Raw genomic sequence first — 576,716 nt, 5'->3', positions numbered from 1 at the left:
CTAGATCTCACAGTTGTGGAAAAGAAAAAGGTTTGGATCATTGATGTCGCCATACCAGGTGACAGTTGAATTGATGAAAAACAACAGGAAAAACTCAGCCACTGTCAGGGCCTCAAGATTGAACTTCAAAGACTCTGGCAGAAACCAGTACAGGTGGTCCCGGTGGTGATCGGCACATTGGGTGCCGTCCCAAAAGATCTCAGCCGGCATTTGGAAATAATAGACATTGACAAAATTATAATCTGCCAACTGCAAAAGGCCACCCTACTGGGATCTGCATGCATCATCCGAAAATACATCACAAAGTCCTAGACACTTGGGAAGTGTTCAACTTGTGATTTTGTGATACGAAGTCCAGCATATCTATCTTGTTTGCTGTGTCATACAACGTCGTTGTGTCAATTATTATTATTATTATTATTATTATTATTATTATTATTATTATTATTATTAGTGACCAGCATTTTGAACTGGAAAAAAAACTAAGGAATTTAACAGGTACTGTATGGCAAGAGAAGTACCATTCACAATAACAGTGACTGATGTGAGTAACTTACCATCTGGAGGAGACATAAAATGGAAACCCATTGGGGTAATACCAATCCCCTATACACACTCTCCATTTTAGAAACAGCAGAGAACTCATTGTAGAGAAGGGATGCATTAAAACACTAACATTAAGAGTTTCAATCTCACTTTTATTTATACTGGAGCTTTTAATCCTCAAATAATTAGTCATTACTAGTATTTAATGACTGGTTTGCTAATTGGGCATCCCTAGATGGAACTGAAAGCTGTTAAAACTATAACAAACTGATCATTAACTACTGTAATGATTAAAATCTCTGGGATTATTACTATTATAAACCATAATTAACAGTTTATAACAGCTATATTTTATGTTGTGAAGGGTTTTTCTCTCTCCTCCTCCTTTTTATTTTAGCAGAAATGCCTGGAGCTGTCAGGCTTTATTCTGACAGAACATATATTTGGAATTTTAGAAGGAAGAGATGACTCATTGTGTATTTGAAATGTGCTGTGATTAATTTCAGGTAAACAGATGAAGATAAATGAATCTGTGGAGAATTGATGTTCTGAAATTCAACACACCTGAACTGTTTTCTGGATTCTTATCTTCAAGTATAAGGGTCTTGGGTCTAATTAACAGATATGAACGAGGAAATAAATAAATACTGAGATCTAGATGGAACAAATATCTAAATGAGTAGTGGCACAGGGAAAGCTCTGTAATTTTGTCATGTTTGAGGTTAAAGGGCATCTCAACAAGGAATAGAAAATTGTAATACAGTCCGCATGTATGCAGGAGATATATTCCTAACCATTGCATGGAAACAGGAAATGATGGATAACAACAAATCCTATCATACTGTATTGAATTTTGGTTTGCTTTTTTTTAATGGTCAGAAAAATCTTGGGAAACCCCTATGAGAAGATCCTTAGATGGTCAAGTTCAGGCCATATGCTGCAAAAATATTCCATCCAGATTGTTTGCTGTTGTTCAGGTAATTCTTGTGCAGACAATATTATTTTCTGTTTTTTAAAAAGTCACAGGAATAGAGTATATTGAAAACTAGTAATAGTCTTTGAAAAAAAATCGCAATTCTAATGAAACCTGAACAAAATTTCACGCTTACCTGTTTTGCCTCCACATGAAAAAAAATCTGTTGATTACATGTCCAGTCACTACAGCATTTTTATTCATTCATACATACATATATTCATCTATTTTTGCATTTGAGAACATCTTGTTAAAATGTCACTTGCACAAAGTATATTGCTTTGGCACATATCAAAAACTCTAAGATGTATGAAATAATTCTAATAATTTTAAATGTTTACAAACTTCATAATTTCATCCCACGAGGAGAAAATATCTGTATGAAATAACAGATGATTTACACCTCCATAAAGGTCACACTGAAGAATTATCACATACACATGCTAATGACACACATAAATGCACATGGATGCATTTACTAGGTGTCTCACAAAATTGATCAGAAAGGCTTTAAACTGAGTTACTAGGAGGATGAGATGGCATTCCATAGAAAGGAGGGACACTAAGTGTGAGGCAAAAGTTTTTAGTGATGGGGATGGGGATGTTGGGTTGATGTAGAAGAACACTAGAGTATGCCTAAAACACACAAGATCAATGGTCCCCAGATGTTTTGGCCTTCAACTCCCAAAAATCCTCACAGCTGATAAACTGGCTGGGATTTCTGGGAGTTGTAGGCCAAAACACCTGGGGACCCACAGGTTGAGAACTACTGTCATATATGTTGCTACACTAATGCACAGAGCATAGTGAATAAACAAGATGAACTTGAACTTTTAGCATAGGAAGGCAAATATAATTCAACTAGCTGTGCCCGGCCACACGTTGCTGTGGCGTTGTCTGGTGGTGTTGGTGAGAAATTGTTGAGGTAGTGGTGGTATTGAATGTCTGTTGTGTGGTTGTCTTTATGTTTAGTATGCACACTGAAGTGGATTATATGGCAGTGTGGAGTCAAGGTAATCCAGTTCAATGCAGATAATATAAGATTATAAATGGGTTATATAGCTGTGTGGAAGGGCCTTGAGTCTACACTGCCATATATTCCAGTTAAAATCTGATAATCTGTGGAAGAAGCCTAAGTGAGGCCTAACTGTGCCTGTCCCCTGGGCTGAGTAGGTTGCTAGGAGACCAAGTGGGCGGAGCTTTGCCTTCAAACTGGCAGCAATTGGATAAAAACTATTATTCCTCTCCCTGTAATTAGGACTTTATTTTTCTTTTCTTTTTGTTGTATCAACCTAGAGCTGTGAATGATGGGTTGTGTTGTCAAATTTCAAGGTTGGGGGGCCTGTAGTTTTGTTGTTTTGTCCGCTGCCCTGATGCCATCACTCTTTTATATATAGATAAGCAGCACTGAAACCAGATGAGATGAATATCATGATTGGAACCTATTAACTGATGTTCCAAAATGCATTATATGGTAGTGTACATTCAACCTATGCTGGGTAATGAATTTGCTCCAAGTTTTAGTCCAAAATGTAAAAGAGCTACTCAGGTTGCTGCACTGTGTCCACAAAAGAAGCTCAACACTTTGGATATATCCTTTAAATTTTGTACTAAACCCAAGAGCTGAATCACTAGCCCACTAACATCAAAACTACCAGCCTCTACTAACTTTCACCTGATGTCGATTTCATAACCAACACTGGAAGAGCAGCTAATTGGGCTAGAGCAAATCAACTCAAAGTTTTGCAAACAGGTCGCTCCAAATTTGAGCTATTTTACAGGTGGGTTTGAACATAGTGCAGAAATTACCCAACAATCTCCTTCTAAGTCAATTGAGCTTTATTGGTTCATTGACAAATCAAATCTTGCTTAGGACTTTGCTTCATTTTTGTTGGTCTATTGAGGTATCACAGGCATTGCATCCACCCTGGCAAATTAAAACTCCATTGCAAATTCTAATTTCATGGTTTCTTTTCAGCAATTTCATGGCATCCCATGTGACTGGCAAAAAGCACCAGCCTCATGCTGGGCTGCCTCCTGTGACACGGACAAAGAGTCTTACTGCAGGTGTTGAGCTTTGGAAGCAAAAGGCATCTTCAAAATGCTTGAGCAGATCTGGGGTTAGCTGCACAGATGTCCTCCTGGCAACCACTAAACCTTGTATTTAACAAGAGCTGGCTCTATGTCTTAGAGGACCTTGCGCAGCTGGGTAGTGTTTTATAAGCCTCTTTTTTTGCCCAGCAGGATTTCTCATTTTGAAAGATAGTCGTTAAAAATCTTATTAAGCCATTAAAAGTCTAGAAGGTGATTGCACAGCTATAATTATGAATGTTCTTTATGCAAAGTGGACTGTTGGGTATATCGCCACTCTGTGACTGAAGAGGGATTCATTTAAGACCTCCTCCTCCTCCTAAAGCAGACAGATCCTTTACTGGTGGAAAAGCCCTTCTCACATGCTTTCTTTGAATAGAGCCATGCCAATTTACACCACACAGATGCAGAGTCCAACCTTTCTGAGATTCAATTTCTCTATTTTTTAAAGGTATAAATCGGTGTTTAAAATCACCCATTATGAATTCTATTTATGAAGTAGCCAAATTTTTTATTAATACCCAAGGCGATGGGTTACAGGTTGTAATTTATTTTTTATATCTTGATGATATAAAGGAAAGGTTTCCTTTCCCTCTTTTCACTTTAAATTTGCTCAAGAAAGGAAAAAAGTGAATTAAAGCTAATTATAATTATATTCTTCAACCATTTGGGATGAGAAACAAAGAAACTCTAAACACATGCGCACATGTATTATGGGTCCCACAATTCAGAAACTACATTTACTCCAATGCATAAAAGGTAAAGCTTTCCCCTTGACAGTAAATCTAGTCGAGTCCGACTCTGGGGGATGGTGCTCATCTCCATTTCTAAGCCAAAGAGTGAGTGTTGTCTGTAGACACCTCCTTGGTCACATGGCCAGCATGACTGCATGGTGCCCTGTTACCTTCCTGCTGGAGTGGTACCTATTGATCTACTCACATTTGTATGTTTTCAAACTGCTAGGTTGGCAGAAGCTGGGAGCTCACTCCACTCCGCGATTCTGAACTGGAGCCCCCAGTGGCATAGTAGGTTAAAGCCTTGTGACTTGAAGGTAGGGTTGCTGACCTGAAGGCTGCCAGGTTCGAATCCAACCTGGGGAGAGCACAGATGAGCTCCCGCTATCATCTCCAATTCCATGCAAGATGGTAAAAACATCAAAAACATCCAGATGTCCCCTGGGCAACGTCCTTGCAGATGGCCAATTCTCTCACACCAGAAGTGACTTGGAGTTTCTCAAGTCACTCCTGACACGACCAAAAAAAGTCAGCAAGTTCCACAACTGAGCAGTTTAACCCACTGTGCCACCAGTGCCCAGCTCCAGTGCATATATTATAAAATCATAGAGTTGAGAGAGAACCCAAGGTTCATCCAATTCAAACTTATTCTGCCATACAGGAATTCACAAACAAAGCATTCCTGATATATGGACATCCACCCTGTGTTTAAAACCTCCAAAGAAGGAGAATCCACCAAATAGTTGTTGTTGTGTTTTGTTTTGTTTTGTTATTTACCAAGACTTGGAAAGATAGTGTTTAGATGAAACTAGTTAATTAAATCTGATCACTCAGTAGACCAGGGCTTGTTATTGTTAACAGCAGTCCAGAAAGCAACTTACTGGATAATTCAGTACAAATATAGTCAGTAATCTGGTGTAAGTTCTACTATGCAAATACTGTAGTTGGACATTGCTGTTTGATGCAGTTCAAGGTTATGAAAACAGTTCTGCATGCAGAAGCTTTGTTCATGAATGTGCATTTGGATGGATGCATATTGAGCATCTGCATCTAGTTCCACAGAATCACAATTCAGTAATGAGGTCACATTCTGTAAGTGCCACATAACTCCGTTATAACCTGTCTCTTTCATGGAATGTCTCAGAATTGTCTTAACGATCACTGTTTTGCCATTGAAAAATACAGGAAAATGTTATCTGGTTCCCTGTATCTCTAATTATCATATCTTTTTCAATAATATGTTTATTCACATTAAATTTTAACTACATAAAATGCACATAACATACAAAGTAACTCATCCCCTATTCCTTGTAACTGAGTCCTGAATGAGCTGATGGTCAGTGGCATTTGTGAACTTCTGAATCCTTGACCATCTTGAGGACTCTATTTTGACACAACTTCAAAGCTACGTCTGCTCTGCCAAGAGAAGGTGACCCTATGGTCTGAGTCTCTTGGCCTTTTACCTGTTGTCTTATAAAACCTTACAAACTGTGCTAATTAGAAATGGCTGTCCCTACTGTTATCTTCCTCAGGCATAAAATGAGCATTAAGAAGCTATAAAAGGAAATGTAGCTTGATAAATTTGTTACCATATTGTTCTTCTACCTCCATGCACTCTCAGCCTGAGATCTTCTTGAATTGAATTGATTAAGCAAGTAGGTCACCAGGAGTTAGTGGTGCAGTAGCCTGGAGTTTGCAGAAACTGGGATGGATGAGTCTGAGATACAAGCGTGATTTAAAACTTTAGGGCATGAACAGGACAAATTCAAGGCAGAGGAAACAGACTTGATAGAAGAAGAATATTACTTCTTATGAACTGCTTGACTTAAAGACCCACATTGACCTCAAATTTGTATCCATAATTAACCATTTTTAGTTTATTCTGAACTACTTCTCTAATTGCTGTTATTAAATGCAGAGATATTTATATTTTATACTGTATTTAATTGGTTGTAATACATTTTTATATGTTGTTGTTTTTAATGATGTGTCGGCATCGAATTGTTGCCAATTGTACGCCGCCCTGAGTCCCTTCGGTGGGATAGAAATATTGGAAATAAATAATAAAAATAAATATTTTACACCATCACAAGAACATATATATCTTTTTCATATTCTCAGTGTATGATGGAAGAGAGAGGATCAATCCTGAAGCAGGACTCAGGGGAACTTATTCAGTGTGTCTTTGCAGAAGGTCAGAAGTGGACCTGACCCATTTCCCCCTTTCCAGCCTATCATTAGATGGACTGATGCATTATGATGAAATGAGAAGTGAATCACTTTCCCAGCAGCATTTGCATGGGGTGGGCATTGAAAAGTCTCTGAGTTCCTCTCGGAGCATGATTGGAGTTGAAGTTTTTCTTTTCGTCTGATTCTCAGCCAATAAAATTGGCTGAGAATGGACGCAACAGGTGACTACAATTCCCAGAACTCTCTCTTGAGGTTTGTCTTATTTTTAAAAAAAGTTATGGTAAAAAATTTAAATAATTCTAAAAAATCAGTAGATTGGTGAATTGTTATGAAAGTTGGAAGGCCTGCAGTTTTAAATGGGGTCTAAAACTGAGGTAGGTTTCTTGCAGATAGGCCTTAAAATGACTGAGGATTGAGCCTTTAAAGTTTCCCATTGTAGCCAAGGGGCTAAATCTTAGCCAAATGAAAATGGCAACACTCCTCCCAATTGGAGTAACTTTCCAGTAAACAGAATGAGGGATTAGCCAGAAATGGACCTCGAAACAGCATGCCTTTTGGGCGAATTGCACAAGTCTACCAACCACCAGTCAATTACATGCTGCCAAATCACTTTCAAAAGATGGACATCCAGTTTATATTTTTAAAACTTCAAAGAAGGAGACTTTGCCACACTCTGAGGCAATGTATACCACCACTGAACAGCTTTTAACCTTAGGAAGTTCTTCCTAATGTTTAGCTATCATGCATGAGATGGAACAAACTTGTTTTACTGTTCCTCCAGAAACCAGACCACAAACCAATGGGTTTAATTATTAGGGGGAAAAGACAACCTAAACATCAGGAAAAACTTCCCAATGGTAAGAGTTGTTTAGCAATGAAATAGATTGCCTCAGAGAGTGGTAGACTCTCCTTCTTTTGAAGTCAAGTACTATAACTCTGGAGATCAGGGTTTAATACCCCAATTGTCCATGAAACCCACAAAATGACTTTGGGCAAATCACACTCTCAACTTTAGAGGAAGGCAATGATGAACCTCTTCTGAACTAATCTTGCTAAAAAAAGTTCATCTTACAGTCACTATAGGTTAGAAATTACTCAAAGCCACTTAATAACAACAATCAGAGGTTCCATAATCATATTTAAATTACGCATTTCTGCATAGCCGGTGGAAGACTAGATGGTCCTTGGGATACCTTCCAACTCTATGTTTTGATGATAAGATCAACAACACAGACTATATCCAAAAGTCCCTGAGTTGTCCTTCCAAAGACTACAGAATTGCAATTTTATGTAGTGAGAATCAATTGATTAGAAACATTTCAATTTTAAAAGGTTTCACCAATGAATTATTGAGTAGATTGCAATTAAAATACAAAAGAAAAGACAGAAGGGAGGCAAAAAATACAGGTTCAAATAGAATAAACATTCTGACCTGTGAGAAACAAAAAAGGCCATATCTCTTTTGCTTGAACTTCACCAAAAAAGCAAAACAAAACTAGACAAAAGCATTTTCCCCTTGAGAACTTGTTAACTCATGTGCTCATTAAGTTCTCAGGTGAAATAAGGGACAAGGCTCCTGTACATTTTAAATTAGTGGAGAAAAAGAAATTTCAGCAAGTGTAGATTGTGTGACAAACAATACCTGCTAAAATTCCCTTTTACAAAATGGTCAATGTAGATGGGGTCCTAGTTTCTGGAACAGCAAAAAAAACAAAAAAACAATCTGGATCTATCTTATACAGTCTGACAGTGATGACTGGTGGCTTCTGTGTCAATAGTGCAGTGAATATGCTATGGATTTTCATCTGAACATTGAAGATTCTATATAAGAAGTTGAACATTATACCCCCAAATGGAATGATAAACACAATCTGGGTTTAGACCAGAAATCCTGACAATAAGGACCTCTTTACATTTGACTTTTTCAACATCCGAAGATGCTTTCAGGATGCTGGGAGGACGGAGCCTGCCATATCCCATCAGAGGACGTACAGATACTTTCATTGGGGTTCTGTCCTCCCAGCTTCCTAGGATGCTGCCTAGAGTACACAGAAGGATTCCCATGTTTCCATTGACAAGAATGGGGCTAGCACTTAAGTAAGCCGGGCATCAACACTTTCCCCCATGGACACCAGATTCGCCACACTGCCTGGTGAATCCCCTACTGTCGCCCACTTTTTGGACCTCAACATGTGAGGTTCTTAGCTTCTGGACAAAGTACAAAGTATTGCTTATACTTAAAGCCCTACAAGGCTTGGGTCCAGGTTACGTAAAGGATGACCTCTTCCCATTCAAGCCAACTCAGGTTCTTTGAGATATAACTATTTCATTCAACCTATACCAGACTTTTTCTTTGGCTGCCCCAGAATGACCTGTTGGAAGAGATTCATCGGCTGTCAAAGTTTAAATCACGAATAAAGATCAGTCTTTTCTGGTGATTCTGTCCAAATGATTTTGAAATTATGTTTTTATTAAATAGTGGCATATATACCTGGTGTTGCAAGAGTCAAGCATTTTGTTGTTGTTGTTGGTATTGTTATTATTCTACCCCACTTTATCTCTCTAAAAGGAGACCCAAAGTGGCTGTTCCTCCAATTGGAATGCAAAGTGTCAGGTGTTTATTTCACATTTTTTAAAAATTAGCTTTTAGCCCATCTTTAAATCTCTTTCGCTGTTCACTGGCATTCCGCTTTCCATTCTTGAGCTGAGAGTAAGGTAACTGCTTTGGAAGATGGTGATTGGACATTTGGACAATGTATCCAGTTGAGTGAAGTTGGTGGTGGAGAATAATCACTTCAAGGTTGGTGGTCTTTGCTTCTTCCAGAAGACCAACAATGCTGTGGATTTTGAAGAGGCACAAATAGAGGACAAAAGGGAGAAACATACCAAGGGGAAGGCACATCAAGCAAACACTTATCAGGACTCCCTTCCACCTGGAAATGTATGTCCTCACTGTGAAAGACCATACAGATCCACAATAGGTTTCTATAGTTACTTACAGACCGACCTCCAAGACTCTACCCTTGGAAGACAATCATACTCGACTATGAGTGATAGCTGCTGGTGCTGAGTTATTAGAAATACTCATTGTTTGCTTTTCAATTTTAGGAATGGTCTCACTAGAAAATGCATATCCATGTAATGGGATTTTTCAAAAAAATGTACAGATGATGGGCTGCTACTCCCATCAGCTCCATACCTGACGTCAATTTCCATCACTGCCAGATCTGGCTGGGCTTCAACTTGTGTCTGTCCTCCTAACTGATCAGATGGCTCAGGTTTCTTCAGATGGTTGTAATTATGATTATGCCTATCCAAGGGGTAAGGATGTTGTGAAATGCAGCCTGTCAAGTAGGCTGAACCCTCTCTGTCACCCAGCCCTCACCCACAAGAGGTCCCAGGGGCCAATCTCATCAGCAACAGTTCAAATCCAAAATGGAGTTAGAAGCCCAGTGGAATCTGCCAGTCAAGTCTGGGAAAAAGAAGGTAAAGAAAATAAATAAGCAATAAATAAAAGCTATAGAGTTATTCAAGAAAATAACCCATTTGTCTTCTTTTAAACAATCATTTTCTATTTTCTTTGTTGTCTCTAGAAGATTTACTCCATGAAAAAGTACCTTTTTTGTTACTGCAGACAGGGAAATGGACCAATATTTGATCAGTTATTGAATTCTTCCTTCACAAAGATATGAACAAATTCTCTTTGTAATATATTTTACATCTGCTTGGAGCATCTGACATATTTATTTATTTAAAAATTGCTATCCTGCCCTGGTTTCCTGGAAACGAAAAGCTCCAGGGCTGCGAACAGTCATAATAAAACTGCGAACAATAAAAACAGTAAAAACCAATTAGAGAACTGCACAAAATGCCCACAGCAGTAAAGAAAACACAGAAACCAAAACCAAAGAGCAAAAATCACTACTGGAAATGAAACTATTTTAGGCAAGGATTAAACACAATGCCCAGATTACTGCCCAAAACCACCAGATTCCATCTGATCTTGAAAGCTAAGCATGGTAAGGTCTTGTAAATACTTGGGTGAGGGATCACCAGCAAATACCAGGTGCTTTTGAGCTACATTTCAGAGCCAGGAGCTGGCAAAAATCACCTTTGAGTATGCCTTCTTATTCAGCAAATGTTTGCTGTAGTATTTATTTATTTATTTACAGTATTTATATTCCGCCCTTCTCACCCTGAAGGGGACTCAGGGCGGATCACATTATATACATATAGAGCAAACATTCAATGCCTATAAACACATCAAACAGAGACCGAGACAGACAGACGCAGAGGCAATTTAACCTTCTCCTGAGGGTGTGTTTGATTCTGGCCACGGGGGGAGCAGCTGCTTCATCGTCCACTCTGACGGCACTTCCTCATTCCAGGTCGTAAATTAGTTAAACTTGCCTCCCCACTGTTTTTTATAAGTGGTACCTTATTTCCTACTTGATAGATGCAACTATCTTTCGGGTTGCTAGGTCAGCAACGAGCAGGGGCTATTTTTAATTTTTAATTGACAGGTGCTCACCCCGCCATGGGCTGGCCTCGAACTCATGACCTCATGGTCAGAGTGATTTATTGCAGCTGCTCAACAGCCTGCGCCACAGTACAGTCACCATTTAACGGTATCATTGTATATTGGAGCATCTCAACGGACAACCAACACTTTCATCAAATAACATTTTAAGATCCACTTGGACTTCAACCCCCAGACATCCCAGTCAGGATTACTATTAGTACGGGATTTAGAAGGTTAACAAAATCTGAGAGAGGCAATTCCCGTTTTAGGGATTTGTTTGTTTCCAAGGGTCTCCATTATTAAAAAAAATGCACAGTGGATAGCAACTCTTATCTCTAGCTTTTCTCTACGATTGTTATTTCTATCTTATGAAAAGATGATGGGTATAACCGGGTGGAGAAGAGGGAAGTAATCATTTGCCACCAGAATCAGGAATGCATTTACTTGCCATTCACTTACTTCTACCTTGGCTGATTGCATCAATTCCTAGGGAGGACAAAATGCCCCACTCCGCTTCTCGAATATTCTTCACGTCGGAGTGTTAACTCCCTCTGAGAACAAGTAACTTGAGATCCCCACCCCATCCATTATAATTAGCCATCTCTTTTCTTCCAGAGCTTTATAGGACTTCAGCTCATTAGAGCACCGATTCACACTGCTAATTGCCAAGTTAATTTTACCCCAGCAGACCTTAAAACCCTTAGAGTTTGAGCTGAATGGTTATTATCATTTCTTTCTCTCGGATGTTCCGTGGAGGTTTGCTTTGCCATGCGCTACCTTTCTAGGGAAATGATGAAATATCAGGGAACGACAGTCTTTTTCCTGCGAGCTGTGACATATGAGCCTTTGGGGGCTAAGCTGGATTGAAAAAGGCACAAGGAACAAGTAATGGATGTTGGAAACTTAGGAAAAGGATGGTAAAACCAGTGTATGTTTCAATATTGTAGAGGTCAAAATAAAGTGGCTATATCTGCTAATGGTCCCAGTTATAAACATTGCAAACAACCCGTTCAGGGAAACTCAAATTGATAAGATGGAGGAAGTCTGTAAGGGTGACTTGCTCAATTTATATTTTTCTCAGTTGACCGTCTTTTTAATCATCAGTGAATTTTCAACTTTTTACATGATCTGGATGAAAATGTGCATGTATATTGTTTATGTTTTCAATACCATTAGACACATACAGAGTAAAAGTTCATCTACATGACAGAATTAATGCAGTTTGACATTTCTTTAATTGCCATGGTTTAAAGTTGTGCAATCTTGGGAGTTGTAGTTTGGTAAGGCACCAGCACTCTTTGGAAGAGAAGGTTAAAGACATTGTAAAACTACAACTCCTGTTATTCTATAGCATTGAAACATGGCAATTAAAGTGGCGTCAAACTGCATTTGTTCAACAGTGTAAATGCACCCATGTCAACCCTGGAACTGTGTATGCTTTTTGTTGTTGATGATGTAGAGTCTGCTATTCTTTCCTCCTCCATAATGGCCAAAATCCTCTGCACAATGAGTAGCATCTATTCAATGCCTATTAGGGGGTATAAAACAAGTATTCAACTGTGTGTGAAATGGTTACCTCCTACCCCACTGGGACCTCTTGAGGATCATAGAGGATGCAATTATTTTGCACCTGGTGTGGGGACAAAGCCAAATTTCCTTATGATCCCTTCGCCACTATTCACCAAGAATGGAGTAGCCATTTGAAGTGGTTCTACGCTATCTCCAAGGTAAGTGGGATTTCCAGTTGTATTATAGTTCTGCATGCATAGCTACTATGTTACACTGAGCCATGTAAGATTCTTAACTTATTGTTTAGAATCCTGTCAATGGCATATATTTCCCCTATAAACCCTTGTGCATTGCATACACAACAGACTGGTTCAAGATTGGGAAAGGAGTACGGCAGGGCTGTATACTTTCACCCTCCCTATTCAACTTGTACACAGAACACATCATGCGACGTACGGGTCTTGATGAATCCAAGGCTGGAGTTAAAATTTCTGGAAGAAACATTAACAACCTTAGGTATGCAGATGATACCACTCTGATGGCTGAAAGTGAGGAAGACCTGAGGAGCCTTATCACCAAGGTGAAAGAAGAAAGTGCAAAAGCCGGGCTGCAGTTAAACATCAAGAAAACCAAAATCATGGCAACCAGACCGATTGACAACTGGCAAATACAGGGAGAAAATGTGGAGGCAGGGACAGGCTTTATATTTCTAGGTGCGAAGATCACTGCAGATGCAGACTGCAGCCAGGAAATCAGAAGACATTTACTTCTTGGGAGGAGAGCAATGGCCAACCTTGATAAAATACTGAAAAGCAGAGACATCACACTGGTCCGCATAGTGGTCTGCATAGTGAAAGCAATGGTATTCCCCATAGTAATCTATGGATGCAAGAGCTGGACCATAAGGAAGGCTGAGCGAAAGAAGAGAGACGCTTTTGAACTCTGGTGCTGGAGGAAAATCCTGAGAGTGCCTTGGACCACAAGAAGATCCAACCAGTCCATCCTCCAGGAAATAATGCCCAACTGGAGGGAAGGATATTAGAGGCAAAGTTGAAGTATTTTGGCCACATCATGAGAATACAGGAAAGCTTGGAGAAGATCATGATGCTGGGGAAAAATGGAAGGAAAAAGGAAGAGAGGATGACCAAGGGCGAGATGGACGGACGGTAACCTTGAAGTGACTGGCTTGACCTTGAAGGAACTAGGGGTGGTGACAGCCGACAGGGAGCTCTGGCGTGGCGTCCATGAGGTCACAAAGAGTCGAAAACAACTGAACGAGTGAGACAACGACAACGACGCATTGCACACAATCTCTTCCCAGTAACTTCTGTGGAAGTGGGGGTGGGATTGGGAGGTGGAAGCCAACTAAGCAACCTCTCTAGATTCCACATAAACATAAGGAAAAACATCCTGATAGCAAGACAGGAGGCTAATATACAGTCAGCCATCCACATTTTTGGGGATTTTGCTTTTTACAAATTCAATCATTCACAGATTTGATTAATATAACCTTTCTAGGAATCTCTAGGTCCTCCAATGTGGGTTTATGAGCTATTAGGGATTTCTAATATTTGCAGTCTTTCTGCTTTTATGGAAGTCCTGCATCTCTAACCCCAGTGAAAGTGGAGGCACCACTATGTCTACTTTTCATAGCTACATCTCCTACATGACTTCCATAGCTACATCTCCTGCATGACCAACATGACTTCCGAAGGGTTATAGGTTTTCTCCTGACATTAAGACCAGTCGTGTCTGACTCTGGGGGTTGGTGCTCATTTCCATTTCTAAGCCAAACAGCCCGTGTTGTTTGCAGATGCCTCCAAAATCATGTGGCTGGCATGACAATAGATACCCGCCGAAGCGGTATCTATTGATCTACTCACATTTACATATTTTCAGATTTCTAGGTTGACAGAAGCTGGGGCTAACAATGGGAGCTCCCCGGATTCAAACTGCCGATCTTTGGGTCCACAAGTTCCACAGCTCAGTGGTTTAACCCACTGCGCCACCAGGGGCTCTTGACCAACATGACTTCCAAAAAGACTGTGATGCAATTGTTTTTTTTGAGGCCCCTTACACATTCCCCTCACCTTTTTGCACTGCAATATAAAATAAAATTCAGCATTATCTGCTTGAAGAAGAAGAAGAAGAAGAAGAAGAAGAAGAAGAAGAAGAAGAAGAAGAGGAGGAGGAGGAGGAGGAGGAGGAGGAGGAGGAGGAGGAGGAGGAGGAGGAGGAGGAGGAGGAGGAGGTTGTTGTTGTTGTTGTTGTTGTTGTTTTATTCTTATATCCCACCCTATCTCCCCGAAGGGACTCAGGGCAGCTTACATGGGGACGAAGCCCAGAATACACAATAAAATACAACAGCAAAACACATTTAAAAACATATAAACATATAAAAACAAAAGGCATATAAAATGCAATAAACACATACTCAACCGACCAATAGCCAGGTGCAGTGAGCATATTCAAGATTGGAAGTAAAGCAGTAGAATTTATATACAGTAGAGTCTCACTTATCCAACACTCGCTTATCCAACGTTCTGGATTATCCAACGCATTTTGGTAGTCAATATTTTCAATATATTGTGATATTTTGGTGCTAAATTAGTAAATACAGTAATTACTACATAGCATTAATGTGTAATGAACTACTTTTTCTGTCAAATTTGTCATATAGCATGATGTTTTGGTGCTTAATTTGTAAAATCATAACCTATTTTGATGTTTAATAGGCTTTTTCTTAATCTCTCCTTATTATCCAACATATTCACTTATCCAACGTTCTGCTGGCCCGTTTATGTTGGATAAGTGAGACTCTACTGTATGTGAAATATCTTGCAACCTCTAAAACTGGACCAGAATAAAATGCAATGGTTGGGTATAGGTGTTGGTAAAAGGACAGGGTCAATATGCTTTGAACTGATTTCTTTGGCAGTGTGGACTCAGATAACTCAGTTCAAAGCAGATATTGTGGATTATCTGCCTTGATATTCTGTGTAGAAGGGCCCTGATATGTTCTGCTAGGCTTTCCCAGTTGAACTGATAGACAAGGATGCTTATAAATCCAATGTGGGTTCAGGCTGTCAGTCTTGCCCACATCCTCCATCTCCGCTTCCTGTTCCATCTGGGGAAGAAGAACATAGCAGCCTTCAGGCAAGTGCTTGAGGTGGGAAACTTTTATGTCAGACACATGCCTGGAGGGAGCTTTGTTCATTTTCAACTGCCAAAGGAAGAGGCAGCAAATAGGAAAAAGGAAGAAAAGAGGGGAAGAATGGATTGACACTCGAATGCTCAACTGTCCAGTATAGTTGTGAAGGTATATTCCCTAGACAGCGAGCTCTTTCCGTTATGAGTGTTTTCTCTTGGAGTTGTGTCTAAAAGAAAAAAAAGAAAAATTTCTACCAGATGTCATTTTCCTGTGTGTCATTGAAGTGCTTAACAAAATTGTCCTTTTCTTATGGCACGGACATTCTGGTTGAGACCTGGCAATACTTGCTAAGCCATAACACAACATTTAGTATAAATGCTTAATTTTATCAAATCCTTTAAGAACTGGCAGCCAGCTTTGTAGGTCTTCTAATAGCAATGGTTAGCATTCCTTAGAAGGATATAAAGCCTGCACAACCACATAACCTGAATCCTATGCAAAAAGCGCTTAGCACAAAAAATAACACATGAAGCACTGTATATGTACCTTAACTCTGCAAAAGGGAGGATGCAGCTTCCCTCTTCCTCCCAACCCTACTACAAAAACCTTGTACAAGTAAGATCCTGAGAGCCAGGCCATTCATTTTGTTTATAGTCTGTGTCTGACACAATATTATCTTCCAAAAAGCTGGCAGACTTCAAATTATCCTAAAAATGCCTGGTGCGTCAGCATCCCAAAGCCACAGCATCAACTGCCAGCATCCCAAGACACTCCATGTGAGAAGATGAGATGTACTTATGAAGCAGCGAGTGGCATTGATTTCCCCACGTATCTCTATTGCCCGCTCAGTCGCTTCCATAATAACAGCAGCATAATGCATGTTAAATAGATTGGGCTGATCTCAGAAGTTCCCTTCTTCCATAGCTACTTGTCCTGTCATTTGCTTTACAGTCTGGTCCTTGGCAGCCAATTAGGAACCCAGCTGTCCATGGCGTGTATCTTGGTTTCGTTCCCCAATTGAGCAGTTTGTCACTGGTCACGGTCGGAAGGATTGACTACAGTTGAAATCAGGAAATTTTTATTAAGGTGGGAAAAGAATAGGCCAATGAAGTCCATGGTTTATCAGTTTTTCTTTAGAGTTTGGGGTTTTGTTGCATAATACAATGAAGATATATACTGGAATATTATCTATCTGTCATCTGTCTATCTATATTTATCCCTGTATAATCTTACAACTCAACATTCTCTCCAAAGATGGATTCAAAGTTGTTCACAATGAGAAAGAGAGAGAAAGCTATGAATGCAAGCATAATGGAGTATCCCAACTGTCTGTCACCCCTACTTTCTTTATTCTAAATCCCACAAGGTGTAGACTGTACTAAATAATAATAATAATAATAATAATAATAATAATAATAATAATAATAATAATAATAAAAAATAATAATAAAAGAAAAAGGTTTGGATCATTGATGTCGCCATCCCAGGTGACAGTCGCATTGACGAAAAACAACAGGAAAAACTCAGCCGCTATCAGGACCTCAAGATTGAACTTCAAAGACTCTGGCAGAAACCAGTGCAGGTGGTCCCGGTGGTGATGGGCACATTGGTACCATGCCAAAAGATCTCAGCTGGCATTTGGAAACCATAGACATTGACAAAATTATGATCTGGCAACTGCAAAAGGCCACCCTACTGGGATCTGCACGCATCATTTGAAAATACATCACAAACGCTTCCTAAACGCTTGGGAAGTGTTCGACTTGTGATTTTGTGATATGAAATCCAGCATGTCTATCTTATTTGCTGTGTCATACAATAAAATAATAATAATATTTTATTTTTCTATCCTGCCATCATCTCCCCGGAGGGACTCGGGGCGGCTATCATGGGACTGAGCCCAACACAGAAACAAAATATAACAAATTAAAACACATAACATTAGGTAAAAACAACAATACAGCGATCAAATAAAATAATCAGTTAAAACATCACATATAATAAAACATAGAATAACTAAGCAAGTTGAGGCAATACAGTAGAGTCTCACTTATCCAAGCTAAATGGGCCGGCAGAAGCTTGGATAAGTGAATATCTTGGATAAGAAGGAGGGATTAAGGAAAAGCCTATTAAACATCAAATTAGGTGATGATTTTACAAATTAAGCACCAAAACATCATGTTTTACAACAAATTTGACAGAAAAAGCAGTTCAATACGCAGTAATGTTATGTTGTAATTACTGTATTTATGAATTTAGCACCAAAATATCACAATATATTGAAAACATTGACTACAAAAATGGCTTGGATAATCCAGAAACTTGGATAAGCAAGGCTTGGATAAGTGATACTCTACTGTAATACAAACATCATGAAAGCTCATTATCTTTTCCATAGATGAGTCAAGGTGAAAAGTGGTGCCTGAAAAGCTAGGAAATTGTCACCAGAGGTTATGAAATGGTCATAAAACAGAATCACCAATTTGGGATGATCCAGTAGAGAAATTCTGGTCTTGCTTCATGCATTTGTCATTGATCTCCAGAGACTCCCTGGTGTGGTGTGGTGTGCCATTGTGACCATTTTATTCTGCCACCTTAGGCAGATACCAAGTCTGCCTGTAGAGCAGATTCAGCTTTGAATAAATCCCCAAGTACCAATTTTACTCTGGAGTTGAGCTGCAGTGCCACTCCTAATTTATGAACTTGTGGCTCAGTGAAGTTAATTGCTGCCATGTGCCATGATTCCTTCTGTAGGAGGAAGGAAGCATGGCGTACGCTGATGAATCTGTGGCAGTGTCTCTTCCCTTTGGTCTCTCAGCAGGACATAAATGAGTGACAGGGCAATGGGCTGTTTAATTCTTCCAGACATACAGCTGGACAGAGGAATGACATTGAAACTGAACAGAGGCTGGCACTATGGTAGATTAATTTCTGAGCAAAATTAAAAGACGTTTTAGAAAATGACACATAAACAAAGGGGAAAGGGCAGAGAGAAATAAACCCAGCATGGGCCATGGCATGTGAATCATAGTTGCAAGATGGCAAGATTGTTGTATGTTTTCTGGGCTGAATGGCCATGTTCCAGAAGTATTATCTCCTGATGTTTCGCCCACATCTGTGGCAGGCATCCTCAGAGGTTGTGAGGTAAAATCAGGAAAGAATACTTCTGGAACATGACCATACAGCCCGGAAAACATACAACAACTCTGTGATCCCGACCATGAAAGCCCTTGAGAACACATGATGGCAAGAATTGGTTAACGAGAGAAGGAGAGCTATATGGCTTTGGTGGAACACACGACAAGCACTCTGTCCCTATTTGCCTCAATTGTTGGACTAGATAAATAACATGAACAAGCAAAATGATCAACAAATTATGAAAATCTCATCCATGCCCGAAGATGTCCCAGAAACTGCGATTAGTGTACAGGAGGCCGAGTTGTAGATGATACTGCTGGTCCATGCTTGGTGAGTCAATCTTATCACAAAGACCAGGTGAAGCATCCTGCTTCACCTGGCTGAGCAGAGGAAAGAGGGGAGCAAATCCATCACCCCACATGCATCACCCTCTTGGTGATGCTTCCCCCATCACATGCGGGAAGTGCCGCTCTTCTGAGGACATGTTGTGAGGGAGGCTGCCAAGGATGCTTCTACTGCTGTTGGGGACAGGGCCTCCATTGGAAGTCACACAACGTTGTGTTATGGCCAGCATGGGACCCCATTCCCCAAACAGGCTAGAAGTATCATAGGACTCTGAATTTGGTGAGTGTGATGAGGTAGTTATCTTAGGTCATAAAGGTAATTCCTATTCCCTTCTCAACTTATTGTTTCAAGACTGACTGTCACACCTCAGCCTTGATTCACTTTGCTCCAGCACACAAACTCCACAGCAGGCTTGAGCCTTTGTAGTTTATTAAAGAAAGATAGTAAAAAGTTCTTCAAAAGTAAAAGTAAAGCATCAAAAGTCAGTTACAAATATAGTCTTGAGATAAGTCCAGAGCTTACCAGGAATAAACAACATCCAAAGGAAACATGACAAAATCCAAGAAACATGGATACATGGCCTGCAATATAATCCAAAGCACAGCAGAAAATCTGGAACTTGCTTCTCCGGTAGCGAGAAAGTTGCTTTGACAACAGCTTTTCCCCAAAGCACCCCTTTTATTACATCACTCTTTGCAACACATGAAAACATTTCTTTGTCCTCTGACTTCCCCCATCTGTTTGCAATCCTTACACTATGCTGTACTCTCAATTCCAAATGCTCAGCTCTATCTAAGGAGCCCATCCCATCAAGGTCAGTTTGCTCGTTAACTCGCTGAGATTCATTAGTAAGCTGGGAATCTTCCAACCTCCCATCCTCCCTTCTCAAGTCAGTGTGCACCTGGCTGGCTTCACGGGGTTCAGGGTCATCAACTCCAAACCTGCCTGTCGGAAACTGAACTTGTACTCTCTGTTCCTCATCTTCCAAAGCTACAGGCCTTTCGGGGATATTTTGAACCTGAATCTCTCTTTCCTCATCAGAATTGATTCCAGATTCAAGCTGAGTCACAACACTGACGTTCCTATGTTATGGATGAGTAGGATAGATGCCTCGCAAGCGCGGCTGGTGGGAACAAGGGACAGGGCCTTCTCGGTGGTGGCTCCCCGGCTGTGGAACACCCTCCCCAGAGATATTAGACAAGTTCCAACTCATTTGGGCTTTAGAAGAGCCCTAAAAACATGGCTATGTGCCCAGGCTTTTAACGATTGATTTTGTATAGGCATCTAATTGTGCCAGTGTTGTAAGCCACCCTGAGTCCCTTCGGATGAGAAGGACGGGATATAAATATTAGAAATTATTATTATTATTATTATTATTATTATTATTATTATTATTATTGACACCCACCATAATAACTAGAAGGAGGATGATACTTTCCATGGTTTACATCAGTAGTAAATCTCACCCTTAATCAATATGAGTCGGAAAAGGTTAGGAAGGATATAACTAAATCCAAACACAAATTCACTCTGCCACTGACAAGGGCATTAAGATAAGAACATACCCATACCTTCAGAGGTTATTTTCAAATCCTTTAACTCCAGTTAAAAGGATCCAGTAGCAGCTGATAAACAAGGCACCCCCCCCCCCACACACACACACACCCATAGAACTAGAGAACACTGCAGCATTGGCCTAAATACTGTCTGAGGATAAAGCTAATTCTTGTTTACCCTTAAGAAAAATAGCTGATTCTTACTATACCTCTGTTGGACTGGTCTCTCCCCACCCTTCCTCTCACACACATTTTCCTTTCATTTGTGGTGAGTTATTTTAGTATTAATGCAGAGAGCTTATTCCGTTGCAATTTAGCATTATTGACTCTACCATTACACAAAGCATTGCTGTGTAACCATTATGTCTTGTTTACAGTTTATAAAGATGCTAAGTATGGGGGGGGGACTCAATAATGTGCCAGGATTGTACAAAGATTGAATAAAGTCCTCCCTTCCATCCTTCCTACCTACTTACCTACAGTTGGGAATGATGGGGAAAGCCCTATGAGAACTATAGAGATGCTATTGGTTCTTCAACCAACCAAAATCTCCCTTCTAGGATGTTCCATTCTCCCTTTCCCCTACTCTCCTGAGTTTTTTAAAAGTAACAAATCTCTCTAAACAGTCAATCAGCATTCCCTTGACAATGGAATCTACCCATAACGTGAGTTTCTGATCAATTTTTTCCCTATTAAGTGTTCCCCAAAAATGCTTCTGCATATCCATGTGTTCCACCAGGTCTGCTGATACCTACCTGTTGGATGTAGATAATGTTGTTTTGTTTACAGGAAGACCACTGGAAATTCTGTAGGAATGCATGATTTACTATGCCAATTGTCCACTGCCAAAAGGGTGGAATAATCAGTAGGACTTGGAAAGGAGGCTGGAAATTGCCACTGTCAACACCTTCCAGACTCTACTGGAGCTCCAGCATCCCACTTGGGACCACCTGAGATGATATTTGCTCTGGGTCAACCACACAGGGTTACAGGTATCTATTAGGCTTGAGCAAATTTTTCGTTAGTTCGTTAAATTCGTAAAAATTGTTTTGAAAGTACTTTTGAATTGATATTTGAACCATCTGCTCACTGCCTTACAAATATTACGAATTTGAATAAAAAAGTACCTTTTTTCGTTTGTTTCTGATGTCTTTGGATGTAGCTGTAGCCCCTCTGAGAGGAGAAGCCATGTTGGCATGCCTCTCAGCCAATCAGAGCGGAAGAGAGAGGGAGGGAGAGGCATGGCCATCAATCTGCTAGCATTTTAAAAAAATGTTGCTTCAAAAATCCCCAAAAATCAGTGGATGGGTCAAACATTATGAAGCTTGATAGGCAAAGAGTACTTAATTTTTCCTTCCATTCTGGCAAATTTCATCATAATAGCTTTCAAAATGCAGGAGAACGAAGCCTCTGAATTTTGACTATTCTTTTAAGTGGAAATGAAGCAAGTCGCCATTACGAGAAAAAAACTCCATTTCCCAGAAGCCTTAGCAAGCCAATCAAAGTGGAAGGAAGAAGGACAGGGAGGCGTGGCCATCAATCTGCTAACATTTTTTAAAAATGTTGCTTCAAAAATCCCCAAAAATCAGTGGATGGGTCAAACATTATGAAACTTGATAGGCAAAGAGTACTTAATTTTTGCTTCCATTCTGGCAAATTTCATCATAATAGCTTTCAAAATGCAGGAGAATGAAGCCTCTGAATTTTGACCATTTATAAAAGCATTGGGCTGAAGCAAACATTTTTCCAATAGTACTATGCCCACTTTAAAACTACAATTCCCAGGTGTTCCAGGCCCTCTCTCAACATTCCCCACCCCCTTTTGTCCTCTCTTAGAATCATAGAGTCATTGAACAGTAGAGTTGGAAGAGACCTCGTGGGCCATCCAGCCCAACCCCTTCTGCCAGGCAGGAAGACACCATCCAATCCCTCCCAACAGATGGCCATCCAGCCTCTGCTTAAAAGCCTCCAAAGAAGGAGCCTCCACCACAGCCCGGGGAGAGAGTTCCACAGCTGAACAGCTCACAGTGAGGAAGTTCTTCCTGATGTTCAGGTGAAATCTCCTTTCCTGTAGTTTGAAGCCATTGTTCCGCATCCTAGTCTGCAGGGCAGCAGAAAACAAGCTTGCTCCCTCCTCTCTATGACTTCCCCTCACATATTTATACATCATGTCTCCTCTCAGCCTTCTTTTCTGCAGGCTAAACATGCCCAGTTCTTCAAGCCGCTCCTCATAGGGCTTGTTCTCCAGACCCTAGATCATTTTAGTTGCCCTCCTCTGACCATCTTGACCAAACTTTCATACAGTATGTGAATTCTTGGAAGGTATGAGAAGTTTAGAGAGAAGGAGGGAGGGAGAGGTTTGAATTTTGGACTCCAATTGTGGCTTGATTCCCCACTCAGCCACCCACTTGGGCAAGTCACACACTCTCAGCCCAGAAAAGCCAATGAAACAGGAAATAGCACTTTCAAACCAGGAACTAATTTCCTTATTCAGAGGCTGATGGCCATCTGTCAGGAAGGATTTGATGGTGTACTATGATTTCTGTTCCTGGGTGATAAATGTCATTTCCTAATTGGTTCTGTCATAGAAACATGGCAAAATCTATGACACTGCCTGAACTTTGTGCAAGCGACATGGATGGAACATATTATGGTTTGGTCCACCAATTTAACAAAGTTTCAGCCACAAAAACAAAGTTTCTGAAGTAGAACAATGACTTTCACAGTAAAGACGACCCAATGAAACAGGAAATAAGACTTTCAAAGCAGGAACAGATTTCTGCAATTATTAAAAAATGGTTTATTATAAAAGCTATGAAAATTCACCAAAAATCAGAGGATAAGGGAAACGTTCCGAATTTTGGTGAGCTATCTGTGTTAAATGTGTTCTACCACTGTACCAAGTTTGAAGAAGATCACTCAAAAAATGAGGGTGGGAGAGTCCTGTAAAGTCTCCCCTCGTGCTGTTTTTTTTGCTACTGCACATGCGCATCCGCCATTAACGAATTACTTTTGAAACTAACGAATTTTCATTAAATTTTGAAAAATTTTGAGGGCAAAATTCGGAAATGACATCAGAAACGAAACGCTAGCGCCCCCTACTTTTGAAACGAGTTTAGAATCAATTTTTTCATGGATCGCTCAAGCCTAGTATCTATGTTATATAATTTAAGCATTCTGATACCATTTTAACCACCATGGCTAAAGGAGTCTTGTCAAACTCTATATTCAGTTTGTAGTTCTTTTAGCAGAGTTCTATACCCACCATCTGTCTGAATATGGCAGAGACAGTCTCATGTACTCCTTTGTTGTCCCTCTGCTTTTTAATCTCCGCCTCCCAATTCCCCTCTTTGTCCTCATCTTATTTCATATGCTGCAAATTGCATTCCAAATGTAAAAGTAGTTTTCACTCAACAACAACAATAATAATAATAATAATAATAATAATAATAATACACAACACACAACACCCCAGACATCACAGTTGTGGAAAAGAAAAAGGTTTGGATCATTGATGTCGCCATCTCAGGGGACAGTCACATTGACGAAAAACAACAGGAAAAACTCAGCCGCTATCAGGACCTCAAGATTGAACTTCAAAGACTCTGGCAGAAACCAGTACAGGTGGTCCTGGTAGTGATGGGCACACTGGGTGCCATGCCAAAAGATCTCAGCTGGCATTTGGAAACAACAGACATTGACAAAATTACGATCTGCCAACTGCAAAAGGCCACCCTACTGGGATCTGCATGCATCATCCGAAAATACATCACACAGTCCTAGACACTTGGGAAGTTTTCGACTTGTGATTTTGTGAAATGAAATCCAGCATATCTATCTTGTTTGCTGTGTCATAATAAAATAATAATAATAATAATAATAATAATAATAATAATAATAATAATAAAAACTTTATTTATACCCCACCACCATCTCTGCGCGGGGACTTGGGACAGCTTACATGGGGCAGAGGCCCAAACAACATAAAGACAAAATAAACAACAACATAATACGAATCACAATATAAAAGATAAAAACGGTAATACAATATGAAGCAAGAATATTATAACAGTTAAAAAACAGTCAACTGAAACAGCAATACAAGGGTAAAAAGTTGCATTTAAAACACATAAATGGTAAGGACATAATAAATACAGGATAGATTATCAATGAGTTCAGCAGGGAGGTGAGGAGACAAAGGGCAAAAAAATTCTTCCCGTCTCAAACAAATGCAAACTACTGCGTGTTTTTCCTCATGAATAACTTGCTATTTTGATCCTCAATGTTGTTTGGTCCCACATGTGCCAGTTTCCATCTGTGAAATGTTGGAAGATTTGGAGTTTCACAAATATCACCATTTCACATGCAGCTGCACATTTCTGGATGGTGTATGTTTATTTGTGAGCACCTTCAATATACCACCGGATTTATGAGGTTGCAGAAACAGATGATGTCTAGTTTACATTGCAAAATGGGACAATAAAGAAGTATATTCAGAAATATACAAAATGTTGGTTTTCAACAGAAGTGTGGAGTAAGTCAGCTGCAAAATATAAATGTGGGTACAGCTTCATACTACACAACCACAAGGTGGGATCTTGGCCCATATTACAATTTTCCTATTGTTCCATGTTACAGTTCTGCTACTCCTGAGTAGCAAAATCCTTTCATTCTCAGTTCAGTTTGTTCTTCAAAGGGAAACTGCAAATCTACATGTCTCCATAATGTACAGTGACTTCTGGAGGGTATCTGGTTTTTCTTGCCCATATCTGAATTTGACCCACTTTTTAAAAGAAACTTCAGAGTGTCCAAGGACTTCATAGAAATCTGAACAGGTTGATCAGATCCATTTCAGACTGATCCCTGCCCAGATGAACATCTCTGCTATTATCCTTTCTTTGCACTGACCACACTTTGTTTCCACTGTATTGCTAATGTGGCCAGTCAGAGCTCTGTCTGATCTCCTCTCCTCCTTTCTGATGATGCTGGTGCTCTCTTTTGACATCAGCAGATGCAATAGGTGATGACCAATTGCTTGCATTAACATGGCTGACAGTGGGTGGCACTGATGACTCAGAAGATGAGATGACAACACATCAGTCCTGCATATAAATCCCAGATTAACACATGTGTCCTTAATCTGGAGCTACTTAGGGACAGGTTTACATGGGAGTAACCTGCCAGTATAGATGTGGCCAAAGTCTCACAGAGTCTCTCTGTGATATAAATCCCTGCCTAGAATGAATATAAATCTCTGCCCGGAGGAGTTGTAATTCTCTTGGAGATTAGCTTCCTATCTGACTTTGTTATCATAGAGCTGTAAATTTGCCATGGAAGGAATTAGCTGATTTCAATAACTCTGAGGCTATGTATCTCAGTCCGAGAGGTGCAAATCTTTCATTTTAAAGGGACAACTCATGAAGATGCAACATAACAACCAAGCTTTTACCTACATGAAGTTTCCCTGTACTGAAGATCTTTTTAAAATGAATCTGCTATCAAATTATGTTTCAGAGAGTCCTGGAGAAGCTGGCCATGACTCATCTCTGAGTCCGCTTGACATGTTTTCTTGAAAGAATAATTACTTGCCACTACTAGAGGGAGGGATGGAATTTTGCTCACTGCATTTTTCTTTAGGAAGTTTCAGAATTCATATTTTATTTATAAATTTGACAGGAAAAAAAAAACACGTGATCTCTTTTACTCAAACAGACAGGAAAGCAAAATTGGCAGAGTCACCAATCCAGCAGGGGAATTTCACTTGAGTGTTTAAGTCTTTAAAGTCTGAGGTGCAATTTACTATTGGACTTTCTTCTTCAGAAGTAGACTTATATGTGCACAAAGCCTAATGGAGCAGTTTCACAATGATTGTCTTCACCTAAGGACTGCTGTGACATTACTACATATGGACATCCATTGCACAAATGGTAGAGTGGTTGATGCTCCATAGCTGAATGTTTCATGGGCACCAATGTGCATCTAGGGCATTTCTCTATGGGCAAACAGACATTGGCTAGAAAGAGCTGTATAACAACAGAAATGACAAACATGCATTAGAAATTCTCAAAGTGCATCAGAAGAGCTCAGCGGCACTCACACGTAGTTGATGCTCATTGGAGCTTTCTTACCAGAGTCCTGATAACACATCTTTGCAGTTAACTAATAAGGTTCCTTTGCACTTCTCCAACATAGAGTCTTCAGATGACACAGGTAATTATTAATTGCTTTTGAGGGCAGGTAGGAATCTTCTTCTCCCTTTCCAGGAGTTATTTTACTACCTTGCACAGTGTCTGTATAGAATTATGAGATAAGTCACAATGGGGATGTCAGTATAAATAGGAAGTCACTAGAAGAGGGGAAGTATTGAAAGCCATAAATGGTAAGTAGTATACCTCATCAGATGGGCAAAATTGCCTGTCATATGATGCTTCCTTTTCACTTGCGGCAAGGAGCGTGCCGGCTCCCATCCCACAGTGTAGCTCTACTTCTGGCAGGACTCTGTGGTGCAAGTGAAAAGAGAGTATTGTAAGCTGTCGTGAGGGTAATATGGGAGACTTCCCATATTGCATAGACAACAACAGGGGAAGCCAGGTGGTGGATGCTTTCCCCCATGGGATGGAGGAAAGCAGGGCACAGGACATCAGGTTTTCCCCACTCCCCACCGAGTCCTACTGGTTTTGCCACGATGTGTTGCAAACCCTGATCTTAATGTAATGAGGCCCTTAGGCATCAATTTGGTGAAGAGGATGTCCTCAGACTTGATCCTGCATGTTGCAAGTCCAAGGAGATTGGTACAGGTGACTTCTTGAGGCCAGTCTGGGGCATATTTTCCTTTTATGTCACAGGATACAGAGGAGAGGAAATAAGGTTTCCTAGAAAGGTCTCCTCTGCTGAATATGAGCTGAGTGTCTATCCAAAATTATACCTGACCCCTGATGTTTCACTCAGGAGTAGCTGAGGAGGAGACCAGGTTGGAAAACCCTCTTTGGGCTCATTCTGAAAAAAAAATTGAACATTTAAGTTATTAATAAGAGTGTTATTTTAGTTACTCAGTTCTGTTGTCTTGTCTTGTAATTTTTTAGTTGGTAAGCAGTCATTTTACCATGTGTTCAATTATGTTCCTACTACTGATTGGATCAAGCCTATGTCCTGGTCATCATGTAGCTTGCTTTTGATAAGATATTCACTATAACAGACTTACAAATGATTCAGAAGTGATCAGTTGTGGGATAAGTAAACATTTGACAAATTTTAGAGCAGAATCTTGTTCGAAAGTGTTAACCAAAACTTGTAGAAGGGAGATTGTTCTTAGCTACGCTGTCTGTGCTCCGTGGAATGCCAAAGTGTATTTTTAATCTCTTTTACAGTCTATAGAATTGCTGCACAGTCGACACTTCTGCGTACACAATACAAGGCTGCCTGGGAAGAAAAAAAAACGTGTATTTGATTGTATTGCTTGACTGGCTCCACTTGCTGATTTATCAGCTGGATAACGGATTTTAATCTGCATAAAAATGGAGCCCACAAACTGATTTGGATTAATCAGGTCTGACTTTAATTCCTTTTGGTATTCTCATTTGAATGGCACATCAATCACCTGGCATTCTTTTGATAATAATGTTACTGTAATATCTAATTCCCCATTAATTCTGTTGTAATTTAGTAGGCATTCAGGCTAAGAGTAACTCCTATGGAATTACATCTGACATCCCCATGAATACCAGAATGCTTTAATGTGATAAATGTTATTGCAGCAAATACCGAAAGAGGCAATAAAAATTGCCATAAAGTCAGGCCCGCAAACCATTAGTGGACATTACCATGTGGTACTAAATGTATCCTCCTGTAAATTTTATCAGAGATGGTTTTAGACAATGGCAAAGCTCAGACATCATAGTAACCCAGAGAGCCTCAGGACTCCTGGATTATTAACGTCTATTTTAAGATTATCAATCTAAGCATCAGATCCTTACTGGTAAGACTGCTGATAGGATTCCTGAAATAAGAAGGTGGATGGGAGAAAAGTAGGAAGATCTAGAGACCTTTTTGGCAGTATTATGTTTGGACCTGGACAATGTTGCCCTATGTACATACTTGATCTCTCAAAAGAGATCACTAGGGCTTCCTCCTTCCCTCGCTACCATGGGAATGTCAACAGCAATATTTCAGAGAGCTATTTTTCATTTTTTTTAAACCCTGTTTTCATCTCAGGAATTTTATCAGCCTTGCTTGAGACTGGAGTGCAACAGCCCAGTGGCTGTTGTTACTGCACCAATCCTCTGTGAAAGTGCTTTTAGTTGCAGCTGCAGATACAGAACTCCTCCCAAAATGTGCATTCTCTGTTTTCATCCATGACCCCTTTTTCTATAAGGATTTTGCAACTTTGAGAATTCACAATTTCATGAGACCAACTTTTTGCTTTGTGAGGAGTTCTCAGCTGTACCCTTCTGTACTTTTCAACAGATCAAAGTATCATCTCTAAAAGGGTTAAAGGTTTTCCCCTGAAATTAAGTCTAGTCGTGTCCAACTTGGGGGGTTGGTGCTCATCTCCATTTCTAAGTCGAAGAGCCAGCATTGTCCATAGACACCTCCAAGGTCATGTGGCTGGCATGATTTCATGGAGAGCCGTTACCTTCCCATCAGATTCAAACCATCGACCTTTTGGTCAGCAAGTTCAGCAGCTCAGTGGTTTAACCTGCTGCACCCCCGGCAGCTCTTTTAAGCATTATACAATTTGTTGTCGAATGCTTTCATGGCCGGGATCACAGGGTTGTTGTATGTTTTCCGGTCTGTATGGCCATGTTTTAGAAGTATTCTCTCCTGATGTTTCGCCCACATCTATGGCAGGATGTCAGGACAGAATACTTATACAACATGGCCATACAGCCCGGAAAACATACAACAACCCCATTACGCAATTGAATATGTTTTCTTAATTTGTGTATTTTGCATTGTGTATTTTTCATGTTTTAAAAAGTACTATGACATATTCTGTATTTTGACTTGGAAATTTAGTTTAGTGATGCACAACCATGCATGACTGGGAAGTTCTGCAAAACAGTCTTGCAAAGAAAGGAAATGTTTAGTTAAGATGGGGAATCTATATCAGTTGCTTGATAGAGAGCTACAGAGCTGCAGAGTTTTGAAAAATAAAAAATAATGCAAAAAGGAGAAAAGGGAAACTTATGACTTTATAGTTAGAAAGCTTTTCTGTCTGCCTGCTGGAAATGGGAATGGCAGAAGCCTGGGAAAAGAGAACCGCAGAGGACCGAAGGACCACAACATTAGCCACAATTGAACATCACTGACCCCAAAGTCATTGCAGAAGTGGCTTTAGATTGTCACATGGCTGAAAACACTTCTGAAGGCACCTTGAATGTATGTTCAGAAGCCCAAAAATAGGTTTATTCTATTAAAGACAAGTGCTTGAACATGAGCTGCAGATTAGTTTCTAGTGATTTTACAGCAATGTTATGCAACAGTAAGGTTTTTTCATTTATATTGGCTAGGGAGCCTCCAACATGGCTTACAGGTTTCAAGCAGTAACATTCTTAGTCATTTTCCGTTTTCCTTTTGTCTTTTTGTCATTTTTTTCTGCTCCAGAAAACGTAACAAATCAGCTCCCCCTTGTTTTCTAGCTGAATTGGACCTGGTATTGCTTGAGTCTATATCCAATGTTCTACAAAATATCCATAGGAATTCTGGGGAAGAAATTACCCTCATTTTCACTGGGTCCATCTCTAGTGGAATGGGTCTATGGTGTTGCTGGAAGAACAAATCCTTCTTGGCTCTGCAGTCTTTCACTGCTTATTTAACTCTTGGTTCCTGGTTCTCAGATCAATGGCTCAGGGCCTGGTTCCTGGATGACTTCTGACTTATGCCTACAGCTCAACCTTCATAGCAGAACTTCTCCAAATTTCTTCTTACCAAGTTCCTTCTTATGGACAATATTGCTGGGGGAGGGGACATCCTTGGAAAATAATTGAGGCAATGATAATGATTCCTCCTACTCACCAATGGCTAAGAAAATGAATTCAGAAAAGTTGAATTGCAGACAGGTCAGGTGTGGTATTCACAAACTATTTGGATTTCATCTCTCACCTCTCACTAATGGAAATCTCCAGGGAACAAGTGCCATGACCCAGGGCTTATGTTTGATTGCATGGGAACAACTAAAGCCATGTAGTGGAGTGGGGAGAAGAAATGTTCAGCCACACAGAATGCACTTCTCTTTAGTTTGAGTTTCTTTTCATGCCATGTATTTCAACTGAGATGGCAATGTAAATATATGTGAAAATCTGTATGGCTCATGCAAAGAGATTGTCAGGAAGTTACTAAAACCAGTATTGTTTTATATATTGCTGTGTCTACATCAGGCAGAAAGCTATGGTTTAAATCTGTTCCAAGCAGCTCATGAGTCCAGGGCCAGCGTCCACTGTGGGCTCACTGTGCTGTCACAATGAGTTGTTGCTGTCCCCCATTGTCAGGGATTCCTCTTCTTCAGAAGAGGAAGGGCAGCAGGAAAGTGTTCATGAATCTGAGGGTGAGTTGGAGTTTGAGGAGGAGACGTTGCTAGTACCCTCATTCTAGGAGAGGTGAAAGGAAACAGAGTAGAGACGTCGTTCAGCTAGATTAGCTGCCAGAAATTTAGCTGAGTGATTAGGAACTGCCCTAGCAGCTGTGAGGGGACCCAGGGCTATAAAAGCAGAAGCAGATGCAGCCAGCTCTTGCTGGTAAAAACTGACTATAATGCGTTCTGTGTGCCTGCTCCAAGTCTGCATCTGGATTTATGCCTGTTTCTTTGTCTGAAGTAAGACTTCCTGGCTTTCTTTTGCATTATTTCACTGAGTGTACTGTACTTTATGTTTTGCTGAAGTAAAGCAGTTTTCATTTACTTACAACAGTGTCTTAAGGCTGTTCTTGAAAGACAAAACATGACATCCATTTGACATGGAGCTCCATGCAAATACCTGGCCATTGCCTTTTATATCTGTTGATGTCAGAATGGGGTACCTGTACAATCAGTGAGAAGAAAAGGATATTGATCTCCTTCTTGCTGATCACAGCAGATGTGATGGGTGTCAGCCAGGCAGTCTCACAAAGCTCTATGGCAAACAGAGAGTGGAAGCCATGGTGACAAGAGGCTGAGCCACCCCACTGGTTAATGCAGGGGGAAATTGACAGTGGTGGGTATCCACTGGACAGGGGATTGGACAGAAGCAGACCCAATTTCGTTATCCAGACTGATGTGAAGCTCTGGGAAACTCTGGAGTTTCTTGCAAGCTCTGCCACACTTTGTCTAAAGCAGAGCAACATCAAACTAAAGGAATAAATATTCAAGGTAAGCCAGTGTGCATCATGGAGGCAGAAAACATAGGATTACTGTTGAGTCCAAGTTTTCTGGCCAGTGTTGACAAGCTGTATAGATATTGGCCAAAAGATTGTTTTTAACTTACTGTTGTTAGTCTAGTGCAGTGGTTCCCATCATTTGGTCTTTCAGATATTTTGGACTTTAGCTCTCACAATTACTAACAGTTGGTAAACGTGCTGGGATTTCTGGGAGTTGAAGTCCAAAACACCTAGAGGACCAAATGTTGGGAACCACTGGTCTAGTGAGACCTGGCTCATGGGTGAATCAAAGAGATTTACTTCTCACCATTCAGAAGTTCATTTAATACTACTCTACTTGAGGCTAACCAGCAGGATTATAGTCTTCAAGTTGTCTATCAATTTATGGTGACGACCATGGATTTCACAGGGTTTTCTTAGGCAAGGAATACTCAGGTATGATTTTACCAGTTCTCTACCTGGAAATAGAGGCTACAGCACCATTGGCACCACTGAAATAGTAATTAGGGATCACCCTTGCTGGATGCGGTGCCTTTAGGGTGTTTAGGTCTTATATACTAACACTAAAATGAACACAAACCAAAAGAGCAAAGAAATGTGTAATCAAGTAGTGATACCTTTCCACTTTTGGAGTCCCATTTAAAGCAGATTTGTGACAATGATTTGTTGCTTCACTAAGCAACACTTCCACTTTCTATAAGTCCCAAGATGGCACCCCCAAGGTTTCTTATAATTGATTTGAAAGCTGATTTACCATTTTCCCCTTCTTTGTAGCTCTGCAAGTTTCATCTTGTTTTCCCCCCTCTCTGGGAATTTGATATCTTTATCAGAATGAGAGCTTTGCTCCTCTCTTCAAGATAAAGATTTTGTACATTTTAAAGGAGGCCCTTGGCTAGATTGCAGTGATCAAGTTGCCGAAAAGATAGATGCTCAGGAAAGCATGTGGTAGCTTTTGAAAAAATAAATAACAACATGAACAATAGAGATATAAACCACGATAGCTTCATCCCTGTATAATTCATTTATTTTTAGATGCCTTGCTTTCTAGCTTTATAACGTATTTTTCATTAATACTTTCTTTGCTATATTCTGATTAGTGGAACTCTGACATAGCAGTGGAACATGCTGGGCAACCCAGCTGCGATGAATGTAAGATACGTTCTCCTCGCATAAATTGCATTCACTCACTCACTTAATCTGTTATCACAGACGTGCAAGGATGCAAAGCCATTCAGATTGAGATGCTCTCATTTCACACATCAGAGCACGCCCCCCTGGAAGAATGACACCCAAGAGAATACATAAGGGAAAAAAGAGAGAGACTTTCTAATAACTACCCGGGAGGGAGACGAAAGTGTGGCAAATACAGTTGACAAATAGGCCATGATTCTCCCTTGGACTAGGCTTGTAAATATTTGATGAGCAAGGAAGTAAAGGCTGAGTTTTCTTTAAAGTCAGGAATGGTTCAAAAGTATGGAGATGAGTTGGAATTTCAGGAGAGAAATACAAAGCAACGTATGGATGTAAGAAAATCTCTTCTGAGTTGGAGCAAAGGTTTATCTAGACCAGGGATTCTTAATTTTGTTTTATGGCCCCTTTGCCAGTCAGGTGAAAACTGGACACCTTCTCAGAATGCAATAGCAGGTATTTTTTATGAGACTTAACGTGTCTTTAAAATTAATTTTAGAATTATTCAAAATTACATTTTACAATTTCAGAAACTGATAACTTACCATATTGCAACAGTTACCTAACAACTACCATGATTTCAAAGTATGGTTAAGCAATTTTTCAAGGTTTACAGCAACTATGTGATATGAAATGGATATTACTGCAGTAATTCATAACTGAATGAAATGCTAGATTTCAGTTAGAGATCTCAGTTAGAGATCAGTTTAAGTTTATAGACCCCCCTTGGGGTCCATGGACTGCATTTAAGAATGCCTGATGTAGACTGTCCTTTCACCCAAAAAATTGTTGTGGAAAATTTTAGAAATGTATACTTCTCTTACTCAACTATGACGTCAAAGGAGAAATCACTCCTTACATGACATTTTTGAGGTCCAAAGTTTTTATCATTACAGCAGGTGGAGAAAATTATTCACACCTAGATTTTTTTCTATTTGCTGTGTTCAACTTTCCTTGAAAAGTTACATTCTCACCTGCTTTAATGCTGCCTTTTTCTTACAACCCCATCACATTGATGAAATCATGTGGGGTGATTTGTCAGCCTCTTTGGCAAATCAGCTGGGTAGTAGGGCAATCCCTGCACCCTGCACCCATTAGACGTGGGGAAGTGTTGCTGCATAGCTTCCTCCATGCTGGCCCCATGGAAAACCTCCCATGTTATGGGCACAGTGTCTTAGGATGCTTGCACCCCAGCTGATCCATGGAGCCTCACCAGAAGTGAGTGCACATTGTATGATGGGCAGTGCAGGGCTCCATGGAACAACTGGGATGCAAGCATCCATAAAAGTTGCATATCATGCCCCATCCACCTGAAGCCTTTCAACAAGGGTTGACATACCATTGAATACCATTTCATGAGTTGATTTTAAAGATAAAGTTAAATGTTTCCCCTGACGTTTAGTCCAGTCATGTCTGACTCTGGGGGTTGGTGAACATCTCCATTTCTAAGCTGAAGAGCCGGCATTGTCCGTAGACACCTCCAAGGTCATGTGGCCATTGGTATGACTGCATGGAGCACCCTTACCTTCCTGCCGGAGTGGTATCTATTTATCTACTCACATTGGCATGTTTTCGAACTGCTAGGTTGGCAGAAGCTGGAGCTAACAGCAGGCGCTCATTCCGCTCCCGGGATTTGAACCTGCGACCTTTCGGTCGGCAAGTTCAGCAGCTCAGTGCTTTAACACACTTCTCCACCAATTTTTTTAGGTCTTTTCAAAATGTAATAAGTAAGTAAGTAATGTAATAAGTAAGTGGTTCATGAGGAAATATTTCTAAAAACCTGTAATGATTGGCCCTGTATAATTTCTTCTGGGAGGCAACAGGTGAAGAAAGGGCATTGGGTGGATCTCTAAGCTCTCTCTCAACAAGCCCGTCCTCCAAAAGTCTCACTCCCAAATTTGGAATGATTGCCCTCAAATTCATTTGAAAATATTCCCCAAGTCATTCAAAATGTGTACAAATGTGCAAAAACCTGATTAAGCCACTCAACCCAGTGCAAATACGAGAGCTGGAATCCTGATAAGGACTTTAACTTGGTAAGTGGACTTTGCGGCAAACATTCAATGCCATACAATACAATAAAAAAACAAACTAACCAAAACCACCCAAATTATATCCAACATCCACATCAAAATAATAATAAAGACAGCACCAAACATTAGACAATGTTATAACTAAGTTTCTTTTTCACAGTTTAACATTATTAACAGACTGGAGGACAAACACCAATAGAAATTGCCAACATAGCCTCCTCCTCTTTATATGCTTTACTGCATAAGAAAGTTTTTAAATGTTTTTAAAGAGAGTTCCAAAATCTGAAAAATCCAAAATCCCAAGCATTTTGGATAAGATAAATTCATCTTGCAGTTTAATAAAGAATTTACTCCTATGGTTCCAGTAGTTATGGGGAGGGCACTAGAGAATTCTGACTAAGCGATGGCAGCGAAAGTGGTATGAAAGTAATATTAAATTGATATAAATTCATGATATGGATGAATCAATAGAAATCTAGGAAATTAAAGAAAGGTGTTTCTAGCTCATTTTCATGTTCTACTAGTTTTCTCTGTATAGAAGTCAATGATCTGACTCTCCAAGTCTTGATTCCTGAGAATATCTGTTTGGCAGATTTCTCTGTCAACTTTAGTTTCTCAGTGTGGGAAAAGCTATCACTCTGCAAGATGTGATTATTATGGTTAATGCACTGTTTCACGATCTTGAATGCCTTTTAAAGATGCAAATATGAGATTGAAATAAAGGAGAAGCAACATGTTTGCTAAAACATTTAGAGCTTCGAGCTGGGAGACAGATAAACCAAGATATCAAGAAGTCTTTGTTCTTGAATTCTTTTCAATCATAGCTTCCCCAGATACAGAACTTATTTTATTTATGATTCTTACTGTTCTGTTGCAATTTCATGCTAGGAGTTTCAAAAATGAAAAGTAAGCACTGTCAAAACGGGATGTATATTTGCACAAACTAGACCAGTGCCTTGAAAATGCTATGGTCTAGTTCTCACTTGGGATGGATAAAAATTCTGTTAACATTTGTATTTCATAAACATTTTACACAAAGTACCCATTTCTTTTAAAAGTGAAAGAAGCTAAGATTTCTTCTTAAAATATTATGTGAAAGGTGTCCAAATGAACAGATTGGCTTTATGTCCTTAACTCTTAAGGGTATGGGTTTGTAACTTTTTTGTTCAACTATGAAAGTGTTGAACTAGACTCTTGTCAGACCTCTGTCAGCTGGGCACCAAGAACCATACACGTAGGCCAGTCTCTATCTAATATCTTTATTAAGGAAATATATAAAGGCAATAAAAACAAGTGAAGAATATAGTTCAGAAGCAGACCTTTCAAATGAGGTCAAATATAGTCCAAAAATGTATTGTCCAATAAATGATATTAGAGTTCAAAGTTTTAATCCACTTGACCGAAACACACACTCTTGCCAAGCAAAAGTGTGGGGAAATGTCAGAGTCTTAGAAGTCCAATGAAGCTTGACAACAAGGCTGGAAATAACTTGGTTCGTTGACTAGGTCCGTGACTAGAAACAAGGTAATCCGTGGATCCTGGAACAAGGTTCGTGGTCGAAAGCAAGGTGATGCATAAACTTGAATACGTGATCTGGGAGGCAAGGAACTGGGGTTACGAAGTCCACACACGATCTCACTCCTGAAGCTGATCTGTTGACTCCGCTGTCGGGACCCTGGCTGCAGAGCACCAATAACCTTACACGGAGGCCAGTCTCTATCTAATATCTTTATTAAAGTAATATATAAAATCAATAAAAACAAGTGAAGAATATAGTTCAGAAGCAGACCTTTCAGATGAGGTCAAATATAGTCCAGAAATGTATTGTCCAATATAAGATATTAGAGTTCAAAGTTTTAATCCACTTAACCGAAACACACACTTTGCCAAGCAATAGTGTGGGGAATAACAGAGTCTTTAAAGTCCAATGAAGCTTGACAACAAGGCTGGAAATAAACTTGATTCTTGACTAGATCCGTGACTGGAGGCAAGACGAACATGAAGCATGAACAGAGTCCGTGGTAAAACCGTGAGACAAGGCAAGGCTTGAAGCTAGATCCGGAAAGCAAGGAACTGGGATTACGAAGTCCACACATGATCTCTCTCCTCAAGCTGATCAATTGACTCCGCAAAGAAACCCTCGCGCCAAACACCTATATTGGGTCTCATTTTCCCGCCAACAGAACTCTTTCCCTAGAGAACGAGAAGCGAAACCCAACTCTGTCCAGATGTGTGACTCCTTAGAATTTCCCAAGGGAAGCAGGCCTAATCAGCTTGATGTTTGGCAGCTAAGCGTAAACTCCTCCGTTGGGCCTCTCTGGCTCCCCTTTCTCTGGAATAAGATTCTTTTCTGGGAAACGGTGGGGAGTTCTGCCCAAGGCCTGTTTGGCTGAATTCTTGAGGGCAAACATCAACATCCTGCAGGTGAAGAGACTCCGGCTCTTGCTGAACCGGCGAAAACCCCATGTTTTCCTCTTCGTCTGCCACAATAGTACTAGGAACAAGACTACAAGGCCCATGAGTCATCACATCCGCAAAGAATCTCCCGCGCCAAACACCTATATTGGGTCTCGTTTTCCCGCCAACAATCTCTTTCCCTAGAGAACGAGAAGCGAAACCCAACTCTGTCCAGATGCATGACTCCTTAGAATTTCCCAAGGGAAGCAGGCCTAATCAGCCTGTTGTTTGGCAGCGATCCGTAAACTCCTGCGATTTGCTTCTCTGACTCCTCTGTCTCTAGAGTAAGATTCCTTCCTGGGAAACGGAGGGGAGTAATGCCCAAGGCCTGTTTTACTGAATTCTTGAGGGCAAACATCAACATCCGGAAGGTGAAGGGACTCCGGCTCTTGTTGAACCGGCGAAAACCCCATGTTTTCATCTTCATCTGCCACGATAGTACTAGGAACAGGACTACAAGGCCCATGAGGCATCACAACTCTTCTCAAGCATTTGAACAATGGCAAAGCTTACCAAATGATTCTGTGAAATAAAGAAGTGGATTGTTAATCCACAAAACTAATTGTTTTCTTGGAACTGTCCAGGGTTCTAAACTCTATGTAGAATAGGTTGAGTACATTGGAAGGATCCCATAAAATTTAATGTTTGTTGTTGTGTGCCTTCAACTTGGTTTGGACTTATAAGAACCCTAACGTGAATCTAGCATGATTTTTGGGGGAAAATTTGTTGGAGAAGGCATGTCTTCTCCATCTAGGGCTGAGAGCAGTGTTTTATCCACAGTAATTCATGAGTTTCCATGGCCACACGCAAATTTATGTCAGGATAATGATAGCAGCCCACAGAATATCTCAGCCCCTTTTAACTCTTAGTGTGATTAAAAACTCAAAAAAAAAACACACACACACACATGAGTCTGTTGCTTTAAAGTAGAAAAGAAAATTTAGTTCTATTCACTGCACAAAAATACAAAATAAAACAGAAGAGTTGTCTCACCAATAACAAACAATATCTCTGTGAGTCTTCTTCAAATGACAGCGTGCACACAAACTGCAACTTTATTTTTTAGTAGAATGTTCTTATCTTGCCTTCCTTGGCATTCCAAACGGCTTCATGCTCAGGACGCTGCATAACCATTCCCAGCAATAGCTTCTTCAACTCTCAACGAGCCATCAAGCTAAGCCAAATGCAAAACTTACAAACTTAGTGCCTTGTTTTATGCAGAAGTTGATAACACACCCAATTAACTTGTGGCAGCTGTAACAGAAAAGGTTCTGATCCTCCCTGTTACTTAGAAAAAGCCTATTGTAAACCTCTAGTAGCAACAATTTAATCCTTGACTAATCCCACACTCAGGCCATACAAGCTCCTGTAAAATCACCCAAAGTTGTGGTGACACCAGTTGTCTCTGGTTTTGCCAGCAGACAGGTTAACAAGGCAATGTTTAGGCAGATTGATCAAGTTTATTTCAAAACACTAAGTCTACACTGGCCTTATATCCCACATTGGACATCTGGACGATATTTTGGGTCTTCTGGTCCATAACTATATTAGAAGTTCAGGAATGTTCCAGTATTTTGTCAAACTCTGGGATTAGTGTGGACAACTACATTGGCTCTAATTTGAGCCAGTCTATATGGCCAGGCACCACTCTACCCATTTTCCTCTGCTTGTGGTACAAAGAAAAGGAGATGGATTGGGGTTGTGTCACTTCCCATCCGCTTGGCAGGTGACCCAAAGTTCCGGAGAGCTTTTGGCAATGGCCAGTCACTTATACTGACATCAGCAAAGATACCCACATGAAGAATTGGACCATCCTTGGATTAAGTGGCTAGTGTAGATGAGTCCGAAGATTACAATTTTAGAAGAAACACAAGCAAAACAGGTTATCATTTCCATCCCAGAACAAACAGAAAATTCATAACCACATTAATTCAGAAATAAACAGAGGGGAATTAATCTGCTATTAGTGGGATAAGCTTGATGCTAGACACTTAGTTCTGAAAAGAATGCCATTTTGGTGTGTTCAGAGGAACACTTAAGTTGATTTCAAATTTTCCAGGACTGAGACCTGATAGTAAAATAAGGGTTAAGTTTTATCCCTAATATTATTTCAGCCCACATCTCCAAAACCAGTTTAATTTTGTATATTTACCTGAGTCTAGAATCATAGTATGACTTTTAAAGTGATTACCATTGCTTTTCAACTGTCTGAACTGAGAAGAGTAAAAAAGAATCAGGTTCTATATTCAGATCTATGTGTGTGTGTGTGTGTGTGTGTGTGTGTGTGTGTGTGTGTGTATATATATATATATATATATATATTCTCTCTCTCTCTCTCTCTCTCTCTCACACACACACACACACACACACACACACACACACACACACACCTTTAAAAATAAAGCCATTACCTTTCACTATCAACCTTCTGAATTGGACCCTCTTGTTCTTGTTAGACATTTCTGAATCTCCCTGGAGGTACTATCACAAAGTTTCCAGGCGGCCTTAAAACATCCATTAGCTCTAGAAAATTATTGACGGAAGTGCATCCAAAAGCCTTTTCTCCTCCCAGACCAATCATGTTTTGCTGCCATACCTTCATATCGGTAACATTTCACTTTCATGCTCCTAAGCTCCAGGAAAGCATAGCAATCCACCTGCCCCTGGATTTGTTCAAAAAGGGTTTGAGGCATGTCAGTTTATCAGCCTGTGACCTTTTCTATTAACACTGTCTTTAGGTTGGCTTGGTGGCACACATGGAAAATAAATCTTTTACCCAGGGCTAGGCTGGCTGACTGGGATACTATAGCTGTGGCAGAAATCTGTGAAATTTTTAAATTGCGAACACTGCTATGACTACATATAATTTATTAGCTAGAACGATCCCCAGGAGGAATAAAAAATAAAAGTCAGAGGAATAGAAGCCATTAAAATAGATCTAAAACAGAGATTTTTTCCTTTTATTTTCCCAGTAAAAGTTGCATTGTTTAGCTTATTTATAACCAAGATTGCCACTTTGGTGATAATGCAAATAAACCTATCCTATAAATCATGTGACCTTTCCCTGCTGCAATCTCCAAGATATCTAAATGGAAATGAACCTAAGAAGCAGAGCCTTCCAAGAATTTCCCCTGACCTTGTTTATCGCCCTCTCCCAGACTTTCATAATCTTGCCTTTTTCTAGACAACTTTCAATAATGGAGAGAATGAAGAGAGATTTAGGGACTTCAAAGCATGGACAAACCTTTCAAGACCAATGCATTTTCCTTTCCTCCTCTTCCTTTGATGCTCAGGTCCAGGAGATGGGATTCTGGGGTATAATTTTTCTTAAGATGCTTCTTTGCTATGATACATCTGCCAGAACACCCAGGGGAGAAAAGAGGGAAAATCTAACCATTTGTTTTTTATTGTCTTTGGGTCACCCCACCTATTGCTTCTGATGCCCACCAGCCCCATATTTTTGTGACAATGAGTGGAATGCACTTTGAATATTCAAAACATGAATGACTCCTCTGTGTGTGTGTGTGTGTGTGTGTCAGAGAAAGAGAAAGAGAAAGAGAAAGGAAGGGTCTGGTGTAGACACATCCTTCGTTCCTCTCAAAGAGTATAAGTCTCAATCATTTCCATAAGGAGTCTGAGCTTGGTCAGGCAGGTTAACAAGACAAATCAGGTTGATTTATGCATGAAGTGGAAATCGAAATTCAAGAAACATGAATTTGATCAGCAGCTGGATTTTGGAAGTGCATACACATCTGTGTTAAAATGCATATTCTGCTCTAAAGATTATGAGAATACCAAGAATTTCAAAAAGGAATCAGAAATGTCACTAGGATGAGATGTGTATAAACAAAATGGAGAAGGAAATAAATGTCAAGCCTTGGTGTTCAAATAAAAAAAAAAAACAGAGAAACCCCACAAACATTCCCTTGATGGTGTTAGGATCTAGCTCAAACTCAATTCACCCCATTTTTTAAACATTCAGATACAGGGAGGAGGATGTGGACTTGATATCAATCCTCCCAGATACTCTTAAATGTACATTATCTGGCTGCATTTTGGGATTTCCATTCTTCTATTCTATCTGGTTACTATTTTCATTAGCTGCCTAGTTTGAGTTTTGAGGAACTTAAACACTTGTAGCCTTATAAGAGATCGTGCTGAAAACCATCACCCTGACTTTGCAGAATCTGATCAGGCTATGGATGTTTAGGACATCATGCCTGTAGCATTTACATTTTGTTGTGTTCTCATAGATCGATACACCTACTCTTGATTTCGATAAAGACAAAGGACTAAGATTCTATCCTAGGTCAATTGTTGTCATTGTTATCACTGTCATTTGTGACCTATGATGACCCTGAGGCAAACCTATCATAAGGTTTTCTTGGCAATATTTGTTAGATTAAAGTTTTGGCATTGCCTTCCTCAAAGGCTGAGAAAGCATGACTTGCCCCAGGTCACTCAGAGACCTTGGATAGCAGAAATACATTTTCAGGTATTGTCATAGCCATCATCATCATCATCATCACCATTATCACCTATGCTGCCTCATTCGTAGCCTAGGACTCAAGGAGGCTTAGTGAAGTTGAAACTGATAAAGCCAAAGAGAGTATATATTTTTTTCAAAAATGTACAATTAAACAATCAATAAAATTAAAAGTCTTGCTATTAAAAAAAGCAGCAGCTAGTAGAAACATACCAGCAGCCAATTGAGCTATTGCAAAAAGGGTGTTGTGTGTTCCCTGTAGACAGCCCCATTTAACAATCTGACCACAACACTTTGGATGAGCAGAAGTTTCTGAACATTCTTCAAAGGCATCACCATGTAGAGTGCATGATGATAATCCTAACAGGATGCAACAAAGGCATGTGCTGGTGGACTTACCCATAGTGTCATCTACAGCACTGAATACAAATACTGTGCAACCAATATTCCTGCATTTTTGTCTCATCATGCAATGAGGAATGCACAGAGGTTGTTTTTTGCAATCCCAGTGAATGAGGTTGTACACTGAAGGAACTGCTAGATGGTTTACATATTAACTGCCATATAATGCAGTTTCAGAATGCAGTGTTGATGGGGCCTTAGTTAATTGCAGCTGAAGTAGACTCATTGAACTCACTGTTGAATGCTGAGCCAACATATTGGTGCAATGCCTCTGCCAACACTACAATTTAGGATCATGTGAAATGGTTATAAGTGCAAAAATATACAACTCCAATTCTGCAGCCATGAACTAAATACTAGGCTTGTGCAATCTGGGTAAACCATAATCCATTTTGGTGTCCCAGATTCTGACGGGGGTCACAATCAGTTTTTCAGAAGCCTCCCAAATTTGGGAGGTCATAAATCCATTTTTGATCTGGGAAGATGAAATATTTATTTTCTATCCGACCCATTGGTGGCAATTGCAGTGGGGGCGGGGCGGACGACTTCCCACAGGCTCCCCTTCTCGTCATTTTAGGCATTGTGTTTGTCTTTATATTCTTCATTAAGACCTGGATTAAAAGCATCAAAATTAAGATACCACTCTTTCTGCAATTCTTTCCCTTTTGTTTATAGAGGAGACAGTGGCTGCAGGTGCATGGACTGTGTAGCTCTCTAACTGCAGGAGCAGTTTTCCAAGGCATTTTAAGGGGTTTCCCATTTCCCAGGGAAGAAAGAGGGATCAACCTGGAGGTATTTTTCCTTCTGGTGGCTGCCTCCCTCCCTGCACTCTATGTGCAATCAAAAGCAGCCGGTTTTCAACAGCCACTATTCTGTTGCAGCTGGTAAAAAAATGGTGGTGAATCCTATGCTGTTGGCTTCCAAACCAGCTGAACCAACCAAAGAAGCAGAAGGCAAATGTCCATAATGAATCTGTGCACAAGCCTACAATACAACAACTGCACAATCCTCTAAAAATTACACCTTCATTTATAAGGAAGGTTATGAATCAGAATAACACCAGTAATTTCCATCTATTATTTTTGTCAAAGAAAAGCATTAGAAGGAGATGAATGTATGAACGATAATGGTGGAACTAAATGTAGTTCTTTGCTTATATTTCCCAGAGCCAAATGTGCCCTTGACTTGGATTGACAATTCTTTGGTAATGATGATAGATACAGCTTTGATAACATTTCTGGAAGAAATTCTGAGCCCACAGGGTAAAGTGAAGAATAAACAAACAGCAACAATTTATATTAATTAATTAAAGGAATACATTGGCTGTATCTCACCAGAATCTCATCCTGCCTCCCCCCTCCAAGTTATATTCAGCAGAAAAATCCCAGCATATCAAAAGTCTTTGGAGGTTTAACTTGCTTAGTGATAATATTGCTAAGAGGTAGAACAACCCAGTGAGAAGTTTTTAAAAAAATAAAATAAAAACAGCCACCCCTTCAGCTTGCACGGAATGACTCCCTGAAAGTTTCCATTTATCCATTCAGTCCCTTTGATGTACCACAACATCAAAGGCAAACGGAAAGTATTCTCCGCTGTGTTCCATTCCCACTGTGTGAAATGCACATTGACCCACTTTCTACACCCTCTCCCCCACTTCATGTCCTTGATTCAGGGAGAAGAAAGACACGTAATCCCCCAATCATGGAGCTTTCATTGTCTGTTCATTTTGCTTCCATTGTGGGTTGGGAGTCACAGGCCTTTGACAGGCATATGTGGCTTCTTTCAAGCACACTCCTTAGCTGCAAGCAGTGTTTCATTGTGGTGACATATTGCAGGTGATTGAAAGGAGCCACGTGCTGGATGACAAGTTCTCATGTCTCTGAAAAAACTGATCATCTTTCTCTGGAATAAAAGGGAAGCAATCAAAGCTTCCTATGAAACCTAATTTAAGACATTTCCTAACACTGCCATTAGTTGCATTAGATTAGTGTTTCCCAAACTCTGGTTTTCCAGGATCCCTGGATCTGGAGTTCAAAACACCTTGAAAGACCAGAGTTTTGTGTTCTTTTTTCAGGAGCCAAACATTTCAGGGCAGTGTTGACAACTTTTGTCAACATGGCTTCTCAACATGTCAAATTATTATTTTGCTACTGTTGCTGAGGATGAGTATGTTTGCAAATATTCTTTGTATACCTACATCTTGGTGTCTGTGCCCAACATTGTGTTCTGAAGGAAAGCCACATATTTTAAAGACTTAGATAGTTGAGTCTGAAACAGAGCGAGACCTGGTTAGAAGGAGTGGGATGGAGATCTGAAGAGGGTTTGGGGAACACAAAAGTGGGGTAAAGAACGTCATGTTTAACTTAATTTATATACAGGAATCTTTTGCATATGTGACAGGTTAGGGACCAGAGCACTGTCAGAAAATGGAATTGGTTGAAAGGTAGAAGCCGGTTTTTTCAAGCTTGCAAATGAATTTTGGCTGCTGAAAAAAAAAGTTTCACTTTTGAATATGTGAAAGAATTAAACGAGATTTTGTATACTTTTAAAAATGATTAATGGAGTGGGTCTGCTCTTTCTATAGAAGCCTTGTGATTATGCATGTAAATAAAATGGTCCAAAGTGAGTTTCAAAAGCAAGAAGAGCTAGGAAAAGAACACACCCCTCATTGAATTAATGGAACTTGTCTGCAATTTGCAAGTGTTGAAAGAATGAGGTGTCAGAAAGCAAGGCATTAAAAGTGAGGTTTTGTCTGTTTGACTGTTTTCATTTAAGAACTAAACTGGTGATGCTTTGTCATATGAGTCCATATCCATGCGTCATTTTGAGCCTGAATAACAGACTGGGGGAGAAATCTTGCTGGTAAAAGGACAAAGTGAGTCTTAGGACTCCAAGGACTACAACTGCAAGCCCAAACAGAATAATGGTTTTATCACAGTGGCATTTTCCTTAACAACAACAACTTTCCATTTCAGGGGGGCTGGCTTCCATCTTGCTATGATCCTGCTAGTCTCTTTATTGGAGCTTGGATTTTATGGCACAATCTATGTTTTGTAACTTTACAAATGAATAGCTATATCTCAAATATAGGAAAGCCATATTAGTGGATTGCAAAAATATGTATCCATCCAGGCATCAATATCTGATGTTTTCAATCCTCTCAAGGCTCTTCCAATGAACATTGAGGACTTCTGATGTTCATTGGGCACCTGTGTTGACCCCAAAATAACCAGTCACTGTAGATGAGGCCTTAGTTTGTCTAATCCAAAAGTTCTATGAGGATGCTCCATTCAAAACATCAAGCCATCAGACACATTAATTAAGGACAATGTTTGTTAGTTACTACTAGCAATGATAGCTAAATAAAACCTCTATGTACAAAGCCAATATGTCCAGATTTGGGCTGCTGGGGACAGCTACCAAGAAAGTTCACCAACTTCTTGAATGTGAGTTCTGAAGGGCTTCGAGCTAATTGTTGTAGGAAATGGAATGCCTCAGCTAATGGCTCTTTCATCAGTTCCAGCAAAAATAAGGACTATACTCTTCTTAAGTCTGAAATTCTATGCATATGTCACTGAAACCCATCAACAAACATTCATAGAACTGAGTTGCAACTAAAGTAACTTCAGTCACCTTCAAATCAAGACATGGAAAGACATAACTATCTTCATCCTTCATTTGATTCCAATACACTTGAAATCATCCAGCAAATCATTTTTACATCAAACCAGCTTTATTGAATTTCTAAAGTACTATTTCCTGAAAATGACCTTTTGGGATTTTGCAAACTTTGGTGGCAGCTGTGTGCAGCTTCTTGGCCCTTAAAAAAATCTATAATAAATGCCTGCCAGGTATAGCAGCAATAAGATAACATATTACCCCTACTACTGGGATCAATCAAACCCAAGTGGCTGGGATTCAATATGTCTTGTCTAAAAGATGTGAAATTTATTGAATAAATTAAGGGGGAACCTTACCGAACTCTGGGTCATAAATTAGAAGCACCCACTGATAGGACTCTATCAGTTCTTCACTGGGAATGAAACTGTGAAATTATATATGATTAAGGGAATGTATACACAGAAGCATATCAAAAGAAAGGAAAAGCTTACACCGAAAAGGTCATTTAAAGAAGGTGTGATGGGTATTTTACATTCTGCTCCACTGATTCAGACTACACACAAGTATATATATTACTCTATTAGACTGCCTAGATATTTGTTGTTACTATTTTTCATTGAAACACTTTTGATCAATGGTGACCCTATAAGTGAGATACCTTCAAGATCTCCAGTGATCAACTGCCCTGCTTAGATCATACAAACTCAAGATTGTGGTTTCTTTAACTGAATCAATCCTTCTGCCTTCCATTTTAGCAAACCTTTGTTCATTGAGTCATATTGACTCATAATATCTCCAAATCCAAAGGCCAATAGTTCCAATTTAGCCAACTTTAATTCTAGTGAAAGCTAAGGAAAAAAGGGAGCCTGATTTGGCCCTTGCCTGCTCAAACAGGGCTGTTTGTCTGTGCCAGGGACGCTGTCTGTGAATCAAAAGCCAACTTTGGCCAAAGGATTGCACCTCCCATACTCCTTTGTAGCACTACACCTCCTTTTTGGGAAAAAAGGGAGCCTGATTTGGCCCTTGCCTCCTCAAACAGGGCTGTTTGTCCCTGCCAGGGACGCTGTCTGTGAATCAAAAGCCAACTTTGGCCAAAGGATTGCACCTCCCATACCCCTTTGTAGAACTGGAAAGTACAGGTATCCCCTTGTAAATGAATAAAAATAACTAAAACTGAAATAGACGGTTTTGCGGCAGTTAATAGACCCTGAACAGAACACGTTGCCAATCAAGAAACAAGAAATATTTTCCACCACTTACACAACACCTTTCCATCCCCCCATCTGTCTCCTGAAAACACCCCCGTTATCATGAAGCGTTCAGCTGTACGCGGGTCTGGGGGAGCAAGTCCTGCTAGTGGTAAAGCCACAGCCAGGACACTGTGGGGGGCCAAAAAAGTTAGGGTGGGTCCCATCCGTCTGGAACGCCGAACTATGGGAGTGGGTGGACTTGATGAAGAAGCTGGCTGTTCGAATGCAGAAAGTTCACAGCCCTCCACCCGGAGCCAGTTGTCGTATGGAGCTGAGACCACAGGACGATCAATGGAACATACAGGTTTAGCCGTCCTGGAACTACAGGTGGTGGATAGTGAGGATATAGATAACCCCACACCTCCACCCGCTACTGACAGTGAGGAGGAGGTAGAGGAGGTTGTACCATCAAACCAAAAACTTTCTCTAGCTGACGAAAGGGTGCCCACGACTCCTATCTCCGTGGGCGTCGCCACAGTGGCTGTGGGGAGGCCAAGGTCATATATTTGGGACCATTTCCATGTCCACTCTCAGTGTGCAACTTTGGCAGTTTGTAGACACTGTGGGGCAAATATCAGCAGAGGCAGAGACCTGAGACATCTTGCAACCTAGGGGTTGAGCTCTCACATGAAGCGACACCATCCCTCCATTTCGGTAGGAGGGGGAACTGCAAGCCCTTCCAGTGGCAGCCTTAGCACACAAAGTTCTCCTGGTGAAGATGGTGGAAGGCAGACACAGTCCACCTTGGAGGATTGGGCCATTCCATTACCCAGAAAGAAAACGGGGGAAGCATTACTCACACCCCAGCAGATAACCCAAAGTGTGGGAGAGATTATTGCCCTAGATCACCATCCCTTCCGCCTGGTTGAACAAGAAGGCTTCGTACATCTTATGAAACGACTGTGCCCCCGATACAAAATCCCCTCCCGTCACACCTTTTCCAGAAAAGTTATTCCCGGCTTGTACGAGGGCTGTAAGGAACGCATTATCCAGATGTTGCGTAGCGCCATGGGAGGACACATCCATTTTACCTCAGACATTTGGTCAAGCTTGGGAGGAGGCCATTCCTACCTCTCTCTCACGGCACATTGGTGGGAGAAGGAAGGCAGTATGGATACATCCCATCGTTGGGCACTCCTCGCTTTGGAGGTAGTTGATCGTGATCACAAGGCAGAGACCATCTGCAGCTATCTTGAAAACATGATGGGGGAGTGGATGCGGTGCAGGCCGGAAGAAATGAGGAGGGGCTTCATGGTGACTGACGCTGGTAAAAATATGATCAAAGCGGTTGAAAGTGCAGGGTTTTTGAATGTCACCTGCATGGCCCACTTGCTTCACAATACCGTCAAGGAAGGTTTAAAGAGCCCAGAAGAGCAGCCAGCCAGCACCGCAAACATCTCCCTGCTGATCGAGCGCTGTAGAAAGATCGTGGGCCACTTCCACAGGAGCATCAAGGCATCCCGGCAGCTGAGAGAGAGGCAGAGCCTTGAAGGCCTCCCGCAGCACAAGCTGCTCCAGGACGTCTCAACTCGGTGGAATTCAACCTATAAAATGCTCGAACGCATGGTCGAGCAGCAGAAGGCGGTACACGACATTTCCCTTACATTAGTTGCGCCTGTTAGCAAGCTTGTTCCTACTAAACAAGAGTGGGACACCATCTCCCAGCTGGTAGACGTCCTAAAGCCATTCAAACATGCCACAGAGACCCTTTCGGAATCAAAAGCCCTTCTTAGCCAGGCAGTGCCCATGGTCTTGAGGCTAAGGAGGCACCTAGAAAGGCTTGGGGTCAGTCGAACACTGGACTCCCTGGCTGGACCGCTGACACCGCCGGTCCAGGAGGTGGTGAGGAGGTTGTCCTTTGCTGTACGGAAACGCCTTGAGCCACTTCTTTCCAGCAAGGTCCATATGCTGGCGGCCTTGTGTGATCCACGGCTAAAGTACAACGTCTGCCCAAAAGACTTTAACGTATGGAAGGCCCAACTAGTTAACCTTGTGAGGGAGGTCTTTGCTGCCAGGGTGGGGGAAACAGGCACAGCGTTACCTATACCGGAAATGCCTGCCACCCCCAGCACTAGCGCTAGTGGCGAGAGTGATAGTCCCGGGGAGCCGGCAGGGGGTTGCCGTAGAGTTACGGATTTCCAGCCGCGACCAGGAAACACTTTCTTTGCAGAGACGGTGGCCATACTAGCCTGCTCGGAAGATTCCTATTTGCTGGCTTCTGCTCAAAAGGTAGACTCGGCCGAAGGCTCGGTCAACAGGTACTTTGAGGAGCCTCCTGAGATAATATCTTGTGATCCATTGGCCTATTGGGCTTCACGTGAACACATGTGGCCGGATCTGTCGCATGTAGCCCGCCAGTTCCTCAGCTGTCCACCCACCAGCGTGCAGAGCGAAAGGGTCTTCAGCCTAGCGGGAGATGTAGTCACTCCCCACCGCAGCTTGCTGGACCCTCAAACAGTAGAGAAACTGGTCTTCCTGAAGGCCAACCTCCCCGTGTTGAATTTCCCCGATTTGGATTTTGAGTCCGACGGCTCCTAGAACAACAGTTCTCATCCTTTAAGCAGCTCTGCTTCTGATTAGCTATGGCTATTTCTGTTGGGGGGCGGGGGGGTTGCCCCTTTGGCCTCTGTCCAACAACTCTCTCCTCTATCCTACCATGCTTTCCTTCCTCTCTTCCCTTCCGTTCTCGTCTTTATCATCACACACCGTTGCCCACTTTCGTTTTTGGGTAAATCAATCTCTAGGGGTCGTTCCCTGAGGTTCCTATAGGTTTTGTCTCCTGTAATAATGATTCTGATATTCTTGGGGAAATTAGTCCATAAAAGCCAAGGTAGGAAATGCTTCCGCTTTGGGTTCAGAACGGATTACTATCAAATCTCTATCCTTTTTTTGTCCAAAAATATTTCGGGAATGAGCCATGAATGTTTGGTCTTCTCCAGATCCTGGCTGTTCCTGTACAGAAATAACATTATTATAATTGATGTGGATCCTTCGGTAAGACATATTTGGTGAAGGAATACGGCAGAGTCTCACTTTACAGAGATAACGGTCCATAAGAACCTTTGTGGATGTGTCTTACCGCATGAAATAGTACACCTCTGCCTTGGCCACCACTTCTAAAAATTTTCATCTTTCATTGTCCCATCGGCTTGAGCGGGTGTGGTCGACGCTGTGGCCGCGGGACGGCCGCCTTATGTTCCCCCCGCCCTCTGGCCGCGCACACGGACGGTGCCGTTTGCCCGTCAGGGCGTGTGCCTTTGCGGCTGCTAGTGACCTCTGGGCGCAGGTTCTCTGGCTTCGGAAGTGCTTTTTGCTGGCTTGTTGGCAGCGACGATAGAAGAGGGTAGAATCACCGCACCGCAGAAAGCGGGACACCTCGGCCTTGTCCACCACTTTTCAAAATTATCTTCTTCCACTGTCCAATCACCTTTAAAGGCAGTGTACTCGACGCTGTGGCCGCGGAACGGCCGCCTTATGGTCCCCTCGCCCTCTGGCCGCGCACGCGGACGGTGCCGTTTGCCCGTCAGGGTGTGTGCCTTTGCGGCTGCTAGTGACCTCTGGGCGCAGGTTCTGTGGCGTGGGGACTTCAATTTGCTGGCTTGTTGGCAGGGACGATAGAAGAGGGTGGAATCACCGCAACGCAGAAAGCTGGACACCTCGGCCTTGTCCACCACTTTTCAAAATCTTCTTCTTACACTGTCCCATCGCCTTGAGAGGCTGTGGTCGACGCTGTTGCCGAGGGACGGCCGCCTTAGGGATCCCTCACCCTCTGTCCGCGCCCGAGGACGATGCCCTTTGCCCGTCAGGGTGTGTGCCTTTGCGGCTGCTAGTGACCTCTGGGCGCAGGTTCTGTGGTGTGGGGACTTCAATTTGCTGGCTTGTTGGCAGGGACGATAGAAGAGGGTGGAATCACCGCAACGCAGAAAGCTGGACACCTCGGCCTTGTCCACCACTTTTCAAAATCTTCTTCTTACACTGTCCCATCGACTTGAAAGGCAGTGTACTCGACACTGTGGCCGCGGAACGGCCGCCTTATGGTCCCCTCGCCCTCTGGCCGTGCACGCGGACGGTACCGTTTGCCCGTCAGGGCGTGTGCCTTTGCGGCTGCTAGTGACCTCTGGGCGCAGGTTCTCTGGCTTCGGAAGTGCTTTTTGCTGGCTTGTTGGCAGAGACGATAGAAGAGGGTGGAATCACCGCACCGCAGAAAGCGGGACACCTCGGCCTTGGACAACATTTCTCTAATTCGTTTTCTTTCACTGTCCCATCGCCTTGAGCGGGTGTGGTCGACGCAGTGGCCGCGGGACGGCCGCCTTAGGGTTCCGGACAGATCCGTTTGCCCGTCAGGGCGTGTGCCTTTGCGGCTGCTAGTGACCTGTGGGCGCAGGTTCTGTGGCGTGGGAACTGTTTTTTGCTGGTTTGCTGGTAGGACGATAGAAGAGGGTGGAATCACACCGCAGAAAGCTGGACACCTCGGCCTTGTCCACCACTTTTCAAAATGTTCTTCTTCCACTGTCCCATCGCCTTGAGAGGCGGTTGTCGACGCTGTTGCCGAGGGACGGCCGCCTTAGGGTCCCCTCGCCCTCTGTCCGCGCCCGAGGACGGTGCAGTTTGCCTGTCAGGGCGTGTGCCTTTGCGGCTGCTAGTGACCTGTGGGCGCAGGTTCTGTTTGTTGGTAGGACGATAGAAGAGGGTGGAATCACACCGCAGAAAGTCTTACACTCTGAGCTAAGACTTGTAGTCTTCTCCGATCTATGGAGAACTCTCGGACGGATTCACCAAAGAATTCCCTGTTGGACAACAACGGCGACATTTCCTTCAAGTCCATGCCATCCTGATGCTATGCCCTCCTTGAAGTGGACGGGCATTAAAACATGGAGGATGGACCAGTTGGATCTTCTAACACTCCCAGTCACTGTCTTGTTTTTCAAAAAGCAATTATTTTCAAAAGTGCCATTCTTCCCACGCTCTGCCTTCCTTACGGTCAAGCTCTCACATCCTCAGGTTTCTGGGATATGGCATTGCGATGACAATGCGAGTATGCGGTCCTCCTATGTTTGGGTGAAGTCTCTGCTCTTATTTTGTCTAGTGTGGACATAGCTCTGCAAAACCTCAACTAACTTCCAGGCCACAGTCCGCACCTACAGAGATATGTCGCAAGAATAAATAAAACGTCTGTAAAGCCGTCGACATCCAATCCATGTTGTTGACAGTTATAAATCTGTGTGTGTGGTTCCCTTTGGCTTCCTTCTCTTACAACCAAGCTTAGGTCCTTTCTTCTTTCACCTTTGAGAGAAGGCTCCTCTGCCCCTAATCTCTTTCAGCCAGCAGCCTGTAATCTCATGCCATAGGTTGTAAATGTGCCTTCCATAAATTTCAAATCCTGCCTACAGGTCCTCTAGGCACGCATGTCGCATGTAATGTTCCACACAAACAAGTAGATGATTCCAGAGGCTGAACTTATGCGGCCCTGCCGCAACCCGTTCCCAATCATTAAAACGGTGGTTGATCCGTTTTCTGTTCCCAGCATGTCAACAAACACTTTTCGTGGGACAGACAAGGTGACTTGGAATTCCCAAATAACCCAGCTCATTCCACTAATTACCCTCCAAGCAGTTCAAGGCTTTGAAGAGAGTATTCAACATGGCCAACGATGGTGTGACCCCTTGCAGCAGCTTGCTGATTGACCGATCAGAGAATATGCTTCCTCGAGACCAAACTTCCGGTCCTGGACTATCAGAAATCCCTTTGAAGCGAGGAGGACTATGTGAGAGTTATAAAAACAATCAATGTTAAATGATTAAAAAAATTACTATTTCCCGACAACATCTCCCTGCGTGGACTCGGTCCGGATTACTTGGGGCAGCGGCCCAAGCAACATGAGGAGAAAATTAAAAAAAAATATTTAGATTTATTTTTTTTAAATGAAAGAAATAAAATAATTTTATGTCTTGACATCTTAAAATATTATGGTACTTGCAGAAATGTCTGCTGTGCAAACGTATCAGGTGCACTTTTCCAACACTTGTGCTGAAACAGTCCAGGACAATTCTTAGCGTTTTGTATTTGATAATGAGGACTGCGTTTTGACGGATGAGACGAAAGGTGGCTTACAAGCCAAATTAGTTTACCCAGCCATCGTTATATGTGGGACACCCTGCCTAAAGCCTCTTGTCGTTTAGGATAACGGAAACATTTTATTTATCTCCAACCCCTTTACAATACTTTTACAATATGGGATAACTGAAATCCTACATTGACTGGGATAAACCTTTTTTAAATGGATCCCAGCCATTGTCTGCGACAAGTTTTTTCTCTATGCGTGTGTCTGAGAGGATAAGACACAGAGGGGAAGTATGTGATGCTAATCCTCCGCAGACCCATAAGTAGAGAAACAAAGCACTCAGAAACTCTGTATTGCTATTAAAAACAATGAGTTGTGTCTTCATGGTTTCCTTTGTCTCAACATTTGTGCTATTTTTTAGTTCTTTGGATTCATTTCTACTCCATACGACAGTATCTTTCATTTTTTTACATCCACAACTTTACTGAAACTATATACCAACAGAAGTCATATCCCTCTTTCCAGCTCAGCTGCTATAGATCTTTAATAACACCAGACACACACAAGTCTTCCCTCTTGTGCAACTCCATAGAAACATGAACCTAACATCAGAGCCTTAAAACCTTCCACTTCCAAAAAGCCTTCGAGGACTGTGGGGTGGATCGCTGCCAGTTGAAGGATTGGTTGGCAGGCCAAGAGTATTTCGCACTGTATTGATTTTTAACAGTCAAACTACCTCATCTCTGTTGAAGTATTCAGCCCTCGGCCCAGAGCCGTGTTTTTACACCACTGTTTTTTAATTGGGTAATGCTGTATGCTGACTGTGACAGCTTTTTTATTTTATGTGTTATTGATGCAACATTTTTTTTACTATTTTTTTTAATTGCTGCAATGATATTGTTGACGGGCATGCCCCATGGAAGCCGCTCAGAGTCCCTCCGGGAAGATGGGGGGGGGGGAATACACATGAAGATCTTACTGTTGTTATTATTATTATTATACTTGTTGATGTGATGGTGGCCACGACTACCCTGCGGACTGCCAGCTTGCTGGTGTCCATCCAGTAGGGCTGCGGCCAGGGCCGCAGACGGTTTGCTGTCAGGGAGTGTGCCTTTTTGGCGGCTAGAGACTTTGGGGCTCTGGTCTGGTTGACACAGAAGTCTGGTTAGGAAACATGGTGGAATGGAGCCCACCCGGGGGATCTCAACAAGTTTTTCAACGTTTGATGCGAGTGTGGTGCCCAGACAAACGGAAGGCTTCGATCTTGTTTGCGATTGGCCAGGGTGATGCAACAAACACCGTGGTATGAGAGAGACAATCAAGAAGGAAATTCCTGCTGCTTGGCAGAAATGGGCAGTGCTGGGTGAGATGTCATGGGTGGTGGGGTGGTGGCGTGGGGCCGGCCAACGGTGGCCGGCCCCCCTGGTGAGTGGGGCTTGGGACCCCATTTCACTAGCTGCCTCAAAGGCGCCACGCCGTTCCCCTTGGGTGGTGGGGTGGTGGCGTGGGGCCGGCCACCGTTGGTGAGTGGGGCTTGGGACCCCATTTCACTAGCTGCCTCAAAGGTGCCACGCCCTTCCCCTTGGGTGGAGGGGTGGTGGCGTGGGGCCGGCCAACGGTGGCCGGCCCCCCTGGTGAGTGGGGCTTGGGACCCCTTTTCACTAGCTGCCTCAAAGGCGCCACGCCCTTCCCCTTGGGTGGAGGGGTGGTGGCGTGGGGCCGGCCAACGGTGGCCGGCCCCCCTGGTGAGTGGAGCTTGGGACCCCATTTCACTAGCTGCCTCAAAGGCGCCACGCCCTTCCCCTTGGGTGGTGGGGTGGTGGCGTGGGGCCGGCCAACGGTGGCCGGCACCCCTGGTGAGTGGAGCTTGGGACCCCATTTTGCCATCAGGTGATAAATCAAACCAACGTCGCACAAATCTTACATTTATTGGGAGGGGGAGGGGCTTGACCACTGTGGTATAATGGCCTCCTATCTGGATGCCTGGGGAAAGTCATTGCGGATGGCAGCACAATGTGTCTCTTGGCCAATGGCCACCAATGTCCTAACATTTTGACAGATTTACGTGCACTGAAACAATGTTACACAAGTAGAAGAAGGACTTTCACAGTGAAGGAACCCCTATTTAACAGGAAATAACAATTCAAAAGCAGGAACAGATTTCTGCAATTGTTAAATTAAGTTTTTTTATATGAACTATGAAATTGCGCAATAAATCTTAGGAAAGGGCAAACGCTCTGCAATTTAGCGAGCAAGCAGGGTGGATTGTGTTCTCCCACTGTACCAAATTTGATCAGTATAGCTGAAAAAATGAGTGCAGGAGAGCCCCATAAAAGCCCCCCCCTTGGGCTGTTTTGGGCCACTGCGCATGCGCGTCTGCCATTAACGAATTAATTTCGAAAATAACGAATTTTCGTTAATTTCGAATTTTTCGGGGGGCAAAATTCGGAAATGACATCAGAAACGAAACGCTGGCGCCCCCTACTTTTGAAACGAGTTTAGAATCAATTTTTTCATGGATCGCTCAAGCCTAGTACTTACTTAGTTGTAAGAAAGTTTGTTTTTGTGGCTGCTACAAACAAGGCACTGCATAGAAGGACCTATTCCTGCTGCTCTCCAAAGGAAGAGAAACCAGCAATATCAGGTACAGAGCACCATGACAACAGGCATGGACGAGCAGAGCTAAATGGGATATAAACTCTGCCTGCCACCCCTTGTGCCCCTTTTGGACATCACTTTTGAAGACAATGCTTCAAAGGCTACAGAGGTAGCAGTTTTCTTGATTGGGACAGAAGGAAAACTGGATCCTGCTATGTGTCTGCCCAGGTGTCCTGTTTTATCTTTCAAGAAAAGCCTTAAAACACAGTGATAAGTAAATGAAAACTGCTTTACTTCATCAAAACATAAAGTACAGCACACTCAGTGGAATAATGCAAAAGGAAGCAAGGAAGTCTTAGGGCAAGCAAAGTTCTTAGTCTCTGATAAATTCCAAATCAAATAGCAGTCTTACTTCAGACAAAGAAACAGCAATAAATCCTTAGGAGCAGTTTCCCAGAGGCAGGCTTGAAGCAGGCACAAGGAGAGTGAAGAGTCAGTTTGTTACCAGCAAGAGCTCGCTGTACCTGTTTCTGCTTTATAGTCCTGAATTCCATCACAGCTGCTAGGGCAGTTCCTAATTACTCAGCTGCTCTGTTTCCTTTTTTCTCTCCTGGAAAGTGGGTACTTGCAAAATCTCCTCCTCAGATTCCAACTGCCCCTCTGATTCATGAACACTTTCCTGCTCCCCTTCCTCCTCTGAAAAAGAGGAATTCCTAACACCAGGCCAGCTGAATCTTACCTGTGGTGCTGGAGGACTGAATGACAATAAATGTGATGGGAAGTATTTTTTTTTCTAACATGGGTTCCTTAGTAGCACTTGAGGCCCTATTCTCATACCCTACTGTTCAGAGGGGTTTTGACTTCCCTTAAGGCTCAAAGAGTGTGATTTGCCCCATTCACTCAATGGATTTCTATAGTTGAGCACGGATTCAGGTCCCGATCTCCAGAATTGTGCTCAAAGCACTCAAACATCCACACTAGCTTTTCATAAAGGTCTAACTTTAGTGATTTCAACTATAATTGACCTACTAAATCAATGAAGTGTATGTATATTCCAATGGAGTTAGTGAGCCTGCTGTAATAGCTACTGCTGTGATAAACTGTTGAATTTAAGCCATAAGGAATCTAACTGGTGTTAGGCTTCTTTGTTTTTGAGATGCTTTAAATTTTGTTTCAAATTTAAAGTTTATTAAATTTTTAATGGGCAGAAAAAACTTAGGCACTTTTGTTTTTTCTATGGGAAATAGAATTGAACAGTTCTGCGACATCCATATTCATTAGGCTGCTATTACGTTACTATGTGGGGAAGTTAACAAAGTAACTGTTTCACATCAAGACTGATGTGCAATGGGGCCAATGTACAATATGACCAATGTACATTGGGATGCTGGCTGGATAGTACCAATGTGCATTGGTACATCCCAATGCACATTGAAGCACTCTTCCCAGTTACTTTATATGCACTTTCATACTTCACTAGGAGGGTTTCTTAGCGCTTCTGTTTTGTAGCTAAGTATGCTTAGATTTATGCAATGTAGTCCACAGTATAGAATTCCAGCTTTTATTTTTACTATTATATCATTGCTTTGAATTCTATTTTTGCCAGTATGTTTGTGTAGAAAAACAAAGAAATAAATGAAAATGTAGTATCTGTGATACTGTTTGTATGGATGGAGTTAAAAACACATGACTGCAGCACATAAATTCATTTTACCCACAAAAAAGAAACCCTTAGCTCCAGGAACAACTAAATAAGCTTTGTCTTTCCATACAAAAAGCCTTGTAAGAAATAGTAGTAATGCCCTTGGCAGTTCAAAGTCCTTGATCCTCATAAAGCTTCCAGGCCCCTGCTTTGAAATGATTAGGAGTATGACATGGCCAAAATTGCCTTCGTACAGACTTCTTACTTCTAAGATTAATGACAAACTTGAAGAACTTTATGTCACATGGGAAGAATTTATCTTTCTTCTCAGGAAATCACAGATGTCTCTCTCCTCTTTCATCCAGGAATCACATAATGTAAAAGTTCCATTTATGAGAAGGAAGAGAATGATTGTTATGGGCAAAGTTTGACAAAAGCCTTTTGCTCTGAATTTATTTTCAGATAGGAGATTTTGTGTGTAAGTAATTAAAAGGCAATACGTAGCAACTTAGTCAAAGCCATAGCACTAGATACTGCTTCTTTGAGTAGGCTCATTGAAATGAAGGAATCGCATTCTGGCCAACCTTGCAAAGCTGTTGGGAAGTTACAGTGGAAAAGAATATTCAGTGATAACATGTGAGCTAGACAGAAAAATACAACACAGTGCAGAATTCACAAAATAATAATTGTCTCTTTATTGAGCCAAGTGAAATGCACAGCATTCATAATACAAGCTTCCAAAGTTTCACTCACTTATTCATCAACTAAAGCTATTTTAAAAGCATAATGGAGAAGAACATTGATATGTTAGAGATACAGGCCAAAACTTACTTCTGCCATCAGTTAAGATGGTCTGGGGAGATGAGGCCACTCATTTTCTTGACCATGTTGGAACTACATACAATGCATGGTTAAACCAAAGGCAATACAATTTGGAATTCAGCAGCAGCAGAAAAGTAATTTCCATTGAAATCCAGCCAAACTCTATCCTGTACAAGACTAACTGACTGCCTCTTCCTTGGGCAGTGTTTGCATAGGCTAGATAATGTAGATTTATATTCAGGTATTGATGGTAGTCCGAACAATGGAAAGGTGGATTGACAGCTGTATCCAACTGCCTATCCAGCTCAAAACATTGGCAAATACCATTGGGCAAATCTTTACTAAGTTTCTTCTCAAAGGAACCAGCTAGTGATTTTGGCAGTTTTCCTTCTGCTATGAGAATATCTCCAGAAATCACACAATTTGCAGACTTATTTTGTGCAAAATTTACATATATTTTTTCTCATTAAAAAGCAGCAACACTGTGCAGAGATCTTCATTTTCTGTGCAGAAAATAATATTTAGGTGAAAAAATAGCATTTTCTGTGCACATAAAGGTGTTTCCTATTCAGAAAGTGCTGTTTTCTGAGCAATTCATCATCATAATCATCATTCTTATTAATTCATTTCTATCCTGCTTTTCTCCCATGGGTGGGACTCAAAGCGGTGTACAAAGTTTAAAACCAATACAAATACATCAGTACACAATAAGTAATCAAAGAAACATCATGCACAAATATAAAAATAACCCAGTTTAAATGCATCATATAAAACAGTTAAAACTTACAACAGATATCATTTAAAAGTATTCATAACCTCCCACCACTGAGGTTATTTGTAAAACTAAAAATTATACAGCTTCTCTGATATCCCGTATTCAAATTTTGTACAAAATTCCCTAGTCGTAGTGTTTTCTGATCATAACTAGTTAGGTTCCAGGGTGTTTTTCTACTATTTAAAACTTGAAAATTCTGCTCAGTCAATGAAGCACATCTCTAAATGGACAATTTCTATGGTGACTGCAGTCAAGAAATCAGAAGAAGGCTGGAACTTTGAAGGGGAACTATGAAGGAACTAAACATGTTATTCTCTTATATTATGTATGACTGTGAAAGTCATCCTCAAACACATTCACACAGTTGTCCTGCTTTAAGTTGTCAGAACATTTTTCACTATTTTCCTTTTTAATCGAATTGAACAGGTGAATGTTAATGCTCCCAAATACAGCCTTTGAATCTTCATTCCCACCAGCTTAGCATCCCAAGGAAACTTGCTTGCTTGTCAGCTTACTGTTGACCACAATGGCTATTCTTTGTGCCTCAAAGAAAGAAGACGCAGGTTCAGCTTTAATGGTGATTAGAAATTCATATTGTACTATCTCTTCCTCCACTATGCCTTCTATAACCTTTCCTTTTTTCCTGATGCTGCCATATAAACTTTGCTAATAAATATGTTACGAGCCACTACTGGCTCATATGTCTGTCTAGAAATATGCTTAATCAGATTAGCTGTAAAGCTAATGTTTCCCCAGTTTGAAAGAACTCCCCAGACAGAAGGGGGTCTTTTTTGCTTATTTTTATTGCATGCAAAGCAATATTGTAAACAGGAGCCATTTTGAGTAAGCATGGCTTGGGTTCCAATTGTTTCTCTACCTTCATAAAAGCTGAAGAAAAGCTACTCAGAAATAACTTCTCGGTATGACCTACAACAGTCCTTTTAAGACTTGTGACAGTTAATATGCTTTTTGGAATCATGTTGGAGGCCCCTTAAGTCATTTTTAAAGGAGGAAAGGAGGAAGATGTAATGCATCATTAAATAATAAAATGAATAATAAAATAATGGTTCACATTCCAGAAAAGCTTATTTAACCATAGGTCAATTTGAACTTCTCATTACATAGGCTTTCCATTGCCAATATATATTCCTGAACCCCAATTGAGCTTCTACTACTGGCATCCTAATGTAGAAATCTGCCGACCATACCAGTTCCCCTTGAATCTCAAACCCAGTAACATAACTGTAAGGATCTTAAACTCTATAATATATATAATTGTGTATATGTGTCTTCAGGTCAACGGTCAACTTATAGTGACTCTATGAATTTCATAGTTTTCTCTTAGAAAAAAAAATACTCAGATGTGGTTTTGCCAGTTTTCCTCTTTAAAATATTGTTTACTGGACCCAATATTCATTAATGATTTTTAATCCAAGTACAAAGTAAGGCTGACTTGCTTAACTTCCAAGATCAGACAGAATCTGATACTCTTAGGTTAAGCCTTTGCCTTTGTCTGTGTATGTGTGTCTCAATGTATTTTGACAAGGCAGTGAATATTTGTCTGTATCTGTTTATATATGTAATCTGCTCTGAGTCCCTATGGGGAGAAGGGTGGCATATAAATAAAGTGTGTTGTTGTTGTTGTTGTTGTTTAAAAAGTATGTTGGCAACATGAAATACTTTAAAAGTTGTATGCTAGATGAAGGGTTTTTTTCTGATGTGAAATATGAGGACTCATTACAAGTTTGCAAATGTGGAGTTTATATGTGACTCAATTGTGTATGGGTGTGGAGCTCACTTTGTGCGTAAATGCACAATGTGTGATGCAAATCGAGATGTGACCTCTGGGTTTCAGAGGATTAATATAATGTGCTAATCATGTGGCACTGCACAACCACTATATTCATAAACTTACAGTCCAGTTTCTTGATGTATGATCTCAGCTGGTATAAAATTGCTGAAAACACCTAAGCGAACAGTGATGCTCTGTCATATATAACAACAATGTGCACCATTGTTTCAGTGACAGTGCAAATGCCATGTTCAAATCAGGCTAGAAATTGAAATTTGCCCTAAAATAATTACATAGATGACAAAATTGCACAACATATGAGAACAACTCCTTCCCCTCCCATGCAATCTACTTCCTTGTGGCTAATTAGTAGACTTTCCATTCAACAGTAAATATCGATTTCCTTACTATCTTACACCTGCTGTGGAGTTGTTATTGTTTTGGATGCTTGTAGTTCATTCCATCTACAAGGAAAGATCATGTTAATGGTTTTCACATGCCCTGGATATCAGATGAACTAATTATAATGCTGGGAAGAGGAAAATGCAGCAATTGATGCATACATGGTATATGTGCAATGGAGAACTACACAAAGCAGATGATATTCAAAACATTTCCATGGAAACTGGAGGAGTTAAGCCTCCATTCAGTGTAACAAAGGAGGTGTAGCTTTTCCTGATCTCTGCTACTTGATTTACTGTTGCTTATAACACCATATGACTCTGTGTGGTATCCTGTGTTCTGATCATTTGATCCTAAATCCATTTGAGTCTCCTCCAGGGTGAGAAGGGCAGGGTAAAAGTATAGTAAATAAAAATAAATAAATAAATTTGTAATTCTTAACTAAAGTAGAACCATTGTACCAAAGGTGGTCTGTTAGGTCAAAAATTATGCATGTTCTATTTTACTCACTTGGAAGATTACAGGGTAGGTTTTTTTTTCCAGAAAAATAAATTGTGCAAAATATGATGCACATATTGAACTAGGTAATTGACTAACATGTATATTGTTAAAATAAATTAACAAGCATACTTGGTCATGGGGCAGAAATTAGAAATTAGTAAATAAATTGTGTCAATAAACATTTGGCATGAATGTATAAAAATGTAAAAGTTTCAAAGTGGGGAGGAAACAGAAAAGCCACAGCTCCTGTTGATATCACATTCACACATACATGTTCTTACACATATGATTGTAATTTTCATCCCACTCCGCTACAAATATATTCAATTGAGGATTGTATATGCAACAGCATCTATTTCACATTGCCATATTCACAGCTTTCAGCACCACAAACTCACTGTCTGGGTTGAATTTTGTTCTGAGCAGACAATGATCAATCTTTCCAAGCCCTGTTGAAGGTACACTGTCCATCCCAAGTATGGTCATTTTGTGATTGTTTGAGATGGGAGATGCATCAATGATGTCCACCAACTTGAGTAGAACTACACTGTATCAGCTTCTGTTTGTGAATGTGACAGTTGTGGACAAACTCTTAGTATGAATACAGAAGACAACTTGTCTCGTCAAGCCCTGTCCTTGGCTTGTTGTCCAAGAAAGAGATACAGTTAGATCTCAGCTACAATGTATTATTAATGCATATTTTTTTAAAGGGAAGTCCTGTTCCGCCTTGTTTAAAAGAAGCAGTAGTACTCTTAGAAACAGCCCTCCCTGGACCCCCTGAATTCTGATGAAACACTTGAATTTGTATTTGCTTTACAAACCAACACTTTAATTTATGCTATAGTACAGGCTATAGCACTGTTTATGTACAATATTCTGTAAAATGTTTATCTTTAGCAACTGTGCTTCAAAATGATCGACACCATTTGTACACCATTTATGTACAATATTCTGCAAAATGTTTATCTTTAGCAATGGTGTTTCAAAATGATCGACACCATTTGTACACCATTTATGTACAATATTCTGTAAAATGTTTATCTTTAGCAACTGTGTTTCAAAATGATCGACACCATTTGTACACCATTTATGTACAATATTCTGCAAAATGTTTATCTTTAGCAACTGTGTTTCAAAATGATCGACACCATTTGTACACCATTTATGTACAATATTCTGCAAAATGTTTACCTTTAGCAACTGTGCTTCAAAATGATCGACGCCATTTGTACACCATTTATGTACAATATTCTGCAAAATGTTTATTTTTAGCAACTGTGTTTCAAAATGATCGACACCATTTGTACACCATTTATGTACAATATTTTGCAAAATGTTTATCTTTAGCAACTGCGTTTCAAAATGATCGACTTTGTGTTCTTCCTCTTACATAAACAGCTTGTTTCCTCAAAATGCTAATACTAATGATGAATGCTCTTTGGCACTGGTGGATCAATGCCAACATGCTATTGAAATGCATGCTGCACCGCCAATTACAGATTCAGTCTTCCTGAACTGCACAACACAAAATTCTTTCTGTTGTAGGGTTGCCATCTTGCAAATGGTAGAGACTAGGGGTTATTTGTGCTCTAGAACAGATATTTAGTGGTAATCCTCTGAAACTCTATGGCCCACCCTTTCAAGAGGAAAGGTTTGCATTCATGGGCAGTTAATAGTTGCAGAGATATAGCAATTTCAAATTGGGTCCATCGTTTTGAAACATCTTGTATTTTAGCTTTGTGTGCTGCTCTTTATATATGTCTTTATCTGTTCTTTTGTGGTATTTGTATAGCATGCTATGCTTTAATGGTTTTTTTTAATGATTTGCTTAAAGATGCTCAGCTACAGAAACCATTGAGCCTTGATCCAGCCTTACAAAAGTTAATAGTTTTGCACATTAAAAGTCACAAAAGTTCAGCACTTTTAAGTATCATAATACACAGCATGGCTTACTACGTTTTAATTAAATGTGATGCACTATGAGATTTCATTGAAATGTTATTGCAGACTATATATTTTTGTGAGTTCTTGAGTCACTGTAGGGATTTTAGAGCTTTTCTGACATCCCGAGTAAATATAGCAGTATACAAAATGAGGGAGTTTATCAGTTTTGCTTTCTTCTGCATTCAGATTGGTTGAACCTCAAGTACTTTCCATGTTAAATATAAAGGCTGTGAATTCCAACAGAACTTTAAATGCAAACTGGGAAAAAAAATCCCCACTCCCACTTTTTTATCAGCCAATGACAATTCTCACCATGGAAAAGAACATTTTGCACTTCCATGCTATAGACATGCAAAAGAATGTTAAAGATTATGAATTTGTAGTTCAACCCTAATTTGTTGTAACTAGCAGTGACCAGTAAATAATATTTGCAGAAGAACCATTCCAAAATACAGGTCATACTTGTTAAATGTTCCAGATCAAGCTCAAATGACCAAGTTTATTATGAAGTGTCTGGGGAGGCTAAAACAGTTGGCCCATGACAGGGAAGGAACTATAGAATTATTAAGCCCATATTTGTGGAACTACATTCTTAATTCTAAAAACCCCAGCATCTGAACCCAACATTGTATTAAAAACTAGCTATTGGCATTAAGATACCATAAGGAGTATCTACACTGAAGAATAAATACAGTTCACACCATTTTAACTGCTATGGCTTAATGTTTTGGAATCCTTGGAGTTCTAGTTTTGGGAGGGTACCATAACTCTTTAGCAGAGAAGGCTAAAGACCTTCTAAAACAACAAATTCCAAGCTTCCATAGCATTAATCCATAGCAGTTAAAGTAATGTCAATATACATTATTTCTACTTAACAGTTAAAAACCAACTGTTTAAGAATCAAAAGTAAAACATTAAGGATTCTATATCTGGATGAGTATACTATTGACTGATTGTTTATACTTTTTAAAAACCTTGGGGTCTTTCTTTCTTCAATATTAAAAAAGTGAATTGTCATAAACTCTAACAAACTGAAATGAAGCTCTCTCTTTCATTCCCATAATATTCAGAAAAAAGTGTCAGGACATGTGTTTCCGTATCTTTTGAACTGTTAAATCCTTAGATTCATTTGCTGCTAAAGTCGAATATCTCTTTCAATCTGTGCTGATATGGCTGTGTGTATATCTGTAAAGAGATACTGCTGAAATGAATCGCTCAGTGTGATAAATAATATTTATCACCTGCCCTTAGCATGCTGATAGAGAAGGGATGCCTCCATAGAAACTGCCATATTTTATGACATGGCTATGCTGGATCCAAGTCCTTTATGATTACCACTGATCTACATCACATGGGAGGAATTCAACAAGTAGCACACACAATTCAACATGCTTTCCCTACAATCAGGCTGACAGTGATTCTGATTTCTGGACCATTCCATTTATCAATGCTCAGAACTAATTGAAGAGATGAAAGATAGTCTAAAGGTAATCCAAATCAATCCAACCCTTTTCTAGAGAGAGCAGTTCTCATCTAAAGCATCCTTGATAGATGGGGGCTCGCCACTCTCTTAAGCATTAAATTTTTCAGTCAAAAGAGCTTAACATCTGGATGTTTTTTCCTGACATTGAGTTGAAACCCCCTTTCTTGTAATTTGACAAAGATATATCATTGAATGATGGTGAATGCAACATAGCAGTTTGAGCACAGGACCAGGACTGTGGAGACCCCATGATAAGACTGCTTTAGGGTCACCATAAGTTGAAACTTCCCTGAAAACACACAATAACAACTTATCATTGAATATCAAAGTTGGGCTATCCCATGGCACTGTATCTCCACTTTGTGAAAACTGGATAATGAAAAAAAAATTGATAAGAAAAGAACTATCCCTTTAAAAGTGTTGCTGGAGAATAGTTGTGCAGGCACTGTGGACTTCTGGAAAGATAAATAATGAGGTCCTAGAGCATATCAAGCCTGAATGACCCCAGAAGATAAAATGACTAAGCTGAGACCATCACAATTTGAACATACTATGTGAAGAGATGACTCACTAGAAAAGACAACAATGCTTGGTAAAGTGGAGGATAGTAGGAAAAGAGGAACGTCACATTTCAGATAGATAGGCTCAATCAAAGAAACCACAGCTCTGAGTCTGTGAGACCTGAACAAGGCTGTGGAGGGTAGGATGACAGTAATGATGACATGGGGATAGATTCGATTAAGGAAGTCACAGCTCTGCGTTTGCAAGATCTGAGCAGTAACCTGGAGGACTTTCATTCATTGGGCCACCACAAGTCAATGTTAACTCAATGGCATTTACCAAAACTAGCCATATCTTCATATGATCTAAATAAGATAGACAAAAATTATTTCATGAGTTCAAAAATTATTTCATAAGTTTGTTCAGACCCAAAGAAACCCATCAAAAAACCCAAAAGAAAACCATTTAAATCATTGGTCACTTTAAATTCCTCACTTGGAAAGAAGTTCAGTAGATTAAGGTTTCTCTGCTATCTGATTCAGAGGACTGACAAATGTTTTTCCCCAACATATGAAGGACTGACACTGGACTGTGTATCTACTTGCTAGATATGTTTCTTACTTCTCTGAAACTTGCTAGAGATCACCAGGCAATGACTCAGGGACTTGCACCAGTCCAGGGACCACCATTTTGAGGAAGACTACAGCAGATGACCTTAACTTGAGATTTATTGACTCCAGAGGACTCCTGTGAGCATAATGAAGGGGGGAGGGACTATATATTAAGATTAATCCAAGGACAGAATTCATTTGTTGTTTTACACATTGCATATTCTATGGAAGCAGATGGGCATATTTTCTTGATGTAGAATATTCATATTCAATTCAAGGTTATGGAAGTAAGCCTAACATTGTGTGTATGCATATGTGCATGTGATGGACATGGATATGCATTCACTTTCACATTCAGTGCTAATATTGCCTGGCACAATGAATGTGTAACTGCCAAGTGGAGATTTATCCTGCACAACCCTGATGTAGCACCTTGACCCTGACTCTTGAAGTCTGCAAAAATGGCAACCCTGAAAGGCCAAAGCTGAGATCCTACATCATGGTTGTGAAGTGCAAATTTCAACACATGCAATTAAGGGGTAGTTCTACTACACCATCCTTTTCTGAATACCAATGTTTGGCAAATGATTGAGCATCCATAGGTATGTTTGTTCTTTTTGCGACCCCAGTGACTCAAGTGACATATTGAAGGCAATGATGTGTAATTATGAAGCATTCAAGAAGGTACAACTGTATATGCAAGAGTTACACTTAGGCAACTGTGACCTGAATGTGGATGTTGTGTCATGTAAAAACCAAATACATGCATATAAGAACTTAACTGTCCATAGAATACCAACTGGATATCATATTTAGTCCACCAATCCCACTATTGAACATGCTCACCGATTCCCTTTTGAATTAGTTTGGTGGGGCTTCAGTTCCGAAAGTCCATAGTTGTGTTGAAAATATTGTCTCCATTGCTATCCTTAGAGCAGGGAACAGATTGCTCCTCTACAATCCACTAAAAGGGAAGTTTGACAAGAAGTTTCAATTTTTACATACCAGGGCATCTTTCTTAACCAGACTCCTCTGACATGTATTTGTGAAGAAAGCTGCTGAGAGACATTTCAGAGTTTTTTCCATAAATGCTCAGCCATCAATCTCTACTGCACAGTGAGGTTTTATCACCAATAGTTTAAAGTAGCTGTTGCAGTCATTTATCCATCAGGCTGCATTTTAAGGAAGGTGTTCCACATCTCTCCGGTCTCAAGGCCAGAGTGACAAAGGCATAAAGAAAATCCGCAGCTCAACTTTTGGCACAGCCAGTGAGTGCTGACAAGCTGTGATATTTCACCATGTGTCTCTTCAGGCAAGGAAACAATTTAACAGCCCAGTCTCAAACAGCCAGCTATCAGGACTTAATCTGAGCCCCGGCCTCACTAGAGCTTAGCCCATGAAAGCTCTTTCAAAAATAACAATATTTATCATTTGTAGAAAACATTCTAAGAATCTTGACAACAAGAGCTGGTATCCACTTGGGGCTTTATGCTAGTGTAACTGAGGGTTATATTAGCGAAGCTACTTTTCCCAACATTGCTTACATTGGATGCTGTGCCTTTTTACCCAACACTTGTTGCTGGGCAGCACAATGGCTGCAGGAGGGGGGGCTTGGCTAGCTTCCACTCTTGAGAAACAAATGGCCACTATTTGCCCACTGTAGTGCAATGGGGAAGTTCTATCAAGTAACCTCCCAGCTGGCCACTCCTATCTTTCCATTGCCTTGGCTGCTGTGTAAAATATTTTATACTTCATCAGCTGAAAATGGAATCTCAGCTGTGATCTTAAAAAAAAAATTCTCCTGTAAAGAAGGCCACATCATTATTATTTCTCTTGAAGTTTGGAAGCTGGGAGAATGATGAAAATTATTTTTTAATTTTCATTTTGCAGGAAAAAATAACTACATTGTTATTATTTTATGCTCAAGATCCAACTTGCTTTGTCAGTTCCATTGGATTACAGCTTCTGACTTCCATCATTTCATGGAGGGCAGCTGGCTAATGATGAATTGACCTCCGTGGACATTTGGTGACCAGGAAAATATCTAAGCAGAATGACACTGTATTCCTAAAGCTGGAATAAAAGAGCAACAAATGTCCTCTCAGACCTCCAGTGAATCCTTTAGAGATACAGTAGGTGACAACGATTGTTTCCTCCCAACATCTAACTATTAGCAGAGTAAATTTACAGCTGAAAAAGCATGGGATGGCATTTAAGGGGCAATGACAGTAGCTAAAATTTAAAGTAATCTTTATTAAGACATCTCCATCGTTGATAAAAAAGGAGATACTAATCCTCACATACAGTGTTCCCTCACTACTTTGCGGTTCACTTTTCGCGGATTCACTGTTTTGCAGTTTTTCAATAAACTCTAAAAGACTATTATAAATAATAAAAAATACAATTTACAGCCTAAGGAAGGGAGGAAGGAGAAGTCAAAGGGAGAGAAAATGAGCCCAAGTGGCAACAGGAGGAGAAGGAGGTGATTTATCAACACATGATTGGTTAATAAAGACTTAAAATAGTATATAACTACTAAAATAATGTATAAATATTAAAATAAATATAGTGTCCCTACTTCACGGATTTTCACTTATAGCGGGTGGTCCTGGAACCTAATCCCAGCAATAAGTGAGGAAACACTGTAGTCTGACTACATCCTAGGGAACAAGAGTGTAGGAAACTCCAGGGGTGGAATAGATAATTGAGAAGAGGCAGGGTAAAACTGAGATTATCCATCTACATCACTCCCACCGGGAGCAAGATAGATAACATATACAGAAAGGAGAGGTAACCTAAACTTCCTTAACCCCCATCTACTATGTTTCCCACCACAACCACTATGAGGCACTGCTTCTTGTGCAGAGCATTGCTGAATCCCAACTGCTAACAGATGCTTCCTGAATGAACTGCAACTTCCCTTAGCCATTACTGATTGATTTATAGCATTTATGCCCTGCTTATCTTCCAGAGTGGGAGTAAAGGTGGGTTCTAGTTCAGAGACCTCACACTTCCCCCTTTGAAACAGGCTTTTACTGAGGGAGACATGCAAAGTGGGAGTGGACAAGTCCTTGCACAACCTCCAGAAGTTATGGAAGACTAAACAATTTACACTTGCAACTTCTGTCAACTTTAAACTTTAAACTGCAACACTTATTTGTCACCAACAGGATTCCAGACAACATGTCTGACACTCAGTAACTTTTTAATACCTTGTAACAGAAATAAGTTTTCAATAGGTGACATTCCTTATCTTCAGGAAGAAAATCTAGCTGCTTTGTTTATGTTCAGTAGTACTAGTAGTAGGGTGCTTTTTGTTGCCTAATGTAGTTTTGAGAAATTAAAACAATGGCAATAACTAACTCCTTCCAAATGAATTGCCTCCTAATTACCTTTTAAATAGAATGTAAATATTACAATATGCAAGCCTTTGGGAGAGAACATCATTTCTTAAGCAGTCACAATAGACTAAAAGGAAGGAAGCACACAAAACCCAACACAGACCAACATTTAAACTATGGGATTTTCTTACTTCACCCTGTAGTGAGCTCTCACCTCTGTAAGAATAAAGTGACTTTAAATTCACATTTACACAACAAAGAAGAGAAATTCTTTTTCACTGCCTACAACTAAAATAGAATTCATTTGTGTCTTTGCCATTTGGGGAGGAATTAATTGCAAGTAATAAGCAATTTGTCATTTTCAGCTAAGTAACAAGTTATCCCCAAGAGCTTCATCTTTCTTAGGGAAATGTCCCTATCTTCATCCCTTAACTGGCAAAGGGGAAGCGATCTTCTAGGCAGGTGCAATTAGGGGTTTTGGACATCTAGTTTCATGTCATCTTTGAGACACGACAGGTCATTAAATAGACATCAGACCTGAGGAAAGGGATTCTCTTAACACCTTCCAACTATCGAGACAGAAGTGTGGATTTTAGAGCTCTCCTACCTGCTACTGATAAATGGGACACACCACATATGTCACAGAGTTTTGTGAAATTTGATAGGCAAAGCTTTTTCCAATTGAGGTCTTAATATTGGGTCAAAGAGGGAAAGATTTTTGTAAAGGAAGTTTTTTTCTCCATGGGAATATATTAATCCACAGTGGTTAGTTCATCCTCATTGGTGGCTGTTTTGTTAGTGAATTTGTTCCAGGTTTTAACCTGAACTGTAAAGGAGCTATCAAAACTTTTGAGACCCATCTCACAAATAGATTCAGCACCACAGACAGCTACATTATAACCTGGACTAAAACTAAGAGTGAATCCCTTACTCCTCTGACAGAGAGCCTGTCTACAATGGGCAGGTGAGATCAATGTAAATCTATCCCCAGAATAACCATGGATGCAGAGCTGTTGTCCAGACTCCACCAGCTCACCTGGAGACTACATTTCACCTGCTCTGTATTACTGCCACTGTTGCTCCTAAACAGCCACAGAGCTCCACCACACCTCTGCTGTTGTCAGAATGGAGAACCTGGGTGACTAGCAAGAAGGAGGGAGCAATTCTTTTCCATCTTGCTGTTCATATGGGTGCCTTTGATAAAATTAGAACAGTGTCCCCACATGCCCCCTCCTTTTTTGCTAGTTGTACAGGTACTAAACTCTTACACCAACAGAAGCACTCACAAGGATCAGAAACTTAGACAGAGTTCCATGACTGACTTGGAGTGCAAAATCCATTGAGTTTTCCTTCCCTAATGAGGACTGGGAAATAGCTGTGGTGCTGTGTCCAGTGTGGACAGAGGATTGATCTGAATCATACCCAATCCAGCTGTCCTGACTGCTCCAAAGCCTTGGGTTACTCCGCAGCTTTCTGTAAACTCTGAACTATCCCCTGACAGAAGTAATTGCATCTTGAGTTTAAAACAGGTGTAAGAAGGAAGTATGCATAATATAGGATGCACTGGAACAGTCTGAGGACCAAATCAGTAAATGGGAAGTCACGGTTATTTGTAACTGACAAGAAGCACGAGTCAAAGCTGGTTGAAGAATAAAGCTTAAAGTCACCTTGAACTGACAGAGTCCATCTGTATAGTAAAAGCTGATAAGAATGTCAGGAGCAAAAGAGGAAAATGGCTGTTAACTCTTTTGTTTTTAGTATGCATTGTTCCTGCAGTATTTGCTCATCACTGAAGATGGAACATGTTTGAGAGCTGGGGGGGGGGGGCAAATGTGCAGATGGGATTGTGTCACATTATTGCTGTGATTCCCATAAGTGGAACAAAGCACTGTCATTCAGTGACCAGTGTCAACAATGATTTGCAGCTTAACAGTTGAGAGCATGTAACATCTCTTGGTTTTGTTTTCATTTGTGAAATGCTGGATGACACATGGACAGGTGTTCCTGCTGTTTCTCTTCAACATCTATCATGCACAGGTATGATATTTGATCCTGTTGACTGAAATTTTCCTCTATTCATTTATCCCAGGAGTTGAAATACTCCAGATTTAGAGGATTGTATTAACCCATCCAAAGAACATATATCCCACCACATCTCTACCCACTCCCTCACTCAATGCCCCAGAATACTTCTTCGGAGGTGAAGGGCATTGTTTCCACATTTTTATCCCTCTAGGGAGCCTTCCAGACCGTCTCTCTATCCCAGGATATGATCCCAGGCTTTTGGTTTATCCTAGATTATCTGGCAGTGTGGACTCATATGATCCAATTTAAAGCAGAAAAACTGGGATCATAACCTGGGATATAGGGTCTGTTTGCAGGATCCCTAGGCCATTTATTTATTTATTACAGTATTTGTATCCTGCCATTCTCACCCAATCGTGGACTCAGGGTGGCTTACAATAAAAGCACATATATAAAAATAATACAGTACATTTCAAATCAATTACAATTAAATATTTCTGGACCATCTTAGGTCCAGGAAGAGACTTCTTTCAAATAGTGATGCAGAGATAGGATTTTGGATGAATTCCTTTTTGGTCCAAAAATGGTGGTGATGAGGAACATGCCCACAATTTCTCCAACATCCTTTCTTCTTCTTCTTCTTCTTCTTCTTCTTCTTCTTCTTCTTCTTCTTCTTCTTCTTCTTCTTCTTCTTCTTCTTCATTCACTCAGTCATTTCCGACTCTTCATGACATCATGGACCAGTCCATGCCATTCCCAACCCTTGGTTCTCTACTTGTTTGGGACTTCAACTGGCAGAAGCCCTAGCAACTTGGCCAATTGTCCAGGATTCTGGGAGCTGAAGTTTCAAGGACGAAGGAGCCTTCCAGACAGACCCTATATCCCAGCATCTGATCCCAGGTTTTTTGCTTTAAACTGGATTATATAAGTCTGCACTGCCAGATAATCTGGGATCAGATCCTGGGATATAGGACCTGTCTGGAAGGGCCCTAAATGGTAGGAACCACTATTCTACAGGATATTTTCTGTCATGTTGGGACCAATTTTAATTAATCAAAGAAAAACCATTGTTCCCCAGGTGACACAAAAATGCTCCCTAGGACTTCAGAAATGGGCCACCCTTTTTATAGCCCTGACTAATCTACCTAAAGGATTGTGCTAGTTCTTATTCTGTACATCTTTATTCAACTACCTTTTTTCTAGTCCAGAAAGGATCTTAAAATGCTATTTAAATTGGCATTGCCCTCTTGGGTCATATTACACAACTATAACCCTTCTTGCCATATTTCACTTTTAGGCCCTGCTTAGCCAAGCTCTTTATATTCATATTGTGCACTTTGTGGGTGCTTTGTTTTCAGGTAGGGGTCTGCTCAGAAGTTAATGGTTCGATCCCATTAGGCTCAGGCTCAGGTCATTCAATCCATTTGTCTGTGGTTTTATTTGATATAAAACACCCACTGACATTCCAATCTCCATTTTATGTCCTAAGCAACAGCAGAAGTTATGGCCTGACATGTTTATCATTGTGTAGCTAAGCCAATTATCTATGTGCTGGGCTTGCTATTACAGATGTACAGCAATAATTAGGGTCACAAATGTTATCCACAAGTTGCTGTGGTGTTCAAAAAGATGGCTGTTTGCAAGATCCAGAAAGTTTGAGCAATGTATACTCGTCTTCTAGAGCTTTGGGGTAGAGATGTGCAAAATTTCAAAGTTAATTTTTGGACCAGACAAGCTGTCTGTTGAGAATTTCCCAACCCTGGGAGAGGTCTCACTACCTGCATGAGATTGAGGGCTCCTCCATCATTCCAGATATGTCCATCATTCCATGAAATGCCATGCTATTCTACTACTGATGTCATGGGTTCTAATGGTTGTTTCCACTTCCACATCCAACCAAATCCTAAACATACAAGACTATGTGATTGTTATAGATTTGCTGGACAGAAAGACGGACGGACACACAGACATTCTATATTCATATTTATTTATTTATTTATTTATTTATTGCATTTCTACACCGCTTTTCTCACCCTGGGGGGGGGGGGGACTCAGAGCAATTTACAACAAAATAAATGGCAAAAATTCAATGCCAAACCTATATACAAGCAATACATAACATATCTAAAACATAATGTAGACCTATGAATTAAAACCATTAAAACTAAGGAGCACATCAACAAAAACATAAAACATATTAGACATCTTCAGCATATTACACATTGCACCAATCCCATGGTTGTCATTTAGCTGTTTCAGTAGTGCTATCATTTGCCAAACGTCTGCTTGTATAGCCAGGTTTTGAGTTGTTTACTGAACATCAGAAGGTGTTGTGACTCAGCTGGAGCCTCAGAGTGACTCTGATGGGGATTATGGGATTCAGGTTCAAAATGACTCTGATGAGGATTATCGCATTCAGGTTCAGAGTGTCCCTGTTGTGGAAGATGAGGAACAGAGAAGTTTTCCCACAGCAAGGAATGATGTTGATACTGAAACTACCCCGGTGCAAATTGGCTCGGAAAAGGAGGACAGTTCTCAGTTTGATAGCATGCAGACAGACGCTAAGGAGCTGGCTGGCCTTGATGAAACGGAATCTCTAGATTGAGCTGACCGTTTGGAATTCAGGGTTTGAAGGAGTGTGAGAATAGCAAACAAGAAAGAGGTCAGAGGCCAAAGAAATGCTTTCATGCTCTGCAAAAGGTATTAAAACAGTGTGTTGGGAGACAAACCTTTGTCAAAGCAACTTCTTGTTCAACCAAGAATCAAGTACTCTTTCTACTGGATTTCTTGCAGCCTTTGTATGTTGATGTTCATGGGACTTTGTCATGCTCTAATGGGACTTTGTTTATTCCTGGTGACTTCTTGGATTATGCTCTAAGGCTTTATTTTGTAACAATCTTTTGGAACTTTACTTCTGCTTTTAAAGAACTATTTATCTTCTATTTTCTAATAAACTACAAAAGACTTCAACCTGGTGTATCTAGCAAGGTGAAGCTAACCTTAGGTGCGACAGAAGGGAGGGAGCCGATCTAATCTCGCCAGGGAGGCAGTTCCACAGTCGAGGGGCCGCCACCGAGAAGGCCCTGTCTCTTGTCCCCATCAATCGCGCTTACGATGGTGGTGGGACCAAGAGCAGGACCTCCCCAGCTGATGCTAATGCTCGAGCTGGTTCATAAAGGGAGATATATTTAAAGAGGTAAGCTAGACCAGAATTGTTAGGGATTTATAGCATTTTTAATTGTGCTCGATAGCAAACTGGCAATCAGTGGAGTTGACCCAACAGAGGGGTTGTGTGCTCCAGTAAGGAACGCTGTTCCAGTAAGGAACCTGGCTGCTACCCATTGGACTACTTGAAGCTTTCAAACAGTCTTCAAAGGCAACCCCTTTAGAGCATATTGGAGTAGTCTACTCAAGATGTAGCAAAAGCATGGACCACCGCGGTCAAGTTCTGGCTTCTCAAGGTATGGGCACAGCTGGCACACAAGTTTTAATTGCTCGAAAGCTGCCCTGGCCACCTCTCAAACCCGGGGCTCCAGGCTCAGTGATGAGTCCAGGATCACTCCCAAGCTTGAACCTGTGTCTTTAGGGGGAATATAACCCCATCCAGCACAGGCTATGACCCTACAACCTGTTAAGCCTTACAACTGACCAGAAGGACCTCTGTCTTGTCTGGATTCAATTTCAATTTGTTCGCCCTCATCCAGACCATCACAGCTGCCAAACACTAGTTCAGGATCTTAGCAGCAGGTGGAAAAGAGTAATAGATAATAATAACAGCAATATTATCATATCCTGATTCTTTCTGTTTATCTTTCATTATTTCATTGAGTTAGGCCTTTTTTCCTGTTCTGTCAGGACACCACCACCAAGAGAAGGCAAAAACAATCAACAAATTACTTTTTATATTCAACATCTTTTTTTTAATCTGTTTGTTAGTGCAGAATGATTTGTAGTGCTGGAAAATCTTCTTTAAAACAACTCTGATAAATCTAGATCTATAAGCCAAAGTATGAATACTGAATGTCAACTATAGGAGGTTCTTTCAATGCTGACTTCAAAATGTGGGTGTTGTCCTTTCCATGTACTCAACACCTCCTCCATGCTTTCTCTCACATACTATTTTAAATGTCTTTTATACTCATAGTGCAAAATTACCATTGATTTAAAGTGCTATAAGACTTTAGCTTCCCTGGGAGATCTTAACAGTTGTGCAAGACACAAAGGGATACTAATCCCAGCCACCAGCTATCTTTTGTGTACATTGATCAGACATGTAGATGTTTCTCTCCCCCTCCCCTTTTGTAAATCACACATCTATCAGCTTTCCAGCACGTTTCCTCCCATTTTACATTCAATTGAAGGCAAAACCCACAAAGGATAACCTGATATATATAGCAGCATATCATTCACAAAAAGATAGACACAACACAAGGCTTTATATAAGACTCAGATAACAGCATAAAATTCTCATATTACTCAGGATGCAAATATTTGCTGGTTTCATCTTTGTACAATAGAATAAAAGACTACAAAAGCTATACTGGGCAAGATTATGGAAATCCTTTTGAATATTTGATGATGAAGAGGATGGCAATAATTTTATTATTATTAGCATTTAAGAACATGTTTGTGAGTTTTTTCATAAAAACCTTGCAGGGGTGTGTGTGTATGTGTGTGTGTATGTGTATGTGTGTGTGTATATATACTAATCTTTGGACAAGGGACTGTTTTGTGTTTTCTGCATATGCAGGATTATCACACAAGGCTGACATTGAATGGCAGTTGTGCAATCACCAATAGTGACTGTATACTGGCATGTTTGCCCTCGTTATTACACATCTTTCCATTTGTGCAATAATGCCAGTTCACCAATCTATGGCCTGGTGGTCATATTTTCAATATTCTCCTGCATTTCCGCTTCTCTGTATTATTTAAAATCAATTGTTAAAGCTTTTTCACAGTTCAAGCAATGGTTGTTATTTTTTAAAGAAAGCAAAATATTACTGTTACTATAAATTAAAATTAAACATCTCAGTCATAGCACAGAGGAGGGGGGGAGGTAAGTGGCATGTTGGTATGCAAGCTGAACAACCACAGTCACTTTGAGTCTCTTTTTAGAGTGGAATGTAAATAAATATAATAAATAAATAATCACAAATAAACAAGGTAAGTGATGAGTACATTGAGAGACTGGTAGCTAATGATAAATTTTTCTGTCAATAGTAGGGACCAGCTAATTGCAGGGAGGAAGCAGACTGGCAGAGGGATGTGCATACTCCCATGTGAGACTCACAGACACAAACTTGTAAGCATGATCAATTATTAGACCGGAGAGTGGATAAGTAGACCTCTTAAGGAATACTATAGGTAAGCCAAAGAAAACAATAAGCCTGTTCTGAACTTTGAAGACTGTAACCCGTTGTCAGTGCTCTGGCAATCCTTTTACCAATGGAGCTGGTTTTGGGATGTGTAATTATAAAAACATTTCCCTGGTACTGAAAATCCAGGTGGATTTTTTAAAGTTAGTATCTTGTATGCAAAAGCCAAGCATAAATGCAATGCAGTTACGACCCTCCAGTGCAATGTAGGATACAGCCTATAATTCTATGATTCTATGATAGTTCTCACAGCAATATAGGCCCATTTTACAAATATAAAAGGACAGGTTGTCATTGGAAACATCTGTCCCATACAAATTGCATTCTCACCTTCCAACATGTCAGCCATAGCTTTAGATGTAGAGAAATATACATAATTAAAAATAATAGAAGCAAGGTGCATGATTTGACATTCTGTATCCAAATAGGCATTAACCTTGGAACCACATATTCTTCAATCTCTAGGATTTCTTTCCAAATGATAGCTTCCTATAAAGACATCTTATTATGGTCTATGACTATTAAGCTTGTGCATTTCAGCTGAACCGCAATCCCTTTCTGCTATCCAAATTTTGACGGACATGTGGACCCATTTTTGTGCAGCTCCCGAAAATGGGCTGCCATCCAAAAAGCCATTTTTGGTCCACAGCCGAAAAATGCAGCAAGGCTCAACTCATTGGCAGCAACAGGGGGCTTCATGTGTTCCCCTTCCCATAATTTTAAGGCTATCAGGATGAAAATGGCCACACTTGAAGGACACTTCTACCACTGTTTGCCCACCAAGTTTCATAACATTTGGGTCATCTCATGATTTTTAGAAATTCTGTTGGCTTTATACAGCTTTCACAGAAGCTCCACTGATTTATTATTATAAGCAACAGCCCAATTGCTTTATTTATTATTAAATGAAATTAAGAAGCCAAAAGCTAAAGCTATGAGCGAGCGGCAACGTAATCTGACCGCAGTGATCAAAGCACCTCTCTCTAGAGCCAACTGAGTAATGGAGGCACTCATCCAATTAAATAAACACAACTTGCATAAGACACATCAAAGTTTTCTTCTGTTCTGATTGGGCCAACAGGCAAGGCTCACAGGGAACCCCAGTGTGAGCATGCGGCAGTCTCTCTGCGCACCGCATGATCCTGAATAGAACATAATGTAGCCACAACTGGTAGCCATGTGATCCGTTTTGGTAAAAAAAAAAAAAAACATGATGACTGAGCACTTGCAATTATAGATGTCTGAATAAGCTGAACAAGCTGAAGGCAAACATCCAAAATGAATCCCAGCACAACCCTAAAGACTACAAAGTAGGATCACAAACTAGTTTTCCCCCTTAGTTTTTCTATTAAATTCTGATTTGCACAAATCTTAGTTGAGTGTTCATAAAAATAATTCTACCAAGGATAAACAAAAATCCTTCTTCTAAGTACCATTTGACTGTAGGTACCCATTTCCTGAGAGCGCCTTGGACCACAAGAAGATCCAACCAGTCCATCCTCCAGGAAATAATGCCCGGCTACTCACTGGAGGGAAGGATATTAGAGGCAAAGTTGAAGTATTTTGGCCACATCATGAGAAGACAAGAAAGCTTGGAGAAGATGGAAGGAAAAATGGAAATGGAAGGAAAAAGGAAGAGGGGCCAACCAAGGGCAAGGTGGATGGACAGTATCCTTGAAGTGACTGGCTTGACCTTGAAGGAACTGGGGGCGGCAACGGCTGACAGGGAGCTCTGGCGTGGACTGGTCCATGAGGTCACGAAGAGACGGAAACAACTATATGACTGAGAGACCCATTTCTCTAAGGCAGGAGTCCCCAAACTAAGGTCTGTGGGCTGGATGCAGCCCTTCAAGTTCATTTACCCACCCACCACCCACCCAAAACCATAGACGAAGGGTCACCCTAAATCACACAACAGCAGCAATCCCAATTAATGTGACTATCCAATCAGCCAAAAGCAGGCCCACACTTCCCATTGAAATACTAGTAAGTTTATGTTGGTTGAAATTGTTCTTCATTTTAAATTTGTTCTTTCATGGTTTGTTTTCTACTACAAATAAGATATGTGCAGCGTGCTTAGGAATTTCTACTTTTTTTCACACTATAGTCTGGCCCCCCAGGGGTGAGGGTCCATGAACTAGCCTTCTGCTTAAAAAGTGTGAGGATCCCTGCTCTAAGCCATTCTAATGAATGGTCAGTGATGCTGGGAACTGAAATCCAATAAGATTTGGAATAGACTTTCCTCTAAATTTTGGGTTACTAAGACTCTGGAAGTAACTTATGAAACAATTATCTATCTGGAGAAAAGAAGGCAAAGAAGGAGCAGGGAGAATGCTGGCCATGGCTCATGTCTTCTCATGTATGTAATGCCACAGCATAATTTGATGTTATCCTTGCAATATATAAAACAGGAAAGAGAGAAAGACCTGGACATAGGGCTACTATGTGGGAGGGGGGCAGGGTTTGCCCTGCTTGACATGAGATTTGGGAAGAGAGATTGTCAAACAGATGGCTCACAATGGAACATCTCTCTCCTTTAACTTCCCTTTAATTGATATGTATTGGAGTACAATTACAGAGGAAATATAATATTTCAGGCTGTGAATTACAGGCAGAGTCAGAGCACTGTCATACTCTGAATACAAATGGCTGTTTCATGTATAGCTTGGGCATAAATAAGAAGTGGAAAGTAAAAAGCAGATATATTTAAACACAACTCTTCATATTGAGTGGAGAGGGCAAAAACAGGTGACACAAAGAGAAAAAAAGCAAGAGGCACTTTCGGAAATATACAGATGCTCTGTAATTATGTCAAGAGTTTCAGGTCTGAATGCACTTTCCCCATCCAAGGGTTGAATGGCTAGGACGTGGAAAGGAAAAGTTAATATGAAGTTCTTTGTGAGTCTTGAATCTCACCGTTTGGAATCATTGGGGAATGTAGCCATTCAAGCTTTTAGTCAATGCTGGGCCTGACAAAGAAATGTGAGGTGTTGTCTACACTAAACAATTATATCAGTTTCATAGCACTTTATCTGTTATGAATCCTTCCCAAAGAACCCAAGGTAAAGTGGAATTCATACAGAGAAGGGTGACCAAGATAGTAAAAAATTGTGGAAACAGAATTCTATTAGAAATGGTCTAGGGAGTTGGGTATTTTAGCTTGGAGAAGAGGAAGAGGAGCTATATGTCATAGAATCATAAAGTAGAAAGAGATCACACGGGCCACCTAGCCCAACCCCCTGTCATGCAGGAAAAGCACAATCAAAGCACCCCTGACAGATGGCCATCCAGCCTCTGTTTAGAAGCCTCCAAAAAGGAGCCTCTGAGGAAGCGATTTCCACTTTTGAACAGCTCTCATGGTCAGAAAGTTCTTCCTAATATTCAAATAAAATCTCTTTTCCTGTAATTTGAACCCATTGCTTGAAGTCCTAGTTTCCAGGGCAGCAGAAAACAAGCCTGCTCCATCTTCCTTATGACATCGGCTATCATGTCTCCTCTCAGCCTTCTCTTCTGCAGACTCAACATACCAGCTCCTTAAGACACTCCTTAGAGGGATTCATGGTCTCCATACTTTTGATCATTTTATTCACCCTCCTCTGGACACCTTCTGGTTTGTCAATATCTCTCTTGAATTGTGGCGTTCAGAATTGGACACAGTATTCTAGGTGAGGTCTGACCAAAGTAGAATAGAATATCTGAAGGGTTGTCATGTAGAAGACGGGACAAGCTTGTTTTCTGCTGCTCCAAAGGGTAGAAGATGAAACAGTGGGTTCCGATTATAAGAAAGGATATTACAGCTTAATGTTAGCAAGAATGTCCTAGTACAACTATCTTTCGGGTTGTTTGGTGAACAATGAGCTGGGCAATTTTTTTTAATGGTCGGGCTCTCACTCCAACGCGGGCTGACTTCAAACTCATGACCTCTTGGTCAGCAGTGATTTATTGCAGCTGGCTACTAACCAGCTGTGCCACAGCCCGAGCCAGGGTTTCTCTACTGATGAGGAACTGGAAAATATAGATTTTTAGACATATATTTTATGCACATTAGAAGCAGTGAAATGTAGAAAAATCAGACTCTCTCTGTGTTAGATTCTGTGTAAATGTACAAGCTGGCAGGACAGGGAGAAGGGGGGCCTGTTATCTATACATTCCAGTGTGAATTGGTTCCTAGTACAGCTAATGGAAGGAGAGCGGACTTCTCCCCCTCCCTTTTGACAAGGCAAAAGTAGGCCCCTGATTAATGTAGTATAGCCGAGCCATAGTTATCTGTAACTTGCTACAGGCTTTTAGAGTGCTTATACAGAAAAATGCTAATACGTGCATATTTATGCCCATGTATGTAAGCATGTGAAGTGACACACTAATGACGAGATGTATGTAGAAGCATGTTCTTTGTCTGAAAATGTATACAAGGCAATGTCAACGCCTTGATCGGGGCTCTGGTTTGCTTTCGGAAGAGATTCCACCTCCAGAGTCTTCAGCTGAATATATTAAACCAGAACCTTTTGGCCTCTCAAAGAATTGCTCTTGGTGTTATCTCTCCTATCATCTACAACACTACCACTTGATTTCTCCACCATCAGTAGTGATGGACTAGTTTGCTCTCTCACACTTTGAGAAAAGATGGATGGAGTTAGACAAGACAAGGAACTCAAAATACTTGAAGTGATTCAACCACTGGAAGATGAATCAACAGATAAATTTGTCCCCTTGAATCAGTGGTCTTCTTTACTTGAGATTAAAAACAGAATTCAGGTCCATGCTTGATGAGGCTAAGGGCCCTTTCAGACAGGCTCTATTTCCCAGGATTTGATCCCAGGGTTTCTGTTTATCCCAGATTATTTGGCAGTGCTCACTCATATAATCCAGTTTAAAGCAGAAAACCTGAGGTCAGATCCTGGGATATAGGGCCTTTCTGGAAGGACCCTAAAAGATGCCTATTTCTGTTGCCCTGCAGATTCTATTCCCTATCCAATCTTGTTTTTCAGTGTCAGAGACTAGACCTGCATTTACCCAGGTACATCCATTCCTCCTTGCTCTTACACCTTCTTTTGCAAGGGTGAAGTTGGGTTCTGGCCCCAGCTACAGGAATCATATACTTTGTAATCATAACTTCCAGAATGAAGCAGCATAAATGTTGACCTCTTCTGCCCTGGTTGAAGGGAGGATTCAATTGCTGGCTCCTAAACCATTCAGATCTAAGTAACAAAAATGCTATCTGAAAAAAAGGGTTTTGCAATAAAAATCTGAAACAGTTAAAGTACAATTTGAAGCAGGCGAATTGTTTCCCTTTCACCCTACTCTTCCCTTTTACAGTATTTTCTGCCAGTTTTCAGGTAATGGAACAATAATAACAGCACAGCAATTGCCCTACTGGGTAATATTTTATTTCCTTGTAATTTACACTGGCGAGACCTGAAACAATATAGAGGTCAGGCTTTCTTTCTGACCTTTGAAGGCGAGAGCAGGCTCACCTGTTTGGATCATGCAAAACCCTTCTGCGTTCTTTATGGCTATAATGGCAATAATCCCTGTCTCTCCCATTATGGTTATTCACCCTATTCCCCTAGATGCATTTAGTTAAATGGCTATCAACAGCAGACGATTAACGTAACGGGACAAGGGCGTGAGTCAAATCATGAATCAGACAATAGCGCTGCCTTCAGCAGTGCAAAGGCTATCGACCAGCATGATGGCCCTTGCAAGCTAATTAGCAAAGCTGCATTCCAGGGAAATTGGGGGTCGAGCAAAATCTTCATTCTGCCCTCACCATGGCCCACATTTTGCTATTTTTTAAGAGGTGGGTTGCAATATCTCAGACCCTTCAACCAAAAGAGAGATATAGATTTTCTTAAAGTGCCATCCTCCCTTCTCCATGGCATCATCATTGGATGGTTTCCTATCTTTTACATAATATTCCCGTCATCCCACTGTAAAAGTTGAAATGCCTCTCCTAATGCTTGGCAATAAGAGCGTGGGATGTTTGGTCTTAGCATTTCTGGCTTGCAGGACTTGGGAATGAACTCCAGATAATTTCTTTGAACTCCAATCTGGTCCTCAGGTTGAAAGAGGTTTTCTTAACTTCTGTAGTAGACCAGGTGTGAATAACCACATGGATGAAAGGACATTTCCCACTCCTTCCTTGGCTGCCCAAGTGTCCTGGAAGTGACATCACTTTGGCACCACAAGCACAATGTGCCAATGTATACTGCAGCACACATTTAAGGATGTACATCATATTTTAAAAAGTTGCAGGAAACCCCAAATTTAGCCAAATAATGTGCTGCAGACGATGCCAGACACATTGTAGACACTTGTCCTTGCTGAAGCACATTATAGATCCCAGAATGGGGGCTTCCAAATAGCATCCCAAGGGAATGACTGGGTAGCAGGGGGTCCTCTGGGAGGAATAAATTAGTACTTCCATGAATAAATGCCACTTTCCCTTTTTTCCACACAGTATGCCTCCAGACCACTGATGTGCATCACTCCCAAAAATGGGGGGGGGGGGTTACACTCCAAAGAGCAGTTTGAGGCCAGTTTTCATGGTGACTGCAATCACCTTCCTGGCCTTAAACTGGTTCCAGATGTGGGCAAAACATCAGGAGAGAATACTTCTGGAACATGGCCATACAGCCCAGAAAACATACAACAACCCTGTGATCCCGGCCATGAAAGCCTTCAACAACACATAGTTCCAGACTTGTCAATTTAATCACTCCACCAGTGAAACTGATTCCTCCCAACCCAGTTCCAAGCTGGATTATAATGTCAGTGTAGATGCGCACTTGGACTTTATCTCTACCACATTTCTGTCAGTTAGTGAAGACTGCCTCTTCTGAGTGGCCTTTGAGGCTTAAATTAAAGAGTGTCCACTCTGGTTGTTTGAAAACTATTTGCCTGGTTTTGCAACTATTTTAAAGTATTGTTTTAATTGGTTTTTCAATATTTTTAAATGTTTTGAAGTATGTTTAGTGAATCTGCATTGCCTCAGGGACTCTGGTGGGTGTAGAGAATAAATAAAGGGTTCACCTCTGCCATCTCAATTCCAGATTTTATATTTGGTCATATTTGAGGGAGCTTCCAGAGGCTACAAAGAGAAGCTTTGAGGGGTGAGGTCAGGAGGGCCAGGAGAGGATATATCAACTAACTCCTGCTGCAGATACATAGCCTTCAGCTATTCTTTTCATTCATGTATGAGATATGAAAGCAACATCAGGTGAGGTTTTGGATCTCAAATATTAACACATCCATGCTTCCACTGCCAACTGAGGGCATCAGATAAGATCTAAAGCAAGCAAAGGTTATGTGGTTGTTTCATCTCTTTCAGATGTAACTCTTTGGCTTAGTTCCATCTCTATCACGGGAAAATATCCACTGAAATCTTGGACTTGTTGGAGAACTTTGGGATTGGCTTATTCTAATTACTCAAGAAAAGTCTCAAATGTGACAGTTCTACCAGACAAAACACAAATTATTTTTTTCTGCTGCTGCTTCTGCTGCAGGCAATTTGTGAGATGCTGAAGGCAATGTATCTACAGCAGGAATTAAGCCAACAATTTCTAAATAAAACTCCCCCCACCATGTGATTTTACTGAAATATGAAGAAATACATTTTTTCAGTGGGAATTGCAGTGCATTGAGACCACCATCCTTTTTGAGGATGAAAAACAAATATTTTCTTTAGCTTCTTAGATGAATTCTTCTTCCCTTCCTAATCTTTTGACCTCAAATGGGAAGATAGCTTTCATTTTGCATGAGTAGGTTATGGAGTATTTTACCCTTGCAGGAGAAGAACCAACTCAGTGGGAGAAGACTTTTTCAAATTCAGGTCTTGGCATCTCAAGTACAATAGACTGAGGGTGCATGTACACTGTATAATTAATGCAGTTTAAAACCACTTCAACTGCTGTGGATCAATGCTATGGAATCATAGGAGTTATAGTTTAACAAGATGTTTAGCCTTCTCTGCCAAAGGATGTTAGTGACTCAGCAAACTACAAATTCAAAGCATTAGAGCCAAAGCAGTTAAAGTGGTGTCACACTGCATTAATTCTACAGTGTACATCCACCTTATGTTGCTGGAGATGGGAAAGGCCTCTGCCTGATTAGACACCAGAGTCAATCACATTAAACCATCATGACCTGGGTGGACAAATACTGTAGTCTGACCCGGGATGAGAAAGCTTCACACAGGCTTCCTGTTTCCAAAATGCATATCTGATAAGGCATATTATCATTCCCCCAGGGGGAAAAAACCCACATTTGAAAAAATCTGCATATTTATGCCTGTAATCTGAAATGCTTAGTAATTGCCAAGTCAAGTCACATCTCTGATAGTTGAAATTTGAAAACAGATGCAAATTCAAAGAGGCAATAAATAATGATATACTCAAAGCTTCAGCTGATAATTTATTGAGCTGGATGCAAGTGTTGGAAACAGTAATCATGTAAAAAGAGAAGCCTTCTTTTGATTATATCTCAACCAACAGATCCATATGATGTTCCAAATCTGAGCAACGAGGGAGGAAAAAAAAATCAAATTCCACTTCTTTTGCATGATGTTTCTCCTATGAAGACTTCAGGGTTTTACCTACTGTGCTGCTAGAAAAAGTGGATGATTACATTACTGCATTATTATTGATGATGATGATGATGATGATGATGATGATGATGATGATGATGATGATACATCCATACATGTTTCGACCATGTGTTTAGACATGTGTCATTTAAGGTCCAGGAAATACCTTCCTATTTGTTCAAAGGAGAACATTTTTGGACAACAAACAAAACAAATCAAAACAAAAACAAAATTTCCAAAATGTCCTAAAATCCGCAAAAACATCCCTGGAGATGCATTCAAAACATTCCCCATGTCTGCCCTAAAACCACCACTACCACTAGTAAATTAAAAAGGGGCAAAAAACTGAAGTTGAGTCCAGGAATTAATTTTCAGCCAATGCAGAATCACATTTTTGGCTGATAAAAATTAGACCCTGACTCTGTTTGAAATTGCCTTCAGTGGAGGTCTTTTCAGATTTCTAATTATTTAGGGAATTGTCCTCCTCAGCATTTTTGATACCTACATCTTAGAAATCTTCTGATTTCAACCACATTGTTCTGTCTTGTCCAATAATAGGGCCCAGATGCTTACATGGGTCATAGTTGCTGTTCTTTACATAGTCTCTCAAAGTACCAGAGACATGAATTTCAGGACTGGGACAAAGTTTTTAACAACCGCTCCTTTGTCCATCCCTCTCTCTTGAAATGTTCATCTTCCCCAATACAATTGTGATCTGGGGCCCAGGAAATTCACTAATTCATATACAAATGTACAAACCTTCACAGACCCCAATTAACACTTCTAAGATTATATTGATCAGCTTTCTGCTGAACCAATATTTTTCCCTTTTGGTACGACTTTCATACTTATGCTGTTTAGTCTTGAACCATTGCTCCTATTGTGTCCATTTGCATAAACAATTATGCTATGTTTTTTATAAACCAAAACAGAGTGAAAGTACAAGAATATAATATGGTATCTGGATCTTTGAATAATAATCCTGCTCAACAAAGGGCACATCTATGAACTGAGATTGCATGAAAATCTATTATGTGTTGAATGTATAGATATCGGGAGGAAACAAATCTGGATTTATCACTAAGGTTTCATACTCAGTGCTATGTGCCAAGCTAGATGCCTCTATCCACTACTTTGCTGTTATTGAGATAGTTTTAGCCAGGAAATAATTCTGACAGTTGATCTTTGAACCAGATGGCAGGAGAAGGTTGTGCTGAAAAGGATTTTTGTTGACAGAAAAGGACAATCCTTACAAAATCAAAATGAAACAGTTTCTTATATCAAAAGATACCAGAGTACTATGTGAGGATAGAATCATAGATTTGGAAGGGACCCCAAACACTATCTAGTCCAACACTCTGCCACACAGGAATGCACAATTACAGATATCTTGAGATATGGCCATTGGCCAACCAACCCGTTTTTATATAGATCTCCAGAGAAGTCCACCATTTTCCACTGCCGAACAGCTCTCACAGTGAGGAAGTTCTTCCTGATGTTCAGGTGGAATCTCCTTTCCTATAGTTTCACATATGTGTACATGGCTATCATGTCTCCTCTCAGCCTTCTCTTCTGCAGGCTAAATATGCCCAACTCTTTAAGCCGCTCCTCATAGGGCTTGTTCTCCAGACCCTTGATCGTTTTAGTCACCCTCCTCTGGATGCTTTCCAGCTTGTCAACATCTCCCTTCAATTGTGGTGCCCAGAACTGGAAACAGTGTGATTCCAGGTGTGGTCTGACCAAGGCAGAATAGAGGGGAAGCATGACTTCCCTGGATCTAGACACTATACGCCTATTTATGCAAGCCAAAATCCCACTGGCTTTTTTCGCCACTGCAGCCCGTTGTAGGCTCATGTTTAACTTGTTGTCCATGAGGACTCCAAGGTCTTTTTCACATGTACTGCTGTCGAGCCAGGCATCGTCCCCCATTCTGTATCTTTGCATTTCATTTTTTTCTGCTGAAGTGGAGTATCTTGCATTTGTCCCTGTTGAACTTCATTTTGTTAGTTTCGGCCCATTTCTCTAATCTGTTAAGATCCTTTTGAATTCTGCTCCTGTCTTCTGGAGTGTTAGCTATCCCTCCCAGTTTGGTGTCATCTGCAAACTTGATGATTGTGCCTTCTAACCCTTCATCTAAGTCATTAATAAAGATGTTGAACAGGACAGAACACTGCAGCACTCCACTCTTTTCAGGATGAAGAGGAAGCAGTGGTGAACACCCTTTGGGTCCATTTACTTAGCTACAGATCCACCTAACCGTAGTTTTGCCTAGCCCACATTTGTCTAACTTGTTTGCCAGAAGGTCATGGGGGACCTTGTCGGAGGCCTTACTGACATCCAGATATGCTACATCCACAGCATTCCCCGCATCTACCCAGCTTGTAACTTTATCAAAAAGTATGGTTGTCAAATTACCTCTCTATCTTCTTTTTTTCAAGACTAAACATACCTATCTCACTGAGCCATTCCTTATACAAATGTGTCAGATGCAAAACCTGAGGGCTAAACTAACCAGCCACATCATTTTATGTGGCTTGTGAATGTTTCAATGCCAGAACAACATAGTTACATGTGTAAAGTTTACAATTAGAAATGGCCCTTTGAAGGCAACCATAAGGCTGATGGGACCATCAGTGAAATTGAGTTTGGAACCCCTGCGTCAAAGGGTTTAGCTTCCAGATAGTTTACCATTTTGGCCAGTCTTCTTTGAAAACATTTACATAATTTAACAAATTGAAATCATTTACCCTTAACAATTTTTTTAAAAATGGAAATATTAGATCTAGCGAAACTCTGGCCCCTCTCCCCTGACACTTCTCCCATTTTTGAAACCTGTTAAGCAATTAAGTTAATCCATAGCTAGTTTGAAACCAGTTAAAACAATTAAAATCTGGCAGTTTAAAATCATAATCATATGCAATGTCAGATGAAATCAATCAGACCCTGAAGGCTTTATTAAAAATCCAGAGTCAGTATTCTTGACGCGCTAATTATCCTATATACTCATGTGTAAGTTGAGGGCAGGTTTTAGGGCCAAAACGATGGATTTTGTATATGTCCTGTGAATAAGTCAAGGGTCATTGTGCAGAGAAGAGAAAGCACCAATGCTGCTTCAGGCCACCACTGCCATTTCCCTACCCAGGATTTCAAAAAGGCGGCAGAGGGGAAGAGGATTATGCTTTTTTGAGGTTTATTTAAGATAAACTAAGTTCTCACCTTTCACCACTCTCCACAGAAAAGGAGAAGGTTCATGTTTTTGGAAATTAAGGCACAGTACTCACATCAACATATATGTTGACCCATGTTTTAGGGGAGATGGGTGTGAGTATATAGGATCATTATGTAATTACTTTAATTGCAAAGTTAAGCAGAGCCTCGTGCACTGAACTCCCCCTGGTTCAATCCTGACATACTGGACCACAATCATTGAAAGTAATATGTGCATTCTCCTGTCAGTCCTCATTTTTCCTTGGTGCTGGAGTGACATTTGCTTTGGTGCCACATTTAAAGTTGTATCATCTCTAGTCAGGCTGCTACAACTGAACATATGTGAAAAGACCACTGCTTTTGTTTATACAGTTTTATCCGTTCATGTTAAAAACGAGATGAAAGCTTTGATTTTTTACACTAATAGGCTCCTACCAATGAAGGAAATTGAACTTTAACTTTCTCCTACCTTGCTTTGCTATGCTCTATTACATCAGGGATTTTGTTTTTCTTTGTTCCAGAGCTGGGTTGGGAGAAAATTTCCTAGAGCGTGGCAAGGATCATTATGCCTGCTAAAAGATCAGGATTACAGGAAAAGAGATTTCACATACATATTAGGAAGAATTATTTGATGGTAAGAGTAGTTCAAGGGTGAAATATGCTGCCCGTGAGTCTGGTGGAGTCTCCTCGTCCAGAGGTTTTCAAATAAAGTCTGCATTGCTACATATTGAGAATGCTTTGATTGTGTATTCCTGCACAGCTGGATGAAGTTGGACTGGATAATCCGTATGATTTTATGATTCTATGACTATGACCAACTCTGACCCAGTTCCAGGGTCAATGAAGCAGATGGCAAAAACAGAAGAACAGTCTGCCTCAGGGGAGTGTGCTTGCTCTATGTTCCACGAATGGACAGCCACTGTCAGAAGGAATAGAGAGTTTCATCTATGCTGACGATCATGCCACCACCGCTCAAGCAGGGAGCTTTGAAATGATTGAACAGAATCTCTCTGAAGCTTTAGGTGCTCTTACTGCCCATTACAGGGAAAACCAACTGATTCCTAATCCATCTAAAATGCAGGCGTGTGCTTTTCATTTTAAGAACAGACAAGCACCTAGAGCTCTGAGGATTACCTAAGAAGGAATCCCACTGGAACATTGCAGCACACCAAAACAAAAAAAAAAGCACTGCTTGAATATCAAACAAAAAGTGGGTATTAGAAATAATATTGTACAAAAGCTGACTGGCACAACCTGGGGATCACAACCAGACACAGTGAAGACATCTTGCACTTTGCTACTCTACTGCTGAATATGCATGCCCAGTGTGGAATACATCACACCATGTTAAAACACTGGATGTGGCCCTTAAGTATATGTGCCGCATTACCACAGGATGTCTATGCCCTACACCACTGGAGAAATTATACTGTTTAGATGGGATTGCACCACCTTACATCTGTCAGGAAGTAGCAGCCAGTAATGAAATGACCAAGGCATTGACATCTTCTGTTCAGATATCAGCCAGCAAGCCAATGCCTTAAATCAAGACACAGCTTCCTAAGATTTATAAAGATACTCGCAGGAACACTTCAGCAAGTGAGAGTCCAAAAGTGCCAGGTTAAAACCTAGAAACTCAATCAGTGGCTGATACTAGATGAGAAATTCCTCTCTCGCCAAACAGAAGTTGCTGAACAGACTGTGCTCTGGCACCACAAGATGCAGAGCCAACCTTAAGAAATGGGTCTACAAAGTGGAGTCCACAACATGTGAGCATGGAGAAGAGCAAACTACAGACCACTTACTACAATGCAGTCTAAGCCCTGCCATTTGTACAATGGCGGACGGTCTTACAGAGACACCAGAAGCACTTGAAGTAGTCAGCTTCTAGTCAAAGAAAATTTAGTATAATGCCAGGTTTTTACCCCCGTTTATGGTTTTTCTATACATTATAATTGTATTTTCAATTTGCTTCTGACATGATAAATAAATAAACCAACTCTGAGATCTCAGATCCAGAACATGAGGTCTTAGGGACTTCTGACATCAAGAGGTAGACTCTGGAGCTGTTACAAGGTTGATGTTACAAGGACTAATGTCTGTGATATCATTCAGCATAGTACATCATCCCTATAGTTGTAGAGAATGTGTTATGAATTTTTTTATATGCATCATATAAATTAAATGGAAAAAAATACAGATACACACACACATTCAGTGTTCAGGAGGATCCATAACCAGTGTTTATGCGTGGATCTTGTCTCAAGCTTGATATCCTTTCCTTGCCAGGAAGATCTTCCAAGAGACAATTCTAGTACAACACATGGGATGGCATACACAATTAAGGTCCCATGGTTCTAGCCCAGCAGCTATTGAAGTCTTGCAGGGGAGAGCGGGTGAGCTCTCTCTGTCAGCTCCAGCTTCCCATGTGGGGGCATCAGAGAAGCCTCCCACAAGGATGGTAAAACATCAAACATCTGGGAGTCCCCTGGGCAACATCCTTGCAGACGGTCAATTCTCTCACACCAGAAGCAACTTGCAGTTTCTCAAGTTGCTCCTGACATGGAAAAAACTATAACATTTGGTCCTAAATATGTATTTGCTGAGACCTCTGTAGGTTACCTCTTGAAGTACTGTAAATGACTTAGACTTCAAGAATCTTAGGGCAGGAATTGTGGGAATTCAAGTCTCACCGGGACCCAGTGATTCTTTCATGAGGAGAAATCCTATTGGGCAATCGATGTTTAGGATCATTCATGGAAGGAATGCAATGTCAAATTCTTCCTTTCTTTTTGAAACATAAGAAATAGCTGGCCTATTTTTTTCCCTTACTCTTCCCATGCCAAGCTGGAATCTCAGAACTTTTGCTTTCATCATCTCCTTGGGGTATTTTAGCTTCTTTTCTGTCATGTAATCCATCACTCACTAAATTATTAATTTCCTCATGTAAGGAGGTCCTCTTGGGGTTTTGGGTTTCTAAGTATGTAGGGCTGACAGTTGATATGCTATTTACAGATGGAATAAAGCAGAATAAAGAGGAGGGGAAGATATCTTTGACTAATGGCAAAGACATCTCTCGGTTGTGTTCTTCACCTTGCAAATGAGAAAAAAAACTTTAGAGCAACTTTCTAAGTTACAGTTTTCAGAATGCACTACTATCAATACCTTTGGAATCATTTTAATTTAAAACAATGTTCAGGAACATTAATTTATAGATTAAGTTATCATGAATTGGAAATCAAGACTTATGACTCAGGGACTTCTTTTATTATTTCTTGCAACCAGTCAGACAAATCTAGAATCCCAGATAACAATATAGAAATTAAAGGATAGTAATGTAATCATCATCATCATCATCATCATCATCATCATCATCATCATCATCATCATCATCTATCTTGTTTGCTGTGTCATACTATGCCTTTGTGTCAATAATAATAATAATAATAATAATAATAATAATAATAATAATAATAATAATAATAATAATGATTACAAAGTTCTGGAACACAACACACCAGACATCACAGTTGTGGAAAAGAAAATGGTTTTGATCATTGATGTTGCCATCCCAGGTGACAGTCGCATTGATGAAAAACAACAGGAAAAACTCAGCCGCTATCAGGAGCTCAAGATTGAACTTCAAAGACTCTGGCAGAAACCAGTGCAGGTGGTCCCAGTGGTGATCGGCACATTGGGTGCCGTGCCAAAAGATCTCAGCCGGCATTTGGAAACAATAGACATTGATAAAATTACGATCTGCCAACTGCAAAAGGCCATCCTACTGGGATCTGCACACATCATCTGAAAATACATCACACAGTTCTAGACACTTGGGAAGTGTTCGACTTGTGATTTTGTGATACGAAATCCAGCATATCTATCTTGTTTGCTGTGTCATAATAATAATAATAATAATAATAATAATAATAATAATAATAATAATAATAATTGTATCTCTTACCTCTCCTCATGGCTCAAAACTAAGAAAATTCATAGATCTAGGAGTGAATAACTTCACTTTATGATATCATGATGCTCCAGTGCAATATTTTACTTTTTTCATTAGGGATTAATGGAAACCCGTCTCTATATAAGAAAGTAGAGAAATTTGCTTGTGGATTTATAAGCAAAAGTGAGGTAAACTTGGTTTTGATATCTATAATATACCTGGAATACTGTCTCCACTTCTGGACAATGTGGACAATACTATGGCTATGAGTTCCTGCACAAACAGAAGTAAGGAAGACACAAGCACACGTAGAAAGAGAGCATGGAAAGCTGAACCCCAGAGACATGCTCAGCAATGAAGTTTTGTGGTTCCATTCACTGCTTTTTATTAACAAATAAAAAAAGAAGTCATCGTGTATCACCAAATATCTGATAGCTTATTTCACAACCTGGCAAAATTATTAGGCTGTAAACAACTGAGCTACCTTACAATAGATGCCACAAATCAAAGACAGTAAAATTATCAGGTTAATAGAGCCTTTCTTGAGTGGGTTTGATTGCCAAGATGGATATGTTATGAATGTGATTTCGTGGCACTAGAAAGCAGTTGCCTTTCGGTACATTTGGGGGCTCCTGGATTATTTATTGGCTTCAGGTTTATTAATACATGAAAAGAGGATCAATAAAAACCTGATTTCAAATTTTGTATGGAACTGCTAGAGCTTGGAACAGTCACCTTTTTGGACTAAGTTCCCTGAAATGAGTCAAATATCTGAAAAGTAATGTCTTTATCAAAGTCTCAACAACCATGATGCTTTTAACCCCCCTTTGTCTAATATGTGCATATGTATGTGGGGAAGCATTGCAATGGGATAATAAGATGGCCTTCAAATATTTTTAATCACATTTTGGCAAGAGATGCATCTGAAAGGGTAACACATCTGCACACATCAACTGTATGGGTTTTAGTGCTCAAAATGGGTATTTGCTGGTAATAGAATCAATTAATCAAGATACCCTGCTTTTTGTGCTGGTAGTCAAGGGGTACATCTACACTGCAGAATTAATGCAGTTTGACACCATTTTAACTACCATGGCTCGGTGCGTTGAATCCTGGGAGTTGTAGTTTGTTTAAGCACCTATATTATTTGGCAGGGAAGGCTAAAAACCTTGTAAAACTACAATTCTCATGGTCCCATAGGATTCAACTATGGCAACTAGAGTGGGGTCAAGTTGCATTTATTCTGCAGGGTAGATGCACCTAAAGACATTTTTATTTAGAAGGGACTATGGTACCAAAATTGTGGGTCAGAAGCACGTTTTGAATGTGGCATGTCATACCTTTATGTTTCTAAAATCTTTTAATTTTGTTTTAAATGTGTTTTCAGCTGTGTTAACCATGTGCTTTCAAACAGAATTGTCTGATTGTTTTTTAACTTTTGTAAATAGGATTTTTATGCAGAAACCCCCCACAATTTGACAATTCTGTTTGAAAGCACATAGTTAAAACAGTTTAAAGGAGCCTGTGTTTTTCAGAGTTGTGTAGATCAGTGGTTCTCAACCTGGGGTCCCCAGATGTTTTTGGCCTTCAACTCCCAGAAATCCTAACAGCTGGTAAACTGCCTGGAATTTCTGAGAGTTGTAGGCCAAAAACATCTGGGGGCCCTAGGTTGAGAACCACTGGAGTAGATAATCAAATGTGCTAATTTTACAGTCCCTGGTAGACATGCAGAGCATTTGGGAGGCTTGACCACAAACACACCTAGTGTAGTCGGTCCTCATTCTTCAACAACAGTGGCCAGGAAGGGGTGTGTGTGTGATGTGCATAAGTTGGATATGGGTAAAAAAAAAAAAAGGTGACTCAGGAAATTTACAAAGTGATGAACCAAGGTCTAGGGTCTTATATTCGCCATAAGGAGATCACCCATCACAGGAAGGATTTCTTTCAGGCAGATAGTATCCATCTATCTGAGGAGAGCAACCAACATTTTCTTCATGATCTTCAAAGGGAAATTAGGGCTGTTGTGCCAGACTTGGTGGAGGATAGGGACAAAACAGATGATTGCTCCTATTTTGTGGTGGGAAACTGGGTTATAATCATATTTTGATGTGCACCCAAGGCACCCTGTTTTGGTGAAGGCCAGGAAAAGGAACTCCCACTTCTGTGTTTGGGCAACCAAGGTGGGGGTCAAAGGGAATGGCCTTGGAGCTGTGTGGGAATTCTTTCCCCACTGAAGCCTTGTGACTTGGGGTTGGAATACTTTATGTAGCTTCCCAAAAAGGTTTCCCTGGGAACAACTCAAGCAGAGTTGTGTTCCAGGGGCTCAGGTGTCTCACCCACATTAGCTGAGGAGGAGGTCTGGGAGGGCCAACTGCCTCAGCTTATCATACATCATGTTTATCCCCCTTTAACAAGTTTATTGCAGTTCATGAAGAAGAGTTAAATAAACAACATTAATAAAATTGTCCATAGTTATTCCCATATGGTTTTCTGATCTCATTATTTCATTGGTGGGGGAGCAAATGGGTGTGCTGCAACATTTGCTTGTCCTCATGTGTAACCTGTACATGTGTGACAATAGGCTACTATTAGAACAGAATATGGAGAAATGGAATGGTTTCCAGTTGGCATTTTATCACCCTGTCTGTTTAACTTGTATGATGAACAAATCAAACATAAAGCAGAATTAGATTGAGAGGAAGGAAGCATAAACATTGGAGAAAGGAACATCAACTGTTTAAAATATACAGATGGCACCGTAAGTTACTGCTGATAAAAAAATCAGGTATTTGATGCTGTAAACCTGATTTAACATGGCTGGTATTCTATAGAATTCACAATTCTTGTCTAATATCATCACCATGTCAACTTTGGCAACCTGTAAAAACTGCCTGTGTTCACGGCTAGCTTGCACTGAATCTCCAATCTGTCTCACTCTGACCTTTGTTTAGCCTCCATACCGAGGAAGATACTTGATGAAATTTCATATTGTTGGGCATGCATTTGTTTCAAGCAAGGCAGTAAAGACTTGATTCTATCATGGTTTCCACACAATGACCTGTTCCACTTAAGCTATCTGTTGTATCATGTGCTTTCAGTCTCGCTCCTAAAATGTGGTTTGACAGATTCAAAGAAACCTTGTCTCCTATCTAGAAATTCAAAATCCTAAGTGACACTTTTACTTTCTGATAGTTCAGTGTACACAAATGTTACTTAATGCACATAATTATTCACAGTATTGCATATAAAACTACCTTCAGGCTATGAGTATAATGTGTATCTGAAACATAAATGGATTTGTGTTTAGACTTGGGTCCCATCTCCAAGGTATCTCATTATAAATAGACAAATATTCCAAAATCACCCTTCCATAGAAATTCAAAACATATCTGGTCCTTATTTCAGATAAGGGATATGCATTATGCAACCTGTGTTACTGTATATAAAAGGTAAAGGTTTTCCCCTGACATTAAGTTTAATTGTGTCCGACTCTGGAGGTTGGTGGTCATCTCCATTTCTAAGTCGATGAGCTGGCATTGTTCGTAGACACCTCCAAGGTCATGTGGCCTGCATGATTGCATGGAGTGCCATTACTTTCCCATTGGAGCAGTACCTATTGATCTACTGTGATGACTCATGGGCCATGTAGTCCCGTTCCTAGCACTGTTGTGACAGATGAAGAGGAAAACTTAGGTTTCCCACCGTTTCAGCCAGAATTGGAGCTGTTTCAGCCAGAAATGGAGCCCTTGCACCTGCAGGAGATTTGCCTTCCAGAAGTCTGCCAAACAAGCCCAGAACCGAAATCTCCCCCATTTTCTCGCCGTGATTATTATAAACAACAGAAAGGAGCTCAGCAGGCTAATCGCAGAAGCCTGAGAATCGCTGCCAAACAAATGGCTGATTAAGCCTGCTTTCCATGGGAAACTTTAGGGAGTCATGCATCTGGACACAGAGAATGGCTTTCGATTCTGGTTCCCCAGAGAATTGTTCTTTGGCGGGAAAACGAGACCCTACTTAGGTGTTTTGCCCACGTAGGAATCTTGCGGAGTCAATTCGTCAGCTTCGGGAGTAGGTTGTGTGTGGACTACGCTACTCCCGCGTTCGAGTTCTTGCTCCCGTTTCCAGCCCTGTCTTGCTTCCCAGGACCTTGCCTTGCTCCCCGGACCTTGTCTTGCTTTCTGGACCTCGCCGCGAATTTACCACGGATCCTGTCTTTGCTCCACGTTCCTTGTTGCCTTGAATCAAGCCTTGTGTTCCAAGAATCAAGTTTACTTCCTAGCCTTGCTTAAGTTTCATGGATTAAAGGACCTTGTCATCTCCCCTCACTTTGCTTGGCAAAGTGAGTGTTTCGGTTATTGGATTACAACTTTGGACCTTACTATTTCATATTGGACATTGTTTTTCTGGACTATACTTGACCTTTCCTGAAAGGTCTTCTTCTGAACTATATTCTACATTTACTTTTATTGACTTTACATATTTCCTTAATAAAGATATTAGATAGATTCTGGCCTCTGTGTATGGTTATTGGTGTTCTGCAGCCTGGGTCGTGACATCTACTCACATCTGCATGTTTTCGAACTTCTAGTTTGGCAGAAACTGGGGCTAACATCAGAAGATCCCCCAGCTCCCAGGATTCTAACCGCTGACCTTTCAGTCATCAAGTTTAGAAGCTCAGCGGTTTAACTCACTGAGTCACCAGTGGCTGTATATACCGTTATTGTATATACTTATGTAAGAAAATTGTAAAAAAAAAAAAAAAAACTGGGTCAACTGGCCTATTGATCAATGTTAGTGTTACCTTAAATCTTTTCTTAAAAGGAGCATCTGAAAAGCAATGGTTTTCAGTTACTTCCAGGAAAACATAAAAGATGCATCAGCTCCTTTTACTTCCTCTGCTATGATGTTGCTTCTGCTTTTTTTAATGCCTGGGTGGAAAAATGGTGGTGCTGGCAACATGGGCAATTGGCTCTTAAGATGGTGGTTCTCATTCTAATGACTTTCAACTTATGAATGGGTCATATTAAAATCCATAATTTGGCTCCAAAACCTTCCCTCAACTTATCCATGAGGCCATCCTACACAAAAACACATAGGGCAATTTCCATGTGACATTTTAATGGATCTCAATAAAATATGATCTTGTTATACCTCTTTTTTAAGGGTTGTTTTTCAGGATCCAGATGGTTTCCTTTGGTTCACTTTCAAAAATTCACCTGCTTTGTTTAAGACACATTCTCCACTCTGTCAGTAACACACATTGTTTATGAATGGATGTGCATCTTTCATGGGGGTTAAAAGACAGCCTGCTATTGAGTGCAAGAAGACTTGGATCAAGTCATTCAGGAGAGACGTGAACTGTGTAACCTTTTATCTCACAGGAGAGAGTGTAGTCTTCACCTCCATCCAAACCGTTCCTGATGTTTCCATGGAAATTTCACTGCTAACCTTAACTGTGTTGCTGAGAAAAAACAGACTAGTGATGAAGAGAAGGGGGAAAAACAATTCAGTGAACTTGAAGGTGAGAAAAGGAAGACAAATAAAAATAGACTCTGAATTCAAGGCTGGAGCAGAGGAAAGATAAAGTTTAAATAAATGTGCCAGCTGATTAGATGTTTCATGCTTACTTGTGCAATGCTTGAAGAAACTTGTTAGAAAAGAGAATGAATCTCACTGTCTCCCTGGTGGGCTAATTTCAGAATGTTTTTCTTTAGACACATTCAGTCACATGAGTTTTGACTTGAAGTCCAGTGTGGCGTATCCCATACACAACAACTTTGATGAGAACAAAGCCATAGTTAGGAACCAGTTAAGGCCATATCTGCTTTGACACTGATAGCGTCATTCCAAATCTATACTTGGGCTGTATCCTGTGAAAGAACTTTTACATTTTATGTCACTAAATGGGGCACATTTGATCAATTCTAAGGTGTGTGGAATATGGGAATCTCCTAAGTACCCTATGGCAAAGCATCTTAAACCTTTTCCATTTGCAACACCTTTTTGCCTGTGAATGTTTTTGTAACTCCAGTCTCCAGGTATATAAAATGTATAAAAATAAAACATTTACTTATAATAAGTCAGCATTTGTAAGGCTGACTTGTAAGTACTCTCCTTTTTGTAAAGTACACTTTCTACAGAGTCCACTGTGAACACTGCATGTTATTGCTGACAAATTTGTGTAATAGGAGAGCATTCAGAAACATTTTACTGTTGCCACATTTTTGTGACCCCAACACTGAGTTAAGAGGATGCATTTTTTGGATCAGGGCAGACAGTTTAAGAAGCAGTGCCCTAGGGTATCAAATATTGGCTGTTCGTAGATGCTAAGAAGGGTCAGACTTGCTTAGTATTTGAATGGAAGACCACCAAGGGATAACAGGAGCTGTAGGCTATATTCCAGAGAAAGGAAATGTCAAGGCACTGTTAAGTACTTCTTGCACAAGAAAATCCTGTGAAATTCATAGAGCTGCTATAAGTGAATAGGTGACCTGAGGGCACATCAAACAAAAAGCAAAACTCGCCCCTCTTGCTGGAACTTCTCCCACAGAGTCTGAATAAAAAAAAAGATGTATATGGCAAAAATCCAAAGGAATGCCAATTTCCTAAGAGGCAAGCTTTCTTGTATTACTGTAATGCTTAACTGACATACCAGGAATCAAAGGATAATTTGGTAGGCCACATCAGCGTTGTTGTTGATGTGTTTTTGTGTGCCTTCATTTCATATCTTACTTGTGACACATGTGATTTTCATGCCAGAGTCGTCTCATGTCCATTTTAAATAACAATGCCAAAACATATTAAAGAGAATACTCTTGCTGTCACATGAGTACACAAGTTCTCTTACAGGGAGTTCAATTTCTTTGGCTGTGCAACAAAAGTAATCAGTTCATGGAACCATAAGCAGATTTCTAGAAGTGTAAACAATTTATATACAGTTACATATTTTGGAATGGTGTGCAATTATTTCTCAGCCTTCAACGTATCATTTCATTCACTGAGGTGGAAGACAAAACCACTGCACATTACTCATTGCCTAGTGAAACTACAAAGAGATACATTGTGCATGAGGCCAATGTGATCAATGAAATTTTTTTTCAATACTCATTACTAAATTAGGGGGTGCAGCAAATCATTTATAAAGTTTTTCTAAAATATCATTAGGGATCTGTATCATATCTGTAACAAAAATAACAATTTTTTCATTATTTTTTTCGTTAAGCAAGGGAGGAGCTTCTAGGGCTCCTTTCTCCCTCACTTTTAAAGCTATTGGGATGAAACTTGCTACAACAGTAGAACACATTTACCATTGCCTCCTCCCCCCAAAGTTTCAGAACATTTCACTCATCCACTGATTTTGGGGAATTTAAAAAGTTTTTTATCAACAACATTAAAAAACTACAAGAGCTATCTCCTTAAATTTCTATTTTCAATTATACAGCACAATCAGGGTATCATCTCCCCCCACCCCCCAAGTTTCAGAAAGATTTGCACATTATCTCCAAGTCAGCAGTGCTTGGGTTTTCCCTCTACAGAAAGTTGGAGAAGTTCCTTTTAAAATACACATGCTCATTGCCTTATCAGCAGCACTTGGGTTTTCCTTCTCCAAGTTAGAGAAGTTACTTTTAAAAGGCACATGCTGCTTTGCCTCCTGGCCAGCAGCACTTGGCTTTTCCCTCTCCAAGTTGGAGCACAACGGAGATCTGGAGCCATTTATAAGACTTACATAACTCATTCGAAAGTCATAGGTCAATGTTTTGAATCTTAAGGGTTTTTTTCCCCCTGTGGGCACCCCTTGTGTTTCTTAATATTGTTTTGTATGTACAAATCTTACAAAATAGATATGACAAAATAGATATGAAATTGTGTGTGTAGATTTACAATGTAAAAATGTGATGTAGGATCTCAGTCATTATGAGCAATCATCATGGTGTTGATTCATGTTAGGCTTTGTTGACCATAAGATGACCATGAGTCAACACTGTAATATGGCAGTTTAAAAAATTCCATGCAATTCTAGGCTGCATCAATAGGAATCTAGTGTCTAGATCAAGAGATGTAATAGTACAACTCTATTTTGCACTAGTGGCACAGTGTGTTAAAGTACTGAGCTGCTGAACTTGCGGACCAAAAGGTCCCAGGTTCAAATCCGGGGAGCGGAATGAGCGCCCGCTGTTAGCCCCAGCTTCTGCCAACCTAGCAGTTCAAAAACATGCAAATGTGAGTAGATCAATAGGTACCCCTTCAGCGGGAAGGTAACGGCGCTCCATGTAGTCATGCCAGCCACATGACCTTGGAGGTGTCTATGGACAACGCCAGCTCTTTGGCTTGGAAATGGAGATGAGCACCAACCCCCCGAGTCAGACATGACTGGACTTAACGTCAGGGGAAACCTTTACCTTTTTTATTTTGCTTTGGTCAGACCTAATTTCCAGGCACCACAATTCGAAGATATTGACACAATGGAACATGACCAGAGGAGAGTGACCAAAATGGTAAAAGGTCTGGAAAATCTGGAATCTATATCCTATGAGGAGTAGTTTAGGGAATTGGGTACATTTAGCCTTGAAAAGAAAAGGTTAAGATGATAGCCATGTCTAAATATTGGAGAAAAAATCATATGGAAGAGTGAGTAAGGTTAGTTTTTTTTTTTTTTTGGCTACTCCAGAGATTAGAACACAGAGTGATGCATTTAAACTAGAGGAAAAGAAATGTCTTCTAAATGTGAGGAAAGTTTCCTGATAACAAGAGGTGTTCCATGGTGGAATGTGCTGCTTCTTGGGAGTGTGGTGGAGTCTTGTTTGAAGATTTTTCAGCAGAAACCTGATTTATCTGGAGGGCTTTCATTGTGAATTCCTGCATGGCAGGGTGTTGGACTGGATGACATTTGGGATCTCTTCCAGTTCTGTTATTCTACCCTTTTGTGAAGGCTGTTGTCTGTCAGGAGCTTTAAAGTGTACTATGGCTGTATGTGACACTTTTAATTAATATAGGAATTGAGCTCCTTCTGAATTTAATCCACATACCTTGGAACAACTCATTCATAGCAACATTTGAACTGAATCTAATTTTCTTCTGCCTGTCCAATGATAGGAGTAAGTAAGTTTTCATGAAAGGGCTCAGAAAATAATTTCTGCAGAAATTCAGTATATTAGAATGGCTGCCACTGATAGCTGCGAAGACCCATCCAACTGTGGCAGGTCTTGTTTCGATTAATTACAGAGAAGACAATGTCACTAAAAGTATTTTGACTTGCATTTCTGGTGTCCACCAAGGCAGCTTTAGGTGCTCTTTTGTGGCATCAAGGAAGAGGAATGAGAAATAAACTGGAAAATAAGTGAACGAAATCTTTATGTTTCAGTAGCAGTTGTCTCGTTTTCTAATCCCTTTTACAGAATTTTGTATTCATCCTGTTCTCTTTGATTCATTTTCTCTCACTTCTTTGGGTTCATTTCCTGGCAAAATGTGCAACTGCACCACATGACCTTTGGCTTTTGCAACAATACATCACGACTGAAAAGGGAAAGGAGTTAAAATCTTCAGGTCTTGCTCTGCCAGTATATATCCTCCCGTTCCAGGTATTACTGCATTTAATTACTGTGTCTGCTAGCAGAACTATGCTCTCATTGACTTCCTAAGACCATAGAGCTGAGGAAAGTGTCCACATTCCATGTTTCCCTGAAAATAAGACAATGTCTTATATTAATTTTTGCTCCCAAAGATTTGCTAGGTCTTATTTTCAGGGGATGTCTTATTTTTCCATGAAGAATTAACATTTATTGGTGAACAAAAAAATGAACATTTATTATATACTGTACAGTAGTTGTCATCACAAACCATCATAACCAGACAAACTGTGAATCCTATCAAGAATTTCTTGTTACTACCATTATTTCCATATACAACACTCTATGGTACATACATTTACCGATCCTGCATGCTCTGTTGTTCTGTTCCTTGGGCATGCTTCCAAACCAAAACTTTGCTAGGTCTTACTTTCAGGGAAGGCCTTATATTTGGCAATTCAACAAAACTTCTACTAGGTCTAATTTTCAGGGAATGTCTTATTTTCAGGGAAAGAGGGCAATGCTAGCTGTATTTTCTGTGTCATGGCAAGTTTTCTTTTTCATATAGAAACAATTATTGAAAACTGATATTTGCATAAAAGCTCTAATATGTCACTATGTTTTGAGAATGTCTTATTATCCATATCTTGCTCTTTGCTTACAGTTTTAGTTTTATTTTGCAACATTTCCACTTTATTAGTACTTTTTTTAGCACCCCAGCCAAGTGTTTTAATGATTCTTTAAGCTCTGTAATGTCCATTATGCAATCTTCTTTCAACTTGTTACAATTTTAGCATATCCTCTATTCTCAAGATTTGGTTTCTTTTAGCAACTTCTGTAAATCTTCTAGAGAAGAACGTTGCCTTAACTTGAATAAATCCCAAATAAGATACAGAAACCACTGGATTAACAACAGAAAGCAGGCCTCTTGAGGTTTTATTTCTTCCCCTTCCGCAATTTTGCCTTACTATGTATTTAACAATTTGATCCCAATGTTGACTCTGAAGCTCCAAAAGCACCATCTGCTTCTTCTTAATCTTGTCTCCTTAAGTATAAGCAATCCACATTCCTATGGAGGTTTGGTTTCTTTATATAGTAAAATTCAATAATCACAAGACACATTTGCCAGCAACAAAGTAATCTTTTCAAAATCACTGTGCCCCTTTTCCATTTATAACTTTATTAAGCTTCGTTCTTGTTGAACTTTTTTTGCTTTTCAATTGAGATCTTGTAAATAGTCCTTATTTTTTTTCCTCAGATCCTGTTCACACAAAGAAGGTAATTCACTTAGGTTCCGATCTCAGTATCAGTTAAAAGGACTTGCTTTACTTACAAATGAGTTAGTTAAAGGCAATTAAGAAAATGAGGATTTTGTAAGTCCTGTACCAGTTAAAGGCTTGATAAGGCAGTTGAGCTCAGTATTATTCTCAAGCCCAGACTGCTGCAAAACATGTTTCTGATTACTGCAGATCTCATGGACTCTTTATGAGATTCATGCATTGGAGCCCCCATTGGCACACTGGGTTAAACCGTTGTGCTGGTAGGACTGCTGACCGAAAAGTCAGCAGTTCAAATCTGGGGAGTGGGGTGAGCTCCTGTCTGTCAGCTCCAGCTTCCCATGCGGGGACACGAGAGAAGCCTCCCACAGCATGGTAAAACATCTGGGTGTCCCCTGGATAACATCTTTGCAGATAGTGAATTCTCTTACACCATATGCAGTTTCTCAAGTCACTCCTGACATGAATAAAAAATGCATTCAAGAGCACACATGGGTAATCTCACACAATCCTCATTCAAAAAGAGATTTGGAAATTGCCTCCTACTTGGATTGGTGTGCCCCTAAAGTTTTCAGTGTCATGAAGCCCATGCAGGGACAACAAATGGTCATTGGCCTTCACTTTGAAGTCCCATCTAGGCTTACTTTTGACAATTCACCCACGGCAGTTAAAGGGAACACAAAACTAGTTATGTTTGTTGATGCAATGGAAGGTGACAATTACAACCTGTTAACTCATAAAAGATTTCAGAGATGGCCCTTCTCTTTATGAAACCCTTGAAGAGACACATTTGATGGGAATGTGAAGGAACCACCTATCCTACTGATGGGCTGAGTTGGTCTCTTCCTCTTTTCTTTTCTCTGGTACACTGTTAAAATGCAAATCAATTACCACTAAGGAGTGATCAAGAGAAGGAATTCACATTCTCCTCAGTGGGATTAAACTGCCAAATTACTGAGCAGAGAGCAAAGAATCAGGCAGAGCCATGTCACTGTTAAGATGTTTATTGAGAACACAAATTCAAGGTAAAGAAAGATAGATAAGGAATTCATAGAGTAAGACAAACATAGAGTAGAGGTACTTACGAGATAAAACCAAAGATCAATTCCAATGCAAGTCCTTCAGTATGAAATTGTGATGGCAGCAGACTATATGCCAAAACAATTACTTCTGAGGAAAGTAATTCTTCCCTTCTAGCTCCTTAATTGTTTCAGTTGGTATTGTTAAAATGACAATAATTCTGCTATATTTTAAAACTATCCTTGGTTGATTTAAACAAAGCTTTAGAATATGTTTCCTTGTGGTTCCATATTTTTGGAAGTAACACTTAGGCAGATTGTCACATTTACTAAGTTTAGAAAGGCCTTGGCCATATTTTTTCCCCTGGATTTGTTTGAATTGACATTACAAATCAAGCTCTTTTCCATATCGCATGTTGTGATCATCAATATAGGATGTATCTATAATTCAGTGTGACACCACTGGCACTTAATGCTACGGGATCATAGGAGCTATAGTTTTCCAAGGCCTTTAGCCTTCTCTGTCAAAGAGTACTGATGTCTCACCAAACTACAGATCCCAGGGCTATATAGGATTGAGCCATGACAACTAGAATTGTGTAAAACTGCATTAATTCTACAGTGCAGATGCACCCTTGGATCCATCTTGTCTTGGCAATAACTTGACATGCATTCTGAAACATTGCAAGCATTTTGAACTACTTCCTCAACTTCAATCAAATCAGCAAAATAGTGGCAGTCATTTTATGTACAAAGTCTTGTTTTATGTTGGCATAATTTGATCATGGCAACCACACTATATAGCTAAGAAATCTCTGGATCAAAGAAGAAAATAAGGGAGATCTTAAAATCTTTGTTTGTAATACTATAAAGAGTTTTTGTTTTATTCAAGCGGACTGGTTGTAACTAAGGATAGTGTGTTTTATGAGTTGGATGTTGTACAGATGTATGACATGACAGCAAATCTCCTGCTTCTGTGTATTCTATTGCATAAGTGTTTTTCTTTGCTCATTGTTTGGGTGCTAGAAAAAACAAGAAAAAAGGAAAGGGGAAGATACAAAGAATCTACATAAGAGAAGAGGGGTAGAAGATGAAAAATTGTGTGTGACACAAGGAAATGGAGAGGGAATGGAGAAGGATGGAGATTAGAAAATAAAATCATAGTGTTGGAAGAGACCCAATCCAGTCTTCAGTCATGCAGGAATACACAATCAAAGCACCCCCAACAGATGACCATCCAGTCTCTGTTTAAAAGACTCCAAAGAAGGAGTGTCCACCAAACTCTGAGACAGTGTGTGTCAGGACCCAGGCTGCAGAGCACCAATAACCATACGCAGAGACCAGAATCTATCTAATATCTTTATTAAAGGATTATATAAAGTCAATAAAAACAAGTGAAGAATATAGTTCAGAAGTAGATTTTCAGGAAAGGTCAAATATAGTGCAGGAAAACAATGTCCAATATGTGATATTAGAGTCCAAAGTTGTAATCCAATAACCGAAACACACACTTTGCCAAGCAAAGTGTGGGGAAATGACAGGGTCCTTTAGTCCAATGGAGCTTGGCAAACAATGCTGGAAGCAAACTAGATTCTTGGCAAACAAGGCTTGATACGTGGCAGCAAGAGGCAAGAAACAAGAACAAGGTCCGTGGCGAGGTCCGTGGAAACAAGGAAAGCTTGATGCTAGAACAAGGTCCGAGAAACAAGGCTTGGAACTTGGTCCTGGAGGCAAGGGACTGGAGTAGCGTAGTTCACACACGATCTCACTCCACAAGGTGACGAATTGACTCCGCAAGGATTTCTTTGCGGGCAAACACCTATATAGGATCTTGTTTTCCCGCCAAGGAACACTTTCCCTGGGGAACAAGAAACGAAACCCATACTGTGTCCAGATGCATGACTCCTTAAGATTTCCCAAGGGAAACAGGCTTAATCAGTTAATTGTCTGGCAGCAATCCTGGCGCTTCTGCGAGTCGCCTCCCTAGCGCCTCTATCTCGATTATAATAATCCCGGCGAGAAAATGGGGGAGATTTCTGCTCAAGGCTTGTTTGGCTGACTTCCTGTGGGCAAACATCTTGCAGGTGCAAGGGCTCCAATTCTGGCTGAAACGGTGGGAAACCCAAGTTTTCCTCTTCATCTGCCACAATAGTACTGGGAACGGGACTACATGGCCCATGAGTCATCACAGTGTGTTCTACAGTCAAACAGCTCTTACCACCAGAAAATTTGTCTTAATACTAGGTGGAATCTGTTTTCTGATTATATTATTATTATTATTATTATTATTATTATTATTATTATTATTATTATTTTCTGCAGTTTGAATCTGCTTCATGTCCTGATCGCTGGAACAGCAGAAAATAAACTGCTACTCCAGAAACCAAGATCTTTTCAGATATTTAATCATTGCAATCATGTCTCATCATAACCTTCTTTTCTCTGAGCGAAACATGCCCAGTTCCCTAAGATGTTTCTTATAGACATGGTTTCCAGAATTTTGACCATTTTGGTTGCCCTTCTTTGGACTTCTTTGAGCTTCTTGTGGGAAAAAAAAGAAGCATAGAAAAAGAGGGTGATTGAGACAAAGGAAAGATGAGAAAGAAGAATGCAACTAGAAGATGTGAGGTGGGGTGAAAGTTTAAGAGAGAATGAAAAAGAAAGAAGGAGAAGATTATCCATCAGCTTGGGTTAATTGAAAAAGAAGTAGAAGGCAGATGAAACAGAATGAAAGACAAAAAGGAGAAGGCTTTATTTCAGAAATTATTGCTATGGTGGAGGGAAGAAAAAGGACAGGAGTGAGGGTAAGGGGCACTAGGGACAAGTGGGCAGAGTACCTTAGGTGTGACCTACATGGAGGAAGAGAACAAGGATACTGAAGAATGGGAGAGGGGCGAGTAGAATATCTTTAGCCATTGAATAAGGAAGAGAAGAAGAAGGCAGATGTGAAAAAGAGAGAAACATACCGTATCTTTAAATGAGTTGAAAATAGGAACATTACCTCCATGTTTTTCTTCAACACTGATACAAATAATACATCTCAGATCAAGAAATAAAATTGTATTGTGGCTTCAGCTGTTTAGAATACAATGAGGCAGGTGGCAAAACTGCAAGGTGGAATTCTGTTTTGAAAGCATATGGCACTTTACCACTGCTACTTATTTCCATGATACAGCACTTTATGAAACCTGTCCCCACTGGGTTGCTTTTAATTAGTCTGATTTTATCTGCTTGGATTTTAATGTATTTGTCCATTATTTTATTTTGTGTATTGTTGGAATGTTTTAAGTTTATGGTAAATATGTTGTTGTTGTTCGGGCTTGTCCCTGTTGTGAACCGCCCCAAGTCCCTTCGAGGAGATGGGACGGGATATAAAAATAAAGTTTATTATTTATTTTATGCTCTGGGTGAAAATAATGTCAGGCTGGATATTGAACAGAAGCCCTCCTGCAAGGTAGGAAAATGTGCTGGAACGTTTTATTGCAGGTCCCACTAGTATTGTAAAAGTGGAATGTTGTAGAATAATGGACACTGAACTTTTAGTCTTGTACACTTTGTCATAATCTGCCCAATCACAAAGAATTTAATTTAGTTTTTCTTAGCCCTAGTGAGCTATTTCTTAAGATAATGGAGAGATAAAATAATAAACCAAGTCACACAATCTACCTCAGTGATTCTCAACGTGTGGGTCCCCAGATGTTTTGGCCTTCAACTCCCAGAAATCCTAACATCTGATAAACTGGCTGGGATTTCTGGGAGTTGTAGGCTAAAACACCTGGGAACTCACAGGTTGAGAACCACTAATCTACCTGTATATGTTCAGTTCACCATCCACATTTTGTGTTTCATTGTTATTTTTAATTCTGGATTCTGCTGTGTTTGGTCCATGATCATATTTTTTTTTAAAAAAATACTACAACCATGTGATCATCTATATTGAAGGTAATTCAATCCTTTCTTACAGCAGATTTTAAATGGTGTTCAAAGAATTATACATAGGATTGCTGAATTTGCAGGTAATCTTCAGTTTAATATAGATTTTATCTGTCCATCTTGTTTTCAATGAAACAATTGCCTTACACTGCAATAGGCTCATTGAACTCTGTGTCATCTAGTTCAACCTTGTAATGATGTAGGATGTCCACAGCTAACACAAACAGATGTAAACTGTTGGCTAAAGGAAGTAATTAATTTCAGAATCTTCTAACACCCTACCAACAACCTATGCCCATAGGCAGACAAGCAAGTAGGGGCAAGCGGTTTGGTAGGAAACCTGTTGCTTGACTTATTAGAAAATAGTTGGCAAATTGCAACTCATAAGTCTTAGATAGCCCTTTAGTTCCCTAATAACAACTTCCTCATTTATTTTGTTTTTGAAATGCTCACCACTGATATAAAGTGGTACAAAAAATTTGCAAACTGCAGTGCAGGTTCAATCCAATTTTCTCAATCCACAAAAGGAAAAAATACCCCCAAATAATGAAAATGATGCTTCCTCTTGTCAAGCAATGGCACCAACCTCCCCACTGGTGCACATCTAAAAGACTCCAAGCAAGATGTATGATTTTTTTCTTTATTTTTAAAACATTTCCAACAGCTCCAAAACTGAGCAATGTCAAAGCTATTACAGGTTCCAGCACAGATCTAGCAGCACCCATTAATAAATGTATTAACTTGATATTTTATGTGTAACTTGTATCATTTGTATACTACCCTGTTTTCCCAAAAATAAGACATCTCCTGAAAATAAGACCTCATAGAGGTTTTGCTGAATTGCTAAATATAACGCCTCCCCTGAAAGTAAAACCTAGCAAAGTTTTAGTTTGAAAGCATGCCCGGCGCCCACCAAACAGAACACCAGAGCATGCAGGATTGGTAAATGTACACACCAGTTGTACATGGAAATAATGGTAGTAACAAGAAATTATTGATAATTTGTCTGGTTATGTTGGTTTGTGATGACAACTACAGTACAGTAAATGTTCATTTTTTTTTGTTCAACAATAAATGTGAATTCTTCTTCATGGGAAAATAAGACATCCCCTGAAAATAAGACCTAGCACATCTTTGGGAGCAAAAATTAATATAAGACACTGTCTTATTTTTGGGGAAACACGGTATGTCAATTGCTAAATGTATACAATGTATCAAAATGTATCTTGAAGGCAGCTACCTTCCTGTGCACTCAGTTTGTATAATCCCTTGGGAATGGAGGTCATGGCCAGGGTCCCTCCAGCTATTTACCAAGTCACATAATATCAAAACCTTTGTGTATGTATGCAAGAGAGATTGTCCCCTTTGTCACCAAGATGAGCTCAAGATGTTTGTCCATTCAACTGAAGCTGAAAATATGCCACTCCTGTGGAAAAGGAGGCTCAGCAAACATGAATTCATTAACTTTTTGAATGAACAGCCAAGTTATCAGGGCTAGTGATGAGGACAAAGATGAAGGGCTGCTTCGTCCAGCATCTGAGTTATGGGAGGCAAAGAGCAGCAGCAGCCTGCTTAGCCTGACACTGAGCAGGACCAGGAGCCTCAGGGAAGTAGGGACACCGAGTTCGGGCAGGATCAGGAGATCCAGGAAGCAGATCACGAGCAATTAAGGACTAATGCCATCCAACTGAGGAGATCTAATCTGTAGGCTCAGAGAAGGGCCAACAGGTGAGAGCACTTGGGAAAGTGGAATAAATAGCTGGAGGCTGGGGCTGGTATTTTGCTGGGAGCAATGTTTGTGGATCTCTGTTGGTGAACTTTTGAATGGAATTTTGATAACTTTGGGTTTTTATTGGTGAGATTGATTGGCTTGACCCTTGGAAAATAAACTCTGGATTCTTTGTATGCTTTGCCTTTGTTGGATTACTGTATATGACTACAGACAACCTTTTGACTTTGAGATGGTGGGTGGCTGAATTAACAGAGATTCTGTGTCAGGTCCTTGACAAGGGCCTCTGATTATCTAAAACTCACTTTTGTCATATCACCACTTCATGTTTGTGCCTTCAGAGGGGATGTCTCTGCAATAGATTGGATCTTCAAACTTTCCAACCACCAGATTTTCTCCTTCCCATCATGGGAATCTTCTCCTTCAGGCAGTAATGTCAGGGGAACCCCCAGGCAATTCTAGCATGGATCCTAGCCAGCTTCTCTTTTCAGTCAATCACAGGGAAGGGAGTGGGAAGTCTGAATAGCTCTCAGAACTGCATAAATTGTTGTGTATGTTTCTTTGAATTTGTGATTGTGCCTTTGAAAGTGTGCTGCTTGTAATGCATCTTTTTTTTTGGCCAAATCATAGTAAACCTCTGTAGCTTTGCCTGCCACCTGGAGCACTTCTTCTCTGTCTTGGCTGATCTCTATTTGCAAATGCTTAACGGGCACAGACACCCTTATCCACAGTCTTAGCTGAAATCACCACACTACATCAGGCAAGGGCAGCATGAATGTTCAAAACTATTTTCAAAAAATTCAAGAAAACATTGCCAGAAACTTTGGGGCATTGAAGTGTTGTAAGTGGACTTGCATTTATAGGAAACTAATTGGCAAAGATACACCATGTCTATCTCCTGTAGGGGTTTGCTGTTATTAGCTACAAAATGCATCAGGGGAGTTGCAGTTGAGGGATCAGCACTTTTTGGCAGAGAAGGTTTAAAATCTTGTAAAACTACAATCCTCATGATTCCGCAACATTGAGCCATGGTAATTAAAGTGCTCTCATGCTGCATTAATTCTACAGTTAGATGCACCCTAAAAAGGTCTGTGTTGGATTAGGCCAAGTATTTATCCAGTCTATCCAAAAATCTATCTACACTTTGATGAACCAAATTCTCATAGCATATGGTGCAAGCACGTACTTCACATTTCATGTAGTTTTTCTTGTTTACAATTTTTTAATTTGGTCTCAGAGCTGTTGTTATATGCCTTCACATCATTTCCAATTTATGGGCATTCCTAAGGTGAAGCTATCTTCCGGGTTGCCTTTGCCTTCTTCTGAACTGAGAGAATGTGACTTGCCCAAAGTCATTCAATGGGATTCCATGGCTGAGTAGGGATTTAAACCCTGATTTCCAAAGTTATAGTTTAACAGTCAAAGCACTATATAACACTGGCTCCTAAGAGCTCCATACCTGTGTGTATTAATACATTATTCTTCTTTATGAACAAATCTTCCATGAATAGTTATGCTATCAAACATCACTCTCTGTACATGTGCATGTAACATAGCCATGCACCCACTCCTCTGTTACACAGAGAGGAAGATTCGTTGTCCAAATTAATGTGTGATCTGGAATCTTCTATTCAGCCAGGAAGCCAGATAATGGGAGAAATGCTCCTTAAGTCCATAAAGCCAATCTTCCCTTCTCTGTTCTCTTTAGCTGACATGAAAGGAGAAGTCATAGAAATGACAAATTGGCTGTGAACAGCAGGTGGTCAGATCACTTCTAGTTATTAAACCCACAGATGTGCTACTGCTGTTTGACAAAGTGTCAGCTCCCATCACCTCGTAACTCTTCCAGTAAGGATCAGGAGTCTTGTAAAAGCCTTGTAGGTTGTGCAATTTCCTTGTGAATGTTGCCAACAAATCGTAGCATTCACAATAAAGCCAGGCAATTCTTGTCTTCCTCCATAATCACCTCTCCCCCATCTCTTTCTTAATCTCTTGCTCTCTGATGTAAAAACAATCAGTATTTCCGACAAGTTTCTTTTGGATCCCAGAAGACTGTGTTCAATCACGAAAAGTATATTTAGAGTAAGCAAGTATTGTGTAACTGCAATCAAAGGAGGCTGAGCTGAAATGTCCTGATAATTCATTTACTAGGTTCTGCTTGTTATTCTCTCTCATACATACACACACTTACACACAGCATGCCGTCATATCAGAAAGAAAGTCTTTTAAATACTCTTCTTGTTGGCAGGACATGGAGTTCAGAGATCACTGAGGAACTAAAAGTCAGGGAGCTGTTTTGCTGAGCTTCTGACGTGCCTTTTTCAAAGAGGTGGAAAGGGGCAATTAAAACTCACCATCAGATTCTGACAACCAGCATTCAACATCTGTTCTGCTTCCAAAGCTCTCTGTAGATGTCTGCTGTTGTGGGGAGAAATGCTTCAGCGTATGTAGCCTGAGGAATAGCAATGAACTCCTGCCTCCTTCAGCAAAGTGAACTAAGAAATATTCTTTTCCCTGCAAAAAAATTGATGAAACCCTCTTATACTGACTCAGGCCGTTGTCTCAACTAACCCACTGTGAGTTACTTTGATTGGAAGGAGCTCTCCAAGGTCTTAGGATAAGAAGAGCAATTCCCATACCTATTATCTCAACATATACACCAAGAATAGACGGAGTGTGGTCCTGAGGCTATACGCAGCCTCTAAGGTTGGGTTTGTTTTTTTGTTTTTGTTTTTTTGTATTCCTTTACCTTTCCAAACTCCCTGCACTACTTGCAATAAAATTGTTGAATTATTTGTGCTGGAAGTAGAAAGTGCTAGGAATTGTCAATCTTTCATTTCAACAGGTTGAAACCCCCTCCACTCCCCATATGCACTCTTTACTATAACTGTGCACAAAGTTGTAGCTGTGGGGAAGGGAGCAGAAATGAGAATTTTGCCCCACTAATACAAATTCTGGGCCCCTATGAAAACTTCCAGATTTCTAGCCTTACATTATCATGAAATTTCAGTTAAGCATTTAGAAATAGTTTAAGTAACTAATAAAAAGGCAGACAAATGGAATATTTACTTACTTACTTACTAAGGCAATCCCTCTGAGTATGATTGTCTTCCAGGTGTGGTGTCCTAGCAATGGATATGTAGGTGACTGTGGAGCCCTATTCTTGACCCACATGTTCTTCCACAGTGAGGACATCGGTTTCCAGGTGGAAGGCAGTCCCGATCAGGGTTGGCTTGACACATCTTCCTCTTGGCACATTTCCCCCTTTTGCCCTCCATTCGCGCCTCTTCAAATTCCACGGCACTGCTGGTCACAGCTGACCCCCAGCTAGAGCACTCAAGGGCCAGGTCTTCCCAGTTCTTGGTGTCTATGTCACAGTTTTTAAGGCTAGCATTAAGCCCATCTTTAAATCTCTTTTCCTTTCCACCAACATTCCATTTTCCACTCTTGTGTGGGCAGTATAGTAACTGCTTTGGGAGATGGTGATCAGGCATTCAGACAACGCGGCCAATCCAGCGAAGTTGGTGGCGCAAGAGCACTGCTTCAATGATGGTTTTGGTTTTATTTTTCTTTGAAGAAACCTGTCTGAGAGTTTTTTTAATATGTGGAGGTCGGTGCACAGCCGATTAACACACAGTCTTCACAGAGGGAAGTACACATCCAGTGGCATGATTAACATGACAATGGTGGCCTCTCAATTTGTTGCAGCCTTCTTCTGCCTTCACAGCTGTTGTAACATGTACCATGTTATCTTCTGCCTGCTCCACCGTTGAGGTCTTTGGGTCTTCAGATTGTTCTTCATCTTGATCCTCCCCTGCTGCCCCTCCTGGGAGTACGTGGCTCCAGTGGTTATGCTGGCAGGTTCATTGGAACACACAAGCCTCCTCATCATGACAAGGTGACAATCCATTGAGGGGGACAAATGGAATGCATACATAGTCAATAGAAGAGTTGAAATTATAAATTATTATTATCGTCGCTCCACAATACAAGATGGGGCCCCTGGTGGCACAGTGTATTAAAGTGCTGAGCTGCTGAACTTGTGGACAAAAAGGCCCGGGTTCAAATCCTGGGAGTGGAATGAGTGCCCACTGTTAGCCCCAGCTCCTGCCAACCTAGCAGTTCGAAAACATGCAAATGTGAGTAGATTAATAGGTACCGCTCCAGCGGGAAGGTAACACCTCTCCATGCAGTCATGCTGGCCACATGACCTTGGAGGTGTCTACGGACAACTCTTTGGCTTAGAAATGGAGATGAGCACCAACCCCCAGAGTCAGACATGACTGGACTTAACATCAGGGGAAACCTTTACCTTTACAATAAAAGACAATTGGAGATTAAAGAAAAGTTCCATGGGGAGGTCGGCATTCTTATTTTTGATGGGCAATGATCTCACCTCCCCTCAATTATACCTGGTGTGTCTCTGTTGTTGTGTACCTTATGGTGATTTCTGGCTTATGTCAACCCTAAGGTGAACTTATCACAGGTCTTATTCTGTGGGTTAGACAAGTCATCCAATGGATTTCCATAACTATATCAGGACTTGAACCCTGGTTTCTCAGCATCCTAGGCCATTACATCACACTGGCTCTTGACTATTCAATACTGTTACTTAAAAATGCTATTTTTCAAAAGCAGAAGTAATTTTTCAGACTTCTCTGGATTTGTATGTGTTTGACATATGGACAGCACCCAGGGCAGAATATTCTTCTCTCCCCAATCTGTTGCATTTGACCAGCTTCTTACAAACCAATGGGGAAGAATATGTGGCTCAAGGTCTACAGGTATTCTCTGAACCCCAGATTTTCAGCCCTTGTGAGTGGTTGACTAAAGATCTCTACAAAATCTGGCAATGGATCTGTTTCTCAGTCCTAGAACCTTCCACCACCACTCAGTATTAGCTTTTAGCTGAAAACCTGCCTGAACATGAAAAGTAAAAGTAAAATTACTTCAGTTATGGGCAACCAGATTTCTTCATTGGCAGTTTCCTACTCTATCCATTTCCCATGCAGTTTCCTGTCTTAACATAGGCAATCATCAGAAGACTTCTTCACGCTCCCCATAGATTCTGGACTAGAACTAGGAAGAGTCAGGTTGGGGATGGAGACCTTTTAACTTTTAGAACAAAAGATGCTCTTGGACATTCTCTCTTGTGAACCAGAAAGACATTTTCTGTTATTATTTCTGATTAATATCAGGAAGTGAGAAACTGTTTAAAACTAAAAAAGCTCTGGATTTCAGCCAAAGAAGCTCTTGCACTAGGATGTTTATTCTGAGTAGGTACAGGCAGAATCAAGTTATGCTGAACATAGTTGATGGTAAAAGGTCTAACAATGTAGTGAATATCCTCATCTTCCTCTGCTCTTAGTTTCTCTTGAGGCTGAAATGTGGCCCCTGAGAATCTTCCTCAATTGGACTATGGGCCTTGGAACTGAAATCACTTCCACATTCTGGCCTGGATCAGTAATGACTGGGTTTTCAACAAATAGTGACATGGTGACTATTTGGATAACCTCCCCTCACTAGCAATTGTTTTGTTGTTCTTGGGCCCTTTCTCACTACAGAATTGTAGGGCTATTATTCCACTTTAACTGCCATAGTTTCTGTCAGAGTATTTGCAGCACAGCAGTAGTTGGATGGAAGCAATGGGACGCAGAACGAAGAGACACTCAGAGACGTTGGTAAAACTATTTACAAAGTTTTACTGTATGCAGCAGTAATCAACACAAACAGACTTGCAGACAACAGACAAACACAGGACTGTTCTGTTCTCCAACAGAACTTGATTCAAACTCTAGGCAGACAGAACTCAACTGAACTGAACTGATGCAATTGTTGTGCACAAACACTTGTGTCTGGATACTCCCTAGTTCCAGCCACACATCAAGGTCATCATAGCTTCTTGGCAATTAACTCTTTCCACACTATAGTACATTCTGGATGATGCAATCAGTTGCAATACAAGCATGGCACAAATGGCATTTAAACACTATCAGTACACAAATCCCACATTAACAGTTTCTTCCTATGGAATCCTAAGAGTGGGATATTTAACTAAGGGGGATATTTAGGATTTTCATCCAGTGCCCCACCAAACAAGAAATCTAATTTTTCTACTAGATAGTGTCATAAGAGTTAAAGTGGAATAACAGTTCTATAATTCTATAATGTGAAAGGTCTGCTGATCTAGCATCAGTCCCTTTGCTGTGCTAATGATTTTGTTTGATCTGGTTTGGCATTTTATTGCCAACTCTATGTTTACATTGACTGTAATGTTTTCTTATTGGCTTGTCAACACAGAAAGGTCAGGCACTGCTTCAGAGTGATATTCAATCTTGGACATTGTAAATGTTGCAAAATTGGGTTGGAGGGGAGCTACTGGTAAAAAGATTTAACTGCTCTTAGTTGCAGTGGCAGACAGAGTATCCCCCCCCCCCAACATACCAGTCTCTTTTTTTTAAACTCTACTTTTACAAAACAGAAAGGGATTTACAAGTAGTATTCCTATATGAACTGACCCCATATACTCAGGTATCAGTCTTGAATTTTGAATCAAAACCTCAGCCTCCAAAATCTTGAGTCAACCTATCCATGGGTCAATGTGAGCACTGTATTCTAGCAGGTCTACCCAGACAGTTTTAAAACATGAATTTTAAATGTGTGTCCTTTGATCTGTTTTGTATATTTTAATATGTATTTTATAGAAATATGCTTTAATATGTATCTTTTATAGAAAAACATTTTAATATATGTATCTGTGATATTTTTACAATGTTTCTGTGTTTTAATTATTCTGTAACCCACTTTGAGCCATGAGGAGAGGCGGGTAAGATAAAATTATTATTATTACTACTACTATTGTTGTTGTTTATTCACTCAATTGATTCCAACTCTTCGTGACCTCATGGGCCAGCCCATGCCAGAGCTCCCTGTCGGCCGTGGCCACCCCCACCATCCATCTATCTTGCCCTTGGCCGACCCCTCTTCCTTTTTCCTTCCATTTCCCCAGCATCGTTGCCTTCTCCAGGCTTTCCTGTTTTCTCATTATGTAACCAAAGCACTTCATCTTTGCCTCTAATATCCTTCCCTCAAGTGAGCAGCCGGGCATCATTTCCTGAAATTTGGACTGGTTGGATCTTCTTGCGATCCAAGGCACTCTCAGAATTTTCCTCCAACACCACAGTTTAAAATGCGTCTATCTTCCTTCACTCAGCCTTTCTTATTATTATTAATATTTAATAATGATAATAATTTAAAAGGAACCATACCCTTCTCCGAGCAGAACAGTGAATGGTAAAAGTTTAGTTTGTCCTAGAATAACTGAAAATAAGCCCAGACCCCCTCTACTTTCTTTGAATGTCTGGGTGTGGAAATGGTGGCAGTGGTGGCAGCCAAGAATGGTAATTGTGTCTTTGGGACAATCCTTAACTTATCCACAGGCCATATGAAAATCCATAGCTTTAATCCTCAAACCTTCCCGTAATTTATATTATTAAATAACTAGAGATGTCAGACACTGAGTTTGGAATTCTCCATGCACTGCGTGATTTCTATTTTTAATTGCCATGAAAACAGCTTTGACTTATGGTGACCCTATGAATGATAGACCTTCCAAAATCCCAGTCATTCTGTGATTGAGTATATCCCCTTGGAATGTGGTCTTCTACTTTTGCTAATGCAGTTTACCTTGCCAAGATTTACAACTGTCCTAATAATTTATATTAGTGGTTCTATATTAGTGGGTCCCCAGATGTATTGGCCTTCAACTCCCAGAAATCCAAACAGCTGGTAAACTGGCTGGGATATCTGGGAGTTGTAGGCCAAAATACCTGGGGACCCACAGATTGAGAACCACTGATTTATATCATCCCATGATATATCCATATTTAAGTAAGTTTAAGTTCTATGCAGAGTCTTGCTTTGCTCTCAGACCCATATCTTTGTCTTTTTGGAAGTCTATGGTATCAGTACAATTTTTCTCATTTCTTTATTTTTCTTTCTTTGTATGCTGTAATTCTCCCAATATAGGATCTCACAGGCATTTTCCTTTAGCCAGTGGTAATGTACCATAATCAACCCTGTGTATGCACAGATTGAAAATATTTTTTAAAAAATCCAAATGCAAAGTATTTTATATAATGTACCATTGTATATAATGGTACTTGAGCATCCATGGATTTTGTTAACCAAAAGGGAGTCTCATAATCAAATCCCATTAGATATCAACAGCTCACTATACTGAACACTGTTCCTAAGAAAATGAACCTTTTGGGGAGGTTCAACCTACATTACCAGGAATTTACAGAAGTAGTTGTATCTTCAGCAAGCCTGCAGAACAAGGTCTTTCAGACCACCTTACGCAAGGTTTCCTCTGGTTGATTCAACAGTCCACAGAACATCTGGAATCGTGCAGAAGCACAATACCACTTCTTTCCTACTAATCTGTCCACCTTCAATTTACTCTGTAATTTTGTGGAGTCATACCTGCAGAGAGTTAGGGTACATCTGTTCTCAATCAGATCTCAGACAGCTGGAGAAATTCAACGAGATGGTCTCCCTAGCTTCTCTGCCCAAAAACAGGGTAGATTATTTTAAGATGCTATTTATGCACAGCTTCAGCTATGTCGTAATCATATTACTGAGAAGAGCAGAAGCTTTAGCAAAGGGAGTGGGGGAACCACTGTTACAGTTAATCCCCTTTAATGATTTCCCTTTCTGTGGCATAATCTTGACAACAGTGCCTCGCCCAAGGAAGGATTTCCCTTTGATCCCTCTTGAGGCTGCAAAATAAATGATGCTGCCTTCTTCCCTTCAGAAGGGTGCTGCCATTGTTCGTTTGTTATCCTAATGATCCTTGATCCTCATGTCTCCTCAAATGCAAAAAAGCAACAAAAGAAAAAAAGGAAGAAAGAGAAATTATTATGAGAAAGAAACTCGAGATATGCGTACCCAGAAAGATATTTGCTCTCTATTCTGCCCTGAAGAGGAAGTTGTCAAATCTTGTTAGATAGCAATTGCACTTCATCATAGACCCCCTCCCCCACACAAATCCTTCAAATTAGATCTGTTTCGATGTATTGACTATTGACAGCTCTGAAGCAATCATTTACAAATGGTGATCTTTGACAATTTAATGATACATATTTATGCATTAGATACAGCAGTAGTTTACATACTGATCCATCCTTGACTTAAATCCTCAATTTTCTGCTTGACCCCCTGCACTATTTCATACAACCCTTTCATTTCATTGTTCTACTGCAGGGGTCCTCAAACTTTTTAAGCCGAGGGCCAGTCCACAATCCTTCAGACTGTTGAGGGGCCGGATTATCATTTGAAAAAAATACAAACAAATTCCGATGCACACTACATATGTCAACACAACAACAACAACAACAACAACAACGAAAGAACAATACAATATTTAAAAATAAAAACAATTTTAACCAACATACATTTATCAGGATGTCAATGGGAAGTGTGGTCCTGCTTCTGGCCAATGAGATAGTCAAGTTAATTAGGGTTGTTGTTGTTGTTGTTGTTGTTGTATGCCTTCAAGTAATTTCAGACTTTGGGTGAGCCTAAGTCTAGAATTTATTTATTAATTAATTATTTACTGCATTTATTTACTACATTTGTATCACACCCTTCTCACCCCAAAGGGGACTCAGTGTAGCTTACAAATTATATGAACATACAATATATTATATTATTAGCATAGCACAATATTAGCATTATATATTACTATATTGAACTATACCACTATACTGTAATATTATTAGTAATATTATATGCAATGTAGAATATATAATTAATATTATTATATGGTATTATTATTAGTGTTATATTGTATTACATTATAATATTATTATCAATATTATATGTATATACAATATATTATATTATAAAACTGAGGGCGGGGGCCAGGTAAATGACCTCGGAGGGCCGCATCCGGCCCCCGGGCCTTAGTTTGGGGACCCCTGTTCTACTGTAATTAAGCCCATATACACATAAGGAAAATATGTGCCACCTCCCTTTCTTTATTCCCATATCAGTTCAATCAAATCCAAGCTCTTCCTGGGGTGAGGGTCTGTCCTCTTACGTTTTCATATTGATGGTTCTATCTATATGGTAATTAATTGTATCTCACAGTTGTATACACTTTTGCCATAAAATGTACCTTTGGCAAAAATCCTCAGCACATCCTCATTCAGTAACTATTTTATCTGTATAATAGTTAGTATTAAATGCAACTTGTAGGCATACCTTTCTTTGGAAAGGGAAAACTCTGGCTGGTGGGTTTAATCTGACCCAGAAATGATTTTAATTTGATCCACTGAGGGCTACCTGTGCCCATGTGCTTCCCCCTCCCAAGCGATCAGAGATCTGTGAGCAAACTGCAACCTTCCTAAAGCCAGATAATATCCACCAGCTGGAGTTTTCTCCAAAACGAAGTTTGAATACAAATTTAATTTGAAATCAGCTATTATCTAGAAAGGCTCGTTTAGGAGTTATTTAACTATGATGAATGATCAGAGATAATGGTCAAGATTCTACATTAAAGCAGACTACAGACAGAATGTGGGTCAACATAATTTCATGCTTATGGAGGAACATGCTAATTAATAGACATCAGTCTTGCACCACTGAATGTGCAACCTTATACACATGTGAACCTGCATCTACAACTCACAAAATGCAGCAATAACAATGTGAAGGTGAAGATATGTGTATCTTTTTTTCTGGGCTGTATGAGCCCAGCTAGAATCAAATATTGTAAACACAATCACAACTAAAGTAATTTCATATATGTATATATGTATTTGTGTGTGTGTGTGAGACCGGATTTTGGTCTCTATCCATTTTTTGATAACCTCCTGAATTTGAGAGGACAGAAATTCATTTTTGATTAGGGAAGCCAAAAGATTCATTTTCTATCTGGCTTATTATGGGGGAGAACTTATCAGGCTCCCCTTCCTGTCATTTTAGTCTTTGTTTGTCCTTATATCCTTCATTAAGACCTGGATTAAAAGCATCAAAGTTAAGATGCCACTTTTTATGTGACTCTTTCTCTTCTGTTTGTAGAGGAGACTGGGTTTAATGCTTAGTTAAAGCTGTTTCTACTCTAGAGAAGACAGGCACAATGCTCTCTCCCTGCAACACACAGCTTTCCAAAACATTTAAAGAGGCCTCCCCACTTCCCAGGGAAGAAAGACCTGGACTTCCTTTAAAAAGCCCTCTTTTCTCTCTTGATTAGGAAGTGCTGAAGTGATGCCTTTTTTCCCTCCCACTTTTCCTTCTAGCAACTCCCTCCCTCCTGCATTCCACTTGTAACTGAAGACAGTTGTTTTTCAACAGTCACTGTTCTGTTGCCACCAAAAAAGAAAAACATGGAGGCTGAGCCATTGTCATTACAGCCAACTGAACAAGCTGGACCAGATGGATTAGCCAAAGGGAACTGACCACTCCAAATTCATGCACAAGCCTAGTGTGTAGGACTCTTCTGTCTTTGTAGCTCAATAATTTTGCAACATTACAAAATAGAAGCAAATGCAATATACAAATTTCACAAGAAAGAATGTGTCCTTTTGTTACCCCTTAAACACAGAGAGAAATGTAAGGTAATGCACTTAGGCAGTAAAAATGAAATGCACAGTTATAGAATGAGTGACATCTAGTTTGACAAGAGTATATATGAATGCAATGTAAGAGTCTTAGCAGACTACAAACTGAACATGTGTCAAGAGTGTGATATGACATCTAAAAAGCAATATCATTCTAGGCGGAATCAATAGGGTAGTGTTTATACTGAACGAAGTAACAGCACCACTCTATTTTGCTTTGCTCAGACTTCACTTGGAATACTGTGTCCAGTTCTAGGCACCACAATTCAAGAAGGATATTGACAAGCTTGACTGTATCCAGGTGAGAGCAACCAAAATGGTGAAATGTCTGGAAGCAAAGCTCCATAAGAAGCAGCTCAGAGAGCCAGGTATATTTAGAATGGAGAAAGGAAAATTAATAGGTGACATGATAGCTATATTTAAATACGTGAAAGGATATATCAAGGAGGCAGCCAGCTTGTTTTCTGCTCCTCCAGAGATTAGGACACAGAGTGATGGATTTAAACTACAGGAAAACATATTTAATCTAAACATTACAGAAAATTTCCTGATAAGAGCTGTTCAGCATTGGAATACACTGCCTCAGAGTGTGGTGGAGTCTCCTTCTCTGGAGGTTTTTAAATGGAGGCTGGATGGCCATCTGTCAGGAGAATGGGGTTGGACTGGATGGCCTTTGTGGCCTCTTCCCAGTAAAAGATTCCATGAATGTGATTAAAATTAAATGAGGCTGGAGTTTTAAAGTCCATTGATGACATTTTGAATGGCCTCTACTTACCAGAATGGTCAGGCAAATATATCCTATGTGAAAAAGACAGTATATTTATTTATTTATTTATTTATTTCCAACATTTATATCCCGCCCTTCTCACCCGAAGGGACTCAGGGCGGCGTACAAAATTGGCAACAATTCGATGCCTATACATAATTAAAACAGCTATAAAAATCCAATAAAACAATTAAAACAATATAAAAAATATAAAAACATATGATTAAAATCCATTCCTCCAAAATCCTTGTGCTGTAGCCGTAAATCAGTCCGGGTCGTCATTATCGTTTAATCTTCAAAAGCCTGGGCACATAGCCATGTTTTCAGGGCTTTTCTAAAACTCAAAAGGGTTGGGGCTTGCCGTATTTCTCTGGGGAGGGTGTTCCACAGCCGGGGAGCCACCACCGAGAAGGCCCTGTCCCTTGTCCCCACCAGCCATGCCTGTGAGGCAGGCGGGACCGAGAGCAGGGCCTCTCCAGATAATATATACACATATATACAGCAGAGTCTCACTTATCCAACATTCGCTTATCCAACGTTCTGGATTATCCAACACATTTTTGTAGTCAATGTTTTCAATACATCATGATATTTTGGTGCTAAATTTGTAAATACAGTAATTACTACATAGCATTACTGTGTATTGAACTACTTTTTCTGTCAAATTTGTTGTATAACATGATGTTTTGGTGCTTAATTTGTAAAATCATAACCTAATTTGATGTTTAACAGGCTTTTCCTTAATCTCCCCTTATTAACCAACATATTCGCTTATCCAACATTCTGCCGGCCCGTTTACGTTGGATAAGTGAGTATATATATATATATATATATATACTGACAGAGAAAGGGCATGAGTTGTAAATGAACAAATACTAGAGCACTTTGTGGCAAAAATCAGTGTGCAGCCTTTGGTTAGAGACGGGAAGGTGTCTGCAGACTCTGATAAGTGCCTTCTGGTTTCCTCTCCCCTTTCATTCTGAAAAAAAAAATAGGTCTGTGATTGAAGGAAGGGAAGGAAAAGCAGGGGGAGAGATTGAGCAAATACACATGGATGCCTTCTTCTCATCCATCAATATTCATGGATTTCCTAGGTGCTGCCACTGTGACACTCTGTGGGCTGGAGCATAGAGTACACTGCCTCAGTTCTGCGCTGTAATGCATACAGATGAGAGCTTCAAAGAAAGGCTGCTGGCAGAATGTGCACTGGGCAGAGGGAATGTGCATTTATCCCTCATCAAACATAGTGGCATGCCCTGATGATAACTATGCATTAGATTCTGTGCGTAGAACCTACAGTGAATGAGCAGAGAGAGAGAGAGGGAAGCAAGAGTGGGGGGAAATGTCTAGCTTTCAAACAGAAGTGATTTCCTTCCTAACCAAGAGGCAACTGTGTCCTTCACCTTATGGTTTTTGCCATGCGTTGAATTTCTGCAAGAATAAGGGCAAGAATCCCATTGGGGCTGTAAGTCTTCATGAATGGGATTAAAATAATGCAGTCGTGTAACATCCGTTTCCAGCAGAAGACTGATAGGTAAAGGTAAAGGTTTTCCCCTGACGTTAAGTCCAGTCATGTCTGACTCTGGGGGTTGGTGCTCATCTCCATTTCTAAGCCAAAGAGCCGGCATTGTCCGTAGACACCTCCAAGGTCATGTGGCCAGCATGACTGCATGGAGCGCCGTTACCTTCCCACCGGAGCAGTACCTATTGATCTACTCACATTGGCATGTTTTCAAACTCACAATGCACACAACTGTTTTGTTTGTAGCAATGCACATCATACACTGATATGTATTTCAGTGTTGTGCATTACATATTGATATACATTTGCACTGGTGTTTATCAGTCCTGACTAGCATCAGGTGCTCTCGGCAGTGTCCCATTACACATCCTTGCGATTCAGTACAGAAGTTTCTTAGTGCTTCTGCTATGTAGCTAGGTAGATGTAAAGCTCCATAATGACCTATGTGATTCTCGCAGTTATTTTAAATATTATTTTTGCAGTCTAGTTATATGCTATCCAGCCAGGTGTCTTCACTAGTTTATTTCAAGGTAAAGCCATTAGGGTTTAACACAGTTTGCACTTGGGTAAGTGTATTGCATAGGAGAAGCCAAACAAGGGGCAGACAACTTTGGGTAGAAAGGGATCACATTAGACCAGTGGTTTTCAACCTGTGGGTCCCAAGGTGTTTTGGCCTACAACTCCCAGAAATCCCAGCCAGTTTACCAGCAGTTAAAATTTCTTGGAGTTGAAGACCAAAACATCTGGAGACCTATAGGTTGAGAACCACTGCATTAGACCATCAAGAGACCTTGGAGAATCTGCACCTCCATGCATTCTATGTAATATAGCATTGCCAGAGTCCTCCATCTCTACCTTACCCACAGCCTTATATTTGATTTTGGCCCATCCTACCAATGGCTTTGCAACCTATTTGCACATGGATCATTATCCTTCACCCTTAACACTGACCATGTCCAGGGAACTTGGTTAGTTATCTGTTTATTGAGTTACTTTGTACAATTTTATATGTTTTATACATTAATTTGGAATGTAATTTGTGTTGTGTATTGTTGTTGTTTATAGGGCTTGGTTCCCATGTAAGTCACCCGAGTCCCCTCAGGGAGATGGGGCAGGATATAAGAATAACGTTATTATTATTATACAGTAGAGTCTCACTTATCCAACATAAACAGGCCAGCAGAACGTTGGATAAGCAAATATTTTGGCTAATAAGGAGGGATTAAGGAAAAGCCTATTAAACATCAAATTATGTTATGATTTTAAAATTAAGCACCAAAACATCATATTTTACAACAAATGGACAGAAAAAGCAGTTCAGTGCACAGTAACATTATGTAGTAATTACCGTATTTATGAATTTAGCACCAAAAGTTTGCAATGTATTGAAAACATTGACTACAAAACATTGGCTACTAACAAATTGACTACAAATAAAGGTAGAATTGCATGAAATGAACTTACAGTAACAACATTGTAAGTAAAAAAAGTGCAGTCCTTGCTGCTTAGAGAAACAGTTGTGGATCTGGGTGGGAGGCAGACTGTGTTGGATAATCCAGAACATTAGATAAGCGAATGTTGGATAAGTGAGAGTCTACTGTATTACTATTACTACTGCCCCATAGTGCCTCTTTAGAGTCTAGAGCAGTGGTTCCCAGCCTTTGGTTCCCCAGTTGTTTTGGACTTCAACTTCCAGAAATCTCAGTCATCTTACCAGCTTACCAGAAATGACCAGAAATGTTAAAAATATCTCTTGGCTCTAAGGCATGATAAAAAAGATTCTCATATCTCCTCCATCTCCCAGGTGACCAGAAGATCTGCTCTGAAATGTCTTGGGAAGGCAAAATGCATTGCCTTCCCAATATTTGAGGGCAAATATTTGAATTGTTTTTACTTCTAAGGATCCTGGAGAGCAACATAAAGGTCCCGGGGCAACAAATCCAACCCACAGGAAACACTTTGTTGTTAATTGCCATCTTGTTGACTTTGACTTATGGAATGAGAGGCCTCCAAGTGTCTCCATCATCAATAGCTCTGCTCCATTCTTGTTGATTCATAGTATGGCTTCCTTGATTGAGTCTCTCTGCCTGGAATGCAGAATTCCTTCGTTTCTACTGCCTTCTACCCTTCCAAGCATGACTCTAGTGAGTCATGTCATCTCATAGTATGGCCAAAGCACAATTGTCTCAGTTAAGTCATCTTGGCTTCTAGGGAGAGCTTTGCATTCTTTACTGCCTTGTATTCCCATTACAGGCGCTCAAACATATTCTAATATTTCTTGAAATGGTACGTGGCAAATGACTTCTCTCTTTTGCAAGCATTAACCTCTCCAAAGTAATAAAGACAGGTCTGCTGTCCTCATTTCAATTGACTCTGGGAAGCCGACTGATTGTATTTTGGTCTAATTTGTGAGGCTATCCAGGACAGTATTGCTGTATTATATTGTTCTATTACTTTGTAAAGTGCACCAGAGCTGTATGGGAATTGCACTTAAATGATTTGTTAATATTGCAAGTACAAAAGGAAATGAGAAGAAGGGAACCTTTGCCAGCTTAGGAAAGCTATAAATTTTATGCTGTTCAGGAGAGATAAAGTGATGCTGCACAAAGCATTTTGAAAAGGGCATGGGAAACTTTATGGTGTAAACACATTAAATGCATCCCTACATTCTAAACAAAACCAGAAGTATGAAAATGCCAGTGCTAATGCATTAAAATACTATTGCCTTCCTACCCTTGGGATATGACCTCTTGCTCTGACTTTGCTCCCCCCTGTACAAATCTCTAAGATTTTGTAACTGAATACAGTAAATCAGAGGCTCGGTTCATATTTAAACATGAAAATGATCCAATTCTGGTCTAACATCCCAGGCAGAATGTTAACAGCTTTGTGACTCTCTTTACAAATTTTCACAGAATTCTCCTTGGAATGACAAATTCTAAAAAAGAAAATACTAAATAGTTACATAATTAGTGACAAATTATACTGCTCCTTTCTCTTAACGATAGTACGGATTGAACACCCCTTATCCAGAATTTCAACATCCGAAATACTCTGACATCCAAAATTGTCCACATCAGTTGCTGAGATATTAACACCTTGATTTTTTTGATTTTACAACATACAAAAACTTTGTTTCATGCACAAAATTATTACAAACATACTGTACAAAATATGTTCAGGCTATCTGTTCAAGGTTATTTTATCATGTCAGAAGCGAATTGAGAACATACTGCAAGTTGCTTAAGGTGTGAGAGAATCATCCATCTACAGAGATGTTGCCCATGGCGTGCCGGGATGTGTTACCACCCATGTCCCCACATGGGAAGCTGGGGCTGACAGATGGGTGCTCACCCTGTCTCGCAGATTCACACCCTAACCTTCAGGTTGGCAGTTCAGCCGGCACAAGGGTTTAACCCATTGCGCCACCACAGCTCCTGTTCAAGGTGTGTATGAAACATAAATGAAATTCATATTTAGGCTTGAATCCCATCATAATTCAAAACACTTCTGGTCCCAAGCATTTTATATCAGAGAAACTCAATCTGTAACTGCCATCTTCTGATATTTAGACTCCATGGAGAAACATAGACAACCTTTTAAGAACCTTCTAAACACACTCTTTTAGCTTTAGAGGAAGGCAATGGCAAATCCCTTCTGAACAAATGTTTTTAAGAAAACCGTTTGTTCTGTTCATTGTAGGGTTGTAAAAGACATGAAAGCACATATCAACTATAAACAGTACAGTAGTGGAATCATGGTTGGTAGGTCAAGGGTCTCATTCCTTTCCTATAGAAAGGATCATGGAATTATCAGTCACTACACATTATCTGGTTTAAACTGGATTATATGAGTCTGCATTGCCATATGATTCATTACAAACCAGATAATCTGGATTTTATATGTCAGTGTAGAAGGGGCCTTAGAGACATCTAGTTAGTGAGGAGGGAAGAAGGATGTTGAATCTTAGCAGGACATTTCTCCTATTCTCATGACTCTTCTATGCCAGTGGTTCTCAACTTGTGGGTCCCCAGATGTTTTGGCCTTCAACTCCCAGAAATCCTAACAGCTGGTAAACTGGCTGAGATTTCTGGGAGTTGTAGGCCAAAACACTTGGGGACCCACAGGCTGATAACCACTGTTCAATACTATTTTTTAAAAAAGAGGTCAGGAGAACTGGATCTATTATGATGCCTCACAGAATGGTCCAGTACAAAAGAATCCACTAAGACTGGATCTACACTGCCCTATACCCCAGGATCTGATACTAGATGATCTGTTTATCCCAGATTATTTGGCAGTGTCGACTCAGGCCCCTTCCACACTACCACATAAAATCCAGATTATCTGCTTTGAACTCGAATATATGGCAGTGTAGACTAATGCAATCTAGTTCAAAGCAGATAATCTGAATTTTATATTTTATAGATGGTGCCTTATATAATCCAGTTCAAAGCAGATAATCTGAGATCGGATCCTAGGATATAGGGCAGTGCAGATCAAATCCTAGAATGTCATCTCAGGTCCCTTCTACGTTGCCCTATATCCCAGGAACTGATCCCAGATTATTTTATTTGAACTATATTATATGAGTTGACATTGTCAGATAATCTGGGATAAGCAGATAATCTGGAATCGGTTCCTGGCATATAGGGCAGTGTAGATCCAGCCTCAAAGGGTTTACAAAATAGATGTAATCTTCTGGACATTTCTCGTTTCTTTGGAAGAGACTGTGGATGCAAACAGTGCCCCTTGATGCTTGTCCATCCCTACCCTACAGCTTTTGATTATTTATTTATTTATTTCCATCATTTCTATCCCACCCTTCTCACCCAAAGGGACTCAGGGCAGCTTACAAAACTGCCAATACACAACAATACAAAAGAATAAAACATAAGAATAAAAAAGCCAACAAAACTTATTCTTTGAGCGCTTGCTCATATAGCCAGATCTTCACTTTCTTTCAATAGCTGGTAGACTGTTAGGAATGGAGGGAGTTGAAGTCCAAAACACCTGGAGGGCCCAAGTTGACCCAGGCCTTGTCTACGCTGACCATATAATGCAATTCTAAACCACATGATATGGCAGTGTGCCTGGCCAGCAGAAACCAGAAAGTACAAGTTCCAAACTTGGTCAGAATGAGAGAGCTAGCAAGAAGACAGATGAGATGACAGACGTCATCGATGGCTTGACTTTGAGTTCATCAAAAGAGAGGTCTCGCTCAAGATCAGACTTAATCCCTGAGGAAGCTGGAAACATCAGATCCTCTTAACCTATTATGGCTGCTGGCTTTTAAGGAAGGCTTGAGTTGTACATAGTCTTATAGTAATTACAGATTTACTCAATAAGAAGCCGTTTTGGATCCATTTCTCTAGGTTGCATATCCATAACTTTTATCTAGAATGCCAGCTGAGATATGATGTGATCTTTTGTACAGTTCTTGTTTGCTTTGAAGGGAATGGCGATTGGGAGAATGCCCTTCTAAACTTGTCCATTCTCACCCCACAGCTCTAAATGGCCAGGTTATTTTTTGTAGTATTTGCTCAAGCTAATGTCTGCCTGTTCTTAAAAGCACTTAAGAAACTTTGCTTGTTAGCAAGCACACTTCTCCATGTGTTATTTATCAGGCATCTTAATGGTTCTCTCTGTTTTTCTCAGGATACAAATGCCTGTATTAAAAACAGGGAGGGAAGAAGCATCTTTTAATAGGCCCAGGACATCGGTGTGGCACATTCTTAAAGGTGGCTTAATAAGGCATTTAAAATCATAGGGAACTGCCAAAGGACTATAGAAAAGGCAGTAGAAACATAACACACAAAGTTTTTATTTCCACATTTACTCACTACCTTCTTGGACCCAGTTTTGAAATAACCAGGTGGAAATCATGTGTGAAATATGATTCTATTTAGTTTAATAGCACACCGAGCCCGAATGGATACATTCAGTGTATTATCTTAACACTGCAAGACTCCATAATATTTAATGCAATGGGGATCTGTTCAATGCCAGACACCTATGAAAGGAAAACAAGTCCTTCCCTAGCCTTCTTCCCATTACCAGTGAAGTAGTAAATTCCAAGAAGCTGCTCAAATTGTAGTCATTTTGTAAGCATGTGTGTGTTTTAAACACATTATTTGCACTTACTTTTTGGCACTTTCTTTCGATTGAAGTCAGATGGAAGTATTATGCCAGTTCTTCTCAAAACATACTTCTTTTAATTTGTAAATGGTAGAAATAAGGGGGAAATGATCTAGCCCTGTAAAGTGTGAAATGCTTGCCTCATGTATTAATCAGACAAGTGTTTGCAATTTAAACATTCTTATTTTACTTCTTGGCATTGTATTAACAGAAATTCATATGATTGAGGAAAATCTTAACAGCAGTGTGAGTAGGATGGGGTGGAAAGTGTAAAGAATACAGAAGGATAAATCAATCAATTTTCATTTTCATACACACACACACACACACACACACACACACACATACAGACGTTTGGTTCATCCCATGACTGCATCAATTTAAGATGTTGGTATAGGGTGAGCGAAACCTTGGATTGCAATAATTCATTTATATAATTTTCCCCTTGTACACAATTATCTTCTCATTGCCTCAAACCACTATTGCAAACACCACACTGCAATAGCACTGAGATGGAAGGATAAAAAAAGGACAATGGACAGATGGAATTAATATATTTATGAACAAGTACAGTCAGAAATTATGGAAATAGTACAACAAGATATCCCATGGATTATAAAAATACAAAGAATCAAATAGAACTGGTTAATATATGTGAAATGGGTTGAAGAAGGGAAAGGTAATGATCAGGCAAAGGAGAAAATGGACAGACTCCTCGACTGGTTGCACTTAAAAAATGCTTTGTAAAATTGGAGGGAGGGGGGAAAAGTAATGGTTTATGGATGTATATAAAGTAAGTTGATTTCTATGTATTAGAGGGATATCATTGCAATAATAAAAATTAAAAAACCATTATTGCACACTGGCCCTTGACCAGATCTGATTTATCCTCAAGCAATTCCTTTTTGTTCCTTTCCCTTAAAAAAACACTTCAGTGAAGAATTTCCTATAGAACAAATTTCAAAGGATAATTCTGCAAGAGAATCATTTATTTCAAGCATCCAAGAGAGGAGACTGGGGACCCATATAATCCAGTTCAAAGAAGATAAGGTGGATTGTCTATTTTGACAATCTGAATTATATGACATTATAGAAAGGGTCTAGAAGGGGCCTTTGAGTGCATCTATACTGTAGAATTAATGCAGTTTGACACCACTTTAGCTGTTATAGCTCAGAGCTATGGAATCATGGGGGCTGTATTAATAATAATAATAATAATAATAATAATAATAATAATAATAATATATAACAAAGTATATATTATATATTATAATTATAATATATAACAAGTGTTTGACTTGTGATTTTGTGAAATGAAATCCAGCATATCTATCTTGTTTGCTGTGTCATACAATAATAATAATAATATAGCAGCAATTAAACAATCAAACTCACAGAAAGCACCAGGTCCATATGGGCTGTCGGTGGCATATTATAAAACTTTCCAAGATATCTTACTTCCCCACCTGAAAAACGTCATGAACCAAGTGATGATAGAACGTAAACTACCACAAACCTGGCAGTAAGCAACAATCACTCTGATCCATAAAGAAAATTCGATAGAAACAAACATGAAAAATTACAGACCCATATCTCTTTTAAATGTCGATTATAAACTATTCACAAATATTCTAGCGAGCAGAATGAAAAATTTCTTAAAAACATGGATAAAAGAAGACCAGTCAGGCTTCCTCCCGAACAGAAGAATAAGCAACAATGTCAGAACTATCCTAAATTTAATCGAATATTACGACAAAACAAAAGAGAAAGAAGTACTTTTTCTATCGCTAGACATAGAAAAGGCGTTTGATAACGTCAATTGGTTCTTCCTTAAAGCACTATTAAAGAGCTTGGATATAGGAGAAAAATTACAAAATGCGATAGAAACAATATATAGTACGCAGGAAGCAAAAATATTAATAAACAGAATTGAATCAAAGAAGATTAGTATACAAAAAGGAACCAGGCAAGGATGCCCTATTTCACCCCTTCTATTCATTATAGTCCTGGAAATACTTCTCAACATTATAAGGGATGACGAAAACCTAAAGGGCGCAGAAATACGAGGATATAAATATAAATGCAGGGCGTTCGCTGACGACATGATATGCATCATCGAGGACCCAATAAATAAGACAAGGAACTGGATAAAAAGAATTGAAGAATACGGGGAAATGACTGGTCTAAAAATAAACCTGGAGAAAACACAAGCCATGTCAAAAAACATCTCAGTAGATAGGAAAAGAAGACTAGAGGAAACAACAGGAGTAAAAATAACGTCAAAGATCAAATACCTAGGCATTCATATTTCAACCAACAATAACAATCTAATTAAAAACAACTATGAGAACAAATGGAAAGAAATTAAGAAAGAGCTAAACAGTTGGAACAACCTGGGACTCTCACTACTAGGGAGAATTGCAGTAATCAAAACATATGTTCTCCCAAAGATGCTCTTTCTATTTCAAAGCTTGCCAATAATCCAAAATCAGAAAGTATTCTCAGAATGGCAAAAGGATATTTCAAAGTTTTTATGGCAAAAGAAAAAACCAAGGATCAAAATGAAAAACCTTTCAGATGACAGAGAGAGAGGAGGAATGAATCTCCCGGACCTTCGGCTGTATTACGAAGCATGTGCCCTAACATGGGTCAAAGAATGGCTATCCCTAAAGGATAAGAAAACATTAAATCTGGAAGGCTTTAACCTAAATTCGGGCTGGCATCTATACCTATGGGACACACCAGACAAAAATGAAAAGAAAATCTTTAGAAATCACGCTATAAGAGACCCATTAAATAAGATTTGGGAGAAATATAAGAAAAGAATGTTCCCAAAAACACCAATGTGGCTATCGCCTTTAGAACTAATCCAGAAGAACCACCAAAGAAGTTCAAATGGCCATTTTGATAAGACATTTTGATAAGAAACGATAGGGAATACATCCTAAAACCACAGGAAGAAATACTCAAATCATTTAAGCATTTAACATAGCTAAATTTTAGACAACTAAAGCCACAATATAATAGAGATAAAAAAGAAGGCTTTATGGCAAAAAACTCAGAATGGGAAAAAATACTAGAGTCAGAAAACAAGTTAATTACAAAAATCTACAAAAAATTACTGGAATGGAGCACCGAACCAGAACTTGTCAAGAGTTGTATGACCCAATGGGCCAGAGATATTGGGAGACCCATAAATTTCGAAGAATGGGAAAAGATTTGGAAGAAGAATATCAAACTTACCTACGCCACTGACCTAAAAGAAAACCAATATAAAATGGTATATAGATGGTATATTACTCCGGAAAAACTAGGTCTCATAAATAAAGATATAAACACAAAGTGTTGGAAGTGCCAAGACCACGAGGGAAATTTTTACCATATGTTGTGGTCTTGCACTAAAACAAAGAGGTACTGGATTGGAATACATAAAGAATGTGAGAAAATAATGAAAATGAAACTTAAAATGAGTCCAGAACTATATCTCCTTGGTCTAACAAACAGGAAGTTAAATAAAAACGAGGAAAAGATACTAAACTATCTGGTTATAGGAGCAAGAATTGTTTTTGCCAAAATATGGAGATCATCCCAGATACCAACCACAGATCAATGGACAACGAAGATACGGGAGATAAAGAACATGGATAGGCTAACATTTTTGATGAGAAACCACCAAGGCAAACCAATAAAAGAAACAGACTGGTCTAATCTAGAAGATTACCTAAAAACAAGAAAAGATACAAGCATAGGTAGCAAAAATAAGAGCTAGAAAACCCGAAGAAGATCAAAACTAAAAATATAATAGCTAAGAAGAAGAAAACCCCCAGATTAGAAACTGCAATCATCCCTCCCTCAAAAAAAAAAAACCTGAAATTACTCCCCCCTCAAAAATCAAGAATTGTGGGAAGAAACCTAATGACATCTCTACCAACAAAGAAACTTACCTCACAAACCCTCCTCACACCTCTGTCCCCTCCTGCACTTTTTTTTGTTTCTGTCTTTGTTTCTTTCCCCCCCTTTTCTCCTTTTTTCTTTTTTTATTATTTATGTATTAAAAAATCTTCAATAAAAATGATTAAATAATAATAATAATAATAATAATAATAATAATAATAATAATAATAATTCATTTCTATCCCACTTATCTCCCATGGGTGGGATTCAAAGCGGCATACAACATATAAAATTTATACAAATGCATTGAACAGCAATACATAAAAAATTAAAACATCATGTCCCGATTAAAAACCAATTAGTAGTTTGGTGAGGTACCAGTATTCTTTGGCAGAGAAGGCTAAAGGCCTTGTAAAACCACAACTCCCATGATTACATACTATTAATTTGCATTAAACTTGCAGTGTACATTTATTCATAATCTACAAAAGTTTATGTTACCAACACAGTCTCTATGATGGTACAAGATGTTATACAGAGGCTGGATGGCCATTTGTTGGGAGTGCTTTGGTTGTATATTCCTGCATGGCAAAAGGGCATTGAACTGGATAGCCTTTGTGTTTTCTTCCAACTCTATGATTCCATGAGGACAAATTAATCACATCCAGACCTCTGTCTTGAAACCCAGTGCAAAATAAGGATGAGAAGAAAATGCGCCTGGCATGTGGAAAAAGAGAACAGAATTGAGATGGAGAGATGTTCATGTCCTTAGCTTGGGGTTAAGCCTAGTAACGCGAAACGGAAAAATCCCAAGTCCTTTTTCCTTTTCCGATTAGAATTTTGCCCATGATGGAGTCTGGCAGAATTACCTGAGATGTTTAAATGCTCCGCGAGAAGTATTGATTTGTCTTTGAATGTCAGGAGCTGGGACTTGTCAGCCACCTCCCACCATTTCAACACATCTGCACCTTTACATAATGATCACTTGAGTCCTTGAATTCTGATCAAGCCTCTTTATTTTGAAAGCAGGCAAACTGCAATAAATGCATGCAATTATCAAGGTAGTTCTTGACCTTTGTGGGGTTAAAAAAGACCCACATTTTAAGCATTGCCAAATAGCACACGATTTCAGTTAAACACAGGACATTTTCCCCTCACCCAAGAAAGATCAGTTCTGCTTTCTAAATATCTAATTTTGCAGTCCTGACAGAGCCAACTTAAATAGTTCAAATGGAACACGAGACGGTTATTAACAGGTCTCATGACAAGGCAATGTGAAATATTAACCTTTGCAAAATCAATCGTCTGCTCATCTCTTCCTGTCACAGGAAAACTAATTGAATTAGTCAGCAGAGAACTTTTGGGTCTGATTCAGCAAAGCATGGCAGTGGAAAGGTCAGGCTGGACTCGGTAGGATGAAAACTAATGAGCAGGTGCCGGATGGACACACCAAGGGCGGGCCATGCAAAGGGGAGACCTAGATCAAAGTGTCAAAGGAAGAATATGTCATTTCCCAAAGCCAGCCCCAAACCAATGATGACCCTCAAAGGAGAAGGGAATGTTGTTGGCACACCTCTCGATTGTCCTGCTTTCTAACAGCTCCTATAAGTTGACTTTCTTGCCATTTAATGGCTGGGATGCACAATTTGCACACATAAGTGATTTATCTTGCCTGAGATGATACATTTGCAGTCCAGAATTTGGAAACCTGGATTCATAGATATACTTCAATTGTAAAAGTAGATGTGCTCCTGGGTCTTACTTCTTCCACAACTACAGTGACTAAAAATGGTAACAGAGGCAGAAACAATATGGGCTACATCTACGCTGCCCATTAGCACACAGGCTAATGGGATTGAACCTATTAATCTGGCTTGAACTCATGTTCAAAAAACACCAGGTGTCACATAGGTAAAGGTCAAGGTTTTCCCTGACATTAAGTCCAGTCGTGACCGACTCTGGAGGTTGGTGCTCATCTCCATTTCTAAGCCGAAGAGCCGGCGTTGTCCGTAGACTCCTCCAAGGTCATGTGGCCGGCATGACTGCATGGAACGCCATTACATACTGGGGCACAATTTAGCTAACAAAAATTATAAAACCGTGACAACATATTAAATAGTTAACACGACACAGTTTAAACATTCAATAGAGTTAAAAATCTCATCTAATATTCATTCCTATTATAGTGAACCTCCAGAAATGCTGAACTTGCAGATCAAAAGGTCGCAGGCTCAAATCCTGGGAGCGGATTGAGCGCCCGCTATTAGCTCCACCTTCTGCCAACCTAGCAGTTCGAAAACATGCCAATGTGAGTAGATCAATAGGAAGGTAACGGTGCTCCATGCAAGTCACATGACCTTGGAGGTGTCTACGAACAACGCCGGCTCCTCGGCTTAGAAATGGAGATGAGCACCAATCCCCGGAGTCGGTCACGACTGGACTTAATGTCAGGGGGAACATTTACCTTTACTTTATTCTCCTTCAGGGGAGGCCTGCTTCCATAAGAAAGTTTAAACTTGGTTCATAACTGGAAGCAAGAAGGGAGCTGTTCTAACCTCTTTAGTAAGGGAGTTCCAGAGCAGCGGGGCCACCACCTAAAAGGCCCTCTCTCTCGTTTCCACCGGCCGTGCTTGAGATGATGGTGGGACCAAGAGCATGGCCTTTCCTGATGACCACAGTGGTCATGTGGGCTTGTAGAAGGAGATGTGGTCTGATAAGCAGGCTAGGCCCAAACAGTTTAGGGCTTTATAGGCTAATGCCAAAACCTTGAATTGTGCCCGGTAGCCAGTGCATTTGTTTTAGGGGAGGGGTAGTTCTTTCCCTATACCCAGCTCCTGTAAGCATTTTGGCAGCTGACCTTTGAACCAGTTGAAGTTTCTCAATGCTCTTCTGGGGCAGCTCCACATAGACATGTTACAGTAATCTAGTTTGGATGTGACTAAGGTGTGCATCACCATGGTCAGTATGTGGTATTATATTAGTTAACCCTATTTTAATAGTAACTCTCAAGTAACCAGAATCTACATTTATCTGATATTTATCAATCACTGTGGATGCTAGTTACTGTATTTGGGAACAAAAAAAATTCAAATAATCTAGAGATGACTTAGAGCCGCCATGTTGCAGTGGTTTAAGAGGTGGACTATGACTCTGGGAGATCAAGGTTCAAATCCCCACTCAGTCAGTGGGTGAGACTGGGCAAGTCACACTCCCTTATTCCAGATAAAGACAAAGGCAAACTAGATCTGAATTAATCTTAATTATGATAGGAAGTAACCAGTGAAAGAGTTATTGAGAATTGTTCATGTACATTAAGACAGCAAGATTCACTTTGAGAAGTCCAGGCACCTTGAAGCTAGATCTTGGCATATTATTCTGTCAATTGCTAGCATAAGTTTACAAACATGGAAAGAGGGAAGTTTGTTTGCACATCCTGCTTCAAAGTCACCCCTGATATGGTTTGAAAAGTGTTTAAAAGGATATTTGATATTTTACTCTCAAATGATTTTGTTGTCAGGATTACAGCAGGAGGCTTGATATATGGCTTCATTTATATGTTCTGTGGCTATAAATCCAACCCCATAAAATTAATTGCAGAAGGGGAGGAACCTGAGTTAGCTTATTAAAGAGTTTCATTGTGAAAAATGCATGGTGCAAGTATAATACATGTTTGTCTCTTCTGGCTTTCACATATTAAACATGATTATCTCTACTGTTGCAGAAGGAACAGAAATAATATTGAAACATATTTGGAAATGGCCTTTGTGTTTCTTTCCAACTCTATGATTTGCAGTTTGGGACTTTTTTTGCACAAAATTCGAACATGGTTCTTTTGTGCAGGAAACAGTATTTTCTGTATAGGAATCAGTATTTTATACATGAAAATATTTCAATATAAAATATTAATTCCTGTGCAGAAAAGGCTGTATTTGGCTGTAAATCTACATTAATATGTATCCTAAATTGGAAGAAAGTTGGGATATAAATTAATTAAATAATGTAATAAAATAAAAATTGCTGTTGGTTGATTTACATAGATAACAGCATCTTGTGTTCAGGAGTTAATATTACTGAGTTGAAACATTATTTGCCCTTCAAAAAACACTATTTTTTGTACAGATAATACTACCACTGGAGAAATATTTGGCATAAGCATCTCAGAAAATGTTGTTTTTCTGCGCAAAACAACCACAGGCAAATTTTATGCAGAATTGTGAATCACATTCAAAAGCAGCATGATTTTTCAAGACTTTCTTGCAGCTGGAAGAAAATAGCTGCTATTATTCACTACCTCTGGAGAAAAAAACCCAGTGAAGAATTACATCCCTATGGTGCAGACATTTGGTATAAAAGTCTGTTGGGACAATGATTGAAGGCAGTTGCATTAAATGTTTTCCTGAGGAATAGTTTCTGATATGTGCATCCTTCAAGAATTCAATATGTGTGGTGACTTTACAAGGCAACAACTTGGCCATAGAGACAGGGTCAGGAGTATGCAACTCACAGGCCATATGAGGCCCAAATGGCTCTTTCACAGCCCTTGGCCCAGATGCTATACTTCTCCCCAAAAATGAGTTAACTGACTCTCCAAAAATCATCCAGAGATCATTCATCTTTTAAATAGATTGTACCCCAATGAAATGTTAAACATGAAGGTGGATATTGAGAAGCCCTTCCAATATTATTGGATTGCAATTGCCATCATTCTAACTAATGGCTATGCAGGATAGCATTACTTGGACTGGTAACCTAATAACACTTTGGAAAGCATGTTATTCTTACCTCACAATGTCAAAAGACACAGGATTTTCAAATCCAGAGGTGGATTGTAAGCATTTCAAGTATTATTTCAAATATATATTTTAGCATTTTCACCAGCCCATCTGCTCCTGGAGTGGTTCAGAGGCAGAAAGTTGGCTCCAACTCCTGACCATCACATAAGGAAGCATAAGCCTTTGGATATCATTCTCTGGCTCACGGTGGAGCATATGCTTTGCACACCAGATGCAATCTCTGGCATCCCTACATAGGACTGGAAATTGTTCTGCCTGAAACTCCAGAGAACCACAATTGATCAAAATTGACAATATTGTAAAAAGGAACAAAGCATCTGAGCAGGTATGAGCTCTCAATATTCCATTGTTTATTTCGCTTCATCTAATATTAGCTATTATTTGGGAAGAAGGAGAAAAAGTAAAAACTGTGAGAGCACTTAGTCAGTGACTTCCATTTCTCAATCTTTGTCTTCAATCCTCTTCATGTTTTTCTATCTGCTGTAGAATAATTTCATAATTCAAAATTCTTAGCATTTTTCCTATCAAACCAAGATATGCTTTGTTAGGGACCAAAGACACTTCTATTCTGTCTGAATTTTTAGGGAAAAGAATCACTGACTAGATTCCAGAGTCTGGCCAGAAACTCCAGAGACTAGAATAATGTTTCCCAAACTTTGGTCTACTAGATGTTTTGGACTTCAGTTCCTAGAATACCTGACCATTGACCAAGCTTGCTGGGGCTTCTTGGAGTTGAAATCCCAAACATCTGGAGGACCGAAGTATGGGAACCATTCAACTAGAAAATAATCCAATTAATTCAGATTGCAAGAAAGGAGACTCTACCTAAACATCAGTAAGATTGTTTTCCTGTAAGAGGAATAGTTTGCCTTGAAAGATTGGACGGCTCTCCTTTTTTCTTTTTCTTTTTTGTTAAATATTTTTTATTGCTATTCAAGTGCTACTTACAATGAAAGCTAGGAAAACAATGCAGTGGAGAATAAAGCTGGGTGAGTGAAAGTTAGTAATAAAGCATATAAAATAAAGTAAGAAACAAGATTTAACAAAAATAAAAAAGATGAAAAAAAGATAGAAACCATGAAGAAAAAAAGCAAACAAAAAAAGGAAAAAAAAAAAACAGGGATAACTTCTATTGTCCTCTTGAGAAGTTTTGTTATTCACATCTTCAATGTCCATTTCAATGTCCATTTTAGTGTCCAGTTGAACTTTCCTGATTATTTATCTGTCATATCTCAGATAGATCAATAATGAATGTGTTTCCGCTCTTTTGAATAAAGTCTCTGAAGCTTGACCAATCCATTTTCTTTTTTGCATCTCTTAACTTCTGTGTTTAAATGTCCATTTGTATCAGATCTAATAGTTTTAAAATCCATTCATTCATGGAGAGTATCTTGTTTTGTTTCCAAACTTTAGCTAGTACTATTCTAGCTGCTGTGCCCATTAGGAAGGCTCTCCTTTTTTAAAGGCCTTTAAAAAGAGGTTAGATTGGCATCTTGGAAACATGGACTTCCAAAAGGAAGAGGGGTTCACTACGTGATACTATGTAAGTTCGATGTCGGATCTTGACCTAAGACTTCCCAGCTTTCACTTTTGGCATGCCTGCCTGATCCTAAGAACTGGTGTGCACAATTCATTTTATGTTTATAGCTGTGAACATGCTTCAGTCCTTCCAAAGAGATTGGCAGATCAATCAAGCAGGATGAAGAAATGCACAGGTTGGGGAAGGGAAGCAGTGACTTTAAGATGCAGGGTTCACCTTAACAACATTGAGGTTATAAAATCAAACTCTGTGGGGTGGCAAGTCAAGATTTATTGTGTGTCATATGGATCAAAAGTTAATGCTGGCAGTTGATGAATACTTGATACCCAGCAGGTTGAGAAATATAACAGGCCCCCACAGTGCAATGCAGAGACTTGCCAACTTAATTAAGTTAGGATTGAATGCACATGGACAGAGTCTCATAATAGCCCACACAAACAAACACTGGGGATGGGATGTCCTAGGTTAATTTTATAAGGAACATTTTGTCTCCCTGACAGGCAACAGAATAAGGGGCTCCAGGGTCCAGAAAAATCAAATTTTTGCTACAACACAGAAAATGTATCCAATACTACATACGGAAAATTACAATGGAGGATGCACAGATATTGTTGAAAGCCTTCTGTTCTCAGTTTAGTAACAGGTAGTGAAATAGAAAATATATGACTGTTGAATGGGGTAGCTCGGTTTGTCTGTCACAACTAAAACAACAAGAGGCCTTTGGATTACAGCCTGTTTCTTAAGGCTGGATCTACACTGCTATAGATCCCAGATTATCTGAGTTGAATAGCATTATATGAGTCTACATTGCCATATAGATAATCTGAGTTTAGTTCCTGGGATCCAGGGCAGTGCAGATCCAGCCTGAGCTAAACATATCCACTGACATATATCAAAGCACACCTACCTGTATTTTATAATGTGTTTTATGAATACTGATGTAAGTTAATATTTTTTAACTGATTTATATTGCACTGTATAATTTTTATATATGTGTTTTATTGTAAGCCGCCCTGAGTCCCCTGTTGGGTGAGAAGGGCGGGATATAAATATTGTAATAAATAAATAAATAAATAAATAAATAAAGCAGGTAATCCCCATTATGTGCTTTGACCTGGATAATATGAATCTTCACTTCCATATAATCCTATTCAAAGCAGATAATCTGGATCATATGGCAGTGCAGAAGGGGCCTAAGCCTTCAGACTAATTCTCTCTTTCTTTGTCCCATACAAACACTGAAAGCAGACACCAATACTGCCAGTTTTAATCATTTTAAACTTGCAAGGAGAATACCCTCACAAAGCCAGAAGCTGGAAAGTCAAATAGCCTCTGTGTCTGTCTCTGTGTTGTTTGTCTAATGGCATTGAATGTTTGCCATATATAAGTACATTGTGATCCATCCTGATATTCTGTGCATTTTAATATGTATTTTGTAGAAATATATGTATTTTGTTGAATGTTTAACGACCTCATCACACGGCCACCGAAAGTGTTCCACATGGCTCCGCTTCCCCATGGGGTGTGGGGAAGCTGCTGCCCCCCCCCCCACCCCGCATCACCGGGCTTGCACAAGTCAGCCAAGAAACAAATTGTACAACTGAATGTACAACCAAATGCCCATATTTAACCACAAGCAATGCGCATCATTTGCACCAAAGCACAATGACATCATATATATAGTTGTGTTTCTGCAACATCAAATTGTATATAACTTCTCAATATCAGACAAAATTATCCGCTTGCAAAGGGGAGCAGAGACATGACAAAGATTCCAACAGGATTCCAGCTCATTTGTCATGATACTGCTTTGTATTGTTAGGCTAAGATATCAACATTAACGACAACATCCTATGTCGACCTATTTGAATAAAAGTAGTATAGAATTGTAGCTCTAATACTTTCAACACAAATGGGCATGTTTTAAATAACTAGAAGAAAAGCAGTTTCCTATTTATATTGTCTTTTTTTCCTCATTAATATAATGAAATATAATTAACCTAAGCAGTTTAATCAGTTGTACATCTTAATTTGTTAAGTTCATGAGTGGTTTTTCTTTTCTTTTCTCAGAACTGTTTTCACCTTAGAATAATAAAATGAAACTGCCTAAGCAACAATGAAAAGATTGCTGAGATAAGCAAACATGTTGAAGACTTTGTTCAATTATATATGGTTTTGTGCCAACATCCCCAAGCAGTAGACATCATCAATACCTTGCAAGAGAGTGTAGAAAGTCTTTGAATCTCTATTTACATTGAAGACCAGTACTCACAGTTTCACCTATGCTCATCCAACAAAATTTGTCTCTTCTATGCATTTTTAAGTTTTTTGGGTGAGTCTAAGGTATACAATGCACTAGAATTTATGATAGAGTCATGCCTCCAGAGTGATTCTATGGTTACTAGGGTTGTCCAAAATTTCGTAATGATTCTTAATTCGGAATGATTTCGGATTGTTCTCGCTTTTTGAACCGAGTATTGAGACGTTTTCCCTGGGCGCAACTGGCAATGTAATTCGAACCATCATTGGCCCATTCTCTAATTGTTTCTTAATGTTTCGTTAATCCCCCCCCCCCCAATTTTTTTTATATATTTTTAAAAAATATTTTTTTAAATTTTTTTTTGTTTCTGCAACCTAACTTGAATGGGAGCCTAGCGCAGCCTAAAGTGGCTGCCACTCCCTGGCCAATCAGAGACTTCCACGATGGCTGGAAAAGGTGGAGGCTAGCGTCCTCCGCGTCCACGTGGAAGATCTCTATAAAAAACCCTCCCTAACCCAGGCATGCCATTCTGGGCTGGTTTACAAGCGAAGAGGGTGGTTTGCACTGCGCTAGATCAAGCCGCCTGCATTGAGGAGAGAGAGGGCGAAGTGTTCTGGCTGTTGGGTCTGGGTTAGGGCTGGCTTTTGTTGCTGGCTCAATATTGTGTGTATTTTTTGGGAAATTGGCTTGGGGGATCTTGCAGAGTCCTTGCTGAGGCTTTAGGCAATTTTTATTTTTAAAAGGACATGGGCACCAAGGCATTGCTTTCCTGACGCTCCGCTTCTAAAGACCTCTGCCTTTTATTTTATTTCAGCAATCAGCCGTTCTTTTTAAACCTTAAAGGGTACACTCACTGGAAGTAGTAGTTTCCAAAGGACGTGCGCATTTCTGCCAAGGCATTGCTTCCCTCACCCTCCGTTTCTAATCCCAAGCCTTGGGCTGAGTTTTATTTTTGCAATCACAAAGTCAGACATTGATTTGATTCAATAGAGGGTCCACAGCAATTTATAGTTTCCAAAGGACGTGGCACTCCTGCCAAGGCATTGCTTCCCTCACCCTCTGTTTCTAATCCCAAGCCTTGGGCTGAGTTTTATTTCTGCAATCACAAAGTCAGACATTGATTTGATTCAATAGAGGGTCCACAGCAATTTATAGTTTCCAAAGGACATTGCCAATCCTGTCAAGGCATTGCTTGGCGTGTGCTGCGTTTCTAATCCAAAGTCCTCAGCCAGAGTTTCATTTTTGCAATCACAAGGTCAGCCAGTGGCACCATTGATCAAAAGGTTCAAAGGCAATTTATAGTTTCCAAAGGACAGTGGCACTCCTGCCAAGGCATTGCTTGGTGTGTGCTGCGTTTCTAATCCAAAGTCTACACAAGTTGAAGAGGGACTTTTACAGTGATAAGAACCCAATTGAACAGGAAATAAGACTTTCAAACCAGGAACAGGTTTCTTCAAATATTGAAAAATAGGGTATTATAAAAAGTTATGAAAATTCGCCAAAAATCATAGGAGACAGGAAACGTTCTGCAATTTCTTGAGCAAAGAGTGTTGAATGTGATCTCCCACTGTACCAAATTTGATGAGGATAGCTCAAGAAATGAGGGCAGGAGAGCCCTGTAAAAGTCCCCCCCGGTTTCCTTTCTTTTGGCGATTGCGCATGCGCGTCCGCCATTTTAGAAACATTAAGAATCATTATGAATTTTCGGAAATATCCGAAATTTTGGGGTGAAAAATTCAGAAATACTTTCTATATCGAAGCGCCGGCACACCCTACTTTAGAAATGAGAATTGAAACATTTTTTACATCGATCGGACAAGCCTAATGGTTACCTTTGGTAGAAACATACCATAGAATTTTCTTAGGTCATCCAGGGCAACTCTATGGCAAATTCCAGCAGTAATCATTCATTTCAGCAGGGTAAATATTATTTATTTTTTCTTGTTTCCATGGTAAGTTCAGGAACATGTTTAAGATCTAGTCAGGTGGTGATAGGGTTTTTAACCTTGACTATGTCTTGATGGAGTTTAACTGATTTTTTTTACTGCTGTTTGTGTTTAATTCTGTTTGAATTTTTGTATATTTGTATATTTTAAATTCTGTGCTAATGCTTTTATGTCAAACCACTTTCAGCTCCCTTTGGGGAGATAGAGCAGAGTAGTAGTAATAATAATAATAATAATAATAATAATAATAATAATAATAATAATAATAATGATTACTATTTTGATTGAAGTCAAAAATCAGAAACTCCTCAAAGCACAGCAGACAAAAAAACAGTACAAGAAAACCGCACTACAAACTAGAGCTGACAGCTGGCACAACAAAGCATTGCATGGAAAGTTCCTTGACAAAATTGAAGGAAAAGGAGAAGACCTGGCTCTGGCTCATGAATGGGACACTAAAGAAGGAGACAGAAGGCCTGATCCTTGCAGCCCAGGAGCAAGCCATCAGAACAAATGCAATTAAGGCCAAGATTGAAAAATCTGCTGATGACCCAAAATGCAGACTGTGCAAGAAAGCTGATGAAACCATTGATCATATCCTCAGCTGCTGTAAGAAAATCGCACAGACTGACTACAAACAGAGGCACAACTATGTGGCCCAAATGATTCATTGGAACTTATGCCTCAAGTACCACCTCCCAGCAGTAAAGAACTGGTGGGATCACAAACCTGCAAAAGTATTGGAAAATGAGCACGCAAAGATACTGTGGGACTTCCGAATCCAGACTGACAAAGTTCTGGAACACAACACACCAGACATCACAGTTGTGGAAAAGAAAAACGTTTGGATCATTGATGTTGCCATCCCAGGTGACAGTCGCATTGACAAAAAACAACAGGAAAAACTCAGCCGCTATCAGGACCTCAAGATTGAACTTCAAAGACTCTGGCAGAAACCAGTGCAGGTGGTCCTGGTGGTGATCGGCACACTGGGAGCCATGCCAAAAGATCTCAGCTGGCATTTGGAAATAATAGACATTGACAAAATTACGATCTGCCAACTGCAAAATGCCACCCTACTGGGATCTGCATGAATCATCCGAAAATACATCACACAGTCCTAGACACTTGGGAAGTGTTCGACTTGTGATTTTGTGATACGAAATCCAGCATATCTATCTTGTTTGCTGTGTCAGACTATGTCGTCGTGTCAATAATAATAATAATAATGGAGGAAGACTTCACGCAATAAGGCTTACTTGAATATTGGAGATAATATAGAATTATAGAAATGCAATATTTGCATGTTTGGTGCAAGAAATGTAGATTTATAGCATTCCCGAAAGATGAGCAACTCTTTTTGATGATCCTTTGAGAAAAGGAGATTACGACCCCCTCTAAGTAATGACTTCTACTATTGGATTGCTTCTGCAGTTGAGATGTTTCTCAAAAAAATTGTTTTGGGAGGTAAAGGCAAAACAACGGATTCCATCACTCCCTGTGCTTTTTGCTATTTGTGAAATAAACAGAATGAAGTTGAAGAATGATGTTAACTATCATCAAACAGCTACGATTTATGGAGATTTCATGAATGAGAGGCTTCTAAGTCATGTTATCACCAACAGCCCTGCACAGGTCTTGCAGATTCAGGGCCATGGCTTTCATGACTGAGCCTATCCATCTGGAATGAAGTCTTCCTCTTTTCCTATTGCCTTCCACATTACTAAACATTGTTGACTTTTCTAGTGAGTCACCCTTTTTCATAATTTTATTTAAAAACAGCAGCCTCAGATTAATCATCTTGGCTTCTAGGGAGAGTTCAGGCTTGATTTGCTATAGGACCTATTGATTTGTCTTTTTAGCAGTCTACGATATAACTAGATCTTTCCTTCATCACCTCATTTCAAATAAGGTCATTTTAAAAAAAATATCCTTCTTTTCAGTGGCATCATACTATTCTATACCACCCTTATTATTGCATAAGATATTTGGGGAACTTCACATTTACAAGGAAACTGAAAATTGTTAGAATGAAAGTGTTGATATGGATCAGTGAAGCAATCTATACTTTTGTATAGTCCTTGTAAAGTATGGCTTTAGGGGATATCATGATGGGAGCCTACACTTCCTAATATACCATCAGGCCTACCAGTGGGTTCATTTTTTACATGACTCAAGTGCAGAGGAATGAAGTCATATGAATTACCCTGTTTTCCCCAAAATAAGTCCTACCTTGAAAATAAGACCTATCATGATTTTTTTCCTGCCAACCTAGCAGTTCGAAAACATGCCAATGTGAGTAGATCAATAGGTACTGCTCCGGCAGGAAGGTAACGGCGCTCCATGCAGTCATGCCAATGGCTACATGACCTTGGAGGTGTCTATGGACAATGCCGGCTCTTCGGCTTAGAAATGGAGATGAGCACCAACCCCCAGAGTCGGTCACGACTGGACTTAACGTCAGGGGAAACCTTTACCTTTACTTTTACCATGATTTTTTTTGGCATTTATGAGGATGCTTGAAATATAAGCCCTATTTCAAAAATAAGCCCTAGATATAGTTAATTTCAAAAAGTCAATTTGGATAAATATGACTGCCCTGGAAAACCAGCCCCAACACATCTTTTGGAACAAAAATTAATATAAGACCCTGTCTTGTTTTGGGGAAAACATGGTAAGACATGACTTGGTACTTATGATAGAGTTACAAATGAGTTAAACAAAAGCATCATAATTCTAAACTGCATGAAGAAAAAGCCACTAGTGAGTGCAAACAATTGGATCTTCAGACAATGTCCTGCTGGGAAGTAAGCTGGCAAAATTATCTGGAAAAAAAAAACTGGACAAATTATGACTGAAACACATTCACACACACCATTCTTTTCTTGAAAAACTGCCTCCTTTCTCTGTCTTTCTTTTCATTCTTTTTAATATAAAATTCTGCAAAAGCATTATTCATTTTGATAGCCAGAAACAGCACAGTGTATAAATAGGAGAAAACCATTCATTTGTGAAAAATGATACTGGGCATGACTAAAAAGACAAATTCTCCAAAAAAGAAAAAAAAATGAAGAAGTGGAAGATGAAAGGAGGGGTGGTACAACTTTTTAAATCATGTATATCTTCTCGTTTTACATGGCCCTCAGCTACAAAGTAAGTACATGCATTCACATTTAGTGTTGGATATAGACTGCTGGTTTAAATATTGGTTTAAGTTGGTGAAAGGGATGAGTAGTTACCCCAGTTTCTGATAAATGTTCTGAAATAGGCAGTGTCTATTGTCTATCAGTGGGAGGAAGAAAAATTGTGGAAAAGATCTAGTCACAATTGATCCAAGTTTGGAAAAGTTATGTTTTGAACTACAGTTCCCAAATAATTGCATCCAGTTTCCCAGTTACAGGGAGCATACAACTCCCTTGTTAAAACAGGTTCACTGGCTATTGGGACATTTCCGAACACAATTTAAAGTGTTTGTCATGTACTATGAAACCTGATACAGCTTAAGGTTTCTCTTGGTCCTGCCATCACTTCAGGCTTGTTTGGAGATAACATGGACAGAACCTTCTCAGTGGTTGCTCCCATCCTTTCAAATTTCTTCACATGGGAGGATAGCTTGTTTTTCTCCCTTCTCTCATTTGTCTGTCAGGAAAAGAGCTTTTAATGAATAATTGCATACAGAGAACCCTTTAATGAAAAGTGTGGGGTTGTTGCTTTATTTTAAAACTTTTGAACACTTTTCAGTGATGCCATGCTGTTTATAGCTTTGTTTTTAATGTGCTGATTTTAAAATTGTGTTTTAAATGCTATTTTCGGATTCTTAGCCAATTGTTTTAGTGAGCTACTGTGGTTCCCATTCTGGAAGAAAGGTAGCATATAAATGAAATAAGTGAAATAAACAATACAGTGCATGAGGATAAACTAAAAGGATTCCAGCCATGCAACTATTATGCTTTATCTTTTGCACAATTGGACAATTGGCAAACAGGCAAACATTCAATTGTACATTGTTGATATTCAGTAGAAAGGAGCTGTCCAGCACAGATCCAGGATGGAAAAAATATAGTTGAAACAGTTGAAAAACCAATGCATATATCATTTATTTATTTATTTATTTATTTATTTATTTATTTAAGGAATTATTTCCCACTCTTCAGCCACAAAGGCTCTCAGAACAGCTTACAAAATGTTAATTTGTCCTCAAACTTGCAATCTAAATCTAACCATGCCCAGATCTGACTTTTTCAGAAATGGGCAAATGAGCTTTAACCCTACAAAAGCAATATAAACATCCAACTAATAATGCACAATTAATAACAGCAAGGCTTTTCTGTTTATCACTTATTGTTATTGTAGTTTAGAGGCTAATTGCATAAGGGCGTCATGTCCTAAGTTTTTTTTTTTTACTTATGTTGACTTATCTTATGTCCCTGTTCCCCGTGGTTTTTATTCTTATCTCTTTCTCACCCCAAGTTTTAACTGAGTGTTCACGCGGCCCACCCTGTTATATTGCTTTTTTGACTTTGTGTTGTACTGTACATTATTATTTATTGTATTGTTTAATTGTATTATGATATGTTGTTTTTATATTTTGCTATATTGTATTGTCCTGGGCATGGCCCCATGTAAGCCGCCCCGAGTCCCCGTTGGGGAGATGGTGGCGGGGTATAAATAAAGTTTTATTATTATTATTATTATTGACCTCAGGATTTTCATGATTTTTATTTCCTTAGACAAGGAATATAGTCTACAGTGCCTGGTATTCATTGGCAGTCTTCCATCCAAGTACTAACCAGGTTTGACTCTTCTTGTTTCCAAGATCAGGTGGGATTATGGTGCATTTAGGGTATTTAAGGCTCACATATTCAGCTGCCAAATACTTAACCATGAAATAGTTAAGTACCATACATAACTCTTATTATACAGACAAAAGAGATGAATTATGGTTCAGTGTGCTAAAACACCACTCTTGAAAGAGTGGCTAATACAAGCACATGCATTCCATACCTTAATTACATGTTCTTTTCCCATGAGATAGATTCTGAACAAGCTTATTAATTTAAACAATGGATGTTCATTTGAACACCTTTAAAAAAAAAACGCCCTGAAGAATAATTGGAGAAAGCAGGTGCTTTAATGTAATGTAGGACTAGGGAAGATTAGACCTCCGGTTCTTTAAATAATGGCATTAACTGGAGGGGGCGGGGAGTTGAGAAAGAAAGAATGAAAAAGTTGGACTCATTGCTGTTTTAAGTAGCAGAAGAGCAGACTTTGTTCAATTTATTTTCCTGGCCTTTTCATGACAGAACGTGAGTTGTTTCCCCACAACGAGCTGCAAATGAAGGGACCGGAATGTGATTCAATGATAAACAAAAACATCAGACAGTAATCAGGAGAATGAGAAATAGAATTACAAGCTCACATTATTACCGTTCCACTGGATTTTAACTGCTCGCCAGTTTGTTCGGCATACTCTATCAAAGAAAGAGGCATTTGGCTTGCATTCCCGATGACACTTTCAAGGTCTTTGGCTTCATTAAATTTTTATACAGTAGGATTTCTTTTTCTTTCTTTATTTTTTTAAAAAGTGGGTTGGGTGAGCCTATTGTCTTATTCTGCATGGCAATTGAGGGAAGAAGCTGCGATTGTATCAAAAATGCCGCTTAATAAAATAAAACAAAGAAAAATGTTAGGCTGACATTTTATTGGTAATCTTGCTTTTCCTTAAAAAAATAATTCATTCAAGCAGCATCTTAAAGGTTCTGCTAGCAAACATGTTAGCCTGAGATACAGAGTCATTTCAAGGTTGAAATATGTAGTTTTATATTTTATTTTCCTTGTTTTAACTATCATTATTGGGAGGCCTCGGTGGCGCAGGACTGCTGACCAACAGTTCGATGGTCCGAAACCAGGGAGAGTGGGTGAGATCCCTCTGTCAGCTCCAGCTCCCCATGAGGGGACATGAGAGAAGCCTCCCACAAGGATGGTAAAACACCAAATATCCAGGCTTCCTCTGGGCAACGTCCTTGTGGACTGTCAGTTCTCTCATACCAGAAGCAACTTGCAGTTTCTCGAGTCACTCCTGACACACACACACAAACTATCATTATAAGCTGCAATTTTAGAATTTGCTGTCCTGGGAATAATTCCCATTTGTCTCAATAGGACTTCCTTCTAAGTAGACATAAATAGCATTGTGCTGTCAAGGAGCATGTGGATACGTAACTTTTCCAGCATTTCTGTAGAAACAAAAGAAAAAGTGTCTCTCTTTGTATACTGAGAAGTCATTCATCAAAGTTTGGGCAGTTCCACACAGGCATTAAAAAGCAGTTCAAAGCCGATCAAGGTGTCCATATAAGGGATACCCCCGATGTGCACTGCAGCAAACATCCATCTCAAAAAAAGCATATTAAAAGACTCACCAAAAATTCCAGGATAAGCCAAAAAATATGCTGTATCTGATCAGTGTATATCTCATGCAGAGCTGGACTTGAGACAAAGAAATGCAAAGCACTGGTCAGAATAGGGCTAGCGCTGAAGCACACTTTCCTTTCCTTTTTTTTTTTTTTTACTGTGCCTTGCCTTTCTCTAACATTGATCCCAGTTGGACATGCTGTTGCTTATCAGTGTTGATCATTCCACTGCTCACTAGCTCTCGTCATGCTAATGCCCAGCAGCACATCCTGCCAGAGGAGTCAAGAAAAAGTATATATTCTTGGGTTTGGATCAATACAGAATCAGCAGATCTTTGTGGCCACCGTCCCAGTCTCCAATTGGTTCCTGAGGTTCTTGTGTAGGCACTCTGCCCATTTAATCCACATTCTGACTTTAAATAGCTGTGTAGAAGTTGAACCATCCTCAGTTAATCTTAATTTTGATTATAATTCACAGCCATAATGTCAGTCAAGGTAGGCAAACCACATTGCCGCTGGTGGCAGACCCTATTACATGACATCATGTGCATTCCACTACTGGTATGAGCCCTCCCATGATCCTCCTGTCCTTAGCTATTAATGGGTACAACCCAGCTTCTAAATATTTTAAAAAATATTTTAAATACATTGAGTATGAAGGCCTCCAACAGATGCTGGAGAAGAGTTCTATGCCTTTCATTGTTCTGACAGCAAATGAAACCACAATTACCTCTATAAGTCAAAATTTCTGAACTTAGACTATCGTGCTTTGGATGTATGATGAGACAATGGTACTCATTTAAGAAAATGATAATATTCAATAAAGTTGAAGGAAAGTGGAGTCACAGTCTGATAAACTCAATTAAGGGCCCTTCCACACACACAGCCATGTAACCCAGAATATCAAGACAGATGATATACAAAATCTGCTTTGAAGTGGGTTATCTGAGTCCACACTGCCACATAATCCAGTTCAATGTGGATTTATACAGCTGTGTGGAAGGGGCCTAAGGAAGCCATAGCAGAGAGTCTAAAATAATTTCTTGGGATTTTTAATATTAATGTCTCTTTTAGGTCTTTTTTCACAGTGGCACCATAAGTTGAAGCTAACAACACCATTAAAGAACACAGTGCACATAGTGGTAGACCATTGTTTATTGGAGGTTTGTAAGCACAGGTTGGATGGATCTCTGTCAGGGATTCCTTCATTATGGATTCCTACACATTTCTTCACGCACAGTTGAACTACATGAAGGTTACTTTACAGCTCTTTTATTCTATGGCTTTATGAATGTTTACTAAAGTAAGGTACAAAAACTGGAAAAAAATCATTTTTTTTTTACTTTTGTTATATGATAGCCTTAGACCTAAGATGAATTTGTGGCTTTGAAAACTATGTTCTTTAGAAATCCTTAGAAGTTTATCAAAAACCCGTCTCCAAAAAACAAAAAAAGTGTTAACAGTGGGGAATAGATTTTCTTTTTGTAAGATGCTATCATAGGAAAGTTTCTTCCCTTCTGTTTTTTTCTGCCTCATCACAGGACACACTAAAATTTCATTTGATGTTATTTTTGTCTTTCCTTTATAGTGAGGAAGCCAGTGCTTTGGTTTTATTTGTTCTGTATACATTTGCTCCATCATACTTCAACCTCCCCATCTTTATTTATTGTTAAGAATAAGTAATAGCCAGTCTGTTAGTTTTTACAATAAAAAGGTTCTGTTTTAACTAAGTTAAGCCAAGAAGCCAAAGACTCATCCATTATTTGCTGGAATTAGCTTCTCCATTGATTCCCAAAGCAGGTTTTCTACTGAAATTGATGAGAATGATCAGTAAATATGCATAAGAATTGTTAAGCACAGCACTATTGGCAATAAAAGTGTGTACCTAGAGAATTGTACTAGATAAGGCCAAAACCTTGTCTACTTCAGCATCCTATTAAAACTACATCATGCTATGCAAGTAATCCTATAAATCAAGAGTTAATAGGCCTATTCAAAGCCTAGGTTTCAGTATTTGATAGATAAAAACCAGAACATTTGTGACCAAGAAAAATCTGTGGTCAAGATGACAGAATTATTAAAAAGAAAAAACAAACAAGACACACTACGGCCCCTTCAACACTGCTATATAATCCAGATTATCAAAGTGGATAATCCACATTATCTGCTTTGAACTTGATTCTCTGAGTCTATATTGCCACTTAATCCAGTTCAAAGCAGATAATCTGGATTTTATATGGCAGTGTAGAAGGGGCCTGCAACCATTGTCCTTTGCCTATATCGATTGGAAAGGACAAAATACCACCTCCTCCTCTCTCTATTTCAGTGTTTAGCACCTTGGACTCAATTTGTGGCAAATGGGGAAAATAAGAAGAGATGAGAGAAACTGGGGCATTTCAAAAACAGCAGAAAAAAAAGATAGCAGGGGATTAATGACAACAATCACTGCCAAACTTGAAAACATGGAGGATATGTAATCTTTGTAGTTCTAGTTTGCCTGAAGTCTACTGAGAAGTCTTTGTTTTCACTTCTATGGATTGTTAAGTTACTGGTGTTGATTCTATTTAAATTGGTTGGTTATTGGTTTATTGTTTTATTATCATTTTTTATTTTTTATTTTTATTTACACTGTTGTAAGTTCCCTCAGAGAGATGGGGCGGAGTATAAATAAAGTTTTAATTAATTAATTTAAAAAGGTCAATTTAATGCCTGGCAGAGGTCAGCTTAGCATCTATGAAGGATAAAGAAGGGTAATTCAGAAAGTTATAAAGGTGAAAAGACTTCATCTTATCCTTAGTTAACGTTGTTAACTGCTAACTGCTCACAAAAAGCTCTGAAGAGATGTCTAAGGTAAAGGCAAAGGTTTTCCCCTTACATTAAGTCTAGTCAAGTCCAACTCTGGGGATTGGTGCACATTTCCATTTCTGAACCGAAGAACCTGTGTTGTCCATAGATACCTCTAGGTTATGTGGATGGCATGACTGCAAGAAGCGCCATTACCTTCCCACTATTTGCACGTTTTCAAACTGCTAGGTTGGAAGAAGTTGAGGCTAACAGCAGGATCTCATCCCTCTCCCCAAATTCAAACCACTGACCTTTTGGTCAGCAAGTTCAGCAGCCACCGGGGGTTCCTAGCACAAGTCATGTTAGGCCAAATGAAATCCAACTCCCCTTCTAAATTCTCTTTGTCCATGTCTGTGTGGCCAAAATAATATGGAATCGCCACTCAATTGAACTTACAACAGAAGCATTGCACCAAGTGGCAGCACAATGGCAACAGTGGCCCTAATTCCCCCTTGGACCAGCTGGCCATGTGGACGATCACAGGTCCCAGGGCTGGATCAAAGCAGCTCCATAGCCTTTTGCCTGGAAAGGATTCATATTTGTAGCTAATTGGTCAACAGAATACCATTGCCAATTTGACAGTCTACTTGTGAATTGTTTCTTTATTTGTGGAAAGAGATTGAATTGGATTTTCTGAAGCAGACTTGTACATGGATAAATGACTATTTGGCCTGATAAATCTTGAAGGAAAGATCTGCACATACAATTATTGCAAAATAAAACAGGACTGGCTTGCTTTTGTTTTTCCTCCACTAGAGCCTTTTGAGCTGGTGGGATTTTCTTATGTTTGATTCACTATTCGAAAGTTGATTCAGTGGGCCTACATCAGACTAACCAATTTGATTCAGTTGACAACAATTATCCTCCATGGAATTTACACCAGAGCAAACTTATTACATAAAGATGTTTGAAACAGCAATATCATACCAGAACATTTCCCCACATTACTCTTCTCTATAAACAGAGTTCATATACTTGTTTTGTATGCTTCCTGATAACCTTTTTTTATCTGCAAAGGAATGATTGACAAGATTGTCGCATAACTTGATTGAGAAAATGGTTATGACAGCTTTTTAATCTGACTAAGCAGTCATCTTTTCAGATAACAAACACGATCTTTATTCCCACTCATGAGAATTCACATAACTTTGAAGTCTTCAGATTGCAAGGACTATGCACTGAAAACTCCAATAAGGACTGATATCTCCAGTTTTCCATTCCCAAAAATGGGGATTTAAATAATAATGGGTAGAATTCTATTGGTGTCATACATTTCCTTATATATGTGGTTGCACATTCTTTACTGTTAAGACATATAAAAGGGGCCAGGCTGTGGCGCAGCTGGTTGAGTAGCCAGCTGTAATAAATCACTCTGACCACGAGGTCATGAGTTCGAGGCCAGCCCGTGTCAAAGTGAGCACCTGACAATTAAAAAAATAAAAAATAGCCCCTGCTCGTTGTTGACCTAAGCCACCAAAAGATAGTTGCATCTATCAAGTAGGAGGCAAATCTATTTGCGGGAGGCAAATTTAACTAGTTTACGACACCATAAAAATCATCCAGCCACTGTTTGGAATGAGGAAGTGTCCATCAAGATGTCACAGTGGATGATGAAGCAGCTGTTCCCCTTGTGGCCGGAATCGAGTATCCCCTCAGGAAGCTGGAAGCTGGAGAATGTTAAATTGCCTCTGCGCCTCTGTCTCTGTCTATGTCTCTATGTTCATATGGCATTGAATGTTTGCCATGTATGTGTACATTGTGATCTGCCCTGAGTCCCCTTCAGGGTGAGAAGGGCGGAATATATATACTGTAAATAAATATAAATACTGTAAATAAAGGTCTTCAAAAGGTTTCAGCACTTTGTACATCTCTTTTGGAGATGGTGAGGGCGGGAGGAGGAGTAATCGGACGTGTCTGACTTGTCTGTCTCACAAGCCAACTGACCCTGCAGTTTAGTATAAGAGTTGTCACACTGTGGCGAAGATGGCTGAGAAACTTATACACTGCACTAAAGAACAACAGTGTTGTGTCATAAGCTTCTTGTGGGTAAAAGGTGTGCCAGGAGCACAAATTCATCTCTGCATGTATGCTCCATATGGTGATAAAGTTTTTTCTTGTAGGGTCGTCTATAATATAGTCCTGGATTTGATTTCCACCATATTGGACTGCTCAAAAAAACTTTAAGGAGAATAAGATTTTCATGTGATGACGAAGTGAAAGCAGTGGCGCATCAGTGGCTAGATGCTCAACAATTTTTTTTTTCTGATGGCATTAAAATGTTATTACAATGCTGGGCAGATGCATCACAAAGGAAGGTGATTATGTAGAAAAGTGATGTAATAAACAGAATTTTTAAAAAGTGGAGAAACCTTTTGAAGAATCTTCATATATAAAGGGGGGGGGGCTATTTGCACAATACCATCTCATTAAAGATTGGAGCATTGCACAAGCAAATGCAAATTGGACATCAGTGTTCATTGATGGGGAATATGCATTGAGCAATTTCTCTCTATCTGCAATGGTATCACATGCAAAACTAATTAACTATGCTTCTGCAGTCTGAAACTGAAAGAAACTGCCCTGCATTTGACAATAATGTCCAACTGATTTTCTAGGACAACATTTGATGAGTGTATTCGATGAGCACATAGAAAGCATGATGGCACTGGGATTATTTGAACAGCAGATTGATCTGAATCAGAACTGATCCTGCTGTCCAGGCTGCCCCAAAGCCATGGCATACTATGAAGCTCCCAAATTTTTTTTCTGGAATATCCCCCACTTTGCCAAAGTGGGTCAAAGTTGGTTTAATCTTGGGGGGGGGGGGAATCAATAATACTTACTGAAAGTTAATGAACATTATGGGGACAGCTGGAAGTTGGCTCAAGTTGAGTCTGTGTTTTGTTACACACATAGACATACCTTCTTGGATAACTTTGTAATAAGCCAAACTTGATTTGATGGCAATTAACAACAGGAGTAAGGGAAAAATACTGCCTTAATCTCCTTATTGTGAGTTTCTTAGAAACATCTAGGCAGTGAAGAGAGAAGAAGATGTTGAACCTTAATTTTAGCAGGATTTTTCTCCCACTCTTATGGTTCTTCTTTACTATTTTTTAAAAAGGTCAGCAATTCTGGATCTATTATGCCTCACAGGTTGGTTCAGTATAAAAGGATCCACTAAGTTGAATAAGACTCCAAAAATATCACTATTCCCATTGGTTTCCCAAAATGCATGCAGCACAAATTTCATATGCATGGAAAAGTTCTCAGTATTCTTACATATTCTTCATTCATGTAGAGAAAGTTCTGCATATCTCTATACATTCTGTAAAATGACTATTTACATACAAACATAGATACAGAGGAACAATGAATGTAGAATGCATTGAAAACATAACAAAGAATCCAAGGTCAGCCTTCTTGTCCATCTAAATCAGTGGAGGTAAATCAATTTGCTGGTATCCAGGGACGGCAGAAACCATTTCTCTTGGTAACTATGGGGTGAGGGGGCACGGCTTGTTCAGGCTATTTAAATCAGTCATGCATCCTCATCTTTCTTTTTGAAATTCTTTGGAAAAGGTATAGGCATCAGCTGTTGGCTCAAGTTTAATTAAAGATTTCTCTAACTCCTTGCTAATAATTTCTGTTTACTTACTTATTTGTATTTTCCTTTAGTATCTTAGTAATAGTACCATTCCACCCCCTCCCCATTTTTGCCTGTTTGAGTCTGGGGTGGATTCTTTTTTATTTGCCTTTGGTGGCTGGTGCAACTGATGAGTACTTCTTTTCACTTTTTTTTCCATTTGATTTTGAGGCTCCAGCTGAGCTTGAGCTTCAGGCCCTGGAGGCCTCTAGGCTGCAAACTGGCAACTGGGTTGTCAACCACTATGAGAGCTACGAAAATCAGGGTACTCAACAGATCATGTGACTGGTTTCTAATTGGGGTCTGTTCCAGATCCTCTCAAAACCTAGCCTAGCTTCCTGGACTTTTACCAAAGGGGGATTACCAAGGTAATGGTAGAAGAAGCTTTGCCAACTGTCCCCGTGCCTTCTCTCACAATGCTGCAATTGCAAAGGTTGACCTGAAGTCTTCGCACTTCACCTAGAAGCCTTCTTCCAGTCCCAAGCCTCCTCTTTCCCTCAGAACGTCTGTCCACTTGCCTTTCATTTGTGTTGCTCCTTGCACTAGGGATCCAGTTCATCAAGCTGATAGACCTCAGTGGACTCCTGTGATTGTTCTAGCCAGTCTGGAAGGAAACAATGGCCAAGATATGTTGATGAGATTTTGATTTGTTCAAATGTGCAGTTCTATGCCAAAGAAAGATATGGAGTTCAGGAAACTCAAGGAACAAAGCTGCTGATCTTAGGTAATCAAGGACCTGGCTGTCAATAAAAGACTTAATAAATGCACATACTCTAAGACTGTGTTCCCATGAAGGAGCAGTGGACTCTCAGCCTCAGGTGAATTACACAAACATCCTGAGCTTATTTGGCCAGAAAAGGAGATCACCTATCTTTGCATATGGATCTGCTGATTATCTGGCTTGGGGAAGTATATAATCTGGGATCAGATCCTTGGATATAGAGCAGTGTAAATCCAGCCTTAGATTGCCATATACTCCAGTTCAAAGCAGATAATCTGGATTTTATATGGCAATATAGATGGTGTCTGAACCATCATGGGATGAGAAGAACAACACAACTACAGAAACCTCCTCATCCTTGTGTTCCCATCACTACTGCCTGTGACATCAAATGACTTTCTCCTCTTCCACTGTTTTCTTTTGTTGAGGGAAGAGGGAAGTGGAAGATTCATTTTAGCCACCTCATCCAGTGTATGTATTCATAGCTCCCAAGAAATCCCCAATCTTTCTCCTTTTTTACTCATGAACATATCACTGCTCCCTCTCCTCCTTCCCCTTTCCCCCTTGGAAATAAATATTGATCTTTATTTCTTTTTACCATATACCCATGTTGGATATCTGCCTCTCCCCTTGATCTCCAGTTTCAGGTTTGCCTCCCAAGTCCACTTAAAACACCTTTTTCCCCAACTGATTTTTCAGAATCCCAAAATGTAGAGCCTGGAAAAGTAACTTTTTTTGAATTTCAGTTCTTCACATCCTCAAAAAGAATGGTCACTGAACATGTTGGCTGGTAGATTCTTGAAGCAATTCATTTAATATTATTTTTCCAAGCTCACACGGGCTCCATTATAAGAGTTACAGTTCCATAGTTATAAACCCTTTTTGTTACCTCCCCTTTTGTCAAATCACACCTATTTGCTGTTTCTGCAATGTCTAGGTTGTCACTCTAATACTTTCCCCTTGCTTTTAAATTCTCATTATATTTGCTTCTAGTCTACTGACCCTCCCTTTGTCCATTTCAGAGATCAATTACAGTCAACATGAAGAATTTTCTCCAAAGTCCCTAAGTGTCTGGCCTCTATGAATTAGTCTCCAGGGTTAATATTGTATGTTTTATGTTTATTTTAATGATTGTTTTTACTGTAATTGATGTTTTTATTGGATAACTGTTTTATTGCTGTGTTTTGATATTTGATTGTTTTATCGGGCAAGGCCCCATGTAAGCCGCCCCGAGTCCCTTCGGGGAGATGGGGCGGGGTATAAAAATAAAGTTATTATTATTATTATTATTATTATTATTATTATTATTATTATTATTATATTTATTTTGTGTCAGCTCTTGCCCTTTTGTCTTCAAACATAGTGCACTTTTAAACATCACTTGGAATTGTCATGTTTGCAAATCCCCAATGTCCTGTTATTGGTAGAGAAATGGGACAGGCACACAATATTTGCTGTGTTTAGCAAAATCACACTGCTGTTGTGTTCAGGTCACTTCAGGCTTGTGGTGACTTCAAAGCAAACCTGTCATGTGGTTTTCTAGGGCTGTTTGTGACTCACCCAAGGCCATCCAGCAGGTTTCTATGGCTGTCAAACCCTAGTCTCTATAGTCTTAGGGTATCTCTATAGAATTCATACAGTTTGACACCACTTTAATTACCATGGCTTGATGCTATAGAATCTTGGGAACTGTAGTATTACAAAATCTTAAGCTTTTTTGGCAAAGAGTTTTGGTTTTTCACCAAATTACAATTTCCATGATTTCATAACACTGAGCCATCACACAAAGCAAGCTTCAAATGTGAGGTAGAGGTATCTTGCCATTTCTAAAGCTGCCATAAAATGAAGGGGTAATTTATATTTTTTTAAAGAGTGCTTAATGCTCCTTCAGATGGTGTGGCTCCCACTGAAATAAGTGTAAAGGGTTGTTTTGACTCAGCTTCATTGAAAGGGTACTATGGGCAAACAATCCCAGAAAGGGTGGTTTTTTTTAAGTCTGATGCCTTAACCCAGGTTTTATTGAAGGATACGAGGAGAAACAATCCCAGAAAAAGTGGTTTCTCAAGACGGATGCGCTAAAATGATGGAAAGGGGAGCCTCAGAAGTTCCCCCATTGCCACCAATAGGCTGGATCTTCCCAGAAGAAAAAGAGATCTTTTGGAATGTTGCCTGCCCAAATTCAGGAGGCTCCTGAAAAATGGATCAGGGTGGCCACAGAAATCCAAAGACCAAAAGTGGCATGGGGTTTAGACGAATTTCACACCCCTTACAGACACTTGATGGCCTCCTGTGCTCCACCAGCCACATTCAAGAAGGCTAAGGCAGAAATACCATGATTCCTGGAGAAAGGAGTTTTGGTTTTTATTCCAGTCTCCAAAACAATGAAAAATAAAAACACATGCAGGCATGATGTGGATTTGGATGTACATGTGCCAATAAGGGCATTCTGGCTCTTGCGTGAGTTATATAGTTGCTGCTAAATTGGCTGCATAGGTATCAGAAAGATGTAAAATAGTAAGAGAGGAGAACATTTGAAAGAGCTGCCAGATGAAGGGTTCCCTCTGCATGCATAAAGCCTACACCAACAACAGATGGTGGTCTCATAAATAAATAATAAATTACAATCACCTTAGCCATTTTTCATTTCTAACATCTGTTGGTAAGAGCATCTTTTTTGTTCTGACTTTTTTTTGGTAAAGTACAATGGGCTGTTCAACAGAAGAACTAGCCAGGATGGATGGGTCTCATGACTCCTATAGGCAGGGCCATACATAGTCTGCCCTACACAGTAGACAAAAACTCCTGCCCCCAGGTGATCTAAATTCTGTGCCAAGAAAAACTGGAAGGAGTGATCTGCATACATTATGCAAATTGAGCAGATCTGCTTCTTGCTTCGTGAAGTTATTTTGCATTATGAATCCACTGTGATGTATTCTCTTCTGGTATTGAAATCCATAGGGATGGGGGACAAGGAAGGGATGATGAAGATGTTTGCAAATGTCCTCTTTTCTGTAAGAAAAACATTGAAATCTGTGCAGTTCTCTAAGACTCATGGTGGTCTGGGAACACAATTTGTACAAAGAAAAATGCACATGCTCAGAAAACAACCTTACTTCAAAGAAAACATCACATTCTGTACACAAATGCTTTAATTAGAGTCTTTTAACAATTAACGGTCATCCCACCCACCCAAAAAAATTGCATCTGCTTTCCACCTTCCAAAGTCTAATAAAACAAAATACACTGGCAACTTCCAGGACTGATGTATGGTGACATTACTTGAGGGATACACCTTGCTTCCATGGTTTGGTGGTATAGGGGCAACTTCCTTGGAATTTCCTTTGAAAGGAAGGTGCATGAAATGCACAGCCCTGTTGCAAAGCAGAAATATACTTCTAAGAGGTTTCTATGATAGTGATTCTGCTTTAAAACAGGGTACACATTTTCCCTACACATTCTTTTGAAAGTACGATACATAGGGATAAGTTTCTAGACATAATGTAGAATGTGAAACCGTGGATAACAGCAAACATTCTTTAAATTAACAATTTTGAATGGAACTATACCATAGAAATGTACTGCCTAGAAAATGCCTAGAGAGAGCGGCAGGTTTTTTATGTTAATTTTGTGAATATGGGGGTTGTGTTGAAATATCTAGAATCTGAATCAGCACCAGGAAAAATGACATTTGTAGGGGGGTGCTGAAATGGAGGAATTTTGCTGGGACAATGACCTGACTCAGCAAAAGACATCTCCACAAACTCATATGTTTGATGAGCCTTTGAATGAGAACCACAATTTCCCCATTTAGGAGTCAATTTTCCCACATTAAAATAAAGTGTGAGACAAATCTCCCCATATGAAAATGAATGGGAAGAGTCCTGTTAGTGTCTTACACATCTGTGAATTCTTCTATGGAAACTATAAGATATTTTTCATGAAGTATAGAAGGTTTGAATTCAGTGCAATTTTGTGGAATCAGAATCGACATTTAGTTACACATTTGTGAAACTCTGAGGTTTATTATCTTGTCAGAAGCTACTTGAGAACATACTGCAGGTCGCTTCTGGTGTGAGAGAATTGGCTGTCTACAGAGACGTTGCCCAGGGGACGCCTGGGTGTGTTTCCATCCTACTGGGAGGCTTCTCTCATGTCCCCGCAAGCTAGAGCTAACAGTTGCTGCTCTCCATCCTGACCGCCAGCCTCTCGCCGGCCGGACAGTAGCTCACACCATCTCGCAAATTTGAACCATCAAACTTCAGGCCAGCAACCCAACCTTCAGGTCAGCAGTCCAGCTGGCACAAGGATTTAGCCCATTGTGCCACCATGGCTCCTAAAAAAATCATCCAGCATAAGTGGCAGTGTTTATAGTAAAAGGTAAAGGTTTTCCCCTGATGATCAGTCATGACCAATTCTGGGGATTGGTGCTCATCTCCATTTCTAAGCCGAAGAGCCGGCATTGTCCGTAGACACCTCCAAGGTCATGTGGCCGACATGACTGCATGGAGCGCCGTCACCTTCCCGCTAGAGCAGTACGTATTGATCTATTCACATTTGCATGTTTTCGAACTGCTAGGTTGGCAGGAGCTGGGGCTAACAGCGGGTGCTCATTCCGCTCCCGGAATTTGAACCTGGCACCTTTTGGTCCGCAAGTTCAGCAGCTCAGTGCTTTAACCCACTTCGCCACCAGGGCTCCTATGCTGATGACACCTAAATATATTTCTACAAGTCTTCAAAAGCAGCTTCAGCTAAGGATGACGTGTCTCCTCTGAATGAATGCCTAGAAAACGTAATGGGCTGGATGAGGAAAAAAGAAATTGAAACTGACAAAACAGAGGTGCTTGTTATCAAGAGTCCTAATCAACCAGTTTTGGATGGGGTTACCCTTCCCCTGAAATACTGTGTCCGCAACTTGGGAGTGCTCTTGGATCCGTTTCTCCAAATGTCAGCCGAGGTAGATGTGACATTCAGGAATGCTTACTACCAGCTTTGGCTGGGATGCCAGTTGCATCATTTACTAGATTTGGAGGCACTAAAGATGATAGTGCATGCACTGGTAACCTCAAGGTTGGATTTCTGCAATGCGCTTTACATTGAACTACATATGTACCAAGTTCAGAAACTTTCAAAATACAGTAGCCAGATTTGTAACAGGAATTAACATATTACTTGCATACTAAAGTCACTCCACTGGCTGCCAATTAGTTTCTGGGCAAAGTACAAAGTGTTGGTCTTGACCTTTAAAACCCTACATGATTTGGGTCCAGGTTACCTAAAGGATCACCTTCTTCCATACAATCTGTATGGAAGACACTTAAATCTTCTGGGGGGCTTCTGCTCCAACCTGCCAGAACCAGACTGACAACCATCACCCAGAGGCCACCCAAAGACTGTGAAACAACCTACTGGAAGATCTCCAACAGCTAGATCAGCTGCTGGAATTTAAACCGCATTTGAAGACCTATCTCTTTTGACAGGCTTATCTAGCCCGTTTTAATCGTGTATTTTAAGCTTGTGTCTTATGTTTCATCTTTGTTCTGTGTATTTTGTAGAAATGTGTTTTAATATATGTATTTTATATGTTTTATATGTTTTTGTATTTTAGCAATGTTACCTGCCTTGAGCCATGATGATGTGCATTCTGCACTATACATTCTTCTTGCAGATAGTTATACAACATTGCAATAGTGTAATGAAACAACACTATCCACTTTTCTAACTTTGTAATTGTAAAGTTGCACTTCCTTTCATTTATGTAGAACTTTGGTCATAGATTGTGCAGTAAAATCATTGTGTGACTCCACATGCAGATTTTTATACCTCAATGCCAAATCTTGGACAATATCTTCACATACCTTTTAGCAGTCCAAGAGCAGTATTTTGTTGCCTTTGGCGAGGCCTCAAAAGTAATTATGGAAAAAAAAACAAAGCAAAAGCAGGAACCAGGGTTCTCCCATAAATAAGTTTTTATCTGTGGAAAAAAAGTGGTGTGTGAACAAACGGGTGCTCCCCAGTAGCATAATAGTCATGGCAGGATCAATAAATTGCCAACAGTGTATAGCCTCATAAAATCCAAATACAAAGTCATGAATTATAATCATCATTAAGAGAAATGACAAAATGCATGAATCATGGCCAGCGCTACTGTGGCGCACAGTGGCAAGTCGAAGGAGATGGAAGTAAGCGCTAATTACCAAACCAAAATGATCTCCTAGAATGAATGTAACACAACATTTTATCAGCAAGAATATATTTTGAAGCCATTAACAGTACTACTAAATAGAAACATATATTTTCTTGGAAGGTTTTCCAAGTTTTAGGGCTTGAAGTTTTGCAAGTTTGCTATGAAACTGAATTTTGGTCAACTGTTGAAAGCTGCAACCTCCAGTCTTTCACTTTACTTATGAATGTGAATAGTACAGTCAGCTCTCTGTATTGACAGATCCTACGTCCATACATGCAATCATCCACAATATAATGGGAGTTTAGTATCCGTGGACTCTGATGTCCATTGGAGGTTCTGGAACCAGATCCCAGCAGATACCAAAAGTCTACAACAATTGGTATTCATTGGCAATTTCTGGGTGCATCTATGCTGTATAATGAATGCAATTTGAACCCATTTAACTGTTATGGCTTAATGCTATGGAATCATGGGTCTATTGGTGCCTCACCAAACTTCAACTTCCATAATTCCATAAAATCGAGCCATATCCAAAGTGGTGGATTCACAGGTGCAGGGATGGAGGGACTGTATTGTCTACTGTATTTGTTACTTTCTCTGTATGTTGTGTGCTGTATTTATAAATGTTGTTGTTGTTATACCTTTTTTGTACTAATAATTTTTAAAAAATTAAAAAAGAAATAATAATAATAATAATAATAACAACAACAACAACAACAGGAATAACAACAACAACAACAACAACAACAACAACAACAACAGCCACTATAAGGACCTCAACATTGAACTTCAAAGACTCTGGCAGAAACCAGTGCAGGTGGTCCCGGTGGTGATTGGCACACTGGGTGCTGTGCCAAAAGATCTCAGCCGGCATTTGGAAACAATAGACATTGACAAAATTACGATCTGCCAACTGCAAAAGGCCACCCTGCTGGGATCTGCTCGCATCATCCGAAAATACATCACACAGTCCTAGACACTTGGGAAGTGTTTGACTTGTGATTTTGTGATATGAAATCCAGCATATCTATCTTGTTTGCTGTGTCATAATAAAATAATAATAATAATAATAATAATAATAATAATAATAATAATAATAATAATAAATACGATCAAGGCTATTAACACCTGGGCTATCCCTATCATCAGATACACTGCTGGAATTGTGAACTATATGCAAGCAGAGCTGGATGATCTGGACAAAAAACAAGAAAATCAAGGACAATCCATTACTAATTACACCCACATAGTGATGTTGACAGACTTTACCTGCTCAGAATGTCAGGAGGCAGAAAGAGGGCTTCTGCAAGTGAAGCAAATGGTAGAAGAGAAACAAGGACTGGCAGATTATGTGAAAGACAGTCAAAAAACCAACATTGATGAAAGTCAATAGTAGAAAACTGCTTAAAGTGCAAAAGGGAAAGAGTGAATATTATAAAAATACAATGCACAGCAGAAGAGAAAACAGGCAAAGAAAGTTCTCTGTGGACAGTTCCTGGGAAAAATTGAGAGCAAAAGTGACAAGGAAAAATATGGATATGGCTCACAAATGAAACTTTGAAAAAGGAGACTGAGGGCCTGATTCTTGCAGCCCAAGAACAAGCAATTAGAACAAATGTCATCAAAGCCAGAATTGAAAAGTTGAATACAGATCCCAAGTGTTGGCTCTGCAAGGAAGCAGATGAAACGGTGGATAACATCCTCAGCTGCTGCAAGAAGATTGCACATATCAACTGCAAGCAGAGCCATAATAATATTGCTCAGATGATCCAGTGGAACTTGTGCCACAAATACCATCTGCCTGCAACAAAGAACTGGTGAAATCACCAGTCTGAAAAAAAAAATAGAAAATGGACACATCAAACTACTCTGGGACTTCCAAATTCAGACTAACAGAGATTTGGAGCACAATACTCCTAACCTCATGATCATGTTGAAAACAAAGTATGGATCATCGATGTTGCAATCCCAGGTGACAGCAGAATAGACGAGAAGCAACTGGAAAAGCTGATGCAATACAAGGATTTAAAGGTCGAACTGCAAAGACTCTGGCACAAGCCAGTAGAGGTGGTCCCAGTGGTGATCGGCACAGATCTTAGCCAGCACTTGAAAACAATTGGTGCGGACAAAATTACTATCTGTCAGCTGAAAAAGGATACCCTACCAATAAAGTTGTTTATTATTATTGACACAACGACGTTGTATGACACAGCAAACAAGATAGTTATGCTGGATTTTGTTTCACAAAATCACAAGTCGAACACTTCCCAAGTGTCTAGGACTGTGTGATGTATTTTCAGATGATGGTTGCAGATCCCAGTAAGGTGGCCTTTTGCAGTTGACAGATCGTAATTTTGTCAATGTCTACTGTTTCCAAATGCCAGCTGAGATCTTTTGACACGGCACCCAGTGTGCCGATCACCACTGGGACCACCTGTACTGGTTTCTGCCAGAGTCTTTGAAGTATTATTATTATTATTATTATTATTATTATTATTATTATTATTATTCAGATCTGCATTCATTATTCGCTGATACAGCACATAGTCCTAGATACTTGGGAAGTGTCCGACGTGTGATGCAATACAAAAGCCAGCATAGTGATATTGTTTGCTGTATACTCATCTTGTCGTGTAACAAATAACAACAACAATGTACCATCCTGAATGGTTATTTGGCATAAAGGATTTCCCACATCCTCCATACAGCCCAATAGAAGGGAATAAATCCATTAGGTTACGGAAGATTAGAATATCTGAGGATGCTACCTATTTCTTCTATTAGAAGCAGAAGAAACTCCTCTTTCCTCCTCTTTTACCATAATCATCATGATGACTTGTTTCACTGTATAAAATTAGAGAGCAAAAGGAACAAATCTACAAGAAATAACATTAAGAAAAGGTGGCAAAACAGTCAGTTTGGGTACACTATTTGCTATATGAAATCACAGCTTCAACTGTTAGGCAGAGAGTTGGACATATAGCTCATGACAGGGAACCCTCCAGGCTCAACATCTCAGGTCAGGGTCGTTGGCCCCTAAACATAGCCTTGAGTTCAAGTGTAGTGGGATTTTGCTTGATTCCCGGCTCCTGGCTCTCATCTACTGGCACTTTAGCACCCAGCTCTGACAGTGCATACAATTAGAGTATGGCATATCTTGCAATTAATTTTAGAGTGCTTAAACTCTCATGTCTAGCCAATATACTCAGAAATTCAGTAATCTGGAAAGTACTCAGCCATACTATAGACGCCGGATTTACATTTCATTGGACTACAAGCATCATTAGCAGGATGCCAGAAGCAATTCTATATTTATTTATGATATTAGCCATCAACCACCAACTGAATGGGAGTGTAGGGAGAGAGAAAAATCCTCTTTCATATTGATTTATGGGTATGTATCTAGGCCACCTAAGGTTTATTCAGAGCCCTCCAGACCTTTTGTAGCTAGGTCATCACTAATTACCACTTCAGGGACCAGAAGATGATCCAGAGATGTCCATTCGAAAGAGCAAGAGCTAGTTAAGCTTTCACACAAGGCTATAAGGCCAAGGTCATTTTGCTTTTGTACCATTTAAAAACCGTTCTAGGAACTGCCTCCAGTAGAGGATGAAGGTAGAGTTAGCAAAGTGTTCACATTGTTAGTGTGAGAGAGGTATTAAATAATGTTAACAGAAGGCCAGAAAAGATCATGCCTGAAGTTCTGGGGATCAGAATTGGCAGAATTAGAAGGGACAATAAGCTGATTCAGTAGAAAACAGCTTCCTATCTTCCTATCCATAATCCAGAAAAAGGAAATCAAGGTTATATTAATGCTGCAGAAATATATCAGTTTGATGTCACGTTAACTGGCTTAATGCTATGGAATTCTGCGGTTTGTAGTTTTGTGAGATATTGAATTTCCTCTGTCAGAGTTCTGGTGCTACAACAAACTAAAAACTGCAGGATTCCATGGGATGGACCTATGGGGTCAAAGTGGTAGCAGACTATTATAATTGTGGATGAGATATAAGAGAATCAAAAGTCTGGAATCCAAGCCTTATTAATGTTGTTTTAGAGAACTGGGGACATTTAACGTGAAGAAGAGAAGACTGAGAGGTGGTGTGATAGCATCTTTAAATCTATGTGAAGGGATGCATAGAAAATGGAGCAATCTCATCCCTCCTGCTGTCCCAAATATGTGAACGTGAACCAATCGATTCAAACTACAAGGCAAATTATTTAACCTCAACATTGGAAGTATTTCTTGACTTCCTGTTTAACTGTTGAATGGACTTCCTTGGAACATGGTGGACTTTCCATCTTTAGAAATCTTGAAACATAGATTGGATGGACACCTTTTATGACTTCTATTTACACATGGCTAATTAGAGATAGGCAAAATCCACCCCTTTCTTCCCTCATACATTTCAACCTTTTGGCATGCTGACATTGCATCTTCATTTTGCTTATCTGTAAAAAAAGAAATAGATTTGTAGTTTGTTGTATTTTTTTCTCCAGTTTGTATTGATATGTATGCCACTGCTGTTCTTGCTATTATTGTTATCTGTAATAGACTCCAGATGTCTCTAAGACAAAGAATTGTGTTCTCATTCTTTACTGGAGGAGCTTCTAGACAGAATATTTCTACAGCTCACAATTAAAAGGTGCTTTGCACATATACTGTTTCTCTTTCCACTGGATTTTCACTGGAAAAGAGGGGAAAAAGAAAGGTATAATATAGGACAGCCATAAATGGAGGAAATAATTTAGATCCAGGGGTACGTTTGTGACTTCTATGTCAACATGGAGGTGAAACCACTCAATTTTGGTATCAGAATTTGTAACCTTGGAAAGTTCCTTAAATATTTGGGCCCAAACAAGAAGGGTTTTACTACCCCTCATCCATGGTAGCTACCAGCTACTAGTCACTACAGTCAGGAAATGGGTAATTCCAAAACCATGATATCAATATTGCCTGGATGTCTAGAGAGTCAATGTGGTGTAATGGCAGAGGCTCTTGCAAGATCAGGGAAAGGAGCGGGCAACATGGGTATGATTCATCCTCGCTTCCCTGCAATTGTCACACTGCCTCAAAGCCACAGGGTTAATCTGGGGTTTCAGAGTGTCTTTTAACTTTTCTTAACATGGGACTAAACTCGGTGATACCCACTGATTTTCCTCATAATACCTACAGGAAATGCAGGAGGGTCATGGGGGCAGCCATGGTGAGTACGAGTTATATTGTTGATGCAGATGAGCCCTACGACCCATGGAGACTAGGGCATGAATCTTGTTTGGCAATGGAACTTACTGGGTGACTATGGGAAAGTCACATTTTCTTAGTCCCACTATGGAAAATCTCATCTGAAGAGGTCTTGGAATTGTATACAGACACTTCACACTCAGAGCAGAAAGCTGTGCATAGTAACCAATATTTGGGGACAACGTCAGAGTAACTGAGTCAGGGAAAAGACTCATGGAGATACATGCAGGACAGAAATATCTACATAAAGCCAATCGGCTATATGGATAGCAGTATTATATGGAGGGGACATGTTTGTTTGTTGGTTTGTATCATTTATACCTGCCTAGATTTTCAAATTGGGTTACAATTTTTAATTTGACAGTTGTCTGTCAAATTATAATCTCAGGTATATAATAAAACATGGCATGCAAAGCAGAGATAATGACTGCAAGGAAGGGTATGAAGTACAGCGGTTGCTGATTCTCTCCTTTTTCCTTTCAGAAATGGTAGTTGGGGGGAGGACTTCTTACCACTCTTGGGGAACAGGGTATATGGAGTTGTCTTGGTTGTTCTTATCTCGTTCAGAAGTGGCTGATAGGTTGGAGGGAGGTCTCACCAACCACTGGGGCCAATCTTCAGTGAATTTCTCTGCAATTATTTGTTTATTTACCACACTTGTACCCAATCTTTCTCACCCCAAAGGAGACTTACGGCAGCTTTACAAAGGCAACAATTTGATGCTGAATATACATAGCAATAAATAAACAAATGGCGGGGGTGCTTTGAATGAGATTTTCCTGCTTCTTGCAGGGGGTTGGACTGGATGGCCTGTGAGGTCTCTTCCAACTCTATGATTCTATGATTCTATGATTCTATGATATGCATTAAAATCCAAAATCAAAGTTTGCAGAGTTTGCTGGACTCTGTTTATATCTCTAACGCCTACTGGAAGACTGGGACAGCCCCTCCTTTGCCATCAATAAGGAGTCATGAAATAAACTTAGTTAATTTTATAATAAAACTGTTATAAACACATTGAGTCTGATGCTTGGAGAAGAGATAAATATATAACTCCTGTGGTGAAAAATATGTTTGTGATGTTAAAATGATTCATATGTAATTGCAAAGTTGTTTTTTCCTAGGGGAGAAGATTCTTCATATATCAAATCAAGGATTCAAAACAGGTCTAGTCGTTGCGACCAAACATGTCTGCTGTGATAAGAATATAAAACCAAAAGTGTGTGTCGGTTATCATTAAAATTAAAATTAGGCTCTTCTTTTCTGTTTATCCAGATTGAATAGTTAAGTAGTACACACTCCAAATCTGGATGGAAGTAAACACCACAGGAAGAAAAAAGTATTGGATGGGTTGTTTTTATATCCAGCAATCAAATGGAGCAACATGTTTGCCACTCAACATGTGGGCTATTGAAATCCAATAGCCTTGAATTTAAAATAGGTTCCATCATTCAGTCCAGTCATTCAATCATGACTGGCCACATTTATTTAATATGATATTTGGATTAAAGAAGCCAGAAACTTTGTCCAGTTTTGAGGTCAAATAATCCTTACATTTTTATATTATAGTTTCCAAACCACAGAAATAAATAAAAGGAATTTATACATGGTGACTTGCAAATTGATAAGTAAATTGACTACAGAGATTGAGGCCTAAACACAGCCTGTGGTATTGTTATCTTAAAACCCACACCCGAAAACGGGGCTCAGATGGATAATCTCCTTATGCCCCTACCTGACATCAGGAGCATGAAACCCCCTGCTAGGAAGCCTCACCTGTTTTTTCCCCTTTTCACAAACACCACAATGGGCACAGGTCACAAGTGGAGCACAGAAACTTCCTTATTTGCCAGCTGCCAGGCAAACACAATGAAGCAGAACATTGCCAGAAGCAAACTGTTCAAGGACATCATAAATGTCATCTAAGATCATCCAAAAGCCCATCACCACAACTCAGCTCCCCAGTGTCCCATTCAGGAAGGAACAGGAAATCCCACCACCTAAGGGTCATCCCTCCCAGATAAGCCCATAACAACTATTGCCATAATTGACATTGGCTGACAGGTATTTCCTCACCTGGAAAGCCCCTACCCATAGAGATGGACACCAGCCAGCAGAGAATTCTGGATTCTCCAATAAACTTTATTATAATTCCCAACATATACAACCAACGGGTCACAGCTGTAAAATATGACAACAATTAATGTACCTCAAACCAATGAGAAAACAGATTTTAACTTTGAGTCCATCAGAACAAAGCTCATTATTTTTGAAGACCATAAAATATTGTAGCCGAGAAAGGAAAGGTATGTCAGATCTGGGATTCTCTCCCCCCCCCCCCTAACATATTTACTTGATCAAGAAGCTTCTGGTTCTCTCCTGATCTCTGCATGTTTTGATTGGTAAGCGTTGCAGCCTATACACCAGGAAGCTGACCCATCTTTGGGACAACAGTATGAATCTCGAACTAGGAGTCTGATTGATCAGGGTTTGAATCCCTGCGCAGCTATGAAAATCATCTGGGCAAGTCACACTTTCTCAGATAATGATAGCTCCCTCAGAAAAAAATGTTGCCAAGAAAACCATTTGTCAGTGTCTCCATTTGACTTGAGTTTACACCATCTAGAGCCCCTTCCACACAGCTGTATAAAATCCACATTAAACTGGATTATATGGTAGTGTGGATTCAGATAATCTAATTCAAAACAGATATTGTGGATTATTTGACTAGATATTCTGGGTTATATGGCTGTGTGGAAGGGCCCTACAACAACTTAAGCCTTTGTGATAACCCAACTCTATAGATCTGATGGCATTCATTTGTTGGAAGAGGGAAATACGTTGTTCCTGGAGGATTTGCAGGTTAAGGTGAGAGCCATATTCGTTGGCTTGAGTGAGGGATGGGAAGAAAGGATGAAGTTGACACTTTTCCCTTGTTAGTGGCCGGTATCAGGAGGACAATATAAGAGTTTAGTGTATACCTTGGAACCCCTCTTGTGGGCCTCTGGAATGGGCTCTTTAAGGGGCATGGTAGATTGTGCAGGATATGGCCCTTGGAGCTAATATAGGGTTTCCTCTCTCTTATAATAGTAATTATTGGCACAGTGTGTTAAAGCACTGTGGACCAAAAGGTGCCAGGTTCAAATCCCGGGAGCAGAATGAGCGCCCGCTGTTGGCCCCAGCTCCTGCCAACCTAGCAGTTCGAAAACATGCCAATGTGAGTAGATCAATAGGTACCGCTATGGCGGGAAGGTAACGGCGCTCCATGCAGTCATGCCGGCCACATGACCTTGGAGGTGTCTACAGACAACGCCGGCTCTTCGGCTTAGAAATGGAGATGAGACCAACCCCCAGAGTCGGTCACAACTGGACTTAACGTCAGGAGAAAACCTTACCTAACCTATAATAGTAATAAACTTGGGAGGGAATGCCCTCCTAAGCTCAGAATTTACAGAAGATGACTGACTGGAGTGACCCATCAGATAACATCCCTCCTTTAAGTTTTAACATACAAAATACAGAAGATAATAATATATTATTTATCTTATATTTAGTTAGCAAATCCTGTTGTTGTCATCTGCTTTTGGTTTTTCACAAAATCTATAAAAAATTTCCATTCTTCTTGTAGATTCTGTAGGTTAGTTTGCTGCAGGGCTAAAGTTAAATTGTCCATCTCTGCCATTTCAAAGACTTTTGTAATCCAGTTGGTGTAGCTTGTTGTTTCCACAATTTTGCACATTCAATGCTTGCTGCTGTTGTCATGTAGAGAAAGATTCTTTCTTGGTGCTTTGGTATTTGCTTATCTAATAATCCTAATAAAAGTTTCTGGTTTCAATGTTATTTTGTTTTTTAATATAGTTTCTATTTCATTATGAATTATTTATTACTTGACTGATCCTTGTTAGAAACACTGTACTGCTAGGTTATGAGATTGATGGACATCTGATTTTATCTTAGAAGGGAACTTCTTACATTTTTATGATCCGAAGCAACACAGTTAAAGCAAGAACCAGTAAAAGTATACAGCTGTGCTCTGCATGGAACAATTATTCACTCACTGCAAAACATTTTATTAGAGAAGTGACAGTACTGACAAAGTTTATCAGAAGATGTGATGTGATAAGGAATGGGAGCTTTAGTTGCAGAACTCCATGTGTCTATTCTAGTGAACAGACAAATCTGTTCCATCACTCTGTCACCAAAAGCTATTGGACTCCAAGGGAATAGTGAAGTTGGAATGAGGGATGGAAAAGAGTTTCATTTCATTTGACACTCTTGATGGAAGTAGGCTTTTTGTACCCCTTGAGACTTGTTGCAAGAAGAAACTCACATTGTCTTGAGAATTTGAACTGTTGTGAGGTTTGCAGGCCATTTTAGAGAAATAAAAGATGTGTAAAATACAGGCACAGTTTAGGTGGCAAGGGAATATGTCACGTAGATATAAACACATAAATGTAAATGAATGAGCACATTAATGCATATTGTTAAAATGGCTTTTAACTCTGTTGCTAGCTTATTACATTTTTAACATCAGTATGTTTTAGTGATGTTGATTTCTATCTGCTCTCTGTTTTAATTTTGATAGTCAACCTTGAATCCCAGAGCTGAAAAGAGAGCAGGATAGAAAATAAAATAAAACAAAATGATAAATCTTTCAGGACTGTTTCAGTTGTGTATTTCTTAATGGAAGGGGGTTGGACTAGATTTCTTTTGTGGTGTTTTCCAAGTGTGTGATGCTATGTTATTGTGTGTAATGAAACCAATCCAAACCCTGAGATACTGCTTAAGATATTGTTATAATCCAATGCTTTGCATGCTGCTTGATATAGAGGACTGACATTTCCCCCCTAATGTACTAGGATCTGTACGTTATTTGTGCCCATTGTTTGCAACAATAGGTTCAAAATCCCTTATCCAAAATGCTTGGGATAAAAATTGTTCTGCATATTGCTAATGGGATATCCTGGAGATGGGAACCAAGTTTAAACACAAAATTCATTTATATGTTATATATACATTATACTAGGGGTGCGCATGATATTGGCTAAGTGTTCCATATTTGGCGGATTTGACAAAAATTAGCAACCAAATCCACAGATACAAAGCAGGCGGGGTAGGCAGGGATTGGCAATAACGGGGAACGTGGTGGCCAATCTTTGGCTGAATTGGTTTCCAGACGAGAAGAGCAGCCACGTGGGGATGGGTAAGTGTCCTCCTCCTACCTTTGCATTGCCAGAACCAATCAGAAAAAGAAAAAGGAATCACGTCTGTTTTGGCAAAGCTGGTCTATATGGACGAGCTTCTTCAATTTTTCAGTTGTATCTTGGCATTTGAGAGAGAGAGATCACTCTGTGTGTGTCTCACTGTGGCTGCTCTAGTGTTAGCTTTAGTAGCTATTTGAAAATGGGGACGCTTTTGGAGAATTCCTTTTTATTTTTCTTCTGCATTAACAAATTTTCTTAGTTTAATATCTTTCTTAGTCCTTTTATTTTACTAGGAATTGCTGACTCCCTTGAGTCCTTACAGGCAGAATTTCCTGAGCCCTACCTATATAGGAATATATATATATATATATATATATATATATATATATATATATATATATGCATGGATCCTCATGAAAGTTGGCAGGAATGATGCCCTGCTGCTGCTCTTATACTGTCACTGTGAAGAAATACCAGGGGATACCTTCTAAGTTTTTTAAAGGATATTTTATTTGTAGAAAGTTTTAGAATTTCTTAAACATCAGTGAATGACCCAAATATTCTGAAACCAGGGAGGCTTGCAGTGGTAAATATGTCCTCCATGTGTGACCATTTATATCCCTATAGCCCTAAAAATGATGGAAAGGGGAGCCTCGGAAGTCCCCCCCCCCTTGCCGCCAATGAGCTGGATCTTCCCAAAGCAAAAACAGAACTTCCAGATGATGGATGTGATAAATGGTATTTTCCTCCTCACTATATTAGGACGTTCCTGAAAAATATAATCGAGAGCAGTCAAAAAACAGGATTGAAAATGGGATGGGTTTTTGACGAATTGCACACGCCTATCTTATACACATAGCCTGAAGGTATTTTATAGGCTTGTGCATGGATTTGTTATAGATGTTTACCTTCAGCTTATTTAGATGATTTGGTTGGCTTAAAAGTCCATAGTGGCATGGGCTTCGCTGACATTGTTTATGGGTCGCAACAGAACAGTGGCTGTCAAAAACTATCTGCTTTCGGTTACATGTGGAGTGAGGTAGGGAAGCAGCCATTAGAAGGAAAAACATGAGGGGGGGGAGCCACTACTCTCGCACCTCAAAATCTAGAAAGAAGAGAGGGCTTTTAAAGGAAGCTCAGCATAGGATACCTCCAGGTCGATCTCTCTTCCTTCTCTGGAAAGTGGGAAGCCTCCTTAAAATGCCTTGGAAAACTGCCTGCTGCAGGGAGAGAGCATGCCCACCTGCAGCTCTTGTCTCCTCTAGAGTAGAAACAGCTTTAACAAAGCATTAAAGCCAGTCTCCTCTACAGACAGAAAGGGAAGGATTGAAGAAGGAGTGGTATCTTAACTTTGATGCTTTTAATTCAGGTCTTAATGAAGGATATAAGTTTATATAAATGTATGTTTATGTTTTTTATGTTAGGTGTAAATTAATTGGCAGGTTATGTTATTATTTAATTTCTGATTGTAAAGTATAATTTTGTCTTCAATGTTGGTTTATTTTGGAATCTGGTTGGTTCATTATATGTACTTGTATTTATGAATATACTATGACATTGAATGTTTGCCATTTTTGTTGGAATCTGCCCTGAGACACCTCGGGGAGATAAGGCGGAATACAAATAAAGTGTGTTTATTTATTTAAATTACGATAAGGGGAGCCTGTGGGAAGTCTCATTCCTCCATTGCCACCAATGGGCTGGATAAAAACTAATCTTTCGGCTTCCCAGATTGTAATGGATTTCTGTCCTCCTGAATTTGGGAGCCTCCTGAAAAATGGATCAGGACCCCTATCAAAATCCAGGACACCAAAATGGATTGCGGTTTAGCCAGATTGCACAAGCCTAGTATTTTATATAATCTTTTTAAAATATAATTTTGTACATGAACTAAAGCTTGTGTACACTGAACCATAAGAAAGCAATGGTGTAATGATCTCAGCCACCCATGTGAACAATTTTGGAATATTTCAGATTTTGGAATTCCTTATCAGATATGCTCCCCTCCCTCCCTCCCTCCCTCCCTCCCTTCCTTCCTTCCTTCCAAAAAACTCTTCAGACAGGCAGCTTTTCTATGCCATAATTCCATTGACCAACCTTCATTTGATCCTGCTTTTATTTCTACCTTAGTGAAAAATGGAGAACTGTGAAGAGGGTCCCCAGATGTTTTCCTGCCCTTGACCTCAGTTTGAGCCAAAGTGAATCCAGCTTTTTGTTTTGACCAATTTTGAGTCTTTTTTCTGCCACCGTTTCATTTCAGAGTCATTCAGATGATCAGGGAATTATGAGGCAAAGCTGCCATGCTTTATGAACTAAAGGCAACTGTTTTAGAATGCATAAATTATCCACAAAATTTTTAAAATATGGGGAGTCCTTTGTCTCCTGGGAGAAATAATGTGGTTTCAAAACATGGTGTACTTTTCTGATCACCTTCCTATGGTGAGTCTGATATATTTAATCTCATCATAAGAATTGTAGTTGATGAGCAGCACCATAATATAAACATTCCTTCTTTGCATTTTGGGGGCTCATGTGTGCAAAACTAATCTATTAATTAAACAATTAATTTGCCCAAGTCCTCTTGATTAATCAGCTAAGATTTTCCTTTAATCAGGTTGCAGTGCTAATGGAAATCTCCTTCACACGTTTCACTCTCTGTTGCGCTCACAACAGGTATTGATCAGGTATTTCCGAGCTTATCTTTATAACTTTTAAGGCTGAAAACTTTTTTTTATTTTTCAAGCAGAGATTTCCAGATAGCTTAACAACTCCAAGTGTGCTCCTACCAAACAACACTTTAATAAATTATCTTCCTCTATGTAATAATAACTATGTTTTCTATCTGCTGACATTCCTTATATGTATGGAGAGAGGAACAAAGACCTGCTTAATTTAAAAAGCATTCAGCCTTTAACTGGTTGGAGAAAGGGGGATTAGTTGAATGGGCTGTATGTTGAATGTGTTTTTAATTGCTTTACATCAATATGTAAACCAACATAATAATATGTTCCCAAGGCCATGTGGTCAAGGACATTGCAGATGAGAGAACACTTTGATGGGCCTCTGAAAACTGCATTTAAGCCAGGTTGTCCCCTTCATGTGCACTGTTTCAGCCTTTGGTTTGCAACCCACTGTCCTGCCCTCAGTTCAATGCGAACTTTACTGGTCATTTTGGTATCAGGTATGATTTTTTTCCCCTTAACCCATACTATACCTGTGGGATGAATTATTGGTTTTGTATGTGGTCTATAAATATGTTTTCATTAGCAGGTATCAGATGAACAATATAAGTCAGTTGGCCTCTCAGTAAAACCTCTGATAAGGCTGAGCAACCATAGCATTGGATGGTCCTTGAGTCAGATGTTTCACCCAAGAATGGACTGAGGGACACAAGTTGACACCTGGCCTTACCTAAGACCTTCATCAAGTTGCTTCATGCCCTCATGCAGAAATAAATAAAATAAATATAGATCAATCAAGTAACCTATGTTTAATCAAATGTCTATATTGTTGGGAATCATCTTGGACTACTTAAGTCTAGATGTAGTTAGATAGATGATAGAGTTAGATTGAGGGAATCCTTTCCCTGTTTCCAAAGCATGCCTAGACAGGCTTTACTGTGTTTCACTCTATCCTGTTTATGTCACATCCCTTACTTTGAAGTTAGTAGAAATGTGAATCTCAAGGGACACTTTTATGGCCCCAATAAACTGGACCATGAGGTTGGAACCATTTTGGTTCACTCTTCTCCCTTTGTTCTTCTAGCTAACAAGAAGCATCTTGCTGTCTCTCCTGGCAAGATGTAACTATTTAGATGTTCGTTATTTTTCCTTTCTTATTTTTCCTTAGAAACCATTCTAGAGTAGACTAGACAGCCTTTCTATCTACAATGGAGTTCTTTTTACCTGAATAAATACTTTTTGAACTTTTACTGAGACTCTGCATTCCATTGCAAATGGTCAAAGGCTTCTCTTTGCTCACCCCGTGTAAGTAACTGTTGCATTTGAAAGCTTTTGCTTTTGCTACTCTGCTGATTTTTGGTGGAATCTCCCCCAGAGAGGGTTAAATTGAGTCTAACCGCTCAGAGATTACCACAACATATATTGGGTTTCATTTTTTCATGGTTGGTCATGAAATGCCACCCTTACAAACCAGATACTACATTGGGTTAAGTAGTTCAATTCATTTTCTGATTGGGGATGCCTCTACTTCAACCAGTGAGGGAGGATACATCAAACAGAAGGAAGACCTCTCTTGCTAGACCTTGTCACAATCTTGAGTGGGTGGTAACTTCAGATCAGATGTTGGTCTGGTGATAGGCACTTAAGGTAAACTGTGCGTGGTTAGAACAGGAGACTTTACTTTATAAAATAGCAGCTAATTTAGGATAGTGTCATAAATAAACAAAAAATGATAAGGGAATGATGTGTTGGTCCAAGTACTAGAAACAGTTTGGACAACAAATTTAGCAAAGTATTAATGCTGAGGACAACTCAATCAAGCAGAAGCTTTGGATATACACAATCCTTTCTAATTGACTACTGGGATTGACTACTGAAGTTGCCCTTTTGAGTTTAGCAAGCTCTGTTCCCCCTGCCTCAGTTATTGGCAAGATGTTTTCGCCTCCCTCCCCGCATTCCCCTGCTAATGTAGGAAAACAATGTACACGCATGGATTATTTTTATGAGCCCATCATAGCCACTCCTTAATCAATTATGTATCTTCAAAATGCCTTGCACTTTCTTCCCTTATTAATAATTACCATACACTTCCTATTGCTGAAGCTGAGCAGACATTTTTATGACTTACTGGCTATCCCATTCTTCCAAGCTAAAATATGTTCCATAATTACTGAATTCTTAGTTATGCAGTGGAAATTTAAACCAATGGATTTTTGAAAGTGCATTTCACTCTGACTTGGGCTGTTTCTAATGACTTTCAGGTGTCCACACACAGAACTTTGTTGCACAGTTCTTTCCCAGCCTTCCAAAGCAAGCCTAATCCCTTTAGGCCCATCGAGCTGACACCTCTTAACAAGCCTGCTATGCAAATGTTGCCTATTTAGGGGATTACATAAGGATTTGCAATTGGGGGTTTAGTGTTTTCTGTTTGCCTTCATGTTTGGGTGTCACAGGGTGAATGTTATTAGCAAATTTAGCAGACAAATGGGATGGTAATCTTCAACATGGAGAGAAAAAAGATGCTCAGCTAATTCAAGGGTGGAAGAATCATCTCGAGTACAAACGTCTTATCCTCTCTAGAGCTAAAAGTCAGGAAGAAGTTGGGCTGTTGCAAGAAAGGCTGCATTTTGTGGGCTTTCTCATGTTGAAAACGTTCTATTTCTACATCATATCAGACTAGATATTTTTCCAATAAGCACCCCAGGACATGAAGGCAACCAAATGTAGTCCAAATTGCAATAATCAAAACGACCTTGGGAAATATTTTCTATTGCCCACAAATTCTTTGACCTGCAAATGCTGTGGGTTTTAAGCAGTACTCACATTTATAACATCCAACAGTGTGCCGAGTATGGATATTGATGAGATCCATTGCTTCTAGATTTTCTCTCTTCTAAAGTTGCCATGTCAAATATGGGACAGATCTTCTGTTGCTTTAAGACTTAAAGTTTGTATATACAAAAAAAGTGAAAACCTGTGTTTCTTAAATGTGAGGAAATCCTCAATAAGACAATCCTGGACTAACATAGCTATGATCTTTTGAGCCAATCACCTAAAAAAGCCAGGCAGTTGCACCAACCAAAGAAATCAAATGGCACTGGTGGAAGGATGATGTGCCTCAGAGAATTCATTCAAAGCGTGGATTTCATACAGTCAGGGTTTGAAGTTGGAACTGAGAGAGAGTTGAGCTGACACAGGGTGGTTCCAGACAGCTGTAAAATCCATGCCGACCTGGGTTTAAGGAATCCAAGTTGAGGTGGACTGTAGTCTGCACGCTGCCACAAAAGTCCGAGCTTTCTGGGAGAACAGGGAGACCCTCAGACCCCCCTCCCCAAACCCCACAAAACCCTTTTAAAACTAAAAAAACTTACCTGACCTCCATTAGCATTGTGCCGGAGCTCTCCTTCTGCCCCCCATTCTCCTGGCATGTGATTCTTATGTGCCAGGAGAGCTCCAACACCACGCTAATGGTGGCTGGGTAAGTTCTTTTAGTTTTTAAAGGGTATTTTTGGTGGGTGGGGGGAACGGGGAGGGGGTAGGTGCTCTTGCGGTTTTCCAGGCTGAATCAGCCTGGAAAAATATGAGACATTGTGCAGACAGCCTCCTCAGAAGCCCCAGAACTTCTGAGGGAGCAGTCCAGACAGCAGAAATAGTGATTTTGTCCTGTGCCTTTCAAGAAGGCGTGGAACTGACCCACTAACAAATAATCTCAGCGTAAAACAGAGTTTTCCTGCTTTGTGCCAAAAAGCATTCTCAAATTCATGGGGAGTCATCTGGATGCCCCCATGAATATCCGGGAGAGTGCACACAGAGAGTTTTGGATTTCGAAAAGATATGGCTTAGACCGAGCTTAATCAATAGAACAATAAAATATATTTTCTACCAGGTGTAATAAAACTATTCCTGTTGTTCTTGAACCTGTTTTTGGTTGGCTGCCAAGACTTAATTGGAGTCAGGTGACACATATCTAAAACTGAAGAATCCACACACCAGCACAACCACAGGTCCACATTGAAAAGGTCACCCTGAGACCTAGCAATCAAATCCAGCAAGGTTCTAATTGAAGAATAAGGGCATGGTAAGTGTCAGGATTCCTAAAGCTTAGAGATTTTAAAATAGCCTGCATAAAGGGACCTGTCACTAGCATACCTCAGTAGGATATGTTGTAGCAGAGACTCCTGTAGAGTCATGTCATAATTAGTTGTCATTTTGCAGCTTGCAATATTTTTAAGTATTCTTCACATTTTTAAAAGCTCAAGGACACGTTGCTGCCTTCTCAGGATATCATCAGCTTTATTTCAGCATTGGAACCAATTGCATAGGGTCATATTCTCTGAATGTCCTCAAAAAGAGGGTAGACAATTACTACAGATCCTACATTGACCAAGAGATTGGACCCATAATATTTCTACTCTAGGATTGTATGAGTTTTGTGCTGCTCTTAGCCTTAAAATACACGTATCACAGTTTTCTGTGATTCTCTTATTTTTTGTAACTGACACCAGTAAGGGTTAAGAACGCACTTTTCTATCCATAGAAACCTTTGGCAAAGAATTGATAACCCATCTTTCTCTCCATAGACAAACATATAGCTAGAGGAAGATGGCATTCACTTTACACATGGCAGTAAGGTAGTGGCAGTCAGTGAAGTGGAGAAAAAAGTTTGAGATCCCAAGCTGTCAGTTCATGTTAAAACTCAGTATGGATTCACTGTCCCACGTATATGGAAGCCACAAGTCAATGGTGTGAGAAAGTTAAGGATTATAAGATTCCTCTCCATAGATCCCTCTTAGGCTTTCATAAAGAATATTACAGGATGCTTGAGGCATTAAAAGAACTGTCATCCAATAACTATAGTTTCAGAAAGAGAGATTTTGATTAAAGGAAGAAAAAGATAGATTCCTAAATTGTCAGGAAAAAAATACAATAGAAAAGTCTAAAGAGAAATATATAAAACAGAAGATTATAGCTGCCAGCAATTATATGAAAAACATCTGAGCCAGTTATTAAACCATATTGAGTCTTCTGAACAATAAATAATAATAATAATAATAAATCCAATTAAAACACTATGGCATTGTCCCATTGTCATAGAAACAGTGGCATAAACGTTTACATCAAAAGACTGCCAAGGAAATGTCAGTCCATAAGCAACCAAAATCCCAAGGAAATCATTCAGAAGTTCAAAAGAAGGGAATGAAAGAAGCCTGCAGGGCATACAGATAATGGCTCCATTGTTCTGAGATGAAGAGGAGGCAAAGCATTAGAGCTTTTAGTATTATAAAGAAAAATTTAATTAGAAAGGATTGCAGGAATTAAGCCAAAATGCATCAACCAGGAAGGAACCCTTAAGGTTAGGAGAAGATTAGAACTTCAGGTCATTTCAATTGGGCCTCCTTGAAACACGAGCAATAGCAATAGGGAACTAGTTTCTATTAACTAGCAAAGCTATTTTTTGGGGAGGGGGTTAACTTTTGTCTCCCAAATAAATATCCCCCGTGATTTTTTCAGTTCTCCACTATCTAGCACTGCTTTGAGTAAAATACTCATGATTGTAAGCATGATAAATAAAATATTAAGATTAAGATATTGACAAATTGGAACATGTCTAAAGGAGGACCCTTCCGGACAGGCCTTATATCCTAGGATCTGATCCCAGTTTTTCTGCTTTAAAGTGGATTATATGAGTCCACATTGCCAGAGAATCTGGGATGAACAGAAAACCTGGGAACAAATCCTGGGATATAGGGCCTGTCTGGGAGGACCCCAAGATGATAAAAGGTCTGGAAGCCAAGCCTTATGAGGAACAGCTAAGGGATCTGAATATGCTTAGCCTGGAGAAGAGAAAGTTCAGAGCAGACATGATAGCCATCTTTAAATATTGTAAAGGATGTCATATTGATGGATTTTTTCCCCAGAAACAAAACATTGAGCAATGGATTTGAACTTCAGGAAATGAGTTTGTGTCTGAATATTAAAAAGCACTTCGTGATTATAAGATCTGTTCCACAGTAAATAGTGCTTTGATTGTGTGTTCCTGCAATTCAAGGAGTTGGACTGGGTAGCCATTGTAGCTTCTTATAATTCTATAGCTCTATGATTCTATGCAATATTTATTTACCAATAATGGTCAGTGATGTCCAACGCAAGCGAGTCGTCCAGCAAAACAAATCAGATACACTCCCCTATCCAGTTCCTGGAGCAAACCACCCACCAAATCATCAGCAGGATTAGTGTCCTCTAGTAAGGTAACTCATGGTGTTACCCCCTTGGACTTCCTCCCCTACAAAACCATATTACAATATTGTAGCTAAAATGTCAGAAAAATTGAAAATGCCTTCAACTAGAAAAAAATATACCCAATAGAAAAAAAAATCTCATAATTCAACAAGTCAGAGTAATTGAACAGTAATAACAGCTCTGACTGGAGCACAGGCACACTAAAAGGTTCAAAAAGTAAACTAGTATAGAGATTTAACCTTGTAAGTATGTTGATACAGTACATGTAATTTGGGTTTACAAAAATCATTTCTGTGGTTATATGTAACTGCAGGAATATTTATATACTGTATATACTCGAGTATAAGCCTAGTTTTTCAGCCCTTTTTTAAAGACTGAAAAAGCCCCCCTCAGCTTATACTCGGGTGAGGGTCCTGGTTGGCTTATATTTGGGTCAGCTTATACTCGAGAATATATGGTACATTTATTATTTTTCTCTATTATTATTGATATTATTACATTTATTATTTTTATTTTTATTTTATTTATTTTATTTACAGCATTTATATTCCGCCCTTCTCACCCCGAAGGGGACTCAGCGTGGATCACATTACACATATAGGCAAACATTCAATGCCTTTTAACATAGAACAAAGACAAGACAAACATAGGCTCCGAGCGGCCTCGAACTCATGACCTCCTGGTCAGAGTGATTCATTGCAGTTAATTGCAGCTGGCTTGCTCTCCTGCCTGCGCCACAGCCAGGGCCTATTTTTCTCTATTATTGTTGCTACTATTACATTTATTTTACTCTATTTTTATTATTATTATTAATGCATTTATTATTTCACTCTGATCTTATTATTTTTATTATTGCATTTATTATTTTACTCTATTTATTACTACATGTATTATTTTCCTGTATTTATTATTATTATTACATGTATTATTTTACTCTATTATTATTAAAAGGATACATAAGCACATATACATTGAAGAAGATGAGAATAATGATTATCAGAGTTGGACAGTCTTATCTTAAATTTGTTTATTTATTTATTTCTAATATTTCTATCCCACCCTTCTCACCCGAAGGGACTCAGGGCGGCGTACAATTGGCAACAATTCGATGCCGACACATAATTAAAACAACAACATATAAAAATGTATTACGACCAGTTAAATACTGTATAAAAATAAAACATAAAACATATGCTTAAAGTCCGTTTGTCCAATATCCTCCTACTTTATCCATATAACAGTCTGGGTCGTCTTTATTGAGCTTTATGTAAATATTCAAAAACATTTAACCTACTGATGCCTCGATTAATGTAATTTTATTGGTATCTATTTTTATTTCTGAAATTTACCACCCTCGGCTTATACTGGAGTCAATGTTTTCCCAGTTTTTTTGTGGTAAAATTAGGTGCCTCGGCTTATATTCGGGTCGGTTTATACTCGAGGATATACGGTATATAAAATATTTATCAAAGCACTGCACAAAAATGTTATAGACCGTCACCCCCTCTGATCATGCCACCTGGTGCAGTTTGGATCCCTCAGACCACTCTAGTGAAGCAAAGCCATCTCTGTCCTTAACCAGATCTGAAGCCAGATTGAATTCAATCTTGAAAATCTGAAGAGGGGAATGAACGTTAAATATAAAATGTGTTAATTATATGGCATAGGTGCATTACGAGAAGGAAATGGAATTTATCTAGGCACAAAACTGTAATTATTTTTCCAACTCTTTCAAATGTTGCATTTAAGTATGGTGATATGTTGAAATGTGGGAGGGAGAAAAGTGATGTGAAAGAATAATTGGTGTATAATACATTTTGAAAAGCTAAAGAGTGGAGAGAAAATAGTTCCTTCTTAGCTGAGGCTGGAATGGATGCAACAACATCCAGGTAAAATCCTCACACATCTGTTTCAAGCCATTAGCAAACAAATTCATGAGGGAGTAGAACAGAAAGATTTAGGTAATTAGTTACACACATTTCTCTGATCAGCTTTCTGTACATTCTGAAAATTGTTGGTCTGCCAATACTGAGGAAGCTAAAAAAAGATGAGCTGTAAGCCTGAATCCTGTTGGTTAGTACTGACTAGATTGGCTGTCTTATTTCATCACTCCCTTCTGCCACATTATTGCATTTGAAATTTGCTACAGTCATTCTCTTGAGGACAGCTGATGCTTTCTATTGTACCCTTGCCATGATAGCACTTTCACAGTGTTATTTGCATTTTCCCTCCATATTCTGCATAATTAGTCAGCATAATTCCTGACTTATGTACCCCACCTCTTGTTTTGTGTTTGGTTTGCTGAACGGATGTATAGCAGCATAACAGTATGATGGTAAGGCATGCTAGAACATCATGATGATATAACATGTCCTACCAAAGAAAACAGAAATCAAAAGAGTTAAGAAGGGCTTGAATGATATCTCTTGTTAATTTAATATGTTTGGTTTACTTTTTTTCACTTTTACAGGTAGTTTAGTTACTTGTGTTGATTCTATTTAAATTGGTTATTGGTTTATCATTTTATTACCATCATTTTATTTTGATTATGGTTGTCCGCTGAGACAGTGGAAGTAGTTCAAGAAAGAAGGAAAGCAAAAGGAAACAGTGATAGGGGGAGATATGCTCAATTAAATGCACAATTCCAGAGGTTAGCTAGAAGAGATAAGGAACTATTTTAAAACAAGCAATACATGGAAGTGGAAGAAGACAATATAATAGGTATGACAAGAGATATCTTCCAGAAAATTAGAAACATCAGAGGTAAATTTCAGGCAAAAAATGGGCATGATCAAAAACAAAGATGTCAAGGACTTAACAGAAGCTGAAGAGATCAAGAGAAGGTGGAAAGACTATATAGAAGACCTGTATAGGAAGGATAATAATATTGAGGATAGCTTTGATGGTGTGGTGAATGAATTAGAACCAGACATTCTGAGGAGTGAGGTTGAAATGGGCCTTAAGAAGCATTGTTAATAACAAGGCAGCGGGAGATGACAGGATTCAAGCTGAACTGTTTAAAATCTTGAAAGATGATGCTGTCAAGGTGGTGCATGCCATAAGCCAGTAAATATAGAAAATATACAAGAATGGCCATCAGATTGGAAAAAATCAACTTATATCCCCATACCAAAAAAGGGAAATGCTAAAGAATGCTCAAACTCTCATACAGTGGCACTTATTTCACATGCCAGTAAGGTAATGCTCAATATCCTGCAAGGTAGACTCCAGCAATGCATGAAACAAGAGTTGCCAGATGTACAACCTGGTTTTAGAAAATCCAGGGAAACGAGAGACCAAATTGCCAATATCCGCTGGATAATGGAGGAAGATAAGAAGGTTTAGAAAAAAATGCCATCTATTTCTGTTTGACTATTTTAAAGCCTTTGACTGTGTGGATCATAATAAATTGTGGGAAGTTCTTGGTAGTATGGGGAGAAATCTGTATAATGACCAAGTAGCAACAGTAAGAACAGAACAACAGAGTGGTTTAAAATTGGGAAAGGAGTACGCCAGGGCTGTATACTCTCACCCTATCTATTCAACTTGTATGCAGAACACATCATGCGACGTGCGGGACTTGATGACCAAAAGGAAGGCTAAGCAAAGGAAGATATATGGTTTTGAACTGTGGTGTTGGAGGAAGATCCTGAGAGTGCCTTAGACCGCAAGAAAATCAAACCAGTCCATCCTCCAGGAAATAATGCCTGACTGTTCACTGGAGGGAAGGATATTCGAGGCAAAGATGAAGTACTTTGGCCACATCATGAGAAGACAGGAAAGCTTGGAGAAGATAATGATGCTGGGGAAAATGGAAGGAAGCAATATTTGCCATGTTGTAAGCTGCTTTGAGTCCCCTCAAAGAAATGGGGTGGGATATAAATAAAGTTATTTTTATTAAAATTATTATTAAACCTACTATGAAAGTTATCTTCCCCATCTGAGTAGTTCAAGAGTTTCCTGTTGGTGATTTCCTTGGGAATGCTAGCAGAATGATAATCTGGTCATAATTGATTGTTCATGAAGGAAAGTGGTGAAAAACATCTGCACACAAAATGATTAGTGAATTGGTGAAAAGGGTCATTAGCTTAGTGTGAATCCCCCTCTCCACACACACATATTTTCAACAACCTTACAATGCAACAATGCCTTGAAAGCAACATCATACAATATGGCCTTTAGGTTTTATACCGCAGGCCAAAAATCTTCCTGGAGGCTTAGACAGGGTAACATTGCATCCAAAGACCAGGGCAATTTTATTATTGCTTAAAACACATGCTTCTGGCACTTGTCTACTTTTGAAATACAGAATTCATAGCAATATCATTCCCTGAACTATAGCTTGACCCTTAATAGAGCCTTTGGCATGCCTCTGCTTTTGGAAGCCAAAAGGTTAAAATGAAGCCTGAAAGATCTCATTTTACAGTAAGCCATTAAAAGGTTTGTTTTCACCTAAAGGGACTATATTCACTATTTATTTTGTTTGCGTGTGCATATGACCAATGAGAAGTCTGTTTATGATGCAGCATGGCTATGTATCTTCTTTTTCCAAGAGTAACCTTATTGTCAAATAATCAGCCCCCTGTTAAAAGATCAAGTTGGTGTAAGCCTCCAAATCATGTTGTGCCATTTTTGTATATAGATATTCTATTCCATACAAGTTTCTCAATAGCAAAGCTGTTCTGTTTCAGTTGTCCAAAGTAGATTGTGTCTCCAGCAGACCCACCAAAACCCATGCATTCCAGAGAGGATTAACGAATGAACTATCCAACCCAAAGGCCTTGGGAGAAGGTGGAAGCAAAATGTGTGCTTACCAAAACCCAACACAATAGATCAATCCCAAATCCCCTAAAAAGGAGTTTTGTTCCAACCTTCAGAACTATACATTTCTGGTTCCTTTTTGAAATATCATTTATGCTGTACATATGGTTATAATCTATTTGGGACTCACACATATGTTTTATATTAAAAGTAACTGAAATGTGCTGAAATGGAGATGTGTAAGTAAGGTCCAGCACATCTGGTAAAATCTTAAATGAAATATTATGTATGTACTTGTGAAACTTTTCCTTCTTCTGTGAGGTGAACTCACCCAAGAAGACAACGCTGTCAACAAAGAACCCAATCTTCTGAAGGAATCCAGGTGTCGGGAAATGTCAGGCACAAACAGCACTTTGATGAAATATGAGTTGTTAAATAGTTATGTAACAGCCCCATTGTCTCTGAGGCTCATGACTTTGTGTAGACCTGACTTAATTGTCTAATTTTGGACTGTTCGGCATATAGCTTTAAACCATTTTGCCAGTCCAGCCCCCTCCTCCTGGACAGACTTTCCAAATGGCTCCAACTTTGAACTGGCAAATGACAGCTGTTTATTTTTCCCATCTCAACAGTGGTTCCGTCCACCTTTGATGTCACAGGGATTCCCCAGCCAACAAGAACCCAGATCCAAAATCTGACCATTTTTAAACAATCAAGGGCAGGGACTCTGAATGACTGTCAAAGTGAATAAAATGTCTTGTATTGCATGACTATGTCCAATTCCTTTTGAGTGGAGACTCTGCATCAGACATCCTTTCAGGCTTGAAAGTAATAAACCTTTGTTCCTGTTGCCTTCAAACCCGGTTTACGTGTAAATTTGGTTTAAAAGTAGCAGGCGTACTGGTCATTGGATCCTCATCCTGCCCCTTTGGTGGCTGAATTTTGGCTTCAACCTGATCTATGTACTCTATTTTTTTTTGGCAAATGCAATAAGTCTGTTTGTGGTACAGTGTGGCTATGTATATTCTTTTCCAGGACATTCTCTGGGATTTTAAGGATTGCTCCCCAAAATACAGTTTAGATTTGCCCAGTACCTGTCCCAAAAATACAGTTTTGTTGCCTTTTTTTGTCTGTGACATGGATAGTAACTTACTGGATGAGTAGAGAAGGGACAAGACTTGTTTCCACTTTATATGGACAACTGCATGGGAAAAAACAGAGGTTGGAGATTTTACTTTTTGGACTAAATGCCCCAGAATCTCCAAACTATGTCGACTATAAAATTCTGGGAGTTTATACAGAGAAATGCTTACAAACTCAGAGAGCAAGCATTCTTGTCCTCATGGAAATGGTTTTCCAAGGCTTTACCATGTTACTCTGTTGTTATTTCACTCAAAGTGCGGTGGAGTTCAGACATTTGTAGTTTAGTGCGGCCTTTTGGCTGAGAATTCTAAATATCCCTCCTCAAACTACACATCCCAAGATTCCTTATGACATTACTATGGAAGTTTAAATAGAATAAAAGTTCAATGACAATGACAGTAAAGCAATAGAGTTATGAATTTCCAGGCTATAATTTGACCTTTGAGTAGAGTTTTTGGCAAGGCCTCTGCATTGCGAATACAAGGGTCAAAGAGAAGATTGGAGAACATAATTTAACAGCTGGTAATTTAAGCAACACAGATTATTTATCTCATATGGTATACACCGTAGAATTGATGTAGTTTAAAACCAGTTTTATTGCCATGGCTCAATGCTGTGGAATCATGGGAGTTATAATTTTACAAGGTGTTTAGCCTTCTCTGCCAGAGAGTACTGCTGTCTCGCCACGCTACAAATCCTTATCATTGAACCATGGCAGTTAAAGTGGTGTTAACCTGCATTAATTCTACAGTGTAGATGTACACTTACCCTCTCTCACTGCCTCCCAAGAAATATCTGTTTTTGAACCAGAGCCTTGGATCAACTGAAGTCCATGAGTCTGCTGTATATTGCAATCTTAGATACATATAGTTGAATCCAACAGGCACAAAAATTCAACCCTAGTGCAAATGAAACAACTCTTTAACTGCCTTTGTAGCCAATAATACCTTCTGTTCCCACCAGGAATCTTTTAAAATATAAATTTATAAAATGTTTTCAATGAGCATTTCAGACAGCTGCCTGCAAAGCTTTCTTGGTGCAATCCGTTTTCTCTCCATCATGGCTCCCTGGACATCTGTCTGGATACTTCCCACCCCCAACACAACTAATGAGTTTACAGGACACATTAGAGAATCATAGGTCATTCACTACCCGGCATTATGACACGTGTTGGTTCCATATAAATTACGTTGTAGGCACATTTTGTAAAATCTTTCATTATTTGTGCATGGCAGCTCCAACACACTCCTGTTGGGAGACAGGACACATCTCCCATTAGTAGCACTCAATATATTTTCTTGTCAGTTAATCTTGAAAGCTGGCTACAGTTCCTCAAAAGCCTGGAACTTTCATTTCCTTCCAATAAATTCTTTGAACTAATGGCATCATTGTCAGAGATGGGCTGGTAATTGAATGTTTCCCAACCTGTTCCTTCTCCAGGCTGCAAGGTAATGCCTGCTTGTTTGCTGGAATACAAAGGGCATGAAAGGAAGATCTCCAATTAAAGACATTCAGGCAAAGACCCAGGGAATCTCCATCAAAGACCTTGGGAGCCTAGCTGTCACTGGGAAAATATGTAGCTAAGGGAGGTAGGGTAATGGTATCTCAGTATAAAACAGCTACATGTAGTCATGAATAGATGGTCATTACCAAGGACAACAAAATCATAGTCCATTGATAGCTCCTGTAATTGTTTTTTCCTGCACTGAATCATATCTGGAGTGATATAGTCCATGTAACATGGGTCAATTTAGGTAGCGGCAAAGAGCTGAATATGTTGTCAAGCATTCAGCTTGTTTCCAAAGAAGAACAACCAAGATGGTCCATAGTCTGTAAGGTAAGCCCTAGGAGGAGTGACTTAGAGAGAGATATATATTTAACCTGGAGAGGAGAAGGCCGAGAAGGCCAAGTTTGTTACGGGTTTGTGGAAAAACAAACTGCGTGCAAGTCCTGTCCAGACTTATCCAGGCCTTTTGTGCATCCGCAATGAGCAAAAGAAACAAGCCAGGAAAATGGAAAAATCAAAGTTTACTCTTAAATAGCAGAGTCAATGAGAAAATTAAACAAGCAGCTTCAAAAACACAAAACCTCCAGCTTCAAAATAACTCAGTCCATCTGGAGCAACAAACTCACATAAAATTTTTTGCATTAAATTCATGCATCTTCTTTGGAGATTTCTTCAATGATACAAGGAAACAAGCATAGTAGGCTCTCAGCCAGGATTTCAGTACGTCCCAAGAAGCATTACAAACATTCCCCCAAGTTATACCCCATTCAGGGAGTGGTTCAAGCTTGTTCTCCTTGGTTGCTCCAATTACCCAACTATGAGTTGTAATTGACCAGGTGTTTTTCCCTTAACACACACATACACAAGTAGTGATCCCACAAAAACTTAGTCAAACACATGCATATACAGCAATGAAGTTTAAATAATAGCCACGTTTAAATATTTTAAAGGATGTCACATTGAGAAGGGAGCAAGCTTGAACATGGAGAAATAACTTCAAACTACAGGAAAAGAGATTCCACCTTTTAGGATGAATTTGGGATGAATGTTCTGCCAAAAAGAGCTGTTTGACAGTGCAGTAAACTGACTGAATGTGATGGGTTCTCTTTCTATGGAAGCTTTTAAACAGCTTGGGTGGTCATTTGTTGGGAGAGCTTTGATTCTGAATTGTGTATTTCTATCAGAGAGGTTGGATTGGCTGGCCATGGGGTGACGCAGGTATGTATGCCCTTTTTGGAGGTCATGGAAGGATGGTTTGATTCTTACCAAAAAGCTAATTTCTTCTATGTAGAGATTTCTTGCTTTATTGGCACAGGGGCATTTTCTTTGTGTGTGTTCCAGTGTGTCCCAGATGTACCCTCACTTTCTTCAGAACATGATAACCAGTTGCTGTTCACAGTTATCACTTCACACCCTGAGAATGAAAGTTTATCAGTCTTCTTCAAGGTGGACACCTGTAGAGACACCCCCTCCCCATCTTTTTGCCTTGCTTTATTTGCATTGTTTTAAAAAGATAGTCCAGTGTTTGCCTTCCCTGTAAGCATGATAACAGAAACAGTGTGAGTAGCTAAGAGGGAAAAATTACTCATGCTGAGACCAAAGATAGTAATTTATCATGTCAGAGCTGTTGGAGCTTTGAATGTAAAATGGGAGAAAAAGCCTACATAATGAAGCTGAGAGCACAAGATATGGATTAATATTTAGGATATTTCCTGCAAAATTTGGGGTCGTTGTCCCATATTTTTACTATATATTATAAATTATTAAAGGGTTAGCTTTCAATTCAATTTCTTTCCATTGCAAAAGCTGAGGATTTGTGTCTAGTTTAACTTTACTTGCCTAGAAACTATATGACTAATGCAAAAGAAATGTGTTGCTTAGTTTTACCTGCCCAGAGGCTATGCATAATGATCTCCTTGGATGTACTGCATATTGGATTGTATTTAGATTGCAAATTCTCTCTTGCTCATCAGCATTTCATCAATGGAGGAAGATCTGGAGTTAATTGGTTGCATATTCTGCAGGAAGATTCTATCTAACCAGAATGGCCAAGGATATTAAACACACACACAGTGAATGATCTGTGCTTCCATTGAGCATGTGTGGCTTTCCCAGTGATGAGGTCCACAATGATCTCATATTATCATTGAGTTTGTTGTTGACGTACTCAGGTAGACAACCTTTTGGTGATCAATCTCTCTGTCTCGCTGAAACAACGAGGTCCTCAATAGGATCTTAGTGAGAAAACACTGCTTATTTCATTACTTGCATGCAAGAACTAATGATGAGAATCCCCCCACCCCCCCCCCCACACACAATGGATGAGATTATGAGCAGTTAAGCACATTTTTCTTTGATTATTGGCATGCCAAGAATTCTATATAAAAATAAAACTTACGTTGTTTCCACCTATACCATATTTTGTACAGAAAATTGTGTACAGAGAGAGAGAGAAAGCTGCATTTTGCACAAAGCACAATTTTCTGTACACACACACACACACACACACATAATAACACACACACAGAGAGAGAGAGTTTTAAACAAAGCATTTTTAAGGAGAAAACCTTTTTCGCCATTGTTGGAAATGACTTGAAGGCACGCAATAATTAAAAATCCCTAAAAGCACCTTTCCCAAATACTGTTCCTATCTCGTAGGATTCTTAGGTCCTTGATATTTTAATGTGTTGTTATTTGGCCACTCGTTAGGGCATAGGTGGGTAAAGTGTGTCCCAAAGGGCCCATGCAACCCTTAAGAAGTCAAAGTATGGCTGTTCAAGCTTCCTGTTAGCTTCTTGAAGCCACCAGACCACCTCCAACAACCCACATATCGACTTCTAATGTGGATATGTAGGTGATTTGTCACTCAAAAGATGACCCAAAAATGGTTGCAAAAATGGAAATCTTCCCCATCACCCATCCCAAATACTATGTCCAGGAATAGACCACAGTGGCAATCAGAAGTGATGTCTTATCATATACCAGGACATAAGAATGCAGTCCATTAGTGGGGTGAAGGGGAAGAGAATGAGCCTGGCACATTCATCATTGTTGATTCTTTCTCCATAGTTTTATTCATTCTTAGCCATTTTCCAATTAAATCCAATTAAACTCCAACAAAGATAAACCGTCACTTTTACATAACAGTTGACCTATCAAGTCCTCAGTGAGCCAAGGGAAATCCTTTAGTTGGGATTAAGAACTAGATTTAGGCTTTTCCATCTGAAAGATAAGAAACAAGGCTAGAAAATAAGTTAAAACAAAAAAAAAGCAAATCTATCTCCAATGAAGCGAGGAATCATTGTTTCTAATTCATTCTGTACTGCTAGGAGTTCAGACTTTAAGACTGCCAAACTTTGCTAACTTGCTTCAGGTGCAAGAGAGAGCAAAATGAGACAATGAAATCCCCAGAAAGGGAATTTTGACTGCATGAAATCCATACCCTGTGTATTCCATCTGTGTTATGTCAAATTTCCTGCACTTTGACAATCTCAATTAAAAACCTACCGAGGGATAAGAAGTGACAGCTAAGTCCAGTAAGACAAATGTCTCTAGCTTTCTCCAGCTAACTGCTGATATAAACTTGGTGGTTTTAAAAGGAAAGATTTTTATAGAGATACAGCTGCTGCTTTTATCGAAGGTGTCAGCACTCGGCTGGCGATAACGTCTCACTGAGCGAGCAGTCATTGCTTCCCTTACCCCCTTTGTGAAAGCCCATAATAGATATTGTTAGCACACAGATAAATCTTTCTTTATGGTAGGCTGGGCCACAAAGAAGAATTAGGTGGTGTTTTTCTAAAACACATGGGGCAACATCTGTTACAGCCATCAACCCAGATTGCTTTAGGTCTGGTGAGGTGCTTTAGTGGGCCATAAAAATGAACAGCATAGGACTTAGGCAATGAAGGTGGAGGCTGGGAGAATGTACGGATGGACCATATGAGTGGCATGGGCTTTGGATGGAATGAATTGATTAGGGATATAAATCCTTAGATCAAGGTAAGCAAAATACAGTCCTCTGGATGAATGAGACTCCTGCCCCAATGTTGCAGGTCATGGATCCCGTTTCTCACTCCAGTACCCACACCTGCTATAGATAAATAATATAAGGATGTCTCCTAAGAAGGGACATGGGGGCAATTTTGAAATCTGCTTTGCTTCCTGTATTTTTTTAATGAGAAATAAAACCATAGGTGCATCTATACTATGTAGTGATAACCATTTGATATCCCTTTAACTTCCAGAACTGCACCATGCAGAATTTCAAGCTTTGTGGTTTGGTGTTGGAGACCTTTAGTAACCTTCTAAACTGCAGTTCCTAAGGTAATCTGACTGAATCCTCAATGCTGCTTTGCAGGGTTCCTTGGTAAATGTAGACAAGAGAAGAGCACTATAGCTCTTTGGAAAAAGGTTTTACATATCTCACCAAATTATGATTCTCCAGATTCCCAAGGATGGAGCAGTGGTGCTTTGAATGACAGCAAATGTCTATACTTCAGCCGTATCAACGATTTGCTTATGAATTGGCAAAGAAGAGACATTGGCTGGCATCCTGTTCATGGCCTTGTTATTATGCCATCAAGTCATTTCTAATGTATAAATTATAATTTATAATTTTATTAACATTGGGAAGACCTCCACTTTGATTTGAACTATTTAATGGAATTGTTGTTGCTGCATGCCTTCAAGTCATTTCTGACTCCTGTCCTAAAGCTTCCCAAAATTGGCTACTTAGTAATGGTGGGTGTTTCTTTTCTTTCTTTAAACATACAGCCATAAACTCTTAAAAATAACAACAATGAGTAGTGACGATAAGCAAATCCACCCACAGCAAACCATGAGTCAGGTTATGTTGATCCTCTTTAGAGATATACAGAAACCTCACCCAGAAAATTAATCCATCATATCCAAATTCTCATCCATCATTTGCATTCTTCAAAGGCAACCCCAAACACCAGCACAAGCAGTAATTTTCCAATCTATTTCAGATATTCAGATAAACAAACCCATGGTGCTGTTTCACAGCACATAGTTATATTAGAATTTCCTACTGCTTCCAAATTGGACAGCTTTGAAAAATGATTAGACAAATACATTGAGGAGAAGGCTATCTGTGAATATGCACCATCTATATATATAAAAGGGTAATGAAATTTCGGCCTAGGACAAAACAACAAAATTACACATCCCAGAAACACTAAACTTGGCAGCACAACCCCTCATCCATGCCTCTACGTTCATACAACAAAAAACTCCAGCTACTCCAGAAAACAGCCAGGCTTTGAGACTGCAAGGCTATTCACTGCTATTCCATAAGGATTCCCATAAGCCACAGCAACGCGTGGCAGGGCAAAGCTAGTAAAGATATAAATTCCCTTCACAACTGAAGGGAATGGGTCTCTGAACACCAGTAGTTTGGAAACATGAGAAAAAGTGTATTGTTGCCCTCATATTCTGCTTAAGAAATTCCTACAGGCAATTGGTTGCCTATTATGTGGACATTGGATGACATGGACTTTCAATCCGATCCAACATGATCCAGATTCTCAACTTATCATACCTTTAGGGCTAGCAAACACCAGAACTCCCTTCTCCTGATATATTTCACAATTCCTGTCATTACCTGTACTTCTGTTCTTCCTAAGAAAGCAAACTGTGGAAGGATCAAGTAGGGAGCAGAACAACTTCATCTCACTTTTCCTGCATTTGAGTGGGTTCAAAGGAAATGGGCAACTGATCAGGAAGAGGGTTGGCAGCAGGGAAAGGGAAGGGTCACATTGAATGAATCCTGTAACTCAGGAAGTCCAAGATTGTGATAGGTCAAAACCTAAGATTAGGATGAGACTTTTAACATGATCCATTAAGTATCAACCAGAATTGCTCATACCACTTCATTTAAACAAATGAAGAGACTAAGACTGAGATTGGGAGGGGGGAGGGAGAGACTGTAAAAAAGGAAGAGGGCAAGATTGAGTGAGAACACATTTTTTTCTGTTTGGAATCTAAGGGCTTGTCTACATTTGCCAAAACCTCTAATGTCACCTTGAATTGAAAGCTGGCTGTCTCCATAATGCACAATTATGATAAGTAAGGTTTTTGGGGTGTTTAAAGTTGGGGGATGTCAAGGAATTGTTGGAAACTCCAGAATGTCCCACAGCTAACGGATATTGTGGACAGCTAGATCAAGTCTGATTCAGCCCAATCTAGTGTCCATCAGCTCCATCACTCTTTCCCTGTATTCTTCAGTGTAGGAAAAGGGAATTGACTGTGCTTGTGCTTTCACTGCCACTGCTCCTAACTGGCCACAGATCTCTGTGCAAGTTACAGTCTCTTGCAAATTTGTCTGCTGACATCAGAATGGGCCATCCACACAACCATGGAGAAGGAGGAGTCATTACCTCACTCATTCATGCTGGTTGTGAGAGCACCATGTTCTGATGTCAACAGATGTGTCCATGATAGCCAAGAGCTTGCATAGAGGTCTAAGACCAATCCAGGATGGCAGTAGCAGTGGCGACATAGAGGAGGTAATATGTGTGTCACTCCAGCAAAGTGGCTGCACTTCTCAGCTATAAAAACAATGGCCTTAGATTCAACCCAAACTTGCCTGATTCAGGACTGCTCCAAGGCACCTTTATACCAAACTTTTTTTTTTCGTGTCAGGAGCAACCGGAGTTGCTTCTGGAGTGAGAAAATTGGCCGTCTGCAAGGACGTTGCCCAGGGGACGCCCGGATGTTTTGATGCTTTACCATCCTTGTGGGAGGCTTCTCTCATGTCCCTGCATGGAGCTGGAGCTGACAGAGGGAGCTCATCCATGCTTTCCCTGGGTGGGATTCGAACCTAGCAGCCTTCAGGTCAGCAACGCAACCTTCAAGTCACGAGGCTTTTATCCCCTAGGCCATCAGAGGCTCATATAAACTCCTTATAAACTGAACTTATCTCATGTCTCTTGAGATCTGGCAACCCTTTGAATGAATTACTATGACCTAAATTCCATTGCTAGTACTAACTATACAGAAGAGTCATCAAATTAACCAAATGTATAAATGGTGACTAACCAAGTATCCATTGATTCTGTAGGTTTGCTTTAGTTGGAACTAATAACTGAATTTAGAAATTTCTCTCTAAGTAGCTCCTGGCTATATTTTATCTAGAAGATTATTAAAGTTGTGCAAATATAGGAATGCAGCATTTTCTAGGTACTTTTTCCTTGTATGTGTATATATTCTAGTTATTTATGATGCATAACCACAGCCACCAAAGGAATGAAATCCCTGACCCTTTAGTGACATCTGTTGTCTTCATCTTTGTTGTGTTGGTTTTCAGTTCTAGCCAACCAGATCTAGGTTGTTTCAGGGACATGACCTTATCACAGCAGACAGATGGTGAAAGCACTTTCAAGACATATTAAACCTTTTTTCCCCAGCAGTTTTCTTTCTTTCTCTTTTTGTCCTGAATGTATTTATCTTTGACACCATATTTCAGTCCTTTAAATGAAGAGGACCATTTGCCAACAATAGTCTGAGCCCTTTGAACTTCTCTTTCTCTCGTCACATTCCAAGGCATTTCCTGTAGATTCCTGGTATGTGAACAGAAATAGTTCCCCCATTCAGAAAATGCCCTAATTACATTTTTAGCTATAAGTGAAATATCATTTTTAGCAAAAGGGCAAAGGTATGTTCTCTAAAGATAGGGAGAAATGCTTGCTTGCATTCTAGAAAAGGTTTGAGGGACATGGATTTTTCATTCTAATAATTGTCAAACTTTAGTCTCCATTTTGGATAACAGAAGCCAAAATCTGAGTGCACAGCTTCCCAAAAATGAAAATATTTCTGGTATCTCCAGGGTTTGTATGGGCAGTGTGTGTGTGTGTGTGTGTGTGTGTGTGTGTGTGTGTGTGTGTGCGCGCGTGCCAGGAGACCTATAGTTTTTCTTATGCAATTCCATTCTCTAAGATAGGCAATTGTGAAAATAAAATAAAATAAATTGGACATACTGTAACTGGAATTGGAGTTGAAAAGGAAATTCAAAATTTCAACCTTGTCTCCAGGTGCTCAAATCATGTTGGGGCTGATCCAGAATGGGTGACACCAGATCATCCTGGCATGGTTGTGACCTCAGCTGCTGCAGAGGCAGGTGGGACTCTTGATTATCTACTGGCAGTGAACTTGGTTTGGATCCACTGAATGACAACCTTTACCATCTGCCTCCCATTCCCATTGTTGCCAAGTGGGCATGGCATGGCAAGTGATATCAACTTGGATGTCAGAGCAATGTGAGAAGGGTCTACTCAAACTGAGATAAACAATGGGACTTGATATTCCATTGCCTCATTATTCCAACTAGTGTCACTCCAAGTGACAAGAGGCTTCAGGGCCATAGTGCAACACCAAGACAGATAAAAGGAGGGGCACTTACACACAGTTCTTAGTTAAATTGTGAACGTCCCACCTAAATGATATAGGAATGGTTGTTAACTTAGATGTCTTTTAAAAGAGACTGGTAAATTCATGGAGGGCAAGACTATTCATGGTGAGGAAAGCTGCATGTTATCATTACTTTTATCAGTAGTTGGGCATCAAAAAAAGTCCACAATTGTATTAATGACTTGCTAAGCAGCTTCCCATAGGCAAGTGGGTGGCCATTGTATGACAAAAAAACAAAAACAAAACAAACTAGAATAGATGGGACATTTGTTTATTCAACACACCCCTTTTTAAGTCTTTAGTAGGTTTGGTGCCCCCAAGGAAGTCATGCTATATTGAAGTTAACTTCTGTCTGAGGCAGAAATCAGCGACATCTTTCACTTTGTTTACCTTTAATGTTGATCATGTAAATGGAAAGGCTGGGACTGAGACCCAGGAAATTGATCACATAGTGAATGTAAGAACGACATTTCTCCTTTGGTTTCCAAGAACATTTTGACCTTGCTCCATGGGATGTATAATTTTAAACGAACACTGATATAATATGAAAATCACCACCACTTTTGCTCATTAGAATTTAATTCAACTAGTTTTTCCATTCAGCCATAGAATTAGTATAACTGGACTCCTCAACTGTATGGGTTATCTTTCTCATGGAGAAGGTCTTATCTTAGATACCTGGAGACATAAAGATCAGACATACTGACATGCTGGCCTTGAGTAAACTACCTTTCATTTAGAGTTTATTTTTCTTCTAAACCTCCGTCATGCTCCCTCCCTTTCTTTGCAGGTCTAGAGATTTGGAATAGCAGGTATTAGCCAGGAATTTTTGACAGACACCAGCATGACAGAATGCAAAATAGCACAACTGGAGGAGGTAGTGCATTGCTGGCTGAACCACAATTCAAAAGGGTGAGAAGAAAGCAACCAGCAAGAGACATGGATTGATCAAATGTCTTCAAGACTAGAATCTTTAATGAATTCAGCTCTGTTCAGACACAGTGCCAGTAGGGGAGAGCTTATAAAAAGTGATAGGTTTTTTCTTCAACTACACTGTGATTAAATCAGCCAGCTAAAGGCACATTCAGGGCTTCCAACCCATCTATACATTGATATTTCCATACTGTGATATTGTGCCTCACTTCTGAACTACTTAAGAAGAGTCTTACCCACTGCATCAGCATCAGACCAAGTCCAACATTCTGTTTTCTACAATGTCACCTCTGGGAGCTCCTTAGGTTCTCAAAGATTGGTCCTCCAGATGCTTTGGACTTCATGTTCCAGAATCCCTAAACATTGGAGGTTTGCAGTCCAAAACACCCAAAGAAATAATGTTTTAGAAAACCTGCAGTAGAAGAGGCTGAGAATAGTAGCAGTTGGTAGTGCCAGTAAGGCAGTAAATCCATTCTGGATGTTAACTGCCCCATTAACATGGAAGCACCGCAGCTTGAGGGTAATAGGTCATAATCAAATGCTCAAATAACTACACCACACTGGCTCTGAGATAACAGAGTTCAAATTGTTGCTGACTAGGTGACTTTGAGCAAGTTACATATTTTCAACTCAAGGGGAAGGCAATGGCAAACCTTTGTTGAATAAATCTTACCAGGAAAACTTAGGATAGGGTCAACATCCATGGTGTGGTGGAGGCTTCTTTGGTGGATTTTAAACAGAGGCTGGATGGCCATCTGTTGGGGGTGCTTTGAATGCAATTTTCTGCTTCTTGGCAGGGGGTTGAACTAGATGGCTCACTAGGTCTCTTCCAACTCTATGATTCTATGATTCCATAAGTCAGAGCCAACTTGAAGGTATACAATAACAGCAAACATTTCTAAATGCCAGTTGTATCATCACCACCACCATGACCATGTAATGCTACTGTTATAATTACTACATTCTGTAGCCACAGCAATCAGGTTTTACATTACACATGATGATATTTTTTGCTGCCAAGTGCCCAAATCCTATTGCTTGTCTCAATTAGGGTAGACCTACTGAATCAGTGGGATTTATCTATACATTGCCTAACTTACCAATCGTTTATTTCATGGGTCTACCCTTCTTCAAACTTGCCACCAGGATTCAGGCCAATATTGTTCACAGAGTGGATTTCTTGAATAAATCTCTCAAAATATCTGACAGCAATAGGCAACATCATGTTCCACCACTCTCTAAGACAAATGAACTTGATTCATTCACCTATTCCTACCTTGGGTTGTTGTATGTTTTCCGGGCTGTATGACCATGTTCTAGAAGTATTCTCTCTTGACGTTTCGCCCACATCTATGGCAGGCATCCTCAGAGGTTGTCTTGCTGAAGACAACCTCAGAGGTTGTCTTGCTGATAACCTTGTTATCTTGCTGAAGTTCTTTAGTGTGTCATAAATATAATTTGGAACATTCTTGGGTAGGTCAAGATTAAAATTGTTATTTCATAGCAGGGCTATACCTAAATACTCCTGCCTCCCATAATTCATTATAAAGTATTTATCAGAAATACATGTCACTGAAAGGTCAGAGCAGTAAGCCATAGCCTGGACTTTCAGAAGACCATCAGCTCAACCTACTGAGATGCACCCAATCACATTGCTCATCCTCATGTGACTGCTTTAAATGACACCATGTACTTTCATAGGCAGCTACCTTATTTAGGATGGGGAGGAGACTGTGTTCCATTTCAAATTGGAATACAACCTCCATATCTAGAGTACTCCTTCTGTCAGGAGTTACAGTAGAGTTGCAATGGTAGACCTACTACATTCCAGAGAGGATACCCCTGTAAGCATTTTCTAGGTCCTTCAGGTGACCTTTTGGTAACTTCTGGTGGAAATCCTTCATTTCAATAGGTTTTGCTATTATGAGTGGTTTCCTATTTACATGGCATGTTCAGTAACGTACATCCTGTAGATTTGTGGCTGTGTTCTATTCCCAAACATAGATTATGCTAAATTGAGCTAGAAAGCTTTATCCTGGAAAAGGTGGTAGCCAGTCATGAGTAGGAGGCAGCAAAAGATGTCAGATGAATTTGAGTGTATGCCACTCACACATATTTTGTAAACTGGCTTAGGTTTTATGGTGGGAGAAAACAGTATGCATTGAATGAACAAATAAGTTGACTCTCACCTTTTTCTTCATTTATCTGCATTATTGATCATCCATTCCTCACTCCATCCAAATGAGGCAATTGTGATGTTCAGTAGAGGAGAGGAAACACTAGCCAAAATCCTGCTAATGAAATTGTGCAGGTGCTAGTTGTATCATGCTTGCAGGTGTGTGTATGTGTTTGCGTGTTTGACTATGCAACGGTCATATGCAGCTGATAGCTGTGAAAACACAGTTGAACATGGGTTGGGGGCATTGCACATATGGTAACACTAGAGGACACAGAGGGTACACAGAGTAGTGTGTGAATGTGCATTGCTTCTTCACATGTCCTCTGTGGATTGTACAGTGCAGTTCCACAAAGAATAGTTAACCATGTGTTTGACCATTGATTCTCATGTTTTGTGCTAGGCTGCTATTCAGTATGCAGACTGTGTCATGTAATTTTGCTGGAAAATGCATATGCTACACTGCAGCAGTATCAGATCTTGGTCACTCTATGTGGCAATGCCACATAGTGCAGTGTGCCAACCATGGAGATGGGGGATAACACTATATTTAATAAACCTGTCCTAACCTGGTCTGGCCTTCATTTTGCTCTTGATCCATCTTCCTGCTTTGTGGATTCAAGACAAGCTTCAGCCAACTGTTTCAGAGCCATTCTGTGTTCATGGCCTCTGACTGCTGCATTTAGCAAAAGGTGCCAGGGGTGTTGGAGAGCTCATAGGAGATTGACAGTGTGTTGCCATTAAATCAGTCACATTTTCTGGATGATGCAGAAGAAGGAAAGTAACATTCAGTTGAGCAAAAATTGGGTTGCGTTTGGGTCTCATTTTGGACCTAGTTTACACCAACACTTTTGTCTTGTCCCTGTGTCCCTGACAAGAGTGCAATTAAATAGATTTTCAAGCATGCATTTTTCCCCATGGCACATTGCTAAATTCATTTTCTTCTAAAGTACATCTTATAAATAGATTTTGAGTTGGGAACACAGATGCTGGTGCAGTTCAGATGGAATTGCTTGATTTAGGAAAGCCCACCTGTGAAGCAATGTGACATAGCAACCATAAATTCAGTAAGAGTGAGAAATGAAGTTTGTCCTATGTATGTATCATGTGTATTATCTCAGCATATGGAACACTAGCTGGGATAGCTTTCCGGGGTGAATGAAATAGCTTCATGGTAGATTGATGGAGAGCATCTTTCCATCTAAGAAAGTCAAGGTGACATTTTTGCATCCATATGACTATAAATGGTCATATGATAATTTTCTTTCACATTCCAACCAGAATCCCATGAGAGTCTGGTGCATACACATACACACCTTTTTCTAGACAAACAGTTGGGCTTTTTTATAAGATCCAGCAGGTTGCATTCAGTGCAAGGTAGCAGAAGTGCAGTTTTACATATGGTGCTTTCACATTGCACATTTCTATGTTATGCATGGTTATGCACTAGGCTTGATCGATCCATGAAAAATTTGATTCTAAACTCGTTTCAAAACTAGAGGGGGCAGTTTTTCGTTTTTGTTGCTAATAACGAATTTGGCCCCCAAAATTTTTTGAAATTAACGAAAATTCATTATTTTCGAAATTAATTCGTTAATGGCGGACGCGCATGCGCGGTGGCCCAAAAACAGCCCGAAGGGGGGGGACTTAGGGGGCTCTCCCGCCCTCATTTTTTGAGTGATCTTCTTCAAACTTGGTACAGTGGTAGAACACATTTAACACTGATAGCTCACCAAAATGTGGAACGTTTCCCTTATCCTCTGATTTTTGGCAAATTTTCATAGCTTTTATAATAAACCATTTTTTAATAATTGCAGAAATCTGTTCCTGGTTTGAAAGTCTTATTTCCTGTTAAATTGGGTTGTCTTTACTGTGAAAGTCATTGTTCTACTTCAGAAACTTTGTTTTTGTGGCTGAAACTTTGTTAAATTGGTGTGTGTGTGATATATATTGTGTATATATATATATATATAGTCCCTGCTTGTGTGTGTGTGTGTGTGTGTGTGTGTGTGTGTGTGTGTGTGTGTGTGTGTGTGTAGGTAAAGGTAAAGGTATCCCTTGACGTTAAATTCAGTCATGTCTGACTCTGGGGGTTGGTGCTCATCTCCATTTCTAAGCCCAAGAGCCAGTGTTGTCCATAGACACCTCCAAGGTCATGTGGCCGGCATGACTACATGGAGTGCCATTACCTTCCCAGAAACACCCAGAAAATGGGAATTCCAGACAGGAAACAATCAGGGCCAGCTAATACCTCCCAACAAAGGATTCCCCCAGGTAGGAAGCAGCCAGGCTTTGAAGCTGCAAGGCTATTCAATGCTAATCAAGGTGACCAATTGCAACATTCACACTTGCCTCCCACAGACAAGAGTTCTTTCTCCCACCCTGGACCTTCCACAGATATATAAACCCCACTTGCCTAGCTTCGCACAGACGTCAAAACCTCTATGTCTGCCACAGATGTGGGTGAAACGTCAGGAGAGAATGCTTCTGGCACATGGCCATAGAGCCCGGAATACATACCACAACAGTGTGATCCCGGCCATGAAAGCTTTCGACACAACACAACCACAGTATCCATTCAAGTTCATGTAGCGTGGTATGGACTGGAGACCTGTATTGGGGGGAGGGAGGGTGCGAATCTGGGCCCCTGGGAGCAGCCGAGGACGGGCCTGGCCCACACCCCCTCGCATCCCGGGCCTCTTCCTCCTCACCGCCGGGCCCCTCTCGGTCTCTCCAGGCCTGAGCTGAGGCGAGGCGGCGGCGGCGGCCATTTCCCCCCTCCGTCTTCCTCCTCCTCCTCGGCCTCCTTCCCCCTCGCCCCCTCCCATTGGCTGAGCCTCCCATTGGCTGAGGGGCAAAAGGAAAGGAGTTTGGGTGATTTGCAAAAGCTTTTTTTTCTTAACGAAAAAAACGAAGAAATAAGAAAAAACGGCCTCTCGCGATTCGAAACCGCGATATCCAGACGTGTGGACAACCAAGGTTCTATATTGCTTCAAAACAAACGAAAATAACGAATTAATAACGGGTAACGGGAAAATCGAATTATTTGAGCAAGCCTATTATGCACCATACATGGTTGTACATGAAGATATGCACACGCATTTGGTTGCACAGCTGACCATTCACTTATAACAGCATTGAGCAAACACTGCATGCATACCTCGATGAGTGTAAAGTTATGCTCTATTTTCATGATGTAGGATCTCAACTCGCACTGGCCAACACACAGTTTGGTGCCTCAAATGTTATGCTTATTTATACCCCGCTTTTTCTCTGCACAAAAAGACTAAAAGCGGCTAGGAGACACAAATACCTATTTCTGGGTATATTTGATCTGCTGATTCCAGGCATGACACCAATTTTCCCCCATCAGTTCTAGTTTTTGAAACTAGACCAGTCATCACCTGATCAACCATAGAAAATCATGATCACCATATCTAAGAAACTAGAGCTGATATGACCTATCCAATGCTATTTGCTATATCAGCATCCCAAACAATCCCAGAAAAAGGCATAAAAACCAAGATACTAAGAAAAAGGTGTAAAAAGCACTTTTGTTTGTCTGTTAGGGACTGTGTACTTCTTTATCTTGAGAGCCATCATGATGTACAGGATTGACTGTTGGATTAAGACTCGGGAAGACCATGGAAACCCACTAGGTGATCTTGGGTATGTCACACTCTCTTAAAGCCTCATAAGGAGGCTTTGGCAAAACCTCAGTGAAGAAATCTTGTGATAAATTCACTTTAGGATTGCCAGACATCAGAAATTACTTTAAGGGCATACAATAACAACAATAATAATCTTAAACAAGAAATGACAAACTAAGGAACACAATGATTTATGGCTAGTAAGGATCTATTCACAGAAGGCCCTTTTCCAAACAACCCACACGAAGTCATGCTAACCTCCTGGATCTGTCTCAATCAGACTCCAAGATGGTACTCATGGGACATTGACATCCATAGGCTTTACAAAAATGCTGTTTGGTCCTTGGTAAATAATTCTTCCTGAACCATTTTTCATAACAAAAAAAAAATCACAGATGTATATTTCCATTTTGCTTTTACCAAAGGCTGGATATAGCTCTGCTCTCAAGTGCAGTGCATCTTCCTTGCCACTCCATTTGTTACGCCAGTGTCTTGTGACTAACAGAACCCCAAGCAAGATGTGGCACTAATATATTAATCAACATAAATTATGGCTTGCATTCCCCTGTTTGTGGTGAGCGAAGTGCCATATTTCAATTCACAATAATCCCAATCGCAGCAATAAATGTAATAAAAATATGGATGTAATTATTTAAAGTGTTTATTTCAAATCTCAGCTTTATTTACAGAGGACGTAATGGTGATTACAACAGCCTGTATTACATTAACACCAGCTCTGGACTCCTTTGTTAGAGAAGGCTCATAAATTGAACCAAATGAACAGCAAGCTAGGCCATACAGAGGTTAATAAGATTAGACTTTGATAGAGAGTGCCACACAATGGATGAGACCCTAAACTTGACACAATTTTTGAGTTAAGTCTTGGGTCCTTCTTATGAAATCAGTATACCATTATGGTTCCATCCCTTATTCTTTCTAAGTCGAAAGAAATAACTGTTTGTTGAACATATTTAAGGGCAACTGCTTTGGATTACTTACTTATTTAATATATATCCCATTATTATCATAAAATGGAATTTAAGGTGGCTTCCATTCTTTTAAAAAAATGAGATTTAAATTTGATTTACAAAAGTTAAAAAAAGGAATTTCAGTATGACCCTGTATCCTTGCAACAAATATTTCAAGATCCCTTTGTGGATACCTAAAACCAGGGGTCCCCAAACTTTTTGAACTGGGGGCTAGTTCATGATCCTTCGGACCGTTGGAGGGCCGGACTATGGTTGGCCACCAAGCAATAGTAATAATAATAATAATAATAATAATAATAATAATAATAATAATAATAATAATAATAAATAGGGTTGGAAGAGACCCTTTGGGCCATTGAATCCAATCCCCTTCTGTCTTTGGGCACCAAAAGCGCAAGCAAAGCACCCCTGACAAATGGCCTCCCAGCCTCAATGTTAATAATAGTAATAATAATAATAATAATAATAATAATAATAATAATAATAATAATAACAATAATTAAAAGGTCACCCTGCTGGGATCTGCACGCATCATCCGAAAATACATCACACAGTCCTAGACACTTGGGAAGTGTTCGACTTGTGATTTTGTGATATGAAATCCAGCATATCTATCTTGTTTGCTGTGTCATAACAAAATAATAATAATAATAATAGTTGGAAAAGAAGAAGAGAAACCTTGGGTCATTTAGCCCAAACCCCTTCTGCCTTTGTGCCGTGGGGGCCGGATAAATGGCTTTGATGGGCCGCATGTGGCCCCCGGACCTTAGTTTGGGGACCCCTGCCTACAACCATGGACAATAGTATCTTTTGTATATTTTTACTATCCCTGGACTGGAAATATAGCATAGAATTTCACTAGAGGACCAAGAGAGGTCACAAAAACTTCCAGGGAGGGATATTTTTGAAGCATGGGTAAGTGAGACCATGGATATATAATCTACAGATAAGGGGGTCATATTATAAAACATTCCAAACATATTTAAAATATAGTTTCAATATAAGATTTTAAAATGGCATACCATTTACCCTCAGCTTCAAAATTAAAATTCAACATCCAATATACTGCCAAAATAATAAAAGGTCTTAATCTGACAGTGGAAAGAGAGCAGGGAAGAGGACAACACACAATTTGGTGTCTCAAATGTTAGACCTTTTATGTTGCAAGCAGCCACAGATAAGGTCTTCTGAATCTTCGCTTTCCTTCTCTGCTCTGCAGGGCCAGATTGTGAGGCAAGCTGGGAGAAGCTACTTAACTAAGTTATTTATGTAACTAAATAGCTGAGCTAGAACTGGTAACAACAACAACAACCATCATCACCATCATCTTATCTTCTTTTTCTGATGGATTGAGGTGGGAGGCAACAACAACCAATTAAACACATGACACCAATGAAATGCATATGAAACCAATATAGGTTGAAATAACTTTGAAATTCATAATTTAAAAATTATCTATACATTTTCAGGAGCAATGTTTCACTTCACCCCTTTCAAAATTATAGTCCAAGTAAAACCAACATGTCTCCATGGGCATATGATGTTCCACCATAATTACAACATTTTTGCTTTGTTTGGTCTTTTCCATGAACATAGTTCTGAAAAGCTGCCTTTCTTGTTATATTACATTTCTTACTGACAGATATTGTCAGGCTGAAACCTAGCCATCACAACCAGTCCAGTCCAGTCCAATATCATCCAGAGGAGAAACTGATCCTTATCTCTACACAACACATTTTCAAAATAGAAGGAAATAAAGAAGAAAGCAAAAATTCATAGAATTATAGGACTGGAGGTGACCACATGGACCATCTAGTCCAACCCCCTGCCATGCAGGAAAAGCACAACCAAGCATTCCTTCCATTTTAGGTGGAATTATGCTGTGACATTCCATCTTACCTTCAATGTTCTCTGTCTAACAATATCCTTACTGTTTTATAGATGAAATGAAGCAAAACTCCAATTTGGAGGTCAAGCCTTTCTAATATTTATATGTGAAGGGCATACTCAAATTTTTTGGTTGGTTGGTTGGTTTCCCTTTGCTGGTAATGAGACTCTGTTGGAGGATTAGAATGAGTTTTACTCCTTCAATGCTTTTGTTCTGGGACCAGTTACTCCGTTCTGAACAGATGTCCACCATTTCTTCCTAAAAGCCCGACAAATCCTGGGTTTTATAGTCAGCCCAGTCTTGCTTTCTAACTAGTAGAAATGTGAAGAGATGGGAAAGAAAGAAATCTGATTCTTCCTTGCACAGTATGGAAATTTTAACCCCATTCTATGCAGTCATTTGGAGGGGTGTCTGCCATTTGTTTGGGGTAATGCGCATGCCATGTGGCATTTGGCTGCAGGCTTAATGGTGCCGTTTTCCTAAAACTGACAGGCAAATGAAATATTCATGATGTTCTCAAAGGACTTCTTAGGCAGGAAAATGGCTCAGTGGGTGCCCCAGATGCCTTTAGTAGCTTACATCAACAAAGGAAGCATGAAGTAATTTAATTACAAGAGGCCAATATCAACAGAACAAAGGGCTGGCAAATTTAGAAAACAGAAAAGGCTGCCCATTATCTCTGACCACAGGGATGGGTGAAATGTCCTGGATGCACTGCATGCAACAAGCTGGTCTTTTTAATGCTTCCAAAGCATTCAAGATAGTCACAAAACCTCCACCAGGATGAGTAAGATGAGAATCATACAAAATGCACCATGACGTGGAGGCTTGAGATAATTTGCCCTCAAGATTCTACCTAGAAGAAATGGCTTTATATCAATTTAAATTGAAGGAGGAAGCAATTTCTGCTCACTTCTAGCTCAATGTTGAAAAGATGGTGTGGCCGATGGGGCTAGGGTTAAAAAAAATGGATCCTGTCCCCATAAAATTATCCACCCCTGTCTAGATATTGGTGGATTAAAATTCCAGTCATCTTTCACCATTGACTATGTTCATTACATCTCATGGGAGTTGAAGTCTAAAACCATCTGGACTGTCACATAGTTCCTAACCCTGCCTATATTGGAAGGTCAGCAAGTCATGAACCTTGCATGATGAATTCTACCAATTAGAATTGTGATATATTGTATCAATTGTTATTATGCAGTCGCACCCAAGCTGCTGTTAAGGTAACATTAGCATTACCGTGTTCATACTTTCTGTCAGCCTGGGGGATGCTGGATGCCTTTTTTAAGAACAAGGAACCCCACAGAATTAATGTCCATGCTTTTGCTTTTAGGGAAATAATCATGATTTATTAACAGGATTTGGGTTTAACTCCACCCAGGCACTACTTGGTTTCCCCACAATAAAGTTCATATTCAAAACTTATTCAAAAATATTCAAAACAGCTTCTAGATGTGGATGTTTCTGAGGATAAAAGATGACAGCTTTCCTTGTCCTTGTTCTCAATCTATGGTGTAGGGATCTCTGAGTCATCCTATACCCAAAGGTGATAACCAGTTGATGTTTAACTGTTGGTTGATGAAGGGTACTGGTTAGAAGGTAAATGATTAAAGTAGTTGGTTGTTAAGTAACTGTTGTAAAAGGTAAACTGGTTATAAGTAACTGGTTAGAAGTAGTAACTGGTCAAAGCAAAGTTGAAGTATTGACTTGAGATGGCTTGTCAAAGTCTGAAACTATGGGATCGAATGAAGACAAGTCCTGCCTCTAGAATTCCCTGGTAATCTATGATCTGTTACAACTCTTTTTACCTCAGGAAAAAGGGAACATGGTCAACTAACTGAACGAAATGGCTCCCTTTTCCTCAAACAAAAGGGCTAACAAAATGGCTGACACAAAACAAGAAAGGTTTCCCTAAACATTCCCCTTATAAAATAAAAGTAACTGCTCTAAAACTATGGGCAAGGAAGCCAAACAAAGGGAAACTGGAACTCATGCCATTCCAGCATAGTTATCCTTTCTTATTTTCTATTTCAGTATCAAATGGATGAAAGACCCAGTTAGAAAAACATCACAGCTGGGACAAGTTAGATTTTTTGACCACAACTTCCACAATACATCCAGCCTGGCTGTATCCAATCTCAAAGCTGAAGTCCCAAAAAACCTCACCCCAAAACAAGCGAAGCAAACATAAAAACAAACAAACAGAAATAATACCCCTCCACATGTCTTTTTTCTAAAGTTCTGGAGAGCTCCATCCTGTGATTTAATTCCTATGTTTTCCTTGCTCTCTTGGGGGCAGGTGGGAATTTCCTGTGATTTTATTCAAATGTCCCAAAATTTGCAAAATGTCAGTATTCAAGAAAAGCAAACAAACAAACAAACAAACAGATTTGCCCGTCTTGTTAGGGAGATATGAGAACTTCCTCGCAGAACATTTCTGAGCAGACAGTAGAAGTGAAGATTATTGTAAGATGATAATGTTCAGCAAAATGAAAGGCAACTGGAAAAAAACCCACTATATGTGGATGTATTCAAAAAAGGAAGCCACAGCTTTGAGTCTGGAAGACCTGGTATTGGTAACTGAGTCTTTTGGAGATCTCTCATGCAAGAGTTGAAGTTGACCTGATGTCAAACAAGCACAGTCAAGGGAAGAAGGCATTTTCTAATGAATGCACATCTCTGATCTGCATGTTATGTCCCCCACAAGAAGAGACATAGGTGATGTGGAAAAGATTTTTTTATATAATCTACTCAACTGCTATGTTGAATTGAGAAAGGAAGAAACATATGGACAATTTTAAGGGTATGGGAAATTGGTGAAGAAAAAGGACAGTATAGTAGTTTTCCATTAGGAAGGAAATGTTTATTCATTAAAAAAAAACAAAGTTCCACAAATATTAAACCAAAGCTCATCATTTCTTCCTTGCAGCATTAAGTGGGCCATATATTTTAAGTTTCATCTGAAAAGCAATCTACTGCAGTAAATTTCAAAGTAAACACTGTAAATCTTGATAAAAGTAAATCTATTTATAACAAATGCTGGTTTTTTCTCTCTCTCTCTCTCTTTTTTTTTTAAAGTTGTACTTTGTTTATCTAAAAGAGAAGAATGAAAGTTTCCCAGGAATGGCTAGGACCAGTATAAATATTAAATACTCTTTCTGCTAAGTCCAATCTGTGTTCATGATCCAGGAGGATACTAGAGTCAATGTTACTGCAAAAACACAAACTGTTCCATGGTTGGGCAAATATATTTAGCCTTCTAGTCCCAGAAGATTGGAGGAGGGCGAATGTGGTCCCTATCTTCAAGAAGGGAAAAAAGAACGACCCAAACAATTACCGTCCGGTCAGCCTCACGTCAATACCAGGCAAAATTCTGGAAAAGATCATTAAGGAAGTGGTCTGTGAACACTTAGAAACAAATGCGGTCATTGCTAATAGTCAACACGGATTTACCAAAAACAAGTCATGCCAGACTAATCTGATCTCTTTTTTCGATAGAGTTACGAGTTGGGTCGATACAGGGAATGCCGTGGATGTAGCCTACCTGGATTTCAGTAAGGCCTTCGACAAAGTCCCCCACGACCTTCTGGCAAACAAACTAGTAAAATGTGGGCTAGACAAAACTACGGTTAGGTGGATCTGTAATTGGCTAAGCGAACGAACCCAAAGGGTGCTCACCAATGCGTCTTCTTCATCATGGAAAGAAGTGACAAGTGGAGTGCCGCAGGGCTCCGTCCTGGGCCCGGTTCTGTTCAACATCTTTATTAACGACTTAGACGAAGGGTTAGAAGGCACGATCATCAAGTTTGCAGACGACACAAAACTGGGAGGGATAGCTAACACTCCAGAAGACAGGAACAGAATTCAAAACGATCTTGACAGACTAGAGAGATGGGCCGAAACTAACAAAATGAAGTTCAACAGGGACAAATGCAAGATACTTCACTTTGGCAGAAAAAATAGAATGCAAAGATACAGAATGGGGGACACCTGGCTAGACAGCAGTGTGTGCGAAAAAGACCTTGGAGTCCTCGTGGACAACAAGTTAAACATGAGCCAACAATGTGATGCGGCTGCTAAAAAAGCCAACGGGATTCTGGCCTGCATCAATAGGGGAATAGCGTCTAGATCCAGGGAAGTCATGCTCCCCCTCTATTCTGCCTTGGTCAGACCACACCTGGAATACTGCGTCCAATTTTGGGCACCACAGTTGAAGGGAGATGTTGACAAGCTGGAAAGCGTCCAGAGGAGGGCGACTAAAATGATTAAGGGTCTGGAGAACAAGCCCTATGAGGAGCGGCTTAAAGAGCTGGGCATGTTTAGCCTGCAGAAAAGAAGGCTGAGAGGAGACATGAGAGCCATGTACAAATACGTGAAGGGAAGTCATAGGGAGGAGGGAGCAAGCTTGTTTTCTGCTGCCCTGCAGACTAGGACACGGAACAATGGTTCAAACTACAGGAAAGGAGATTCCACCTGAACATCAGGAAGAACTTCCTCACTGTGAGAGCTGTTCGACAGTGGAACTCTCCCCCCCGGGCTGTGGTGGAGGCTCCTTCCTTGGAGGCTTTTAAGCAGAGGCTGGATGGCCATCTGTCGGGGGTGCTCTGAATGCGATTTCCTGCTTCTTGGCAGGGGGTTGGACTGGATGGCCCATGAGGTCTCTTCCAACTCTACGATTCTATGATTCTATGATTCTATGATTCTCTGCTAAAATGGGTTGATGCTTCACCAAACTACAACCCCCAGCATTCCATAGTATTGAGCCATGGCAGTTAAAATGCATTCATTCTGCAGTGCAGGTGTACCCCAAGAGTGGCTTTCCCTTATAATGTCCTGGAATTTCAGAAGGAGGGCTATAGGGTTGCTTTTCAGCAAGCAAGTGGCTAGGGTTAGTAGCCCATAACATTGGGTTGCCCTTGGGATCAAGAATATGGCCAAAGGGAAGGCTAAGGAGATGGTCATAGAGTGGTACTTGGCCACAGTGAGACCTGCATCAGGTTGCTGTCCCTTCTTTGCTCATTGCCAAGCACAACTCAATCCAATAGATTTTTGGTCAACAAAGTGACCCTTATTTAGCTCAATTTTTGGGTGGGGTTCCATTGTTTAATGATTGGTTATCAAATAGTTGTCAGTGTGGAATCAGAGTACAGCCAGTCCCCAAGTCAAGTCAACTTTATTTATATCCTATCCCATCTCCCCTTGGGAGACACCTAACTTACCCTTAAGAGTAGAAATGCAATTTGTGTTATTTTGATGCTTTACATTAGTGTATCAAAATCTTTCCCAATTCCCATATTGTCAATATTTCTGATGTAACTTTGTACTTCGAGCTTTGGACTTTGAATCTGAAGACCAGGGCTCAGTTACCCACTTGGCTATGAAAATCCCTTTGGTGACTTTGGGGAGTCATATCCACTTAGCTCCAGAAAACCACACAATAGGTTGACCTAACAAGTCGGAAATGACCTGAGGGCACACAACAACAACAAAGCATATTAAAGCAAATGCTACGTTAAATAAAACTGTCTCGAGGTCTAGTGTTCTGCCAATCTTTCTATAAATCAAGAGTTGAGGATATAGCAAATTGGCTCAGAAAAGCTCAATGTATTCTTCAAGGCAGCTTCTATGTTTCTTCTGATCAGAAACTAAAGAGGCGATATTCCCTCTCATAAAATCCTTACTTTCATCACACTTGATGCCACAAGTATTAACTGGCATATCATTAATATTAATTCTTTTCCACTATTCCCACAAATGTCTGTGTTTTACAAGTCTCAACAATAAGGAAACCTTGGGCCCACAGTGAAAGCTGGAGCACAAAGAAAACCTGTGATATGAATTTGAATTTACATGTAGTAATTTGAAACACCAAAGATGAGGAGAAAAAGGTTCTAATAAAAATGCTTATGATACACAGATGAAACAATTGTATACTCCCTAATGATTGAATTCTGAATGTGCCATATACCTTCATTCAAACCTGCTTTGAATGTAGCTCACACCACAAAATATTATTTCCAAAGGATGGATAGTACTCTTGTCTCCCCCAGAAATTAATGGTCCTAAGAAATATTCATTATCACCCTGAAACTTTCATGAAACATAACAAACATAATCTGTTGGGGTTGGACTGGATAGCCCTTGTGGTCTTTTCCAACTCTATGGGTGCATTTACATGCTAAAATCAATGCTGTTTGACACCATTTTAACTGTCATGACTAAATACTATGAAATCATAGGAGTTGTAGTTTTACAAGTTACTTTGCCTTATTTGCCAAAGAGTCTGGTGCCTTACCAACCTACAACTCCCATCATTACATAGCATTTAGCCAAGGCAGTTAAAGTGTGGTCAAATTGCATTACTTCTACAGTGTCAATGCATGCTATGACTCTATGTTGGGTCATAGAATCGGCATGTGAGAAAACAGCCAGCCTGATCTTTTTACCATTCTTGGAAATTCTTTGGAAATTATGCTGCCAGAACAGCTTGATATATCAATAAAGGTACACTTCCTTTCTGCTATCTTCTCATATATGACTTTTATCTATAGACATTAAATGAATCTCTTGTGAAACTGGTACATCAGTATTAACCTCTTTAAAATTAGATCTTTAACTTTCTGCTTATTTGAATTTCTCAGGTGCTCAATCCCATATGAGATACATATTTTACAAAAAAGATGACCCTACATAATGTCCAGTTAATCAACTTATTCAAGGAGACGGGAACAAAATACAGCATACAAATGAAAGTTTTAGATATATAAAGCTACAAAGTACACAACTATATTTACTACTTCTTAGAGACTATTAAAAATAAGAAAGCAGAAAGACAAAAATAAAACGCATAAAACAAACAAGCGAGCCAATGGAAACAATCTACAAACTTCCATAACCATGTGATGGGTAGACTCCCATGTTAGTCTGCTTCTTTTAGATGATGTTATATCATTTCTACTTCTACTTTTGGTAGCACTCTACTAAGTAGTGAATCCTACAATGAATCAGAACAATGCTCCCAGCATTGTTCTGAAAAGGTAACAAACAAGTCCCAATCTTTCTTAAAGTTAGTAAAAGTTTTATCCTTTATCAATATAATCAATTTGTCCATCTTGGGTAATTCACAGATCTTAATCAGTCATTTTAATTGCATTGAGATAACTGGTTACTTCCAGCTCTGTGAATATACAGTTCTTGCAGAAATTATCATATGTTGTAATAACCTTCCAGTTTTTTTCTGAATTGTTGTCCAGCATTCCCAACAAATAAAACAATAGTTTCATCTTTGAGTTTCACTTTAAGAATATCTCCCAGCATCAAATATACGTGACTACAATATTTCTGGGTCTTTCCGCAAGACCGCCACTTATGATAAAATGTCCTAGCGTTGTGTTTACATTTCCAACATTTGTTAGAGTTGCCTTTCTACATCATAGAGAGTCTCTCTGGTGTCAAATACCATCTGCACATCATCTTATAGAAATAATCAACTTTCATACAGAGACGCATAATAAACCAAAGCATTTACAAAGATTTATACAAACACAAAAGATTAACAACAAATACAAACTGACTCCAAAATAAATGAAAGGGGAAAAAAAACAAGAGAGAGATAAGCCACAACCCCAAGCCAATCTAAATCTTCATCATTTATCCTGTATTTAAAAGAGGAACATTTAAGAAGCACAGCAAATGAAAATATTGTAAATCCATAGCTACAAAACCAGAGAGCCCACCTGATGTAATGGTTTGAGCATTGAATTATGAACCTGGAGACCAGAGTTTGAAGCTACTGGCAGGCTTGGTTCTGAATCAGTTTGAACAAAAATGATTTGTAATATTTGGTGGTCCGTTTCGTATCCCAGAATGGCTTCTGCCCTTCCAGAGGACCAGTGGATATGATCTTCACTGTATGACAACTCCAAGAAAAATGCAGGGAACAAAACCAACCTCTGTACATGGCATTCATTGTTCTCGCAAAGGCATTCGACACAGTCAATCGCAGTGCTCTCTGGATCATCCTCCAAAAATTCAGATACCCTGGCAAATTTGTGAACATCCTGCAGCTCCTCCATGATGACATGACAGTATTGAAAAACAATTGCTCCAAAAGTGACCCATTTAAGATGGAATCAGGTGTCAAACAGGGATGTGCTATTGCCTCAATCTTATTCTCCATTTTCATCACTATGATAATGAACCTTGTTGATTGGAAGCTTTCTACCTGCATGGAAATCATCTATCGGACAGATGACAAGCTATTTAACCTTATCAGACTGAAAGCCAAAACCAAGTTCACAACATTATCTGTTAGAGAACTCCAATATGATTTGTTGTTTTATTTATATTTTGCTATATTGTACTGTTCTGGGCATGGGCCCATGTAAGCTGCCCCGAGTCCCCGTTGGGGAGATGGTGGCAGGGTATAACTAAAGATTATTATTATTATTATTATTATTATTATTATTATTATTATTATTATTATTATTATTATCTGTTGATGATAAGTGGTCTGTGCTCATTCAGAAGACCTACAAGCCATTCTAAACATCTTTGCAGGAAGTACCTCATATTCGTTGGGATGTAGCAACCAGTAATGGAAGGACCAAGGCATTGACATCTCTGGCCCATCTCCTCTTTGGATATCTGCCAACATGCCAGCATCTTAAATCAAGAAAAATCTACAGATATACTCACAAGGACACCTCAGCAAGCAAGAGTCCAAAAGTGACAGATTAACACCCAGAACCTCAATCAGTGGCTGATGCCGGATGAGAAATTTCCTCCTGGGCACACAGAAGACTGGGTGACTTAGAAGGCTCTGAACAGACTAAGCTCTGGTACTGCAAGATGCAGATCTAATCTTAAGAAATGGGGCTACAAAGTGGAGTCCGCGACATGCGAGTGTGGAGAAGAGCAAACCACAGATCACCTATTACAATGCAGTCTGATCCCTGCCACATGCACAATCGAGGACCTTCTTACAATGACACCAGAGGCACTCCAAGTGGCCAGCTTCTGGTCAAATGAAATTTAGTATAATGCCACGTTTTTAACCACGTGGTTAACGTGGTTTTTTTTTAAATACATTATAACTGTATTCTCAATTTGCTTCTGATACAATAAATAAATAAATCACTGTGTAACATGGAATCCAGCTGTGGAAGCAGAGTTACACGATTTCAGCAATGCAGATTTTGCTTGTTTTGCACTTTAATACAGATCACAGATAATGTAAAAGAATGCATCATTTGCATCTATGGGAAAACCTATACTCTCCTTCAAGTTCTTATAATTAAAAGGAAACTTTGTTTCTCATTTGCTTTCCCAAAGGTAATTATGTCGAGAACATAATTAGAAAACTATATTACTTTTGAAATCAACACTTTTGTCCCTGCACAGCTCTGGAGTGGAACTGCGCATCAGCCTCCCACCCCCACTGATACTATGGCTCTCTCAGTAGTGCATTTTGTAATCTGGATTCCCCAGGAGTGTAAATGAAGAGTCAATTCATGGAAAGGACTGGTTTCATGAAGACTGGGAAAGAATCTGTGCCTGCACTTGCAAGTGCTTCGTTCAGCAAATAAATTGCTAAGTTGCAAAGACTCCTGGAAAGAAGGGGGAAAATATCAGTCTAAAATGCAGAGGCAGGAGCTCCAAGCACATTAATCAACACACATCTGCAATGTTGTAAACTTACACATCTTCCCTGTGTTATAATTACTTGTGGGAGCTGATGGAGACAGAGAGGGAAGAAACATACACACAAGGCTTCTTAGGAACTCAAATTATTTTCTTCTTTCAAGAAAAAGAAATTAAAACTCCTCTATGTATTAAATGGAATTATATTGTATATTTAATGGCTGTTTTTCCACCCAAATGAAAAGACTTTTTGGGCCACATTAGCATGATTTGAAGCAACACAAAAATGCTTACAGGCATCTTCTTGAAAATCTATTATTTTCATACCCCAGAAATTGCTTTTCTGCTGGAAGGTTCATCTAGTTGACCACATACTGTCCAATAATTAACAGATGAAAAGAAGATCAAATGAGGATAAGCAATATCAGAGTGTGGCCAAAGTTATTAATGAAAAACGACACCCAAGCTGCATGCAGCAGTTTACTATTGTCTCAACCTACTGGTATGATCAAGATTTTGCCCCCTCCTTTCCTTTTGCCACATTGAGTTTGTTATTGAAATACCAGAACCACAAAGGGTAAAAATAAAGGTTTTCCCCTGACATTAAATCTAGTCATTTCTGACTTGAGGGGTTGGTGCTCATCTCCATTTCTAAGCTGAAGAGCCAGAGTTGTCCGTAGACACCTCCAGGGTTATGTGGCCAGCATGACTGCATGGAGTGCTGTTACCTTCCAGCCAGAGCGGACTTATTGATCTGCTCACATTTGCATGTTTTTAAACTGCTAGGTTGGCAGAAGCTGCAGCTAACAGCAGGAGCTCATCCCAGTCTTCGGATTTGAACCGCCAACCTTTCAGTCAGCAAGTTCAGCAGCTCAGAGGTTTAACCCGCTGCGCCATCAGCGGCTCCCGAAACAGACCCCAAAGCCTGAGGCTCTAAGGGTGCCCAGAAATTGAGACTGCAAATGATATTTCCCTCCAGTTCCAAGTATCTTCCAAATGAACCCGCCCAAGTTGCACAAGCACATACACACACCCCAGGGAATATCCTATCGTTTGATCCAGGAAGGAACATAATCCCCTCACAATACCCCGGGAGTTTCACAATGGACCCAGGAAAGTGCCACAGGGTTTTCCCAATATCAACTGCTTCATTGTTGGGAACTCATTCAAATCGCAAGCATGCAATCAGACCCCCCTCCCTAAAAAATCATTCAAGCTTTGTCAGCACCCCTACCACCCATTGCTAAGCTGGACAAGACCCCTAGTCCCATTCTGGACAGGTGAGAATGGGGACATTAACACCTATGAGCCCAAACCCTACATTCTTTCCTTTCCCACATCCATGATCAAGCAACAGTCGCAGGACTTCAAATGAAGCAATAACAGCTTATTAAAGTTTCAGCTGAACCCAGAAACCAATCAGAGGCAGTGGTGGAAATTGCATCTCAACCAACCAGCTTGCAGATGTTAGCTAGCTGGTGCTGACCTGGACAAATCAGCATCCAGGGAGGAATGGGATGGGACTGTAGCTGCCAAATGAGAATGGTTGGAGGGGACTTTATCACACGCAGTTGCACTCTGTCAGCATTTGTTCAATCACTGATCCCAGGAACTTACTCGGACAGTCACTCTTTTTATCACACTTCTTTACATTTCCACAACTGCTACACTTTGCTGTTTTGTGAGTCTCTTAGGTGGATTTCCTTTTTGGGGAGGGAATTTCACCCTCCCACAGCTATCTAGCTATACCATTTTTTAAATAATGTCAATAAAATTTCATTAAAATGAAAAATACCCCTTTCTCCTCCTCCTCCTCCTCCTCCTCCTCCTCCTTCTCCTCCTCTTCTTCTTCTTCTTCTTCTTCTTCTTCTTCTTCTTCTTCTTCTTCTTCTTCTTCTTCTTCTTTTTTTGGAAGGGAGAGTGGAGGAAAGATAGAGAGGGATAATGCTGCCTTCTGGGTAAATCCCAGGATTCTGATGCAATTGGGACCATTAACAGATTTTGCCCATTGAAAGCAATGGGATCTAGTTCTATGCCGTCTCTATGTGATAAAGTTCTCATTCAGATAGCTGAGAAAGAAAACAGCAAAAGAGGTTGACACAACTTCTCTGTTTGATCTGATTGTTCTATTTTGGCTCCAGCCTCTTTCAGCAGAGACTCTCTCTCTCTCTCTCTCTCTCTCTCTCTCACACACACACACACACACACACACACACACAGGTTAGAGGCAGAAACATATCCTCCAAAAATTTCACAGAACAAAATCAGGACATGTACAACCACCTGCTAAGGCAGTCTATTCTACTGTGAAATAGCTCTTACCATCAAAAAGTTCATAATGTTCAGGTAGAACATCTTTTCTCTGCCCATGTCAATCAGACTTGTGTGTTAGCTAACCATTCCTCGCTGTATTATTGATTCAATGGGGCATTTCTAACAGGTTTCTAGCCAGAGTAACTAGCCCAAGATATCATAAAAAGCATAGTTCAATAAAGATGTGAGTACTACCTCCGTATCTCTTGTATTTCATAGCTGAAAATGGAGACAACCACATCAGAATGTAGTCAAGATGACAAACTTTATTACTGAATTAAAACATAAACAAGGAGAAGAGGCATCAAATTGCTTTTGCCTTAGTCTAGTCAAAAATGACAAAACTACACATTCTTCTTTCTGTTGAGCTGCGTGCAAATTAGGTTTCCTCTTTGAACAAATTTTGCAGCAGCTGAAGTAAACTGAGGACAATAGAGAAAAATAGCAGTTGGAGAGAGAAACTGGGGAGTTTAAAAAAACAACTGAAGAAGTGGGATGACAGAGGATTAATCTTGACTATCTCTGCCAAATTTAGACTTTTGGAGGGCAATACTTTTCAAGTAATGTGACATTGTTTTAATATGAGGTTTCTGTCTTGTGTTATAATTTTTGACACCTACATTTCTTCTTCAGATGGAAAAAAACAAAGCCCTCCCTTTTAGTTATTTTATGTCATTTTCCTGGTAATGATAATGTAACGATGCAAGTGAGATCTTCCACAGTGTTCATGATTTAATGTTAATTGCAGCAGAGATTTGCAGTCATAAATCCTATCATTTGGAATTTTCTTTTAGATGCCAATTTCATGTCATAAATTTATCAACCCTTCCTCCCTCCAAAAAAAAACCCTTACAAACAACTATTGCATGTTGTGAAATGATAAAACTATTTTGCCAAGATTTATTGGAATGGTTAGTGTTTTAACATCTGTGGCATTAGACCATTAGCGTCTTGCTTTCCCCTTTTTCCAGACTTTGACAATACATTAGGGCAAGTTTAATAAGCGATATTAAAAATCAAAGAGCTGCTTGTTGCAAGACCATACAGATCATTTGTTCAGAGCTGTTTTCAGGACAAGCTTCTTACCATCTGTTGTTTGTGAGTTCTCCGATGCAGGCAGGAAGCATGGCATAAATGCTAAACTTGATGGGATTTGATCAAACTGCCAAGTCGGAGCCCTGGAAAATGAATTTTATTAAAGAGAAAAAAGAAAATATGGTGTAATATGGATGGCACATATTCTCCTTGGAGTCTTCCTACTGGAATATAAGAGATCACAATAGTAATAATAGTAATAGTAATAGTAATAATAATAATCATAATAATAACTTTATTCTTATATCCCGCCACCATCTCCCCGAAGAGACTTGGGGCGGCTTACATGGGGACCATGCCCAGCATAAACAAGGATTACTAGGTAAAACCCAATTAAAAACATATAACAAATAAACTATGTGACTAAAACAATTAATATGATTTAAAAAATCATAAAAATACATAATTAACCAACATTAACATTAAGAAGTGTGTATTTTTGCTCGTGGAATACATTACAGTGGAATCTCAAACTTTAGTGAATAATAAAATTGCTTGAGATTGTATGCGGGAATGCATAACATAAATGTGTCAGTATTAAAATTGCTCCACAATTAGTCTCTGGGAAAAATACGAAGCACTAGGGTTGCTGTTTCCATGAAAGATCTACATGGTTTGAGTCTAGGTAACCTACAGATTATATTTTCCTGTGTAATCTGTCCTGTACACTGAGTTCTTCCAGCAGACATTTACTGTAGGCACCAAGTCTACACTTATCACTTATCCTAGGGCTAATATGGTGTGATGATGCTGGTTTGCTGTTAAGATGGCTTAGACTGTCACCCTCCAGCTGCCATGGAGATGGAGATGGTGAGGCTGACCATACAGCAGTGCTGAAATGGATTTGGCACTACCCGATAGCCTCCTTCTCTTCCCAGCCCATGCCAGAGCTCCCTGTCGGCCATTGCCATCCCCAGCTCATTAAAGATCAAGCCAGTTACTTCAAGGATACCATCCATCCATCTTGCCCTTGGTCAGCCCCTCTTCCCTTTTCCTTCCATTTTTCCCAGCATCATTATCTTCTCCAAGCTTTCCTGACTTCCCATGATGTGGCCAAAATACTTCACTCCAGTGAGCAGTCAGGCATTATTTCCTAAAGTATGGATTGGTTGCTCTTCTTGCGGTCCAAGGCACTCTCAGAATGTTCCTACAACACCACAGTTCAAAAGCATCTCTCTTCCTTTGCTCAGCCTTCCTTGTGGTCCAGCTCTCGCATCCATAGGTTACTATGGGGAATACCATTGCTTTAACTATGTGGACCTTCGTTGCCAGTGTGATGTCTCTACTCTTCACTGTTTTATTGAGTTTGCATCACTTAGCCACCGTAAAGCTGATCCACCAGGCTTTCACACCAAGTGGTCCATGTAGATGTAGCCTAGATTGGCAAATGTTATCTGGGGCAAGTCTACACTAACCAGTAAATTTGGAATAGAAATGCTTTAGACTGACCTTGGAGAAGGTCACAAATACTCTTCTGAACATGTGACAGTGACAGGTCAGAGTCCACATGGTCGAACTGTATTGACCCAATGGATCATCACCTCATCTTTTGAGTCACCATTGCCACTCCCAGGCAGCTACAGAGCTCAGATTCAGCTTCTGGTTTTCATGGGCACCCCATGAAACATCAGCAGAAGTCAACTTCCCCACCTTTTCTTGGCAACACAACCACTGTTGACAATAAATTCCTTGTTGCAATACCCCTACCGGCTGATAGTCTGTTTCCAGGCACAATGATGGTTATGACCAAATAGAGTCTTTATGGCTGAGGTCTATCATATTCGAGGAAGTGCATCTTCCTATATGATCTTTTCTAAACTCCAAGATCGTCAAGGAACAAGCTTTCCCATGAATTGAGAAAGTAAGCAGAATTAACTCAGTCCTTTTGTCTTTACTTATTTGTCAGCATTGTTCTCCTATCTGCTTTATTAGTATATATGAAGTATAATGTTCATATTTGGTTACTCCCCCCCCCCCCTTTTCTTCTTCTTTCTTCCTACGTTGCAGGTGCTTTCGTGTTATTCAGATATTGTGTTACTTACAAGAATTTTTATTATTCTGTCATTGTATTACTTCCTCAATAACCTTACTTGTGAGAATATCACTGCCATTATATGATTAGGGAATGTTTTTGTATTACTGAGATAAAGGTTGCTCTCAGAACTGTTTCCTATTATTATTATTTCTTTCCTTTTGGTCAAAACGGATATTAACCAAAAAGCCATCCCATTGTATATATGTTTTGCATACATTATTCTATTCATATAATCACACTTGTTTTTGTTTTTGGTGCTTTCTCTATTGGTTATCCTCAGCAATATCTGTATTTCTTGTGATTTCTGTTATCATGATTAGACACCATGGCACAATGGAAAGGTTTTTTTCATATATACTAATGCAGATAAGGAACCTCTTGTCACAGGCAAACACTTATTTTCTGAGGAAACTAATTTAATTCACAATGCTAGTTGGAATGTCTTTGAAAGAACTTGTAAGTAGAAGGTTAGAACAAATGACATGATTCTACATTGATTGAATATCTTAAGAATGACATGATTCGTCATGGTCACTACATCAACTTTGGACTTGATATGCTTAGGAATTAGAAGTTTCGAAACTGAATCAGCAGAAATTTTGCATAAATGCTTATCTGACCTTACGTTATTGTTTATTGAAAACATCAATCAATTAGTACATACTATGGGATCTGAAATAGGTGATTCCTTGCTTACCATGAGAGCTTTCATTGAGGTAAAGAAATTAAATGCTCATATATCAAATGTGAAGGTTGAAACTGAATGTTTATTCAATGAATTGAAGATAATGAAGGTTATTAAATTTAAGAGGGAATGAGGTTTTTTACACAATTGGAAGAAACAGGTTTCCTTTTCTGATTTACTGAGAAAGAGAATTACCAGGCCTTATCTGCACAATCTGATAAGAAAGAGGAAGTGGCTCTATCTTATTTAAACTACTGAGTGCATCAAGGAAATCAAAGTGGGATCAAGGGCAACAAGGGAATCATATTCGGTGTCCAACTTATCATCCAGGACTCTTTCTTCAGAAGAATATGAGACATTGAATTTGAGATTAGTTTTTATTCCCCCCTCCCCCCCAGTTTTCATTCCAAACTAGAATTGATTTGTTCAAGTTGGTTCAAGTTGCTGCAGAATTGGATGGCATCCAGATTAGAATTTTAAGAACTGTCTTGGGAACCCCAAGGTGTGTAACATATCAGTACAGTCCTTTAGGCTGGAAACAGGATCAAAGTCTGGGTTCATGAAGATTTGTCCGTTTATTTTTAATTTTTTTGTGAAGACTGAAAGGAATATGAGATAATTAACTAGAAAAATTATGTTTTCTGGAACAACTGGCTTTTAGCCCTTCAAAAGAAAAATCCTAGTATGAAAATATTGCATGTTGTCTTCACCAATTTAGCTTGTGAGAAATCTATTATCCCCAGAAAAATAATATGCCAGTTGTGATAGAGTTGTGTATGTGTGCTGCTACTTCCAAATCCAACTTTTCTTGTCTTTGGGAAGTCTTCTGTTACATACATGTGGAAGCTGCAGCTGGTGAGATCACATTCAGAGGCTAGGGCATGGTGGCACATGCCTGAAATGGCAAAGGAAGCATGGCCAACGATGGTGACAGAATTCAAAGATAGGGAAGAACAAGCACAAGAGAGAGGATCCAGAAGGAGATGAGGAGGAAGGTGGTTGAGCAAGATGGATGATGACATAGAGAATGAGAGAGAGAAAGATGAGCAAAGGGAAGACAGTCATGAAAAGTTGAGCAAGGGCCAGGGTGAGTGGCAGATGTAAATAGGAACAGAATAAGGCAAAAGGATAAAGGGAACATGGAAAGATCTGAGAAAAGGAAATGAGAAGCATAGGAAAGGAGCAGTACAGAGAAGAACAAACTGGGAGGATTGGAATGATATCATGAGGAGAAGGCTGGAGAAAGCTAGAACTTGATTCAAGGAATGGAAGTGCTACATGGAAAAGGAGGAAGACAAATGGATGCAGAAGTGGACAAAGAGAGAGTACAGAACAAGAGAAGATTGAATGAAGACTGTAAAAGGAGCAAAAAGGTATTAGATGGTCTGTATAGCCCAGCTTTGATAATTATTCATAAAATTGGAAATATGTCATGCATGAATCTAGCTTTGGTATTCAAGGAGGTATTCAATGAACGATCTGTAGACAAATAAGTTACTTTTCACTGAATATGCTTTTAAACTGCCTTAGAGTCTATGTATTGTTGAATATATGTTTTAGAGATGTAAATGTTTTTCTGTATCAATTTTGGTAGCCACCTTGAGTGGCAGGGTTGGGAAACAGGAGTAGATTAAATGAGGACTGGAATTTGTAACCAGCAAATTTATTATACAGTAGAGTTTCACTTATCCCAGCTAAACGAGCCGGCAGAACCTTGGATAAGTGAATATCTTGGATAATAAGGAGGGATTAAGGAAAAGCCTATTAAACATCAAATTAGGTTATGATTTTACAAATTAAGCACCAAAACATCATGTTATACAAAAAATTTGACAGAAAAAGTAGTTCAATACGCAGTAATGTTATGTTGTAATTACTGTATTTATGAATTTAGTACCAAAATATCACGATATATTGGAAACGTTGACTACAAAATGCATTGGATAATCCAGAACCTTGGATAAGCGAGTCTTGGATAAGTGAGACTCTACTGTATATGCTTGTGTAGAAATCTAGAAATTGTAACCAAAAAGTTTATCTGAAAACTTGACTTATCCATGGGTCAATGCAAGTACTGTACCTTATCTTCAATTCTCTGAGTCGTTACAATGGTGGATGGCTTAAAATCATCTAGTACTAGAGTGCATTTTGCTGAGATTCTGCTCTGATGTGAAATTAGCCTTTTTGATGTGCTACAAAAAACAACAACCTATCAATGCTTTGCAACAACGCTTGTCTAGTGCTTTTCTGAATGACAGCTATGTTGTTTTAAGCACGAAGCTGCAATGGTTGCAGCTTGGAAAGAGCCACTGGATGTTTTCCCAGATTGACTTGAGCTGCATCCAGTCCTACTTGATTAAATGTTTATAGCCAAAACTATGCACTGATTTTAATAAGCTAACGACCAGGAACTTAATGAAAAGCTTCTGCTGCATCAAGAGATAGGAGCGTTTCCAGGAATGTTCTTCTTAGATTGATATAAACTTCCACACATTAAAGTGTGTCTTCTGATTTGCAGCATTAAGCTAATGAAAATTGCCATTTTGGAATAGAGAAATGCAAATTCGTATTACTATTGGGATTCGAATTTTAGAATAGTACTCTTCCTTTTCTTTATGTTTGTTAAAATGTGTTTTTACTATAATTTTTCTCTATTTCAGTTAGCTTTTGTTGCTTACCCATTTACCCACCCTCTACCCTCGTTCCAAGTAACCCAGAAAAAGATTTCCCCGAGTGGTCTTCCAAGTTGGCACAGCAATGATCCTAACTCTCACCTTTTCCAAGGTTGTTGTCCAACGCAAAGTTCATCGCCATATTTCATTAGGAATAGTAATCAGATCAAACAAACAAAAGAGATGACTCAAATCAAAGGATAAATTCAGTTCCTTAAAAAAATTCACAGAACTGATCACAGCTTAGAAATAGTAATGTTAGTTAAGGAAGAACACAAGCTAATTCCCCCATCTTCGAGGACAAAGGATGTCTTAACATATGACAAATAACTGTTGTAATTTTTTTTCACATTTTGCACAATTTTGCTAAATGTGAGAAGCTTGAGCAAAAAAAATGCTTGTTACATAAAAGCACACTTTTCTGTGCCAAAACCTTTTTGTGTGAAAGACCCTGAGACTTTCTCACAATGAATTTCTCAGAAAGTCAACAAAGACAAAAAGCCTTGATAATTTCACAGATTGAGGTGAAACCTTTTGAAACTTTCTCTTTCTTTCTTTCTTTCTTTCTTTCTTTCTTTCTTTCTTTCTTTCTTTCTTTCTTTCTTTCTTTCTTGCATGTAAGAAAGAAATATGCAAAGTTTTACCTAGCATTTAATCCCTTCTTCTAGAGTTTATTAGAGTTGTCTCAGCATTACTCCTGACATGGAACAATGGATTCAATCTAAAGACACCCCAACTAAACTTTAGGAAGAACTTCCTGACAGTGGAATATGCTGAGGTTGTATGGTGTCTTGCCAAATGCAATGAAGGTTCCATGTTTAGATTCAGAAACAACAACAGGCACAGATTGTGGATGAAAAAGCTGCTTAGATTTACTATACAGCCAGAGCAAATCAACAAGCTAATTAGCTTATGGGAGCCACAGAGAGAAGCAAGATGGGACCCTTCTGAAGTAGCCATTGAGTACATGACACTTCAGTCACAGGTTTGTGCTGAGGCTCCAACTTGTATTCTGACTCAAAGCATTTCTACTGAACTCTTGCTTACACTTTGAGACATGCTAGATATCATGCCACCCTTGGCTATCACTCAAATGCTTATATCTTGCATTTGGCATGTTTAAACTTGACCCTACACCAAGGCCATCCTTCAATAATACACTAATAATAATGATAATAATGATAATGATAATAATAATAATAATAATAATAAGAAGAAGAAGAAGAAGAAGAAGAAGAAGAAGAAGAAGAAGAGGATTTAAAGATCGAACTGCAAAGACTCTGGCACAAGCTATTCAAGGTGGTCCCAGTGATGATCGGCACACTGGGTGCAGTGCCTAAAAGCCTTGGCCTGCAATTAAACACAATCAGTGCTGACAAAATTACCACCTGCCAGCTGCAGAAGGCCACCTTACTGGGATCTGCTCGCATTATTCACCGATACATCACACAGTCCTAGACACTTGGGAAGTGTCCAACGTGTGATCCAATTCAACAGCCAGCAGAGTGTCTGCTGTGGGCTCATCTTGTTGTGTTTCAAATAATAATACTGTATACTTTATATATATTATATTCTATCTCCCCAGGAGGACTCAGAGCAGATTATAGAACACATATGAGGCAAACATTCAATGCCTTTTACACAATGACATACAATACACAGACAGAGGTAAAGGTCTTCTCCCTCTTTCATCTCTAGTGTCTGAAGCTGATGCTCAACTTCTGGTCATGGGGAGGTGCTCTTGTTCCATTTTTTTCCATGCCTAAGAGCCTGTTATCCATAGATACCTCTGATCTGTTGCCAGCATGGTTTGCATATCTGCACAGGTAACATTTTACCTTTCCGCTGAGGTAGTACCTATTGATCTACTTGCATTGCATGCTTTCCAACTGCTAGGTTGGCAGAAGCTAGGGCTGACAATAGAGAGCTCACCCCGAATCACGACTTTGAACTGCCTACCCTCTGGTTGAAAGATTTCCTGAAGCTAGTGGTTTAACTTGCTGTGTTACTGCGGACCCTGCAAGGTCATTAATTACAAATATCCTCCCTACAATACCCCAGGTGCATTACCTTAAACATTTGGCAAATGGACAGAGTACATGATTTTAATAAAAAAATACCATCCTCAAAACCAACATGGACAAATTTCTAAGCAGTCTAGAGAGATATAAAGATAGCATGGAGGTACAACTATCTCCTTGAGATGACAGTGGTCTTCTGACAGTTACCCATACAGATGGCTATCTCTTAGGAGTGTTTGGATTGTGTATTACTGAATGGCAGAAAGGAGTTGGATGGGATAGACCTCATGATCTCTTTAATCTCTATGGACCCATCTACATCAGTCAAATGAGGTAGGCTGGGGTGAATGAACTTAGTGGTGTCCACATGATGAAAGAGGCAGATTTTCTCTACATGGCTGCCAAGGACACTTAGCATGGCCTTACCTTGCATTATCCAAAGTCTAAGAGGCCTTGAAACTTTCCTGAAACTCCAGAGCTCACTTGCACTTTGGGCACATGTAAACAGTTGGGCTGATTCTGAGTTGGAAATGGCCATCACTGTTTATATGGTCATCCTCCTGTCCCTGAGCTTAGGTACAGTAAATGGCCCATACCATCACCATCCTGTCTTCATTATAGTGGCAACCATGGACTGTGAAATTGTTGGTGGTAATCACTTGTCACAAGTTCTGGAACTAGCCAGAGCACCAAAGTGATCAGAGAAGGAAGAGGATAAAAAAAGGGACAAAGCTGAGTCACTTTGACACTTTGCCCACAGTTTGGACTTGGCACAAGTGAAAACCACCAGCTATTTTGCACCCTGTAGTTGCTACTATGATGAGGACAGGAAGGTGTGTGTAAAAGCAGCACCAAAGTAAGTATCCCATCCAGATCAGCTCTGGCATAAGTGGCGCACGTAGATGTGCCAACAGATTCTAGTATTCTACTTAAATCTTTAATTTTACAAGGAGTTTTTTTTTCAAGTAAAGCCAAATTCATGTAAATAGTTGTAGGAGTGGAATTGCTTCTCACAATTGGAGGGAACCACACTGGTCTACTCAGCTTGAATGCAGGAAGAGTTTGCTCCACATCATCCATGGCAAGCACAGATAAGCGTGGCAATTTGGTCTGCGGTGGGTAATTTGCTGAAGATGGCTTCAAGCATTTGATATCCTGTTATTTTTCAGGGGAAGGAGATGGGAAAATAAAATCCGCCCAGGCCAGTCTGTTGGTTCATTTTCCCCTGGAATCTTTTATCCTAATTAAACAGCTGGTTCCTTCTTAGCTGAGATAAATTCAGTTTACTAAATGGGATTTCAGAGGTGTGCGGCCAGGCACCATTGGCCTAGCCTTCTTGCGGATAACATCTGGAGAGTCAATTACTGCCTCAGCCAAGATCTATCGCACACAACACCTCAGATGCCATAAGATTAACATGGGAAAGCTACTGGTCTATAAAGAAATCTCCTCAGGTGATTATCCAACTGTTCCAACAAGGAAGCATCTGCAATTTTTTTTGGAAGGCCATTGCTGTGCTTCAGCTAAGACTGAAATCAGTCTAAATTCACCCAATTTGCATTGAGTGCCCAAAGCCCTGAAATTATCTGCAGTCTGGCAGGCCTGATTTACAATGAAAGTTGCCTCTGGAGGGAAAAAGTCAAGGTGAACCCAGAACCATAAGGAATTTCAAGGGAGAGAAAATGGCACTTGGAATAACAGGCAAGGTCTGTCTCCTGAGTAGATTGAATGCATACTTTGAGTTTGGAATACACACAAACACACACGCACACACATACACATTGCACAGCAGCTTCCAAAATCCTACAGAACAGCTATTAACTTGCCCAAACTCTGCTTGAGAGCCTTAGAAAGCATTTTATCCAGATTAGTAGTTAGCTTTATTTCATGCATTAGTAATATTATATATTATATAAACATTATATTCCTCTATCCCTATCCATATGTCAGGTTTATCTTATATTTTATTAATACAAATAATTTATATGCTTCTAAATCTTATGTTTCTCTTTTAATATATGTGTTTTAATGATCTGGGCTTTTAACTGTGATGTATCCCACCTCGAGCCTTGAGAAAAGTCATATTACAAATAAAATTTTTATTGCTGTTTTTTATTATTATTATTATTATTATTATTATTATTATTATTATTAACACAGCAAACAAAATATATAATATGGATTTTTTGCATGACACCCAGTGTGCCGATTACCAGTGGGACGACCTTCGATTCTGAGGTAATAATAGTAATAAATTATTATTATTATTATTATTATTATTATTATTATTATTATTATTATTATTATTATTCTTTATTGTATGACACAGCAAACAAGATAGATATGCTGGATTTCGTATCACAAAATCACAAGTCGAACACTTCCCAAGTGTCTAGGACTGTGTGATGTATTTTCGGATAATGCGTGCAGATCCCAGTAGGGTGGCCTTCTGCAGTTGGCAGATCGTAATTTTGTCAATGTCTATTGTTTCCAAATGCCGGCTGAGATCTTTAGGCACAGCACCCCGTGTGCCCATCACCACCGGGACCACCTGCACTGGTTTCTGCCAGAGTCTTTGAAGTTCAATCTTGAGGTCCTGATAGCGGCTGAGTTTTTCCTATTGTTTTTCGTCAATGCAATTGTCACCTGGGATGGCAACATCAATCAATCAATCAATTATTATTATTGTTGTTATTATTATTATTATTATGGATTGAAAATAGTAAAACAATAATCTCTAAACAAAAGCAATAACAAGTCAGCAGGAGGATTAATAAACACATCTAACCATGTCTATCGTGCTATAGATTGACAAACAGTTCACATTGTGTGTGAAGGTTTTTTTTAGTTAAATGTTGGAGCATAGGGGAATATTCCAGCAATTTGTCAAACTGAATTAATGGATTTTTGGTAGGCAGTTTAGCATTTGCATTTGAGTCAAATCGCGGGCGATCTCTACTATATTGAGCTGTCTGTTTTCTCCTTTAGACTCCCCAACGGCTGGTTATGCAGGCAGGGCATGTCACAAATACCTCCAGTCTTGTTTTCCCCCATTTGTCATGCTCTACCAAGTGAGGAAAGCAACATGGTTGTAGGGTGAAACCAACCACAAAGTCTGTTATTTAACAAGACGGCGGCGGCGCCTCAAGGGTAACCAACAAAAGCAGCTCTTTGGCTCTTTCTCTAGAATGCGAAAACAGTGAATGACAAGTTCTACTTCATGGTTCTGGGAAGAGGGCATAGATTGCAGAGGTTTGCTAATATAAGAGGAAGGGATAATGGTTGCAACTGTAGAAAAGAGATATGTCTCACAGAAACAAGGAAGCTTCAAAGTCTCTCTCAAAGGAGACACGATGATATCCAATAATTCCTTAGAATATAAAAAGACTTAATACATTTTAATCTCTTTCTTTACTTCCTCTTTTTTGCAAATGCAGATGTACAAATTTTCATTATACTAGATTTCAGATTGAATGAACACTAAAAATCCATTGCTTTTTTGCACCCAATTCACAAAGAGCTATAAAGAAAGCCTCTGAGGACTGTAGTATTCTTTAAGTGGTGAACTGGAATCTTGAGACGTTTCCCAGTAGGAACAGAAAGAGTACAAAAGGGAAGTAAAAATGCATTTGAAAATTAAGATGTGCAGCAGGAGACCATGAATGAAGTGTTCTCTGAAGCCCGATTCCGAATTCCGCATAGTGAACTGAATGTGTGAGGGACGGGAGAAGATTCCCCAAGCCAATTTGAATCCATAGCCAAATGTCAATGCCAACAATCATTCCCTGTCTCTTACATTACATGCTATTGCTTCTGTCTTGTAGCGGAATGTGAGATAAGATGAAAAGAAGACTTCAGCTGAACAAGAAGCTTCTATTTGCAATCTGGATCATTGGAAAAACAAAACATAACACAACTGTGCAGACAGACTTCATGAATCAAGACCCAATTTTTCAAGCTTTGGTTCTCAAAATGTTTTGCACTTGAACTCACAGGAATCTTGGGCACTATAGTAGGAATTTCAGTAAGACCTCCAAACATTTAGACAGCCAAAATTATGAAAGCTAATTGCATGGGGGATATTATTATCCGCAGATGACCACTTCCTAAGTGGCAATGAAGGGAAGGGAGGTTTGACTCAGGTCCAGGCTGATTTGGCATATCATATGGCATAACAGCCCTGAGTCTGGGCACACAGGATTTCCTCCAGCTACTGCAAAGGCAAGACTGCCCACCAATGCCAAGCATGTTCAGTGCTGCTGGGCAGCCACCCTTACCATCCCCTCTTATCCTCCATGTCACACATGGGCCCTACCGACCTATCCTCTGTCACCTGTAGTGACACTGACCAGGGCAATGGAGTGAAGATGGAGAAAGGAGAGGAAGAATTTTCCTCTTCTTCCCCCTCCCTTCCCAGACTTCCCCATGACCCCAACCAATGTCACTCTAGGTAACAGAGGACAGGTAGGGCCCATGCCACAGCCAAAGATCCTGCAATCAGGAAAACGGGGGAGATAGTGACTGGCATCTTGTGTCCCTGGCAGGGCCGGCCCAAGGTAATTTTCAAGTGTAAGCGAACAGAATTTTGGCGCCCCCCCAAAACAATCGGATATCGAATTGTTGGCAGTTGTGAGGCTACCCTGAGTCCTCTTCAGGGTGAGAAGGGCGGGACACAAGTATGGGAAATAAATAAATAAATAAATAAAACCAGGACAGTAAAAAAAGAACACTCAAAAACAGGGGAATTCCAGACATGAAACAATCAGGGCCAGCTAACACCACCCAACAAAGATTCCCTCAGGCAGGAAGCAGCCAGCTATGAATATGTGAGGGACATTCAATGCTAATCAAGGTGGCCAACTGCAACATTCACACTTGCCTCAACCTCACAACCTCTGAGGATGCCTGCCATAGATGTGGGTGAAATGTCAGGAGAGAATGCTTCTGGAGCATGGCCAGACAGCCCAGAAAATGCACAGCAACTCAATAATGATAATGATAATTTTATTTCTTACCCGCTCAAGACGGTTGACAACATTGCTAGAACACATAATAATTTAAAAACACTCCGTAAAATATACATATGGAAACATATGTCCATAAAATACACAAAACAAAAAGGAGCCCCGGTAGCGAAGTGTGTTAAAGCACTGAGCTGCTGAACTTGCAGACCGAAAGGTCCCAGGTTCAAATCCCGGGAGCGAAATGAGCGCCCGCTGTTAGCTCCAGCTTTTGCCAACCTAGTAGTTCGAAAACATGCCAATGTGAGTAGATCAATAGGTACCACTTCCGGCGGGAAGGTAACGGTGCTCCATGCAGTCATGCTGGCCACATGACCTTGGAGGTGTCTACGGACAACACTGGCTCTTTGGCTTAGAAATGGAGATGAGCACCAACCCCCAGAGTCAGACATGACTGGACTTAACGTCAGGGGAAACCTTTACCTTTACCTTACACAAAACAAAAATTAGACATAGAGTGGAAGTTTAAACAATATCATGAAAAGGGTGAGAAATCTGCCCCTCTCCATATGGTATGAATCAGGGGTCCCCAAACTAAGGCCCGGGGGCCGGATGCGGCCCATCGAAGCCATTTATCCAGCCCCATGGCACAAGGGCAGAAGGGGGTTGGGCTAAGTAACCCAAGGGGTCTCTTCTTCTCTTACAACCATTATTATTATTATTATTATTATTATTATTATTATTATTATTATTATTATTAATATTGAGGCTGGGTGGCCATCTATCAGGGATGCTTTGCTTGTGCTTTTGCTGCACAGAGACAGAAGGTAGTTGGACTAAATGGCCCAAGGGGTCTCTTCCAATCCTATTATTATTATTATTATTATTATTATTATTATTATTATTATTATTATTATTAAGGCTGGGTGGCCATCTATCAGGGATGCTTTGCTTGTGCTTTTGGTGCACACAGGCAGAAGGGGGTTGAACTAAATGGCCCAAGGGGTCTCTTCCAATCCTATTATTATTATTATTATTATTATTATTATTATTATTATTATTATTATTGAGGCTGGGTGGCCATCTATCAGGGATGCTTTGCTTGTGCTTTTGGTGCACACAGGCAGAAGGGGGTTGGACTAAATGGCCCAAGGGGTCTCTTCCAAACCTCTTTCTTCTTCTTCTTCTTCTTCTTCTTCTTCTTCTTCTTCTTCTTCTTCTTCTTCTTCACATTGACGCTGGGTGGTCATCTGTCAGGGGTGCTTTGTTTGTGCTTTCGATGCACAAAGCAGAAGGGGATTGGACTCAATGGCCCAAAGGGTGTCTTCCAACCCTCTTTTTTATTGTTATTGTTATTATTTATTTATTTATTTAGATATTTATTTATTATTGCTCGGTGGCCAACTATAGTCTGGCCCTCCAACGGTCCGAAGGATCGTGAACTGGCCCCCTGTTTAAAAAGTTTGGGGACCCCTGGTATGAATAAAGAAATCCACTGGACTTAACTGGCACTTGTATCTTTATTTCTCCATTGGAAGAAGTGAGGCACCGTGGAATTAACATAGTTTGACTCCACTTTCACTGCCACGGCTCAATGCTATGGAATCCTGGGAGTTATAGTTTGGTGAGGCATCTAAACTATTTGGCAGAGAAGGTTTAAAGACCTTATAAAACTACAATTCCCAGGGTTTCATAGCATTGAGCCATGGCAATGAAATTGGAGTCAAACTGCATTAATTCCAAAGTGCAGCTGCCCTTTGGTGAGATATATGCATCCCTCTGAAGTACACCACTACAATATACACTACAATATACCCTTAGGCCCTTTCTGTATTGCCATATAAAATGCAGGTTATCTGCTTTGAACTGGATTATATGGGAGTGTAGACTCAGATAACCCAGTTCAAGGCAGATAATGTGGATTATCTGCGTTGATAATCTGAATTATATGGTTATGTAGAAGAACCCATACCCTGCCATATAAGATCCAGACTATCTGCTCTGAACTGGATTATATGGCTGTGTAGATGCATATAATCCGGTTCAGTACATATGACCTGGATTATCTGCCTTCATAATCTCAATTATATGGTTATGTAGAAGAACCCATACCCTGCCATATAAAATCCAGACTATCTGCTCTGAACTGGATTATATGGCTGTATGGATGCATGTAATCCGGTTCAGTGCATATGACCTGGATTATCTGCCTTCATAATCTCAATTATATGGTTATGTAGAAGAACCCATACCCTGCCATATAAAATCCAGACTATCTGCTCTGAACTGGATTATATGGCTGTGTGGATGCATATAATCTGGTTCAAAGCAGAAAATGTGGATTATCTGCCTTGATAATCTGTCTTCTATGGCTGTGAAGAAGGGGCCTTAGGAAACTATAAATCCTAGGAGTAGGCCCACATGTTCCAGCTTCTGGAACATGGCCAAGCAGCTGAAAAACCTGCAGCAACCCAGCCTCAGGCCCCTCCATTTCCCCCCTCAGTTGCCAAGTTGGCCCAGGCCTGCCCTGGAGACATGCCTGGCGAAATGCTGGGAACAGGGACGGGTTCCTACCTGCCCCGTCTTCATGGCTGAGAGGGTCCCCAAGGAGGTGCATGGCAGGGGCACAGGCCTGCTCGACCTGCCAGAGCTCCTTCCAGCCTCGGAGGGCTGCCGGGCGTTGCGGGAGGAATCCAGGAAGGGTGCAGGTAGAGCAGCAGGCCCAGAGGCCTGGCCTCAGGTCTTGTTCAGGGGCAAGAGGGCTGCAAGGGCGAGAGGGCCGAGTGCGAGAGAGGCGTGAGTGGGCCGAGTGCGAGAGGGGCGTGAGTGGGCCGAGTGCGAGAGAGGCGTGAGTGGGCCGAGTGCGAGAGGGGCATGAGTGGGCCGAGTGAGAGAGATGCGTGAGTGGGCCGAGTGCGAGAGGGGCGTGAGTGGGCCGAGTGAGAGAGATGCGTGAGTGGGCCGAGTGCGAGAGGGGCGTGAGTGGGCCGAGTGCGAGAGAGGCGTGAGTGGGCCGAGTGCGAGAGGGGCGTGAATGGGCCGAGTGAGAGAGATGCGTGAGTGGGCCGAGTGCGAGAGGGGCGTGAGTGGGCCGAGTGAGAGAGATGCGTGAGTGGGCCGAGTGCAAGAGGGGTGTGAGTGGGCCGAGTGAGAGAGAGGCGCGAGTGGGCCGAGTGCGAGAGGGGCGTGAGTGGGCCGAGTGAGAGAGAGGTGCGAGTGGGCCGAGTGCGAGAGAGGCGTGAGTGGGCCGAGTGCGAGAGGGGCGTGAGTGGGCCGAGTGAGAGAGAGGCGCGAGTGGGCCGAGTGCGAGAGGGGCGTGAGTGGGCCGAGTGAGAGAGATGCGTGAGTGGGCCAGTGAGAGAGAGGCGCGAGTGGGCCGAGTGAGAGAGGGGAGTGAGTGGGCCGAGTGAGAGAGATGCGTGAGTGGGCCGAGTGCGAGAGGGGAGTGAGTGGGCCGAGTGAGAGAGAGGCGCGAGTGGGCCGAGTGCGAGAGAGGCGTGAGTGGGCCGAGTGCGAGAGGGGCATGAGTGGGACGAGTGAGAGAGAGGCGTGAGTGGGCCGAGTGCAAGAGGGGTGTGTGTCATGCAGCCAGATCCCAGGGCTGAATTTCCAAGCCCTGAATCTGACTTCATAACATAAACATGCGAGCACCTGGCGGGAGAAGATAAAATGAGCCTGGGAACTCAGGGGTGAAAGTATAAACAATTATAATTGCTGTAGTGTGGGGGGGATAGAAACCTTGGTGGAAATGTGATCCAGAAGGTGGGGTTTGATGATGATATTTGCGTGTGATATTACGTTGCATCAGAAGTGATAAAATTAGATGTATGTAAACATTAGGTCATTCTCGACTTTTCCAAAGTCATGTATTCTTCAATAAAGATTGTGTTTGAGAGCAGCTGTCTTTGATCTGCGTTCAGACTGGTCCTTTGAAGTAAGCCTGACATTAAAGTCGAGAATCCCATTTCTCACCCTCCTGCGGAATTCGCAGTGAAGTGATAATGAGCGAGGAAGAAGATCAAAGCCCAAATGAGGCAGAGAGGCCTTTGCAAGGGGCCCGGCCGAAGAGAGAAGAGACGCTGCAAGCCATAGCTTCCTCTACGGGGTACCCCAAGCCGAACGGCGTGACCCAGAGAATTCCCAGGCTCGGAAGAGGCGTCTCTGCAGCTGCAGAAACCAGTTGGGGATCTGGAGGAAGTATGCCGGAGACCGTGGCCCTGCGGTTATCCATCCTGGAAACTAATTTATCCAGGCTGTCGGAAACCGTGGGGAGATTGGTGCCATTATTGGAAGAGAATCTCCAGAAGGAGGCCAGCCGATATGGCGCCGAGAGAGAACCAAGCAAAGAAGGAGATTGGAGCCAGAGGGGCCAGCGGGCGTCAACGCAGAGCCCCGTGGCGGCAAGGGACGAGGGAGATGAGGAATACTGGCAGGAGCTGCAGTTCCGGGACAGCATGGCGCGAGAAGTGGAGCGTCAGCGAGCCCTGGGGACCCTGAGGCCGCCGTCTCCAACAGAGCTCCCAACCCCCCGAATGGGCGTCGGGGTGGAAAGGCCACTGGGGCCAGGGATCGGGTCCAGTGGATTCGCAGACGAAGGCGGAGAGGAGCGGGGGGTCCAGGAAGAGGAGGAGGATGTGCCGTACGACGAGGAAAGGCGAGATGAGGGGGCTACAGCTAGGCCAGTATGCGGATGGGCGGAAGAGCCAACAGCGGCGGCAGACTTCCAGGAGCCGCGCAGAATGACCACCGGAGTGGGGCGCGGCGTGTTCCAAGGAGCCACCCGAGGAAACCTGATGCAACCCTTCCCCATGCCGCCCAGACAATATCAAAGGGCTGCAGAATGGATGCCTAGAAGGGAAGATCTCAAGCTGGAATACGGAGGGGAATCAGAGGAACTGAACTTTTTTCTAATTAGCATTAGAGGATACATGGAAGACAACGCACACACATTTCCCTCCGAAGCAAGCAGGGTTCGAGCCATCGGCAACACACTAAAGCGAGGAGCAGCCAGCTGGTATGTGCAATTGCATGCCAGACGCGACCCATGCCTGAGGTCAGTGCCCCGCTTCCTCGCCGCACTGGAGAACCAGTTCAGAGACCGGCTAGAGCAATTGAGGGCTCGAGACCAGCTGAAAGGAATAAAACAGAGGGACAAAACGGTGCCCGAGTACGCAGAGGAATTCCTCCACCTCGCGGAAAGGGTACCGGAGTGGTCTGAAGTAACCAAAGTGGAACTATTTAAAGAGGGACTACGCCCCGAGATTTTCAGCTGGGCAGCGCACAGAGACGACCCCGAGACACTCCAGGGATGGATTCAACTAGCGGGGCGCGTCGAATCTACCCTGGCACAAGTAAAGCGCTTCAGGAGCAGCAGCGGCCAGCAAAGACCGGTGGCGAGAGGTCGAGGAGAAACGAGGAAGCAAGAAAGACCCGGAGGGAGGCCGGGGATTCCCTCCAGAGGAGACGACAACAAACCTAAACCGGGATGCTTTGTATGTGGGAAGACGGGCCACCGAGCAGCGGAATGCTGGGCCCGGAAGGGGGAGCCGCCAAAAGCCCCAAAGCCCAAGCCAGCAACCGGGAGGCGTGCGGAGGAGGAGGTGCAGGCCCCAGAATCTTCGGAAAGATTGGTGAGTCGGGACAAACGCATGATAGTAGTACCAATTTGCCTCTCGGGGCTAGAAAATCGGGCCACCTGCAAGGCGTTTGTAGACTGCGGGTGTTCTAGGAACATTATAACCCCAGAATTAGCAGGAGCGCTGAAATGCCAGCAGATGGCACTTGACTCCCCAATTGCATTTTCGCAGCTAGATGGATCAGTCGCTGCTGGGGAAGTATCTACAAAGGAATTACGGGGAGTTCCATGCAAAATAGGCAAATGGGGAGGAAGAATATCCTTTGTGATAGCCCCTATTGCCACATACCATGTAATATTGGGGATACCATGGCTCGAACAAGCAAATCCTGAAGTAGATTGGAGAGGAAAAAGCTTAGCATTTAAAGAACAGCAGATGCAATGGGAGATAAGCAAAATTGCAGAAGAGGAGGACGAGGAAGACGAAGCAGGGGAAATAGACCCACAGCTATTGCCACCTGAATACAGAGACTTTGCGGATGTTTTCAATCAGAAAGAGGCCAGTAAATTGCCTCCCAAAAGAAATATAGAAGTAGGGATTGAAATAACCCCAGGAGCAGACTTACCAAAACCAAAAGTGTATCCCATGTCTGTGCAAGAGAAGGAGGAATTGAGAAAATACATTGATAAAAACCTGGCTCGAGGCTTCATTAAGCCATCTAATTCTCCTCTCGGGGCTCCAGTGTTATTTAGGAGAAAGAAAGACAATTCCCTAAGATTGTGCATTGATTATCGAAATTTAAACGCAATTACCAAGGACAATAAATACCCTATGCCCTTAGTCAAGGATTTAATTACCGTATTGAAGAAAGGGAGCATATTTACTAAACTGGATTTAATTGAAGCGTATCATAAATTAAGGATCAAACCGGAGGATACTTGGAAAACCGCATTTTCCTGCGCATTCGGCCATTTTGAATACGAAATTTTGCCTTTCGGGTTAAAAAATGGAAGCGGCTGCTTTATGCAGCTTATAAATGAAATACTACACCCGTTATTGTACAGAGGGGTGTTCATATTCCTTGATGATATCTTGATCATTTCTGAAGATAAGGAAAAGCACGTAAAATTGGTCCGGGAAGTTTTGCAGAGACTAAGAGAAGCAAAGCTGTACGCAAAACTGTCCAAATGTGAATTTAATAAAACTCAAATTGACTTTCTGGGATATCGGATGTCTCCAGAAGGGTTAGCTATGGATCCAGCTAAAGTAGCAGATGTGAAAGAATGGGGAGTGCCTCAAACAAGGAGGCAATTACAATCATTTCTGGGGTTTGCAAATTTTTACAGACCCTTCATAAAAGGCTTTGCACAAATAACCGCACCCCTTACAGAACTTTTAAAAACAAAAGGGAAAGGGGAGACAGCAAAAGTGAAAGCTCCCGGCGCCAAACTGAGTTGGACGCCAGAATGCCAAAAGGCATTCGAGACCTTAAAAGAATGCTTCACTGAAGGACCCATCCTAAAACACCCTGATATCAGGAGCCCTTTCATAATCCATTGCGATGCCTCAGACTGTGCGTACGGGGCAGTGCTATTGCAAAAGGATCAAAATGGGAACTTAAAACCCTGTGGATATTTGTCACGGAAGTTCAGCGAAACTGAAAAAAGTTGGCCAATATGGGAAAAAGAGGCATTAGCCATATTAAAAGCCTTAGAATGCTGGCGACACTTCCTCGAAGGAAGCGGAATCCCATTCGAAATTTGGTCTGACCATAAGAATCTCCAGTATTTAAAGTCTCCTAGAAAATTGTCCCCCAAACAAATCAGATGGGCGCAATACTTCAGCAGATTCGATTTCCAATTAAAGTTTTTTCAAGGGAAACAGAATGTCTTGGCAGATGCTCTTTCACGCATGCCTCAACACGAAGGCCTAACCACAGCAAAGGAGGGGACAATATTCTCTGACAAACAATGGGGCTTAGCTGTCAGGACAAGAGCACAAACCCAAAAGGAGGACACGGCTTTTGTCGAACTCGGCGGGGAAGATAACTGGGGAAATGAACTAAAACAGTCTTATAAAGGAGATCAATGGATCGCGTCCAACGCAGAAAAGGGGGACCAGAAGGGGGGATTTTGGTTTGTAAACAAGAAACTGTATATCCCAGCAATATTAAGGATTAAGATTCTGCATCGTTTTCACAACAACCAGAGCGCTGGTCATACAGGAATTACCAAAACAACAAAGGCAATAGCAAAACATTGTTGGTGGCCAGGAATGAGGAAGGACATAAAGAATCATGTTGTCCAATGTGATGATTGTGCCAGAAATAAATCAGGAGGAGGGAAGCCTATGGGATTGTTACAGACAGTAGCAGAACCTACCAGGCCTTGGGAATGTGTAGCTATGGACTTTGTGGGAGAACTGCCAGTCAGCAAAGGACATCGTTATATTTGGACAGTATTAGACCTGTTTTCTAAACAGGCCCACTTTATAGCACTGACGAAGCTACCATCGGCTGAGAAACTAGCTGAATTGTACATAAACCATATTTACAAATTACATGGATGTCCAAGTAGAGTAGTCAGTGACAGAGGAGTACAATTCACAGCAAAATTTTGGGAAAAATTCTTGGAAATGCTAGGAGCAGAAAGGAGTTTAAGTTCTGCTTTTCACCCCATGACAAACGGGGCGGTAGAACGTACTCAGCAAACGCTTGGGCAGTTCCTTCGAATGTACTCTAACATGAGACAAAATGACTGGTCTAGGTGGTTGGCGTTTGCGGAACTAGCCTTTAATTCAACTATACATTCAGCAACAAACAAAACCCCCTTTGAAGTAGTTTACGGGTATGAAATACAACCTTTACCCCAATTGCCGAGGTGGACAGAAAATGAAGGAACAGAGGCAGGGAAATGGAAAACGCAAATGATGGAATGTTGGAATCAAGTGACTGCATCGTTAAAAGAAGCACACAAAAAGTATAAAACGTTCGCAGACAGAAAGAGGGTGGAAGGCGATAAATTAGATAAAGGAGATCTAGTGTGGTTAAGTACCCAAAACATCAAATTGGGGTTACCTTCAAGAAAACTGGGCCCCAAATATATTGGACCATTCAGAATACAGGGTGTTATCAATGAAGTGACTTTCCAATTGGCATTGCCAAAAAGTTTAGGGAAAATACACCCAGTCTTCCATCGCAGCTTGCTGAAAAAATATATGGGGACTTTAGACAAAATGGACCCATAGAGTTATTGTTTGATTTGTTTCAGGACTATGGTGAAAGAAGAACCGAAGAGGAGGACGAAGAAAACGGGGGCGCCATGTCATGCAGCCAGATCCCAGGGCTGAATTTCCAAGCCCTGAATCTGACTTCATAACATAAACATGCGAGCACCTGGCGGGAGAAGATAAAATGAGCCTGGGAACTCAGGGGTGAAAGTATAAACAATTATAATTGCTGTAGTGTGGGGGGGATAGAAACCTTGGTGGAAATGTGATCCAGAAGGTGGGGTTTGATGATGATATTTGCGTGTGATATTACGTTGCATCAGAAGTGATAAAATTAGATGTATGTAAACATTAGGTCATTCTCGACTTTTCCAAAGTCATGTATTCTTCAATAAAGATTGTGTTTGAGAGCAGCTGTCTTTGATCTGCGTTCAGACTGGTCCTTTGAAGTAAGCCTGACAGGTGTGAGTGGGCCGAGTGAGAGAGAGGCGCGAGTGGGCCGAGTGAGAGAGAGGTGCGAGTGGGCCGAGTGTGAGAGAGGCGTGAGTGGGCCGAGTGCGAGAGGGGCGTGAGTGGGCCGAGTGAGAGAGAGGCGCAAGTGGGCCGAGTGAGAGAGAGGCGCGAGTGGGCCGAGTGAGAGAGGGGAGTGAGTGGGCCGAGTGCGAGAGAGGCGTGAGTGGGCCGAGTGCGAGAGGGGAGTGAGTGGGCCGAGTGCGAGAGGGGCGTGAGTGGGCCGAGTGCGAGAGGGGAGTGAGTGGGCCGAGTGCGAGAGAGGCGTGAGTGGGCCGAGTGAGAGAGGGGAGTGAGTGGGCCTTGTGCAAGAGGGGCGTGAGTGGGCCGAGTGCGAGAGAGGCGTGAGTGGGCCGAGTGCGAGAGGGGCGTGAGTGGGCCGAGTGCGAGAGGGGAGTGAGTGGGCCGAGTGAGAGAGAGGCGCGAGTGGGCCGAGTGCGAGAGAGGCGTGAGTGGGCCGAGTGCGAGAGGGGCATGAGTGGGACGAGTGAGAGAGAGGCGTGAGTGGGCCGAGTGCAAGAGGGGTGTGAGTGGGCCGAGTGAGAGAGAGGCGCGAGTGGGCCGAGTGAGAGGGAGGTGCGAGTGGGCCGAGTGCGAGAGAGGCGTGAGTTGGCCAAGTGCGAGAGGGGCGTGAGTGGGCCGAGTGAGAGAGATGCGTGAGTGGGCCGAGTGCGAGAGGGGCGCGAGTGGGCCGAGTGAGAGAGATGCGTGAGTGGGCCGAGTGTGAGAGAGGCGTGAGTGGGCCGAGTGCGAGAGGGGCGCGATTGAGCAGAGTGCGAGAGGGCCGCGAGTGGGACGAGTGCGAGAGATGCGCGAGTGGGCCGAGGAGTGCGAGAGGGAGCCTCAACAGCGCCCCCCTTGACGTGCGCCCGAAGCGGCCGCTTAAACGGCCTCCATTGTTGGACCGGCCCTGGTCCCTGGGCGGGCAAAGCCTGGGAAGTATGGCATGGCAATGGGGACAAATGCAGCTGGTTCCATTTTGGAACTGGCCCAAATGGTCCAACAGGCCAAAGTTGGGGTTAGTCCAAATGCCTGGCCAGAATTGAGACTATCTCCCAATTTTAGGCAAATCCACATTAAGGCAGCCTTGCCAAAAGTTAGCCCAGATCTCCTTCAAACTCAGAAACCAATGGTTGTTTAACATCCACTTTTCACCATCAAAAGAACTTCTCTTAAAACAGGCTTAAGGGAAATAGAACAATTTCCTCCTCCTTGTTTAAGTTTTTTGAGAGGGCGGGGGGGAGGGGGGAGAGATAACTGGCATTTCCCAGACAATCCAATCAATTTTTCTGTGGACCAAAGTACTTGTCAAGTTCCTTCTTCGCACAGCTGCTTCCTTCAAGAAATCCCCGCTGTGTTCTCCAGACAGTTGGGTCTCTTCCAAATGTACCTGCTCATGTCTTGAAGCAGCTTGGAAAGAAACCGATTAGCAAAATCGAGAGGAGAAGTGAGCCTGGCCTCTTGCATTTTGCATTAACATCTGGGCCATGAACACTGCGTGATAGAGCAGCAGCAGCAAAGGTTTGGTACGTGTCATTTGCAGACCTGGTAGGCAATCTCCCACATACAAAAGGCATGTGTGAAATGCTATTCCAAATCCTCAGCATGATACATTCATGCTATCATTTAAATTAGTTTGAAGGCAAGCAAATACAGATTTGCTATGAAGGAGGGGCAGACTCTTCAACTTTGTTTCCACAGAATCCTCTCTTTTTCTAACTTAAATTCTGTTTACATTTTTGTCTATACAGAAAAAAATCCTGTAATTTTTTCTTGCTTTTTCTCTTTCTGTGAACATATGGCGTAGTCTCTGCATTGTGTATAAGTCAGTTTGTTGCCCAAAGCATGGTACATCAGTTGTGTGTGTGTGTGTGTGTGTGCAGAATAGAGTATTACTATTACCTGCCTCAGTCTGGACCAGTGGTTCTCAACCTGTGGGTCCCCAGATGTTTTGGCCTTCAACTTCCAGAAATCTTAACATCTGGCAAACTGGCTGGGATTTCTGGGAGTTGTAAGCCAAAACACCTGAAGACCCACAGGTTGAGAACCACTGGTCTAGACACTATGCTTCCATTAATGCTTCCACTGATGCAGTTTGTTTTTAGGCTTGTGCACGGATCTGTTTCAGCCATTTTCCTTCGTCCAATCCAGCTTCTTTGGCTTGGCCTGGTACCCATAATGGCAAGGGCCCAGCCATCACGGATTTGCATCCATAACAGGACCATGTGGCAGCTAATCCTCCTCCGCTTTTTGGGAGCATGTGACACGCAAAGGCTTAATGGCTTATCTTGGCTTGGTCTCTCTTGAATCTTTTTGATTTCCCTTTATTTTCTAGATTATTTTTATTAGTGGGACCGACTGGGAGTTGGGAACATGCAGGACAGGTGGGTGGGGTGTGAACACATTTGGGGGCTTGGAGAGTCACCCTTTTAGCCTCTTTTTCTCCTTCCCTTCCCCTCCTTCAGAAAATACTTCTAAAAGAGGTTAAAACCTGACCTCCTCAAAACCACAGAACATGCTGACATCCCTTTGAAAATTTAGTGCAAGGGTCTGGATCCTATTGCATTCTGTCCCATCCCCTCAACTGTATAAATGCTTCATGTCCAAGGCCTTAATGCCACTCAGTAACTGCATCTGAAGAAGTGTATTTATACCCATGAAAACTCATATGGAAATTAAAAAAAAGAGTTAGTCTTAAAGCTGCTCCACATTTTTTTCCTCCCCCTTTCCATCCTTCTTTTTTATGGCTACTTCTTTGAAAAGCAGTATTTGGGGAACTGCAGTAAAAAAAAAAACCCTTAACTTTTCCAAGCTCTGACTTGACATTTGAGGTATTATTCGCAAGGCATTAAACTGGGGGAAAGGATTGCTTTCCTCTTCTTCCTTCCTTCTCCCCTTTCTCTGCTGAGGTGGTGATCAATAAACCTCCTCCCACTTTGGTCTTGTGAATTGTTGAAACAGTTGTGAGTCTCCAAGCCCTACCTAGAGGGAGAAGAAATATTGATGCATGACAAAGCACTGGGCTGGGAAATTTTCATTGTCACATTAATTGTCTAATGACAGATGACATACAGTCAGCAAGACAGCTGTGTTGGAGGCTTTGATCTTTATTACCCCTGGAGGGAAAGATTCAGATTGTCACACCAGCTCTTGAGTGGACATTTGTCCCTCCTGTGAAAAACAACCTCATAATTCAGAGCGGCTGTAGCAAAGATGAAACATTGGGATAAAAGTGGAGAAAGAAGCCAGGACCCCGCGGTGCAAGGAAAACTATGAATCAGGGTAGAAAGCTGGAGGAGACCCTCTGGGGGGACTTTCACAGCAGTTACAACAAGGCAATCTTTAACTTGGATGCAAATCATTGTGCCATGCAAATGGCTCATAGTTTTATACAGAGATGTTTCCATTTTCAATAGAAGCCAATATATGAGGAAAGGACAGGTGGAATAAGCTACCCATGGTGAAAGAAATAACCCATTTCTAAAATATGAATGTAATTCGCATGCCATGCATGCTATAAGGTATGGCAAGAATTCAGCTGGTGTCTTGTATAGAAGTAAATAGAAATAGATGGATATGTCCTGTGTAGACACTGGATGACTGTAGTGACCCATAACAGGTAATGAAATGCATATCCAGAGGTGCATGGATAGGTTATACATAGTCTTGCAGAATTATACAACAGGCAAACCTCCACTTCTACAATCTTGAATGGAATATAAGCAACTTTCAATAAACAAAAATATCCAATTGCTCACAAAGAATTACTTGCATGTGCATAAGATTTTCTGCATAACTATCTTTTGAAATACTGAAACATTCTGATAAAGTTTTCCACTCATCACCCAAAAACTGCAATACCTATATATTTGTGTGTATTTTTAATCACGATGGTAAAGAATTCTTATTGCTGTCCAGCCATGAGCAAATGGGTTTATATCCACAAAAACATATGCTAAAATAAAAACCAATTACTCTTAAAGGTGCTCCACATTTATTTATTTATTTCTTCTCTCTTCCTCATTTTTGCATTCCAAAAGTATGACATTTACACAGATGTATTTGCAACTATAGTAAAAACAAAAAAGCTGGGAAGTGTTTAATGAAACCAAACTTGAGAACTTCATACACTAATGAAGTTGATTCAATGGATGCACTCAAGATGGGACTCATGGGAGCCTCCATCTTTTTTATTGATTTCAATTTGGTTTCATAATTTTAGCATAGAATCTGAGTTTCTGGATGGTTGGTTGGATGGGTGTCCTATCCTGGACTTGTTGAAGGACTTGTTTATTTTCTCATCAGGTAATAATAGTAACAACAACAACAACAACAACAACAACAACAACAACAACAACAACTTTATTTTTGTATCCCACCCCATCTCCCCGGAGGGACTCAGGGTGGCTTACATGGGGACAAAGCCCAGTAATAAATAATAATAATAATAATAATAATAATAATAATAATAATAATAATAATAATAATAACTTTATTTTTATACTCCGCCCCATCTCCCCGAAGGGACTCGGGGCGGCTTACATGGGGCCTTGCCCGATAAAACAATCAAATATCAAAACACAGCAATAAAACAGTTATCCAATAAAAACATCAATTACAGTAAAAACAATAGTTAAAATCAACATAAAACATACAATATTAACACTGGAGACTAATTCATAGAACCCAGGCAACGTGCAACATGTGCCGAAATGGGCCGAAATGGGGAAGGTAATTTCTCAGTTAAAATGGACAAAGTGCAATATAGCACTATAGTACATCATAAAATACAAAAAATACATAATAAAATACAGAATCAATAGGTTTAAAACAAGAACACGTACAACAAGCATGTAAAACAAACATATAACCAATAAAGCATGATGAGCAATAAAAAGGACTGTAATGAGATAAAATATAAATGTGTGCAGTCATTCAATTTCTGGAGCTGGGCCAATAAGTACAATAGTGTCATACCCCAGCCACCTTTGGTTTCTGAACCTGATTCAGAATGAACTTTGACCAGGATGAAGCTTATTCTGTCTTTTTGCCTAGTTTGCAGAGCTCTTTCCAATTACAGCCCCCAGCTATTGATACCTCGGATGCTTCTTTAATTGGGAAAATATTACTCCCATGGCTGAACCAGATTTTCCGAGTTCCCCAGGGAATGTATCCTTTAACAGAAGGGAGTTTCTGCATTGCCAGAGATCAGAAAAACAAGGGCTCCGAAGGAGTCGATGTTTGGCATCTCGAGGGGATAATGGATAGAAGATTCCCTTGAAAACTTCTGGGGAGTTTGGCTTCCCTTCGCTGTGATCAGATCTAAGTTCCATAAAAGTGCCCTACACTGTGAACACTTTGCGGTGTCAACGTAGTGATTTCCTGAGAACAGTTCACTGACTCTAGTTCCTGATTCTACCAAGCCAAGTTTCCTGTTCCTTGCGGCCAAGCCGAGCTGTGACTCCTGATTAGAACCGGAGTAAATCCACTTCCTTGCCTTGTTCCTGAATCAAGATTGGTTTTAGCTTCATCTCGTTCCTACCCTGATATCAAAGACTTTCTAGTGACTTTGGACCTTGTTACTCAGTCTTGCTTCCTTGTTGTTTTCCCCGCTCAAGAACTTTCCAACAGTTTTGAGCGTGTTTTGGTTTCTGGACTTTGGACAATCCTTTTCGGAATGTTTTCAGAGTTGGGGTTGATCTAATTTCCCTCGGAAGGGAATTCCAGAGCCAGGGGGTCGCCGAACAGAAGGCCCTTTCCCTAGTGCCCACCAGCCGTGTTTGAGACGGTGGCGGGAGTGAGAGGAGGGCCTCCCCGGCAGTTCACAAGGTTCTTGCAGGTTCATAGTAAAAGAACCACTTTCCCAAGTGGCATCCATATGTGTATTGATCCATATTGTGCATGCTCATAGAGATGGAAGAGACTCCAAGAGCCATCCAGTTCCATCGCATTCTGCCATGTAAGAACACAGAATCGAAGCAGCCCAACACATGGCCATCCAACCTCTGATGAAAAATCTTCAGAGAAAGAGTTTTTGTTATACTTAAAGGCAGCATATTGCACTGCTGGACAGCTTTTATCATCAGGAAGTTCTTCCTAATGTTTAGGAGTAATCTTTTTTCTGTAATTAGAATCCATTGTTCCATGTCCCAGACTCCAGAAAAGCAAAAAACAAACTTGCCCCCTCTTCAATATGACATCCTTTCAAATGTTTCAAAATGACTCTCATGTCCCCTTTCAGTCTTCTTTTCTCCAAACTAAACATATGCAGCTCCTTAAGGCATTCCTCATAGGGTTTGACTTCTAAAACTCTGATCATTATGGTTGTCCTTCTCTGGAGATGTTCCAGCTTGTCAATATCCCTCTTGAACTTTGGTACCCAGAGCTGGATACAGGGTTCCAGATGAGGTGGGCCACAATCTGCAAGTGCACAATGCCACAATTCTCTACTGATATGGTGTTGCACTACTGTCATGTAACTCTGCTCAGTGTAAAGTGACAGTCCATCTCTTTGATGTAGGAAGGCAGTATCTTTCAGATTTCTCCTTGGAGAACTTCATGGATGACCCCCAAGGGCATTTGTGCATGAGCAAAAATTAGGCCAAATCCGAGTCTACCATTTTATGAAAATCATCTTGGGAAATCATCCAACAGTCATTTAATAAATCAGGCTCTCTTATGTCAACTTCACCCACATGCTGAACTTCCCTTCTGAATGGAAAGAGTTTAATTTGATAATCATTTCATTTGCTCTAATTGGATTTGCATTAATACGATCTGAAATTCATGACGTTCACCTCAATTTGTTTAATTTGTTTCAGGTGTTTAACTTTGTCTTTGTAAAAACAAAAGGGGAATTGACATCCTAGTCTCACTTAGTGTGAATGTCAGCTATTTCCAAAAGAAATCCAATTACTTTTTGCATCTAGCAATACATTCAAGGAAAACACAAAACCTTTGGTCCAGTTTTCTTTCATGCTATTTGTTTTTGTTGTGTGTGTTTTTTTTTCTTTTGGCATTTTTATTTCATACCACTGCCAAAGCTTTGCAAGGCACAATATAAAGAACTTCAAATAAAATGTCACACAATTATACTGCAAAATAATAAGGGGGAAAACCCTCAGTTCATAGGAATAATAGCAGCTGTTGTCAAACACATCAGCTTGCAGGGGCACTGAGCCGTGCTCCAAAGTGCAAGGAAATTAGCTTACAAACGGCGATGAGTGAACTCTCTCTTTGTCCATTTGGAATGAGCCTTTGTTTCGGTGAATTTTCAGGGAACATTCCAAGGTTATTTACAAAAGCCAAGCCTTTTAAAATTCAAAGCTGCAGTGTTTCTAGGGCTGGGAAAAGCTCATTATTCCTGAACTCATTGGGTGGAGGTTGTTTCTGATCACCACCAGTCAAAGAAATGACAAGACTGGAGATGGAAAGGATATTTTCACTTATTGGTTTCCCAGTCCAAATATTGGTAAGTAGATAAGAATAACAGAATATCAAAGCTTTTGCATAGTTTTCTGCCAGTATTCCAATGTCCTGAAGAAATCTGGAGTTACCGGCTGAGAAGAAAGACATCTTTTTTTTTGAAAAATTAAAATAAAATAAAGATTTTGCACAAGAAACATTATTTTTGGCACAGAAAACAGTTTTTATGTAAGAAGCATGCTCTTTTCTCTGCAGAATAATCCCATGGAACACTTCAGGATACTTAAATACAGGAAAAATCCTGTGTGTGACTAGGTAAAAGGTAAAGGGTTTCCCCTGATATTAAGTCCAGTCATGTCCGACTCTGGGGGTTGGTGCTCATCTCCATTTCTAAGCCGAAGAGCCAGCATTGTCCACAGACACCTCCAAGGTCATGTGGCCGGCATGACTGCATGGAGCGTAGTTACCTTCCCACCGGAGCAGTACCTATTGATCTACTCACATTTGCATGTTTTCGAACTGCTAGTTTGACAGAAGCTGGGGCTAACAGCAGGCACTCACTGCACTCTCTGGATTCGAACCTGTGACCTTTCGGTCCTCAATTTCAGCATCTCAGCGCTTTAACCTGCTATGCCACTGGGTGCATGACTATACTTTAAAAATATGACAATATCAGAGCATCTGATCCACAAAAATTCATGCTTAAACATATCAGTGTACAGTTAAATTCCTCATCCCTTAATTTTTTAAAATGCCAACAGAGTTATTTATTTATCTCTAAATTGCTTTCGGTATTCATATAACACACACACACATATTGTGTTTCCTGTGTACTAACCCAGTGAATGTGAGGTTATTTGTATTTAACTTCTCTCTTCTCCTATGTAATTACACAAATCCCATTTCCTCGCTCACTGTACATATCCCAAAGGGGGAATTTTGCTAGTAAATGTAAGAACAAGTGAACAATCTCAAGACATGTTTTTGAACACTTCTTTAGTTCCAGAGAATGAAATTAACAAGCTTTTGAAACATCTCGACACTATGATAATGGAAGACTATAAATATCTTGGCTGGATTTAAAGGAATGCCTTAATTGGGCATGCACCCTACCCTGTTTTATGACTGACCTCCAAGATAATGATTTCATAGTGAGATAATAATCAAATCTGCAAAGTCTAGGAAGAAGGGTAACCTGGCCTCATATATTATACATTTGCACAAGATACCATGCTTCCATTCCGAAAGTAATATATGGCTGATGGTGTGTGCATGCATATGCCCATCCATTATCTCTTAAAAGAGCACTAAATGATGCTGCAAGGTATACAGATCTCGGAGTGATTGACAGGAAACGGAGTTATAGTTGTCATTTTTGTAGGACCAGAGCGGTAATAGAACAATGCATTTCCTCCTTGAGATTTGATTACTGAACAGAGGGAAAGACACTGAAACCAAGAAGGGGGGAGGGGAGGAAAGAGAGAGAGAGATACTGCTTGCTTAGTGTGCTATGCAGACTCTACCAGCTTTATACAGCCTTCTTCATATCCTTCGTTAGAAGCATATTGGTTCATCGGAAAAATAACTGTCAGGAGCAGATATCCCATTTCACTTATGATTTGACAAAAGTAACTTTCACTATAATTTTTGTTTGTTTAGATCAATTAGCCAGAATGATAGATTATTTAAGTGTTGGATTACTGCAATTCAAAAATCACATTGTGCAGATGGGGGAGGAAATACCTCCAAGTTCTAAGCAATGGAATAAGCATGTGATGATTTATGGCAGCAGTATGGCCAAAGTAGATCAACCACAACTATTTCAGTAGAACTGAGCATACATATACACCTACTTAAAATCCCAGAGCTAATCCAGACCAGAAATTCTCAGGACTGGGGGAGCTATTCAGAGATGCGAGCTATTCAGAGATGCGATGCTCTATCCCAAACCTGCGGCAGTGGCAGGGACAGAGTCCAGATGGTCCAATCAGGCCAAAACTGTTCCTGTTTGCATGGATGCCTTTGCTGATGTAAGTAAAAGTGTCCAGTGATGACCTGGAGCTCTCTGGCAAGTTGCCACAGCAACAGGAGCAACATGGTCTAATCCATCCATCTTTCCCTGCATTGCTGAGTCCTTGTGGACAGCAAAATAGCTCGCTTTAAAGTGGTTCTGCTGTAAACACTCAACCCAAAGTGTGAGGCTGTTCCAGAGTTTTGATGAAAATCCAGAACATTCTCTGACTTAGCTTAACATGTGGGTAAATTAGCTCAGCTCAGTTTACCTTATTTTTATTTATTTATTTATTACAACATTTATATCCCACCCTTCTCACCCAACAGGGGACCCAGGGCGGCTTACAATAAAACACACATATAAAAACTGTACAGTACATTATAAATCAGATAAAAAATTATTAGCGTACATCAACATTCATAAACACATTCTAAAATACAGATGGGTGTGTTCAAGTTCAAAAGACTGGGTCTGTCGCTTAAGGTCTGCCGTACATAATAATAATTAGTGCTGCTAGTTGTTATTTGAAAGCCTGGACCTACAACCAAGTTTTAACCTTCCTACGGAAGGATAGGAGTCCTTATGTTAAGGACTAGAAGTCCCTGTATGTTGTTTGACTTCTGGTCCTCTTTGATTATAGGGCTGGTGTAGACCATCCCTGAGTCACAGGGGCATAGCTTCCTACCTTTGATAAGTGTTCCCTTGTTCTAATATTACCATATTTCTATTCCAGCAAACATGTGTGGGTGAGAGACATGGTACTGTTGAGGTCATATATCTGGTCTGCAGATCTGGACCACACTGTGAAATGATGCTATTGGGATAACAAGGTACTTTTTTGATTACCATGATCAATGGCTTTCTGAGAGATAATTCAGTGCCGGAATTCTGCATATGATGGACATGGGGTTTAAGGGATATTTAAGTGCCAAATGCTTACTCAAATGACTTATAACTACTCTCCCTCCTTCACTGCACTGTGAGTTTATCTGGTTGCTTAGGGACAGAATAGGAATTTTCTCCCCTTTTCCTGATTTTTTTTTTGCTTGCCACATACCATATCTGAAGAATGTGGTCTAGGGTGGTACTTGTAAACAAAAGGTAAGTGGTAAGTAAAGAGAGAAGTGTTACAGTGTTTACCTTGGCAACCTTTTGGTGTAGGGTATGGCTTTGGAACAGTGTCCACAAGTCCTAGAACTTAGTTGGTTGGGAAGCTGCCTATCCTTGAGGCAGACCTAGAGATTTTGTTTTCACTTCTAAAGTCTCATAACTTGGGTGGAAGTGCCTTAGGTTTATCTTCTAGTAAATGCCTGAGCAGGAAATATCCCAAATATTGGATTGACCTCTGGGTTCATACGCTTTGCTGAAGAAAAGGTTGGGGGTGCCTGTTATCTTGGGATAGAAGCTAGCTGTATTAATCTATTTTTAAAAAGTTTCAAAAATCATTACAAGGTGGAGGGAGTGTGGGCACTTGATTTCTAAAGTGTTTCTAAAGTGTCATTAAGTAAAAATTCTTTACTATAACAAGAATAATGAAATTTCATTACTTTTTCATTATAGTAACCGTGCATAATTATTATAATTGGTGAAATTTCAGGGGCTCTTTTCTCCCTCATTTTCACAGCTATTGGGGATGAAACTTGCGACAACACAATTACCACTGTTAGCCCACCAAATTACAGAATATTTTACTTGTTGATTGATTTTTGAGAAATTTTCAGTTTTTTATAAACAACATTTTTTAAATAATAAAGAAAACATGTTCCTAGTTTGAAAGTGTTATTTCCTGTTTAATGGTGTAGTCCTTACTTTGAAAGTAGTTGTTCCACTCCAAAGATTTTGTTGAATTGTTGAATTGGTTGAATTTCGATTATGAGATATTCAATGAAAAACTATTGCACGATAGCACAATGTCCCTCCCGCAAAGACACAGTTTTTGCAGTTTAATAAACTTTTCCCCATGTTTTTATGATAGAACCAATTAGGAAATGACATTTATAACTCAGGAACAAAAATCATAGTGTAGAATGTTAACCAGTTTATTAGAACTCTGAATGGCTACAGAGTGGCAAATCTCTCTCTCTCTCCTATCCTGATTGGGGCTTTCTGATGCTGATGCAGTCTTGGAAATGTAGTTTAGGAAATGTAGAATTCTCTGGCATAGGGCTCCTCACCTTCCCAAACTACATTTCCCAGAATTCTGTGTTTCTTCCCAGGGAACTCTGCTTTCTCCCTCCTTTCCCTCTCCTAATGGTGAGAGGCCATTCATTTACAAAGAAATTGGGTCCTTCTTGGCTTTGCTTCACTTGCTTGCCATGAAAATAAAGGTGACTTTGGGAGTGATTTACAAAATACAAATAAAAATGTTCGGGAAAGTTTTGATTCTAAAGTTTTGGCATGGACCATGACCATGTGTCACATATTATTTCAGATGTACAAATTTAACTAATTTTTTGTGACTTACAAAACTTCTGAAAATTTTGCACATTCTTAGTACATGCCTGGCCTCATCTGAACCTGCATCAAGTTGCTCCCCATTTCTTATTTCTTTTAGTACCAAAAACATAAATAGGATTTAGTTTGAATAAAATGATCCTTATTTAAACCAGTCTTTGTGTCTGGTCTAGTGATTCCATAGTTAATCACCAACAGATTTTATGGCTGCACCTTTTGCAGTTGTTGTGAATTATACAGGAGCTAACCAGATGCTGGACCGTTTCTCAAAGGAGGTCCCTGTACTATTCAGAAAACTTGTTGGGGAAGCTGAAGGTTTACCAACCACACCACAATGAATCAACATGTCACTCTATTGGCTCTACTGGCTATGGCTTTTTTGCTCCAGTTCTTTTGTGACAGTGAGGTGAAGCAAATAGGTCTTCTCTTCTTAGAGAGCATGGTGGTACCTGATGAAAACTGAGAACAAAGGCAGTGAAGAGTGAAAACTATTTTCGCAATAACATTAAAACAACTTTTTGTCCCTTCACTTCTTCCATGACTTCTATTAATCAAAGATGGGTTTACATAATTGACACCCATCCTTGGTAAGTCACTGTTTGGATGCTGTTGTTGTTTTGTATTTTGCGCCGGGCTGTGGCGCAGCTGTTGAGCAGCTGCCTTAAATCACTCTGACCATGAGGTCATGAGTTCAAGGCCAGCCCGTGGCGGGGTGAGCACCCATCAATTAAAAATAAAAAATAGCCCCTGCTCGTTGCTGACCTAGCAACCCGAAAGATAGTTGCATCTATCAAGTAGGAGATAAGGTACCACTTATAAAGTGGGGAGGCAAGATTAACTAATTTACAACCTGGAATGAGGAAGTGCCGTCAGTGTGGATGATGAAGCAGCTGCTCCCCCCTGTGGCCAGAATCGAACATCCCCTCAGAAGAACGTCAACTTGCCTCTGCGTATGTCTCTCAGTCTCTGTTTGATGTGTTTATGGGCATTGAATGTTTGCCCTATGTGTGTTATAATGTGATCCGCCCTGAGTCCCCTTCGGGGTGAGAAGGGCGGAATATAAATACTGTAAATAAATAAATAAATAAATAAATAAGTTATTTGTTGTTGTTGTAGTAGTTAAGAGAGACAGTGGTATAGTGTTATGATGTCAGATTAGCATCCCAAGTGACCAGGATTCAAACCCATACTCAGACATGGAAACCCACACAGCTTCAGAGGTAGGCAATGGCAAATTTCCTCTGAAAAATCTTGCCAAGAAAAGCCCAAGAGTCAAAGTGGTGCATTTCTGCTCATTCATGGAAACCCACTGGGTAATCTTGAACACTTAATCTCAGTGGAAGGCAATGTCAATCTTCTCTGAAGAAATCAGGTCAATAAAATCTTTTGACAATGTCACCACAAACTAAAGTCAAGTTGATGAAGGCACACTTAACAAAAATGTGCTTTTTGTAAGTCTTTGATTGTGCATTTCTGTATGACAGAACAGGGTTAGACTGGATGGTCCTTGTGTTCCTTTCCACCTCTATGTTTCTATGACTCCAAATCGCCATTTCCCAGCCACTGCTCTTGGGACTTTAAAGTATAGGTCTAGATAAGATTGAGAATTGCAAACTAAATGAAATTTATACTTCCCAAATTGAAACACAAACAGGAACATGCTTAATCCTTGGCCTTTGTGTATTTCTGAAGTCTGTGATGAAATTTCCGAACATAAATATCCAGAACAGAAAGATTTCTAACCTTAAAAAGAAATTCACTGGGCTGGGTTTTATCGCAAATAGTGTCATGATGTAGGGTACAAGAACAACACATAAAAATGATTTTTGGCACATCCTTGACCAGAAGAAAAAGACAGATGAACTCTTTCTTTACTTTAAAATCAGTACAGAAATAGAGGGAGATATATTACAGCAGAAGGTGGGAGATTTCAGCAATCTGTGTTTGAGGTTTTTTCTTGGTGAAGTCTGGGAAGGACTAATGAATAACAGATAAATATATGTTGCTGTTATGATGTATTGCATGTTGGACAGTATAAAAACACTTCACAGGTGTAGAGATGGGCAGAATATTCAAAACTATCAAAGTGACAGATAAAAATGTGCTACTTAAGTATTGGGAGAGTCAGATTGAGAGAATAATAGATGGCTCAGAATCTTCGAAGTGCAGGACATATTATTTACAAAAATAATATATTATTCTTTGAAAGAGGCATTTTATGAGCAGAAAGCAAATTTCCTGTGCAGAACACATTATTTTGTGCACGGGAAAGAACACTTCTAAGTAGAGCTGGTGTGGTGTAGGAGTTTGAGCATCAAGCTATGAGCTAGGAGACCATGGTTCAAATTCCTGCTCAACCTTGGAAATACACTGAGTGACTTCAGGCAAGTCACATTCTCTCACCCCTAGAAGGAGACATCACTAAACCTCCTTTGAACAAATCTTGCAAAAAGCCTCTCCTGATAGGTTTGCCTCAAGGAAACCCCAAGTCGGAAACAATTTGAAGGCACACAACAACAGCAATAGCAACAACAACAGCAACAACAACAACATCCTCAAAAACTGCACAGTTTACTATTTTGCAATAAAAGGACACTTAGAAAAATGCATTCTTACTTGCAATAATAAAATTTATGATTTACAGCAATATATAGGAATAAATGTTATCTTCTTGGGAAGTCTCAGTGAGAATGATTGTTTGACAACAGAGTGGACTTGCTGAAAGGATGGGTTCTCCTTATCTGGAGGTCTTTAAACAGACATTAAATGGACATCTTTTCGGACTGGTTTAGTTGTGGATTCCTATCGAACTAGTAATTGTATTAGATGGCCCTTGTGGTCTTTTCCAACTCTAATATTTTGTGATTCTGGGACAACTGGAAGCACTCTCAAACTGATTAATGTTGTAATGCTATATATATGGAATTAAATCCTCTTTCAATGAGACTTGCCTTTGAGAGCACATGTAAAGAGTTTCATGGTGAGTGGAAATATTACATTGAAGCACAGTGATCTTGCCTTATGTTTCATAATCTAGAAGGGATGCAATAGTGATATTTCTCCCTAAGGAATGAAGATGATAGATGAGATCTTACATGGTTGTCCATCACTCTGTGATTTTGTCATCAAATAATGACATCTATGTGAAACAGCTAGTATGAATAACAGACCAAAGAAAATAGCTTTTCACAGTTTTTCACAACACATAAGGTGAACAGGATTGACTCCAACAGCTATTGTCCTGTGTCACAAAGTCTTTACTGAGAAACAAGTCAACTACTGATTCAATGGGTCTACTCTACCTAAGACTAATGGCTTTCAGGCCATTCAAATGCAACCTCCTGATAAAAACATATACATCCCATAAACACATTAAATACATCTCAAACTTCTCTTTACTAACACATTTGAAGGTAATATCTCTCCATCTTGCACAAACCTTGTTCAGAATTAGAAGACTGACCCTATGTCATGGGAACCCTGAAAAATAAGACCATTACATGTATTTCTTTTGAAAATCAATGAACATTGGGCTCTACAGAATTCTCATCCAACTATTTAGAACTTAAGTAAGCATTCAGTGTCATCAAGGAGGGCTTTCATTCTTCTTCTTCTTCAAAGATGCTTTCAGTTTCTGCCACAGACTGTCCTTGTTTTTCAACTTCATTTCTGCTAGAAGCAGTGAATTTTCTCTTTTGCGGATTTCTCTCACTAGATTGTGAAAAACATCATCGATGTAGAAATGCAGAGCAGCAGAGGTCTCAAAGAAAGGGCAAGCATACTCTCTGGCCAAGCTCATACCTTCTTCTGTGGAGACCTACAACAACAACAAAATGAAGAAAAGCTTTTTTTAAGAGTTGCAATGAGCCAATGAAAATTGACTATGACATTAGTCTGGTAAGATTCCTAGAAATGTAATTTGCATGCTGTCACAATCTATTTATAGCTTTCCTGGGTTTTTCATATTTGAGACTTAGGATTATTGACTGGAATTCAGTGTGACATTTATGTCTTCATAGTTGGACTTACGTTTGGGAAAAAGGAAACTGAGCAGTTTCACAACATCCATTTTTTCCAGTGCCTTGGCACTTTAACTTTTCTCCAAGATATTTCAAAAATGATGGCAGGGGGTTCAGAGAGTATATCATTTATATATACAGTAGAGTCTCACTTATCCAAGCCTCGCTTATCCAAGCCTCTGGATTATCCAAGCCAGGCCCGGGCTGTGGCGCAAGCTGGTGAGCAGCCAGCTGAGACCAATCACTCTGACCAAGAGGTCATGAGTTCGAGGCCAGCTCGGAGCCTGCATTTGTCTTGTCTTTGTTCTATGTCAAGGCATTGAATGTTTGCCTGTATGTGTAATGTGATCCGCCCTGAGTCCCCTTCGGGGTGAGAAGGGCAGAATATAAATGCTGTAAATAAATAAATAAATAAATAATTTTTTGCAGTCAATGTTTTCAATATATCGTGATATTTTGGTGCCAAATTCGTAAATACAGTAATTACAACATAACATTACTGCATATTGAACTATTTTTTCTGTCAAATTTGTTGTATAACATGATGTTTTGTTGCTTAATTTGTAAAATCATAACCTAATTTGATGTTTAATAAGCTTTTCCTTAATCCCTCCTTATTATCCAAGATATTCGCTTATCCAAGCTTCTGCCGGCCCGGTTAGCTTGGATGAGTGAGACTCTACTGTATATATATATATATATATATGTGTGTGTATAATTTATTAATTTTAATTAATTATTTTTAATCTAATTCTGCAGGTTTCAATTTAGCTAGGGTAAGTGTTCCATGCAGTCATGGTGGCCTTGGAGGTGTCTATGAACAACACCGGCTGTTCGGCTTAGAAATAGAGATGAGCACCAACCCCCAGAGTCAGACACGACTGGACTTAACGTCAGGGGAAAACTTTTACCTTGACCCAGGGTAGGTTAGCTGACTAACTCCCTACCAATCTCTATTTGCCAATCAGATCCTTTCTCAAGGTCTCTGCTATTGCATGGAAGAACATGGTATTCTTTTTGAAACTCTATATCAGTTACAAGTAAATCACATAGATTCAGTTGGCTAAAATTGGGGCTAGAGAAGAGCATGGTATAGTAGTTTAAGGACTGGACTATGATTCTGAAGTTGAGGGCTCAAATCTCTGCTCTTCACACCTTCTTTTGAAAATGATAGAACACCCAGCCATTTCATATCTTCTAAGCCAGAAAGTGAAAGGGCCAAACACATGAATGACAGGTTTCATCTTTGCAAGGATTCTGCTTATATCCACGGAATATAGAAAGGGACGAGAATCAGTTACACCTGGAGAACCTACATGAGATATATCTAAATTTATATGGAAAAATAAAAGACCTAGGATTAGATACACAGTGTTGACAGATGCAAACAAGAGAGGGGGCTTTGGGATGCCGAATTTAAAATTATATTATGAAGCGTGCGCCCTGAAATGGGTTAAAGACTGGATAAACTTGACAGATGAAAGCATTTTGACACTGGAAGGGTTTGACCTCCATCGGGGCTGGCACGCTTATTTATGGCAAGATAAGAGACAAATAGAAAAGAATTTCGGCAACCATTTTATCAGGGCCTCGTTAATAAAAATATGGGAAAGGTACAAAAATCGTTGTTACAGCAAAACACCCTTGTGGGTCTCATCATTGGAAGCGAGTCAAAGATATATCCTGGGTTGGAAAGTCTGGCCAAGATACAAGGACATACTAAAAAAATCTGAAGGTATATACATAATGAAAAACATAGAAGAATTGAGAATTAAATTCAGGAATTTAACTTGGTTTCAGTATGCCCAACTTAAAGAACAATTTAAGAAAGATAGTCATATGGGATTTTGTGAAAAGGAAGAAACATGGGATAGGATATTACAAATCAGAAAGAATGAGATATCGAGGATCTACCTTTTATTGGAATGGTCCACAGAAACTGAATCAGTAAAGCAATGTATGATTAACTGGGCAAGAAATATTGGCCGCCCAATAAAATTTGATGAATGGGAACTAATTTGGAATAAGAAATTAAAATATACATATGCTTGGGATTTAAAGGAGAACTGGCTAAAAATTTTCCACAGGTGGTATATGACTCCTAAAAAATTGGCAACGATGTACAAAAACTATGGGAATAGATGTTGGAAGTGTAAGACACATGAAGGTTCCTTTTACCATCAATGGTGGTCCTGCGAAAAAGTTCAAAAGTTTTGGAGAATGATTCATGAAGAGGCTCAAAAAATATTGGATAAAAAATTTCTTATAAAACCGGAACTATATCTATTAGGTATTGTGGATACCTCAATAGGGTGGAGCACAAATGATGACAAACTTTTCATATATATTTCAACAGCGGCCAGAATAACTCTAGCAAAACAATGGAAGTCTGAACAAATTCCAGAGCTGGAGCAATGGATGGAGAAGATAGACGAAATAAAGAATATGGACAAACTAACTTGGTATTTGAAAGAAACTAGAGGAAAACCAATAAAGAAGACAAATTGGGATAAAGTGGATATGTATTTTCAACAGAGGTATATGCAGAAACGAACCGGGACATTGAAAGAAAGTTAATTTAAAAGTTAAAAATTTAATGCCGATATAAGAGGGAAGGACGGAAGTTTTGTACTGGATCAGCCCCCTCCCTCCCCTCCCTTTCCCTCCCCAATCTTGACCCCCCCCCTTTTTTTTTTGTTGTTTGTCCCCCCCCCCAACACTGCTTATCCCCACTGTAACTCCCCGTTTTTAACTTGCTTTGTATGTTTTCACTATTTGCAAATTATTCAATAAAAATTATTATAAATGAGAACCTACATGAGCCAGATCCATTCTAACCAAAGCATTTCAATCAGGACAGTTATTTGTAAATTCTCATGGAAACAATTGCAGGAATGGGTTGGTCTCTTTGTTTTTTTCTTATTCTCATGAACAAGAACATAATTGAACTTTATTATCATCTTTTTTTTCCATTTCAGGAGTGACTTGAGAAACTTCAAGTTGCTTCTGGTGTAAGAGAATTGGCCATCTGCAAGGACATTGCCCAGGAGATGCCCAGATGTTCTGATGTTTTTACCATCCTTGTGAGAGGCTTCTCTCATGTCCCATCATCATATTTATGTCATATATTTTTCATAAAAAGGACAACTGCAGATTCAATGAATGGAATATCAACTTAAGGTGACTACTTTGTGGAAGGGAAGCTGAGTTGGAGTAGATGACTAGCACTAAAAATCTCTTTTATTTAGATATGGTTTTTGAAATCGAAGAGAGTTGGGATCATCATTATAATAATGCCTGGAGTCCTATTAGTGTTATAGGCTTGCATACATTGTACTACTTGGGCTATTTTGAAATAGACATATTCAGCTCATGATTTGTTAATAATAACAATTTCACATGGGCCGAAATCCTTTTATTTCTCCCAACTGGAGGACCCATTGAATCAATTCAATTTACCTATATGTGACCATTCAATAATAGAGTTTACACACTTATTGTAATTTAGGCTAACCAATCCAAGCTGTCTTGAATCCAATAAATTCAAGAAAGAAAGAAAGAAAGAAAGAAAGAAAGAAAGAAAGAAAGAAAGAAAGAAAGAAAGAAAGAAAGAAAGAAAGAAAGAAACCAATAGGATCTCATCTGTTCAATTGTACATTCTTGGATGGTGCATTGCTATTGGCCAATGCCTTCGGTGTACCACTTTATTCACTGGAGTTTTAGAAACACTCTTTTGCTTGTAATACCAAACAGACACACCTTCCTTTGCATAAGCTTGGTATTTAGCAAAATGGTGGTGTGCTACATCTGCCATATAACTACATGCATGTAGAATTACACTATGAATTCAAACAGGATCTTAGTCAACATTTTGCAAGAGATAACACCTCCATGTAGCATAATCATAAAGTTGCATGTCTCAGAGATATGATACCTGGTGAAAACTGAGCTACTGGGAGATATTGAAAAAATGGGGTAGATTGACAGGAAAGTCAACAGACACCACTGCCATTTCTTTCTCCTTGGGAGTTAGTCTGAGAGTTCTCTGTGCTACTAAATAATACAGGGTATTTCAAAGAAAATGGGCCCAGTTTGAAGTCGTTATATCTCTGCTACCAAAAACAGCCTATGAATGGAGCCTTTACTACTTGAAAGGGTAGGGCATAGAATTTCAAATGAAACTTCTCCCAGCATGCAAACAGTCCCTAGGCTCAGTATTCACAAGGTGAGGACCTCACAACACAAGGCCTAATGAGATATTTTTTCATTTGCAGAGTAATTTTTAAAATACTTATTTTTAGTTCAAAATAGTTAGTAAAATGTGAGAACAGTCAGCAGACCCACAGGCACACAACTAGTTTGTCCATGTTGATATTAAGCAGAAGATTGTTATAGCACAACTACCTCTTAATTGCATTAGATAAACATAATGTAATATCCCATCCAATCATTCAAAAAAACTTGAGAGAAATGTTCAGCTTTCTAGTACATTTGAGTAGCCCTCATGACATCACAAAGCCAAGAAATATTAACTGGCTTCTCGTTGTATTTTTTAAAAAGACCATTAAAATTCTGGTTGTGGCTTTTGCCAGCCTCCCCTTTGAAAATTACAAGTGAGATTAAATAGAATGCTGACAGTGTGCGGAGGCAGTGATGGATGACCTGCCATCTTTAAAGACAGCGAACGCAGTGCTAAGGTCAGCTGCCGCACACCAAAAGGACAAAGAGGAGAGGGAGAAAAGCGCCAAGAGTGGGGCACACAGCTTGGCAGGCCCTGCCAATCTCTGGGCCCCACCTGACAGGCGTTTCTACAACACCTTGGCAGAAAGCAAGCAAGCAAACAAATCAATACACTCACCCAGACACACAGGTACATAGTTGAACAGTTGGAAAAAAATAACTGTTTTTCAGGAAGAATGTGCACCTCAGGGGGATTCTATAAAACTGAAATAGATATAACGAAGTGATCGAAAACAGGTGTTTGTGAAAAGGATCAAACTGTTCAACTTGTGGGTTCCTGTGAGTTTTCTGGACTATATGGTCATTTTCCAGTAGCATTCAACCTCTGCCTTCATTCATGGTCTCCACTGGAATGGAAGTGATAAGCTGCATTCCGTGATGTTTATAGAAATCTCAGGATCTCATGTGTGGATCTCAGATGACAATGTTAGAAGCATAAGTAGTCTAATTTTGAAATGTATGCCATGCATGATATCAGCTATCAAGCTTGTAAGGTAAAGGTAAAGGTTTCCCCTGACGTTAAGTCCAGTCATGTCTGACTCTGGGGGTTGGTGCTCATCTCCATTTCTAAGCCGAAGAAGGTCATGTGGCCGGCATGACTGCATGGAGCGCTGTTACCTTCCCGCCAGAGGAGTACCTATTTATCTATTCACATTTGCATGTTTTTGAATTGCTAGGTTGGCAGAAGCTGGAGCAACAGCGGGCACTCACTTGGCTCCCGGGATTTAAACCTGTGACCTTTCAGTCTGCAAGTTCAGCAGCTCAGTGCTTTAACACACTTCGCCACCGGGGCTCCTATCAAGCTTGTAGATGTAGCTATATTCATTGTTTTCTTTTTTATTTGTTTTTACAAATTCTTCTTCACAATTGTTTCTGGGTTTTTTTCTGTGAATGAAGTATAATAAAAGGACATTTTTGTCCCCAGCCCCTTAATCTTCCCTACTGACTCCCTGTTCCTTGAGTAGTAATTCCCAATACATAGCATGACAGGATGATGGGGTTTATTTACTGGACAGACATGTTGTCAGTCCTCCACATTTGCTGAGGTTAGGGGTGCAGGACCCCTGCCAAAGTGGGGAAAATGCAAATGACAAACCATTTTTTTTTCAAATAACACCTCCACAGGAATCTCTAGGTCCTCCAGTGTGATTCTGTGGTCACTTTCCAGTAGAAGATGACAAGAGTCTCACAGAAGAATCTAGATTCCTTGCAAAAACATTTAAATCATATCTGTGGCTAATCAAATTGTAAACTTGTAAATGTAGAGGGCTGATTGTAAAATATTTTGCAACAGGTTGTTCCAACTTGGGGTGCTGATTGTTGATGCATTGTTCCTGAATCCTGTGTGGAGATCCTTGGTGGATACTATTGATCTGCCTCTCTTTCGAGGTGTTGAGGGGAAATCTCCATTTTCTGTCCCTTTATACTGTCAGCGGGGATGATGGGGAGCAGAGTGAAATCCAAAAAATTCACCATCCCGGTCTGCCTCCTTCTCTCCAGACTGTTTCCCCATGTGGAAAACAGCACTGGACAAACTCACTCCAGTAGATGAGGGTTCAGTTGGTAGTCCAACGGCAAACAACTTTATTTACATGATCTATTTACAGATAGAGCAAATTCAGTCCTTTCCCCTCCATGAGTCCTTTCCGAAAGACTCATGCACACACACAGCCATTTCTCATCGCTGTTCTCTGTTCTCCGCTCGACACACGGAAAACTAACTCCCTCGCAATCCACAGGAACTAGATAGTAAGTCCCGGTCAAAACACACTTGACCCCATTGGTCCTGTGATACATCAATCATAGCAGACTCTCATTAACTCCATAATTGCTGAATTCAGATTGATTTTAACATTTCACAATACACAATACCTGACATATACTGCCCTATCATGTTTGCCTCTCCTTCAAACTTTCTTCAAACATCATCCAAACTCAAGTCTTAAAAAGGCTTTGTCTCCAAGAGTTATCATCAATAAAAGCATCTAAATCAGTTTGGCAGATATGGGGGTGGTCTCCAAAGCAAGCAAGTGATAAATCTCTTCCCACATGGCTGAACACCTGCAGCCATAGCAATCAGTACTCTCAGCCCAAGACAACCTGCCAGTCATTACAGGCTGAGAGCTTGTCATGACAAGGTTGTGTAGACCGTAGGAGGAATGATAAGCAGGACAGAACTTCTCTTAAAGCTTACTCGTTCAACTTGGCTGGCTTTAAAACCTATAAAACCAAACTGAGACCTTTTGTATATCTTAGCTCTGCATCAGAGATTGAGGACTAAAGTTTTCTTCAAGAATTTTGCTGTGTTACACACAGTCCAATATCTTGTGGATGAAAGCCATCAGTGTGTAGCCCAAATAGTGTTTCCAGGCAAGAAGAGAACAGAAGTTATTAAGGCAGTCCAAAACTCCTATTATAATCAGAAAACCCCTGGATTTGGGGAAAGCCTAGTAGGGAGGAGGAAGAGAAGGGAGGTGAAGGAGAAAAGGGAGAAGGATATGATGATGATGACGACGACAACAACAACAACAACAACAACAACTTCATGCAATGAACTCCAGTTAACAGATTTAATAAATGTTTAAAAAGCATTTGTGGAAACTATAATTTTTCCCTCCCGTTACTCTCTGTTTTTAGATCCAGGAAAGCCAAATAGTGAAAGTTGACTTCTGGTTTCTTTCCTTTATTAAAAAAAAGGTATTATTTGGATTCAAAACAGCCTCCAAGTGATGGCAATGGACAAGGTGAATTGGGGCCACACGCTAGAGAAAATATGGGAAAAAATTCAATTTGTCTGTCAAAAGGTGGGGCTGGAGTTTTCATCAGTCGTTTCAGCAGTCAACATTCCATCAATCTCTGTCGGTTGTATGTGTGTCAAATGGATACAGATTCAAAGAGTTGGAAGTGACCACAGGCCATTCAGTACAACACTTTGCTATGCTGAAATATACAAGTCCCACCTAAAATCTCAAAGGCAAAGCCTGGGGCAAGGGGGAGCATAGGCTCCCACTTGAATAGACAGTTTAGGCCAATGAAGAGAAGCCACCTTAAAGCCTCTTTCCTCTGTCATGTGACAAAGGGTAGCAGAACTCTATACAAGTGTTGCAGATAGAATGGGAGTTTCTAATTCTTGAAAATTCTGTGATTTGGGAGGGAGCACCCCCAGGATGGCCTTCAATTAAATGGCCAGGACAAATAATCATAATTTGGATTTGGTGCTGGCCCAAAGGTTGACTATGGGGATAGTCCCAGGGTTGATATCTAGTCTTGACTATACCCATCAGGTGGATTTAATTCCTTTTCTGCAGCTTGCAGCAGTTTAATAATTAAATAACAAAGTCAAAAACTGCCATTTTAACCATATTTTGTTTGTCTGGTCTCTCAGTATCCAATCTCTTTTTAAAAATGTCAAAAAGGGGAGACTCTACCATACTCTGAGACAGAATATTCCACTGTCAAACAGCTCTTACCATCAGAAAGTTCTTCCTAATGTTTAAGTGGAATCTCTTTTCCTGTAGTTTGAATTCATTGTTCCATGTCAGGAGCTGGGCTGTGGTGCAGGCTGGTTAGGAGCCAGCTGCAATAAATAACTATGACCAAGAGGTCATGAGTTCGAGGTCAGCCCATGTCAGGGTGAGCACCCGACAATTAAAATAAAAAAAGCCCCTGCTCATTGTTTACCTAAACAACCCAAAAGATAGTTGCATCTATCAAGTAGGAAATTTAGGTACCACTTATATGTGGGGAGGCTAATTTACAACACCATAAAAATCATACAGCTGCCGTTCCAATGAGGAAGTTGCCGTCGCAGTGGATGATGAAGCAGCTGCTCCCTCTGTGGCTGGAATCAAGCATACCCTCAGGAAGCTGGAGGCTGGAGAAGATTTAAATTGCCTCTGTGTCTGTCTCTGTCTCTGTTCTATGTTATATGGCATTGAATGTTTGCCTTATATGTGTATAATGTGATCCGCCCTGAGTCCCCTTCTGGTTGAGAAGGGCAGAATATAAATACTGTAAACAAACAAACAAATAAATAAATAAATAAATAAATGTCTTAGACTGGAGCAGCAGAAAGCAAGCTGCCTCCATATCCATATGATCCTTTTAAATATTTAGACATGGCTATCATGTCACCTCTTAACCTTCTCTTCTCCAAACTAAACATACCTATGTATGTCTGTGGTTTACAGACAACTTATGGCAACTCCATGAATTTCATTGGGTTTCTTTGGCAGGAAATACTCACTGGTGGTTTTGCCAGTTTCTTCCTCTGAAATATAGCCCATAATACTTGATATTCATTGGTGCTCTCCCACCTTTATACTAAACCAGGACTGACCCTATTAACAAGCAAAATATGGTGGCTTTAATGGTAGTTGCCCAGCTGATTTTTTTTCCTCACTAGAAGGGGGCAAACTATACCAATAATTTTGAATGAACCTACTCTTCCATCAAAGAGAGGATCTTTTAGTAAAATAGGAACGTATCTGAAAGGTGTCTATCACTAATCTGACATGATCTTCAGTTTAAGAAAATTATGTCTCTCTAGCAATCAGCTAACTGCCCAAAGAACTATGAACTTAATAATGTTTATACAGACTAGGTGTTAAAGCCACTAAATCAATCTGTAATTTAGCACCACAGAGGCATAGAAACACTGGCACAACTGCTGTCTTGCTCAAAAGTGTGCCTGTTGAAGGAAGGATTGATGGGAGAGTGGAAGGTAATATTATGCTAAAAAGGTTTCAGGAACAATGGCCTGAGGGCTTAAGCTCATAAGACACTCTGATCACCTTGCGGCATCCCTAGGTAGCATGGTGTCTAACATAGTGCTGCAAAGATTTCAGCATCAATCATCAAGGAGGGTGATTAAGGGTCGATTTCCTCCCTCCCCCGAAGTGTTTTGCACATTTTCAAAATTATCTGTAATCTATAAAGCTGTGCTGATTGAAATTCCTTTTCAAACACTATTGATGATGGGAAAAGGCTTTCAAAGAAAACTTATTAAAATGCATTTGAATATAGATATCTATGAAAAAATAAACAAGGGATTGGATTGGAAGAAACAACTGTGATTACCCTTGTACTTTAGTGGAGGGTGCCTTAGAGCTCAGATATTTCCTATAGTCTTTGAATACTGTGTAATATCTAAATTTTATGCGGATAGGAAGACACTGTTTGGATAGTACAGCTTCAAATCTATAGCCATCCATATAAATTGTCATTGAAGCAATTATATGATCCAGCCCAACATTAAGGGCTAATTCACCTAGTCAGTTTTTCAAAACAATGGCACAACAGTGGGATTCTAGATTCATATTAGGGTTGTGCTGAATAAATATCTGCATTGATTGAGCTATGCAGCTATTATAAGATAAGCTTGTCTATGCCATTGTGTTTCTCATGTCTATATGGTTGTGAAAGCTAGACTGTGAAGAAACCTGCTAGAAAGAAAATCAACTCCTTTGAAATGTGGTGGAAGAGAATTCTGCAAATTTCCTGGACTGGAAAAAAGAGAAATTAATGGATTCTACAGCAAATCAAAACTTAACTCTTCCTAGAAGGCAAGATAAACTAAGAATGCCATACTTTGTCCATATTATCAGAAGGCATAACTCACTAGGAAAGGCAATAATGCTTAGTAAGACAGAAGGTCATAGGGAAATAGGAAGGCCTCATTTCAGTGGTAGTCTTTATCTTTACCTGTTTTTTCCAAAATAAGTTGGATGACCACCCATCAAAGATTTCTTAGCTCTGCTGGCAGTTTGGACTGGAAGAACCTTGGAGTTCTTTCCAACTCAATGCATTTATGGCTAATTGAACAGACCGGTTTTATAGATTGAGTAACAACTATAAAACTTGGGTGATATGTTCATTAAATAAATGTTATTGGTCTCCTTCATGACACTGCTGAACCACCAACAGACCAATTTAGTATATATAGCCATGGGTCTATCATGCTCATCACAAGTTGTCCATAGGTCCAGTAAGCTTTCAGATGTCTCTCTAAGTTCACTTGTTGTAGATTCTGTCAAGCTGAATAAAAAGTCTGTCCAGTTTTCAAATCCACACACACATATCACTATACAGAGAGAATCTATTGATAAAAGGTAAGCTATACACAATTAACAGCTTATTCTCTAATTGTGTGTGTGTATGTTGTCAATGGGTATATTCTCGCTGGGGCTGCAAACAGTAATCTATGGTTTTAAAAAAAAGCAGATTAAAAGAGAGTCAAGGGGAAAAGATTTGAAACTTAGAAAGCAAAATGGAAAAGGGAATGTGAAGGAAAAACAGGGGAAGACATTATTGCAATTTAAATACACACATTCAATATTTACCGAAATTTAATTTTAGATTGTGTTATTTTAAAGTCAGAATTTATTGAGAAGGTTAGCATATTTCATCAAGTGCAGCACTTGAGTGGTATGTTCATTAAGCAAATGTCATTGATCTCCCCCATGACACTGCTGGATAAAGCAAAATGCCACACATTGGCAAGATAAGAATGGGCAGAGAAAGAGAAATAGGGCACTCAGAGAGGTTAGCCTTCTGAGATGTCCTTTTTCAACAAAGTATGAATGTTATATGGAAGAAGAACACACAATTTATCTATGTAAGGAAAATACTATCAAGAAGGTTCATCACAATTGTTACAACAGCCTGAATTCTAATGTTACTGCCAACTAAACCTATTGAGCCAATGAAATTCATGCACATGTTCAATCATCATTCAACATTAGAAATGGGAAGAATATCCCAGACTATTATTTATCTTTAAATGATCAAAGCAATTTTTTCTTGCATGCAAATTTCCATATTGTGTTTTTAGACAGGAAACAACAATCCTCTACCATGAAGTATTGTTTTATGAGCAGAAAATTATGTTTCCTGAGAACAAAGAGCTATTTCCTATTCAAAAGTACAGATTTTCTGCAGTATAATTTCTCTGCTCAGAAAATATTGTTTTCCATATATATACAAGACATGTGACTTTTGTGCAGAACAAGTCCCAAACTTCAAAAAGTCTTCAAAACCTGGCAATCTCCAAATACTATCTTGTAGTGAGAAGAAAAAAACCCAGCTAAAATTATTACTTGTACAACAGAGATCCTACTATGATCCCCCAAAAGAACAAAAATTAGCCAAGACTTGCTAGTCGAGCTATAATTTAGGGGGTTTATACAAGTTGGGTCCACCCACTGAATTCAGGTCAACATGACAGTGAGACATTGATACCAAGTTGAACACAATATTGAGATGAAATAAACTAGAGGACAGAAGTCTTAAAACACACAGAACTATGTATTAAGTAGAACACAAATGCATCTGTTTCCAGGTCCAGTCCAGAATATCACCAAGGACCTTCTCGTTTGCTATCTATATATATAAAAGAGTGATGGAATCCTGGCGACCGCCAAAACAACAAAACTAAACACCCCACAACCTCGAAAATTGACAACACAACCCATCATCCATGCCTCTAGGTTGATACAACAAAAAGAAAATAAAAATAAAATCCCAATTAGAGGGAGAGGAATAATTGTTTTTATCCAATTGCTGCCAGTTAGAAGGCTAAGCTCCACTCACTTGGTCTCCTAGCAACCCATGCAGCCCAGGGGACAGGCAGAGTTAGGCCTCACTTAGGCCTCTTCCACACTGCCTATAAAATACAAATTATCAGATTTTAACTGGATTAGATGGCAGTGTAGACTCAAGGCCCTTCCACACAGCTATATAACCCATTTATAATCTTATATTATCTGCTTTAACTGGATTATCTGGACTCCACACCTTTACCCATTACCTTAACTACCACCAATTCCTCAATACTTTATTTCCCATACCATCATACTTCACCACAGCAACGCGTGGCCGGGCACAGCTAGTCATACCATATAAACACATCACCAGGTCAGACACACAACAAATTGCTCATGGATGTCTAATTTATATGTAAGTTCTCCTACAGAAGTGGTTGGACACCTTTGTCAGAGATGCAAGATGTCAACACTCATTTCAAAGTTGTTGAAATGGAACTGCATGCATTGCACACAGATGTGCATCACACATCCATGGAATAAGTTAACCTTTGGTCTGACTGAACTGTGGAATATTAGCAAATATTTCCCTCATTGACAATTCCTTTTTAGCAATACCAATTAAAATTGTAGGGTGTTGAAGGCTGGGACAGAGATAATTATTTTTTTGTTGCAAATAGAAAAAAAGTAAGTTGTACTCAAGGGACAGGAGGAGGGAGAGAGAGCTGTGAATTGCAAGGTTTCTCCTGCTTGCTTTAAGCCACTACCTGCCAATTTGATCCTTCTGATCTCTTCTGAGTCAGCCTCAGCCGGGGAGATCACAGAGATGCTCAGGGCAATGTGTCAGCAACCAGGTTGTCACATTTTATAGTATTAGTGTTTTCAATTCCCTTAGAAATAGATTGTCTTTTAACATGACCACTACTTCCATAAACGTGGAAAGCTGCACATGCCATATACAACCTGTGTTGAACACTGTGTGTGGTATGGACTTCATGATCAGAAATATAGGCTGGAATACTATGGTAATTCATGAGTAGATCCTTCCTTGCCTGGTTTCCAATATTCTTCACAACCTCTGAGGATGCCTGCCATAGATGTGGGCAAAACGTCAGGAGAGAATGCTTCTGGAACATGGACATACAGCCCGGAAAACTCAAAGCAACCCAGTGATTCTGGCCATGAAAGCCTTCGACGGCCAGAGAAGCTGTCTGTGAGTCTGTACAATTGTTTTCATTAGAAAAAGCCAAACTAGTCATTGGCTAACTTGATATCACAGGACTTATTCTCACTGAGAAAATCTGTTAGTATTCTTAACATATTAGTTATCCAGCCATACATATAGCATTTAACCTGTATTATAGATGGTGATTTTAAAAAAATCACTTCTCAAATATCACCCATTAGGGTCATAGCTTAGGTGATATTTAAACTAGAGAATTCCAGGCTAATGTTCATGATTTTAAATACAGTATATATTCAGAGTAATTAAAGAACTTGATAAGATCCTCAAGTCTAAAGGCATAAATACCAAAGTCAGACTCATCCAGGTCATAACATTTCTAATATTTATATATGGGTGTGAAAGCTGAACAGTGAAGTAAGCTGTAGAATTATACATTCTAGAGGAAAGTTATACAGATACTATGGGCTGCTAAAACACAAATACTAGAATAATAGAGTTGGGAGGAAACCCCAAGAGCCATCCAACCAGTGTCCTGCCATGCAGGAATACACAATCAAAGTACTCCTAACAGGTGGCCATCTAGCCTCAAGGCACCATATTCCACTGCTGAACAGCTCTTACTATCAGGAAATTCTCCTTAATGTTTAGGTGGAATCTCTTCTCCTATAATTTGAATCCATTGCTTTGTGGTCGGGTCTCTAGAGCAGCAGAAAGAAAACTAAAGCAGTCACACTTTGGACATACAGATTGAATATGCCATATCCAAAATGCTTGGGATCCAAAATGTTTTTGTATTTTGATATATCTTCTTGGAATACCTGTATTTGCATATATTTTGGAATACTTGTATTTGCATAGTGAGATACCTTAGAGATGGGTCTAAACAGAAAATGTAATTTTATACAATATCTTAATAATGTACATGAAATGAAGTTTGTATGTACTGAACCATCAGAAAGCAAAGGTATTGCTCTCTCAAACACTCATGTGGATGGTTTAATATTTCAGAATTCAAGATAAGGGATGTTCAACCTGTATTATGGGAAAATGGCCAGATTTCTTTTAGAGTCATAGATATGTCTAAGCCACACTATATTCTTTTTGTCAGCAGTAAAAGCAGAATTGCACAGAACACATGTGCATCTGTGTCTTGTCATTGCAAGGTGTCCATTGCACATTGTTTTTGTGCATCCTATACACTGTACTGTGGTTCTTCGTAGCAGTTGTGCACCTATTTATTTTATTTGTTTACAGTATTTATATTCCGCCCTTCTCACCCCGAAGGGGTCTCAGGGTGGATCACATTCTATACATATAAGGCAAACATTCAATGCCATATAACATAGAACAGAGACAGACGCAGAGGCAATTTAAACCTTCTCCAGCTTCCAGCTTCCTGAGGGTATGCTTTTGATTCCGGTCACAAGGGGAGCAGCTGCCTCATAATCCACTGCGACAGCAACTTCCTCATTGCAATGGCGGCTGTATGATTTTTATGGTGTTGTAAATTAGCCTCCCCACATATAAGTGGTACCTAAATTTCCTACTTGATAGATGCAACTATCTTTCAGGTTGCTTAGGTCAGCAACGAGCAGGGGCTATATTTTATTTTTAATTGTCGGGTGCTCATCCTGACAAGGGCTGGCCTCAAACTCATGACCTCTTGGTCAGAGTGATTTATTGCAGCTGGCTGCTCACCAGCCTGCGCCACAGCCCGGCTCACCTAGTACTTAGCATTGTGGTTATTCATGATGTATTGTGCATTGTATGCATTAGCATGTGGGGCAACATTGGTGTTCTTCATGGATGTTGTGTAGTGCTCACATAATATAGCTCCAATGTGGGCATCGGCACTATAATAAATGGATGGATTGAGGCCAATATAACTCATTGAAAAAGACAGCAATGCTTGATAAAGTGGAAGGCACACGGGGAAAAATCCCACAGTTGGATTCAATAAAGAAATACATGATTACCCTCAATTGCCATACTTAAATAGGATGCTTTATGACCTAGGATCTTGTATGTCTCTCATTCATAGAGTTAGCATAAGTTGAAGTTGACATGACAGCAAATAGCAACAGAGATTCAAAGTAGTCCTCCCTGCCCCCGATTGCACATATGTGGTAAAAATGACAGCATTCATTAGATAGAAATATCATTGTGTGCCTTTTATCAGAAGACTTTTCATCATTACCTCCTTTTTCTCCCAGTCACCCCTCGCTTTGTGTTATCTCTGTAATGTGTTCTCCGACAGACCACTTTGATTTCTTCCTTTTATTTTTTCCCCTTCTTTAAAATACTGAAAGGAAGAGAGCCTAAGGAGAAAAGGGAGGAGGGAGTAGGAACTAGCGAAGAGAGCGATGTGTATCTCCCAGGTACATTTGCTCTTCTCTGTAGCCAGCAAAATTGGGTAGCAGACGACCACTGCATTTGGCATTTCCTGTTATAAGTCACTCCATTTATCAGATGGAACAGACATCAAAAGGCCTTTTGTGTGCCATTGAATTTCTATCATACTGGCAACATCTTTGTTCCTGAAAAGGAATCCACTTTCACTATACTCCCCCTTCCAAGTTGATTTTCCTTTGGCAAACCTGTGCAATCCTTTTATCAGATGGCATGTACTTTTCTTTCACCAGCCACCTTCCTTTTTGAGTGCCATTTGCCGCTATGCTAATGTTAACACATCTACTTTAGTGTTGAACAGAGATTTACTTCAGGGATATGTGACACCTATTATATTATTTCTATGAAAAATGCCATGACTTATCTATCTCCACTGTGGGATTTTTCTTTTATCCGAGTAGGATTTCTTTATTTGGAATACTTCATGTTTGCTGGAACATTCATTGAGAACTAGAGATGGAAGGAAATTTGTATTGACTCCCCAGTATTTCCAAAAGTAGAATTTTTGTAATTTGTGAGAAAATTTCTACCCTAGTTAGAGTATTTGCCCACATTTACAGGGCATTTCTGAGAAATGTTATGCACACAATTATAGAAAGAAAGCATTTATGTGTACATATGTGTTTCCATGAATTTTAAAATATTTATTGGGATGGAAAGAAGCTTCTTAGTGCCTGATTCTAGCTATGGAACTCCATACCAAGGTCTAACAACAACAACAACAACAACAACAACAACAACAACAACAACACTATATTTATATTCCACCCTATCTCCTCAAGGGGACTCAGAGCGGATCACAGTACACATACACGGCTAACATTCAATGTCTTTTGGACAGACAGAACAGAACAGACAGAAATCAGGCATGTTGTCTTCAAGTCCAGTTTTTGGTGCCTTGGAGGTTGAGCTTGGATTCAGTCACAGGGGGGTACTGTTGCTCCATTCTCTATGACGAAGAGCCATCAGAACCTCCACCTTCTACCTTCCATTTGGTCACCACATTTCTGGTCTTGTTCTTTATGGTGTCATAAAATACGTCCCCTTCAATTTGCGGTTCCTAATTTCTCTACTTACAGTTCTAAGCTGTTTTCAAACTGCTTAGTACCGGGCTGTGGCATAGCTGGTTAGTAGCTAGCTGCCATAAATCACTATGACCAAGAGTTCATGAGTTTGAAGCCAGCCGATATCAGAGTGAGCACCTGACCATTAAAAAATAGCCCTTCCCATTGTTGACCTAAGCAACCCAAAAGATAGTTGCATCTATCAGGTAGGAAATTTAGGTACCGCTTATGCGGGGAGGCTAATTTAACTAATTTACCACACCATAAAAATTGTCCAGCAGCATTTGGAATGAGGAAGTATCCAAGGACTTGGCGTCACAGTGGATGAGAAGCAGCTGATCCCTCTGTGGCCAGAATTGAGCATACCCTCAGTAAGCTGGGGAATGTTAAATTTCTTCCGTGTCTCTGTCTCTGTGTTCATATGGCATTGAATGTTTGCCATGTATGTGTACATTGTGATCTGCACTGAGTCCCCTTCGAGGTGAGAAGGGCAGAATATAAATACTGTAAATAAATAAAAAAAACTAAATAAATAAAATAGGTTAACAGTAAGTTGGGCTTGATAGTCGTGGGCTCACCCCGACTGGGCTTCGAACTGGCCACATTTCAGTTGGTAGATCTTATTACTGGTGGTGATTTACTAGCTGTTCTACAGCCCAGCCTGTGCAAAAAATTCTGCAATACTTATTGTAGAACTTCTTCCAATGGCTTGCTATTCAGATGACATGGACTAAAACTCCTGAAATCGCCGGCTAGCATGACTCAGGGTACATCTATGATGTAGAATTAATGCACTTTGGCACTATTGTAACTGGTACAGTTTGATTTCATGGAATCTTGGGAACTGTAGTTTGTGAAGGCACTAGCAACTCCCACGATTCCATAGCACTCAGCCATGGCAATTTAAAATAGTTTCAAGTTACATTACTTCTACAATGTAGATGCACCCTCATTGCCTTATTATTTTCTTTTCAGAAGCTGGTCAAGAACTCTCTTTTCCAGCAAGCCTTCAACAATTAATTATTGACAATGCTTATTATGATGTTGCACTGTTTTCAATATTCAATTCAATTTAAATAGTTTTACTTCTTTTATTAATCATGTTTAATTTTGTATGTGTTGTTAAACTTGTTCTTTTCTTCCTTGTATAAACTGTCTGAAGACCAGTCTTGGCAAAAGGCGGGACATAAATAAAGACATGGATGGTTGGATTTTCTCTCCCAGTGGTTAGCTTTCTATGAACAGTGACTTTTTCTTTGTACTATTGTTGTACATTGAGAGGAATAGGCATTGTGTGATTCCCAACACACAGCTTGAAATCGTAAACTTCTGACATGCTTTTACTGCCTCTCTGTAAGAACTAGATGAAGGTCTAACCCAAACTTTGCACTTTTATCCCCAAAGGTCCATCTAAACAGTTCCGGCTGTTGTTCTTGACTTGACATGATTTGTTGAAAGCAATAACTGACATGTTGTTTCTTTCATGTACACTACAGGACAGGGGATTTGGGATTTGTAGTTTACAGCATCACTGATTTCCGCTGTTACCTAGAAACATCCATAGCCGCATATTAATGTGAGCAGCTCTGGTAACAATGGATCTCCAATAAAGCATATTTCATTATTATTTGTTGCCCTTTCATTATGGGAAATCATTTCAGAGAATGAGATATAATCTGATTTGTACCTGTCATTTATCAGGAAAAACATTTTGCTATTATACCTTCTTGACCAGCAAAAGAATGCTACTTTCAGCGTTAGGGAAGGTAGCATGCAATAAATAATAACTCCAGAAGTAGTTGTCAAGCATTTACAAATTAATATGTTTGCAAAATATGATAGTGGGACAGTTTTTGCAGCAGAAAAGTATGCAACCATAATTCCAGTTGATGGGAAGAAAAGGTCTTTTGTTTACAATACATTTGAAACCAAATGGAAAGTATGGACATATCTTATTATTATTATTATTATTATTATTATTATTATTATTATTATTATTATTATTATTATTATTTTTAAAAGCTTTTTCAATCAGAATCACTGTGCAACATGAATAAAGCATCCTTCTGAAACAATCAGCCAAACTCAAAATGAGGGATATTTGGCATCTGAATATTTCTGCAAGATGATTTTCTCTCCCCCCCCCCCCAATAGTAAGGTAGCCACATAATTCCACAGAGATTCTTGCACAATCTTCCTTTTAAAAAATGTGGACAAAATACAAAAAATATACAATTGTGAGTGTATTTATAACAAGAATTTCATCTATTGTTTTTAGTGGCATAGATGCTTCAACATAACCATCCTGAATTCCTAGCAGCTTGTGGACTAATGAAATGTCACAATATGAAATGTTCTTTATTCAACACCTTTTAGTACTTTTCAGGTTTTGATTTACTATCTTGTTTGTTTCTTTGATTTTTGTTTGACTGTATACATCAATGACTTCATGATAATTTACCCCAAAAATATATGTTGGAAGAGAGAGCGAGATTACTGTCATTTGATGTTTTTATAGTTTATGGAATCATATAAGGACTCCAAGGGTCATCCAATCTAATCCCATTCTGCCATGCAGGAATATTCAATCAATACAGATAGTCATCCTTTATTTGTTTAAAAACTTCCAGAGAAGGAGATTTGATCACATTTTATTGGTGAAGAACTTTTACCATGAATAAATTATTCCTAGTATTTATGAGGAATGTCTTTTCTGGTAGTTTGTATTCATGTTCCAGAGACCATGTGCAGGTCTCTGGAACAGCAGAAAACAAGCTTGCTTGCTCCTCAATATGATATCCATTCAAATATTTAAATATGGCTATTGTATCTCCACTGAACCTTCTCTTCTCCAGACTAAACATACCCAGGTCCCTAAGGCACTCATCATAAGGCTTGGTTGTCAAACCCTTGACTATTTTGGACATCCTCCTCTAGACATGCTCTGGCTTGCTGACATTGTTCTTCATCTGTGGTGTCCAGAACTTGATACATTATTATTCCAGGTAAGCTCTGATCAATGAAAAATAGAGTGGTGTTATTACATCACTTAATCTAGATCAGTGGTTCCCAACCTTTTTTTGACCAGGGACCACTCTCCAACATTAGTACCAAAAGGGATATAAATCAGGTTTTGGTCAACTTTAGATTCAGTTTGGTTATTATTCAGAAAACTGCATTTTATAGGACACATCAGCTCTAGTTTCTGATACAGAAAATATGCCATCCAGTAGTCGCCATCTGCTCGCCCACAGAAAACTGTATTTAATAATCTAGAGCTGATGTAATCTATCCAATGCAATTTTCTGAATCAGCACCCCAAATAACCCCAGGAAAAGGCCTAAAAACAAAGATACTACAAAAATGCTTTTTTGGTTGAGCTGTGTTATTATCCGTAGTACTAACGGTGAGGCCACGGACCATATCTTAGTTCTTGTAGACCACTGGTGGTTCATGGACCACAGGTTGGGAACCACTGATCTAATACTACCGTGTTTCCCCGAAAATATGACAGTACCTTATATTAATTTTTGCTCCCAAAGATGTGCTAGGTCTTATTTTCAGGGGATATCTTATTTTTCAATGAAGAAGAATTCACATTTATTGTTGAACAAAAAAAGAGAACATTTATTATATACTATACAGTAGTTGTTATCACAAACCAACATAACCAGACAAACTGTGAATCCTAACAAGAATTTCTTGTTACTACCATTATTTCCATGTACAACACTCTATGGTACATACATTTACCAATTCTGCATGCTCTGATGTTCTGTTTGGCAGGCACCGGGCATGCTTCCAAACGAAAACTTTGCTAGGTCTTACTTTTGGGGGAGGCCTTATATTTAGCAATTTAGCAAAACCTCTACTAGGTCTTATTTTCCGGGGATGTCTTATTTTTGAGGAAACAGGGTAGTCACTTATTGATATAGCCTAAAATTGCATTGCCTTTTTCAGCTACCTGATCATATAGTTGACTCATGTTCGGCTTGTGGTCTTCTAAGACTCTTGGATACTTTTCACATGTACTGTTGTCAAGGCAGGCATCGTGATTAACACAGTACAAAATCCTATATTGTCAGACATGCTATGACAATTCATTCATAACAATTACCAATTCAAACTCATTGTTCCCTATTCAAAATAAAACATATTGGCACCTATTTCAGAGTTATGTGTACATGTCAACAAAAGAATTCCAGGCAGAACCAGCCATTTCTTCAAGAAGTTGTTGCTTGTTAACTGTATCCAGATGTAATACATGCATTCTTCATCACAGATAATCCACACTTAACATGCATATATGTCAGTAACAGGAGGCCAGCCTGTATGTGATGTTTCTGAGTGCTCAAAGAAACCTTAAGATTGGGCTGTGAAGTTTCTGCAGTAATAATGAAATAGAACATTAATAAAGACAAAGGCAACTGGGAGAGTAAATCAAGTCCTGACATTTACAAAGATCTAAGGATGGCAGCTATCCTCTTGGCTGTTTATTATTGTTATTTAGAGGGAAATACTAAGATGAGCCCTGGTAGTTTATTAAATAAGAATCTCTGACATATTATTGCTTTCTTCTAAGATAATCCATTTTTATATGTGCATTGCTAGACAAAATGCTCCAATTTATCCCACTTAGGTCAATTTTGAAATTTCTTTTCCTTTGGATATCTCTTTCAAGCCTCCCCATTAAATTTCTCTTGTCTATTTTAAATAAGTGATGGTACTGTAAAGGCAAACACCAGTCCTTTCCTAACACTGTTCATATAGATGTTTCTTCAATATTCCAACCCCCTTCCCCTTTTTCTCTTTGATTCGCTTACGTTTCTCATTCTTACAATGTTAGCCTTTGGCCTAGATCCTTGGGTTTAGTGCTCCATCAGCCCAGAGTGAGGAACTGCCAAGTTAGTTCTGGCAAAAATAAAACCAACTCCTTATAATGAGATCATCAACCTAATTAAAGTAAATAACTTTCCCTTTTTTATTATGGGTGGTCTGCCATCTGATGGAATACTTAAAAGAAAAAAATAAAATAAAATAATACATATACAAATATGAAATTGTTGGTCTTGATAATGCTAGATCTGAAAATAATGTAAGGGCCATGAAGTAGACAATCACACTAAATGATTCCACAGAACAATTTTATGATGATAAGAGCTAAAATGGACTACCTCAGATGCTATTGGGTTTTTCTTAACTGGAGGGCTACCACCAGTCACCACTGCTTTATTTGTGGATCTTTTGTATCAGCATTGGATTTGTTGTATCTTTGGGGTCACTTCCAACTCTCTATAGTTCTATGATTTTATGATAAATATTACCTTCAAGTAAGGGAGGGTAATGGGCATTGCTGCTTTTCATTTTGACATGATTTCATGTAAATTCACAAATAACTTCATGTCTGGGATGGGGGAAATGGTATGATCTTTTAAAAGGAACAGATGTGGGAGAAACTAAAACAGAATCACAGTAGTAGGCTCAGGGCTTGCGGTTCATAATTTGAATCCCTATGGATATACATAAGTTAGTGTTGAATTAGGGTTATTTTTTTTGTCTTTTGAGAGGCCCAGGCTGTAGCACAAGCTGGTGAGCAGCCAGCTGCAGCCAGCTGAGACCAATCACTCTGACCAAGAGGTCATGAGTTTGAGGCCAGCTCAGAGCCTGCGTTTGTCTTTGTTTTTGTTCTATGTCAAGGCATTGAATTTTTGCCTTATATGGGTAATGTGATCCGCCCTGAGTCCCCTTTGGGGTGAGAAGGGCGGAATATAAATACTGTAAACAAATAAATAAATAAATAAATAAATAAATTTTCATATTTAAAGTGGCAAGCAGGTACAACATAAGCTACATCTACACTGGGCAGGTTATTCAAGGTATTTCTGCACTGGAGCTTTCCAAGCTCCAGCATGTTCCTACCGAATCCAATGCTAGTGTTCAGATGGTCCATCCCACCCCACACTGTCTTGTTCCTTTATCCTCACATCACCAATGTGTCTTTCTGTTGACCATGGAGCTCACCTGTTGTGTCTGTTGATGCCAATTTGGGGTGCCCATGTGATCAGCAGAGGGGGTAGAATGCCACCTCCTTCTTGCTGGTCATGTGGGAACCACATTTTGAAATCAGCAAGGAATGATGGCAAGGTAAACATACGGAACACCACGGACAGCAGTGAGCAGCAGTGCTGACACAAGATCAATGGCAGCTAACAGTTGTTTGCAAAATTTGGTCCTTCAGGTGTTTTGGACTTCAGTTCCCAGAAACTCCAGACCACTTGATCAACAGTCTGACATTCTGGAAGGTAAAATCCAAAATAACTGGAGGACTAAGGTTTGGTTACCCCTGGTCTAGACAGTAGATTGGACAAATCAGATTCAATCCAGTTGTCCAGACAGCTACAAAGGCCCAGAATACTCCAGAGGTTCCTGCAAACTTTGGAGTTTTCTCTGACTTTGTCAAAAGCAGAACAAAGTCAGGTTAAGGACAGAAAACCTGGCATGTTATGTATGTACAGTGTTGGGTTTAGGAGAAGTTAATGATTTTTTTTTTCATGTAGTCAGGTCATTTGTCCTCTTCATTCTGGGAACAGGGGTTGCTTATAGTTGTTATAGCTGTAGCTGCCTTTTATAGAATTACAGGGTTGAAAATGACCACAAGGGCCATCTAGGGCCACCTCTTACTACTTGCCCTATCATCACATTTTGTAGAACAGCTTGAAAGGACCTTCTAGGTCCACATCTACTCAATACCAGGCTGCTGCTGCTGCTGCTGCTGCTGCTGCTGCTGCTGCTGCTGCTGCTGCTGCTGCTGCTGCTGCTGCTTCTTCTTCTTCTTCTTCTTCTTCTTCTTCTTCTTCTTCTTCTTCTTCTTGCTCATTGATAGCTTTCTCATATTTTTTTTAAAGAGCAGCTGTTCATCAGAGCCTACAGAGCATGCCTGACAAATCATCTCAATATCTCTCTTTGTGAAAAGTTCAATTGCTCTGAATGAAATTTTAAAATAAATGTCTTCATTTGAGACCGAACCATACAGATCATAATATAGTTTACGGCTCCACTAATGACCACCAGGTCAGGCTATGGGGAGGAAGAAATCTGCAAAGCATGGCCTATCATTAATTGGCCATGCTATAAACCATCCTGTGTTTTTGTTCAACAGATGAACAAATATGGGCTGTTCCCCTGCCATACTGGCTTCAGGAGTGCTAAATTTTGTACTATGCTTAGCAAAATGTTAATGGGTCACCAGAAAGGAGTTCAGTGTGTTCATGCTAGGTTTTCCAGATCAGGGCTATGCTAGACCATGAGGTTTCAGAGCAAGAACTTGAGACCCAGAGGTGACTACTTATGATGTCACAGGAGAGGGAGGCTAGTAATGTCAAAAGGTTGAGGTTGGTGATCTCATTGGGCATGATAAATTAAACATCAACCATAATTGCAGAGTATGCCAGAAGAATAAAAGGACAAAGCCTGACAAAGGAGAAACAAATAGAAACATACACTCACATTTCAAAGCAATATTCTCACCCTGAGATTCCTCTCCCTTGACCTGAGATTTGTGGAACTTATCATAGAATCATAGAATCATAGAATAGTAGAGTTGGAAGAGACCTTATGGGCCATCTAGTCCAACCCCCTGCTAAGAAGCAGGAAATTGCATTCGTCACCACATACAAATATACACAGCATCTGTTTAATGTATTGATGAGATAGCGTGAACAATGTTATGACAATTGTATTGCCTCTTTCAGCCAGTGAATAACTTTCCCCTCACCATTTTACCTTTATATAGGAGTTTATCTCCTCCAGGAGATGCGATGAGTGGAATTGTAAAATATTGATTTTTCTTCTTGCTTTTAAATATAGTTTCCTAAATTTCCTCGTCATTCACAAAAGGTTCTGAACATTTTTCATACTATTTTTTCATATTATGGGACTATGTGCAAACAGTTATGTAGAAGAACTATTTTTGTGCAAAATACAAACACTACTTTGTTTGAAAATCATTAATTTCCATGTAAAACAATTTTTTAAAATAAAATCTTTTTGTATAAAGCATACAGGTAAATGAAATTTTCACCAAAAATACCTGAAATATTGAAAATCTCTGAAATATTTATGATGTTTTCAACAGATGAGTATTATTTTACATACGTAAAACTGAGTACAGTATTGCTTAGACTTGTGCAATTTGGCTAAAAGGCATGACGTTTCAATTTCCTATTTTGAATAAATCCTCATTCTGTTTACTGGGAAGTTACTTGAATCAGGAGGGATGTTGCTGTTTTCATATGTCAAAGATTTGGCCTATTGACTACAATGGAAAACCTTAGAGACTCAATCCTCAGTCATTTTAAGGCTTATCTGTATGAAACCTACCTCAGTTTTAGATTTCATTTACAACTGTAAGCCTGCCAAGTATCAAAACAATTCACAAATCTACCGATTTGTTTGAATTTCTTTAAGTTTTTATCATAATATCTTTTAAAATAAGACAAACTGCAAGAGAGGGTTCTGGGAAATGTAGCCGGTTGTGTCCATTCTCAGCCTATCAGAGCATGGACACAACCACGCCTTTTATTGGCTGAGAAACAGAGACAGCGAGAAACTTCAACTCCTATCATGCTCTGAGAGAAACTCAGAGACTTTTCAATGCCCGCCCCATACAAGTGCTGCTGGGAGAGTTCCCAGGAGGGCCCTTTCTGGAGGAAGAACCTAGGAAACTTCAAAAAGAAATGGATGCTGCTGCAGCTGCTGGAGAGGGAAAGCAGACCCCTGCCTCAGTTATATTGCAGAGTTAACTCCATCCTCTCAAGTAGCCGAAAAATCCTGTTCTCTTGATCCATTTTGGCTGGCTTTCTGTTCCCGTCCCCATCCTGTTTTGGGAGAATATGCAAAATGAACCACCAAATTTTACAAATCACTGTTGTTCAAACTGATTCAGGCCCAAGTCTAATATTGTTTAAGTCCCAAATGTGTTAAGTTAATGTTGAGAAAGAGAAGGAGGTGAGATGTGGGAATAGAAGTGCAAGTAGTCACTGAACCCTATTCTTTTGGTCCCTGAAGCTCTGAAGGAAACACTTTCCCCCATTACCTATTTGGGTGTAATTTTTAGGAACCATTTCTACCTCAAAAGCATGCCAAAAGACTTCTACAACATATGATAGGGCCCTCCAACAACCCCATAATCCACAAAATCTGAAAATACCTTTATTCAGTTATATAACAATAAAATTGCTAATTTGGAATGATGTCACATCACTTCCAGTGGCCCTTTCTGCTGATAGACAAATGAGGGGCAGATAGGTGGGTATAGCTTATAGAAATTGAGGAATTCAAACCAACCACCGTACAATTGTCCATGCATACTATAAGTTATAGACAATATATTATATTATTTATTAGTTCAAATGTACAATCTTGTAATTAAATGGTGGTGGCTCTCCTTTTGCTCAATGTCAATTTTGTACAACAAACAGTTGTGTAATCTGAAGATGTGCTTGTCGTTCCCACAATCCTATTGGATCAAGTAGGATAATTAACACATTACCATGTAGCTATATACCATGCATAGTTTAAAAACTATACTTCTACTTATTCAAATGTAAATTGGATACAAACACTGCACCATGGCCAAAACCATGAAATAATATTCCTAAGGGGATTTGTATGTTTGCAAAATGCCAGCAGGTTGCCAACTGATATGTATTTAAATGAGTCTGAATGATTGTGTTCCATACACGTAGGCTGAACGTCAACAAGAACAACAAAACAATACACATACACACACAAAGAGAGGTATGGAAGGAATGAGATAAGAAGTTCCTTCTTTCTCCTAGTCAATAATTCTACTGCCCTAGTAAGAATGTTTGAAAAAAGAGTTGAAAATGTCTTTCCAGGAAATTATTTATTGTGGCTTTTACAATATTATCTGATCTCCCAGATAAATGTCATGTGTAATCTAGCGAAGGCATACTCATTAGTGTATCATACTTGGCTTTGAAAATTGCTGTTTATATCAGCTGCCCAAATCAGTAGAAAAGGTTATTTTGGTAGCTCATTAAAATAAACTTGAGTAAGCCAATTTTTGATAGCACAATATCTGATTTAGACTTTCCACACAAGGTGTATTAAATAACTGGAATGGAAACCTGAACAGATTGGTGTAAAGTTTGGAATATGGTGACCCAACATCATGATTAGGTCAACAGATGTTCTATTTTGAATTTAGTGCACTACTAGGTCTGGTAAATATTTTTTTCCTACACAGATAAGACATTTAGACTGGGATAAAGTTGTTGGTGCTAAATGACAAGTGAATACGAGTTTCAACTGAAGTGGGAGGATCATTTATAAAACCAGGTTGTTGGGGATTTTTTTAAAGGAGGGACAGGGTTATAGCACCCCTTTATTATTGTCATTCATTCCTTTCCTGGCGTGGACATATACAGTTGGACGAGAGACCATAAGGGCCATCCAATCCAAACCCTTGATATGCAGGAACACACTGCCAAATCACTCATAACAGATGGCCATCCAGACTCTGCTTAAAAACCTCCAGAGAAAGAGGCTCCACCAGACTCCCAAGCAGCATAGGATGTTCTTCCTAATGTTTAGGGGGAATCACTTTTCCTGCAGAAAAAAACTCTTTATCTATGGAAAAAATAAGAAAGAAGACAACAATCACAAGAAATAGGAGGGCAGGTGCATTTCTCTAGGACAGATGTTCAAGACATTTGAGCAGTCAATAATAAGACTCTTTTCTGAACTCCCATCAGATGTCCCTGTTAGGTTTGTGGAACAGAGAGAAGATCTCAAAATTCCTAGATCTCAAAATTCATTTGGTTTATGGATCGTATCACACTAATCATGTTCCAATCATGTTGCTTAACCACCTAGAAACATGATGCTATTTGAATTATCACTTTCACACCTTGCCACAATTGTGCAATGCTGGCACTTTTTGATGCAAATTGTCAAAATCAGTTTTCCACTCAGCCTTGCTTCCTATCCATTTTTGCTCTACTAGTGCATTAACCCTACTATTTTCCTATTCTTTTCATTTTTAACTCCCTGTTTTTTGCAACTGCACAGCCGTGCAGTTTCAGCGTTCTCAGGGGACATTGCTCTGCTTCACAATATTGGGATTGCAAAGAAAGGACATTATCACACAAGGGAGAGTGGTGGAAAAACTGCAATATTGGATTCATTGTCAGATATTCCAATCACAGGTCAAACATAGTATGAGTACATGGGAATCACGATGTTGTGTGGTAAGCTGCTTCCAATGGCCATAATTGTACTTTATCAGCCTCGTGTGATAGAGTCCTAAATTTGGATATGTTCTCTCAGCTTTAACCTATGCTGTATAGAGATACAGTCACAATCATAATTTTGAATTGTACCTGAACCCAGATCGGTGTCCCATAGAATAGAAAGGGACTATTTGCTTCCAAAGTCAACTCTGGTTAATAATCTGGCTGCAGCTCTTTGGACCAATTGAAATTTCAGAGCATAATGCCAAATTCCTAAAGCCATGTGAAGAGTGGAAAGTTTCTCAGCTGAAAGCTTTTGACAGTTCAGCCAATATCATCAGAAGACTTGAGGCAAGCTGCGCTCCTGAAGGAATAACTTTATGATGTCTAGCTATCCAGACACTGTAATGACTTCAAGTTCTCTCTTATAAATGTGTCACTATGGGACAGCAAAGCAACATGTTTCATGGGCAAAATGCAATAGAAGAGAGCCTTACTCCAGCTTAAATATTTCATGAATGTCACTAGGACAAGAGCAAAGTTGTATTTCTGAGGATGTTAAAATTAATAAAACAAAGTTGCCAATTGAATTTTATTGATATGGACAGCCTATTTAATAAAAGAAAGGACTGTGAAGAAAAAGAAGAGTGGGAATTGTCACAAATCATTATGGGTGAAAATGAATATATCGTTACTAATAAATTTACTGGTGTCCTGCAAGGAGAGATACATATTGCTTGCAGCCGCTGGAAAATTTCCCCGTCTAAGGTGACCATGAAGTGGATTTTAAAAAATCCCTTTAAAGTTAGCGAATGGAGTCTGACAAAAGAATGAAGTCAGCAGTGTATTTAAAGACATAGCCTTAAATAGACTGAACTAAATGTATGTAAAATCCTGATGAAAACATCCAATAGTAGCAAGTGAGCAGCAAAAGTCCAACTAGAAGAATGGAATGGATATGTGACCAGTGAAGTGTTTCCTATTATTTGATCTTCCTAGTAATAAATAGCAATAATTGTACAGTGAGCCCTTGGTTTCAGGACTCCTTAGGGGATACCGAAATCATGGTTACTTGTGTCCCAATACATACAGTGTTTATGTAAGATGGTGGCAAAATCAATGTTTTCTATTTGGATTTTTTGGGGGGAATATTTTTACACAATGGGTGATTGAATGGACATGGAATCTTTCGACCGTATTACCACAATCCAGTTGGTTGTCTTTTTTCGTTCTATTATGCAATAAATATATTCAATTCATGGTAGTATCACAGGTGTAACCTTTTCATGTAGACTTGAATCACACTGTGAGTACAACCAGCTAAAATATTGTATTTGGCTTTCTGTTGACTAATAATCAGCAACGGTCTATTCCTGTTGAAACTGGATTCTGTCAATGAAGCTGCACATACTTTGATCTTGAGTATCTTTCTCATTCTTGTTTTCAGTTTCCCACAATATTCAAAATGGGAGAATAATTAAAGACAATAGCAGATACACTATCCATTGCAGTATAAGGTTGGGGTATTGCAAATATCAATAACTATGTGAATATGCATTTACATAAGGCAATTATGATGTAAGATCAGATCCAAGAAGGAAGAGGAGGAACCATGTTGTTGATGTGCACCAAAGTGGCCTCAAAAAGCATGGGAAGAAACAACACTTACTAAACAAGGGCTCTCTCTATATTTGATCTCTTAAAGAAATCAGAATACTATTTTCGCCCTATACAGTGAAAATAGCTTGAATGGCACTGAAATCACAGAAAGCTTTTCCACTCGAGTGGGCTTGTACCTGATAGACACCAACATTCACTAATTAGCTTTATGATGATATACAAAATATTTCCAAAGCTTTATTGGGAGGAAGCAAGGCCATTTATGCCAATTAAAAATCTTTTCAAACAATTATTTGACCACATTGAGTAGTTGCCACATAAAAATCCTGAGCTGAGACAAGGAAAGAGCCAAATGGAAGCTGGATTGTGAATCTGAGCCAAGAATGAAGGCAGCCATCTGGAAGCATAGCCCCCAGGAACCAGAAAACTACAATTTGGCTTTATGAGAGGAATTACATTTTATCTCCTTCTGGGGAGGGCAAAATGAGAACGAGTCACATCAAATAATATTGTCTTTGCTTCCGGTCTTCACTCGTTATTTTTTTTAAAAAATCAGACCAACTGCCACAAATTTAGTTTAAAATATCACAGATTTCAGCCAAGCCTTTCCAAATCTGTCATTCCCTCTATTCCATCAAAACACAAGCAGACAAACAAACAAACAAACAACTACGCTCTTGAATAACATAGCAAGGGAAGATGTTTATTATTTCCTTGCAGTGACATTCCACAAGAAAATAAATAATGAAATGGTAAAATAAAAGTGGGGTCACAAAAGTGAATTGATACTAAGGTGAAGATATCAAGACATCAAAACATTGCAACAACAGCAAATCTTATTGTTATGATGCTATTATTCTGTGATATTTTAAGAAATTTGCATTTTTAGTGAAAGTCATCACAATTTAGCAGTTTGATTCTATTTGGTGGTGGCCACAATAGCAGTACAGGACTTAACACATTATGGTTTTTAGTCTGATCATTAAACTAGCTCTCTAAGGTTTTGAACTGTTTTGTGAAATGGCTAACTGATGTTTTCTATCTCCCTCCTATAAGCAATTTCTAGTGTAAAGGGGAATCATGACAGAGATGCTGTTTCTATTTACTTTCTTGATATTTCTCATGAGAGGGACGAAAAATGTCAGTTAGATGCATCCCAATTGACCAGATAGAGAGCCCTAGCCCTCATAACGGCTGTTTCAGGGTAAGTGAAGATTTGAGCCAGGAGATGTTATTTAGTTACATTATCTAAAGTAATTATTTAGCTAAGTAACCAAACTAAAATCACAGCCATGGTTTTAAGGAGACATTGGAGTTGCATTTGAGACAATATAATTTTTAACCAAATTGATATAGAAACATATATATCATTGCTTCCAAACAAGTTGTCACATTTCTATGTTAAATGGCTAATGTGAAGAAAATCTCATCAATCAATAAAATGAAATCACCGTATAGGGGTGGGGAACATAAGACAATGGCTCCAGGTTTTCTGCATTATGGCAAAATAGAGCTATCCATCAGATTTGATATTTGCAAATAGAATGAGCTTCCAACTGCACATTGAAGGGTAATGTGGTGGACATGGGACAGGGAACTCAGAGAAGGGGAAATAATATTGGAACAACTGGCATGAAGAGCCCAGTCTGATGGGGAAAATATAGCTCTCACACATTACTCTGTGTGAAAATGTGTGGGTGAAGCTGATTTGCAAAGAAACCTCTGTTAGCTGCAGAAGTCTGTTCACATTATAAAAGCATCCAAGAAAAAATGCCTTTGTTAGGGGAATGCAATTATGCAACTGGATTCTTTTCACCAGGTAAGAGACCTACTGAAAAAAAGGAAACAAGACTCAGTAGATCAAGAGATTGCCCCAAGGAATTTCCAGCTGAAAATCACCAAAAAGAGAAAACAAAGGAAGTGGATATATGCTGAGGAAATGGTGTGGTCTCTTTCATACACATTATTTCTGTTATTGTACATCGATAGTCCATGTTTCTCCTCCTCAAAATCCAAAATGACCTTCACAGATCAGGGAGATCTAAGGAACTAAGGAAATGCATTTCTATAGGAAGAAATGTAAGATACTACATTTTGGAAATAAAAATGGAATGCCCATAGAGTAATGTCTGGATTGAAACTGTGGAAGAGACCTTGGAGACTTAGGAGACCACAAGTTGAACATGAGTCAACAGTGTGATATGGCAGCTAAAAAAGTCAATGCCATTCTTGGCTGCATCAATTGGAGTATAGTGTCTAGATTGAGGGAAGTCATAATACCAGTGTGTTTTGTGTTGACCAGACTTCACCTGGTCAACAAAGTCAACCAGTTCTGGGCACCATATTTCAAGAAGGATATTGACAAGCTAAAAAGTGTCCAGAGAAGAATAACCAAAATGGTCAAAAGTCTGGAAGTCAAGCATGATGAAGAGTGGCTTAGGGAGTTGGATGTCTGTATGAGAACGATGGGGCACAAAAAAGACCTTCAGAAGATCTGAAGACATGGACAACATATAGGTAGATAGATATGGTTCTTCTGATGATTTGGTCATGGGATATATAGGGCTTTGTAGGTTACAACCATTATTTGAATTGTACATTAAATCTATATACACAGACACAACAACAACAATTTATTTCTTACCCACCTCGAGGAGAGGCGGGTTACAACATAGCATTAGACATGTATGCATTGGAAAAAACACAGAGAAAAGATGAAATCTTTCCCCACTTTTAAGCAATGAAAACTGGAGGCTGGTGTGAAAAGAATATGAGGAAGAGAACATTTTTGTGGAGATGAATTGTGTTGATTTATGCATCGCTTCTCTTATGTTAGCGTTCTTCACTTAGCTTTCAAATCAGAAGCAGATATTTCTATTGTAAATTCATCCCAATGTATTCTAGCCGTCCAGCTCTATTACCCAAGCAATGACTTCTCAAATGAATCTATTTGCCATACCAATTATCAGAGATGTGATATCTTATTTGAGATCAAGTCTGCGAATGTCAGTTCCTTGGCTGTTTTCTCAAAGACTAAAGTTGTAATTCTCTCAATTGTTGAGAGATTACTCTGACCAACCTGAAACTTTGAGGCCTTTCCAAAAGATGAATAAAAATTATATGCCAAATCCAAAGTAATGGAGCTTCAGGAGATAATAACTGACATTTCATGCAACTACTACATAGTTATAAATCAAGTAATTTTATATTCCAGAAGATTTATTTCTCAAAAAAAATCCATTGAAGTAGTAGGGTTTTGATAATGATATTCACATTAAATTATTTTTCAAGGCTTACCTGAAGGTAAAAATGACTTTTTCAGGGTACATTTTATTTTAATGGGAAGAGAAAGAAGGAGTAAAAATTAAATTGGGATAAAAATGGGGAAGTGACCATTCCTTTTAAGTTAGCATGTTCTCTTGATGGGAAACAAATATTTCTAAGGAGAGGTGTTATGTCCCCATTGTCTTCCTTCTGAGAAAAAAGTCTGATATCCAAAGTAGGAAGGTATTAAAATAACTTTTTACATTTTGAACTTGGGATTGGAGAAGAAAAGGTTTCCTTCAAATTCAACTGCTTCTGCTACCTTCTGCATGTCCAGAGTTTGGTAAAACAAGCAATGGACACAAAAGTCCTTCTTATATCCTTACTCTTGAAATATAATTATTTGCTAATTGTGTTCTCATGGCAATCAAGGAGTAATTTTAGCTATTTTATTCCTGTTGCAAGAAAGTCTTCAATAACTGTGTAGTCTTTTGCAGACTTTTTGCATTTCATAAAGCTAGTATGATATAGTAGTTTCGCTGTTGGACCAGGATTCAGATCTACTCTCTCTCCTGGAAACCCACTTGATAACCTTGAGAAAGCCACACTTTTCATCCTCACAGGAAGGCAGTGTCAAACTTCCTCAGGACAAAGAAATAGGACAAAGAAAATCCCATGATAGATTCATTTTATAGCTGCCACAAATTGAGAATGACTTGAAGGACATGACAACATTTGCAGTTTGGGATTTATTCTGCACAGAATTCACAGAAAGTTTTAAAGGGGATATGATAGCCATGATTCTATACTTGAAAGGATGCCATATTGAAAATGGACAAACTTATATTCTGCTGCTCCAGAGACTGGGATACAGAATTATGGATTTAAATTGCAGGAGAAGATACTCCAAATAAACACTAGGAAGAAATGCCTGATGTTAAAAACTGTTCAACAGTGGAATGTGCGGTCACCTTCTTTGGAGATTTTTAAACAGAGAGTGGATTGTGAAATCTCCTTATTTGGGTTTTTTTAAAACAAAGGGTGGATGGCCATCTGTTTTCATTGTGTACTCCTTCATGGCAGTATGGGGTTGGACTGGATGGTCCTTCTGGACTCTTCCAACTATTATTCTGAGAGGAATATACATGAGTCCATCAGTGGTTACAGATTTGACCACCTCTACTTTACAGGATCAGAGTTCCCAGTGAACCATCAATCCTTTGCAAAAGTAAGCTAAGAGGTTGGACATAGCCAAATACTATTTTTGTGAGCGGTGCAATTTTAAGAGTCATTATAAATCATATTTTATTTCCTGGCATTTTTTTCTCCAGGGATTCTTTGAAGTATCATCTGTTCCTTTGAATCCATTGTCCAGTTAAATACATCCTGGTGCATTGAATAGGAAGGAAGCCTGCTGACACCGTAGGGGCAGGCTATGAAGCTGGAGAAAAAAAGCACTCCTGACATGTCCGACATAAATTAGTCATATAAAAGGCATCATTGCTAAACTGTCTGAACATAAAACAAAGTTCACTTAATATTGCTGAATGAGCTGGCCTGATAAGAGTCCTCTAGCTGTCCTTATTCCATCAAGCGCCTGATAGCAAGGAAAGAATTATGGTGGGGAGGGATACAGGGAGTATTATGTTTGTCAGCCAAGCAGAATTCAGTGGTCCCAATTTAGGGCTGATCCTTCATTTCCTGAAGTTGTGTGAAGTTTGTAAGCTCAATAAAAAGTTGCTAGACGGATGGCATGTGTTGTTTTGATGGCACCTATTATTAGTTCAATGTACTCTGGTAGGAAAATAAAATGTGCAGTAGGAAAATGAGTCTTTGTGCAGTTGGCAACATAGGCGTCATTGAAGAATAGGGTTTTTCTGGCCATCCATGGAATAATGAAGCCAGGCACAAAGACTGGGTTGAATAAGGACCACTTTATTTAACCTATAATATGTTTTAATTGAAAAGATCTTATAACTGAGAGTGAAATTCCTGGCTCTACCTCATGAGTATATTTCTTCCCAAGCCCACAAGTCCTAGGACCTGTGGAGGCTGTTCCAGAACTGTACTCTTCACCAAAAGGCTGACCTGCCCTTTTCACTTGCCAAATGTTTATCCTCCTGTTTACAGACACTACTAGAGTTGGGCCTGAATCCTGTTTCATCTGTTTCTTTTGTGGTTTTGTACTGTTCAGAATGGTACAACCCCTCCTGAACAAAAGAAACAGTGAAACGAAAAAAAAAGGTGGGGGAGCGGAATGGTAGCTATTTGGTCAGCTGATTTTCAGCACTTGGCTATAGGCCCTGGCTGGCAGGGCCTACAGCTCAGTACCAGGTGCTCAACACTCGTAGACCTTGCCTGCCAAGCACTGAGTGCTCGGTGCTTGACTGTAGGTCCTGTGAGCTGAGCCTATGAGCCATCGAGCTCTCGATGTTCGTAGGCCCAGCAGAAAGGGTCTACAGCCGAGTGCCGAGCCTGCTTGGATATAGGCCCTGGCTGGCAGGCCCTGGCGCTTTGCTGCCCAAGGCCCAAAAAATATTTGGTTTTTTTTGGACTTTGGGTGGAAAAGCTAATTTATTTAGGCACCTGTTCCTGTAAGCAGCAGACTGTCCTGTTTTACCTTTCAAGAACAGACTTAAAACACTGTGGTAAGTAAATGAAAACTGTTTTACTTCAGCAAAACATAAAGACTCAGTGGAATAATGCAAAAGAAAGCAAGGAAGTCTTAGGGCAAACACAGTTCTTAGTCTCTGATAAATTCCAAATCAAATAGCAGTCTAACTTCAGACAAAGAAACAGCAATAAATCCTTAGGAGCAATTTCCCAGATGCAGACTGGAAGCAGGCACAAGGGAAGTGAAGGCTTAGGCATTAGAGTCAGTTTGTTACCAACAAAAGCTGGCTGCATCTGCTTCTGCTTTGTAGCCCTGAGTCCCCTCACAGCTGTTAGGGCAATTCCCAATTACTCAGCTGCATTTCTGGCAGCTATTCTAGTTGAACGTCTCTGCTCTGTTTCCTTTCACCTCTCCTGAAATGTGGATACTTGCAAAATCTCTTCCTCAGATTCCAACTCACCCTCAGATTCATGAATACTTTCTGAAGAAGAGGAATCCCTAACATAAACGGAAATGGAAACGGGGCCATACAAATGGTACAAATAGAAATGGTTAGTGATTCCATACAAATGCACACCATTAGACACTACCCTAAGACAATAATCAAAGCCTCTTTGATAGAGTATGGGATAGGTGAAAAAAGCAGGTAATAAAAAGTAAATTTCTACCCAGCTTCAAAGTGACCAGATAAACTCTTACTGTACTGAAGGTGGGTCAAGCTGTAGGAACTAAAGAAGTGTGTGAAGGGGCATTTAGGCCTTAAATAGCCTGTAGACCATGGACCCATCACATGCTGCATTTGGTTTCTAGTCCCTCTTAAAAAGCATGTTAGTTTTTAATCATGGGGACCATTAAAGAAGTATACTCCCTGCAATGTCTTTCCATCATGCAGTGAAGGGACACAAATTCATAAGATCAATAGATGAGAATAAGCTAACATGAAATAAAAAAAATCAAGGCTGTTTTCTTACACCTTTTTGCCCTTATGTTATAGTATATTAGCAGCCAGTGTGATTTAGTGGTTTAAGCACAAGGTTAGGAATCAGAGTCCAGGGTTTCAATCCTTGCTCAGCCATGGAAACTTATGTGTAAGTTACACCCCCTCAGCCTCAAAGGAATGTAAAGGCAAATCCCATCTGAATAAACCTTTCCAAGAAAACACCATGATAATTTTGCCTTGCATTCACTCTAAATGGAAAACAACTTATAATTTAAGACCAATATTATAATATTATTTTTTACCAGATGGAGTACTCCATCTGTGGAAGATACATGCATGAAGAGAAATGTAGCTACTTTCAAGCTAACTGTGTTGCTTCAAGAATTACTATCCACACCCATATTCCATATGCACCATGTTTATAGATAACTGGGCTCCATCACTAAATTTTATTATTATTTTCACCACTGCAGAACCTTTGTCAGTTCTGGTTCAGTATTTGGTTCCATTGCATTTCAGGCATTGTGCCATTGGGTTTTATGTCAACATCTTAGTGAGATTACAATTATTTATTCCAATAAATTCTGGGTTATAGACAACTCGCTGTGACTGTTGTGAAGAGTCCGCACAACACATGGCTTTGCAGAAAAAGTATTGCTTCCCACCAATATTCTGGTGCAATGGGAATCAGAATTTACTCCAGAATTTCAAGCAAGCTCCAGAGTGATCCTGGTGTTTTTGAAATGTAGAAAACTGGAGTGGCTCATTCTACTGTCCATAGCTCAAGCAGACTCACCATTATTCACCAGTTAGACGCAGCTCCCCAGCAGAAGTGTGCTAGGGATGCCATTTCTGCTAGTCACATGGATGGATGCCTTGTTGCGCCCTCATCAGAAATTGCAACAGCAAAAGACAGCATTTGGCCAGTGAAATGGTAATGGTGGTCTCAATGCACTCTAAGCCCAGTTAGTCATCTAAATATCAAAGGGCTCCAGGGATATCCCCATGCCTCATCCAAAGCATCTTTGGAGGATAGTTGTCTAGATAATTTTGTTGAGTGTAGATGCAGCCCTAAAAGGAGAACAGGACAAATAGTAACAACAAATGGGAGTGCTTAGAAGACCACTGAACATGTAGGGTAGGGATGGTAAGAACTGTTGTTCAATACATCTGGAAAACACTTTTAGATAACATGTAACACAGCTTTTACCTTTCAGGGTATATCAAAAAATCAATACTGTAAAAGGTAGGAGAAATGTCAATTCTAAAACTGACTAAAGAAAAACGAAAATCCCAATAAACACAAATTAACAAAAACAGGGAAGGGCAAGGCCATATTGTTGACCTTATTTGACCCCCATTAGAAGGTAATTACTACATGATCAATAAGTCTTATGAATAACTATGGACACAAGCAATCAATGGAAAGCAATAAAAAGCAAAAGTAATCAATAAACATTAGAGTCTAGAAGAAAAACAGAGAGAGAAAAATATCACCTTCTAAGAGATGTTGGGATAGAAAGCTTTGGGTGGGATGCTGCATATATGATGAACAAAGCTTCCCTATTTGTATCCATTTGTGTTTGGATTAGTTCAGCATAGTAGCCTTTGTAAATACTCATGTATAAGTCAACCGCATCTATAAGCTGGAGCAGGTTTTCAGAACCAAATTATGAGTTTTGATATGACCTGTGAAAAAGCCAAAGGTTATTCGACAAAGAAAAGAAAGCTCCAGAATCACCCCAGAACATGAACCATTGCCACCATTTTCCAGCTCATGCATTCACAAAGGCCTTTCAGCACTCAGAAAAAGATGGTTGGTGCTGTTTTTGACAAAAGTTAAGGGAAAGTATTTTTTTTCTTTGAAAATGGAACCTTGCTCTTCTCTGAGTCGAGTGGCAGAAGGGGATAGCTTAGTCCATCCGAGGAGAACCTGAAAGAAGCAAGAAATTCCTCTACTCTTTTAGTCCTCTTTTGAAGGAAGGCACCAAAGAAAAATCAATGTTTTCCCTCCCAGATATTAAAAACAGCTAGAGGTGACACCACAGTGGAGACAGTAAAGGTGGCCCATGCTTCTTTTAGGTTGTTCTGGGGTGGACTAAGCTCTTACCTTTTGTCACTCTACCCAGATGAGATGGTTCCTTTTTTTGATAAGAATTAAAGTACAATATGTAGATTGATGTGGAAGTAAGTCAACTAGATTTTTGGGTTTATTTTTTCACTAAAATCTTTGGCCTTATGCAGTAAATATACAGCATTTCCATCTTTGAAAAAGCAAAATATTTCATCTTACTGTCATAACCCAGCCACCTTTGGTTTCTGAACCTGATTCAGAAATGAACTTTGACCAGGATGCCTAGTCCGCAGAGCTCCTTCCAGTTACAGCTCCCAGCTGTTGTTAGTTCGGATGCTTCCTTAATTGGGAAAGATACTGAAAATATTACTCCCGTGGCTCAACCAGATGTTCCGAGTTCCCCAGGGAATGTATCCTTTAACAGAAGGGAGTTTCTGCATTGCCAGAGATGAGAAAAACAAGGCCTCTGAAGAAGTCAACGTTTGGCATCTCGAGGGGATAATGGATAGAAGATTCCCTTGGTAACCGCTGGGGAGTTTGGCTTCCCTTCGCTGTGATCAGATCTAAGTTCCATAAAAGTGCCCTACACTGTGAACACTTTGCAGTGTCAACGTAGCAATTTCCTGAGAACAGTTCACCGACTCTAGTTCCTGATTCTACCAAGCCAAGTTTCCTGTTCCTGGCGGCCAAGCCGAGCCGCAACTCCCAACTTAGAACCAGAGTAAATCCACTTCCTTGCCTTGTTCCTGAATCAAGATTGGTTTTAGCTTCGTCTCATTCCTGCCTTGATATAAAAGACTTTCTAGTGACTTTGGACCTTGTTAGTCAGTCTTGCTTCCTTGTTGTTTTCCCTGCTCAAGAACTTTCCAACAGCTTTGAGTGTGTTTCGGTTTCTGGACTTTGGACAATAATATTGGACATTTCTCTTCAACTCTTTGGACTAATTCATACCTTTTTACGAAGGACTATTGTCCACTCATCCTTTCCACTCATTCAATCCTGAATGTATAATTGTTTTAATAAAGATATTATATGATTATTGGTCTCTGTTTGGTTTCCAGTGCTCATGCTGCCTTGGGGTGCAACACTTACTCTCAAGAGTCAAATTAGAGAAACAATGAAATTGATGTGTTTGTGTGTGTGTCCACCTCTCAGTGAGATTTTTCACATTTTACACATTTGTAACACTGCTTTTTTTTGCTTAGAGGAGTACTTATGCAAATATTAAAGCTGTGATAATGGTAACTTTGTCTCATGGACTATTTAAAAAGCAATACTATTGGATGGATTGTTTATATCTTATTTTATCAATCAGCCAGTTCTTCTGTGCATGCTGTTTGTGATTTTAGTGCCACAAAGTGGGAAGGGATTTTCAACTCAACACATCTTTCAGGTTCAGAGATGATGATAGGTCAACGGATAAGAAATGGCATTTTGTGTCAACAATCTTAAACTCTTAGAGGCTTTTTAGGTTAAAGTCTAACATTTTTGTGTGAAAGCTTTAGGTATAGCTTTGTGAGAGCTCAAGATCAGAGAACTGCCCACTAAATAAAAATTCCGACCTGCTCAAATTAATTTTTTCTTCACGCTCCAAATTTCTGGCATTGAAGAAACTTTTCAGAAGAGCATCTAGGAATAGAGTTTAGGCATCCTAAGGAAAAGTGAAAACCAAGTGAAGAAGTGAATGCAAGCATGGCAGATTTTCAGTGATGTGCTCTCTACAAAACTAGAAATTTGTAGACTGAATTAAAATTTCATTGATTGACAGAATATTTATTGGTGGAAGGAGTCTCTCATGTTGGTATTCCGTGTGAGGAATGCAGTTCAAATAGTAAATACTTGTGGCATTATTGTAATTTTATCCATCATTACTATCTCCACTCTACAAATAACGTGGTAATATGCTTTCAGTATTAGGCATGGCAACGGTCTAAAATGGTATTTACCCACAATGTCAAAGCACAGGGTTGTTGGTGGGCTGGCGTTCATGGAACTGGTTGGATATTTTTGCAAGATTTAATTCAAGACTGAAGCAAGTGTATATACAATGTGATAGACATTGTGCATTGATGTGCGTGCACATTATAAGTGCTTGTGTGCTTATGTGAATGGCACACTGACCATGGACATGCATTTGTACATTTGTTTGTGATATACCATAATTCACTAGCAAGTCAATTTTGCACAGTTCACCATGCCAGTACAAAGTTCCATTCCCTCTACTTGTCGGTATTACCATCAATTTAGGGACCATCAAAATATCACTGAAACTATTATGGGATTTCCAAGATAAACCATTCAGTAAAGAGTGGTGCGTGTTTCTTTGGTTAAGAGATATGGTTGTCCTTTAGGTACGCAGAAGCAGAGGAAGCAGGAGGACATTTTTGCTCCCTGGCTTCAGGTAGGATTTGGCTAAGATTTGGCTAAGATTTTAAACTGAGTTTGGACTTGGCTCCTGTGGTCAAAGTCTAACTGTTGTGTGACTGTTGTGTTGAAAGAGAGCCAGGTACTTAAGTTGATTGACAGCAGGCATTGTCCCCTGTTAATTGAGTTTCTGGGAAAGCTTTATTTGCCAGTGTGAGTTTCTGCCAGAGCCTGATCCCAGAAGGGCAGTTGGTTTTCGCAGAAGCAGAGGAAGCAGGAGGACATTTTTGCTCCCTGGCTTCAGGTAGGATTTGGCTAAGATTTGGCTAAGATTTTAAACTGAGTTTGGACTTGGCTCCTGTGGTCAAAGTCTAACTGTTGTGTGACTGTTGTGTTGAAAGAGAGCCAGGTACTTAAGTTGATTGACAGCAGGCATTGTCCCCTGTTAATTGAGTTTCTGGGAAAGCTTTATTTGCCAGTGTCGCGCGCGCCATCAGGCGCGCGCGAAAAGACACCTTTACTAACTATCCTTTGCAGTACATACAGGAAACAAAGCAACATAAACAAATACACAAAGACGTGGTTTGTTGCAGTCTGCACATAAAGTGCGTGCATATTACTTAACTGAACAAAGATCCCACTTGGCCACCACGCTCACCAAGAGATGCAACAAAAGCAAAACATTCCCATCACATGCACCAGCTGTGGCATGTTCCGCTTTTTCACACAAAAACTAGACAACTACATCTGCTCCAAATGCAAACAGATGACTCTGATGGAGCAGAGGATCCAACAGCTCGAGCACCGTATTAAGACCCTTAAGGACATTCAGGCACTCGAGCTCTTCTTGGACACTGCACAACACGCTGCTGTAGATCAGCAGCCTGCATCACACCAACACCACCAAGACCATGATCAGGAACCTTATGGGGAGATCAACTCAAAGGTAGACAACCCTCAGGCTTGGAAGGAGGTCACCCATAGAAGGAGACGCAGGACCAGGCAGCCTCCGCAGAACTCCTCTGCTCAGCTGCATTTACACAACAGATTTGAAATTCTTACATCATTAACATACAATCAGGAAACACATCTTGTGGAGGACCACAGTTTCTTAGATACCACTCAGTGGACCATCCTGGATCAATGCGCAGGGGATAGCCCTGACAGGGACAGTGCATCACCACAGTCACACTTATGTAATCATGCAAATGCTCCATCCCCAATCATAGACCAGGAGCAACAGGAACATCCTTGGGAGAGTAATGGGCTCTCGGATGTATCTCAATGGATTGTCATTGATGAATGCACTGGGGATGTTGAGGAGGAGGACAACACTTTACACCTACATGATTCACTTCAACAGGAACACTCTTCAGGGGACATACACACTGTCTTGCACAAAAGGGACCCTGTCAATCCTCAAAGGAAACAGGTCTTGGTAGTAGGTGACTCCCTCCTTAGAGGAACGGAAGCCATCATTTCCAGACCGGATGGGATGGCTCGAGAAACATGCTGCCTCCCGGGGGCAAAAATACACCATATCACTCAGAGGCTCAGCAGGCTCCTAAAGCCCCATCACCCTCCCCACCTTATGTTGATTCATGTAGGTACCAATGACACCGCTAGGCATACTTTTCAAAAGATCACAAATGATTTTCGAGCTCTGGGAACAAAGCTAAAACTGTATAATGTACATGTGATCTTTTCATCCCTCCTCCCCGTTGTAGGACATGGCTCTACAAGGGCCGGAAAAATAGTACAGGTCAATAACTGGCTCAGAAAATGGTGTCAAGAGGAGCATTTTGGCTTCCTTGACCATGGTCTACTCTTCCAAGAGGATGGACTACTGGCAAGCGATGGGGTGCATCTCACACAAGTAGGAAAACATCTTTTTGCACACAGACTCACAAACCTCATCAGGCGCACTTTAAACTAAATCCACTGGGGGAGGGGAACAACAGCCTGGCGAACACTATATTACCCACGACCACAGGGAACCGCCGTAAGGCTAAACGGAGGGCTGCACAAACACAGCAAGGACCAAGTACAGAGAGCACAATAATCCCAAATAAACAGTTCGAGGGGAGGTCACAGGGGCTTACATGTCTTTACACTAATGCTCAGAGCATGGGAAATAAGCAAGACGAACTCCAACTCCTAGCACAGCACCACACATACGATGTCATAGGCATCACTGAAACCTGGTGGGATGACTCCCATCACTGGAATTTAACCATTGAGGGCTATAACCTCTTTCACATAAATAGAACAAAGGGGAGAGGAGGGGGAGTAGCTTTATATGTCAAAAACAGTTACGTTGCAGAAGAAATGCAAGACTGTAATCCGGGAAACCAGCTTGAAAGCATCTGGATAAGAATCAAGGGAACCGGGACTCAAAAAGATCTTGTCGTGGGTGTCTACTACAGACCTCCGAGTCAGGATGAAGGACTTGATGAAGCCTTCTGTCAACAGCTGACCAAACAGGCACAAAGAAGAGATATAGTAGTCATGGGCGATTTCAATTATCCCGATATCTGCTGGAAAACAAACTCAGCCAAGAGTACAAAGTCCAACAAATTCCTCACTTGCCTTGCAGATAATTTTATGGTCCAGAAGGTAGAAGAGGCAACAAGGGGATCAGCAACTCTTGATCTAATCTTAACAAATGTGGAAGACCTGATCAATACAGTTGAAGTGGTTGGATCCTTAGGGGCAAGTGACCATGTGCTCCTGCAGTTTGCAATACAAAGGAATGCTGAAACTAAGACAAGTCAAACACGCATTCTGGACTTTAAGAGAGCTGACTTCCAAAAAATGAAGGAATTACTGAGCGGCATTCCATGGACGCCGATATTAAAAAACAAGGGAGTTAAGGATGGATGGGAGTTTTTCAAAAGTGAAATACTCAAGGCGCAAATGCAAACAGTGCCAACAAAGAAGAAAAATAAGACAAGTGCAAAGAAGCCAGAATGGATGTCCAAAGAACTTCTAACTGAGCTAAAGCTCAAAAGTGACATGCACAAGAAGTGGAAAAGGGGAGAAATCACCAAAGAAGAATTCAAACGTATAGCCAACTCCTGTAGGGAAAAGGTTCGCAAGGCTAAAGCGCAAAATGAGCTCAGGCTTGCCAGGGACATAAAAAACAACAAAAAATGTTTTTTTGCTTATGTTGGTAGAAAAAGGAAGAAAAAGGAGGCGATAGGGCCACTGCAAGGAGTAGATGGGGTGATGGTGACAGGGGATAGGGAAAAGGCAGAACTGCTTAATGCCTTCTTTGCCTCGGTCTTCTCACAAAAAGAAAGCCATCTTCAACCTCAGCAACATGGAATGGACGAAGGATTGGGGGAAATCCAACCCCAAATAGGGAAACAAGTTGTCCAGGAACACCTGGCCACTCTAAACGAATTCAAGTCCCCAGGGCCAGATCAGCTACATCCAAGAGTATTGAAGGAACTAGCGGAAGTTATTTCAGAACCACTAGCAATTATTTTCGAGAGTTCTTGGAGAACGGGAGAAGTCCCAGCAGATTGGAGGAGGGCGAATGTGGTCCCTATCTTCAAGAAGGGAAAAAAGAACGACCCAAACAATTACCGTCCGGTCAGCCTCACATCAATACCAGGCAAGATTCTGGAAAAGATCATTAAGGAAGTGGTCTGCAAACACTTAGAAACAAATGCGGTCATTGCTAATAGTCAACACGGATTTACCAAAAACAAGTCATGCCAGACTAATCTGATCTCTTTTTTCGATAGAGTTACGAGTTGGGTCGATACAGGGAATGCCGTGGATGTAGCATATCTAGATTTCAGTAAGGCCTTCGACAAAGTCCCCCACGACCTTCTGGCAAACAAACTAGTAAAATGTGGGCTAGACAAAACTACGGTTAGGTGGATCTGTAATTGGCTAAGCGAACGAACCCAAAGGGTGCTCACCAATGCGTCGTCTTCATCATGGAAAGAAGTGACAAGTGGAGTGCCGCAGGGCTCCGTCCTGGGCCCGGTTCTGTTCAACATCTTTATTAACGACTTAGACGAAGGGTTAGAAGGCACGATCATCAAGTTTGCAGATGACACCAAACTCGGAGGGATAGCTAACACTCCAGAAGACAGGAGCAGAATTCAAAACGATCTTGACAGACTAGAGAGATGGGCCGAAACTAACAAAATGAAGTTCAACAGGGACAAATGCAAGATACTTCACTTCGGCAGAAAAAATGGAAATCAAAGATACAGAATGGGGGACGCCTGGCTTGACAGCAGTGTGTGCGAAAAAGATCTTGGAGTCCTCGTGGACAACAAGTTAAACATGAGCCTACAATGTGATGCGGCAGCTAAAAAAGCCAATGGGATTTTGGCCTGCATCAATAGGGGAATAACGTCTAGATCCAGGGAAGTCATGCTCCCCCTATATTCTGCCTTGGTCAGACCACACCTGGAATACTGTGTCCAGTTTTGGGCACCGCAGATGAAGGGAGATGCTGACAAGCTGGAAAGCGTCCAGAGGAGGGCAACTAAAATGATTAAGGGTCTGGAGAACAAGCCCTATGAGGAGAGGCTTAAAGAGCTGGGCATGTTTAGCCTGCAGAAGAGAAGGCTGAGAGGAGACATGATAGCCATGTACAAATATGTGAGGGGAAGTCATAGGGAGGAGGGAGCAAGCTTATTTTCTGCTGCCCTGCAGACTAGGACACGGAACAATGGCTTCAAACTACAGGAAAGGAGATTCCACCTGAACATCAGGAAGAACTTCCTCACTGTGAGGGCTGTTCGGCAGTGGAACTCTCTCCCCCGGGCCGTGGTGGAGGCTCCTTCTTTGGAGGCTTTTAAGCAGAGGCTGGATGGCCATCTGTCGGGGGTGCTTTGAATGCGATTTCCTGCTTCGTAGCGGGGGGTTGGACTAGATGGCCCTTGAGGTCTCTTCCAACTCTACTATTCTATGATTCTATGATTCTATGAATGACCTCAGAGCTCTGTCTCTCATAAAGAATATTAGGTGCATGCCTTGAACATTCTTTTTATGTCAATATATCATTTTTAACATGTAAAAATACTTTGGGGCCTATTAGTCAGAGAGGAAAATGATGCAGAATTGGTAGCTTCAAGAAGAACATCTATTGGATCTATGGCTAAGTAGCATTTTAATGAAGGTCTCTCAACCCCAATATGCTCAGTCCAATGCCCAAAGCCCCTTTGACTTAACAGCACCAGGCTGAAATGTAACCATTTTTGCACTCCTTGTCTCTTTCACTCACGGCCTTGGTTGGTGATTAATTTGTTATTGCAATCCATCAGTTTGTGTCTGGACATGAAGAGTGAAATGACACATGTTCCTGAATGATTTTGCCCCTGGGTTTTCATATCATGCTGTCCTACCATTCCTTACATTATCTAAATTGCTTGAACATGTTTGTGCACAACTAATGGATAATATCACAAGAAATAATGCGTCAACGAGACATAAATCTACATGCAGACCTTCCCATTCTATAATGCATGCAATAATGGCCGTTACACATCATTTCTTTATATTGCTGTACACGGCACAATTGTCAAGCTATGATGTTAGGCTGACAATACCTTCCATTTCAGTTATCTGGTTGTGGATTTTGTTCAACACCTGCTGAAAGTCCAGGGTGTTCTCTGGTGATTCTGGAATAGCTTCAGATTATACCAATTGAAAGGCTTAACACCTTAAAGGGCAGTCAGTCTTTTGGAATGGCAATAGATGTCTCTATTACTAATTATTCCACAATTAGAAACATCACAGATCACAGAAACATAGAACCATAGAGTTGGAAGAGACCACATGGGCCATCTAGCCCACCTAGATAAAGAATCACTGAAGTTATACTTTTACAAGGGCTTTTGCCTTCTATGCCAAAGAGTGGTGGCTTCACCAAGCTCCAAATCCTAAGATTCCATAAAATTAAAATATGATAACAACTGTGTGTGTATTTTTGGGGGTGGAGAAGGGGAGTTCACAGTAGGTGTACCCTGTTTTTGAATGTGCTCTCTGTACTAGGGAAAGACTTCTACTTTTCCTAAACTCTTATTTGCCACATTCTTGAATATTTGATAGTTTCCAATGTTTATCTGATGTTTGGGGCTTGTTAAATTATTATTTATTACCAGGAAATTTGCCCACCTTTACTTGAAGGAATGTTGAAAATTGCATTTATGGTTTGATGGGAACCAGTGTCTTTCACAAGCATATGGTCTCCCATTGTTAGCATATGTAGAATATCCATTCTTAAGTCAAGGGTATGACCGCAAGCTCTACATGTAATACTAATATGCATGGGTAATGAATATCTGTCTATGAGAATTCATGCACAACTTACATTCAGATCCTAAAGTGACCAAAAAGGTAGCATTGAATGACAGCTCAGCTATATATCGCCATGACCATCAAGTTGTGCTTTGCTTTTTTGATGTAGGATCTCATCCTAATGATAGAACCTTCAAACTTTAATATTTGCTTCATAACAACTAACAATATTATTTCTGTAGTGTCACTTTAAGCCTAAATATCATGTTTGGTGAAAATGTGATCACCAGTGTGCATTCTAGTACTTAAAATATAGAAAAATAAAGTGTGTTCTGCAAGTTTCAGAAGGCGTTGATAGGTAGGATTCAATCCCTTATTATGCTCTTTGGTTTTGGTCCAGTTAGATAAAACATTTTATTTATTGACTCCATGATCAAGGATAAGGATTTGTATGAGATAACTAACACTTTAAATTGTAGCACAAATTTTTAATGTAACAAGAACCCACAGGATATTATAGGTCCAGAATATCATCTCTGAAACAACCAATTTTCCATGTTGTTGCTGTAACACTTTAGTAAATGGTCATGAATATCTATGCTGAAATGTATTCCCATCAATCTCTTTGTATTCAAAACAATTGTTACATATTGGGAATTCTAACGATTGCCACACCTCTTGACAGCCAGCTTCCTGTCCGTCAGTGGGACATTCTTGACAGCTAAAGGCTATTTTCCTCCAATCCATCTATTCCTGCATATTGGGAAGGAGCACATAGTTTGCTGACATCTAGCATGCCTCTAGGGTTGCTACAGAAGATATTGAAAACCTTTGAATTTCATCTTCTCCTCGCCTTTCCATTGAGTCTTGAAAAAGCTTGCAAGAAGGAAAGGTCACTTAATCAATCTTACAGGCTCCAGCTGACCCATGCCATCTAAAGGCAGGAATCTAAAAACTTCACTGTGTCCAGCTGATACTGCTACATAACACAGGTCAGCTGGAGCCTGGAGAGATCAACTATTTGAAATCCTGGGAGAGAAGTCTGTTTCTGTGATTCTCCTCATACAAAAGCACCTAGAGTATAATGTGGTTTTTGGAGTCTACCATGTAAAACACACAGATAAAAACCTAAAACACATCAAAATAACCTTCGTACTCACACCTCAACATGAGATTTTGAACACCTGGGTTTCCATAACCATCACTGCGGTTGTGAACTTGTTGAAGATTCGTACATGACAATATTCTTTCCAGAACTTTCTAACTCTGTTTAAGTTATGTCGTTTCATCTTTAAATGTCATGGCATGCAATACGAGTCCGGTTACACCTTGATTACTGCTTATGGTTTTGACCCCTTCCTATCATCCAGTGAGTCACCCTCTGTGAATTAAGCATCTGGGTAATAATTTAGCCTTGTTAAGCTGTACATTCATAAGGGGGTGAGAAGAAAGGTTACAAAGTGAAGTTGGGAAAAATCCCATTGTAAAAAATTAGAGCCGAAATGTCCTTGGTGCTCTCATATTTCACCAAATAGACCAGGTGACAAAATCCCACGATAATTCACCTGCCATGACAAAACCCATAATGAGAACAGAAGATCAGGCCAATTCATTTATTCACCTGACACAGATTGCAACTCATAGAGCAGTGGTGTGGTGAAAGAGAATGGCTGAAACAGATAATTAAGGTGGCCTTTTTCCTTGCCAGAGGAAACAAAGGCAGTAAAAGACATGCACTGAAATTTCCTTCCATTTTGGTAGTAAAGAAGGAACCTCCGTTAACACTCTCAGGATCTTCTTCAAGATCCAACTGAAACATCTCAAGTAAGTGGCAGATCTGTAAAATTAACTTTTTCATTCTATGTTATTTCTTTTTCACCATCTCTGCCTAATGAAGGAACAATTGAAAGTTTGTGCTTTCAAAATTAGTTGTTGTTATGGCGTGCCTTCAAGTCTTTTCTGACATAGGGTGACCCTAAGGAAAACCTATCATGAAGTGTTCTTAGCAAGATTTGTTCAGAGGTGGTTAGCGTTTGCCTTCTTCTAAAACAAAATGTGACTTTTACAAGGTCAGCCAGAGGGATTTCATGGCTGATTAGGAATTTAAACCTCTACATCATACTAGTTCATCATGGCAAAATATAGTGTGATGTATTTTACACTCTTTGCTTAGCCAAATTAAGTGTTCCCCCAGAATGTGTGCTTTTGAGTTTACATTATTTCTCCTTTGTCTCTTTGTATAATATGTTCTGCATTTTAAAACAATGGTGTGTGTACCCTAGAGAATTAACATGGTTTGACACTACTTTAACTGTCATAATTCAATGCTGTGAGGTCATGGAAATTGTAGTTTGGTGAGGCACCAACCTTTTACAACTACATTTCCCATAATTCCATAGCATTAAGCCATGGCAGTTAGTGGTGTCAAACTGCTTTAATTCTACAATGTAGTGGCACCCTAGGACATGAAACAATTGATTCAAGTGTACATAGCTAAGGGAAGAGCAGTGAATTATTCAAGATATCACAGTCTTCACAGAATCTGCCAGCTTATTCAGTTACATGTCTGAGTTTTTTTTTTTTTAAAAAAAATATCTTTGAGCAGTGTTTACATGTTTTGCTGTTATTACGATAGAGCAATGTAGCTAGCAAAAGGTTCTGAGATGGCATTCGTTGCCTCCCCAAATCTTCAATTCATATATAACACCTGATACACATCTCTGCTGTAAGATAAGCCTTACTGGTAGTAAATGATGCAGCAGGTGGTCTACAGCAGGAGAAAGCATTTTGGTCCTTTAGCTGATAAGTCACAACATCCTCTTATAGCAAGTTGTATAGCCTGACCCCAAAATAATGAAATTGTTTCAGAGCAAATGTTCTTGATCCCCACAGCTTGCTAATGGGCCCCTTGGGTTGAGTTGCACCTTCTCACTTCACAGGTGAAGCCAGTGGAAGATGGATTTGCTAGCAACATATAGTGCAGAATCTGAAAAGCAGAAGTCATGACCCATCTCCTGCTCTAATAGATATGAAATCAGTACAGGCAGGTTGCTAAAAGAAAAAAATTACTCCTCTAGTGTATTCCCAGGCTTGCATTGCCAAGCTAAAGTAAAACCACTGACCACAACCTATTGAACAAAATATAATCCTTGATTCTACAAGACAAGTGTGAAAATTTAGCTATTATGCTGACAAGGATTCTAGAATCTACCTTCCTCCATAGGATGAAGTTTGTCACTAAGTATATTCTTGGAAGAAGCAACAAGTATTTTTTTCCAATGTAAGAAAATCTCTGAAAACCAGTTTATGAAGCCTATTCACAGTTTAGGACTTATTCCATGAAAACATCACTTGTTCTACCCAAAATACCACATTCTCTGCACAGGAAATGGAAAATAATGTTTCTATTCATGAAATATCATTTCTTGCACAGTCAATTTTGTTTGCTGAAAGGAAAACTAAGGTTTCCTACACATAAAAAAGTGAAGCATTGTGTGTATATTAACCACGTGTGAATTTTGTGCAGAATAACTTCCCAGTTCTGCATTTTCTTCTTAGGACAAATTATTTTCTGCACAGAAAATCATATGTAGGACTGGATGGTCACATGTTTTCCCCCCATTTTGCACAATTTATAAACATAACACTAGTTAGTACTGTGTAGGGCAGTTTCTTAAACTTCAGATTTCTTGATGTCCAAAATACCCCAAGTACGAGAATTGGGAATCACCAATCTAGGGTAAACCTATAGAATAAACTGTATTCACCTATGAGTTGACTCACCATTCAAGAACTGATGCAATAGATTTGTTCTGGTCTGGACTAATTGAAATGATTCCACCCATAACTTATATATTGTATGTAAACACTTGTATTCATACTTTATAGTTCAACTTATATGTATACAAGCAGAAAATAACAATGTGTTGTCAAAGGCTTTCATGGCCGGAATCACAGGGTTGTTATGTGTTCTCCAGGCTGTGTGGCCATGTTCCAGAAGTATTCTCTCCTGATGTTTCACCCACATCTATGGCAGGCATCCTCAGAAGTTGTGAGGTATATATCATACAGCCCGGAAAAACACACAACAACCCAGAAAATAACAAACTGCTATTTCTATAGTGATTTTGCTATAGGATGCCTTCAAAGTTCCATACCCACAAAATGTAGACAGCAGAAGGCAGTAGTTAGTAATTTTTTTCAGTGCTGACTATTTTAAAAATGCATACAATTAAAATATCTATGTAATGCAAAGATGCAGTAACTTCCTAACTGATCTGTTGCTGTGTGTCTTCAGGTCTTTTTCAACTGATAGAAACCCTAAGGCAAACTTATTGCTGGATTCTTTTGGCATGATTTGTTCAGAAGAGGTTTCATATTACCTTTCACTGAGGCTGAAAGAGTGTGACTTGTTTAATGTTACCAAGTGGTTTGATGTCCAAGCAGGGATTTGGATCCTATTTTTCAGAATTGTAGTCCAATGCTCAAAACCACTACCCCAGTGAGCTATATTGGACATTGAAAGGGAGTGAGGATGAAGAGAAAGAAAAGGGTAATCAACCATTCATATTGTCTCTCAACAATGAAAACTTTCCTTATTTTCTTTGCAAACAACATGAAGTCAAATTGAATCAGCGTATATATCCCTACTGAAAGACCGGCCCGTGAGGTCTCTTCCAACTCTACGATTCTATGATTCTATGATTCAAGGCTAAATGAGCAGAAATCTGGGTTATAACCTTCTTCTTGACATTTAGCTATTTTTGTGCAGGGTGTTGTGGTTGCTGCTCTTCTTTCCTATGGCGGAGAGCTTAGATTCAGATCATATTGCAGCTATTGATTGTAATTGTGATACTAGGGGTGAACCTTTTCACACCCTACAATTATAGTACATTTATACCACTTTAACTGCAAGGACTGCAATCTATGAATCCCTAGGATTTGTTGTTTAGGAAAGGATTGCTTTCTAGCTGAGAATTCATTTTCCATACCTCATGGAATTATAGGTTCCAGACTTTGATAAGATGCAGTCATGCAGTGAAAGTAGAATCATAGGGTGATTCTACACAGACAAATAAGGCAGACTGGACTCAGAATCTGCTCTGTGGCCCAACAGGGACACCTTGAGCTGCTTTGGGTTTGCTTGTTCGGCACCACTGGACATAGTCACAACTACCCCTCCTCCTGTGTTGCTGCAGAATATGGCAGTGACACACAATGTATCTTAACCTGGGGGCTTCTTCTTCCTCCTTCCATGTAATGTGTCATGCCTCCTTTCTCTCTTCCCAAATTTCTTCACAGGTTGCATAAAACAGAATGAGAAAGGGAGACCATTAATGATGTGGGCCATGGTGTTGTAGCCAGCAGAGTATTGAGGGAGAAGCAGCAGCAAGGGACAGCCAGCCATCCCACATTCCCAGGTCACCTAAGCCCAGGGAGCATGGAATGTCTTTTCATAGAATCATAGAATAGTAGAGATGGAAGAGACCTCATGGGCCATCCAGTCTAACCCCTTGCAAGAAGCAGGAAAATCTCATTCAAAGCACCCCCATCCAGCCTCTGCTTAAAAGCCTCCAAAGAAGGAGCCTCCACCACAGTCCGGGACAGAGAGTTCCACTGCCGAACAGCCCTTCTCACAGTGAGGAAGTTCTTCCTGATGTTCAGGTGGAATCTCCTTTCCTGTAGTTTGAAGCCATTGTTCCACATCCTAGTCTGCAGGGCAGCAGAAAACAAGCTTGCTCCCTTTTCCCTATGACTTCCCCTCACATATTTGTACATGGCTATCATGTCTCCTCTCAGCCTTCTCTTCTGCAGCTAAACATGCCCAGCTCTTTAAGCCGCTCCTCGTGGGGCTTGTTCTCCAGACCTTTGATCGTTTTAGTTGCCCTCCTCTGGACGCTTTCCAGCTTGTTAACATCTCCCTTCAATTGCGGTTCCCAGAATTGGACACAGTGTGATTCCAGGTAAAGTGGTCTGACCAAGGCAGAATAGAGGGGTAGCATGACTTCCCTGGAACTAGACACTATACTCCTATTGATGCAGGCCAAAATCCCATTGGCTTTTTTTGCCGCCGCATCACATTGTAGGCTCATGTTTAACTTGTTGTCCACAAGGAATCCAAGATATTTTTCAGACATACTGCTGTCAAGCCTTTTTTGGGACACTGGCATCCAATGCTGCTTAGGAGTCAACTACGACTATCTGAACTGCCATAATTCAGGGGAGAACATGAATTCCATTTGAGTATCTGGGCTTTTCCTTGAGATATATTAACCAGGGGTACATCCATAATAAGTGGCTTTCCCCAGGTTAATGCACATCAGCTCTCATGCATTTTGTGGCCATCCATTGGCTGAGCCATCGGTCAGTTTAGGTGGGGTCAAAGTCCTACAACTACGAGGAATGGAGTACCCTGGGAGTACTCACAGCCATCTTTCATTGTGCCTCACTGGCTGATTGAAATGTTACATGGAGGCAGTATAGTGATCCTAAAGGACTTTACTTTTAGTCTTATCACTACTGGTGAAGCAGTAGGTTGGCTAATGCAGCATGCATCTTGTGGACATGGAACTTTGAAGGCATCCTATAGAGAAATTACTAAAACTTTCTCAGTCCTTTTCCATTGACCACATTGGGTGGGGTTTTGTAGAGTTCCATCCAGCACTGTGAAAATCCCACTCAGCATTGCTCCACCACCAACTTCATTGGTGAAGAGTTGATGTCCATCAAGAACATCTAGAGAGAAAAAGTTTCCCCACATCTGTTATACATTCAGTCTCCTCCCATCATGGATCTTTTTTACTTTTCATATTTCCTTTTCTTTCCCTATTCCTTTCAATAAACACAAGTGGGTCAGCTCTGCAATAATGCAATAAATGAATATAACAACCCCCCAGTTTCTCATATCCTCAGCATCATCAGTTTCTAAATAAATGCAAAATGTTATATGAAACAAAAGGGGGGAAATCGCTCCCTTTATTGCTAACCCAAATGAGGGTTCTTCTACTAGATGGAAAACACTGGAATTATTGGTTATAACGGCTTGGAAATAGCAGGTAGAAAGAACTCCAAGGAAGCAAAAACACACCGGGATGCTGTAGAATGACCTCTGCCACCACATGTCACATTGCATCAAATTGGCCATCGCTGTGCTGTGCGTTGACAGCACATTACGTGATGAGATTTGACATAACTTGGAGGGAAATATGGAGAGAAAATGTAACCTTTCCTGACACATATTACATTAAAGCATCAATAGTATGGGGGACCAATAGCACTTCCATCTTCTTGGGGAATTAGATGCCAGCAAAGGACTCTTAGGGAGTGGGTAGATAGAGATGATGGGTGAAAGGTTCTCCCCAGGGCAATGCAACTGATAGTTTATTCACTTTCAAGGATACCTTCTGCATCACAATTATATATATATATATATATATATATATATATATATATATATAGCAATTTCCCCTCACCGGTGCCGATTCTTACCAGCTGCACAAAAATACATATCTATATTCATGTGGTGATAAGTATTGTGTACAAATTTTATATACTTCATTGGAAATTCAAAGTGGCAGATTCAAGAGGAACCTTCAGTGAATTGCTCATGTAAGAGATATTGTTTTTGTCATTGTTGTTCTGTATCTTCAAGTAGTTTGCAACCTATGGCAACCCTAAGGCAAACCTATCATGGTTTCTTTTTTCTGGAGCTCAGAGTGTTTAACTCAATCAAGGTTACCCAGTGAGTTTTCATGGCTGAGTAGGGAATTCAACCCTGATCCCCAGAGTTGTAGGCCAAAATCAACTAGTTGTAGGACAAAATCAACTCTGAGTATTTCCTGCCTAAGAAAACCTTATGAAGCCATATGAAATCAGAACACCAAATAAAGAACAACACTCTGAAAACAGAGGAATTACAGACATTAATCAATCAGGGGCAGCTAACACCTCCAAACAAAGGATTTACCCAGGCAGGAATGAATCTGGCAAGACCATTAATGCTAATCAAGGTGATTAATTACAACATTCACACCGGCCTTCAACAGACAAGAGTTCCTTCTCTCACCCTGGACATTCCACAGATATATAAACCTCCCTTGCTTAGTTTTCCAACATACCTCACAACCTCTGAGGATAACTACCATTAACTTGGGTGAAACATCAGGAGAGAATGCTTCTGGAACATGGCCCTATAGCCCAGAAAATGCACAACAACCCAGTGATTCTGGCCATGAAAGCCTTCAACAACACGTTCCTTAATGTGCTATATATTCTTTAATCCAAACTGCAGCCACATTAATTGGTCCGTGTAGACGGGACCTCACTCAGCATTATGAAGACCATTATGAGATTAAGAGCATTTTGACAGTGGACCTAATTGCCTCAAAAGGGAGTGGATTCTCATTCACTGCAGATGCTTGAAGTTGGATGGCCATCTTTGAAGGATTTTAGGGAGGCATACTGACAGAGAGGGAAAGGGTCCTCACACTCCCTTCCAAGTCTACAGCTCTATGATTATATGGGTCACAATGCAAGTGAAGCAGTTTGCAATTAAAAAGGCCCATTAAGATAAAAGAGAATTGGAGTGAGTCATGAGTAAGTCCTATTCCATGGCTTTCTATGGCACTTAGTCGTCTTTATAGCTGTGTTTGGTTTGGCACGTAATCACCATTCGGTCTTTGAAATGCCCGGCATGGGCTAGGTTTGGCTATGCAAAAGTGAGTGTTACTGAATGATAAGGCTCTACATTAAGATGCAGAGAGAGATTATGTGTGGCATTAGACAATCAATGTCCCCCACATGGCCTCTAATTAATATTATAACCAAAGGGGAAATGTAACACATAAAACATACGCATTCAAGTTCTTGCTGCCTCCAAGGTGAACAAATAAATGCAAGAGAAAATTCCATCATCAAAATACTTCAGGCTGTTTCAGCCACTTGCTTTTGCTGTATAAAAAAGGAAGACCCATTTATTTCATTTCCTTTTAAATGTAGTGCTGTCAGAGGTTGGTTGCCCTGAAGACTATATTCCTTGGACAGCAGAGCATTTTGCTGGCTCTGTTGCCACAAAATGATTCCAAAGTCAGAAATAATTCAACAGAATATCTGGAAAAGACAAGACTATTTCAAAAAGTATTGTGACTGCAGTTCCAGTTCTTTAAAAACGGTTTCCCAAGCAACTGCTTCAGTTTCATACGTGATTGTCCAAGTCATACTGTGCCATTCTCCCAATTAGTATCCCTATTACTAACAATAGTTGTTATGTGCCTTCATGTTGTTTCTCAGCCTAGACTTATAATGCAGTTTAAGAATGAAGATTAAGTGCATTGAACCGGATTACATGGAAGTGTAGATCCAGCCTGATTTATGGTGACCCTAAAGTTAACCCATTAAAGAGTTTTCTGGACTGAGAGTGGGTTTCCATGGCTGAGTGGAAATTTGAATCTTGGTTTCCAGAGTTTTAATTCAGTGCTAGAAAGTCTACACCACAATGGCTCTCTGCTATTAGTACTAATCTTTGGGTTTCACAGTCTATCAGAAGTTATCAGTTGGCGTTTGGGGCCATCAGTGATTGCGATTCTATCAGAGAATCTAGGAAATAATGAAGTATCATCAGATAATGAGGCATATTCTAACTGCTGATGCTTTTAAAATTATATTATGATCCCATTCCCATCTAGACAATTTCATTTATATGATCTATCATTCTGTTGGAAATTGCTCCCAGAGTGTCTAATAGTGTTGGAACTAATTTTTTTTGTAGAGGCAATGAATCCCAATTTGTGAGTTTCAGAATCCTCTCCCATTCTTTCTCTTTGATTCGTCCATCTCTTAAGATTGCCACAGCTTTAAGCCTGCATTTCTTTATAATCTGTCTAATAATTATAATTATATTATTATTTTATTTTTTACCCACCTTTCCTCGTGGCTCAAGGCGGGTTACAGAACAATTAAAACACATAAATACGGCAAAACCACCACAAATATACACATTAAAAAGTACCTCTATAAAAGTTACACAACAAAACATATCTCTATAAAATTCATATTAAAACACACAAAACAGAGATAAAACAAAAGACAGACATTTAAAATTCATGCTTAAAGACTGTCTGGGCTTGAATAGGTCTATAACATTTATTATTATTATTATCATCATTGTTATCGTTATCATTCTCATTATTATTATTCAATATCAAAATTACAAATGCATAACACAGAGTTACACATCCATAACTGGTTCACATTTACAGTCCCTATATATTCATTGGTTTAGGGTAGTGTTTCTAAACTTTGGTCCTGATGTTTTACACTTCAATTTTCAGAATTTCTGGCCTTTGGCATGGAACTGAAGTCCAAAATAGCTGGAGGACCATGTTTGGGAATTACTGGCTTAAGGAATACATAAGAACTACAAATGTCCCCCATTGTACATTCTTACTAGGAAGAATCAACTTCTGTACTAGAAGTGAATATACTTCACTTTTAAAAAGTTCCCATCAAACCAAACCCACAATCTGTGATCTGGATAATTACAGACACTGTGCAAATATGAGTAATTACTTTCATTTTGCATAATTGATTCAGCCCCTACAACTTATTCATCAAGCAGAGAGCCAGGCAAAGGCATTCTTTTATCTTCACCATTGAGACAGAGACTTATTTAGTTCTAGTTACTTAAAGCAAATCCAAATGGTTGATATCTATTCCATGGTTATAACCAGGGTAAAATGAGGGCATTGTTTTTTCAAGAAAGAATTTTGTCTTAAAATTTAATTATATATTGCTCCCCAAAGCATGGTAGAAACTTAAAACTTTACTTGGACATTTTAAAATAGAAAAGTTCGATATCTAAAGAGAAGGGGCAAGAAAGTAGATGGTTTTATTGCAACATTTTCCACATCTTTTAAGTCTTTGGAAGAAAACGTTCAACTGAACATGAGCATTTGCACATTTGCATTGCTTATATGGCATTTCAGAAAAATGCACAAACTAATGCACATATTTTAATATATCAGTACATACAATGCAATATTTAATAGATTAAAACTGGAACATGCATATCTGAGCAACATCAGAATGTGGTCAAGATGGAGGAGTTATTCATGAGGAATTAGTTGGAGCTATTAACAGGGATCATCTATCTAACAGTCTGCAGCAGTTTGTTTTTGCCTTAGCCTACTGGGAAGGACAAGATTATATTATTTCCTCTTTCCATCTCCAAGTTAAGTGAGAGCAAGCTACTTTTTTACTTAAAATTCAGTTTGTATCAAGGACAAAGGGAAGAAGGATGGGAAAACTGAGTTGTTTTAAAAACTAAGGGTTTAGTTGGGACTGTCCCAGATAAATTTGGACCATTAGAGGATATGTAATGCAAAAGTACATAATAGTTAAAAATGTGTTAATTGGAACAATTAACTGCAAATTGAGAAAATGTATAAAATGCTTGAATTTCAGTACAACTTAACACAAAAGAAGGATGGGAGGAAAATACAGATGGAATTGGTAAAACCTTGAGGTTGTGAAATTTCCAGACCTTTGCTAAAGCATCTCAAGTTCTGTTCTTTGCAAATGACATTTTCCTGCAATTTTGTATTGCCAAACATTCTGCTTGCAATGAGACTAACTGTAAAATTTTATCATTGTCCTTCTTGGAGTCAATATTTTTTAAACAAAAGGGATAATTATAATGTCTATCAATTATATATGGCTCTCCTCCATCTCTCCTCTTCCCCATCTTACAGAGAAAAGATGTAAGTTCTCTTATTACTTTTGTGAGGGTGATCCATGAAATATTAAATATTAAAGAGACAGCTCATTTCATACTATTCTGGTTAGCTCCCCTTCCCCTTATTTAATGAAGACAATTGCCTCAATTGATGGCTGTGAGATATTGACTGTATTAATTGCAGAGGCACGTAATTCCAAAAGGCTGCTCAGCCATAACTGAGAAAACACACAATTACCTCTACAGTTTGCTTAGGAATATACGAGCCTATAAACTGGGTCCCCAGGGCAACAGAGTTAAGGTCAAAGAAGTGAATTTCCTGTTGAAATTTCAATATAGTTTTATGCCTTTATTCCATCCTGTCAGTTATCAGTGCTTCCAGGTATATCTTCCAAGGTTTCACAGAAGGAAACTGGGATATATGTGTAGCCAAATAACATCAGAGTGTGGTCAAGAGGGCAAAAACTATGCAAAACCTTATAAAGGATACAGAAATATGCTTTTGCCTGAGCCTACTGGGAGGCGTAAGAATCATAGAATCATAGAATCATAGAATAGTAGAGTTGGAAGAGACCTCATGGGCCATCCAGTCCAACCCCCTGCTAAGAAGCAGGAAATCACATTAAAAGCACCCCCGACAGACGGCCATCCAGCCTCTGCTTAAAAGCCTCCAAGGAAGGATGCCATCCCCTTCAATCTCCTTACATTTGCAATTTGAATTCTATTAAGTAAATACATATAAATAAATAAACCTTATTTATAGACTGCTCTATCTCCCCAAGGGGACTCAAGGTGTTTTCCAACATATATGGCAAACATTCAATGTCAACAAAAAACATATCAACAAATTACATCAAAACAAGACAGATCAAATAATATCAAATAACCTAACTGTAAACTTAATACCAAGGAAGTTTTATGGATTGATGATGACATGTGCCCGCAATCCAGAGTCACCTGCAGAACAATAGCATGCCACTCAGGTTTGCAGAACAAAAATACAGGAACTTTACTGATTCCAAGTGTTAAAAAAGTAGTATTTACAATGGTCCCACTGATCACTACAGAAGTTCACATCAAGAATAGTCCTTTCTCAGACCACAAATCTGCTTCAGAGAAGAATAGAGTCCTGGTTCTTCTCCTTCTTTTCTCAGCAGCAAACAAGCCTCAAAATAGCAAGGCCTCTCTGAGTACACTGCTTCTCTTCACCAGCAGTACTCAGTCAGCACTGAAACTTGTCCAAACTGTTTCTGCAGCAGCAGAATAGAAACAGTATCAAATCAATCCCCAGGTCTTTGCAGTCTCAGCCAATCGGCTTCATGCACTTCCATTTTCCAGTTAATACACACAGCACAGTGCTTTTGCAAACCATGACAGTAAGAATATACCAAAAAAAATATCAAATTTAACAAACTTAGAAGATATAAAGACATCATATAAATTAATACGAGAATAAAAACACTTAAAACAACTGGCTCCTTATTAAAAGGTAAGGTGGATTTCAGCAACTGACAGGCTGAGGTTAATTCCAGTATAGACAAGACTTAATGTAGCTAAACCAAGATATATGTCGGGAGGTATTAGTCTTCATCCTCTCCATATGCCAGAGTGCATAAGCGTGTCCAGAGGCAAGGTACGCTCACGGAGAAGGCCCCATCTCTCATTCCCACCAGATGTGTTTGAGATGGGGTGGGACCAAGAGTAGGGCCTTTTAGCAGCAATTATGTTTAAAACTGTATTACAGTATATGGCCAATGTAGATGAGACTACAGATTCTATGGGCCTATGCACATTGCTCATTTCTTTTTCCTTATATGGCCTTCCCTGGAAATTTTGTCATTAAAGAGGAAGATAGATGTATGGCCAGAAACACACATCTCTTTGTCTTTCTTCGTCCCCTTCTACACTGCCATATAATCCAGATTAACAAATCAGATAATCCACATTATCTGCTTTGAACTGAATTATGTGAGTCTACACTGCCATATAATTCAATTAAAATAACATAATCTGGATTTTATATGGCAGTGTAGAAGGAACCTTTGCCACCTTCCACACAGCTGAATAAAATCCCACATTATCAGCTTTGAACTGGGATATAGGGCAGTGTGGACTCAGATAACCCAGTTCAAAACAGATATTGTGGGTTATTCTGCAGTGATATTTTGGGTTGTATGGCTGAGTGGAAGGGCCTTTTGTCCCCAATTAATCTCAGTTCTCATGATTCCATAGCACTGAGCCATGGCAGTTAAAGTGGTATCACTCTACATTAATTCTGTAGTGTAGATGCAGCCACAGATCTCCCTATCCCTAGTAATATTCTCCTCTTGATTTACAAAATATAGTAGTACTATAGTAGTAGTAATAGTAGAAATAATAATAAAAATGTTATTTCTTACACTCCTCTCCTCATGGTTTGAGGCAGGTTTCAGAATAATTAAAACACACAAAAGACTACAAGTACACATACAGTAGAGTCTCACTTATCTAAGCCTCGCTTATCCAAGTTTCTGGATTATCCAAGCCATTTTTGTAGTCAATGTTTTCAATATATCATGATACCAACTCTCCTAGGCTTCAGGAAAGCCTTAAAGACATGGTTGTGCACACAAGCTTTTAATGAATGGGAACATGGACTTTACATGACCTGAACAAAGATTTATTGAGGATTCTGGATGAATGGATTCTAATCTTGGGCATACTTAAAATTTTATATAATGTGATTTTATTTTGCAATGTTATCTGTTTTATATGAATTGTTGTTTTGTAGATTTTTTATATGAATTGTTGTTTTTACATTGTTTTTAGGCATTGAATTTTTGCCTATTTATTGTAAGCCGCTTTGAGTCCCCTCGGGGAGAAAGGTGGGGTAAAAGTGATGCAAATAAATAAATAAATAAATAAATATTTTGGTGCTAAATTCGTAAATACAGTAATTGCAACATAACATTACTGTGCATTGAACTGCTTTTTCTGTCAAATTTGTTGTAAAACATGATGTTTTGGTGCTTAATTTCTAAAATCATAACCTAATTTGATGTTTAATAGGCTTTTCCTTAATGCCTCCTTATTATCCAACATATTCACTTATCCAAGCTTCTGCTGGCCCGTTTAGCTTGGATAAATGAGACTCTACTGTATTAAAATGTATAGATGTCTCCTTTATTTTGGAGTGGCATGCAGATCAACAAGTACTGGAGCTTTGATAGTTATAATTCTTGTGAAATCTTCTATGGGACTTCAGTCCATTTTCTCCCTCCATCTTCTTGAAAAAGGAGGAAAACGAGATCTATGGTTAGTTAGCTGGCCAGCCTCCCTGCTCCACTCCTTCCTGAAATATAATCACTGAATGCGAAGTGAGTGCCAAAGAAATTCCAATTACTGCATTGATGATAACGCTACTAGAAAGCTTTGAATAATTAACTGATTATTGTGTACAGGGGCTTCCTTGGGATTTGTAATTTGCAAAAAAAAAAACTTTTTTCAATTATTTAGTCACATAATGTGGAAAAAAAAGGAGGGGTCCAAGCTGAAAAGCAAATTGAAAATCCCATTAGTTTGCTCCAGCATTGTCTGATGTGCCAGCTTAAGAACCTTTCCATATTTGAATGTAACAGAAGATGAGATGTCTTTGAGGGAAGGCTGCCAAACAAATGCATCTGTGTTTCTATTTGCTCATCTAAATGATGGGGGAAAGTGCTTTTTTTAAAAAAAAAATCAGACTCTTTCTGGATCTACAATGCCTTATAATACAGTTCAATGAAGGTAAATGGCATTATATACGTCTACACCGATCATATATTGGAGATTCAAACTGCATTATGTGGCATTGCAGATCCAGCCTCTGCTGAATTTTACTTGGTACTTGAAGCTATGTTGACTGTAAACTTGTGTCCAACATTTTACTGTGATGACCAGAAATAGAAAATCTCAGAAATTTCCTCCTCAAAGGCAATAGTTTCACCATTGTTCTTCGCACTTTCAGAACAATTAAAATTGCATTTTTTTTGTAAACTCTTTGTACTTCGGGACTTTTTCTCAGCAATAAAACTTGCATAAAACAGCAAAACAAAGAGAAAGAATTTCTGTACAGAACACAAAGCGGCAAATTTTCCCTTCCCTCAAACCATTAAAGTTTATTTGGGGGACAGAATTAATCCTAAATTACAAAATGCCTTACTATCGTCTAAGATTTTCCTCATCAGAGTTTCCTAACATTCAAGGAACCCATTTTTAAAAATACAATAGAGTCTCACTTATCTAACATAAATGGGCCGGCAGAACATTGGATAAGCGAAAATGTTGGATAATGAGGAGGGATTAAGAAAAAAGCCTATTAAACATAAAATTACATTATGATTTTACAAATTAAGCACCAAAACATCATGTTTTACAACAAATTGACAGAAAAAAAGCAGTTCAATACACAGTAATGTTATGTAGTAATTACTGTATTTACAAATTTAGCATCAAAACATTGCAACTACAAAAACCGGCAGACTGTGTTGGATAATACAGAACACTGGATAAATGAAGCTTGAATAAGTGAGACTCTACGGTACTTCCTAATAATTTTGCCAACATTATTTTTCTCACTCTGAAAAAATAATAGCACATTTCATAGTTTTTATAACCTTTTCACAATTTGGGAGCTATTCACAGCAGAAAAGCTAAGCAAAACAGTGTTTTCTACATATACACAAATTCTGTAGAAAGCACATTTTTTGTACAAAGATGATAACATTATCTTCGCAAAAGAGATAATTTTTCTCTCTCCTCAAAAACATAAAAGCACTATTTTTATTTTATGTTTAAAATGTATCTTTTATAGAAATACATGTAATATGTGTATTTATCATATTTGTACATTGTTTATGTGTTTTAACTATGCTGTAAGCCACCTCAAGACACAAGGCACTGGGTACAAGAAGTATTATTTATTTATTTATTTATTTACTTACTTATTTATTTATTTTGGTGCAAAATTATCCATTTCTGACACTCAAGGAACCCATTTTTTAAATAAAATCCTAATATTCTTCATTCCACATATAATTAAGACTAATAAAAATAGAGGACCCAGCATGTTGTAGTAGTCTGAGTGTTGCATGGTTCAGCTGGAATGAGACCACACCAACAAGCTGGGGAGATTGGCTCTTTATTTATTTATTTATTTATTTATTTATTGGACTTGTATACCGCTACTCCCAATTTGGTTCGGAGCAGTTTACAGAAATAGATAAAACAATGCAGTTAGCTTTAGATAATTGAATTTGAAGCAGCAATCTACAACACAATTCAAGAAGGATATGGAAAAGTTGGAACATGTCCAGAGGAGGAAGACCAAACCCGTTAAAGTTCTGGAAGCCAAGCCCTATGAGGAGTGGTTTAGGGAGCTTTGGATGTTTAGTTTGAAGAAGAGAAAGTTGATAGTCATGCTTGCATATTTGAAAGGATGTCACCTTGAAGAGGGGCTGAGTTTCTTTTCTGCTGCTCTGGAGACTAGGATATGGAGCAATGGATTCAAATGGCAGGAAAGGGGATTCCACCTAAACTTTAGGAAGAGCTTCCCAATGATAAGAGCAGTTGACTATGCTGCCTGGGAGTCTCTTGGAGTCTCCTTCTAAGCAGAAGCTGGATGGCCATTTGCCAGGACTGCTTGGATTGTGTGTTTCGATATGGAAGAATGGGGTTGGACTGGATGGCCCCTGGGGTCTGTTCCACCACTGGTTCTGTGATTCTATGATCCATCAGGCTTTACAGAAGGTGATGATGGTGGTATGTATATCTTTCCAATTTTCTGAGTAAAAAAAACAACTAGTTGATGACTTTAGTTTGTTCTCGCAATTATATGTACCCAGAGCCGGCCCTAGGTATTTTTCAAGTGTAAGCGAACAGAATTTTGGCGCCCCCCCCAAACCAATCACTGAAAAATAAAAGCGTTGGATAAGCGAAAATGTTGGATAATAAGGAAGTATAAAGGAAAAGCCTATAAAACATCAAATTACATTATGATTTTAAAAATTAAGCACCAAAACATCATGTTTTACAACAAATCAATAGAAAAAGCAGTTCAATACATGGTAATGTTATGTAGGGATTACTATATTTGCAAATTTAGCACTAAACATTGAACAGGGATATAGGGCAGTGTGGACTTAGATAACCCAAATAGCCCTCAGTATTAAAAAAAACTCTAAAATCAGGACAATAAATAAAGAACAACAATAAATAAAGAACAATCCAGACAGTAAACAATCAGGGACAGCTAACTCCTCCCAAAAAAAGATTCTCCCAGGCAAGAAGAAGCCAGGCCTTGAAGCCACAGGGCCATTAAATGCTAATCAAGGTGATTAATTACAACATTCACACCTGCTTCAAAGAAAAGTTCTTTCTCCCACCCTGGACCTTCTACAGATATATAAACCCCACATACCTAGCTTCCAAGTTCCTACAGACCTCACAATCTCTGAAGGCCCCAAAGGTGGGCTTGCGTGGTGCGAGGGTGGGTCTGCGCTGGCCGGAAGGCCCAGCGCGGCCGCTGGAAGGCCCGAAAGAGAAGGAGGTGGAGAGTGGTGCCCTCCTCCCAGGACGATGGTGCCCCCGGGATGATGGCGCCACAGGCAAATGCCTATTTCGCCTTATGGTTGGACCGCCTCTGCATCAGGGTCAATGGGATCTTGGCCTGGATTAACCATGTGGACTCTCACCCATCACATCCATTGCATGCAACCATGGCTGGGGGACAGTCCACAGCAAAATCAGCATGGCCCAGGTTTTCAGCAACTGAAGTAAGTAAAGGAGAAATGGGGAACGTGGGAAAATTGGAGAAAAACCTGGGACATTCTAAAAGGGGTTTAAAAATGGCATTAACCGGAGCTCTTCCTACCAATTTACAACAGAGGGTTTATGTTGAGCTTTATAGATCAGAATGAATGCTTTGAATTCTTTCCAGAGAAGTCTTTGCAAGTCTGGAGTTAACTGTTTCCTATTCCCTCTCCTTTATGTTTCTTTTTGCCTGGGGTGACTGAACAGACATTACTTCTGAAATGGTAGATAAAAAATGCATTCAGCAGGGTGAAGCAGCCTGCCATTTTCTTCCTAGAGAGAACCTTTGACATGGAACAAGGGACAATCCCAGAGAACTGTTTGCAGCCAATCTTCCTATCCATCTGAATTAAATGAGGACTAAACAGGGCATGCAGCGAAGTAATTGGGAGAGAAACAAGGGCAGGCACCAGGGGCATCATAACTAAATTGGAGAAGGACAAGAAAAAACATTTCCTCATTGTTTTCCGAAAGCCAAAAGGAAATGATGGTGAATGCAGGCAGTCTGGCCTTTGGTGACCTGATGCTGTTTCCTCGCTGATAGTCATCAAATTTGAAGGAGGAAGAGCATGACTTCAAATAAAATGTGTGAAATAAGACCTATTACTGTAGCATGGGTTTTCTCCCTCTGCCAAAAAAGGGAGAGAGAATGAAGGCAACAAATTATAAATCAACATAACCCCCCTGCTCTTGGCTCTAAATTATTGAGTGGGGAACTAAAACCTTGGAGAGGCTTAAGCAATCTATCAGTCGCTAAGCTTGTGTTGGGAAATTAGCTTGTGATATGTAATGATCTTTCCTATACATTTTAATTCCTTTTAACTGTTTAAATAGAATTTGAGTAATAGCTTCTTAATGTTCACCACAGAAGGTAACTAAATCTTTAATGGCTTCTGGTTGCAGCCAACTTAATATCATAATTTAATTGAAGATGGCACACATACACAAAGGAATCCCATCTTTGCTTTCTTTGCTGTTTAGATTTATGATGCTAACCAAAGATTCTACCACCAACTCACTCACTTTAGAATGAGAGTTATTGGGTAGGGTTATATAAGGTTTTTTTCATTCTTTCTGAAGAAGCCATTTTGCCAGAAAAGGTATTGGCTGTTGTCGAAGGCTTTCATGGCCAGAATCACCGGGTTGTTGTGTGTTTTTTGGGCTGTATGGCCATGTTCGAGAAGTATTCTCTCCTGACATTTCGCCCACATCTATGGCAGGCATCCTCAGAGGTTGTGAGGTATAAGGAAGCAAGGGGCAAGGCTACACGGACACCTCACAACTTCTGAGGATGCCTGCCATAGATGTGGGCAAAACGTCAGGAGATAATACTTCTTGAACATGGCCATACAGCCCAAATAATAATAATAATAATAATAAAAAAACTTTATTTATACCCCGCCACCATCTCCCCAACGGGGACTCGGGGCGGCTTACATGGGGCCATGCCCAATACAGTACAATATAACAAAATATAAAAACAACATATCAAAATACAATTAAACAATACAAGAATAACAATGCACAGTATAGAACAAAATCAAAGCAAAAGCAACATAACATAACAAGGGCGGGCCGCATGGACACAAAGTTAAAACTCGGGGTAAGAAGAGATAAGAATAAAACCATGGGGAGCAGGGACATGAGATAGTGAAACAGTCTAGAGGGTAGATGTTGGGGGGAGTAACAAAGGAGGTATATAACAGTTACTCTCCGAAAGCACACCGGAAGAGCCATGTTTTTAAATCTTTCCTAAAGGCTAAAAGAGTGGGGGCTTGCCTGATCTCAATGGGCAGTGAGTTCCATAAACGGGGGGCCACAGCAGAAAAGGCCCTCTCCCTTGTTCCCACAAGGCGGGCCTGAGACAAAGGCAGTGGCGACAAGAGGGCCTCCCCTGATGATCGAAGAGATCAGGCAGGTTTATGGTAGGAGATACGGTCACGAAGGTAGGTGGGTCCCAAACCGTTTAGGGCTTTATAAATGATGGTCTGCACCTTGAATTGGGACCGGAAAATGAACGGCAGCCAGTGGAGCTCCTTAAACAGGGGAGTAGATCTCTCCCTGTAACTCGCTCCCGTTATTAATCTGGCGGCCGAGCGTTGGACCAATTGTAATTTCTGGGCCGTCTTCAAGGGAAGCCCCACGTAGAGCGCATTACATTAGTCCAGTCTAGAGGTAACTAAGGCATGCACCACCGTGGTCAAGTCAGACTTCACGAGGTATGGTCGCAGTTGGCGCACAAGTTTGAGTTGTGCGAAAGCCCTCCTGGCCACCGCCGACACCTGAGCCTCAAGCGTCAACGCTGAATCCAGGAGGACCCCCAAACTGCGGACCTGTGATTTCAGGGGGAGTGCAACCCCGTCCAGCACAGGTTGCCACCCAATACCCCGATCCGACGAGCGACTGACCAGGAGGGCCTCTGTCTTGTCAGGATTGATCCTCAGCTTGTTCCTCCTCATCCAGTCCGCTACAGCGGCCAAGCACTGGTTCAGAACCCGAGGGGCTTCCTTGGAGTCAGATGGAAACGAGTAGTGGATCTGTGTGTCATCTGCGTAGAGATGGCAACACCCTCCAAAACTCCGGATGACCTCTCCCAGCAGTTTCATGTAGATGTTGAAAAGCATGGGGGATAAAATAGACCCTTGCGGGACCCCACAGGTCAAAGGCCAGGGGTCCGAGCAGGTGTCCCCCAGCTTCACCATCTGGGAACGGCCCTCCAGGAAGGATCGGAGCCACTGCAGAACAGTGCCACCAAGCCCCATCCCAGAGAGCCGTCCCAGAAGGATACCATGGTCGATGGTATCGAAAGCCGCTGAGATGTCCAAGAGAACCAGCAGGGTCACACTCCCCCTGTCCAGTTCCCTGCGGAGGTCATCCACCAAGGCGACCAAAGCCGTCTCGGTACTGTGCCCAGACCTGAAGCCAGACTGCGAGCGGTCCAGAAAATCAGTGTCATCGAGGAACTCCTGGAGCTGCGTGGCAACCACCCGCTCCAGAACCTTGCCCAAAAATGGGAGGTTGGAAATTGGTCTGTAGTTGTTACATACAGATGGGTCTAACGAGGACTTTTTTAGAAGCGGTTTTACTACTGCCTGCTTAAAGCAGGATGGAATTGACCCCTGGCCCAAAGAGGCATTTATTATAGCCACAAACCAATCCAACAACCCCTCTTTGGCCAGCTTGACCAGCCAAGAGGGACAAGGATCCAGAGCGCAAGTGGTAGCCCTCACAGACCCAAGAAACCCCTCCACGTCATCAGGAAGAACAAGCCGGAAAGAATCCCACAAAATCGGACAGACAGGTACCTCAGTTACCTCCGCTGGAACTACAATTAAACTGGAGTCCAACTCACGGCGTATCTGAGCAACTTTGCCTGCAAAATGGTGCGCGAAATCGCTGCACCTGGCTGCCAAGTCATCGGGGAGCCCCTGGGCCTCAGGAGGCCACAGGAGCTCTCCCACAACTCGGAACAGCTCAGATGGCCTATTGGCCGCAGACGCTATGCGAGCGGTCGTGAAAGCTTTCCTGGCTGCTCGCAAAGCCATGGAGTAAGCCTTAATAGCGGCTTTAGCCCGTGCTTGGTCGGACACGTCCTGAGATTTCCTCCAGATGCACTCTAGTCCCCTCCTCGCACGCTTCATCACAGCCAGCTCCTCAGTGAACCAAGGGGTCAACGTGGCTCTACGCAGCGAGAGGAGACGTTCGGGAGCGATCATGTCCAATGCCCTTGCCAGCTCACTATTATAGCAATCAGCCAGGACATCGACAGGATCGCCAGTCTCCAGAACAGGAAGATCCCCAAGAGACCTCAGGAGTCCATCCGGATCCATCAGCCTCCTGGGTCGGACCATCTTAGTGGGTCCACCACCCCTGCGGAGGTTAGAAGTCATGGCGAAACTTACACAGATCAGATGATGGTCAGACCATGACAATGGAAGAATATTTTGCTCTTCCAATCATTTTAGTCGCCCTCCTCTGGACGCTTTCCAGCTTGTCAACATCTCCCTTCAACTGTGGTGCCCAAAATTGGACACAGTATTCCAGGTGTGGTCTGACCAAGGCAGAATAGTTATGCTCCCCCTCTATTCTGCCTTGGTCAGACCACACCTGGAATACTGTGTCCAATTTTGGGCACCACAGTTGAAGGGAGATGTTGACAAGCTGGAAAGCGTCCAGAGGAGGGCGACTAAAATGATTAAGGGTCTGGAGAACAAGCCCTATGAGGAGCGGCTTAAAGAGCTGGGCATGTTTAGCCTGCAGAAGAGAAGGCTGAGAGGAGACATGATAGCCATGTACAAATACGTGAAGGGAAATCATAGGGAGGAGGGAGCAAGCTTGTTTTCTGCTGCCCTGCAGACTAGGACACGGAACAATGGCTTCAAACTACAGGAAAGGAGATTCCACCTGAACATCAGGAAGAACTTCCTCACTGTGAGAGCTGTTCGGCAGTGGAACTCTCTCCCCCCGACTGTGGTGGAGGCTCCTTCCTTGGAGGCTTTTAAGCAGAGGCTGGATGGCCATCTGTCGGGGGTGCTTTGAATGCGATTTCCTGCTTCTTAGCAGGGGGTTGGACTAGATGGCCCATGTGGTCTCTTCCAACTCTACTATTCTATGATTCTATGATTCTATGATTCTATGACTGTCCCACCGTCCACAATAAAAACAAGGTCCAGCGTGTTTTTAACAACCCAAAGATCTCTGCTGCTTTTGAATTAATTTGAATTGCATAAATCACCATCATGTAAGCCAAGAGTGAACTATTCAATGAAATTAGTATGTACCTTCAAGTTGTTTGATAACCTATGGTGATCCAATTAATTTTTTAGGGTTTTTTAGGCAACTAATACTCACATGTGACTTTGCCAGTTCCTTTCTCTGAGATATTTAGATGTCCCCTCCCCTCTTGCTAGGTGGGTACACCGATTTTCTTCCCTCCAGTGAAGAGAACAAAGAAATAGTCCCAGTTGGGATGATTTTTCAGGGGCAGAGATAATCTAGCCAAGAAGCTCTGCCCCAGAAGTTCATTCTTTGATTTAGCGCTGACCCACTCTCCCACTTGCAAACAGTGTACTTCTTAGGTTGCTTCTTGGGCCAGTTAGGATTCCCCCCCGCCCCATGTTCTAGGTGGATTTTTTTGCCAATCCTACACTGTTTCTTCATGGGTTAATTGATGTTCGTTTTAAGGAGGCTATCATGTGGATATCAGGGAGAGAATTTTGTAAGTCATGAAGAGCAACTGCAGAGGTATCCATGACTTAAAATAGAGCCAACTGTTTCCAAACATGGTTTTCCAGATGTTTTAGAACTCAGCTCTCAGAATTTCTGACTGTTTGCCAAGTCTGCTGAAACTTCTGGGAGCTGAAATCCAAAATATCTGGAGGACCAAAGCATGGAACAACTGAACTAGACAAACATAACTTATTAAGAAACTTCCTTCTTTTTTTTCAGAAAATTATTTTTTAAATAATTAATTTCCTTTATTTATTATAGTGTAAAACTAATTAACCATGGTCATTATGCCAAGTTACTTTTTGCATTACTCATTGCTTTTATTTACCTTTGGGTGGGAGGAAGACGCACTTCGGATTGATCAGAGAATGAGATGTAAAAGGATTTGTCAAAATTCCCCCAAACAACCTTTAAAATTAAGTAGAAAAAGGCCTATTATATTATTGAATATCGGCCTGAACTCAGTTTCTTTTCTGATCTATAAAAGTCTAATCAAATCAATACCTTGATTAAGAGCTGAGATCAAGGAGGTGGAATGTGACTCCGCACTCATAAAATTATGGGATAAGTCTGGATTAGTACATTGATTTGATTTACATACTGTTTTTCTCCCAATATGTTGCTGTACTGTGCCACACTGCATGACTGAATGTGCAAACTGTGAAATGCATAATTGCAATGCTCGCTCAGTGCACAACTGCTTGTCCAATGAACAATGGATCCACATGCAGAATGGCAGTGCATGTTAAGTCTGGCTCTGTAACCTTTGACTGACTACCTTTAATTACACCATGATCAAAAAGTACAACACACATGTACACATATGTAAGCCACTAATGAAATGCCAGCCAGGTATCGACTTTTGAATAACCATTTTTCCATTCACTTAATGGGTCCATTCTTGTTAGAATTAACAACGGAATCTAGAACATCATTACTACTTAGTCTTTCAAATTGCAATTCATGTTCCAAACTATGTAGTCTTACAGATATAAGCTCTTCTTGGCTGAGTCTACACTGGCCACAGCTGCTATGCCATTGGATTACTTTCCATATAGTGCAACCAAGCCAAGGCCATCATCTCACCCTCTGTGTTGGTGTTATCTCTCCGTAGCCAGTCATGGAGCTCAGCTTCAGCTCCCTACCCATTTTGGGTACCCCATTCTGACATCAGTAGATAGCCCTGTGTGACTATCAAGAAGGAAGGAAGAAGGATAGAGCTTCATGGAGTAGACGTGGTAGTCACACAGGTTATAATCCACATACTTTGGAGTTTCCAGCAAGCTCTAGAGTACCCCCAGGCTTTGCCCAATGCAAGACAACATTGGTATAATTCTAAAAAAAACCATAATATTCATTAGAAGTAGACAGATGCTGTGGGAGCAGTAGCAGTGCATTCAATGATAGTCTGGATTTTTGTGTCTGTGTAGCCTTGCCCCTTGCTTCCTGAAGCATCTTCCCTAGTGTTAAACCGTTGTCTAAAATGGCTACATTTTTTGTTTCTGCTGTTTTACCTGCTTCCTTCCCACCAATAGCTTAATTACACCCACCTGACCTTTGTTTAACCTCCCTCAGGTGTAACACCTAAGCTGATTGTAAGAGACAGAAAATTATAAACCAACAAACTGTGAAGTAATGAAGTGAAAAATGTGAGTTGTGAACTAATGGATTGGAAACTAACCAACTGTGAGCTAGGTCAATTGCACATCTCAAGCCATCGTTTGGACATCACTAATGTGATGTGAATTTCAGCCTTGACTTCACACTTGGGGATGGGTGAAATATGTCAAGTAGTCCCATTAGTTCAAAGAATGAACTTGACTTGAATAAGTACAAAACAAAAGCAGACCATTTTTTTCATCATTTCGTAATGTGCAGTGTATGCACACCAAGAGCTGTAAATTGTGCAATTGTCATTGCATGCATGCTGAGAATGATGACTGTAAAGGGCTTAATTTAGTGATATTTCTGTTGTTTACTTCTCATCATTGTCATTATCATCATCTTAATTTCCCCCTGCTAAAGTGTTTCAATGTGGCTTGCAACTAATTTAAAAATAATAATAAAACAATTCAAAACTACCATATATACTTGAGTATAAGCCAACCCGAATATAAGCCGAGGCACCTAATTTTTCCACAAAAAAACCTGGGAAAACATTGACTCCAGTATAAGCCGAGGGTGGTAAATTTCAAAATAAAAATAGATACCAATAAAATTACATTAATTGAGGCATCAGTGGGTTAAATGTTTTTGAATATTTACATAAAGCTGAAATTTAAGATAAGACTGCCCAACTCTGATCAAATCATTATTCTCATCTTCTTCGATGTAAATGTGCTTATGTATCCTTTTAATAATAATAGAGTAAAATAATACATGTAATAATAATAAATAATAATAATAAATAATAATAATACAGGAAATAATACATGTAATAATAAATAGAGTAAAATAATAAATGCAATAATAATATCAGAGTGAAATAATAAATGTATTATTAATAATAATAAAAATAGAGTAAAATAAATGTAATAGTAGCAACAATAATAGAGAAAAATAATAAATGTAATAATACCAATAATAATAGAGAAAAATAATACATGTACCATATATTCTCGAGTATAAGCTGACCCAACTATAAGCCAACCAGGACCCTTGCCCAAGTATAAGCCAAGGGGGGCTTTTTCAGTCTTAAAAAGAGGGCTGAAAAACTAGGCTTATACTCGAGTATATACAGTATATATATAAAAAATATATTAGGAAACAGTTTAAAAGTCAATGAAACAGAACAGATCATCATGAAAAGCCTATTCAAGTTTATTTCTAAAACACAAAGCTTCATGCCTAGATCTAGAACCATGGTTCTCAACCTGGAGTCCCCAGATGTTTTTGATCTGCAACTCCCAGAAATCCCAGCCAGTTTACCAGTTGTTAGGATTTCTGGAAGTTGAAGGCCAAAAACATCTGGGGACCCCAGGTTGAGAAACACTGATCTAGAAGCACATGAAAGGACCTTCCTCCCTCCCAACTGCAACTGTCCAGACTTTGGAATGAGAGAGAGGATAATACAGGCACAGGTCAATCATGCCAGAAGGAAAAGAAAGCTCCTCCCTTTATCCCATCTGCCACTGCCCTGGATTATGGAGCACCTTTGCCTTCCATTTGATCAGCCTTAACTATATTCTGCCATTTAAGTTTATGACCATGCCATGAATAAGTCTTGACAGGCCACTAGCCTAGAAAAGAAATTAACCTATTCTGGAAGCACCAGGGATCAGGAATATGAAACAAGCAGCACTACAGATTTCCTCGCTCAACACCAGAATTGAAACTCTCACAGATCAAAGCATGCAAACATGCCAGATCAGTTTTATATGTCAATCTGAAAATCACTGACTTGGAAATAGCAGAAAGAAATAGTGGAAAGGATCCCAAAGGAGAAAGTCAGTGTGATGTAACAATTTGAGTGTTGGATTATAACTCTGGAGACCAGGGCTCAAATCCTCACTTGGCCACAAAAGCCTTCTGGGTGAACCTGGAAAGGTCATGCACTCCTAACACCAGAAATGTCATTTTAGGGTCAATTGTCATTGGAAATTTCCTTCCATTTTATCAGGCTAAGATTATCACCTTCCCAGTGGATGATCAAAATTTGTATCCTGATTTCCCACAGTACTGTTTTTTCTTTTTCTTTACCATTTTCTCTTTCTTTTTCCTGAAGTTTGCTGTACATATAATTTAAGTCAGAAAGAGACAAAATGGCCCTGTCCATGTTGAGAATTGATGTGTTGTCTATAGACTATTACCATTGCAAATAGGAGGAAAAATTCAGTCTGTTTTTTAAAGAACTTTTTTCAGATTTGCTGTGTCAAATATTTAGAACAGAAAGAACTTGACATTCAGAAAGCCTGGATATGACCAAAAGCTAAACAGGGTGATTTCTCAGTTCCAAACAACCCTAATCTCCCTCCAAGTAGTGGCATCTATACTTCCAATCCCAAATCACAGAGAGGACAAGGGAAGGGAAGGAATTGGACTTTGTTTCCTGAAAGTTTCCAACTTGTTTTCCTTTTGAATTTTGTTGTGCTGTTCTGCAAAGGAGAAAGAGAGCTGATATCAACTGCTGGACTGGATGTAAAAGGTGGTGATCCATCAAGCAAAAAGTGCAATAACATAAAAGTGATTGACTTGGAGGGGGAAAAATAAAGGGAAAAACAAAATTCTACTCTCAAACTCAATTTTAAACAGTAGCTAATTGCATCTCATGCATCTTCCTTCCAAAAACCTTGCTTGACATTTGGATGAGAATGTCTTTGTTCCCTATATTCATAAAGGCTGGAAACCAAATAATTAATGGATCATTGGAATTAATCAATGGCTTCATTAATCACAGTTTAAAATGTTTTTTTTTAAATCAACAGCAGATTTTCCCATTGCTGTTATCTCATCTAAAAGGCAGGGGTTTCTGGGTTTGTTTTGTTTTTATGGCTTATGGACACGTTGGAACCAATCAATATATATCTCAATTCAGGCGGAAAGTATTGATGGGTTTTCAAATGATAAGTGATTTGTCTGTGTTGCATTAGCAAGAGAAACAGCTATTTTTCTAAAATCATCTGCACTCAAATGGCACAGTATTTAAATCAGTTCATTCTTCCATTAATTAGAAAAAGCAAGCTATTTAAAAGAATAATAAAAAACATGAATAGTGCAATTGTCCGCAAATGCATTATGCCACTCAAATCTATATCCATCAGTATGAATTACACACAGGTAATGCATGGCAGCATTCTTTAATAATCCCATGGGCTTGCTGTTTCTCTGTTTCCTGCTTTCTCCATCACCCAAAAGTCCTTTCTAGAGGCACAATGGCTCTGTTGCCAGGGATGCATTCAGAGCAGAAGAATAAATTCACACATGTTCTGAATACATATGTCTCTTAGGATTTATGTGACTTTTGCCAATAGCACATCTTAAGCAGATTGGAATTAATACCCACAGTCACACAGAACTGACTGACAATGGGATTTTATTTTATTTGTATGCTACCTTCCTCCCAGAGTGGAATGCATGGCAGCTCACAACAATAATCAATAAAAGGTCTAAAAACACAACAGTTAAATCTTTATGTTGTTGAAGGTTTTCATGGCTGGAATCTCTGGGTTGCTGTGAGTTTTCGGGACTGTATGGACATGTTCCGGAAGCATTCTCTTCTGATGTTTTGCCCACATCTATGACAAGCATCCTCAGAGGTTGTAAGGTGCTGGAAACTCCGTAAGTGAGGTTTATATATCTGTGAAATGTTCAAGGTGGGAGAAAGAACTCTTGTCACCCTGAGGCAAATATGAATTTTTTGAATTGGCCATCAAATAGCCTGACAGCTTCAAAGCCTGGCTGTTTCCTGACTGGGGGAATCCTTTGTTGGGAGATGTTAACTGGCCCTGATTGTTTCCTGTCTGGAATTCCCCTGTCTTCTGAGTGTTGTTCTTTATTTACTGTCATGATTCTAGAGGTTTTTTTTTAAAATACTCGTAATGATTTTGCTTATTTTCATGGTTTATTCCTTTCTGCAGGTTTATGTATTAAGCCTGTTTATTTGTGGCAAAGCAACAGTTCCTTCACCTTGGGAAACTAGCATCTTCAAGAAGCACTAAGGCTGCATCTACACTGTAGAATGAATGCACTATGATACCACTGTAACTGCCAGGGCTAAATGCTGTGACATGCTAGCAATTGTGGTTTGGAAACCATCCAGCACTTTTTGGCAGAGAAGGCTAAAGATCTTGCAAAGCTACTGTCTGCATTTATTCTGCAGTGTAGACAATGCAGATCCTTTCTGCAGGTTTATGCATTAAGCCTGTTTAAACAAAAAGGTCTTTGAGCAAGTCTACACAGGCAAGAAAACCCAGACTCACCTCAGATTCAGTTCTGGTTATTCATTTCAATTCTATCATGATTTTTTTCAGAGTTAAACAGACTTTGCTCCACTTCGGGCAAAGTCAGGAGATACTTTGGAGTTTGCTGTAAATTCTAAAGTATCTATTATTATTATTATTATTATTATTATTATTATTATTATTATTATTATTATTATTATTTATTCCTTGCTTTATCTCCCCAAAGGGGACTCAAGGCAGCCTGAACAATAGGGCCAGGTTCCATGCAGACCAATCTGCTGCTGTGATGGGACTCTGGTGCCATTACCTTTCTTTGCTCTCATCAACACAAGGAAAGTAGGTATAGTTCATTCCTGAGTCACTGCCAGTGTTGCTGCTGCTTTTACCTGGCCACAGAGTTCTGGCCTTTGCAGGTGCCCTGTTCTAACTTCTGCAACTCCCAGAAATCCCAGCCAGTCTACCAGCTGTTAAGATTTCTGGGAGTTGGAGGCCAAAACATCTGGGGACCCACAGGTTGAGAACCATTGTTCTAATGTCAACAGAAACACCTACAATGGCAAGCGAAAAGGAAGGAAAGATAGGCCTGTTTTACCAGCTACTCCAAGCATTTTAAAAAATAAATCTATATGTTTGGACCAAAAATGGAAATAGTAAGAAAAGTGTAATCTGGTTAAAGGAAACAACATATCCCTAGATTCATTTTGGAAAGTTTTAAGTGGTTTCAAAAGGATTCAAAAGTGTGTCTTTCTTTGTGCAAGGCTGACCTTGCCTGATTGTTTCACTTCATACATGCATACAGTAGAGTCTCACTTATCCAACATAAATGGGCTGGCAGAATGTTGGATAAGCAAACATGTTGGATCATAAAGAGAGGTTAAGGAAAAGCCTATTAAATGTCTAATCACATTATGATTTTACAAATTAAGCACCAAAACATCATGTTTTACAACAAATCGACAGAAAAAGCAGTTCAATACATGGTAACATTATGTAGTATTCACTGTATTTACGAATTTACCACCAAAATATCGCAATGTATTGAAAATATTGACTACAAAAACACTGACTACTAAAAGGCAGACTTGGTTGGATAATACAGAACATTGGATAAATGAATGTTGGATAAGTGAGACTCTACTGTATTAGTTTTATAAAAATTATTGCTGAAACATACTGAACTACTCACCCTATCCCTGAGAGCCAGTGTAGCGTAATGGTTTGAATGCTGGGCTGCAACTCTATAGAGACTAGGATCTGAATCTCTGTTTGGCCATGGAAATGCACTGGGTGACCTTGAGTGATTGAAGCCCCAGAAATCCCCGATAGGTTTGCCTTTGGGTCACAATAAGCTGGAAACAAGTCGAAGGCACAGAGCAACAACCAATCCCTATGCTGTCTATGTTGTTTCTGCCTTTAGTGTCAATTTTTCTGCTAAAATGAGCAGGAGGGAGAGCACATCCTCTTCATCAACAAAGCTGTATCTGTCCATACGTGAAAATAAGTAACATTGAAACAAAGGACAATGATTTCTATGGAAGCTTTTGAGAATGGGGTGGCTATTCCTCATAACATCAGTAGTACCCAATTCTTTCATATAAACAGTTTTTCCAACAATATCTTCTTCTTGCAGACCTTCAAGAAGGCTTTAATTACTTGATAGTTTTGTGGAATTCATTTGGCGCTTTGATTGTCAAATGAAAATAAATCCACAGCTCATTCCAATCCCATTTCGCTTTAGCATCACTGACTTCATGAAATATAAACCCCAGACACTCTATTTTGAAACCTGCTAATTAAATTACTCAAATTAAATAGGGATTTTCATTTTGGGACAATAGTAAAATCTAGACCTCTAATTTAAGTAAGAGGTGGCAGTGGTGGGGATATCAAAGAACCCTACCAGAGGTCTCCCATTGTCTGCTGCATTCACTTATTTTAATAATATCCTCTTCTCCTTACTGTCACTCCTTCTATGATAAGCAATTATTTTCTTCCTGTAGACATCTTACATTAAAAGTATCCTGCTGTTTGGATAAAAATACCACTCAGTTACCATCCAGCAGGAATAAAAGAAGTTTTAAATGTTTTACTTAAGACTGGACATATAAAATAAAACTTGTGTATGAAGTTGGAATTTAAACTTTTAATTGCAACAGCATCAAGGAGTGGCCCATGTTTTCTGGCCTTTTTTCATACATAAATTGCATTTACTTGCCTCTGAAATGCATAAAGAAACAGTGTTGCATAGTGGTGAGTGTTGCATGATAAATATTTTATCAATATTTGTATGTATGTATTTTTATCCTTTACAATTTTATCTTGTAAATCGCCTAGAGCAGGGGTCCCCAAACTAAGGCCCGGGGGCCGGATGCGGCCCTCCGAGGTCATTTACCTGGCCCCCGCCCTCAGTTTTATAATATAATATAATATATATAATATAATATAAATATAATAATATTATAATGTAATACAATATAACACTAATAATAATACCATATAATAATATTAATTATATATTTTATATTACATATAATATTACTAATAATATTACAGTATAGAGGTATAGTTCAATATAGTAATATATAATGCTAATATTGTGCTATGCTAATAATATAATATATTGTATGTACATATAATTTGTAAGCCACTCTGAATCCCCTTTGGAGTGAGAAGGGCGTGATACAAATGTAGTAAATTAATGCAGTAAATAAATAAATAATAAATAAATACATTTTAGACTTAGGCTCGCCCAAAGTCTGAAATGACTTGAAGGCACACAACAACAACAACAATCCTAATTAACTTGACTATCTCATTGGCCAGAAGCAGGAGCACACTTCCCATTGAAATCCTGATAAATGTATGTTGGGTTAAAATTGTTTTTATTTTTAAATATTGTATTGTTCTTTCATTGTTCTTGTTTTTGCACTACAAATAAGACATGTGCAGTGTGTATCGGAATTTGTTTGTATATATTTTTCAAATGATAATCCGGCCCCTCAACAGTCTGAAGGATTGTGGACCAGCCCTCGGATTAAAAAGTTTGAGGACCCCTGGCCTAGAGCATCGTGGATGGAGGGCGATTAATAAGTAATTAAATGATGATGATGATGATTATTATTAGGACTTCGGGAATCCAGGTGCTTACCAAATTCTGCAATTCATTTGGAAATCCAGGATCCATGTAACCCAGGATTCTCTGGAGTTTCCAGCAAACACCAGAGTAATACCTGACTTTGTCTAAAGTATAACTAAGGCAGAATAAGGCAAGGAAACACAATATAGTCATCAGAAATTTGCATACATTATGAGGCAGCCAGCATGGGCTCTGAGGTGAGTTCACTTTTTTTTTTTGTTCATGTAGTTTCTCTATCTTCTGCCAACCTAGCAGTTTGAAAATATGCAAATGTGAGTAGATCAATAGGTACTGCTCCAGAGGAAAGGTAATGGTGCTCTATGCAGTTATGCTGACCACATGACCTTGGAGGTGTCTATGGAAAATGCTGGCTCTTCAGCTTAGAAATGGAGTTGAGCACCAACTCCCAGAGTTGGACATAACTAGACATAATAGAGATGAGCACCAACCGGATATGACTAGACTTAATGTCAGGGGAAAACTTTTACCTTTACCTTAGTTTCCCTACGAAAGCAGTAAATGATTTCTGCCTAATATGGAACATTAGCATTCAGTTCCAGGTTGCAGATATAGAGTTACATATGCACACAGGTGCAGAGTACACATCATGGGCAAAACAGACATTCACGGCACAGATGAAGAAGAGGAGCCAGCTTGGTGTGCCATTTTGCTTACTCCGCAGATCCGGCTCCTCTTACTTTTCATGTGTTCTATGAATATCTGTTTCCTTGGGCAAAAGAAGGGAGGCACCAGAGGGAACAGGAACATATAGGACACAGGAAGATTAGGATAACCTGAATTCACCAGATCACATGAAGTTGCAAGTATGCACAGGGCCAGTTCCTCTTTTTCTTGTTTGCCATGCCATTCTCTTCCCCTTGGGTTCTCCCTTCCAGACAGACTTGTAGCAATTAGAAAGTGGGAAAGGAGCTGGGATCTGCAGAGTCTTCCCTGGAACCATAGTGGATACTCTTCCCTGGGGACAGCAGTGATGGCACCTCATTTTCTCCCTGGATATAATCATAATTTTTCCCACTTTTATGGGAATCCCAGGAAAAATGGAAAGACTACTGTAAATGATACAAAGGGTCTGCAAACAGAGACTTAAATCATATTAAAGTAGGCCCATGTATTAAATCAGATTTACCTACATATGGACTCAAAATTGAATGGCTGACTTAAATAGTCTACTGTTCCTGGGACTAGCCAAGAGAATTCAGACCAGAATATTAAGAAATATGATCTGTGAACAGAATCTCATTTTCCGCTTTGCCATTCGCTTGGGATGAGAAAGCAAATGCAAACTTTTCTGTCCTTTGACATCCAGTCAGGGTCTAAGCCACCAGCTGAAATCTAAGCAGACACTCGCTTGAGGGTTTCAAGCAGTTACACTAAGTACGTCTGTCTATTTCTCATCGTAATGGTCTCTCATGCGTCATTATTTACCTATCGCTATGAGTGCTAATGGTGCTGAACACCAGACCATTTCACCGGACAAATAGCGCTATTCTCAGTCGAAAGGCACAATGTGAAAATGATACAGTACGACTCTGCTTGGAACAGATGCCGAATGGCGTACGGTCAGCCGAGTGCAAATGAGGCATGAGCTGGTAGTTGTTCCAAAATGGGTTTTTAAAATGGACTTGTTTTATTTGCTGGAAGGGAACTTGGCACAGGTGAGATGACAAGCTATTCCTGAACAAGATGGCAACACGTTTCCCATGCTGGGAGACTAAAATATAATTGCTCTGTTGAAAAGAAGGGATGGCAAGTTTGGGCCAGGTGTTTTGCTGCTTGAGGCTGTGAAATCAGTGTCACCCTTCAGTTTCCGAATTCAAGATACCCAAAGCCAGGCAAGTTATTTTGGCACAGGAGGCAGAAAATCCCTTCAATGTTTCTTCCCAGACTAGACAGTCCAAATACTATGATGATGACATTAAGAACTGGCAAATCATTCGTACCTAGACAAGAGGAAAAACTACTTTCCTATAAGAGCTTTCTGGTGGTATGGTGTACTCTCTTTCTTTAGACATCTTTAAACAGAGGTTAGAAGGGAATATTTTAGTTGTGCTTTAGCTTTTTATTGCTGAATGGCCCTTGTGATTTTCTAATTCTAAGATTTTAAGATTCTACAATACTTGAGTTAACTACTAGGAGAAGGGCAAATGGCTCAGGCATAGGAGTCCTACTAGGACACCTTGCTTTTCTTGTGACAGTGTTAGAAGAGAAACTGTAGCCCTAGATTTTTCCATGAATCATAAAGCTGGCAGATACCACCAGTCCAACCCCCTGCCATACAGGAAAAGAACAATCAAATCAAAGCACATCCGGACTCTGTTTAAAAGCTTCCAACAAAGAAGCTTCCACCATGAGTTAGACCTATGTGAAATCAACAAGGCTTGATTCTGGATATATGTGTGTGAATGCCACTGTTAGCCTACACTGAATTCAATAGACTGATTGATCAAAAGACTTAGGCCAGTCCTTTCTACTTTGCTCATCTCCAGAGACTTTACGCTAGCATCCCCATTGTTTTCATGATCACACTGCTACAGAATGATGGGCATTAAAATCTAACACATCAGAAGCCTACTAGGTTTTTGCACTTTTTACCTATGTCAACTTGATATAGACACAGGGTCTATTCCCATCCCAATTTGCACTTCCAAGAATTTGCAGCACTTTATCAGTCACCTCATGTTTACAATATTTATATGGTGCACCTTACCCAGTCTACTTTTACAACCTCTCCATTTTAATCCATGTTTTTATTAGTTCTTGCCATTTGTTTTTATTGGCTAATGTTTAAATTTTTATAATTGTGCATGTTTTTTTTCTATTGTGTTTTATATTGCTATTGTTTTTATTCGGGCTTGGCCCCATGTAAGCCGCCCTGAGTCCCCTTTGGGGAGATAGAGGCGGGGTATAAAAATAAAGTTATTATTATTATTATTATTATTATTATTATTATTATTATTATTATTATTATTATTATTATTATAGGTTGGATGTATTACTGAGCTGCACTATAGCAGGAATGGGAATTGTGCACCTCTCCAGATGTTGCTGAACTACAGCTCCCAGCATTCCTTTTTGGCTCACCCAAAGAAAGTCTCTTTTCCTGCCTCTCTAATAACATGACATAAGGAGGCATTTCTAGGTATCACTCTTCCACCCAAAGAGGTGTGTGTGTATGTGCCATGGGTACTCACAAAATTTGTATTACTCCTCCATCACCTGCTAATGGCCAACTATTTAAGATATCACCTGAATCCAATTAACCAATCCTTTTGCAAACAGTGTGGGGTAGGAAAAAAAACTTGGAAAGAAAAATACTACCTGGCCCCAAAGCAACCAGGAAGACTCACATTGCAGCAAAGGTGGGTCAGGTTGCTGAAGAAAAGGGGACTGAGGGGAGGTAAAGGCCTTCAATAGCCTTCACAATGGATTCTATTGTGGTGCAAAGCCTCTGACATTTATTAATTTACTGGCCTCGGTTTCCCAAGAGGCCATCAAAAGCATCTCCCCCACTGTATGCCTTTATCAGCATAGGGGATCTGAAATTGACACAATTGAATCTGCTTTACTCAATATGCATCTATTCTTTACAATAACATGACTGTAGTACCATAGTGGGTTGGTGCAATAAAGTCCTAAATGTAGATATACTGTTACCAATGTAGGATCTTAGACACCAGAAAATGAGAGAAATGAAGAAAAAATGAAGAAGGAAATTGTTTTTTATCGAATTCTGTTCATTCCAATTTCCTTAGTTTCCCAATCTCCTTTTACATCCTTCTGGACAGCCGGGTTCCTCTATTATGCCCCCCTCCCCAAAATGCAACAACTTTGATGAATGGAAAAGCACACACAGCTCTAGGGAACGACTGAACTCTCTGAAATGCAAAGGCCGTGACACCGTTACTACAACTTTCCCCCTCAGGATGTAGAGAAAATGATTTCCCTTCCATTTCACGATGGTTTCTTTTCTCGCTCTCTCCCTCTTCCCCGCCGCCTTTCCTCCAATAAAATACTTTGTTTAAATAAATCAGTCTATTCTCTTCTCTCCTGCCCTGTAGCCACCTCTGCAATCCTGCACTTCCTCCCAACAATACTGCGTGAAATGAATTAATTTCCTCCTCATTCATTTCCAAGTAAACACCCGGGGGGAAACCGCCTAATATCCACCAGAAAATTCTCAAGAAGAATTAGTACATGACAGTGTAATTAAAGATGATATCACCATGGGCACGCACAAGACAATAGAGCATTGGTTGCCCATATAGGCCAAAAATGATATGTCTACAATAGTTTTTTCAGTTTTCCAAAGCAACCAGTAGTCTTTCAAGATGGGAAAACACAATGGTATCTTACAGATAATTGGGGAATTTTTGTGATCTGACACAAAAAACGATGTGGCATTGCCTTTCTGTTCCATATACAAATCCAAACTGGACAGGAAGCTGAATTGGAGATGAACATTGGTAGTGGAGGAACATTTTCCACCAGCTGAGAGAGAGGAAAGCCAATTTGAAGTGGGAGTGAAATGGGGGTTTCATGTGGCAATAGGAGATCAAGGGAGGACCTTCACAGTGGCTACTAGGCTTGCTCAAATAATTCGATTTTCCCGTTACCCGTTATTAATTCGTTATTTTCGTTTGTTTTGAAGCAATATAGAACCTTGGTTGTCCACACGTCTGGATATCGCGGTTTCGAATCGTGAGAGGCCGTTTTTTCTTATTTCTTCGTTTTTTTCGTTAGGAAAAAAAAGCTTTTGCAAATCACCCAAACTCCTTTCCTTTTGCCCCTCAGCCAATGGGAGGCTCAGCCAATGGGAGGGGGCGAGGGGGAAGGAGGCCGAGGAGGAGGAGGAAGACAGAGGGGGGAAATGGCCGCCGCCGCCGCCTCGCCTCAGCTCAGGCCTGGAGAGACCGAGAGGGGCCCGGCGGTGAGGAGGAAGAGGCCCGGGATGCGAGGGGGTGTGGGCCAGGCCCGTCCTCGGCTGCTCCCAGGGGCCCAGATTCGCACCCTCCCTCCCCCCAATACAGGTCTCCAGTCCATACCACGCTACATGAACTTGAATGGATACTGTGGTTGTGTTGTCAAAAGCTTTCATGGCCGGGATCACACTGTTGTGGTATGTATTCCGGGCTCTATGGCCATGTGCCAGAAGCATTCTCTCCTGACGTTTCACCCACATCTGTGGCAGACATAGAGGTTTTGACGTCTGTGCGAAGCTAGGCAAGTGGGGTTTATATATCTGTGGAAGGTCCAGGGTGGGAGAAAGAACTCTTGTCTGTGGGAGGCAAGTGTGAATGTTGCAATTGGTCACCTTGATTAGCATTGAATAGCCTTGCAGCTTCAAAGCCTGGCTGCTTCTTACCTGGGGGAATCCTTTGTTGGGAGGTATTAGCTGGCCCTGATTATTTCCTGTCTGGAATTCCCATTTTCTGGGTGTTTCTGGGAAGGTAATGGCACTCCATGTAGTCATGCCGGCCACATGACCTTGGAGGTGTCTATGGACAACACTGGCTCTTGGGCTTAGAAATGGAGATGAGCACCAACCCCCAGAGTCAGACATGACTGAACTTAACGTCAAGGGATACCTTTACCTTTACCTACACACACACACACACACACACACACACACAAGCAGGGACTATATATATATATATATATATATATATATATATATATATATAGAAAGGCTTTTAGCTACACATCATATAAGAAGCTTCCCAAACATGTGTTGAAGTTTCTGTAGGTTTATGTTGCCAACGTACTTCAATGTTTTCATAATCCAGTTGATGCATAGATCTATAGTTAAGCTACATTGGCACCAAGCAGGCAAATACCTGTATATCTGTATTTTATTTTAACTGTACTAGATGTATGTTGCATGTTGTGTTTGTACTGTATGTTGCATGTTGTGTTTGTACTGTCTGTTCTTGATAAGGCCAACTGGCTAATCAATAAATTGTTGTTGTTGTTTTCATAATCTGATCACTTTTTAACTTGGGTATTTTGCAAATAAAAAATCCCCCGGTGGCACAGCAGATTAAACTGCTGAACTGCTGAACCTTCTGACCAAAAGGTTGGTGGTTCGAATCCTGGGTGTGGGGTGAGTTCCCGCTGTTAGTGCCAGCTTCTGCCAACCTAGCAGTTCAAAAACATGCAAATGTGAGTAGATCAATAGGTACCACTCTGACGGGAAGGTAACGGCACTCCATGCAGTCATGCCAGCCACATGACCGGACAACGTCGGCTCTTTGGCTTAGAAATGGAGATGAGCACCAAGAGCACCAAATGGAGATGACTCCAGTAGTTATACCCGCAAATCCGTTGGAATATGCGAGCCCCCTCATCATGGGATTGGCATGCTCTCATGTATGGTCACTATTTCCACCCTCAATCGCCAATATCTCAGGTTAGTATGAATTACTATGAATTACCCTGGTAGCACAGTGTGTTAAAGCACTGAGCTGCTGAACTTGCAGACCAAAAGGAGCCAGGTTCAATTCCCGGGAGGGGAATGAGTGCCCGCTGTTAGCCCCAGCTCCTGCCAACCTAGCAGTTCGAAAACATGCCAATGTGAGATCAATAGGTACCACTCCGATGGGAAGGTAATGGCAATCCATGCAGTCATGATGGCCACATGACTTTGGAGGTGTCTATGGACAACGCCGGTTCTTCGGCTTAGAAATGGAGATGAGCACCAAACCCCAGCGTCGGTCATGACTGGACTTATCGTCAGGGGCAAACCTTTACCTTTACCTACTAATATGAACCATACCAAATGCCTTCAAATGCTTTTCAAAATCTTTTATTCTCCATGAAAACCTAAAACATGGTACTGGCAGGAGAATTTACATATGAATATTTTCCTAAGTGGCTTCCAAATATAACGGTAATTTCTCAGACTCTTTCATAACAGAGCCCCTTCACATTCAATCCATCTAAGCTAATAAGACTAGTATGAAAATTGTTTCTTTAAATTCTCCACCCTATTTGTCAGCAGAGAAATGGATGGGTAGTGAGGTTTCACTATTAATTTTTCTGAGTAGTAGAAGCATACATTCTTTAACATTTTCTTGAAGTTATCCAAGAGGTTCATTGCTACCATCATTAGCAGTGAAGTTCAAATTTGACCAGCTTTTCCCTTAAAGTTTTATTGTTGTTGCTTCCAATAATAACTAGGTTAGCAGTTGTTGGGTGCCTTCAAGTCATTTTTGCTGAACAACCTTAAGAAAAACCTATCATGGAGTTTTCTTGGCAATATTTGCACAGTGTGCGGTTGCCTCTGTCTTTTTTTGAAGCTGAGACAGTACGATTTGCCTATGGTCACCCAAAGGGTTTTAATGTCTGAGCAGAGATTTGGTCTTTGGTCTCTAAAGTAATAATCCAGTGCTTGAACTACTACACCTTGGGGGCTCTCTGGGTTAACAGCCTGGTAGTTATTTTTAATTTTCTACAATAACCAGATTTAGTAACATGCTGGAGAGAAATGGTACCTGCCACAAAAATGGTGGAGAATATTTGGAGAAAATTCTGAGATGTAACTTATCACTAGATAAATAGAAAAATAACATTATCAGAAACATTGTCTGAACAACTTCTTCAACTCAGTTGTAGCTATGGTTGGCAGGTGAATTAAGCGACAAGGCTGTCTTTGACAATGTGAGATGTTTGTAACTGAATTCTTCTTCTTTTTAGAAATTTTGTTCTCTTGAAGGGTGCATTTTTAATGTAGAATTAATGCAGATGGACATCACTTTAACTGCCATCACTCAATGCAATAATAGGAGTTGAAATTTGGTGAGATATCAACACTTTTTGGCAGAGAACGCTAAAGACCCTGTAAAACTCTAGCTCTCATGATTCCATAGCATTGACCCTGGAAGTTAAAGCTGTGTCAATTTGCATTAATTCTACAGTACAGATGCTCCCTAAAGACAAAATGAGTAATTTTAACATTTGGTTTTTCCTGTTTAAAAAATAATTTAAAAAAAAAAAAACACTGCTTCAGGAAAGCCTTCAGTCACAATAAAGTTTTCTAAGCCTGTTCATAATTCAAGATATTCTGCTTAATATTTGTACAGAAAACACAATTTTGGACACCGAATTTTCTTTGAGGAAAAAAAAGTCAATATTTTGTGCCATCATGTGCAAATTTTCAGAGATTAGGTCTCAAACTATAAAGATTCTTATGAGTTCTGGATCCCTTCCACACAGCCATATATCCCAGAATATCAAGGCAGAAAATCCCACAATATCAGCTTTGAACTGGGTTATCTGAGTCCACACTCAGCTAATGTGGGATTTTCTGCCTTGATATTCTGGAATATATGGCTGTGTGGAAAAGCCCCTGGATTGCTGTCAAAATTTCTCAACACTCAAAAAAACCTTGTATTTTATTCATTTTCTGAATATTTTAGAGCAATTATTTATATCCCTTCCTTGGTGGTACAAATTTATAAGTACAAAGGTAGCCTTTCCCATATTTAACAACATTGGACCCTTCTACACTGCCATATAATCCAGAATATCAAGGGAGATAATCCACATTATCTGCTTTGCACTGGATGATCTGAGTCCACACTGCCAGATAATCCAGTTCAAAGCAGATAATCTGGATTTTATACAGCTATGTAGAAGGGGCCTGGGAATGTGAGTGACTGAATTCTTTACCTAGTCTTTTCTATTTTGTGTTCTCAAAGATTAAAGTGACATTTCCCCTCAGTTCCATCCCCTGAACAACTAAGAAGACTCAGGTTTGCAGAGATGTGCTAACCACCCATGAAGCAGGTGATAAAAATGCAGAGTTTGAAGACACCAAGTCAAATAATTGCTGGCAACTCCACAGTCTTGCTATCATGGGTTACAGTGATGAAGTAAACATCTGAAAAGGTTGTTGCCGGTGGACACAGACTGAAAGTTGTGGGAATTTTTTGAGCTGAATGAATTCGCTAATTAAAACTTTCGCTGTTGCCTAGGTGAAGAATGACAGAAATGGTAAGATCCATTAAAATCAAAACAATTCACAAAGAAGTTCCTCTTGCTGCTTGAAAAACAACATAAAACATTGCTACTTCTTGTTATTTATCCATCTCTTCCAGGGAAGAACATAATCAATATCATCTTCTGTTTGATTTGATTTCAGTTATTGCTATTGATTCTTCCTTTTAAAAGGGTGAAGGGGGGAAAAAACTTCTGTTTTTTTAATGAGTTTTATTTCAGTGTGTGTATGAGTGTATCCAACAAAAAGAAAATATAAGATCATTACTTAAAGGAAGAAAAAACATGTTGATTGTAACTTTCAGATAATGATGCTGGGAATCTTTGGTCCCAGTTTACCATTGAGTTGCATTGTAAGACCTAGAGATCCTTAGATAGGGCACCTTTTTGGAATTTTCTTGGTCCTCCAACACAACTATGCAGTAATTTTTGGGGAAGGCATTCAATCAAATCACCTAGAAAACCTAGCAAATACCAAGGGATACTATTTTTCCCTGTGTGCAGGTAAGTGGAATTTTGGATATGAGTTCATTGATTATAAGGGTCTTACTATACACCAACAAAAATATGATATGAGATTACTATTTAAAAGAAAAAAATAAACCTGCTAATTGTAAATTTTTGTGGGAGACTGAGTAATCTTGCAAAAGTGCCATTGGAAGATATCAGGAAAGAAATCCAGGATTCTGCTAATGGCCGTGTTGAATTATGGACAACTCCAAACTCTTCTCTTTTTGATATTTTCAAATCCTTTGTAAGGTAACACTGCACATCCCATGTTCTGAAACACTGAAGTGGTGTAGAGGGATTGTCAGATTCATTAACAGCCAGGGGAAATGAATGAAGGCTTGTCCATCCTGTTAGGGTATAATGAAGTTCTGTATGTGTTAAAGAAAAAACTACACTGCTGATTAAAACATGTCGGAGCTACTCTAGGTCAGCAGTTAAGCAATTAAGTGTGGACCACACCCAGTGCGGTGTGGCTGTGTGTATTAGCTTCTGCTCCTGCTTTTGGTTTTGGTTTCGCTTTTGCTTTTGGATCTCTCTCTTGAAAGAAGAGGCTGAAGAAGCCATGCTCTTTGTATTTTGCAATGCTTCTTGCATCTTGAAATGCTTACAAGGACTATGTAAGTTTGTTATACTATAAGATTTATGTTTTGATGCAACGCTGCAAGTTTATGTTTGGACTCTGCTGTAAAGAGTAAAGTTTTTTTTTTCCTTTTGCAGCTGTGCAAATTTATTCTGTCTTCGTTGGACTAGCCTGAATTCCACTTGAAGCGCAACACATCCTTATGCTCTATTCTCCCATCCTCTTTTCTTCCAGTGAGTAAAGCCCAAAGTGTAGAGATGGCCACAGCATTTTTTAAAATCCCCTTCTCAAAGCACCAGTACTTTGTTGTCACTGAATGCAGTGCTTGAAAATAATAATCAGAATGTTCTCATTGTTGTGTGCCTTCATGTAATTTCTAACTTATGATGACACTAAGGATAACCTATCATGGGGATTTCTGGGTCTGAGAGTGTGTGAACCACCTACGGCCATCCAGTAGATTTTCATGGCCAAATGGGGGAGTTCAACCCTTGTATCCAGAGTCATAATCCAATGTTCAAACTTCTACATTGTTTGCTCCCATGGTCTAAATTCCTGTTGCATAGAATCTCCAAAAACCCAATTCATTTCAAAGTCACCAAAGTGGATTTGTGCATTGCTCATTAGGGTCCTCAATTAGTTGTGCATGTGTTAGGGACTCCTCTTCTTCAGAAGAGGAAGGGGAGCAGGAAAGTATGTCTGTTTTTATTGTTGCTTTTATTGTTGCTTTTATTGTTTTTATTGTTATTTTAAAGCCAAGTGTATTGTTTTAATCTATTTTTGTAAACCGCTCCGAGCCAAACCGGGAGTAGCGGTATATAAGTTTAATAATAAATAAATGAATCAGAGGCGGAGTTGGAATCTGAGGAGGAGATTTTGCAAGTACCCACATTTCAGGAAAGGCTAAAGGAAACAGAGCAGAGTCATCCTTCAGCTAGAATAGCTGCCAGAAATGCAGCTGAGTAATTGGGAACTGCCCTAGCAGCTGTGGGGGAACTCGGGGCTATAAAGCAGAAGCAGATGCAGTCAGCTTTTGCTGGTAACAAACTGAGTCTAAAACCTAAGCCTTCATTCCCCTTGTGCTTGCTTCGAGTCTGCATCTGGGAAACTGTTTCTAAGGATTTATTGCAGTTTCTTTGTCTCAAGTAAGATTGCTACTTGATTTGGGAATTGATCAGAGACTTAAGAACTCTATTTGCCTTAAGACTTCCTTGCTTTCTTTGGCATTATTCCACTGAATATTTTGCTGAAGTAAAGCAGTTTTCATTTACTTACCACATTGTTTTAAGGCTGTTCTTGAAAGACAAAACAGGACAGCATGTCATTACTCCATCAATTTTGAGTTGGATTTTGCATTGGGATGTACAGAGTTGCTATTTAATGTAAGTATGTGTCTAGAAATAGATTAGCCTGGAACAGCCATTGGATCATAATTACTGCCTCCATTGTTTCAAATTATTTGCTTAAGTTTGATGGTGGAAAATTATAATTCTGGCACTGAACAGGATTTCAGGATACATCTACATTGTGAATGAATGTAGTTTGACACCATGTTAACTGCTATGACTCAATGTTATGGAATCACATATTTGATTCCTTGTCATTCAACACAGTCTTTAGTCTTCTTGCGAAATAGTGTTGGTGCCTCACCAAACTACAAATTCCAGGATTCCATAGAATGGAGCCATGGCAGTTGAAATGGTGTCAAGGTGCACTACATCTACAGTGTAGAACTGGCTTTAAATCTGAAAGTGACTATGCAAAAATAAAATGGCTATGCCATATGGAGGTTTAAGTATGTGCCACCACCATAATCTCCTTGTTTGTCCTGCCTGGTGTACTAACTGAATCTTGAGTTTCAATCAATCTGTGATTGCCCATTCATGCATGGAAATCCATTTATGATATGCAATTTTCCTGCTTCTTGGCAGGGGGTTGGACTAGATGGTCCACGAGGTCTCTTCCAGCTCTGTAGTTCTATGATTCTATTATTCTAAATGGAAGTGTGACCCTTGGATATACCCATACTACTGTTCTGGAGCGTTTTCATGCCACATCTACTAATATTTTTTTTCATCTTACAGAATCCTGGGATCTGTAATATTGTCTTGCATCTACGGCTCTCTTCAAAAGAGCTCTAATTCTGTAGTGCAGGAATATGGAGCAGAACATTTCCTCATCAAACAACAAAACCCAGAATTCTGTAAAATGCGGCTATAGAAGCTGAAGTGTTATTAAAGTGGTATAATTGCACAGTTCTTATTGCTGTGTGCCTTCAAGTCATTTCCAACCTATGGCAACCCTAAGGTGAACCTATCACAGGGTTTTCTTGGCTAGAAAAGGTTTGCCATTGCCTTGATGTGCAGATACGTTACTCTGAGGGGAGCTATAAGGATCTGGGAAATGCTGATAAACCATAGGGGGAAATCAATTTATATTCATATTTTGGCTCTACGTGATTGTTCTCCTCTTTGTCTTTTATCAATATGAATATCTCAGCTTTGGGCAAAAGGCAGGGTACAAATTAACTACAGCATAAATAGCCCAATTGTTTGTGCTAATTTGGAATTTAGTGTTTAATTGCTCCTGATTACACTGAAAATATGTTTTTCTAAACAGCAATTGATAAAAGCAATATATTACAAATCCATGTTAGACTGTGAAAACTCACTGGGTGACCCTGGGCAGGTTATAGACCCTCAACCCCAGAATCCTGTTTGATAGATTACTCTAAGGATTGCCATAAATCAGAAACAATTTGAAGGTACAAAAGAAGCCTAAAATTTCTGGTACTCTACACACTTATTTGTTCAGGGTAACAGAAGAGTTCTAGCAAGGCAGTAGAGGAGGGGAAGTTGTTTTGGAGTTGCGGTTATACAATATTTGAGGGTTGTACGGGACCAAAAGGGCCATTCAGTCCAATTGTCCACTGGTGGTTTTACAGTGATCGTTTGTATGTTTAATTCTATTTTAATATTTTAATATAATATGTATATGTTGTAGTTTTTAAATTATATCCCACTCTTATCTCTTGATTGACACTTCCTCTACACTGCCATACAACTCAGATTATCAAATCAGATAATCCATATTATCTGCTTTGAACTGGATTATATGAATCTGCACTGCCATATAATCCAATTCAAAGAAGATAATCTGGATTTTATTCGGCAGTATAGAAGGGGCCTGTGTGTCTCAGTCAAGAGATAGAAATGGAATATCACCACCACCATGGAGCCCTCGGTGGCACAGTGGGTTAAAGCCTTGTGCCAGCAGTACTGCTGATTTGAAGGTTGGGTTGCTGACCTGAAGGTTGCCGGTTTGAATCTGGCCTGGGGAAAGTGCGGATGAGCTCCCTCTGTCATCTCCATGCGGGGACACGAGTGAAACCTCCCACAAGGAGGACAAAACAACAAACATCCGGGAATCCCCTGGGCAACGTCCTCACAGACAGCCAATTTCTCATACCAGAAGCGACTTGCAGTTCCTCAAGTCGCTCCTGACATGAAGAAAAAAACAACAACACCATCAACATTCCATGCTTTGCAGAAATGCAAACTAAGTCACTCTAGAAAGATGCCCATCCAGCCAACCACTGTTTAAAGATCTCCAAAGACTGAGAGTCCATCACCATCTAAGGCAGCCTTTTTCCACTCTTAGACAGCTCTTACACTACAAAATTAGTTCTAATACATTTTTTCATGTAAATTTGAATCCATTCGTCCATTTTTTGGACAATGAAGCACCAGAAAAACCCTGATCCATCTTCTACATGGTTTCACTTCTGATATTTCAAAAATTGCAGCAATATCAGCATTGAATCTTCTCGAAGCTCTTTAACATACCCAGCTCTTTAAAAAATTCCTCATAAAGCTTGGTGTGTGAAGAAGTTTATTGCTGCTGTGAAGAATATAAGAGGAAAGTGGGGAAAAGAGATAATAATAATTCACTCCATCTTCTAATGAAAGAACAGGAACCAACAACAGTTGATTTGTGATGTTTAAAAATTCAAACATTACAATAAAACATGAAATCAGCTTTTTATCATCTACAGTTTTTACAACTGTAGTACTTAATTATGGGGAATATTGCGAAGCTTGTCACAACAGCAAAGAAATAATTCTTTGAGTCAGTTTTGATGCACCTTTTCTATTCAAAAGCAATTACTTGCAATATCTGATTAAACGGTTATGCTAGGCTGATTTACCCACGGAAATGTCAAAAGACATATGTTCATATCAGTCAAAACAGCACTAAGATGAGAACAAGAGAAATCCAAACAGGAATAATCCTGTTTTGGTAGGTAGACAGAGATTACAGTCTAATTAGCACATGTTATCTCTGTGTGATACAGTCTCTAAACCTATAAACTTTGATTGTGTATTAGAGCAGGAAACCTTTGAATGTGAAAGATGATAATGCATTATGGGAGCAGTCAATGAACAGCTTTAAGGAAGAAATGGTTTGGTCTTGGAGTCTCCTACAACTATTCGTAGGGATCCCAATGTGTTACACTGGAGCCAAGAAGCAATCGTGTAAATCAGATTGCCATGGCAATTTCATATGTTATTGGCAAATAATTTCTAGGGTATAACAGTACTCCTCAAGGTCCTGAATGTGTTTTTGGTATAGCAGTCAGCACCTTCAATGCTTCCTTAATAGTACAGGCTAAATTCAGGAAAGGGTTGTTATTGCTACCTGATTGTGACTTGGACATTTTATAGAAAACTAGCTGTGCCCAGCCACGCGTTGCTGTGGCTTTTTTTAGGTTTTTCTGTGTCTTAGAGGGGGTGAATCCTTTGTTGGGAGGGGTTAGGTGGCCCTGATTGTTTCCTGGATGGAATTCCTTTGTTTTCAGAGTGTTGCTCTTTATTTTGTGTTTTGAGATGACAGAGTGATGAGTACAGAATGCGTTTGGACTTTCAAAGAGTGGGTATTTCCCTGTTTGAGGGGGGGGGGTCCTTTGTTGAGCGTAAGAACATAGAGACGTGGATGAGGGGTTGTGTTGTCAATTTTCTAGGTTGGGGGGCCTTTAGTTTCGCCCCGTGGAGCGACGCCATTATCCTTTTATATACATAGATTATGTTTTATATTAAGACCCAGTATGAAGTAGTGTTTTGAGTGTTGGACTATGATTCTGTGTCCAGTCCTAGGCACTGTAATTTAAGAAGGGTATTGACAAGCTGCAATGTTTCCAGAGAAGGATAACCAAAAAGATAAAAGGCCTAGAAGCCAAGCCGTATAAGAAGCAGCTTAGGGAGGTGTGTATGTGTTCAGCTCTGAGAAGAAAAGATTAAGAAGGGGGATGATAGCTATGTTTCAATATTTGAACAAATATCATATGGGGAATGGAAACTTTCTTTCTGCTGCTCTGGAAACTAGGACAAGAAGCAACAGGTTCAAAATACAAAGAAACAGATTCTGCCTAACAGTAGGAATAGCTTCCTGGAGCTTCAGCAGAACAAACAAGGACACACTTCTTCTATCTAGTTCCTTAGGTCATTTATTGGCCTGAAACTAGATTGGAATGGAGTGAGGCCATGACATGCTCCAGTACTGAAGAAACTAAGATTTTACAAGTGTGAATTTCATAAGAATAAAATTTTGAAAATGGGTTAAAGAGAGGGAAAGAGGGATTGAAAAGAGCACAGAAGGAGAAACAGATAGCATTGCCAGGCACAGTGAGACAAGAGTGTGTGAAAGGTGAAGGAAGATCAAAATGACCTGGAAGAGATGGGAGGAGAAAGTACAGGAGACTTGTTTTGGAAAATGGGATTATTTTGTAACAGACAGGTGCCAAATTGAAGGACAGAGCTGGGAGGGAGAAGTGGAGGAAGGGAGAAAAGGTTTGGTTTGTGTGTGCGTATGTTTCCTTTACTCTGATTAACTATAAAACCCATGATGCTGATCAATCAAAGGTGCACTCTCTTGCACACAGTAGTATACTCTACAGATTAAACAATTGTATTTTAATCTCATTTCTAGTGTTTTACTGGGATAAAGATAATAGAGATATTTTGGGCACTGAGCCTCAATAGTAAAGGTAAAGGTAAAGGTTTTCCCCTAACGATAAGTCAAGTCGTGACCGACTCTGGGGGTTGGTGCTCATCTCCATTTCTAAGCCAAAGAGCCGGCATTGTCCATAGACACCTCCAAGGTCATGTGGCCAGCATGGCTGCATGGAGCGCTGTTACCTTCCTGCCGGAGTGGTACCTATTGATCTACTCATATTTGCATGTTTTCTAACTGCTAGTTTATTTATTTATTTATTTATTTACAGTATTTATATTCCGCCCTTCTCACCCCGAAGGGGACTCAGGGCGGATCACATTATAACACACATAGGGCAAACATTCAATGCCCATAAACACATCAAACAGAGACTGAGAGACACACGCAGAGGCAAGTTAACGTTCTTCTGAGGGGATGTTTGATTCTGGCCACAGGGGGGAGCAGCTGCTTCATCATCCACACTGACGGCACTTCCTCATTCCAGGTCGTAAATTAGTTAAAATTGCCTCCCCACTTTTATTAGTGGTACCTTATCTCCTACTTGATAGATGCAACTATCTTTCGGGTTGCTAGGTCAGCAACGAGCAGGGGCTATTTTTTATTTTTAATTGACGGGTGCTCACCCCGCCACGGGCTGGCCTCGAACTCATGACCTCATGGTCAGAGTGATTTAAGGCAGCTGCTCAACAGCTGCGCCACAGCTGTTGAGATAGTTTGGCAGAAGCTGGGGCTAATGGCGAGGGCTCATTCCGCTCCCGGGATTTGAACCTGGCACCTTTCGGTCTGCAAGTTCAGCAGCTCAGCGCTTTAACGCACTGTGCCACCAGGGGTGCATTGCCCAAAATAGAAATTGGAGACCAGGTTTTAATTATCCAAGATAAAAGGTTTTTTAAAGCAATGGTTTCATATAGACAGTGTCTGGGTGTCTATACTGTATGTTGTTTTTCTGTTGGCATTGAATGTTTGCCATATATGCGTTCATTGTAATCTGCCCTGTCTCCCCTTCAGGGTGAGAAGGGCGGAATATAAATACTATAAATATAAATACTGTAAAATCTGCATCCTAGAATTCTGCAATGTTTTTAAGTGGCGCCGTTCTCTCCACTCACTTGGTCAGATTCTCGCTGGCTTTTTTTTTTTTTTTTTTTGGAATAAGTCATGAAGGACAAGGATGATGTCTATTCTGAATAATACGGATGAGGTTGCCATCAGTTGGATTCTCCACACCATGCCTCATACCTCATGCGTTCATAAATCCTAATACAGCTGTCAAGCTATAATACCTTGCAATGGGATCCTAAATCAATTCTGGGTTTTACTCTGAATTTTAAAGAATGCATCTGAGGTATTTAACCTACTTTTTGCATAGAGTTCAGCACTTGGGATAGATGCTTTCTAGTTTGGACCTTAAACCAGCATTGGATTCACCACCCAAATGATGTGCAAGTCACCAGCTGCTACTGTACCATAGCCAATAGATAAGCAATTTGCCTGACTATGTAGGATTACTTTTCTTATGCCAAATCCACAAATTATTAAGGGAAAAATATGAGAGGGAAAAAATATGAGAGGGAAAAAATATGAGAGGGGCTTCATGTAGAACACCCACCAACTGTTTTGTACAACTTGGAAACTGTTGAATTGTCACAAGGGTTCTTCTGGCACAGTTTGCCATACAAGCAAGATACTTAAGGTACTGAAAAGACACTGAGAATTTATTTTTAGAAAAACAATCTGTATCTCCAGGGTTCAGTCTTTTTTAGAGGATGGAAAATAAGACTATAAATTCAGATGCTTCTCCACCAGATGTTCAGGGACCTAAGGTTATGCAGGTAATGTCACTGAGGCAGCAAAAATAACTGCTTAAGTTAGCAGAGTCTTTGCAAATGAAAAATAGAGTCCAGGAGAGGTAGCGCTCCATGATGTACAGAATGCAAAATTTAGGTTGGGGGCACCATGACTAAGTGTATTTCCTTTCAAATGTAATTTGCTTTCTGGGACTTCTTTTTTAGTAGAAGAGATTTTTGCAGGAATCTGCTACAAATTGACACAGAGGGAATTTAAACCAATAGTAAATTGCGGTTTGATCTTGCCAGAACTCTGATCCAGCAATATTTGATAACATAAAAATAAATGTACACACTTTTTTATACATAAATGCTCAAGGGCTTACCCAGAATACTTAGTAAAAGGTACTAAGAATTCTTTGTAAAAGCCACTATGTAAGCTTTCACATGTCTGGCTTCTCTGCCAGCTATGTAATTCACTGGATGGAGCTGATGTGTTAACTTGCACACCATGACTTGGTAGTATGCAGAACACAAATTAATTCTGCTATGAAAATCTTGAGTTCAAGGGGCAGTGGCATAATCCCCTCTCCCTGTGCCTTGCATCACCCATGGAAATACTTCCCCCATACATGCGGGAAAGTGTCACTATGGGGGTCTTCTCCATGCTAGCTCTTGAAGCCAGCAGAACATGGGAAGCCTCCTGTGTTGTGGAGGAAGCTTTGTAGGACACGTTCTCCACAGTTTAGTCGTGGAGCCCATCCGGAAGTGACCCTGCGTCATGGGGCTCCATACATGCGCTGGGAAGCCTTCCATGCCACTCATCACACCATGAAAGGAGATTTCTGGTGGGGCTCCCTGCTTAAACTGTGGAGGAAGCATCTGTGTTATAGAATGCTCCTCCACAGTTCAAGCAGGGAGTCCCACCAGAAGTTGCCCTTCATGGTGTGATGAACAACATGAGTCTCTGTGCCTGAATTGTAGTGGAAGCATCCTAGGACACTTCCAGTGGTAAGTGTGGTAAGGTGGTAAATGCAGATGGGAACTGTATATGAAATGAGTCAAAGAGAAGGACCTGAAATCTACTATGAAAAGGGCAGCCCCAATTATGAAATCATTTTAGAAAGTCTCATAATTATGTTGGAATTCGGGATAAGAGTTATGAGGTAAGAAACAAAACCTCAAAATAATAATTGTGCAAAGTGATTTGAGCATGGCACCATTATGCTGTAGATCAGTGTTTGATTCCTTACTCAACCATGGAAATTCCCATTTTAAATTTTTATTAGAGTTTAACTGTATAGTACATATTTGGGAGGGGGGAAAGTTCAGGGGGAAAAGACAGGTAAGGAGAGGGAAACTTAGGGAACTAGGAAGGGTAAGCTAGGTGCAGGGGAAGGGAGAGGTGAAATGGGGAATTTGGGGAAGGGTGGGGGGGGGAAGGCTAAATAGCACAAAGCAAGTTAAAGGAGGGAAAAAAGGTGGAAAAGGGGGTTGTGGTGACTTCTGATCTCTCTTCTTCAAGTTCTTCATTGTTTCTTTAAATACTCCTCTAAGTATGACCAGTTCGTCTCTTTCATCCTTCTACTGTCATTTTTCCTCAACATAAAAGTTAGCTTGTCCATATCTTTAATTTCAATCACTTTATCGATCCACCATTCTTTCTTCAATGGTTTCTCTGATTTCCAATGTTTGGCAAGTACTAATCTGGCTGCCGTGATGAAAAAAGTGAAAAGTTTGTCTGTGTTAGCATCTACTTTATCATTTTGGTCATAAAGCCCTAGCAGGAGAAGCTCGGGTTTAAGTTCCAATTGTGTTTTTAAAATTTTATTACATTCCCCTAGGATCACTTCCCAAATTTTTTTAATTTTCCTGCAACTCCACCACATATGGATATATGAACCTGTTTGAACTTTACACCTCCAACACTTTGTATTAACATTTTTATAAATTTGTCCTAATTTTTTTGGCGTGAGGTACCATCTATGAATGGTTTTCAACCAGTTTTCTTTTAAGTCCGTGGAGTAGGTATATTTCATTTTGACCTGCCATATTTCCTCCCATTCCTGTATTAAAATTGATCTTCCTATGTTTTTGGCCCATTGAATCATCGAATTGGTAACTTCTTCTCTTTCAATTACCCAGTTCAGTAGTTTATTATACAATATGGAAATATTTTTCTTCTCCACTTGGAGAAGTTTATCCCAAAAACCTTGTTCCGTATCAAATCCAATTATTTTATCCTTTTTATATGCTTCCTTTAATTGCATGTATTGATACCACGATATATTCTTGTTTAACTTTTGTACTTCATCCATCTCTTTTAATTTGGGAAGTTCCAGTTTCCCGGTCCCTACTACCAAAATCTCTTTATATGTGGGCCACTTACGCCAACCTAGTAGCCTCCTGTGGTTGGCTTCTAAAGGCGATACCCATGTCGGGGTTTTAAAATGAAAATACCTTTTATACTTTTCCCAGGTTCTAAAGAGAGCCGCTCTTATATAATGGTTTCCAAACTGTTTTTCAATTTTGGATTTTTCGTACCATAGAAATTCAATGGGCAACTTTGAGCATTTCACACACTCTCAGCCCCAGAACCTCATGTTGGGTTCATCTTAGGGTTGCCATAAACCAGAAATTCTTTGAAGACACAAAACAACAACTACAACTACAACATGGGAAACAATCCAGATTGGACTGGTTTGAACAGGTACTAGATTGTATATCTTTGTTCAATGAAAATGAGGCCCTTATCTATGTATTTGTATCTAATTTACTACAGGAAATGTATCTGTTAAAATTGTGTTTGGACACATAAGTTCCTTTATAGATCTGATTGGTCATGATGTGACCAAGATATGGAGTTCTCCATATAATGCAGTTCTCCATTATTGTACATTGATAAGCATGTCTGTTTTACACAATTACATGCTGAGGCACATGAAAAGCACATGTGTGATTGTTTGAACATTTATTTACATAATGCTGTGATTTGCTAATGAGATGGTGTTGCAAAAACACTCCAATTGTACATTTTATTAATCTTGTAAGTTCCTTGGAACTGCTTACATTTCTTCTTCTACTCTATCTCCTAATGTAAGATTTTGGCCATATTTTAAAAGAGAAAATCAAAATGTGCCCAGCACTCTTTACTGTAAACAACATTAACAAGTCTCCTTCTCTCTCTTTCCCTTCCACTACCTCTCTCTATATATTTGCAGTGTGTTATTCCACTCTTTGAGAGGCAGTGAGAACACTAATTGTCTCTCAGTTGTTTAAATTCCAATTTGTCTTAAGAAGGTGAAAAGATAAAGCCTATGTTCTCGGGGATAAAAACATGGCATACTTTTTTAGAAAGAAAAAAAGAAACAAGATGTACTTAAAGAAACAGCAATGATAATTTTTACAGGCAACTCTCAGAAAGACGAAACATTATTTCAAACTAACCAGCTTGCTTGTTGTAGTGAAGTTCTCCCCGATGTGTCATTTTAATTGCAGATTAGTCTTGTTCCTGTACCGCCACTGATAGATTCGCGAGACAGACGACATACATCATTAATTGCGTTGTGGAGGGGGATTGCATATCAAACAGTGGCTTTGTCTGACCCAACTCCTACAGCCTGTCTGACTGTTAGGAAATTGCTGTCAAATGGAAAACATTGCCAAAAAACACTGGAGCTGAGATTACATTTCTCTCTCTCTCTCTCTCTTTCTCTTTCTAGACACTGTAAATAATATTACAATATAAGGTACATGCAGGAAAATAACAAAAGCATTTCAGGACCCAAGACTATTAGCAAGAGCAGATGTGTTATGTAGGAAACTCTGGACAAATGCCAAGCTGGGTATTCCAATATGGTTGACTGCCTATCTGCACTTTAATTTGGATATTTTCTTTCTCTTTTATCTTCCTCATAACTAAGTCAGCCAGCAAAGTTATAGGGCTCTGCCGTTCTGTTCAAGTGGTCATTTGACACCCATTCTTTTATTGCTGTTGTATGCCTCCATGCAGTCATGCCGGCCACATGACCTTGGACAACGCTGGCTCTTCGGCTTAGAAATGGAGATGAGCACCAACCCCCAGAGTCGGACACGACTGGACTTAACATCAGGGGAAACCTTTACCTTTACCTATGCCTTCAAGACATTTCCAGCTTATGAGGATCCTAAGGTGACTCTTATCACAGATCCTAAGGTGACTCTCTCACAGTGGTTCTCAACCTATGGAACCCCAGATGTTTTGGCCTTCAACTTCCAGAAATCCTAACAGCTGGTAAACTGGCTGGGATTTCTGGGAGTTGTAGGGCAAAACATTTGGTTGAGAACCACTGCTCTATCATGGGTTTTCCTGACATATTTATTTAGAGGGGTTGATCATTGCATTCTTACTGAGGTCACAAGAACTTGACTTGCCCAAGGTCATTTATTGAGTTTCTATAGCTAAGTAGGGATTCAAGACCTTGAAAGCATCTACACTGTAGGGATTCAGAGAAGCCTGCAATAGATCATTAACATAATTCACATAAATTATGTGAATTATTATTATTTCTTTTTCTATTCTATCCCATCTTTTGCTTTGTTGCATCTGCTGCTTGAAAAATAAATTGAAAGCTTCTTGGGGCAGGCTATCCCTCTCCAAATACAGTCAAACACCCTTATCCATGGATTCAATATACAGTTTCAAATAATGTACACTTCCTATAAGTGTTTGTGGACATCTTGTGCATATACATTGTAGAATTAATGCTGTTTGGTGCCACTTTAACTGCTGTAGTTCAATACTGTCAAATAATGGGAGCCATAGTTTTAAAAGTGCTAGCCTTCTCTGCCAAAATGGGCTGGTTATTCATGAAACTACACATCCTATGATTTCATAGCATTGAGTGTTGGCAATTAAAGTGGAGTCAGACTGCATTATTTCTACAATAGAGAGCCAACCCACATATTCCATTGAAGTATGCTTCCAGCCCATGCATAGTCAAAGTATAGTTTTCTGTTATCCATAGTTTGGGTATATGCCTTGGATATGTCTTGAAATATGTTATTTTTCAAATACAAGAGCTGCACTATATTGTACAAATTGCCATGCATATTGATGGGGGGATAGCATTAATTATTGAAGTCTTGGGGTTTGTAGTTTTGTGGGAGCTTTACAGTTTTTCTGCCAGAGAGCTCTACTGCCTCATCAACACAGATACAGACACATCCCATGGCTCCTTAGTATATCTAGGCATTACAAATTCAAAATAGTTTTGGAAATCTGAAATTCTAGTCAGAAATTCCCAAAAGAGAGGTATTTCTCAATTTAATGTGTAGCTCAACCATGAAATTCTCTAGCACAATACAAGGTGACTGTCATCAGTCTGAAAGACTATTAACCTTTTAAAGGCCATTAACCGATATGATTATATACTACCTCCAATGCCAAAGGTAGCATAGCTTTAAGATGAATTTCTTGGAAACAATAAGTAAACAGGGCTTTAATCCTCATTTCCAGTTCTAAGATTCTCAAAGGCATCTGGTTGGCTACTCTAGAAAAAGGACAACATTGGGCTTTAGTATGATCCAGAAACATTCTTCAGATGTGCTTCTGAAAGCCTTAGCCATGGTATGGAGGTAAAGAGAAATGTGTGACAGAAGTAGGCCAACAGATTGAGTAGATATAATCATTTGGGATGTAATTAATTTTATTCTCTAAGGAAGCAATGAGTAGTTTTGACAAATTTTCATTTCAAGAAAGTTTTAGAAAAGTATTGGCATTTGGTGGCGTATTCTGTGCAAAATGTGCAGGAAACAACATCACAGAAATCCTGAACCATGAAGATTCTTCTCAACCCAGGATTCACCTGTCATCAAGAAATATACTCTTTCAAAATATTTTCGAATCCTTAAGGGCATATGGCCTAACAAGCACGAAAAAAGGACATGAATTTTTATGCAAGTTTTAAAAATATGCTCAATATCAACAAAGGCCTTATAGGGGAGGGACAGAAAGTTTGAATGTCTGTGCATTGAGAAGCAAAAGTAGAACAGATTTGCTTCCTAGAATATGATATCTCCTCAAGTGACTGCTAGATCATTATGGAAGAGATGAGTAGAGAGATAGAGTGGCTCCTCCATATTTGCGGGTTTTGCTTTTGCAAATTCGATTATTCACAGATTTGATTAATATGCTATCTCTAGGAATATCTAGGTCCTCTGGTGGATGTTGACCATAGGTCTCTAGGAATCTTTAGGGATTTCTGGCAATGACTGTAGAGTCACAGTGTTTTCTCATGTAAAAGAAAGAAAAAAGAAAGAAAGAAAGAAAGAAAGAAAGAAAGAAAGAAAGAAAGAAAGAAAGAAAGAAAGAAATCACTTTTTAAAACTTTGATGGGGGTACTCTATCCCTAGTCTTAGTGACATTCAAGGGGATTGCTGTTGTTGCTTTTTTGGGGGGGATAATTGATTTGCTCTAAGCCAATCTCTGTGGTGGGCTGTGAAAAAGTAATGACTTATATCAGGCATGGGCAAACTTTGGCCCTCCAGGTGTTTTGGACTTCAACTGCCACAATTCCTAACAGCCGGTAGGGGGTCAGTCTAGATGTCCCTTGATGGTGTCTGTACTATGATTTCTGTTCTTCACCAATTTAACACAGTTTGTGCCACACAAACAAAGTTTCTGGAGTAGAACAACTACTTTCTAAGTAAAGACCACACAATGAAACAGGAAATAAAACTTTCAAACCAAGAACAGATTTTCTTTATTATAAAAAATGTTTTTTATAAAAACTTTGAAAATTCACCAAAAATCCATGGATAATTCAAACATTCTGAAATTTGGTGTACTAACAGTTGTGAATGTGTTCTACCACTGTAGCATGTTTTATCAGGATAGTTAAAAAAATGAGGGAGAGAGAAGCCCCTGAAATTTCCCCATTGACAGTGATGTTTTCCTTGATGTGCATGCGCAACCACCATTAACAAGGTACTTATGAAGATTTGAAAGTTTCGTTAGCACCAGCACCCCCTACTTTTGAACACAGTTTAGAACCATTTTTATGGCTCACACATGGTCTCTCTCTCTCTCTCTCTCTCTCTCTCTATATATATATATATATATATATATCCTCCCCTGCCTCTTTCGATTCCTATTGGGGGTTGGTGTCAACCACAATGGAAGAAAATGATGATGATTGTATTCACTCTTATCCCACTATCAAAACTATATACATTTTACATCAAAACTGCACAAATAAACATTCTTTAAAAGATAATTAAACTATTTATGATGTTTAAAACATTAACATTCATTAAAAGGCTACATAGGCACATAAAGCAACATAGCACACCATTAAAACTCAATCCAAATCAATTTCTAACAGTTTGATGGTACAATAATGTTTTAACTTGAGGATGGAAAAAGATCAGTGATGAATCCATCCTAGCCTCTCTACAAATAGAATTCCAAAGTCTGGAGCAGTCACTGAGAAGGCCTCCTTCTTTATTCCCACCAAATGAACTTGAGAGGTACAGAAGGCCCTCTTCAGAAGAACTTAGAACTCAAATGAGGTTATCAAAGAGAGTCCTTCAGATATCCTTGAACACATCTACATGGCTTAAATGCTATAATGGAAAGAACAGATGGGACCCAGACCCTTCCAGGTGGTCAACATATTCCCTTTAGGTTGGATACTCTCTCTAAGCTCAGAGGCTTTGAGTGGGTAGGAGAAGGTTGCCTCAAGAACTGGATCCTAGAATCTGACCATCACTGGTTTCTAGGAAGAGGAATTTTGCACATTGTTGCTTTAACTTCCATTGAATTTTGAGCTTTAGGAATCCAAAGCAGGCAATAAATGAAAGGGGCAGTAAGGTTGTAAGATTCCAGACAAACCAAAGAATTTGTAATTTAAGCGTTTTTTGGTTAATAAGATGCATTCTAGGTATTGGTTCACAGCAAAAACTCAAGTTGCACAGCTTACCCTACAGACACAACCCAGCTTCACTGAAAAGACAACAGATAGGCTTACCTTCCTCAGCTCCTTGAGATCAATTTTGTTCCCCACCAACACCAAGGGGATGTCATAGGTGTGTCGGACGCGATAAATGAGCTCTTTAAATTCTGCCGCTTCTTGAAAGGAGTGACGATCTGTGATGGAATAGCAAATAACGAAGCCTTCTCCACCTCGCATATATTGGTCTCTCATGGCTGTGAATTCTGCCTGCAGAGTAACATTGGGACGCTATATAATTTAGTAAGCAAAATAAATGGCCTATAAAGAGCAGGGCTGCTGAAAGCATGTTTCGAAGATAATGTCTTTTTCTTCCCCTTTGTCCCCAAAAGCAAGCTTGTTTACAAGTTTAACTAGGATTAGAACACAGACGTTTCCCTTCCAATATTAACAAGGCATCTCCCAAATGATCCACCATCTCTCTTTCTCTTGAATTGTTTTTGTTCCTTGTCCTCCTTACAGTAAATAATGCAGAATGTTAATAAAAAAGATATTAGAATTCTGACATCTCTCACTTATCTTCTGCTTCTTGTTTTTCATTATGCTTATCTCAAAAATAAATTCCAAGATGTAAGATTTGTAGAGTGCCACAAACAAATATGGAGGTCTTTGGAGAGCATATGAACCCTGAGGGCAGTCTTTTTTTGAACCAGAATGCTGTCCCATCTAATGTATTGCTTTCCGTTATGACTTGATCCTGATAATGATAAAATTGCTAATCATTCCCAGAACCAGATTTCTCTGTCAATCCAGAATATTTGTATTCTTGTTATTTTTCCGAATGTTCACGTACCTTTGAAGCACAGAGCCCAAACTACCAGTCATGGAAGAGCACCAGATATGAATATAAACAATATTCACACATTTTCTTGTTTACAGCAAGACTCAGGGGGAAACAAGTGCTTAAATCCTGCATGGTTTTTCCTTCTTTTCCTTAATTTTTATTTCCTTTTCTTCATTTATGGACTTTTGGTAAATATACAGTTGCCCCATTCTCCCTCATTTGCAGGTTTAACTTTTGCAGATTTGATTACCGTGTCCACAGATTTGATTAATATGGTCTCTTTAGCAATCTTTAGGTCTTTTAGCAAATATGGGCCATAGATTCGAAACAGGGGCCCTGGAGTGGCATCCTCACATTTTAACAATGCTGATATTTTGGAGAGTAACTGTTATTTATTCCTTTTCTTGCTCTCTTCCAACAGCTTTCCTCTAGACTGTTCCACTTTCGTATGTCCCTGTTCCCCGTGGTTTTTATTCCTTTGTCTCTCTCACTCCGAGTTTTTATCTTTGTATTCATGCAGCCCGCCCTTGTTATTACTGTTTCTTTGACTTGTGTTGTAATGTATATTATTACTTATTGTATTGTTTAATTGATATGTTGTTTTTATATTTTGTTATATTGTTTTGCTTTGGGCATGGCCCCATGTAAGCCGCCCTGAGTCCCCGTTGGGGAGATGGTGGCGGGGTATAAATAAAGTATTATTATTATTATTATTATTATTATTATTATTATTATTATTATTTTATTCTTGATATTTCCATTTTCATGGGGATCCTGCACTCATAACCCCAGCTAATGTGCAGGTCTTAGCATTGCAGTTGTAAGAATCACACCAGTATCACATTCTATTTTTGTATCAGGTTCTGCATTGGTTGAATTCTTCCCCCTACCCTCTTTCTGCAGGAAATCAGTATATATTTCAGTATGTATTTTGGTGCATATTTTTCTTTGATGAGAGCCATCATAAATCTAGGAACTATATGGATTATTGGATGCAACATGCACTTCGTCCTATTGACTGTCTAATGGTTTGCATAATGGATACTTTCATAGGGAAATGTAAACCCGCTTGATTTGTTTTCCATCCCTTTTACTCCCACGATATTCTTTGCACTTTAGGTCTCTTTTTAAGAAAATTTCTTTGAACAAAAATAAGCATGAATGCCAGAATCCTGTTAGGGCCTTACATCTTCATCAGCAGATTTGCATCCATTGGCATTAGAATTGCACATTGCATAATGTTTTCATCCAGGAAAAAAAAAAACCTGTTTTTATGTTTGTATGTAGCAAAGTTGACAAATTGCCTGCTGCACATTGGTGAACAATTCACATTGGTGTTCAATGCACTTCTGAACCCCAATGAGCATCAATGTATAATGCACACCAATGTTGCATTCTGATGCACATTTATATACATCACTTCTCTTGTACATTGGGTACTCTTGCTGGTATTCCATTATATGTCATTGTACTTCATAGAATCATAAAGGTGGAAGAGATCCCAGAGGCCATCCAGTCCAACCCCATCCTTTTATGCAGAAAAACATAATCCAATCCCTCCTGGAAGATGGCCATCCAGCCTCTGGTTAAAAACCTCCATTGGAGGAGACTCACACTCTGAAGTGGCAGCATATTCCAATGTCGAATAGCTCTAAATAAAAAGTTGTTTAGCTTTTTGTTAAAAATAATACGTTTTTCAGCAAAAACAACAAGGCATTTTATGTGCAGAAAATGTTGTTCTTGCCGAGGAAGACTGAAATAAACTATCTCCATCACATCAAAGTCTTCTGAAATGAAAATGGTAGTTGAAAATTCTGCAAATCTCTATGCATTCTCTTAGAGAAAAGGAAAACTGGTGGGTTTTTTGTTCTTGTATGGAGAAGGTAATAAACAATATGCACCCCAAGTAGAAACTGGATGAATACAAAGGTGTAGTTTCAAAACCAAAGTTTTAAAAATTGCTCACACATCCCATTTTTTTTTAAAAAAAAATGCACACCAAAATATGCATATTTTGACATATGCTTAACAAATCTGCACATTTGGAAATATAACTAAACATTAACTCTATCCCTCTGAGAAGGGAATGGTTGCATTTTATAAAAATGCATAAAAAATAAGGTGAACATATAGTTAGGTTTTAAAAAGAATACTCTGCACTAAAATTGGTTGGGATGATTTTTGGTATAGCCTTTTGGCAACTTGATCAAACATGGACTTCCCAAAATATGGCAGAGGCTATCCTCATTGGCTATAGCATCCCTAGCACGGCGTTGCAGACAAATACAGGCCTGGTTTACAATCACTGTTCTCAGTAGCTGGAATTTTCTTTTTTAACCAGAAACTAATGTAACTTAGGAAGGAAGGAAGGCTAAGAGGAAATTGCCAGGAGGAGAGTGATTTTGGGTGGAAAAGGATAAAATACTCTCTTCCCAGCTGCCAAGTCTGTCTTGTACATGCTTCTCACCTCCAGAATAAGTGCTAAATATCAAACATGCATTCACTTTACTGACATGTACTTCTGTATTCAATGTGGAGAAAAAAAGATAGGAATTGATTCTGCCTTAAGTGAGAAATAGCTCAAGAATATGATTTAATGCAGAGGCGGGGAATTTGGGTACTTCACAACATTTCAGTTGCATTCTGAGATCTCTCCTCTTTAAGAGCTGAATTTGATGCTCATTTACTATGCTCTGGATTTCCTAGCATACAGAATATTTTATTTTCTTCCCTCTTCCATTTCTTCTCTCTTTTCCCCCTTTTCTTATGGACAAATAACAGCAAGTAGCATTCCACTGCTAATTAACCAAAATGCCACATTCATAGCAGGAAGCAAAGAAGACATTAGCATTCAGGGTGCACAGAACATGAGTTACATTGTTATCTCTTGTACACATGAACTCCAGGAAATGTAATGCTGAAAATGCCGAAGAATACATTGTAAAATGCAGAAGACCCATGCAGAGAGATTGTGCAGGGATTTAGGCTTAAAGCACCATTGGTAACACATTATAAATGGAGGAAGGGGAGATGTTTTGACTGGGGCCAGTCACCAAAGCCACCAAAAGCCCCACAACCATTGTCACCAAAACATTTTTTAACATACAGAGGTTGACTTCAAATGTGTAAAAATATGCAAAAAAATCCACTCCACTTCACAAACACCTCAGAATTCCATATTGAAACCCAATGCCTTGTTTCCCTTCTGCAGTCTCTCTCAAAATGGCAAAAGTAAATGATCGAGTGCTGTTTTGAGAGGGACTGCAGTGCAAAATGGAGCTCTGGGGTTTGAGGAAGAGCATGCAGTGGATTGGAGGAAACTGGGCTTTGGCCTTCACACAGTTGTTAATGTTTACCCTTTGTTTACATAAGTGGAGCTGACTTGAAATAGCATAATGTCCCATAAAGAAAATTGTCAAATTCGATGATTTGTTGTTTGTTTTTGCATTTGCATTTATAGCTCACCTTCCTCTCAAAGCGTGATCCAAGGCACAAAACGGATACGTATTTTGTGCAAAAGGTAACATCTATTGTTCCCTGTGGTTGCAAAACCAAGAATGTGACAATACCAAAATTGTAGTCCCTACTCTTTGGTGCAAACTATTCTTTCTTTCAGATATTGTAGAGAATGCTCAATAATCTCATCCAGCAAGAAATCAATTTCTTTTTTTCCCATTATGATGTGAGAAAATGAAAGAAGTAAACTTTTCAAAGTAGTAATCCTTGAAAGTTAGAATGAAGGTAATGAATATTTACATTTCTACTTAAGAAAGTCCTAGAAAGTGGCTTGAAAATACATTTTATAAATGGAAGGCCAGAAGCTGTAGTCTTTATCTTAGCAGCACTGTCTACTTGAGAGGTGAAGATGCCAAGGTTTTGCAGTCTGATGAGATTCTAAGACTATCTATCTATCTATCTATCTATCTATCTATCTATCTATCTCCATATATAGTATTAGACCAGAAGGCGGTAAATATAGAATCTGCATTTTGGCATGCCTCTGTTCAGAAGCCATCTGTCTGAAACAATTGGTTACTTGTCAGGTTGTGGTTGCTAGGCCAAGCACAACAGAAATAATACTTAAAAAATGGTTTCAGTTTTCTTGTTCTTCTTCCTTCCAAAAAAGCTTACAAAAAGAATAAAATCAATAACCAATAGCATCTGAGACAGACACTGGATAAACCTGAACCTGGGATGAAAGTCAAGATCAGAGATACAAGAGTTCTATAGTTTTCTTGGGAAACTTTCATAGCTTTCAGATTCTGTGAGTTCATTTCAGTTCAAAATAAAAATGAAATAAAATTATTGAAATCAGCCTCCTGAGTGAAATTTTCTTTGTCAAACCCATTGACTTGCATTACCCCCCCCCCCCCCCAAGTCATTTTTTTGCCTGGGAGGAAGAGTGGTTTCTGGTTTTGAAAAATATCATTTCCTCCAAATCTAAAAGAAGCCACTAAGAAATGTCTGGAGCTGTGATTTTCACTATGAAACTCATGAGGGCAAAAGTTTGGTGCAGTTCTCCGGTGTCCAGGTCAATGGGATCCTCAACTTCATTAACACTGGTTTCTGCTTTAATGTGTCTTAGTATTTTCTTTTCCCATCTTTTAGTCCATTTCTCCATCAATATGCAGCTTTAAAAAGTTTTGTCTGAAAATGTCAGTCTAGTGGTGGATAGTAGATTCCTTGCCAGTAGATTAACAGATGAATGTGCTTAGGATTTTAGGATGAACCTTGAAGAGGACTGCCTTAGCCAGCAGTCTGTTTGGGATGGCTAGGCTACTGCTGCGGGCAGTCTTAAGCAAAAGAGGACTCTTTCCAGTATTTCCAGTAAGCTTGGAAATGGTTAATCAGGCTTTGAAACAAGTAAAGGGCACAGGATCCAGTGGAAACTGGAGGAGACAAGCTTCATCTGAGATCTCTAAATGCATCTTTGTCCTGGACCCTGGCTCTGCTGTCTATTGGTTAGATTTCTGGACTCCGAGTTTGTTTTCTTTTTGCTTAGAACACTATATTCCTGAATTGCTGGTTTTGATTCTAGATCATGAGAACTGAATTCTTGGCTTTTGACTTTGGTTTGCATTCTTGGTTTGACTTCTGAACTCTGTGGTTTGTTTTCCTGTATTCTTTGTCTTTGATTTGTGAACCCTGATAATTGAACTCCTGATATCTGACGACTGGACTGTGACTTTGGCTATCGTTTGTTGTTGGTCTTCTCATGACTTAGTACTCCTTGGCTTGTCTTCACTAATTGGACTCTTGACCTTGGTATCATCTCATCATTATCAGTTTGTGATTTTGCAATTCTGTTGTCTTGGTTGGACCTTGAAAGACTTAAGACTTCAGTTTTCTTTCTAAGTGAAATATGCTCTTTGGCTTACCTTGTGCTTAATTAAACCTCAGCCCTGACATTGACCCTTGCACACAACAAGTACACCAAACAGAAGAACGCAGTCAGCAAAACAGAACCAACATGGTTTAGTGATTATAGCTTTGGACTAGTATTTTGGAGACCTGGGGACATGGGATGGCAGTCACTGTCCCCTCCTGCCTTTCATGTTCCAGCAATCTCTGGCCATGACACCAATCTTATTTGTGTGCCATCACTTGCAGTGAAGTTAGTGAGGGTGATGGGATGTACTGTGAAGGGAAAAGATAGGAAGGAATGTAATCGCAGCATGGGACAAAGAACAAGTAGGATCCATGTCACAGCAGGAGACTACCATGACATGAGATAGCCACCCATCAAAGCTGGACTATGTTTGATGCCACTAGGCAGTGTGGACTTCCTTCTGAGGAGTCCCTACTGAGACTATTCTTGACCCACATGACCCACAGTGAAAACATCAGTTTCCAGATGGAAGACAGTCCCGGTCAGTGTTGGCTTGACATGCCTTCATCTTGGCATATTTCCATTCGCACCTCTTTGAATTCTGCAGCACTGTTGTAACAGCTGACATCCAATTAGAGGGTTCAAGGGCCAGGGCTTCCCAGTTCTTGGTGTCTATGCCACAGTTTTTAAGGTTGGTTTTAAGCCCATCTTTAAATCTCTTTTCCTGTCCACCATCATTACGTTTTCCGTTCTTGAATTGGGAGTATAGTAACTGCTTTGGGAGACGGTGATCAGGTATTTGGACAACATGACCAGTCCAGCAGAGTTGATGGCATAGGAGCATCGCTTCAATGCTGGTGGTCTTTGCTTCCTCCAGCATGCTGTCATTTGTCTGCTTGTCTTCCCAAAAGATTTGCAGGATTTTTCAGAGGCAACGCTGATGGAATCTTTCCAGGAGTTGAGTGTGACATCTGTGGACAGTCCACATTTCACACCAGTTTTTAACTATGGTTGTACAGTAAAACCTCCCTATCTGTGGGGAATACATTCCCATTTTATAAAAACTTCAAATAGGGCTGATCACCATTCAATACAATGAACACAGCTTACCAAAAAGTTGTGTTGAAGGGCTTAGAGATTCCTAGTGAGGTATCCTCTCTAGGAATTTGATAAGCCCTCCAATGCAACTATATGATAACTTCTGGAGGAAGCATACCATAGAATCACTTAAACATAGCAAATTTGTAGTGAAACTACTTTTCTCAGGGCACGGGTATGTGAAATTGCAAATATTGGTTCTGCAATAATGGGGATATTACTATATTCACTTTGAATGAAATGAACTTTTGTTTTTCTGTTTTACCTTTTGCCAGTGCCACTTCAATAATATATTATGCTTTTTTACTATTGTGCAAATAGTTTATATAGTCACATACATACACACACACATACACAACCGAACACATGTATTTATGTGTGTTTTACTTTTTCAATAATTCTTTAAAAGCATTAGGGAAAACATCTCTCTCTTTAAATTTCAGTTCATCTTTGAAAGAAATGGTGCGATTCTATTATAAGAACAGACTTTCTATTGAGCCTGCTTCTTCCCACTTGCAGTAAAACAGTTTCGTGCAACAGCACTGTGCTTGACAAAATTTCTCTTTCATATTAATGCTTCAATCTTTTTTACTTTCTCTTTTTGCTTCAGGAGAAACGCCTTGATCATTTTCTCTAAGATGCAGTCGCTGAAGCAAGCTTCATTGCTGAATCTCTTCCCCTCCCCATTCCTCCTCTTCCTCCTCTTCTTTTTTCTTCCAAAAAACCCAGCTTCATTTGGTTTATTGCCTGCCATAAACTATTTGCTTTCTCCTCATCTGCATGCAGGATGGTATAAAATGGATTTTCACCTTAAATCACAAAATGCATCATTAATAGTAAAGGGAAAGAATTAATAGCTTGGTCATTAGGTTTTAAGGAAAGAGCAGAGTGGCGGCTAGAGGGAAGGTATCTTAACAGTCTGAGGGTGAGGGCTGAAGACAAGAAGCAGCAAGTCATTTGAGTCTTCTTGAAACCCCTTTCATTTTCTCCAAGTGACATTTATTTTTTGGTATAAGAATGGAAACCGGCTGTGAGACAAACTTGTAATCAATGAATAATGATGTAGGCCTTTTGGTAGACCATGAATGGTCAGGTAGTAGAAAGTTCTTTCCCCATGTCTTTATAATTTGGTAATGTACCAGATAATTTAATATCGTTATTCTTACCATCATATGATATTCTACACTGACTACTAAGACCCATATCTACATAGACATATAATGCAGTTTCAAGCTGCATAACATGGCAGTGTAGATTGTGTCTAAGTAATATCTCCTGGGCCACCTAAAGACCCAGTCACTGGATCAGTCAAAGGAGGCCTATTAGTTTATGATTGGAGTTCAAGGAGGAGGATCCTTCCACTATCTTTCACTATGAATTCTGGCCAAACTCCAGCACATCTCTTGACTTTCCTTAAAATGGGGCTAAAGTGGATTAACCTGGTTTACCCAATGGTAAGAACTGGAAGTCCTTAGAGAGAAGAGAAGAAGAAGAGACTACATGGCGAGTCCAAAATATTAAACCCATGTAGACAAGCTTCTAGTTACATTTAGTTGGAAGAAGAGAAACTTAAGATGTCGTGATACAGCCACCTCTTAAAGTGCCACACACACAATACAAGTTCTTTAATGTTTATTAGATGATGTTTTAAACTCAAAAACACTTAACTGCAGTGTTTCTTTTAAAAGGTAAAAGTCTTAGTTCAAAAGAAGTCAAAAAGCAAGAACAAAAGGATAATCCGGATTATCTGGCTTGAAAATCCGCATCAAACATAACACAAATGCCACCAAAGCTGATGCCACGTAATGCTGTGGCTCAAAGAGCTAAAGAGGAGCTAAACGCTCCCAAAAGGCAGCAAACACAAGCATAGTCGAAAGCCAGGCTGAGTTTCAAAGACCAAAGGAGGAAACTAAAGATGCCAAGCCAGGAGCAAGCACAGACGTAGTCAGGAGTTGAACCGGGTTCAGTAGCCAGAAACGCCGAAGTAGAAACGCCAAAGCAATAGCGCCAAGGCAGGGACGCCAAGCCAAGCACCAAGCTGGAAACGCTGAAGCAGGCTTGCCGAAGCGAACGGCAAACTGGAAATGCCGGAGCAGGAATGCTGAAGCCAACGCCAAACTGGAAATGCCAGAGCAGGAACGCTGAAGCCAACGCCAAACTGGAAACGCCGGAGCAGGAACGCTGAAGCCAACGCCAAACTGGAAACGCCAGAGCAGGAACGCTGAAGCCAACGCCAAACTGGAAATGCCAGAGCAGGAACGTCAAAGCAAACGCCAAACTGGAAACGCTGGACCAGGGATGCCAAAGCAAACACCAAACTGGAAACGCCGGAGCAAGAACGCCAAAGCAAATGCCAAACTGGAAATGCCAAACTGGAAAAGTCGTTGTCAGGAGCCGAACAGGAGTCAGAAGCCAGGAACACCGAAGCAGGATTCAATCCGGATTATCAGGAAGCTGTACAGCCAGGACCCAAGGAGAACAGGCAGATACAAAGCAATGTCCCCAAAACGACACCTTGCCTTCTGCAAGGCAATACCTCTTGAAACTCCACTTTTAACTTACTCATCGGAGTCCAATGCTGATGAGGCCTCCACCCTGTCCTCAATATCCACAGCTGATCTTGATCTCATTTGTGGACCTCGCCTCTCATCCCTCCAGTCCCTCCATCTTCGTTCAAGACTTAGATTTCCCCATGTCCCAGGAGTATGAGAGGCTTGCCAATCCCCCGATGCAGCCCCATGAGCTGGCTCATCATCCACATTTACTTGAGTCCAATCAACATTCTCCATCTCACTCCCAGACCCATCATTCCCAGAGAACCCCTCAAATGTCTCCTCATCCGTGGGAGCAGTGAGTATATCCCGGATCTTTTTCCTTTCTCTTTCCACATCCGACTCCTGCTCTCGAGTAGACCTTTTAGTTCCTCTACTCTCTGTGAAACCATCATCCTCCAGCATGGACTCATCACTAGAAAACCCATAAAACGTCTCATCCTCTGAAGGAGCCATAAGTATTTCCCGGACCCGCTTTACTTGTTGTTCTTCATCAAGCACCTGCTCTCTATTAGCCCTTTTCCTCCTTCCAGCTGTTTCATCCATAGAACCATTACTGCCCCTTGGCCCAACTACAACTACAACATAAGAAGTTTGTGCAGACTTTTACAGAAAATGTATTTGTGAATGATCCAATGTTTTTGAGTGAAAAGGGATAGAAAATAACAAAATAGGTGAAAATTGCTGGTACTTTTACTCTTGCCTGGTAAAACAGATAATCTCTTGGTGTGTCATGACACCTTTTCTTATTGAGAAAAAGATGGATTATCACCTCAACAAAGAAAGAAAGAAACCATGCAAGTGTATGTGTATTTGTGCCTTCAAGTAACCTTTTAGCATATCACAACCTCACTCAGAATCTTCATAGGGTTTTCTTAGGTAAGGAATATTCAGAGGTGGTTTTGCCGGTTTCTTCTTCTGAAATATAGTCTAGAGTACCTGGTATTTTTTTAGTGATCTTCCATTCAAGCAAGTTTAAATACATGGTTTTGGATCCAGGCTCCTCACAGCCTGCTCTTAGATACAAGTGCTCCCAAATACAGTTGTCCTACTGCATCAATTGATTTTGTATCCATTTATTCAACTCTCCATATCTTGAAAATATTTTATTAGGCATTCTATATTAAAAGCACAATTTAATGGCATTTGAGCCTTCATCAATTTGGATATCCACGGGGGTCTTTCACAAAAGACAGGACACGAGGACTGGAATGATGGGATGCTACTTCCCACCATCATTTTGATGGTGTCTAATGAAAATGGAAGTATTTGATGATCTGGGAGAGGTTGATAGTTTTCTCTATGGAACTGAAAAGGATTTTGTGGGGAGGTATATGTGGTTTTCAGGTAAAAATGTCCAAAAATGTTTTTAAAAAATAGAGAAAAAAGGTGGCATTAGGAGCTTCAGGGGAGTTCAGAAATCACAAAAATGGAGCTACATGGTGCCTAAAGGCCACATTTTGCCCATCCCTATCTTACAAGATCAAGACAATACAAGCAGCTCTCGGCTCAGTGAAGTTGAAACAAAACAGATTTCCTATTTTCTCTGTATTTCATACAAATGATAAAGAAAAATAACAAATTAAATAAATTGGTATATGTGAGTTTTTTTTCTAGGCAGAATTTCTTGAACCTCCTCCCACATTTCTGCTAATAATATCCTGCTGCAACAATATGTTCTCATTAGCTGTTGTTTGTTTCTTAACAATAATAGAAAAAGTAGCCTGAAAATTGCAATGGGAGTAGGAATGAGTAAGATTTATACATGGTTCATTATTTTAAAAAAGAGAACTACTAAAAAAAATCATTAATTTTTTTCACAAAAAAGGATAGGCAGACCTTGAGATTTTTTTCAAAAAATTGTATAACGAAGCAAACATTCAGAGAGAAGGCTTTGAGTGTTTAGCTCTTAAAAGTCTAGTCTTGACTTTTCATATGCTATACCATGTCTGCTGTGCTGAATTAAAGATTATTCCTCTTTTCTCCCTTTTCCGAGAGGCTCTTCATCTTCAACAACTATGTAGCAGGCAGGTGCAACATCTTGGGAATATCTTTCCCTGACAACTTAAATGTGATTGCCAGCCCCAACCAAAGTAGACTAGGGATGTGCTACTTTACTCCTGCTGGAAAGAACAAGTGCTGTATATGCTCATTTATAAGTTGAACTCATGAAAGCCTAGGGTAGGTTTCAGAGCCAGACAGCTGGCTTCTAATATGACACATGGCTTTGTTGAAGGTCATTCTGTAAAGATGAGAAAGCATCTCTCGGGTCCACCACATATTCTTATCCAGATATTCAAAAAACCTAGAAGCAGCATGATGGTTGAGAATATAAAGGAGGTCAGTGCTTTGTTTAGGTTCTCCTGAAATGGATTAAGCCAATGGTTTTCAACCTGTGGGTCCCCAGATGGTTTGGCCTTCAACTCCCAGAAATCCTAACAGCTGGTAAACTGGCTGGGATTTCTGGGAATTGTAGGCCAAAAAACCTGAGGACCCACAGGTTGAGAACCACTGGATTAAACTCTTGCCTTTCACCTTGCTACGCACAGAAGGGAATTGTTCATTTTTTTATAAGGTACTTACTCACATTGATCCATAAATAGGTCAACCCAAATTTTTGGGGGTGGTTTTTTTGATTAACATTTCTAGCCTGACACATGAGCCTATATGATAATTTAACCAGTTTGTTCCCCTGGTTATCAAAGGAGAATCTTTGAATGGTCTACAATATTCAAATATACCTTCCCTGGAGGATGGAGTTCATCCCACTCCAGCTATCATTTCTTAGCTGCCTTCCACCCCACTGCACACCCACTCTATTGATCAAGAGGAGTGGGTGGAGCAGTGTTGCCCAAGAAGGGAAGACTGGCTCACTATCATCTGACAGTATGGCAGTCATGTAGATATCCTATACACCAGGAGATTACTTGGCTGAATCTTTCAAGAACAGCTCAACAGCTTTTTGAACTACAGGCAATCTATTACCATAGGGTCTCCACTTTCACAAGGGTAATGGATTCAGGGCTCCCAATGAAAGTGAGAAAACTTTCTCTTTGTCTAAGATAATTAAAATATACAAAACTGAATATTTAAATAGAATAAAAGTATTTACAGTATTAAAATTATGTGTGTGTGTGTGTGTGTGTGTGTGTGTGTGTTATGACCGTTTTTACCTTAACGTAAACAGAAAAACTACAACACCCAGAACCACGAAAATACACAACACAACACAACACCCTTGTTGCTGTGTTTAAACAACAAAGCCACACTTCAGATACATATCCATGGCCCACACCCTCCTCAACGCTCCCTCACTCACTACCAACCGCTGCTGCCGCCATCTTTGCCACCACCACAGCACAGTACCCCTCCCCTTCCCACCACTTCCCCTCCCGCTCCTAAATGCCAGGGAAGGAGGACGGCAAAACAACCGCTTTCAACACTCCTTCTGTTCCCACAGACAGCCGAGAGCAAGGTGGATTGCCCCTCCCTAGAGAGGGGAGAGGGGAGGGAGGAAAGCCGGCATAACGCCGCCCACCTGCCTACCGAGAAGGAGGGAAGAAGGACAAGTTTCTTATCTCCTTCTCTTCTCTTATCTCCTTCTCTTCATTCACACGGACACACACCCTATTTCTTCTCTTCCTAGAGTTTTCCCTCTCTCCCTTTACACCATCAAGACGTTCCATTCAAACACCTTTCGGTTCTCCACCCAGCAATATGCTTTTTTTAGGTCTCTCTCTACATCCATCCCAGTGAGAAAGGGAAAAGGGAAGGTAGATTGGGGAATCCACGGCCTGGGAAAACAAAAACCCTGTTTCTCCCCTACCTCCTCCTCCACCTCCTCTTCTTTTTGAACTGCAACCACATTCAATACCATCCCCATTTTTCAACCCCTACAACGTTTACTCCAAATGGAAATGCTTTCTCCAGGCATTATTCGAATTAGGATGGGAGACCATAACAACCACCCGCTTGGTTTCCCCTCAGGAAAATCCACTTCATTGAGACACCCTTTTACCATACAAAACACAATCCAAACACTCCTCACACATGGCCATCCAAACTCTATAATACCATTCAATCCTAAAGTTCATAAACAACCCCTCAAAAACATCCATTTCCACTTCCTTCTACCATACAAAACTACACAATCAAAACACTCCTGACACATACCCACCCACCCTCTACATAATAAAAATAATCATAACATCAAACCTTACCTCCTTCAGACTTTCACTACTGATAGCGTTTCTGGGTGTTCACCAGCCATGATGTGAATTCTACTTCACACACAATCTTATCCATTTTGTACATATATACAACAATAACACATATACCAAATACCACCACTTCATCATTACTTCATTTTCCACACCACCACACTTCTCCACAACAACACATAAACAACAACACTCTAAAAACAGGTCAATTATAAACACAAAACAATCACTACCAGCACCTCCCAACAAAAGAGTACTCCAGGCAGAAATCACCCAGGCTTCGAAGCTACAACTCAATAAACAATTAGACCCACCTAACATCTCCCAGCAAAGGCTCCCACCAGACAGGAACTCTTCCTTCTCTGGAAAGCGGGGAAGCCTCTTAAAATGTCTTGAAAATCTATGCATTGCAGGGAGAGAGCGCCATGCACGCCTGCAGCTCTTGTCTCCTCTGGAGTAGTTAATACTTTAACTAAGCATTAAACCCAAAGGAGAAAGGAGATTGAAGCATGGGGGGGGCACCACTCCAGGGTCTGCAAATCAAGAGAAAAGAGAGGGCTTTTAAAAGGAAGCACCACTGAAATCCGGGACACCGAAATGGATCACAGTTTACCCGGATTGCCCAAGCCTATTAATTATAGTTATATCCTACTTTCCTCTCAAAACTGGGAGGCAAGGTAGTTCAATTGTTTTAAATGACACATGGAAAAACACCTACAAAGGGTACAGTAAAATGGAATCAAACTATGGTCATTATTAAAATAAGAACTCTATAGAAGTCATGGGAGGTATCTTCACTATGTTTCTACCCCCTCACCCACATCACGTCAGACCCTAGAGTGGCTTTTCTAACAACACAATGTAACTGAACATCATTTTAAAAATGGTTTCAGAAGGCAAAAATGTCAAAATAGGCTACCATGTCCATGCCATTTTTAACCACTGGAGGATTGGAAGGTGGTGGGGTAGGGCAGAAGAATATATATATATTATGCACGAAACCCATAAGCTCTACTTATGGGCATTTTTAGGACAAGTGAAAATTTCAATTTATAAAAATGCAGGATTGAGAGAAAGTGAAACAGATTCCTCAAGATGCATGAAAATGTTGGACAAATTTGCCATTTTACTAGGGATTTCTGCATATTTTGAAACTGATTTGACAATTGCTAATCCAGAAAGAATTTCTTGTGTGTGCAAGATCTGCAAACTAGCATGGGAGGACCTTGTCAAACACTGGGGAAAGCCAGGGGTTATAGTCTCCACAATATTACACTTCACACATTAGAATACTACCCCCCTCCCACATGCAAACCACTCACCAATTTCTGATTGTGTTATTTTTATTTAATTACATCTATACTCCACATTTCAACAAGCCCATTGAATCTCAGATATGGGACCTACTAATTCTATTCCTATCTCTTCCTCTCCTCCGTAGCCCTTTTTAATTCTTTTAAAATTCATTTTGAATAGATGTTATACAGAGCAGGCAAGCTATTAATGGATGGTCATAATTGAAGTGAAATATACATGAAATTGCTACTTCAACATTAAAGCTACTCTCAGCTGGTGTTGGAGATTAAAATAATCACAAAAGACATTATTTCCCCAAAAACGTATTATTTAAAAAATGTGATGGATGGCAACAATTAATTGTTATCATTGCATTATTATTATTATTACTGCTGCTGCTGCTACTACTGCTGCTACTATTACTATTATTATTCACATGGCTATTAGAAGAGATAAATAGCAAACAATTGATGTCATTTCCATGGAACCAGCAAATAGAGGCTTCCCACTAATTATAGAGTACAATAAGGAGAAAAACAGCAATCATTTGAAACAATACAGCATGTGGGAAAACTGTGTATGAAAATTATAATTTTATTCCTAGAAGAATAAGCTTTAGGAGTCCCATTAAAATATAATCACTGCTCGGAATGCAATCTTATGAAAAGCCACAACTGTCTGGCTTAGAATCAAACTTTGCATTAAAAGGTTCTGGGTAATAATAATATGGTTTTCTATTAAGAATGCAATAGTGATTATTATGGTTGTCTTCTAGCCATTTTCAGTTCAAGGTTGCAGGAGTGGACATGTGAACATGCGCATTGAGAATGAGTATTGCACACATAACACTGATATACATTATAGATGGTTTGAGCTTAGATGTGCATTGCACAGTTCTGCCTGCCTATACACATGCACATTTTCTTGTGTCTTCACTTCCACAATGTCGCAATTCACTAACAAGGAAAGATTGTGCAAACATTGCCTGACTCCTTGAGTATAAAATCATGATCCATCTCCTTGATGTATCCTTGGATATATCTTGGATATATCTACACTGTAGAATTAATGTAGTTTGACACCACTTTAACCATTAATTGAGCAAAGCTATGGAATATTGGAGCTTTTGCTTGGTGAGACAGAAAAGGCGAATACATTGCAAAACCAGAACTCCCATGATTCCATACCATTGAGCCATGTCAGTTAAAGTGGTGTCAAACAACATTAATTAAGTGTAGATAACCCTTTGTCTTTACTTTTATCTAGGCAAGTTAAGAACAACTCACTATTCCAGATTTTTGTTTGAGCTTTAAGAGAACAATCTGAGGTTCTGAGTATTTTATTTTTATTGTTGTTTTGTGCGTTCAAGTAATTTCTGACTTTGGGCAACCCTAAAATATCCCTTTCATGGGATTTTATTGGCAAGAGGTGTTTGCCATTGCCTTCCTCTGAGGCTGAAATCATGGGACTTACCCAGGTCACCCAGTGAGCTTCATGGTGGAGTATGGATTCTCATCCTTGTCTCCCAGAGTCATAACCCAACATTCAAACCACTATGCCATTGATACTATAGACTTCATCAATTTGTGAAATACTTCAAAGTTCACACTACAACCCAGGCCAACTTCACAGTTAGCCATCGAGCAAGGAACCTTCTTCCACCACCATATCAACATGAATCCTTTGAGATAAGGACTTCATCTGGTGGCTTATATGGACCACGGCTCTTTGCCCTCAATTGTGAATGTAACAGGTTTTCTTAAATGAGTTAACGATTGTGATGAAGACATAGGATAATATCCTGCTAGTGACATATCATATTTTACATCTCCTCTAGAGTCAACATGGTTTGATATTTTGTTCAATGGACAATGTCTAGAAAAAACATGATTTAATTGCCTTTCCAATCATGAAAACCCATGGGATAGCTTGGAAAAACCACACTCTTTCAGCCACAGCGGATAGCAATGGCAAATTCCCTCTGAATGTACCCTCACTTTAGGTTTGACACAAATAATTAAGAACTTGAAGGCACACAACAGCAGCAGCAATGTCCTTTTATGAATGGCATGCAAGAAGCTGTTCTCTGGCCTCTTGTGTTCCATCTAAAAAAATAACCTCCAGGCATTTGTGAAGCCCCATGGTCACTGTTATGGGGAGGGGGAGGAAGATAACTAATCAGCCATGAAGATCTCTTATGCATCTGGAGTGTGTGTGTATGTGACTGAGAGGCAGGAGGACATCAACACTGACATTTGTTCTTTCACTTTCTCTTGCAATCTTTAGACAGTATTTCCCAAACTCTTGTCTTCCATATGTTTTGGAGTTCAGCTCTCAGAATCCTTGCTCACTGATCAAGGCAGCGGAGGCTTCTGGGAGTTGAAGATCAAAACACTTGGAAGACTACAGTTTGGGGATAACCATTTTAGAAGGACTAAGGCAGTTAGAGATGTCCAGCTAGGTCCTCTCCTCCTCTCCCCATCCATGATCCTTTAAGGCAGTAGTTCTCAACCTGTGGGTTCCCAGATGTTTTGGCTTTCAACTCCCAGAAATCCTAACAGCTGGTAAAATGCCTGGGATTTCGGAGAGTTATAGGCTAAAACACCTTAGGACCAACAGGTTTAGAACCACTGCTTTAAGGGCTAGAGCAATGGCTCCATGGTGTTCAAGTCATGAGCACTAAGGCCCTTGATTGGCATTTATTAGCCTGATAATACTTTTAAAAATAGACTTTTTCTCAATTCTCTGTTGTGCTCCAAACCATTATTTGTTTGATTTCTATTAGCTACTATTACATCCAAACAATGCTCATCCTCCTCAGAAACCTCTGCAACATCCATCTCTCAAATAAATTTTTTATATGCACTGATTTCTTTAAGTGTGTTATTTTTCAACAAAATTATTTACCAAAAAATACTTTAGTCACTTTTCAAAAGGATCTTCTTCAAGGTGGTTACAGCATGTCACAGGGAGCCCCTAGTGGTGCAATGGGTTAAATACTTGTGCCAGCAGGACTGCTGACCGAAAGGTCGGCAGTTTGAATCCAGGGAGCAGGGTGAGCTCCTGTCTGTCAGCTCCAGCTTCCTATGCGGGAATATGAGAGAAGCCTCCCACAGGATGGTAAAACATCAAACATCCAGGCATCCCCTAAGCAACATCCTTGCAGACGGCCAGTTCTCTCCCACCTGAAGCAACACAGTTTTTCAAGTTGCTCCTGACATGAGAAATGTAAAGCAGTCTAGCTCCCTGTTTTTCCAGTAAAGCACTCCATTAAGATATCCCAGAGATCTCCATGCTTATTCAGATATTCCCAGGAATATAACAATTTCTCCATAAATATGCTCAGTTAGTTTTCTATTTTGCACAAGGTCCAGAATCCCTTGAAATACACCTGAACTATCTGCTTATTTTCACTGTTTCACAACCTGTTCACAAGCCACCAGCAATTGTGAACTGTAGTTTTTTCTTCTTCATCATGACTTTTTTTTTACATAAGCGATTTGAAACCCCCACGTTGAAATAGTCTTTCCTTCTAAAAACCTTTTGAAGGGCTCCCAGTCTTTCCTAAACTTGGAAGGGTCTTTTGACTGGATTGTTTAGTTTAACTTAAAAAGAAAAGAAAAAGAAATGTAAAGCATATAACAAAATCAGTCTGTACAGTAGTATTTTAAAAAAGTGGGACACAACAAAAACATGGAGAAAAAACGAAATGTAAATACAGTTATGAATCCAACTACAGTAGATCTACTAAATCAATGGGATTTACCATGTCTCCTTTTTTGTGTGTCTGGAGTGACTTGAGAAACTACAAGTCACTTCTGGTGTGGGAAAATTAGATGTCTGCAAGGACATTGCCCAGGATATTTTACAATCCTGTGGGTGGCTTCTCTCATGTCCCCACATGAGGAGCTTCCTGGATTCAAACTGGCAACCTTCAGGTCAGAAACCCAACCTTCAGGTTACCCTGTTTCCACAAAAATAAGACATCCCTGGAAAATAAGACCTAGTAGAAGTTTTGCTGAATTGCTAAATATAAGGCCTCCCCCGAAAGTAAGACCTAACAAAGTTTTTGTTTGGAAGCATGCCCAGCACCTGCCAAACAGAAACCAGAACATGCAGGATTGGTAAATGTACATACCAGTTGTACATGGAAATAATGATAGTAACAAGAAATTCTTGATAGGATTCACAGTTTGTCTGGTTATGGTGGTTTGTGATGACAACTACTGTACAATATATAATAAATGTTCATTTTTTTGTTCAACAATAAATGTGAATTCTTCTTCATGGAAAAATAAGACACCCCCTGAAAACAAGACCTAGCACATCTTTGGGAGCAAAAATTAGTATAAGACACTGTCTTATTTTCGGGGGAAACACGGTAGCAGTCCTGCTGGCAAAAGGGTTTAACCCATTGCACCACTGAGGGCTATGTCTCCATTGATTTAATCAGTCTACTCTGAGATTAAAAAAGATTTTAATATAAAAACATCAAATTCATTCATTTAATTCCATTCTAATTCAACCAACCATAAAGGGGTCACATGGGCTTTCTTCTAGCAGTGAACAAACTCACTTACCAATCCTTTTCATGATAGGCGATAACTTGTTCAGTTTTTTTGAAATGAATAGAAGAAAGCAGGATTTTTTTATACTCCTGATACTTTCCCAGGAAATGAGTCTTCTTAGCATACACTTAGTTTTATTATCATCTTTAAAAACTATTTCTTTTCTGACTGTCCAGTTAATTTTAAGCATGAATTGACTATCTCTCTCGCCACATATGCTAAATCTTCATTGGTCCATTTGTTCAAATAAGATCAAATATTAATAAAGAGGCCTTTAATGCAAGCCTCACAAGTGCAAAATCATGTCGCTTTGCCACTTTTTAAAATATGCAACGGGTTAGGTTATGCAGCACTAATTTGAACATACTGTTCACATTACTCAGGCTCTTTCCAAAGCTATTTTAGTATTCCACAAGTGACGTAATGTTTGCAAAATGTTGTTACAATTTGGCATTTCTAACAGTGTACAGAATGCACTCTGCCACTACAAAATTAGAAAGTGCACTTCATTATAATCTTTTGGTTGCTTAGCTAAGAGGACACATAGGGCACATCTGCAGTGTAGAATTGCACAAGTTCATGGCATTGAGCCATGGCAGTTAAGGTGGTGTCAAGATGTATTAATTCTCAACAAAATTTTAGAAATTATGAACTTAGATAAGTTAACATACCTGCTATCAAACACACAAGGAATACCCAGAAAACAAACAGACTGGGAACTAATAAAGAATTATTTTAAAAAGGAAAATTACAAAATAATGATATGAGGCAGTCTTAGTCTCAGATAGATGGGGAAGAACAAATAATGGTACAAACTAGCGTACCAAACACCAAGAGAATAATGTAAAAACACAACACAATAGATGGAAGTCAATTTTATTTGTTTATTTTACATGTAAGTTGTATTCTTCTGTCTTGTTTTGATTCACTTTGACTGTGTTGTATTTTGATTTTGTTTTTTGTTTCTGTTTTTTGTTCTTTCTTTCTTTCTTTCTTTTTTCTCTCCCCAACCCCCTGAATGCCATCCAGCACCCGTCACCTCTTTGTGTGTGTTGTTTATATGTTTTGACACATTCGAAAATTAAAAAAAATATTTAACAAAAAAGATGTATTAATTCTACAGTGTCAATGAACCCTAAGTTGAACTGAGCATTATATGATTGTGTGGTCAATAATGTTAGATGCCAATGATAAGGCAGTGGCCAGTATTCTACACCAGCTATTTAGGAGCCCGTCTGCATTCACATCAGGTTGATTTCAAATTTCATGAAGAGATTGACAAGCTCCATGCCCAAATCGTGGCAGCAGTGGGGTCAGAGTCCTGTCCGCTGGCTCTGCTGAAGGGTCACCTTTGCCTTTGCTGTTGTAAGTCACTAGAGATCTTGTGGTCATTAATGAGTACTTTTGCTGATGCTAGCAAAGGTGCCCACAAAATCTGGGGAAAAGAAGGAGCATTAGAGAAAGCACTTGCAATGCCAGGAGCTCCTTGGTTGTTGTTGTGGTGACAAACAATGAAAAAGGTAAGCACCACACACCCCTTCCCCTGGTGGCACTCGACTGTGTGAATACCTGGATCAGGTCAAAATAGAATAGGTCAAAATGGAATCACTGGCCGTTGTGTGGTTGGCCATGTTCTGGCAGCATTTTCTCATTTGCCTGCACCTGAACCTCTGAAGATTCCAGCCACAGGTGCAGGTGAAATGTCAGGAGAAAATGCTGCTGGAACATGGCTAGACAGCCCGGAAACCACACAACACCCCAGTTCTTCAGTTACTTGTCTAATTCTATTGCTGCCAATGAATGAAATTGTTACAAAGCCAAAGTCATTCTCTTTGTTTCAACTTGTTTGTGTAAACGTTTTATTTTTATGGCATTGAATGGTTGCCATGTTCTTGTGTTACACTTGGAATCTGCCCTGAGTCCCTTTTGGGAGGGAGGTGTGGGTTAGGAATAAAATATTATTATCATTATTATAATAAAAAGGTCAAAATAGAACTGGCCCAGTTGTCTGCACCGACTCCATAATATGGAGCTGCTCTGAAGTTTCAGAGAAGCTCCAGAGCACTCCAAACTTCTTTTCATTCAAAGTAAAAAGGGTTAACCAAATTTATCATGGACTAGGGGCTGAGCGTTGTCTAGATGTCCCGAGAAACTTTACCCCTGATTCAGGATTTTGGACCCACATAAGCATAGTTAAATAAAACCTCTCCTGCCCCAATTTCTCCTCTTGCAAATGTAATTGAAATATCATTCACCCAGGCTCTGATCACCAACCAAATGGGTTTTCTCCCCATGCAGCTGATGCCCAGTAAAGTAGGTTGGAGAGGGAATTACGATCACAGTAATAGTGTCACAATAACAACTAAGTACCAGCCATGAATATGGAACAGCTAAGGATGAGTAAATCTGGGTTAAGCATACTTAACTAAATATAGGCAATGCAGAATATGTCCAACAATACTGTTGTTATGCGTAATTGAATCACTAGATGAACTAGTTGGGGTGGAGAGAGTATTCTGTACTGTCCTTATGGGTGAGTTTCAATTTGAGAACAGTCTAACAGTCCTCCTTTCAGTTTTGGGCAAATTCAAAATGTGGAATCAATGATAAAGTGAGCAGAGACAAAAGATATATCCAGCCAAAAAATACAACTCAAAGTTCTGTGAAACAACCTGGAAAGTGCACGGCCCACTTGTATATAATAGTTTTCAAAGTGCTCAGGATGGAAGAAATAGCTTGCAGAAAGTTAGTCCACTGACCTGAAAATTATGCATTCCAGTTCCATGAAATATATCATGGCATGCACACATTGATTCCCTTGAAAATAATACTGCTCATACTTATTCAACAGCTTGAAATGTCTTTGAAATAGCTTATGATATAGCAAGCCCAATACCATGCCACAATTTGTAAAGTGCACATCCCAGTTTCATGAAATAGCTTGAATGTGCACAGCTCAATTTTGTGAAATAACTGGCAAAGTACTCAGGTCAGTACTATGTAGTAGACCATAAATGACACAGCTACACACCATGAAACCGCATATAATAGGCTTATGAAGTACATATTGAAGTTCCATGTAGCAGCCTAAAAAACAAAATCTTTGCAACAGCCTGCAAAGTGCCTGCAAAGTGCACACCAGTAGTTTAGTCTGAGGGGGTAGATAAATGGTTAAATAATCAATGGACACAGTTAGAGCTCCCATTTGCGTAGTGGGTTAAACCGCTGAGCTGCTAAACTTGCTGACCAAAAGGTCAGCAGTTCGAATCCGGGGAGCAGGGTGAGCTCCTGCTGTTAGCCCCAGTTTTTGCCAACCTAGCAGTTTGAAAACATGCAAACGTGAGATCAATAGGTACTGCTCCAGTGGGAAAGTAACATGCAGTCATACCAGCCAAATGACCTTGGAGGTGTCTACGGACAACGCCGGCTCTTCGGCTTAAAAATGGAGATGAGCACCAACCCCAGAGTCAGACATGATTAGACTTAATGTCAGAGGGAAACCTTCACTATAAATGGTGAATAAGCTGTGGCATTCAGAGGAACCCTCTTGGGTATATTGCTTTGCCAGATGCAGGTTTTCAGTCCCCTCATTCCAGACAAATGTCAGTTCTATTTATTTTCTAACAAGCTTTGAAATTCAGGATGGTAATGAACACAAATAAACAAGAGAACACAAGAACAGCACCAGGCAGATGAAGCAATTTGTTATTCGGTCTTCACAGGCTATGATGTTTCAAAGGAAGAGAAATTGACCAAATTAACAAAGCCCACAGTCATTTTCTATTTCCTTCCACAATAATGGTACAACACTGGGAAAACCACAATGTAGTAAAATAAGCTCCAGATAATGATGGGACTTAGAAGTACAAATGTAGTGTAACAGGACTATGTGACAAGTTTTAATGTTTCACTCTCAGCAATGCTGAAAATAATTGGGCACATAAGTGACTTAATTCTCACATCAAAAAGCGACAGTACAACCCCATACCCACAAGACTGGTTCCCATAGTTTCACCAACTGCATCCCAGAAAATATGTCCTCTCAAGTAATTTCCTCCAGTATTTTCTTTATCAGACATACCCCTCCCTTGCTATATATCAGTGATTCTCAAGCTGTGGATCTCCAGATGTTTTGGCCTTCAACTCCCAGAAATCCTAACAGCTGGTAAACTGGCTGAGGTATCTGGGAATGGTAGGCCAAAACACCTGGGGACCCACAGGTTGAGAACCACTACTATATATAGTCTGTCCCTCCCAATTTATCCTATCTATTTTCTTCACCTGGCCCTATCTGAATCTCTGTCTCTTTTCCCAACAACTATAAAGCCATTTCCATTTTAGCATAGTAGGCCGACATGGAAACATATGCAGGGCTGAGGCATATCATAGAATCATAGAATAGTAGAGTTGGAAGAGACCTCATGGGCCATCCAGTCCAACCCCCTGCCAAGAAGCAGGAAATCGCATTCAAAGCACCCCCGACAGATGGCCATCCAGCCTCTGCTTAAAAGCCTCCAAGGAAGGAGCCTCCACCACAGCCCGGGGGAGAGAGTTCCACTGTCGAACAGCCCTCACAGTGAGGAAGTTCTTCCTGATGTTCAGGTGGAATCTCCTTTCCTGTAGTTTGAAGCCATTGTTCCGTGTCCTAGTCTGCAGGGCAGCAGAAAACAAGCTTGTTCCCTCCTCCCTATGACTTCCCTTCACGTATTTGTACATGGCTATCATGTCTCCTCTCAGCCTTCTCTTCTGCAGGCTAAACATGCCAAGCTCTTTAAGCCGCTCCTCATAGGGCTTGTTCTCCAGACCCTTAATCATTTTAGTCGCCCTCCTCTGGACGCTTTCCAGCTTGTCAACATCTCCCTTCAACTGTGGTGCCCAAAATTGGACACAGTATTCCAGTTGTGGTCTGACCAAGGCAGAATAGAGGGGGAGCAGGACTTCCCTGGATCTAGACGCTATTCCCCTATTGATGCAGGCCAGAATCCCGTTGGCTTTTTTAGCTGCTGCATCACATTGTTGGCTCATGTTTAACTTGTTGTCCACGAGGACTCCAAGGTCTTTTTCGCACACACTGCTGTCAAGCCAGGCATCCCCCATACCACTCACTGACTTACTTAAGAGCTCTTGAAGTCCCTGAACAACCATTCCTTTTTGCAGACAACAGATGGGAAAACAGAAGTACCTGGCTACATCCCTTTAACAAGACATGAAATGGTTACAGCACTACAAAGACCTCTGAAGGGCCTTGATAGGTCTCAAGCTCTGATCTCATCATTTCATGTTTGGCTGAAAGGAGAAACTTCTGGGAATCCATCTACTCCCCTCAAGGCAAAGAATGGACATTCAGAGGGTTTAAGGGGGGCAATTTGGTTGCTTCAGAAGAATTCAATATCAACCCGTCAACGCTCAGAAAAAGGACATATGCATACATAAGAGAAATTTATGGACATCCATGTTCTTAGCAGGATATCAACTAAGATTCACTTTGCACAACTTTTCTGTGTCAACTCTCCCACTGAATGCAAAGAATGTACTCACTTGTCCAGCTGTGTCTAGGATGTCCAGATAGGCCGGTTCATTGTCTATCCGTACTTGCGTTTTGTAAGCATCTTCTAAAAAGATGGGGAAGCAAAAGAGTAAAATTAATAATGACGACAGAAAGGTATGCTTGCATTTCACTTCAAAATGGAGGGAAGCTAGTGCAACACCAAATTTTGTGTCATAAACACCTCCACGAATTCTGCAAACTCTTTGGATGATTAATCCATATTTTTATTAGTTCTTGTCATTTCTTTCTATTGACTAATGTTTAAATTTTTATAAATTTTTTTTGTCTATTGTTGTGTTTTATATTGCTATTGTTTTTATTCGGGCTTGGCCCAATGTAAGCCGCCCTGAGTCCCCTTTGGGGAGATAGAGGCGGGGTATAAAAATAAAGTTGTTGTTGTTGTTGTTGTTGTTATTATTATTATTATTATTATTATTGATGCAAACTGTGTGTCTCATGCTGCATAAATCATTCTATTTCTGAGACTCATGGGGTGGAGTGGGTTTGTATTGTGCATTGTAAACTCAGGTTTGGAAAATTAAACATTCTGCATAGTAACAATGATTTCTGAGAATCCACTGTGCATTGACCAGACATTTTCTAGCAACCAACATAAAAAGGGATATGGTGTATATATGCTTACCACGGCAGGAGCATACCAAGCCATGAGATCTCACAGAGGAAAAGTGAAATTTAGGCATAGATGATCTTCCCAAAAGGTCAAAAGTGGCTGATGACATTACACATATTAACTGATTATCAACGACAATGATTGAAAACATGTCTGTGTATTCTGCACCTACAAACTCTACTGTCCACAACTTTAAAATATTGTCTTTTAGAAGAATCTCTAGAGAGGGAGTTCCAGAATTGGCCTTCTCCCTTGTTCCCATCAAATGAGCTTGAGAAGGTGGTGGGACGGAGATAATGCTCTCTCTAGATGAGCATAGTGTTCTGATAGGTTCATGGAGATACAACAAACAAACAAACAACAAAACTTTATGATAGTCCATAGACCCACAGCTGTTGAATAAATAGCATCATGGATATAGTAAAGGTTTTCCCATGATGTTAAGTCTAGTCGAGTCCGACTCTGCGGGTTGGTGCTCATCTCCATTTCTAAGCCAAAGAGCTGGCGTTGTCCTTAGACAGCTCCAAGGTCATGTGTCCACTGGCATGACTGCATGGAGCACCGTTACCTTCTGCCGGAGCAGTATCTATTGATCTACTCACATTTGCATGTTTTCAAACGGCTAGGTTGGCAGAAGCTGGGGCTAACAAAAGGAGCTCACCCCACTCCCTGGATTCGGACCGCTGACCTTCCAGTCATCAAGTTCAGCAGCTCAGCAGTTTAATCCACTGCATCAGTGGGGACACAGGTGATACATGGAGATACAGTTCTTCAAATTACCTGGACTGAAGATGTCTTTGATGTTCCATGCCGTCAAATAATTTCCAACTTATAGTGACCCTATACAGGGTTTTCTGGGTGAGAATGTGTGTCTTGTCCAGAATCACCCTGTGGGTTTCTATGGTTAATTGGGGGTTCAAGTCTCCATAGTCTTAGTTCATGGTAGAAAAACACTGTGAAGATCACACACAGTTTGGGTTGTTGCTTTCATGAGGGAGCAAACCTTGTGTCTATCTGTGCTTTCAAAACACCTTTTGCCCTCCCTCACAGTGGTAATGCTCCCTTCCTTGAAGCCAAGTGGAAAACAAGCCCCGACTAATATTTGTATAGATTATTTGCTCCACTATATATTTCATGCCCTGTCTCATTATTCATATTTTCTTGTTAAGGTTAAGTGGAGCTGATGCATTGGACAATATTTATACTGCAACGAGGGCTGGAAATTATCTGCATTGTTTAATTAAACAACAATGCAAGACAGGCAGTGAGTTTATGGAGATGGGTAGCACACTTCACTTGTGCGGTGAGCAGTGAGGCAAGGAGAAGAGCCAAGAGCTTCCAACAATATTTGTGATAAAACCTATTTCATTTATCGGCAGAAGCATATGCCTGGACAGGACCAGTGATATGATCTTGCAAGCCTTCTGCACCTAAGAGCCATTACTTGAGATGTTTGATAGATGACATTGCCAATCACAGATGCTGCTGTTAGAATACAGAGTGTGAAATATAGTCATTCTTCAAGGAGGAGCTGTAGCTAAAAGACATGCTATGCATACAAAAGATTCCAGATGAATGTCTAAGAATTTTTATTTGACAGTACCCCACATACATTACTGAGGCACTACATGAGAACCAGTGCCAGTTCAAATTCTGTGGATGTTTTAGGTCTCATCTGCACTGACCAATTAACCTGTGACCAGTTTGCAGCAGAAATGCTCTGGACTGGCCCTAGAATTAGTCACATGCACTGTCCTTAACCCACGGTGGTGGTGGGTCAGAATCCAACTAGTACAGCTGAGCTGAGACCTCATTGCCCTTCTAGACCATCAATTTACCATCCATATTGCCACCACTCTTCCTGGATAGTATTGGAGCTCCGTGAGAGCTACTGGCCATTACAAGTGTCTCAAGATGACATCAATAGAGGCTGTCATACAACCAGGAAGAAAGAGGATCACCACCTCTTTCTTCCTGATCACACAGGTGCCTATGCTGATGTTAGCACGAGCCACCTATTATCACCAGAGGATCTCATGGAGCTATACACCTGTCCTGTTTTGTCTTTCAAGAACAGCCTTAAAACAATGTGGTAAGTAAATGAAAACTGCTTTACTTCAGCAAAACATAAAGAACAGCACACTCAGCAGTATAATGCAAAAGAAAGCAAGGAAGTCTTAGGGCAAATACAATTCTTAAGTCTCTGATAAATTCCCAAATCAAGTAACAGTCTTACTTCAGACAAAGAAACAGCAATCAATCCTTAGGAGCAGTTTCCCAGATGCAGACTCGAAGCAGGCTGTAACGGAAAGCCTTATTTTATTGGTAAATTTTGCCTATGTTATTTAATGTTGATTTAGAGATAAAAGTGGGCAGAAGTTAGCTACTGATGATTGGCCATGTGTCACCATGGTAACGTAGCTGCTTCGGTAGAAATGTAACAATTTCTAAGCTAGTGAAAGGGGCGGAGCTTGCTGGAGGAGAAAAGGAGGAGATGTTTTAAAAAGGGGAGTTATGTTGATGTTCTAGTGAGGGAAACTAGAGAAAAGATGTGTGTGTCTGAGGTTCAGTTATGGTAGTCTCTAGCCGGGGGAGCTAGAAGGAAAAGGATCGTAGTTTAAGTTTGGGACTTCAGTTGGAATACTGAAGGAAAAAAGTGACTAGTATTGAGTCAGATCTGGGGTTTCTAGTGAGGAAGAGCTGAGGAAAAGGAATAGGGGAGAGACAAAGTTTCAATCAAGTGGTTAATGTTGAAGAATGAAAGATATGTTTTATATTGTATATAAGTGAAACTGAAGAAGTAAACTATTGCCACAAGTTACGATTTTCAGACTAAAGTAACCATAAATAAACAGTTCTCTGTTTTAAATAAAGAAAGTGTTTTCTGAGTGATGAATTGCTCGACTTAGTATCAGTAGAAGATTTGTCTCGCATATTTCCCCTCAGTGTCACATCATATCGTACATGCACACGTACAGACTCAAGGGTTTATAGCTGGCAGTGACTGGGATCCTGAAAGAAGGATTGCCCCCTGCCTGTTTATGAAGTGGACCCTTGCACAGGCACAAGGGGAGCGAAGGCTTAGGCATTAGAGTCAGTTTCTTACCAGCAAAAGCTGACTGCACCTGCTTCTGCTTTATAGCCCTGAATTCCCCCACAGCTGCTAGGACGGTTCCCAATTACTCGGTTGCATTTCTGGAAGCTATTCTAGCTGAACAATGTCTCTGCTCTGTTTCCTTTTGCCTCTCCTGAAATGTGGGCACTTGCAAAATCTCCTCCTCAGACTCCAACTGCCCCCCCTCCTCTTCTGAAGAAGAGGAATCCCCAACATCAACCATCTGGAAATAACCCTTTGTCTACTTAATTTGGGAAGTAGCAATGAGTGAGAGTCCCTGTCAGACTGTGAGTGAAAAGAATTTAAACAAAGTCATAAGTGTATTTATAAAGGATACAGAAAAAATGTGAGAAAGAAAGAAAGAAAGAAAGAAAGAAAGAAAGAAAGAAAGATTAAATAAGGAGAAAACAAATCTGGCAGATTTTCTCACTTACTCAAAATATTATTTCATGGAATCATAGAATCATAGAGTTGGAAGAGACCTCATGGGCCATCCAGTCCAACCCCCTGCTAAGAAGCAGGAAAATTATATTCAAAGCACCCCCAACAGATGGCCATCCAGCCTCTGCTTAAAAGCCTCCAAAGAAATAACTGCCACCACACTCTGTGGCAGAGAGTTCCACTGCTGAACAGCTCACACAGTGAGGAAGTTTTTGCTGTTGTTCAAGTGGAATCTCCTTTCCTGTAGTTTAAAGCCATTGTTCCACGTCCTAGTCTGCAGGGCAGCAGAAAACAAGCTTGCTCCCTCCTCCCTATGATTTCCCCTCATGTTTAACTTCTCCATGAGAACTCCACAACTGTCTATTGTTCAAAGAAAGAAAGAAAGAAAGAAAGAAAGAAAGAAAGAAAGAAAGAAAGAAAGAGAAGGGGAGGGAGGGAGGGAGGGAGGGAGGGAGGGAGGAAGGAAAAATAAGAGACATACCATGGAGTTGGAGCAAAATAAAACCACTGACCCCCAATTAAAAAGTCAACCCCCCACCCAATTAATTTTTCATTTGGTCCTGAAATTACTTGCATTGCAGAAAGAGAGATGCTGAAAATAGCCCACCCCTTAAACTAACTTTGTCTGATCCTTTCTTGGATACCTAAACTCTACTACTAAATGATCAGCTTGAGTTTGTTTGGGCTAGTCTGTACCATTTACCTAGTATGCCTTACTATTATGGTGACTCCTCCCCTCCCTTTCCAGTCGGGCAGAATCAAATTCCAAGCATGGTATTAGAATTTTCTTTTTTTTTTTTAAATCATTTGACCTCTTTGAACCCTCCAGCATCAGATCAAGTGGTGCCTATTACACAATATTGTTTTCTTTATTGATTTTCATTCTACACACATTAGCATTCCACAGTGCAAAGCTTGTGAAGAAGTTGATGGAGCAAAGCAGGCTATCTTCATTGGCTCCATGTCTCTGCTCTTTAGCTTGTATCGCATTTAGCTGCTTAATTAGAATTCTGGGTAGGAGGCTTTGATTAAGCCCATTTCAGAACCTTTTAGGAACCAATTCAGGTTGTATTTGGATTATGCCATGTTGCATGCTATTTCTGTAAGATACCAAAGGTAGAGGGCAAGTCTACTGCCTATAGAAGGGCCATATTTTAATCTCCTTTTTCATTTGAAAGAAATCAGCCGATGTTAAGACCATTATTTAGCAGCTGGGACATCAGTTGTCCAGCATAGCTTGATTTGAATGGATTTCTACATTGCTCCCATAGGATAATAGAATGATAGAGCTGCAAGGGACACCAAGGGTATCCATTCTCTCTCTCTCCCCCCCCCCCCCCAAATTCTGTTTTGCAGGAATACAAACCAAAGCACTTGGAATACATGTCTATCAGGCCTGTTTAAAATGCTCCAAAGATGGAGACTTCACTATATTCCCAGGCAGCATGGTCCACAACTCTTACAAACAGGAAATTCTTCCAAATGTTTTAGTTTGAATCCATTGCTCTATGTCCTGTTCTCTGAAGCAGCAGAGCAAAAGCTTGCTAGTTCTTCAATAAGGCGTCCTTTCATAGCCATAGCTATCACATTCCATCTTAACCCTCGCTTCTCCAGGGTTAACATGCCTACTTCCCTAAGCCGTTCCTCATGAGGCACGGTTTCCAGGAGTTTTACCATTTTGGACTCATTACAGCTTCTCTATATATTTCTTGAATTGTGATGGCCTTAACTGGACACTGTATGGCCAAAACAGTGTAGAGTGGTACTTCCCTCAAGCTAGACCAGTGGTTCTCAACCTGGGGTCCCCAGATGTTTTTGGCTTACAACTCCCAGAAGTCTCAGCCAGTTTACCAGCTGTTAGGATTTCTGGGAGTTGAAGGCCAAAAACATCTGAGGAACCCAGGTTGAGAATCACTGAGCTAGACACTATACTCCTATTAAGGCAGCTTAGAAAAGCATTGGGATTTTTAGCGGCCAAATCACATTGTTAACTCATGTTCAGTTGGGGTGTCCTAAAACCTGTGGATCCTATATATCTTGCCCAAACCCATTTGTTCAATGCCTCTGCATCAGAATATCAGTAAATTGAGGTAACTGATTTCCTTGCTCGGACATTCACCCTATGGATGTTGTACTGTTAGCATATACATATGTACATTTACCTTATACTATACTCCTATTAAGGCAGCTTAGAAAAGCATTGGGATTTTTAGCGGCCAAATCACATTGTTAACTCATGTTCAGTTGGGGTGTCCTAAAACCCGTGGATCCTATATATCTTGCCCAAACCCATTTGTTCAATGCCTCTGCATCAGAATATCAGTAAATTGAGGTAACTGATTTCCTTGCTCGGACATTCACCCTATGGATGTTGTACTGTTAGCATATACATATGTACATTTACCTTATTCCCGTGTAACTTCTGTGAGCATTGCTTTGGCTCAGTGGGTAGGGAAACTCTAAAAGAAGGGCCACATTTGCTAGTTGAGTAAAAGGGAGTGAGCATCTACACTGTAAACATAAAGTAGAATGAGACCACTTTAACAGCCATGGCTCAGTATCATGGGATCATGGGGGTTGTGGTTTTACAAGGTCTTTAGCCTTCTCTGCCAAAGAGTGCTGGTGCTTCATTGAACTACAGCTTGGAGAATTAAATAGCATTGAGTCATTCAGTTAAAATGATGTCAAAGTGTATTAAATCTACAGTATAGATATACCCAGAGAATCAGATCTGTAACTGAAGAAGAACTACAGTTGCTAAGACAGAGAAGTAGATAATTTTCACTTTGAATTAGGTAGTGGTATTTTTAATTGTGTATTTAGGGGGGAACAAAATGGTAAATTCTTTGTATTGTAATTTCTTGCACACTCTTCCTATCCATACACAGATGACCTTCTGAATGATCTTGGAAAAGTCCTGATCTTAGATTGTCATTAAATTATGTGTCTTAGTCCAATTTTTAAAACAATTGACTGGCTATGGGAAACTTCCTTGGTCTATGAATGTTGTCCCCATCCGCTGAACTCACTCACTAGATTTCAGTCGCAAGCCATAGAGGTTCATTAGAAGAAACAGGAAATATCTGTTTTAAAATGTGTGGACCTGATATATCGCTAGAATTCAACCTCAAACAGGAAAACAGTATTGTAAGAGCTTTTGACACTGTGACACCCCATAGCCAAGGTTTTGGAAGTATCCGGTATCCAGATAAACAGCCACAAAACTATATGTGACCCATGAACTACAAGTCATCCACAACCTTCTTTGATGTGTACCTCTTACATAGGAGGATTAGGATCATATGTTGGAACGTCCTTTCCAGAATATATCATGTGTTGTCTCATACTTTATCACTTCTATTTCATTTCTGCAAAGACCAAGAAGGAGGCTATGCCATGTAATATTCTGTAGGCCTTATGAGAGGAGTGATTCTGACACGGTGCACCTTAAATCCAGCAAATGTTCAGAACTGTGTAAACAGAAGAGAACTAGATTCTGGTTATTTCCAACAACTCTTTAGTATTTATTACAATATGTGTTGACCATTAAACAAATTGATCCTCATTACTGTTATGGCAACTATATAAATGCAAATCAAGCCTTTGCATGGAAAATGTCTTTCTTTCTGCTATCTATATAGTTTTGTATTTACTTTTACTGCTCAACTGCTCAGAAGTTAATTCCCTTTGAAAAGCAAATTGTACCATTGGATATTATATTAAAATTAATTAAGTCCTTGGAATTCAATAGGTATCACACACAGCTGAAGTGCTTAAGCCACCGATAAGGAAACAATGCACATGCAAATAAAGAAAACAAATTGCCAAGCAGTACCCAGAGTAATAAAAAAATTACTGACACTGCTGCAATTCTAAATCTTTCTTTTAAATTGTAAAGCCCTGAGATGTATTACTTTCAAACGTGGGATATTCCATTTCAGTAAGCCATAGTAGACATTCCCAATGGTGTTTGTTTCCAAGTATGGTAACCTTGTAAATGCATGATGTTTGTTATGGAGATCTTAGCTGGAATTCTGTTGATGGATTATATTGACACATGAGTTTGTTATGGTAACACTGTGCATTTTTACTCTGTATGTGTAGTGCTACAAAAGTTTAAGTCTCCACATATTGACAGAGCAATGTAGTCATGGGGAATTGTTTTGATGGCCTCCTAAGAGAAGAGGCCAGACTTAAAATAGTTATCTTGGCACCTGGCATACAGAGCATGGGAGTGGGACTTATTGCCTATTTAAGGCTGTATTATCTCCCAGCTGCTCATTCTTAAAAGTTTGTTGACCCATGAACATACTTCTGAACATCACACAGGTCCTTGTAGAGTCCATGTGAAATGTATTGTCGAAGGTTTTCATCTCCAGAATCACTGGAGTGTTGTGTGGTTTCCGGGCTGTATGGCCATGTTCTAGCAGCATTTTTTCCTGACATTTCACCTGCATCTGTGGCTGGCATCTTCAGAGGATAACAACCACAGATGCAGGTGAAACATCAGGAGGAAATGCTGCTAGAACATGGCCATACAGCCCGGAAACCATACAACACCCTAGTGATTCTGGTCGTGAAAGCCTTCAACAATACATTTTACATTGACTCTACAAGGACCTGTGTGATTAAAACCCTGATCAAGCCCTTTGACTGAAACAGGAAGCCTTCAAAATGTGAGCCTTTAGGCAATTTCTTTTCCCCTTTTGCTTCTACAGCTGTGAAGAAGAAAGAAAAATCTCTATTTACTTTTATTTTCCCACATGCTAGAAACTATTCTCCCTTTAAGTGTAGCCGTGGCTTTAATTGATCTCCCTGAAATGATAGTAAGTGAATCATTGCTGCCTTAATTTCCACTCGGTAGCAAAATGATAGGGTTGAGAGTGGAATGAAATTGCTACCTGCTATTCTTGTGCACAGAGGGAACTGGTTCTTATTAACTCGGAAAGCCTTGCTCACGTACACCTTTGAAGTGAATGACATGTTCTCTACTCCAGCGGAAGTGTGAGTCTAGCAAGATATTATTATTATTATTAACGTCAAGGTGGCAAGTGGGTTTGTACTGCATATGTTAAAAATGACTCATTTTTTAAACAAAGAGGTGTTCCATTTTAGTCTGAACAATCAATTCTTTCTTCCAAGCATAAGAAACCTGGTGATCGTAGATCCCATTTACTCTGGGGCCCCTTTCACACAACTGTATGAAATCCATATTAAACTGGATGATATGACAGTGTGGACTCAAATAACCCAGTTCAAAGCAGATATTGCGGATTATCTGCCTTGATATTCTGGGTTATATGGCTATGTGGAAGGGCCCTGGGTGTACCACATAAAGAAGAAAGTAGACAAACTCAAATATATTCAGAGGAAACAACCAAGGTAACTGGAGATATCAGCAATAGATGAAGTGAGAAAAGATAGAAGAGCTGGGTATATTTAAAGCAAGATTTGGAATCAAGATGTCCTATTCATGCTATGGGATTCAAACTCTCAGAAGTTATAGTTGGCATATGGATAGTAGGGAATCTTGAGATGTTCAGCCTAATGCAGCGGTTCTCAACCTGTGGGTCACCAGATGTTTTGGCCTTCAACTCCCAGAAATCCTAACAGCTAGTAAACTTGCTGGGATTTCTGGGAGTTGTAGGCCAAAACACCTGTGGACCCACAGGTTGAGAACCACTGGTCTAATGGTATGTGTTTAGTTACCACCCATGAAGTAGCTGAAGGGCTGTCACAAAGAAGAAGAAATAATTTGTTCAATCCTACCTCACAACCTCTGAGGATGCCTGCCATAGATGTGGGCGAAACATCAGGAGAGAATACTTCTAGAACATGGCCATACAGCCCGGAAAACATACAACAACCCCCAAATAATTTGTTATCTGCTGACCTAGAAGGCAGGACTAGATAAAGTAGCTTTGTCACGGATGGTCTCCAAGTCTGGGTTGGGTTTTTGTTTTTCAACCTCAACACCCCCAGCAACCTGATCATAATTTTCCAGCTCAAGAAAGGGTGAACTACCTTTTCTGAACATCATAACCCTCCTAACTTTAGGAGCAGATTGATAGTGGAAGTTGTTGACTCTGATATCAGTTGGACAGCGAAGCCATTTAGTCTATACTTCAGAAGTGGTATTCTTTTTTGGTGACTATATAAGGACAGAGTTAAGGACCTTGGATCACTGCATAGAAATCAGACCTGGAACATAGTGATTTACTGTTTAAATGGACTGTGTTGTTGTTGTTGTTGTTTGTTGTTGTTGTTGTTGTTGTTGTTGTTGTTGTTTGGTAGAAATTGGCTCTCTAAGCATCAAAATTAACAACCCAATGTTATGAAAAGGTATGTTTTTGACTGAATGTTAGAAGACACCTTAGGAGCAGCTTGACAGTGGAAGAGTAGAAGCTATTGGCTTTGATATCATTTAGACGGTGGGATTTCATCCACACATTAAAGAAGCTATAGTGTTGAACAAAGTTTGGGAATAGAATCTAGAACCTTGGATAACTCCATAAAGTTCAGACCTACAACATAATCACTATCTTCCTGACATCAAAGCTATTAGAACTGCTGTAATGGAATTAGATGGCTGGTGGGGGAGTGGCCATTCAATAGATATTTTTAGTGAGAGGCCAGATGACTATATTTTTGGATTGTGTAGTTCTGAATTTCCTGCATCAAGCAAAAGTTTAGTTAAATGGCATACAAGACCACATAGAACCCTTGGAGAGCTGTAGCAAGTATTGAAACTACTAGGACAGATATGCTAAGTATAAGACAGGTTCATGTGTTCTTAACCATCTATTAGCTGGGAAGTCTCGAACCCACAAGATCCAATTTGAGGTCCACAACTTCATGCCTTACTTTATGCTAAGCTGTTAACAAGCTGTTTAAAACATTTTATTGTTGTTGACTATCTTCAAGTCAACTTTGACTTATGGTGACCCTATGGATTAAAGAACAGCCCTGCTCAGGTTTTGCAGACCTGGAAACATTACTTCTCTTATTGAGTCTATCCATCACAAATCCATCTCACCAAGGCTTGGTATCTTTTCCAGGGAGTTGCCTTCCTGAAAAATGATATGGCCCAAGTACGACAATCTCAATTTTGTCAGTTTAGCCCTGATTTGTTCTAGGAACCACAATTTTGATTTGAGTACAATTGCTTATTGAATTGTTTTAAGCTTTGGTACCATACATTGTTTTAGCTGTATTTTGATTTAACTAGTCATAGTTGGCCAGTGGATTCATCCTAATGCCAGTGTATGAGAATACACAATGCTGAAATAACTCATAGGTTGGAAATCGGCTTGGTTGCTCTGAATGATGCAAAGTACTCTGAACATCGAAAAGCTTGGTGCCCATGATTAATGATGACACTTGATAGTCTGTATCTCTCCTGCCTCTGCAGCTTTCTGTTTCCTGAAAGAGTTCAGGCATGAGTGATCAGTGTTGACATTCAATTGTATTCCTCTGCCAAAAGGGATAGGCTAAGTGCCCCAAAGGAAAGTTACCAATTAGCCCTTCACCTTGGAGTAGTCGTATTGGAAGCAGAACCAGAATGGGAAACAGAAAGAGAGAGAGCTTGAAAAATAGAATTCTAAAGATATGCCAAAGCCCTTCAAATCCTTTTCAGTAATGCTCCTCATTGTCCAAAAACAATGTTGCATCGATAATTCAAGGCAATTCTCTGAGAATGATTGGATGCTCAGAATGTTATGTATTTTGCATTCTCCATTTACTGGTGGTTCTTTGCTAGTCAAATATAAATGCAATTGCCTACAGGTTTACTCAGAAGTAAATCCCACTGTATTTCATGCAACCTATTCCATGTAAGTGTGCATTGGATTCAAGATCATAATTCTACGTGGCTTTTATGTTCACCAATGCATAAATTGATGTATTCATTGCTAGAAAGAAAGTTCTCTAAGAAATCAATATTGGTATTTTAAACTGTAATAAGTAAAATCCAGATTACTTAGTGGTGGAAATTTTGGGTGTTTGATGGTTTGCCTTTTCATTGGGTGATGCAGGATGCTGAAGAGACCCAACATAATTGTAAGAACAAGATTCTGGGTCTTTTCACACTACACAGTTTTAGTGTGATAAATCCACTTAAATTGCTATGGTAACACCCTGTTGTGGAATTCTGGCATTTGTAGATTCTAGAAGCACTAGAGCTCTCTGACTAGGATTTCTAAGTAATACAGGCAGTCCCTGAGATACAAACATCCGATTACAAATGACTCATAGTTAAGAATGGAGTGGAGACAAAAGGAAGTGAGAGAGATCTATCCTTAGGAAGGGAAATTCACTCCCGGAAGAGTTATCATGGGGAAAGGTGTTTCAACTGAAGTTTTATTGCCAATCCTTGTTTCCAGCTATTTTTTCCCCAAAATCCAAGGATAACAGGGACAGAAAGTGAGGTGAAATCTTCTGAACAGAGTCACAGACAGCAAAACAAACATCACAGGGATGTCAATCTTTCCCTATGCTATCCAAAAAAAATTTATATAAATCAGGCATAGGCAAACTTCAGCCACCAGGTGTTTTGGACTTCAACTCCCACAATTGTGGAAGTTAAAGTCCAAAACACCTGGAGGGCTGAAGTTTGCCCATGCCTGGTGCAGATAGATGATAGATAGATAGGCTGAAGTTACACTTAAAAATGTACATGTTCCAACTTACAAACAAATTCAACCTGAGAACAAACATACATGAACTCTTTTGTTCATAACTTAGGGACTGTCTGTGCCAACAGCAAATCACAAGAGGGAACCATAACAGTTCAATTGTATCTATGATGTTATCAGGTTCACTGATTTCCCCTTTACAAATGGGTCTCACATTCCTATTTGGAAACCTTTTGCTGTCTCCACTTATCCCGAGTACAAATCAGCCTGTTTTGCTGCCCAAACTGAAAAATCAGTTAGAATGAACCTTCTGAAACTGCCTGCTCCTGCTTTCATTAACTGAGGATCTGATTTCCTTGTCCAGACTGTTTCCATCATGGGTCTATTAGCACGAGGTCATTAACCATGCTGCTCTGTGTTTCCCGAATATACAAATTCTGACTGACAGCTGGGTATAGGAAGCCCTCAAGTAATTACACCATGAATTACTACACAAAAGCTTCTCTTTCAAAGCTGGTAAGTCATCCCCAGGTTTTGGACTCAAACACAGTGGAGAATTATGCATTTATTGGGAGGTTTGATCCATCTCACAGCTTGGGAAACACCCAAAGTAGAGGTAAGAAGTAAGTAGCAGGGATAAGGAGTAAGTTGCAAAGCAATGATATTAACTGAATAATTTATCCTGTTTTGGCAGGTGAATCCAGCATTGTCAATACAGCAAATCTTTACCATAATTACACTCTCAGTTTCTCTAAGCTGAATGGGAGTAATGTAGCTGACAAACTAGGATCAACTCCCAAATCTATCCCATGGTGGCAGATCCAACTAATGACCCTCAGACAGTGATTTGGATAACAATAACTGGAAACTTATATGTTTAGTAAATTGGAGTGCCTAGATCTATATTAGAGTAAGAAGGCCATAGGTGTAATAGTTGTGTAGAAAGTAGTGACGCAATTATTCACTAAGTTCTCAAACACAGCAACAAATAATTGTGGCAATTTCTCCCCTGCTGTGATAAAGTCTTAGAAAACTTGTTTTCAATGGCTATTTATTCACAATAGTATGTCCTTGCAGAACTATTAACCATTAATAGTCTTGCTAGAATTTGTGTATGTCAAGCATCATGGTTAATTGTAAAGTCAGGATGACTACTAGACAAGTCTCAGTGACTGATGTAACCATGAGACAATTCGTTTTCTGATGCAACTATGAAGTAATCCCAAGCAACAGGGATGCAGTAATGCAATCGTTGATTGGATGATGTTTGTTATAAATTGGGATAGCAAAGATAGTACTTTGTGGGTCAATGTTGCGGCTGTTTTGTTGGAGAGAGAAATAGGTCAAATAATTTGTTGTGAGTAGAAAGAAGGAGAGATCATGTTTTATATCACTGAACTGGAAGAGATAAAAGCCTTCCTTATTTGGAAGGACGCTTCCACTGTTTGTGTGTCTGCTGTTCAAATAAGGTAAACTCCAGTGTTACCAATATAACAATAGTTAGCTTTTGCTTGTACACAAACTGAACATTAAGGTAAGAATAACTAACAATTCATCCCTGTACAGGCAATGCCTGAATTTTCACAAAGTCAAGATGACTACACTGATGTGTTTGAACACATCATGAAATGACACAAGTCATCAGGAAATGCAACAATAATTGAAAAAGACTGTAAAAAATGAATGCCTAAGTATATGTGGGTTGACTCAGTCAATGAAGCTATGGCTTTACAAGATCTCAGAAAGGCTGTTGGTAACTGATATTCATGGATGAAGGTCCCATTTTCATAGAGTCACCATTAAGTGATGCTAAAAAAAATCTTTAGGAGGACCATAAGAACAACCATGTTGAATCAAACAAAAGGACTATCTAGTTTGCCATTCTACTCTTACAGTTGCTAATCATTTGAACAAAAAACTATAGCAGAACATCAGAGCTATTTTATTGTCCATCTTGGGCTCTCTAGCAATTGACCTACAAAATATTGCATAGAATTGATGTGCACTAATCGTGACTATTAGTCTTTGATGATAGTATCTAGGGAATTTATCCAATCTCCTCCTCCTCCTCCTCCTCCTCCTCCTCCTCCTCCTCCTCCTCCTCTTCATCCCCAGCTTTTTTCTCTCAAACAACACTCAGAGATGTTTGTCCTAGTAAGTTGAATGTTCACAGTGGTCAACCTTTTGCCAAGAACTTGGAAGATTTATGTTTGGTAGAATGACTCACTGACTCACATACCAACTGGATCATTTTGGGTATCATTGCCCAAAGTAGGACATTTTCCAATGTCTGGTCTGAATCTCCTAGCAGTTTTATATTTTTTTTCTGCTTGGCTGTCCCATTCTTTGCACTTCTAGAGAACTGGAATAAATTCCAGAGAAGACCGCTGACATAGCAACATTTTAATACTTTGGATTGCCAAAATTCCCCCAAATGGATCGCAATATTGTTCTTCTCATGTCATTGACTCTCAAGAGCTTCTCAGCTGGCAGGTTTTCCCCACCTCATATTATAATACTGAAAGCCAGCCAGCTGCTCTGCCCTCCCATTTGCATACTTCAATATTCATTCTGAGGTTAGCCACACAACCATGCTGAGTATCTTGGAAACTGACCAATTTCCCCCTCCCCATTCTGCTTCCTCTCCGTTTCTACCTATATTAATAGCCAGCAAGATTGCCAGGTAGGTGCCCTGAGGGTAACATCATTCACGCACCATTTCTTCCAGAAGATGACTATTTCTACTGGTGCCTAGAAATTGTTTCCATTGTCTGGCATAATTAAATATGAGATGTGCATTGGAAATAATTTCATTTTCATCCAGGGTCATCCCGAGAAATTTTGCCCACACAGTAAGCCATGCAAGGAAATCCTTCCTCTAAGACCACCCCTCTGATTATAATTCTACTTTAACAAATGTGCTCTGAGGTTTTTAATGGGAATGTTGTAGAAAATGTGTTGTGAAATTGGATGTTTATTAAGCAGCAATACTGTTATCTCTAACTGCTATAATCAGTACCTGATAATGTGCAGAAATGCTTCATTCATATAATAATGGGGGGGGGGGGTTCATTGCAGACATTTTCTTAAGATTGCATATTCTAGAAATCTTCATTTTCATCCTTAACATCATTATCATCATCCTCATTATTTTCCCAAAAAATTGGGATTTAAAGTGGCTTGCAAATAAATACAGTTGAACAAAAGCAAATGCAATACACTTAAAATATACAAAAGGTCAATAATAAATTGAATCAACCACCAATAACATTAAAACATATTAAAACATATAAGGAAAGATAATAATAGTACAAGTAATGATAGTTCACCATCATCCTAAAAGACATATCTTTAAAATCAATCTATTTTTGAAAGCCTGTCCAAAACAATAATAATACAATGTCGTCACCTGACAATGGAAGAACAGCAAGGAGTGGATCATGCTAGCTTCAATAGAAAAATACTTCAGATCCTAGGGGCAGTCACAGAGAAGGCCCTATCTTGTGTCTACGCCAGATCTGTCTTCAAAGGCAGTGGGACTGAGAAAAGGCCATCTCTTGAAAGTCTCAGGAAGCTTGTTTGATTGTTGCAGTGCTTCATTGACTGAATAAAACTGAGTGGGAGTAGGCACACATGTCCAACAAAATATGTTCTCTGTATGCACTTTCTAGGTCCTCCAGCATGACCCTATGATATTATTGGGCTGGATGTCTTTCATTACAATTGGTTTTGATATTATCCATGGTTCTACATATCCTTGGAAAGTCTGGGCACATAACCCCTGCCTATATGCAGTTGTACTATAGTAATCTTTAGAGCACTTGGAAACAGTATTCCAAAAAGTACTGTTAAAATAAAAAATAGCCCTGCTTGTTATTGACCTAAGCAACCCGATAGTTGCATCTATCAAGTAGGAAATTTAGGTAATGTGGGGAGGCTAATTTAACTAATTTATGACACCATAAAAATTGTCCAGCAGCGTTTAGAATGAGGAAGTCATCATCACAGTGGATGATGAAGCCGCTGCTCCCCCTGTGGCCAGAATCGAGCATACCCTCAGGAAGCTAAATTGCCTCTATACCTTTCTCTGTCTCTGTCTCTATGTTCATATGGCATTGAATGTTTGCCTTGTATGTGTACATTGTGATCTGCCCTGAGTCCCCTTCAGGGTGAGAAGGGCAGAATATAAATACTGAAAATAAATAAATAAATAAATAGTAACCTGAGTAATATAAAGTGATGCCCCATAGCCTACCTTGGGACTGAATAGTGTAAATTGTGGCATGTGGAGCGGAGTTAAGCAATGAATATGTGATCCTTGTAGATCATGACAACATTGCACAACTGAATGAGCAATAAAACGCACAGCTATAAGACACCCATTTTTAGCTGAAATGGGAGCACACACCACCCACAAATATGAATGAATTGCATGTGAATTCCATTTTCATAATTTTGAACTGAATATAGATACTGTTAATCAAAATAAGGCATATATTAAAATAGTAATGTACAGCCCCATGTCCATGGGGGATACATTTCTTGACTTCCCATGGATATGCAAAAACTATTGAAACAAATTCTTCATTTATCACCCAATTATATCATAAAGCCATGACTAACAGGCATATTTTGTAGGACATGGATAAATGAAACTACAAATACTGATCCCATGGATATGGTAGCTTTACTATATTATAAATATCATGGTTAAGGTTACAAGAAAATACTACATTTCAGACGTTTTGACTCATACTTTCAAGATCTGGGCATTTTACTAGATCAGAGTTTTCTTTAAAAGGGACAATGCTTTACCTGAGGACAAAGAAAACCACAGACACATCATTTGTAGTCAAGGAATGTTGGAGTGCATGGATTAGCAGACACCCCTAAATCTCAAGAGCAGTGCAAACAGTTGCTTGAATTCTAGCATTCTTTCCTCCACTCATTGCACATAAAAGGTAATATAATATTCAAAACCCTGCACAAAATTGGAGATAATACTTCAAGGAGGCTTATGCAAATGTACCTACTTTACATAATTCCAATCACAGATTTTTGTCTGTGATCCCAATTTTGGAATGTTTTGCTATAGAAAAGCTGGCTTTCTGATTATATTTAGGGTACAGTCAGCCAATAGGAAACTGGCAGATGGAAGTATTACTTTTTAAAAAGCAATGCAAAACCAACCTGCACAAGTAATTATTTATATAGAAAGACTTGATTAAAGTTTGCATGTTTATTTTGCAAGAAGTCCTTTTCCCATCTGGTTCAAATCTAGGGTTGCCAGCTTTTATAGACTTCTGACTTTGTTTTATCAAACTCCCTGAGTTTAGGCCAGAGCAGATCTAGAATTGAAACTTAAGAGAGTCTCGCAAATTCAAGTTTGTTGAGAGGTAGGCCCAGCATTTGGTGGAAAGTAATAAAGACCTATACATAGTTACTGATTTGACATTTGAACGATATCAATAAGAAAGGGATCTATAGATATAGCAAGAGCTATTCAGGTGCAAAGCCATATTCCCAATATTGGTTCAGCACTGGATAGCTCCCATTGCCACTGCACAGTGTGAGTTACATAGCAAAGCCACTGACTGCATCTGAGCTTATACTGAATTACACCAGTGGTTCCAAAACTTTGTTCCTCTAGGTTTTGCATCTTTAACTTCAGAAACCTCAACCAGTTTGGCCAATTAACAAGAATTCTGGGTGCTGAAGTCCAGAACATCTGGAAGACCAAAAGTTGGGAATCACAGGATTAGACTACTAATTCCGCCAGATCAGGGCTTTGTAAAATGAATTCCACAGGCCACGGGGACCATTTTATAGTCCATAAGGAACGCAGAATTACAAATAATACAACCACAAAAATTAAGGGACAGGGGAGTATTTTTGCTATGTTACAGATTTTCATAAGCTATTTAGAAGGCACAGTGTAATATAACATTTTGAGTGTTTGACTATGACTCTGGAGACCAGGGTTTGAGTCCCCAAATGTCAATGGAAAATCACTGGATGACAAGTTACAATCTCTCAGCCTAAAAGGAAGGCAAAGGCAACCCCGCTCTGAACAAATCTTCCCAAGAAAGCTCTGTAACAGGTTTACTTTAGAGCTGCCATAAGTCAGAAATGACTTGAAGGTACACAACAATAAATCCATTTTATGATCATAAGAGGCTTTAAAAATCAGAAAGTGACCTTTTAATACTTCTTGCTGTTGAAAATATCTTTCCAGGACTTACAATGCCATTAGGGATTAAAAACATGGCAAAATTACTCTTATGTCCTCTAGAAGGTGTTTGTTACAAAACACCCCTCTTTGTTGAGAAAACCATAGGATAAGATCACCCTAAGCCAGAATTATTGGACATTCCATAACCTATTGCAAAATATAACTTATTGCATAAGCTATTAGAACATCACTGCAACCAGTCTATGGCCACATATCCTTTTGGCAAATGTGAATCTCCATGAATATGTGGAGATCACTTTTGGAAAACCACTAGTCAAGAAAAGCATGACCTTGTTAGACCTCAACTCTTTTAACAAATGATATTCACAAGCATTCATGTAATAGCACACAGGTAACTTCAGCTGTTAAACTGAAGAACCATGTCTTTAGACTGCCAAGGGTAAAGACATGCCACTACAAAAATATATTTGGTTATCAGAGGATGGTTGTTTCTTTGCAGTTGAAGTTGCCCTAAAGATATACATTCCCTTTAAACCTCTTAGTTAAAATATGCACTCAGAAATAAAGTCTTTTTTGAAAAATAACATATCTTGTATTAATTAACCATACAGGCACATTTCTTAATAAAGTTCAGTTACAGATAAGATATAGTTCTTCTTCTCTCTGTGCTGAGAATACAGGGTATCAGTCTATCAATAGTCCATAGTCTTTAGTATAGCTGTACTCACTGAAGTCCATAAACAAATACTGAAGTCTCTAAACGGACTTCTCCACTGAAGTCCAAGCAACAACTTGTATGCATTCACCTCCTCTGAGGTCTGATGTAAGACATTTGCTCCCATTGAAGTCTAAACAGATACTTGTAAGCATTCACCTCCTCTGAGGTCTGATGCAAGAGCGATCCCATTAAAGTCTAAACAGATAATAAATATAAAATGGAGTCTTCAGTTTGCACATGCTCAGTATAATCACATGTCTATAACTCCTCCCACACCAAAGAGTCAAATCAACATACACATAGAAATCAGGTTACGAAAAATCTACATTAACAAATAAATAGTGAGTAGCTTGGGAGGTTGCTATTCCAACAACAATTGACTTGAACGCACACACAACAACAACCTAATGAGACAAAGATTTAGGCAAGCTTAGTATATATTTCTATTCATTTAGATTTATGAGACAGTTAATGGATAAACCCCTACATAAGAGTTGCATTATATAAATTGAATCCCTTAAATGTTATGCAACTCTTGTGATGAACAGTAATATTGCACAAGACACAAATGTGCCACCATTTATATTCAATGGACATCCATGTGCAATGCATGTTAGTTCACCATATTTGCAATTTTCTTTCCACAAACTGAATGCAGAAGGTCCACAATGGGCAAATATATATTTACCACTTCTGTTATGGAAACATCAAAATAATTCCTGTCAATATTATAAAAATGAAAATACATAATATAATGTTACCTCCCTAAGCACAACATTCAATGCACTGTAGTGACCCCACCCACCCACAAAAATGACTTAAGGGAAATAGAACATAGAAATACACATCCTATTTTCCTGATTATTAGTTGCAAAACAAAAATTGAATCCAGATTGTTTTCTCTGCCTTCTTTTTTCAGTTGTGTGGTGGGACTGTGTTCCCAACTGTCATGTCTGTCATCCACATGTCCATATCTCCTCATTGATAGGTTGAAAGTTGTGGAAATAGTTAAAGATAGCAGCAAACTATCAAGCATGCTATCAAGTTCTATTCCCAAACTTCTATCTTCATTGTTTTAAAGCTATCACTTTTTATAGCTAGATAAATGTTTGCTCTCAGCCATCTGTCAGCACTGAATGCTCGGCAATGTTAATCCCAAGTGATGGATGTGCCCCGTGGGCACCCAGAAGGGTACCTCTGGGGTCATTACTCATTGTTCCCTTTTAACGGCGATGCTACGAATGTATAACAATGCCTAGCCTCTCGGGATCAAGCCGAAGGGCTTGTTGGACACGGACATCCACTGTTCAATGGGATGTCATTGTAAATGGCAATCACAAACTAATAATTCAAATGGATCACAAGGTGGGAGGTTATGACCTGCTTTGTCCTTTGCTTTATTGCTCAAAAGACAAGGTTGGGGCATTGTCACATTTCTATCAGAGAACAGAGAACAGGGAAAAACAAACAAACCAAGAATGGATAAATGGTAGGCAAATCCAGATTTCTCTAAATCTCAGCTTTTCCAAGTATATTATGATCCCTATATTTGCAAGGGATATATTCTGAAACTTTGTGTGGATACATGAAAGTGTGGATAATATTGAACTCTAATATTTCCAATGGGACAAATGACAAAACTACCAAGAAGAAGATGTAGCTCTTAGAGGACTCCCTAAGTCAATAATGAAATGGTAAAGAAGTGGTAAAGAAGTATATTGATTTCACAGATATTGGGGTCTTACTGCATGACATGTCCTAGGCAATGAGTCGGCCATAAGCTATGGAGGAAAATGTGGTCTGTGCAGCCCTCAACTATGTACCATTTTTTCAATCATACATATTACGTGGCCATTAATGATTGCCCATGGTGACTCTTTTGTCCCAGAAAAGTCTCAAACTGAAGAGATTGCCAGTCCAGGATTCTTCTTGACATGGTTTCTCAATATAAAAAACAAAATATTTTTTTAATAATTTTGCAAATATTTTCAAAAATATATTTAGCTTCTGACTCTTAGTTTGTCTGCCTTTTTGCATTATTGGCTCTGTTCATGGCCTCAGAAGATTTCAGGGCGGATATCTGGATTCTGGAACCAGCACAGTTACCCAGCTCTATTGTAGGGCCTGCACTTTCAAAGATGACCTAAATCCTACTGTTAGTTCCAACTGAAGAAGAGTCATTGAATTGGTAGGATTTACCAACAGGTTGATTAACTACTTGGTGATAGATTCAACAAGATTACAATCCATGTCTTCAAAGTGTGGCATCAAGGTCTATTCAAATATTTCTTTGATCTTACCTGCTTGGCATAAAAGACAGAATAACTAAATGAGGTGGCTTTAGGGATTCCCAGTAAGTTGAGGAAGAGAGCTTTAGGTGGTCTACATGGAGAAAGGAAACACCAACCTTCAGAGCACCCGAGGAGTGACACCCACACATGTAAGGGATGCTGACACATTTGGATGTCCACAATTGAATTCTATCCAATGTTAGCTGTGCAATCCAAATGACACAGAGAGCTTAACTTACCTATGGTGGGATCATGATAGTCTGGAAACCGATGGCTTATGAACTGCATTGTCATTGCTGGGGAGACATAAAGAGAAAGAGATAATAAGAGTATTCTTATTAAAATAAACTTTTATCGCTATTGTCAGTGACTGAAAATAGATAATCCTACATCATTAGGGATCTAAACATACAGACTAAAATGGGAAGTCATGGATGTAAAGGGTTGCATAGAGCTATAAAGTTATTTTTGAAAACTCTTGACCTCCTAGAACCTCCAAGAACAAAAGAGGATACTGACATCTACTATCAGAATGTTAGAAATAATCCTTTCTTTATGTTGTAAGTCCTCCATGGGCATAAATGTGATGAAAGTACCCACATACCACCTTATGTGTCTCTGGACTACAATTTTAGATTTTTCTTCAAAATAATGAGAGCCTTAGAGAAGATAGTATCAGTGTTAAACGCCCATGCAGTAAATGACCAAAACTTCCTCCATTCCTGTTGTAGCATCATTCCTTACAAAAGATTTTGTAGAAATACAAAATAAGTGTTAGAAATAAATGTTGTGGATGATATAAAGCCTCAATTAGTCATTTCACTATCAGGTCTCAAACATCCAATGGCTGTAACCTATCAGTCTCAACATATATGATTCTAGCTTCTGGATTGAACTGAAGACCATTCATGAGAGGTAAAGCCAACTTTCAATTGAATATCATGAATGGTCAGGCTAGCAGAGAATTTCTCATTTCAAATTCAATTTGGAGTAAATGCCACTTCAAAGGCAGGCTTTATTTTTCTAGATCGTACCTACCAAGCAGGAAGAGTTAATCAGCGGATCGAAAAGGTTACGGATGATCAAGATTAAACATTTATTGCCATGTTAATAAATGATTGCACCTGCGGCGTGGGCAAATATAAATGTTAAGGCATCTCATTATAAATTCATGGCAGACCTGCAAGGATAACTGTTTAAAGAACCTCATTTACAATACAGGCATCATCACAGATGAGCAAAAGTCTACCTAGCCCCTTGTCCATGCTTTCCTTCTTATGTACCCTCAATTTCCTTTTCTTATATTAAGCTTCTTCCTTGAAACTCTTTCCATGTCCTCACAATGTTTACTCTAAATTTAAAAGAGCTCTCTGTCTCAGAAATGTAAAAGCCGCTCCTTAAACTGCAAATCCTAAAATTCCCTAAGATGTTGCCATGGAAATCCCAATAAGAATTGTAGTTCTGTGACTCTTTAGAGTGAAAGGACTGCAAGGAGTCTGATTTGCACCCACACACTGGCTACTTTATACATTGAAAAACATTCATGACGCTTTGATCTCCTAAAATCAAAGGCAGAAAACAAAATTCGACAAAAGCAATTATGTTGTATGGTGCATCTATACTGGAGAATTAATGTATTTTAAAACTCCATTATTTGCCAGGGCTCCATGCTATAGAATCATAGGCTTTAGCCAGAGCCGGTCCAACAATGAGGCAAATTAAGCGGTCACTTGGGGCGCAAACCATACGGGGGCGCAGTCGAGACTGCTTTTTCTGTTGATTTCTTGTAAAACATGATGTTTTGGTGCCTAATTTGTAAAATCTTAATGTAATTTGATGTTTAATAGGCTTTTCCTTAATCCCTCCTTATTATCCAACATTGTTGCTTATCCAATGCTTTTATTTTTCAGTGATTGGTTTTGGGGGGGGGGGGGGATTCTGTTCTACTCTTGAAAAATACCTAGGGCCGGCTCTGGCATTAGCACAGTAGGTTAATCACTCAGCTGCAATAAATCTTGCCAACCAGAAAGTTGAGAGTTTGAAGCCTGGATCAGGGTGCGCTCCTGACCTTTAGCCCAGCTTCTGCCTACCTAGTAGTTTGAAAACAAATGTGAGGAGATAAATAGGAATAACATTAAAGCGGGGAGGTATTTAGGCTCAATGTTTCAATCAGAAAAAGGAGGAAGTTTACAAACACAGAAAGCTCTTCAGCAGGGAGGTGGCCAGAACTGAGCACAGCCTACAAAGATGCCAAAAGATGGGAAAGCCTAGATATTTGTTGTTTGTCTTGTCATTGTTATAATTGGCATTGGATGTTTGCCATATATGTGTTCTGTGATTCGCCCTGAATTCCTTTTGGGGTGAGAAGGGCGGATACTGTAAATCATCATCATCATCATCATCCGAGTTGTAGTTGGACTAGATATTTAGCCTTCTTTGCCCCTTTCCTATCTTTGGGTACCCAATCCTTAGTTCTGAATGCTGAATTAGTGTTTCAAATATCTACAATGCTAGAGAATGGAGAAAAATTTTATACGGAAAGGGGCAACAACTTCATAATAGCTACACATCTGGGCTTCCTTTGAAAAGTGTTCAGAAACTACAACTAAAGCAAAATGTGATGTGTGGTTTAGTGATCACTTCTTATCCATCTGGGAGGCAGACAGCATACAAGTGTGGTAAAGTTAATGAATACCAACTGCACCCATTTTTCGTCTACTCCTGACTGAAACTCAAGTTACTGGGATTGACTTGCAATGCCTTAACAGCTCTGGCCTAGGAGAGATGTAGTCTGACACCACTTTAACTGCCATGGCTCAATACTATGATATCTTAGAAGCTGTCATTTGGTGAGGCACCAGCACTATTTGGCAGAGAAAGTAAGGAGCTTATAAACCTACACCTTTCATGATTCCATAACATTGAGCCATACAATCCAAATGGTGTCAAGATGCATTCACTCTACCATATAGATGTACACTTAGCCACTACAGATGGATTGCTGTAATAGCCTAGTGAAGGCTAAGGGTGCATCTTCCTTTTAGACATAATGCAGTTTGACACCACTTGAACTTCCATGGCTCAATGTTTTGGAATCCTGAGAGACGTAGTCTGTTTAGGCAAGCAAACTTTGGCAGAGAAGGCTTTGTCAAACTACAACTCCCATGACCTTGAGCCTTGAGCCATGGTAGTTCAAGTGGTGTCAAACTGCATTCATTCTACAGTGCAGATGCATCGGAGATCTGAAAAGCCCATGACCTTCTCTATAGACCTGGTCTAGATTTGGAATTTGGAATCTGCTATGGGAAGGCATTTGCTTGGCCTTTGTTTGGCCTTTACTCTTTCAATAGTATTGAGTCTGTGGTTGTGTGTTCTGAAACAGGATTTAAATTTGGTTTTCAAAACTTGTTTTTTTAAGTTTGTATTGATTTTGTTTCATCCAGAGAACCTGATGGGCTAAGAGGTATCCAGCAATGAATTTCAGTAAATATCAGGAAAGTAAGCATTTGGTAGCTGCATTATTTCCTCTCTGTTTCTAATCCCAGTCCTTTGTCTGTTCTTTTCTTATACAGATGGTGAGATCAAAATAACCTTTTCTTGTAAAGATAGGGAGATCAATTCGGCTGCAGCTAAGTTTCATAGTGTGATTCTTACTGAGACATGTAAGCTTTGAAGCTACAAAGAATTCGGGATTCCATAAAGATGTTCAGAGCAGTGTCTCCACAAAGGAAGACCACTGTGTCTGTGGCTGTTTATTTAAAACAGCAGTGTGTGGATATAGACATAGATTTCTACATCTATATCCTGTAGAGGGAAAGTAGATATTTTAATCCTACAAGAAAACTTGTATTAGAGGAAAATCAACACTTATGTATTTAAGTGGTAGTTGTTGCACTACTACATCACCCTTCATCTGAACATTGTCGTTGTGTAACCATCGTGTAACCAAATGCACATGTTCAGTTTAAGGTTGCAAAAACTGAAACATGGTGTCATTGTGCATAGGTGGACACTTGGCATGAATGAACACAGATGCACATGCACATGGATATGTATTGTGCATTCAACATAGATATGTACGCACACATTTGACATTGGGATTTAAGATTGTATAATGCCAACTTGTCTCCTTGATGAAGAATGTAGCTCAAGTCAAACGAATTCTTGGTGTCTTGTTTTTTAGGCCTCTTTCTGGTGTTATTTGGGGCACTGCTTCAGAACATTGCATTAAATAGATTGCATCATCTCTAGTTTCTTAGATATGGTTATCATGCTTTTCTATGGGTGAGCGTATGACAACTGGTATATATTCTGTATCTCAAAAGTTAGAACTGATAGTGGAAAACTGGTACCATTTTTGAAATCAGCATGTCAGATATAGCCAGAAAATGGACTAACATTTGAGGCAACAAAATGTGTGTTGGCCAGTGGAATATTGACTCCAATTGGAAATGTTTTTCTCCTAATCCGGAGGGTTTGCTTACTTAGTGTGGTATGTGACCATGAATTTAAAGGAGATTTAGTTGCAACAAATTTTAATCATAGAAATTTTGTTCATTTTTAGAAGTACAGCATCACTGCAATGAATGTTCATAAAATTGATAATATTAAACAAAACAATTAATTTACAGTGGATATAAATATACAAATTATAATATAGAATAAAATATTTAAAATAAAAATACTCTTCTAAGTAAAAGTTTGGAAAATCATTGATAACTTAGTCTGACCTTTTAGCACCTGTTGTCCTCTTGCACATGTGTGCCGGAGTGGCAATGAACCCAGTAGCACTTTACTTCTGAGTAAATTTGATCAAGCTGTCATGTGCCTGCCTGCTATGACTGGATTAAGGCAAGGAAAGGAGTAATACAAGACGCTGAGGCCAGAAAAGGAAAATGGAAATGTAGGGGGCAGGGGTGGAAGTAGTGGCATTAACGACAAAGTCAAAAATGAGCGGGGAAGGGGGGAAGAATTTGGGAGAAAATATTGTGGGAAAGAAACTGAAGGATGAATGTGTGTTGGGGGGGGGGGGGTGGAAGGAAGGAAGGAAGGAAAGAAGGAAGGAAGGAAGGAAGGAAGGAAGGAAGGAAGGAAGGAAGGAAGGAAGGTAGGTAGGTAGAGGGGAAGGTGACTGAGGATGGATGGAGTCAGCCATCCAGAGCCTCCATCACCTTAGTGGTACTCCAAGGAAGTTCCCGTTCCCTCCTTCCTTCCTTCCTTCCTTCCTTCCTTCCTTCCTTCCTTCCTTCCTTCCTTCCTTCCTTCCACAGGCTCTGTCTGTCTGTCTGTGTTGGGTATCATCTTGGACTGCACAAGTCTCTTGTGTTACCAAGGCTCCAGACTTCAATGAATAGCTAGACTAGAAAATAGGATTAGAATGAGGGATTCCTATGCATGTTTTCTTTGTCTCAGAAGGGGCTTCCGTCTCTTCTTTTCCTGCTTGCCACTATCTCCTCCCCTATTTGAAGATGTAGCAATGGAATCTCTTTGAGGTATGAGGTAACTTCCTCTTTAAAGGTATTTGTATTGCCCTTGCCTTTTTGGGCCACGTGGCCATTCTCCATTGCTCTCTCTGCCCTTTCTTCCTTCAAGTGAGGATGTATTTTTCCTCTCTCTAAGAAAAATGTAGTTGTATGGATATTTTGATACTTTTTACCCTTTTTACCTCCTTAGAAGATGAGATTAGTAAGCTAGATAGCTCTAAGAATTATTCTACAAGAATGTATTTCTTTTACTTCAGTAAATACTTTTGAACCTAAAATTTGGCTCTGCAATCCTGTGCCATGTGCCATCCTGTTGAATGGAAGCTTATCCTGGCTCACCACACAAAAGTTTCTGCTGTTTCTGAAGTTTACTTCTAGTACTCTGCTGCATTTTAAGTGGAATCACCCCAAGTGAGGGTTATTTTTGAGCCTAACAGTTCTGATTCCCCAACAGTTTGTCTGCCTGTCTCTCTGTCTCTCTCTTTTGCTTGGGATTGCTGCTGAGTTGGCTGCAGAGTTGGCCAAGGCACCAGAGTTTGGAGCTGGTCTAAACAAAATATATGGGAGAACTATAAGGGAGATGAGAGTATAACAATTTCTAATACAGAAGTTCCTGGGAAACACAGGAGCATTGGTCACTCTGTCTTACATCTTTAAAATTGTTTTGAACTCAAACAAACTAAAGGCAGGAAAAATGAAAAGAAGATTGGTAGAGAGCCCGATTTTAGTCTGCAGCTTGATAATATGGTAATAGAAAACTCTATTGCTGATGACATGCCTTTTGGACAGATCAAAATAATAAAATGCATGAAAAAATGCAACCTATGGATAAATTAGGGACACTTATCTCTGAATTATGTATGGGGTAGAAGAACTCCTATGCTACAATGAGACTTTTAAACTGGAATAAGTAAATGAAAAACATAGATAATGCTGGGAATGAAATAAATCCATAAAGATGCAGAAGAGAGTTACTGTAATAAATGGGATGTTTATTGTACCAAAGGACTGGCGGGGAGAGGGGGTGATGCCCAAGGTTTCGATTGAATTGTTGTTATTTCCTAAAATCTGGAATTGCAAGTCATCCAATTGATATTTAATGAATATTTTATAAGGTTTTGAAGAGCTCTCTTCTTGAGACGGCATGCGTCAATTGCATGCCACTCAATAAAAATGGAAAGATAATTAGTTGAGATGACTGGCTGATTTCTTTAACCATTGTGGTGCTGGTGATTTGTGGATTGCCACAGATATAACTGGGAACATTTAGCTTCAGCCCTTGGAAATTTTTATACCTCTTTAACTGCCTCACGACTGTCCTGCAGAATTTTGTGAATGTTTAGTCTTTAGGTTCTAGAGCTCTCTGCAGATCATCCTAAGTGTCCCAAAGAACTGCAAATTCCAGGATCACACAAAATGGAACCATGACAAGTAGCAGTGGTATCAACATATTGTGATTGTGAATTTTTGGAGGAGTGGCAGGGCTGTGTGTGATTGCACCTTCAAATCAGCCTACGGTGACCCCATGAAATTCATAGGGGTTTCTTAGGCAAAGAATGCTCAGAGGTGGTTTTGCCAGATCGCTTTCCTCAAATACAGCCTACAGGACCTGAAATTCATTGGCTGTATCCAATCAAAGTACTAACCAGTACTAACCCTGCTTAGCTTGCAATATCAGACAGGTCAAGGGTTGTTTTTTTTTTTGGCTAATTTTACATGGCTCCAATTTGCCCTATGGACACCTAATATTAGATGTCTCATAGAGGAAGATGTCCTCAGTCAGCCTGGACAGAAGTTACATAGGGCTCTACTTAGTTCTATTTCCAAGCTGTTTTTGAGAATCATTGAAACAGAGTATCAAAGGACTTTAACTATTCCTCTTGCCATTCAGGCATATGAAACTAAAGGACCCTTGAAAGATGTCAAACCAACCTCTGTTTTGAAGACCTCCAAAGGTGAAGAGTCCAGTGCACCTTGAGGCAGTTTATTCCAACTTGTACAGTCAAGAGGGTCATCCTAGGTCTCATCTATATAGGATGCTTAATCTGAGGCAGTCTGGAGCACAAATGCACAAATACATTCTGTTCACAACTTGTGGAATTTAGCTGGGCCAGCCTCCTTAAGACCACTTTGTTCTTGCTGAACCATGAGCTTTAAGGTGATGACCTTACAGTTCGTGTTGCCATCACCATTGCCAGGTGGCTAGAGAGTTGAGAGCTTCTGACCATTGCAAGCATTCCATGTTGACATTTGTGATGGTCAGAACTTTGATGGAATTCTGAAGCTGTCCTGCAGTGATGACAGTGGTAACATAGACCCAGTCCACCGTCTTTACCTTGTGCTGATGAGCTCAAGAAAAAGGAGATGGTAGTGGTGGTCCATATTGGGCCAACACCATAGGGTTTCTTTAGAGCTTCAGCCATACTCCAGGTAATCCCTCAAGTTTTCTTAATGTGGGGCTAATCCAGGTTAACACAACATACCCCACATTAAGCACAAAAAGTGACAGAACACCATGAAGACAGCAAGCAGCAACTAAATAATGAACGTGGGTTTTTAAGCCTCTGCAGACAAGCCCCCAATGATGAGGTTGTACTTCTTTTCTTCTAATTTTAATCCATTGGTTTGTATTTTTGTCTTTGTATCAGCAAAGAATATGTTAATGTGGGATTTGTATATAGATAGTGTTTAAATGAAATTTGTGTCTAGCATGTATTGCATCATCCAGGAAATGCTATAGTGTGTAAAGAGCTAATTGGTAAGAAGCTGTATTAACCTTGGATATGTGGCTGGAGCCAGATAGGAGTGTCCAGACTACAAATTTGTTTGTATATAGCTGATTGCATCAGATGAGCTCTGTTCTGCCTGCTGAGAAGATCTATGCTGTTTGTCTAGATTGAAAGTCCTGTGTCTATCATCTGCAAGTCTGTTTGTCTTGTCAAGTAAAACTTTGTAAATACTTTTACATCGTCTCTGACGTCTTTTCGTTCTGCGCTCAACTGACATCATACATCTGCTGCTACACTGTGCGCATTACTCTGACAGAATAACCTTGTTCCATTTTCCACTCAACATTCTTTTAAGTATGTCAATATACTTATATCTCCTCTCACTCTTTTTTTTTTCAAGCTAAACTTAACGAATTCCCTAAACCACCAGTGATCAGGTCCATGACTCAGTTCTCTGAAACTTGGATTGGTTATCCCGAGCTTGCAAAAATATACAACATTTGAACCTTAGGGCATGCATGGGAATCAATGCCCAGGAAATGTGCAAAGCAGAATATCACCTGGCCACTTTATAAAGTCCTTTGAAGGAATTGCATTGACATGTTGCAGACTGAGTGCTCGAACAGGGTTTTCTGCATTCTTGTGTTTCAAAAACTGCATGAAATACTTGAGAACTCCTCCTGGTTACTATTTTTTTGGATCTCTGTTCTTTACAATCTTCCATGTGAACACAGCTGCTGACTTTGGGAAGTTTCAAGGCTGAAATTCCCAAATGTGGTCCCTTCATTTGGGCAATGCATCAAATGTGCTTACTACTAACCAGGTGGGAGTTCATTCCCTTACTTTCTGATGGACTTTGCAGCTATTCACGATTATCCTTCTCCTGTCCATTGATTTCCTATCAGATAGACTTGGTACAATAACGGTGTGCATATATATAATAAATGATGGCTACCAAAAGGCACAGATAGTCTCTCTTTGTGAGCTCTCGGTGGTACCTGAAATTGTATTGATTGCATGGGGAAAGTTTGTGCTTGGAAGGATAGCAGTAAAGTGAAGAAGACAGATGAGATGCATTTGAATGATGTGAGCAGGCAGCAACAGTCTTGTATATTCATTTGTCTGCCCTTCTGACACCTGAGGGAGGAGGTACACACACAGAAAAATGTATGAGGGTAGATTCATAATGTGCTGCAATGGACTGTACCTATTCAGACTACATTTCCCATGTTAAAAAATACCCTCTTCAAGTAAAACAGTTTATTTGTTTTTATTTTATTTCAAATATTTCTATCCCGCCCTTCTCACCCGGAGGTGAGAAGAAAGCTTCTACTGAAATCTGTGAGCAAACAGCCTGTTACAATAGCAATACACTCATAGCACTCTAAACCAGACATGGGCAAACTTCAGCCTTCCAAATGTTTTGGACTTTAACTCCCAGAAATCCCAGCCATCTTGCCAGTTGTTAGGAATTGTAGAAATTGACATCTGAAGGGCTGAAGTTTGCCTGGGGCAGTTACACATTCCTTTTCTTGCCCACAGTGACAGCAGGGCAGAATCCAAATAGTCCAACTGGGCCAAAACCAGTTTGGCCATATCAAAGCTTCACCTTCCCTTTGCTACCCCTTTGCTGCTGCAAGATGGACCCAGAGTTCTGGGAAGGATCCTGGTCATCATTGGGCACCTTTGCTGATTTCGGGAATAGCCAATAGCTTTTTGGAGCTCTGTGTTTATCTGTCACAATGCCTGGGAGCAGGTCTACATGGGCCCAATGCTTCCCTTCTTTGTTGCACTGCTGAGCTCAGGGAAAGGAGGATAGTTCTGACCCATGTGAACAGTGAACCAGTTTGGATTGGAACCATTTGTGCATTCCACACTCAACCCAGTTACAGGGCCACTTTGGAGCTTCAGCAAAGCTTTGGAGCATTATCCAAATTGGTTTTGGGTAAAAAACCAAAAGGATTTTTTTTTAAAAAGTGTTAATTCCCTTATTTATTTATTTATTTATTTATTTATTTATTTATTTATTTAATATTTTGTCTGTGGGATTAATTTATTTCTAAGATTCCAATTTCAGTGAATTGCTGTAATTCAAAATAAGTTTAATAAAGTTGCTATTTTGTTACTGAATGCATTCAAATTGTTTCTGACTTATGGTGATCCTAAGGTGAACCTATCATGGATTTTAATTTGTTCAGAGGGGATTTTTCCATTGCCTTTCTCTGAGGCCAAGAAAGTCCATCTTACGCTACTGGCAGCCATATTTTTTGTCCTATCCATGCAATGACCAAAATCCCCACAAATCCACCTTCCTCACCGGCAGTTCTCCAATAGCCACAGTTTTGTGGAGAATAGAAGAGAGAGCAGATAAGGCATGTACATTTATTGTTAATGTGAAACAATAGCATCATCTACAGAGACCTCCTGAGGACACATGGTTCCTGAAAATTCCTCTCTTTGTACAACATGGCAAATCACTCACCATACCTTAGACCAAATCAAAAATATCTGTATTGTATCCTGGAAATATGGTCTGGAAAGTTCTCAGAAATATAGGGTATATATTTATACTGTAGAATTAACACAGCTTGACAGCACTTTTGCTGCCATTGATCAATGCTATGGAATTATGGGAGCTGTAGTTTGGTGAGGCAGAGAAGACTTTTTAAAACTACAGTTCTTCTGATTCCATAGTACTGTTTAGCCATACCAGTTAAGGTGGTGTCAAACTGATTCAGTTCTCCAATGTAGATGCATCCGTTGTGTAATTACATGTATCTCTAATGTAAAATCTGAGTCCAGATTTGCAAATTAAGTCTGCCAATTTTTCAATGGTCAATTAAAGAGCTAAATGGAAGACACATATGAGAGGAAAATCATTTTCACTACTTGGAGAAACATCCCTGAGGGAAGCAGACACAAACATATGTCATCTAGATTCCTTAACTGACCTATTGATTTCATTGCTTTGAAAAAGCCCTTGGAAATCTGGGACTAAATGAAAAAAACCACTTTTTCTAGCAAGGTCAGAAAATAGAAACATGAAGAAATCTGGTATGGGTTTGTTTGATTGTTTATTTTTAAGTTCCACGGAAAAGCAACCGTGGTCCCCCCCCCCTCGATGGGGCTTTGCTTTTACTGCACAAGAGGAAAGAGTCTACAGTGAATTCCAATAAAGGACAATAACAAAGGGAAACCATTGCCAGTTGCTGAGGAAACACAGCCAGACAGAATGGGTGAGTGGCTGAGGGAAGACCTTATTGTCCAGTTCACCTACTGATCTTTGAAAGGTACCATTATGATTTTAAAGGCCACCACTGATCAAAATGACCTTGTTTTATTTCTCTGGAGACAAGACCATGACAACAGCAATATAGTGACCTCTGACACCATAAAGTACTCTTTAGATCAATATAGATTAAATGCCGTTTTCTATGAGATTTCTCCCTCCATGTTCTGCCCTGCAAAGAGGACTCATTTAGCTCTCAGAAAATAGAGAGAGGCTGCTTAGCTTAGGAAGTCTGATGAAATGATGAGCTACAATTACTACATAAATGTGGGTCTGTTCACATTATTAAATTATCTTCTCTGTTGGCAAGATATTTATCCACTCTAAGGAATTGCTATTTCAAAAATTTCCTCTAGCTATATCAAAGAGGAACAGGCAGAAATAAATATTTGCAAACCTTTGTTCGTGGGTAACAAACGTAACTTAGAATTCACCAGCATCATATCAACATTTTTTTGTCCTTAAATGCAATAAGGAGTACTTGCATTAGAATCATAGAGTCTTATACTTTGAACAGACCACATGGGGCTGTTGTGAATGAGTCTTCCGAGGCTGTTAGTGCCAATGGTAGGATCAGGAGGGGAAGAAAGAATCCTCATGAGGAGGGCTCGTTGGAAGACTTACACAGGAAAAGGCTCAGGGGGATACTTGAGGAATCCTCAGATGAGGATTCATTTGGGGATTTGGAAGGGGATCCTGAGGTGGAAATGACTGTTGAGGACCCGGTGGTGGTGGATGGGGTTGGCATAGACTGGGCATGGGCTCTGGAGGATCTTGGGGAGGAAACTGGGCCCATGAATGATGAGGATGCAGGAGAAGCTTGAGGTCCTTCAGAAGCAGACCCCACATGGTCTGCCTGGAGGAATGAGGGTAATTTCTCAGGTGTGGACAGGCTTGGGCGTGGGCAGGGCGATTCTGGCTCTGATGAGGAACTTGGGATGCCTAATTCTAAGGCGTTGGCTGTTTGGAGCTCGGACTCTGATGAGGAGCTTGGGACACCTGATCCTAAGGAGTTGGTTGTTTGGACGCCCAAGGAAACCTAAATAAATTGGGGATTTTTGGTCATTGTTCCTTGCGTGTGGCAAGGTGTTGTTGGGCACCATTGGGTTTCTTGTACGTGACTCCGAAGACTGGCTTGGGACTTTGCAACCGATGTAAGTTTGATCTGGGTTATTCTATGATGGAGGGCTGGAACTGTGTGGGTTTTCTGTTTGGACTGCATTGTTATTACTATTTTGCATTAGCTGCTGCTCGCCTCCGTCGTTTTGACTCTTTGTGTAACCCCGTGATGTGGACCTTATTGTGACGACTTCATTCCTTGGACCCTGGACTGGACTACGACTTGGTGTATCTCTTTTCTCCCGAATTTGGCTTGGCTTCATTCCCATCCCCGTGGCTGCTTCCTGTGTTGACTGTTGGCTTTGTCTCTGACCCTGACGTTGCTCTCCTGCCCTGACTCCGGACCGGCTTATGACTACTGTGACTACGTTCCGTTCCTTTGACCACTGGCCCGACTTCCAACTCTTCGCTTTTGTCTCACCGTTTTTCGGCTTTGGTTTGTTTACACTGCTTTCAGCGGTTGACTCTAGCCCAGTTTGGGCTTCCTTTTAGTTTTGGGACCTTTTCTGTATATTTTGGGTTTCAGAACATTTTGGAATGTCGGGGCGATTTGTCCTGTGTTTGTTTTGCTATTTTGACCCTGTGCTGTAATTTTGAGCTGAATTTAAGCAACCTAGTTTTAATCCGGATTATATCTCCGGATAATGCGGATTATATTCCGGTTTGCGTTTTTGGAGTTTGTTTCAGACTGTTTAATCACACTGAAGGCTAAGTGTTGCAAGCTCCCAGGACCTTTTGGTGAGCTTTTTTGAGTTATTATTAAATAAACTGAATTTATCTAACTGGCTGGCATCTGACTCTTGACAGGGGCCACCCACATTTGGATCAGCCCCCTCCCTGCCCATGCTTGATATTTTGGAAAATGGCTGGAATACTATAAAGCATTTTTGAATATCCAACCTAAAGTTATGCATTCTTAGCTTTTTTTTAAAAAAATCCTACTTTTAAAAACAAATGCTCAAGTTCAAGAAATATCATATTTAAGAAGGGGAACATCCTCAAAATTGAGGATAAATCTAATTTAAGATCAGAAAAAAATGAGGTACTGAAATTTTCAGTCCATTGGGCCTTTTCTGCTGTGGCCCCCCGTTTGTGGAACTCACTGCCCATCGAAATCAGGCAAGCCCCCACCTGGCTTTTCCGATGTGCTTTCGGAGAGTAACTATTACACACTTCTTTTGTTACTCCCCCCAACATCTATCCTCTAGATTGTTTTTCTATCTTATGTCCCTGTTCCCCGTGATTGTATTCTTATCCTTTTCTCACCCCAAGTTTTAACTAAGTGTCTCATGCGGCCCACCCTGTTATATTGTTTTTTTTTGTTTGTTTGTTTTATTTTGTGTTGCACTGTACATGATTATTTATTGTATTGTTTAATTGTATTATGATATGTTGTTTTTATATTTTGCTATATTGTACTGTTCTGGGCATGGCCCCATGTAAGCCGCCCAGAGTCCCCGTTGGGGAGATGGTGGCGGGGTATAAATAAAGTTTATTATTATTATTATTATTGGTCAGTCCAGAACAAATGTCTTCTTCAGTCACTACAACCACCATAATTTCCACCCTAAAAACCAAGATGAATAATGGATTAATGTTGATTAATGTACTTATGTAGATAAGAGAAGGTTATTTGGAATGTCATCCTGTTTTCTTAGTGAAAGACATACATTCGTGTAGGAATGCTAGAGGATTAACAGCCCTGGAAAGCAAGAAAGCATGAGTGTGGTAATATTAAAAAGAAAACAAATCATAAGCAACTAAATTCATTACAACAATTAAATGAGAACCTTTAATTTTCTAAATGCTGACATGCTTTCATACAATAATGCCTTTTCATGCTCTGAATAGTTTTATCACTGTTTAGGGTTACAGCAAAATGACTTTGCAGGAGACACACAAGCAGTTAATTGGTCCCAGCCTGTCTTCAATGCAAAATTAAATCCTTGCATTTCAGTGGGATGAAACAGCTGTGATTAGGTTGATAAACCTTGAGAATGGGAACAGAATCAGTTCTCTCCAGTCCAGAACTCCAGCATGCGCTCAGTCACTTATAGCAATGATGGGGCACAGCAGGTAGTAGAGCTATTAGCTGGAATTTAGTTGGTGTCATATACCTCTCTAAAGTCCTTTACACATGAGTAGTACATTTTGGCTGTTGTGAAATGGCCATATACAATCCATATTTGAGAAACTAGAGCTACATGAGTTAGTCCCAAGTAGAGTAGAGCCATTGAATGAATTGAATTTACCTACATGTTATTCAACATTCAAATATGGATTGAATTGATATACTCTCATTTGGACTAATACAGTGAATTCCCCATCCTACAATGGATAAATAATCTCCATATCAATGTCTAAAAAAAATGTTATCTCTTGGCGATAGTAGGTCTTCCAGCACAATTCTATGGTATGCTTCTACCTGGAGTTGACCATAGAGTCCTTCTGGAAAAGCAAGAAATGATAGAGAAGAGCACTCTGTAAGCATTTTCTAGCTCCTCCAGCGTCACTCTTTGCGGTATTTGTACTATGAGTTGTTCCTTTCAATAAAGTGTGCTATTATTTGTGATTTCATATTTCCACAGAAAGTCCTGGAATGCATCTCTGACATATATTGGATTTTTATTAAATAGATGATTGTGGTCTGGGAATAGAGGTTCAGCTTGTGCTGAACAGGGTTATACTACCCTTGAAGATGCAGATTTACAGATTGGGTGTACCTGTACTAAACTTTGAGTCTAAAGCTGCAGGTTGTAGTACTGACCAGGAGTGCATTGTTATAGTTAAATGTCTGTTAAATGTCTTGTTCAACACTATTTTGATTTCAGTAATGCGCTGTTATACCCCAGCCAGCCATGGTTTCAGAGCCTGATCAGGAGCTGAACTCTGACACAGATGAGGCTTATTATGACTTTTCACCCAGTTTGGAAAACCCTTTACAGCTCCAGGTGCCTGGAGAAATCAGCCAGGAAGAGCAGTTAATTGGAAGGGAGTTTGCCTTGTCTGGGCCAGATGTTCCCAGTTTGCCTGAGAATGAGGTTTTTAATCGGAAAGAATTTTTGAGTCGTGAGAGGAGTTTCAAACAAAATCATCGTAGAAGTCAACGTCTGGTATCCCGAGGGGATGATTAGAGTTCCCATGGGAACTTTTTGGGAGTATTGCTCTCTCTACTTGGGATTCAGTTTAGGATCCTTAAAAGCGTTTTGCACTGTAGAGTCTTTGCGGTGTCAATGTTGCTAAATTGGAGTGAGGTAGCTCTGTCTAGCTCCAGTTTCCAAGCCAAGTCTTTCTAGTTCCAGTTCCAGTCGGGCCGAGCTGTGCCGCGACTCTCGAGAAGACCTTGATTTTACTCCAGTTCTTATTTCCCTGTTCCTGTTTCAAGATTGCCTCTGCTTTGACAATTTGCTGCCTTGATCGCTACAAAGTATCGCCTGAGGATTGAACTCTCTTTTCTGTCAGCCTTGTTTCCTTGTTGCCATTCATGGACTATGATTGCTTGGGAGAGCTAACGAGTTCTCGTTGTGGATTATAATATCAGACCTTTCCTTTCACTCATCTGGGATCATATTTGGCTTTTCAGAAAGAACTATTTCCTCTTCAAACTCTATAACTATTTTCTTCTGGATTGATATTCGCTTTAATAAAGATATATGTTATATTGACTCCTGTCTGGTTTTCGAGTACTCACGCTGCCTTGGGGTGTAACATGCGCAATTGAAAAGTTCTCCTTTATTTTGTCCAAAGAGCTGCAGGAAAATTTTTCATTCAGACCTATTGAGAGGAAGTTTCTCTTTCATTGCAAGTACTCTGTTGGCTGCAACTCCATCACCTGACACAACTCAAAGTTCTGATTATGATCGAAAAGGCTCTTAAGACTTAGAGCCCATTCAGACAGCCCATTAACATGGAAGTTCCCACAATAAAAAGGGGGTCATCCAGATGACGCCCCAGAGAAACACACATTAATTTGTCACAAACCAAGAAAACCCTGGTTTGTGGCTAATTAATTTCTTTGTGGGTTTATTCCACGCCTTCTTGGAAGGTGTAGGATAAGCCCACTACTTCCACTTTCTGGACTGCTCCCTCAAAAGTTCTGGGTTTTTGAGAGGACAGTTCAGACAGTAGTCCCATGGTTTTCCAGGCTAAATTAGGCTGGAAAACTGCAAGGACATCAACCTCTTCTCCCAAACCCCCCAAACCCTTTTTTAAAGTAAAATAACTTACCCAGCCTCAATTCGTGTGGTGTCTCCTGATGTATAGGAATGATGCGCCAGGAGAGCTCCAAAACCATGTGAATGGAGGCCAGGTAAGTTCTTTTACTTTTAAAAAGTTTTTTTTTTGGGGGGAGGGGTTGGGGGGGTTGAGTGTCCAGGTGTTCTCCTAGAAATATCCAGGAGCACATGCTCTTTCTGAGGTATGTGTAGATTATGACCCAGAAACATTCACATTTTTAAACGCAAATGTTTCCTGATTAAATGGTTGTCTAGAAGTGCCCTCAGGTCCAGATCTGAAGAATATAAGCATAATGAGCTCTAAATTCTTTATGGAAGGTATTATGTAATCTCAGGCTGCCTCTACACTGTAAAATTTATGCAGTTTGATACCACTGCAATGGTGATGGCATATTCTAATCACTGTGCAAAGACATATTGTAACATCTTAAAGACACAGGCCCCATCTAACATATAATGTAGCTCAATGCATTTAAACTGCATTCTATGAGTTTACACCAATCATATAATGCAGTTCCAAACTGGGTTATATTGCAGGAGTTGCAACCTCAATCTACTTGCATGGAGCAAATCTTGTACAGAACTAATCCTCAATAGCAGCACTTTCTGAGAAGGCAACAGCTTTTTTTGCACAGAAAACACTATTTGTGCATAGAAATATTATTCATACATAGAAATATTTTCTATGCAGAAAATGCTGTTTTCTGTGTAAAACAACCATGGCAGGGTTTTCTTAGAATATGTCTTGAACTGAAAAAATTCTTGTTAGTCCACAATTTTTATCAGGGTTATCAAATGCCAACAAGTTTTTCATCTGATTGTTTTTTAATCTTTGGTGAGAATGGAAAAAGAATACAATGGTAAAAGATAAACCTTCTGAGATATCTATAGAGCGGAGGGAAAACATCATTCAGGCAGTGATGCTGAATGTGCGAATGGGGACATTATAAATACACAAGGCTATCATTATTCTCAGCTGTGAAATGTTGGAGGCTCTGCATTAGCTACTTTTTTATTCTGATAAAGAGCTTCTATTATATTTATGGTTCAGATGAAATAAAATAGCTATTTATCCCCTCCTCCACCCCCCTATTCAGCTTTCCACAAAAGGGCACTTGCGTTGCCTTCCAGATGTATGTGGTCTGTTTGGATGAAATATTGACAAAAGAAACAATGGTTGGATGTATTCTAGGGCTAAAAGCAGCACTTCAAGCACCACAAAGGTGATTCATTGTGCCTTTTATGTATGGATGAAAAGGTCAGAAATCTACAAATGCTGAAATACGGAATGTTAGTGCAGGTTTAAGGGCTTTCTTTCCCCCTGAATCGCCATGCTATTCAATTTTGTATCCTCTATAAACAGCAAATGTTAAAGCCATCTGTTTGATCAGGGGAGGTATCAACCTATCAAATCACAAGGCCATCATTTAGGCAAAATTAGGCCATTATAATCCCATTTCTATTGGACAAGACTGGAGCATTTACTGAACTGTAGAGACTGAACTGAGAATATTCAACTCAGCGAAAAGAAAATTGAGGGGTGACACGGGGTGCATCTACACTGTAGAACTAATGCAATCTGACACCACTGTCATGGCTCAACACTATGGGCTATTGAGAGTTGATTGTAAATAGAACAAAGCCCAATTTTGTTTCTTTTTTCACAGCAAAAGTAGAACAAACAGAAGGCTTGACTGAGCCAGGGAGAAATAAATCTCCCCCAGGAGGAAGGAAGAAGATGAAGAAAAGGAAAGCTTTATTACGAGATTAAAAAGACTTTGAGTGCACAGTTTATAGGGAGGCGAAGTAACAAGTGGCAAAACAACCTGAAATGTTTATGCAGGTCTGTTGAATCTGGCTTTTGGCTCTCCCCCTCTTTCTGCCTTGCCCTTAATTTACTGTTCTAATCAACAGACTTATTTTCTACCCTCTTGGAGGCTCCCATCCTCCTTATGGGCGGGAGTAAATCATGGGTAAATCCAGCCCTTTGGCTGCACCAATATGAAACACTATACATAAAATGAGTTACTGCAAATAAGGCAGGGGCCGGTGCCATAAAGATGTCACCTTCACCTCCAAGGAGTTTCTTTCCTAATAGGCTACACCCTTCCTTGTTATCACAAGCAGTATTTTATTTACATTTTTTTAAAAAAAAGAAGTTGACACCAGGATTAGATGGATGTATAATCATTTAAAGGCTGCATGGTCAATGAATGCTGCAGATACCTGAAATTCTACTCTATGGGCTGTTAGTGCTTGTCCGTTGGCTTCCATGAGCATTTCTGTTCCCCTTTCACCGAGGATCAAATGGCCTTCCTCATTTTTGATAGATCCTCGCAACTAGAAACTATATAACTATCTATACAGGTACCTAAATCTGAGTCCCATCAGAAGCATTCCTGTTTTATACATACCCAAAATTCTACATGTCTTTCTTTACTCCAAAACTGTGGCAAGGTGAAAATGGAGTCCTGATTATCCATTTGAGCTGAACCTGGCCTGGCTTCACTGGATAGTCACAACTACTTTTTGCCTAGTTTGTTGCCATAGTTCTGGCTACGGAGCTCCAGAGGACTGTTGGCTATTGCCAGGTGCCTTTGCAATGTCTGCAAGGATGCCTGCGTGACCTGGAAAGAGGAACAGTCTAAGAAAGGGAGCCTTTGTTGACATTGGCAAAGGCATCCGGCAATGGCCAACAACAATCTGGCTCTCTTTTCTCTTGAAGTCATGGAAGCACTTTTACTGCCATTGTTACTGAAATCAACTATCTGCCACAGGAGGAAGGGTAGCTACATTGCCCAGCATGCCACAATACTTTGAAAGCCAGGAAAAAAAATGTCCAGGTTTGAAGGTAATAACAGAGGTTTATTCACCTGGCCAGATGGATGACAGAACAGTGTAATTGCCAAAATAACTGACATAAGTCATACAGAAAAGTGCAGCATATTTTTGAAAGTTTGGATGTTCTGGATGTTCTGTTTTCCAACAGTTCCCCAAGCAGATTTTATATCAAGTTTCTTTAGGTGACTGGGAATATATCTATGGTTATACCCCAGTTTTTGTGTATATATGTGAGTCTTTTCCCCTCTTTGTTTATTAATAAAGCATAAACCTGAATCAAGACATAGGAGAAGTCTAAAATGCAAACCTCTATAAGGGGTGCGGGTCTATTGTCTTCTTTTGATGGCCTGAGGGTTTTCCTGCCAAATCTGTTTTAGTGCTAGTAAATTATTAGATTAATCCTCCCAGGAATGTTTGGGGTTGGGCCAGGGCTGAGATCCAGCTAATATCTTAAAAATATGTTATAAATTTATAGTTATTATTATTGGGGGTTGTCGATTTTTCAATAACCCCATGAGCAAATTCTTCTAGTAATGGTCAGAAGTCTGCAGAGCTCTATGGCTGTTGTGGTGGAAACAAATGATGTGTAAGTGCGGGTAAAATAGAATGGCAACACTGGCCCATGTGAACAGTAGCAAAACTGGCCAGTCCCAAATCAAAGTTGGCCCAGTTGTTCACACTAACCCCAAAGAACAGGTCTACTGTAGTCTTTTGGGAAAGATCAAACTACTATCCAACTACTAATGGGTTGTAAAATCCAGTTAACTGGAGTCATTTGTACATCCAGGAATGACTTCTGGATCATGTAAATGGGCACTTTGAGCGATTCAAAGTCATCCAATGAATTTTATGGCACAGTGGAGTCTTCAATCAGAATCTTCTAAATCCTACTGTAACAAATTAGTGACTGCACAACACTATCTGTCAGCAGTTATTACTTCTGTAGGTTGAATTGTTGCCATGCCAAGACAAGTTCAGTACTGAGTTACCTTTCAGGCTATATGCCTATTTAATCTAGATTAAACAAGTAAAACTTTCTATTTTTATTAATGGCGAAAACTGTAATCCAGACATTCCTGAAGGACCACATTCCCCAGAACCTCAGATAAGGAAGCCAACTGTTTCTGGCACTGGATGTGAAATATAGCCTCTGGGGATCTTTTCTTCCATTTATTTAATAGACTTTTAAATTCTGCCAAATATTACTGGTTACAAATTCTATAATGTAGTTATGTGTGCTGTGTGATGTAGTATTTTCTTTCCTTTTTTTGAATGATTTGTGGAATAATGTTTTCACGTAGCGTCTTGTTCTCTCTCTTCCACTCCATTATTTTTACTGCAGTTTTTAAAACTTGGTTGAGGATTGTAATGGCAGAATGAAGTGCAATGAACAAGAGATTCCACAAAAACATTAAGAAGAACTATTTTTTTTTGTAAGAGCTGTTCAACAATAAAATTGTTTGCCTTGAAACATGGTGGACATTCTTCATTTAGAAATCTTTAAACAGAAGGAGCCCCTGGCAGTGCAGTGGGTTAAACCACTGAACTGCTAAATTTGCTGACCGAAAGGTCAGTAGTTCGAATCCAAGGAGTGAGGTGAGCTCCTGCTATTAGCCCAAGATGCTGCCAACCTAGCAGTTCAAAAACATGCAAATTGTGAGTAGATCAATAGGTACCACTCTGGCAGGAAGGTAACAGTGCTCCATGCAGACATGTCGGCCACATGACTTTGGAGACATCTACGGACAATGCCATCTCTTTGGCTTAGAGTCAGACATGACTAGACTTAATGTCAGGGGAAACCCTTTAGCTAAACAGAAGTTGCAAGGCCTTCTTTCAGAAGTGCTGTATTTGTGTATCCTTCCATGGCATCAAATTGGATTAGATTCTTCATGTTGTCCCTTCTAGCTCTATGGTGAAATAATTCTACAATTAATATAAGTGTAATAGACAGTATCCTTTCAAAATACTTTACTGCAATCATGGTGCATCTGCCCTTTCTAATAACTTCCTATCTACAGTATCAGTGGAGTAGGATTTGCTGAAAGAATATAGATGTAATGTATTTAGGCAATGTATTCTGCATTTGGATCAGTACAATATTCTTTCATGAGAAATTGACAGATTTCCTCTCCCCCAGGAATGTCAGCATCAAAGCATGCTGAGGACTGTTGTTCAAGAGCAATTGTGAGTTTTCCAAGGCATTTGACTCACCTCTCTTTTTTTAAAAAAAAGGATATTTAATCCAGCAAGTCACTTGTCAGGCTCAAGGCAATAAAATTCATTTCTCATGAAAGAAGAAAGACATATATAGATAAAACCCCACATGAGCTTCTGAAAATATACTTGGAGAAGGCAGTTTCAAACCACCAGAGCTCTGCTTATGGTTATCTGCTTGAGAAACCCCTCAGTGTACATGTTGTGGAGTGTGAAATCCAATTTGGTTGCTGCTCTTTGCTTCTTTTGGTGCTTTTCTTTGGGCTGAACAAGCCCGGAAGGCTCCATCTATTCAGCTTTGATTCACTTGTTATCTGGTAGATTTGCACCCCGGAGCCTTATCAATCACAAAATGAAGTCCTTGCAATGGCAAGGCAGTAAAAAGTACAAGGAAGAGTAAAATTTCAGCAACATTCATAGGCTCTGAGAATAAGTTGAAGATGACATGCTTAGATCTGTGTGTCAAGAGAGAGGCTAAATCCATATGTCTAAACCACTCAAGAGTGTTGGTTGATAGTCCAGTGCGGAAAGAAAAAAATGTTATTGCTCCCTTAGCAAAATATGGGTCTGATGTTCTTTGGGGGGGGGGGGGGGATGACTCATTGCTGAAGCTTCCTAGGCAAGTTGTATGAAATTGCTTTGAGAAGAACTTCAGAAGAAGCAATGTTCAATCTCAGGAATGGAGAAAGTTTGCCTTCTTTGGCAACCACTTGGAGGCAATGAAAAGCTTTAAAAGATTCATCATGAACGCTTTTAAAAATGCTTTCAAAAATATTTTTGCCGCCCCGAGTCCCCGTTGGGGAGATGGTGGCGGGGTATAAATAAAGATGATGATGATGATGATGATGATGATTATTATTATTATTATTATTATTGGAGACAAATAGAAAATATTGTGTTGCCCAACAACTCAAGGTAACCTCATTAATTTTAGAGGGTTTTCTTAGACAAGGAACACGGTTGGTTTTGCCAGTTCCTTCTGCTATAATATAGACTTCAGAGCCTCTTATTTATTAATGGTCTCCTAACCATTGTTGATCCTTCTCTCTCAAGATCAAACAGGATTCAATGCCTGAATAATAATAATAATAATAATAATAATAATAATAATAATAATAATAATAATAATTCTGCGGTTTTCTGGCATCGTATATTTTTGCCGCTTCTGTGACTGTTCATTTGTATTTTGATTCCGTAGCTCACTTGTCGATGGATGTCCAGAATCAGCAGTGTCCTTTTTATCCTGGGCGACGACCGAGCCAGTATAGACTTCGTTTTGGTTTGATTCTCCATAATGCTAATGGGTTAGGTGCTCTTAGTTCCACTCCTCAGCTGAGGCCTCTCTGGCTTGGTTGGACCTGCCGATAGTTACACTACCGCCAGTACAGCCCTCAGTCATCATTGGAGTGGTTAAGCCCCCCACCACCACCACCACGTCAAGGTGGCACCTGCAAAAGGCCACCCTACTGGGATCTGCATGCATCATCCGAAAATACATCACACAGTCCTAGACACTTGGGAAGTGTTCGACTTGTGATTTTGTGATACGAAATCCAGCATATCTATCTTGTTTGCTGTGTCATAATAAAATAATAATAACTTTATTCTTATATCCCACCCCTTCTCCCTGAACACAATGATACATAGCATAAAATTACCTTCCAAAATTAATACATAAAATATATAAAAACATTGAACATCATAATTCAATAATTCAACAACTGACCAGTGCTGTGGATATGCCTTAAGGTTACTTGTCATACAAAATGATCAATCAATTAGCCCATGTCATATCCAGTTATTGTGTGAGTTTTCAAATGTAAATGTATTTTGCTCAAAAATTTCCTGCTCACACAAACCAAGGCGATTCTAGTAAACACAACAATGTCACTTGGAAAGTATTGCTTTAAACCTTTGGCATGGCAGTAGTGCTTGGAATGTTTCATTTGTGGAACTGAGCTACAAATGCCAGCATATTTCTTGCACAACCCATTGCTAGCCTTAAAAAATAAAGCATTTGAGCTTTTTTCACATCGAGATAAATGAGATAATATTCTTTGAAATTCTGAAAGATGTTTTGACAAAAAAGGAGAGAACAGAAAGGACAGCAAGGTTCAAGCCAAAAGGCAACTTCTCACAGAGCCAAAAAAACCTGAATTATGCCTCCCGTATCCCCCTCTGGAGCTTGGAAAGTTACCACAGTGTGTAGCTTTACAAATATCACAGTTTTTCACTGCTGGAGTGTTCTGACACTCAAAGAGGAAGCTTAATTTTTTCTTCTACATAAAAGGAAAAGTGTGATTGTTTTTGAGGTGAGCCAAGAAAGCGCAGCAGAAGGGTTTTGAGATCCTTTTAACCCAGGAGGAAATCATCCAGGCATTGGACTGGAGACAGAGAGACAGAAAGAGATGAGAGAGAGACAGAGAGAGGATAAAAATATTCAAAATATAGACTTAAAATGTGCATAAATACGAAACAGTTCATTGAAGCTAATTTGAAATTAATTTCGAATGCTGCTAATTAAGAAACAGATATTCATAATTGCAACAAAAGCGGTAATGTGAAGTCAAGAATGCTGGAATATATCATGCATTCTCATGACATGAATTAGTTTCCCTCTATTTCTTATGTCTATCTTATTTGTACCAGTGTTTATTTACCCCCAAGCAGTATTGTGTGGCACAAGTATCAGAAGATTTGAAGGAATTCCAAAATTTGAAGTAGTAAAAACATATTTCAGGAGAAGTAAAGTTAGGGAAGACTTCAAAACAACCCAAAGAGGACTGATCAAACATGTTGAGGGTCCATGACGTTGGCTGACAGAAAGGTTGATTGGGTTTACTTGAGTCACAGTAGGCCTTTCAATGGTATAACTGTCTATGTCTCTCAACATGGAATTCATCACAATGTTTCCCCAGCATTACATTTGTTATGACATTGAATTGCAAACCCCTCTCCATGGATAGTCAGTGATAACTGGTGGCTCTCTTAACAGTGTGATTTGGTAGCGTTAAAAGCTGTTTGGTCAGATTTCACCTGGAATACTATGTACATTTTTGAGCGTCACAATTCAAAATAGATATTAACGAGATGGAATGTGTCCAGAGAAGAGAACCAACATTGTAACCCATTTGGAAGCCAAACCTAATGATGGGTTCGGTATGTTTTGCTTAGAGAAAAGAAAGCTAAAAGGGGACACAGTAGTTCTGATTAAAGATCTAAAAGGCTGTCATGTTGAGGAGAAGCCAGCCTTCTTTTCTAGAGTCTGGGACACAGAGCAATGGTTTCAACTGCAAGAAAAGAAATTTCATCTAAACATGAGGGAGAACTTCCTGATGCTAAGATTGTTTTGACAACAGAATATGCTTTGGGTGAAATGTCAGGAGAATATGCTTCTGGAACATGGCCTTACAGCCCAGAAAACTCACAGTAACCCAGTGATTCCAGCCATGAAAGCCTTTGGCCTTTTTGTTAACCTTTTTGGACCAGGTCTGGTTTGGTTTTTTAAGTTTTGACCAGTGGAACTGCATTTTGTTCTTTTCTTTTGTTTTAATAAACTCTGTTTTGAAGTCACCTTTAAGTCTGGCCCTTTAAGGCGTCTGTGATTCCAACACCCTGAGTCCCCTCGGGTGAGAAGGGCGGGGTAGAAATGTTGTAAATAAATAAATAATAGCAGCATAAATATATCATGACAATTAAGACAAAATCAAAGTGTTCTTTGAAAGGATTCCAGGGTTGTTATACTTGGAACAAATCAACAGGATTCCAGCTATGCAATTACCAATGCTTGGATGGTGCATACATTTTATCCAGGGTTTTCAGGAGAGTGGTAAACCAATGGCAGGGTGGTGGTAGCAGTCTGCCCCAGGTGCAGGCAATAAAGAGAAGCATGCTGTTAAACAATAACAGTGGTTTAACAACAACAATGTTGGGATGGGGAATGATCCTTTGACCTACTCTACATACTTGCAACTTTGATGAGCTTTTCAGAGATGCTGACCAATAGGTAGGCTCTCAACATCTTTTCTTGGGGGAGTTCAAAAGTATCCTCTCCAGGTGTCAAATGTGCCAAGCATGCTACTTGATTCACTGGGACGGCAGAAACATTTCCCATTTTACAATGAGACAATAAGTGGGTCAAATGACAGATACAAATGTAGATGAACAATACAGGTATTCAGCGGAAGCACAGCTTAGTGCAAGCATTGTGTAACCAAGTGAGTATAAATTTACATTCTACAAGCATAATGTAAGGAGTGTGGCCCAAGTATCATTATTATTAACTTCCATGATCTCTTTTCCTCTTGAAGCCAGACACATTTATTTTGTTAGCGATAAGTCACCTTCATCTCTTTCTATAAGTGATGCTATTCTGCTCAGCATAATCGCTGAATTATATAACAACCTACAATTTTGCCAGGGAACCGTAGTATCCTCCAAATACTTAATACACTTCATCTTGAATGGTTTACAGAAGACGAGCATGATGATCTGTCAAAATGACTGTTTTTGCTATTTTAGTTCATTCATCCTGTCTTTGATTTTGAAATCTGTCTCAGAAAAGGGCAATCTTATACTTTGGGAAATGAGATTTTCACACAGCTATTAAAGTGAGATCTCTTTTTAAAAAAATGCCTTCGCATGTTGTAAATTGATGCAAGATTTAACATGTTCAGTTTGTCTTTCACATCTTTTCCTGGAGAATCCTAACATTAAAAGCATAGCAAATCTCCTCGTTCAGATATAATGCTAAAGTACATAAAATGTGTAATTTTACTCTCATCCTGGTTAAACCCTCATTTTTACCTTGAGTTAGTTTTGGCATATTTCCTGACCTTTGGAAATTCCATTGCATTGAAAATTTGTAATTTGGCTATTTAAAACATCTTTCCTTTCCTGAAGCCTTTCACCGTTCACACCGAATGGGTCTCGCCATTGGGCAAACAGAATATATAGATGGCAGAATATATTCTGCCTTTTCCCTGTTCCTCTTGATTCTTTGCCACCTTCTCTGTGCATTTTCTTGTTCTTTTTTTCTACAGACATAACAAAAAAGAGATATTTTAACCTCTCTAGCATGGCTGAACTCATTTTCCACATTAGCTTTCCTGATTTTCTCCTTACAGGTGTTGGTAATTCATATGAATGCCTCTTTGGTGATTTCCCCCCTTTTCTAATTTCTTGTGCATGTCTTGTTTGACCTAATTCAGTTCTATACATCATGATTCTCTGGCAAATAGCCTCAAACTTTTGTGCATCAAAAGTATTGGGAATGGACTTATTGCATTGCAGCAGTGTATGTGTGTGGGAGTCAAATGGAGCCCCTTGCACTCATCAAAAAAGCATGGAATTGCATGGATGAAGCATTAAACTTCTTGATGTGGGAACTCAACCACTCTGTACTGAACTTCAAGACACCATGTAGTAAAATGCCCACCTTGAACATCAATGTTTATGTGAATTTGGCAACAACCATCATTCTGGAAGACTAAAATGTCTTATCCAAGTTGATGAGGATTAAGTGAACAGGTTCTATCCATCCTTCCATCAATATTTCCCATGTGTAGGAAGTGACAATTTGAAGAGAAATTCTTCTGCAAATGGATAATCTTCTACACATGAAACTCATTTTCATGTTGAGAAGCTCCATGTGTAGCCAAAGGTCTCCTTTTCAGACGTTCACACATTTTGACGGAGGAGGTAAGGGTAGGACATAACATAATGTCCAAATGAAACAGCAATGAGAATGAGATTGGAAATTGGATACAGTCAACTCAAAATGAAACACCTAAGGATTAAGGAAACACAACATAAAATATGACAAAATATCGGACCCTACATCAATTGGCCCATATTAGGAAAAATACATCAAAATTGTGTTGGCATAAATGTGGGAGAAATGAAAGTTTTATTCGTATGTGGTGGGGCTGCGAAAAGCTACAAAAATATTTTGAAAAATTAAGAATGAGATTGAGGAAAAATAAAAGATAAAACGGAATTGAACAAAAAACAATTCTTTACTCAGGAAATAGAAGATAAAGGTGAATAAAAGGAATGGGTCAAAACTTTAAAATACATGATAGCAGCAACCTTAAGCCTTAAGATGGAAAGAGCAAAGGAAATGGGGACTTTAAAAATGGTATGAATATTTATCAGATTACATGGTTCAAGATAGGAGAATTAAATATATGAATGGACATCCCAAGGAGAACTGGGAGTTGACATGGAAAGGGCTTATAGCCAGACTAGAAGGGAAAAGAAAATACAAGGAATTGAATCAGACAATCTTCTTGTTCAAAAATAAAATAAAATAAAATAATACAAAGAGGAAAGGTACAATTATTCCTGGAGAGGGGAAGGATGAATAGGGAAGGGGAAATTTTGGATATGTATAAGTAATAGATAAGTATAGAAATGTATAGGATAGGAAAACGGGAATCATCAGAATGTTATGAGGATGTACGGAAACATTTTTTTGGTAAAGGGATTGTGACAATGTTATAAATTATTTATATAAACAAATTAATTAAAAAAAAAGTCTGAATGAAATGTTGTTCACAGATATTTCCACACTGAGTTCATTTAAAGATTAGAAAAGAGTAAATACACTTGGTATGAACACTGTGAAAGAATATCACATTATTTTTCAAGTGTAGCCAACAAATATTCCCCAATTGGAAACAAAATCATCTATTAGAATCCCTAAATGAAGGAGGTGATGTTGCTGATGAAATAAAATGGATCATAACATGGTTCATAAAGAGGCTAAACGTTGAGGAAATGTGAGGCAAACCAAAAAGATTAGAAAAATCAACTCCTCGTTCAAGATTGTAAGAAATTGCTGAAATTTGACCTGCTTTTTCCATTTGTTGCTCATAACCCAGGCGTGTGTGTTCCTTGTCCCCTGGGGCTATTGTGAGGAAAAAGTCAATAAAGATTATATGTGAAGTAGGAAACCTGTTTCTTTACTTCTACAGATTTTTCCCTCTGTAGCTCCCCATGACATATTGATAAACCCACCACCTCCATGGCTGAAATGCATATTATGATGTCCTTTCAGACTGTCCCTCCACCGTTCCCTTATATGGCAAGAGTTTATGCATGCAGTCTCAAATTATATACATTTGTGTTCATGCACACATACGTTTATCTTTCACATCTTTTCCTGGAGAATCCTAACATAAATAACTTGATCGATCCACGAAAAATTTGATTCTAAACTCGTTGCAAAAGTAGAGGGGGGCAGTGTTTCGTTTTTGAAGGTATTTCCGAATTTTGCCCCCCAAAAATTTTGAAATTAACGAAAATTCGTTATTTTCTAAATTAATTCGTTAATGGCGGACGCGCATGCGCAATTCCCAAAAACAGCACAGAGGGAGAGGACGTTACAGGACTCTCCCACCCTCATTTTTTGAGTGATCTTCTTCAAACTTGGTACAGTGGTAGAACACATTTAACACTGATAGCTCACCAAAATTTGGAACGTTTCCCTTATCCTCTGATTTTTGGCGAATTTTCATAGCTTTTATAATAAACCATTTTTTAATAATTGCAGAAATCTGTTCCTGGTTTGAAAGTCTTATTTCCTGTTAAATTGGGTTGTCTTTACTGTGAAAGTCATTGTTCTACTTCAGAAACTTTGTTTTTGTGGCTGAAACTTTGTTAAATTGGTGTGTGTGTGATATATACTGTGTATATATATATAGTCCCTGCATATGTGTGTGTGTGTTTGTGTGTGTGTGTGTATAGGTAAAGGTAAAGGTATCCCTTGACGTTAAGTTCAGTCATGTCTGACTCTGGGGGTTGGTGCTCATCTCCATTTCTAAGCCCAAGAGCCAGTGTTGTCCATAGACACCTCCAAGGTCATGTGGCCGGCATGACTACATGGAGTGCCATTACCTTCCCGCCAGAGCGGTACCTATTGATCTACTCACATTGGCATGTTTTCAAGCTGCTAGGTTGGCAGAAGCTGGAGCTAACAGCGGGCACTCACTCTGCTCCCGGGATTTGAACTTGGGACCTTTCGGTCTGCAAGTTCAGCAGCTCAGTGCTTTAACACACTTCGCCATCGGGGCTCATGTATATATAATATACATACACATACACACGATGTGGAGAATATGTGGAAAGGTAGATAGATAGATAAGTTGGGAGCCACAGTGAAGGCACCTTCCTGGGAGCAAGGTCTAATAATAATAATAATAATAATAATAATAATAATAATAATAATAAATCCCTTACAATATCCAAGATGGGTACCATTATTGGCAGAGAAAGCCAAGCTGTAGGAGTTGAAATCCAATCATTTATCCTCCCTATAGAATCAATTTTATATGCATTTTTAGCTACAGAAAAGCTAAAATCAGGACAGTAAAAGAACAACACCCAGAAAATGGGAATTCCAGACAGGAAACAATCAGGGCCAACTAATACCTCCCAACAAAGGATTCCCCCAGGTAGGAAGCAGCCAGGCTTTGAAGCTACAAGGCTATTCAATGCTAATCAAGGTGACCAATTGCAACATTCACACTTGCCTCCCACAGACATGAGTTCTTTCTCCCACCCTGGACCTTCCACAGATATATAAACCCCACTTGCCTAGCTTCGCACAGACGTCAAAACCTCACTGCCGGGCCCCTCTCTGTCTCTCTCGGTCTCTCCATTCCCGGCTCCATCCGCCGCCTTCCCGCCTCACAGAGAGACACCAGGCCTGAGCTGAGGCGAGGTGGCGGCGGCGGCCATTTCCCCCCTCCGTCTTCCTCCTCCTCCTCGGCCTCCTTCCCCCTCACCCCCTCCCATTGGCTGAGCCCGTGACACCCCTTTTGCTGAGGGGCAAAAGGAAAGGGCCTGAATGGTGGGAGTTTGGGTGATTTGCAAAAGCTTTTTTTTTCCTAACGAAAAAAACGACGACATAACGAAAAACGGCCTCTCGCGATTCGAAACCGCAATATCCAGACGTGTGGACAATCAAGGTCGTATATTGCTTCAAAACAAACGAAAATAACGAATTAATAACGGGTAACGGGGAAATCGAATTATTTGAGCAAGCCTAATAAATAGTATTGCAAACTCCTCCTTCTGGTGGAGTTTGCAATACACATGATTGGACACTAATAAACCTCAGAAAAATTATCTACACCAGAAGAATGAATGACAATACTTATATGAGAAGCCAAGCTTAGTTGTTATTAAGTAAATTTTTATTGTGAAACCTCTTTTCAAAAAAAAAAATAATACATTAAAAAGTGGGGGAACAATCATAGGGATAGGAAAGTAGGAAAGGATAGAACTACTCTATGGGTCTATCTACTCTGTACTATGTGTCTGTTTCCAGGGATAATGGGGTACGGGGAACCGGGGGGGGGGTGAGGAGTTTCGTCAACTTCCAATCTCCTCCTTTGCGGTCTATACTTTTCGCATCATTAATATTCACTGTGGCTTCCCCTACTCTTGTCTAGACCTTGCTTTATTTTATTCTTACTTTCTCTTCTAGATCGTTATTATCGTTTTCATTTTCCTCTGCAACATGTATTTCTTTAATGATGACCAGTCTGTTTTTTTGCATTTCATTCCTTGGAAGTGTTTTAGTGTTTGAGTCAGTACATCCATGTTCATAATATCCATTATCTTCAAAATCCATTGATCTATTGTTGGTTTCTCCTTTGATCTCCACACCTTGGCGTAATTGATCCTGGCCGCCGTTGATAAAAAGTGAAAGAGTTTCTCTTTGTTTTCTGCCATTTTATCATCAATTATACCCAGCAAGTAGTATTCTGGCTTCAATTGAATTTTTACCTTTAAGATTTAGTTGTTTACCTTTGAATAATTTGCAAGTCAAAAATGACTTGAAAAAAAAATTGAAAAGAAACACCAGGGATCTCTGTCCATTGTGTTTCCCTCCATGTTCTTTACAAAAAACACAAACACCCAAGCTACATGCTTTCTCTCCCAAATATGAAGTTTGTAGATTTTGGCTGATACTAAATCATTCACTTTTTGAACCAGCCACACTGGAGAGGGTATGCCCATTCTCATCATGGAGAGAACCTTGTATGCATGGAACAATTAAAAATGAGGAGCCTGGAAGGAAAGAAAAGGAAGAGATGGCAACTCTAATTCAGAACTAATATGAACACAAAGGAATATAAAGCCAAACCTTTAGGGGTTAAACATTCTGAACCCTGAGTCTGGATAAATGGATTTGCAAATGTCAATGTCTCCCACATTTGGACTTAAATTTCTTCCCCCGATCCCCCGGGGAAAGTCGTGGTGAATTTTTAATAAAAATCTAATGAAGCAACAAATGGTAAGTTGAGCTCAATTAGACTGCACGGTAATAATAAACAGCCGGGCTGTGGCACAGGCTGGTGAACAGCCTGCTGCAATAAATCACTCTGACCATGAGGTCATGAGTTCGAGGCCAGCCCATGGCGGGGTGAGCACCCGTCAATTAAAAAAAAATAAAAAAAAGCCCCTGCTTGTTGCTGACCTAGCAACCCAAATGATAGTTGCATCTGTCAAGTAGGAAATAAGGTACCACTTATAAAGTGGGGAGGCAAATTTAACTAATTTACGACGTTGGAATGAGGAAGTGCTGTCACAGTGGATGATGAAGCAGCTGCTCCCCCCTGTGGCCAGAATCAAAATCCCCTCAGGAGAAAGTTAAATGATCTCTGCGTCTGTCTCTGTCTCGGTTCTATGTGTATATGGGCATTGAATGTTTGCCCTATATATGTATATAATGTGATCTGCCCTGAGTCCCCTTCGGGGTGAGAAGGGCAGAATATAAATACTGTAAATAAATAAATAAATAAATAAATAAATAAATAAATAAATAGTGTATTTAAGCTCTTTCCAACAACTGTAGAAGATCAGTCGCCATACCTTCACAAGGGTATCTTATGCATACATGAACCCCTCCAGTGAGGAATGTCAGAGTTCTGTTCAAAACCGTGAAAGTAGAGTTATGTATGATGTGACATTGTATACATGGATGTCCATGGAGTTGAATACTGCACTACGCAGATTAAGTTTCACATGTGGATGGCTAATATGCTCATGTAGCTGTGCAATGTTGTCAGTTAACATACATGTTGAAGATCATCACCAATACACAACTCCATAGGCAGAGATTCACAATAAGCAAACTCAGTAGTATAGTTCATCTTAGTATCCTGGTGATATTGTTCAGGTTAAGTAATCTTCATTGATTATATTTTAATAGTTCATTCCACACTTTCAGTCATCAAATTAAGACTCGGTTTGGTTTAAGATTCAAACTGCTCAATATTATATAGATAATAGATATGACAGGGGGACAAATGATGAGCCAAATTGACTCAGTTCAGTCAAAGGTTCTGTATCTATCAATAAATGGAATCAATTTGATTGCTGTTGAAGCACTTCTATGTTTCTTTCCACCATTGACTAGCACACAGTAATGTGGCAGAGTAATGATCAAAGAAAAGGTGGAACATTATTGACATACATTTTTCTTTAACGTGATTTTCTTGTATTTTGAAAGTATTAAAAAATAATGATTGTAGTGGAATAGTGAGTTACTTGTGAAATAGTCCTGAATCTTTATCAATCTTTATGAATATTCTTAAATCTCTTAATTATCTGGTATTTAGATAATTTTACACAGCTTAAAATGTGTGAGAAAGAGGTGATAGGTTTTTTCATTTGACTAGAAACCCCAAAGCAAAAATAATAGGTTAAGCGATCTGGTTAGAACATTACCAATGAAAAAGCGTTCATGGGGCAGTACAACTGTTTCTCTACAATATGAGCTTGGGCTATGAAACTATTGCCATATACTGAAACATCACTCATCAGAAAAATTAATAATGGTAAAGTAGAAAGCTATAGGAAAAAAATCTCATTACAACTAGAGTAGAAGGACTCAGTGTGCTCTACACAGTAGAATTAATGCAGTTTGACACCACTTTAACTGGCATGTCTCCAAAGTTGTTGTTTGGTTTGGCACTAGCACTCTTTCTCAGAGAACGCTAGGAAACTTCTAAAAAAAGAACTCCCATGAATGAACCATGGAAGTTAAAGTTAATGTCAGACTGCATTAATCCTTCAGTGTAAAAGCATCTTCTGTCAAGGAAGTCACAGCTCTGACACAGTGCCTTGGAGGTTCCTCAATCATACCACAAGAAGGAAAAAGTAATGCAAAAGTAGTGAGTATGGCAAAATATAATGCTTTCCATACTGAATCACATGAACAGGAAGGACACTTTTTAAACACTCTAATTGAGGAGTACTTCTTGAGAAGTAGTTCTTAATGCTGTCCATTGCTGCATAGAAAAACTTTTTTATCTCACCAACAAAACTCTATCATAGACTCTATGGAAAGAAAATTTATTGACTGGGTAATACTTTCATCAGGATGCTATCCAGAACTGTTTTTGAAATACTTCATCCTGTCAGGTTCCACAGCACATCTTTCTCTGCTCCCACTCCACAAAGGGCAAATTGTTTCTTTTGGAGCTTGTCTCCATAGGCTTCTTAATGTAGACTCATCCTGAGTTAACCTCTGGCTGTCCCAATGACATTTGTCTACTTCTGTTAAGTACTGTGGGTTGCTTGCAACTCTGAGGTAATCCTTTGACATCAGGGCAGTTTGGATAGCAGGACTGGATCTGATTCAGACTGCTCCACTGGCCACATGGGAAACCCCAACCATCCACTTGAATCATGGCCATGTGGCCATCAGTTTCCACATGACCAAGAAGAAGGTGCGGAGATCAGTTCCCTTCATCATGGTTGTGAAAGTACTTCTACAGATTTCAACATTAGACTTGTGCATGGATTTTGAGTGGTTGTACCTTTCGGCCAATCCGGCTTATTTGGCTTGTTCGAATGTCCATAATGGCAAGGGCCCAGCCATCATGTTTTCCTGTCTGTAACGGGACCATGTGGCAGCTGATCACAGCTCCTCCTCCGCTATGCAACATCATAGTTGTGTCCTGGCTTCAGTGTATTTTCTGGCTTCGCTTGTGGCTTGGCATATCTCTTGAAACTTTTTAATTTCCTTTATTTTCTTGATTATCTTTATTTAGTGGGACTGACTGGGAGTTGGGAATGTGTGGGATGTGCACGTGCACATTTGGGGGCTTGGAGAGTTACTCTTTTAGATTTTTTTTCTCCTCCCCTCCTCTCCTTCAGAAAATACTTCTAAAAGATCATTATTATTATTAATAGTAATCTCAGAAAACAAAAAGAAAAGCCTCATACCCAGAAAACTACTACCACCTAGTTAGTAATTACCTCTCCTCTAGAAGGAAGCATTAACCCTGGAGCAGAAAGGTGTGTGGTGGAAAAGGCAGGCACCACTCCAGGCAGGGCCTGCAGTGCATCAAGATTAAAGGGAGGGCTTTTTAAAGGAAGCTCCGGGTAGGATAGCTCCAGATCATCACTCTTCCTTCTCTGGGAAATGGGGAAACCTCCTTAAAATAATGGAAAGCTGTGTGCTGCGGGGAGAGAGCAGAGTGTGCCTGCAGCACCTGTCTCCTCTAGAGTAGAAACAGCTTTAACCAAGGATTAAACCCAGGCTGTTCTACAGACAGAAGGGAAAGGAACATAGAATGGTATTGTAGCTCTGATGCTTTAAATCCAGGTCTTAATGAAGGATATAAGGACAAATGATGCCATTGCCTAAAACAATAGGAAGGGGAGCCCGGGCAACACCCCCCCCCCATTGCTGCCAATGGGCTAGATCTGGACGGTCCAGCTGCAGTGCAAAAATGGCTATCCAGTTACCCGCCCATTTTTGGAAGACACACAAAAATGGATATGGGGGTCTACTAGTATCTGGCCAGCAGAAATGGAGGTTCAGCCAAAATGCACAAGCCTAGTCAGCATGGAGTGCCTACAATAGCCAAAAGCTGACAAGGAATACTGGATGTGGCAAAAGCATCATGGATGGTGAGGTGACAGTCCAGCCATGCCAATTTTTTTTCCATGTCAGGAGCAACCAGAGTTGCTTCTGGGCTGAGAGAATTGGCCGTCTGCAAGGACGTTGCCCAGGGGATGCCCAGATGTTTTAATGTTTTACCATCCTTGTGGGAAGCTTCTCTCATGTCCCCGCATGGAGCTGGAGCTGATAGAGGGAGCTCATCCGTGCTCTCCCTGGGTGGGATTCGAACCTGGCAGCTTTTAGGTCAGCAACCCAATCTTCAAGTCACAAGGCTTTTATCCCCTAGGCCACTGGAGGCTCCTAGCAGTTCCAATGGGGACTTGACTCAGCTTGATTTTGGTCTACTAGTGGGTTCAATTGGGTGTTAGTGCTCCAGATTGGTCCCAGATGCCTCAAACATGGTATACCAACTCTTTGAAGCCTTCAGGAGTGGTAATTCATCATTTGGATACGTTTCAAGCAATTCTCTATACACTTCCCATTGTTGATGCTTTTATCTGTTCATCTTTATTTATAGCAGTCTGTCAAGGACAGAACGCCACAAGATAAGATATAACAAAGTTTATTGGAGTTACAGAACCAAAAATGCCCGTAAAAGACAAGGGCTAGGCAAACATTGGCCTTAAAAGTAAAAAGACACAAGGAAAACGTTCAAAAGATAAACCGGATTAAACCGGAGTTTAATCCGGGTTAAACCAAAAAAGCTTACTTCAGCCTGGGACTAAAACAAACAAAAGCTGGTGAACAAAAGGTTCAAAGGAATACAAAAAACTGGCAGCAGATGCTTCTCTGCTGCCAAAAGCTATATTTGAGTAACTAAGAGGTTACTCCTCCACACAGCAAGCAATTTCCAGATACAAACGCAGCATTCAAGGGCAGAAGCGGTCAGTGAAGTTCCAATCCGGTCCGAAGGTCGTAAGGCAGGTACAGACGTTTGTAGTTCACCAGGTCCAACGATAATCACAGGAAGGAGAGTCCGAGGCCGTAGTCAGTCAGTCAGTCAGTCCAGAATAAACAGATGGCGTCCGTCAAGAAGACGACGGAGGTCCAAGCTATTAAGATTAAGCACAGGTTGCACAACAAAAGCCCACACAGTTCCTCCTGCCGTCTATGCCCAGTGTCCTTGGTAACTTACGTAGTCAGCAAACGAATCACACCCGTCTTCAGGAATTTCCCACACAGAGCCCAAGCGTTCGTCCAGATTACCTTGCCCAACGCAATTAGCCATTGCTTCCAAACCCCATTTTATGCCAGTTTACAGCTCCTCATCACTATCAGCTGTTACCCTAATTCCAGGCGTTTCCTCATCACTTTCCTCATCAGAACTGAAACACCTTTGACTACGCCCCACAGCATCCCCAGCTGTGGATCCCGTCCCATCCCTCCAGCTTGTCCACGGGTCTAATCCTGAAGGTCCCCAATCGCCTTCCATACTATCATTGCCAGTGGCACCCAAATCCTCCCTCACACGAGTCCATTCCATGTCATCCTCCTCTGAGCTAACCATCTCTTCCTCCATTCTCTCAGTAAAACCCTCAAAGGAATCCTCGTCAGATGGTTCTGCAAATAAGTCCCGCAGCCGCTTCCTTTCTCGCTCCTCGAGAGTATCTGACTCCCGAGGAGTCTTACGACCACGTCTGCCAGTATCGGAGCCATAAGGCTCAACCATAACACAGTCTGTATGGCCTCTAGGGGATTCTAGAGAAAGAAAAATTCCCCCAATCCACCTTGGTTTAACTGAGAAAAAAATGTATTCTATACAACAACAGAACAACCAAGAAACCTTCACCTCACCTCAGTCTTGGACCAAAGGTGGAATTTGTGAACCCATCTAGAAGAAGCTAATATAATTTTTAGCTGCCTACACGGAGAAATTCTGAGATTTTCAATTCAACAACCTCTGTAGCACCACACAGTTCCCATTCTGGCATTAGGTCTTCCCAGGGAAATTCATTTCATTCTAAGCTTCTGGCTTAAACTTAGCTAAAAGCTGCAGTCCAGATTTCACAAATAAGTGTGGGAGAAAACCCAGAGTAAAGAGTGGATGAGATCTTTTAGAGCTTTTCCCTAGACATAGAGATTTGGGAGAAAAAGTTGCTTTGTGATAAGGGGTTCTGCTCTTTCAATGCTGGGCATGAAAGATTCATTGATACTGGAGGGACAGCCACAGGGAGGCCTTACTTTCCCCTCCCCACTCAAGACTTGGCAGGGCCTGCCTCCACGCCATTGACTTGCATCAACAAGAAGAGAAAGGGATGTTATAAAGGCCCGGTTGGGGATCTCATCTGTTCTCCTGCCTTCAGGCATTTTTAAAAATTGACTTGTATGGGTTTATGAACAAACAGTTTTTCTTTTTCCTGCTTTATGATTTGAAACAAAAGCCACACAAAGCTTTAGGGAGGTGAAGCTGGTTCTGGTGTTGCAAATTAACATTCTCAATTCAACTTTGCACACATGATCAATGACTAGCTTTCCATCACTCTTCTATTTTGACATTGTAATCCTACTCATTATGGGCACATATAGTTCTTAAGAACACTGCGACTTACTTTCAGATGCAATAAGACCCCCTTATATATGGATGTGAAATCCATGGATTCACTTACCCACACTCCATTAAATCCCCCACACGGAAAGTTTATGGGCCTTTCTAGGTTCTCCAGTGCAAATCTATTGTATTTTCCAGTCCATGTATAGAAAAAAAATTCTATCTATCTATCTATCTATCTATCTATCTATCTATCTATCTATCTATCTATCTCTATATCTATAATAGGGGTTGTTATTATAATATTATCCATGGTTTTAGGTATCCATGGTGGGATTTTGGAACATATCATCTGTAGATAAAGGGATTGTATTAATATGAGTGCATGTTTGGATCTGTATTCTTGTAATTAAGTATGCAAGTATGCTTGCCATGGAACAGCGCCTCCCACTCCCTTCCAACAGAGATGATTCAACAAGGTACCTTGATCAATGGTGTAAAAAAACATAGGGAGACCCAGGAAGATCAACAGGGTAGTCTTTCTCCTGTTATTTTCTCAGAGTCTTTTGTCAAATGGAGTACCTTTGTTACACTCCAGCCTGGCATCAGTCTGAAAGGGATCCAGACAAGCTGTTTCCTCCAGTTATGCTTGAAATTGCCCATATACTCCACACCCAAACAACTTGCCCAAAAGGGATATATTTGCAGTCTGGTGGTAATTCTCATACACATCTTGTTTCAGGAAGGATCTCCTTAGGAAAAGGCACCCCAGACACTTCTTCAAGACAACAAGCACTTCTCTCTGACATAACAAGGCATTTGCTACCCCTTTGGTCAATCTACATATGCTAGGTTTTATCAGTCAAGAGGGGAAAAGATCAGCTTACATCTGGTAGGCAGAATTGTTTCAAATCCCTTAAGTCCAGTCAAGTTAAATTATTTCCTTCAAAATTAAATAATGTGCTTCATCAAAATGCTGCCACCACCACATGACTTCTTCTCTCTGTTAATCTCTTACCAATGAATGACAGAGCAGTACACGAACCCACTAGCACAATAATCTTGGCCAAAAAAGAGGGAAAAAATGATATGCTTTCAGCTCACACTGCAAATTTATTTCTAACAAGGATGAGTTAGGGATGGGAGCAGAGGAGCAGCTATTATTGATCACATTATTTATATGAAACATGGTCCTACACTTCACCACTCTGCTCATTAAATAAATCAGTGATTAGCTAGTAAATCCCCCCACATAGCAACTTCAACAGACACCGGCTGGAGTCCGATTCAGTGTCTCCTTTGCAAACAGTGTCTGTTGTGGGACAGAGATTTCCAGAACTTTGAATGCTGTAGAAAAAAGGCTGCTTCTTTACCTGTATGTGCTTGTGTGTAAGTCAAGTGCAGTTTTTGTGGCAAACGTTTGGATTTTGGTATGACTTCTGAATAAGTATAGGGAAAGCACCAATGCCACTTTAGGGAGTCTGCCACCTTAGCTGCTGCCACTATTTTCCCAAGCAGACATTCAAAAGGCCAGAACCAGTGTCATGTCAGAGAGAATAAAAAGGATCGGTGCTTCTTTCATGTTCTCCTGTGATGTACTAAGCTCTTCTCTTTTGTCATTCTACTTCAAGGAGAGGATAGTTCCTTTTTGGATCAGATTTCAGGTGCAATAATCACATTGACCCATTGATAATTCGAGCTAGGTTTTGGGGATTTTTTGACTAAAATTTCAAGAATTATACATGCCCATATAGGGTAATTCTCAAACGTCCTTAGCAATGTGTGCATATTTCATCAAAACAGACATAAGCATTTTCCTCTGAAGAGGACACATTATTGTACACATCTTATTGGTAAAAGCAGGGGTGGACATGGACAACTGTAAAGGGGACAGAAGCCACCCATCCACACCACATAAGTCATGATATCATTCTTCCCATGATCAAAAGTTGCATTATGTTTTGCCAAAAAAAACCCAAAACAAAACAAAAACATGGTCCATATGAGTTAATTTTGAAGGGATCTGAAGACTTGAGAAGGTTGAGAGGAGTTCAAGGGGACACAAAATACAGTTTCAGAAGTTCTCTAGGCCATGAGTAAACCTTTCTCTATCCCTGGACTTAAGTGTGATTTTCTCAAATGTAAGCATTTCCCTACATACACTTCTCAACTGTGCACTTTCATTTTCTGAATTGCTGTGTAATCTCAGCAGCAAATTTCCAGCTGCCAAATGTGTTTCTATGCACATTTAGTTTCAGAAGGTGTGAATGAGCTCATCTCACATTAAAATGCAAAGCCAGAAAATGCCTTACCTATTTGAATTTGCTTTGCACATTATGGTTGTTCACTGGAATGAAGGCCAAAAGTATAAGACTGGAGTGCTGAATCCATTCTTGGAACTTTTCTCTTCCTTCCAGTAGTCCTTGTTTTTGTGCACATGCATTTTTGTTTTGTTATTGCTGGTATCTATGTTACTAGCATAGCCTGAGGCTGCCCTTCTAGGTAGTGTAAGAGGAATGGAGTTACCAAAGCAAAGCGCCAAGAGGGAATGGAATGTAGTTTGCAAATGGAAAATAATAACCAAGGAGAAAGGATGAGAGAGGATATACTTGAATTTCACATGCCTTTCTCTCATGTTTTATCCTAGTTGTCCTACTTTTTTCACATGCTGCAATAATTATTTGCTGAGACAAATTTGGAATGATTAAGGTAAACAAGATACAACCATTTACAGCAAAGCAGAGATTCTATATCATGTTTGTTTCATATAGATCTAATTAGCATGAGTTAGATTATGGTTACGCTACACCACCCTTCTGCTGAATACCAACTTGTGCAATCAATTGTTATGTCTAGGAATGTACTTGCTATTTCTATAATCCCAGTGAATCAAATGGTACCTTGAAGGTGCTGATGAGTTCTTATGCTCCAGTCAACAATGTGCAGCTGAATGTGTAGAAATTACACCTGTGGTATTCTGTTTATACAACTGTGAACTGAATATGGATATTGCATCACCCCCATGTTTAGACCACAGTCTGTTCTCACTGACTATATATGCAATCATCTACTCCTCTTTCCCCATCCTCCATCCCCCTCCTTCCTCTTTCTATGTTTTCAATTTGTTTCTGACTTATGATAGGTTAACCTATCATGGAGTTTTCTTGGTAAGATTTTTTTCATAGGGGTTTGATTTCTTTTCCTTTGAAGATGAGAGAGTGTGACTTATACCCAGTGGGGTTCCATGGCTGATCAACTATTCACATCCTCATTTCCAGAGTTGTGATCCATCACTTAAACCACTATGTTGAGTTAGCAAAACGTTTGCTTATAAAGCTAACGTCCTTCCAACTGTCTTGTATGCCTGTAAATCATGGACCATCTTCAAACATCACTCTCAACTTCGGGAAAGATTCCAGCTATTCAAATAATCCTGTAAATCTCATTGGAAGACATCAAACAAACATCAACTTTCTGGAAGAAGCAAAAACCATCAGCAGTGAAGTGAAGATTCTCTTCCACCAACTTTGCTGGACTGGCCATGTTGCCCAAATGTCCAATCACCATCAAAACAAAAGACGTTTGTAGACAACAAAAGAAGTTTAAAGATGGGCTTAAAGCTAATTCTAAAAAAGTGGCATAAACACCAAGAACTGGGAAGACCTGGCCCTCGAGTGTTACTAAAGGTGCCATGGATTTTGAGGAGGTTTGAATAGATGGCAAAAGGGAGAAACATGCCAAGAGGAAAGTGTGTCAACCAAACCCTTGTTGTGACCACCTTCTACCTGGAAATCTACATCCTCATTAAGAAAGACCATACAAATCCAGAATAAGCCTCTATTGCCACTTACCGACACACCATCAAGACTCTACCCTTGGAAGACAATTTTACTCAGCCACAAAGGATAGCCTATAGTTGGGCTTCCATCTGTGCATAAAGAGGACAATGCAGTCCAATTCTTTTTCAGTGCAAAAAAATCCACCATTAAAAGCATCCCTGACATGTCTATCTAATCTATAAAAACTTCCAGTGAAGGAAAGTCACCCCCTTCCAAGATAGTCTATTTAATGTTTAACAACTTTTGTTATGAATACATTCTTCTTATTGTTTAGGCATTTTGTCTGATCCAATATTTATATGTTTGGACCCTTCAGGATGAATGGAACTATCAACCCATAGTTGATTGATATGTCAAGAAGGATGGCTGCAATTATTCAGACAGTTCTTAAGAACAGGGATGCCAATAACTCAGGGAATATATTGCTGCCAGCAACAGGTTGCCTTTTAACGTTTATTTGGCAGGCAGAACTCAGTAGTTAAAGTGTTGTCTTTGGGTACAAGTACACCTGAATAATTGCTAATTGTTGGAGGTCAAATGCCTATCAGTGGACTGAATTCAAAAATGTCCCACTGTTCATGGAAGATGGAAGCAGGGCCTCTTTATCAGCAGTGTACCACATTTCATGTCAAGCTAGAACAGATCTATCTCTTCAGGTTACCAGCTCCAGTTTTGGGCTTTAGAGGAAATGAGTTGCTCTCCATCAGTGTTTTACATGCTCTTTATACTAAACAGAACGACAGACCCAGCCCTGCTGAAATCAATGTGGCTACAGTGATTAATTCCTGCTTGCATATGATCAGGTGGGAAATGCTTGCCTTGTCTAATGACTCATTAAAAGGAATCAGCTGCTGAGAAAGGCAATACTGGCTCACCAAGACCCTCCTGGCTTTTCAAAACACCACCTGGGAGTTTATAGATGCCTCCAATATCCTGGATACAGGAACAGGTGCAGCCTGAAATTGGTTTACTGCAACATTCATAAGCCTTCTGCTCTGATCTATTCCTCCAGCAGATGCCTGCTGAGATGCCATGTAAAACTGTACAGGCTCTGAGCTTCCCTCTCAGGCATTGCTCTGTCTGTTTGAATCTGTCTACTTGAGGCTTCCAATGAAGTCTACATTGGTCAACATAGCAGCCTCAAAAATTGGTCAGATCATTGCAGTGAGTCCAGCAAACGGGCAACTGTTGCTTCTGAATATGTGGGTCTCTATTTGCCCCAGTGGGTAAGAATGTATGAAGAGAGATGACCTAAGTCAACTCATACAAATAAAAATGTTAAAGATGGGGTTGTTGTGTGTTTTCAGGGCTGTATGGCCATATTCCAGAGTATTCTCTCCTGATGTTTCGCCCACATCTATGGCAAGCATCCTCAGAGGTTGTGAGGTATGGAGAAACTAAGCAGGGAAGGTTTATATATCTGTGGAAGTTCCTGTGTGGTGGGAATGAACTCTTGTCTGTTGGAAGCCAGTGTGAATGTTGTAGTTAATCACCTTGATTAGCATTAAATGGCCTTCCCAGCTTCACATCCTAGCCTGAGGAAATCTTTTGTTCAGAATCGTTAGCTGCCCCTGATTGATTCATATCTGGAATTCTTCTGTTTTTAGAGTGTTTCTCCTTATTTACTGTTCTGATTTTGGAGTTTTTACTGTGACCAGGTTCATTCAAGTGCTCTGCTATGGTTGATTTCTCTGGTTGAGCTAGTCTGCAGTGCCTTTCATGTTCCTTGATTCGTGTTACGGCTATGTTCAGAGAAGGACAAGAGGGATCCTCTCTCCTCTGCAGGAGTCTACCGGATACCATGCAGCTGTGGACAAGTCTACATAAGGACCACCAAACACAGCATTGCCCAAACACGAGTCAAAGAATATGAAAGGCACTGCAGACTAACTCAACCAGAGAAGCCAGCCATAGCAGAGCACTTGATGAACCAACCTGGACACAGCATATTATTTGAGAACACAGAAATGCTGGACCACTCCAACAACTATCATGTCAGACTACACAGAGAAGCCATTGAAATCCACAAGCATGTGAACAATCTCAACAGAAAAGAAGAAACCATGAAAATGAACAAAATCTGGCTACCAGTATTAAAAAAAAACTCCAAAATCAGAACAGTAAATAAGAAACAACACTCTGAAAACAGAGGAATTCCAGACATTAATCAATCAGGGGCAGCTAATGACTCTGAACAAAGGATTCCCCCCAGGCCAGGATGTGAGGCTGGGAAGGCCATTTAATGCTAATCAAGGTGATTAATTACAACATTCACACTAGCCTCCAACTGACAATAGTTCTTTCCCCCCACCCAGGAACTTCCACAGATATATAAACCTTCCTTGCTTAGTTTCTCCATACCTCACAACCTCTGAGGATGCCTGCCATAGATGTGGGTGAAACATCAGGAGAGAATACTTCTGCAACATGGCCGTACAGCCTGGAAAACACACAACAACTCTGTGATCCCAGCCATGAAAGCCTTCAACAACACAATGTTAAAGAAGGAAAAAAGGAAATTATGTCCATGGAATGGAAGTCATCTTATCTTCCAACATCTCACAGAGGAAAACTAGGACAGTTGTGGGCAGGCAACATCTGTGTATGATCAGATTGGGAGGAGGAAGAATGAATAAGCTCAGAAAGCCTACAGCAGCTTTCCTTTGGCAGAACCAACTGGGAGGGGACAGGTTCTGCCTCTTTCCCCAAATGTTGAGTCAATGGAGTCCTCGTACACACCAAAAGCAGCTTGTAGTAATTAAAGTAAGATGATGGTGATGATCACTGATGATAATGATAATGGGATAAAGTTGAGGAAAGAGAAAATTTGGATATTTTAAAAGCAGTTGAAAAAGTGGTATGATTCATGAGGATTCTCCCTGTCAAATTGGGGCAATTGGAGACAATGGATGTATAAATGGGATTGCTTTTGGAGGTGGTTTGGAAATGGACTAATTCCAAAATGCATGTTTGGAATGCCAATTCGACCAATCGAATAGAGATCAAAAATACCTCAAATAATAGCATTCTGTAGAAACCGCGGCACTTCTTAATTTGCTTGGGTGAAGGTTGAAACATATAGAACAATAAAGCCATTAAAATCATAACTACTGAACCATTTAAATAAGAAAACCAGTAAAATCACTAGCCAATAAACATCTTATAAGGTTAAAAAGCTAGTCCAAAGGATTCACACACCATGCCTGAGAACATTGCCCGAGGAACTAATCACAACGCAGTGGGCATTTTTATTGTCTTGTATTGCAAGGTAATACCTTTTGCTGTTTGAAGTAGCTTTGTGCTAAAGCCATAAGCTTGTTTTTATCTCACCGCAATTCTGAGAGAAGTGGATTTTATACTAGGAGAACAACACAAGAGCAAGCTAACTCCCATTCCTTTGTCACGTAGCCCCAGCCCTTGGCAGGCAATTGCAAGAAGGCCTCTCCTTAAGAGCTTAACATCCAGGCAAACTCATACCAAGTGAGGTGGTCCCTTAGATAATAATAAATAATATGATGTAAGGATTACACCTGGGTCCCAGGGCTGAACATTTTGAAAGCTATAATTATATGAAATTCTGAGCACAAACCTACAAACATCTAATCAAAAGTATGCCCTGCTGAGCTCAGTGGGAATTGTTCCCATGTAAGTAAATATTGGGGATCTAAATCTTTGCTTGTTTTGTCCTTGTATGCAGGAATAAAGAATTTCAAAAGCTTTCTTCCCACAGGCTGGGATTATGAGAGTTGCACAGTCAGGGGCTAACCTGCTATGTTTGGAAAACAACACCAGCACACATAAAGTTAGAATGGGTAAAGAAAGGCACAACCTTCTTGCTTATAGCTGTAAATAGGTGCCTGGTCCAGGTTTTGGCCAACCTTCCTATTGATGGATGAGCAAATACTCTGGCCCACTGCCATAACCATTGGGATAACAGGAAACGAACCATGGCAGCCACAGCCATGGGCTTAGTCCTCCCAATGGGTGCCAGAAAGGTTTCTGTTTCCTGAGCTGGACAAGACCAACCACAGACAACTGAATATCCTAAAAGAAGGCCAATGTCAAAGCATCTCTGATAGTCAACATCTCAATTTCAGGATCCATGCCGCTATTGCCCCAAGTTGTGACAATAGCAAAGAAACACAATGGCAAAATCCCAAGTTACAAAATGAGAAGAATCACAATTAAGATTGTGTGGGTGGGATAAGACTTGGAAAGCAACTTCCAGGCAAGCAAGCGAGCAAAGGTGAACCAGTGTCCCAGTGATGTTTTGCTGCCTTGGAGCATGGTGTAGACCCCTTCTCTGGAGGTTTTTAAGATGAGGTTGGATGGCTATCTGTTGGGTGTGCTTTGATTGTGTGTTCCTGCATGACAGGAGGTTGGACCAGATAGCTCTTGTGGTCTCTTCAAACTCTATAATTCTATGATTCTAGAAAAATTCCCTGGCAGGTACTAGCTGTCAGCACCGTTTCTTGTGATTACATGGCTGCAGACCCTCTTGAGGCTTTTGAGAAGCAACATCACCAGCAAGGATTTGTCAAGGAGCTGTTTTTGGCCACTTAAACAATAACTGTGGCCCCGAGAAGGGTGGGATACTGACCACGTAGGTCCTAAAAAGTCTTTGAGGCATTTCCACACTGATAGGTATGGACTCCCTGTGTTGTAATTGGGGCAACCTTGAATCAGGCTACTCTGAAGTATTTTGCCTGGTGTAAATGCAGCATGAATCAATTTACTGTATATACTCGAGTATAAGCCTAGTTTTTCAGCCTTTTTTAAGGACTGAAAAAAAACCTCCTCAGGTTAGGGTCCTGGTGGGATTATATTCAGATATTCAGGTCGGCTTATACTCAAGTATATATGGTATATTTATTATTTTTCTCTATTATTATTGGTATTGTTAAATTTATTATTTTACGCTATTAATTATTATTACATTTATTATTTTACTCTATTATTGTTGTTACTTTTACATTTATTTTACTCTATTTTTATTATTATTAATACATTTATTATTTTACTGCATTTATTATTATTATTATTACATTTATTATTTTACTCTATTATTATTAAAAGGATACATAAGCACATTTACATTGAAAAAGATGAGAATAATGATTTGATCAGGGTTGGGCAGTCTTATCTTAAATTTGAGCTTTATGTAAATATTCAAAAGCATTTAACCTACTGATGCCTCGATTAATGTAATTTTATTGGTATCTATTTTTATTTCTGAAATTTTCCACCCTCGGCTTATACTGGAGTCAATGTTTTCCCAGGTTTTTTGTGGTAAAATTAGGTGCCTCGGCTTATATTCGGGTCGGCTTATACTCGAGTATATTCGGTATCTATAATAAGGTCTTCTATATCTACTTCCTTTTGATAGAGCATTACTGTCTTTTCCAATGTGTCATATTATCTTAGGATTTTGTGAAGTACAACAGCCTTGGTTCAGTCATTTTAATTCCTAGTAAAAGTCTAGGTTTAATTGGTTCTATGACCGATTTAGTCATCTGATTTAGTTTTTCATGGTATCCATAGAACTCTTCTCCAATGCCAAATTTCAAATGATTTGCCCTTTTTTCTGTCAGCTTTCTTTATGATTCAGTATTCACAAACTCAGCCATGTGATTCTGATCAAGATTAATGAACATGTAGCTGGAGAAGATCCACAAGGTGAAAACTGCAATATATGACTACAGCAGTAAACTTGTTTTGTCCACAAATAATTCAGATTTACCCAGAAGTACTTGGCAAAATTGATTGATTTAGTGCAGTGGTTCTCAACCTTTAGGCCTCCAAGTGTTTTGGACTTCAACTTCCAGAAATCCCGGCCAGCTTACCAGCTGTTAGGAACTATAGAAGCTGAAGTCCAAAACACCTGGAGACCCAAAGGTTGAAAAACACTGATTTAGTAGAAACAGGTAAATTGTAATTATTGATTAGAGAAAAATGATTGACATTTCTTAAAGAATGGGATTTTTGTGGTTGCGGGGGGGAAGGAAGGGGCCTGAGGCTGTTAGGAATTGTGGGAGTTGAAATCCAAAACACCTGGAGACCCCAAATTTGCCATTGCCTGCTTTAAAGTATTGAAAATATAATTTGAAGCAGATTCACTGCTTCACTGGAGTCATGGATATCCCCTTTCCATCTGATTTCCTTCAATTTCCTTGCTGTTTTTATAAATACAGAATGATATGTCCCTGGACTTTGTATCAATATGTGAAACCATGAATAATAGTAAACCTTATCATTTTAAATGGGATGAATGAAGAAGATGCCAAATATTGTGTGTAGCTTACACAGGATACCCTAAGTGAAAAAGTGAAACCATATATATTGGTTCTAAGGATACAGGGATCGACTTTCCAGTTTTTAATGTAAGTTCAGAACACAGGATGGAAATTGGGCCTTGAAAGTCATTACTATCCCCTAACTTTCATAGTGCAAAATTATTTTCCATCTTCATCGCTATGATACTTCACCTTGTTGATGGGAAGCTTCCCACCGGAGTGAAAATCATGTATTGGACAAATGGCAAGCTATTTAACCTCAGCAGACTGAAAGCCAAAACCAAGGTCACCACAACATTTATTATAGAACTCTAATATGCCGATAACAACGTAGTCTGCGCGCATTCAGAAGAAGACCTACAAGCCACTCTAAGCACCTTTGCAGAAGCATATGAGAAGCTCGGCCTCTCACTGAACATCGAGAAAACCAAAGTGCTCTTCCAACAGGCGCCAGCTAATCCTTCTGCAATGCCAGGAATACAGCTTAAAGGTGTCACATTAGAAAACGTTGACAATTTCTGCTTCCTTGGCAGCCACCTCTCCACAAAAGTCAACATTGACACTGAAATACAACACCGCCAGAGCTCTGTGAGTGCAGCATTTTTCAGAATGAAGCAGAGAGTGTTTGATGATCGGGACATCCGTAGAGATACCAAGGTGCTCGTTTATAAAGCCATTGTCCTCCAAACCTGTGAAACGTGGACAGTCTACAGACGTCACACTCAACTCCTGGAGCATTTCCATCAGCCCTGCCTCAGAAAAATCCTGCAAATCTCTTGGGAAGACAGGCGAACAAATGTCAGCATGCTGGAAGAAGCAAAGGCCACCAGCATTGAAGCGATGCTCCTACGCCATCAACTCCGCTGGACTGGCCACGTTGTCCGAATGCCCGATCACCGTCTCCCAAAGCAGTTACTCTACTCCGAACTCAAGAATGGAAAACGTAATGTTGGTGGGCAGGAAAAGAGATTTAAAGATGGGCTCAAAGCCAACCTTAAAAACTGTGGCATAGACACTGACAACTAGGAAGCCCTGGCCCTTGAGCGCTCTAATTGGAGATCAGCTGTGACCAGCAGTGCTGCGGAGTTCAAAGAGGCACGAACGGAGGGCTTAAGGGAGAAATGTGCCAAGAGGAAGGAGCGTCAAGCCAAGCCTTCCACCTGGAAACTGTTGTCTTCATTGCGAGAGAAAATGCGGATCAAGAATAGGTCTCTTCAGCCACCTGCGGACAAACCCCCAAGACCCCACAACTGGAGGACCATCATCCTTGGCCTACGAGGGATCGCCTAAGTAAGTAAGTAAGTAAGTATAGTGCAAAATCCATAAGAAAACTTGGACATAAGAAATCCAGGACATGCATAGCCTAGAAAGCATGTGCAATACCCAGCCCTTAAAAAACCCACATATTTCTAATAAAATATTTTTATTAACAAGAGATGCACTTAAAGTAGTTTATGGTGAAGATAAAAGGGGAATATGAAAAATTGGGCAAGCGGCACAAATCTCTCTAACATAAACAGGTGGTATTTTACATCCAGCAATGGTCTCGTAATTTTTTTCTAACCCCATTCGCTTCATGTTAGGGCCCATGCAAACTGGGGGGAAAAAAACAGAGTAAGGCTTAGAGGCAAGTTGAAATCATTCTGCTGTGAACGGCTGGTTGGTTTTTTTCATCAACGCTTTATGAGCCAACGTTTTTTTCCCCCTTTTATAAAATGAATTATGCATGACATTTGTCCATGACAGTTCAGCTGAACTCTGAACTGAACTGCAAGCAACTCTTTTTGCATTAATCCAGGAATTTGTTTCTACCATTTTGACTGAATGTATATTCCATTTCATTTGGGTGATTTCCTTTCAGCCACAGGTCTCTGGAAGGTCTCTCCAAAGGGCAGAGGACAATGACGTTGTAACTGCTTCTCATCACCATAACAGACTGCTATTAATGGAAAATTCCTTTTACTAAGCCTACATATAGAGAGCAGCAGGGGAAAGATAAAAGCCTGTTGTGTATGACAGATGTGTTGTACACAGGGCCGGTTGTTACTAGGCGGCCGCGGACGCGGCCGCCTCGGGCGCTGGCTGCTAGGGGCGCCATTCGGGCCTGACTTCCTGGTCGCGGCCGGCGATCGCCCGGGCGGTCGCCGGCCGCGACCAGGAAGTCAGGCCCGAATGGCCTAGCTGTGCTGTGCGCGTGCGCACAGCACAGCTAGGCCATTTTGCCCTTAGTAACAAACTAAGGGCAAAAATGGCTTCTCTGGCTGTGCGCATGCGCACAGCCAGAGAAGCCATTTTTGCCCTTAGTTTGTTACTAAGGGCAAAATGGCCTAGGTGTGCTGTGCGCACGCGCACAGCACAGCTAGGCCATTCGGGCCTGACTTCCTGGTCGCGGCCGGCGACCGCCCGGGCGATCGCCGGCCGCGACCAGGAAGTTCCTGGTCGCGGCCGGCGATCGCCCGGGCGGTCGCCGGCCGCGACCAGGAAGTCAGGCCCGAATGGCCTAGGTGTGCTGTGCGCGTGCGCACAGCACACCTAGGCCATTTTGCCCTTAGTAACAAACTAAGGGCAAAAATGGCTTCTCTGGCTGTGCGCATGCGCACAGCCAGAGAAGCCATTTTTGCCCTTAGTTTGTTACTAAGGGCAAAATGGCCACGCTGGGCGGGGGCGGGGCCAACTGTGGCCCCGCCCCCCTCACTAATCGCCCTGGCCCCGCCTCCCACGCAGCGTGGGAGGCGGGGCCAGGGCACGCTGGGCGGGGCCAGGGCGCGGGTGGCGGGGGCGCTTTTCAGCACCCCCGCTTCCCATTAAAAAATATCTCCGGCCGGCCCTGGTTGTACAGAATTGTCAAAACCTTACCCTATTCCAGCCCATTTGTTTTGATGTAATGTGCAGAAAAAATGGCCATGTTCACATTTTGATATGAACCAACCTCACATGGACTTCATAAACCTATTTGCTAACCTGAATGCGATCATTCCCTGTTTTTATCCAGTTGTCTGAATTTTGCAGCTCAGTTCTAATCTTAAATGCTCTAAAAGAGCCTGGAAAAGTTATGTTTGGATTGCAATCCCCAGAATACCATCAGCATTGCTGACCTTGCTGGTTGCTGACTTCTGGGACTTGTTGTCCTGCCATAATCTTCTTCTTTTTTTGGGGGGGGGAGGGCGGGGTTCAGCAAAATGTGCTTTTTAAAGAATAAATTAAGCACAGTGCAATCCTCTCATCCATAAGAAATATGTTCCCAAACTTCATTGGCAATGCAAATCATGGCAAACCCTATTGAATTGAAGGACTGCTGTCCAAAGAATACTATAGGGTCATCCAGAATGAGCTAGGAAATGCCTAGAGAGAACACATAAATAAATGAAATTGTGGATACTGGTTGCATGGATATGGGGAAGATACTGCACAAAATTCATGTATTAGGAGAATCACAGGCTAAAGCAGGCATGGACAAACTTCATTCCTCCAGGTGTTTTGGGCTTCAACTCCCAGAAATCCAAGACCTCACCATCTGTTAGGAATTGTGGGAGTTGAAATCCAAAACACCTGGAGGGCTGAGATTTGGCCATGTCTAAGCTATAGCATGTGGCTATGAGAGAAATAAATATGTACAAATTTTCATGTCATGAAAAATAGATTCCCAAAATGACATGGAAATGATAAGGAACCATTTCATGTTTCTGTAAGGAAACAGCTCTTTGAGACCAAAATATCCCATCTGTCTAGATCAGAGTTAAGAGTAAGAGCATTGCACCTTCAACAAACAGCATGGGATACAAACACAATGATTTAGCTGTGGTTGTTGTATGTTTTCCAGGCTGCATGGCCATGTTCCAGAGTATTCTCTCCTGACGTTTCACCCACATCTATGGCAGGCATCCTCAGAGGTTGTGAGGTATGGAGAAACTAAGCAAGGAAGGTTTACATATCTGTGGAAGTTTCTTGGTGGGGGGAAGAACTCTTTGTTGGAAGCCAGTGTGAATGTTGTAATTAATCACCTTTGTTAGCATTAAATTGACTTTCCAGCCTCACATCCTGACCTGGGGAAATCCTTTGTTCAGAGTCGTTAGCTGCCCCTGATTGATTCCTGTCTGGAATTCTTCTGTTTTCAGAGTGCTGCTCCTTATTTACTGTTCTGATTTTGGAGTTTTTTAACACTGGTAGCCAGATTTTGTTCATTTTCATGGTTTCCTCCTTTCTGTTGAAGTTGTCCACATGCTTGTGGATTTCAATGGCTTCTCTGTGTAGTCTGACATGATAGTTGTTGGAGTGGTCGAGCATTTCTGTGTTCTCAAATAATATACTGTGTCCAGGTTGGTTCATCAAGTACTCTGCAATGGCTGATTTCTCTGGTTGAGTGAGTCTGCAGTACCTTTCATGTTCTTTGACTCGTGTTTGGGCAATGCTGCGTTTGGTGGTCCCGCTGTAGACTTGTCCACAGCTGCATGGTGTACAGTAGACTTCTGCAGAGGTGAGAGGATCCCTCTTGTTCTTCGCTGAATGTCGCATTTGTTGGATTTTCTTAGTGGGTCTATAGATAGTTTGTAGCTTGTGTTTCTTCATCAGTTTGCCTATGCAGTCAGTGGTTCCCTTGATGTATGGTAATGGATTGATGTGTAGCTATGGATCTCTACATTTGTAAGATGCTAGACTAAATGGCTTTGAGCAACATCAGATAGAGTTCTGTGACTGCATGGAAGAGATAGGTGTGTTACATCCATGGGGGGTTTCGGGAGCCGTAGTCCAAAACTAAAATGTTCCCAAGTTCTGTTCAGGGAGAAATAGCACTTTCATATAAAAGGTTTTTTTTTTGCTCCTGGAAAAGAGTCAGTTTTGCAGTTTGGCTTTCATAATGCATCTTTCCTTATTCTGTCACTGTGGTCTAGCAACTATTTCTTTTCCATTAAGAGGCTTGCAATGTGCTTGCTGCAATTTACACTTACATAAAGCTTACTCAGATAAATTACGGTCACTGGCCATTTATTTTTATTGCTATCTTCACTGCCATCTCTCCTTGTTTTAATAGGAGGAGTTTGCTTCCAGTTAATTGCTTGATCTCCCCGCTCGCCAGCAAATTTAAAAAAAAAATCCAGCAAAAGCTTCTGATTTTCTCTTCATATTCCTCAGCCAGTGAAATGCTATATTGTCAGTTCATCTTAATTGCTTATCACATATGGGTGCTCTTTTCAATGTATGTAGGCATGTAACAACAACACAAAATATGTGTGAAAAAAAGATCATAGCCAGTGGATTCTGGGTCCTGTCATCTGAATAGTAACTTTTCCAACTTGCATGTAAAACACAGTGGAAATCTGTCTGAGAGCACTAGCTTGCCCTTTTGAATTTTGCTTAAAGGCACATCTATGGGCTGTCATAATGAATGCACTAGCAATCCATAGAATAATAATAATAATAATAATAATAATAATAATAATAATAATAATAATATAATAATAATAGAACTTCAAAGACTCTGGCAGAAACCAGTGCAGGTGGTCCCGGTGGTGATCGGCACATTGGGTGCCGTGCCAAAAGATCTCAGCCGGCATTTGGAAACAATAGACACTGACAAAATCACGATCTGCCAACTGCAAAAGGCCACCCTACTGGGATCTGCACGCATCATCTGAAAATACATCACACAGTCCTAGACACTTGGGAAGTGTTCGATTTGTGATTTTGTGATACGAAATCCAGCATATCTATCTTGTTTGCTGTGTAATAATAAAATATAATAATAATAATAATAATAATAATAATAGCAACAACAACAACTTTGTTTTTGTATGCCGCCACCATCTCCCCGAAGGGACTCAGAGCGGCTTAAACGGGGACAAGCCCAATCAGTCACATTTACAATATAAAATATACAATTAAAACACAAGTATTGAACTAAAAATAGATTAAACAAAACATGGTTAAAATAGTATAACTATAAAACATTAAAAAATTAACAATCATCCATGAATTTTAGAATTTTAGAGCTGGATGGGATTGCAAGGACCATCTAGTCCAACTCTCTGCCATGAAGAATATGTAGTTGTAACACAATACTCATCATCCATTGGTCTAAAGACCTCTGAAGAAGGGAGGTATCCTAACCTTCCAGGCAGTTTATTCCTCTTTCAAAAGGTTCTTATGGTCAAGATGCTTTGTCTTCCAATAAATATCAGAAGAGTTGAAATCTCCCACTACTACCACATCTCTCCATTCAGAATGTGTGGCCATCTACTCTAGGAAAGCATCATTCAAGCCATCAATGTAGTTTGGAGATCTCTACCAGACCCACACAATGATGTTCCTGTTGTCTCTTACCTCCCTTAGGTTTTACCTAGATATTCTCAACCTGTCTTCTGGGATTTATGTTATGGATCTCCTCACAGGTGTAAACCTTCCTGACACACAATGTTACTCTTCCTTCTTTCCTGTTTAGTCTGGAGAAGAGCAGCTAAAGAGTTGAAAAGATATAATATTGATGGTGGAGTGTGCATGTCTTCTACTGCTCTAGAGATTAGGACATAGAGCAATGGATTCAAACTGAAGGAAAGGAGATTCCACCTGAGCTTGCTGACAGTCTCTTCTTTGAATGTTTTAGATCAAAATCTAAATGGCTGCCCATTGGGAGTGCTTTGATTGCGTATGTTCCTGTGTGGGAGGATGGGGTTGGGCTGGATGGCCCTTGGTGTCTCTTCCAACTTTATCATTCTTGTTTGTTCCAACAAAAACAAATTGGATTTATTTGTATGTATTCTCACCATAGAATCATAGAATCATAGAATTGGAAGAGACCTCATGGGCCATCCAGTCCAACCCCCTGCAAGAAGCAGGAAAATCTCATTCAAAGCACCCCCAACAGATGGCCATCCAGCCTCTGCTTAAAAGCCTCCAAAGAAGGAGCCTCCACCACCATTCAACAACTCATTGAATGGGTCTACTCTATTCTAGTTTGGAGTAGCCAGCAGGATTTAAACCATGCAATTCTTGGTTGATGTGTAAAGGAAATATTTGTTTATTTATTTATTTACAGTATTTATATTCAGCCCTTCTCACCCCGAAGGGGACTCAAGGCGGATCACAATGTACACATGCATGGCAAACATTCAATGCCATATGAACACAGAGACAGAGACACAGAGGCAATTTAACCTTCTCCAGCTTCCGGTTTCCTGAGAGTATGCCCAATTCCAGCCACAGGGGAAGCATCTGCTTCATTATTCACTGTGACGCCAATACCTCCTCATTCCAAATGCTGCTGGATAATTTTTATGGTGTCGTAAATTAGTTAAATTAGCCTCTCCGCATAAGTGGTACCTAAATTTCCTACTTGATAGATGCAACTATCTTTCAGGTTGCTTAGGTCAACAATGAGCAGGGCTATTTTTTATTTTAATTGTCGAGTGCTCACTCTGACAAGGGCTGGCCTTGAACTCATGACCTCTTGGTCACAGTGAGTTATTGCAGCTGAGTATTAACCAGCCTGCGCCACAGCCCGGCCCTAGAGCCATCACCAGGTGTCTTGGCACATATAGCTACTGCTCGCTGCACAATGTCAGTATTCAGCAGAAGGATGGTTTAGCACTCTTACTTTGTGAGTACATGAATACAGATTTGTACTATTCAAGTATAATGTAGAGCCACAACTATGACATTTCCCCTCTCTGTTCTTCAGCACACTTTGAAATGCAATTGGGCTCCTACCAGCTGTCCCCTTGGGAGTCAGTCCCACAGGACAATCAATCTCAGTTTCTTTTAGCAAATGTTTGCTGATAAATGCCCTCCCTTGCTAAGCCCAGTGAGTGAGCACCTTACAGCCAAATGAAATATTCAGCATAAATGCTCCTCGGCTCTAATTGAAGAATTCATCCCATTACCTCCACGGCTTGTAACGTCCCCCTTTTCCCATACCAAGCTTCATTAGTGTTCATGTTCTCTTAAAGTTTTACAAATTGCATGAGCTTCCAAGACCTCTAGCCTCATTCTCCATCACACGAGCTGGAATGCAAAAAAGCCCTTAACTAACAGCCCAGAATCCAGGGGTTTATTGTTTGTTGAAACAGCACATGTACGAGCCCTTTAATCCCATCCTCATAAATCTGAAACTGGGGTCTTTAATAATATTTTGTTGCTCTCCTCTGACCCTTGTTCAATTTGTCAGCATCTTTCCACCCCCTTTCTCCTTTCTCTGGTTTCCAAAGAGAGGAGACCGCATGCTGCATTCTCTCAACAACCGGTTGGTATTTGACTTACAGAAAAGAACCCATTAAATGTACACATGGGAACCATAATTGAATCCCACTAGCCTCTGGCATGTGAATCACAGACGCAGGCAAAATAATGAAAGTCTTTATACTTGCTTCCCCCAGGCGGAAGGAATTCTGACCATCAGTTCTGTCCAGATTTGTAAAAATTAATGTTAATGTGAAAATGAATGTATTTGAACCTGTCAGGGGGTTGATAAACTGCTTGAAATAGAATGAAGCTATTTTCTTTTCTAGACAGAAAACAGCACAGCCTGTTTATTCCAGGGAAATGTTCACTGCTGGAGTTCTTTTCTCTCTCTCCTGATATGAGCAAGTGTAGTGGAAGTGATGCAAACATACATACAACATGATTCAACCTGTTTGCAATGGGAGAATTAAATTGACGCTTACACATGTGAATGAAAATCTCACTGAACTCAATGGGATCTGCTTCTCAATAAACATCTCAAACCAGTGGGACATAGAAGGGTATTAGCACTGGCTAGTTATAAAGCAGAAAAAAGGCAACTGGTGGCCATTCAGTCATTGTTTGATTCCAACTTCCATTATCCCTCCCCACTCATCATCCATGGACTGCTCATAAAACCCACAGTCCAGTAGCTTCTGGACGACACCAGATTGCCCACCCTGATATGAAGGATACTCCAAATTTTCCTTGGGGCCAGATCTACTCCAGCTAGGAGCAGTAATACAATGTAGGCCCGCTTATCAAGATCCAGGTACAGGAACATAGGTAAAATTGTTTGTTCAATCAACCAAGTGCCAGAAGCTTCCACCATATTATCCAAACAAGGTACTTCATCCCTCTCTGTGTTTACCTCTAAATTCTCCCCAAGACACTCCACATGGTTCCGTATTTATGCTTCCCATTGCTCTTACTTGGGTTATTGGTGTTATTTACCAAGTCCTGTTGGGGTCACCAGCTGATGGAAAGAATACAATTCTAGGAAGGTTTAAGTCCACCAGCACAACTCCCTAGGAATGTCTAGGTTCTCCAGCACAATTGAAAGATCTAGAGATTTCTAGAGAGGTGGTCTCTCAGGTTAAAAAAGAAATGTGGATTTTTTTTTTGTTTTTATTGACAGTTTTCCAACTTTTACATGAAGTGCCCACAGACCCAGAAAATGTCAAGGACTGACTGCATATGTGTTTGCTTGTTTGTTTCTAATGTTGCACATGGGATTATGGTCAGAGTTACATCTTTTCTCAGTCTCATCTATTATGCGATGTAAATATGTTGATGTAACATCAACCATTTAAAAAATAGAAAATCTAGGGCCCCTTCCACACAGCAGAATAAAATCCTACATTATCTGCTTTTAACTGGGTTATATGGAAATGTGGACTCAGATAACCCAGTTATTGTGGGTTATTCTGCCTTGATATTCTGGGTTATATGGCTGTGTAAAAGGACCCTGAGTGAGATGAAGTGAATTTAGATAGGTCAATGGATTTAACTCTAGCCTTGATCTAATCCAAGGACAGAAAATATCATAGGGGGCAAGAGTTACAATTCCCTGTAAGCCACATTTTCTCCATTTTTCTACATAGTAAATTTGTCTACTATTTAAAAATGTTATTTATAATTTTGAGGTAATCCCATTAGCCTGTTTTATGCTGCAAAGGGTAATTGTTTAATAACATATGTTAATATTTAAATAACTTATCTTAATTCGTAGGTTTTTCAGGATATGTTTCATTATTTGAGAACAAATCAAATGGTGAGAAGAACATCTTGGAAGTTTGGACCCACCTTAAGGACCCTGGTGGATGTAAATTAAGCTGACAGGTTGCACTATTCTTCTCCTTGTTATATAAAAACTGAACTGGTCTAACCACCTGCTGTTTCAAGAATTTACCAATAAAGAACTGAATGAGCGGCATCCAAAATATGTTTAGGAACTTTCAGTGAAGGAGAACCTATCATCTTCCAATGTAATCTATTCCATTGATGAATGGCTCTTACAGTCAGGAAATTTTTCCTTATGTTTAGTGAGGATCTCTTTTCTTGAAATTTAAATCCTTTCTTGTAATTTGTTTGGATCCTACCATATAGAGCAGGAGAATTCATCTTTCAGATGTTCCAAGATGACCATAATCTTGGGGCCGGGCTGTAGCGCAGCTGTTGAGCAGCTGCCTTAAATCACTCTGACCATGAGGTCATGAGTTCGAGGCCAGCCCGTGGCGGGGTGAGCACCCGTCAATTAAAAATAAAAAATAGCCCCTACTCGTTGCTGACCTAGCAACCCGAAAGATAGTTGCATCTATCAAGTAGGAGATAAGGTACCACTTATAAAGTGGGGAGGCAAGATTAACTAATTTACGACCTGGAATGAGGAAGTGCTGTCAGTGTGGATGATGAAGCAGCTGCTCCCCCCTGTGGCCAGAATCGAACATCCCCTCAGAAGAAGGTTAACTTGCCTCTGCGTGTGTCTCTCAGTCTCTGTTTGATGTGTTTATGGGCATTGAATGTTTGCCCTATGTGTGTTATAATGTGATCCGCCCTGAGTCCCCTACGGGGTGAGAAGGGCGGAATATAAATACTGTAAATAAATAAATAAATAAATATCAGATCTTATCTTCTCCAGGTTAATAATAGCCACCTTACTAAGCAGTCTTCATATGGTTTGTCTTCCAAACTATCTACCTACAATATGCTCTCCTTTGGACATATTCTAGCCAGCAAATAGGCTTTTCTCATCATGGTAGTCACATAACAAATAATTTGAAGAGAGGGAGATTTTATGGCCAACAATTTTGATGGCTTTCAAAGGAAATTCTACATAATGTTCTCAGAGGCTTGTGGTTAAAATAGCTATATATTAACTCCAATTGCACAATTACTCTAGACTGCTATCCAAAGTGCTGAACCTAATGCGCCAAAAGTACTGAATACTTCCGATTAAGTCAAACTCAGGCCGTTCTTTAATGAGGTGAAACACCTGATCTGTCATTGTTTGTGTTGAAGCTCCCCTGCTCTGCCCTACCCCAACTTGTTTCCCAGTTCTTTCCTTTCATTCTTAACCCAATGCTTTGTGCAGCCTTCTCAGCTAATTACTGCAAATGCAGAGCAGAGTGCCTTGTAATTAATTATAGTTATTAGTGTAATTAGTAGAGCTAAATTAAAGCTTGAAATGCGGGGTCTTTAAAATATATTTTCTGTATATCTTGTTTGTGACTAAATAAGAGGTTAGTATAAAAGGGAATGTTTGCTCATGTTTTATAGAGTTGGGATGTTTCAGTGGTAGGACAGCTGCTGTGTGGCAGATGCCAAGGCTCCTTTCATTTGGAGCTGAGCCAAAGTTCTGCTTTGCATCCCTTCCCTTTGTTTCATGGATCCAAGTTGGAAAGATTTGCTGTTTGTATGATTAGACATCAAGTTGGTTTCAACTCTTGGTGACTCTATGAATGAGAGAACTCCATGTGCCCCATCCATCCACAGCACTTTTTTTTATTCAGCTCATGAAAAGGATTCTTCAACTTAAAGGCATTCAGGCAGAGCATCCAAATTGATTATGGCATGCAGTTCAAAACATTGCTTTGGTCTCAGTATGTATATCATGGGTGGGGGGATCATAAAGTTGGAAGAGACCACAAGGACCACCCAGTCCAAATCTTTGCCAGCAGGCTGCATGAGATCCTCAGAGGCCAAATATTGCATCTGTAAAACCTTTACCACAGTTTCTCTGATCGTCCTTGAATACCCACATAAATAAATAAAAATAAATAAAAATAATAATAAACTTTGTTTATACCCCACTACCATCTCTCATAGGGACTTGGGGAGGCTTACAAAATAGCACACAATGGTGCCATACCACACATAAAATGCAGTACATCAACATTTAAATCAATAACACAATTATATAAAACCACACATATAAAATTAACAACAATTCCATTTAAGTAAAATGGTCAGTGAAATGGCTATAGCCACTGAATAAAAAGATTCATACAAACAAGTTGATGTCCCAGCTGTACCAATCAAAATGTAGACATAAAGTGCTAAAGTAATTGGAAAAAAAGTTTAGCTACTGACTTAAACGTTATTAAAGGCCTGTTGAAAAAGCCATGTTTTTAACTCTTTCCAAAAGTGCTGCAGTGTGGGGGCTTGCCTACGTTCCCTGGGAAGGGCATTCCAAAGCCGGGGGGCCACCACCGAGAAGGCCCTCTCTCTTATCCCCACCAACTGTGCTTGAGACTGAGGTGGGACCGAGAGGACGGCCTCCCTGGCTGATAAAATAAATAATCATTCTGCATTATTTTAAGAAAACCAAGTTGGGGGGGGGGTGTTAAATGAGGGTCACTCTATGTGACCACTCTATCTTACTTGTTTAATTCAATTGTGCCTGGGGATGAGAAAAAGGTTGTCAGAGGGAACAACCTGATGTGCAGTCTAGCTGAGGCCAGGGTTCAACCTGTGCAACTTCTCCTTCAGCCCCCTCCCCCCCTTGGGTGAAACACCTGATGACAATCCAATGCTATTGCCAGTTCTTTATTTGATGGCCAACCTCGGACATATCCTCTTACGTCATAGGACTTTATAAGAAAGAACAAACTCCCCAGCTTAGCTCCAAGAACAACCTCTTTTACCACGTGGGGTGCTCACAGGATCTAAGCAGGATGCTCCAGAGCCCCATCCTTCACCAAAAGGGTGACAAGTATTACACCAAACTCTTAAATTCTCCCCCTGACACTTGGCTAAACACCCTAATTATAGATACCACCCTTAGCCTAGTCATCAAAGTACCCCAGACACAGTATTGAGAAGGCAAAAAACCCAAGGTAAAGAGAATATACTTACTAACAAAGCTCACACTGATCTGAGAGTGGGCCAGAAACTGAGTAGAGGATTGTGAGGGGGTATACTGGTCTTAAATAGCCCACAGTTTCACCCCATGTACCTGTCATGTTATGCCACCAGCCACTTTTACCTCTATTCAAGAAGGCCAACAAAGTGCCATTCTTGTAAGTGTGAATCCTTGTCATAATAATATAATAATAAATAATAATAAAACTTTATTTATATACCGCCCTATCTCCCAAATGGGACTCAGGGTGGTTTCTAATAATAAAGACAATACATACATTACATTACAGCGTAATAACACATTATTAAACAAAGTAAAACTATACAATTAAATAGCAATAAATAACACTTACACAACCTGATCAAGGTGACGGGAACCATAAACCCTATATATTAATTAAATTATTTCAGGCTAGATAAGTCTTGTGCAGTATATTCAGGTCCAGAGGTCGGTGGTATTCCAATGTAATTACTCAAAAAGCTGCCAAAACCACCAGGTCTTCAGTTCCTTACAGAAGGTGGATAACGTAGGGGATTGCCTGATCTCCTTTTGCAGTGCATTCCAGAGCCAGGGGGCCACTGCCGAGAAGGCTCGTTCTCTCATCCCCACCAGCCGCACTTGAGACAGTGGTGGGAGCACTAGGAGAGCCTCCCCGGATGATCTCAAGGTCGGCACTGGCTCATAGGAGAAGATGCGATCACGGAGATAGGTAGGGCTCGAGCCGTATAGGGCTTTATAGGTCAAAACCTGCACCTTGAAATTGGCCCGGCAGTTTATCGGCAGCCAGTGGAGCTGCTTTAATAGGGGCATTGTGTGCTCCCTATAGCTGGCTCCCGTTAGAAACCCACAACGTGCAGGCGAAGGATAAATAACAAATTTCTCATGAATGATATTCTATTTATTAATTTATCTATTTATTTCATTATTATTTTACTTTTCACTCAACAAGAGAACAGAGAAATTCTACAGCAGAAATATTCTACAGTTTGTGATCTGTTTTATTGCACCAAGTCTCAAATTTGAAGGGAAAGTGGTATAAATGCTGGCATTAATGAATCCATAAATCGTAGCAGGTAGATGATGATTATCACTGAAGTCAAGCATATTGGGAGCATCCAAGATTGTTGAAAACTGGCTTATACTGGGTTTCATGGGGGTGTCTTTATTACTTTACATTGTGTCTTAGGCCAAATATAGATGCTGTTTTGTGTCTTCAAGCTGATAGTGACTTGTGGCAATCCTGTCACAGAGTTTCCATGGCAAGATTTGTTCAGAAGGGAGGTTGCCTTTGCCTTCCACAGAGACTGTGAGAGTGTGACTTGCCCAATGGCATCCAGCTGGTTTGGTGGCTGATTGGGGATTTCAGCCTGGTCTCAAAATGTGTAGTCCAGTGCTCAAACCATTGTATTACATTGATTTTTCTTTAGTAAAAACCTAAATATGTATGTGGAAACAATCATTGGAAGTTTAGCAATCATCACAGCTTTATTACAGACACCCAGGCCAAAATCCTCTGTTTGCACACACATAAGTATGTTTTCTAACAGTGAAATTATATATATATATATATATATATATATATATATATATATATATATATATATAATCTCCAGTAGTCCTGTGCAATCAATTGAAAAAAAATGTTTCAGTACTCATTAAAAAATTAGGGAGTGGTGGGAGGGGAATAGTTTCTAAAGTGTTTCCAAAGTTTCCAAAGTTGGACGAGGTCTGTATCGTAACTGTTGTGACTCAGCTGGAGTCTCAGCGTGACTCTGATGGGGATTGTGGGATTCAGGTTCCGTAATGCCTCATGGGCCTTGTAGTCCTGCTCCCAGCGCCACCGTGGCTGATGAAGATGAAAACATGGGGTTTTCGCCAGCTCAGCAAGAGCCGGAATCTTTCCAGATGCCTGATGTTGATGTTTTTGCCCAAGAACCCATTAAAACAGACCTTGAGCAGTTCTCACCCCTTTTTGTTAGGAGACAATCCTATACCGCGGGCAGACGAGAGAAGGAGCAGATTCGGAGGAGTTTGAGACTTGCAGCTAAACAAGACACTGATTAGCCATGTTTCCCCTGGGAAAATCTAGGGAGTCTCACATCTGGAGAGAGCTGTGTTTCGTTTCCTGTTCTCTAGGGAAAGAGAACGCTGGACACCTGCTTGGCAGGAAAACGAGACCCAGTTAAATGTGCCTGGCACGGTAGATTCCGTGCGGAGTCAACAGAGCAGCTTCAGGAGTGATTTCATGTTTCCAGCCTAGTGTGGACTTCGCAAAGTCCGCAACCCCAGTCTCTTTGCTTTGCCTAACCAAGTATTCAAGAATTGCCTTGCCTTGTTCCTAGCCACGGACCTTGTTCATAGAATCAAGTTTTGTTTCCAGCCTTGTTGTGGATTTACCTCGGAGCTTGAACGACTCTGGACATTTCCCCACACTATTGCTTGGCAATAGTGTGTGTTTCGTTTTGTTGGATTCTGCTTTGAACTCTAATATCATTTATTGGACAAAACATTTCTGGACTATATTTGACCTCATCTGATAGGTCTGCTTCTGGACTATATTTTTTACTTGTTTTTATTATTCTTATATATTTCCTTAATAAAGATATTAGATAGTTATTGGCCTCTGTGTTCGGTTCTTAGTGCTCCGTTGCCTTGGGCGTGACAGGTTCAGAGTGTGCCTGCTGTGAGAGATGAGGAGCAGGGAGACATTCCCATGGCAGGGAATGGGGTTGCTGATACTGAAGATGATACTGGAGCTAGCCAGGTGCAAAGGAGGATAGCTCCCTGTTAGATAATGTGCAGACAGAGGCTGCTGGCCTTGATGGAACAGAATCTTCTCTGGATTGAACTGGTTGTTTGGAATTTCAGTGCAGGAGTGTTATAATAGCAAACAAGAAAGAGAAAGAGGTCAGAGGCCAAAGAAATGCATTCATGCTGTGCAGAGAATATGAAAGGGAATGCTGAGAGAGAAATCTTTGTCAAAAGCAACGTATCGTTTTGGAGTGTAGAAGCTAGCTCTTGCTTTCCTGGATTACCTTGCAGCCTTGTGTATTCAAGTTATGGGACTTTGTCAAGCATTCATGGAACCTTGTTTTATGTCTTATGTTTTCTTGGATTGCTCTTTATAGCCTGGGTTTTGCAACAATCTTTGGGATCTTTACTTTTGCTTTTTAATAACTATTTATTTTCTATTTCCTAATAAACTTCAAAAGAATTCAATCTGTGTACAGTCTGGTGTGTTCAGCAAGGTGAAGCTAACCTGAGGTGCGACAGTAACTATAATGAGTTAACTATTTTTATTTTTGTTAAGTAATTAATTGTGCCAATGGGGAAACTTCAGGGGTTCCTTTCTCCCCTTGTTAGAGCTATTTCCATGAAACTTGCTACAATTATAGAACACGCTAACCATTGTTAGCCCAACAAGTTTCAGAATGTTTCACCCATCCACAATTTTTGGGAATTTTCAAAGTCTTTACTTAGCAATGTTTCTTTTAAAAAGACTACAAGAGCTATCTCCTAGAATTTTCTATAAAATGACACAAGATAATAGGGAATCATTCCTCCCAAGTTTTAGAAATATTCATACATCTACTGAATTTTGGGAATTTTTAAACTTTTGACAAAAATGTTTTCTAAAAAAAAAAGCTGCAGTATCTATCTCATTGAATGTCTTTCATATTAACCAATAGAACTTTAATTTAGGGATTTCTTCCCAGCCCAGCACTGATTTACTTACTTGTATTGAAGTACAGTGTTCCCCCGCTACTTCGCGGTTTGCTTTTCACGGACTCCCTGTTTCACAGGGAAACAGGGGTATATTTAAACATTATTTTAATTGTTATGTGGCCTTTCTCCCCCTTGCAAGCCCCGGGGAGCTAGTGAACCCTTCCAGTGCCGGCTGGGCCCTTGCTCCGGGCCCGTCATGTTCCTCTGGCTGCTTCCCTACATCCAGGAAAGAAAGAATGCTGCTCCAGCAGGATGAGTGAGTGAGGGAGGGTGGGTGAGAGAGTGAAGGCCATCAGTGGCAGCAAAAGCCTGGAAGAGGCAGCCAGGTCTGGCTTCTGCCTCTGCTTTGCCCCCTCTTCCAAGTCCTCCACATTTTCCGGCGTGGCCCGGCTAGAGCGGAGGCAGAAGCTGGATCTGGCTGCCTCTTCCAGGCTTTTGCTGCCACCGCCGGCCTTCACTCTCTCACCCACCCTCCCTCCCTCACTCATCCTGCTGGAGCAGCATTCCTTCTTCCCTAGCTGTAGGGAAGCAGCCAGAGGAACATGACGGGCCCAGAGCAAGGGCACAGCTGGCATTGGAAGGGTTCACTAGCTCCCCGGGGCTTGCAAGGGGGAGAAAGGCCACATAACAATTAAAATAATGTATAACTATTAAAATTAAAATAGTGTCCCTACTTCGCAGATTTCCACCTGGAATGGAACCCCCACGATAAGTGAGGGAACACTATATCAGTCAGTCCTCCTCTTTGTAGATTCAACATTTTACTGGAGCTCTGACTAGCTGCTGCTATGGAGGGATACATCTCTCCCCTATCTTGATTGGAGCTTTCTGATGCTGAGCTGAATTCTGGGAAATATAGTTTAGGGCAGGGCCTTTTGAATACCTTGCCTTCCCAAACTACCTTTCCCAGAATTCTATGCTATCTCAGTCTCTTTCCCAGCTCACTGAGCTTATCCCGCTCTTCTGCTTTCCTCTCCTCATGGTGAAAGGCCATTAATTTAAAGAGGAATGACAGCCTTTTTGTCTCCGCCTCACTTACACTGAAAATGAAACTGACATTGATATGTTGCTGAGCATTACAGAATTTAAATGAACAAGTATTGGTTGAGTTTTGATTCTTAAGTTTTTGCATATCCCCCCCTATGTTTCGTAATATTTGTTCGTATATACAAAACGTATGAATTAGATATGCTTTACTATTTAAAAATAAAATTTTGCACACCCCTAGTATCCAGTTTCTCCTTGCACACAAATTTTCTGGGGCTGTGAAACAGGACCCAGGCACAGCCCCAACCCAAATCCAAATAGATTTTGGGTTGGAGTGTTTGAATGCAAATGTTTGTACTGAAAAAAGCCTTCTCAGCATCCTGTGTAAATATATTGGCCAAACTTACACTCTGCCAGGATTGTGTCAATAGTCCCAACTAGCATAAAGACCTTGAATCAATGGGATCCATTGATATGTTGACTCCTTTTTTTGAGAGAGAGCCATCATGGTTTGAGAACCGGAGATTGCCAATGTCCTGTTTAGCCATGGAAACCCACTGGTTGTCCTTGTGCCACCCTTATCCCTGGAAAAAAGGTTTTGGTTTGCCATAAGGTCATCATAAGTTAGAAATTACTTGAATTCATGCAATAGAAAAACTCTAGTTCAGTGGTTCTCAACCTGGAGTCCCCAGATGTTTTGGCCTACAACTACTAGAAATCCCAACCAGTTTACCAGCTGTTAGGATTTCTGGGAGTTGTAGGCCAAAAACATCTGGGGACCCCAGGTTGAGAACCACTGCTCTAGTTGGTACAGTACTGCAGTCATGATTAATTTTGACAAGAGTAAATCTGTTGAATAAATAGGATTTGCCTATATCTCGAATTACCATTCAACAATTAATTCAAATAAGTGTACTCTCATTAGGACAAAATGATGAGATTCAAGCACATAGTCTTCATTCTTGGGGCAAAACTTTGACACTTGGCTCAGGTGCTCCCTGGTGCTGCGTCAACTATTTGGGAATTAAGGAATGGCAATCCTGTCCTTCTGTGCTGACACAGCCGTCCTTCCAGAATTGCCCCTTTACTGGAAGACACTTGGTAGGTCACTAAAATGCAACTCCTCATTTCTTGGGTTGCCAAGGTAGTTAAAGAGAAAGCCCAGTTCATATACAAAATATGTATGTCTTGATTCAGCTGTTTGTTCAGTCTAATAGTGCTGAGCCTTAATAGAGTGTTCCAGGCTTAGCAGATGTAATTATAGGCATGTTGTACAGACAGGTACATCATCCTGGGAAGCGAGCGCCAAGACAGAGCCTGCGTGCTCAGCAAACTGGCTTCAAGATTAGAGGATGCTTAGTGTCAGTGAAGATAAATCAAAAGGTTACAAGCTCTGGCAAAAGAGACCATGCTGGACAGAATAAACCACGCATCAGGAAATGCTGCTACCACTGATAAATAGCATCTCTTTTTCTTTTGTTTCCTTCAGGGCATCATAATATGCTCAATTCCATCAAATGTAATCTCCCGAGAAGATCAAGCACACCCCCTATAACTTTGCAGGCAGGAGGTGAGTCGGTTATGAGCAAGGTCTGATGATATGCAGTAAATAAGTCACAGTGGAAAGTTTTAAAAAGTTATCTGTGAATGTCCGGCTTGACTTTTCACTGCCAAGTTGATTTCGGAAGCAATTTGGGGTGAGTTGTGTCAGTATCTCTGTATATTTCTGTTTAACATTTGCAAGTAGCAATCACAAAATCCCTTTCTTTATCGCATCACCTGAAAGATGCTCAACAACATCAGGGAAACAGAATTGCCCATGCCAACCAAACACATACAAAAGATTACCCCAGAACAGGTCCAATAGGGGTTGGACAGCACGGGTTCTGAGCAAATTGCAAACCTTTCTTCTAGAACAATTTAGGCAGCTGGTAAGTCTTTGGCCTGATAAATAAAAGCTCCAACCCCCCTTTCTCTTCCTTTCTTGTGGAAGCTGACTCACTTGTCTATATATGAGGACTATAGTGATTTTGCATGGACTTTCTTTGATATACATTCATTTTGATTTCATAGGTTAATGCACCATATACAGTATATATGTATTTATCTCCCCAACACACGCATGTCCCAGCATTGTTCTTTTAAAAATCCATACATTAAAAAATAACTTACCACTTTTGCCCACTCCGCCTGATCCCAGCATCACCACCTTATACTCCCTCAAGCCCCCCGAAGAGGTCCTGGAGGAGTTGGGGGTTTCACCTCCGGCCTCCATCTTCTTTGAGGGGAGCTGTGCAGAGCTGGCAGGCACTTGCTTTGAAACAACTATAAAAGCAATTGGAGAGGGGGAGATATGGAGTGGTACCTAGGAGAGGTACGATTTAGCAGCTTCACATGCTTGCCGCCGTGCCTGCCGGAGCTGCAGAAGGTCTCATAGCAACCAGTTTTAAGAGCTTCCAATAAAAATCCAGCTCATCACCCCCTCCTCATTCTCCTTCTCTGTGTCTCTTTCTCTATTGCCGTCCTCTTCCTGGACACACAAAGCTGTGCATTGCTTACAAACAGTACACCTTCGTGGTTTATAAGGCTCTTCTCTGCTCTCATTTATCTGGAGAGTACATGTTTCCCTCTTGCTTTTTTGAGCTCTGATCTGTTTCCAGAAACAAAGGGTTAATCCAAGCTTAAGGTGAGATGGCAGGAAGGGGAACAGCCCTTGAATAATGGTGGGGTTTGGATTCACCCCACTTTCAAATCTAGGAAACAGATGGAATAAATAGAGCAGTGAGATTGTCTGCTGAGACTGGTAAGGGCAAGTAGGGAGAAATGTACAGAAATAACCCTTATATATGCATCTCTCCATATCCATGGCTTGAAAAAACATTTTTTTTTAAATCCCCTAAACAAATTTTGATTTTAGCATTTAATATAAGGGATGCCATGTTACTATGCCATTGTATTTCATGGGACTTTGGCATCCACAGATGTTGGTATTGGGTGGGGGGATGTTTGCACAGATTCCATGGGTGCACTGTATTTGCTTGATATATCCTCAATTTGGAGATGAATGGGATTGAACTCAACACTTCCAAATTCCACAGAAAAGGCCTGTTTGAACATATGTTGATTTGGGAACTTGATAGGGCTTCTTTCAGTCGATCAGAAGAATATCATTCTACTTTGGGCCATATGAAATATTCAAGCAGTACCCTGCCGCTAGCAATGTATGAATCAAATGTTTTAGCATGTCAGGTATTCCATCATCCACAGATAACTCTTTTCATATTTCTTTTTATTTATTTTTAGAATGTTTTTATTAAGAGTTTTTCAAAATACAATAGCAATTACAGACAAAAAAGAAAAAAGGAAAAAAGAAATAATGCACCATGAAACTAAATAAACCAAGATAAAAGTGATTTTTGGCTTTCTTTTGACAGTTATAGATACATATTCATATTCATATCTCTATTGGTAAAACAGCACCAAACACTTCTTCCATTAATTAAATTTAAGTGTCTATCAAAATCAAAAGTTATTGTATCATTTAATTTTTTTGCAAAAATCCATAAGTAGTTTCCAAGATTTTAGAAATTTCACCAATATGTTTTCTTGAATCAAACCAGATTTTTTTGCATTAATAATATATAATTCAGTTTCAATAACTATTTCTCCCTAGTCAGTAATATTTGAATTTTTCATGGTTATGATACAACAGTCTTGCAGCTGTGGCCATACACTGAAGTAGTCTTCTGTTGCACTTTTCCAGTTGTTCATCCATAAGTTTCAAAACAGAAAGTCTTTGTTTTAAATCAGTGTTTACATTTTAGATCCTCTGTGCCATGTACATATTTGCACCTAAAATACTTTAATCTTTCCGTGTGTCCACCATACAAATATGATAAATTGCATTTTTGTGTTGTTCACATTTTCCAACATACATTCAAAACAACCATTACATATTCTAGATAATTGCTTAGGTTTTCATGTACCATCAAAACAATATTTTATATATATAAAAAATCACTCTAGCAGATTTCAGACTGAAAATAATACACAGATATTATGCATGCTTTTCTACAAGTTAAACCAAGACAAAGGCACTTGCAAACATTTGTATATGCATTTTTTGTCATCATACATTACTTTCAAAAGCAACATGAAGTTTTCCAAATGAATGTTGTGAGCAGCAGAGTTGATCAAAGATCCCATGTAACTAATGATACTGTTGCTTCAAAACTGGGAAAATCCAAATTTAGAAACATAGAATAAGGGGGCTTCCACACTACACCTAAATGTGAGCTGAAGCGGGTTTAAAAAACTCGCTTCGGTGCGCGTTTAAGTCCCCACCCATTCCCAAAACCCAGATTTTCCTGGGAGGGTGTCTTGATATCCTCTAGGAACCCAAAAGGTTCAAGATGGCTGTGGAGAGTCTCCACTGGAGACTCACCCCTAGGTCATTCTGGTTGGTCCTGAAACTACCCAGGGGTGAGTCACCACAGGCTTTCAGGAAGGCCCAGATCTAATGGGGTATTTAATTAATTCAGAATAACCACACGTCATTTGGACGCTCCCGGTAAAAACTCAGACAGGTCCCGCTTTTTCGGCTTGTCTGGATGGACCCTAATAGAAATGTAGAGTTGGAAGAGACCACAAGGGTCATTTAATCCAACACGATTCTGCCAGGGAAGGTCACACAACCTAAACACTACCAAGGCTCCATTTTAAAACCTCTAGAGAAGGAGACTTCTCTTACCATCAGGATAAAATCTCTTTTTCTGTAGTTGTACCATATCCTAGTTTCTGAAGTATCAAAAACAAATCACCTCCTGCTTCAATGTGACTCCCTTTCAAATATGTGAACATTGCTACCATGTCCCCTCTGAATTATTTTGTCCAGGATACCCAGCTCCTTTAACCTCTCCTAAGACAAATGCAGTTTTCAAACCGTTGACCATTTTGGTTGCCATCCTCTTGAAGATTCCAGCTTGTCAATATCCTTCTTGAACTGCGGTGCCCAGATCTGGACACAGTGTTGTTCCAAGTGAGGTCATGAGACTGTGTTGGAGGTGTCTTTGTCTTTAGCTGCTCTGCAAATCCCTCATTAATTAGGCAGGACAATATTTCCACCATTGCCTCATCAACAGAAGTGTTTAAAAACTTGAGTCTCAAGCACTATGCAAATCTTAAGTGATTTTTGTGCCAGCAAGTGATGGCCTTAAAGACCAAAGGGGATCATTTAAAATGCATGAATATGGATAAGATCACACACAGGGAAGGTGCTGTCAAGTACCCAAACACTGGCCTTGAAAAGTTAACACCTATTTTGAGATATAGGGAACAGTATAAGATCATATTTTGTAGAGATGTTTACAACTATTTCTCCATTGGAATCTGGGATACTGTAGATGCGAAATACAGGGATAATTTCAAATTATGCCTGATCACAGTAAGCATGGTACTTTGTTTTTAGTGTTAGAATATGGCTCTGGAGACCAGGATTCAAATCCCCATTTTCACTCACCTGGAGTTTCACATCAGGAAAAAGTGAGATATCAATAAATGAATACATAAAAAATACCAGTGTGGTTTAGTGGTTTGAGTGACCTTGGGTGATTCACACACTCTCAGCCTCAGAAAACCTCATGGAAGGGGGGATGGATTAGAGAGATGGGCCGAAACTAACAAAATGAAGTTCAACAGGGACAAATACAAGATACTTCACTTCGGCAGAAAAAATGGAATGCAAAGAGGCCTGGCTTGACAGCAGTACGTGTGAAAAAAGACTTTGGAGTCCTCGTGGACAACAAGTTAAATATGAGCCTACAATGTGATGCGGTGGCGAAAAAAGCCAATAGGGGTATAGCGTCTAGATCCAGGGAAGTCATGTTACACCTCTATTCTGCCTTGGTCAGGCCACACCTGGAATACTGTGTCCAATTCTGGGCACCGCATTTGAAGGAAGATGCTGACAAGCTGGAAAGCGTCCAGAGGAGGGCGACTAAAATGATCAAAGGTCTGGAGAACAAGCCCTATGAGGAGCGGCTTAAAGAGCTGGGCATGTTTAGCCTGCAGAAGAGAAGGCTGACAGGAGACATGATAGCCATGTACAAATACATGAAGGGAAGTCATAGGGAGGAAGGAGCAAGCTTGTTTTCTGCTGCCCTACAGACTACGACACGGAACAATGGCTTCAAATTACAGGAAAGGAGATTCCACCTGAACATCAGGAAGAACTTCCTCACTGTGAGAGCTGTTTGGCAGTGGAACTCTCTCCCCCGGGCTGTGGTGGAGGCTCCTTCCTTGGAGGCTTTTAAGCAGAGGCTGGATGGCCATCTGTCGGGGGTGCTTTGAATGCGATTTCCTGCTTCTTGGCAGGGGGTTGGACTGGATGGCCCATGAGGTCTCTTCCAACTCTACTATTCTATGATTCTATGATTCTATCCAAAGGGCAGTCTCCTCCCTTCTGTAGCCATGCCCCTGTAAATAATTCTGAGGACCTATTTCCAGCACTGGTCTCCTTCAGCAAAGGTGGCAAAACCACTCCCTTGTATCCAGCAATGCAGGGGGGGGGGCAGTTAAATTTAGGCATTTTGAAGGATGTTCAGAAGGCCAAGACCTCATTTATTTCAGATAAGAGAAATAGGAGTCCAGATTATATTCAAAAATAATATTACACAAAGGATCCTGAAATGGATATACAGGCCTACTGTAGTTTACTGAAGTTACTAGAGGTATGCAGGGGAAGGCAAAGCAAAATGAAAGCACTGCCCCCTAAAATAAGGATCCACCCCCAAATTTCCCTTCATTGCCCAAAAGTCTAGCCATTAAACACCTCAACTGAGCATTTCAAAATACAGAGAATAATTAAGTTTGATAAAGGAAAAGGGATAGACAAAGCAATGAACAAAATTCAAACAGAAAATATAATAGTTCTAGATGAGTATTGGTTTCAGCATCTCATTCTCTGCAAAGCTAGAAACTGAGAAATTCATTTAAACCACACATTTTTTTTGACATAAATTTCAATTTGGGACTTATTGTGTGCAAAGTTTTGCATAGCTGTTTTGCATGGAAAGGAGTATCCTCTGTGCAGGAAATATTTCTGCATTGCAATCTTTTCTGTACAGAAAATGCAGTTTTCTGTCTAAATTAACTATGTGCTAATTTTGTAGAAAATAGATTCCAAACTGGAAAGATTATCATCTTCTAGGCTGGGTTTCCCAACACTTGAAAAACATATTTTGACAATTTTCAAATATTCTTTCAGTTCCTACATGCAATGGCATATGGATTAATGGAGTCTGCAGCTCAGTCTATGATATTTCAGTGCAACAGTTGACCTCCCCATGCTGTGTCTTAGTTCTGTTCCTATGCTGTGCTCCTGTATTATTATGCTCAATAACCTCAGAAGAGAGGCCAAGCTGATTAAAATACAATATGGCTGTTAACCTCTCAGTGGAGAGCAATTATCCATTTCTTTTCCATTCAGCACTTTACTCAGGAAAACACAAAATACCTTTACTTTTGTCCCTTTGAGGATTACGAAATTGTTTGCCTGCATGCAAGGAAAAAAAAAACCTTAGAAAACCTTAAGGAAAAAAAGGGTAATTTTCCGAGAGGTTTACAAATGTGTTTTCAATGCTGGCCACCAGAGAAGGTGAGCTGTGGCAAACCTCTAGCTGAGTTAAATGCTGAAGGAAAGTGGCACCAAAGTGGATTTACCTACAGTAACTGACAGGCTGTGGGCAGCTTGTGCTGAGAAGCTAAAGGTACTTTGGGGAAAGAAATAAGCACCGAATACAAAATGCTGAACAGCCATATGGAAAGCAGCGAGCTATGAGAGAGACTATAATATACTAATTAAGATCTAGGCACCATGGTGCCATGAATCTTCAATGGGTGCATTATGAGGATTTGCATATAAATGTAGGCACCAGGGGAAACATTTGTGTTTTGCTACATAAGCCTGATATAAAAACACGAGGGTCGAAATAAATTTTGTTTTTCTTTTGCATTAATTCGAAAAATGATACTCCAGACGGATGAGATTGTGGGTGGCTGGTTTTTGCTACAACAGATTAAAATGGATGCCATTTCTGGGGCATATTGCATATCCACAGATTGAAAACTAAAATATGTGTGTGAGAGAGAAAGAGTTGGTGTAGTAGCTTGAGTATTGGACTACAACTCTGGCATCCAGGGTTAGATTCCCCTCTTGGCCATGGAAATTGATTGGATGACCTAGGGCAAGTGAAATCATCTAGTCTCAAAAACAAGAAACTTTGTGATAGGGTTGCTTTAGGGCAGTGGTTCTCAAGCTGGGGTCCCCAGTTGTTTTTTGCTTTCTGCTCCCAGAAATCCTAACAATTTGTAAACTAGCTGGGATTTCTGGGGACCCCAGGTTGAAAACCACTGCTTTAGAGTATCCATAAGTCAGAAGCTACTTGATTTGGGTTACTGTTATGTGTCTACATGAGGCTTCCTTTGAAAAGTGCTCAGAAACATCAATTAGTTCAAAGTCTGGCAACTAGGTGACTGACTGGGACTGGCTATAGGGAGCACAAAACATGCCCACCCCCAGTTACAACAGCTCTGCCTATACATTTCTGGGCCCAAAACAATTTTAACTTATAAAGTGTTATATGGCTTGGGCACAGGTAATTTGAAGGACTGTAATTCCTTTTAAGAGCTGCTTCAAACTCTAAGATTGTATAGAGTTTTTAAAAATGTATTTTAATATTTTTGTTGTTTAATGCTTTTTTATTTCTAAAGAGTTGAATTGGCTTTTGAATCACATATTTATACCTTTCTTTTGACTTTTCTATTGTCTTTAACATGCATTGTTTTAAAATGTTGCTAGCATTAGCAGCCTTGAGTGCCATTAATAGGAGAAATGTAGGAGATATATTCTCTCTTTTTCGTTTCAAGTCATACTGTGTGCATTGGTATTTATGACTCCAATCCATTGAATGTCAAAAATATTTTTACAGTATAAAAATGAACCCTCCCTTCAAAGATTTTTCAGCAGTGCCTATGAAAAGGTTTGCCAGCCCATTTATGCTGCTTTCTCTTGTCTTTGTTTTTCCTCAGTGGAGGATCTTATTGGTTAACTGATTTTCAGTGACTGAAATGATCTATCTGATTAATATTGGAAAGACAAAGGCAAGAACATGAATCAATAGCTGGTAAAAGAAATAGTGGCACCAACCAATGAGGTTGTAGACTTTCCTACAGACAAAGCCTGCATGTATGTATGTTGTATGTATGTCTATGTGTTAAATGTTTTGATGTGGCCAATGGGCTAATCAATAAAACGTGACCTTTGTATATGATTTATTATTACAAGACTAATAATACAGACAAAGCCTTCCACTATGTTATTTGCTCTACTGAAGACCAAAATCCTGATCAACGGTAACAGGGGAAGGTGCATCATATCTAGAAGGTTGCACAGCTCATCATCTCATTGACTGCCTTTTCTTCACTTCTTTTATATCCTGAACATATTTGAGCATGCTTGACTTCTGATGCTAAATAGGGCAGGGTCAGATTAATACTTGAATGGGAAGTCACCAGAGAGGGACTGCCATTCAGATTTGTGCACCTTCCTTTAGGAAGGATATAGATAAGAGGGAGAAAAGCAATGAGGATAGCAAGGGAAATGGTGAACAAAACATGTGAAAAAGGTTGAGGGAGCTGGACATGTTCAGCTTGGTGAATAAAGAGGTGAAAAGATTACCCTCCTGAAATGTCTCAAGGCCTGTCATAGGGAGGAAGGGACAGGCCTGTTCTTTGAGGTCCCAGAAGGAAAAGCTAAGTCCAATTGTTTTAAGTTATAGCAGAGAAAATTTGGATTGAACACTAGAACAAACGTATATAGACAGTAAGCACTTCTTGTCATAGGACCTCCCTGAAAAGAATTCCAAATAGTGGAGGCAGAGGAAGTCCTGCCTCACATAAATAGATTAATGTTCACAAAGATCTTGGAACACGCTTGAGATTCGCTGACAGAGAGAAGATGGTAGCATAAATATTCATAGACAAAGTCTACTTAATCAGATGCACTTCTGCTGCAAGCTTCTTTCTCTCAAAAGTGCTGTAAGACCCCTTTGTATACTCGTACAGACTAACACAGCTATGTCTTTGAATAAAGCTGATTAATGTTTCACGACAAATCCCCATCTCTTCAGCTAAACTCTAATAATCTTATTTTTCCTGTTATTAAAAGGTAAATGCTATTAAGAAGTTCTCTCAGTCTTTTCTGCCAGAACCATACTCTTTTGTATATAATTCAGGTAACTTTCAGAGGGCAAATACAAAACCCTGCATTCATTTATCCAATTGTCTTAATGAAATTAACTTCTATTATTGGTGTAATTCTGTGTGGATATTGATGGTTTCTGTATTGACTCTCATAGACCTTTGGGGAGGAGTTGGAATGAGCTTCATGGGCCATGAAGTCCAACTCCTGTTCCATAGACAATTGGTTTCACTGGTAAACCATTCTTATTGTCAAAAGATTCCTTTTAATATTCAATCAAAATTTTACCAAAATCTTATCATATTCAGCATTCATTTCACAAAGTTGCCAATAATTGCTCATAAGAAGCCTCAAAACAGAAAATGAATGCAACGGTGCCCTCTTACTCATGCATTTCAGCAATTGATATGCAGTGGCCTTTGGGTATCTTCTCTGGTTTAGATCCAGAATTCAAGTATTCTTCTAAGCATGTGAGCATAGGAATGGGTTTAGAACACTTTATGGGCTGAAGAATTGATGCCATGACTCTCAGAAGACCAGAGTGCAACCTAGGATGAGAGAAGTCACATTTGTTACACAAGTCAAAACAGTAATGCTAGATTTTCCAACAAATTGAGAGGAGACAAGAGGGTTGGAAGAAAGAGGCAGGGGTGAGGAAACTGATGCTTTCGAAAGCGATTTGAATTCTGGCTGAATTTTTTTAAAAGACAGGAAATTGGAAGGAGAGGACTGGGAGGAAGAGACCTGGGCTGTGGGTGATGTGTACTGGTGGCTGTTGTGGTAATCTCTGAGCGGTTAGACTCAATTTAACCCTCTCTGGGGGAGATTCAACCAAAAATCAGCAGAGTAGCATAAACAAAGCTTTTAAATGCAGCAGTTACTTACACGGGGGTGAGCAAGAGAAGCCTTTGATCATTTAGGATTGTAATGGACTGCAGAGTCTCAATAAAAGTTCAAACAGTATTTATTCAGGTAAAAAGAACTCCATTGTAGATAGAAAGGCTTGGGAGCTGTCTAGTCTACTCTAGACTGGTTTCTAAGGAAAAATATGAAAGGAAAAATAACAAACATCTAAATAGTTACATCTTGCCAGGAGATATGGCAAGATGCTTCTTGTTAGCTTGAAGAACAAAGGGAGAAGAGAAGGCTTAGAGAGGGGCGACTGACCACATGGTCGTGCCTTTTATTAGGTTAATAAATATTCCAATGGATAGGAAGTTAGTATCCTAAAGAGTCACATTTCTACTAACTTCAAAGTAAGGGATGTGACGTAAACAGGATAGAGTGAAACACAGTAAAGCCTGTCTAGGCATGCTTTGGAAACAGGGAAAGGATTCCCTCAATCTAACTCTATCATCTATCTAACTACATCTAGACTTGAGTAGTCCAGGATGATTCCCAACAGTGGCAAGGTGGGAAAAGGAATGATGTGCCAGGAGTCTGTACCATGTATGCTGGCACCAGTGTGTGTGTGTGTGTGTGTGGGGGGGGGGGGGGGTCACAATACTCACAGTGTTTCTACTTCTACAGGAATCCTGTGCCCCGAAAACCTCTTACCCTGTTTCCACAAAAATAAGACATACCCTGAAAATAAGACCTAGTAGAGGTTTTGCTGAATTGCTAAATATAAGGCATCCCCTGAAAGTAAGACCTAGCAAAGTTTTTGTTTGGAAGCATGCCTGCCAAACAGAACACCAGAGCATGCAGTATTGGTAAATGTACATACCATAGATTGTTGTACATGGAAATAATGGTAGTAACAAGAAATTATTGATAGGTTTCATGGTTTGTCTGGTTATGCTGATTTGTACAGTATATAATAAATGTTCATTTATCATTCAACAATAAATGTGAAATCTTTTTCATGGAAAAATAAGACCTAGCACATCTTTGGGAGCAAAAATTAATATAAGACACTGTCTTATTTTCGGGGAAACACGGTCTGTGGAAGGCTGATTGTTCTTGTTTGCTATGTTGCTATGCTGTGAAACCTTTCATTTAAGATTTGTTTATTTCTTACCTGCCCTTTTTAGAACCTTATAAACACAGCCAATATAACAGAGACATCCTGCTTGTCCCTTCTGTGATACCAGGGCATCTCAGCCAATAACGGCTAGAAATGCTATGCTTCCTCTACAATCAGGTTTCTCTTTATACAGCACAAATATTGATAGAGCTATTAAAAGCAAAAGAGTGTCTTTGTTTGGTGGAGTTTTTATCCTGTGGCTGCGGAAATGGTAAATATTGTAAGACGCTCCTGCAGAGCTGAGCTTTTCGAAGTCATAAAGATCAATTTCTTTCTTCTTTCCACCCACAGTTCAAAATGCAAAATGTCATTTTGGACAAGCTTGAAACCAAGCTAGAGAAAAATTAGCGATATTTCCCTCTTTTCAGCTGTCACCAGCTATATATCAAAGAACATGGGAAATTAAGAACCTTGGTTGACAAAACCAATAGCCCATCTATAAGAGCATTTGATTTCCACAGCGGCCAAGCCAATGCCTCTGAGAAGTCCTTAAGCAAGACACATACCAATAGCCCAATAGCCATGTGACATTAATAGAGAGGTTGACTTAAAAAAACTGAATACTTTTTGGTGTAGTATTTCAGCAGGAAATTATTTTTCTACAGGATCCTGGGAATTTTAGTCCATAAAGCAACTTTGTTGTACATGAATTATGCATTATATGAAGAAGAATTTTCTTTTCCCTGTCAAGAACCTACTTTACTTGCATGTCATGACCCTTTTTCTAATATTGAGAGACAGTGAGAAAAAAATCTTTTCTATCAACTTCCTTCATACGGTTTATAATTCCATAATCCTCCATCATATCACTCTTGCCAAATTAGCTTTACTACCTGCCAGCTAAGATTGCTATTAAGAATAGATTTGTTCAACTATCACACTGAGTGCCATTAAAATGATCACATCTGCTTCTATGTTGGCCCCAGTAAGTGCTTTAGGGTCAGTTTTATCAACTTTCAATTACACCATTTAAACGGAATGACACTGGTGTGGTGGTCAACGATACTGAGATGAGAAAAGATATAAGAATTCCCAGAATTCAACATCAGGATCCTAGTTTTACATTGAAATTTATATTTCTTGATGCTGAGAATCATATTATTAATGCTAAGCAAGTGGAGACCTACATATTTACCCAGAAAATTAGCAGACGCTTGTTGCGCCTTAAATACTTGCATTGGCTAGAGTTCACAAAAGCTGACATCAAATGAATCTCATTAGTCTTTGTTGTTGCTATTTTTCCCCTTCTGCAACAGACAAACACATGCACCTTACCTCAAAATCCCAGTAATTAATAGTCAGCATGGTGTAGAGTTAAGAGTCTTGGATTGGGACGTAGGAAATGTGAATGTTGGGGCTCACTGAACCATGAAATTCATGACATTGCCAGTCATTTTTTCTAGCAACGTAATCTATGTCAAGAGGTTTTTCTTTTGAGGTTAAAGTGGGGAGGGGAAAAGGCATTTAGCCCATTGCCTTTAGCTCACTGGAGGAAAAAATGGAATTTAACATTCATTTCATTAAATCCAGTTAATTAATTAATCAACCAGCACATCAGCAGACTACTAGCAACTGTGTAATCTGGATGCCATATGGCCATGCATAGTCAAACAGTTGGTGGCTTCCATTTGAGTAGAGCGGAGAATCTGCTCAGAATTTTAGTCCAAACCTGAAAGTGGCTATCTAAAGACCTTATCCTGAAAATACCTTCAGCACATGGGAAAGATTTTTTAAAGTTCAGACAAAAACACAGAGCTGATTCACCATTCTCTCAAAATGGGAGACATCTCCTGCAAATGTGGAAAGTTTTTTTTTTTGACAAAGAGAGATTACCAGTTCCCATGTGTTTCATGGAGGTTGGAAGGAAAATTCTGCCTCCTCTGTGTCTTGATCTCCTAAGATTTCCCCTAAAGAATAATATGAAGATAACCTCTTCTTTCTTCAATAGAAGTTCTTATATGCTTCTAGTCTTAAATGGTGTCTTATAGAAGGAGAAATCTGAAATTGCTTCTTTAATTCTGTTGGGTGCATGAAGCCAATAGTTTAAGAAGAAATGATCCTCCTAGCCATAAGTATCCCATCATGCCTATTTTTTAATACTATGAATTTCAGTATTTGTCAGAATCCTGTTGGTGTCTTCTGTATGAGTTGCCTTAGAGAAGTGGTTGGACATTTTTATCAAATGATGACAATTCCCATGATTCCATAGCAAGTGGTGTCAAACTGTGTTAATTTTACAGTGTAGATGTGTTCTTAGTTGCAACCAGCCCTTGAATTCCAATTAGGGATGGAAAGAATATTCTAAACACTTGAAAATTATTTCAAAAAAGTCTTCTTCAATGTGAAGGAGCCCTGATGAGAAGAATCCTGGACTGCCAAGAATCCTTGTCAGGATTTCAGAACTTAACACTTTGCCAAATCCATATGTGGTTGTTTTGCATAGTAAACAGGAAATATCATATCTTTTAAGATTCTATCTCAGGATAGACAAAATGGCTAAAATTACCCATTACTTCCTTAAAGAAGAAACTTAATAAGAAATTGCATCTTTACTTCCAGTTGAAGATGTTTCTTTTCCCTAACAAAGCTGTACTCAGGATTACTATCTGTCACTTTGGTTCTAACCAATTTGAAAGGGCTATTGTTCCCATGATTTATCAATCTCTTAAACATTTTTTTAAAGATAAAATAATGGTGGTATATATCCAGGTCAAAAGACAAGAAAATGAAACCACTAAATCAGCAGCTGTTTGCACTGCCTCATACATCTCTTTTTACCACAAATTAGTCAAAAGTCCTATTTGTGGGTTGCAAACCCTCCATTAATGATATTTGGAATTATTGCACAGGCTTATATTTCCTTACCTGGAAAGATGGAACTCAGATTTGATAATATTTCTCTTGGTGGGGTGAAGAATGCTCATAAAATTGTTCGTTTATGACAAGCGAGACTGAGAAATTGCTGGCCCTTACAAGATTTCTCATATCCAGTGTGAGAACAAGACAAGGAGAACTTGCTTTTTCACTGTTGTTGAAGTTGTAATGATTTGTGCAGAAGATCCCTGCAAAAAATATGTGACTTTTGTGTTAAAATCAGTTTTAACAAGAGCTGGTCAGCAATCCGATTGCATTCTAGGCACAATTCAATGTGTTGTTTATGACCAAAAGCATGTTTGTGTCACTGCCATCACTGTTCCCATCTATGAGCTCCTGTCTGTCATGGGAATCATGCCACGTGTCTAGGAAGATGGTTGGGAAGATTGGCTTTTTCTTTGCCACTGCTGATGTTATCATGGGGCATACCCAATGGCCAGAAGATTACAAAGAGGCTAGCTGGGTGCAGTGAAGGCAACACAGAAGGTGAAATGTCAGTCTATTGGGACTGATAAATCTCATTCCAGTTGCACCATGTGGACTCCAACCCATCACCACTGCAGGTTCAGGAGGTTGCATGTATAAATGCTCCAGAATGGATTAGCCATGGATTCATCAGCCAATGTAGACATGGCTGATGTAGACACACCACAGGAAGAAGTAATTCCATATCTAATTTTTCTTCAGGAACTGCATGGGATGGTCCAGGATCTGATTTTATTAGTCCAGGGCAGAAATATCAACTTTTTGTGTCTCATATTAGAATCTATTTATTATCTTGGATCACCAATTCTTCTTGTGATGTTCACCAGGTAAGACACGACACCTTTTCAATCTTTGATTGCAGCTCAGTTTGATTGAGCTTCTCCTATTTCTCATTCAGAAACATGTATGTCATCACAAAAAAGTATGTAGACAACCTGGTCCTTCTCAAAGAATGTTGTGCCATTTGAACCTGAAGCTGTTCTTAATAGGTTGATATTTTTAATACTTCCAATATACATCTGCAACACTAAATGTAAATTTCTAGAAAATAATATCCATGCTTTACCAGACTCAAACCCATTAAAAAGCATTTTGTCTTCCTTTTTAGATATTTAATGGCTCTTTCATGTACTATTGATTGTATAGGCAGCCACAAGTATAGTATATGGTCTTCTAGCTACTAACCACTAAAGCAGACTATAACAATTGATCTTTTGAAACCTCCCAAGCTTGTTTTGCAAAAGCATTAGTGCTCTAAAATCCAAGACTGGAATATCTATGACCTGGGTGGCATGGCTGTTTCCTTAAATGGGTAGAAGCTATTTGTGGACTGCTGCTTACAGATCATAGAAATTAATTGCATATTACCCACAGAAGGTGAAGGGAAACCGTAATCAATCATATTTAATTGACAACCCAGTAGAGACCTGATTTCCATGAGCTGCAAATCTTTGGAAACTTCCAATTAGCAACAGACAATTAAGATTAATTGAAAGAGCACTGAAGGAATAAGTGTAGGTTCATGAATGAATCAAGCCTTCCAATAACAAACCCAGGAAATCCCATATAACATTAAGTACAGGCAGTCTCAAAGTTGCAAACATCCACATTACAAATGATTCATAGTTACAAACAGGGGTGAGATAACAGGAAGTGAGAGAAATCTACTCATGAAAGAGTTATTACGGGGGAACATCATTTTTTTTTTCAAAATCCAATTCTCACAAAGACAGAAAGTGAGGGGAAATCTTCGGAAAAAGGGCACAAACAGCAAAACAAACACCATTGGGGTGTTAACACTTCCCGATCCAAAGATAGGTAGATAGATATACAGAAAGACAGACAGACAGACAGACAGACAGACAGACAGATAGATAGATAGATAGATAGATAGGGGTGGTGCACAGATACATTTTTCATAACTGATTCTAGTTCTTTTGGCTATTTCAGCCAGCCATAATGGCATAGGTGCCACCACCATTTTTTTTTCAGCCACCAGCAAACCATGTGGCTGAAAAAAAACAACTGCTTTCCTTTTCTTTTATCTACACGTGGAGTGTGGAGAGGGAGGCAGACACACACACATAGGTTTCACTGTGAGTCTGTAAACCCTGCTGCCTGTCTGAGCCAATCAGAAGAAGAAAGCTGTTTGCATGCTCTGTGTTCTATCTCAGTGCCTTCGCTGCTCTTAGGATTTTGCTTTTGGACTCAATTCCAGTATTTTCCTTTGGCAATTTCTTTTATTATTCTTAATTTAATATCTTTCATTCTTTCTTTTTTTAATATTTTGATAGGGAAGTGAGGGTGGGTGTGCATTTGGGGGTGTTTGGGTTGTGTAAATAGTGGAGTGGTTTACTGAAGTGAGGGGATAGCCTGACTACCTTTCCTCACAGGGATAATTTAATTCCTCCCCAGGTCTAGTTGAAGGATATGGGAAGATGACCTCAGAAAAAGTGGTTTCTTACATCTGATGCATTAATCCAGGTCTAGATGAAGTATATTACAGGGAAGGACCCCAGAAAAAAAAATGTTTCTTATGTCTGATGCAGTAATACAGGTCTAGATGAAGTATATTACAGGAAAGGAATCCAGAAAAAGTGGTTTCTTAAGCCTGATGCCTTAACTCAGATCTAACTGAAGGAGATTAGAGGAATGGATGACAATGTGATGAATCTTCCCAAAGCGAAAATTGATCTTTTGCTGCCAGATCAAAAAATGGCATTTTGTCCTCCTGAATTTAGGAAGCTCCCAAAAACAGAATGAGGGGCACCAAAATCAGGACACCAAAATGGCATGAGGTTTACCCAAATTGCACACACCTAATATATATAGTTGGAGCTATATAGTACCTGTTCTGACTTAGGCTGGTGCTACACTGACACATAATACAGATTATAAAGCAGATTATCAAAGAAGATAACCTTCATTATCTGATTTAAAGTGGATTATATGAGTCTATACTGCCATATAATTCAGTTCAAAGCAGATAATCTGAATTTTATATAGCAGTGTAGATGGGGCCTTACATACAAATTCAACTTAAGAATAAACCTTCTCTTCTCTTTCACTGTCTGGAGGAATTAGCATTTATAATAGAAATGATTATTCTGTTTCAGTACAATGCATCTGATTTCATTCACATTACTGTCTGAAAACTCATTCACACTTACCCTCGGGTGAGATTTTGGGAGGTCCTACTGTTTAGAATTGTGGTTTTTTTTTTCTTGCTCTGTGGATTGGGTCAAATCTCTTGCTACTTTAACCAGAAGGAACAAATTTTAATGGGTTGTAAATTGTGGAGGAGAATCCCATACAGTACCTCCCTGCTAAAATCCCATTAACCTTCCTTGGTTTACAAAACAGAGGCCTTCAAGATGTTGATGAATGATTCATTGTAGAGCTACCATATGGATAACTTGAGCAGTTCAAAGGGGTGAGTCACATTCATTGCCACCTATGGCACTGAACCTAAACCATTCTAAATCAATGGCATCAACTTAATTGGTACGTTTTGGATGCTTGTTCCCTTTGATGAATACCTTCCCCAGTTGGAGAACGTGGATAACAGTTTTGAATAAGCATTTAATAGTTGGCTTGCGACTGGAAATCTAAGCAGAATCCTTGTTGGGAATGTGGATCCAGCAAATAATGATGAAACGGAACTGTTATGAAGCATGCTAGAGTCTAATCTTTGGCTGACTGTGTAGACCCAGATGCATTGCTACTGAGGGGGTGCAAAGTGAAGGCATTGACAATGGCCACCAAATAGGAATTCTGCCCTTGATGAAACTTTCGTTCATTCCCTAAATCTCTAACATTGTAATTTAGAAATAGTTTAGACTTCCAAAAAAAAAAAAGGGTAGGCAGAGTGAGCAATAGAATATGACCCCAGCAAATAGGAGAGGGTTTCCTTGTTGTCTGTTGTATGCCTTCAAATATTTCAAAATACCTAAGTCAAACCTGTTGTAGAGTTTTATTGGTGAGATTTATTCAAAGGAGATTTGTGTTTGTAGAATGTAAGTCATCTAAGGTCAACCTGTAGATTTCCAGGCAGAGATTTAAACTCTAGAATTGTAGTCCAGCATTAAACCCACCATACCACATTGGCTCCCAAAGCTTCTACATGTGACTTATTTTCAATTCCTTGCACTTTGCAATGCTAGAAATTTGGGGACTTAAGGAAATGTTAATTTATAGTATAGAATAACTCTCATTTGAAGGCACAATACCCCCAATTTGCCTCCCACAGTACTTTCACTGCTGCCTTTACTTTTCTTGAGCGGACAATCAGCAGTTCAAAACACATAAATGGAAGGAGATATATATATATATATATATATATATATATATATATATATATATATGTGTGTGTGTGTGTGTGTGTGTGTGTGTGTGTGTGTGTGTGTGTGTGTGTGTGATGGCATCACGGCAACCCACAAAATGACAAAACTACAGGCCCCCCAACCTTGAAATTTGACAACACAACCCATCATCCACGCCTCTAGGTTGATACAACAAAAAGAAAAGAAAAATAAAGCCCTAATTAGAGGGAGAGTAATAATTGTTTTTATCCAATTGCTGCCAGTTTAGAGGGCTAATCTCTGCCCACTTGGTCTCCTAGCAACCAACTCAGCCAAGGGACAGCCAGGGTTCAGTTAGGGGACAGGCAGACTTAGGCCTCACTTAGGCTTCTTCCACAGATTATCTAATTTGCACTGGATTATATGGCAGTGTAGACTCAAGGCCCTTCCACACAGCTATATAACCCATTTATAATCTTATATTATCTGCTTTGAACTGGATTATCTTGACTCCATACTGCCATATAATCCACTTCAGTGTGCAGTCGGACACAACTGGACTTAATGTCAGGAGAAAACCTTTACCGGGCACAGCTTGTGTGTGTGTGTGTGTGTATACACACACACACACACACTAGCTGTGCCCGGTCACACACACACACACACATATATATAAGGATAAAAATTGAGATTGCACATCATATTTTGTGGTTAGTCCCCAAGAGTCGAGGTCTATTCACTTGTTTGCTTAATGGTGAATGGATGCATTCACGATGGGAAATATAATTTAGAGCAGGGTCTTTTGAATTCTCAGCTGCAAAGGTCTGCACTTTCCCAAACCACATTTCCCAGAATTCTGCAGGTGGCAGAAATGTGGGGCTGCACTCTTTAAAGCTTTGGTGTGATAACATAATTAGACTTCAAGATCTCTTTCACATGTTCTATTGTCAAGCCAGGCATCACCCATCCTGTATCTGTGCATTTCATTTTTCTGCCTAAGCGTAGTATATCCTAGAAAGTTTATGCCACAAAATCCAAACACACAGGTATATAGGGGTCAACTTAAATTAGAAACTACTTGAAGGCATCCAAAAACAACAACAGGCAAATGAATGATCATGATTTTTGTTGGATACTTTGTCCCCTTCTATCATAGAAATCTGGAAAATTTGCTCCAAAACTCCAATATGCAATACAGCTTTATGTATTAATTCCTGGCATCTCATCTATTCATTCCTGTGCTGTTTTGTCCCCCTGTCTCCAAATGTTTCAGAAAAAAATAACAGTCATGGCTGAATGATAACCGACAGCTGTGCAGTTGTTCTTCAAAAAGTTTTGTAGTTCTGATTAAAACTGTCCAAATGTATTGAAAATGTGCAATCTTAAAATGTTACAATGTGTTTTCTGTCCTTAGAGAAAGAGAAAATCCTGTTTGTTTTGACACTACAGGAAGAAATACTGTTGCCTTTTCTTTGACATCTGTCGGGAAGTGGGAAAATCAAGAATTTGTGACTCTAGTAATAACAAATAGGGCATTTGAATTCAGTTGGCAACAGTTGAAGCCTAACTGTAAGTGTTGCATAGTGATCTGATAGAGCTGGAGCCCTCATCATGTCCTTCTTGAGCCTGGAAGATTGTCACTGTAACTTCTTGTGTTGAATTTTTCCTGTTCTACAACTAGACGTATAGGCTTATCATTGAATTACTGCCTATATTTTAGTTTACCAGGATTGCATACACAACTCAAATATTTTCTAAGTTGTGTTCTATCATTGAGCTTTAACCAACAGATCTTTAGAAACCAGACTCAACTACATGCTTACTTCCAGTATCCAGTAACTTGGTAAATATATACAATGTTTTGACTGCCTAACATCTAGACAGGTCTACTAAAGCTTATCTACATATCCTGAAGGTATGAGGTCCTATCTGATCTCAGCAATTGACCACATTTTGTTCTTGAAAGAGAGATTTAAAGTGGGTGTTGTAGGCTGCATTCAGAGGATCTCAGAGTATTTCTGGCCTAAGAAAGCCCTATGACACTAGTGGGATCACCATAAGTCAAAAACCCATTTGAAGATACAAACAGAGGGATGGGTTGAGTGAATATGGAGGCCATACAGTGAATAGCCTCTGGCTTTGCTCCCATTGCATGCAGTATTATGACACTATGCACCACCAAGGAACATCCTCTGGCCTCTAACTATGAAAGCCATCAAAAGCATACAGTCCCTGCTTTGCCATTTGTTGTGTGAAACCAGGTTCTTGCCTAAGAAAACTATGAAATATTGGGACTACCATAAGTAAATAACCCTCTTGATGGTACATACATTATAGTAACTTTATTGAAGCTGACCTGAGAAATAGTCAATTCAACAGCCATGGATAAGAAATTATAACTGAAACGTCTGGATTTGTTTTATCAGCACTTGCCTTGCCCACTCAAAGCATTCCTTTTCATCATCCCACTGGAGTTTGGTGACTACCATTTGGCAACCCGGGCATAAACTTCCTAGACACCATTTTAGAAATAGCAAATTCTTCTTTGATATTTCTTGGAGCAACCTTGGAAAGGCTATACAATGCATGTTACAGATACAACCCTTTGTACCAAACAAGGATGAAAAAAGAGTCACAATGAGCAAGGAACAGCGAACCATCAGTCTAGTTGATAGATGGACAGAGATTAATCTTCTGTGCACAAATTCATAGCAAATCATGCAATGTCTACCTTTTCTTTCTAAAAAAAGAGGTTACTTTTTATGTGTCAGACTTCTCTCCCAAACATAGATTAATTTGTGCCCTCTTCCAGTAGTAAAACTCAACCTCTCAATCTTATATCCACTCTAATAACAGTCTTCCATCTTTATTCTATCACATTTCAATCCAGCTACTTGTGCCAAACAGGAAACAGGTTGATGTTTCATCGAGTTCTTCTTGCAGGTAAATGTCACCCAAGAAATAATTGATCACTTTTCTGTAGGTAATTGTTGCAATAAATAATGCCAATGTATTGATTAGACAACATTCCAGGAAGGTATAGCCAATGCAAATGGCAAAATAGTGAAACATGCTCCCCAAAGGTGGATCATTAAAGATCAATACCTTTTAACTATCAATGCTGTCAACGTTCAGAATTCCTTGGTTTAAAGGATGTTTTGTATTGACTCAAAATGTCCACCTTCAGTAAAAGACAAACATTACCATCAGACTTCTATTGCATAGTTTCAACTACAGTGAATATCTGTATGTGCTTCAAGTTCCCTGTTGGTTTATGGCAACCCAATGAATTGTATAGGGTTTTCTAAAACGAGGGCAATTCAGAGGTCATTTTGCCATTACCCTCCTCTGAAATATAGGTTACCACATAAATTAGTGGTCTTCTAACCAAGTATTAACTGAGGCTGGCCCTGCTTAGCTTCAATGATCAGACAGAGGCTGGTGCCTTTAGGGCAATATGTGTGAACATTGCTTCAAGGCATAAACTTCATAGGGTTTCCTTAGGCAAGGCGTACTCAGAGGTGGTTTTGCCAGTTTCTTCCTCAGTAATATTGTCTACAGTACCAGGCATTTCTGGCACTCTTTCATCCAAATGCTAAAGAAGTCTGAAACGTTTCCGTGGTCATATGAGACCTGGTGCCTTCAGGGTAATGTGTGTGGATCTGCCTTCTAATTATTTATTAGAGTATTTTATGCATTTACATGCCCATTGATGTTTTTGTCTTTAGTTTTGATTTCTCTCTGTCCAGGTGATTTTTTAAAAATAGAATTCAAATACTCCTCCATGTCCATGGATTCAATCATCCATTGCTTAGTTTAAAAAAAAACAAAAACAGAATGCAATCTTGATTTTGCTATTTTATATATTTTGCCATTGTATATTTTTTATCATTTAATTTTGTTTTTGCCATTGTATAGTATAGAACTTGTGCAGCCACAGAATTTAGTATCCATGGGCATTCTTTGGACCAAATCCTAGTGGATATCAAGGGGCCACTGTTCGAAGAAAATGAAAGGAAAGGAAGGGCTGTGATAGGAAAATTCTGAAGAGGACTATGTGCCTCAGAAGTGACAATGTTGTGAGAAATCGGAAGACTGGAGCTAGAAATGAGGCAACACAGGTAGTGAATGAAAAGTGCCAATAAGGGAAGACAGCAGGGAACAAAATTCCAGTTAATTCCCTTACTGCAGCCTTCATCCGATACCAGCTTTCAGTCCAGAGAATGGCAGGATGCAGCCCAAAATCAGGCATTGTATTGTGGTACTGTTGTTATAACTGTCACATTTCAATTGAGACCTACTGAATACATTAGGACTTTTTCTGTGTAGACTAGAATATCAGTGGGTACTCTTATGAAGAATTGTTTACAAAGAAAAACTCATTCATTTATGACCTCCAGCGACTTCATTCTGTTGTCTATTCATGAAAAAGATTTAATATATCACAGGTTCTGCACCTATTCCTGAACTTACTGTGGAAATAGGAAACCATGGATGATCTGTAAGTCACCTTGTCTCCCACTTTGAATGCAAAGAGTCTTATTAAATAACTACATAAATAAATAGTAGTAGGAAAGAAAATTTAAATGAATGCTGGGAATTGTCATAGAGTCAACCAAGAAGACCTAGACCTTTTTTTAAAGAGGACATATTTTATTTGGATGCAAAAATGAGTATTGGCCCCATGGTTGCACAGAACATATTATATATGATGAAGAAACCTGTTATGTTATTCACATATGTACACTGCATTATGTATACAGATATACACAGATTGTATTTGTGCTGAATGTAACATGCGAACACTCCTTTTAACACATTTCTTACAAGTGTATTTGAATTCAGACCTTTGTCTAAAGCTCAGTTTTTGTCCTCTGTTCAAGTTCAAGACTGCTAAACTTTTATGCTTGAGGATATGAATCCTACTTAGTTTGATGGACTCCTAGCTTTTAAAGCATTTCAGCAAGTAATTCGTTTTTCAAAGACCCAGAAAAGCAACAAAAGAACTGTTCAAATATTTATAGAGATGTTATTGCCATAGGAGCAATGGGAAGGAATGTATTAAAGAAAACTCTTTATCTAACACAAAGCTCCACCATACTACCTAGAAGCCTAGGAGCTCACTATGGGGTGGAGTTCTGGACCTCTTAAGTCAGAAATTTCTCACCTTTGAGGAAAGGTTAAAAGTGGCAAAGGTTTCCATGTTCTGCAATTGGCTTTTCCAATAAAGATACTGTTTAGACAAGCTACTTTGTTGGATTACAGCTTCCAAAATTATGAAACTTGTAGTATCAATAGAATTCTCTGCTAGCATCATATTTCAAATAAAAGGCACTGGACACACCAGGACTTATTTCTATATGAGACTTTTTTACAGGACATGAAGTCCAAAACACAAATGTTCAGAAGTGGTTTGAAATGTGGTGTTTTACTAAATGCAGAAGAGCAAATAGAAACTTTGGTGCAGCAAAAGCAACTAACAAAGAATCATTTTGTAAAGCATCACACTATGTTTTTCCTCTGCTTACCAGTATGTATACCAATAAGGGAGGTAATTGACAAATTATTGGCAATTTATGGAACACTTTTCTGAATCTTTAGCATGATCTAGCCTATTGCATCTCAACTGGGAGCTTTCCTTGAGTGCATAGGCCTCCTCCACTTGAGAAAATGCAGATGGGGGAAAATATGTTGTAAAAGAAGGTACTAGATACCTCCTTCAACAATATTTCTAAGGCCTGGTTATGCAGTATAACCACCCAAGATGATTTCAGCATCCACAGATACACAGGACAAATTGTTCCAATCCTCTAAATAATGTGGGAATCTCAAAATTTCTGTCACCTAGTTGCAGTCACCAGTCTGAGCAATTTTGAAGTCTGGAATCCATAAATGAATTATAGAATTTTATAAGCATTTTGAATTTCCAAAAGTGGATGGATTGAGGCAGAAAGGCTAGGTGAACAGCCAGTCAAAACTATTTTCATTGACTGGCTTCTTACTATGATCACAGGTGTGAGGCTCCAAGAAGTATTTCCAGAGGCTCTTCCTTCTTTACATTGCATCAGCTCATGGCTCAAGAGGCTACAAAAGTCTTCAATGGTGTCGGTGAATAAACTTGATTTGTTTTATATGATTTGGGTCCATTCCAAAAGATTAAGCTCTGTAGCTACTCACAATGAGTAATTTTCCCAGCTGCTGTTGTACAGAGGAGACAGCTTCTCATAAAAGAAATGGGGGTTGAATCAATATGATTGCACGGATGGGAAAGGACATTGTTTTTCTTGATTGAAGAAGAGGATGTCAGTGTAATTTCATATAGCAGGCCTGCTAACCTCTGTTACTAAATCTGACAGGTTGGCTCCACTCTCTTCCTTCGCCTCCTAGCAACCAGGGGATACCTTGCTATTAAGAAAAGTGAATCAAAAGCCATTAAGGAAAGATTACATTAGGATTTGCAAGGTGGAAGCAATATCTTCTTAAAAACACTGATGCTGGAAGACTCTACATCCCTACTTCAGCCCTCTAGTTTCACGATATTCACCCCCACCCCCTTTTTTGAACTGGACATTATTTTTCATGTACTTAAAATCAATAGCCATTTCAATAAGGGGATTCTAAGAACTGTTGTCCAAAATGCCTTATCACCAAGCTTTGCGATAACCACTACACATGGCTGCCTCATGGCTGAATGTTTAGAAAAGAGAGTTTATCAGATTGCCATACTTGCTGGCTATTCTGGTTGGGGTATTCTGGACTTTGTAATTTCCAAAGTTTGCATGCCAATCCATACCTTTCCTGGAAAAAAAAACAATTGCTTCTTTATAGGGAGGAATAAAATATTGAGCCCAGAATCCTGTTGACACACTATGCTACCATAAATATTCCCTGTGGCAAAGTTGAGGTGCTTCCTCTAAGCAATTGAAACACATATTGATCTCAGCTTATCTAATCCACAGTGAAGAGAGATTTGGTACATTTTATGGTAACATGGGAGACAAGGTATCTGCTCCCAATCTCTGTAACTCGCTTGCCAGAGATCCTAGCTAATATTTGCTATCTTTTTGCAAGCAGATAAAAAAGAAATTCTTGCAGGGCATTGATAATTTATATTTGGGGGGAACCAGACTTGCATAATATTCTGCAGCTGCTGCTTTTTGTTGGCTTGTGTTTTAACTGGTTTTTACTTTATGATTTAATGGCTTTATAATTGATATGTTGCTTTTAACTGTGGTAAGCCACCTTGAGTCCCAAACTAAAGGTAGGATGATGATGGCATCAACAACAATGCAACAACAGTATTATAACCATAAGCAGCCTCACATAGCTGTGGTAGAGGTGGGGTGCTAGCTCTGAGATAGTTAAACACACATGAGGGCTAAACAATGCTACTGTCAGGTGGATTGGGAATTGGTTGACTGGCTGAACTCAAAGGGTGCTTCTGTCCAATGGTTTCTCTTCTTCCTGGGGAGAAGTGTCTAGTAGGATGCCACAGACTTCTGTCCAGAAGTCAGTGCTAGTCAACATCCTTATCAATAACTTGGATGATGGAATAGAATACAAGTTTATAAAATGTGTAGATGACATCAAATTTAGGAGGATAGCTAATGCCCAGAGGAAAAAAAAGATCTGACTCCAAAGTGACCTTAACAGATCAGAGTGCTGGGCCAAAATCAAGCAGTGTCCCTCTGGACAATAGATCAGGCCAAAAATGGAGCTGGGATACTCATTAGAAGTTGCCATGTATAACACAGAAAGTCACTTCTGGATCTGAGGTGTGTTCACATTTTTTTTAATTTATGTAGACAGGTCAATTGACAGCACCGAAGAAGAACCCACGTCTAGAAGCAGAATGCTATCTCTATGAAGATTCATGGCCATTGTGTAATAGACCACATCATTATAATAATAATAATCATTTTATTTTTATACCCCACCCCATCTCCCCGAAGGGACTCGGAGCGGCTTAGCCCGAACATCAACAATATAAAAACAAAGCAATAAAACAAATGAATCAACAACAATAAAACTGGTCATAAAATCACATATAAATATAATGATAAAATCTAGGGTTGGCTCCAAAATATACTGTTCCAAAAGTGCAATATATCAGTATCAACGGGGGGGGGGGGGGGGTGCCCAGGCAATCATTCCCATTAACGTGCCGGGGAAGGCGTATAGAAGGGACTATTCCTAGATGGCAATGATTAATCCTACTGTGGAAATCAGTCCCCAAAGGCCTGTTGGAAGAGCCAAGTTTTCAGGCTCTTCTGGAAGGTGAGGAGGGTAGGGGCCTGCCTGATATCCTTGGGGAGCAAGTTCCAGAGACGAGGGGCCACCACGGAGAAGGCCCTCTCCCTAGTCCCCACCAACCGCGACTGCGAGGGTGGTGGGATCGAGAGGAGGGCTTCCCCTGATGAGCGAAGAGAACATGCAGGTTCATAGGGGGAGATGCGGTCACGAAGGTAGGTGGGTCCCAAACCGTTTAGGGCTTTGTAGGTAATAACCTGCACCTTAAATTGGGCTCGGAAAATAAACGGCAGCCAATTGAGCTCCTTAAACGGGGGAGTGTAACGCGCCCTGTAATTTGATCCAGTTAGAAACCTGGCTGCCGAGCGCTGTACTAGTTGCAATTTCCGAGCCATCTTCAAAGGCAGCCCCATGTAGAGCGCATTGCAATACTCCAGTCTAGAGGTAACTAAGGCATGGACCACCATGGTCAAATCATTGAATGTTGTCATTGCAAAACTGAATGCACAGCCAAACATACACATCCACAAATATAATGGCAATACATATGCAATTGTGCTTCTGCAAATCTAGCACTAAATATAGTTGTTCTATATGGGAAAAATATCTGTGGGGGCAGTTATTGGTAAGATATCAACAAACTTCTAAGCCATGCTTCTGAAGCATCAGTTTAGGGCTATGCAGCTCTCAGCCCAAGTCAGGTTTGAGACCAGAACCAGCAAGTTTAGTTAACTGCTAAATCAGATGTATTTTGTCTTGAGATGAAAACAATCAGCATTTCAGGCAGCATTTTGTTTTGATTGTGTTTGGATTGCACAACAATTGAAATAAAACATGGGGCTTGTTCCTTGCTGTAAGCAGTGTTTTCTAAGACTCTTGCCTGGCTTAATTCAATCTTGGAGCATGGTAGAGGAATTAACTTTCATATAATCAAACCAATTTCCATTCGGGAAGCTAAGGAGAGGAAACAGCCGCAGAAAAGATATGCTTGGCTTGAAAATCCCCAGAGAAAAGCTGCAGTGCCAAGGTCAAAAAGTTCCACATTTCTTAGTTTCCTATTCTGACATATTATTTCAGACGTGTCATATTATGTTGTGTCAAACAGAGCAGGCCGCCTGAGAAATGATGATGTGACTAACGCAGCCAGATGTGAAACATCATGACATTTTGTGTGCAAAAGAAAGACAGAAAATGGAAGAAAGAACCCACTGTGTTCTTCATTCTTTCTGTGCTTCGTAGTTTTGGGGAAGAAGGTAGAGATGGAGGGAGAAGACACTGCAAAAATTGCTTTTCTATGCCATATCTGATGATAGAGTGTTCCTGTGAGATCTGGGTAGAAGCCTACTCAGAAAAGCAGAGCAAGGATAGCAATAGCCAAAATCCTGTGGAGCATAAATTTAAATTTATGGAATTATGGCACAGTTTTGCAATGTTGCCACATTAGATAATTGCAGTGGTGCATTGCCAATAGGCAACCATGTGCAATGCTACCACATAACTCCTTCTTTGTTACCTTGAACTTAGCAAGATTTTTCCACATTGGGCAAAATCTTATGTTCACTTCTGAGATTATAGGGATTTATAAAGGAGAGCTAGACCTCCTTTACCCCACTTGAATAGTACTCTGATCTGAATTTTTAGAATCCTTGTAGAAGTTGAATATACCTTTTGGGAATAAAAGTGTTTGGGATTTTGTTTTTTCCCTATGGATGTTGGAATATCTGTATGTGCTATGCATACACATTGAGATATCTCCTAGTCCCTGCTCACAGCCCTATAACCTGAGAATATCAAGGCAGAAAATCCCACAATATCTGCTTTGAACTGGGCTATCTGAGTCCACACTGCCATATATCCCAGTTCAAAGCAGAAAATGTGGGATTTTATTCAGCTTTGTGGAAGGGGCTTTAGAGATGGGACCCATATCTAAACACAAAATTCATTTGTGTGTCATATACACCTCAGACACATAGCCTGTAGGCAATTTTATACAATATTGTTTCATACATTTGTTCACACTGAACTTTCAGAAAGCTGAGGTGCAGCTCTGTAGACAATTTCTGGAATATTTTAGATGAGGGATCCTCAACATATAACTTTTTTTTTTTCATCCATGTGAAAGCGGACAGGACAAACTCCTTATCATGGTCAGTTCCCTTTTGTGCAGCTCTGAAGGGGATGCAATGAAGTCACAGGTCGGCATTTCAATGTGTATTTTTCATCCATAATTCATCCTGTATTACTTAGCAAGGGAAAACAAAGGAAATCAATCAGTCATGGGAGGCCTGGCATGAAGCATGGCCTAAAGATGATTTTCCATCTAAAATGACTCTCTTCATAAGAATGAAGCACAACCGAGTGTTTGCGGTGCACTGTTTATCACTTATTAATCCCCCTTTCTTTCTAATAATACATTCTTATTCAAAACATTTTTTGACTGGATAATAAGAATCTGCCATAAAGTCTCCCTTCTTGATTGAAGTATGATTATATTCCAACTGCCACGGTCAATAGGCAGCCTTGTATTCCCAGTTTTGTCAATACAGCACCATTTTAAATGCCTGCCTGAGTTTGAGAGGTTGACATTTTGGAGTCTGTGATCCATGCTGAGTTAATTTAATAGAGATGCAAAGGGGTTGCTGTGCTAAGCTGACAGAGCTCCCTGGATAGAGCTCACTGTATAGAGGTAGAATCACAGAAACATAGAATCCTAAGAGTTTGAAGGGACTACAAGGGCCATCTACTCCATCCCACTGCCGTGCAGAAATGCATAACCAAAGCACCCCTGAAAGTTAATATTGCACTCACGGGCCAAAATCTTAAATCATGGTTGTGTAGGGTGTTTCTCAGAGGACATGCTGTACCAACTTCCATTAAATATTAATGTTTTGTGAGAGATCTGCCACTGTGCCTGCTCATGATGCAAAGGAAAATGTGCCAGGGCAACTTCTGGATGCAGAGGTAAACAGTTATAGTGAATGTTTCAAAATGATGGACCCAATTTGAAAGCAATGATGCCAAGATGTTACAATTACACAAAAAGGTACAAGTGGTTTCATGAGTTAACAAATTGTCAAGTTTTACAAACTATTGTGAGACAGAAATAAATCTCAAAAATATCCCTGCAAATGGAGAATATCTCAACAGATCTTATGTTGCAGGGTTGCAGTCTTGTGAATGTCTGAAGGTTGTTTGTGCACTGGTGGGAGAGACATCTAGAGGGAATCTTTTGAAACCCTATGTCCCACCATTTCAAGCAGGAAGTATTTCATTCATGGACAGTTTGTGGTTGCAAAGATTTCAAATTTGAGCCATAAAAAAACACCTGTATATTAAAAAATACCGAAGGTGCATCTAAAGTAAAGGTAAAGGTTTCCCCTGATGTTAAGTCCAGTTCATGTCTGACTCTGGGGGTTGGTGCTCATCTCCATTTCTAAGCCAAAGAGCCGACGTTGTCCATAGACACCTCCAAGGTCATGTCGCCGGCATGACTGCATGGAGCTCCATTACCTTCCCGCCAGAGCGCTATCTATTGATCTACTCACATTGGGATGTTTTCAAACTGCTAGGTTGGCAGGAGCTGGAGCTAACAGCGACCGCTCCCGCCGTTCCCGGGGTTTGAACCTGGGACCTTTCGGTCTCCAGCTGAGTGCTTTACATTTTTAAACTGCTTTAATTGCCATGACTCAGTGCTATTACAAAGCCTTTAGCCTTCTCTGTTCAAAAGTGCTAGTGCCTCACCAAGCCACCAATCCCAGGATTCCAGTTTCTGAATGCTATATCCTATCCTCCAAACACTTAATGGGATGGAATTGTTATCACTGCATAAACTTCACTGGGCAACCTGGACCACTCAAAAACTTTCACATTAGAACCTGGCTCAAGTGGTTGTTGCAAAACTAAACTGGTCAGAAAAAGAATCATGCATGCCATGTAAAAATTGCTGAAAGAAAGCAACCATTGTGAACAAAGAAATCCATAAAAATAGATGTAATGTTTTTGTTGGTTTTAGAAACCTTCCTTCTTTCCTCTCCCCCCCTTTCCCTTCCCAGATATTCAACTATCTCAACATGTATTGTTCTTTTCAAGGAGTCAGTCATTGTGATTTTAAAGCCAGGCAGTGGCAGTATATCTGTGGTAAACTTTAAGGAAACTGCTGCTTTTAGATAAATTGATGCTATTAAAGTTCTAAGTTACAGCAGACAGAGAGGCCAATACAAACTCTCATTGTTTATGTCCCTTATTTTTTGCCTGCAACACATTTCTTTGCTGTGCTCAGCTCCTTTCATCAAATTCCTGAACACAGCAATCAAGTATGTCTAAATTTGGATTCTTTTATCAGAAGGAGGTGACGACACTCCTTTGTATAGGGTGTCTTCAGTTGAGGAAATGTTGATGAAGCATTTCTGGGCTTTACAACCTTATCAAAGGTAAAAATAAAACCAAGCATCCCTTCGCTTGGTGTTGCACTGATGACTTATCATTTGAGAGAACTAACTTGGACTAGACCCAGCAAATAAAAAGGGTATCTGATATAGAGTAGAAAAAAAATGGTCTTCTTCACAATGCTGGATAGCTGAGCTACATGTTACATTCACTCCATTAATGCTACTTTATCATGAGTGCATTTACTCCAAGTATGTGGAGAGTTTTGTATGCTGTACTATTGTAACTGGCTGGGTTGCTCCCATTTCCCATCATTCAGATCTTGTTATATAAACACTTTTATGTTCTTGGTATGATGATCCAGGCAATACAGTTGTTGGAGTTGAAAGGCAGAGTGGAGATATTGTAAAACCTTCAGAAAACTCTGATGGTTTCCATGTCAGTGGGGTGATGAATCAACTTTGGGGGGTGAGTCTGTTTTAAAAGGAGTTAAACAAGGTACTGAAACCAGTCCCCCAAATTGGTTCAGCACCTTGGCTAGTTCCTTTACAGTTTGGCTTAAACAAGAGGGGTTTTCCTGTTCTTCTGGCATGGAAGATCCTCACCTCCACTCTGTGGCTGTGGATGTTTTCTTAGATATCTCAATAGAAGAGGAAACTCTCAGAAATGATGAGTAGGAACTGTACAGGGGTAATATAGCATGATGATTAAAGGTGAAAGTGTTTGTTTTCAATTCTGATAGCAGCTACCAATTTGGATAATGCATATTTCATTTGAATTCATTATTGAGAAAGAAAAATAAGAGAACAAACGCCGTGCCAGATAATGGAATTTTTCATGTTTTAGAGCAGTTTGGGAATTTTGCTTACCTAAGAGCACAGTGGGGAAGGGGGAAAATTAAAACAAATTGAGACAATGAGTTTTATAATGACTTCCAATAAATAATTTCAGCACTCTTTCCCCAGTTATGCTTTAATACTTGTATTTAATACCAGCTTTGGAAAGTAATAACATGTAGGCACATAGTGGAACATTTTGCAAGAGGGGATGACAGAGAAGGATGGCAAATTCCTTTAGTTGGGTTTTGTCTGTTGTATCATTATCCACTACTGGCAGAGGACTGAGTATACTCTCCATAAACTTGGAAATTCCTATATATTGAAAGGCTTCATGTCTCAAAAGGTAGGTTGTGTGTGTGTGGGGGGGGGGGGCAGCACTTTCAGTCATTGCAATGTTGAAATTACAAAAAAAAGAAAGAAAATTTGGATAAATGTGGATGTCATAATTCCAGAGTTCATAATAATCACGGACAAGATGTTATTCACAATCTTTATATTAATAAACTATATCAATGATTACATGATAATGTAGGGTGGAGAACATTCAAATACTATAACTATATTTAAATTAATAATATCATAATAATACTCCTATGATAGTATTATAATAATATTCCAACTGGCAAAGTGAGTTATATGCAAGGAAGATTTGTGATTACTACTTATCTCTGATCAAAAACGCTCTCTTTCAACTGTGTTTATGATCAGCAGAATAAATAGAGGGATCCTCAGAATGGGGAGGAATTTGAAAAGGGCAGTTAAAGACCTCTAGGAATTTACTTTAGGACTGTTCAGAGACATCACTGGAGTTGGTGTCACCAAGTGCTCATGGTGTCACTCCTCTAGACCTCCTCCTATAACAGACTGTATTGTACCTAAAATAATAGAACTTTCAAGAATCCATATCATCATCCTTCTGCAACCAAAGATTGTGTATGTGTGTGTATGTGTGTACACACACACACACACACACATGTATATGTGCATGCATACTTATATGTGTGTGCGCACACAGAGATCTTGTGGTAATCTCTGAGTGGTTAGACTCAATTTAACCCTCTCTGGGGGAGATTCCACCAAAAAACGGCAGAGTGGCAAAAGCAAAAGCTTTCAAATGCAACAGTTACTTACGCGGGGTGAGCAAAGAGAAGCCTTTGACCATTTAGGATTGCAATGGACTGCAGAGTCTCAATAAAAGTTCAAAAAGTTTTTATTCAGATAAAACGAACTCCATTGTAGATAAGAAAGGCTTGGGAGCTGTCTAGTCTACTCTTGTTATGATTGAGCCTCGTGGCTCTGTTTCTGATAGGCGTGGGCGTAAGACTCCTCGAGAGTCGGATACTCTCGAGGAGCGAGAGAGAAAAAGACTGCGAGACATATTTGCAGCACCCTCTGACGAAGAGTCTTTCGAAGGGTTCACGGAGAGAATGGAGGAAGGGCTGGTTAGCTCAGAGGAGGATGAGATGGATTGGACTCGGGTAAGGGAGGAATTGGGGGCCACTGGCCATGATGGGGCAGAAGATGAATGGGGACCTTCAGGATTAGACCCATGGCGTAGCTGGAGGGATGGGACGGGATCCACAGCTGGAGATGCTGTTGGGCGTAGTCAGAGGTGTTCCAGCTCTGACGAGGAAAGTGATGAGGAAACGCCCGGGTTAAGGAGGGCAGCTGACAGTGATGAAGATTTGTAACTGGCATAAAATGGGGCTTGGGAGCAATTGCAAATTGCGTCGGGCAAGGTAATCTGGGCAAACGCTTGGGATTCGTGTGTGTGTGTGGGACGCTTCCCTGAAGACTTGTGTGCTTTCCTGTGCTGAGACGTAAGTTGATTGGAATCCAGGGTCAGACGGCGGGAGGGATTGTGTGGGCATTTGTTTGTGCAAACCTGTGCTTACTCTTATTAGCTTGACCTTCCGTCGTCTTCTTGACGGACGCCATCTCCTGCTTTGAGAACTCGGACTGAACTGACCACGGCTTGTCTTCCCCCCTTCTTGGACTTGGAAAAACTACAAACGTCTGCTTCTGGCTTTGATCTACGGAACGGAACTGGTCTACTCTACTGCTAAAATCCCTGGCTGATTTGTTCGTGTTGGAATCCTGTCTGCTGTGTGTGTGGGAGCGACGCAAGTTACTCTAAACACAGTGTTGGCAGCAGAGAGGAATCTGCTGCCAATTAGTTACATTCTTTGTATCTTTTGTTCCTTGGCTTTCGTTTTGTTTATACCCAGGCTGAAGAAAGCAGTTTGTTTTTACCCGGATTAAACTCCGGTTTAATCCGGTTTATCTTTTGAACATTTACTTTTGCCCCTTTTTGCTCCTAAAGGCAAAAATTGCCTGGCCCTTGTGTTTTACGGGCATTTTTGAGTTCTGTAATCTAATAAACTCTGTTACTTTGAATCTTGTGGCGTTCTGTCCTTGACAGATTGCCCGACGCCCATAAAAGGTTTATTGCAGCAATAAACCCGTCAGGAAGACGATGGATGAGTTAAGGGCCAAATTAGACCAATTGCAAACGGCTGTGACCGTTAGCCAAACAGCTCATGCCGTGAAAGGACATGTTTTGACTCCTGAACGCTTTGACGGAACCAGGTGCAAGTTGCCAACCTTTTTGGCACAAGTGGAGCTTTATTTTTCTCAGCTCAGTGTTCATGCTTATCCTACAGACACTAGCAAGGTGGCCTTTATTTTGAGTTTGTTGACCGGTCCCGCAGGACAATGGGCCACTAATTTAATTTTGGGAAATGACCCAGTCAAGGACAATTTGAATAATTTCAAAAAGTTGTTAACTGATACTTTTGGGGATCCTCTCCGCACGGAGAACGCTGGGTGGGCTCTGTATCGGTTGAAACAGGGAAAGGGGACTGTTTTGGATTACTTAAATAAGTTTAACCTGTATCGCCACCAGCTGGATTGGGGGGAAAATGCATTCATGCTTTTATTTACTGCCGGGTTAAGTGATATGCTCCAGGATGAATTAGCACGCTTGGAGCCGGCTGAAAGCTGGGACGCCTTAGTAGCTAAGGTGCTGCGTTTAGACGCAAGGTTCGAGGCTCGTAAACATTCAAAAGCAATGTGTGCGCCACCCATGCATGTAACCAGGGCACCTGTGGTGATGGGGGAAGAGCCCATGGAGCTTGGGGTCTTTAAAAAGCTGTCTACAGAGGAAAAGAGCCGTAGGAGGCAGCTGGGCTTGTGTTTGTACTGTGGGAATGCTGGGCATTTTGCCAAAAGTTGTAATGTGAAACCTTCCCAGCTTTCGGGAAAAGGCCAGCCCTAGTGCGACGTGAGTCCAACGCACTAGGGCTCCTCAAGCAGTCAACTGAGGGGAGGAAGCATGTTTTCGTACCCATTACATTATCTGTTGGGGGAAGGGAACTTGTTTCTACTTTGGCACTGCTGGACTCAGGAGCCACGGTCTCCTATATAGATATTGAGTTTGCTAAGAAGCATGGCATTCCTAGAGTGCGCAAGGCATGCGACGTGTGGGTGGAAGGAGCAGATGGGAGACTGCTGGAGACTGGGGTGGTTAACCAGGAAACCTCAGCAGTAATGTGGGAGGTGCAGGGAGTAACGGGAACGTTTGTGTGGGATATTACGAGCTTGCCTAGATATGATGTGATCCTGGGGATGGATTGGCTAGCTGTAGTAAACCCACAAGTAGATTGGGCAACACGTAAAGTGATCTTAAAGAGGCAGGATTGTTGCACTTTAAATGTTACTCATTCTGATATGGAGGGAGTGCCTGCTGAGTATGGGGAGTTCTCTGATGTATTTTGTAAAAGAGAAGCGGACAAATTACCACCGCACAGGCCATATGATTGCGCCATCAAGTTGGCAGAAGGTGCGAAACTGCCAGCAGGGAGGCTGTATGCCTTGACTGTACCGGAAAGGCAAGCTTTGCGGGAGTTTCTAGATGAAAATTTAGCCAAGGGGTTTATTCGCCCCTCTAGTTCTCCAACTGCGGCACCAGTATTCTTTGTAGCCAAAAAGACTGGGGAACTTAGGCTGGTCTGCGACTATCGGATCCTAAACAAATACACCATTCGGGATAGGTACCCGCTCCCTTTAATCTCGGAACTGTTATCAAGGGTGCAAGGGGCTAAGGTCTTTACCAAGCTTGACCTGCGGGGGGCCTATAACTTAATCCGTATACGGGAAGGGGATGAATGGAAGACGGCATTTAACACGTGTTTCGGATGCCACGAGTTCCGAGTCATGCCTTTTGGGCTTTGTAATGCTCCTGCGGTCTTCCAGAGGTTCATGAACGATGTGTTCAGAGACCTAATTGACCAATTTTTAGTGATTTATTTGGATGATATCTTGATTTTTTCTAAGGACGAGAAAGAACATCGTCAACATGTCAAGCAGGTTCTGCACCGACTGCGGGCTAATGGGCTTTTCGCCAAGGCTTCCAAGTGCGTCTTTCATGTGCCTGAAGTGGAGTTCCTAGGTCATGTAGTGTCAGGTAGGGAACTTAAAATGGACCCACATAAGGTTGACGCTGTCAACTCATGGCAGGAGCTGAGGACTAAGAAGGATGTACAAAGGTTCTTAGGTTTCGCTAATTACTACCGGGAGTTTATTCCGAATTTTGCAAAGCTCACGGTACCTTTGACGCAGCTTCTGCGCAAGAAACAGCCATTTGTGTGGGGGCGGGAAGCTCACGAGGCATTCCTACAACTTAAGTCTAGTTTTCAATCGGACAACATACTAACCCATCCTGATGTTGACAAACCGTTCGTGGTAGAAGCGGACGCTTCTAGCTACGCGTTGGGGGCTGTATTGTCTCAGAAAGATTCCTCAGGGACCTTGCGTCCCTGTGGATTTTACTCGCGGCAACTAACACCCTTCGAGCAGAACTATACCATATGGGAGAAGGAGTTGTTGGCGATTAAGGTGGCGTTTGAGGTGTGGCGGCACTGGCTTGAAGGGGCACGGCACCAGATCGTGGTCAGGTCTGATCATAAGAACTTAGAGCACTTGCAAACAGCAAAGAAGTTAAACCAGCGTCAAATCCGCTGGGCTTTGTTTTTCTCCAGGTTTAACTTCAAGGTGCAGTTCGTGGAGGGGAAGGCAAACTTGCGGGCCGATGCTTTATCCCGCAAGCCAGAATTTAAGACCAATGAGCAGGTTGTATGTCAGACCATCTTGCCTACTGCCTCGCTGTGTGTTGTAGATAATGAGCTCGGGTTACATGACCAGATCCTTGAGGCTCAGAAAGATGATGTGTGGACACAGGAGCAACTGATGCTGCTCTCAGCAGGTAACCGTACCATACTGCCGCATCTCCAAGATCAAGACGGGGTATTGGTGCGTAGGGGGCAGGTTTACGTACCAGTGGGGGCCCTCAGGTTGGAGGTGATTAGAGCCCACCATGACGAACCCATGGCTGGGCACTTTGGCAGGTTCAAGACCGTACAGCTTATCACCAGGAGCTACTGGTGGCCAAAGATGCGGCAAGACATTCTGCGCTTTTGTGACAGCTGCGCCGTTTGCCAGCAGAGTAAGACGCCTGTTGGGCGCCCTAGAGGGTTGTTGTCGTCTCTACCTGTTCCGGAGAGGCCATGGCAAATCATTTCCATGGATTTTATTTCAGATTTGCCTAAGTCTGGGGGTTATACTTGTATTTGGGTGGTGGTGGATTTATTTAGTAAACTGGCTCATTTTATTCCTTGTTCAACCATTCCGGCGGCCCCTACGTTGGCCTTACTATTTACTAAGCACATCTATCGTTTGCACGGAGCACCCGAGGTGATTATTTCCGATAGGGCTCCGCAATTTGTGTCACGCTTTTGGAAACACTTCCATGAGTGCTTGGGGACTAAGTTAAACGTGTCGTCCGCCTTCCATCCGCAAACGGATGGACAGTCGGAACGGGTTAATGGGCTCTTAGAGCAGTATTTGCGTTGTTTTTGTTTAGATCAACCCACTGCTTGGGTGAAGTGGCTACCGGTGGCGGAGTTTGCTTACAACAATGCGGTACACACGTCTAGTCAGCATACGCCGTTTGAGCTTACTTATGGCTTTCACCCACGGGGAGGTGTGGCGCCGTCGACCAATGTGGTCTCTTCGGACCCTGTGTACCGCTCTACGGAAATGGCTGCATTGCATGATGTTGCCCGTCGCTTACTGTTGGAAGCTAAGGCAACGCAGAAGACTCAGGCTGACCGCCACAGGCAGGCAGGGGAGGAGTTGGAAGAAGGGGATTTGGTGTGGTTATCTTCCAAACATATTAAACAGGCTGGGGGAAAGTTTGCGCCTCGGTATTTGGGTCCCTTTCCTATCGTTAAAAAGATTTCTTCTGTTGCGTTTCGTTTACGTTTACCGTCTAGTTTAAAGGTCCATCCAGTCTTTCATCGTTCGCTGTTGAAACTTGATACCTCTAGTCGTCGTGGTGCTATAGCGGAGGGTATCACTGCCACTTCTCCGCCATCGGGGGAGGAGGCCTTTGTGAGAGGGGATAGTGTTATGATTGAGCCTCGTGGCTCTGTTTCTGATAGGCGTGGGCGTAAGACTCCTCGAGAGTCGGATACTCTCGAGGAGCGAGAGAGAAAAAGACTGCGAGACATATTTGCAGCACCCTCTGACGAAGAGTCTTTCGAAGGGTTCACGGAGAGAATGGAGGAAGGGCTGGTTAGCTCAGAGGAGGATGAGATGGATTGGACTCGGGTAAGGGAGGAATTGGGGGCCACTGGCCATGATGGGGCAGAAGATGAATGGGGACCTTCAGGATTAGACCCATGGCGTAGCTGGAGGGATGGGACGGGATCCACAGCTGGAGATGCTGTTGGGCGTAGTCAGAGGTGTTCCAGCTCTGACGAGGAAAGTGATGAGGAAACGCCCGGGTTAAGGAGGGCAGCTGACAGTGATGAAGATTTGTAACTGGCATAAAATGGGGCTTGGGAGCAATTGCAAATTGCGTCGGGCAAGGTAATCTGGGCAAACGCTTGGGATTCGTGTGTGTGTGTGGGACGCTTCCCTGAAGACTTGTGTGCTTTCCTGTGCTGAGACGTAAGTTGATTGGAATCCAGGGTCAGACGGCGGGAGGGATTGTGTGGGCATTTGTTTGTGCAAACCTGTGCTTACTCTTATTAGCTTGACCTTCCGTCGTCTTCTTGACGGACGCCATCTCCTGCTTTGAGAACTCGGACTGAACTGACCACGGCTTGTCTTCCCCCCTTCTTGGACTTGGAAAAACTACAAACGTCTGCTTCTGGCTTTGATCTACGGAACGGAACTGGTCTACTCTACTGCTAAAATCCCTGGCTGATTTGTTCGTGTTGGAATCCTGTCTGCTGTGTGTGTGGGAGCGACGCAAGTTACTCTAAACACAGTGTTGGCAGCAGAGAGGAATCTGCTGCCAATTAGTTACATTCTTTGTATCTTTTGTTCCTTGGCTTTCGTTTTGTTTATACCCAGGCTGAAGAAAGCAGTTTGTTTTTACCCGGATTAAACTCCGGTTTAATCCGGTTTATCTTTTGAACATTTACTTTTGCCCCTTTTTGCTCCTAAAGGCAAAAATTGCCTGGCCCTTGTGTTTTACGGGCATTTTTGAGTTCTGTAATCTAATAAACTCTGTTACTTTGAATCTTGTGGCGTTCTGTCCTTGACAACTCTAGACTGGTTTCTAAGGAAAAATAAGAAAGGAAAAATAACAAACATCTAAATAGTTACATCTTGCCAGGAGAGATGGCAGGATGTGTTGTTAGCTTGAAGAACAAAGGGAGAAGATAGAACCAAAATGGTTCCAACCTCATGGTCCAGTTTATTGGGGCCATAAAAGACATTCTGACCAATGAGAAGTTAGTGTCCCTGGAGATTCACATTTCTGCTAACTTCAAAGTAAGGGATGTGACGTAAACAGGATAGAGTGAAAAACAGTAAAGCCTGTTTAGGCATGCTTTGGAAACAGGGAAAGGATTCCCTAAATCTAACTCTATCATCTATCTAACTACATCTAGACCTGAGTAGTCAGGATGATTCCCAACATCCAGAAATTCAAAATGTATGGTTAAACCATTCAGCAGCAGGAAATGTGTCTCTCAGCAATCAGAATTGCAAATTCAGCTGATATTTATCTTCACAAATCAAAGCACATCACATATACCATGTACTTTGGCATATAGTGGGGGAAAAACATAAGTGGCTGTTGTTGGAGTCAAAGTCTTAGTTGCACTTGTTGCAGGAGAAATCGGGAGTATGGATGGAGAAAAAGCTGGAAAGTGAAACTGAGGAGAAAGGTTATTTATATCTGCAATTAAAAGAAAAGAAAGGGATATTGGAGGAGGAAGCGGGGAAACTGTAAATGTATGGGAAAGGCTGTGTTGACATTGTCACATGCAGTTTGGAACTGCTTTATGTGCTCAGTGTAGACATATATAATGCACTTCAATGCAGTTAAACTGCATTATATGGGTCTACACCGACCATATATGGCAATGTAGATCCAGAATTTGGGAGGAACCAATCTGAGCACATGAAAGGGAGGGAGCAAGAGTAAGTTGCATCACTGTAAAGAAATGCATGCAAGCTTTCAGCGATCCTAAGGGGCAAGGAGGGCTCTTCAGCTTCACTTGGCTTTCTCGCCTGTTTCACCCATCATGAATGAGGTCATCCCCTCTGATGATGTCACCTGGTGCAACCCATACCCTCTACAGCCCCCTAGTGACACCACTGGGACTGTTCTTGGGCCTGAACTTCTTTGGTCTAAATGGGCCTGAATTCAGCAATCTGTTCTCTTCCAGTTGAAACCAATAGGATTCAGGCCAAAGAGTGTGAACAGGTAGGAAAATCCAATTGATTCATGTAGATGTACTCTAATCAAGACTAACAATTGTATTCAGACCTCTCAGTCTCTGAATTTCTCAGCTTCTCTTGCTTCCAAACTGCCCAGCTCAATTCTGCACTATGGCAGAATAATGCAATAATACTTACTTACCTCATGGTCATGTTGAAGGGATCATCATGTGATTATGTCTGGAATACTTGAAAATGTTATACAATGTATGATAGTAGTGTAATGTACAAGAGCGGGGCAGGGTCTCTCAAAAAGTTTCTTAATGGAACTGGATTAACACTGGGAAACTCAAAGAAAAAGCAAACTTATATGCTTTGGGGACTTTTTTTAAAAAAAGTTATGTTGGGATGGAATGAATGAAAGTAGCAGTTTATTCTTGTCTTACATACATGGCACAACATACAAGCTGGCACAAAAGACATACAAATCCTCCGACACCATGCTTCCTCCCAAAGAACTTCTATTGAATGTACAACATCATTAACAAATTGGTTATTGAGTTACAACAAGTCTCCAAACATGAATAAGATCCCATTTTGGGTTCATCTTTTGTAGTTGTTCTTATCTACTTAGACAAACATTATTTTACAAGTTTTGATACAGGACATTAGCCTTAACAGATTTCAAGATATTCACATTAAGAACCAAATACTTTATAAAACAGCAATTATTTTTTCATCATCTCTTAAAGGCATGATCACATATATTTCAATCCCAGCTGAGTCCTGGACAGGTTAGCAGCTGGATTTTGCAAGACAAACATTTCTTAAGAGTTAAAAAAAGAGGACCCTATTTACAATTTGCCCAGTGTAAAAAAGAATTGTTCTCTCCCACCCCGGTAGCTGTCATTCCACCAGTAGGAAAGGTATCTCTCACACTACTTAAGGCAGGCTTTTAGATATTACCTACTGGTTGCAAAATGACAGATTGTCACCACCCCAGATTTTATTTGAAGACAAACAAATCAAGGCATATTACTGAAGTGAGAATTTGGGACCTGGTATGGAATGGTGGCTGAAGACCAATATCAAACCATATGACTAGAGATGATGTGGTAGACAAGGGTTTGACTAGAGATTTACAGGTTTCTACTTCCAGGCAGCCCTTCATCCATGAATTTCTGTATGTTACAGAGGATTTTAGAAGTCTGGAAACCAAGCCCCATTAAGAACAGTTGAGAGAGTTGAGTATGCTTAATTTACAAAAGAGAAGATCAAGAAGTGCTATGACGGCCATCTTTAAGTATCTGAAAAGCTGTCACAAAGAAGATAGAAAGAGCTTGTTAGTGCTGTTCTAGTGGTGGGAACCTGGGACAATGGATTCAGTTTACAAGAAAGGAGTTTCCCAATAAATGTCAAGGAGAACTTCCAACAGTAGAAAAGACCACATTGGAAGGTGAAGGACTCTCCTTCACTGGTGTTTTTAAAAAAGAGAATTTGGGTTCTTTCACTGAATACTTCTGCATTGGTAATGGATTGGCCTCCATGGCATTTGTGGACCTTCCCAACTCTACAGGATTTCATGATTTTATTGATGTTTTAATTGCTCTACTCACTTTTTACACTTAGGGCCCAAGACTAAGGACAGGCAAGTTCAACATTAATTCAACAAAAAACTCACAACTCTTGTTGTTTAAATAAGTTTCATTAAGAGTGAGTTCACAAAGATACAGATCATAATCACAATTTTCTATTGAACTAAATGTGTTTGATTTTTGGGTCACATTTTTTTCATTTATGATTAGGTTGGAAGCTCTTTCCATCTGAAATGCTTGTTACTTCTAGTCTTAATGTGAGCATTACTGGGTCATCTCAACTCTTCAGTTCAGCAGAATGCCCATGGTTTGACAGATATCTTTCCTTACAGATAGGATCCATATCAAAGCCTACTGGCTTCATTGTAGTTTTAGGATCAATTCTTCATCATTTCAATGGGTCTACCTTGGAGTAAGTTATCTGAGGATTTCAAGCCTGGACAGATGTTGGCCTACAAATGGTCTAAACAAAACAAAATAGATTTGACTCCTTTTTACACAAGTTGCATCACTATTATTATTATTTTTACACAGAGCATTTTAATAAAAAGCATGTTGTGAAAATGCCTTAGAGCTTATATAAACACAGTTATATCAAACACATCATTCAAAAACCTGGATAAATTACCAACACAAAAACCTGAAAGACTCCAAATGGAATTCTTTCAGTAATATTTGTTGCATATTTCACATCCCAGTCCTTGCTCATCCTGTTCTGGCCAAACCATGGTTCCAGTTAAAATCCTACATAAACCTCCAGCATTAGTTGGTAGAACCCTGATTTCATTGTCAATGCTTGATGGGTCTTTTTAAACAATTACATATGCCTTGGAGTACATTGGTTCTGATCCATTAAGCAGTTTTGCCAAAATCCTTCCATTTCAGCCCATTTGGTCCCATTAAATTCCATGGTAATGGTATTCTGAACCCTTCAGATTTTTTTACATCTTCTCCTCTTCTCCTGCTGAAAAGCATTTCAGCAACAAAAAGAATGCATGAGCAAGAGAAGGCTCTCATCTCAGCAGCTATTTGTGGATCATGACTTCAAGTCAGGTCTTAGACTGGCTCAAAATTCCCAATACTTCTAATTCCAAATTAATGGGCAGTGGGTCAAGATATTCACATTTTAGACAGATCACTAGGACAACTAGATAAAGACAGTGCTTCAGCCACACTACAGGAATGTGAGCCCTGAAGCTTCTTTTTCCTTTGAAACACCATTCAAAACCCTACCCTTCAAACAAAGCATTGTACATATTCACATCAAAAGGACAATCCTGTGACCCCTTGATAACACAAAAGCCTGGTCCTAAAAGTTTCCATGTGATCTTTGCCTCCACTGAAGTCTATTGAGAAGGATTTCCATGGAGACATGAATTCAAATAACATTATATCATTATATATACTTGGTTATTTCTGAGATGTTTCAGAGAGGGATCCCTGTACAATCTTGGCTTTTAAGACCAACCTAGGAAATTCATTTGGCTGAACATATGTGTCTATATGCCGTGGAATCTCCACAGGATTTTCTAATGGTAATTGTGCAGCGGCAAATGTAATTCTGGCAGGTTTCCTAGTTTGCGCTGAAATGAAGACTTTCTCCACTATCTCAAGTATCCATCAACAAAGGATAGGATTGGAAACCTTTCTACTGCAATTGTGCTAATCTGACAGCTTAACATTGTTTCTAGTGTAAACATATGAATACGTTCCACAGGTTTAGGGTTATTATATTTGTGCACTAATTTACTCTGTATTGACCTACACAGTTTTGCAACCCACCAAGCTGGGTGTAATCCATCCAACACATAAGGCAACCCACTAGGGGTGCATCAGTAAGCTTTTGTGTTTTTGCCACCTGAACAGCAAGGAAAAGCTAAGAAACATCTCAGGCAGGCAGCGGTACACATATATAGGTTTGCCTTGGAGGTCACAAGGCCTATAGTCCTAGCCTTAGGTCAGACTTTGTTCCCCGTACCTGGCAAAGATAAATAAATAAAATCTAAACATATGATACATGCATGTTGCACACCACAGTGCTATGCTCCTCCCACTATTCCTTCAGTATTCAATACAGTGACCCAATGGCACACACGATATTGAGCTAAGTGAATTGCTACAATAAAACAGCTCATCTACTTCTGAGTCAGCATGAGGTATGCAGTTAGCTGGAAGCCTGATTCTGCTAAAACTTTTACGTTTGAACATGAACCACTTCAAATAGTGAGTTTTTGCAGGATCGATGCTTTCTCTGCATATCCTAACACCATCTAAATTATGAGTTGTTGTTTTTAAAAAAACACGTTTCAATTGTCTTTTATTCCTTTTTAGCATGATGGAAATCAATAGAATTGTATAATAAAGACATTTCAGTTCAATCTACAGCAATTTCAAAGTATATTATGTTATATGCTCATGTATAAGTATATACCTCATATATAAGTTGAGGGCAGGTTCTGGATTGAAAATTATAGATTTTGATAAGTTCCATGGATAATTTGAGAGTTGTTCCATGGATAGGTGAAATCATTTCAGGAGATCATCCAGCCCTCCCGAATGCTGCCATTTTCCTGCCCAAAAATAAGTGACACCATGGCAAACAGAATAGGGGGGATTGAGGGTCTCCTGGGGTGAACTAAGCTTTCACCTTTTGCCACTCTTCTCAGAGAAAGGGGTGGCTTCTTTTTGATAAAAGTTCAGGTAAAACATTTACATTGATCTGTGGTTAAGTTGACCCAGGTTTTGGGGGTTGATTTTTTGACTAAAAGTTCTAGACTTATACATGAGTATATACTTAAGGTTTTTCCCTCCATCTTTAGATAATATTCTACCATTATGTCCACTTGCTTCAACTTTGCTAAGAAATGTTCAATCTATTTTTATTTTGGCCAATGAATAAATAAACAAATAAATAACCATGCCACAGCTTAAAGCACAAATTCTAACCATACAGTATTATCTGAGCCCTTTATTAAAGAAAGTTAATAATTGGGGGGAGGGGATGTTTCTCTAGATTCTGAATGGTTCTGTGCCAGTTAATGGATTCAATCTCTCCCCCCCTCCAATAAAATATGTCATGAGTTAAATAGCAAACTGATCTTCTGATATACCTAATATCAATTCTAAAAAAAGAGTCTTTGGATTGTTCAAAGTATAAATCCCTAATCATCTGAAAAAGTGTCTATTTTCATAAAACCAAGAAGAAGAAAGGGTTGTTTTCCATTCTGAAGCTGAAATGAATGTTTCTTCCATTTGCTCAGCTAATTATTATTTTTTTCAATTCTACAAAACCCAGGTGATTTTATGCCTGGTAACGTATACTAATGAGGTTGCTAGTATCTAAGTGACATCATCTAGTTATTCTGGTACTATAATACTTTAGAAAACAGACTTCGTAATTGAGTTTACAGCACTTTGTGTCTCTTTAGCTGTAAACTCCAGTAGAATATGAACCACTGAATATGAAATTATGTCATGTTCTTTACAGTTGTTGAGAGCAACAAAAAAGAGCTTGATCAAATGGAAAATAAGTTAGTTACCTTTTGTTTTGACAATTCAATTCAGTCTTAATATCAACAACAACAAAAAGTCCTTTTTTAATGGCACAAGCCTGTGATTATACATTGCAAAGAAAGAAAACTGATCCTTGCCTACGGATTTTTGTTTGCTTGCTTGTTTGAAGAGTTCCAACCTCTTGTTCTGCAGTTAGCCATCACATAACATGTGCCATTTGGCAATTTGTCTCCTAGGATATTCACAGATCTCCTTCCAGTGTTCTCCAGCTGTTCCTTCTGCTGAAGCCCCCAAGGTTAACCGGCCAATAATTTCATTCCGGGATCCCCTATCTGAATCCAAAACCAAGAATTCAATGCTGATCTCTTGAAGACCCTCACAAGGAATATCGAAGACAAAGAGTTCATTGAACACCGCATTGGGGGTACACTTCTTGACATGGGTTTTCTTTTTTGAGATCCTTTTCTCAGCATGATAGAGGTTCACTTTGACATAGGGGTCTGCAAAGACAAACAAAATTAAACAATTGGTTTATCCCACACAATGAAAGAGGAAAGATGTGATTGCAATGCCCAGATGAAACTGCTGATCACTATCACTCGTCCACACTCTTAATAAATCCCCATCCCTTTGAAAAGTTATCCCTGAATCTAGAGTAGAGGTATATGGACCCATGGAGCAATAGCAATGGCATCACTAGGGTTGGCATCACTCCATGGACCTCTTCCTATACCAGACTGTACCACAAAATATTACACAAACATGCAGAGAGATAGAAAGACCACTTTCTTGCTCCTGATGCTGCTAAGGTATCACAGCAGGAGCAGCAAAACAAGGCTGGCCAAAAAGAGATCAGGGAAAGTTCCAGGATTTCAAAATATATGGTTATCCCATTCAGAAGCAAGAAATGTGTTTCTCAGCAATCAGACCTGCAAATTAAGCCCATAACTATTTTCACAAATCACGGCACGCTGCATAAAAGCATGTGCTTTGGCATACAGTGGAAAAACACAAGTAGCTGTTGCTGAAGAAAAGTTTCTATATATGTTGTTTAAAAGAAAGAGGGGAGGTTAAAGGAGAGGAAGTCAAGAAGGGAAGCTATATAAATGTGTGGGAAAGAGGAGGAGGGACTGGGGGGCATCTGAGTATGTGTGGATGTGGGAAAGGGGTTAGTAAGAGCAAGTTGAATCATCTTAGAGAAATCCAACTGAGAGACAAGGACTAGCCTTCAGTGAGCCAAGGGAGCAAAGGCAGACTCCTCTCCTTGCCCATGACTCTCCAAAACCCATATGGTTGAGTTTACCTGGTGTGACCCATGCTCCCCACACTTGACACAGGAAAGGAGATTCCACCTGAACATCAGGAAGAACTTCCTCACTGTGAGGGCTGTTCGGCAGTGGAACTCTCTCCCCCGGACTGTGGTGGAGGCTCCTTCTTTGGAGGCTTTTAAGCAGAGGCTGGATGGCCATCTGTCGGGGGTGCTTTGAATGCGATTTCCTGCTTCTTGGCAGGGGGTTGGACTGGATGGCCCATGAGGTCTCTTCCAACTCTTCTATTCTATGATTCTATGATTCTATGACACCACTGAGCAATTGTACTCATATCTTTATAGCATATATGCTCTACAAGATGAAAAATATTGCTTAAGTCATACTTCCTTGAATCATGGTTTTGTTAACTTCCATCAATTTTATGAGACATATCCAAGTCACCCTGTTATCAGCCCTCTTCAGGTCTTGTAGATTCAGGGTTTTGGTTCCCTTGTAATATGGCCCACCTTTTGTCCCTACTGCATTCTGACTTATTAGATTGGCCTTTCTAATGACCTTTTATATCATCTTGGGAAATTGTGATCCCGTGAGGAAAAGACTACGCTGATGGTGGTACTTCTGATTCTAGGTTCTCCCACATCAGATAGGAATTGCTGAGAAGGCAGACTAAGGGGGCATCTACATTGTAGAATTAATGCAGTTTGGCATGCATTAACTGCCATGGTTCAGTGCTATGGACTTTTGGGATTTGGAGCTTGGTGAGGCACTAGCAATCTTAGGTAGAAAAGGCTAAAGACTTTGTGAAACCACAAATCTCTTGATTCCACAGCATTGAGCCACAACAGTCAAAGTTTATTATATCTTCATTATTTCTACAGTATCAATACACCCAGGGATGTGGGTAGCAAGTTGTTGTTGTTGTTGTTGTTGTTGTTGTTGTTGTTGTTGTTGTTGTTGCTGCTGCTGCTGCTGCTGCTCCCTGATGGTGCATGTTATATGGAAGTAATTGTGACTCTCTGTTCTTTCCATATTACAAAATCTCCATTGTGACTTAGAATGGAGTCAGGGAGGCATGGGACCCACAGTGATATTGTCAAAATATTTCCCAAATAAACCAATAATCTTCTATATCTATATCTATATCTATCTGCCATAATAGTCAAGGAGTTAGTCCTGATGTTAGAAGGAAAAGTATGGTATGACTAAGTGCTGGAGATTTAGTAAAATGAGATGAGTTTATGACATATTTAAATTGTGACCATGATCTGAGATTCCCAGGTCTGTGAAAGTTGTCCATGTGTTTTCCAATGTATGGTTCCTGGGATCGTTTATTTAAACTGGGACTCAGAGGGCATGAAGTTCATCAAGCAGAAGACCCTGCTCAGTTGCCCAAGCAAGAACATCAGACTCAGTTCTTGTTTTTTATATATCAAGATGAATAAATCCATAGGCATTAGACTGCTTGAAACTTACACGTTTAATTCCAGTGTATATAGATATTGGCTCAAGCTCTTAAATCCCTTGTATGTAGGTCACTGTAAGAATGTGCTATTATAAATTACCTGATAATCCTGAAACATCAGCTTTGGGTAGGTGCCTCGCTTTCAAAACAACTACAGTGAGAGTATTCGTTGTGGACTGGTAACAAAGGGAGATCAGCAACTCTCCACGCCCAGAAGACTTCTAGAGAATTAGAAAAAAAAATCATGCATAATGTTCTATAAGAAATGACACTGAGAGCTATTTTAAAACCTTAGAAATAAGCCACTTATACAATTGTGTAAAGCAAATCCTTAAACACGTAGCATTTTGTAAATAGATTGAGAATATTTAACTCAGTGTTCCCCAAACTCTTCCAGGTGTCATGGACCTCAGTTCCCAGAATTCCTAACTATTAGCCAAGCTAAGCTAGGGCTTCTGAGAGTTGACATCCAAAACAGTTAAAGGATCAAAATTTCTAGTTCTCTTTATTTCAATGGGTTTGAGGCATGGCTCACTTGACCCAGATTAGTCGGTATTACCCCCTAGAATATATCACAATATTGAATGTTAGGAAATCTTTGACCATAAAAGTAGCTACAAAGACAAGAGGTTATGTTGAATTACTAGTCTCAGGAAATATAGGCACATTGGATCAATGTAATTTACATGTTGATGTTGCATGGGAATACTCAAAATGGGATTAGCAGTTGAATTTCTATTAAAATTGTCATTATGCTTAAAAAGCTTGCAAATTTATTTTGGTGTAAATGAATCAAGTGCTGCCCTCTAATTTACAAGTATATAAATATCTGATTGTGGAAAGGGAATTGAAAAATAGAGTGACCATTGATAGTATTCCATGATGACTCAATTTTATTCAATCTCCATCACCCACTCTCTCTCTCAAGGACCTGAAACATGGGTTCCAATGGCTACTTTTTCATAGTGGGACAGAAAGTAGGAGGGGTCTTTTTAAAAATCACAACCATTGTGAAGGGTTACATTAGTACTTTGCTATTTTCTACCACATCTACTACGTTAAGTCCATCTTCAACATGTTTGGTCTTAATTATTTTAAGTGATTTTCCTGCTTCTTGGCAGGAGGTTGGACTGGATGGCCCACGAGGTCTTGTCCAATTCTGTGATTCTATGGTTCTATAGTTTTATGATTCTCTTTGTGCTTTGATTATGCATTCCAGCATGAGGTTGGGCTATATGGCCTTTGCTGTCTCTTCCAACTCTATGGTTCCATGATTCTAAATAAGACTCGGTAAAGTTGATATAGTCATCCTGCTAGAAAAAAAATATGTATCTTAGGAAACAGAAACCAAGTAAATTGCAATGCACCAGGTCACCTATAGGGGCCTATTGTATTAAAAAAAATACATATAAAACACTCCGATGAAAATATAGCTTGGTGCATTGTGAAGCAATTTGCTTTGATGCTTGATCTTTTTAAAACAATTTCCCAAAAGTCAATACACGAGCAGGTCTTTAAGAAGAACTATTGGTTATTGAGAGGTTGAAATGCTTAATAGGTTTGAAATTTAGCAACAGTCACAGCTAGTGGATCCCAGGTCACTGAGGTGACAAATCTACTCTGGTTTTTAGAACACATCATCATAAAACAGGCAAATATATCATGCCCATGGACCAATTTCCCCATATCCTTCCAACAAACCATCCCTCTGTTCAGTGTGCCTAACAAATATTTCAATTCCTCTTTGGAATACTCATTCCAAATGATAACAGTAAGTTTTGTCTTGCTGCTTCCTATCAGAGAACTGCAGAGGAAAATGGAGGAATATGTTTCTGGGCTGTTCACGGAAGCGGATTATCTTTGCATATTCCATGTGTTGGCTTTCTATATGAGGATGGCCACAAAAGAGGACTCATCTCTGCCTTAAAGGAACTTTTTAATACCCTGAATCTACTTTGAAGATAGATATTTCCATAGTCCCTTTATAGTTCAGCTTCACTGTCACATTGCCAAGGGCACCATCTGCTGCCATTGGATGTCAAAAGACTAGAAATAAGATCTGTTGATTTCATCGGAGTTTATCCCTAATTAAAGTATTCAGAAAGTGTGCCAGAACCACTAATATTAATAAAACAGATGCCTCAATTCTATCAGCTGGTTTGATAGTCAAAGTGATACATTAGCAGCAGGGAACTTTTGCTAAGTGATTTGAGGATGGGAGGCTTAGTCATGCAAGCACTATAAGTTGATGGCTTATGGATGAGAGCCATGATGATAAATGGTGACACTCAAAGCCATTAAAGTCAATGGAGTTTTGCCATGGACTTTATTGGGATGGAGACTGTACCTTTGCAGTCCACCACCTAGTTAATTATGAAGCACTTGGAATTGGGCCTGTTGGTCTCTATTGACAAAGCCAAGGTAAATCTGTTGGCTTTTTCCCTAATCGTTTAGATTAGCTTGATGAGACTGTTGGGTAGTGAAAGTTAAATGACCCGGTTTAAGATGCTATTGTAACTAAAAGTAGACTTCAGTGAGTTTCCTTACAGATTTCAAAATATTCAGTCAAATAGATCATTTTTAAAGAATCTGTTTTGATAAAACAAGCTTTACTTGAATGCAGTCCATACATTTTTTAACCCACACATTTGGATGTTTGAATAGGTAGTTTAAGTAATGATTAATCCAAGATTTAAAAGATAGTATAATTTTATGAATCAGATTCAAATTCAATTTTTTCCTGTATGGGAGCCACAAGTCCAAATGGCATTACACTGGCCAACACATATTTAGTGTCTTAAATGTTTGACCTATTTCTGGGTATATTTGACTTACTGATTCAAAAAATGGCACCTACTTCCCCCTATCAGCTCTAGTTTTTGAGATACAGAAGATAATGTCATATACCACTCACCACCTGTTTCCCTATTAAAAAAATAATGATAACCATATCTAAGAAACTAGAGCTGATGTAGTCTCTCCAATGTAGTTTTCTGAATCAGTGCCCAATAAAAGTCCAGGAATAGGCCTCAAAGCTAAGACACCAAGAATTGTTTTTGTTAGCTGTGTTGTGTTATCAACATAGTGTACAACAGCCCATGGGCCACATGGGACCCTTAGACCTCCCCAGGCCTCCCATTTCTAAAAGCAATTTAGGATGATTATCAGGTGAGTTTTTTTTTGTCCTGAAAACTAGCCAAAATCTGCCAAAACTGAAGCAGTTTCCTTCGTAAAGTCTTCAAAATATCAGTCCCCCCCCCCCTACACAAATTTAAAAAAACAGCCAAAATGTCAACCAGAATGAGATTGTGTCACTTTGGATGTGCAGAAATGGACTGGAGTAACCCACCAACTGGACAAAGAAGAAAAATTGTTCATGCTTCTTGCACAGTAGCCCATTCCTGGTCTATAGACTTCCATTAAGGAGCACAAGGCATGAGAATGGCATACACAGGAAAAAAGACATTTAGAAAATTCCAGAAGTGAGCAAGAGGACTGTGGCAGGAGAAAGGGATCATTTTTAGTCCTGCTGCAATATTACATACCGGGCTGTGACGCAGCTGGTTAGTAGCCTGCTGCAATAAATCACTACTGACTGAGAGGTCATGAGTTCAAAGCCCGAGTCAGATTGAGTGCCTGACTGTTAAATAGGCCCAGCTTGTTGTTTACTTAAGCAACTCAAAAGACAGTTGCATCTGTCAAGTAGGAAAATTTAGAGACCGCTTATGCGGGGAGGCTAATTTAACTAATTTACAATGCCATAAAAACATCCAGCAGCGTGCATGCTGGATGAGGAAGTACTCCATCAAAAGGACTCATTGTCACATTGGATGATGAAGCAGCAGCTCCTCCTGTGGCCGGAATCGAGCATACCCTCACAAAAGCCAGAAGCTGGAAAGTTAAATAGCCTCTGAGTCTGTCTATGTGTTGTTTATTTAATGGCATTGAATGTTTGCCATAGATATGTACATTGTGATCTGCCCTGAGTACCCTTCATGGTGAGAAGGGCGGAATACAAATACTGTACATAAATAAATAAATGAATGAATAAATAAATACCTGGACCATGTGATGAAAGATGCTACAAGGAATGTATGCTTTTGATGGCCTTCATGGTCAGAGACCAGGAGTCTTTTTGTGTGGAACTGGAAGGCATCACATGCTGGGGAATCACTGTGAGTAAGACCTGATCATGTGCTTCTTTGGATCCCAGCAGAGCAGCCTACCCTGCAGCCCTCAGTGCAGTGTGAGTTTACTGATCACTTCAAGGCTAGTAGGAATTTTCTCCCCTTTATCTGAAGTTTATTTCCCTACCCCATATTGTATCATAATGGTTATCCCAAGGTGATATTTTCAAATAGGATATTATTTGGCAGGTGAGGGGGGACAAAATTTAGACTTTGGTATACAGCCTTTGCACCCTTTTGTTGTATGGTGGGGCTTTGGTGTGGCCTCTGCAGCTCCAGGGATCTGAGGAGAGGAAAGGAGTCTCCTCCGGAGGTTCACCAGGCATTTCATAAGGTCCTAGGACTTTGGTGGAAGTATCCTAAGGTTACATTCCGGTAAGTGATTAGCCAAGGAGCAAACCAACTATTGGATTCCCCTCTGGGCTCAAGTATTTTGCCCAAAAGAAATCTGAGGAGGTAGTTTTGGTTTAGGAACTTGGCCTCAGCTGGATCCATATCAGGTTTCTTTTCTCTTGCTACTTTCAGGCTCAAACAACTTAAATGAGATATTGGCCAAGTAAAGTGATCCTTGTTTAACCCATTTTTTTGTGTCTCATCTCATTATTCCATTATTGGTGACCAATAACTTCAACTGCAATAACAACAAAGGGGAAAGGGGGGGAAAGAAGATGGCATGTTCTGCCTGAATCCAGAACTATCATCAACTCTGCATAGTATAAACATCTGTGTAATATTTTTAGTCTTGGTGATATATAATATTAACTACTGTATTAATATAATACAGATAAAGGATTGGTTCAAACATTGAATTGAAGTGCTTGGAGATCTCTGCTGGGAGAGAAATAAATCTGAGAGAGGTGATATGGATTGGAGCAGAACTCTATATTAAGATGCTGTTCCACTCTTTCCCACTCTGCTTCAAATTACACTCTTGAAATTGCTTGTTCTTGTTGTTTTTAAGGCAGTTTTGGATAATGATGCCACAATTTATTCCCACAGACTACTGTCTGCGATATAATGGTGCATTTATTGGATTGTGAATGTTCATCTTCATTTTCAATGTTCCTGTAATGACAATATTAGTGTATATAGGGACAAGTACACTATGACTCCCATCTTTGCAGGGGATATATTCCAGGGCTCATTGTGGATCCCTAAAACTGTGGGTAATAGTGAATCCTATAGTAAGACTATACATGGTCAGGATTGTACAAGTGAATAGCAAACATAAGTGTTTGTAGACGTCTTTCGGTCTTCTAGTCCTATTCTTTGATATTCTTGGGCTGGAAGCATAGCATAGAATCACATTGGAGGGCCTAGAAAATCCTGCAAACACTTACAGGTGTGTGTGGAGATGTTTTTTGGAGTGCCGGTAAGTGAAATCATGGATAATGAGTCAGTGGATAAGGGAGTCACATTATATTCAATATCATTTCAAAGTTTTTTCATGATCTACAGCATATTTTAGTAACAGTGGTCCATATATTTGGGTTGGTGGTAATGGTAGAAGTGATTACTTCAATGCACATTTCAGACCCCAAAGCCATCCATATATTGTGATTTCAACTACTGTTATCCTTCATCATTTACAACACCTGGGAACTGTCTCTAAAACATCTGTCCCTTGTCACCTGCTGCCCTCAAGTGAAGACAACAGACTGATAGCAGTCTTGTTCTTGTATCTGGGTCTGTATTAGCAGGCTCTAGCAGCCCTGTTGATCACAGCATAATGTCCTGATCCAGTGACTCCCCATGGATTATTATTATCTTTTGTTTATATACATAGCTTATGCTCTGGTACATTATCTTCCTCCATTAATTTGCAAAAGAGAACTACTGCCAAGTTTATAAAGCTCCACTTTAACACTTAGACCCATTTCCACTACTGTGCCTCATAAATGGATAATAGCTAGTGTTGTCCTATTGCTCCTTTCTCTTGTGGGCCTCAAACCTGCCTCCCCTGAAAAAAAAAACAGTCTCAAAGGATTTATCAGCTCTGGAACAGGTTTGAAGAAGGTGTTCCAGTCCTTCGGAGTAGGTTTCTGAGAATGCCCCTATGACCAGCCTACGAAGGATAGATTATAGTCACCCACATCCACTGGATTCCATCAGTGGATTCCCAGCATCAAAGTCTGCTCTCTGTCAACACGTCATTATTATTGGTGTGAAACAATTCAGCCTGATTAATGATGGGCATTAGGGGTGTGCACAATTCAGTTTGGCGATTTGGTATTTGGGAAAATTTGGCAGTCCAGCAGCTGGACTGCTGAAAACAGACTGAGTAGGACCCAGCCAAAGCCTTAGTTGGAATGGATCACAAGCAGTTGGATCTCTCAGCTGATGGCTCGATGGGGCTGAGTGGTACTCTACCTGAGGCAGAAGCTGTGCTGAGTGGGTGGTCTCGCAAATTAGGCGGGAGTAGGCACCTGGTGGTGCCCCTCCTCTACTTTCTTTCCTGGCAGCCTACTCCATCCCTACTCAGAGTGACCACTTGAGAAAAATGAGGTTGGAAAGAGAGAGAAAGAGAGAGAAATGGTAAAGGCTTCCCTAGGCCTCTTCTCCAGAGAGGGCCCCATTGGGAACTTGCTTTCCCAGCAACACCTTGTATGGCATGGGCATTGAAAGATCATCTGTGCTCCCTCCCAGGGTATGATGAGGGTTTCTCTCTGTTTCTCATGTTTCTTTCACAGCCAATCAGAAGCCTGGTTGACTGTGTCCATTCTCCTCCCTTCTTATGGCACACCCTGGTTGGGATTTCAATTCCCAGAATCCCCTCTTGTGGTTTTTTTAAACAAATAATAAAAAAATTTTTTGCACAAAATCAGTGGATTGGTCAAACTTTCCAAAACTTTGCAAACAGCAGTCATACATGTGGCCTACAAGTGAGGCACCAATGAATTGGATCTTACTGGAATGAAAATGGCACCCCCTCCCAATTTTGGGAATTTCCCAGAAAACGAGGAGGTGGGAGCCAAAAATGGTTCCAAAAATGGTATGGTTTTTGGGCATTGCACACACCTCTAGTGGGCATGGTTGGCTTCAGGGTGCCATTCCACTCAAGTATTCTGACCACTTCACTTTGTGGCATTGCCTCTGCAGAAGTCTTGTGTGAAAGCCCAGAGAATCACAAGACTTAGACTGTAGCTTCAAGGATGGGCCACAGCTTAAACATAGAGCACATGTTTTTCATTTAGAAGGTTCCATATTTACTGCCAGGTATGTCTGAGAAACTCTGGGGAACTGAATGATCGGTGGTTTGATGTTGTTTCTCAACATGGCTTACTGGATAAATCACTTAGAGATTTTTTGATGCAGAGCACATTATAACAGCCCTGTTGATCATAGCATAAGGTCCTGATCCAATGGCTCCTTGTGGATTATTATTACTTTGTGTTTATACACTTAGATTATACAATGCAACATGTTAGATTATGATAGAAGCATGACTCTGGATGCTGTCTAGAGTACATAACCATAAGTTAAGAAAAGATGGAATAAGCACAGTTTGATCCAGTGTTAATGGTTCTTTCAAAATTGACAAACCCCCTTCTTTTTGTGGGCCCACTCAACCCAAGCTGGGTCATCTTTCAAAAACTGTGTAAAATCCTTTCTTCTTAGGTTGATACAAATAAAGGGTACAGTAACAACCCCTTTTGTATTGTTGAGCTTCTCTGATATCTCTTGATTGATCAATCAAGCTACCTACCTATCTTTTATGTATTTATCCATCCAAGATTTATATAGATACATAAATAAAGATTTGTGTGTCTGTGTGAAGTGCTAATCTTACATCCTGGAGCATTAAAATCTTTTATGTACTGAGACATAGCAGGCAAAACAAATTAATAATAAAAATGTAAAATTAATTACCCTAACATTCTTTTTGATGATTTCTTTGTTCATCAGCAGTCTTCCTTCAGACAACTCAATCCCTGATAAAGGAAAGAGTACTTCTCCAATGACATCATCTCGAGAAAACCGGTCAAAGCTCAGAATCATAAAGTGAAGACTCAGATCTTGAACCTGAGTATATGGGATCCCATAAAAGGTGAAGGTTTCGTCAAAAGCCGGGTCTAAGGTTTTCCTCAGCACTCGAGTTTTCACCTTGTGCTTCTTCTCAGGCAGTACTGTCATTTTGATGTACGGATCAGAAGTCATTGACTGCTCATCCATGGCTGGCAAGCCACGTGCTTCTTTGATGTTCACCATGAATGCCTTCTTTTCAAAGTTGTACTCAAGCGAGAAGAAGAGAGTCCCTAATTTATCTTGCTTCTCTTCAGAAGATAAAGATGAGATAGATTTCAAGCTATCAGGGGACACCGAATCTTTCTCCCTCTCAGGAAAGACTTTTGGAATAGAGTTCTCAACTTCTGAGGAACTTGTTATCTTCGGAACTGTTTTGGGGAAGTTGCCATTCAGATCTCGCTTCTCGAGGTCAAGATGTAGAGAACTCTTTGGAATGATAGACTTGTTTTTGGCTTCTCCTTTGTCCTCTGCACCAAATTTCTTCTTGCTGTTGAGGTTTTCAGGATAAATATCAACACCTTTCAGCACATGGACAAATTTGTAAGGAGGGGTTTTGTTTGATTTGGAAGATTTGCGTTGGCAGCAGATCCAAGCAAAGAGGGAGACAGTGAAGACCAGCCCAAAGGCACTGAAGATTCCAACCACCGTTGGAATTTCGTCTGCAAGTCAAAAGCAAATGGCAACAAATGTATGAACAGTAGTATCTGGAGATCAGAAATGATAATTTAACTTAGCAACAGCTGGCCAAATGATGAAACAGAAGGAAACAATTCCTGGATATGTCGTATCCAAAAGTAAGCATATAGATTTTGTGCCCCCTGCAGGTATGAACATGCATGGAAAACTCTAACTTGAAGTCTGCTGCTACAAGAGTGGTTGGAACAAACAGAATTCAGTAATCACATCTGTAATAAATGACATATTCCTATTCAATTTTGCTGCTGCCCTAGATAACATTTATGAATTCTGTAGGCGTATAAAGACTTCTAGCTGCCTCTTACATCTTTCACATTAGGCTCTTTATTCAGTAGATAAAAGAGAATTTGAAATGTGTTAGTCACATTCATGACATCCACTTTTATATTAGTCTTTGGATTTCTCTTTATGTTCAGTGAGTTATGTCAAGGGGGGCTTGAGTTTTGACACAAAAAGGCTAACTTTAATTGGAGATTATTTGACATGGTGTAGATTATCCACCAACTTATTATCACTTTTCTGAAACGTGCACAGTCATCTCCCCCATACTAAATTTGCACATGTTGTATGCACATGTCAGAAAGGAAAATTCATTGTGTATATTTGATGACAATTGCAAGGCAAACCAAAGAGGAGCTTCAAAAGAATCCTGAGATCTTGATACCTTAAACACAACATTTCAGTGAAGTACATTGCCCAAGCACAATAACTGAATCCATTCCCCCATGAACTCCTTTCCATCACACATATGAATCAGCTCACATTCCAAATAGCAATAGGCAAAACAGCATGCATGCTGCAATGACATCTGGCGTATGGATAAAAGAGTGGCACCGAGGAGATCATTAGCATTTCATGAGTAAGCAGTACAGGGCCAAATGAACGCCACTAATTGGAAATCCACGCCTGCCCATAAGTAACATTTCTAAGTAAGCCTAAGCCTCCCATGCTGGGAGCAGAAATCAAAACTAAGTCCACATTCTCAGAGCAAAATGGGGGTCTCATGAAATATTAATATTAATGCAATGCCACTGCTTAGGCAGAAAGGTAATCACATCCTTTATGCAAGAACACTGGTGTTCTAACAAATGATCGCTGTCTTCTTTCTGGCTAAGAGAAAAAAAAGAGAGGTAACAATTCAAATGATAAGTGGGTCTCTTCTTTCTGACTAAGATGGGGAAGGAATATTTTGGATTCTCACCCATGGATCTCTAATCACCAGATCAAATTACCAAAAGGAGAAAAACACACATGAGTTGCTCATCGATTAAAGCAAAGTCTGTAACGAGCATTAGGCAAATCCATAGAGAAATGAAAGGTTGCCACAAAAGCAAGCAGCCAAAGGGTTAAATAGAAGATTAGCCTTCCTGAGTAACATTAACACTTTCATAGGAATCTGACATTAGCATGGAGCACTTCTTTGCTCTGTTTATTTTCGATTTGTAAGGCAGTTACTATGTGTAGAAATCACATATGTATCCAACTGCAGAAAATCTTACTTTGGAGTAAGACCCTGCTCTCTGGCTCAGTTCCATCCCTAAGCTTTCTGTAATCTGTGTGGCTGTAAGGTTTTCTCTTTTCTTTTTAAGCAAGACTTCTGGCTAGTAGCTGAAACAAACCCCCCTTGGCAGTGAGGTAATGGCAGTTGCATAAGATGCTTTGGGAAGGAAGCCAGGTTGGATCATTAACTCGGTTGAACAGATTTTAATGGCCAATTGACACATTTACAAATACTCGTTCAAAGCTCGTAGGCAGATAGATTGTGTCCAATGGTAGGAATGATGGTGCAACTTATAACCCCAGCTTTTGGAGGCAGAATGAAGCCTATGGACATTAATTATTCTTGTACAGTCAGTGATCAGGTGAGCAGGCTGTCACAAATGAAATTAGAAATACCCAGGAGGGCTAGTACCAGAAGATATCATATCTAAATTTGCTGTAAAATAGCTGCCGCTGGGAATGTTGTCTGCCTTTGGTATTATTTTAGCATACAAAGTGGTAGTCTGCTATGACTAGCTATTATGACATTGACTACTATCCTGAAAGTAAGCTAATTCTGAAAAACAAACAAACAAACAAACAGTACGACAGATCTCAAGAAGGCTGGTTTGAAGAAGCACCATCTCAACTCACTGTATTTAAAGCTGATCTAGTTTTGAACAGATTTGGTATTACTTAGCCAGACATGCTAGCATTACTGGAAACTATGTCAACTTCATCCAGAAGATAGTGAAGCTGGCAAACAAGTCCATAGATTCCCATGATCTTTAATTAGACCAAAAGCAGTGTAAATCCAAGTGTATTGTCTGTAAATATGTGGCTTGACCTGAGACCTCCGCCCCATTGTACTTGTAGTGATGGGACAGTCTTGGTGACCCATCCTTTAGGTAACTGGAAAAGAACAAGTCTCTATGCCTGACTCTTTGCATAATTATATAGTTCTCTTGGTCTGAAAGACTGTGCTTTTTTGAAGCTGAAAGTCTAGAAAAAAAGACTGGCATGCAAGAAAGTTTTTTTAAATTAACATTATCAATACAGAATATCTCAGATCTGGGAAGCCAGTCAGCCCTGTTTAAATTCCTGTTAGGGATATATAATAGTTAAAAGCACTGGGAATGCACTTTGCTATCAAAAGGAGGGAATAGATTCAAAGGGTGAAAGAGAGTCTGTGGATGGATGGATGGATGAGTGGGTGGCTGGATGACTAATCTTTTTGAGCAAAAAGCTCCCTGTCCCTTTCTTTAAGGAAGTGGTTTGTGCAATTATTCTCAAAGCCTTTGGAAGAAAAAATGATCTGACTCATTCCTCCCCAGCCAGTTTGCTTCCTTGCAAAAGGGAACCCAGGAAAATTGACACCTTCCTCCATCACCATGTCTCCCAAAAGCTAGGAGTTAGGAGATACAGAGGGAGCAAGAAATGGAGCTGGAAAAACAAAACAGGAAAACTTTTGTTCCTCCCAAGGCATAAAAGAGGCTTTGAGGGAGAGACACAGGGGGCTGGGATGGCAATAGATCTTTGCATGCTCTGGACCGCCGGGAAAAGAAATGGCAAAGTGGGAGAGCTTCCAGTTCTCATAGCATCTAGCTGAAATGAAACAAGTCATTTTTTAAAAAAACAGGGTTAGATTAAAAGAAGATGCTCTTACCGAATTCTTCCCGGCTGGCTGTGATCGGAGCCATGTTGTTTGCTTGCTGCTCTGTCCAAGGTGCTGAAGGATGCTCTGCCTGGCTCCTTCCCTCTGAGTTGGCAAAGGAAAGGAAAACACACACAGAGAGAGGGAGGCTCAGAGGCTCACAGGCAGCCAGAGGAACCTCTCTTGCTTCCCAATGTGATGCAAACAGCAGCCTGGAAGATTGGGAAGGCTTTGGGAAAAAGAGGAGGCGACGGTGACAGGGAGAAGCTCGGAGGCAGGGAGGGTCCAGCTGCCTTCGCCCTCCACCTCCTTCCTTCACAGTGATTCGCAAAGCCCTTCTCCTGTGGTTCGTGGGATCTTCTGACGAACTGAGCTCGGAGACCGAAGGACGTGGTTGAAACCCAAATTGACGCAATCCTGACGTTACAGGACTGGAATCAGCACCTTCCCTCCGCCTCCTCTCTCCCTCCTTCTCCCCCCTTTCTCTCTCTCTCTCTTCGGGAATCCAGCACACATTCATCAATTATTTGAACATCTCTGCTGCAGGAGATTAGCTCCCGTTCTCCACCGGATACATGCTAATTTCTAGTGCCAAATCTTTCAGGGTTTTCTAACACCTAAGCTGTTAGAAAACAGAACTCCTTCTATCTTAGTTGGCTATGAGGAGAGGCTGCACACCCCAGGGGCCAATGATCCAGATCTCTGTTTTTGCACAAGAGGAAACTCTTGCTTTGGGCTGAAATGCCAAATGGTTAGAGACCTATCCAGGGATTGCATTTTCCCATTTTTTCCCCTGGGAGTTACTGGAATATTTCTGCCTTAGAAACAACTATGCCTTGGGTCTATCCCCCCCCCCTTTCCCCTCTTCTTTTACATACATGTTTTCTAATATATATTTCAGTGTGAATGATAGAGTGGTTTGAATATTCTGTTTCCCAAACACATATGCAAACATCTGGATGAGCCAGAATCAGTAGCCCATTTTTATTGTTGTTCTCAATGGGTGGGTGAGACATCTTTGTTCTTGTTAATTTTGGGTCAGTTTTCCCTCAGGAATACTCAGTGAAAATACTCTTCCAAACTTAATTAAAAATAGAATCCTCGCTCAGAGAACATTTTTCAAATGATATCCAGCACACAGTTACATGGGAGTAAACCTCCCTGAGCTCAATTGGATTGACTTCAAAGTACTAGACATGGACAGGGATAGGCTGTTATAGCTGCTGTCATAGTTACCTGCTTTAGCAAGAATAGATCATATATATATATATGTATATATATATACTCCAGAACAGTTTCTATCTGGATTAGGCAACACACATTCGAAAGCTTGAAGAGAGCCCTTGAACCCTGTTCTTGCACACACACACACACACACACACACACACACACACACACACACACCATGTCTTATGTGGAGCAGCTTAGGGAGTTGGATCTCTTTATTCTGGAAAAGAGAAGGTTAAGAGATAACATAATAGCTATGTTTAAATATTTGATAGGATGTCATAAGGCAGAGGGAGCAAGCTTGTTTTCTGCTGTTCCAGAATCTAGCACATGGAGCAATGGATTCAAACTACAGAAAATGAAATCCTGAGGGTGGATGACCATCTGCTAGGAGTGCTTTGATGGTGCCTTCCTGCATGGCAGACTGGGTTGGACTGGATGATCCCTGTGGTCTCTTCCATCTCTATGATTCTGCTATACTGTTGAACACTGGAAAGTCAGCCACCTCCAATTGCTACCTCCCTCCCCATGGCAAAAAAACCCTCTCTTAAACAGGACTCTTCTCAAAGACCTCTTCATTATGCTTTACTTTATGGTGGCACAGTCACACTTTTGCACCACAGAAAACACAGTTGCCACCAAATTTTGCTGGTAATTTTGGTAGCATCTTCAGAGACATAGTGAGAAAACTGTGCAGTGCGCACTGCACAAAATGGCAGGGCAACCAATGGCATTCCTTTCCTTGCATCTTGAACATCTAAATCAGGCATGGGTGGCTGTTGGGAATTGTGGGAGTTGAAGTCCAAAACACCTGGCGGTTCAAAAATTTCCCATGCCTGATCTATATTGTAGAATGAATGCCACTTGACCCTGCTTTACATGCCATGACTCAATGTGATGGAGACATGGGAGTTGTAGTTTAGTGAGGCATCAGCACAATTTGGCAGAGAAGACTAAAGAGCTTGTATAACTGCAGTGTGGATACACCCAATGACATCTTGTCCAGAAAGATAAGGAACTCTAATGCCTGTTTTCCTCTTCCCTCCCCAGTCTTTTTTCCTTTTGTAACAAACACGTGCAAGTGCGTCAATAAATGTAGACATTTTACAATTGAATATTTATTATTATTTATTTATTATTACAACAAGAACAAGAACAAGAACAAGAACAACAACAACAACAACAACAACAACAACAACAACAACAACATTTTATTTATACTTTGCCACCATCTCCCCGCTGGGACTTGAGGCTATACAACCAATATAAAACATAATATATAAAAACAATTACTGTTAAAATAGATAGCATTCATTAAAAACATCCATATAAATATACATTCAAGGGCACATTCCAAATCGTGATCTAGTTGTGTCCATTATTCATCCTAATTTCATTTTACAGTTAGTGCTGCTTCTATTGCTCAAAGGCCTGGTCCCATAGCCAAGTTTTGAAATGCTTATGAAAGGATAGGAGTGAGGGAGCCTGCCTGATCTCATTAGGGAAGGAGTTCCACAGATGAGGGGCCACCACTGAGAAGGTCCTGTCTCTCGTTCCCACCAGTTGCGCTTGCAAAGGTGGTGGGATCGAGAAAAGGGCCTTCCCTGAAGATCTTAAACTATGGGGTGGGTCATAGCAGGAGATACGTTCGGACAAGTAAGCGGGGCCAGAACCATTTAGAACTTTATAGGCCAAAGCCTGCACCTTGTATTGTGCTTGGTAGCAAATTGGCAGCCAGTGGAACTGACACAACAGGGGAGTGGTAAGCTCCCTGTACGCGGCTCCAATTACCAACCTTGGCTGCTGCCTGTTGGACTAATTGGAGCTTCCGAACAGTCTTCAAAGGCAGCCCCACATAAAGTGTGTTGCAATAGTCTATTTGGGATGTAACAAGAGCATGGACCACCATGGCTAAGTTTGGCTTCCCAAGGTATGGGCACAACTGGCGCACAAGTTTTAACTGTGCAAAGGCTCCCTTAGCCTCCGCCGAGACCTGGGGCTCCAGGCTCAACGATGAATCTAGGATCACCCCCAAGCTGTGAACCTGCATCTATTTTTTCTTTCCTCCTTCCTTTTTATCATCATGCAATGATCAGATGTTTGTGATGGTACATTGACATATCTACAAACAGAGGAATTAGACTTAGGGCTTGTCTGCCCCAATTGTAGACCCCAAATTGGACCAGACATTGCTCACAATATCAAAACATATCTGGAAGGAGGATGTCAGCAAATCTGCTCAGCGATGACAGGAGTTCTCCTGGAGCTCTGTGACTATTTGGCAGTGCCAAGGGGGACAGGACAGGTAAGGTGACAGTCCAATGGGATCAAACTGGTTTAACCTCTGCTGGATGGCTGGGACTCCACCAGTGACCACTATGGCATGGACACAGAGAGTGTAGCCCCGTTCTCCCCACTCAGGATTGGTCTGGAGTATTGCTGCTACAGACTGGCCCCAGATTGTAGTGTGGATGTAGGTGAGTTCTAACTCTATGAAAGTTTATGTTGCCAATTTCATTTTCTCAGTTTGGAAACTGATATCCCAAACTAACAAGACTATGGGTGAGCTATGGAAGTTAAAGTGTTCCAACTTAATTAATTCTGCAGTGTAGAATATTTACCCTTTTGAAAGACTCTCTTCAAAGCGAATATCAACAGGAAAAACTGGAAATACAAAAAACTTCAAATAGGGCTCCTTCTACACTGTCCTTATATACTAAAATCAGATCCCAGGTTATTTGCTTTGAACTGTTTTATAAGAGTCTCCAATGCCAGATAATCTGAGAAAAGCAGATAATCTGGGATCAAATCCTGGGATATAAGGCAGTGTGGAAGGGGCCTAAGTCAGGTCTTATAGATTCATCCTTTAAAGTTCAGACTAAAACCCAGAGCAGATTGACTTCCCTACTGACATTGGAGATACTGTCAAAGGCACTCATCTTTTGGATGAATGCCCAGAATTAAATAGCAAGAGAGAAGAAAAGGCATTATCTGGTCTGGTTTCATCTTACTTCCCCTCTCATTCTATACCACTCTCTTTCGTTCTTTCTCTCTCCTGCTCTCATTTTGTTTTACTTAATGCATTTCCCCCTCTTCTTCATTCCATCTGTCTGTTTCTCCCCCACCCCTTCTGACATCTAAAAGTCATGCTTCTCCGTATTGGTGAGCTCATGGGACATAATTACATTTTGTTTTGGGCTCCTTGCCAGACACAAGGAAAAGGAAAAAGCCCAGTTAGTTACTCATGATCAAAATGATAGTTAAGAGACAACAATAACAAGGAGGAGTCAGGTTAAACAAAGTCAGGATCAGGAATGATTATTTAGCCCCAACTGTAGCCAAATGTTGATGCAACAAAACCAGCCCATCAATATGTAATATGTTCTGCTATTGCATCGAGTCTTATTGATCTGCCCATCTAAAGAATGTCAGCTTTATGTTACTGCCATACAGTAAAGAGGAATAATACAGATGCTCTCCGACCCATTGATGCATTCGCTGTAGTTTGCAAAGGAGGAGATCAAGGGTGCAACTGCTGGTCCCCATTAGGGAGACAGAGCAGGAGGAAGCTGTCAATTAGTGACTGCCGACGGTGTTCTCCCCTTTGGGTTTCTGGGAAAACAGGAGAGACAGTCCACAGGAACTGTACCGAGAAACAGGCTGTTACACAGCTTGCAAAAAATGCCTTGATGTCACAGCAATTGGGTGTCGCTGGAATGAGAATTGGGATGGCAAATTAAAATGTGGGTGGAAAGGAGGCCTTTGGTGTACAGCAAAAAGATGGATGTGCCTGAAAGGACATGCCTGCTGTACTGGATCAGATCAAAATGCAATAAAGCCTGTAATTCCACGCCTCTTTACCTGGGATTCAGACAGGCTGAATTCAGTAGGCATTACGTTGAAATAAGTATGCAATGGCAGTCAGTGGGCTCCATCTCTGGAGGGATTTGACTACTGGTTTATTTCAAGCTTGGGGACCCTGGTGGCACAGTGTGTTAAAGCGCTGAGCTGCTGAACTTGTGGACCAAAAGTTCCCAGGTTCAAATCCCGGGAGCGGAATGAGCGCTTGCTGTTAGCTCCAGCTCCTGCCAACCTAGCAGTTCAAAAACATGCAAATGTGAGTAGATCAATAGGTAATAATAATAATAATAATAATAATAATAATAATAATAATAATAACTTTATTTTTATACCCCGCCCCATCTCCCCGAAGGGACTTGGGGCGGCTTACATGGGGCCTGGCCCGATAAAACAAACAAATAACAGTAACAAAGCAATAAAACAATAATCCCAGTAAAAAATATCAACATCAATAAAAACAATCATTAAAATCAACAAGCAGGATACAGTGTTAAAAACAGGAGACTAATTCGTAGATCCCAGGCGAAATGCAGAGAGGTACCACTCCGGCAGGAAGGTAATGGCACTCCATGCAGTCATGTCAGCCACATGACCTTGGAGGTGTCTATGGACAACGCTGGCTCTTCGGCTTAGAAATGGAGATGAGCACCAACCCCCAGAGTCGGTCATGACTGGACTTAACATCAGGGGAAACCTTTACCTTTACCTTATTTCAAGCTTAAAGAAACTATCAAAGTTCTTAACCCATTTATGATACATTTGGAGACCTATCTCTTCCCAGTCAACTTTTTACTATGAATTTTACATTCACATTATATGTTTATTATATTTTAATCCTTGTTCCATGTATCTGAAGATGTGTATTTTATAGAAATACTAGCTTGGGTACCTAGCAGTGCCCAGGTTATTTGAAAAAGGCATTGTTCTGTTGGCCATCAGGGTTTGTGTGCCATGTGTGTTCCAGATATGCCACTGGGGCTTCAGAATGCTCTTTGGGTGCAGGGTGAACTACAACTCCCACGTGGGTGGGTTAGTCCTCCCCCAAACTTGTCCAGTATTTTCTATTGTCTGTTCTGTGTTCGAAGTTTGATCCAGATCCGTCATTAATAGGGTTGAGAGTGCTTTGGATGCAGGGTGACCTTCAACTCCCATGCAGGTGGGTCAGTTCCCTAAACCCCTCCAGTATGTTCTGTTGGTCATGGGGGGTTTGTATCCCAAGTTTGGTCCAAACCCATCATTTGTGGGGGTCGCAGTGGTCTGTGGAAGTGGGTGAAGGTACTGCAAATCCCATCATCTGTTGAGAAAGGAACAGAGATCTGTATGGATTGGTACGGGAAGAAGTCCATTGAGATGACACCATGAGTTATCATATTAGATTATACCAATCCTATCAATGACACTCAATCTTGAAAAGATCCTCAGGATCACTCATTTTGCTATGGTTTATCACATTATCTGAAAAAATGACTTATCATTTTAGATTGAGATAAAAGGAAGACCAATGTGCAACAACTTAGTCTCCTTTCCTTTGATCCATTTCAGTTTTCAAATCATCCCAAAAGACTTCTAGAATAGCAACTGGGCTTCTGGAGAAACAGATTTTAAAGCAATCATAACAACAGATTTCAATCTTACCCTTTGTCTTACATTTGTCATAATTGACAAGTTATGTAACAACAATACACACTGTGTTATTTATACAATGTTTTCAATGCCATTGCTGCGGATGTGGGAGGGAAAAGGGCTTACAAGATTGTTTTCTTTGCGATTTTTAACATGCTTTTCAAAAATTTCAAATAAAGTATTATAAAAAATGACAAGGTGGAGCAAATCAGTACTACTATTCAAGAAAAAGGGAAAATAAATACATGTAGCATTGGGGAGATGCAATAGATAGATACATAGAGTCTTGCTTATCCAACACAAATGGGTCGGCAGAACACTGGATAAGCAAAAAGGTTGGATACTAAGGAGGGATTAAGGAGAATCCTATTAAACATCAAATTACGTTATGATTTTCCAAATTAAGCACCAAAACATCATGTTTTACAACAAATTGACAGAAAAGGCAGGTCAATACACAGTAACGTTAGGTAGTAATTACTGAATTTATGAATTTAGCCCCAAAACATCACAATGTATTGAAAACATTGGCTACAAAAACATTGATTACTAAAAGGCAGACTGTATTGGATAAGACAGAACATTGGATAAGTGAAGGTTGGATAAGCAAGGCTCTACTTTAGATACTAGAGATAGTCCTAAAAAAAAAGTTCAGCTCTTCCACTATGTACCAACAGGACTTTTGCCAATAAAATATGCTACTCATTCGCTATAAACACATTTTATTATATTTTAATTTCAACTGTTCATCAAAATATTTGAACTGATTAAAACTGATTAAGTGAGTCTGTCTTTCCATCCTAAAATGAATACATAAAAGATATTGGGTAAACGAGAGGGCCTGTTACTGCTACCCAGTGTTTTGCGGTGTAGAGCTCTTTCTTCTTCCAGCCTTCTGGGCTTGTTAACTCTCATGGAAATGGGTCACATGGCCCCATTAAGTCACAATAAGGGCTAGTGAGGCACTGAATTTGAAAAGCCCTAGACGGATGCGTTGCCAAAGCTCCATCTAGTGTGGATGTGAGACCCACCAATCATTTAATGAAGGAAAACTGCACAAACAAACATGGAAACAAAGACAGAGTGAATTCGTGAGTCAACAATTAGTAATCGCTGTAAAATAATAAGAATAGCTGGGAATCTATATCAGCTGCTTAGTTAAATCTGGGCCTGATTTCCCCCTCCCCACCAAAATGAATGAAAGAAAGAAAGAAAGAAAGAAAGAAAGAAAGAAAGAAAGAAAGGAAGGAAGGAAGGAGATTTAAATCTCTTGCAGAATGGACTTTCTGCACCTGATGCCGAGTAAAATAAGTGATGACACTGGTAGCTATATCATCATCATCATCATCATCATCATCATCATCATCATCATCCTACAGTTCATTTGATAATGGGACTGAAGGTGGGCACCCTATTAAAAGCAATCCAAGTTAAAAACAACTAAAAATCAAATAAAAGTATTGCTATAGGATTAAAAATTAAATAGTGTATACATTCAAATATTAAAATACAGTTTAAAAAAGTGGAGATTGCTGGTAGGAGCAGGACATGCTTTGACCCGTTCAACAGGACAATAGACCCCTAATTGCAGTGTTTGATGCCCAATGAATCAGGATTACAGAATGTTAAACCATGAATCATAGAGCTGGAAGATACCATTAGGGCCATCCAGTCCAACCTCTTGCCAAGCAGAGACACCCAACTGAATGCTCCTGAGAGATGACCATCCAGCCTCTGCTTAAAAACCACCAGACAAGGAGACTCTACCACTGTCACACCTCAGGTTAGTTTCACCTTGCTAAACACACCAGGCTACACACGGATTGAAGTCTTTTGTAGTTTATTAACTACAATAGGAAATAGGAAATAAGTAGTTCTTAAAAGCAAAAGTAAAGCTCCAGAAGATTGTTGCAAAACCAAGGCTATAAAGAATAATCCAAGAAAACATTAGGCATAAAACAAGGTTCCATTAATGCATGACAAAGTCCCATGAACTTGAATATACAAAGCTGCAAGATAATCCAAGAAAGCAAGAGCTGCTTCTTGACTCAAACAAGACGTTGCTTTCGACAAAGGTTTCCCTCTCAGCACAGCCTTTTAATATTATCTGCATAGCATGAATGCATTTCTTTGGCCTCTGACCTCTTTCTTGTTTGCTATTCTACACTCCTGCGAACCTGAAATTCCAAACGACTAGCTCGATCCAGAGATTCCGTTTCATCAAGGCCAGACAGCTCTTTAGCAGCAGCCTCTGTCTGCATGCTATCTAACTGGGAGCTGTCCTCCCTTTGCACCTGGCTAGCTTCGGTATCATCTCCAGTATCATCAACCCCATTCCCTGCCGTGGGAATGCCTCCCTGCTCCTCATCTCTTACAGCAGGGACACTCTGAACCTGAATCCCATAATTCCCATCAGTGTCATCTTGAACCTGAATCCCATCATCTTGAACATCTGGAACCTGAATCCCAAAATCCCCATCAGAGTCACTCTGAGTCACAACAACCACATTCTGAGGCAGCATATTCCACTGTTGAACAGCTCATGTACTCAGAAGATACTATTTGATGTTGTTGTGTGCTTTAAAGTCATTTCCAACCAAAGGAGGCTGAGTGAGTGTGACATGGTTTGCATGGCTGAGTATGGATTCAAAGATGTCACACACACAAATAACACCTAGTATGACCAGTAGATTTTATTTGAAATATGGTTCTGAAACAGAGTTCTAATGGTACCATATACTACAACCTCCACAATTCTAGAGGTTGTTATCCAGCAATGTAATTTGTCTAAGCTGCACTTGGGATTCTTTATTGAAGACAGCGCTGGCCAACATTCAGACCATGATGTTATGCTGGCTCTCTTGGACAATTTAGTTATTTAGTTGATTATAATTAATAAGTATCTGATCTGGAATCTAGGCCATGATAATTATTATTAAGATACTTTTCCACCATAAAGAAGTGCTCATGGCAGCTTGCAATAATAAAATACCAATTAAAAACAAAATCTCCACATGACACAATAAGCCTTCAAAACACAATTTAAACCACAAGAGTAAAAATTAAAGATTTCCTATACCTTAGCTCAGTCATTAATCAAAGTGGAGGCTGTAAAGAAACCAGGCAGCAAAAAGGCTAAGACATGAAAGATCAGCAGGTAGGAAGGAAATAAGATAATCTAGAGAAAATATCTTTAAAGTACCAAAGTCAGAATCCTAGACTTTCCAATCTTTATGGTTGTGAAACCTAGACAGTGAAGAAAATGGACAGGAAGAAGATCAACTGATACTATGAACATCCAAAAAGACAATTGCACCTGAGATCAAATCAGGTCTGAACTCTCACTAAAATAATTAAATTGAAATTATCATACTTTGGACACATTCTGAGATGACATGACTCAAAAGCAACAAGGCTTGGTGAATGGGAAACAATGGGAAAAGGGGAAGGCCACATTACAAGTGAATTAATTCACAACCAAAGAATCCATGGCTCCTAGTTTACAAGACCTGAGAAGGCTTGTTGATGATAGGATTCATGGGGGACTCTTATATTATTGTCAAACCATTGCACCCTCTCCCCAAAAGTTCCCATGCATTAAAGAGACTCCAAGCAAGATTTTTCTTTGTTTCTTAAACATTTTCCACAGCTCCAAAGTTGTGAAATATAGAAACCACTAGAAATTCTGGGATGGACCTAGCACCAGTTGTCCCCTAAAAACTCTATCAGATCTAACCCTTTCAATAATAATAATAATAATAATAATAATAATAATAATAATAATAATCATCATCAGACTGTTCAGACTGTTCAGACTGACAAAGTTCTGGAACACAACACACCAGACATCACAGTTGTGGAAAAGAAAAAGGTTTGGATCACTGATGTTGCCATCCCAGATGACAGTCGTATTGACGAAAAACAACAGGAAAAACTCAGCCGCTATCAGGACCTCAAGATTGAACTTCAAAGACTCTGGCAGAAACCAGTGCAGGTGGTCCCGGTGGTGATGGGTACACTGGGTGCCGTGCCAAAAGATCTCAGCCGGCATTTGGAAACAATAGACATTGACAAAATTACAATCTGCCAACTGCAAAAGGCCACCCTACTGGGATCTGCGCGCATCATCCGAAAATACATCACACAGTCCTAGACACTTGGGAAGTGTTCGACTTGAGATTTTGTGAAACAAAATCCAGCATATCTATCTTGTTTGCTGTGTCATAAAATAAAATAATAATAATAAATATTTATTTATATCCAGCTTTTCTGCCTCGCGGGACCCAAAGCAGCCTACAACATATTAAAATCATGTAAACGATAACCCAAATACAGTAGAGTCTCGCTTATCCAACATTCACTTATCCAACGTTCTGTATTATCCAGTGCAACCTGCCTTTTAGTAGTCAATGTTTTTGCAGTAAATATTGTGATATTTTGATGCTAAATTTGTAAATACAGTAATTACTACATAACATTACCGTGTATTGAACTGCTTTTTATGTCAATTTGTTGTAAAATATGATGTTTTGGTTCTTTATTTGTAAAATCATAACGTACTTTTATGTTTAATAGGCTTTTCCTTAATCCTTCATTATTATCCAAAATTTTCGCTTATCCAACGTTCTGCTGGCCTGTTTATGTTGGATAAGCAAGACTCTATTGTATATCAATAAAAGTATAAAACATTATAAATTAAACAGTTTAAAACAACAACAATATATACATTCACATTCTTGTGGCATCATGTCAGATTATATTGCACTTTGTTCCAGTCCATAAGGATTACGGTGTTTCTTATTAGTCCAGCTTAGTTTTCTTCACTAAAGGCCTGTCTGAACAGGAAGGTTTTTAATTGGTTCTTGAGAGAAGAAAGGGAGGGAGCTTTTAATTTCTATTGGGAAGGTGTTCCAAAGGATCAGGGCGGCCACTGAAAATGCTCTTTCCCTCGTCGATGTCAGTTGCATTTGCAATGGTGGTGGAAGTGAGAGTAGGGCCTCACTAGAAGACCTTAGAGAGTGGGCAGGTTGGTATGAGGAGATGCAATCAGATAAATAAGTTAGACCTGAACTTTAAAAGTCAAGACTAGCACTTTGAATTGGGCTTGGAAACAAATTGGCAGCCTGCGCAGGTGTTGTAGCAGAGGGGTTGTATGCTCTCTGGGTCCAGCACCTGTAAATAACCTGGCTGTAGCTCTTTGAACTAATTGAAGGGTCTGGGCACTCTTCAAGGGCAGCCCCATGTAGAGCCCATTGCAGTAATCTAAGTGGGATGCTAAGTGGGATGTAACTAAGGCGTGGGCCACCATTGCCATAGGGAATGACAAAACACAATATTGGTAAATGCTCTTGTAAGCAGAGGAAGGGTGTCTTAATTCACTGCTGCTCTGGCTCTACATTTGAAATGGGAAAGGATGGCTAAGAAGCACAAAGAGCTCTTCTTGTTTAGGATGACTATATTGAGTAAAAGCACAGAAAGATTATCCAGTATATGACTATAGTTATCAGACTGCTTTATGAGCAGAAGTGGAAGATACAACTATTCGCTACAAAAGGACCTGTTGATGTAATTCTATGACCCTGCAGAAATGGACAAATTCACGACTTTAATTAGAGCAAAGTATTTAAATCATTTTTTAAAAAGATGGGAAATTAATAATTGTTTCTTTGAGAAAACAGTAGGAGAGATTATTAGTGTTATGATTTGAAGTATAGTAGACTGGAACAATAAGTAGAAATACAACTATATTATTCATTTGGAGGAAGTAGGATAAGTGGATGTATAACCATTAGCTGGGAAATCATGTGTTACTTGCAATTTATATTGTAGTCCATTAATGTAGTTTTCTATTAAAGTTTTGTTTATTGAAGCTGTAGCTTAGCTATTTTTAAAATGTTGTTCTCTCTGTAACTTTCTCCATATATTATATGTTTATTGTTTCATAAATATATATTTTAAAACTTCAGTAAAGCTCACTACCACTGCCTAAGATCAAGACTATTCTAACATTCCTAGCATACAGGATTGTCACAGCAGCTTTAATTCTCAGGCGTTAAAGCTAACAGAATAATACCATGTGGGCAAAGGGCTGTAGATAAGGAAGATTTGCTAAAAGGTTTGCAGATTGCCAGCAAAGTACAACATTAAGCATTTGCAGCTCTGTTGTGATTTTTCCATATCTGCTGTTTCAGGCCAGTGCTTCACATTGCCTAACGGTCAGGATGGCCACTGTAAAATCTCCCATGCATTGATTACATTAATTGCCACACCCAGATAATAACATGGCTGTCGGGTGACTGCTGGAAGAGCACTTTGGTTTTCTCGATGTTCAGTGAGAGGCCGAGCTTCTCGTATGCTTCTGCAAATGTGTTTTAAGTGGCTTGTAGGCCTTCTTCTAAATGCGCACAGACTACGTTATCATCGGCATATTGGAGTTCTATAACACATGCTGCTGTGACCTTGATTTTGGCTTTCAGTCTGCTGAGGGTTAATAGCTTGCCATCTGTCTGATAGACAATTTTCACGCTAGTGGGAAGCTTCCCATCAACAAGATGCAATGAAGCAATGAAGATAGAAAATAAGGTTGGGACAATAACACATCCCTATTTGACACCTGATGCTAACTTAAATGGCTCACTTTGGGATTCATTACTGTCCAAGACTGTTGCCATCTTGTCATCATAGAGGAGCTGCAGAATGTTCACAAATTTGTCAGGGCACCCAATTTTTTGGAGGATGGTCCAGAAAGCACTGTGATTCTCTGCAATGCCAGAAATACAGCTTAATAGTGTAACATTAGAAAATGTTGACTATTTCTGCTACCTTGGCAGCCACCTCTCCACAAAAGTCAACATCGACACTGAAATACAACACCGCCTGAGCTCTGTGAGTGCACCATTCTTCCGAATGAAGCAGAGGGTGTTTGGGGATCGGGACATCCGTAGGGATACCAAGGTGCTTGTTTATAAAGCCACTGTCCTCCCAGCCCTATAATCTGCCTGCAAAACGTGGATGGCCTACAGACGTCACACTCAACTCTTGGAACATTTCCATCAGCGTTGCCTCTGGAAAATCCTGCAAATCTCTTGGGAAAACAGGTGGACAAACGTCAGCATGCTGGAAGAAGCAAAGACCACTAGCACTGAAGTGATGCTCCTATACCATCAACTCCGCTGGATTGGCTATGTTGATCAAATGCCCGATCACTGTCTCCAAAAGCAACTACTATACCCTCAACTCAAGAACGGAAAACAGAATGTTGGTGGACAGGAAAAGAGATTTAAAGATGGGCTTAATGCTAACCTTAAAAACTGTGGCATAGTCACTGAGAACTGGGAAGACCTGGCCCTTGAGCATTCTAGCTGGAGGTCAGCTGTGACTAGCAGTGCTGTGGAATTTGAAGAGGCACGAATGGAGGACAAAAGGGAGAAATGTGACAAGAGGAAGGTGTATCAAGCCAACCCTGATTGGGACTGCCTTCCACCTGTAAATAGATGTCCTTACTGTGGAAGAACATGCAGGTCAAGAATAGGCCTCCACCGTCACCTATGTATCCACCACCAGGACACTGAACTTGGAAGGCCATCATATTCGGACAATGAGGGATTGCCTAAGTAAGTTAGTAAGTAATAACATGTCTCTTAAAAATCCTGGCCTGTTTTAGACATTCAAAATGAACTATCATCCATACGCCTTTCCTCATGTATTATTCATTGTCATGAAGGAAAAAAACAATAAGCAGAACCATTAAGTGGGATAGCCTCTACTAGCCTTTCTATTTCTCTCTCGCATGATGAACAAATTAAACAATTAAAGTTATTAAAACTTTTGGCACTTTCTGGGAACAGCTGAACAATCTTTTCAAAAAATCAAGCAAGGAAACCAAATATAGTAATCATATTCTGCAAAAAATAGGTCGTCACTACATTTTTATATCACCTGGAATCAGGTATTCTGTCCAGGGGTGGGCTGAGAACGTGGTCACCTGCTTATCCGTGGCCCTTGGTCTCTAAACTGATATTTGGCCATGCTACCCTCATAATTCAAGCAGTCCAGAAATTCGGATAAACAGTTGAGTCAATAAAAGGCCCTTAGTTTTATCCACAATCTTGTGTGTGGTCTCATTATTTCAGGGTGAGAGTTCAAGTTTCCCTAGGCTGGAGCTATGAGCATTAAAACCATATAAGCTTGGTATAAATTTCTCTGTACAATTGCATTCTAACTAATTCTTCTGAGCATTTTCTAGGTATTTGTCAAACCATAGGAGTGTCAGACTACTAAACAGAATCTGGAGCAATGTGCAGGGAGAGTGTGCATGGAAAAGGTTGGTCTTGCCATGTGACTTAGAATTTACATAACCTGACCTCTTCACACTAAGAGTTCCTGGGGTGGGATGTGTGTCTAGATACAGATTATCAAGGTACTAGGAAGGAGCACACTTCCTACAGCTGAAAGAGCAAGGAGTACAGTTGCTAAGAGACATTCTGAAAACTTCCTGAACCAGCTAAGACTCAAGTGAGCACTTGTGCATGGAAAGGGCTATTTGTGTGTACATGCATGTGTTAAAATCCAACATCTCATCTCTCGGTTTATAAATTGCAATGCATATATTCCCCATCACCCTTGCAAATCCTTCTACAAAAGGGTTACTCCTGCTGTTTCACTCCAGAAATTAAACTCTTTATTCTTTGAGTCTGGCAATATTGCCCTGATGTGACCCTCAGATATGCCCAATTATTTCCATTTGGGCATGGCATTTCCACAATGTCTCATAGAGATGGTATTTATTTATTTATGATTTCATTTTTATACTACCTTTCTCTGGAGAAGTTCAGCAGGGACAAATGCAAGATACTCCACTTTGGCAGAAAAAATGAAATGCAAAGATACAGAATGGGGGATACCTGGCTCAACAGCAGTACATGTGAAAAAGATATTGGAATCCTTGTGGACAACAAGTTAAACATGAGCCAACAATGCCATGCAGCAGCTAAAAAAGCCAACGGGATTTGGCCTGCATAAATAGGGGTATAGCATTTAGATCCAGGGAAGTCCTGCTCCCCAATATTCTGTCTTGGTCAGACCACACCTGGAATCACACTGTGTCCAATTCTGGGCACCGCAATTGAAGAGAGATGTTGACAAGCTCTCTTCAAGAGGAGGGCGACTAAAATGATCAAGGGTCTGGAGAACAAGCTTGTTTGCTGCTACCCTGGAGACTAGGACGCGGAACAATGGCTTCAAACCACAGGAAAGGAGATTCCACCTGAACATTAAGAAGAACTTCCTCACTGGGAGAGCTGTTCAGGAGTGGAACTCTCTGCCTCGGACTGTGGTGGAGGCTCCTTCTTTGGAGGCTTTTCAGCAGAGGCTGGATGGCCATCTGTTGGGGGTACTTTGAATGTGCTTTTCCTGCTTCTTGCAGGGGGTTGGACTTAATGGCCCATGAGGTCTCTTCCAACTCTATGATTCTATGATCCTATGATTCTATGATATGAGAACTCAAAGTGATTAAGATTTGTTGCATTTAGATATCACTTTTCTCCTAGAGTAGGACTCAAGGCAGCTTCTAAAACAATTAATTAAAAATATTCACAAGAAATATTTAAAGCTGCATGAAACAGAATTTAAAAAAACCAAATAGAAGTTTAAAAAGAATAAAATATTACTATAAATTCAAAATCTGCTTGAATAAACATGTATTTGCCTGCTTGAGAAAATCACCATACACCTTTGGCATTCCCAAACTTTTGTTATGTTACAACCTTAAATTCAAACAGATTTAATTGATGTTATGCCAGATGTTCCTGAATCTGCAGCATTAGACTGAAAACAAATGTGGAATAAAATGTCACAATATAATGAGAATGTTTACTGTGTATAGGGAAGGGTTGGGGTTTTTGCATGGAAAAATGTCACAAGATATAGGTTGGAATGCCCTTCATGTCATTTGTTAGTGTTGTTAACTTCCATCATGTCATACACGTGTGTAAAACTCTTTAAATATATGGATGAAATTTTGTTTGGTCTTATACAATTGATGGATTCAGTTCACAGCTCTGTAAGTAGAGTTCTGGCAGTGTAATCGTTTCATGTCATGTTACATATTATTTGATGGTATGGCATATTCTTCAGGATACCCCATTATATATTTTTGTATTTTTTTCCTAAATAATAGAAATACAATACACTAAGTACAATACATTTGGTACAATACAATAGAAATGCACTGCAGAACTACATTACTAACTTACCTATAGCATTTCCTGCCCCCAGGATAAGGACACAAATTAAAGCATTGGCTTCCGTTTACGTATATTGTAATCTATCCTTCTAGCTAATGTATATGCTCATATTTAAGAAAGTTTATTTAAAATATTAAAAATACTGACCCAAATAAACTCTGTTGGCATATCCAGCAATAAATCTTAGTCCTGCTGCTTAGGTCTTACAAAAAAAAAAAACATCTCTGAGCAGAGTGATGAATGATGAGAATTTAGGCCATCCAAAGAGCAAAAACCTTCTCAAATCTCTCTGCCATGGTGCCACTTTTGGGCAGGAAAATGGCAGCCACAGGGCAGCTTCCTCCACTCCCAGGTGGCACTGCTGCTTTCCTCTCTCAGCAGAATGATCCTTGATATGATGCATCATATCAAAACCATAATTTTGGACCCAGAATATGCCTTTGACTCCACTGGCATTTTCTTCTGCTTTTGGTTTTCTTTGGCTCCAAGTGGAGCGTGGAGAGACAGCTGTGAGCATCTTTTAGTCAAGCTGCACCTCCATTTTTCTGTTGCGAGTAGGCTTCTGAGAGAGACAGATCTATGATCTAAATTCTCAGTGATGCTCGCAGCTCTGCATGGCCTGGCTTGCTTTTTAACTCAAATAGCAATAAATAAGCAGTATACTTTCTACATAATTAAGAAACTGCCACCAATGGTGCCCATCACACGAGGCAAGCTTCAAATGTGATGCAGGTATATCTTGCCATTCTCTAAGCCGCCATAAAATAAGAGAGGAATTTAGATCTTTTTTAAAGAATGATTAATGTTCCTTTAAATGGTGTGGCTCCCACTGAAATAAGTGTTCAAAAAGGGTGCCTCCCGTAACTCAGCTTCATTGAAAGGGTGTTGAGGCAAATGATCCCAGAAAGGGTGGTTTCTTAAGCCTTTAACCCTGATTTTATTATTATTGAAGGATATAAGGAGAAAGGATCCCAGAAAGGATTGTTTCTTAAACTGGACACCTTTAATCCATGTTTTATTGAAGGATATACGGAGAAACAATCCTAGAAAGGGTAGTGTTTTTTTTTTAAGTCTATTGCTTTTAATCCAGATCTTATTGAAGGATATACAGAGAAACAATCCTAGAAAGGGTAGTTTTTTTTTAAAAAAAGTCTGTTGCCTATAATCCAGATCTTATTGAAGGATATACAGAGAAACAATCCTAGAAAGGGTAGTTTTTTTAAACAGTCTGTTGCCTTTAATCCAGATCTTATTGAAGGATATACGGAGAAATGATCCCAGAAAGGGTGGTTTCTTAAACCTGATGCCCTAAAATGACTTAAAGGGGAGCCTTGTAAAGGGGAGCTGATTTTTCCCTAATCTTTCGGTTGCCAGATCAAAAAACAGGTTTTTTTTAATCTGAATTCAAGAGGCTCCCACAAAACAGATCTTTATATTTTATGTATTTTACTTTGCACTGTGTTGCCTTGTAAGCCGCCCCAAGTCACTTCAGTGAGGTTGGATGGGATACAAATAAAGTTATTATTATTGACACAAAGACAGAGTATGACACAGCAAACGAGATATATTTATTTATTTATTTCAAATATTTCTATCCCACCCTTCTCACCCGGCGGGTGAATATCACAGAATCACAAGTCGAACACTTCCCAAGCGTTTAGGACAGTGTAATGTATTTTTGGATGATACGCACAGATCCCAGTAAGGTGGCCTTTTGCAGTTGACAGATTGTAATTTAGTCAATGTTTATTGTTTTCAAATGCCAGCTGATATCTTTGGGCCCGGCATGCAGTGCACCAAGTACCGCTGGGACCACCTGTACAGGTTTATGCCAGAGCCTTTGCAGTTTCATTTTGAGGTCGTGATAATGGCTGAATTTTTCTTGTTGTTTTTTGTCAATTTGACTGTCACCTTGTATGGTGACATCAGTAATCCAAACTTTTTTCTTTTACACAACTGTGAGGTCTTGTGTATTGTGTTCCAAAACTTTGTCAGTCTGGATTTGAAAGTCCTACAGTATTTTTGCGTGTTTATTTTCCACAACCTTTGCAGGTTTGTGATCCCACCTGTTCAAATAAAGTTGTTGTTGTTGTTGTTGTTGCTGCTGCTGCTGCTGCTGCTACTGCTGCTACTGTGGTTGCTATTATTCAATTTGGCATACATGAAGCTACACAAATATATACACAGAGAGAGGAACCTCATTCAGCATATTAAGGAAAGTAATCTCCTGACTAAAGGTGTATCCAGCCCAAAATTCCCCTTCCACATTTATAAATTTAATGCCTATGAAAAGCTAGTCAGCAAGTCATGGCTGCAACTTTACCTTCCAACCCATGTTCTCATCAGTTGATACCCTGCGACCCCACTGCCTCTGATTCTGCAGATGATATACAGCCATGGATGGCTCTAACCTCCATGAATTTATTCAGTCTCCTTTTACAGCAGTCCTTGATGGCAGCCTACATATTGTGGCAGTAAACCCACAGTTCATCTATGTGTTGTGTGAAGAAGTTTATTTTCTGTCCTAAATCTCCCAGTAGCAGGTTTTTACCAGAAAGCCACACTTTCTAGCATTATAAGGGACACTATAGGATGTGGAGAAACAGATAGGGAAAAATTTCCATCCCTATCTACCCCCATCCACATTATGAGTAATGCTATGTGACTATCAGATCTTCACTTACTCTTTTTCTTCCCCATAAGGCCAAGATATTATATGATGTGCATAGATAACACTTTTTTCCCTTTCCTTGGCTGCTTCCAAGCCCTGGAAAAAGCTGCTGGGGAGTATGTGTTTAGGATAATTCTGGCAGCATGTAAGGGAGGTATCAATAGACCCATAGAAAATATTGGATAGCCTTTTTCCCTACTGCATCCCTTACTAAAAGAAAATGCACATTAAGTGGCATAGGGCACTATTTTTCTAGTCCCTCTTTACCCTAAACACTATATCCTTTTCTCATTCTGTTCTGTTGACCAAACGTCTGGAACAATGCACAAAACAGCTTTTATCTATTTACTGGTCAGAAGTGTTTGCTTCTCTGATCCACCATTTCTTGAGTCAGAAGAGGCAGAACGATTAGCTGAACGAAGGGAAGGGAGGGTTTTGCCAAATACAATTTGCAGTGTGACTCAGCGTTCCTCATCAGTGCATTGCTTCCTGCATCAGCCTCTGGGACTAAGATGGGATTTCAGATCAGAATCTGATTTAAAATAGGCAGAGCCCAGAGACTGCTCTCAGAATTGGCCACACCTTTTTTTGCATTGTACAAACATGCACTCTTTTTCAGTCAAGTCTTTTCATAGAATCACAGAGTTGAAAGAGACCACATGGGTCATACAGTCCAAACCCCTACCACGCAATAAAAGCACGTTCAAAGGACACTTGGCAGATGGTCACCCATCCTCTGTTTTAGAACTGCCAAGGAAGGATCCTCCACCACGTTCCAAGGCAGTGAGTTCCACTGTTGAACTGCTTGTATAGTCAGGAAGTTCTTCCTAATGTTAGCATGGAATCTCCTTTCTTTTAATTTGAACTCATTGCTCCAAGTCGTAGTTTCGAGGGCAGCAGAAAACAAGACTGCTTTGCCTTCCTTATGGCATCCTTTCAAATATTTAAGTATAGCCTTTTTAGCTGCTGCATCACATTGTTGGTTCATATTCAACCTGTTGTCCACTAAGGTTCCGAGAGCTCTTTTACAAGGACTGTTGTTAAGACAGGTGTCATCTATCCTGTATCTCTGCATTTAATATTTTCTCCCTAAGTAGTATCTTACATTTCTCATTTTGATTTCTGATAATGTCTTCTTTAGTATTAGAAATTTATTTTTCTTGCATTTGAAGTTGCAAGAAAAGAAATTCCATTTAGACATTAGGAATAACTTCTTTAGTATAAGAAGTGGAGATGGTGGACATTCTATTTTGGAAGTTATTAAGCCGAGGTTGGGTGGGCAACTTTCATTATTGCTTTAAATATGTATTCTTGCATGACAGAGGGTTGGACTAGAAAGACCATGTGATCCATTTCTAATACTAAGGTTTTATATGTATAAGTGGATAATCACAGCAGAAGCATTCCAAAATGTACTTGTGTATCTATCTCAGGACTGTAGAATTAAGCATTTCTCAAAGGTAGTAAAAGCTAAAGTATAGCTAAAGTATCCCTAATAAGTGAGCTGCTGATTTAAAAACTCCAATAGGGGGAGTCTTCTATTTTCTTAGACTGGATCTACACTGCCCTATATTCCAGGATCTAATCTCAAATTATCTCAGATCATCTGACAGTGTAGACTCATATAATCCAGTTCAAAGCAGATAATTTGGGTTCAGATCTGGAGATGCAGTGCAGTGTGGATCCAGCCGTAGTCACTTCCAAAGTCAAGCAGATCTCACCATCAGGTCATCCTCCTACATGATGATGATGATGATGATGATGATGATGATTGATAATGCCTAATAGGCTCATTTCTGTATGCCTTTTTAGCCAGAGAATTTCATTGCCCAATTTTGAGAAGCTTTCTCAGAAACCATTTGACTGCAATTTTATCCTTTTCTGAAGCTGGTGTTGATGGCCATCATATTTCTATATCATATCCCAATCTGTTTAATGTATACACACAGCCTCTAAGAGAGGTCACTGAGAGTTTTGGGGTTTGATGTCACCAACTTGCTGATGACTCCAAGCTCTGGTTCTTCTTTCTTACAGAATCCAGGAAAGTGTTCTACTCCTGAATAAGTATCTGATGTCACTAATGGATCTGATGAGTAATTGTGAGTCATCATGTTGGATGGGGTCACTTTCAAGTTTTTCAGCTTGTACTTGATCAAGTTTCAGTGGTGGCCAAGAAAGCATTTGCTTAGCTAAATCTAGTGTGCCAACTCTACCCTTCACAGGAAATGCCAGCTCTTCCACAGTGAGGCATGAGTGGAATCTTATTGATTAATCTCAATTAAAGTAGAATGACAGAATTAATTATTGACTGGTGAGTCAACACCATCCAATTGTTTCTCTTCTAGCTGTGACTGGGGATATACATTTTCAATTATTTTATATTCAGATGTAAAGATGAAAATTTTGGGAAGTTTTTTCACCACTGAAGAAGTAAACAAATATTTTTCTACAACATTCCTCCTGCAGTGTTTTGGAGGACTTATTCTGCAAAAAACCAACAACATTTTTGGTTCCAAAAAAAGTCCCATAAACTACTACTTACTAGTCCACAATTCTGAGACCAGATGGAGGCTCGCTTGTTAAGAAACATTCATGGGAACTGTTACGTTGGTTGGAGTAGCTTAGAAAATTCTGTGCTATAGGACCTAGTTATCAGAAACAGCATCTCATAGGATCCTATCTCAGCATTAAAAAACTTCAGCAAAGACCTTTTGTCACGGTTCTGCCACAATGAAGTCATATTTGGCAGATAGTTTTCTTGGTGGTCACCTCCTGAATGCCAGACCACAGTCATCCAGGCTGTTCCTTTGTTTTGTTCTTCCCTTTGCAGGCAAGGATATCGTTACTGTGTCATCCTCTAGGTATTTAATATTGCTTAGTGCTTTAGGAGTTTTTCAACAGTTGTCATTTTTAGTATGTTAAATATAAGTTCATGTCCTAATTATATTTGTTTTTTAAATTTCAGCTGTTTCAGTAAAACATGGATTACTCCAGTACAATGGAGTTAATGACATTTTGATGAGAAGAAAGGGGAGAAGTATCTAATTTGAATAAATAAATGAAAAAACCAAATGGGAATTGTACTTCAAATGGTAATTTGATTTAAAAAGTATGAGATTGATCCACTGTTATCAAAATGAGAGCTTAACATAATTCCACTCCATGCTTATCCCAGATGCAGACAGAAACTAGAGTTTAGAAGTAGTATGTTGGAAATAACAGTATTTCAAAAGATCTAGAAATCATGCCCTATGAGGAATGACTTAGGGAGCTGGGCATGTTTAGCCAAGAGAAGAGAAGGTCAAGAGGGAGCATGATAGCCATGTTTAAATATTTGGAAGGATGTCACATTGAGGAGGAACAACTCCAGAGTTTTCTGCTACTCCAGAGACTGAAATGCCAAGCAATGAATTCAAACTCCAAGAAAAGAGATGCTACCTAAAGATTAGGAAAAGCTTCTTGATGATAGAAGCTCTTTGATGGTGGAATACACTGTCTTGGATTGTGGTGGAGTTTCCTTCTCTGGAGGTTTTTGAAACAGAGGCTGGATGGCCATCTGCCGAGAATACTTTGATTGTGTGTTACTACATGGTCAGGATTGGCCTGAACCCTTACAAATCTGTGGTTCTTTAGGCAGGCCTTTAACAATGACGAGACATCAGCTGAACTAGAGGTCCAGACAAATTGATATTGACCTTGGCACTTTAATGCTATTTGTAATTTGTCTGTGGCGGGGATGCTTAATGTGATTGTATTGCTCATTTTAATAGCAGCTATTGCTGCATTTTATTGAGTATTCTATTTAAATTGAGTTGGGCTTTTTATCTTTTGTGAGTGTTGTTTTATGTTATTTGATATTGTTATTGCTTAAATGTCATTGTAATATTTTTGTATTTTTTGTGTTTTATGGCACTATTATGTGCTTTCTGTAAGCCGCCCTGAGTCCCTTTTGGGTAATGGTGGTGGGATATAAATAAAGTTATTATTGTAGTTGTTGTTCTCATGTACTAATTAATTTTATTTCTAAAAGAAAATTAAGGATTAATGGGACAGTGATGGATGGTTCCATGTCAATTGAGAGCTAAAATTTACTCTAAAAGTTTTAAAGAAACTATACAAGAGACATTATTTATATCCCTCAGATATCATGATCTTGGATAGCTCCTTTGAAATTTATATTACAACTTGGAGTGAATTCCCGCATATCCACTGATGTGGAGACCACTAGCCTTACTGGAATGGTGGAACTGTTGTTTGCTTAAATGAGAGTAATGGCAACATATTTTTAAAAAGTACTGCATTAATTTTGTCAAGTAATATGTCCATCTTGGGAGAAATCCCTTTATTAAGAAGGTCTAATGAGGCCTGGACACATTTCCATAACAGACCTGCTACAGCAAACCATGACACGAGAACAAGCTTTCCCTGCAATGTGATCTTTTCCAGTTTCTTCTGCCAAATGGAGGCTATTTAAATCTTGGCTGAGAGACAGGGAGTGGAGAGAAGAAACAACTCAGCTCTGCCATGAGTAAGGTATTTCCCACCATGGATTCTGAAGAGGATGCCATCAGTGTGCGCTGACAGCGATGAAGTGTTTTTGGCGTTCTAATGCTCTAGACACATTTATATAATGCAATATCAGAAAAAATTGTACTCCCAGGAAGCTATTTCCATAAACTCACATGAGCTTTTCTCCTTCCCATTTAAGATTGCTTGAAAAACTGAGACCTTTACTGAGCAGGAAGCAATGTGCTTCTCTTTTTCTTTGGACAGTTTGATTTTTAGCATAGTTCTTAAAGTGTGTGTGTGTGTAAAAGAGTCTGTAGCAAGTTTAGGAGCTTAGACAGACTTAGCCCTTGTTCCTTTCTAATGACATCTGTGACTCACCAAGGAACTACAGGTCATTGGCTAAGTATTGAGGAAGGCCTGCTTTGGAGTATCTCAGTTGAAAGGCTGTCAGTGGCTTCCATGTCAATGGGGTGGTGAATCCTTCCCACTTTTTGACCCACTTTAAAAGCAGGGATGGACGACCATGAAAGGCAAACTATTGCTCTGGGTTTTAGGGGAATTATCCAATTAGTATTATTGGGCCAACAAGTTAAACATGAGCCTACAATGTGATGTGGCGGCAAAAAAATGCCAATGGGATTTTGGCCTGCATAAATAGGGGTATAGCGTCTAGATCCAAGGAAGTCATGCTACCCTCTATCCCACCTTGGTCAGACCACACCTGGAATATTGTGTCCAATTCTGGGCACCAATTGAAGGGAGATGTTGACAAGCTGGAAAGTATCCAGAGGAGGGCAACTAAAATGATTAAGGGTCTGGAGAACAAGCCCTATGAGGAGCGGCTTAAAGAGCTTGGCATGTTTAGCCTGCAGAAGAGAAGGCTGAGAGGAGACATGATAGCCATGTACAAATATGTGAGGGAAAGTCATAGGGAAAAGGGAGCAAGCTTGTTTTCTGCTGCCCTGCAGACTAGGACACGGAACAATGGCTTCAAGCTACAGGAAAGGAGATTCCACCTGAACATCAGGAAGAACTTCCTCACTGCGAGAGCTGTTCGGCAGTGGAACTCTCTGTGGTGGAGGCTCCTTCTTTGGAGGCTTTTAAACAGGCTGGATGGCCATCTGTCGGGGGTGCTTTGAATGTGATCCCCCTGCTTCTTGCAGGGGGTAATAATAATAATAATAATAATAATAATAATAATAATAATAATAATAATAATAACTTTATTTTTATACCCCACCCCATCTCCCTGAAGGGACTCGGGGCAGCTTTCATGGGGCCTCGCCCGATACAACAATCAAATAACAATAACAGAGGAATAACACAATTATCACAATAAAAACATCAGCATCAGTAAAAAAACAACCATTAAAATCAACATGCAACTTACAATGTTAAAAACAGGAGACTAATACATAGATCCTGGGCAAAGTGCAGAATGTTCCGAAATGGGGAAAGGTAATTTCACAGTTGAAATGGACAATAAAGTGCAGTATAATAATGGCAACACATCAACAATGGGGCTATTATAGAATGGGCAGATAGATCAATCCAGCAACAATTAAACTTCAAAGGCCTTTTGGAAGAACCAGGTTTTTAAGCTTTAAGCCAGGTTGGACTGGATGGCCCATGAGGTCTCTTCCAACTCTATGATTCTGTGTTGCCAACAAAAATTTAGCACCAGGACAGTTCTCATGCAACCCAGAGGAACAGCAAAAGGAGACATCATCTGTAAACTGATCACACACACAAGCCTGATTCCTATTCACACCATCTTAATGAAGTGACTTGAGTGTGCAGGCTATTTGTTTAATACTTCCATGAGAATAAGACCTTCACAACATATGATTATTTTCTGCCCTCTTCAGCAAGAGATGTAACAAGTGATTAGGTCCATTCTCTTTTGCTCACACAGATTAAGAAGTGCTTGAAATGTTACAGCCTTCTGCTGCCTGGATTTCCTCTCCATCCTCACTTCTGCTTCCTCCACAGCCCTTTGAAGAGATGCTGATCACACATCGGAGAGCAGAGGCAATAGTGATGTATGCTTTACCTGTGCTGTGGAAATTTCCCAGCCGCAATTGGGATGCTGTGGAGTGTCTGAAAGTGGGCACATTTCCATGGAACCGAATGTACCAATAGCTTGGAGGAAGGTGTGGGAGGGGGAGCGTTGAAAGCCAGAGATATTGCTCAATGTCTAGGATAAGCGGGGAGAAGAATTAATAGCACAAGCAAGAGAGGTTTGCTGACAGGCAGACATGGAAATGTACCACTGCAATTTTACTCTGCTGGGTCTTTCGTCATTGTGGGTTGCATCGCTTCTGAGTTGTGAGTTTCATTTTAAAGTGATCTCTTTTTCTCCACACTTTGAAAAAACAATCACCACAACCCTAGATAAGTGGCTTATTTAAAGAGACATAACTAAGAAACATGTCCTAGTCTGAGCCCTCTTACACAAACACAGTCCATCTTGAGAACCAGCTGCTGGATCAGGGAAAGGAGGTCCATTCAGCTGACAACTGGGGCACAAGGAAGATGATATGTTCATCTCTCCTACCAATGTGCAAGGACTAGCAACAGGGTTCTACTTCTGATAGTTATAACTTTGCTTGTTGGTGGAAATGGAATGGAAAAGTCATCCTCAGATGACTTTTACACAAATCCCCAGCTGAACCAACTTCTGACTCAGTCCCTGATTCATAAAGTTGACTGAGGTGGTATTGCTGTAGATTAAAGAAAGACTACATACTATTGCAGTTCAGTTATGCATTCACCAGGTTCTACCACCTTCCAGAGTAGCCTATTATAGTCAGACAGTTTATACCATCAGAAACTTTTTCTAACTGCCTAACTGCCTTTCTTGAAGTCAATGGTCTCAAACTTATCTTCTGGAATAGTAGCAAATGTTGTGGTTCAGTCTGATGATGAAGGGGGATTTGGGTTTATGCAGGCTGATCCAGGAAATGTTGAAGGCTCTGAATTGTCAGTTGAAAGCTCTGAATTGTCAGTGGAAGGCTCTGAATTGTCAGAGAGGTTGCAGGCTAGCAGGGAAGCAGAAGTTGTTGATAAACAAAATAGTAGTGAGGCAGAAGTTAGTGATAAGCATGACCCTTCACAGGATTCAGAACATCATCAAGTCCCAGTTGGCTCTGGCAGCGAGTCAGAGAAGTCTTCCTTAGATAAAGATACAAGGTTAGGGTTAAGAACGTCCCAGACGTTCTCTTAGAATAGCTGGCAAATGTGTGGGAACTCAAAGACAAAGGAATGCTTTCTTAGCCTGTAAGCACGGTTAAATAAGAGAGAAACAGGGAAAGATTTCAGATGAAGCAACGTTGATTTTGGGAAGCTAAGTTCCTGCCTTGTCCATGCTAATGGAAAAGGACTCTTACTTTTGTTCATGATTAGCTCCTGTGTTTGAATTGCATTTTGGAGTTCATGCTACCTTGTTTTCAGGACTGATTTGCTATATTAGAGACTTTGAACTATATTTTACTGACTACCTGGAATGGAATGCAAAGATACAGAATGGGGGATGCCTGGCTTGACAGCAGTGTGTGTGAAAAAGACCTTGGAGTTGTCGTGGACAACAAGTTAAACATGAGCCAACAATGTGATGTGGCAGCTAAAAATGCCAACGGGATTCTGGCCTGCATCAATAGGGGAATAGCGTCTAGATCCAGGGAAGTTATGCTCCCCCTCTATTCTGCCTTGGTCAGACCACACCTGGAATACTGTGTCCAATTCTGGGCACCACAGTTGAAGGGAGATGTTGACAAGCTGGAAAGCGTCCAGAGGAGGGCGACTAAAATGATTAAGGGTCTGGAGAACAAGCCCTATGAGGAGCGGCTTAAAGAACTGGGCATGTTTAGCCTGCAGAAGAGAAGGCTGAGAGGAGACATGATAGCCATGTACAAATATGTGAGGGGAAGTCATAGGGAGGAGGGAGCAAGATTGTTTTCTGCTGCCCTGCAGACTAGGACACGGAACAATGGCTTCAAACTACAGGAAAGGAGATTCCACCTGAACATCAGGAAGAACTTCCTCACTGTGAGAGCTGTTCAGCAGTGGAACTCTCTCCCCCGGGCCATGGTAGAGGCTCCTTCTTTGGAGGCTTTTAAACAGAGGCTGGATGGCCATCTGTCGGGGGTGCTTTGAATGCGATTTCCTGCTTCTTGGCAGGGGGTTGGACTGGATGGCCCATGAGGTCTCTTCCAACTCTACTATTCTATGATTCTATGATTCTATGATTCTACCTTTACATTTAGATTATTTCTCTCTTTACTGCTTTTATTCAGACTTTGCTATCTTTTATCAATAAACTGTTTTAACCAAGTTTGCTCTGGTGGAATGTGTGTTAAGGGCAAGGTGAACCAGTGCTGAGGTGCAACAGAAAAAAACTCTTTAAGTCTTCCACATCATAGTTAAATATAAGTATAATATAACCCTATAACTTCTCTGTGTTGCTCCACAGATTGTCCCCTGAGTCTGGTGTCTCCCATTGTAAGATCCTTTGTTATGTTTCACCCATACCATTTACTGCAGGAGTGTCTGCCTGGATTGGCTTGACACTGATATTATCTGAGCAACACGCCAAACAAAATGAAACAAAGCACCCCCCCCCCCCCCAAAAAAAATCCTATGAGTTTAATCATTGTCTAATTTATTGTTGTGTTTTTGTATTATTCTTACTTTTGTTTCTGAGGTCCTCTAGGATGCTCAGGGTCAAGCATTTTAATTCATGGGGAAATGCAAATCCCTTTAATGCTACTCAAGGGATAGATTTGCAGTAAATGTTCTGGATCAGGGATGTAAATCTTTGCTGATTTCATTGTTGCATACAGCTTATAAACATTAAAAGAGCTTTCTATGTTTTTAAATTCCATTCTCAAAGTGGGTTCAGAACCTTGACCACTGCTTTTACCATTTTGGCTAAAACTGCCCTTCTGACATCAGAACCATCAGTAATATAACAGTATAACATACACCCCACTGCATATTGTGTGACTCTGCAAAACTTCGTTAGCTCTTTTGCCTGTAAACTACAATGAAAACACACAGTTTGTGTGTGTGTGTGTGTCCCTCCAGTTGTCTGCCAATGATAGACCATATTCCCAAATAGATCTATACATTAGAATGCTTGGAACACTATGATAATTGATCTAACCTTTCCAGTTATAGTTGGGAATAAGTGAATCACATAATGTGATGTGCCTCATTATTATGACTCTTAAGATCATCCAGGTCCTTCCAGTAAATGGCTAAAAATAATCAAGGCAGTCTCTATTCTGCTCTTGGAAAAGGGCAGCACTTGTAGCTTCTGGCATTTTCCAAGGAAACTTCAGGGGCACTGAGCTATTCTACTTTGCTTTCAAATATTTTTAATAAGAAAATTCTGTATGGGGAGATAGGGTGTAAAGCTCCTTCAAGAAATAACTATGCCTTGCCTCTTCTTTTATTCCCCCAATTCCACCTGTTTCTTGAATTCTCTACATTAACATGGCCATTTGCTGGCTGGTGGAGAGTGGAGGGCAACACAGAAGGATACAACTATGGGATTGCAACTTGACATACAACTATGAGAACTCTGGAATGCCATGGGATATTAAAAATCTGAAACACTGTAGAACCATTGTTGGCCAGAATTGGCAATGTTAGGTAAATTGGACTACTGGTCTCATTCAATATTTTGTTATGTTTCTAATGTAGCCCATTATCAGCAGTTCCAGGCTTTCCTTAGAAAATGCCAGATGACTAGGATTCAAATCTCTACTTAGGAAAGCCTCAGAAAAAGACAATGACAAACCTCCAAGGAATAAACCAAGACATTCCTACTATACGATTGTATTAGATGTATCGTAAGTCAGAAGTAACTTGAAGGCCAACAACGACAATGTTTATCGTTCTTAAGGTATTACGTGAATATGAAATATCAGAGTTTAACCAGAGTTGAATAACAGTTGATACTCCTTGCCTCTATAAATCTAGATAATCCTCCTTTTAGATCTATTTGATTAAGTGACCACAGTCATACCCTGTGACAGTGGATATTTTTAGATGTTCTACAAAATGTTTTAAAAAAAAAAGAGTGGATGAAAATGTCATTAGATCAAATAAGACAAGAAAAGCAAACTGGCCAAGGATCTTCAGTGAGTATCAACTAAGTGGAGTGAAAGGGTCGGGCACCAAGAAATATCCTATAGAAGGAGAAACTAACATGTGTCATAAGAATACACTTCAGTAAAAATTCTCAGAGGCTGTGAACAAGTCTTTCACCAGAATGCTACCTTTCCTAAATGTCCCTTTAAAAGAAAATGTGGTATCTATGATAATTAAGCATCCTTTTCTAGACAGCCCCGACTTCAGGGTTAAAAAGTTGTTGGTTTGAAACAAATATGCAATTCCTTGTGAAATATGAGCCTAGCACAGTGGTTCTCAACCTGTGGGTCCCCAGATGTTTTGGCCTTCAACTCCCAGAGATCCTAACAGCAGGTAAACTGGCTGGGATTTCTGAGAGTTGTAGGCCAAAACACCTGGGAGCTCACAGGTTGAGAACCACTGGTCTACCATCACCATCGCCATTATCACCATATCCTCCTCCTCCTCCTCCTCCTCCTCCTCCTCCTCCTCCTCCTCCTCCTCCTCCTCCTCCTCCTCCCATAAAGAGATATAGCATGAGCCACGATAGCCACTGTTTCACTTACCCACACTTCTAAGTGTGGACTACTTAGTGTCCCCCAGTGCAATCGTATGACATGCTTCTAGCCCAAATATTGTTGCAATATAAGGTTCATTGTTATCCACTATTTTGTGCATTCACCGGTGTGTGTGTGTGTGCAAATATGGTGGGTTATAGTAGTACAGAATGTCTACCTTTGCAAGCAGCTAAAAAGTACAACTCAAGTGTAACTTGGAGTTACACCCATGTAGTGTCCCAATAATTCTTTATTTCCATTTAGAACTCTTTGTGAGCAGGTCATAGAAAGCAATCTCTTTCCGCCTGCAGATTCTGTTTGTCTGCTTCCTTGCACTAATTGCTATCAATAATGAAATACATGGCTGTGATTCACATGAGGCCATGATTCTTAAATTAAACATCTTTGAATCATTATAGCAGATTTTATATGTTCGGCTAAACACAGAGCCTGGGCAGATTATGATGAAATGCACTAACAGTAAATTACATATTGATTCCATATACATCAGTGAATATACAGAAGAAATGGAAAGTTTCCTGGTAACTGGGAGGGAGCTTTCATTTTTTTAAAGACAAACACACATTTTCCCCTTCCCCTTGGTCTTGTTTTCTGCTCCTTCTACCCTGCCCTCCTCCTGTCATATTTTACATTGCCTTGTCCAATCTGAGTTGACGAACAAGACAGGAGATGTCTTCCAAACCATCTGGATCATGTCAGACAGAGATTGTCATGGAGCCAGATCCCAGGGCTGAATTTCCAAGCCCTGAATCTGACTTCATAACATAAAACAACCCTGCAAGCACCTGGCGGGAGGAGATAAAATGAGCCTGGGAACTCAGAGTTGAAAGTATAAACAATTATAATTGCTGTAGTGTGTGGGAATAGAAATCATGGTAGAAATGTGATCCCGAAGGTGGGGTTTGATGATGATATTTGCGTGTGATATTACGTTGCATCAGAAGTGATAAAATTAGATGTATGTAAACATTAGGTCATTCTCGACTTTTCCAAAGTCATGTATTCTTCAATAAAGATTGAATTTGAGAGCAGCTATCTTTGATCTGCGTTCAGACTGGTCCTTTGAAGTGAGCCTGACATTAAAGTCGAGAATCCATTTCTCACCCTCCTGCGGAATTCGCAGTGAAGTGATAATGAGTGAAGAAGGAGATCAAAGCCCAAATGGGGCAGAGAGGCCTTCGCAAGGGGCCCGGCCGAAGAGAGAAGAAACGCTGCAAGCCATAGCTTCCTCTACGGGGTACCCCAGGCCGAACGGCGTGACCCAGAGAATTCCCAGGGGAGGAAGAGGCGTCTCTGCGGCTGCAGAAACCAGTTGGGGATCTGGAGGAAGTATGCCGGAGACCGTGGCCCTGCGGTTATCCATCCTGGAAACTAATTTATCCAGGCTATCGGAAACCGTGGGGAGATTGGTGCCATTATTGGAAGAGAATCTCCAAAAGGAGCCCAGCCGATATGGCGCCGAGAGAGAACCAAGTAATGAAGGAGATTGGAGCCAGAGGGGCCAGCGAGCGTCAACGCAGAGTCCCGTGGCGGCAAGGGACGAGGGAGATGAGGAATACTGGCGGGAGCTGGAGTTCCGGGACAGAATGGCGCGAGAAGTGGAGCGTCAGCGAGCCCTGGGAACTCTGAGGCCGCCATCTCCAACAGAGCTCCCAACCCCCCGAATGGGCGTCGGGGTGGAAAGGCCACTGGGGCCAGGGATCGGGTCCAGTGGATTAGCAGACGAAGGCGGAGAGGAGCGGGGGATCCAGGAAGAGGAGGAGGATGTGCCGTACGACGAGGAAAGGCGAGATGAGGGGGCTACGGCAAGGCCAGTATGCGGATGGGCGGAAGAGCCGACAGCGGCGGCAGACTTTCGGGAGCCGCGCAGAATGACCACCGGAGTGGGGCGCGGCGTGTTCCAAGGAGCCGCCCGAGGAAACCTGATGCAACCCTTCCCCATGCCTCCCAGACAGCATCAACGGGCTGCAGAATGGATGCCTAGAAGGGAAGATCTCAAACTAGAATACGGAGGGGAATCAGATGAACTGAACTTTTTTCTAATTAGCATCAGAGGATACATGGAAGACAATGCACACACATTCCCCTCCGAGGCAAGCAGGGTTCGAGCCATCGGCAACACACTAAAGCGAGGAGCAGCCAGCTGGTATGTGCAGCTTCATGCCAGACGCGACCCATGCCTGAGGTCAGTGCCCCGCTTCCTCGCCGCACTGGAAAACCGGTTCAGAGACCGGCTAGAGCAATTGAGGGCTCGAGACCAGCTGAAAGGAATAAAGCAGAGGGACAAAACAGTGCCCGAGTACGCAGAGGAATTCCTTCACCTCGCGGAAAGGGTACCAGAATGGTCTGAAGTGACCAAAGTGGAGTTATTTAAAGAGGGACTGCGCCCCGAGATTTTCAGCTGGGCAGCGCACAGAGACGACCCCGAAACGCTCCAGGGATGGATTCAACTAGCGGGGCGCGTCGAATCCACCCTGGCCCAAGTAAAGCGCTTCAGGAGCGGCAGCGGCCAGCAAAGACCGGTGGCGAGGGGTCGAGGAGAAACGAGGAAGCAGGAAAGACCCGGAGGGAGGCCGGGGATTCCCTCCAGAGGAGACGACAACAAACCTAAACCGGGATGCTTTGTATGTGGGAAGACGGGCCATCGAGCAGCAGAATGCTGGGCCCGGAAGGGGGAGCCGCCAAAAGCCCCAAAGCCCAAGCCAGCAACCGGGAGGCGCGCGGAAGAGGAGGTGCAGGCCCCAGAATCTTCAGAAAAACTGGTGAGTCGGGACAACCGCATGATAGTAGTGCCAATCTGCCTCTCAGGGCTAGAAAATCGGGCCACCTGCAAGGCATTTGTGGATTGTGGGTGTTCTAGAAATATTATAACCCCGGAGTTAGCAGGAGCACTGAAATGCCAGCAGATGGCGCTTGACTCCCCAATTGCATTTTCGCAGCTAGATGGATCGGTCGCTGCTGGGGAAGTATCTACAAAGGAAATACGAGGAATCCCATGTAAAATAGGCAAATGGGAAGGAAGAATATCCTTTGTGATAGCCCCTATTGCCACATACCACGTAATATTAGGGATACCATGGCTCGAACAGGCAAATCCTGAAGTAGATTGGAGAGGAAAAAGCCTAGCATTCAAAGAACAGCAGATGCAATGGGAGATAAGCAAAATTGCAGAAGAGGAGGACGAGGAAGATGAAGCAGGGGAAATAGACCCACAGCTATTGCCACCTGAATACAGGGACTTTGTGGATGTTTTCAATCAGAAAGAGGCCAGTAAATTGCCTCCCAAAAGGAATATAGAAGTAGAAATTGAAATAACCCCAGGAGCAAACTTACCCAAACCAAAAGTGTATCCCATGTCTGTGCAGGAGAAGGAGGAATTGAGGAAATACATTGATAAAAACCTGGCGCGAGGCTTCATTAAGCCATCCAATTCTCCTCTCGGGGCCCCAGTGTTATTTAGGAGAAAGAAAGACAACTCCCTAAGATTGTGCATTGATTATCGAAATTTAAACGCAATTACTAAAGACAATAAATACCCTATGCCCTTAGTCAAGGATTTAATTACCGTATTGAAGAAAGGGAGCATATTTACTAAACTGGATTTAATTGAAGCGTATCATAAATTAAGGATCAAACCGGAGGATACTTGGAAAACTGCATTTTCCTGCGCATTCGGCCATTTTGAATACGAAATTTTGCCTTTCGGGTTAAAAAACGGAGGCGGCTGCTTTATGCAGCTTATAAATGAAATACTACACCCGTTATTGTACAGAGGGGTATTCATATTTCTTGATGATATCTTGATTGTAACTGAAGATAAGGAAAAGCACGTAAAATTGGTCTGGGAAGTTTTGCAGAGACTAAGAGAAGCAAAGCTGTACGCAAAACTGTCCAAATGTGAATTCAATAAAACTCAAATTGACTTTCTGGGGTATCGGATATCTCCAGAAGGGTTAGCTATGGATCCAGCTAAAGTAGCAGATGTGAAAGAATGGGGAGTGCCTCAAACAAGGAGGCAATTACAATCATTTCTGGGGTTTGCAAATTTTTACAGACCCTTCATAAAAGGTTTCGCGCAAATAACCGCACCCCTTACAGAACTTTTAAAAACAAAAGGGAAAGGGGAGACAGCAAAA

The 576,716-nt window shown here is 40.0% G+C and overlaps 2 protein-coding genes and 1 long non-coding RNA gene across 8 annotated transcripts; all 3 read right to left on the bottom strand.

The window, feature by feature from the left end:
• Window positions 1-222,023: 222,023 nt before the first annotated feature.
• rit2 (Ras like without CAAX 2) lies at window positions 222,024-482,828 on the bottom strand. Of its 6 annotated transcripts, XR_010003669.1 has the most exons (6): window positions 482,367-482,822; window positions 414,186-414,242; window positions 391,915-391,988; window positions 366,548-366,739; window positions 222,864-222,955; window positions 222,024-222,199 (listed from the first exon to the last, which is right to left on the bottom strand). XR_010003669.1 is itself a non-coding variant. In XM_008103644.3 (5 exons), exons 1-5 carry the CDS (start codon window positions 482,467-482,469, stop codon window positions 222,935-222,937), a joined length of 447 nt encoding a protein of 148 aa, XP_008101851.1. In that variant the 5' UTR covers window positions 482,470-482,822; the 3' UTR covers window positions 222,024-222,934. The 6 variants fall into 6 exon arrangements, 5 of the variants coding, with proteins under 5 accessions (XP_008101851.1, XP_003214565.2, XP_062828666.1 ...); XM_008103644.3 differs by having other exon boundaries at window positions 222,024-222,955; XM_003214517.4 differs by lacking the exons at window positions 222,024-222,199; window positions 222,864-222,955 and adding an exon at window positions 248,902-260,270 and having other exon boundaries at window positions 482,367-482,813.
• LOC134296801 (uncharacterized) lies at window positions 450,333-453,774 on the bottom strand. Its single transcript, XR_010003670.1, has 2 exons — window positions 450,922-453,774; window positions 450,333-450,838 (listed from the first exon to the last, which is right to left on the bottom strand). It is a non-coding gene; the product is annotated as an uncharacterized LOC134296801 (long non-coding RNA).
• A 39,435-nt stretch (window positions 482,829-522,263) lies between the features above and the next one.
• syt4 (synaptotagmin 4) lies at window positions 522,264-542,168 on the bottom strand. The gene is made up of 4 exons (XM_008103630.3): window positions 541,745-542,168; window positions 537,748-538,562; window positions 529,791-529,911; window positions 522,264-527,457 (listed from the first exon to the last, which is right to left on the bottom strand). Exons 1-4 carry the CDS (start codon window positions 541,776-541,778, stop codon window positions 527,150-527,152), a joined length of 1,278 nt encoding a protein of 425 aa, XP_008101837.2. The 5' UTR covers window positions 541,779-542,168; the 3' UTR covers window positions 522,264-527,149.
• Between the last annotated feature and the right edge of the window lie 34,548 nt (window positions 542,169-576,716).

This window comes from Anolis carolinensis, chromosome 2, assembly GCF_035594765.1.
Source record: "Anolis carolinensis isolate JA03-04 chromosome 2, rAnoCar3.1.pri, whole genome shotgun sequence".
NCBI lineage: Eukaryota > Metazoa > Chordata > Lepidosauria > Squamata > Dactyloidae > Anolis > Anolis carolinensis.
This window is presented reverse-complemented; position numbering and strand designations above follow the sequence as displayed.

Excerpts from the sequence above, each read along its gene's own strand:
- rit2 (XM_003214517.4), bottom strand. The coding sequence starts at position 482,469 with ATGGAGGCCGGAGGTGAAACCCCCAACTCCTCCAGGACCTCTTCGGGG. Across the intron at positions 414,243-482,366 it reads AGGCGGAGTGGGCAAAAGTG|CAATGACAATGCAGTTCATA; the intron begins GTAAGTTATTTT and ends ATGTCTCCCCAG. Across the intron at positions 391,989-414,185 it reads CTATCATGATCCCACCATAG|AAGATGCTTACAAAACGCAA; the intron begins GTAAGTTAAGCT and ends CCATCTTTTTAG.
- syt4 (XM_008103630.3), bottom strand. The coding sequence starts at position 541,778 with ATGGCTCCGATCACAGCCAGCCGGGAAGAATTCG. Across the intron at positions 538,563-541,744 it reads AGCCAGCCGGGAAGAATTCG|ACGAAATTCCAACGGTGGTT; the intron begins GTAAGAGCATCT and ends TTTGACTTGCAG. Across the intron at positions 529,912-537,747 it reads TCATCAAAAAGAATGTTAGG|AAGTCTTCTGGGCGTGGAGA; the intron begins GTAATTAATTTT and ends CTAATTCTCTAG.